General features: G+C 33.4%; 16 protein-coding genes and 3 non-coding genes across 36 annotated transcripts; 11 read left to right on the top strand and 8 right to left on the bottom strand.

Moving 5' to 3' along the window:
• Positions 1-21,182: 21,182 nt before the first annotated feature.
• TRNAY-GUA (transfer RNA tyrosine (anticodon GUA)) lies at positions 21,183-21,272 on the bottom strand. Its single transcript is given in 2 exon segments — positions 21,183-21,218; positions 21,236-21,272. It is a non-coding gene; the product is annotated as a tRNA-Tyr (tRNA).
• A 59,859-nt stretch (positions 21,273-81,131) lies between these two features.
• On the top strand, positions 81,132-97,992 carry mub (poly(rC)-binding protein mub). 7 transcript variants are annotated; one of them, XM_077441830.1, is made up of 12 exons: positions 81,132-81,323; positions 83,703-83,914; positions 84,163-84,219; positions 84,294-84,410; positions 84,479-84,652; positions 84,945-85,052; positions 85,132-85,251; positions 87,542-87,745; positions 89,897-90,002; positions 90,072-90,196; positions 91,301-91,455; positions 97,187-97,992. In XM_077441830.1, exons 2-12 carry the CDS (start codon positions 83,843-83,845, stop codon positions 97,269-97,271), a joined length of 1,323 nt encoding a protein of 440 aa, XP_077297956.1. In that variant the 5' UTR covers positions 81,132-81,323; positions 83,703-83,842; the 3' UTR covers positions 97,272-97,992. The 7 variants fall into 7 exon arrangements, with proteins under 7 accessions (XP_077297956.1, XP_077297957.1, XP_077297952.1 ...); XM_077441831.1 differs by having other exon boundaries at positions 89,909-90,002; positions 97,187-97,961; XM_077441826.1 differs by lacking the exon at positions 97,187-97,992 and adding an exon at positions 93,456-95,970.
• A 12,185-nt stretch (positions 97,993-110,177) lies between these two features.
• Positions 110,178-335,973, top strand: pHCl-1 (pH-sensitive chloride channel 1). Of its 3 annotated transcripts, none has more exons than XM_077441838.1 (16): positions 110,178-110,403; positions 178,368-178,419; positions 212,801-212,997; positions 273,507-273,637; positions 274,422-274,510; positions 314,511-314,600; positions 314,786-314,874; positions 318,093-318,157; positions 318,236-318,539; positions 318,662-318,802; positions 320,856-321,008; positions 322,524-322,738; positions 329,322-329,387; positions 332,398-332,508; positions 332,595-332,730; positions 334,616-335,973. In XM_077441838.1, the coding sequence occupies exons 6-16, from the start codon at positions 314,521-314,523 to the stop codon at positions 334,636-334,638; spliced, it is 1,383 nt and encodes a 460-aa protein (XP_077297964.1). In that variant the 5' UTR covers positions 110,178-110,403; positions 178,368-178,419; positions 212,801-212,997; positions 273,507-273,637; positions 274,422-274,510; positions 314,511-314,520; the 3' UTR covers positions 334,639-335,973. The 3 variants fall into 3 exon arrangements, with proteins under 3 accessions (XP_077297964.1, XP_077297965.1, XP_077297966.1); XM_077441839.1 differs by lacking the exon at positions 329,322-329,387 and adding an exon at positions 327,563-327,613 and having other exon boundaries at positions 334,616-335,967; XM_077441840.1 differs by lacking the exon at positions 329,322-329,387.
• Positions 123,341-123,434, top strand: TRNAY-GUA (transfer RNA tyrosine (anticodon GUA)). Its single transcript has 2 exons — positions 123,341-123,377; positions 123,399-123,434. It is a non-coding gene; the product is annotated as a tRNA-Tyr (tRNA).
• On the bottom strand, positions 188,902-188,991 carry TRNAY-GUA (transfer RNA tyrosine (anticodon GUA)). The gene is given in 2 exon segments: positions 188,902-188,937; positions 188,955-188,991. It is a non-coding gene; the product is annotated as a tRNA-Tyr (tRNA).
• A 4,250-nt stretch (positions 335,974-340,223) lies between the features above and the next one.
• Abi (tyrosine kinase Abl) lies at positions 340,224-346,560 on the bottom strand. 5 transcript variants are annotated; one of them, XM_077441060.1, is made up of 10 exons: positions 346,230-346,541; positions 345,829-346,114; positions 344,358-344,806; positions 344,089-344,274; positions 343,850-344,010; positions 343,031-343,109; positions 342,887-342,954; positions 342,678-342,815; positions 341,669-341,804; positions 340,224-341,590 (listed from the first exon to the last, which is right to left on the bottom strand). In XM_077441060.1, exons 3-10 carry the CDS (start codon positions 344,788-344,790, stop codon positions 341,427-341,429), a joined length of 1,365 nt encoding a protein of 454 aa, XP_077297186.1. In that variant the 5' UTR covers positions 344,791-344,806; positions 345,829-346,114; positions 346,230-346,541; the 3' UTR covers positions 340,224-341,426. The 5 variants fall into 5 exon arrangements, with proteins under 5 accessions (XP_077297186.1, XP_077297185.1, XP_077297187.1 ...); XM_077441059.1 differs by having other exon boundaries at positions 346,286-346,532; XM_077441061.1 differs by lacking the exon at positions 346,230-346,541 and having other exon boundaries at positions 345,829-345,928; positions 346,014-346,114.
• A 3,270-nt stretch (positions 346,561-349,830) lies between these two features.
• Positions 349,831-352,991, top strand: LOC143918798 (uncharacterized). The gene is made up of 4 exons (XM_077440866.1): positions 349,831-350,172; positions 350,243-350,412; positions 350,482-351,617; positions 352,501-352,991. The coding sequence occupies exons 1-4, from the start codon at positions 350,009-350,011 to the stop codon at positions 352,876-352,878; spliced, it is 1,848 nt and encodes a 615-aa protein (XP_077296992.1). The 5' UTR covers positions 349,831-350,008; the 3' UTR covers positions 352,879-352,991.
• On the bottom strand, positions 352,915-354,608 carry LOC143918799 (TELO2-interacting protein 2-like). The gene is made up of 5 exons (XM_077440867.1): positions 354,038-354,608; positions 353,847-353,969; positions 353,626-353,781; positions 353,328-353,549; positions 352,915-353,247 (listed from the first exon to the last, which is right to left on the bottom strand). Exons 1-5 carry the CDS (start codon positions 354,533-354,535, stop codon positions 352,984-352,986), a joined length of 1,263 nt encoding a protein of 420 aa, XP_077296993.1. The 5' UTR covers positions 354,536-354,608; the 3' UTR covers positions 352,915-352,983.
• A 2,770-nt stretch (positions 354,609-357,378) lies between these two features.
• LOC143918949 (transmembrane protein 181) lies at positions 357,379-361,296 on the top strand. Its single transcript, XM_077441078.1, has 13 exons — positions 357,379-357,578; positions 357,730-357,887; positions 357,957-358,060; positions 358,128-358,286; positions 358,353-358,455; positions 358,527-358,680; positions 359,340-359,420; positions 359,522-359,621; positions 359,701-359,828; positions 359,898-360,047; positions 360,117-360,219; positions 360,299-360,523; positions 360,599-361,296. Exons 2-13 carry the CDS (start codon positions 357,739-357,741, stop codon positions 360,727-360,729), a joined length of 1,587 nt encoding a protein of 528 aa, XP_077297204.1. The 5' UTR covers positions 357,379-357,578; positions 357,730-357,738; the 3' UTR covers positions 360,730-361,296.
• Positions 361,297-362,732: 1,436 nt separating this feature from the next.
• ova (ovaries absent) lies at positions 362,733-367,045 on the bottom strand. Its single transcript, XM_077440473.1, has 2 exons — positions 366,867-367,045; positions 362,733-365,170 (listed from the first exon to the last, which is right to left on the bottom strand). The coding sequence occupies exon 2, from the start codon at positions 365,126-365,128 to the stop codon at positions 363,566-363,568; it is 1,563 nt and encodes a 520-aa protein (XP_077296599.1). The 5' UTR covers positions 365,129-365,170; positions 366,867-367,045; the 3' UTR covers positions 362,733-363,565.
• Positions 367,046-371,839: 4,794 nt separating this feature from the next.
• On the top strand, positions 371,840-374,129 carry Alas (5-aminolevulinate synthase). Its single transcript, XM_077441548.1, has one exon. The coding sequence runs from the start codon at positions 371,991-371,993 to the stop codon at positions 373,467-373,469; it is 1,479 nt and encodes a 492-aa protein (XP_077297674.1). The 5' UTR covers positions 371,840-371,990; the 3' UTR covers positions 373,470-374,129.
• LOC143919298 (pre-mRNA-processing factor 17) lies at positions 373,997-380,077 on the bottom strand. Of its 2 annotated transcripts, none has more exons than XM_077441547.1 (10): positions 379,675-380,077; positions 378,533-378,806; positions 378,300-378,453; positions 377,100-377,215; positions 376,807-377,021; positions 376,615-376,723; positions 376,381-376,535; positions 376,156-376,289; positions 375,846-376,067; positions 373,997-374,311 (listed from the first exon to the last, which is right to left on the bottom strand). In XM_077441547.1, exons 1-10 carry the CDS (start codon positions 379,882-379,884, stop codon positions 374,134-374,136), a joined length of 1,767 nt encoding a protein of 588 aa, XP_077297673.1. In that variant the 5' UTR covers positions 379,885-380,077; the 3' UTR covers positions 373,997-374,133. The 2 variants fall into 2 exon arrangements, with proteins under 2 accessions (XP_077297673.1, XP_077297672.1); XM_077441546.1 differs by having other exon boundaries at positions 378,536-378,806.
• dgt6 (dim gamma-tubulin 6) lies at positions 379,529-382,905 on the top strand. The gene is made up of 3 exons (XM_077441549.1): positions 379,529-381,262; positions 381,479-382,612; positions 382,746-382,905. The coding sequence occupies exons 1-3, from the start codon at positions 381,215-381,217 to the stop codon at positions 382,839-382,841; spliced, it is 1,278 nt and encodes a 425-aa protein (XP_077297675.1). The 5' UTR covers positions 379,529-381,214; the 3' UTR covers positions 382,842-382,905.
• Positions 382,906-384,663: 1,758 nt separating this feature from the next.
• Positions 384,664-393,726, bottom strand: LOC143919406 (uncharacterized). The gene is made up of 5 exons (XM_077441715.1): positions 393,185-393,726; positions 391,005-391,916; positions 390,841-390,931; positions 385,195-390,772; positions 384,664-385,117 (listed from the first exon to the last, which is right to left on the bottom strand). Exons 2-5 carry the CDS (start codon positions 391,886-391,888, stop codon positions 384,768-384,770), a joined length of 6,903 nt encoding a protein of 2,300 aa, XP_077297841.1. The 5' UTR covers positions 391,889-391,916; positions 393,185-393,726; the 3' UTR covers positions 384,664-384,767.
• Positions 393,727-396,600: 2,874 nt separating this feature from the next.
• Positions 396,601-401,746, top strand: TBC1D5 (TBC1 domain family member 5). The gene is made up of 14 exons (XM_077440853.1): positions 396,601-396,685; positions 396,756-396,976; positions 397,063-397,209; positions 397,324-397,429; positions 397,538-397,654; positions 397,846-397,976; positions 398,059-398,109; positions 399,307-399,412; positions 399,481-399,623; positions 399,717-399,859; positions 399,936-400,140; positions 400,240-400,333; positions 400,427-400,585; positions 401,063-401,746. The coding sequence occupies exons 1-14, from the start codon at positions 396,680-396,682 to the stop codon at positions 401,339-401,341; spliced, it is 1,908 nt and encodes a 635-aa protein (XP_077296979.1). The 5' UTR covers positions 396,601-396,679; the 3' UTR covers positions 401,342-401,746.
• Positions 401,464-404,073, bottom strand: Vps51 (vacuolar protein sorting 51). The gene has a single exon (XM_077440852.1). It carries the CDS (start codon positions 404,024-404,026, stop codon positions 401,858-401,860), a length of 2,169 nt encoding a protein of 722 aa, XP_077296978.1. The 5' UTR covers positions 404,027-404,073; the 3' UTR covers positions 401,464-401,857.
• A 756-nt stretch (positions 404,074-404,829) lies between these two features.
• On the top strand, positions 404,830-406,935 carry LOC143918932 (ras-related protein Rab-27A-like). 3 transcript variants are annotated; one of them, XM_077441052.1, is made up of 6 exons: positions 404,830-404,896; positions 405,084-405,235; positions 405,658-405,725; positions 405,836-405,950; positions 406,032-406,228; positions 406,307-406,935. In XM_077441052.1, the coding sequence occupies exons 2-6, from the start codon at positions 405,092-405,094 to the stop codon at positions 406,416-406,418; spliced, it is 636 nt and encodes a 211-aa protein (XP_077297178.1). In that variant the 5' UTR covers positions 404,830-404,896; positions 405,084-405,091; the 3' UTR covers positions 406,419-406,935. The 3 variants fall into 3 exon arrangements, with proteins under 3 accessions (XP_077297178.1, XP_077297179.1, XP_077297180.1); XM_077441053.1 differs by having other exon boundaries at positions 404,873-404,947; XM_077441054.1 differs by lacking the exon at positions 404,830-404,896 and having other exon boundaries at positions 405,083-405,235; positions 406,307-406,566.
• Positions 406,936-488,493: 81,558 nt separating this feature from the next.
• Positions 488,494-575,996, top strand: LOC143918987 (uncharacterized). Of its 3 annotated transcripts, XM_077441133.1 has the most exons (19): positions 488,494-494,487; positions 523,753-523,800; positions 542,470-542,741; positions 542,837-542,993; positions 547,484-547,582; positions 547,660-547,799; positions 547,894-547,966; positions 549,019-549,241; positions 549,319-549,433; positions 550,035-550,067; positions 551,507-551,595; positions 551,679-551,857; positions 558,842-558,904; positions 567,062-567,222; positions 573,819-574,076; positions 574,153-574,393; positions 574,475-574,642; positions 574,753-574,879; positions 574,964-575,996. In XM_077441133.1, exons 1-19 carry the CDS (start codon positions 490,845-490,847, stop codon positions 575,130-575,132), a joined length of 6,258 nt encoding a protein of 2,085 aa, XP_077297259.1. In that variant the 5' UTR covers positions 488,494-490,844; the 3' UTR covers positions 575,133-575,996. The 3 variants fall into 3 exon arrangements, with proteins under 3 accessions (XP_077297259.1, XP_077297260.1, XP_077297261.1); XM_077441134.1 differs by lacking the exons at positions 523,753-523,800; positions 550,035-550,067; XM_077441135.1 differs by lacking the exons at positions 523,753-523,800; positions 550,035-550,067; positions 558,842-558,904.
• Positions 553,011-558,714, top strand: LOC143919210 (uncharacterized). Its single transcript, XM_077441422.1, has 3 exons — positions 553,011-553,101; positions 553,580-557,464; positions 557,525-558,714. Exons 1-3 carry the CDS (start codon positions 553,011-553,013, stop codon positions 558,712-558,714), a joined length of 5,166 nt encoding a protein of 1,721 aa, XP_077297548.1.
• Positions 575,997-576,716: the final 720 nt, after the last annotated feature.

Raw genomic sequence — 576,716 nt, 5'->3', positions numbered from 1 at the left:
ATTATTGATAAAAAGTCTAATTCATGTTCTATTTGTTAGTGTAAGCATTTAAGGCACAAAAAACAATGGTTTTTAAATTATCGCTTATTATTTTTTTAAATTTATATTTTACCATGATGCCATTACGGGTTGCCCTGAGTGATAATTATGGTATTAAACTTGTACATGTATACATTTATAGATTAAAAATTTTAAATCATATTTAAATAGTGATGACAAATAGCAAATAGGATGGTTTCTTCTTTTGGCCAACTTTCATCCATTCTTCTAGTCACATGGCTCTTCTTCTTCTTGTTAATGCCTTGTCCGCATCCGGACGTTGGCGACCACCTCGTCGATTATTTGAATATATCCGCATCGGTCTTCAGCGGCTCGGAACAGCTCTTCGGCGCTCATATCGGTCCACATGCGCATGTTTCGAAGCCAAGATAACTTTTTCCTGCCAATCCATTTTTTTCCTTCTATTTTCCCCATGGTTATCAAACGGAGAAATTCGTATTTTGGACCCCGTATCATGTGTCCGAGGTACTCCATCTTTCTCCGCTTGATGACAGAAACAAGTTCCCTGCCTCTCCCCATCATGCCGAGGACAGCTTCGTTTGATATCTTTTTGGTCCACGGAATCTTCAGCATACGCCTATAGACCCACATCTCAAAAGCTTCAATGCGGCTGATCATCTTGGTTTTCAGAGTCCACGTCTCACATCCGTGTAGTAATACTGTCCAGACGTAGCTCTTCGCGAATCTCAACCGCGTATGAAGATTGAGATGCTTGTTTGTAAGGGCCGCCTTCATTTTTACAAATGCTGTTCTAGCCATCTCGATGCGGATTTTTAGATCTTCATCTGGGTCCATCTCTTCATTCAGCCAGGTACCCAGGTATTTGAATCTTTTTACTCTTTCTATCACCTCTCCATCCAAGGTTAGATTCCCGGTGTCTGTTTGCATTCTATCTACTATCATAAATTTTGTTTTCTTTAGATTTATGCGCAGACCTCTTCGATTGCTTTCTTGATGTACACGGTCTAGAGATCTTTGCAGGTCTGCTAAATTTTCAGCGACTAGTGCCGTGTCATCAGCATATCTTATATTGGTGATCGTCTCGCCGCCCACCTTGATGCCCTCCGCCTCTTGGAGAGCATCGTGGAAGATGGATTCGGTGTAGGTGTTAAAAAGAGTAGGTGATAGGATGCATCCTTGCCTGACGCCCCGTTCTATAGGAATCTCATCAGTGAATTGATCATCGACACGTACTACTGCAGTCTGATTCCAATAAATATTTCGTAGCAATCTGACATCTCTGTCATCCAGGCCAATATTTTTTAATGTTTCCATCAGGCGAGCGTGTTGGACACGGTCAAAGGCCTTTTCAAAGTCTATAAAGCAGATGTACACAGGTTTACGGACTTCTCTGCATCTTTGGAGTAGTGTTTTCATACAGAAAAGGGCCTCTCGGGTACCCAAGCCTTGTCTGAACCCAAACTGCTCTCTGCTAATCGCCTCTTCACACCGTGAGTAAATTCTGCCCTGTATTATCTTTAGTAGGATCTTCAATGTGTGACTCATTAGGCTAATTATTCTGAAGTCGCTACACGTCCTCGCGTTACTCTTTTTGGGCAACGGAATAAATATGGATTGTAACCAATCGCTAGGTACTTCGCCTGATAAATATATTTTATTATAGAGTTTTGTTAGATTTTCTATGTTATCGTCGTCCAATAACTTGAGAAATTCGGCAGGAATCAGATCCGGTCCAGTAGCTTTCCGACTCTTTGCTAGTTTTATAGCATGTTCCACTTCGGATTTCAATATATATGGTCCCGTTTCTGGATCTTCAATATGCCCTCCGGTTTCTCTATTGTCTTTAAAGAGCAATTTTGTGTACTCGGTCCATTCTGATTTCTTCTCATCCATATTTAAAATGATTTTTCCATCTTTATTCCTAAGGAGTATGAAATCTTTTTTTCTGAATGATCCTGTTGCTTCTTTTAGTTTTTTATGTACGTTAAATTCGTCGTGTTTTTCTTGTAATTTTTCAATTTCGTTACATTTATTTTCCATCCATTTTTCTTTGATTTCTTTAATTTTCCTTTGAATTTGGCGGTGAATATTTTTATATTGTGTTGGATTATTATGTTTGTGTTTTCTACGTTCTTCCATTAAATGTATAATTTCATCCGTCATCCAAGGTTGTTTTTTATTAATTATTTGATTTGTTTCAAGAAACTTTTTCCCAGATTGGGTCATTGCTGATTTCATACCTTCCCACTTTATGTTTACATTACTATTTTCTTCAATACATTTTTGTTTAAAATTTTTATTGAGATCTTTTGTAAATTGTTCGTGGATCGTAAGATTTTTAAGCAGCTCTAAATCCAATCTTGGTTTAGGTTTTGATGCTCTTAAAATCTTTTTCAGTCTTATCTTCAATTTCCCACAAAGTAGATTATGATCGGATGCCACGTCTGCACCAGGGTAGGTTTTCACCGATTTTATACTATTTTTAAATCTACTGTTTATCAAAATAAAGTCAATTTGGTTTCGCACAATATTATCAGGACAGTCCATTGGGGATTTCCATGTGTATAATCTTCTTTTAGGTAGCTTAAAGAAAGTATTCAAGATAACATACTGCTCTTCCTGGCAAAACTGAACTAGTCTGTCTCCTCTCTCATTTCTTTCTCCAAGTCCGAAGCGACCAGTTATACCCATTGTTTCTTCGTCTCCAACTTTGGCGTTGAAATCTCCCATTATAATGTTAACATCATGTTTTTTCGTATATGTCATCAATTCTTTGATTTGTTGATAAAATTCTTCAATCTCATTTTCTTCTTTATCAAAAGTGGGGGCATACACTTGTATTATGTTAACATTTATAGGTTTTCCTGCTAATTGTATCATCATGACTCGTTCAGATAACGGAATAAAGTTTCTCACACTTTTACTGATGTCGTCTTCCAGAATCACAGCAACACCATTCTTATGAGTGCCGTCAAGCGATCCCGAGTAGTAAGTCGTATATCCATTGCAATGCATCGTTTTTCCTGCTCCAGGCCATCTAGCTTCGCTTATGCCGAGCATCTGTATTTGGTTTTTTTTCATTTCTATTTGCAGATTTTCAATTTTACCTGCTTGATACATGGTCCTAACGTTCCATGTACCAATTTTTCGTATGTTCACCACTTTGAGTCCGGGGATTCTTAGCACCCCTGTCCCATTGAAGGGACGCCGGAGACTCGGGGCCGTGGTTTTAGGTTTTCTCTTCATGGTGGTTATACTAGGGATATGAGAGCACAGTAGTTTTCCCCAAACCTTCTGCTCCGCAGAATTCAAACCGATTGAGTGGCTCATCACATGGCTCGCCCATTGTCATTTTAATATCTTCCCTCTATCCACTATATCTACTACCCTTGTCATACTTCTCACCCACGTATTACGTTCCCTATCTTTCCTCGTTATGCCAATAATACAACGTCCCATACTTCTTTGAGTGCATTAGACTTGTAGCAACTTGGCGTTCAATGTCCAAGTTTCACATCCATACGTCATCACTGGCAAAACAAATTGATCGAAGATCTATTTCTTCGGACAAAGTGGCATTTTTGATTTAAAAACCGCATTCATTCGTCCAAATGTACTCCATCCTAATTTTATACGGGTCTTTATATCTTCTTCATTAATACCGGACATGTCTATTATTTGCCCTAAATCTAAATAACTATCGACTATTATATCATCTATTTATATTTGTATATTTACATATATCGGTTTACAGAAAAAAAAAAGTATGACGGATATATATGTATAATGATAGGTACCTTCTTATGTAAATACGCGTAGTTCAACTTCAAAAGTAATACATAAGTATAATCTACAATAACTGGTATAGGCATTTCAAACGCCCCCTTCCAAACGGAAGGAAATTCGGTCTTTTACATAATAATATAATATAAATTAATTTACGCAATCGAGTAAACGGTGTATCGTGTGGCATTTGTTGAAAGCTACGTCGAATTAATTTCACCAAAGTCGATGGGGGAGGGAATGGGGTGGGGAGGTTTAAATTGTTTGAAAAGCGAAAGCTTCTGCTAATATAAAAAGACGATAATGCCGTCGTTACACGGAACATTACACGCCTCCTCTCGGTCTCCAGACTTCAATTTTCAACTCGCTCGAATCGAAAGAAACCTTTCCACATACAATATATAGGTATGTTTATGTATGTATATAAATACACATACATACTACATTTATTTGTACAAAATTGGAACTTTCGATCGCATTTAATTTTCCTGGATTAAACCGGTGCGATGATGCCGATGCAAATACGGTGCTATTTATTCTGTTGGATAATGTTTGCGAACCGTGATGCGGAATATTCATAGCAGTTATATGCACCGCGTGAGGCGATTATGAAGATGTCTGCATCATCACGGGGAGCTAGACGGATTATGCCAGGGGTATTAAACCGTAACGACGAATAATATAAATATTATGTGATCGGGTTCCGATCGCTAGCTTTGATAATATTTAATCTAGGGTGTATCTTAAGTCCGTACATAAGTATCCATACATCCAAGCGTATGTTTACCATCAAATAAAGAATACATTTCCAGTAGTATTGAATAATTATTGATGTATAGTAGTAAAAACATCCAACTTCAACTCCGATTTTAAAAAGTTTATGATTTTTAATTTAAATAATTATATATTATCAGTTGTTTTGCCCGAATTCGCTCAGTATTTTTAATATAAACAGCGTAAACATGGCGAATCTAATTTAAATATTCATTTGTTTTTTTATTAAATATATTTGAATCGAAAAAAAAAATCGATTCGTCGCCATACAAATTTTTGTTGTTGTTTACGAAAGATATATGTATGTATACATACTTACATACAAAGTCTCTTTTGAAATTATATATAAGATACCTAAATAACTAAAGCAATGTGTTAGAACATTTGCATATCCATAAACTAATGCAACGAAATTACTCATTTTCAAATATTTCAGAGTGGAACATATGTATGTATGTATATACTCTTACATATGTATAGCATTTAATTAAAAAATGTCTTTTAATAATTTTAATAATAGTTGAATTATTTAATACCTACACTCATTACAAGGTTTTTATTAGCTTCACTCAATTAGTTCCATGAAATTCCTGCCTGTCAAAGTTCGTGATCTGATTTTGAACCACTTCCACTCCTTAGATCGCTTTGATATTTTTAAGACATACGGGGCTTAGCTATCATTGTCATTGTCTAATGTCTCCGACATGAAGCTAGAGAATTTTAATCATTAACGAACTCGAAAATTACATCAAAATCTTGTGTCAAATCGAAACGATGACAGTTAACTATTCAAACGCGGCTTTCTACCGCCCTTCACAACCTACTTAAATATTGGTGAAAGTTACTTTTCGAAAATTACGTTCATTTTTACAAAGAACAGCTCTAATATTGCCATCATGCAATATACGTACGGAATGCGTTTTACATTACTTTCATTGGACTTTTTATTCTTAAAACTTATTAGTATTTTCTTTTATATGTAATTAGAAAATGACAAAAAATTGAAACATTGCATCTCAGATATTTATTCATAGTTTAAGACCATTGTGGCATTACAGGAAGAACCTAATGCGCCACAATGGCCTACATTTGATAAAGAAAAAACAAAGATGAAATAAGTAAAATACAAAGATAAAATAAGTAAAATATAAAATATAAAGAAAAAAGCAAAAGCAGAAAAACATGATAAAATATAATAAAAAAGTAACAAAAGAAAAACCAAAAGCAGAAAAACATGATAAAATATAATAAAAAAGTAACAAAAGAAAAACCAAAAGCAGAAAAACATGATAAAATATAATAAAAAAGTAACAAAAGAAAAATCAAAAATAAAATCCATAAATCCCATTTTTAGTTTCACATTGAACAAAAGAAAAATAGTACATAAGGAGAAAGAAAAAGTAAAATAAAATAAAATAAAATATATACGTATATATAAAATAAAATCACAGCGAGGCCCAAATGGATATGTATGTACAATACATACAATGGGTATTAGTGAATCGCTCTCGTCGCAACAATAAACCATGCTTTCGTCAGTAATTCAATATTCATTTATATTAATGTTTTGTAATGACTCCAACTCTACAGCTATTAAATTATACAAATAATATTCATGCTTGAAACTTTTAAGAGAAATGTATTATTTTCTTCAACTCCTCTCATACTTAGTCTGCTTTATTTTCACGTGTGAGGTGAAAGTTTTCCGGCTGAGCTATCTCTGTGGCTTTTTTTGGTTCAGCATAGTTTTATGCGAATTGTTTGCGACCCCTGCGTCAATATGATAGAAGTACACGTGTTGAGCTAAAGTGTTATTCCATGTCATCCGCAGTGCGAAACGTTAGCATAAAACGACCGTAAGTCTCTTATTTTGTTTTAAAGTCATTACGCACTGTTAATGCCCAACAAAAAGGACTATCAAGAGCAACAATGACAAAAGTAGATTTTAATTATAATTATTTTTGTAATATTTGTAGTGTATTTTATGTAGTAGTGTGGGAATCTGTCGACGCGTAACTTCGCTACAGGATCTTGTTGAGTTGCTAACTTACTGGCTTACTCACTTACTTAACGTGCTGAAAGTCTACTAGCGTCTTCGATTACTTTAAAACTTCCTGTATGATGGACCGGGATTTGGGATCATCGCTCCAATTGGGGGATTAAACTCTTCGAGTCGAGGGTCTCTAAGTTCTCCGAGTGCCTTGTGGGGAAAAAAAGCTTCACAACTTGAACACTACACTTTTTTTTCGGAATACATACATATATATATACATATATGTATACATACATACATATATGTACATACATATATGTATGTATATATAATTTCGTAAAATAATAATTAGCTTTTGAAAACAATAAGGAAAGTTGTCAAACAGCTCTTGTATTACGCACTTTTATTCAATTCCTTTCCCATTTTTTTTTTGTTTTTCATTATTTAGTCATAAACTTTTTAGAAGAGAGAAACCGTTTGTCTTCCGCAAGCTGAAAAAATCTAATAGAAATTAATAAACATAATTGCAGCAATTAATGTATAAGAGGTGATTCTAAATTAAGCTTGTAATATAATATATAATATTAAATTGGATGGTAAAATATTTTTTAATCAGAATGAAAAACATTTCATTACATGAGCCGTTAAAATTTAAATTGTTACAAGTCTATTTTCCTAATATCGAGAAATAACTTGTAAAACATTAAATATAATGTTTTTTGCGTTTAACAATATTTAAAAATACTGGTGGCCTGTAATACGTTTATCTAGCTTTTCCGAAATTCTGGACATATCGAATTAAAAGAAGTGATAACAATTTGTTATTTAAGTCTAACAGAAATAGTATTTTTGAAACTGAAAATTAGGCTTATAACGGCTCACATATGTATGTATGTAGTCACATATCGATACTTTCTACTAATACTTAATGTAATTGATCATGAAATAAATTCTATTGTTTTATATTTTTTGTTACAGATTCCAGTCATTGGTGTGATGAAAATCCGTGTGTTCTAAAGCTGAAAAATAGCAACACTTTACATTCAAAGGTAATAAATAAATCTTTTTGCACGTTCTTGTAAATAAATACATATAATATGTACGCGAATTTGCAATCTAAACAAATGTACATTTGTCGAACGACCTTCTTGAAGTGTTTTACACTCTGTTTACCGTTGAATGGTAAAAAATGACTATGGCGTACCGTCAATAAATTGCCCGGGAAAACCGATTCAGTCGCTTTTGCACCCGCCCACCACCCCCTACATCCCCACATCCCATCTACCCAGACCTAAGCTGCCCCTTCTAGCAGTGAACCGATTGCTTTTCTTTGAAGTTTTTCCTGCGGCACAATGAGATTCTCAAAAGTTGAAGTTCTCGCCGAAAACAAAGGAACCGTGACTTTTTAATATGAGAATTTCAGTTAGTTTGAAAAGCAATCAGAAATCTTATATTTTCATATTTTCGCCCACGACCACTTTCGCCGAATTAAGCCACCATTTATTTAAAAATATTCCGATCAAACTTTATCAACCGACCTCCATAAAACTGATAATTTCGATATACATTTGTCCGCCACCTAATACGATTCAAAATCTGCAAACTTCACATATTCATCCCACTATAAATTGGATGATGCGGGTGTATTTTTTTTTGCGAAAATTTGAAATTTGTAATGCGAAAATTTGATTCGAGTTTTGGGACCTCGCGGCCTAAAATATTCCATTTAAATATTTGCATAACAGAACACGGAGTCAGTCATGGGCAAGAATTGAAAATGAACATTTAACGCTTTTCAACCGTGAATTAAATATAATCTAAACATTATTCTAATGAGTCACTTCGCAAACTTTATATAAACAGTTCAACACTAATTTTAATTGCTCAAAATTAGTAGATATTATAAGACATTCGTTAAAATAAAATACCTCGTTTTTTTACATCTTCAATGTCTCAACATGAGACTTTTGACATTCAATTGTTATGATCTTTTGCAAAATTGTACGTTTTGAAAATCTTTTTCATACTAATACAGTTGAACAGGCACATACATATACATATAATATGTATATACAGAAGCATTTGATAGGCAGAAAAAGAGTTTCAAAGTGCAGAAAAAGAGTTTCAAAGTACATAATAAGACATTACAAATCAATATAATATATAAACATACATGTGTATATATGTATATTACGTACATATATGTATATAAAATGTATTCATAAAAATGGTCAATAAAAATTAATAAACAACCAGGCCCAAATCTTATAGTGATTAATTGATTTCATGTTTTCCGATTATCTTAAAGCCACATCGAAGTGTTCATGTGAGTGTTCTTCTTTTGAATTACTGACTATTTTATTTATATACTTACTCTTTTACATAAATAACTGATTAATTCATTTATTAACTGACCAGAAACATACCGACCAATCGATATAGACCATTTATATATAATATTATATTGACTATTTCGATGTATTACAACAGCTTATTAGTAACTGAGCATTTAAATGCAAGCCATGTTCATACATATGTATATACTTACTAATTGTACATATATATTGGTATCATCAATATGATATTATTTTTGTATGTTAATTAGAGCTAAGTATACCGTTATTTGTTTGTCAAAAATTTTAAAAAACGATCAACTGCTTAGTTTTATTTCTTTGATTAAATGATCAAAGTGGCCTTGACTTTTTATAAGAAAATAAGTCTCAAAGAGTTCTACGTAATAATATTCCGCAGTAATTAATCACCTTACATACTTGTGTAAATATTATAAAAACTTTGATATACGGGTATAAAGATCGTGAACAAAGTGAGTGTTGTAATATTGTAAGTGGAAGTACTTTGACTGTAAAAAAATGATACCTTCGACATTGTCTTGGTTTGGCCAAGATACAGTTTCGGCCGTTCCAATTTTCTTTTCCCCTTTTCCTGATACCGTAGCTTCCACGTGAAATAACAATTTGTATGTCCCACAGTGTGGTGTCGAAGTAGCCTCTCTCGTGCATATATTCCTCTTCCACCTTATTGAATTTCATAGTCGAGCACCTTTTTCCTTCGATATACCTTATAAACTTGATCCGCAGCATATATTTATTCGTTCCACAATGGACGATTTGCGAATGTACATATATTGCGCAATCTCTACAATACATATATTACGTCATCGCTTCGATCCGACGATAACTCTTCAGTACTTGTGCATTTTATTATATAAAGTGCGCAAGGCGACGAGGGTATGACTTCGAGTGGACTACTTGATATTGAACTCGACTTTAGCGTTATTTTATTCGATTTTAGTCCGAAGGTGTCGCTAAAAATTAATCGAAAAACCGAAAGTGTAAAGACATGGACGAATTATTCACTTTTAAACGTCAAAAAACTTATTTCTAGAAAAATTTAGAGCACTGGTCGCCACGCAAGTTAAATTTGGGCTTAATTCATATTTCTAGGATTATCCTTTTGCCTATTTTTTTCTATACAAAAATAGTTGACAGGGGTTTTCAATATAAAGTATAGTATGTATTTTAATAAAATAAATAAACAAGTACTAAGTATTGTAATAAAATATATCAATCACAATTTCAATATTTTCGTGTTAAAATTTTTAGATAAGATCTGTCATTTTCTTTTTCTCTGTTCATACCTACCTTTATACCTACATAATTTTGTATTTAAGCTTGCACTTACATTAAACGACATCGGTCTGTCCGTTCGTAATAAACATTATCGCTTGTTTTTAACCATTCAGCTCCTTTAAGAGTATTATTTTTAAAATACAAAAAATGAACATCTCTGCTGGTAGCTAAATAATTTTTTTTTTTTTTTTTTTTTTTTTATTTCATACCAGGAAGGCATTACAGGTAAACCCCAATGCGCCTTCCTGGCTAAATTACAAACAATACAGCATTTTTTATTATATAAGTCGCTAAATTACGACACACTGACTTAAACTCGACAATTTAACGAGACATCTATGAATTGTACATACATTTTTATTGTAATATTTACATTAATCATACTCAAATAGTGATGACATAGTGGGTAGGAAGGATTTTTAGCCAATTTTTAATCGGGAATCGTTTCAACAATGAAATCAGAGAAAATTGGCAAACTCTGATAGGAAACGATCAACCAGGAGTCACAAATCCTGGTCTGACCAGCAGCATTACAGATATACTCAGAAAAATTCTTTTCAATCGAGGTCAGCTCAAGGGATCGAACTCGGCGCCTCTCAGTGTTAAGCAGAAGCTTAACGACCGAGCCACGCTGCTGGCTCGGTCGTTAATGTCTCGCTTAGAGTAAAAAGTATTTAATTAACTGTAATTTCATACAAAAATAGTCTCTCAATGAACAAATAAAGCAGGTACTAAAATACCATAAGTATTGATTGCAGTTATTTCCTTTCAAAAGATCCGAAAACAATATCAATTTCTTGACTAGTATTCTTCATTTATTAGTCAAAAATAAAGGTTCCCGCCTAAAAACAGCTCACTTGGCGAACACTGCTTTAGAGTATTCCGACATTAATCATAATTTATATGTTCAGAAAGTCTTCAAATATGTACAACTTTCATGAAATATATCTCGTGATTCTCTAAATATAGCACTTTCAGTCTTTAGTCTGAAACATAATTGTCCTTTCTTGTACATGTACAAGTTTGCATTGTGTTCCCCGCTTTTAATAATTACACATGTATGCATCATAAAGTTTATTCAAAATTTAGTTAAATTGTATTACATAGAAGTATTTGGATGCATTGTATACATTTATTGTCTATAATGAAACTTAATACATTTGTATATTGAAAAATAAGTTGTTTTCTTACATTTACATATACATACATACATATGTTTGTAAGTTCGTGAGATTTTGGCCTTTTCTTGTATAGCAGAAGAACTTTTAGAAAAATAAAGTATGTGAATATTTTATTACTCGTTTATTCGAAAGAAATTGCCCGCAAACGTGTTCAATTCCCGTCTGGCGGAATTATAAAGTTTTGCGAAACATAAAACAAAGGCGTACAAACGTGACATTCAAAGCGTACAAATTTCGCTTAGGTACTGCTCGTCTGATTTCGAGCAAACACTTTATGGCGTCAACATATGGCGACAAAAACGAGTAATTTCAAAAAGAGCAAAGCGTCACATCTCGAAACCTTGATGTTTGCTTTCGATCTCGGGGAAAAGCGGCGAAAGATGGGCTCGAAAACTTGATTAAGCAAACCGAGCCACTCGTCGTTCCTTTTAATCTGCAGAAAACGAAAGATGTGACGACGAATGCTATTCGATTGAATTTATCCACCCCACACTCTCCTCCATCCCCTCGTTCGGTCTTCTGATTGGCAATCAAGTTAAATAGTGAACCAAGACTGCGGTGGATATTCTCAAGTTTGCTGTTTGTTAAATTGTACAGTTTAACAAATCGGTCACGCTCTTCGTTCAAACTCACGCTCCATATCCGACTGATGGAAACTGTCGTTCTTCTTTCATCGATGGGCTTAGTTCACTATTTCGTCGGAATATAATTCGATATTACAGTAAATTAACCCACAATCTCCTCTAGTCTTAGCCAATATTATTGTAACCGGGATCAAATATTTGATCTGACAATTCAGTGAATTGAAATGAACATAAGGTATTCATGAATAGCCTCACTCGGGTCTCGAGGGGTTATAGATAGAACCCTCGGTTTCACGGCTACATGTTTCAATTATATCTCTACACGTGTGTGGATATGTGGGCATACGAAAAAATCAATTTTCGCAATACGAAAATATTGCTGAAGGAATTCCTATAATATATTTTTATTATTTAGTAGATTGTCCGCATTGATTCACAATAATATTACATTTTCGCTTATCTAACATACATACATACATATTTATTTATTACTTTTAATGCTAACTATATTAATTTTTCAAAGAAAATCTTTTGGTTCCTATATAGAATATTCTTCAGAATCGTCTGAATATAGAGCTCATAGTAAAAATAAGATGATACGACGGATAGGATGAATTTTTGATAGTATCGAATCGTTTTTTTAGTCCTTTAAAATTTGACAAAAAGCAAAATGCAATATGATAATAGGAATAAGAAGGTGTTTTAAATGTAATACGAATTAAGTATAGCAGTACATAAAATCTTTCAAGAGTGTGATGGAAATACATATTTGCATAAGAGATGGATGGGGGTATATGTACAAGCTGAGCTCTCCTCTCAAAATTTCACCCAACTCTATAATGACTGGGTGTTATTCCAACTTTTGAATCATTTAAACAAAAACAGACTTCATGAATTTTTCAAATTAGTACATAAATACTAGATACTAAATTATTGTATTGGAATTCATATAATATTATGTTTCATCGCATCATTTCAATTCAAGAATAGTATATGATTCAATCTCTTCTTTAAGTTCCTGGAACCAGCTTTTCTATTTAGTATGAAAATTCAAAATCTGATCAGTGAAATGTATGAAAGTTTGTGGAAGCAAATAATTTAAAGTAAACTTTTGCTGTACCCGTATTACCAAACATGTATATGGCACATCGAAAACAGATAATTTTGGAATTTGGAAACACCTGTAGTTAGAAAAGATGTTCTGTATCTTGTGGAATCTGTAAAAATATAATAAAAATTCCAAAAAATATATTTGCACTGCCTGGTATTCAAGTTCGTATAAATCGTAAAATTTACCGATTTTCGATTTTTATTTTATAATTTAAAGGTTTTATTTTAACTTAAGCTCACTTTAAGTATTTATTTTTATTACTCATCATATAAATGGAATAATTTTACATTAAAAAACTTCATATGGGATGTTTTTACACATTGCTTAGGTACGAAAAAAAATTTGAAAGTTCATCGAGCCTTAAAGACAGTATTACAGCGTCTCCAGTCCATCTTGGATGTTCATTAAACATTTTTTCTCACGTCTACTATTGACAAATATGATATTATTTTTGAAATAATTTTATATTGTGTCAATTTTGAAAAAAATACCTCGTACCATTTTTTTCGGATTCTCCATGCTACAGAACATCTTTTCCAACTAGAGCTGTTTCCAAATTCCAAATTTCGTTGTTTTCGATATACCCAAATGCATATTTTTGTATGTATTGGTTGAATGGAAAATCTAAATATGTACATGTATACTTTTATGTGTACGCATAGTTTATTATGTAATACAGGTTTAAATCTGTTAATGAATAAAGCATAGATTGCATCCATTCAAAATTTTTCGGAGCACACTGCTATGGCAAAGTGTGCCAACCACTTTACGCTCAAGTTGAGAATTTGAAGTTAACAATTTGTTCAAGTGTACTCCCTGAGGTACGATCCTCCATTGTTCGGTCCTCCATTGGTCGGCACAGTCCACAATCGAGGAAATACCAGGTGAAAACTGGCGACACATAAATTCTATGGAATATTCAATTTCGAGAAACAGAATTGTATGTAGGTCCATACAGGAATACAGATAAAGTATGATATGCGTCAATGTACGATATTGAAGTCCATTTTCCCCTTTCAAGCTTCATTTCCCCTTTTCGTCTCGATGGAGAAGGGAAATATCAAAATGTATACGTGTATGTATTATATATACTATATATGTATATATATTTACTTGCAGATGTAAAAAATGTAATAGGAGAAGGTATGACATGCTCGCTGACTGACACTAGATTAAAAGATATATGTATTTATAAAATGTGCGTATTGTGAGATAAATTCACATTGTCTGTTTCAGTATAATATATTGAATGGGTGACCTATCTGTTCACTTCCATACAAATAGGCTTACTCCATTGTCAGTTTTCGATTTATAATATATATGCATGTAGGTATGAAGTAACAATACTAACCAGAAAACAGTTTTCGAATACTATTTCCCAAAGGTATTTTTTCGATTATACATACATACATTGGATATTCAAATGATTCTATTTTTGTCCGTCACTCTAACTATGATTTTTGAAAAACTATGTTTTCCAGTAAGTGTTGAATGAATAAAAATTAATAATTTTAAGGCTTCGGTTTTATAGGTTAAAAATATATTGATGCGAAATTCTCAGCCCCTCCTACCAAACGATGTTCAAATACAATATCAGTGAAATACTAGAAAATAATAGAATGTTTATATTATCCAACGCTTCCATTCATACTATGGAGCACCGCGCATTTTCAGCACGTTCATACTTGTTTTGGCCGAATGCAAGGCCATTGCTTGAGAATACGACACAATATCGATTGCATCATATCTTTGAGTTAATATTACCGGAAATATTCATATGCGCATGGCAGCACTTCCGTTAGTACAGGTGCACTCACCACTATGACGTCATGCGTGCGTGAATATTACCACAGTAGCCAAAGAAACCCGCTTATGCTTGATACGTTTCGGTGATATGGTACTGCTGTCTAGTATGAATAGATCGTGTCGGTTAATGATGTTACCCATACGTCACTAGTACATTGCGGAGCATATAAATGTGTCCATATACATACATAGAATGCACTAAAGAATATTTTTCGTACTTCTGTTTATATGCAGTTGCCGGCTTTAAAACGATATTTACATTTGTATGTGTTTATGTATATATGTATTTGTACAACAGTATCAAATCTCTCATATTTTTTATCTATCTTTTGTCCTTTTGGAAATATCATTTTTGTCACCCTTTGTTATATTTGAGCAATTTTGTATAGGCATCGTATAAATATTATTCATATAGCAGGTATTGATGGTACATACATAAATACATACGTATTGTGATGGTATTAAAATTGCGAATTTGAATTGCTTCACGTTTCAAGTTTTGATTGGTCTCCGTGAAAAATATATACCTAAAATATCATTTCATTTAACATTTTCATTTATTCAACGAGTGCCGCAAAACGCCGAATAGAAATGAAATTTTAATAATACCGGTCAACTCGTTCTAATTTCGAAGAGACGCAATGCTTCAAAAATGAATTGAATATGATTACTCGTTTACCGTATATTTTCTTCCCCTAGGAGGCTTCGTATCCCTCTGAAACTTCTCACCCACCCACTTCTCGTCCCCCCCTTCATCCTTTTTGGTCCATCGTTAATTGAAGTCGACACTTTTCAATTAAATAATCCGGCCGAATACTCGGCGGCGGCCGCTCATTCAATAAAAGAATCTCGACGCATTCGCTTTTGATTGGAATCAAAGAGCCGAAGACTAAAAACGGGCTAATTAATGTTTATTTATTTAATATACTTGGGGGAGGCGGCAAAGCCGATAGGCCCAAAATGTGCCTTAATTTATTCAAACTCTCGTCATGCATGGGTGTAATGATTTAAATTCGCGCGTTGTATCAACACATTTCATATTCAATAAGACTGTGCGAGAGTTTATAATCGAAAATCTAGTTAGTGTTCGTGATGTCGCTCTAAAATAGTACACGGAAACGCAATCTAATAATCCATCCACCTTGGCTAAAACATTGCGAAATTAATTTCAACGTATTGCAACGCAGAATTATTCGGTTGAATTATTTCCGACGAAGGCTTTGTTCGGGGAAATTGTTAATAGAAAAGATGACACTCCGCCGTTCCAATTGTGGGAAAACCTCATCAAAATTTAATTATATTCTCAAATATCTGCTCAATAAATTGATTCATGTTGAATGAATTTAGATTAACCACAGTCCACAATATATGTATATATTGTACAATTATATGGGGCAATAATTGACCAAACGCAGACAAATATAAAAGATGTTTCAAACTACAGAAGTTAAACTTCTTTACACAAACCCTACCTACATATAAGTCGTTATATTTGAAAGTCCAATTTTCAGTTCCAAATTATTATTATTTCAGTTCCAAATTATTATTATTTCAGTTCCAAATTATTACTATTTCTGTTTGACTTAATTCACAAATTTTTGTCACTTCTTTAAATTCGATATTTCCAGAATCTCGGAAAAGCAGAAAAGTATTAAAGTTACCAGTATATTTAAATATTTTTAAACGCAAATCATAATATTTAATGTCTTGTGAGATATTTCTCGAAAGGAAAAAAACTTTTGCCACTTTCAAATATAACGGCTCATGTACGTATACTGCATATACACCAGGTAGCAAAAACCAGGTAACCGCCTCTCGGCCAATATAGCATTTCCTGGAGACTAAATAACATTGTACATCTGAAATGCTACTAGTCGACATCGGATAAAATAGCCCACAGATTCTAAATGTGTATATATGAGTGAAATAGTTTTACAAACCATATTTCAAAATATACATATACATATTTAAACAACCCACTTAAAACAAAAAATAAATATATTTATTCATTTATATACGTACATTTACCTATATATTATAAATAAATCAGCCAGCAGTATGGCTCAATGGTAGCGTGTGTGTTTAGCACCAAGTGATCAGTGGGTTCGATTCGCTATACTGCTGGTAAGATTTGGGGGTATTTGTGACTCCAAATCGATCGCTTCTTATCAAAGTTTTCCAATTTTCTCTCATCATTGTTGAAACGGTTCCTCAAAATTGGCAAAAAATCATCTTTCCTGTTGTCACAAATCTTCTGTATTTCTTGTATGTACAATTTGTAAAAAATATGTACAAATCTAAATCCATAGGTGTCTCAATGGATAAATTAATTAATTGTTATTTCGTGTTCTTCAGCTTCTCGAGATACAGTGATTTATGTAATAATAAAATTCTGCATTGTTTGTAATTAATTGTCCAGGAAGGCACATTGGGGTCTTCCTTTCAAGCCTTCCTGGTATATATGTATCTATGTAAAATAAAATAAAATAAAATATATACGGTCAAAAGGATTTAATATAGATTTTGACATAGAACTACATACATCTATATTCGATAATTTAATAATTTTACAAATAAATAATTGTTGTCAATATTACGCGGGACGTCTCTATAAATACGCTACAACGCACAGATTACAATCGGATCAAATTACTTATAAAATGTATCCCATGTTGTTTATTGTGTGTTTTTGAATGCATTGAGCAATTTTTACCGATGCTTGCCCATCTTGTGAGTAATATAAACAAACAACAAACATCAAATACGACTGATGCTAAAATTATTTAGTGGACAATCGTCACTTGACAACAATATGACGCCTAAAGCCACTTTTATTAATATAAAATTTCTCTGATCTCGCATAGCAATAGTCCTTAAAACGCTGAATTCAGATATAACGATGCATTGTTTCAAAAATAATTGTTAGTTTGATGACTTATGAGGCTTGCAGTATTTCGTCAAGTTTAAAGCCATTTAAGGAATAAACAACCGTAAAACACAAAACTATTTCTAATTCAAATAATATTTACAATTCAACGGTAGGTACAATACAATAACATAAAATATGAAGTACATACATAAATGAATCTTTGTAAAATATTTGATTTGCGTTAAATATGCCGTCTACATTTTCTAAGCCTTCTCATACTCGAACTATTTTTATTAAAAGTTCTACATAACTAATAAAATATTCATTAAAATGTACTTATTTATACTAATGTACGTACATTCTCAACTTTATAATAAAATTTAATTTTAATCTCCACCTGAGCAATTTCACTATGGCAGCGATGGTTGATTTCGTTGTTTTGTCCTTGCTCTAACAATCTCCGCTGAAAATGTGCAACGGATGCACCGCACAGTACGTTTTGATTAGGGCTGCTGCGAGACAAGTGCATTTGCCACCAACACAAAAACAGTGTTTCAGCTGCTGAAAGCCGCGTATCCCATAAAAGCCAGAGGTCTGAAATTAGGTTCGTGTCGGCGAATGTCCGCCTAATGGTCGCCACCTTTAATTACCCGTACGGATTTATAAACGCGAATGCGTGCGCGTTGAATTTATGTGTCGGCCAGGTGTCGCCAAGTGGCCCCTACCTTTCTGATATCGGTTTCTAATTACTCGCGTTAATAGCCCTGCACCGAGCGGCTACGGATTCCCAAACGTGCTCAGATTCAATACATGCTTTCGGCGCAAAAACATAAATTGGATATGTATGAAATATAATACGAATATGCTGGAGCTGATGTGAATTCAGCTGATTTTTTACAAAACAACTTATAAAATATATACATATGTGAACATCATTGGAATCATCAATAGTTTCGTTCATTAAAACTTGCCGCACTGTGGTGCATAGCGAGTGACCAGGACTTATATTTTATTTTATTTCTCCAAATATACTGAATACATGGTCTTCATATTTTATGTATTCCTAATCAAACCCTCTATGATTCGAATTATTTCATTACAAAATAAAAACATTGATCAATATCAACAGAAATAATTATTTTCGCGGGAAGTTCCTCGTACACGTGCCTCACAGATGCGAAAGAAGGGGGGAATTCAGTACGCGCCGCGCTCAAGGATCAGTGTTAGAATGATATCCACCTTGAAATGACCGTTCTCTTACAGCCGTTATTTTTTTTTTCATTTCTTACACTTATTCTATACTAGTAGTCTTACCTGGCTTCGCTTGGTATTTGAAATATAAACCGCTTAAACATGACTAATCTTATAGTAAACATTTTATTAAATTTATTTGAATAGCTTTATTTTCGAATCGAAAAAAAATAAATCGAATGTGTTGTCTACGAACCAACCAACCAAGGTTACATATATTCAAAGTCTGTTTCTAAATTATATATTAGATTATTCGAAGTTTAGTAAATCGTAAAATGGTTTTTATATCTAATTACAATAATTAACCTCGCAGATTTTGCATTATTTTAACTTACAACACACATTTTTGACTGGACGCTTGGCGTCCACCACAGTGGCTAGCGAATTTTTTAGCACCGGTAAGGCAAGTCGTTTGTGAAACTTTATATAAGACTTCGTAATTTTTTTGACTAATTTTAGTGACGATATTACCTAATTACTTTTACACTTTTTCAAGTCGCAGCTATCGCCTATATGCTCTACATACATGGAATAGTTGAACATCACAAATAGACTCAATTCAATTAAATCTCTAAATTTTTGTATAATAAACAACAACAATTTTCAAATAACATTCACTTTATTTTATTCCTTTGACACACAAACCTAAGTAGTAATTTTCAAAGTATTATTTTTATATGAAACTACATCTGTATGTACTTCTTGTATGGTTTCGAGAAAATAAATTCAAGTTTTAAATTTTAAATAAAATACGATGTCAAAGGAAAAAGTAAATAAAACTAAACGAAAGCTATTTTTATGAACAGAATATGTAGATGGTTACGGAAATTTACTTTGTGAGATGTTTTCTCTAATAAAAATGTGCGCTTTAAATCCAGATTGAAAACATACATTTACTGTCCATAGTAAAGATTCGTTTATATTATCGAGCAATGCACGTAAATAGCTCGGCACAGCACTGCACGGAAAAGACAACTTCTATTCATACTATTCAGTGCCACTCGTTTTCAGCACGTTCATACATGTTTTATACGAGTGAAGGCAAAATCGGCTTAAATATACATTACTGAGCTCAACGATATGGCACAATATCACTTCGTATCGTCTAAGTCAATATTATAAAAATATATCATTTCCGGAAATATTTATTTGTTGTTTAAAGAAGCCGGTTCTGCTTTATAAATTTTGGTGACATGCACTGCTCTATAATATGAAGATATTGTGTCGGTTTCTGCCGTTTTGGATAAGCCTTGAGCATATAACGGAACATATGAATGTGTCCATGTAGAATGTACTAAAGAATATTTTACGTATTGCTGTTTACGTGCAGTTGCCAGCTTGAACTAGTATAAATGAACTGGTATAAATGAACTGGTATAAATGAGCCTTAATGTTTGTGTGTGTACTTTTCGTTCAATATGGATAGATGAGCATTTCAAGCATCCAACAATTCCTATGTGAAAATTAGAATGCAAATTTATTGGCAACCGATTGAGGCTAGTTTAAATCGATCTCTCAGTAATGTCGCGTTTAAATATCGACTCCAAATGTCATTTATTTTAAGCCGATCGCGGAACGCATTCAACCCTCTTATAACCTTTTGTTTCCGCACTTTTTAATATCGACAAACATTTCAGGCAGTAAAAACACTCCATTTCATTTAAATGTTGAAAAATTCGTCCAGAGTTAGCACCGAACCTTTCAGACTTTAAAAAGTCCCATTCCTTCGCCGCAATAAACGTCAACGCATTAGGACGATGGTCAATAAATGCAACTTTTATTCGTTTTCAATATTCACTTTACGTTTCGGATGAAGGTTTTATTGTACGTTAAGTCACACACAATCGCAATTTATCCCTGAGAGTTCGGAAAGGTCGCACATAATAGGTTGTAAAGTGTAATGGTTATAAGAACCGCCCACTCCGCCTACCCCTGTTCGTTTGTAAGACTTCCCCTTGCTAGGAACGGAGATGACTTTCGAGGATATCTCGATGAGGATCTAATTTATGTCCTTTCACACCTAAACTTACTTAATTGTGTGAAAATACCCGAGAGCCGCAGCTCCTATCGTTTGTATTTGCTTACAATGAGGAAATTATTTTTTATACATGTATACCTATGTATAAAATAATTATAATTAAATAAAAGATTAAAAAAAATCCTTCGAACCGGATTTGAACCAGTGACCTATGGATTACTACGTCATATTCAGCTACAGTCCACCGCTCTACCAACTGAGCTATCGAAGGCACGTTCTTTCCATTCACTTATCGACTTTGGTATGAAAAATAGCTTTAAATATTATATTAATATATTTTGTATTGTAATATTTATATTACAAAATTTTTATATATGTAATTATTTCTTAAATTATTATTTTATATATTGATAATACAAATCCGGTTTAAAAAATCACCGCTTTATTTTGAATGTATTAGTACCGATTTCAATTTAGCATATCTGGGAATAGTTATTAAATTAAATCTTTCAGAGCTAGTTTTTTTCCCTTCCCAGAAGTAAATTAACATTAAATATTAAAGAAAATCAATTAGTATTGCATTATTAGTATTTAAATTACATAGCAACAAGTAAAAATTTCATAGCAAGTGTTTTATAGCCATATAGTTATTTGCACTGTACCATTTGTTTGATCATTGTTTAATACCTACAGTGGCGTCGCTAGGGGGGGGAGGTGTCACCAAAAAATATTTTTTATTAATTATTAATATTTTTTAAATTATTATGACTTACGAGAGAGAAGCGCCAAAAGAGAATATAAGTTCACACGTTGTTTCTGGATTGCTTCTTTGTCTGACTGAATCTTCTTCTTAAGAACTTCTTACCTATAGGTACATTTGTTTATACCAGGAAGCCCTAACAGGCAACCCCAGTGCGCCTTCCTGGCCAGAAACATTTTAAATTTGATACAAATATTATTAGTACTATACAAAGTACATAAATACATATCAATTAATATTCACAGAGATTTGTAAATTTGCAGTATTTTTAACAATTAAGCGTAATTCAGTAAATACATATCAATTAACATCCACGGATACATTTATGGTCAAATTTGTAAATTTGCAGCATTTTATACAATTCAGCGAAATTCGAGATTGATGAAAACTCGAGATTTTCGGCAAGGTTGCCAATTCGTTGGAACCGTTTTAATGAAAATCAGATCAATTGGTAAACTCTGATAAGAAACGATCGACCTGAGGTCACAAATCCGAGGTCTGGCCAGCAGAAACCAGTGGGATTTGAACCTGTGGCCACTCTGTTCAAAGCATTTTATGCTAACCACTAATCTACTTTGCTGGTTTGCATTGATTACATACATTAATTTCTGAGGAATTCGAACAAAAGCTAATTATGACTCATATTTGATGCTATTTGTATTTTCATGGTAGCTGTATAAATACAGAAAGCTGTATATATACAGAAATTGAAATGAGGCGTGTAACCACTCGAGGACCGTCATACAACGAATATGACGAATTAGCGTTTTTTTTTATTTGAACAATTTGGTATCACCCCAAAAATGGTGTCACCTGGTTCAGACCTCACTCCCCGCACGGGCTAGGCGACGCTTCTGATACCTATACATATATTTTAATATAAATATAAACTGTGTAAGTTATTCACAGCAAGTGAAAGAATAATCTCCACATTGAATATTTATGATCAAAATTCAATATCATACTATACACTCGGTATATTTTCTATGAACATATGTAGTTTAAAAGCCTCAAAATCAATGTTTTGATCCCTCGAACGTTTTCGCAATGAGGCTCACTTTATCATCCACCACTGACAGTCGAGTGAGAGAGTGCGAGTAAACAGATATGCTCTCGGTCTCGGGGACACGTGTCAATCGCTGGAACAACATGTGACCGTCGATGACACTCGATTGACGTGTTGACTTAAATGTTTACAGTCTGATTAAAATTTTTCTACATTAATTTCACGTTTAAACATACGTACACTACGATAGCTCAATCGATAGGGCATTGAACTGTTATATAATTTGTTAGACATAATCATTGAAATTATTTACATGTGAATAAGTCTTGATATATGTATTTGAATGTTATCAAATGTGAGTGAGCCATTTTCAATTAGAATCAGCTGGTTTTTTACTTTTTTTTGTTGTATTATTTAATGATTTCATACAAAATCTATCAATATCAAATCATTGCATTTTCCATTTTTTTCAGCAATACAACAACGTCCGCTTGAAAAAGTGTCACAAATATAATTCAATAGTCTATTGCTACATATAATACCGGGTACACACGATGTGAGTAGCTTGGACCAATTATCATGGAAGAGTAGCTTGGACGTTACTCGGAGCGTGGCAACAGGTGATTTTTGAACTCTGATATCCGACCCAGGTAAAATAGTGTGTGGTTCGACTTACTTACCCGACCGAATTACTTTGTCCAAGCTACTCGCATCATATCAACCCGGTATAATTCTCTCTAATTTGATGTTTTTCTATTGAGCAGATGTCATTCATACATTTTTATAACACTATTTATAAGCCAAGTAATTACTTTTTCTATTCTTTCATAAAAACTACAAAGATGATCAACGATGATGATGATGAATTCTTTTGACATAAGAATAAAGTTTACTGTTTTTCTTTGTACGCTGTGTAAATCTGTAATATTCAATTGATAATCACCTAATTTGGTATATTAATCTCGTGACATTCCAACTTAGACCGTTGCACAGAGTGGTATTTGGCCTGAAAACCAGGCCAAAAATTTTTTACGCCTTTTCCCATAAAATAGCTTTCTGTACTATTACATACATACATGCGAGTTGTTGACGATTTTAAACAACCTTAAAATTGTTGATAATTTTTCAAAATTCATCAAGTTTCGCAGGAGAGCACTTTGTAACAATTACTAGTTGTTTTGTTCAAAATCTTTGAATTTTTGAATATAAAGCCTTTTGGTGCTTTCTCTTATTATATTGTGTAGATGCTTCCGGTTCGTAGACATAAAGCTTCCGGTTCGTAGATATAAATAAAGAATGAAAATAAGTAGAAAATTGGAGTTCCAAAATACGCTTAATTACTATTGTTTTTTTTTTAAATGCAAATAAGTGCAAACTTTGTTTTACTAGAATATAAGTAGAGATCCTAAAGTTTCATATCACATACATTTCATTCAGCTAAAATAAGCGCAATACGTTTAAAAACATCAATTTATACAAAAAAGTAAAGGAAACCTAAATGAAAATAGTAGGGTTTGTTGACAGGTCGAAATAAGTAAAATAAACTTTTAAAAGGAATGAAATTTAGATCAATCTAGTGTATATATCTTGTTCTTCAACGTCTATATTAAACTTTTCCATCAAAAATAATCAGAAAGAAAGTTGTATAACAACAAAATGCCGCAAACAAAAACAAGCGTATCACACAAATGACAGGATTCGACTGCGACTACATTTGGTTAGTGAGCTTAACCCAGGTAAGGACTCCACGGTGTAACGTCATATTTATCTACCTGCTTTGGGACCCCAACATAAACTCAATTTGTGAACATTTGAATTTTTGATTTTTGGTCAGCTTTTGAGGAAAAATACCAGTATGTGTGTCGATAGTTTGTGTAAAGGCTTGGAATCCAGAGTCAAGGAAAATTTTCTGAAAAATTTAATTTTCTAATTTTTACTGCCTGAGTAACGTCCGGCAATTCAACTAGTTTTGAAACAAATATAAAGTCAAAAAGATTCTGATGTACCAAGACCAATATATGTATGTAGATGTATGTAGATACTTAACATTTTACCTTACATGAATTGCACATTATATTATTTGACATGTTGTCATTACTGGCAAACTGAGACTTTCTTCTTCAGATACAGTTCGATATAAATAAATTGTTTAAACATCTCGAGCGTCTTGCTGGGCGTGTATGTATGAACATTTGAACAGTTGACTAATTGCAGCTGTGTCACGGTTGTCAAAGACGAATCGGCGGTTTTAGGGCTGGGGGAGGATGGGTGGTTTCCCATCAAGACGTTCGCGCACTGAAAATCAGTCATATCAGAAATTCCATTTCCACGTCATCCCCCAACGGCATCCCTTTCTATGCTGGGAGGGGATGCGGATATTAATATCGAGCATACCTGACGATCCAGCGCCAATCCCACCCACATCCACCGCCCAAACAATGCTTGTCATCGTTTGCAAAAAACTCGACTTTATCGACATCCGGTTGTGCAGCTGCAGATTAGGTCGCTTTGTGTGTTTGTGCACGCTCTGCGCCAAAGCCGGATGTCTATCAGAACTGCAATCGGCAAGTATAATCTTCTCAAATTATATATACGGCAGGTATTTCTAAATTCCGATGAATTTCTACGAATGCGGTGCCTATGTATTTACTTCTAGAAAGATCGAGCAATCCTTGAATGCGTTTTGTATTATGTATGTATAAGTATATACCTATAGAAATATGCTATGGAAAATGCATCAAGGAAATATTCCGATTTTCTCGAATTCGTTTGTACATAAATATACCTATAGAAATATGCTATGGAAAATGCATCATGAAAATATTCCGATTTTCTCGAATTCGTTTGTACATAAATACAATTTTTATATACATATATGAGCCGTTATATTTAAAAGTAGCATAATTCCACTTTTTTCATATCATGAAATATTTCGCAACATTAAATATAATGCTTTGCGTTTAACAATATTTAAATAAATACTGGTGGCTGTAATTCGTTTATACTGCCTTTCCAAGATTCTGGACATATCGAATTAAAATAATTGATAACAGTTTATAAATTAGGTTCAACAGAGTATATCAATTAACAAGTATATCAATTAACACCCACAGAGACATTTATGGTCAAATTTGTAAATTTTCGACAGTTTTAAACAACTCGGAGAAATTCAGTAAATACATACCAATTAATATTCACAGATACATTAATGGTCTGATTTGTAAATTTGCAGCATTTTATACAATTCAGCGAAATTCAAGATTGCTGAAAACTCGGGGGTTGCGAGAAAATGGGTAAGGTAGCCAATTTGTTGGAACCGTTTCAATGAAAATCAGATTAATTGGTAAACTCTGATAGGAAACGATCGACTTGGAGTCACAAATCCAAGGTCTGGCTAGCAGAAACCAGTGGGATTTGAACCCGTAACCACTATGTTCAAAGCATTATACGCTTTGTCTATTCTGCTGGTTGATTGATTGTTGATGGCGTAGTATGAACAATTGACAGGTTCTTTTTGGGGTCGGCCAAAACCGTTCACAAACTTTAAAATCTCAAAAGTTTCTATTACCGTATATCACAAATTAATATTTTCCAATAGTTTTGAAGTACACATGTAAGTACACACATGTATCTGTATCTATTTAAATCGGATACTTGCGCCTTGCCGTGCTAGCCGATTCGCTTTGATACACATTGTTGTAGCGCAGCGCTTGTCAACACTAGACCGCGGACCGATTTAAATCTTCTGAAGTTTCATCGAATTCAAGTCTGTGAGGGTTGGTCACATCTGCATTGGAGACTGCGAATAATATATATATATATATATATATATATATATATATATATATATATATATATATATATATATATATATATATATATAAATATATACATACAACCACGTAATATAACCTCGTCGCCGTGCTGTGACATCGTAATCTAGACGGTTAACGTTAGCGCACATCGCCACAATACCTGACTGTCTGTCTGGCTGTCTCGTTGTTGTCTTGTCGTCGGCCAGGCGTTGTAAAGCGGCGGCTCGCATGCCATTTCCAACCAAAGTGCGCTATCTACGTCTACCAGGAATTTGCAACTCAACCAACTGCTTCCTTGCGGCAAATATTGCTATCAAACGTTCCCTAAATGCTAAATACCGTATGTGATAGATGGGGACGAAGTCAAACGCTTGCATTTGCAGTTGCATGCGGCTGGAAGATATTGCTCTGACGATGGGATCTCAAGCTTGTTAAGTCTGTTCAAATTTGACGAAACAATTAGGTGATGCCGAAATTAAACGTTTTTGACTCGTGTTAAAAAGTTTAGTTGTAATTTTGCTTTAAATAATCATATTTTAAAACACTATATCGCCACGTCCCGTTGTGATGATCCCCTGATAGAATTAACTGAGCTCTCCTTCAATCCTTTAAGAGCTTAATGGAATAAAGAGCTTTTGACAGTATTCCAAGTCTTTAGACACGTAGAGAAATGTTTGATTTTGATTTTAAAATGCTTTATATTGTGTTATATTTTTATATATTTTACTATATTCACAATATATCTCAATTCTATTATAATAGCTAATGATCCAGTAATAATATTCTATTTTCACATTTTTTTTCTTGTTGGTATTTATAGCAAGGGTTCCAATCAATTACGTTTGTGAATTTTGATAATAATAATGATTTTCATATTTATGAAAATATATAAAGAATAATTAATTCCATTAGATGTAAGCTTCGAGGAAGAAAATTTTAAATTCTCGTGGAAAAAATTTGAACAAATCAGAAATATTTTCTGATTCATACTGATCTAAGGTGGTTGAGCAAAGGATGTGTACTTGTTAGATAGGTTTCGAGAGTTATTGCCTGAAATAAGAACATTTTTTACTGATATAAAGAATAATAATGTCATCTTGAAAACAAAGAATGACTTTTAAAAATTAGCATTTTTAACCGAAGAGATAATTTCATCACCGATATGATATCAATTCATGTTGGTGATCATTTTTGATTTTTTTTAAATCAATTCGTTTAAAATAAGGAAAATGTTAAAATTAATTTGTTTCTACAGTTATTCAACGATATTTTTCCTTTTAAAATGAATACTATTAAGAACTAAAAAAAAGTAACAACAAAAATTCTTATAATATTTTTATTACAAGTTGATCGCCATGAAAATTTAAAGGAAAATTAGCTCCTAACCTCAAAAATGTTCGGTACCTTTAATGAAAAATTACATATACATATGTCACATTTATTTTAATAAATACATTAATTTTAATGCATATGTTACATTAATTTTAATGAAAAATGTACATATACATATGTACATATGTTACAATCCAAGCGTACATTTCAGTCGAACATACCAGTTTATTCATATACGAACCAATCTAGGCAGTTTTAATGTATACGAAAGAAAAAATTGGCAAACGAACTAGCTGTTCATGCGCAAATTATTAGGCATAATCTTAAGTTATCTCTATCATTTGTACCATCCTCTATGTATGTACATATATATGCATGCTTACCGTTGGTTGTAATATTTTTAAAATGAGCAGAAACGGTAATCATTATAAAGTAGTGTCTCATAAAATTTGCCTTTTAAATATTATACTTGGCGCTTTGACATCTCAAAGGTTTTGACAGCCTAAGAGTTTTGACAGCTAAAAGTTTCATGCGACACTTGGTGAGTTTATTTGAAGATATCTTAATGGTTCGTGAACAAAATAGTGTGTTCATACACGAACTGGAGTGAACATTTGGACTCTAGCATAATAGGAAAAAAAGCTTAAACCCTATATACAATTATTATAAATGTTCGGAACGAAAAATACATTAAGTCACATTAATGAATAAAATACTTTTTTAATTGTAATGATGCTTATTAAGCAAATGTGTGAGATACGAGTTTTAAATTTATGATGAAAACATACACACATATGTACATATGTACATACCTATGTATTACTCACATCCTCAACCTATGTATGTACTGTACACATTATTCTTCTTGTTAGTATTATATTAATAATAATTTCTAATAATAATCTTATTTTAATGTTACTGCTCGAGGCGTAATAGGAAAAAAAGCTCAAAAATGTATTTACTATCTGATAATAAGTGGTTCAAGTACATAGATTGCATATGTATTATACAAAATATCATATTCAAAATTTATTAAATATGATATTTACAATAATGGCAAGGGTAGGCCAATTTTGTTGTTCTTGATTGTCGAGTAGTATTAATAACGTATAACACCATTCTATCATTCATCTACTGGAAAGTTTGAGAAAGTTTTACACCCACGAGAGCTACATATTCGGACAACTTCAAAAGTCTTTGAGACGATAATCAGTGGAGACTTTTCATACTCATATTACATAGTTTACGTCTTCGCTATCTTCGATTTTCGTTATTTTATTTTGCTCCTAAATTTGTTACTCTTTTTTCATAACTTTGAGTATTTTTTTTTTGATTTTTAAATGCTTTTTATTATTACGAAATTATGTTTACATTACATCTTATATCTATTTTAATAGCTACTGATCTACTGATCATTTTCTATTTTACAATTTAATTTAATTTGGTTAGTAATCATAGTGTTATATTATTCTAATGTTAATCTACAGCATAATAGGAAAAAGTGCTCAAAAACCTATTAACAATCCATAACTTTGAGTATGAATTTTGGATGAGGAATGAAAAAAGGATTTAAAAACTATAAACGTCAATTACTCATATTCTGGATTTTTATCCTATTTGTATTTTTTTCATGAATCAAAGACGAAAAAAAAGCCTTTAAAAATGAATACTATCGAAATGTATTTATTTAAACAATTACGGTAATGACAAACATCTATGCACATACACGTATATGATACTGAGTAGAGTCTGTCTTGATCCCTAGTCCACACTGTAGACTGAAGGGATTCAAGAGGGATAATTGTATCAGACGGGACAAGTGAGTCAATATCTACAGTGATTAAATAATCTTAATCATAATTTCAACATATGACAGCAAGATTTGCAAGCCGTGTCCCCAAACCCAGATATATAATATGTACATTTGTATATTAAATATATAGTTTTGAGAATAATATATTAAAAATTTCCTTCTTTATTTACATACATATTTTAAATACATATATAACAGGCCTAGCAGGTAAACCCCAATGCGCCAAATTTATTGTACTATAATCATACTCAAATAGTGTTGACTGAGTAGGTAGGATGGTTTTTAGCCAATTTAATGGAGGAACCGTTTCAACAATGAAAACAGAAAAATTGGCAAACTCTGATAGGAAACGATTGACTTGGAGTCACAAATATCCAAGTCTGACAAACAGCATTACAGATAATATACTCAGAATAAATTCTTTTCAATGGAGGTCAACTCACGGGATCGAACCCGAGGTCAACTCTAGATGCTAAGCAAAAGACCAACCACCGAGCAATGCTGCTGGCTAATTTTCATTAATTATATTTCTATAATCTACATATGTACTATAATTGTGAATTGCCACTTGTCGTATTAACAAGATACAAAACGTTTCATAATTATACATACATACATCAAAGTTTTAGTAGTTTGCATATAATATAATACGATATTTCATTTATAATACACACTGGCTTGAACGTATGAATATATTATTTCACTACCAGAAAAGCGATAATTTTCAATCAGTTACGAACTTTCCTTTGTTATACATTCGGATGTACATTCTAATAAAATGATTTTAGCGTTTGTTTAGTATATTAAATTTCTCGCCGAGAATTTCGCAACTCACCCCACATTATTGAATAATAAATTATTATATTCGCTTCGAATCGTTTGAATCTCGACGCGAATATGTTTGTGCGTTGTTTCCGCTGAAATAATATATACGATATTGAGAGCAACTTTTCAGAATAAATGTCATCGTAAAATATATTAAATTAGATTTGCAGTGATCTACTGCGTAAACGGACATTAATATTGTCGCATTATATGGTCGCCTGAGGAATGATTAATCACGTATTAAACGCTGCTCGTATTTTTATGGCTCATTTCGCTTTTTAAAATTTTTGGTAGAATGTGTGTAGAAAAATGTGTAACTACCTAGCTGGCTCGCGTATTTGCACATCTCATGTTAAATTTCACAGACCGTTTTCAAAAGTGATATTTTGGCTATTCTTTTGATGTATCATTCAACCATGATAATTTTGACATAATTTTTTACCTATATTGAAAAAAACCACGCTTTTTACATAAATCATTGCTTCTTTAACTGAAAGTTGTGACTCCATAGAGACCTATGAAAACGTTACCGAAAAACCTTTTAGTACTTTTTATTGGATCTCTCTTCGTCTCACTCTGCATCGAACTTTCGATAAACCTATTTTTTCCGACATGAAATAAATATAAATTCATCTTTTCTGACGTCTTCCCAAATCGTAAAATATATCACCCAAGCAAATTTATAAACGTCACATTATTTATTCACTCATACGCAATTTTTTTCGGTTTATTTACGTAAGCTTGAATTCTCACGGTCGAATTATTATTATCAATTTATCCGAACTGTGACGACAGCTCACTTTTATTTATTATAAGTATTATATTTAATTAATACAATAGTACATTGATATATAACTGCCTATTAGTTCTTCCCGAACAACTAAACATGTAACTAAGTTTATGAAAGACATAATTAGTTTCTGTACGGAGTATTACCAAGAATATATACATCGTAATAGATTAATACGAATATTACAAGAAAGCTTAATGATTAATTTTCACATATAATCTTCACTTTATGATGCCTCACCATCATATGAGGACTACCTAACCATAACGTGTCAAGTACCAGAAAATTAAGTTTTTGGAGCAGACTTAAAACTGTTTAAATATAGAAATAATGAATAAATTCATTCTTGCAACACTTATTAATAAACTTTAATCCTTCTGCAACGTATTACATATAATAATTTTTAAGGGTGCCCGTAGAAGGCCGGCATATACACCACAAATCACAAATAAAACGCATTTGAGCCGAACTTTATGGCTTGGCATCCACCCCTCAATTATATGTATCTTAAATTATATATCAAACTCTTAAAAAAACTCTTAATCTCAATTATATGTATCTTAAATTATATATATACATTTCCTTGATTTATATGAAGGTCAAATGGAAAATCTGACCCAACGTAAATTTTATATGATGTATATAAGTGTTCCTCAAACTACAAACCTAGGCCATTTTTTGTCTGGCTCACGTACGGATCTTAAATCGCAAGAACGCTTAGTACTACTTAAAATGTTTTATGTTTAAAAATTGCACATCCATTGCTAGGAAACCCCGATTTCGAACGAAGCTTTTATTTAAAATTTAACATAGAAAATTATCTGTTATTTTTATCATAATTCATATACATAACTCATATAATATCATATACAAATAGGTTCATATTGGAATTTCAAGTGATTAAAATATTTATTGAAATTGTAAATCATTTAAAATATGTACACACACACACACACACACATATATACATACATTTCATTTTCTGAAAACCCATTATCACAATATTATGTTTTATATTTTTGATTGGATAATAATAGTACTCAAATATTCAACTACAGAGAAATTAATCTTAAATGAACTAGCCGTTGTAGCCGTATTTACATAGGCTTTTGAAGAGGGAGATGGGAAATTTTGCATTAGTTGCGGAATTGCTGAAACTGCCGCGTCGCCATATTGATTCCGAAATATTCATAATAGTCAAATAAAATTAAATATTCTTGTGTAGTTTGTACCAATTTTGAACCTTAATATACACCTGGCAAATTCCGGGTATAATTCTTGTGACCGGTCGGTTGTCGGACCCGGAGAGCAAACAGCGGCGTTTTGTCTACCCGTCATCCCACCATCAAATATTAAGCCGGCCAGGGGACGACGAGGGGAGAGCACAGGGGAAAGTCGAAAGGGGAAAGGTAGACCTTCGGTCACCGGGGGGCGTAGTCCCCAGATCACGTCACGCGGAAAAAGAACCCCTCCATCACGAAGGTCCCCATCCAACTTCCGACACTAAACTCACACAATTCCGGAAATCAAAACGTCGATGTCACGCTAGAAAACCGCCACATAACTATTGGATAAATTTTCCCGCAATATTGATTTTGGGTTACGTAGACTGCGGCTGCGGAGCCGCATGCGGCTCTCAGCAGCTCTCAAGGTCACTTGCTCTTAACCTTCCATTACAAATATAATAATATCTTCAAATGTTATTTGGTTTAAATTTAAGCCACAGCGTAACTCACTAGTCAAGTGATTGTTTATCAATGGAGAAATCGTGGGTTTAAATATTTACATTTATTATTGTAATTTACATCATATATTGTTTATATGATAGGTACTATGGCTACAAATGTATCATAAAATAAACTAGTATTTTTACCCAGCTTCGCTCGGTATTTGTAATATAAACCGCTTAAACAAGGCGAATCTAATAGTAAACATTTTATTAAATTTATTTGAATCGTTTTATTTTATTTAAATTTATTTGAATATTCATTTATGTTTTTATTAAATTGAACGTCACAGTATCTACGACCCAAACAAACAAACATACATTCAAAGTCTCTTTCGAAATTATATATTAGGTGCGAGGGTAGCAGGGGTGATTCGGAGTGGGATTAGGAGGAGGGCGTACTTACTTTAATCTGCCGAAAACAAAATGCTTTCGTGTGTACTTCGTCAATTCTATTAATCGCACCCGAGCAACGCCTGGTAATGCAACGCCCGTTGATACAAACAGAAGTTAGTGTTTTATATATTATATACGTATATCTAGAGTTCATATAGAAAATATGAAATATAGATTGATTATTGTAACAATTGTTCTTTACCCGGGTACAATTGTAAAAAACTGTTATTATAGACATACATATTTGAAGCCTTGCTTGGTAATATAACATTACAAGTTTCAGGGACATCAATTATAATGTAAAACATATTGAAACAATGAAAAAACAATTTACTGCAATTAGATGAGTTTTTACATATTAATTTGTTTCTGTTCCTTGTATTTTTTTCAATCTATACTTTTCTGTAATATGTATATGTGAATAAACATTACAACATAATATATAAATGTTACAGTTTTTAATTTTTTTAATCCGATTTTAACTGTTCAATCTATGTAGGTGGTACTCTCGGAAATGGTCTGTGTTTCACCACAGTAAGAATCTGTTACAATTGTCCCCAACCCACCATGCACATTTAAATCCTAAATTTGACAAATATACATAGGTCTAAATTAAATTAACCAATTCAAAATGAAAGACTAATAATGTCACTTTATTCAAAAATATAGCATGTAAATGTCCTTGCACAGAAAGTGTCACTTTTTATAAATATAAGTCAGACGTAAAATCTTAGTTTGGGTATCCAAAAAGCGATAAACTGGCGTAGACACGAAAATGATCCAGCGATGCCTGCTGGATTGGTTGGTTGAAATGTTTTTCCCGATTCATTTGACGTTCCTCTCAACTTTGTAGGTATATCAGGAAAATATCATAATTGTTACTATTGTCCCCTGTTACCCCGGTCTACCCTACGTCAATTGCTGCAGGCAAGATCTGAATGGTTATTCAATCCAGATTGACCGTCTCCTTTTAGAGTTTGTCAATTTGTCTAGCTTAATTGTGACGATTCCAGTAAAATCGATATCCCCTCCCTCTTATGCAAACTATGGCTAGTCCGAATTTACATGTATGCTTGCGGTTTGTAATTAATATCTGTATACCTTCGTTGTATAATGTGTTTGGATAGTAGTTTATTAATAATTAGTTATAGTATCGATTTAGGGTGACCGTCATGGTTTTATGGCATATATGAAAAAAAAAGTGGCCATCCCCTTTGTAAAAACAAATAAGCCGGAGATCATTTGTGAAAATTTGGATCTCGAAGTGAAAGAAGTTTTTTTAAAAAAAATATTTTTTACATTTCTTTTTTGACGTTCACCCGTTTGAGTGACGCAAAACAATTCGGCTAGTCATTTATACATTTTGTTTTCTCTGGAATTGGGTAGTGTTCACAGTGTCAACTTTCAAGGATGGTTTGATTATTATTAGTCATATTTTATAAATGTTTTCATGATTATTATATCTCGCAATTCGATCTGCACAATTTTAAAAGTTTCGAAACATTGAAAAAGCTTGAAAATTAAAATTTGTTTGAATCGACATATTATAAATTTATTTTATTTAGCCAGCAGCGTGGCTCGGTCGTTAAGCTTCTGCTTAACACTGAGAGGCGCCGAGCTCGATCCCTTGAGCTGACCTCGATTGAAAAGAATTTTTCTGAGTATATCTGTAATGCTGCTGGTCAGACCAGGATTTGTGACTCCTGGTTGATCGTTTCCTATCAGAGTTTGCCAATTTTCTCTGATTTCATTGTTGAAACGATTCCCGATTAAAAATTGGCTAAAAATCCTTCCTACCCACTATGTCACCACTATTTGAGTGTGATTAATGTAAATATTACAATAAAAATGTATGTATAATTCATAGATGTCTCGTTAATTGTCAAGTTTAAGTCAGTATCTCGTAATTTAGCGACTTATATAATAAAAAAAAATGCCGTATTGTTTGTAATTTGGCCAGGAAGGCGCATTGGGGTTTACCTGTAATGCCTTCCTGGTATGAAATAAAAAAAATAAATAAAAATAAAAATAAAAATAAAATAATTTTCTAATAGAATCAAAGACATCTGCATATTATAAAGTATCGGGAAATACTAAAATTGATGTATGCCTATTAAAATACGAATAAAAACTAATTCATTGGCTTCTGGCCACTGACTTAATAACATTGATATACCGAACCGAACACCCGCAGAACGTATTCACGATTAAAGCAAAATTTAAGTAACAGCTCAAATTATGCCTCTATGGTTTTAACCGTATTAGCTTGGATGGTAATATGCAAGAGTCATTTATCTCGACGGTCGCGTCTGATGCCAACCGGGACGTGGTTTATTTTTATATATAGGTGTTTATTAATGAGTCTATTTTTTAAGCTAATTTATCATACGAGCACTTTGATAATGTTTAGAAACGGCAGCTTTAAAACGCGTCGACTTTTAAAATTGGCAATTATACGGTCAACGTTGCTGTTTTTGTGTACTGACAATTGCCAAGAACGCAAATTGTCTATATAAAGAATCGAATGATTGGAACTTAAAATTTTTCGTAATAAGCTTCTGATTTGTAATAAAAAATGACACTAGTTTTCATGAGTTGGGTTTGCCTCTATGCTACCGAGAAAAAAATGTGAATTTAATTAATTATAATACCTCAAATGACTAATACATATGTATAGGTATATTCAAATGACACCAATTGACATTTAATTACAACAAAAACAATGTTTATACATACATATATAGTGAAACGAATTACTAGAAAATTGGTTATCGTTTTATACTTATGTACACATATGTACATATAATACATATACATATATGTATTACATTCCAAGCGTTCACTAGAATACTTTCATAAATATTCTAGTTTGTTCATACATGAACTATAAATTTTAATTTAGTGCCAAAAGTCAAAAGCTATCTTCAAATTGATTCGCACTAGGCGTCGCATGAATATTTTAGCCGTCATAATTTAAAAAGGGAAACCATATGGAAACTGCATTATAACGTTGCTATAATTCCCATTTCCGCTAACTTTTAGAATATTGCAACTCCGGTTAAATATACATACGTGTATTAAACATACGTAAATGTATGTACTGTCACGTTCCAATGAAAGATTTATTTATTTTTTAAAACTACTTGATTAACTAAGCAAGATTTATTTATTATTATTAAAATGTTACATTCATCTTATATTGTAGATATATTCGAAAAACGACAGATTATGGAACGATGATGAATTTAATGTGAGATACGTAGAACTATTTCAATTTAACTTTGCTTTACTATTTAACTTTGTTCTGCTGCTGTGCTGACCGTCACTTGCAGGGTCGATATTAATGATTAACGTTCTTGGAGTCTTGATGGTAATGACTCACTCTTAGAATCGATGATGATGACTGTCAGTCACTCTCGGAGTCGATGGTAATAACTGCCATTCTCAGAGTCATGATGGTGATGACTGTCACTCTCAGAGTCGATGATGATGACTGACTACTGCGATCAAATCATGATCTATATAAGTGATTTCTTATCTTTTGGGTGAGGCAAATTCCTGAGTTATCTGAATATCCTATTACAGGAATTTGAATGACGTGTAACTCGCGTGAGAAAGTGAATTCGATTATTTTGGGAATCGAGGTACATAAAAGTTCATACTACGTACATACATAGGAGATGGGACAAACGATTTAGAATACTTTTGCCTAATAGTTGCAAAATGCCGTACATTCACAAACTATTTATTTTTTCAATTTGTTATATTTTGTACAGTATAGGTAACTGGTCAGATTGGTTCGTGTATGAACAAACTTTTATGTTCATGAACGAATGAGATGAACACTGACTGTAACATACATACATACAAATTTGAAGTTGGTTTATTAAATTGAATAAATACGTAATTTTGAACTAGTTTTTCAATAATAGTCAGTTCATGCCATTTTTTCTTAGAAAGCGATTGTAAATAATAAAAGTTGAAATGAATATTACTTTTCCTATTATTTATGAAAAAAGTCAGATTATTTGTTAAAAAAAATATGATACATAAATATTTTGTCGAATTTACATACAATTCTGCAGCAAAATTGCTAAATATTTTTGGTAAAATCATATTTTCGTAAGTGACTTTGCAGTTCAACTATTATATTATAACAGGTTAGATGTTGAAGTAAGGATTTTGTGAAAACGTCACTCTTCTAGTAAATTGAATTCGAAAGTCACATATTTTTATTTTGATCAAACTCTTTGAGTTATAGAAATACAGAACACATTACCTTAATTCGTAATATCTAACAAGTACTAATGCATTGTTGAATTCTAAAGCATTCGTAAAAACATTACAGTTGTCAAAACTCAACGGTTATATTACAACTGGTGCACATTTTTGAAAGCGTATTTGCGCTTGTAGAGTTGTAATTTACTAGTTTAATTGTATTCGAATATGAATGACCTAAAACGCCAGTTGCAGTTGACTCTAACATAGGTAAGAATTCTTGTAATCAATTTTTAACCAACTTACAAAAAGCCAATTTAAATTAAAAATTTTCAAACAAATCTATCGACAATGCAATTATACTAAAATTTGTGTTAGCACTCTCCAATTACAAAATCTTTGAATCTTTTCAGCGAGGCTTAATCAACAGTATGTGAACATTGATTTTTTTTTAAATGCTTTTTATTATTACTAAATTATGTTCACAATACATCTATTTTAATAGCTACTGATCTACTGATCATTTTCTATTTTACAATTTTAATTTAATTTTGTTAGTAATCATAGTATAATATTATTCTAATGTTAATATGTACAGCGTAATAGGAAAAAGAGCTCAAAAACCGATTTACAATTCTTATAAATGCTCATAATACATCTAATACATAATATTAATTAAAGACTCTAAAGTCGGTGACCTAAAGCAGATTGTGTTTAGGTAATCTGTGTGTGAACATGTGTTTTTCTTAATGTTCGGTAAACATTTAAAGCCATATTACTTGTTACACTATATTTATTTTGACATTAAATTCATTAATGAATAGCTTGCTTATGATATTTCGAGCGTAAAACGTTCGTAAATGGCATAAATATGAACGTTATGAGAATGTGAACTTTGTTCTGCATAGTACAGCAAAAGACCGAACGCGTTAGAAATGTGAATGTGTATTTCTGGAATGTTTCCATTTTGTATTAAGAAATACTACGGCAGGTTTGGTGACGAACAAACCCAAAATATAACCGATATGACGTGGCATAGTTCGAATTGCTACAGCTTTTTCTAGCATCTTAAACACTTCTCCGTACAAAGTGTCACACCGCAGGATGATCGACATGTGCGCCTGGCTACAGAATCTCTCGAATTAAACACTAATATTTTTAGCCGAAATTTTTTAAAATATTTTCGTGAAAATTTCCACATCGATTACCCATATTAGTGTACACACTTTCGGCCGAGACTCCACAACACATTTATCACGACGCTCTCTTGCGAACGGAAAGGGCCCTCTATGCATTGAGACAATGTGAATTATTACCGGGTATTATATTTTCAGCACACAATGCCCAGGGCAAAACACAATAATCCTAATCCTGACGCAGGTACGGTCGGACGGACGGACAGACATGCCCCTCTTTCAGCCTCGGTCACTTTCGATGATTAATGACGCTCTATTAATTCATTATAAAACGCCCATTTCGGAAATTAGCGCTAATGCTAATACAGAGAGAGCACTCTGATGTATTAGGATAATGAGATGCGCGGGTTCAATGACGCACCAAGATGATAAGGGAATAAATATTTAATTGGACGCGTATTGTATGTACCTAGGCGCGATGGTAAAACTCATTCAGTTTGTTCTATTGAATATTAAATTGATTTAATTTGACTGAGACTTGGCACATGGGTGTTAGACCACCCTTGCGTTATGTGTTATGATGTCTCAGTGTACTTTTCTCAATGTGAGATTTATTTTAGCGTGATGCGACGCCGGCGTCCACTGTTCCATGATGGCGCCATTACACACACGATTATCTATACAGGTTGCTCTTCATTTCTAATTTATTCAAACGTATACAACGTATAATTTTTTTTTGCTTCTTTCAGCTGTGCATCATTTGTGCACTTATTTTCCCTTTGATATATGAAATTTTTATTGCCTCCTTTGTAGTCTCGTACTTTCAATTTTTATGTCTGAGACTAAGGCTACCAAATTATAGAATTATTCGAACATCCAATGGTATTAATTTAGAATATTTAAAAGAATGGTCAAAATAATATATTATCTAGTACATCGACTCGAATCTAATGTGCTGTATAAAAAATATTCGAATACTTTAGATATGTTAAAGTGATTTCATACGTATACTTTCACTACCATTTTCAAGTATGTATTATTTATTTATGAAGACAACATTTATGCTATTAGATATAATGTAAACAGACACCGGTGATCTAACGTTGGATGGAGAGGTGTTATAAAGAGTGAAAAGATTCAAATACCTGATTACCTGGTTAAATGAAGAGATGGACCCAGATGAAGATCTAAGAATCCGCATCGAGATGGCTAGAACAGCGTTTATCAAAATGAAGACGGCGCTTACAAACAATCATTTCAATTCGCGAAGTGCTACGTCTGGACAGTGTTACTACATATATGGATGTGAAACTTGGACTCTGAAGACCTGGATGATCAGCCGCATCGAAGATTTTGAGATGTAGGTCTACAGGCGTATGCTGAAGAACCCGTGGACCAAAAATAATATCAAATGAAGGTGTCCTCAGCATGATAGAGAAAGGCAGGGAACTGGTTTCTGTCATCAAGCGGAGAAAGATGGAGTACCTCGGACACGTGAAACAGGGTCCAAAATACGAATTTCTCCGTTTGATAACTATTGGAAAAATATAAGGTATAAAATGGATTGGCAGGAAGAAGTTGTCTTGGCTTTGAAACGTGCGCATGTGGACCGATATGAGCGCCGAAGAGCCATTCCGAGCCGCTCAAGACCGATGCGGATATTAAAACAAAAGATACCAAAATTAAATATCAATATGTAATAAGATGCACACAAAAATAAAGCATGAAGATAATGTAAAATAAAGAACAAACATAATAGGAAAATAAAAAAATAAAATGAAATATGAACAATTAAATGTGAGAACACATTTACGATCTCAAATTAAATAATTCCTCAACCAGATCAGAATATTTTAAATCAAACAAATCCAAGTTAACAAAAATCTGGTTGAGGAGCTTAATGCCCCGAGCAACAGGCGACGAAAACATCAAATTAGTACGTGTACGAGAATTCACGTTCATTATCAATACGTTAGAAATCATGATGGGCAAGCATGGTCTTGATGAAAAACGAAGTCAGGGGGACAGTTCTATAGATTTAGAGGATATGATGGACAAGCATAGTGAATTTATTGTACGGAATATACGTACATATGTACATACATATTTAGACGCTAGCAACGATATGGACAGGTGGAATCGTGGTGAGTGGCGTATCGGATTATAAATCTATTGTGTAATATTCTTTCACCGACTGACTTGGTGAAAATATACTTCAACTAGTGAAAGTATACTCTCACATGAAAATAAAGATTCACTATAACAGAGTATTTGATTCACTGTAATCTGAATTATTAGTATTAATATGTATTTTACTGATTACATTATCTAAATGATTTCATTAATCGCCTGGCTAAAATTTTATTTGAAAAAAAAATAGTTTAAATATTAAACTAAATTTTTCTGTATTTCAAATACAAACCTCGGATTCCCAGCAATACATCAAAAATCTTTGTTCTCATTAGTTGTTTTTGTATGTAATTCCCAATTTCATACACCCATTACATATTTGGATAGTAAAATAAAAATTAAATTTCTCTTAAAAAGCAAAGTTCAGTCTAATGTAAATTCTTCTTTTCCTTCCGTTATACACCGTTTTTATCGTCTATCCTGTATAATTTTATGATATTCAGCAAAATATTCTATCCGGCAAGTAAATCATGCGGTTAAAGTAATAATATTGGTGATTTTTGTAAACGAATTTGCTAAAATAGGAAACCTTGGGACCGAGAATATGTACAAGGTATTCACGTACTTAGCAATAACATCAAATTTTCTACAAACCGTTTGCAATTTAGCTAGTCGGTAGAAATAGCCGGGTAAGTAGGGCCTATAAGAAGCCTTGCAGAAAATCAAAATTGAAAAAATATTTACCTTTACAATATACTATTTGATCTTATGCTAAACTTTTTTTAATGACTGCACTATACCTTGAAATATGTTTAACCATTCTTCAAATAGTCACAGCATTGAAAAATCATTGAAAGAATAGATCGAAATACTTCAGTTTATTTAGTTTAATAGTAGCCAAACTATATATATATATATATATATATATATATATATATATATATATATATATATATATATATATATATATATATATATATATATATATATATATATATATATATATATATATATATATATATATATATATATGGAGTTCGGTCTATCGTGTCATGCGGGGAAGACGTGCTCTGCGTTCTCCCCGCTACTACTCGCTTAAACCCGGCTATTGCACGAAATTAAATCTAAAAACTTAACCATCCACTCACTTATTTTACTAATTGCATCCTAGTATAATTTAAGTGTAAAAATAATCAGCAGATCGGTCGTAAAGCGTATTTATATCAGTGAATTCGTAAAATTTTGTCATATTAGTTTTTTTTTTGTTTGTGTCTAAAATCTGTGCAAAGCCAATACGGCCGGGGTATATTCGTAATATCTCCCTACCTGAATACAAAAAAATAAGGTCCTTTCCCGTCAGTCAATAGTTTGTCCCACAGAAGCAATAAATCTTCCACATAATTGCTTCCAGCAAAATTTTTAACGAACTTTATTTAATAACAAGCAGAAACAGTGTTTCCCAACTTTTTCATATTTAAATTATATCAAAGTAATTCGTGTAATTTTATATTCTTTACTAAATTTATTATTAAAATATTAAATTGCAAACCGCACTCACACATATATAAATCCGTTGTCTCCAAAGAGGCGTCTCACGATAAAGATCCGTAAAAAAGTAGTATAACAATTGCTAATCTATTATTATCATAACTAACTACTTTCACTTACAAAGTAACCCTGTTAAATGGCATGTAATAATTCATAAGTGATCCAAGTGATACCTAGGATGACTATCTGTCAAAGCTGACCACAGAGAAGAGTCTATGGCGGTAAGAACTCACTCCTTGAATGGAAATCTCTCTCAAGTACCGCCTTTTTCTCAACACATCTTGGATAAATGCGAGAAAAATAATATCCAAACCTCCAACAAGGTAAGAGTGACGATGGATGATAGCTTAGCTAATAGAAACCTGTATTTAGCCACGTACAATGTAAGAACGTTATCGAGTGAAGGAAGTGTGCTTGCATTAGAGAATGAATTAGAAAGTATCAAATGGGATTTAGTAGGACTTAGCGAAGTAAGACGAAAACAGGAAAACCAAATAATCCTAAAAAGTGGTAACTGTCTCTACTGGAGAGGGCTACCAAATGGTAGAATAGGAGGAGTAGGGTTTCTTATCAATAAGAGAATAGAAAGAAATATTATAGAAATAAACGACATATCGGAACGTATATGCTATGTAGTATTAAGAATCTCGAGCAGGTACACTTGTCAAATCTTCCAAGTGTACGCCCCCACATCTAGCCACCCAGACGAGGAAATAGAAGACTTCTACGAAAAACTACAGGGCGCATACGATAATAGCCGCCACCACTTTAAAATAATCATGGGCGACTTTAACGCAAAAATAGGACAAAAGGCAAACACAGAAAGAGCAGTAGGCAATTTTGGTACCGGCCAAAGAAACGACAGAGGCGATCGCCTCATAGAATTCGCAGAACACAACAGGCTCTTTATCACTAATTCATTTTTCAGGAAAAACACCAACAATAAGTGGACTTGGGAGAGTCCTAAAGGAGACAGAAACGAAATCGATTTCATCCTAACAAATGCCCTGCACTCCGTTAAAGACGTTAGTGTTTTAAGTAAAGTAGATATAGGTAGCGATCACAGACTAGTCCGTGCCAGGATGGCCATTAATATAAATTTCGAACGTAGGAAATTAATAAAAGGATGCAGTAACTCTCCAGATTTCGCTCAACTAAGGTCTAGGAAAAAGGAATTCGAACTCGAACTTGGAAATCGATACGGGAAATTAAACCCAGAAGCAGACATCGAGGAATTGAACACTGTAATTAGTTCGGTTCTAGCCTCAACAGGTAAGAAATTAGTTGGACTCAGGAAACAGATTAAGCTAAGTAAAATTTCAGAGGAAACCAAAAATCTAATTAAGCATAAAAGGAAGTTAGATAGGGATAATAATAAGCAAGAATACAATCTAGTAAATAAGGAAATTAAGAAGAGAATAGTCAGGGATGTCAGGGATTTTAACAGCAAGCTAATAGAAAATACCATTAAGAATAACCGTAGCCTGAAAAAGTGCAAACAAGATCTTTTCTTAGGCAAAAACCAAATGATCGCAATCAGATCAGAGAGCGGAGTAATAATTAGGAATAGAGAAGAGATCATAGACAGAGTTTATACGTTCTATGCAAAACTTTACGAGAACAACAACGGTCAATTTCCCGCTCCGGAATCGACACACGGCCAAAGGGTTCCTGCAGTATTGCCTAGCGAAGTAGAGGCCGCGCTAAAAACTGCAAAAAACGGTAAAACCCCAGGGGAAGATAATATTCCCATTGACTTACTAAAATGTGGCGGCCCCCCCCTAATTAATATCTTAGCTAGGCTTTTCAGCAAATGCATCCAGAACCAAGCTATACCAGAAGGATGGAATAACGCAACTATCATTTTAATACACAAAAAAGGCGACAAAAGCGATATCAAGAACTACCGACCCATTAGTTTACTTTCAGCGGTCTACAAGCTCTTCACGAAGGTTATTACAGAAAGGCTGAAGAATATCCTCGACGAGAACCAACCTATAGAGCAGGCAGGGTTTAGGGCAAATTTCAGCACAATGGACCACCTCCAAGTAGTTGGCGAACTAATCGAGCGCGCCAACGAATATCAACGGCCATTGTGCCTAGGTTTCGTCGATTATGAGAAAGCCTTCGATACAGTTAGTCATAATGCAGTACTTAACGCTCTACAAACACAGGGAGTGCCGGAACCCTATGTGGGACTGTTAGCTGCAATATATAAGAATGCCACAGCTTCGGTTAAAATTTTTTCAGGTACAGATAGATTTAGCATAGGAAAAGGAGTAAGACAAGGAGATACAATCTCGCCCAAGTTATTCAATGCGGTGCTTGAGGGAGTTTTCAGGAAATTGGATTGGGATACAGCCGGAGTAAGCATCAATGGTCGCTTTTTGAGTCACCTTCGGTTCGCAGACGATATAGTTTTAGTAGCTCGTGATTCAGCTGACCTACTTATCAGACTAACACAGCTGGACAGGGAAAGTAGAAAAGTAGGATTAAAAATTAACGTAGATAAGACTAAACTAATGTTCAATAGTTATTGCATGCCTGATAGCATCCCCTTAGATGATAAACCAGTAGAAGTAGTAAATAATTATTTATATTTAGGTCAAATAATTGACATGTCTGGTAGTAAAACTGAAGAGATAAAGAGACGTATGAAATTAGGATGGAGTGCATTTGGACGGATGAATGCTGTTTTTAAATCAAAAATGCCACTCTGCCTGAAGAAAAGGATCTTTGATCAATGCGTTTTGCCAGTGATGACGTATGGATGTGAAACTTGGACACTGAACGCCAAGATGCTAAATAAAATCCAATGCACTCAAAGAAGTATGGAACGCTGTATGCTTGGCATAACGAGGAAAGACAGAAAGCGGAACACGTGGGTGAGAAATATGACAAGGGTAGTGGACATAGTGGATAGAGTGAAGAGATTGAAATGGCAATGGGCGGGTCACGTAGCTAGGAGGATGGACGAAAGGTGGACAAAAGAAGTGCTTGAATGGTACCCGAGAGAAGGCAAAAGAGTAAAAGGAAGACCGCAAGGAAGATGGGTGAACGAAATTAGGAAAATGTGCGGAATGAGATGGATGAGTGTTGCGCAAAACAGAGACGATTGGAAGCGTGTTGGAGAGGCCTTCATCCAGCAGTGGATGGCGAATGGCTGTAAATGATGATGATGATGATGATATATATATATATATATATATATATATATATATATATCGATTCTTATTGACTGACGAATTTTTCGACAAACATAATAAATTATTGAAGTGCATAATTAAAAAACTAATTTTGTAGAAAATATAACGATTCAAAACTTAAAACATGCTCGCAAGCTTACATATACATACATATGTATATGTACTAGTGCTTCCAATCCCGAAAGGTTACTTCAGCACCGGGATTGCGGTGCTGGCAGAAAACACCGGGATCCCGGGATTGGAAGCCTTAATATGTACATATGTACATACATATATGTAGCTAAAAAACAGTGAATTTTACAAAGCAGACTTTTTGGAAACGTCACAAGCGAACAATTCACTACGTTACAGAAAACATTTCTGCGATTCATCGTTGGCAGATCATGAAAAATCGTCATAAATGGTTCGCTTGTGATGTCACGACCTATACAGAGCAGAGTAGTAGCCACTTTCAAATATAATAGCTCATATACACATATGTATGCACAGAAGACCAGATCTAAAAATACAAATTTTGGATTTCCCACGGTGGGCCTAGTGGAAAGCGTTCTCCATATCAATGAAATCCTGTGATTTTTTTTCATACATATACCTTTTTAAGATTTTTTACTGTTTTTAAAGAAATTTAAGCTTAATCTTTTACGTTTAATTGGGATAATTTTGAAAAGTTTTGACTGATTACTGAAAGTTGAGTCAATACAAAATTTACTGAATCCGACTTTTTGTTATGATTCGATTCCGACTCTGACTCGGACTCTAAACTCCAACCCAAACTTGAATGATTTTAGTAAGATTTTTCTTAAAAATCTTACTAAATGATAGCGATTTTCAAAATATAAAAACTAAAGGAATTAAAAAAATCACTAAAAATTGTAATGTACATAACTCAATTTATTGAATTATTGGTTATGAAATAGGTATAAATAAAAGTATGTATGTACACAAATAAATTAATTTAATTTAAATAAAGTAAAAAAGTATGTGACGGATTTCACAATTGGTTTTGGTCACTACATATCAAATACGTCCAATACAATGATCTACTTTTTAATCTAATTAAAAAGTCATGATTTTTATAAAATAAATATATTTATTAGTGGATATACATATCGTAATAAAGCTAATAATAAAATGGAGTCGGAGTCGGTTAATTTCTTACAACTCCGACTCCGCTTGATATGCTACGACTCCACAGCCCTAGTTTAAAATCACCGCCTATCAAGAAATTCCCGGAAATTTCTATGGTCAAAGCGATGTTTTCAGAAAATTGACATTTTTTCAATGCTCCCGTCGCCATTTTGACTGCAAATATTGTAGAAAATTATCTTTATTTAAAGTATAAAATAATTTTTCACTAGATCCATCAAGAGCAGGGTTGTCAAATTTCATGCAAATCAAACCAGGACATCCCTCCCCCCAAAAAATATCAGATCTTTGACTTTTCTATAAAACTGCTTAATTATGACTAATCTATGTAATAGTAAACATTTTATTAAATTTATTTGAATAGCTTTATTTTAAATAAATTTATTTGAATACTCATTTGTTTTTTTTTATTTATTAAATTGACTGTCAAGAACAAACAAACATATATGTATACCTACTGTCTCTTTCGAAATTATATGTATACCAATACGAATTATATGTATACGTATACCGATACGATACTAAATTATATGAATCCGGCGCCTACGCCCCCAGAGACTTCACCCTCGGCGGCCGTGACCCCGGAGACTTTGCCCCTTAGGGCTCCGCCCCCGGCGGCTACGCTCCCCACGGCTGCGCCCTCGACGCCTTTGCCCCCGGGGACTTCGAATCCTTTGAATCGAAAAAAATCGAATCGACGCCTATGAATCATACATACATACATACATACAAAGTCTCTTTCGAAATTATATATTAGATGTTAATTCCTACAGAGTCAAAAACTTCTGTAGGAATTTGAAAAGTAGTAAACCAGGACATTTGGGCGTCCCGGGAGGCTTTTTCGGGACACCGGAACACGAGACTACAAAACGGGTGACAATCCCAATTAATCGGGACGCCTGACAACCCTGATCGTGAGACATCCAAAATTTGTATCTTTCGCTTTGATCTAACGTTGTACATACATATGCACATAGATTCGAAACAAAACAAAATTAAAGACACCTAAATCAGAATGCTTTTGAGACCACCCTGGGCAGTGAGTGTGTGGACTAGGCGCGTTCTAGCGGCACATGTAAATATAAACGTGTCCAATAAGATAATGTCGCGCGTTCTATTGTGTGAGGCCGTTTCCCGGGTGCTCTCCCGAAATACCCGGCGACGGGCACCGACAGGTGCGGTGGCGTGCGCGATTGTCGTGTGTCCACCTTGGAGATTCCGCACACACGGGCAGACGGACGGACAGAGCCAGCCGACCAATAGCGTGCGAGCGTTGCGCACGAACGCGCGCGCCACCTGCCGACACCGAACGCGACACACACCACGCATCGCTCAAAATGGCGCGAGAATCGCTCTGAGCTCCCTTCTGGCTGGGTCGTTGTGTGTGCGGTACACTGATTTTTTACTGCTCACCATATTGTTTTGTGTTTGTCAAGTTTCCGTGTATGTAGACAACTTTGGCCGAAACTCGTTCATTTATCATAGTCTGTTTCGTCGAGTCTCGACCGGTCTGTGAAAGCTGTGGGAATATCAGTGAAACTACACAATGTAAGTGTCGCCATGAACTTTTACAATACACACTTACATACATACACTTCCTTTTATTGTTTTTTACAAAGTTTTTGCAAATTTTGATTTTGCACATATTATGCTCATTTTTAACGTCTATCCCCACGTTTATTTCGAATCATATAAAAAAAACTATATACATTTTTATGCCTTTTAACATATGGAACCAATCCACAACTTGTGTATGTATGTACATATGAGCCGCTATGTTTGAAAGTGGCAGAAGACAAATTTTCAGTTCCAGAAACACTATTTCACAAATTTTTATCACTTCTTTTAAATTCGATGTCCAGAATTTCGGAAAAGCAGAATAAACATATAACTGGCCACTAATATATTTAAACATTGCTAAACGCAAAACGTAATGTGTAATTTTCATAGAAAACTTATACTTAAAAACGTGTCGTGTTTAAAACTTTTTATTTTCATTTAAATAATAGTAGGTACAAATATTTAATAAAAATTTCGAACGATCTACAAATCAAAATTTCATATCAAAGCTCCATGTCGTATGTAACAAATAATTCTATCAAATTTTGATTGTCTTAATGACTTGGGATTATAAATGGTGAGCTTTTTATCATAGGCGTTAAAAATACTTAAAATATATAATAATTCTTATTATATATGTATTATAATTCTCAAAATTCCTGCATTGTATAACATTAATATAAATGTGTAAATTTAATTAAGAAACTCGGCTTAATTTGCATACTTATAAAGCAAAAAGGTACTCGCATATAATTACTAAAATTTATCACACTTTTTATGTTATAATTTTAACCTTTCTCTAAAGAATTGTATGCATACAAACCAATGCGAAATCATTCCGCCGTATTTTAATTGCCTTTCATTCAATTTAATGGTTTTATTTTAGCAAAACACTTAACACTTTCCGTTCAATTTCAAATTCATCCTCAACATTCTATCCCATTTAATATAGAAATCCCTCAGGGAGGTTTCATTATCCAATGAAATTAAGTGAAAAACCCTTCAGGCGTGTCGAGTACCAATCCTAGTTGTATATATTTTCACTATCACGTTTAGTTTTATCGAAGTTAGTGGATTTACATACATACATATGTATATTGTAACAAGTACAACATTCAGTTCAACTCGAAGCACTTGTTGCATTTAGATACAATATAGCACGTACATGTGTATTACATTTGCCGACACGCAAATTTTGCAAATCTTCTCCTACTTTCTTTCGATACAAGCTAGCAAATTTGTGAAGCGTGCGTTTGTATACATTGAAACAATGACGCGATTTCATGCGCGTTAAAGCATGCAACAATTTCACACTTTTATTTGCGAAAAGCGTGCAACAATTTCACACTCACTCAATTTATCACCCGAACTCGCGGAAAAAAATACAGAACGACAGCGGAAAACGGAGTAGTGATATATATGCGCTAGTCGAATTAATTATAGAGAGAGAGAGAATCGCAAACTAGAAAAAAAAATGTTGGAAAAAATTCCCCGCTAAAAACACATGGTCGTGCCAGTTATAATACTACACTACTATTATACTCTTACTACTGGGTGACGCGACGCGAGAATGAACTTCGGGAAACGAACATAAACATCATATTTTTCATCGACGAGACACACGGAGTGTTTAGCGTAATTTATTACTAAAGCATTTAGATTAGTTTTGCCGTTTCGTCTGGTGCGAATTTGTTGTCGAGGGAGCAAGCAAACAAAAGAACATGCTGTCTGTCTGCGCGAACTGCTCAACGATAGATAGCAGTGTTAATTTTGACGTTATTAATTCTTGCAGAGTTTCTCACAACCGCATTTAGACCGTTCCCAAACTAAACTAAGACTATGCTATTAAGAGTTCTAGGACTGAAATTGTACTATTTTCCACAATATGATATTTTACGATTGATACGAAAGTATGTTTTTGATTTTGCCAACACTTTCAAAAAATAAAGTATAAAATACTCATATAAACTAATTCTAATTACATATTTCCTTTCATGACTATTTGCAGTAAGGAGAAACATAAACGATTCTAATTGGTTCCCGAAAGAATGCACTGAATAGTGGCGCAGTTTCGAGAAATCCTAATTTTCAAAGGTGCCACCCTCAGATAATATAAAAATACCAATTGAGAGAACGGTAGTCACCCTCGAATAACATACAAATACCAATTGACGCTTTTTTGTGGAATTCTATTGCGTTAGTTCTTCTTGAGCATCTTTGAAAGTTTGAATGTCTCGAGAGTGCGGCTCTCTTGAGTGCATTTATCCGATCACCGTTCTTACTTATATATATTTTTTACGTATGTATGTATATCAAGCTCGATTCAAGCTTCAGCCTCTTCCCAATTTTGGACAATCTGTTAAAATATCCTCGCTATCAGGGTTGCCAGACTTTCCTATTTGAGCGGGACTGTCCCGAGTTCAACAGACAAATCCCGAGTCCTGCATTGCCTCTGAAAATCCTGACTGTGAAATTTGTATATGTACAAAAATTTATATAAATAGAAATAGTTTGATCGAAGTAAAAAATTTCAATCCATTTAAGTCTTGTCCTTAAACCTAACATGAAAATCAAATTTTCTTCAATTGAAGAATTAACAAAATTATTTGCAATACTGACCTTGTGTACAAAGATTTCTGTTTTTAAACAAATTTTTACTGTAGCAAACAAAAAAAAAGTAATAATTCATGGGAAATGAATAATATTTTTTAAAGATTATTCCGCTTGAAATCCCTATATAAGATTGATCTCAATTCTACATTCCATTGCAATTTGCGAAAATTGAAATAATATTTAGTCCAATGAATGCAACCTGGAGAAAGTAGAGAAACAGATTATTATTAAAAACTGTATAAGCTGATATAATGCAATTGTAATGACTAAAGAGCGGACTAACTTTGGGCAGTTTCTGTTCATTGTTCGCCTTGCTTTGTTTGCTCTTTAGAGAGCAAAAAAAAGGTTCATCATAAAAATTTATGATGAACCTTTTTTTTGCTCTCTAGCTTTGTAGTTTGCCCTATTTCCTGTAAAAAGAGCACGCTTCCGGTCCTACCTCTAGTAATGACCAGAGATAGGCGCAAAAATGCGCTGAAACGGGATCCTATTGTAGATCCTATAGCAAAAAAAAAGGTTTACAATAGAAATTAACAAAAGAAACCCATTTATTTCAAGCTGGCGCATTCTACCGCCGCTCAATGGTAATGACTAAAGCCCGGACCCTGAGGGGGCTGTCTATTGTTCAAATGTTGTAAATGCATTGTTAAAGGTTTGCCGAACCTTTTTAACAAAGGATTTACAACAATTGAACAATAAACGGCACGCTTCCGGTCCTACCTCTAGTAATGACTTTAGAAAAATTTTATCAAACAAAACTGGCGAACATATTTTGAAAAAAATTAAAAGCTAGAAAAAAAACTTTTAAATTTATATAATCATAAATAAAACTGTTATGACTGTATAAAATTTTGCATTTAAAACAAAATGTTATTCCTGTATTTGTATCCAATATATTTTAATAACTGTGATTCCTGTGGATTATTAAGTGACTATTTTTTATATATTCTCATCTACATATATGTATGTACATATTTATGTATGTACTTACATATTTACATACATTATAATTTAATTTAAAATATTTTTTTCTTAATTTCTCCATTAATTCTTAAACTTCTTTTTTTTTGATCGTTCGAAATAGTGAATATCCCGATCTGTGATTTTGGTAATCTGGCAACCATGCTCTATACAGAAGTTAGAAGTCTCGTACCATTCTGCAACCGGGTAGGGCTAGTACATTGGACTTCTCATGAAGTGCCCGAAATAGCTTAGTTGTCAATGATGTTCTTTCCGTTCTCATCTTTCGTAATACACTATAGTTTGTCAGTCGTTCAGTCCAGGAGATGCAGAACATTCTTCGAAAGCACCATAGCTCGAACGCTTCAATTCGTAATATGTATTTTAAATATTCATACAAAAAAAATTCAACCAATAGGAATCCTTTTACCTCCCGCAAGGATTAACAAGGCATCTTCATGCGGAGTGTACATGTATTATCTCACTATAAATATAACGCGTGTATGAATTAGACTTCTTCATTTCAATAAACTTGGCATTAGGTAGAAACAAAGGTGATTATTATTGGCCAACTTGGTCAAAGTTCTGACTTACACATGTATAGGAATCGCGTTCATTACAGGTTTATAATGACATATATCAATAAGAATCAAGATTTAGAATTTCCCTACCGCTAAAACTATTGAAATAATATATATTGATTTGTTTTGATTTGAAAGTGTTTTGATGTGCTCTATTTGTGTTTCGACGATTCGATGTATGTACATATGATATGCTCTATTTACGTTGAAGAAAAAATCAATGATTTGATGTGTACGATGTTGCTCAGATGTTCACTAAACATATTAACATTCTCCTTCTTCCAGAGTCACCTCTACTCACTACTTTATCTTGGGTTGTAAGTTATAGGAGTCTTTATAGTATGTCACTTTTCATTATATGTAAGTCCGATGTACTCAAGTTTCCTCCTTACAATGTTGAGTGGTTGAGTCTTCTTATTCATTATGGTAATGATGATAGTACATACCCATGTACATATTAAGTTTTTGAACTTTTTTTATCATACCCCTAGATTACAGACACATTTGTACTTATAAAACAAAATCAACAATGTAGTATGACTTGTCGTTTACAATGTGTCGCGCGAGTGAAATGTGTCAGAATTTAGTCTACGAGCCCAGACACGATCTTTCAAAATTAATATTTTGTATTTTTAATATATTATAAAAGCTTATATATGTATGTACATACATATGTATATGTTTTTCTGTTGCCTTTTATATTCACGTAGAATTCTTACTTAATTACTTATTTGAACTCGAAACAAACTTCTGTTGTAAGTAATATGCAAAATTCCCTAGACAATGTGTAAGCCTTTAACGTTCTTACTAAAGCTCTCAGAGAGCTTCCAGAGTGCTTTCGCGTCTTCGTTGCATTACATGCAATTAATTTCAACGTTCATGACTCATAAACTTGATCTATTAGCGTTGTCCGAAATCGAAAACAATTTGCACAATGTTGATGATATCCGAGCAGCTCGTCTGCCTCGACGTGTTGAGTTGATCATAATAAACACGTCATGTTTGTAAATAGCTTGTCTGCTATCCCACCTGATTTTACCTTGTAGTAATGTAAACTTTGCAATCAAATTACGATTGACATATTGTATAATTTCTTCTTGGGTGCTAAATAAAAAATTGAATTGAATTTTATTGCATTGATTCTGTCGGATATACTTTTTCTATAAGATTTTCATCTTCGATGGGCATGTCTTATAAACATTTTTTTATGGGAGGTGCACGGCTCGGCGATTATTCGCAAGCAATTTTTTTCAAAGAGGCGAACGTACAGAGCGGTCTTTTTTCACTTCTTTTTTATCTTCGTACGGCTTTGTGCGTCGTCCTCGTCTTTGTGCTTCTTCTTCATTTTTCTTTGTTATCAATAAACAAACAGAGTGGCCTACGCTGCGTTCCTCACCCACGGGGGTAGATGGACCATTACGTAGATTATATTTTTTTTACCTTTTCCGGATTATGTCCCTCATCAAACTTCGGACTCGATCCGGCCACGTCTGTCCGAATGAATATTTCAGACGATAATTTACCTCGCGAATGCGTCACATGTCAAAGCGAAAACTCTACCGGAGTCGACAATGGTACACAACAATGGAAAAAAATGAATTTATTTATACACACAAAGCTATGTAAGCCTCGTTTTACATTAAAAATTCATCGCATACCTTTTCCTCCCAATAAAGCAATGATATAAAAATCATAAAATTGTTTTCTCATCTGGCTTATTATTTATGTACATATGTACATGTAGGCATCACTTTTTATAACCAAACCAATCTTGGAATTAATTCAAATCGAAATAAGTTTTATATAATTTATTATGTACATGTATTATATTTTTGTAATGAATGAAAATTAATACATGATATGAGTCGTTATATTTGAAAGAGGTGGAAGTCCAATTTTCAGTTCCAAAAACACTCTTTCAGTTTTACTTAATTCACAAATTGTTATTATTAATTTTAATTCGAAATGTCCAAAATCTCGGAAAGGCAGAATAAACTTATTACAGGCCACTAGTATTTTTAAATATTTTAAAATGCAAAACATTATATTTAATGCTTTGCAAAACGGCTCATATGCATATTAAATTTTAATTAAATTGTTGATAATATGTACCTAAGTGAAAATCATCGAAGCTTCTACCAAAATTTTAATCGTGGATCTTTTGGTTTGTCTGAATTATGTATTTATACAAAATTCATTTACATACATGCTTATTACTAATTAATCGGCTTGAATACTTTTAATTGCTACCATCGTAAATTCTCAGAGATATTAAACTTAAGCGTTTACGTACAAAGGTACAAAGCGAGTTTGCATCCAGTGGTTGATCTTGTTTTATGCCTTCAACATTACAACACACGCTGAGACTGACAGATTTTTGAATACATTAACATCCCATTTAGAAGAAAAGTCTACTTTTGCCGCTCAAAAGCCTCCCCCTTTCATCCCCTTAACGTGAAAATACGCTGGTGCGCATTTTTTTTATTTTTTGCTCCTCTATCGGCTCTCTTGTAGTAATCGAAATAAATCACATTCGCAGAGTAGAGTAAAATAAAAGGGCAAAAAAAAAATACAAACACAAAATGAAAATAAATATATATACGCGTATGTGGATATAAAAAAAATAGATCCCCCTTCGTACGTAATTTGGTGGAGGCGGGCATCTGTTCTGGTGGAAATTTATTCGGGTCAGTGAAGAAGATTTGTATTTTCCAGGTTGTATGTATTTTCACCGTGAAATTCATGGAAATTCGTCCTCGTTTGATATTTGTAAATGTTTTCTTTGATTTCAGATTTTATTTACATTTTTCCGACAGAGTTCGAAGCGTGCGCTTTTTTCTATATAATTAGCGAAGCCGAATGCGAAAAATCCGCTAACCACAAACCGCTACTAGTGCGATTGATGAAGTGGTGTACATTTCAGTAACCACGAATGTGATACGGTTAACTTTAACCACAATTTCCTAACCACCCTGTCTGTTTATGGCTTTATTTTCATCGGGAGACGTATCTAATTATTCATCGCATTACTGGCTAGACATTGAGAGATTTATTTTATTTTATTTTATTAATTGAAAAATCAACAGACAGGATGTACAGAGATAGGTATAAAAAAAACAAAAAGTAAATAAATAATATATGTAACATCCGAGTCCAATAATAGATTTTTACAAAAATGAAAAAGATAAATATAAGGAAAACAAATTAAAAAGTAAAGAATAAAGGCATGACAAAATATGTAGTACATTTCATAATTAAACTATAGTATTAAAATATTTGGAAAAGGTTATAAGATAGAATATAAGAAGAAATTGAAATTTACAAATATAAAACAAATGAAAAAGGTAAATACAAAATAAACAAATGAAAAGGAAAAGAATGAATTTATATTTATATTTCTAGAGTAATAATAAAACATTTGATACTACTACGCCTACTCCCCCCCCCCTTCACTTCACAGGTTACTAGGTTTTTAGACTGTCAGTAGATATATATGTAAATTCAATGATTTCCGAGTATACGAAAACAAAATGGAGAGAATTTCCAGAAAAGTCCCAGCTCCGGTCGGAGGAAATTCGCCGATTCCGTATAAGTGATAGTGAGTACTACAAATGTGAATTTTCAATCTATAATACCGAATAATGATCGCAATATCTTTTCTGAACGCCGTAAATGTAGCTTTGCGAAAAGCTCGAAATAGTACCACGGTCTGGAGATGCATTTCCGCATTGGCGATGCAATTTTGCAACACTGAAAGTTACTCGCAGTATCAAATTTTCACACTAATGGATCAGAACTACCTGACGGCAAGTCACGATGCATCTGGAACCTAAGCGTAATGCTATTATTGTCTACTATACTATATCAATACTACTTTTGAGTGATTGACGGGAGCCAACTTTCAGCTTCGGTTTGCGCCAAAGTTGACTCGCAATATTTCAAAGTGACGTTTCCACCGGTTAAAAATTCACGTTCAATTTCCACGTCTGAAACTTTTGTCGGACGTTCGCGTTCAAAACTAGCGAGATTTTCGCTTTCTTTTTTTTTTTGAATTGAATATATATCAGGAGAGTATCTTCGGACCGTGGACTGATCACGTTAATGTTTGTTTTGCAAATTGAAAATGAAACTCGGAGAAGTTTGGATATGCATTTGTAAATACTTACACAATTTAAATTAGGCAAATCATATATTTTTTAATAGACATAAAAGATAATTATTATATTTCGTCGATACAGTTGTCGCCTGAAAGCTATAGCAATTTTCATTGTTATTATGTACATTTTGTGATTTTAAATTTTTCCAATCAACTTATGAGTAATCAATTTATAATAAAATTTTCCTTTTAAGGCAGACATCCGCTTTATCAAAGGAAAACTTACACCGGGAACTATCTATAATAGATATATATATATATATATATATATATATATATATATATATATATATATATATATATATATATATATATACATATATATATATATATATATATATATATATATATATATATATATATATATATATATATATATATATATATATATATATAACGGTGTAAGTTTTCCTTTGATAAAGCGGATGTCTGCCTTAAAAGGAAAATTTTATTATAAATTGAAATAATTTAATTTTATTATATATATATATATATATATATATATATATATATATATATATATATATATATATATATATATATATATATCTATTATAGATAGTTCCCGCTGTGCATAAAAAACATAAATTTTAAATTTCCTTAAGTGCACTCTTCCGTCGTTTGAAATAAAGTTAAAAAAAACACAGGCGTATCATAGTTGAAAGCATCACCGTAAGGCAATATTCTATTTTAAATTAACAATTATCGAAAGACAAATAAACGAAAGAGTGCTACCGTAAAAACCTTGCAGAGAGAAGATAATAAATAGATGGAAGTGAATGGAGCTGCAAAATAAATATATTGATAGCAATACCTGTAATTAATATACAACTCACATTATAAAGCGGGTAATTCTTGCACTTTCATATTTTATGAAAAAAAACGTGTATTGGTACATATGTATATTTGTCAATTTATTTTTGATGAAATTTGACAAAACTATTTTTTTCGAGTCAAAAACCGATTCAAATCAATTGAGAAGAAGTTTTGTGTTTAACAATATTGAAAAATAATGGTGGCTTGTAATACTTTTATTCTACTTTTCCAATATTCTGGATATATCGAATTAAAATAAGTGATTTGTGAATTAAATCAAACAGAAATAGTGTTTTGGAACTGAAAATTGGACTTCCGCCACTTTCAAATATAACGCTCATGTATAGAATTTTTAAAATACGCCTTCAATAGAGAAAAACCCTAAAAGTGATCCCGTATTTCAGATATTACATTTCATTGATGCAACCGCAGCATATTGCGTTAGATATTTGCACTTTACGTATGTGCCCTTTGAAGTGCTTTTCCGAGTATAATCATACTGGATCAACGTTGAGTTGCGATAGGAAGCGAAATTCTTTCGAATCTTTCAAATCTAAAATAGTTTTGAAATATAATATATATCTTTCCAATCTCGTTCGTGTCGAATCTAATTTTTAGCACTGGTCAGGAAGTGCTAATGGAGAGTTGCGACCAGACATATTTCGCATTTCGAAATTGCACGGAGCTAGTACGGCGATCCCTCCACCCCTATCCCCCCATTGGCCCTTACCCCGGTTCGCCACCCCTGACTAATGGTGGGACCGAGCAAGTTCCTCGCGCCGCGGTAATTGTGTTTCGCTCCATCAATCAAACAAGGTAACAAAGTTGTTGTTGTTGTCTGGAGCTGTTTAAGGGGTGGGGGATGGGGAGATGGCTAACTTTTTGAAAGCGTCCCTCATCATGAGAACCACTAAACGATTCATCGATTAATGTGACGTTTAAGAATTCCCGAAACCACCCGACCGGAAAAAGTGTGGGTCGAATTGTTTTGCCGTTTCGGATGCGAAGATTGATGGACCTTGAAAAGCCATGATGATTGATCGAAGGCGTGAGAGTCTTCTATTGAGTCGAATTAATTTTTCTTTTTAAAATGCTTTTAAAGCATCAGAAAATCTATAAGCCAAATACGACACATGTTATTTCTTACGTCCTATGATTAATTGGAAACGAATTTTGCAGAATCACTTACAGCGCTGCTGAAAATTTTACAATATATGGTACTAAAATAAGTAGTACACTTTTCATTCAAATTTACTATATTATTTATGACTATATATCAATAAAATTTAAAAAGCATATTCAAAGATACCAATGAGCAGGCCACTTGGCTAGAATAATGGATAAAAGATGGACAAAAGAAGTGCTAGAATGGTACCCGAGATAATGTAAAAGGGTAAAAGAAAGACCGTAAGGAAGATTTGTGGATGAAATTAGGAAAATGTGTGGGGTGAGATGGATAGGAGTTTCGCAAAACGGAGACGAGTGGAAGCGTGTTGGAGAGGCCTTCGTCCAGTAGTGTATGGCGAATGGCTGTATATGATGATAATGATCCATAGATATATATATATATATATATATATATATATATATATATATATATATATATATATGTATATATATATATATATATATATATATATATATATATATATATATATATATATAATATATATATATATATATATATATATATATATATATATATATATATATATATATATATATATATATATATATATATATATATATATCATCATCATCATCATCATCATTGTTTACAGCTATTTACCATCCCCTACTGGATAAAGGCCTCTCCAGCACATTTTCCCCCCCCCATTTTCCATGCGACCTTCACTTCACTCTTTCACGCTCTCTCGGGTACCATTCCAGCACTTATTTTGTCCACCTTTCGTCCATTATTCTAGCTACGTGACCCACCCACTGCCATTTCAATATATATCTCAGCCACGTTTCATATCTCTCCTCGTTTTGCCGAGCATACAGCGTTCAATATTTTTTTTATCACCATTAGACTTCGTATAAAATTTGGGCATTCGATGTGTAAGTTTCACAACCATACGTCATCAGTGGCAAAAAAAATTGACTGAAGCTGTTTTCCTTCAGACATACATATTATGCCTTATATTATTTGATGACACTAAAAAAAGACCTAAAGTCATTTACAACACAAAAAATTGTATACAAATCTTTGTGTCGCTTGTACGTACATATCTATCGTTAACATTGATCACTACCATGAAGATCTTTCAATTTGGCGAAACTTATCACAAAAAGCCAGCTGACATGACCTGTTGAATAAATAAACACGAGCTGAAAACTATTAATCGCTTGCCGGGCCATCGATATAAAGGTAAAGTGCTCGTTAAGCCGATCGAATTTCAAAAGGTCCAATATCGTTGACTAGTTTCAGAGTTTACTCTCCCGTGGGAACATTCATCGAACGCGCGTGTCCAACAGGACCATGGGGAGAGTGCTCGTGCACGACCAAAGATCAATATTCTGCGTTTTCAATTCTCTGAAGTGCCAATAGAATGATTATACAATATATGTATATATACATTAACTCGTAAATAACAAGACTAATGACAGCTTAATCAAAAGAGTGCTCACATCAAGGTAAATGATCCAGGTATCAATTGACTAAGCATATCATTTAACTAATGACTTGGCTTCTAAACTTTTACTTGTTCCATTATTTTCAATATGAAGAACGTCACATCACAGCAATTCCACATTTTAACCCCCTTTTATAAGGCCATAGTTTTATTTATACCTACATACTTTAAACTGTATATGTTACAGCCCAAGTGATCATTCTGATTTGTTCATGATCATTCTAGTTTGTTCATGCATGGACTATTTGTATTAGTTTAAGTGCTTACAGTTAAAAGCTATCTTCAAATAGACTCACCAGGTATCGCACGAAACTTTTAGCTGTCAAAATTTTTAAGATGTCAAAACGCCAAGTATTTAAAAGATAAAGCCTATGAAAACCACGTTAAAACGTTACTATAATTCCCGTTTCTTCTAAATTTTAATATATCACAACCTTGGGTAAGCATACAGATAGATACATATTTTTCATTTGTTTTATATTTGTAAATTTCAATTTCTTCTTATATTCTATTTTATAACCTTTTCCAAATATTTTAATACTATAGTTTAATTATGCAATGTTCTACATATTTTGTCATGCCTTTATTCTTTACTTTTTAATTTGTTTTCCTTATATTTATCTTTTTCATTTTTGTAAAAATCTATTATTGGACTCGGATGTTACATATATTATTTATTTACTATTTGTTTTTTTATACATATCTATGTACATCCTGTCTGTTGATTTTTCAATTAATAAAATAAAATAAAAAAATAAAATAAAATATGTACATAGGGATGGGTAAAACAATTGAGAATACTTATGCCTAATAGTTTGTGCATGAAGAAACTAATTCGATCGTCAATTTGTTCTTTTGTGTACACTATATCTGACCAAATTGTTTCGTGTATAAATAAACTAGTATATTCAAGAACAAACGAAATGTACCCTTGGACTGTGACAAATACACTTTTAATAGGGGTATTTGCATATTTTACAAATCGAACATTTCAAAATTGCATCTTTAAAATATACCAAATACGGATCGTACCTTGCTTATTATACTATCCCATATTTATTTGACATAGCTATTGATATGAATGAATAAATTGATTCAATCAAATTCTAAATATCCTTCGGTATCTTCTCCAAATGTAAAACAAAAAAAAAGCATCCTTCTCAATAGTTTTTCCGCATTACTCTATTAAAATTGCATTGGCATAAAATCATGTATGCAACCTTTGACTGTCGGTTATCTAGACATGCTGCATGTGAAATAATAATGGAATTCTATAGTTTTCCGAGGACCAGTATTCGAACATAGATCAAGAATACTTGTCTATTTTTATTTTAAATTTAATTATGGGAGATGCATCTTCCGAAACGCAATAATTTCCACCTGCTGAGTGATACTTAAATTTAGTCTCGGAGCATTAACGATCGTTTACACTTTGAATGATGAACGACGACATTCATAGGTGCAGTTTTCGACTCGTTAGTTGTTAATACAAACGCTAATTTAATATACATACCCTCCGTGTATGTAGGATAATATTGCGATGTTTACCTTGGTCTGTTGTTGTTTGTCCTTCCACATTTATTGTCGGCCTGAGTTTACCTCCGGCAATTATACCCACTGATGTGCCGGTGTGGCGTGCTTTCGCAAAATTTAAAATAAACACTGTTCAAAAATCATAAGAGTTATAAATAGTGCATTGTTGTGCAACCTCGTGTATCGCTGGAAAAAATAACTCAAAGCGGTGCTGAAAAATTTCGCTGGCGAATTGAAAGCAGCTCGTGAGTTTTAATACGCGCCTAAATTCTTCAAAAATAGAGACCGAGTTCGAAACGGATGACCCGAATATTTGGTGTGCTTAGAAAATGATCCAAGTTTGGTACTTATGCGAAAACTATTCCTTAAAATTGTTGCTTGAACTATTTATGTATGGACATTTATATTTCATTTACATGCAAGTTTTGCTCACATTGTGTTCGATTCTTAGTATGAATGTATTTCAATTTGTCTTATTTTCACAGTATAATTTCGAACTTATTTCTTGCAAACTCGTAGGTATTCTGTTTACATCTTGACAGTCACAAACTTTGCAAAGAACTTCACTTATGTTATTTTCCCACCTGTAACTGTTTCAGGGTGATATACTTGCACATAATCATACATACATACATATATGCCTCAACTAACATACTTATCATTTTCTTTTATATTATCTTAAACTTCACAACTCAGGATCTCAACAATAACAACTTCAGTTAATAATTTCAATTTAAAATTTAACACACCTTTATTGATACTCTTAACTTGCTTCATAAAATTAACTATGTATGTACATACATACATATATTGAATGATTGCATGTGTTAAAAGTTAAAAGGGCATGAACTTATGCAATCTTCTAATAATTTAAATGGTGGACTCAAGTGGATTCACTTCTCATGCTAAATCGTCGAATTTCTTTCTGAATATGAGCCATCCGATAAAGCACTGTGCGGGCAGGAGGTACAAAAAATAATGATATATACCACGCACATACATTATTATTAAGGTCATACATAAACTCCCAACTGTTCCAACAACGACAAGCATGATATTACAACGTAGAAGCTGGGGAACAAAACGAATTAATTAAAAGTTTCTCCGAAGTTCAAGGGTATTTTACCAAAGCATAGCAAAACTAAAGGAATAGGGTAGATATATAGGTGATACCCATACTCTACCCTATTCCTGAAGAAATGCTTTTCCCACTTTCCCAAATTATATTAATTTTTCATTACTCTATTTTTTTTATCACTAAATAAAATTTTCTTCCGAGCCCAAACTTTCTCTCGGAACATGTACGCATATACTTAAATGTACATGTACGCATATACTTAATAACTCTATATGAATATATATTTTGTATTTTAAAACATATCGTCTAGCAAATAGACTCAATTTATTCAAAAATAAACTATACGGTTGAAGTTTTGAGACTTAAAAAAAGAAGATAAACCATCAGGAATAGCCTCAAGTATTTTACGTATCACATGGAAAAACTTAAGTTTTCCGCGACATTTTCTCATTCTAGCGGTACAATGATATGTCGAGACGCTCTCTCAACGACTCCAGAGGCGTTCAATCTAAATTAAATGGCCAATTCCTAACACCGCGGCTATATTTATCAGGCGCGCGCGTGTAATCCATACGCGACACAATAGCGTCGTTTATATAAGAAGAAGTGGCCGATCCTTGTCGCGTTCGTTTTTCAGGGCACAAGATTCGATCGGTCTCCGAAACAAGAATAGATAGGCTGGCACCGGACGAATGCCTCTGGTAATTATACAGACGAAGACCGATTGTGGATGGTCAGTCGGTCGGGACGATCGACATCGTATATCTGACGATCGGCAGACGCCATTTAACATCATTTTGGCCGCCCAGATGGACGATGTCACGGCCCTCGTTCAACGACCGAAAGGGACCGCAACTCGATTGACGCGTTTAACATTTCGAATGTGACAACGCCGACGTGCATCGGCTATTTGTGATGATTGGCCCTCGGTGTATAGGCGATCGATTAAAATGACAAATTCCCATGCTTGAGATGCATTGACGGGTTGACGAAAATTACAATTTAAAAATTCAAACTGATTTATAAGCTATTCACTTCTATTGTTAAATAATATAATAATCGTAAGGCGAAGTAAGAAGAGGTATGTAAAAATGACTGTCTGTCTCGTATATCCTTAACAACTCAACTGATAACGATGGAACTTTCAGGATTTGTTGTATGCATGTCCGAGAAGCTTATTGTAAAAAATAAAATCACCCAAAAACGGTAAAAACGGGAATGAGTGGCATTGCAACACAATAATTTCAAATGTTTTCGCATCGCGACCTGCATTGTTAGGGTAAAATAAACTAACAATTGAATAATTTTAAATGTGTTCGCTGCCTGCATTTTTCCGACAAATGGGAACGGGAACGAGAACGAGAAAGGGAACGCAACGGGAACGGGAACGGGAATTGCATGCGTTATTGTGGCATTGCAACGCATGCCGGGCTCAGCTATGTAGTTGTTAGTAAATATATCTATCGTTTATATGATATTCCATAATATGAAAATTTTCGCTTTTGTAAATACATATGTATGTATGTACACAGTCACGCAATGGTACGAACACATTCAAGTGAGGTACGCGACGCGCTCGTGGCTTTCAACTGCGATGGGCGTATCTTCATGCCATTATTAATTCGTACGATATTGCTATTTCGACAAGTTTCTCCTACATTTCTTCAAATATGGGAATTACTGTTAAACCTATGTCAATACAAGTATAAAATACCACCGATAGCTCTCCAGAGGGTGAGTTTTGGCGAGGATTAAGCGTGCTAGCGCATTTTTTTCACGTGCAAAACTATCTAAAAAAACGTGCTGTGTAGCACTCTATGACGAACTACCTACTATCTACTCACGGACGAACATGGTAATGAATAAAGATAGGCGTTCGATGGATACTTTTTTTGCATAAAAATAGTCCTATTGGTGCTCAAAGCAAGAGAGCAAAAAATCATAGTATTTCTAAGAAATTGACAATAGTGAAACATTTTTTGTGCGAAAAGCATTCATAGAACGTCTATCTTTGGTGTCAATTTTTCTCTGTGAGTGCCTTATAAATACATATGTATGTACATATGTCCGTGTTCGTCTTTTTAATTAAAAAGAATTTCTATGTACGTAGTAACAATAGATGAAGTTTTGTGATCATGCGAAAATTTTGACTGATTCGAAATCAGATTCAAAATCGAGATTTTGACTAATTCTAAATCAGAATCGATTACTGATCACGTTTTCATTTTTATTAAAACAAGAATAAAATTAGTATAATTTAAAATTTTATTTAATATTACTAAAAATATCGTTTCTAAACCGTTAGAAAAGATTTTAAATTCTGAAATTACAATATAACTAAGTAGATAATATATATAATAAGTTCAGTTTAATATTTATAATTATTTGAAAAAACCAATTTTATTAAAGAAATCGCACTTTAATGACAAATTACAGAGCGGAAAAAGATGTAGTCCTGGATGGAGAATGATACCGTTGCCTTATGTATTGAATAAAATAATGAAAAATTTTCCAATTTTGTCTAAAAAAATTATTATATGGATTATAACAAAAATTGTCATCATCGAATGTTCAATTTTAACAAATAAATGATTTGGTGAATTAGAGCAATTAATATGTTGTAAATTTATTCAATCAAAATAAATATCTAACATACGTGTACACTGTTTAACAACTATAGAAAAACATTAGAAAAAAGTAAAGTGAAGGGAAAAAATTGCAACACTAGGAAGAGATTTGCTTTGTAGCGTTTTCGCTCGCGAAACTTTTCCTCGACTTAAGCAGAAAATGGGAATTCTTTTTTTTAGCCTGGAGTGCTCCAGACAATTTTGGGTAATTAAAGAAATGACGCTGACCGTTTCTTCGAAGGCTTTTAGCGGTTAAATGTTGCGGCTTTTGCGCAATTTCGCAATCCACAACCAAAAATGCAATAAAGCGGAATTTTGCTTTAAACGGTATATACACTCGCATACTTATGTATATATGAATATTTCATTATTGCGTTACTTTGTCGCACAAACAGACGTATTGATTTCGATTATGCCCTGTCGCCTAATGTAATCATCGATGAAATAAACGACACTTTTAACCGGTAATACAATTATTTTCCACTTTGGAAGTCGAGAGAAACGTGGCGCAGGAGAGTGGGGAATTCTAAATTTTCAAATGAAGCGAAATATCGAACCATTAACAAAATTTTCTTTGAGAGCCAAAACAAATTTTGTTACTGAGATGGGCCTTAATTGAAAAAGGTTGAGAAGGCGTCACGAAGACGAATTAATAAATTACGCGATAAATTCATTGTCCGGAGAAAAATGTACTAATTCATCCGTTGGAAAGTTTTCAAATCGCGTGCTTTAATTCTCATAGGATTCGGCGTGCTTTAATTCTCATAGGATTCGGCGTGCTGTATATTTAAAAAAAAAATCAGAAAATAAACCGAAAACGTTACACGAGCGTCCAGAATGAAAATGTTTTTCGAAAAATAGGCTTTTGTGCAAAAGCATTCGGTTGTGCGCGCGCGCGTACGTGCATTATTAAAATATTCATCGCATTCGTACATACACTTTGAACGAATCAGAAATCGTATGAAAATTATTATACGGCGTAACATACGCCATTCCATATTCATCGGACGCAATGGGAAATTAAAGCACGAACGAGCTCATATTATTGTATCGTAATAGATACATATGTACATGTGACTTTTTGTACCCACTCGTGCTGAAAGTACATACATACATAAAAAGCCACATAAAAACATTTGGACCAAATTTAGTTGCACTTTTTTATAAATTTCATATGTATGTATAATTTCCATATGATTTTTTGTGTTGTACATGCTGTAATGATACAACTATTTGTATTATATACGTATGTAACTGCCCTAAGATACATACATAGATATCAACTCCAATTATAATATTATATAATGCAACAAGAGAGAAAAGATTTGTATTTTATATCATTAAAATACATATAAAAACTATTCTATATATGTACATATGTAATATTTAAGTATGTATATATTCATAAAAGCGAGTACTGCAGTAATTATCATGTAATTTAAAACCACTAGTAACCAGTAAAATCTGTACATTAAATTCACCTTAATATACGAGTATGTACATATCTAATATGTCTTAAATAATACATTTCGGCATATTCGTATGCATATGTAAATATATGTAATATTAACTTTGAGATAATTATGAAGTCGAATTTACTTGTTTCCGACAACAGGTTTTCTTGCAACATACATATACATATGTATATGTAGGTATCTTAGTATAAATATTATATAATGGAAATTTCAACTGAGTAATTACGTCAAATTCAAAACGAAAATGTTATATTCGTTTCGATAAAGTTTCCCCAGAAAGACAAGAGGATTTGTTAGCGCCATTTCAATTTAGATAAATACAGAATTCGTACGACCGGAAGAGCTGACGAATGTACTTGTTTTCGCTATTAGTGAATGGGAGGGATGGGGGGTGAGAATCGAGAGGAAACCGGAAGGGGATTCGACTGAAAATTCCCCAAAATTTTTCAAAAAATAAATAAAAAAAAAACCACCAGACTTTTAACGATTTCAACACATATCAGTGGTTAACGTATAATACTTTCAACGAATGGGTCATGAGTTCAATCTCAGGCCCAGTGTTGCTGGGCAGACCTTGGTTATATGTGACTGCAGGCAGATCGTTTCCTATCAGAGTTTGCCAATTTATCTGATATCTTTATCCACCAAAATTTTGAGTTTCGAATTTGTAGATAAATATGCTACCCACCTTCACACTCTGTTAAAATGTATGTATTTCTCTCAGAAATTTTCTGTATATCGAATTTATCCATATATGTCTCTATGGTATTGTATAAAAAAAATGTTATTTGTGATGTTTGGAATTGTTAATACTTATGTACAAAAATAATGGATTTACCTGTAATCATTTTTTTTTTAAAGATTTGGGAGGGGGAGGGAGATTTAACCGAAGGAAAAAGGTATGTGAAGTAACCGAAAAATACACCCAATATTCGATAATTTCAGTTTCGAAAGTGATTTTTCGTATTTTTCAAAAGTCAATCTAAAAAAAAAAAATGTTTTCCAATTATTCTTCCATTTTCAATGTTCCTCCTATTCCTTTTGAATAATACATGCCTTTCGTTTGACGAAACAAAGAACAATAAATAGTATTATATTATTATAATGTTAATGTACAGCATAATAGGAAAAAGAGCTCAAAAACCTATTGACAAATCTTATAAATGCTCAGAATACATCTAATACATAATATTAATTAAAGACTCTCTTAAGTCGATGACCTAAAGAAGATTGTGTTTAGGTAAACTGTACCAAAGAATAGATTAGTAGCTGTATTCAAAAATCTGGATTCTACCTGTCTGGTTTATACATTTAATCTTTAAATAAATCAAGAAAATACAATTCTGAAAGCCAAACCAAAATAGCCACACAGACAAAGGCAGTTAAAATTCTTTTATTTAGTATCTCGATGTATGAGTAACGTTTACGGTCACTCTTAGAAAAGAAAGAACATGCTTGTTTAATTCGAGCTTCCCTCAAAGAGTGCTTTTGGCAGTTTTAATTAAGCATATTAGTTTCAAGAAAATGAAAAACGGAAGGGGGGAAAGGTGGAGAGTAAAAAGTAAAAAAAAAGAGTGAAAAGGCAAAAAAACCGGACTTTATTAGTTTTTCATGACTGACACTGTCAAACTTTCCCTTTTTGGCGAAAGTCGCCTTGAAAAGTTTTTTCCCAAATTACAGAGCATCGCTCACTATGCAAAGATGGACCGAAAGTTTGAGAAGTCGTATATATGTTAAAGCTAAATATAGCGTGCAAAATACAGAATTTCGGCATTGTTCAGGGCAAAAATAGCCGACGTTTGTCGCCAAGTGCTGAATTCGTAAAATATCCATTGCGAATAGTGCCTACTTGAGACTCAAGTCAGACTATTCTCCGGATTCGCACCCCCACTACTTACCACTGGGAAAATCTATCAAAGCGCATTACATACATATGTATATACATACACACATATATACGCGGCATTGAATTGCAGATTTACCACTAAAACAGAACTTATCTAGCGACCCACCGATTGGAAAGCACACCGCGCGCTAACACTCCATTCCGCACAAATGGAATTTGTAATTTTACGAGGGGACGAGTGCGGAGCTCGACAGCGCATATTAGATTTTTCGCGACAATTAACCACCGCAAATCAGAACTCTTTCGCAATCGCACAAAAAAGCGAGGATGATGGGAACAAAAAACACAAACAAAGTGGATTAAAGTGTTATGTGTGTGTGTGTGGCGGAGGGATGACACACGCACCAAATGAGCAGATTCAAATATTGATTGACCGACACGAGCCGGCTAATGTCAACACAACCTGTATCAATATATCAATTTGTTTGCCATGTTATAATAATGTTAGCAAACACGCGTACAAATTGAATGTCCTGTACGAATTTGTGCGGTGCATATTACGTGGTGATAAACATGTTTTTGCATGTCAAAAGTAGCTTTATGGCTCACTCGTTACGTTATCACACTTTTTTCACTGCAGTTTACATATGTGCATACATTGAACAATACATATTATATAGGTATACATATGTATATACGTATTTCCCTTTACAATTTATAATGTATGTACATTTGCAAAAAAATATCGGATTTTCTCACGTTCACAATATTTCATATACATATATTACATTCAATCTGTACTCCCCGATCAAATAAATTTGTTAAAAACAGTGCAAAAATTCACAAGGGTTTCTAGATACAAAAAATCAAAATATAATTAAAACTATACATAAAAATTATGATAATTGTAGATTTTACATCTGTTACTTAAGAAAAAATTTCAACTGTAGTCAATTTTTCATCATTCTTTTCGTAATTTTAAAATATTGTTACAACTTGAAATTAAAAATTATCATAAAAGGCGTGTGTGTATCCATCAGCACACCTGTTGTAAGAACGTCGCCAACTTTTTTGAAATTGATTAAATGTAAAAATTATTTTGACAAAAGTGACTCGGTATATCTACATAATATAATATGTGCATATTTTTATTGATATACATGTACATTACTTTTTTTGTATACATATACACATGTATATGTGTGACGATAACAATGAATTATGTTTTTTGATGAATAATTTAAGAGTTTAAACTTTGTTTATTCAAATTAAAAGTGATCTATGACCATTAAAAGTTTGACTTTGATACATTCTGCTACCCATAATGTGAGTATCTCGTGTCCAAAGGTCCCAGTGTGTCCTTTCGCTCTACATATGAACATACATACATATGTACACACATGTATGAACGGTAGTCGTGTAGAAAAATAAAAGTAATAAAAAAACGACTGCCATAAATGCACATGCACATTCATACCTGAACAAGAATGCAGGGAAATTGCGAATGCATCCGTTGTTCGTTGATTGGAACGCGCGCACTTCCCGCTGAATAAAGAGAAAGTTATTTCGAACGAAATTCACTCTCCGGCCGCTTTTTAATTTATTAAAAACGAAGGTTTACATAGCAATAGACAAGGATGAACGCGCCCGAGGGTATGGCCACACTACTGCAGCATCCGAGTGCCGTTCGATTCGTCTTTCATAACTTGAGATAATAAAATCTGCAGAAATACATTTTCAATTTCAAATGATTTTTATTTTACGCACAATGCAAACACGTACATATTTACATAAATCTATACAAAATAATTCCTCGTAAGCATCGCAGAATTTTGTTTGATGTTGTGGAGTATTTTCTTTGATCATACATTTGTGAATCATGGATGTTGTTGGAAAACTTTGATTAATTGTTGTTTTCCAAGGTATTCAATATACATTAAAATATCGACATTTCGAATTATATAAATGCGGACTATTCAAATTTATAATGTCGCAATGTAGAAAATTCGACATATGTACATATGTACACGTGTATAAAGGAATATGAATGTGGTAACAGGGAAAGATCAGTCAGTGGATGGAGTGGGTGTTTTTTGGTCCTTTCATTCTGAATTCGTTTAATATTTAAAATTGTACAATTCGAATTATTGATATTCTGTATTTTGATACGCACCTACGTATGTATTATACCTATAACTAGACAGCGGAGGCTGATTAGAGCAATATGTTTTTTTGCCGCTATGGCTATTGTTAACTTCGTAGAAAATATTTTTTCTTGCTTTCTTGCTTTCAGCATTTTTGGAACGTGTATTATTATTCGGGATTGCTCTAATGAGTGTCTGTCAGAGAAATGTAAAAATAATAGAATTTACTTTTGGCGGCAGAGTGTTTTAAGATTTCGGTATGGCTATCGCCATACTTAAATAGTTTCCGAAACAGTCGTGTTTAGTATTGAGTGTTCGACGTACGTACATACACGAGTCTGATAATCGTTTGTTCATATTGTTCGCAAGATGAGAAGGTGCATCGTTAAAAATGCACACCAAACGACTGTGACGGAAACTAATTTATGTATGGCGTGTGCCATACCACAATCTTACAACACTATGGCGCCTAAAGCCACTTCTGTTATTTTGACATTTTCAATGTACTTCCAATTATACTTCCAATTATATATTATACTTCCAATTTTGAAAATTAGGGCGAGGGGGATTTTTGTGTGAAAAGGAAGTCTTGGCTAAATTTTCTTTTAAAAAAATCATATTATATATTTCAGAGATTATTTGACAATTTTGACAGTGAGGATTGGATTTATTACCCACTCAAACTTTCAATACTATTTAAAATCTTTTTGGAAACTTTCCAAGGCTGTTTTCATGGTTTAAAATAAATAAATATCAAATATATTTACTTCGCTTGATTATTTTTTAATTACATTCATTGACACATTTGAAAATCCATACTATTATCCCAGTTTCCAGTGAATCTAATACATAATTTCGAAAGAGACTTTGAATGTAAGGTTTGGGGTGGTAGAGTCAGTGACGATAAATTTAATAAATATTCAAATAAATTTAAATAAAATAAAACTATTCACATAAATTTAATAAAATTTTTACTATTACATTAGCCATTAACAAATTGGCAACCTTACCCATTTTCTCGCAAATCTCGAGTTTTCAGCAATCTCGGATTTCGCTGAATTGTATAAAATGCTGCTAATTTAATTTAATTTGACCATTAATGTCTCTGTGGATGTTAATTGATATGCTTTTATAGAATTTCACTGAATTGCTTAAAAGATGCTGCAAATTTACAAATTTGACCATAGATGAATGTTAATTTATATGTATTTACTTTGTATAATAATACTTGTATTAAATGTACTATGTTTCTGGCCAGGGAGGCGTATTGGAGTTACCTGATAGGCCTTCCTGGCACAAATAATGATAGCTTTGTGGGAAATTTTTTAAGCAAAAGGAGCAAATATTCCTTTTTTTTTTAATATCCATATTTTGCAAATATATGTACATCATAGTCATTGAGTGTTCGACTCCACAGTTTGGGTTACGCTGATATAAGAAAAAACCGACAGTGTGAAAATTCTAACACGGTTTAATTTATCTACCTATGTACATACATATATGAGAAATCTAAGATTAATTGGAGATAAGTCGAAATCAATTATGATTGCGTGTAGTTCAAAGAAACGAGCGTTCAATTTAACAAGTCAATAAATTAGCTAAGCTTGACTCATTCTGGGGAAAGCAAATCTTCTTTGGTCAAAACAGAGATTCAACATTGCAATGAATGCATTTGTGTGCACAGCAGAAGCGTGACACAAAAAAACGACAATAGCAACCGCCAACAAAATAGAGGAAAAAAACACCGACGACACTTTAGTTTCAACTTCCTCTTTGGTAGGTCTCTTTTAGCTCTCTTTCTCCGGTTCTTACGTTGCCGAATCGAAGAATTGCTACGCGCCGAGACGATCTCGACCATCGTTTTTCTCCTCCGAAGTAGCTGGCGACCTATTCTTAGGTCCAAACGACGGAGTACCGCTAAGTGCAAACTGCATAGTGCACCGGCTAGTAGTCGCGTATGTCACAAATGCTTGCACTTCACGGATGCTTCACAGCAACACGCTACCAGAGTGGCAAATTATATACAGCTACATAACGACGATCAATTATTTCTATAGGCGAAAAATAGTGTTGTCCATAGAGTTGCCATATTTGAAATGCTACACCTAAAATGTATACCATATAAATATATACACACGTTATCTAGTCTAATAACCAAATGTTGTAACATCGGGCACAAACTAAACTCTTATTAGCTTAACTTATTAAATTACTAGAGGTCTTGGTGCACACATTTATGCACTTGATAAAAATCTATGAAGCGAAAAGATCACTCACCCCAGGTTAATTATCGAACTCGATTGATGCTGCTGCTGCTTCGTTTATTTCATCTCTGAAGAGGCGTAAACGAGAACTCGATCAAGAAACTGTCCATTATGGTAGCGTTGAAAAAAAACTACAAAAACAAAAGAACAAATAAAATAGAAAAAAATAATACGTCAACGCATGCGCATTGGTTTTCGCTAGATTAAAAAAATACAGATATTCGTCACGGTTAAACCGATATTGATTTATTTACGCAATTAGTGCAATAAAATTTAATTACTTTCCAATAGAATATTAATCAAATAATTGTTGTGTTTAATTATTTTTTAATTAACTAATTTTTTCATTACAAAATAATCTGTTGAGTCTACACCGGGCGAATAACAGATCAGCGAATGTAATTATGTAAAAAAGTAAATACATTTTTGTGTAATCCTTGCGTTGAAGTATTTTTGTGTGGAGGGGGTAGTTTTAGCTTTTAAATATTATATACTATATACGGGTTTACCCGGCTTTGTAATATAAACCGCATAAACATGGCTAATCTAATAGTAAACATTTGATTTAATTTATTTGAATAGGTTTAGTTTATTTAAATTTATTTGAATATTCATTTGTTCGATGACGTCACGGATCTACGAACCAAACAAACATACATACAAAGTCTTTTTCGAAATTATATATTAGATGTATTCAAAAAGTTGTCTAGCTGGTCAAAAAGTATATTCTTCGGCTAATCTATACAAACTAGCCGATACAATATTTCGAACAATTCAACGAATATAAAATTGAAATTATTATAGTTCGGTATTACAAGAAGTCTATTTTGTAATACTAGTAGTAACAAAGATTGAATTTCGATCACAAACTGATGGTGTTGACAATAATCGTCGAAGAGCGTGTGTGTCGAAATAACTCTTTTATAACATAGTTGATATCTCAATAATTCTGCTTATTTTAAAGAGTATGTATGTTATATGAAAATATGAAACTAGAACAAATTTGATTGTAGGTTTTTAAATTTAATTTAAAAATATTATTAGAAGCCTCATTTTTTTAAGTCATGCTCAATAGAGTTGTCACCGGATTTGAATGTATGGCAGGGTTGTATAGATTTGTGATATGTAAATGGCCAAAGACAACTTGTTTCGAAAGTTATATGTATAGGTAAATAAAAGTGAAAAATTATGATGTAGATCTCACATTGAAACCTAAGAACGCGAAACCAATTATAAATATCTAGTATGTTTTACAGAAAAAAATATTATGATTATTTCCTGAAAAAATATTCCATTACCAACACTTCAAAAACACGTTGCTGGCGAGCAAAACTTTTTTTTAATGAAAACACTTTTTAGGTTTCCAGACATTTTAAATGTTGAACGAAAGGTTTCCGGAAACCTACTGAACATACTTTCATACGCAATATGTGTTAAAAATAAACCTGTTCAATATCTACATTTTACAATAGCTCATTGTAAGCTACTTACTAATATGTAGTTTGTAAAACACATAATGGTTTTATTGCACCACTAGGTAGCTGCTCTATGGTGCTGGGCTCTAACATTAGTTGCAATGTGATTTTGCATTATCGAGGAGAGCATCCCCAACAGGATAAACCTATAATTAAATCGTATACAACGAGGATCGTTTGTATTCTCAGAATTTGCGCTAATACCAGTACGGTATTTGCAAAAGGCCATTATATCGAGCGCACAATAGTTTGTTGGCGAGCTTACATCAATTAATTCCAATCCCGCGAACAAATACAATAAATGTAATCAAATTGAATTGATAACAATGTACAAACGAGGGGAATTCCTGGTGTCTGTACCACGATATATGTATGTGCATACGTTTGTAGTTACGCTAGTTACTTGTTTGAACGTTAGAATTGTTACCAGTGAGTATGCAACTATTTCTGCCATCAGACGATATATTTGTGGTTCATTAAAGTCTTCGTGAACTAATCCATTATTATTTATGATATAGAAAATCAATTGGGTCCAGCGTTGCAACCCTTTGTGATACTAACGTAATTAGCAAAGCAATTCACTTCTTTTACTTCAAAATGTATCTCAAGATATTATTCTTTCTGATTTTTTTTATCAACTGGGATGATCCGCCTCCACTCCTCCAGGTCCTGTGCCAAGTTGAAAGCAGCGTTCAAGGACAATCCCGTCAGTTCTTTAATTTTATCTGACCATCTTATGGGAGACCGTCCCCTTGCTTGCCTTCTTTCTAGTGTTCCAGTGACTAGAAGCTTCTCTAGACTCTCCACATCCTTTCTGGCAATATGACTAAAGTAGAAAAGAGTCATTTTTCTATATGTTGTGGACTACAGTGGTGTGCCATGAAATTCTCCTTGTTTTTGTCGCACAGCCTTACTTACGTGTGCGCGAGCAGGATACAAGGGAACAGGTGACGTCATACCGAGTCCCCTTGTATCTTGCTCATGCACACGTAAGTAAGACTGTGTGACAAACACAGAGATAATTTCACCACACGCCACTATTGTGGAGAGTCTCTCTGAAATTGCCAGCTCTTTGAGGATGGAGATGTTCTTATGTCCAGTACGTAGATAAATACTTACTCCAGTGCCATTTCGAAGGCATTTAACATGTTTATCTCTTTTTTAGCGTCCATTTCTTGAATCCATACAATGCAATGGCAAAAATTGCACCAGACGGATTTTCTCTAAACATTAAAACTGCTTTAAATAACTTATATAAGATTCTAAAACAAAATTTCTTTACTTACTATTTTGATATGTATGTGACTGCAGGTACTTTCATATTTTTTATTGTAAAACTTACACTACAAATTCCGGAAATGGAATCTACAGTGAAAATTCACCTGTGTTCCGTTTCTGGATGCAAGCCAAAATGTTATGTAGATACATATAATACTACGTCTAAATCAGTGTGCTGTCTCGGTGTGTGAAAAAAGGTCAAGAAATGCATTTGTTTACGTCTGCTCTACACGTGGCGACAACGGAATTCAACTACCGCTATATACAGTTTCCTACAAGGACAACTTTTGAATCGTTTTTTATTCATAATGTCTATGGAAGATATGAAAAACTTTAATACTTTGTCTTGATATATTCTTTAAAAGTACATGTACCTATGTACATACGTACATTCAATGACTATCGTTTTAACTTTGACGAGAGACTCCTATCTCGTTGTAAACCTTGATCTCTTGACATGTGGTCTAGGATGCCCTAAACCGGCTCATCTTAATTCTTGGAAGTTAATGAAATCAGTGTGCGGTTTATGGTAAGCGACCTGAGTTGACAGTTATCGAACTCGAGTGGCACAGTTACCTCATACGTCGCACCGTCATAGGAATACCTTCAGATATCAAGTTGGAGCTCGATGTCTGTGCAGAGCTCGCGTACCACGAAAACACGGACAGTTATTTCACATCACTATGCGGTGGACGGAGCTTTGTTAAAAATATACGTTCAGTTGATCCGTCTGGCCGAGAAAACGTTGGCAGACATATCTATTTGGCGACCTGGAAAGACCACAAACCGACATAGCGTTTGTGCAGGACTTAAAAACGAATCCATCGTCGCATAGGAGGAAGAATGTACTAAATCACCCGTCACGTCCAGACAAGCCATCGAAGAAAACAACTGACGTCGCCTAGCAAAAGTCGCCTCATACGAACGTATCTCTTAATTGGGAGGATTGCTTTCAAAATTGATTTGCATTGTATCAATTAAATAAAAAAAATCAAATCTTTTAATACATAAATATGTCATTATAAAATAGGTTAAAATAGCTCGCACGACTAAAATAGCTCTAAACTAGCTCGCACGACAGATTCGGTTTTCGTCAAATCGTCAAATGGGTTGCAAGTAACAAAAATAAAATTTGACAAAAATAATTGGCGTCCCTAACAACCTAATCTTAAATTAATAGGGCCAACCCTAACTTAACCTAACCTAATCTAACCCTTAAATAAATAAGTTTTGACTGCTAAGATATTATGATTACCCAGTGAAAATGTACGGTCAAAATTATACGAGTATAATTAATGTTAATACTATTTCACTGAAACGTCAAATTTTATTTTTGCTACTGGCAACCCGTTTGATTTGCCGGGTGAATGCCGATTCTGTCGTGCGAGCTATTTTAGAGATGCTAATTTGACATTAAATGCCGTTTTAATATTTGTCGTGTAAAAGTTTTACAGCCATGCCAAAAATATTATCCCTTTGAAGTACTATGTACATATGTATATTTTAAATAGCCATATGCATTTTTTCGTCTGTAAGTCATTTCAGCCCGAATTCACCGTTTCGCGCCAATCAACAATATGGCGCTAACATAATGACATTGCCATGCGTCAAAATGTATTGTCAGATTAAAATATCTCTAATGAATACGAAATTTTTCCTAATTTCAACTAAAATACATATATTTTACCGATCATAGAAATACATAAATACATACATACTGCAAAAAATAATTCAAATGTGAAAAGGGGGAAAAGTATTATATATATTATATTTCGTATTGTATATTTTTATTTCATATCACTCATATTTTTTTAATAAATGTAGTATATAAATAAAAGATGAATTCTTTTTACGGTTCAAATTCTATCGTGATGGGAAAACAAATCCCACCGAAATTTCGCGAAATTCGAAATATGTGAATACATATTACAATTTGAATTTATCTAAAATATATTTACCAGTCTAGGGCAGGTATGTTTTTCGCTCGGAAATATTCCTAGATCGGTTCAATGGAAACCGTGCTGGATAGAGCAAAACATTGTTGGGATCCACAACTCGTTGAATAAGTTAGGAACTGACATGAGTTATATTTTGGATATCAAAATCCGAGGGTAAATATCGATTTCCCTTCTCCACCTGCCTCCAGGCGTGGTGCCTTCTCAACCACCCTCGTCTAGAGCGACCCTTCATGTGCAGTTCTGCCTACCAATATGTACATACATATGTATATACTTACCTAGGACTAATTGAAAAGGTGATCTAGCCATCTACTACATTTAATATGCATACCTCCATAAATACGTATGTTCGAAAATATTTAAAAAAAATCATTTAAAAACCTTTCAACTAAAACTTTATTACTAATTAATGTTAATACTATCAAATTAAATTGTATAATTAAATCGTGATATGTATTAAATTACATATGTACATATAAACTAGTGGTGCTACCCCGGCTACGCTCGGCAAATGTAAATGAAATGAAAACCATGAAAAAAATCTTCACTTTTTATTTTTAATTAAATTAATCAGAACGACTTTGACGACAGCCAATCAGAATCGAATTACAGATGCCGTTTCGGATTTAGATATAAGATAATAGTATGAACTATATGTACATACATACGTATGTACATATACATATGTATTAGTTTTTAAACTAGATGATTACATTTTGTTATAAAAAAATTTCGAAGTTAAAATTTCTCATAATTATAATGCTTTTTCATTTACATTTTCCAAACACATGAAAAATAAATAGAAGCAATTAATCAAAATTTCATTTCTATCTTATATCAAAATAATTTAATAACGGAAGTGTAATACAAGCGTTATTATGTTATCCGTAGAAAATGATTGATCGTGAGATTTCAATTAAAATATTTAATAATTATTTTTGAAAGTAAGTATATTGATAGGTGAATAAATATGATTGATAGGGGAATAAAGATGAAATAAATACTAACAATAATAAAGTAAATACTTAAATTTTTATTAAGTACATACTAATAAAATAATATGTAAATATAATATAATTAATGAGTGACGTGTAAGAACAAGTAATTTTGAAGCAATAATTAATTATTAATGGCACAGGAAGATAGTTTATTGCGACTTTTTAAACCCTTTCCCGTACCTCATTCGTTATAAATCACTACATTATATCGGATATTACATTATTTATTTACATATATTGTGAATGCGTATGTTCTCGATTTAGATTTAATATTATCAAAATTTTCGTAGGAAAAGTTTTTTCTCCGGTGATTTCCCACTTACCTTCTGGATCGAAAATCGAGTTGAAATTTTGATAACCGTTATTTTCCAATTTTTTACCATACTACATACAAACAATAAAATTTCTTATGAAAGTTTTATGACATACCTAAAGACTGACATTTAAATAAATAGTAATAGCAAGGTTTAAGTAATAAAACATTTTTCAACTTTTTTCATACAATCTTGCACCGGTCGTTTTAAACTAAAATATAAACGGAAAGCAGTACATAACTTCAATTTACAATTACAATTTTCATTGTTCGGCTTGCCGCCCTTTAAAATGTGCCACTTACTTGCCTACGCACGGTTCGGTGATCATTGATAACAAAGCGCTCCCCCAAAAGTCACTAAAATCTCTATAACGGAACATCTGGCAGCCGAAAAGTCCATCATACTAACGAAAACTCGAGTGCTAAATATTCCGCATTCGCGGTTTTCATAGAAAAAATTGTCTTTGTGACCATCGCAATGTGACTAATAATCCAATTACCCTACGCACACTGGGCATATCTGCCCACCCCTGCACTGCAAACGATTGCAAACCAAGCGGGCGCATGCTCATTTCATACTTTTGTCTCGGCTTTTGCCATTTTAAACTTGCCAGAAAGATCCAACTCAATTTAAAGAATTGCCAATCATCAATGTACGGTAAACGGACTACTAGTCATATGTGAACCAGTCACAGGACAACTGGTCGCTCTAGATCGGTCACACGTGATCACCCGTCACACTAAAACTGGTCATACTCTAAAACTGGTCATGAGAAAACTGGTCACACCCTAAAATCGGTCACAAGAAAACTGGTTGACCGATTTTAGGGTGTGACCAGTTTCCAGTGACCGGTTCACATCTGACTAGTAATCACCGAACCCAATGTACATCGAAATGTCATCTGCGCAACCCCATGAATATCTCGTCTTTCGTACATGCTGAAATTCACGGGTTTGGTGCATCCGCTCTAAAATCGCCAGATTAACAGAACGGCAGCTTTAAACGTAATTCTCGTTTTCTCGAATGATAGATTGCACATCAGATGACGAGTAACCTTTCGATGTGCACAGATGCAATTATTAAAATTGAGTTGGATCTTTCTGGCGAGTTTAATAAGACAAGATTCGGAACTTATCGAATCTTGCCTTATAAAACTGGCCTAAAAGATCCAACTCAATTTTAATAATTACCATTTTAATAATTGCATCTGTGCACATCGAAAGGTTACCCGTCATCTGATGTGCAATCTATCATTCGAGAAGATGAGAATTGCATTTAAAGCAGCCGTCCGTTAATCTGTCGTTCAATTTGTCTGGCGATTTTAGAGCGGATGCATCCATAGATGTATAATACATATAGATCCGCCCTCACGGTTTATACTGGTCTCCCTTTTGGCGCATGCAAAATACATGGCGCATGCACACTTTTCTCTCAGTAGGTTAGTAGCTTCTAAGTAGGAAAGGTCGATTGCGGAGATCTTGTCGATAGATATGCGGAGATCTTTTCATCTTTTCGTCACTAACTGAGGGGTGCGGGGGGTTTAACTAGCGGGGGAAGTGAAAAAAACGCCGACCGCTGCGTCGTAGGGAAAAAAAACTTCCCCCCGCACCCCTCAGTTAGTGACGACAAGATCTCCAACGAAATTTGTATGTAATGCCATATCTAGGTAATTCTAGATCGATGGGATGCACCGCATCCGAAATTCACACAGTTAAAATGCAATCGAAATGAGCATGCAACCGGGCGATTTGCAATCATTTGCAGCAAACCCCTGCCCATAGCCGTTTTTAATAAACTTTATCAATACTTGATGCCTTATTTTTCGCGTTAACATAAACGCAACATCGATCGAGGTAAACATAAATCGGAGCATCGAAAAGGACATAGCGTCTAAAACCGGTGTCGTGAGAAGCGAGACGTCGAGAAGTCGAGAAGAGTGGTGGTGGGGTGATGGCCGCGGTTGCGGTTGTCGAGTCCAGCGTCGGGACGCGGTAAGTGTCGGTAGTGTAGAGCGCTGCTCTGTCGCAGCCGGGCGACACGCGCCGCCGACGCCGCATCAACTCGGTTTCGCTCCACTCGGGTTTCGTCCGCCTCCGCCTCCGCCTCCGCCTCCACCCCGCCCCCGCCTCTGCCTCTGCCTCTGCCTTCCCCGCCACACCTCAGGTGAGCCCCGTCTCATTTTTTTGTTTTTCCCTCTCTTTCTCGTTGTCGCCAAGCGTTTGGCGCACTTAACCTCTTCGGGCAACTCTTCCACGCCGCCGGCCAATAGTCCGACGACCTGATGGACTTTGCGACCTCGAAACTTCTCACTTTTTATGTTGGCGCACTTTTAGGTTAACTAATGTCAACTTCGCATCTACCGCTTTTGGCCATAAACTATCGCTTGTCGACCCGCTCGTTTGTTTCCGATTCGAATCTGACAATTGGATTTGACTTGAATGTGTACGAAAAATATCACTCGTCAAACTGTGTTTTACTTACTCTAATTTGCCAATGAATACTTGAGAATTTTCATTTAAATATATTGTGTGCGATTTCTCATTTTTTGTATTGTTACCAGAGATGCCAACCAAAATGTTGTTTTACTCTTCTTTTTGGTTTGATTCTGATTCATTGACGATAGTTAATTTATGATTAAATAAATATATGAATATAATAAACGGTTCTTATCCGATATTTTTGAAATGTAATACAACAGGTGACAGAACTACCAACATAAAATAAGCCTTAAATACAACGAATTTATATATTTACTGTTATTGAAAGGGGTATCCCCTTTCAATAACAAACCAAAACCGTGTAATTTTTACTGATTTTCATTTTCATGCTTTTTATTACATGTATTTTAATAACTTTTCATGTTAGATGAAATGTTTCAGTAATAGATTAAATATGTGATTAATAAAAGGGTACTTGTTTAGTAGTGCGGCTCTACGCCATATATCACGTTTCGCACTTTTACGACATCGTTCGACGCGTTGATAACGAATTAACGTATAATTTCAAAATTTATTCCTGCTTCTTTTATAATATTTTATTTTATTTCATAGAATATGAACACTAACCTTTACAGATCGCTCCAAAGTGACAAGTGTATTTAAACAGATACAATACAATCAATATATATGTAAGCATTTTATACAATGCGAATTCATATAAACATACACAGTGACATATATGGAGAAATTTTTATAATCAAACTAGTGTTGGACCCGTTGATTTCAACGGGTGGTTTCGAAAAGGAATTGAAACTCGAATAAAAATAAAGTTAAAGATATTGAATCGACTGGTTTCGGAAAGAAATTGATGCACGAATTACGAATGACAAATTACGAAGTGATTACGAATTACGAATTGCGAACCTCAAAACGCTGAATAACTTGAGATTAGCAAGAGAGATAGGAAAAGAGAGGCCAATTTTGCAGGAACCGTTTCAATGAAAATCAGAAAAATTGGCAAACTCTGATACGAAACGATCGACCTGGAGTCACAAACCAAGATCCTGTCAGCAGCAGGACTCTAGTGGGACTCGAACCCGTGACCACTTTGCTTGAAAGCATAATATGCTAACCACTAATCCATGCTGCGGGTTATATGTCTTCATCGAAGTATCGAAAGGGCCGTATCTGCTCAACTTCGTACGTCAGATATGAGTCCTGGTTTGTACTTCATTTCCGCTTAGTTCCATTTGACAAAATGCCAAATTCCTTCTCTTTTGGATTTTTTTCCAAATTTGTGGATGCCATTATTAAAAAAGTATTCAAACGTGTATATGAACTTCAGGAACGCGTCGGAATACTGAAACGTAATTATTGGTTTTTGTGCATTGGTTAAGTGTAGAGCCACACTACCAAACAAGTACCAAAAAAAGGTCTAAATTCCTCATATTATATACATATATTATATACCTATATTATATATATATATATATATTATATTAATTATATTATATTAATTATATTATAATTATATTATATTAATTATACATATATTATATACCTACTGAAAAAATTAAAATTGAACAATACCAATGCCTCAAAATATAAATGAATACTAGCTACGCTTATCATAGGCTCTGGTACACATATGGCACATAACCAATTTTTTATTGTTCAAAATTAAAAATAGAACTGGGAAAATTCATAAGAACAATTTCAAATCCTAAATAAGAGCCACGAGGTTTATCTATATTTGCTTTATATTATATGTATTATTTTTCTTTATATATATATATATATATATATATATATATATATATATATATATATATATATATATATATATATATATATATATATATATATATATATATATAATATCCTCTTCGCTTTTACTACCACGTAGGTATGGGCTGAGATATACTCCGCTTTTTTTTATCATAGCATGTGAACATTTTTAGATGTACGCTGTTAGAGATATAAAAATATTTCTAATATCACATATGTACGATACACCTTGTTCTCCCTGTTAGTATCGATTGAATCCCTTGCCAAATGGTGACGTGCAAGATTCCTATGATTTAATATCACGCGTATTTTCCAGCTTTTCCCTGCCTGACGAGTGTCCAGCGCCCCGCAAGAGCCTTGAGCCACTACCAGTAGATAGAGTGGAGTGCCCCTGTGTCCATTACCCCCCCATAAGCCGCCACCATTCCACAAGAAACGATTGACTTATCTTCCGAAATGGATCCCAAACCACTTCACGAGGAAGACTCTAAAGTCACCCTCACAATTAGACTTATAATGCAAGGAAAGGTAAGATAAATCCCCCATTTTTATTTCATTTGCACTCGTCTTGCCTTTCATTAAACTATGTTTTAAGCTGTGAACCAGTATTCGAAGTTTACATTTTTATTATAAATTTTGCAAAGGATGAGATTTTTTTTTATGTAAAGATTAAAGTAGCTAGTTTTGCATTTAAAAGTAGATTATATATTATTACAATTATTTTCGAATCAAAATAGCAGCTTTTTCTGATGTTTGAAAATTTATTTTTGTTACAGGAAGTCGGCAGTATAATAGGAAAAAAAGGAGAAATCGTCAAACGATTTAGAGAAGAGGTTTGTAATGATCGACAAGACATGCTAAAAATCAGATCAACACAAAAATTTATATAATTTTAATTTTTTCGTAGTCTGGTGCAAAGATCAATATATCAGATGGATCGTGTCCGGAAAGAATAGTCACAGTCACAGGGCCAACTAATGCTATTTTTAAAGCTTTCACGTTAATTTGCAAGAAATTTGAAGAAGTATGTGCTTTCTATAAGTTGATTATTCTTACTAAAGCGTGTGGTTTACGAGCAATTTGTTATTTTAGTGGTGCTCACAATTCGGAGAACTCGGAGGCGGTGGAGGAGGAGGTGGTTCCAATGTACCCCGCCCCCCCATCACGTTACGACTTATCGTTCCTGCAAGTCAATGCGGCTCTCTCATCGGCAAAGGTGGTTCCAAAATCAAGGAAATCAGAGACGTTACAGGAGCAAATATACAGGTTCTTTTCACTTTTTGTGTACATGAAAAATCAAGCTAAACGTGTTTGCTCAATGAAGAAAACTTTAAATAGAGAGCTGGTTTCTTTTATTTCTTGTAATGATTGTCGTTTGCTTTGAATTAAACAGCAAACCTGGACTACATAGTATTCCAGCGAAGTTTCGTTACAGAATTAAAGAAGCGGGTGCTTGATGATTCAATGATTATGAGATCAGAGAGCTTCTGGATTGTCACGTGAAAGAAAATGTATAAATTTGTATCAGTTTTTTTAAGAATTATTATATGTATTTTAGGTTGCGGGTGAAATGTTGCCAAATTCGACGGAACGTGCTGTGACTATAAGTGGTACATCAGAAGCAATCACTCAGTGCATTTATCACATTTGTTGTGTCATGCTTGAGGTGAGATTCACTTTACCGATGTGTGTTCATACAATCGATGGAATTTATACTGTTGTACAATTCAATTTTTCAATTTTAGAGTCCTCCCAAAGGTGCTACCATTCCATATCGACCAAAACCACAAGTAGGAGGACCAGTTATTCTGGCTGGCGGTCAGGCTTACACCATACAAGGAAATTATGCAGTGCCGGCGCAAGATGTATGTTTTTCTTACTTTTGTCACGATTCTTAACTTCAATCGTATTTATGATTATTTAAATTTATTATTGAGCTTTACAATTATTAGTACTTGATGCAATAAATACATTCCATATATTATAATTCTGTATTAAATTATATTTCAATCATTAACTCATTTGGGTTGTTTTAATAGATGATTAAATTTGAATATTGCAAAAATGAATCATCCCGAATTTGTTAATTTTGTATTACGTATTATGAAAATGATTGAATATATACAATATCTATTATATATTTTTTTAATAATTTAATCAATTTATCGCAGTAGTAAATATACTTTTATTGAATTATATTATAATTGCATGCAATGAAGAGCTTATTTTATATTACATATATTATCAATGGAATTCTATTGTAGCAGTGTCATAAGTTAACATTAAATATTATTCTAATGAAATAATTCACGTATATAAACACTGGATGTGTGTGATTTATTTCATTACTCTTGTTTACTAGCATTTAATGTTTTTCATATATGATTTAGAATTATTTGATGTTGTTAAATTGAATTTTTTTAAGGATTCTACAATTTTTTTCACATTATCAAGTTCAAAATTTACATTTATAATATTTCATAGCATTTTTTTAACGATTCTTAATAACATTCATAAAATATTAACAACAATTTTAGATCCATTTGTATTTATACAGCAAACGTATACAGACATGCAGTTTGGAAATATCATCGAGTACATGTCAATGTATGCTTTAGAGTCGGAGTCATTAAAATCAAACAAATCTGACCATAATTTCGCTTTTTTTTTAAATTAATAATACATATCTGAATATTTAGTTGTTAACAAACGTTTAAGGCTTATTTTTGCAACGAAATTCATTCACTATTACCCAATGTCTGCAAATCTGAAACAGTGGTTCTTTTTCTCGTGCTTAGGTCAAATTGGGGAGAGGGGTCTATATGTGACAAATGCGTACATTTTATTCATTTAACAATGTATATATTATAGATATTCAAATTACAGACAAGTTTGGTAATAAAGAATAGGAAATGAAATTAGGATAGAGTTCATTTGGGCAAATTAAGGCCTTAAAATGCCTTAATTTGCCTAGAGTTCATTTGCCTTAAGGCCCGAAGAAAAAGATCTTTGACCAATGTGTCTTGCCATTGATGATGTGTGGAAACTTGATCATTAAACGCCAGAATGCTTCATAAGGCTCAGTACACAAGTACGGAACGCTGTATGCTTAATGAGGATAGATAGATAACAGACCATGTGAAGAAATTTAACTGACCGATCACATAGCTAGAAGAATGGACAAAATAAGTGCTAGAATGGTACCCGAGAGAATTTAAAAGGGTGCAAGAAAGGCCACAGGGCGAGATAGGTAAATGAAACCAGAAAAATGTGTGAGATTTATTCATAAAAGAGACGAATGGAAGTGTGTTAGAGAGGCCTTCATCTAGCAGTATATGGCGATTGGCTGTGAATGATGATGATATATAATTTAGGATCTGGAAATGATATACGTTGAGTGGCTTAAAACATTGTTTACTCAGCGTCACATTACATGGATTATTCTAGGTTAGGAAACTAAATCCAACATATTTGAATGTGTGGTTAACGAACATGTTTGGGTAATTAGTTAACCGTGTATGAGGCACGTGCCCTTTGGTAGGCATGCCGTATAATAAACACTGTTTGGTCTTACGCGTGCAATCATTGGGAAACTATATGTATTTTCATAAACAAAAAACGCATATATAGAAACAAAAAATTTAATTTTTACATTTTTAGAACCTGTTGGAGAGTCTAATTGTGTCGCATTTTTTTAATGACTAGCCCAAGTTCATGCATGCCTTCAAGCAGTATGGTAGTTCCACGACTCGGCTTTATACGTTTGTTATATGGATACAAATGGATCTTTATAGTGCTTCACAAAATCATGCTTAATGTTGCGTATAACAAAATTCAATCGCTATATATTATATTTTTTCTAATATATATATATATATATATGATAATTTAATCGTTTAAATGTGTGCTTTGAACATTCCACACATCAGAAAGTTGTTTTTAAATTTATTGTTTTGGTTTACTTATTCACACGTATATTTTCACTTTAATTTGCGACAACGTTGAAGTTGAAAATATCGAATAGCCGCAAATCGCAAATGTACTCTAACAACTTATCATTATTTGAATGATATGAATATCTATATTCGGGGAGGAAACGTAGAATTGGGTTGTTGAATGAAGAATATGTATATTGAGTGTGGGCCTGTGCGTCAGGCGGGTGCTGTTTGTCAGACGGGCATGTACGGCCCTGGACTGGGAGTGGTGGGCGTGGGCGGCGCAGCTGGTCTGCACGGCGGGCTTGCCGATCCTTTGCTGAAAGGCACACCGCTGCTAGCCGCATTGCCGCCGCATCATTTGCTGCCACATCCACACCCGCCCCCACATCCGCATTTTCACCCGCACCATCAGGAACATGTCGTGAGTTTATGGGCGGGCTTTTTTTATATGCCCCTGTCCCTACTCTGTTACTCTTACCCTGCTTTTGTCAGTATGGAATACCCGGTGTTGTAACTGTATGTGTACATAATAAAAAATAGTATAATGACATGATTTGCATTTGCAAAGTTTCGTATGCGATGTTATGATATTGACAAACGAAGGGAAAGATGGATAATTATTGCTTGGTGCTGCCCCCTCCCTCACCTTTATCAGATTCTTATATCATTTACACTGTTTGAACATGAGTTTGCTTGAATTACCCCCGTCCAAAACACCCCTGTTTCTACTAATAGCTAAGATACCCGAGACTGATATAATCGTAGAGTACATTTTAGTTGGTAAAAATATTGTTTATTTTATACCCCGTAGTAAACTACCTGAAATGTACGTGTACAATTTATTTATATATGTATATGATGATATTTTTTTTCACTTAATTGTTTATATCCCTGAATGTTGTATAAAAATTTCCCCCTTTTGTTATTTTTGACATGAATATGTATGGTGATTTTGTCTTTTTTTTATTTATTTTTTTATTATTAATGAATTCAAATGTGTTCTTAATATCCTGCATTATTGTAATCAGTCAAGGCTTGATTTTTCTCTTATAAAATCTTTCAATATTATGCATAAATTTTGTAAATCAAAGATGCATTGACATTTAAAAAATCATTAAATTTGTACATACATATATTTTTTTTTTATTTTATTTTATTTTATTTTATGTATATATATGCTCCATGTGTGTACAATGTAATGATGTTGACTTAAAATTTGCTTTAAAAAAATATAGAAAAAAAGAGCTTTGACTTGCTTGATTAAATTTCAAAATGAAATGTACTAACAATATAATTTGTAATTACTCATATGGGCTTTAGGTTCATTAATTTTTAAGTTTTTAACGTCGCACACCTATCACGTTAGTGATATATATATTATATATATTTTTATTTGTAATTTGAAAAAAATATATATATCCTTGCTATTTTTAATTTATTGCTTATATTTGTAATATTTGTAGTGATTAATGAAGTGTCTACGTTTATTAATACTTGATGAATCTTGTGTAACAGCATTTGCATTTTTTTTGTTGTTGTTTTATAATGTAGTTTGTCTGCAGCTTATTCGAATTCTTCTGGCACTGCCACATTACTTTTTGCGTGAAGGTTTTATAATTAAATTATATTGGCTTCTTATTGTTGAAAAGTTTTGTGTCTGTAATAAAATAAGAATATGCGTCATTGGGGGGATCCACGCAAAAGGTTATATTTACCTTTAACATCCTCAAAATGCATCCGTAATTCCTTTTAAACGCCTCCGCCTAGCCTCTTCATTCCGTCTCTTGTAAATTTAGATCGGACTTAAACAAAAATATTAATCGAGACCAAGTGCATGGCTTTACGACAATATATGCACACCATACGTCTTATTTGTCAACTGTATTATATATATTTTTTGGTAATGTGTATAATTGTAAACTTATAAGCTAATACTCTGCTGACACTGTTTTGGTTTTCAAACAAAAATTAAATAAAACAGAGATAATTGTGGGCAGCACCGCCTGTAAACTCACATTATTTGATCCTAATGGTCTTAAATATAGTTCTCAGCGATTTCAATACTGTAAAGATAAATGCCTGTATAAGCATCCACACATATCGACTTGCCCCATGTCAGATCCGTTCCGAATATTTCAATATTCTCCACAATAGAAAATGGTCTCATCACCATTTCCTATCCTAATTCAAACCAGTTTTGCCTTTTCATAAATTTCATTTGAATATATGTGGATGGTTTTCCAGGCATTTTCTATATAAATTCTTTTATTCATATATATTTTATCCATGTTCGGACCTTTTTCCAGCCGACACTCCCATCCCAGCTGTGCCAGAGGAAAAGTGGTGCCAAGGAAAAAAAAAATGATAATTTTGGTGCTATCAATAAGAATTTAAATTTTTACTATCAATATTGATTGTTAAATGTTCAATATTTTCAATCCCACTTTTAATATTATTTTGTTATGGTACCATTTAATGTTTTCTGTTGTGAAATTTTTCTCATGAAAAATCTTGAGAAATGATTGTGATCTGGTTCCGTCAGGAAAGCTACAGTTTACTAACTAATATAAAGGACATATTTCAGATGGGTGGTCTGGCCAAGAGCCCCTTAGCGGGCCTCGCTGCTCTCGGTCTCGGTGGACTTGCTCCAGCTAATACGGGTGGACTTAATCCTGCAGGTAAGTCCCTTAGCACAGAATTTGTTTCACATTCGTTTTAGTATCGTACTAATTACCATGGTTTTTTAGCACTCGCTGCTCTTGCAGGCTCTCAACTACGCACTTCTTCACAAAATCGTAATCAGCCACCTTCAAATCAACAATCTCATGAAATGACTGTTCCTAATGAGCTTATAGGGTGTATAATTGGAAAGGTAAGGAAAAAAAACATTGAAAAGTTCTCTTAGACCAACTAATCATTAGTCTAATTCTTACATCTATTTTCTATTCATCCCTATACATTATTATTATTATCTTTGATTTATCCCAACTACCGCTAAAGGTTTGTTTATACCAGTACAGCTGAAGCCGGCAACTGCACAAAAAATATTCTTTAGTATATTCTATATGGACACATTCCGTAACAGCAACTGATACGATGTATTCATTATTATACAGAAGTACGTATCACCGAAACGTATCAAGCAGAACTGGTTTTCTTGGCCAATGGAAATATTCATGCATAACGTGCCATCATAGTGGCGAATGCACCTGTACTAACGAAAGTGCTGCCATGCGCATATGAATATTGTCATATTGTGACAATATTGACTCGACAATTTGCCGTATCGTCATGTTGTGTATTGTATATGTAAGCCGATTTTGCCTTGCACTCCAAAACGAGTATGAACGTACCGAAAACAGATGGTACTATATAGTAGACTAGTGTTGTGCCCGCTAATTTCAACGAGTGGTTTCGAAATGGAATTGATACATGAATTAAAATAAAGTTGTATGCTATATATAAATATAATGTAAGGTAATTTATAGTCGTTACTCGTTGCAAGTCAGGTGCTCAATATCAGGAGCACATGTCAGACGCTCCACTTCCCTGCGTCTCCTCGACACGATCGGTCGTCACGCTACATTCTTATACTGGATGCTTTAAATGCATTCATTGGTCAGAATGTATCGTCATTGCTCTAATTGGTCAAACGTTTTAGTCCACATGGACCACTTCAAGCTGATTGGTTGTGCGCCTCGTTCGCGTGTATTTATTTTATTACATATCTCTAGGCACAACTTTTTTTTGTTTGTTAAAATTTGTTTTTTTCTCCATACTGGTCAAAGCGTCTGCCACATACCTACAAACATATATACATCACGTCTGTAATTATATAATATATATATATATATATATATATATATATATAGAAGTATTTTGTTCCTTGCAGTGCTGGATAATATAAACAGACTTAGTTCCATATCACAATATGTCAATTCAAAATATTAATATACATATTGATGCAAATTTTTAGGGAGGTACTAAGATAGCAGAGATTCGACAAATTTCCGGCGCCATGATACGTATCTCGAACTGTGAAGAACGTGAGGGAGGCGCCACAGATCGCACTATCACAATCACCGGAAATCCAGACGCTGTCGCTTTAGCCCAGTACCTAATCAATATGAGGTCAGTACAATTTTCCCATTTTCACGAAAAGTTGTTTAAAGTCTCATTTAATAATTCTAACGGTGACGCTTGTCGACGAGTTGCATTGTATAGTAAGTCGTATTGTCGTCGGTCGTCATTAGGATTATTGAGCATTTAAATGATACACTCACTAAAAAAAAGCTAATTTTGTAAAGCATCTCAATTTTGTGTAAAACAAAGTTTTGTCGTATGATGTGGATTGCGTTTTGTCCCCTTTCTACATTTTTTTCAGCTAGGTTCTGTTGACATAGTAATGTAAATCTTTCCACATCTATCCATTTTATGATTCCTGCAAATTTTCTGGACCCAGTCCACTACATGTTCCTCGTCGCTCTCTCTCTCTCTCTCTACTTCATTATTTGTCCGTATTTATTTTGTTTTGATGAATTCCTCCACTGTGTATCACCAAAGCCTGATATAAAATTAGCATGCTTAATCCTTTTAAATTATTTGTAAAGTATTTCATATCTAAATGAACATCGTAAAGTCAAATTTAACATAACGCTTTATATACATTAATAATTAGTATTTGGAATCCGTTAATATGGGGACAGAGAAATTATTATTATAACATTTCTCTGTATAGGCATAATTAATGCATATAACTACGTTTCAATTTGATGTTTCATGCTTTGTAAAATAGTTTTATGGTGTATTGTTTCATTAAAACTAATTTGAAGTAGATCGGTTGTAATTTTTTTTAAACATTGTAACATATATTGATCGAATATATACTTTTTGTAGTATAAAGTCAAATTTAACATTACTCAATTATTTTTTTATTCAAAATGTTCTAGTATTGAAATCAAGCTTATGATATTTGTAGGTTTCATTGCGGTTTATATTACACTAATATATGGTATAGAGGGTTTTAACAATTTAAATGTTAACACTTTGCAAGCGGGTAGGTCGCGCGGCCGCCTGATACGCAAATATGGGATACTCGATAAAATTCGTATAGGATTAATTAAAATTCACGAAAGCAACTAAAAGTACTGAAAAGGTAAACGTCTCACGAAAAACTACATCTGAATTTCATTTTGGGGTGAAATAGTAAAAACACGGGAAAGATTGAAAAAAAACGGGTGACATATGTCAAACACATATTACGAGTTTAGTTGGGGAACAATTTAAACGTTCATTTTATAAAATAAATGTGCATTTAAAAAAATTGTACACAAAAAAAGGTTCTGTATATTACAAAAAATTTGTGTTTTTTTTTATTGTTTTTTATCCACCGAAAATAATGCACAAACATTTTTTTAAGATACAAAGAATTTTTCTCAAATCACACGGAAATTGGATTATTAGTCACAAAGACAATTTTTGCTATGAAAACCGCGAATGCGGAATATTTGGCAATCGAGTTTTCGTTAGTATGATGAACTTTTCGGCTGCCAGATGTTCTGTTATAGAGATTTTAGTGACTTTTGGGGGAGCACTTTGTGACCAATGATCACCGAACTGTCGTTGATTAAAAATATTTTTAGAACACGAGTTTTCTCGGGACCCGCAGTCCAAGCGCAGACTACGTAAACACGTAACGATGAATTCTCGTTACCCGCCGTCAAAGGTTGGGTACTCGAACACGAGAATTCTCGTGACCCACTTGATAAGTGTTAGCTATTTTTATCCATTTGATTGGTCAATAAAATCTTGCATGTGCATGTTGAAACCTATATATACTTTTCAATTATTAATATCGTATTGACTTTTCCGGTGAAATCTTTGTTGCTTTTTTTTGTGCGGGAAGATTTAATTACTATTTTCTTTTTTTTTTTTTTACTGTCAATCTCCTTTATTGTTTAATTAAGTAATACCATTAACAATACTCCTCACAACTACCAATATTTGTTCCAATGTTTACCAGTGTGTGTTTATTGATTGAGAAACCAATTTGATTTGGGCCTGCCTTTAATTCTTTCATGTTATTCCCGAACTTTTTCCTTGACACCACCACCTGTTCTCTCTTTCCGCAGCGTTGAACTGCAAAAGGCCAACCTTGAAGGAGGCACCGCGACGGGAACGCAAGGAAGTACCAACAGTTCCAACAGTACGACGGGAACGAGCCCCCTCGCTTCAGCGATCCCTCTGGCTCAACTGTTAGCCAAACCGGGTGCCCTTAACGCACTGAGTTCGCTCAGTGCATTAGGGGGATTAACGGAATTATTAGCCGCCACACCAGTCCAAACAACTGGTGTTCACCGGCCACACAGAGGTCCCACTCGCACACGTTCACCTGGTCCAACGTCGGCCTCTGACCAGCCCACTAAAATCAAAGAAAGAACCAAATTTAATCCGTATTAGCTTGTGCACACATGAACTGTAAAATGCACATAGTTTACAATATCTGGAACCAAATCTGAAAATCATTTTATTATAATCGTAGACGTTAGCTGTGGTTAGTTATCGAAGACGATCAATCACTCATGCCCGGAGTCAAATTGTTTATTTAGTTATTTTTGTATATGTATAATACGATCAACTGTGCGTGTGGGGGTGGAATCGAATTGAAATCGTTCATATATAAAGTTAAAGTTTGATACTTAAATAGTTCTATGTGGTTGTTCAGATTTGGTCGTTAGATATATACATTATATAGCATTTTTGGAAGCGTATAGATTTCATAATATAAATCAAGTGCTTTGAAATGGACCAAGGTATGAATTCACTCTTGAGTTTTAGAATTATAAGTAAGTCAACAAAAGCTTTTAAATTGTGAAACATTGACAATTATTTAAAAAATATATATATAATTTTTTAGTAGTGCAAAAACGACTTCATAAGCTGTATGACATCTAGTCATTTTATGCCCACGCAATATTTCGATTAAATTGATAATGATACATAGATATAAAGAAAAGATGCAAATTTCAGTTAACTATTTTTTATATATGAATAGAGAATAGTCAGGATGTACCTCTTCGTTTACCATTTTACCATATTATGGATTTAACGGCTTCTATTGCAGTCTCTTTCAAAACAAAATAATTCAATTTATTTAATTAATATCTTTTGATTTATGTCGGATTGAGTTTTGGTTTTTTATTTGTTTGACCGTAGATATCTGCACATTCTGTCCCGTTTGTTATATACGCTACGACCTATTTTTTTTTTAGTGTTATTTTCCTAATGGTAAACGAAAATAATTGTCATTGCATGGAAAATATATGAAATCTAATTATAATTATTAGTATTATTAATCGGGAGCTTAAAACAAAGAGTGCCATGTTACGCTGTACCCAATCGTATTTTCAAAAATCAGATTATATATATGACTACTTTTTCAGTTTCAATTGCATCTCAGTAATTGAGAAATACTATTATTTTATCTTTGATAGTATTGTACACATATTTAGCTTTAATGAAATCATTCAAAAAATTATTAATCTAAGAATATTTAGGTTTATAATAATTTTTTCAGAGTTTTTTTTTTTTTAATAGATAACACGTTAGATTATGTAGTCGATATGGTAAAATATTGTAGATCAAGTGAAATTGCAGTATTCGACTTAACATTTATCACGTTTTCTATTTTGTAAAATCAATTATTACATTTCAATATAATGAAAATATTAATTTCTGTTTTAGAAATTGGCTTTCTTTTTTTCTAAATACGAAAATTTAAATCATTGTTATGTTCTTTCTATTTGTGTACCGAAAATCAAGGCTTACATATTTTTTCTAATCTTATATAAATCGAATGTTGAAATCTATTTTTTTTTTGTTATTAAACAAAAATCCTATTTCGTCATCACTTTTTTCAATCATTTATTAAAATGTATATTCATAGCAGATTTGTTAAAATGTAGACTATATTAAAGAATTTATATTGAATCTTTTTTGTTTCACTATTAATTTTTTTATATAATTGTTTCTTTTTAAAACGATTTTTTTTAATTTTATTTGTTGGCATCATTTTTTGTATTCAACTTGTGCCAAATTTGCGATCTTTTTTTTATTATTCTTTACAAATGTATATTTCTTTTCGTTTATTATAATCATTTTGATTAAAAATCATTTACACATTTTCCCTAAACTGATTCTTTCCACGTTAGTGCTTAAGTGAGTGTGGTTTTGTCATGCTTATTACGTATTACTATAAAATTATTACATAAACATATTGTATTTTAGAAATGTAATAATCGTGCATATCTTATGTTTTCACTTATAAAAATACTTCATACGAAATCTTGAATCTCGCTTCAAAATTTATATATAAATATATTCGTTTATTATGTATTTGATACTTACGATACGGCTTAAATGCGAGTCATATCTTACGTACAAGTGAAAATGTATGATTTGCATTAATTGTTCATAGATATTTTCATTATATATCTATAATATTAGTTATTAGGAATGTAGTACACAAAATTGTTATTACAGTTTCTCAATAAAGTTCATAAAATAAATGTCTAACTTTCATTAAAATAATTATATAATAAGTATATATTCGTGTACAATAAATGTTATGTTTATTATTTCAAACTTAACGATGTTGAATTAATTTATTTACACTTCTTTTATTTTCAGGTTTTTTTATAAATGGCTAAATTTTATATTTTTAGCTAAATGTGTATATGATATGTATTTTTGTGAAATAATATGAACGTTTATATTTATTGCGTTTGTGGCTGCATTTGTTTTTTATTTAATCTTAAAGTTGCAGCAATCATATTCCGACGACTGAGATTATTTTAATCCAATTTATTTACAGCGACATATTGATTATCCAACCGTTTCATAATTTGTCTCAACAGCATTTCATATGCGTGCATTTCGGTCGACTATCGATAATAATAACGATGATAAATCTAACTACATAATGTTATATGCACTTAAAACATAATAAAAATACTAAAATAGTGCACTTTTAATTTAATGTATGACTGATTGATTACGAGGGTATCATAATTTTAACAATATATATTAATATGTTCATTGAATAATCCATTAATATTCTTAACATGAAGATTATAGCATATGTAACATTGCTTAACTGCAGTAAAATTATTAAAATATATTATTTATACACATACATATGTATATATATATATATATATATAAATTTAAAACAAATTCATCACCTCGGAAATCCGTTGTAAGCTGTTTTTTTCCATCATCTCATTCCGGAGTACCAACCAAATTATCCCAAGTGCTAAAATCCAATCAAATCAATGGGAAGACCTGCCTCCAAAAAAACCACTTCCCTGCCTGTTCGGAGAATCAAAAATCCCGGTAAGCCTACCTTTTACCTTTTATGTAAGTCCCAGAAAAAGAAATATATATTTCATCCCTTTATTCATATTAATCACATTTTGACCTTCACCCGTATCAGTATATTTATGCATTTTAATTTTTTATATTTTTTTTCACATATTGTACATTAATTTGTTCAGAAACATTTTAACAAAACCCCTGTATGACTTGTTTTTCTCAGTCGATATAACAATCATGTGAATTTGAACAAATTCTCAAACCATGTGTCAATCATATATGCATTTAAACGAGTTGTTTCAATTGTAAAATGCTTGTTTATTGTTTTATCGTGTAGTACATGAAAATAAAATATCTCCATTATTGCTATATTTTTAAATTACATTTAAGAACTCCTTTAATTATACACATATTTTATATAATAGCGTAAGAATGTGCCAAATGTTGACTCCCTCTTTATGCATACTAAGATATTGTTAATATGTTGCAGAATTTTCATGGAGACTGCAGGACAACCGATAGCCGGCTACCACTATATTGCACCGAATCACATAGTGAAGGCGCCGATACACTAAACCAAAGACCGCGGCCACAAAATCAAGTACAAACCATCAATTCCAGCTTGTGTTTCAAGCTGCGCTATCATTTTTACGTAATGTGATCTAAAAATCAATTGATTAAAAAAAGGAAAAGCAATCGAGATACCTGTTTAGGTGTCTTTTAAAATATATATGAAACTAGAATGTATTTTAGATACTCTCATTTTATGGAAATCTGCAAAGTATTTTTGTCGAATTTCAAAAATTCGACAATGTTTAAGAGTTATGATCTTTTTTGATCTCACTATATAAATTAAAGATTGTAAAAATGGATTGGTATATTCGGAGCAATGCTGAAATTGAAGTTGAACGCTCAATTTTGTGAAATTCATTTTTAAAAAAAAATTGACTGCATCAGATTGTCTTAATGAATAGATAGATAGGTATTGCATATCAGATGAAAACAAATGTTTTAATTTTTAATGTTATTTAGATTGTAGTCGATATTTTATTTCAAGATTATAAATTAATGAAAAAAAAATAGTGTAGCTATAGTTTAGTTGAAAAATGAGTGAGAGGGTTTAATGACAATATAATTTGTAAATATAATTGTAATGTCCGGAATGGCATGTTACAATCTATTGTGTCTAAAGGGAGGCATGATTAATACGAAACTAACGGGATCAAATCCTTTAATAAAATTTACATTAAATGAAACAAATGTTCAAAAAAAAAAAATAATATTGGTTTAGGGATCAAAACCAAAGATTTGTTATTTTTATTTAATTATATTCGTTGTTGTGGTTATTATACACTATGTCAAGTAGATGCTAAAACGTAATTAAGTATGGAACTAAAAGATTTTGTACTACCTGGAGTTAACATTTTATATATAATATATATATTATGTATGTAGAAGTTATCGTTTCATACATTTCATTGTGGAGAAAATGTTTATTTCGGTTATTAAAACTTAACCTTTCCTCTATTTGACCAACTACATGAGTTTTTTTTTATTATATTGGAAACAACTTATTTTATATTGTCTTCCTAAAGTTGAATAATTTACAAGTATACTCAAAGTAACTAAAAATGTGCCAATTTTCTAATTTATATAAAATACTTACTTCGTCAAATCGTTCTTTGTATTAAAAACATTGAAGTTCATGAATCTATATAAATTATAGATGTACGACGGTTCATTTTGCAATTTAATTTTAAACATTCCATCATTTGGCCATTTATTTGTATAGAATTTAAAAATATGTTAGAATTTGACTCGATTGGAAATATTAATCATTAAAATTATTGAAAATGCACTATTTTCCTAATTCAATATCAAGTCTCTTATGTTTATAAACGGTTACAAGACAATAAATATATAATCAGTAATTAGCAGAAATATCAATATTAACATTTAGAACTGTATTAACGGGTAGTTTTCCTTCTTTAATTTGTTTTGTATGAAACATATCAATTTGGTCTATGATTATGAAGGAAGTGGAATAGAACCATCGTAAACGTTGACTGAAAGTATCAATAATACATATATCAGGTCAATTGTTGTGTATTGTTTTGTATTATCGATTATCGATTTAATTATTATAGATTTTTATTTCGCATATTAATATTTAAAATTTTTATTTCAATGTTAGTGAGGATTAGTTTGGAAATTAACTAAAAAAAAAAACTTTGTTGAGACTTTAAGTCAATTTATTTATTTATAAATGTTATTGAGGAGCTTTAATTTTATTATCTACGTATTTATCTTGTGTATTATATAAACATGCTTCATATTCATCAAGAAAAAATCTCGATCTGAAATTACTAGTGCTAAATTATAAGTAAAATGTACTTAGAAAATTTATTATGTTTTTAATCCGTGTTTCTAAAACACAAGTATTTAAATATACATTTTGCTCATATAACATATTTGTACTTACTCAACATATCTATGAATATCAATTTATAATATTAGTAATTTATTTTAATTTTCATTACTTATCTATAGCTATTTACTTTTATATCGTTCAATAATCAATCTATTATATTGTACTCATTATTTTCAAATGAATCAAGGTTGTTATTGAGTTTTCTCAATATAATTTTCTTTCTAATTTATTATGTATGCATAACTAAATGTAAATTATTTTCGACTTGAAATAAAACATATGTAATTGTATGTATATTATGCGTATAACATATTATCATTGTTGTACGATTTTAATTCAAGAAAGTATTCTAATAAATACTGTTGCATAATATAAATGTATAGTATTGTACATCATATGGAACTCGAACGAAGTTCCATATAGCCTCAGTGAACTTCAGTCATTAATATATAAGATTACTAGTAAAGATGGAAGATTTCACACGTGAATCAATATCGAGGTATATAACTATTATAAGGTGAATGATGCGAACCTGTGAGTTTCCTATCGAGGGATGAAACTCTAAAACGTTTTTTGCTCAAATTGAGATTGTGAATGAACTTTATTTGTCCAAAATTATTAATTTTCTTTTTTTAATTTTAAGTTTATCTCAAATGTTCATCATTAATTATTTTTATTTTTAATAACTGTGATAATCCAATAGTATTTTGAGGCAAACTGGATATGTTATCGATTTTTCGTCATTAAACTTTATATTGATATCATTAGATCAATGAAAATAGTAGATTTAATTTTTAAATCGATGATTATTCGAGTCAAAGATTGACTCGAATTATCAATTACATATCCATGACTTAAATTAAAGTCAAATTGTAAAAAACATGCAAATGCACTTTTACAAGTTGACTCCCATCATTTATTATGAGACTTATTTTTTTCACATTTCATTTGTAAGTAAAATCCATTATTAAATTTAAATATTACTCCTGGAAGGTAATTGCTAATTTAAAATTTTTTTTTTCTTAAATTATTTTGATTTAATATAGATAGCTTTTTAATATCGTATACGTTTCGATATGAGCCATAATTTTATTGCTTTAATATATTTATAAATTATAAGCTGATTTGCTCATTAATTTAGTTTTGTTTTTATACGCTAAGAAAATTCGATTTGTGGCAATCATGAGAAAACTTAGAGCTTCGTTAAATTAAGATATATATGTATATTATATAGAGAATACACAGCTAAATTTACACAGAATTTTTTATATATATGATTAAAAAAAATATATATATATATATATATAATACAATTTTTTTGCAAATTGATTTTTTTTTTATCGCTGTGATTAAAATTATAAAATTTCTATGTGCCAAATTCATTAGTTTTATGTAAATACGTACGTGTCAATGTATGTAAACGCGTATACATAAGCATGTACGTATATGAATTGTGATCTTTTAATGTGCTAATTATTTTTTAAATTAAAAAAAAAATTATATACATATATAATACATATAATCAACTTGAGTTTTAGCATTAGGTACCTGATTTTGGCCGGGTGTCCCAGCGTAGTTGATAACAATATTGTAAAAGTTTAAGAGCACTGTTTCATTAACTCTTATCACCGTGGAAATTCTATCAATTGGCTATACATAAATAAATATATCTACATACTTTATCAAATACAAATATCTCTATATGTGTGTGACCCCTTTCATTCGATGTTATTGTATGGGACACGTGCAAGTTTTACTTAGAGAATATTGTTCACAAGCTTAAACCGAATTTAACTGCTTAATTGTTTCATAACGGATGAATGATTACTAGCCTTTAAATTAAACAGGGTCTATTGATGCATGTTTATTGTAAAAAGAAAACGGGGAAAGATTATGAAAAGTTAATGTTTTACTATACATACATGTACATCCCCCTCACAGCACTGAAATAATACTAATTTTTGCACACACAGATTCGCTTTTGCACACTTCAAGTCATAATTACATTAAAATTTTATTAGATAGAATAAGAATAATCCCGTACTTTCATTTTAAATTAAAATAGCGAAAATGTGATCGAAAAATTTGATCAACTTTGTATGTAAATACTCATCGTATAAGCTTAAAACTTTTTTTTTTTTTTAAAAAATTACTGATAAAATTGCCAAATTGTAAACGTATAGGAACGTATGGTTTGCTTCCACATTTAATCAAAAGTGTTTGAAAAACCTACATAGGAGACTGAATTGATTGCAAATATTATTCTATTCTTTAAAATAATATTGTGCAATCAGGCCAAAATATCAGGGTAAGGAATTCGACCCTATCGCTTTATCGCCGATACAAAACTTCAGTTCTGTTCAAAATGAAAAAGTCATTAGATCGTTTTCGCGTCCTAACAGATGCGCGAGTGTAGATTAAAAATAATGAAGGTGAAAAATGCTAAGTAAATTATTTTTGTTATATTCGATAATACATAGTATGCACATTGTGGTTTTCCTAAATATGAACTATTTTACTGCAAATTTGAAGTGATGATTAAGACTCACTTTGATAGATTATATATAATATATACATTATTATCATTGAAAGTGTGAAATTTGTATATAGAGTGAATTGAGTGCATGTATATGTATATAATGGCTCGTTGACACCGAATGGAACAGATACTATTCCGTTCACCATTGAAACCACGCCAATATTTCAATATATTTGTAATCATACATATAATGTATTCGTTACTCTCCGATATGAACATTTGCAATACAATATGTAACGGTTTTATAATCTGTATTGAGACTAAAAGCAACTGTGTACTCGTTATTTGTGGTAATGTTTGTTTCCGATCGGTCGATACGAGTCCGAGTCGTAAGAGTGTGGTGTGTCTTCTGCATAGTAATTTAATTATCCAAGTTGTTCATAGACCATATGTGTCATAGGCCAAAGTTAGTGCGATTTTAAATATATCGGTTTGTTGAAGTTGCACTTAGTAATTCAGATTACACATTATAAATTAGTTTACGATGTATTTATGTTAACATCTCAATGTTTCTATAGCTTTCTAAGCTTGTATAATGTATTGTGAGATATTATTATTATTATATTATGAATGTAAAAAATAATGAAAAAAGTTATTTGTCTTTTTAATAATTATTCACAATCTAGCTATTTATAAAAAGTCAATAAAGAGGCATATTGTCGGCATCCATTTTAAGACTGAATAATTGGATAGTGCATAGGGGGTGTATATATTTTAATTATGTACTTCATAATCCCTCTCGTGCTTCTTAGAAAATGGATCCCCTGCAACTATAAGTAAGTCATCAATCATGAATTGAATCATTTTGTCGCATATGTGTATTTATTAGACGAACGTCTATATTATGTATGTAATCCATTGAATGGCAATAATTATTTTATTGATTCTTGGTACTCGTTCACCATGGGATGAACAATGGTATAATAGAAGTATGTAAAACGAGCACTTTAGTCATCATTGTTGTCAACATTTTGTCTTATATATTATATAGCATTCAAATTAATATGAAAAAAAGCAAAACATCCATTATTTATTATGTTCATTATTTAAATAAAGTGTGTAAATAGAAAGACTATTTTTGTTTTGTGAAATGTCCGTAATCTCCTAATCCTTTTAATTCGTCATTTAACAAATATAATATATGTATGTATATTAGTACTAAATTCAGATGTACACAATTTTCAATAAGATATAAGGTAAGTATATGTATTTTTTTAATTTAATTTTACATAGATGTATACCAGGGAGGCCTAACAGGTAGACCCCAATGCGCCTTTCTAAACAATTACCCACGGCATTTTTTTTATTACGTATTTCGAGAGGCTGAATAGCACGAAATTAACAATGAATTAATTAATCCATAGACATTATTATGGATCTAGACTTGCACATAATTTTTTTTACATATTGTACATAAATGGAATTCAGATATTCGAGACACAGCGGGTAGGATGTCTCAAATAGTGTTGACGTGGTGGATAGGATTATTTTTGCCAATTTGATGGAGGAACCGTTTCAACAATGAAACGATCGACTTGGAGTCATAAATATTCAAGTCTGACCAGCAGTATTAAAGATTAGCATGGGATCGAATCCGGTAACCTCTCGGTGCTAAACATAAACGCAACTACCGAGCCAAATACACTGACTAAAGTATAAACTGAGTATAATTTGTTTTTTCAAGAAGAGACTTAAATATGTGAGCGTTAAAATAACATGTCCAAAAGCATAATGAGACATAGACATGTTGCATAATTTATTATATATCATTGAAAAGTGATAATTCTGTACTCTGTTACTAAAATTAATAGACAGTGCCTAATAAAACAATTATATTTCTCCAGAAATATAATAAAATGATTCGTTGTTGATATTTTAGCAACAAATCGAACCTGTAATATGAATAAATATGAAAATATTAAATAAAATGGTTTTACCTAATATGACATAACACTAAGGTGACCAGAAGCCCTCCTTTGAGGAGGATTATCCTCCTTTTGGAGTTTTGGAGAATTGTGTCCTCTATGGAAAATTGTCCTACTTGACCTCCTTAAATCAAATTTGGTAATCAATGATATCTGGACAAATGAAAAATCTAGACTAGCAGTTGAAACATTGGCAGGAATGATTATAGTTAAATGAAATATAAATATAGATTGCATATCGTTACTGAATTTGTTGAAGAAAAGTGAAGATTTACTCAAAAAAATACAAAGAAACGATAAATATCGTTGAGTTGAGTTAGTTACATCAAGTAACTAAGTAAAATTTCAATAGTTTTCTAGGGGTTTTTGAACTTTGAACTGTTTTTTTGGTAAACATCATTAACATTGTAATAAATCGACGATATGATTTATTACATTTTTACTAAAGTGTCCTCCTTCAACATTTTCAAAACCTGGTCACCTTACATAATACTGAAAAATTAATTTTATCCTGAATATTGCGACTGAAATGTAAATTAATAAAAATAAACAAAGTCGTCATAGAAACTAAAGGTTAACCGCAATAAAATGGTAACTATATATTCAAGAACATTCTCCAAAAGATAATTCTTGAGAATTTTCCAATTTAAGTCAGAGCTCATGTATGGGTGTGCAGATATGGAATGAGATAGTGTTGGCTATATAAATATATGTATATTAAAATAATACATTAACAAGTCCATTATTAAGGATACAAAAAGTCAAAGGGTTTTTATTACAGGTTTTATATTAATATAAGGTTTAAAATTCAAGTCAACTTGTGTCAACACCACGGTGCTGCCATCCATTCTGTGTTGCCATGTACATATTCTTTTTATTGAGATTTTCAAATTACTATCTCATCTGATTGGCTGCTTATATTATATTACATAAAATTCGTATTTTTTGTGCTTAAATTAATGATAGATACTTGTGGATGCTCTGAACAAATTTTACATTAAAAATGACGGGAACATGAAAATTTGTCAATTTTCTGAAAAGACCGCTTCCGCCATACAACGCGCGTTTTGTATGGGAGTTTCTGGCAAAACGGTGACTTTGAGTTTTACATAGTTGATCAGTCTAAATTAATAGTAATCGATCCGCTTAAACTGTAATCGTTAACTATAAAGCGTTAATTTACTTTTTTAAGAGAGAGAGAGAGAGTATCCGCTATCTAATTGTATTCGGGGGTTAACAATGTAGACCCCCGAATTGGCCTAATGGGACTCAGTAAGTGGCCGGTAGAATTTTCAGAACCTGAGAGCGTGAGAGCGCACTCAAAACTGTACGTGCCTAGACAATAGATACAAAAACGGATCGGGGAAGCTGTGGTGAGCAACTTGTCCTTTATTCTGGACCTCCTGAATTATTCAATAAACGCTGTGAAGCGACTTTGGCCTTTCATTTGGATCCTCAACCCACCCCTATGCAACAATAGTAAAAAAATCGGAACTATTCTAAAAACATACATATGAAAAAAATCAACGTTTTCGAAATATTTGTCAAGATAATTCAACTGCTTTTAGTCACAGGTTCCATTAGGTCCCTTTTTGGGAATTCTGAAATTTACATTTTTACATTCCGGCCCAATATATGTACATATGTACATACATATATACAAGCAAGGCTGACAAATTTCGAGTGGCGATAAATGAAAGAAGAAATTTATATTAAAACTGATTGAAATTATTATAACCCCTTAATATTTTTTAGTAAATAATTTATCATCGAAAAATGGACCATAAATTCTCAACTGATCTAGATAAATATGTATGTATGTACATACATCCATCCATTTTTCTTTCATTAAACGTGTTCGAATATCAAATACATTTAGGGTTATTTCCCCCCCCCCCCCCCGATCCCCTAGGTATGGCCAGGTTAAGAACATGCATGTGATTTGATGTAATACTATGATTTTTTTAAATATGAATCTTCTGATTCTAGTTCTCCTCTTTGGCCATTTAATTTAATTGAAGTTGTCAGTTATATATCAAAATATATTGTCAGCTTGTAGCGGTATAAGCGGTCTGTGTCTATTGTTCAATATGTTTGTGGTCAGTTAATTAATTAAATGATCCGTAATTCAAAAGAAAGAAATTCAAATTCGATAATCGTAAAACAGAAATCCCGTAAAAATATACATACATACATGAAATATTGTTAGAAAATGGCTTCAAATTATGGAGGATGAACGAATGAGACGACTGGCATGTTAATGCACGTGTTTATTATATGACAGCTGAAGACAGAGTGAGTAGCAGCTGTCCGAACCCAGCCGGGTTGGTCCCCACTCGCAGGAAGGCAACCAAACTCGACCATGTCGTATAAGCGAGCCGCCACATCACTCCCCCCCCAGCATCAGGGATACCAAAATTACAAAGAAACAAATTTTACAAAAGAAAAAAATTATTGTTACACAAAGAGAAAAAAATATTACGTGGGGAGAAAAAAATTGTTGACGTGGGTCATCCGCTGTGTACCTAGGTGTACCGCCCTGAATGGTCGGTAGATTCGAGGGCGGTGACGTCGCGAGCAGGACGGTGGGTGGTCCGATGGTCGCGCCGATGAGATGCGATGCTGCGGCGGCGCCGCTCTTCCGAGGCTGATGTCGGTTGGTGGGGCGGCGGGGGCGGCAGGGGCATCGATGTGGTTGATGATACTCCGAGCTGGACTGTGAGTCGTTGTGGCTCGTGGAGGTGTTGTAGCGCTACCGCCCGTCTCGGCGTGACGACGCTCGTGGGGACGGACGGGGCCTTGATGATGATGATGATGATGATGGTGCTGAGGTGGTGTGTGATGAATCTTGTGGTGCTGGATGACCGTTCTATGTGTAGTGGATCGCGCATGACTCCACATCCAGCTGTCAAGATCGTCGTCTCATTCGCTCCCCCATTTTTTAAAAGCACCTGTCGTCGACGTTGTGGCTGGACGTCGGTAGGTAGGTAGGTAGGTAGGTAGGTAGCCGTGTCTGCTCGTTTATTGTCACCCGCGGGCCGCGACGCGCTGTGTTGATGGCGATGGGGGCGCGGCGGGTAGCTTCCCCCGCCTGGCTCGGCGAGGCAGGGATGAGCGGCATGTTGAAATTGATCGAGGCTGCGTGGCTCGATGTCGGGGGTCACCAGTATGGAGGATGAACGAATGAGACGACTGGCATGTTAATGCACGTGTTTATTATATGACAGCTGAAGACAGAGTGAGTAGCAGCTGTCCGAACCCAGCCGGGTTGGTCCCCACTCGCAGGAAGGCAACCAAACTCGACCATGTCGTATAAGCGAGCCGCCACAAAATAAAAAAAAAACTAATGTAAAACCTTTTTAAAATGATTTACAATTGAACGCATGACAAAAGAATACATTAATGTTGAACGCACGAGAATTGAACACAGTGAAATGTGAACAAAGTTCAAACAGTGAAATGTGAACTTATAGAACTTACTGAACACAGTCCGCAAAATATTTCAAGTACTATCTGTAGTGCTGCGGGTCAGAGTTGGATATTTGTGACTCCAAGTCGATTGTTTCTTAAGTTTGCTAATTTATCTGATTTCATTATTGAAACGGTACCACATCAAATTGGCAAAAACAATCCTACCCACCACGTCAACACTATTTGAATATACATATATGTACAAGTTAATATTATAATTGTCACTCAGGGGCAACCCGTTAACGGCTTCATGGAAAAATATAAAATTGGGTCCATCGGCTATGCCGCTTTTCCCAAAGTATAAATAAAAAAGAAATTTTAAAGCATTCATTTTCTTTTGTCAGGCATTCAGTTGTTTGGTCACCCAAAAAAATAATATACAAACATCTTATCATTCAAAAGTTTTATAAAGAAACATGTACGGAAACATCAAAATTAGTATTGGTCAAGTACATAATACAATGGTTTTTGGACCATGCCGAGATACCAGAATCAAATAATTCAGCATATGTATGTGGTGTCTCACAATGTAAAAATTCACTAGCCAAAAAAAATTGTTATATGAATTTGAATCTGAAACTATAAATTTAAAGCATATTTAAGAAAATTTAATTTTTTCAATAACGTCACGGATTCTACGAATCAAAACTTACACACATACATACATACAAAGTCTCTTTCGAAATTATATATTAGAATATATAATTTCGAAAGAGACTTTGTAACTACATATGTATGTATGTATGTAACTATTGTTGGTTCGTAAATCCATGACGTCATCGAACAAATGAATATTCAAATAAATTCAATAAAATGTTTACTCTTAGATTGGCCATGTTTGAGCGGTTTATATTTCAAATACCGAGCGAAGCCGGGTTTTGATGATGGGGAAAGGCAGGGAACTTGTTTCTGTCATTGAATGGAGAAAGATGGAGTACCTCGGACACATGATACGGGGTCCAAAAAACTAATTTCTCCGTTTGATAACCATGGCGAAAATAGAAGGGAAGAAATGGATTAGCAGGAAAAAGTTGTCGAAACATGCGCATGTGGACCGATATGAGCGCCGAAGATGTGTTCTGAGCCGCCAAAGACCGATGCGGATATTTGAAAATAATCGTCGAGGTGGTCGCCAACGTCCAGATGCGGACAGGGCATTAAGAAAAAGAAGAAGATTAGATAATAAATATTTGAAAACTGAGACTTTTGGCCGCCCCGAAAGGCTCGTTCGGGACACTGGGAATAATCACTTAATTTTAAATTCTCAATTTTTCAATCTTTAATTGGTGATTTTCTATTTTTATGTACAATTTTTTTATTGTTTTTTTATTATTATTATTTTATTTTTTCTTATGTGTATATGGCGAGAATTACGGCACCTTTAAACGTAATTCTCGTTTTCTCGAATGATAGATTGCACATCAGGTGACGAGTAACCTTTCGATGTGCACAGATGCAATTATTAAAATGGTAATTATTAAAATTGAGTTGGATCTTTCTGGCGAGTTTAATAAGGCAAGATTCGGAACTATATAATAAAGGTGCCGTTCTGTTAATCTGTCGTTCAATTCGTCTGGCGATTTTAGAGCGGATGCACCGCATCCTGTCTTCAGAGGTCACCCCAATACAGAGAAATGTTATATTAATAGAAGTGGCTTTAGGCGTCATATTGTTGTCAAGTGACGATTGTCCACAGACAATCTTAAATAATTTTAGCATCAGTCGTATTTGATGCTTGTTGCTCGACGTATGTACATATGTCCGATAAAAACTTCTCTGTTTGTTTATATTACTCGTAAGGTGGGCAAGCATCTGTAAAAATTGCACAATGCATTAAAAAACACACAATAAACAACATGTGGTACATTTTTATAAGTAAATTGATCCGATTGTATTCCGTGCGTTGTAGCGTATTTATAGAGATGTACCGAGTAATATTGACAACAATTATTTATTTGTAAGGGCCCTTCTATTATTATTACATTTATCTGCCCCAATATGACACTGTGGCCAGAAAATACATTAAAGATATTTGTATAAAATATACACATAAGAAAAAATAAAATAATATATTAATATAAGTGGCTTTATGCGTCATATTGTTGTCAAGTGACGATTGTCCACAGACAATCTTAATAATTCGTTTGTCTGGCGATATAGAGCGGAAGTACCAAACCCGTGAAGACACTGTGGTATACTTGTGAATTTTTTATTATTATTTTATTATTTTTATTTTACATATATACCAGGAAGGCCTTACAGGTAAATCCCAATGCGCCTTCCTGGCCAATTACAAATACAAATACAGCATTTTTATTATAAGTCGTTGAATTGCGAGACACTGAAAAAACTCGCAAATTAACGAGACATCTATGAATTGTACATAAACTTTTATTGTACATCAATCAAATTTTTCAAATAGTGGTGACATAGTAGGTAGGAAGGATTTTTAGCCAATTTTTTTTTCCGGGAACCGTTTCAACAATGAAATCAGAGAAAATTGGCAAACTCTGATAGGAAACGATCAACCTGGAGTCACAAATCCAGGTCTGACCAACAGCATACTCTAAAAAATTCATTTTCATTCAGGGATAGAACCCGGCACCTTCTTGACGGTAAGCAGAAGCTTAACGTCCGAGCTATGCTGCTGGCTAAATTAAATTAAAAATAAATAAACAAATAACATTTCTCTGGACGCGAAACTTAAAACCGTTGACAATCCCGATTAATCGGGACGCCTGACAACCCTACTGACGTTGACCTTGATGACCTTGTGTATTGCTATTGAAAACGAACGTTATTTCAGTTGTATGGCATTTATTTATGTACTTCTTTCGTGTGCAATTGTCATGCACGGAACTGTCTACTATATATAAATTCAAATGCATTCAAATCGTACAACAAAACAATCGATTCAATTGTTTATTTATCAAATTTGAAGAAAAAAAAACGAGCACGGGGGCGACCGACGCTTTCGGTCATCCGGTTTGATTTGACGGGGCGCAGGCGCGTGTCGGAAGCGCAGGTGCGGCGCTGCGCCCCTCCCGAGCGGCGCCCCCTCCCCTCCCCTCCCCTCCCCTCCCCTCCCTGCCCCTTCCTCTCCTCCCGCAAGTTCACCCGCAAAAGTTTATGCGACGCCGCGGCCGCCGCACACATCGCCGTCGCCCGTTCAATTCCTCCGATCGATCGCTTTGTTATTGTCGTGCTCAAACACGCATACCTACTTAAAACCTTCGCGTACTCATTACTGCAATTTCCAAATATTCTTTTAACCATGTGTGCATTATCTTGTGTGCCCTCTACCTGATGGATTACTGACCGGACGCTGCACTCGCCACCAGGTAAATGCATTTTCCGCATTTTCTTTCCATTTTTCCACAAACTTTTTTCGACACGCACAAAAACTTTTCAACACAAAAAAACCTCCATTTGACGGTCTTCTATACACTACTACATACATACATACACACTTTTCAATTAAAATATCCAATGCACTTTAAACAATACAAACAACTTACAATATGAATAAACATATCCATAAAATTTAAATACACTTTTTAAAAAGTTTACAATTTGTTTTGAACGCATATTTCAAATTCATTTGTTTAAAAAAAAAAAAAGTTGAAATCAAATTTTTTTTAATCTACATATATATAAAAAATATTTCAATCACATGCAGAAAAGTTTTCTATTCTATCTATATGTAATAATAATATCGATTAATTCAAAATATAACGGCGCAAAATGGAATCTGACTTTTGAAAAAAAACATAAAATCATCTTATATGTATGTAGCGACTCATTGTATTAGTTTCTGTGATGTTTGTGCTATATTTGTATGCATTTTGCGAACATTTCAGCACTGTCAAACTCCGGTATCGATCGTGTAGTGTCTTTCTTTGTGGCCGACGTGTTACGTGTTTGTTTTCAGCGAGCGCGGAAAATGCAATGAAAATATAAGTTTTCCGCGTCCCGAATCTTCTTGAGCAATTATTATCGCGGCGTTGAAAAGCTTCTTTAAATTTTAATCCCATAATCAATGTATTCACATATTGATATAATATACATACATACGTATATATGTATGATAATATTTCACATGTTGATTTCGTAATGGGTGAATGGCACTTTATTTATATCTACATATGTAGGTGTGATTCAATGTGAAAACTCTCGAAATATCGTACACTTTGAACGGGTTTTATTTAAAAATTTGCAACAATTTGAAATTGCGCAGTGTCCCAACTCCAAATGATGCAACTCTTCTGCGGATGGTATTTACGTCTCAATTAGGTTCGCACCTGTAATGCGTGCGGGAAATTAATCCACGACATACTGTTGTTCGGTTTTTATTGTTGTTGTTGAAGCTTTCACGGTTTTTCATCACGGATCGATAATTTTATTATACTTTACACGCTCGTACATGGTGTACCTACATACATATAAATATTCTATAATATAATTACGCTAGTAGTACATATATAGCTATTAAAGTCATGTGAAATTGATGAGCGCCCGGAAAAAAACCGATTATTTCGTAAAGTTTGAGGTGTTTTCACGCTATCTGGAAACAGTGCGTAAATAAATAAAACGTGCATTAATCATTTTTTGGAAATTATTATTTGTCTTTTTTTGACGTGCATAGATTATGTTGCAACTCGGTGAAATTGATTATTGTGACTCAATAACTAAAACCAATGATTTTCTTTTATTCATTCTATCCAATATATGTACATACATATATACTATAATATTTTACAGTCCAAGTGTACATTGCGTTCGTTCATGAAAACACTAGTTTGTCCGTACACGAACCAATTTGGCCAGTTATAATATGTATTGTACGCAAAATAACAAATGGACAAACGAACTAGATTATTCACGCACAAACTATTAGGCATAAGTATTCTCAATCGTTTGTCCCATTCTTTATGTGTGTATGATTACGCTGGGTTGTGATATTTTTAATGTTAGCAGAAACGGGAATTATAACAATGTTATAATGTGGTTTCCATAGGATTTCCATTTTAAATACAAGGCGTTCTGACGTCTCAAAGGTTTTGACAGCAACATTTTCATGCGATACCTAGTGAGTTTATGTCAAGATAGCCTTCCACTGTTAGCACTTAAACTAAAACTAGTCTATTCATGAACGAACCGAAGTAAACACATGCTATACACAGTATACAACATATTATGCTATTTTATTTTATTTTTGATGATTTAAGCAAATTTGGTTTATCGCGCCGTAATGATTGCGACATATTTTAATGTTAAGTTTTTTATTTTAGTTTACATGTAGATAGTAACATATTTTTATTTGTATAAAAATATGTTACTATCTACATGTAAACTAAAATAAAAAAACTCAACATTTCCGAATATCGAAAAAGATCTAAAGCTTTATTTTTGAAATATTTTAAATGTGATTAAACAAAAATTAAATTTTCTCAATTGTTTTTGTCTATTGCATTCCTACGTATAGCTTTTAATATTTTCATATGTAAATTTATATTTTTCTTCAATGGAATTAGAGTTTCAAAATTAATTTAATTATTGTAAAAACAGTTATATGCAAAATTTATACTACCCAGATTTAGTAAATCATTGTGACTTTCCTTTATTCAAATCTCGTCCTAAACAGTGAACTCAACTTTTTGAAAAATTGTTCTGCCTAAAACACTTTATGAAATATTTTAAATCACGAAATCTATACAAACATTATGTATAGGATGTAGAAGGCAACTATTTTTTTTGAATAAAATAAGTTTTTAAAAACTTTACCTAAAAAACTAATTTTCATTATAATTTTTTTTCCAGTCTGTCAGAAAACTATTCATGTGGGTTGATTATATTTAGGGATTCCAATTTAGCGTTAAATTTTTAGCGTTAAATGAAATTTTTTTTCGTGGATCAGATAACTTTATGTGGTTACTTTTCCTATAAACGTCAACCTAGATTGAATCGTAAAAAATAAAAATAAATCTCAGGTGAACAATGGTTTGTAAATGTTTCAACGTAAATTTATAATAATAAATAATTTCATTTTGATTTTTAAGCAATCATATTTATTTATTTAAAGTTTGGACTATTTAAAAAGTTCGATCATAATTGAATCATTCAAATTGTCTGATTACGTTTATTACGATTTGGTCGGTGTATGTTGCCAGTGAATTTATCAATTTATCAAAAATGAACAAATTCCAGACAACCTAATCCACCATACGCCATTTTCATCGGTTTTAAATTTTATATTTGCAATAATATATGCCTGTACATGTTCTTAATTCGTGATAGTTTACGAAGGTAGAAGATAGATAAAATAGAAGACGAAATTTTGACAATTTATCGGTAAACCGGTATACCGGTATGCCGGTATTGTAATCCATAGTTCTATTAGGCAATACAATGTTCAATTATCATTATTGAATCAATTCTGTCGACCGGAAAAGGGTTTCTTTTTCGTCGATCATTACGCTACATTACCGATATTAAACGTTACATTTTTCATTCAGATACATATGTACATACTGATAATACAAGAGATCATTCTGATAATATCCAAAAGGCGTTAACTTATTAAAATACGTCCGGTTATTATAGTGTTTACATACATGCGTTTTTTTATTTATTATTTCTAAGTATAAAACATCAGTTTCAAGTTAAATATATCTGACTTTTCAATGACGTTTCAGTGGCGCGACAATTCAAACGACACACTTTCCATCGTACATACATATATGTATATGTACATACATACATACATATTTGTCATACGAATCTATGAATTATTAACGCTGGCTCTATCGATTGTACGAGCGTCGGAAAACGTTACAAATAATTTGTAAAACGACTATTAATTCTTTCGTGCCGAGAATATTTTATTTTTGACCCAATTAAATAACTGATTAATCGCGTAACACCTATAAATCTCCAGGTGGGATTAGACGTGATTTTCTGGAACCTCTCGTAAATCGCACGTTCTTTCGCCAACTATCTCTCTCTATCTTCTTTGTATAGTGGTATAGTTTGAGAACAAAGGTACCTACTGCCTGCCAATTTGTTATGTAAGGGTGCGACGATTTATAGACAGTGCATACTTCTATTTTTTTTATATACCTAACATTTCTAGTTTCATGTTTTTTCTATGTCCTTTGTTGAATCCATCGTACAATACATTTTTTCTAAAAGTTTAGATGTTGAATAATGATGTCACAAAAATGCGTAAATAGGGTAAATTAACATATTTAATCACATATCATGTTGCCAGCTATATTCTACAGAGTCACGTTCTAAAGAGTAATTAATCAAATGGTGGTGATAATGAGAAGAAACATGTCTTTTATGTACATATTATGACGTGTACTACAAATCCAGTTAAATCGGTAGTAGTATTTTTAATTTATTTTTTATATCCGAAACAATTTTTTTTTTATATATAAGGGAATCGGAACTAAAATTGGAACCGCGAATTCGAACCGAAATTGGAATTGGAAATCAGAAATGAAAAAGTAGTCGGAAAATGGAACTGAAAATGGAATCTAGATCCAGAACTGAAAAGAGTTGAGATCCGGATCTGAAAAAGGAATTGAGATCCGGAACCGAAACATGAATCGGGAACCGGAACTCAAAAAATAAACTGGATCCGGAACTGAGACAGGAAACCGGATCCGGAACTGAAAAAGGGATCCAGAACTTAAATTGAAAAAGGAATCCAGATCTGGAACTGAAACGGGAATCTGGATACAGAACTGAAATAGAAATCGAATTCGAAATCGGTATCGATATCGTCATCATTAAAAATTAGATTTTTTCGATAACAACACGGATTCAACGAACCAAAACTTACATACATACAAAGTCTCTTTCGAAATTATATATTAGAAGTAGATTTAAGTTTAATTTTATGAATCATATTCTTTTCCTTCGTTTATATACCTATACATTGTACATATATTATATGCTAGTACGTACATATGTATGTACATATACATATGTATTTGAGGGAATCCAACTCGCGTAACTTTCAATTGAATAGAATCCATTGTATTGCACCCATTTTCCTTTTTCCTTTCCATTTTCCTCCGGTACTTACATACATCTGGCCAAGAATCGAATTTTTTCCATGTACCATTCGAGCACGTCCTTTGTCAATCAATTAATTTGTCTCACCACATATCCACTCGCTCAGCTATTTCCACCGCTTCGATTAAGGTCACGCATCTCACCCGCACGTCCTTCTTTCGATGTCTTCTCATCACTCTAAACATACATACATACATACTTATTCATTTTTCTTTCAACGTACCCGACACGCATATTTCATTATCCTTAAAACATTCAAATTAGAAAACCTCCTTTTATACACCTATATTTTATGTAGTTTTACTTTTCACCTTTCATATAATATTTAATTGTCTTTTGAAATAATTACGTCCTTCTTTTACGACATAAATCTTATAGTAGAAGTATCAGCGTTGTACATATGTAAGTATGTATACTGCGAAACTATTTTTTTTAAATATAAAATAGTCGAATAAAAATCGTTCTGGAAATTGTACGTATGTAGAGTTAGACCGAATTTAACTCATTGCACAGTTTATTTAAATGAAAAACAACAACGCAATAAATCAAATGGTAAAGTTGACATTCTTTTCTAAAATGGTTTAAAATAACCAACCATCTGATAACAGCAAACTTCCGATTCAGATCCTTTCATCTTTATATCTATGTATAGTGTTGACCAACTATAATTAACTAAAAAATACCGAATATTTATTCGTTTTTAATCGACAATTTTCATTCAAAGACGCTAACTAATATCTTTGCATTTATTATTTATTTTAAAAATGTGGAAATTCGTCGCATTCATTTTTAATGATTTGAGATCCCCTTCTTTGCATGACTTTGCACATAATATATCATCGGTGAACGGCTTTTCACGGGATTATTCCGTATTCGAATATTGCGGATAGATTTTTCTAGACACAGGTTCATTCACACATTTTGGACAAGAAAATATAAGAAATATACACTTTTTTATTATATTTTACATACATATGTTATGCCATGGTTCCATGACAGGTCACTCTAAATCGATTGTGGCTAACTGTGTACGTACATATGTATACATATCCAAAAATATTAATCTATGTAGGTATACAGATATGTAATACAAACCGCAAGCATACGTAGGCTTGGAACAATTGAAAAATTGGAAATGCCTTGAATCAACAGTAAATGTACAAGAACCAACTGTGAATACAAAACATCCCCGTGAGCAGGTCCGATGAGAGGGGGGGGGGGAGAGCCGGGGTAAAGTCCCAAGGCCCGGACTACTCGAGGGGCCGCGTGTAGGAAATCGTACCTGCTATATCACATTTTCTTATTCAATTATTTTAAAAAATAACAAAAAATATAGGTATTTTTTTCTATTTCTGATAGATTTTTCGCATATAAATGTATGTATATGTATAATTTTTTTTTAAGTTTGTCATAGGGCTCGAAATTAATTTTTCCCAGGGCCCGGGGGTTTTCTCGGAGGCCCTGCACGCAAGGCCCAAATATAAGTCCAATTATAAAAATAATGATGAGCGCCGACTACCAGACAAATAGATTAAAATAATCTCTGATAATCACATTCACGCGTGGCAGCAACGATTTCATTAAGAATCCGGATAGCTCTTGGAATAATAGCCATCCGATAGGGACTGTGCGGGCAGCAGGTACAATAATATACATACATACATATATACCTATATATCTATATTCGGAATGATCTACATATGTGCGAATAACCCTATGTGTAATCATTGTCTGGAATAGTCGTGTCCGGAAAAGTCTGCGAGCAATATTCGCAAATATCACCGAACCGTAACAGTACATAACGGAATAACGAATTCTTCCAGAAGACATTCATATTCTTAGACGTATGTATGTATGTATGTACATACATACGTATGTGTCTGTGGATTTTTCTTTCTTTTTTTCGCATTTCACTCGGCACAAAACAATTCTGTATCTAATATAGTTACGCTCGTGAAATAATAATCGCATCACATAAACTTTCGGTTTCGATTACGAAAGACAAGCGCACGGTCGCCTCTGGGGGCTCCGGCCTCGGCGGGCCTCCCGCGGGGCCCCCGAAATGGCAGCCTCATTGTCCTACGAAGACCAAGGGGCCAGGGGGACCGGGGGGAGGGATAGAGGGGGGGGGTTGTAGAGCGAGGGATGAGAGGCGAGGAGAATGCGGGCGGCTCAAACAGCGGAAATCGCATTAGTGCGAACACTTTCGCGCTTTCACTCTCCGCGATTTATTATATAGTTTGGCCGAAACCGAATGCCGTCACGTTCTTTTGTGCCAATTTGGAATCGGCGACCGATCGATGGAAACAAACGCGGTCGGTCATTTGGGCCGGTGATTTTCGTTAATGTTCGCACGGTTCGCGTGTCACGTGTTGTTGCGTGTTCTTGTGGAGGGTGGGTTTGTGTATGGGGGGGGGGGGAGGAAAAAGCGACGAGACAGACTTTGGCGAAGTTAACTCGTTACGAACTGCCAATAATTAGGATGGATTAATCAGCTCGGGTTGTAAGTGTAACGTCGTCTCGACTTTTTCGCATCGTCCGATGTTCCGACACGTCGTCTTCTGTCCGTTGTATTATCGGCTTGCGATGTTGTTTCTCAATGTTATCTTCAAGAAGATGTAATTATTTGTCGTCAGTAATAATACATATGTAGTTCGTTCGTTGTGTTGCAGAATTAATATAATAGTATAATAAATAGTTTGTCACAAGCCAAATTTATTTATACATTTGAAAACAACAAAGTTGGCTACGTGTGTGTCAATAGTACTGTAGCGTGGACGTGCAGAGACGGAGTGAAAGACGCAACAGTAATGGTAGAAGTACATATCCGTCGATCTGCCATCTCCGAATGAATCACGGACCAAAATCACCGTATATTTATACCCATCATTGGTCGATAGATCACGAGACCTTATTGGTTGTCGTATACGGCTCGTTTATTCGATGATTGGTGATGGTAGACCGGCGATCCATGAGCACCAATTATATAATCTCTACGTGACAGTACTATGTATGTATGAATGTAAAATTAACAATTGCCATTGCCATTGTATTACAAATCAATCATGTATTTGATGAATATAAGAAGAATAAAAAACAAAATTCAATGACGCAAAAATGTATGTACATATGTATATTTTAGACGTTAGACACACGTTAGAGCGCCAATGTAGGGAAGCCCCTCACATTTCGGAATTTAAATAAGACAAAATTCCAATAACGGTTGTAGGATTTTGTTATTTTTTTTAATATTTCTTAAATATTAATATAGAATTTATAAGCATGAAATATCAAGAAGACAGAAACAATCGATTGGTCAAAATAAAATAATGAAATATTGATATTAAAATGAAATGTCCCTGGCGAGTATATTGTTTACGTATGCACTCGCCCAGGTCTGTGAGAACTCCAGCGTATCCTTTGTTCGGGCACTTACTGAGTCCCATTAGCCTATTCCGGGGTCTCTATTGTCTCTAACGTCTAACCCACGAATGCAATTAGAAAGTGAATACTCTCTCCCATGTTCCCATGTTACAATAAACATATGTATGTACATATGCACATTGTATGTCACGCCGAGATATTGTGCATTATTACGCACTCCCGGTATATAAATGAATATTTTTCAAATTTTATTTATCCCCACGACTCCCCGGTCTTCATTAGTATGCAAAAGATCGCCCGGATGATCTTTTGCATACTTATTAACGTCTGATAATTTTAATATTTATTTTTTGAAATTCCCTCAATTTTGTACGTATGAATGACTCGTGTGTCACCAGCTAAATTTACATTAATTCTTCTACATATGAGCCGTTATATTTAAAAGTGGAAGTACACTTTTATTAATTTCGAGAAATATTTAACAAACTATTGAATATATGTTTTGCATTTCACAATATTTAAAAATACTGGTGGCCTGCAATTTGTTTATTCTGCTTTTCCAAGATTCTGGACATAACCAATTAAAATAAGTGATAGCAACTTGTGAACTAAGTCAAACAGAATTAGTGTTTTTGGAACTGAAAATTGGACTTCCGCCACTTTAAAATATAACGGCTCATATTTATGTATGTATGAAATTATCAAAATATCAAGAAATATTTAAACAATTAATTATAATTTTACAAATTAGTCAAAAATATCAAGCTTAACTCACAACATTCCGTGAATATTATTCTGGATTCGCTGCCCTGTAATTATCGTCTACTAACTTTTACCGGCCGGAATATACCGGAAAATTACAATATTACTCTCTCGACCTATTTTTAAATATAATATATGCATATATTTATGCATGTATATTAAATAAATTGCGGTGGGTCTCGCTTTACGACGGTCGAGCCTCAGACAGGTCGGCGTCTGCGGTGTCCCCGTTTCCGGTCGGACAAGCGTGGAAATTACACAACACTCGGTGGCGGAAAAACATCGACGCTTTTCCATCTTTCCTCCTCGCAAACACGCACGCGTTTAAATATAATGGAAAAAATTATACACAAGTGTACGGTGTCGTACATGTACATATGTACATACATACGAGTATAGTGCGTCCGGGCGAGCCCCGTTCTCTTGGCAATTGCTCTCGAAGTCGTTGCCAAAGTCTGCCACACGAGCGGTCGACGCTATGCGTATCTCTTCGAAGATTAACATTACGCATGTCGTACAATACAAAGTAAATATGTATTTTGTGTAATGTTAATTGTCTCCTTAGGTTGTTTATAATGCGGGTGGCCACACAGAAGTGTGGCCATTTAATGTGTCAAATCGAGCTGAAATGTGTTCACACGTTTCTAGATCATTCAAAAAGCTAATCTGTCCACTTTGGTAGGTTGTGTTGATATGTTTATATGCGGTTGATATTCGTTATTATAAAAGTGTATTGTGTGAGATGGAAATATATCGGTTTTAGCTGTCGCCGTTTTGATTGTTGTTTATGTTACAAATGTGTATATGTTACAGTGAAACTGTTATTGTCAGTGAAATTATAATTTCTCTGATTCAAGCAGTGGGTACGGATATAACATTAGAATTACAAATTCGAATTAAAACGTACTACCAACTAGGGATCCCAATCGATTATTCGAATATTTATCTGATTTTCAGCCATTCGTTATTCGAATATTTCATCTATGTATTTGAATATTATTCATGTATTTATAAAAAAAATACACTAAATCAACATGAAAAGAGTGTTGACGATGAAGCTGACGATTATGTAGAAAATGAAATATGTAATGGGGATAATTGTGATAAAAACGATCATTATGAGGAAGATGAAACCATTTCTTCACATATCTACATGTGAAAAAATGTTTTTTTATTCATTAAATACAGAAATGTTTGAAGAAAATCACTTTTCGATCGATAATAATCTCTACATAGTTTTAGAAAACATTAGAAAAATAATACGAATATTGAAAGTCACTGGCGAAATATTTTTACAAAAAATTATAATGAAAAAAAAATTGAAATAAATATTGTATGTAAAAACGAAGTGGAATTCAACTTCAACTATGATAAGACGATTTTTTTAAGTGTACGAAAGTGTAAACATAGCACTGAAAGAATATAATTTCAATACTCTGTTTCCAAGAATGAAATTGATGTTTTGAAAAATTTAATTGATGTTCTTACTCCCATTGAAACCGCAATCAAAGTATTAAGCAAAAAAAATAGTGCATCTTTAATAACCGTAGAAGGAGTTTATAAATTTTTATTTAAGAAGCTAGAAGAAATAGAGTCTCAAACAAGCAAAAAGTTTTCACAAATTTTAGAAAAGAGAATGAATGAAAGACGGTTATAACTAAAGAGCGGATACAGAGCGCGCCGTTCATTGTTCAATTGTTGTTAAAGGTTCGCCAAACTTTTTTTTTTTGGACTCTTTGTAAATAGAGCTAAACCACCCCGATTCCTGGAAAAAGCACGGTCTCTATCCGCGCTCTAGTAATAATAACAATACTAATTTACCTAAATACAGGAATTATTCCAAAATCAGACGAAATTTTTAAATATGCTCCAAAATCTGAAATTCATTCATTTGCAATTGAACTGATGGAAAAAATACTCGTTTCAGAAAACACTAACTCTACTGACTCTACTGACATTGAAATTAACACTAACAATTTAGAAACAATTATGGAACAAGAATTGATAAAAACCATTTCAAGAATTACAGAAAAACCGAGTTCCATAAGAAAATAAATAGCCATACACAATATAAAGAAGATTTCAAAAAATTCGAAAAATTCGAAAAATTTGAAAAAAAAAAGCCTGGATATCTTATACCCTGCCATAATAAGCCGACATCAACAGCGTGTGAACGGTAGTTTTGACTGCAGGGTAGATGAAAATAAATTTTTTAAAGAAATTTCTGGAATTTACGGTACCAGAAAACACCGGGATTCCGGAATTCCAGGATTGGAAGCCTTAGTTCCTACGTATGTACATAGATAAAGTAAAAATGGTTATATGAGAGGTCAAACTAGGCAATAGTTTTATATTTTTCATGAAATTGAAATTATTTTTTAATCAAGAAAAGAACGATATATTAATTGTAATTATTAGTACCAAATCATTGTTTTAGATCATTGCTTTAGATCGTTGACTTTGAACAATATTATTTAAAAATAATATGCACATTAATACGAGAGGAAAAGCCTGTTCCTCTTGTTCCTGTTGTATCCTGCTCGCGCAAATTAAGTGAGTATGTACGTGAGTATCAACGTTTACCATGCACCCTTTATTTTTGATCTTTCGACTTAAGATCATTCAATTTTCGATCTTTGCCTTCCGATATTTGCGTTTTCGGGCGTTTCACATTCGGGCCCGTGACGGAGACCGCCTGCGTACAGTATACATACGTATATTATGAAAATTTATAAGAATTTAAAATAGGTTTTTAAGATTTTTATTATTATGCTGTATGCTTATAAAATTAAAATAAGATTAAATGTACTTTAAATACTAATATTTGGAAATAATATTTAAAATCAACAATGATCATTTGATCAGTAGCAATTAGAATATTTCTTAGATGTATTGTGTACATATTTATCAACAGTAAAAAGCATTTAAAAAAAAATCAAAATAAAGACATTGGTCCGCTTTTGATCACAATACCTACTAAGTTTAAACGGAATTTCAGATATCAGTAATTTTTGACAGTGAAAATTGATAAATGATAAATAATGTACATAGGTATTTATGTATATAATATTATAAGAAGCTGTCATTTTCCTTTTAAAGTTTCAACTTTAATTTGACGACCTGTTGTATCGACTAAAAGTCGACAATTGTAGTTTTTGTTTATTTTAGGCTAAAGGAAACTTAAAGAATAATCGATCGAGTATTCGAAGTTTGTCAAGTTTGAACGTTGCCATCGAGCTAATAGTGTGTTTATTTGTTTCCACTACATGGTGTGAATAAACGAGCCCGTTATATTATACATATGTAATGCCGATTTCTCAGCTCGTTGTCTCTCGTTTTGATTGTTATGGCTCAATTCTACCGGCCGACGACGCTTTGCCAAATCATGACCGACTATAAAAGAGGAGACGATCGGTCTAAATCGGTCCTTTGAAACGTTTCGGCAATGTGTCGGCAAGCGATGTCTTGTGAAAATTTTCCGATCACGTCCGACATCGGAAAATTTCCCAAAATTCGACCGTCTCCTGACATTTGCATGTATTGTTCCAGAACATTTCATATTGTTTATTTGAAAATCCGCTTTTTTCGTACAGGTTTTTCAAAAAATAACCTGTGCGATTTTTTTTCGATTGTATTTGTATTGTTCTATCATTACGATACATACATAAGTATATACAGAAAAAGTATCCCATTTTTTAAGTTCTTCATATAAAAGTAGATACATATACTAGACGTTAAGCTGTGATGTGTTGAGTAATGTATTGTATTATTAGACATTTAGTCAAATTGCCTGGCATTGTCGGGTCCATAAAAGTTTATAAAACTGATTGAAAATTGAAAAGGTATAAAATTGATCTCAGACTTTCAAAATTGAAGACAAACCTTTCAAAAACTCTCGACAGTTTAAGTTCTCGAGTACCAATTAGTATATATCATATAAGTGATATTTATGTTTGTATTTAATTGTGAAATCAATTTAAAAGTTACATAATTTGACGTAAAAATATGTTTTTAATGCAAAGTCAATAAGTGAATGGAGCAAATGTGCCTTCGATAGCTCAGTTGGTAGAGCGGTGGACTGTAGATGAATATGACGTACATAGTTATCCATAGGTCGCTGGTTCAAATCCGGCTCGAAGGATCTTTTTTGATTTATATTTTTATATTTTAAATGCTTATTATCATTGTTATTATTCATGTACATATAAAAATTATCAAAATTATTGCTAACGATTTTTTTATTTTATTTACATAGATTTTTATTTCATTTTATTTATTGAAAAATCAACAGACAGGATGTACATAGATATGTATAAAAAAACAAATAGTAAATAAATAATATATGTAACATCGGAGTCCAATAATAGATATAATAACTTCACAGAAATAGACACGTCTACGTCATTATCTTTCATTTGTATATTTGATATTTCATATTAAATCAATTCATTGCTGTCCAAAATTCTTTAAATTGAAATTAATTATTTTAATTCAACTATTATTCTTTTTATAAAGATTTTTCAAACATTCGTATATTTTTGGAAAGTTTTTGCATTCGCAACAAAGATAGATATCCAAAGAAGTTTTCAACAACTTTTGTGTTCAAAATAATGACGAGAATATGAAAAAAATTACTTTACGAAAAGACCGCTTTCGCCTTACAAATGACGGTTGTAAGTCGGGTGATTTTAAATTCTATTTAACCAGTCAAAAGTAAACAAAACCAACCTAATTTAAATTTAATAGATGACTGCTAAGCATTTATTTTTTAAATAAGAAAAACGTTCTAAAAAATATGAAAAACCTACTTTACCGAAATTTTTGTCGAGATAAATCGATTGGTTGGAGGCATGAAATATTGCTTAAAATCAATTTTTTTTTCTTACGTTTTATTGATACGAAGTCTTTCAATAGGTCCATAGTTTGGAAATTTTAAATTTGTATTTTTCGCTCCGGCCTTATATATGTACATATGTACATATGTATGTATATTAAAATAAAGTTTTATTTAATTTTCCAGAATTAAATCCCACAATTGTACACTTAATTTTTTACATAACCTTTTTCCACTTTTAAAACCGCTTCCTTCCATACGATTTTTGACTTCATCTAATATATGTATAATTTCGAAAGAGACTTTCTATGTATGTATGTATGTAAGGTTTGGGTGGTAGAATCCGTGACGTTAAATTTAATAAAAAACAAATGAATATTCAAATATATTTAAATAAAATAAAACTATTCAAATAAATTTAATTAAATGTTTACTATTAGATTAGCCATGTTTAAGCGGTTTATATTACAAATACCGAGCGAAGCCGGGTAAAACTACGAGAATGTGATAATTACGATTTGTTCGTTTTGCAGCAAAAACCATATACAAATTTACTGAGTAATTACTATACATAGAAGTGCATTTACCGACACACATATGTAATTCATCAATACAAATATTTGACGTGTTTACATATTCCTTTCGAGCTTGTCGATTGAATTCTGCTTCAGCTGTTTGAACTATATTTTCACATATGTACATACATACATACATCCAGGTTCAGGTGTAAAATTGACTTTTGTGCGCTTTTGACCAGAGCAGTGTTGTTGCAAGGAAGGGTTCACCGCTGGGCATTCACCGGCGTGACTATTGATTGGGGCGCAGGCTCCGCGGCGGCGCCCCTCTCTGTCTGCGGATAGAAGCTTCAGACCGGATGTGCCCACTTCCGGTTCCGGTCTGTGAACTTTTGTCGCGATCGCTTCCTTCCGTCTCCCCGGCGTGCGAGACGTCACGACGCGCAATCAATCAAAACCACCGTCAGCGGAAGGATCGCAATATTAATACACATTAATATCGATGCGAGGATTCGCGACTGAATGTCTGTACATACATATGTATGCTGCAGGGGTAGTCAATCTAAGATCAGAGTCGTATTGTGAAGAACTGCATCTATTAGTGGGGAGTACATGTTGGCGGTTCTTTTAGATAATAATTAATTGGCTTGGTGATTCGCTCTGAATTCGTAGAACGACGTCAAAGTTATGCTGAAAAGGAATGGAATTTTGTATGAAGTACGAACAGACAAAATTGTTGTTGGTTCCGATGATGCTTATGAGTAATTTATACAAAGCAATGACGACTTTTTAAATCTTTGTAGTATATGTATGTACATATGTATATGTCACAGTGAAATTGTGTATAATTTCACTGACGTTTCAGTGAAATCATATCCAATTACATTTTCACTAGCCCGTATTACTGAAATTATAATTTTTGACAGTTGGATTATAGTGCGTCGCCGACACGAATCGCACTACCCCACGTCACAACCCCGCTCCTCTCCATCCCTACTCCGGTGCCGAATTCGTCCATTCTATCCTTGTGGTTCATTATTTTTTTCGATTTCAATTTTTTTGATGTCGCAAACACATCTGAATATCTTAACAACCAACGCTTATTTATTTAAGGTTGGGTTGGGTAAGGTTTTTAGGGTTGGTAGTACGTTGTAATTCGAATTACAAATTCACTGAAATTGAGACGTGAATTTTTAATTCAATTATTATATCCATACTCGCTGCTTGAGTCAGTGAAATTATAATTTCACTGACAATGACAGTTTCACTTTAACATACATATACAATTACTATGTATATTCATTTCCGTGAGAAATTATAAGCTAAAGAAAATATTTTTTTTTTATTTAATAACGTTTTACGCCTTACTATTTATTAATGGTTACTTCAGATGTAAAAAATATTTTATATTATTGTTTTCGATTCATTAATAGTTTTTTTTATGCATAATGTGATTTATGATAAATATATGTACTTTAATTTACCTATTATGATTTTATATGTTAAAAAGATTAATTTTTTGATTGTTCCACACATTTTTCTTAATAGTATACATATTTAAGTGTTAGGCCCGTTGAAATTTAAACGGGTGGTTTTGGAAAGGAGTAGATATACGAACTACACTCGAGGCTATTGTCAATAGCGGTTTCAGCATGCACAATCCCCCTTTTTTGCATGTTGAACCTCTATCGTAAAACTGCTAGTTTCTCGCTCATTCCGTCCCTGCGTGCTTAGCCGGCCGTCCACGTACCAATGAGCGAGTATATGTCTTCGTCAGTGGTCATGGTGCGATCTCCTGCATTATTATGAACTTCTGAATATTGAAATATTTATTCTTTGAAAACTCCATACTTGTCCACCAAAAGTAACAAACATACATACATACATCCCTTCCGTTTTTTGACAGTTTTTTATGTCGATTATATAGCTTTTCCCCCGGAAAATTTCAAGTTTTTCGTGGGATTCTATTGTTTAATAAGAGAGTATCTATTAAACTTACATTATTATCATACTGATTAAGTTATTTGTTCATGAATATGAGAATTTTTATACATAGGCTTCTTTGTCTGTTTGGTGAATGATTTGTCATATTTGTGTCCATTGTAAACATTAAAAAATTGACTGGTTGTAAACATTAAGAAATAACATTGGTAATAGAGTAGATAGAAAAATATAGTTAAATATGTAACTAAGCTTCACACATCGATCACAAATTGGCTTCGAAATACTCATAAGCAGTCATACAAAAATCACAACAACAAAAAAAAATAATATAAAACATAATATGTAGTTGAAAAAATGTGTCGAAAGATATAGTATAATTTGTGTTTAGGTATAAACATACATAAGTAGCTTAGTATTATAAAATATATATTTGGTCCGTTTCATATTTATGAACTGAGACCCTTAGGAATTACAATCCTTCAGTTGGAGATGCCACAGACGAACCGAGATCAATATATTAATACTAAATCTATATACATTTCAATATAGTCGATTAAACTTCGAGTTATGCTATCTGATATCTACAGAGTATTCATAGTATTTCATAATTGTATATTATGAAATTATATTATGAAATCCACGCTGAAGATTTCTCACTTAGTTGCGCTACACGTGAAATCAGTTATATATAGATAAGCTAATAATACTTTTAGATACAATCTATACATAGATCATTTTAGAAATATTAATTTTCGAAATCGTTCACCGTCCAATTACAACCACTTGTCTGAAGGTCCCATCAGCGACATACATAAATCTCGTCAACAGCTTTAACAAAATATTTATCCACGGATAGATAGCCGCCTAAATAATTTCGTAAATTTCGACGATGAATTTAAAGTCGACATTTATTTTTTCGCAAGTGGACCGATATAATACATTTTAAAATCTGAAACTGAGCCAAAAAAAAAAAAAAAACAACAACACTCGCATAGTAAATCAACGACACGTTACGTATTAAAAATTTACATTTTATAAATCGAGTCGTTATATATTTTTATTACGATCATTATGAACGGCGGAAGCTGTGTATTATGTGCGAATGTGTTTGTGAGATGTTTGGTTATGATCATTGATCGGTTATAATGTGACCTGTTCGTAATTTGCGTTACCTGTAATTACGACTAACGTTCGATTGTTGCCGAATCTCGTCACGTGCAATAATAGCGCAATGGCTTTCTATTGTTATGTCGTTGAGAATTTAGGCATCGAACGATAATTATATAATTTTTGATTGATCCACATTAGATGCCCGAAACAAATTCTACGGTCTATCTGTCGTTACAATACAATGCAATCGATCGCTCATTATCAATATTGAATGGATGTTTTTATACGCGTGTCGATACTTAAACGATCGTTATGGTTTTGAATGGTAATAAATGGTGGTTGAGAATAGGAATTGAGAATTTTTCCGGTCCGCAATATGGTCGATGCTGTTTATTTGGTATCGATTTCCGTGAACCGGCGATACGCATATATCCCTCTAAATCCAAACGAATGGGAAAATCAGGCGAATGTGTCGTTTTTTTTTTCCATCTGTGGGCATATTATTAATGGGGAAATGTCGGCCGGGGGAAAAGCGTAAAAGCTGGTAGACATGATCGGTCTTGATGCGATGTACAAAGCCGTTAAACCTTTTGAAGAATATCGCTCTGAGCGTGTTGCGGAAGTTGAGGGAATTTGCTATTGTGTGAAGATTTCTGTGCGTGAGATGTGTTCAACGAATTAGTATATGTATTTGTGTAGTTGCAATGCAATGTCGATCTAATCGCAAAAATATTTCATTATTGGTCCATTGCTTGAGAGTTTGATAGATTCTTTGTGCTCATCATGCACAATTTGAATCAGTTCTTAATTTGACATTATATATGTATGTATGTACATATAAGGAGAAAAATTGGGAATGTCAGTAATTCTTCTGTGTCATCAATACATGTAATATAATCAGTCGTGCATACAAAGCATCCCCGTGTGACCCTAATAGGAAGAGAAGATCGAAATTCACTCATACATGATCAACCAATTATGAAAATTCATAATGAAGAGATACCAAACAAATAGGTTAAAATAATCGCTCATAACCTACGCTCACTGAAGATATACAATGTATGTATATAAAATTTAGGCATAGAAGCAACGATTTCATTAAAAAGTAGGATAGCTCTTGGAATATGAGCCATCCAATAAAGTGCTGTGTGGGCAGAAGGTACTACCATAAGATTATGATGTCTAATTATGATAATTATGATTATATATATATATATATATATATATATATATATATATATATATATATATATATATATATATATATATATATATATATACATTTATTTTTACATTTAGTAATTATATTTGTATACATTTAGACAAAATCATAGACATGTCCGGTAACAAGGTTGAGGAAATTAGGAGATGTATTAAACCATGGTGGAGTGCATTTGGATGAATGAACGCCATTTTTTTTAAATCCAAAAATGTCACTTTTCCCGAAGAAAAAGATCTTCAATCGATGTGTTTTACCAGATGACGTATGGATGTGAAAATTAGAGATTGAGCGCCACCAAGAAAGATGGCCTTTCTTTTGGTGGATGAAATTAAAATAAAATGTGTGGGATGAGATGGATGAGGTTTGCGCAAAACAAAGACGAATGAAAGCGAGCTGGAGAGGCCTCCATCCAGGTATTTTAAAAGTATTTTAAAGTAATGAAGTATTTTAAAGTAATTTCATTACTTTAAAAGTATTTTAAAGTAATGAAATATAACAATTAATAGGAAAAATATCACGTTCCAATACTCACTTTGAGCGTAACAATCCTAAATTTTGAGTTAAAGACCGCAAAAGCTAAAAAACATTAAAAATCGCAGATTTTTTTCAACGCTCATATCTCGTAAACGATCACCCACCAACAAAAATCAATATCATATTCGAATTCAGTGGGTCAAACATAGTAAAGATTGGCTAGTCTCCGCTCTGGTATTTTTTTTTGTTGCTCAGTGTAATTTAAGTCTTTATTTATTCAATATTTATGGACTTCAACATATCAGCTTCAAATTTTTAAAATGTGCCTATAAAATTTTTCATTGATAAATAATGAAATGAAATTAATGGATTTCTTAATCGATCTTCGGGAGTGATCGTATTTTTATTTTTTATTTTTTTGTTATTCAATCGCTCATGCACACTCGTTTTACAGATCGCTCTAATGTGACGAGTGGACTAAAATTATAAATTTTAACTACATAATTATTATATAATATTTTACATTTAAAGACGACATCTATGGTCAAACATTGTACAGAAGCATTGTGTGCATTATACAAGACAAATACGATCAACATCCACAGAGACATATGTAAATATATGGACAAATTTGTAGCATTAATGCAAATCAGCGAAAAATCGAGATGAAGAATTGGTAAATTTTGATAAGATCGACCTGGAATTGTATATCCAAAATCTGGCCAGTAGAAACCATTGGTATCGAACCCGTGACCAATTTGTTCGAAAGCATTATATACTCACCACTAGATACTGATTAAATATTGTACATATGTATAAATGGATTTTTATTAATTTTGTACTCGCCTACAAGCTCTTTTGGATGTCATATAAAAATCTAACTGTTTGAATTTGCAATATGAAAAAATAGTTTACATTTCCGAGTGAAAAATTTTAGCATTTAACCTGAAATTCTGCAACGCGCTTCTCGAGACACATCCATTAATCTAATTGACTTTATATAAATGCAAGCAATTTGTGTAGGGGTCGTATCCAATACGTTGATTAATAGCGGAACGCTAAAAGGGACAAATCTACGGATGTTAAAGATGGACCACCTACACTAGGAGCACTCCTCGTTCGGGACGAAAACCACAAAAGGAGGAAAAGCCCTAACAAATGGCACCGGAGTTACTTCATTTTGATGTCCATTTTTCATCCCGCACAAAAGCTCGCCCGGATTTCTTTCACAGCATCACCTCGAATACCTCTAACATATCATATGGGTAGATGTGAACATTCAGTACATGCTTAGATGAATAATTCGACTGTTGACTGCGAATGATCTAATGAGCGTTTTATTGGTTTATGTACATATGTATGTATGAATGAAGTGCGTTTCGGCTGTAAAATAGTCGTTAGCGGTGATTCGACTGTTTTTTATTTTTTTTATTGCAACAAACATAAAAATCATCACATTTATCGGGAGGCTTTTACGATACGCCGTGCCGCGTAGTTTTATGTTATTTCTTTCGAAAAATTTCCGTTTGTGTTTGTTTATTTTCGGTGGAAATTACGGTAAAATGTAAGTTGAGACTATTTATGAAATTGCTGTTAATTTGACGTATTCTACGTTACACATTTTAATGGAATTAGCAGATATTAAATTTGCTAATTGCAATACGCCGCTGGCCTACACCTTTTCCATAAATAACACTGTCGCTTTGGTAATTAATCTTTTTATCGCGTTGTTGTGAAACTGAAAATTCATTGCCGCTTATTTTGTCTGTTGCGAAAATTTTCGAACCAAAATAATGTAAATACTTGTATGTATTTTAGTAAGTAATTATCTAACTGTCGTGTAATGATCTGTCAACCATTAGGTGTGTGTTGTTTTGATTTTGCAATAAAAAATGCGGAATAATACACAGCGTCAAATCCAGTAAATTTTCAAGGGGGTAGGTGTGATATTTTAGAAAAGATAATCAGTAAATATAATCCAAATATAATTTACTTATTTATTTAAAGCTTGGAACATTGGCATTACAGAAAATCCTAATGGATCATAATGGTCAAAAATATAACAGAAGACATAAAATAAATGAACTATACAAAATTTAATACATATTTAATACATATACATAAAATTCATAAAAAACAAAAGTTCAAGTAATAATATATACGATACAGAATATCATAGTATAATAGATGGGCCAAATGTCATATTAGATGTTGAGAAGTCAATGACTTTTTTTAGGATTAAAATAATTTCAATGATGGAATTATGTCAAAGTGCAATTATAAGAGCAGTTAAATTATAATTTCACTGCTTTAAATAATTAAAATTATTTGCTTATAATATACTTATATATACTTACATACTTACATATAATAAAGATAACCTAGTGATGATTATATGAGCCAGTGAAATTTTCAACTATGGAATAATTTCTATTAAATTTCTCATTATTTCAATGGATCTCTAATATTGGTTCACATAAAAAAATGCACTGCAAAAATATTATATTACTAGCTGTATTACTCGGCTTCGCTCAGTATTTGTAATATAAACCGCTTAAACATGACTAATCTAATAGTAAACAGTTTTATTAAATTTATTTGAATAGTTTTATTTTACATAAATTTATTTGAATACTCATTTGTTTTTTTTATTAAATTGACTGTCACGAACAAACAAACATATATAGTACGGCCCTTTCGAAATTATGTGTATACCAGAATCCGGCACCTGCTCCCTCTAGGGCTCCGCCACTAGGGCTTCGCCCCCCGACGCGAAGGCGGCTTCACCCTCAGCCCCCGGTGACTTCGAATCCTTTGAATCGAAACAAATCAAATTATTTGTTCAATGACGTCACGGATTTACGACCCAACGAACGAAGGTTACTTACATACAAAGTCTCTTTCCAAATTATTTATTAGATATTTGTAACAAATCTTTCACATTTCATTCTAAGAATTAAAAAAGTAAGCTATATTTAAAAAAAAATGGCATAAAAATGTATATAAAACGTTTTGCATACATTTACTTTGTATATATTTTTTTATTATATATGTATATTGAACTTTAATGTATAAATTTAATATTGAACTCTTTTTCAATATAACAGACTGAACTATTAAAACAAACATGAAAGTAAGAACAAATGAGTTCCGAAACGATAATAAATTTTTAGTTTGATTTTTCTTTCATAAAAATTTAATCATCAGAACGAATTTAATTATCTTTCCGTTGCTTTAAAAAAAATTCCGCCAAAATTATTTTTTTTATTCTATTCGCGTTTAATAGCATGTTAGAAACATACGAAACACTATTATATTATGAACACCAAAATATTAATTGATGACCTACCCAACTCTGGGCAAACATCGGAAAAACGGCATTTTATAATCGCCGATATTTCCGCCGCACCTAAATATAGGTACAAATAAATTATTTTATATTGTACATGAACGTATGTATGTATGTATGTACATACATACATATGTTTATTCATTCAGTTCGAATGACCTCTCACTCCTCACCGGGACGGATAAATATTTACAAGTCGTTTTTAATTATACCAACTTTAACATCGAGTGAAATTGGCTCGCCATTAAACTTCTCGTACCGGATCCAAGTGCTAAGGAAACCCAAAAGCTTTGATGCTCCGAACAGAGTACTTTCGATTATTATCGCCGTTGATTACATGCATAAATTCGAGGGCGCAAGCTTTCGCCGCACACTTTGAATAGTTATTAGGGTCGTTTTCGTCGGCCAAGACTTTCCACGAGACACGCTTCGACGGCTCTCGTCCAGAAAAGGACAATCAAAGTCATGTCCGTCTTTAATTTATTCCCGGGAAATGTTTCGGTTTCGCCTCTCAATTAGAACCTCTGACGAACAGCTCGAATCGCGTCGCTATTCACAATTAGGCCGGTTCGATGATGATGTTGAAACAGTATAATTGACTAGCCACTCCATCGATACAAATTTATGTACATAATGAGCCTATCCCTGGGTAAAAGCGTGCAAACAAAATGTATTGCAACGTAGTTTGATTTTTCACAAATAGTGTTTGCCTCTTGATGATTGTTATGGTGAAAAATATGTATAATATATTTTTACGGATTTATGAAAGTGAAGTACAAAAAGAAATTGTTTTTATAATTCTATAATGTTCTTCTATATTAAGTGTATGAAATTTGTCATTTAAAAAAAGTTTCAGCCCAATCCATTGAGTAGTTTAGGGGAGATGATTGTAACCAAAGACCTATAAGAGGAGGTACCATTTCCGTTCAACCTAAATCATAAAAATCAACATTTCAGTTTGATTGACGGTATTCGAATTATTATCAAAACATATACACATTTTTTCTACACCATGAAAACGTGACCAGTGATTGATTCCGAGTTCAAATCAATCAAAATTTCAAGGTCTTGTTTTAGCGTTATCACCAAATTTCGTGAATTCTTAATACGTATGTATTATATAAAATGTATGTATGTAAAATGATGGAATTTTTTTTTTTTTAATAAATTTCAAATAATAATGTCGGATTTATTAACTAAATTCTTACGCCAACCCCCGTATGTAAGATATCGAAGCGATCTGAAGAGTATAAGTGGTTCAAAATCAGATCACAATTTTTTGACAGGCAAAAAACTACACAGAGTGAAGCTTATAAAAAGCTTGAAAAATTACTGTTCCGAATCAAATTATGTAATTGTCAATTTAAAACAACATCAGGATGTACTGGAACTTTGACAGGTTCTCAAATCTCATATATTTTGCCTTTTATGTTTACATATATGTATGTGTGAATACAGTCTACATATGTAAATAATAATGTGTCGCAGTTCGTCAAAAGGCCCTAATGTTGTGGGTCGAAAATAGTCACAATAATAATCGCGAGACTCGCAGAACACGCCACTACTTACGAAAAAATGAATTTAAAATTCATGAGGTTCACTTCGGCTGTTGCCAACCTTTTTTTATATTATAATATCGTCGTCGTTGTGTACGCAATGCTTAATTTTCCGGCCTCAATGTCTGCGCACGCGAAACTTTCATTAAAATTTTTCACTACATACAAACTATGCGACACTCGATTCTATTTATAATATAATAGAAATGTTCTATTTTGTGAATTCTACGTGTTTCGTTTTTAATGCATGACAACCAATTTATATTATTTAGAAATTAGATTATAATTTTGGATGAAAATGGATAAAGGCATATGAATATTTGATACGCGATTCTATAGTTTTATTTTTATTTATTTATAGATTTTATACATGATTTTTTTTCATCGATATTATTTATTTTGATAATTTTTTTATGAAATTTTGTAACCATCAAAACAATACAATTGGAATTTTAGTTGGTCCCTCCACAAAAAGTTAATGGAGGTTATATTTTATAAATATAAGATTGGATATTAAATCTATATTTTATCTACATCAGCAACAAAGCTCAGTGGTAAGGGTATAATGTTAAAAACTGAAGGGTCTCGGGTTTGATCCCTGATCCAGGGCCAGGCTTTGGATATATTATATGTGACTCTATGTAGGTCGATTGTTTCCTACTACATAGAGTTCACCAATTTATGTGATTTCATTATTGAAACGGTTCCTACCAAATTAGCTACCTTACCTTATTTAGCATTGTTGTTTGAATTTAGTTTCAAATTTATAAATATGGTGCTTACATATGTAAAAAAATTCGCTATACATGTGGCTTTGGGGGTAATCCCGTAATGACACGATGGCAAAAAAATCGGAGACCTTTTTGTGTTCAATGATCTCCTTTGTCAGAAAAATTCAAAAACCACGGAAGCCCTTCTCAGAATAAAAGTTTTAAATTCATACATATGTATGTAATGTTATTTGGATATTTAATTTCGAGTTTTTGCCTTCATATTTCGTTTCAGTGTTGAAAATTTGGACTAGCCTTCATTCAAAGTATGTACATATATCAAAATTATCCAAGACATTGATAGATTGTAACAAGTTTTTTTGTAATTAAGTCGATAAAATTTATATTGGGAAGAAAAGGATGACAGTTTCATTGATTATAAAGTTTTATAATGTTTTCAAATGTCTTCAGGTGTCTTTTTTCAAAAAGAATTTTCCATTTTGGCAAAGCATTTTCTCTGGAAGTATGATCTGATCACAAGCCCCTTGGAATACTTCCATGGACCCCTCAAAAGATCTAAAGACCACCGGCTTAAGTACGATATGTACTATAAGGACTGCATTATCTTTTCTATAGTCTAGAATAAAAAAATATTACTAATATTATTAAAAAAAAAAATTATATCTTACCATGATGCCATTACGGGTTTATCCCTGAGTGACATCTATGGCATTAAACTTTTACATATATAAACTTGAAATCGTATTCAAATGCGGTTATAAATAGTAAGTAGGTTGGTTTTGCCAATTTGACGAGGAACCGTTTCAAAAATGAAATCATATAAATTGACACATTCTGATTTCATTGTTGGTTCGACTTGGAGTCACAAATATCCAAATTTGTGAAATACTCCGAATAAATTCTCTTCAATCAAGGTCAACCTAGGGCTTGAACCTTGAAACCTTTCGGTAGTAAGCATTAACGCAACCACCGAACTATACCGTTGGCTTATTATAAAAGCGTGTGAAAATATGACGCAATTTTACAATTATTCTAGGGATGAAAAATGAAATGTGTCGAGTTTTTATTTAAATTAAGTGTTTATGAATGTAAATGGTTGTGAATGGAGTGCTCTATTCTGCATGAGTTGGTATGTATACCTATATATGCGTAAATAAATAACCTCATTCGGTGAAAGCTTTTTTATATTGACTGGGCTGCGAGCTTTTTGCGAACGCGGCGCCAGACGGTCTCCAGCCTTCCTGCGACCCGGAAAACTTACAACATTATCGTGTCTAGCTAATGGGGATTGGTGTGGGAAACAGGGGAAAACCCTACAAGAAACTGAGGAAGAGGAAAAGAAGAAAAAATCGCGTTTAAAGAGGAAGGTCGCGGACCCGATCGTCTTTGAGTAATCGGTCCGTGAAAACAACGAAATTACTCGAAAAGGCGAATCAATTTTAGCTTTTCCACTCGTTTGATATTTAGATGCTGTTGATTTTTTTTTATTCACACTCTTTCGATGCCCGTTTTCTTTTCAGGACGTTTCAGGGTCGCCCAGTCTACGGGAAATCCCCGCAATCATAATGCGACGCGTAATAACTACGGCATTGGATGGGGTTGCCGCATTTTTCGCCTTGAACTAAAAAAATAGTCGTTGGAACACATGGAAACGTTCAGTTATAAAATAATATGTAGGTACTTTTTTGAAATTAAATGTCCTGAAACTGCCAGAGAATAGGATTCCATTTACAGTTGATTCAAAAGTTTAAATAGGTTAGGATGTATGTATGTATATTTACATGGAATGCTCAGTTGATATTTTAGTTTCGAATTGATTAAATGTGACAAAATTTGGTTTACGTTGATGCTTTGAACATTTTTTTGAACTATTTTTTGTTATGTTCTCGCAAATAAGAAAATCAGAGATGAAGCCTAAAATTTCAATGGCAGATAGCATGCAAATTCTAACAGAATACGGTCGATCTTGATTTAATAACCATCTAGATTAAGCGTGTGAACTTGTATGAAATTTGCAAAATTGTATGAAAGCTCATCTGCAATGGATGGTCAAATATTGAAAAATATATGCAGATGGAAAGCTGTCAATTTGCAGTGTATATTTAAATTTTGATGCAGAACATCGAACAAATTTTGGCAAGACCGGTCAATAATACGAGAAAGATTATATAATATATAAGACCATGTGTTGAGTGTTTCGAGTCCAAAGTTATTTCTGTGTAAAAGATCATTATAAATTAATTGATCTTGAAATACGCACGTATAATCATTCGTAGAAAGATTTATGACAGCTATCATCGTACATACATATGTATGTATATACTCAAGAACCAGAATCAGAAGTATTGAAATCATTTGTAGATAATGGAGTTTTTTGTAATTATACATGCATATTGTACATACTATAAATTGGAATGTTCACACGGTCATATGTGGGAATAATTAAACTATAAATTTGCGATAAGTTTTACATTGATAATAATGTTTGTAGAAGGGCATGTGCCCCATTTTGAAGCCATTCTCAGGATGAGAGCGGCCTCTCTACGTCTTCGTATATTTTTATCGCCTAATTGTCTTCTTGCTGCTGCATCTTCTCATTTGCATTCTTCATTGTATGTTCGATGGATGGAACTGCTACACCGACCGCCTTGAATAGACATAAAATTATTATTATTTATTATTATTAGACTTATTTATTATTATTTATTTATTATAATAATTATTATTATTATTTATTATTATTATTATTTATTATCAGTAATATTTATATATTTACTTATGTATTTATTTATTTATTTTTTGTTTACTATTTTTCAATACTTTTTTTTTTTATTATCTATATATTATTTATATGGGCGTTGGGGATTGCACTATTCTCCTCATCGTCTGGAATAAAAGCTATTATTATTATTATTATTATTATTATTATTGACATCGAATCATCTATATAAACTGCACCTTCAGTGCGATAATCAGTACCTCTTTTTCATTTCTGCATTCAATTCAAGCAGTACGAGCGAAAGTTCTTAGTAAATAGTTTTTACGCGTATCTCTAGTTTATCGTTCCAATATTAAGTTCAATATAAAAGTGTTCTTCTATACTAGTGATATTTGAAAGTGTGCTTTTAAAAATATCATATAAAAATTCTGTAATAAACGAATGCTTTTTATTTCCTCATAAACTAAAATGAAAATAAATAAATATTGATTAGGATTTTAACTGATATAAAGATTTTATATACTTTATCTTGATATCCAGGGCCGCGCTTAGGAGTTCGGCCACCTGTGTGCAAACTTAAATCGGCCGTTCTTTAATTTCATGTGACGATATGTATGTATATGTGTTCCAATTCGCTGAATAGGACAACGCAGAAAAATGAGGTCAAAACTTTTTTGATAAGTTCAAGACAAAATTTAGCAATGCCACACATCTTGTACATCATTCAAATTCAAAATGTCGAGCAAGCCTTTCGGCGAGGCCATCATACGAGTCTTGTTTGAATTATGTACGCGCTTTCGCGCCGATTTTCTCGTCGACACGAAACTTCCCCATCTTCCATCCGTTAATTAATTTCTTATGAGGACCATCTTCGGACGCAACAGCATCCATGAATATGCAAAATTTCGAACCGGTGTGCGGTATAAGCCGGAACGAGTGGCTCGCGCTTCGTGTCGTTGCGACCCTTGCCGGTTAATTAGTGTTGTGTCTCAAAGATTTGCAAACTCTGAGAAAGCCGCGTGTTTAGATATGGATGTGTGTTTGTGCCCATGTAGTGGGTATTTGCTCGAGACCCACTTTTGAATATTCCACGTCGCGTTATTATTCATTTATGTTTTCTCGTCGAAGTGTATTTATGAATGGTTAATTCGCCGTTACATGTTCCGCCAATGGAAGTGTTTGATTTAGTTGTGTGTATAATATACGTAAATGTAATCCATAGGCGGTGCGTGATTTTGTACTTTTATAATGTAATAATATAATGCAAACGTGGTTGGAGCCGATTCGGCCTAGTTACGCAAACGTTGGAGCGAACGGTTTATAATGGTCGATTTTATAATATCATGTAAAATCGAACTCGTAAATGTGCGTTATATTCGTTTCGAATTATTTTTTATGGATATGGCCCCGTAGGATAGTTTGTATTTATTTTTTTTTTTTGGTTTATTTTACAATGCAGTGGTAGTATTCACGAACACGAAGCTCGTGAATACTGCATAGTGTTTGCGAACATGAATCTCAGCAGTTTACTTTAGTGCAGGGGGTTGTGAACCGGTGATTTGTAGAGTTTTCGATTTCAAACTGTTTTGTGTTTAAATATGTAGCCAATTATATTTAATCACAGTAGAAACTTAACTTGAATAGGGGAAGATACATACAGTTCATGGTTAAAGACTCGAAATTTATGATGATTTTTCAGAATACCTTTCAGATGTTGAATATTAAATTAGATAAATCTTCCATTAGTAAAATCTTATTCTTATTATTAGGTTATTAATTACTAGTTGTTTTACCCGGCTTCGCTCAGTATTTGTATAATATAAGCGGTTTAAGTGGTTTATATTGAAAATACCGAGCGAAGCCGGGTAAAACCACTAGTAGGCTATACCTATATAATGAATAATAAGAATGTTTATATAAAACGAGATGGCCGATGCGGTGTATTCGTTCTACGGCCAAGACGCATGATTTTAGCGCCACTTTTTTGACGTTTCTCTTTCCGATATCTGTGTTTTGGACAGGGAGATTCTATTGGAATTTGGACTTTTGCCACTTTCAAAATAATGTAATGGGTCATATATTGCATCGATTTTCAATTATAATTTTGCGCAATGGCGAATCTTATAGCTTATTTCATAAAATAAAAAAAATAATGGAATTATAATAAAATTTATCAAATAAGAATTAATAATAAAAAAAATACTATACAGCATTATTTTTCTTATTAGACAAATTTATTATTTATTTTTAATCTATTCCAGGAAGGCCTAACTGGTAACCCCAATGCGCCTTCCTGCCCAGAAACATTGTACATTTGATACAAGTATTATACAAAGTAAATACATATCAATTAACACCCACACAAACATTTATGGTCAAATTTGTAAATTTTAAACAATTCAGTAAATGCATATCAATTAACATTCACAGATACATTAATGGTTTATTTACTTAATGGTCAGATTTGTAAATTTGCAGCATTTTATACATTACAGCGAAATTCGAAATTGCTGAAAACTCGAGATTTGCTAGAAAATGGGTAAGGTTGCCAATTTGTTGGAACCGTTTAAATGAAAATCAGATAAATTGGTAGGTAAACTTTGATAGGAAACGATTGACCTGGAGTCACATAACCAGCAGAAACCAGTGGGATTTGTACCCGTGACCAAGCTGTTCAAAGCATTATATGCTAACCACTAGTCTATTCTGCTGGTTAGTTGAGAGGATTACGGTTAGCTTTTTTTGTTCTGTTTTTTTTTATCTTTATCCAAAAAAGGTTCCGAACCTCAACTTTAGCAGTGCGGCTTATCTTGGTCCAAAAATAGAAAGTAATAAAAAATATACAAACATATATGGAGATGGTTGTAGATTATAAATTTTATTATTTTTATACTTTCGCCTCAATTTTGTTATTTTGCTCAGAGCATACATCCAAGAAGGCGAACGTGTCGCACTTGCATGTTTACTACTGCGGAATTGTTACATAAACGACGCCGCTGTTTTCCTACAAAAGTTTTCCAAATTGGCCCACCACTTACACCCGGCATAACGACCAGGGGTTTTAAAAGCCGTGTCCACTATGCTGGTCCATCATCCGTGAAATGGCTTTCGGAGATATCACCTCAACCGCAATCTCGTAATCTCGATTCTGTCAGAAGCTTACCGCGACCATTGCGTCGTTTGTCGTACTTTGTATGAGCGTTTATTTTCCTTGAATCCGTCACCTGCGATGTAAAAAGTGATCGTCCGTATTATAAATCTAATTTTCTTTTATTACTCTTTTTTCCTCACCGTTCACTCTCGTACAAATGGGTCAGATTGGACGTGATCGGATTACCCTTTCCGGGTCCGGCACTTCACTTTAATAGAATCTTCAGAGCAATAAGACACGATCGAAACGTTCGACCATTAAAGGGTAATTTAGTTGCCGTGCGTTAATTCATAGACTGCGTCCTTATGGTAATTAAAACAATGTTATCTTGTCCGTGTGTAAGTATGTATGTAAATTTATTACAAACTTGATGTCCCTTTTAAAGGACGGTTGATCAAACTCTCGATTTTAGTCATTTCTTTAGTATTTCCAAATACCGACAAACATGTTTGTATATACCTAAAAGTATATAATAGTCTTATGTTTCGACGTAATTTATCTTAATCGTACTTATGCACAACATAATTTTCTCACATCTACAAGTTTATGAATCGTTTTTGTACCATATAAAATCAAATTGTTGTATGTTTATATACACCGTGAGCGTCAATAAATGATCTGATTCTTCTTCTATTGCTTTCCTCGTGATGGAAAATCCTTTTAGAATAAATGTGCATATATCTATATGTATTTATACATGCTGTGATGTACGTTTTCTGAACTTCTTCAATTTATTTCAACATTACGAATAGAGGCCAGAAGTTTATTTCACCTGCTCGGTCCATCAAGTCAAGAATCTGACAGGCATCTGTGCATATCTTATGATATGCAGTTTAGTGTTTTATTTCACAATTCCTACATGACATATTTTCTCCCATCAAAAAAAGGCTGCATCGTATTTGTTTCGTGTATATTTAAAACCTATTTGAATATTCGTCTTTCGTTTCCATCTATTTAATCACTTCTTTAACCAAACTGATACACGATGACTTGATGACTAAAGTATTAGTTAAATATGGATTTGAACAAGTCAACTACGACTCAAAAGAGAAGCAATGCTGTGGTGTCTCTTCAAAATCTATCGACTCCGACTTCGACTGCGACTCAAAATTCCGACTCCAATATGAAAGATTTTAGATAAATCGATTTTTCTTCCCAACATATAAAATTGTCAATATTAAAAAAAAATACCGATTTTCAAAATATAAAAAATTAATGATATTAAAAAGAAATCACTAAAAATTGACATGTAATGAAATACATACATACAGGTATAAATAAAAATTAAGTACATTCATAGTGTATTTGTATTAATTTTATATACAAACAAATCAATTTCATAAAAAAATAAGAATAAAAAATAGTATGAAACAATCCGCTTTGGTTATAAGGCATCAAAATATGTAAGTGCAATTCAACGATTTTATTTATAATGTAATTTAAATTTCTTAATTCAAATAAAATTTTATTAAATTTCAATTTATCAGCGGATTTACTTCAATAAAATTGGATACTCTAGTTGACATAAACCGTAATACTATTAATTAAAGAAAATAATAAAAAGGAGTTGGAGTCGATTGATATTTTACGACGCCAACTCCGACTACGCTTGAAATGCTCCGACTCCGCGACTCTGACTCCACAGCCCTGGAGGCAACACATAAAGAAAGGTGAATTTGTCTCAACCAGCGGCGTGGACTGGTGGTTAGCATATTGTGCTTTCGAGCAGAGTGGTCACGGATTCGAGTGCCACTAGAGTCCCGCTGCTGGCCAGACCTTGATTTGTGACTCCAGATCGATCGCTTCTTATCAGTTTGCCAAATTTTCTGATTTTAATTGAAATGGTTCCTGTAAAAAAATGGCATCTCCTTTACTATTTATCTCGCTAATCTCAAGTTATTCAGCGTCTTGAAATACGCCAATTGGATTGTAAAATTCTGCAAAAATTTCTCCATATATGTCACTGTGGATGTTTGTATGAATTCGCATTGTATACAATGCTTATGTATATTGATTGTATTGTATCTGTTTAAGTGCACTCGTCGCTTTGGAGCGATCTGTAAAGGCGAGTGTTCATGTTCTATGAAATAAAATAAAATGTGTATTCAATATCAATATAAATACACATATATAACAACATATCGAAATTCATAAAGGAAGTGGGTTTTTATTTAAATATAAATCATATACCGATAAATATTACGGACGGGTTTTTTCAACTTTAAAACCAAAGTATATGTGCATTATTTTTCTTGTAACTATCAACTTGTGGCGATATAAGAAACTGGTTCACCTTGTAGATCTGGATGCTTTCCAAGTGTGACGACGCTTGGGGATGCCAACAAGATGACACCGGTTACATTCTTTCCCGCGTACAGGATGTTCGCGAAACGTCTGATGATCAATGACTTTATAGATAGGTGTAGAAAAACCGGCTCGCTTTCAATCGAAAATCGGCCGCAAGTAAAGGGTTAAAGAAATTCGAATTTATTCAGAAGAGTTACTGTAAATTCTTCCTACTTGGATTTATGTATATATTATATAAATAGAAGTATCATTATCGCATCACAGAAGATGTTAATTCATCATACGATACGTCACACCGAATCGGAAAAACGATTTTTCTCCCAATACGTCGCTTGTAAAACTGACAAAAGGCTTATATTTCGCAATGATTGATGGTGAAGCGTTAATTGCCAACTTTTGAAGTATGACCTTTACGTCGAACTTTACATTCAGTATTTCGTATTTTTTATTCGCGTTTTTTTTTTTTAATTTCGTCGATTTATTACACGGTCGTGTGTCAAAGTGTTATATGGGAGTCAAATTTGCGTCGATAGAATTCGTTTGTAATTTTTTTCTTTTAATTAAAATTCGCGACCGAAATAGCACGCAGAAGACATTTAGCATTGCGTCGGACATGAAAGCCGTAATTATGAGACATGAATCTTCTTATCTTGCGATGAATTAAAGCGATGCGAAGTTAACGACTTGCGCTGTCCACAGTTTTATCTCCCACCACCGAAACAGAAGTCGTTAAATTATTGTATGTAGATACATATGTATGTAGATATATAGCTAGCTGTAAAAATTATGCTTGTTTTGATGCAAATCGACTTTTTACGTGTTTCACTCTAATTGTATGCATTCAACTCTCTAATGTATGCAGTACAAAATATGTTGATGGGAATAATTAAATTATCTTTTCCATTGAACGGTATTTTAAAAAATACTTATGTTCTATTTGTTTGTATGTTAAATTACATATGTACATACATATATAAGTCGACCCGATCTATCATGAGACTTACGTAAAACGTACATGCTATCGCATTCACCCACCACTTGACCCGCGATGGCCAATTACATTTCGTTTCAGTTTCAAATCGCATTTTGATCAATACATACAACATTGTTCGTACGTATATGTAGTGGTCGGTAGAATTTGATTTTTATTTTTAGTTATTTTTGAGTTCGTGTTTCATATTTTGAAATATTTACATTAATAAAATTTTATTATAAAATATGTAAGTTGTTGATATTACTATTTTTTTTATCGATACGAATATACTTTATGTTAATGAAAATTTATATTTTTAGACGATAATAGTAATTGATAATGGACAGCAAAGCTTACAGTAATATTAATAAAGACCTTGCATTGAATTATATTGGAATAATATTAGATAGTTAAAAAAAATGAAGAAATTATTTTACGTCCTTACAATGTATTGCACAAATGCGACAGCATACTCGGTTTTCGTAAGATCCACAATACATTAGTAGATATTCCATGATAGTGCCATTGAATAGTTCGTACTATTTTTAGACCATTCTAACGGTAGAATTTTGAATGCGTATTAGAGCCGGGCCACAACGGGCGACTTTCGATTGACTTTATTTACCCAGCATAGTTACTCGTGAAAGCGACCAAGAATCTGTTCATTTATCCTAATAAGAATTTTAAATATGAAACGATACAGTCACACGTGTTCATAGTTTTTTCACTGTAATCACCGGCAAATAGTCATCCAGTGTGGCACTCCTCAATACAACGCCATATATTTTAGGATCGTGCTGGTAAACTTCACTCAAGCAATAAAATCACTGCGAGCAGGCCGAACGCTGGCAACTGATCTCGCACGTCGGGCAACCAGTGAGTTGCCCGGTGAGGCGTGCAACTCACTGGTTACACGCCTCGCCCATATTTTTTTATCTGGTCGCGCAACAAAGGCCTCTAAGTCTCTAGTAACTTATCTATCGTAGTGGTTTCATATAGACCACAAACTTGTTTGCCAACGTACATATGTACATATAAGGCTTTTGTTCACAACACAATACATTTGTTCGGGTGATGATAATTATGCTCGACACTTCTTTCAAGGATTTGAAATGTTGTTAAATAATGGACTGGACATTATAATCATAATGCTTTTTTGGCAATAGAATTTGCGAATGTTCTATTATAATATATGTAGAAATTTATGTAAATATCAAATTTAATTTTGCTGTCGGTATAAAATTTTCTGTTCTACGAAAGACTCAAACAAACGTTTTTCATACTTAAATTTTACCTAATGAATATTGTTTGTACAATACTAGTTGGATTGCATTGTGCAAATTTGAAATAAATTGTAATTAGATTTTATGTACATACACGAACCAGTTTCATTCAATAGTTTTGCCGATCCTTTGTTCTATTCTTGGTAGTCATACGTTAAACACAACACAATGAATCTCAATGCATTTAATTGCTAGACAAAAAGCTCACCATTCTGTTATAATCACAAAATTCTCTGCACAATTTAACGACCTTTTCATATATGTGAATAATAACATTGTACATCAAAATATGATATGGTACTTTTTAAATTGAATTAAGGCTGTATGCAAAATCGATTGCGATCTGGTCCCATTACAACGTGATCATTGTCCGGGATAGTGCGAAACGTGCAGGACGAATACCAAATGGAATCCCGGCCACTTCCCTGAAGACACGCTCGCATCCCTAGAACACTTGAAATTCCTTGGTTTATTATACGGAGTGTATTACTAAAGAAAATGTGGTACCTGTGCAAGCTCAGCTATGCTCCATATGAAAAATTCTCGGGCGCATCTACTGCGTAAATTTGAATATGAAAGATTCTACAAAATATATGCGTACGCGTATTTGTTTAGAGAAAGAGAAATAAAGTGAAAAATATCCGCAAAGTTTTCTTTTAGGCTCCTAACAAAAATAAAAGAATGTTTTCGTCTTAAACCGTCTCGAAAATGCTAAAATATGGGCGCCAAGATGAAGCATGCAGATAAGTACATAGCTGTAGAAGCGATTTGAACCGTAGTATTACGTGTAGAATTCGGGCGGAAACGGTATCGGTTTTATCGAAAGGATTGAATCTCGATAGATTCAGTTTCCGGCGGATGCGGAAGTATTGATTTTAGCAAGAATAAGGCAAATCTCAAAGACGAAGTTTAAGGTTTCTTCGTATTGTTATTATAAAATCAAACATCATCATACGGCCGCTTTCAATTTATCATCGCGATATTTATCAGCCTTGTCTGTTGAGCAGAAGCCTCTTCGAGTCATACATAATTGCCTATTTTGAACGATCTTCTATACACTTCGTTTGATTTATCTGCCTGGTTTTCCAGCATCTGTTCAAATTATTTTCAGGGATTTCCTTTGTATGTAGTTATATATGTCATATTTTCTTTAAATTAGATATCTTTTCTTTGTATACACATGCATTACAATTATTAGTATACAATAAATAAATGAACTGGTATAATCGACAATAAAAAAAATCGATAAACAGGTAATTTTGCCAGAACATATTTTTTTGGTTGACAGAATATTAACCTTATGTACACTTGGTCGATGGACGCTAAGTCAATGGACGCTTAGCCAAACGCGCAATAGGCCGACGGACATTTGGCCGAACGGACACTAGGCCGACGGAAATTGGCCGAATGTAATTTTTAAATTGTTTAAATGTATCAAAGATATCAAATTTTAATGATACGACGGAGTCAAAGAGTTATTTTTAATGATAATTTTTAATCTATTTTTAGTTATTTTTAAATAATTTCGATACACAATTATTAATTTTAATCATTTTATATATGTAAAAATATTAGCGATTTTTTTTCAAAATCGATCAAAATTCAAAATTATTTGAAACTAATATTTTTATTTAGTAAATAGTAGACGATAAAAATGACATCTAAGGCAATTAATAGGCTGGTGATGGTGCGAAATGCATTCCGTAATTTTTCGCGAATTTTCTTATGATATGTTACGTCTTTTTCAAGTTGTTTCCAAATTCAAAAATTCGCTGTTTTTGCTATACAAACTTTTTCGTTAACTGGTAAATACCAATGGTATTATCTCTTTGTTCATAATAATCATTCATAACCATTACCCACCCACTGCTGATTAGAAATAAATTAAAGCAATTCAAATTTTCAATCGGCCAAATGTCCGTTTGGCCAAACTTCCGCCGGGCTATTGTTCATTCGGCCAAATAGCTGTTAGGCCAAATATCCGTTCGGTCAAAAGTCTGCCGGCCTAATGTCCGTTCGTCCTAGCGTTTATACAGCCAAAAATCTGTGCACGTCTATCTACTTATATACATTGGCTCTTTCAGTAGGCTGCGTGGTGGTTTTCAAGAAGATTTTGTAGTTTACTATGTATGTATATACATACAATATAATGGTCCAATGATATGAAAATGCCCAAACACTGTTGGACTCTTTATCTTGCCAGTCTTGCACACTTTTCTTATCTGTGTATATACATGTTTCAATGACTGTCACGTTAATTTTTTCCTCTATATCCGATGCCTTGGTCTTCTTATACACGTTTAGATGTATGTATGTAATTTTCTTTAAATATTTTCTTCTTATCCTAAACACACATATTTGTCATGGATGTTCTTCCGCCGCTTTACATTTCTTTAACCAAACTTAAAATTCACACATCATTAATGGAAGTATATTTATGTATATGTATATGTACCAAAAAGTTTTTGCTATGTTAAATTTTTCGAAAAGCACCTCATCCCATTTTAACATTCATATTATTTATTCGTAAAATTTGATGCATAAATTACTATAAACGACGTTTACCGCATTTATTATGTCTGATGTGCCTAATTCATTATACTTTCGGTTGTCATTTGAAATTTATTACAATTGATGTCGTATAAATATAATTGAAATTCATAAATTTCATGCATGCAATAATTGGGCATGAACCACTCTTCCCTTTCAATGAACGTTAAATGGGGTATATTCATTTATTATGAAAGCAAAGGCAAACACAGTAGCAATAGTTGATACGTTTCCTAAATCAACATGTCATGTTGCAAAAAGGTCTTGGGTCGATTTAATAAGTTAAAGCTACGCAGCTCGAATGCCTAAACATTATTGGTTTACAAACAAACGTAGAAAAATCGCTTTTTTTATTCTACTTTCTTTTACCCTTTTTTACCTCCGGATTTTTTTCTTCGTGGATGTTTTCCACGAACATTTACACGACACACTTATAACAAAGCCCTTATTCTATTTTATCCGAGGCAAGAAAGAAAAGAACGTGTTCATCGCGCGCTTCTAAAACCGTTCGACTTCCGGAAAATCAATTTTCTTTCGAATCAGCGTCGTATTATATATCGAAACACGCTCCTATGCATAAAATAATATACTTCTATATAAAACATAAGTACTTGCTGTAACGAATCATTTTTCGACTTTATATACTGAAAAGTCGATTAGTATAGTAAGGAGTGGCTTAGCGTGTACAAGAGAAATGGTTTAATACAAAATTGCACTTAAGGAAAATTCTCACATATTTTCTCAAAATCTTGATAAAAATCGGACACCTTAGCAGTGTAGAATGAATTTTTTTCTTAGATAATTTTCTGCAAATTTATTGACATTAAGTCATTATCATCATTATTTATAGCCGTCCACCATCCATCTTTTCCAAATATTTTAATACTATAGTTTAATTATGCAATGTTCTACATATTTTGTCATGCCTTTATTCTTTACTTTTTAATTTGTTTTCCTTATATTTATCTTTTTTATTTTTGTAAAAATCTATTATTGGACTCGGATGTTACATATATTATTTATTTACTATTTGTTTTTTTTTATACATATCTAAGTTACATCCTGTCTGTTGATTTTTCAATAAATAAAATAAAATAAAAATAAAAAATAAAATAAAATTACTAAATAAAAAACTCTCTTTAAATCATCTCCATTCATCTCTGTTCTGAGCAACACTCATTTATCCAATCTTCTAAAATTTTCTAACTTTGTAAATTTACCTTGCTTGCGATATTTTTTTACCCATTTTAGGTATCATTCAAATAATTTTCTTATCTTGTTGTCTCTTCTTCTAGTCACATATCCTACCCAACTTCATTGGAATCTCCACTCGTTCTGGTCCTATCCCTTTTCCATTTATTCAATTTCTTGCCACTCCACGATATACGAAAAATTAATAAATGCATACATGTACATATATGCAAATCTAGAGTTTTTCACCACATTCAGTATAATGCATAGACCGTAGACAGGTTTTGAGAGGGATAACTACCCGATATTGCATCAACAGCAATTTCGGTGAAATAAATAAAATAAAATAAAAAAAGTAAAAATTTTGCTGGTAAAATATACCATTCAAAAAGAGGAATCATAGTCATCCTAGCAATGTTTGTATGTATATGTTTACTATTTTGTATGTATACATACTAGTTTGCTCATACACGAACTATTGGTTTTAGTTAAAGTGCTAAAATTCAAATTGACTCACCAGGTGTCGTATGACATTTTTAGCTGCTTAAACTTTTGAGCTGTCAACCCCTACGAAATGTCAAAACTATTCAGAAGGAAAATTCAGAAAAAGTATTCAGAGGGAAAATCTTATGGAAACCACATTAAAAACGTTACTGTAATTCCTGTTTCCACTAATATTTAAAATATCGCAACCCAGAGTAATATGTACAACATAGAGGATGGGATAAACTATTGAGAACACCTAAACTAATGCCAAATAGTTTGTGCATGAAAAAAATTAGTTCGTTTGTCACTTTTTTTTTGTGTATGAACAATACCGGTCTCCGTCACGGGCCCGAATGTGAAACGCCCGAAAACACAAATATCGGAAGGCAAAGATCGAAAATCGAAAGATCTTAAGCCGAAAGATAAAAATAGGGTGCATGGTAGACGGTACATACTCACTCAATTTGCGCGAACAGGATACAACGTGAACAAGAGGAACAGGCTTTTCCTCCCGTATTCTGCGCGCGCACATTAATACGGGAAGAAAAACCTGTTCCTGTTGTATCCTGCTCGCGCAAATTAAGTGAGGATGTACCGTTTACCATGCACCCTTTCTTTTTTGATCTTTCGACTTAGGATCTTTCGATTTTCGATCTTTGCCTTCCGATATTTGCGTTTTCGGGCGTTTCACATTCGGGCCCTTGAGGTAGACCCGAACAATACATATAGTACACACATAATTGGCCAGATTGGTTCATGTATGAAGAAACTAGTATGTTAATGAACAAACGATATATACACTTGGACTGTAACATACATACATATATACTGTTATATAGTTTATACACCCTTCTTACGTAGTGTCATTTATATTTTTTATTTTATTTCATAGAACATGAACATTCGCCTTTACAGATCGCTCCAAAGCGATGGGTGCACTTCTACCGATACAATACAATCAATATATAATACATACGCATTTTGTACAATGCGAATTCATACAAACATCCACAGTGACATATATGGAGCATTTTATAATCAAATTGGCGAACCTCAAGACGCTGAATAGCTTGAGATTAGCAAGAGAGATAGGAAAGTAGATGCCAATTTTATAGGCACCGTTTTGATGAAAATCAGAAAAATTGGCAAATTCTGGTAAAAAACGATCGACCCGGAGTCACAAACCAAGGTCTGGCCAGCAGCGGGACTCTAGCTGGACTCGAACCCGTGACCACTTTGCTCGAAAGCATAATATGCTAACCTCTAGTCCACACCGCTGGTTTGTAATTAATGAATCAAAGCCCTAAACCAGAAATATCGAATACTTCGTATGTGATTCATGCATTTATTCATTGCGTTGCATTATTTTACCAACACGCCTGTCGTCTAATTTTTTTCCGTTTTACCTTTAACAATTTTCTAGTCTGAGCAGTCTTTTTTCGGTAATCATCATCGATTCGGCAATTTTTTTTCGCGGAGAAAAAAAATCGGAAAATTTCCGATAGTGGCGCTTTTCCTCCCCTTGTACATTTTCCATGCGTGTTACGCTTCGTTTTATGTGGAATCATGCGCAACACAAAGTTACAATATCCGTTTTCAATATTGATTAATGCGGGACTTGTTTGCCCCGACGTCGGTTTGTTAAGACCCGATCAATCACAAACTAACACAGTGCACTTCCTTTTGACCTACTACGCAAAGTAATCTATGTACTACTGTGAAAAACACGCCATACTGTATATTATATGTATGTCTGTATGTTCGTGTGCAAGACACACGCTATTGCATTTAAAGTTTTACATTAAAATTTAATTAGATCTTATCCAATGTTCTCAAGCCGATCCGATTTACTTGATAACAGTTTAAAATTAGTTAAAATCAATACATTTTTAATCGCATTAGTGTACGTCTCAAGGTTTAGTCTGAAGTAAACGTAGAGTATGAAACATTTACTCACACTCAGATGGCAACTTTGAGTTGAAGTGGCGTTTTGAATGTACCGGTGTATAAATTGTGCTTGTTTCATTTGATTTATTGTTTATTGTTAAATTTGAAAAATGATTCATGAAATGATAAAAAAGACCTTCAAAGAACTTCCCAAAACCAATTTTCGGTCTAAGTTAGGGCACTATAAGATAGCAAGTCAAATTCAAAGACTTTTAGATTTGCATAGCCGGAAAATATATCTACATAAAAACAGTCTAATAAATGCAGTTTTTTGCAAAAAAGATTCATCAAGTTTCCAGCATTATTACCATTGAGTTTATTCTAATTAAATTTTAGATGCTGTTTTAAGACTTTTTTATATAGTAAATTTTTAAAATATAAAATCTGCATTTTAACTTATATTTATGTCTCTTATGCATATTTGATTATGTTAATTTAAGTATTATACCTATAAATTCATATATACATATGTACATATGTACGTATATATCAGAGATTATATATGTATATGTAATTGAGCCCAGATCTCAGAGGTACTTATAATGATCCAATTGGTAGTATTGATGATATTTTTTAGTTTATTATATAACAGCTAAACCCATTTTTGTATCTACATATGTATGTATGTATATATATATATATATATTTATATATATATATATATATATATATATATATATATATATATATATATATATATATATATATATATATATATATATATATATATGTATATATATATGTATATATACATATGTACATATGTATATTTTTAAATAATATTATACAATACCATCTACCAATACATATATCTATGCACAAAATCGATATACAGCAATTTTATGCTACAAAAACATACATTTTACAAACTATGTAGGTTGGTGACATATTTTCATAATAATCAACGAATCCAAGATACTATAAACTCAAATCTGAATCGAGAATAGGTCGCCAATTTGGTGAAACCGTTTCAAGATCCTCCGTTTCAAACTCCTATACGATATAATAAAACTGGAGTCACATATGTATTTCTAAGGTCTGGCTAGCAACTCAGGTCCTGGGATTGAACCCATGACCCCTCAGTTGAAAATATTACACACCAACCTGAGCTATGTTGCTGGCTAATAACTAAATGTTTGTTTAGATTCATTTTATATGTTAATTTATATCTACATAAATACACAATATATCACGTTATTATATGAAAATATCTCACTCAAAATAAAATTCTAAATCTATCATGATATAATTTAATAATTCTATAAATCATGCACTTTATGTACACGTGTATTTCCCCATTTAGAGCTAATTTAATTATAGGTGTATATTTCACTAATCGCCAATTTTCAACACAGTTCAACGAATGGTGAACAAACTTTAAAGATAATTTATATATGTCTATATGTACAGGAATGAATTCAGTCAACTGGATTATTTTGCAAAAACCACTACTTATTTTCATAGTATATTATTATTCAGCAACCTTAACAATACACTGGTAAATTCGAGCACAGTACGGGGTTGGAAATTTAATGCTAATATGATCCGTACATTCGTTTCCGATTGATAAATATCGCTTCGTATGATTTCCAACGGGCATTTTACAAATACAACTCGTGTAATATTCAAATACACCAACTTCGCATTCAAGTCGCGTCTTTTACGAAAGCTCTCCGTGTATAACGAGTACATACACCGTTTGGTTAAGCACACTCGCTATTTCACGGATCTAAAATCTCATACATATTTTAAAGGAGCCTCCTTTCACCTTTAAAATGAGCCGGGGGAAATTTTGAAAGCGTCAGATCCTGAAATAACAACCTGGAGCGGCGTTCAAACGAATAGAACCAAAAATATAAACATATGTATGTATGAACGCATACAAGTCGCAGAGAGATGCATTAAAGCGCGCGCAGCACGTCCGCCATTATGGACCCAATTTATCCGCACGGGAAAATTATGAAAAATAATAATTTATCGAGGAAAAAGGTGAAAACCGGGTAAATACGCATCTATTTGCAGGTGCACGTACGAGTCTATTCGGGGACCTGGTGACCCGAAAATAAAACGGGTAATTTCGGTCAATGTTCCGAGGCCCCCAACTCGTCGTCGAGTGTACAGACTCAGACCCTCTCTCAGACGTTTTGCAATGTCACGATTAAAATAAGAGCTGGACGTCGATTGTGTGCTGAAAGTGCTGAAATTTTATCGTCCCGGAATGAAAGCGCTGGAAGGAATCGCGCATCAAAGTCACGACGGGGAAAATTCCGCAATCGAACCGAGCGACGAGACGCGATGCGATGCGATGCGATGACGTAGCGCGAAAATTTTCTGGGCGCGAAATTTTGTCCGCGATGCGAAATGTTGCGACGTGTTTTCCCCCTCCCCGTTCGCCGACAGCCCATCCCCGCCCTTTGTTTGCGTTTGTAAAGCCTCAAGACATTTCTGGCTCGGAAGCCTTAGCAAAGCCTCAACAAAGGATTATATGTCATACAACTCGCAGACATGCACGCGTTACGGATACAAGATTGAAATATTAAATTAATTATATGTATGTTTATGTGTGGGTGGGATTGAATGTCAGTATGTCAGTGGTGTTCATATCTATATATACATAATTTTTGCTTTGTTTGATCGATTGAGACCAAAACATTGCGAAGGGTCTCGTTGATATTCAGCGGGTAATGTCTAAAGCAGCCATTCTTAATTTTTTTACATATAAAATACCATAAATCATGCTTTAAATACGAAGGAAAAGTATTAGCCTCGAATGAATTGTATTCTCTTAGTATTTAACAGTTTGAAATTTTCCACAAAACAAAGAAACTTCACACAAATTATCAGTGTAATTTTACATGAAACTAAAAATGAACTTACGAAAGTTGCTTTAAAGCAAGTGGGTAATCATATTTACTGTAATGCTAATATCAGACAAGTCAAGTTGACGAGTCCGCGTTTTATTCACCACTGTAAAATGACGTCACAATAATTTACATAACAAAGATATTGAACTTGAATTCAACTTTTAAGTTTCAATTTTATCTTTACATTTTTACTTGCATCCATATGTAAGCAAGTTTTTGTAATAACCACATTGGATATAATTGTTATATTCAACTAAATATATGATTTATACAATTCAAATACAGTTTTAATATCTTGTAAAGATACATCTTACTAATTCTATAAAGTTGATTTTAAATATGAATATGTTACAATGAATCTAAATTCCCCAGTGAAATTAGATGTACATGTATAATCCTAATTCGCCTACTCACTCGGTGAATGTACATATATGTATTTCCCATTGAAAACATGTTGTCAACTCGGATGCTATGTATGTAGATCATAACATCACCGATTGGAAGAAACTGAGGAATGTCCAATTCATGAAAAATTAGGCATTCCATTCAGGAATTAAACGGTCTTCATATGAAACTGTATTTGTAAAAACTGCAAAAATTGATTTAAAATTATGAAATTTGGCTTCTGATGTAATTAAAAATTTATACACTGAAGAAGATATCGAAACTTTTGTTGGAGGTAGAAGAGGAAGACACAACATTAATAGAAGTATTAGAAGTATTTAACTGTAAAATATTCAGAATATGAATTCCCTAAAACGCTGGTGAAGGTATACTTTCATATGTTGGAAACAAATATAATATGTAATTGTAACTGTTAAAAAATTGTGAATATCTTAATATTGAAGATGGATATTTTTTGAGGATAGGAAAATCGTAATTCTTTTCGGCACTGACTTTGACAAATAGCTGCCAATTATATAGTAATGAATGTAAAATATATATGTACGTGTATACATATATATCTAAATTATAAGCAGGGGGGTTCGTCTTCTTTTTATTTTTTAATAAATAAAATCGTTTGCGTTAAAGTACACATATTTTTCAAATTTGAATAATCTCCCTTTATAAACTCGCACGGTGGGGAAAGCTGTTTGTCTACGTTTTCGGATGTTTTCTTTTCGGCAATTTAATTTCGGGATTTTACACAAAAAAAGTATAAAGATAGGTAATATTCAACACTTTATCGTGACGGCACTCGTCTACCCAGATATCCCCAGGGATTCATAACACATCCCTTTCCGATACAGGCTTTCGATATTAATACAAGCAAACTCAATTTTCGCCAGTAGGCTCTTCTCTCACACTCTGCTCGTCTCGTCTCTTCTATTTTCTTTTCTGGCTTGGTTCGTCTCAATAAAAAGGCGAGCCCTCTAGGTGGTTGTTGGCTACGCTGAAGTGGCGTTTATGAGCCACTGTTAAAAAAAAAACACCCCCAAACCCTTAGAGTGGTGTAGTGGCAGTTTGACGTATATTGGCGCAAAAAAATATTAGATGGTTCGCTTGTCACCTGCGTCTGTTGCCTAAGGTGTTCCTATAAAATTCGGCTCGTCCCAGAAGGCACGCTAGTTATTGAATATACATTTTCATACATATGTAGGTACGTTATTACTGCGGTTTCGAAATTGGGTAGCTCATCCCCTTGGGAGCTGGAATTAATCTGCAGGGTGTTTTTTATACAACAGCCTTAATAATTGTCTCAAAATACTACTAATTGATTACAGGTAATAAATAATTCTCAAAATAGACAAGCCTTTCAGTAATTGACTTAATGACTCAATGTAATGTTGTACTTGTCGGAATTAGGCATTTTACAATTTGAAGTTCATCATAACTAATTCTAGGAAAGATATAGGCGTTTACAAATGACCACTGCTTGGGTAAGGATTTATTGTTTGAGTTGAAAGCTAATCTTGCAAATTCCTTGCCTAAATAGGTACTCGTACTACCCGGGTGCTAAAAATTCGAGCAATTGGGCATTCCTAACCGGTGCTGACTGACGAAGATATACATATGCGGACAAAACCGGGCGAGGTGGAATGAGGGGGCAGCTTGGGGGGTGGATTTAGAGGATGAAACCGCTAGTAACAGTAGCCTCGAATGTGATTCATGTATCAATTCCTTTCCGAAACTACCCGTTGAAATATCAACGTGCATAAGGGTGAAAACACACTAAATGGTATGAGACGTCATGTGTCCTTGACTTCCCGCTGTGCACGTGCAGAATGAATATATTTGGGAGGTCGCACGTGTATGCATATCCATATGCAACCGACAAGTTTATCCTATATTTCTTCAAATGTGGGATCAATATCAAGCAAGGATAAATAAAAAGATAACCTACCACCGAAAACACTCTAGGGGGTGATTTTTGGGACTGTGTACCATGAATATAGGCTCAGAGTTCTGCGTTTTTTTTGCATATTTGAAAGTATCTAAAAAAAATCACGTACCCCGTTCCACTCAGTGTGTTTTCACCCTGACACTAAGTATACGATAAAGCCTATACCTACTTGATATGTTTCGTAAAAATAATTTAATAATTCGCAAACATAAAAATAATTTAATAATTCGAAAAATTGAAAATAAATAATTTAATATGAATTATATACATCTCATTCATATATTTATGTATATGTCATATATTTATTTGTAAAGTGAGCCTTCTTTTTCGAGTTTGAGCCACAGGTCTGTCAAGGGCCCGAAACTTTTCTCGACGGCCCTGTACGCTTGTCATAAAATGTCAAGTCAATCATTTTGTACTTAAAAAGAGTACCGAAAAATTATAGAAAGGTGGAGGGTAGGAGAGGGGTTGAATAGTGTTTTAAAATCGCTGCACGATAGTGTGGTGTGTTTTGGCCGCGTTCGAGTTTTTCGTGTGGATTTTATTTCTTGGCGCGTTTTACACTTGCACTTGTCACGTTTCAACATATCACAAGGCGTATCTCGTAAGCTGGGGCTTTGAGCCCTCTCCACGGAAGTGATGGCTCTGTGGAGGACCACTTCCGGTAGCGACGGCGACAACCGTCTGAAAACACTCCAAATATACGAGAGCGGTTTATTGTGCCGACAATGGCCACTTTCAGCTTCGAAGACGTTTTATTGACTTCAATATCTTCAAACGGGCTGTCTTTGTTTGTCTTCAATTTCAAAGAAAAACTTTTTTATATGTCGTACACATACATACATATGCGTATTAAATCTGGCAAACATTTGAGTAGCTAATAATATTTTATAAAGAAAAAAAATTACCGAAGCTATGTTTTTTTTACAGAAATGACAACTAGCTTATGATTTGCTATTTTGAAAAGACCGTTTTATATTTGTGACTTTATTTTTTTAAGCATAATTCATCCCTTATTTAACGATATTATTATTTATACTGTTGCGTAGAGGTGAGTTCAGGATCCAAATGAATGAAAGGCCAATGTTGCTTCACAGCATTTATTGAGCGATTCAGGAGGTCCACACGTAACCACCGCTCACTTCAGAATAATCTGATCTGCCGTGTGTACCTCTTTATAAAGGACAAGTTGCACACCACATATTTTCCAATCCATTTATGTATCTATTGTCTAGGCACGTAAAGGTCTAACGTGGTGAGTCTATTATTTACTATGAGAACTATGAGGTCTATGAGAACTCCACCGTATCCTTTGTTCGGGCAATTACTGAGTCCCGTTAGCCTAATCCAGGGTTTCTATTGTTCACTCACGAATGCATTTAGACAGTGGATACTCTCTCTAGTGTTCTCACATTAAAATAATATATAGAAGATTTATAGTGATTTTAAAAGTTAAACTTTTTCATATTGCAACAGTCACCATTATGTATCATTACATGTAGACGTACATATGTATATGTGTGTAGTTTCGGACTTAAATAATTTATAATATAGTATCTGTATGCATTGAAACACTGATTTAGAAAAAAGAAAATATACTGAATTCGTATCTTTCGGTCTAAATACAAATATTGGACGCGCATATTTTGGCTAAATAATTTTGAACAGAGAATCTCTCTCTTTTGAAGGGTAATTTCAAATGTATAAATCTTCGTGAAATAATAATAAGATGGAAATTATGTTCAATAAATAATAACTGCCGAGCACAGCAGCTATAAATAATCACAATGTAGATGTAACGGAGACTCATTTATAATTAGGTCAAATTGTAAGCACGACTGGATGCATGGAAGATGAAATATGGCGACGACTCAAATTGAGATGGAATGCTGTAATATTTTTTATTAAAAATAATTTTGCTTTATTTGCAGTTAAAAATAACGACGATGTGCGGAATAAAAATATAAACTTTGTAAGTACGTGAAGTAAAATTCAGTGCTTGCAGAGAAGCTTTATAAATATAAAGAGGAATATTTGAGACGTGAGTGGACATAACTATGTACATATATATTGTGATTGAACAAAGGGATAAATAAAATAATTTAATTATCAGCTATAATGAATGATAAGGGTGCATGGAATATAAAAGAATTGGAAAGGCTTCGTATGGTAAAAGGTTTATGATGATGATAAATATTATAGTGCGGTTTAAATCGTTGAACGTTCCTTTACTTTTTTCAATATTTAAAGTAAGGGAACAAGCGTCGTCGTAAACGCTTGGTCGTAAAATCGCCCCCATTCGCAATTCGACCGGAGTATTATATTATACTAAATAGTAAGATTGCGAAAAATATAAGCTTTTTGTGTTTTATGAATTTCGTAAATTTTATTTTATTAAAATTCAGCACGACTCCAGTGAAAAAAAATAACTGCTTTTATTGTCTTTATCGGTGGTTTTCTTGTGAAATATATCGTTTTTAATCTGTAAATTACGTACCCCTTGGCATGAAATGTTACGAAATTTAGCCATATTACAGTAATGAAATTTAATTTCAAAATCTAGTGTGACTAACACATGAAATTGTCCGTATCGCGTTTCATAACTATACGTCAACAAGAAAAAATAAAAAAAATGATTCGAATCTTAATAAACTTGAAAATTATCCCTAATGCTTTTTACTATAAGCTATTGCACATTCACATAAGAAAAATATGATTTTGTTATTATACATATATTTATAATGCAATGCTGAATCTTGAATTATATTTGCATTGTTGAATCAGGAAAAACTCTTATAGACATTATTTTTTTTTATAATTACATGGAGTTTAAATACCCAACGCCTTCACAGAAACCTTTTAATCCAGTCACGGGTATCATTTTCATCAACACTATCTTTAGCTGGTTGAGAAACCCTGCAATATTATTTTGTAGCTATTTTCTACTGACCTACATTTAATTGATAATAAACTTTAAACGGTTTTGGTCACTTATATTAAATAAATGATCAATAAATCAGTAATTTTGATATGAAATTCAATTGTGCTATTATGCATAATGAATTGATTTTTGAAGCCAAAAATACGTGATTATTATATATTGGATGTTTTAATCTCTAATATATAATTTCGAAAGAGACTTTGTATGTATGTTTGTAAGTATTTTTGGTTAGGAACAACGAAAACAAAACAAAGTTTCTATGACGAGGATTCGATATTTTTTTTTCGATTCAAATAAATTTAATAAAAAAACAAATTAATATTAACTATTAGATTCACCGTGTTTAAACTGTTTATATTACAAATACTGAGCGAAGCCGGGTAAAACAACTTGTATCTAATTGAGGTATTTACTGATCGAACTAACAAATCATTCAACCAAATTTATATATTTGTATATATGAGTGTATGTACATATTTATGTAGCTATTCACCATTTAATTTAAAAAAAAAACCTGACCAACTGTTATTTGTAGCTAATTAAAATTTAGTTTGCTTTTCTATTTTGGACTACATATATCCATATGAATCTGCATTTTTATAATTTCATAATTTAAATTGTCATAAACTAGTTGCATATGCACATAGATTAGTGATTAGCGTGTAATGCGTGTAATCACGGGTTCAATCCCTGGCCCGGTTCTGCTGGGTTTGTATTTATAAAGACCTTTGATATATGACTCCAGCTCGATCATTCCCTGTTAGAGTTTACCAATTTACCTGATTTCATTGAAACGGTTTCAAAAAATTGGCAATCTTGTCCTATTTCACGCAAAAATTCGAATATTTCACCATCTCGAATTTTCTGATTTATAAAATGCTGCAAAATATTTGTCGAATTTATCCATAAATGTCTCTATGAAGCTCGATAAAAATTGCTCTATAAATTTTTTTCGATGTTTACAATTGGCCAGAAAGACGCATTGGTTGACCTAGTAGGCATTCTTGTTATATATAAAATATAAAATAAAGTAATACATTCTCCTTGTATAAAATAAAATAAAACATTCTCTCGGACTATTCCAATTCATCTTCAGTGTGTGTGTGTAGTGTTTTCTACTTAAGTCAAATATCTTGCTGAAATCTTCTTATCTTTCATCATTATTCAAAGTATACTCATTGAATATATATGAAGTACGTGTGCATATATTTTATTTGATACTTTTTTCTGCATTCCATTTCAGATACAAAGTCATTGACAAAATCAACACGTAGTATGTTTTACATTTAGAATGATACACATTCATACGTATCACATGATCTATTCATGAATCATATGTCTGGGAGTGCATCGGCGTGTGTTGTCGAAATCGTTGCCAACATCTTCGGGAGACAAACAAGTTCTCATTTTTCTCTTGGAGCCTTTGAAATTCAATCTCGCGCAAGATTCCCCGCTTTCGAATCGATCTTGAATATCACCATTTCGCGAAAAGCCAGCTGTGTGTACGCGTTTTACGACGGGGTTAACGTTCGCGTCGCTCTCATAACGTATTCCGCTTTCATAGCAAACGTGGGTACCACCACGTCGGAAAATGGAAAAGCTCGCGTGAGTAGCGAGCTTTCCCCATAGCTCCTCGGTCGAACTTGGAAAAGTGGAAAGTTTGCACAGTCGTACCTGGATGGCAACATTGATTCTAGTACGCGACACCGACCGTTAACCCGACGCGAACCGGTTAACCTTTGACGAAAAAATGGAACTTTGTGAACTTTAGTCCATTAACTATATTGATCGATAGCAAAAGGTTGGGTACGTTACCACTTTTAAAATACGTGTAATTTTTCATCCGCGAGTCATTATTATATGGTTTGAGAAAGGGTAAAGTGAAAAGTTCAAAATTCGTATTCAACTATTGTGTAGTGGATTTTTATTATGATTCCATAGATTGAGATTTCAATTGTTAGTTCGTAGTAATTGGTGCTTGGTATAACAATATCATATATTATTGAATAAGCTTATCTGTTATAATATCAATATGCAGGGCCACCCTTAAGTGTTTGGCCGCCTGTGTGCAAACTTAAATCGGCCGCTCTTTAATTTTATCAGCATTTGTATAAATCATATTAATAAAAAAATGTAGTGCATGCGATTAGTGCAAAAATGTTACCCTTTGATAAATATTTGTGCGAGAAATATAGTGTTGAAAATTTTAATCACCAGACGACAAGAGACAACGTTTACAAGTTCATTTATGAAAATATAGTGTTTTTACCCCTAATCCCTCGTCTAGTACATTTTTCATTCAATGACCAACCAATACTCAACATCATTGAAGAAATACATCTGGCAGTCGTAAATATAATAGAACATAAAAGACCTAGCTCTATGCGGACCGTAACTATACCTGCTATCCCGTTATTTCCCCGAATTATATTTCTGGTGTATAACAAGCATACTTAGGCGGTCAGGATGCTTTTAACTCACAACAAGTGGTTCACTATTATCCCACAAAGCAAAAGAGCAAAAAAAGGTTGACAATAGTGAGTTTAGGTATCCTGGCCACCTAAATCTGGTTGTAACTTGCAACAGCAATCCACAAGTACGTATACAACTAGACAACCTGAATGCATATTAAAAAGTACGATGTCTTGTTTCGTATTTTTTAAGTAATATAATTTTTTCGACTCTCATTTCTTTCAACCGCCTTTCAGCCACTTGTGTACGTTGCACACATTTTACATTTGGTAGGTCACCTCTGTCGATACTCTGCATCCTGTTTGCGCACACTTAAGCTAGAATGTATGAGCAGGATGCAAGCTGTATGATTCCCTAGCGTAGGTGCGAGCAGAATGTGAGATACAAGCTACGCTCAACTTAACACCCCAGGCATTTAGTAATATATTCTCGTCCGGACTTGTTGAAACAGGTCCGGACGTGTCGAGAGCAGCTCACCAGTTGTTCTTTGTCGCCTACCCTTATTATAATCTTCTTCTTTTTCACTTGCTCAACGCTGAGCGTCGTGGCCATTGGTATCATCTTAGATACGATTGACGATTTACCTCCACTCCTTCCAGTTATGTGCCAAGTTAAAGGCAGCGTTAAGGGACGATCCCGCCAGTTCCTTGATTTGGTCAATCCATCTCTTGGGAGACCGTCCTCTTGCTTGCCTTCCCTCCAGCGTCCTGGTGACTACCACTCTCTCCAGATTCTCCACATTCTTCCCAGTCATATGGCCGGAAAATAACTCTTTTCCTACATACATATTGTGGAGAGTCTCTCTGAGACTGTCTTCTCTTTGGGGGTGGAGATGTTCGTGCGTCTTACGATCCATGGTATGCGCACCATCCGAATTAATCTAGAATGTCCCTTTCTGTATTTTTCAGGGTTCATGTCTCGACTCCATACTATGCAATGGGGAACACCAGAGATCTTACCAGACTTTTTTTTTCATAAAAGAGCAGTTCTTCCATATTTTACCAAACTAATCATCGACGTTTTCGCCATTCCTACTCTTTTGCGGATTTCCGATTGGCATCTTCCTTTCCTTGTGAGCAAGGCACCTACATAGGTAGATAAGGTCATCGGCTGATAATCCTGGTATTCAGAGTCCACCATACTGACCAGACGTAGCTCATCGCGAATCCTATTCGTTAATCACCTCTTTACCGAGCTAAGTTCGGCCTTTATGTTATTTAATATACTCGTAATGAGGTCGTTAATATATTGGTAGTTAGCTTTGGAAAAGTTTTCCAATATTTAAAAAAATTAAACAATATAAATATCTGAATATGAAACATTGAATAATCAAGTGAACCCGTGGGCAAGCATTGTAATAAAATCAGTTTCGCTTGTAATTGCAAATTTACGGTCCCAAAGCTAAATAAATATGTACATCAGCGCGTGACCGTTGACAGCTTTTAGCAATGCATTAATTGATGATTTGTACCAATCCCAAAAACACGGAAATTGACACGTATGTACATACATATATATGTACATACATACATATTTATATCATATAATATATTTAAAGTCAATACATTTTATTAGAAATAAAAAATATAATATTATATATTAATTATTATATAATATTATATATTAATTATTATATAATATTATATATTAATTATTGTATAATATTATATATTAATTATTATATAATATTATATATTAATTATTATATAATATTACATATTAATTCCCAAATTCATTACAGTAATCTCGCTACGGATTTTCACGCTCATTTTAAGTAAAACCGTGTTTTTTTATAAAAAAAAGTAATCTCCAACGTATTTTAAATTTAAATAATTTTTTGAAAGCTATTCTGTAAATATTTGTATTTAAAAAATTGCTTACTAATTTAAATTGAAAAATAATGGCCATGACCTTTTTACTTTATTTTTATAATGTTTAATATAAAACAATGTATGAATAGATATTTTGAGGGTAAAAAAAAATAGTAAGTGATCGTATAAAAGTATTTTACATCCCAAAAATGTTTTAAAAAGGCTTAAAAACTTCAGAACAAAAAAATATCAAATGCGTCACCACCTAAGCTAGAAAAAAGATTGAACTTTAATAATAAAATAAAACAATAATTACCACCCAGTTGATATGCTTTCGGAGTAACTTCGGCACAAAAGAACTTTATTACGTAAACTTTATTGTCTTAGAAGCGGACCGCGAGGCGTAATAAAATATATTTTTATATGCGAAAAATGGAGGCTGTACAGTGATCCACGATTATGGGAAGACGGGCGAGTGCCTGAAGAAATTCATCTCTGGCATTCGAGTGAATTTTGCATTATTCCCCTACGAGTTTCCTAAAAACCTCCCCCATATCCGAATGTATATTTATTTTTTCGTCTACATTTACATAGTAAACACTCGAGCCTATTCCGCAGAGCTTCCCTTAAATATAATAACAGTCACGAAAAGGCAGAGGAGAGGGGGAGGCATTCGCGAAAAATTTAAAAAAAAAATTCATCCTACTTTAATTATGCATTCATTGAATAAATTCAATTCTACGTTAGTGAATTACCGCCCTGAACCCCTCCATTAATATAATATAAAGTATATATATGGAGCGGAAGATTAAATATGGGCCGGGGCATACCTTTTCCTCAACCCGCGATTTATCTCTTCTCCTTTCATATGAAATTTCACACCGCCAACAGGTTCGTATTTCATATGCGCAATAATAATGAAATAATGACACGTGGGTGATTTGGTTTTGAACCGTTTAAAATTGCCAAAGCGATCCCCCACCCATTCCTATTTAGATTGCTCGGAAGTTAAGCAGTGTAAGTGGATAATATATAATATACATACATATGAGAAATTCAATAGTTTAGGACACGTGACAGAGATGAGGATATGATACTCGTATCCACAGAGATTCCCGATATGAACTGATTCTTTCCCATTGGAGCAGATCTGATCTCCTGGGCTGGAGCTTAAAATGCGAGGTAACGATATATCATAATGAACCGAAATGAAAACTTGCGTCGTATCAAGAAAACAATGTATAAAAATTTCACCGATTTTACATAATGTATAGTCCTTCAACCAATTGATTTTTTCGGCAAAATTTTCGAAAAAAGTTGTTTTTTTTTATTACAAACTGTTTATTAGCTGCACTCTTTAGTTCCGCGGATCTCCCGCCCGTCAAAAACTTGTGATCTGATTTTGAACCACTTATACTCTATAGATCACTTTAATATTTTACCAAAATATGAGGGTTGGCTAACATTGAAGTAAGCTAATATCTCCGATATGAAACTAAATGAGTTTAATCATTAACGAACTCATTAAAAATTACATCGGAATCTTGTGTCAGATCGAAGTGATAACGGCTAGCTATCCAAACGCGGCTTTCTACCGCCCCTTCACAGCTCAATCAACACTAGCCGCAATTTTTTGGATAGCGATTGACCGGGGTCATATATTTTATATTATTTATCCAAATATACTAAATGCAATGTCTTCATATTATGTGTTCGTTATCAAAACCTCTACGATTCGAATTATGTCATTACGAAGTAAAAAAATTCGTCAATATCGACAGAAATATTTATTTTCGCGGGAAGCGCCTTGTACACGTGCCTCATATGTACATGCGAGAGAGAGGGGGAACTCTACGCGCCGCGCTCAACGGTCAGTGTGAGAATGATATCCACCTTGGAATGACGGCTCTTCTTCAGCCGCTATTTATATTATTCGACGTTTAATATGGACATGATTATTTTGAACAGCAGAAATAATTGTTTTCGCGGGAAGCCCTTGTACACGTGCCTCACAGATGCGTGAAAGAGAGGGGGAATTCCAATCAGTGTGAGAATGATATTCGCCTTGGAATGACGGCTCTGCTTCAGATGCTTATTTTATATTATTCGAAGTTTAATACATGATAATATAATTTTTATAACTAATTATAATAATTAACCTCGCAGATTTTGCATTAAAATACACATTTTTAACTGGACGCTTGGTGTCCAGCACAGTGGTTAACGTATTTTCTTAACACAGTAAGGCAAGTGCTATACAGTGGTAAAAGCTGTTTTTTTTTAATAGTTTCAAAATTTTTGCTTTCAAAAAAGCTTTTGCAAAACGCTTATTTCAGGCGAAAGAGAGAATAGTGCAATCCCCAACGCCCATACAAATAATATATAGTAGATAATAAAAACATTATTGAAAAATAGTAAAGAAAAATAAATATATAAATAATAATAATAATAATAAATAATAATAGTAATAATAAATGATAATAATAATAAATAATAATAATTTATTTATTTATTTATTCTAAACAGACCATTGTGGCATTACAGGAATTCCTAATGCGCCACAATGGTCAAAAAATATAACACAAAAAAAAACAAAATAAGAATTAAACAAATTAATACATAACGCAAATAATATACTAATCAATTATACATAAAAAAATACATTTATAAATACATTTAAACATAAACAAAAATACATCCATACATAAACATAAAAAATAGCATTTAATAATTACAGATAACGTAAAAATATCAAATATAAAATATAACATAAGGAATGCCTTGCACCTACAGCCAGTTCCAATAAATAAGAAACAACTACATATGTACATATACAAAACATCCCTGTGAGGCCCAAATAGAACAGAGTTAATCAAAATTCCACTCATAAATCATAATAATAATAATAAGAGCAATACATTATCAATTAACTCAATGTAATAATACGTGTGTACACATAATAATAATTTGAAATTATAATATTTTGTGGTCTGTTGGTACATTTGTACAATTTAAACTATATTGAATCGTTTAGTCATTAGCCTGTATTATATTAGAAATTAAAAAATTATATTTTTAAAGAAATTTTAATTTTAATGATCTTTGAATAAATTCATTATATCGAATACAAAAACTTTAAAAATAACATAATTATTTTCAAATTTTCGGGATAAATCTAATTTTCAAAATGTAATCTCACTTTTGAGATAAAAATTATATTTTCGTAAAAAATATCAAATATATACCCACTGAATAATCAATGGACTCAACACTGTCTTTAATATAATTTATGTACATATGTATATCGAAGATGTTCAGATCGATCATCTGCGAACATTGTTTTCGCACATAGGCGATTGCTACAACCGTGGTAAATTCCCAAGATAGATAATTACGTATAATTACACGCGCTGTACGTTCTTGGGGTACATTGTACCCCCCAATATCGCCCCATATATCATAATTAACTCGATATTTCAAAGATTATTACGGCAATAACGCTTACCCTACAATATTCATAGGGCGCGCTCGCGAATATATTAAACGTAATGAATATTCGTATTGTGCGATGTTTTCGTACGATAGCGTCTCATTATGATACAATTGTACATATGTACACCTATGGAGACCCGAAACCGTATTAAAACTCTTTATATATGTATTATATAATACAATTCGGCGTATGCAAGCGACACGCAATGACAATTAACACAGTGGGGGGGGGGGTATTTTATTTATTTACAAAAGCCTTTTATATACACCCCTTTTCCTTTAAATGCGGCACGGAAAAATTTATTGAGCATGCGGTACGTTAAACCTAATTTGGGTCAGCCTTCGTAGCAAATCGATCCATGAAGAAGAGAGTAGGCGATTCTATCAATATTTTATTGTTGTTTTCGGTATTTTTTTTCTTCTAGATAAACATGTGATGCTTTGCTTGGGATTAAGCCAGCCCTTTTAGAATCGAATGTTATTTAAGTGTATGTATTTAATTTCAGTGCAGATTGATTCATATGTGTTATTTTGAATTAATTTAAACGTTGATTCATTTATAGCTAATATAACATATTCGTTAAACACCCTGATACTGATCATATTTTTATTGATTTTAATTTTTAAAAGTCTGTATTATTCATAGGGTGCGTTCTGATAGTTACTGATGCTGTGGGTATTATATATTTTAAACATTTTTCGTTGTTGTAATGTTTTACAAGGCTATTCGTAGTTTATTTTTAAGTACTTTGTACCTACTTAAAATATATAATGCTTTCGAAACAAAAATATTTTTTAGATTTTTTTTTATATTTTTTATTTATCTTTGAAATTTTCATTATCTTCATATTTAATTTCGTTTTGATTTTTGTTTTTATTTTCCATGTCTATTTTTAGCTTAAAATGTACTGATACTTATTTTTACGCTATACATATTCGTATTCAATAAATATATTATTAAATTCAAATCCTTCTAATTATTTCATTACAAAATTATTTAAAAACACATTGAAAAAAGTTTGTGACCACTATATCGTTGTATACAATGACGCACATGATGCAGCGTACAGTAATGCAGCGCACACAACACAAATTTGTGCTCTACTAATACGAAGTTTTTGGTCACAATTTTACCGGCTTAAAATTCACCACACATCCAATTAACCCTTTTAAACGAAATCAAAAAATAGTGTGGCCAGAACACTATCCTAATAAACATGTTTCAATAGAAAATACTCAATATAATATAGTATTAACAGTGGGAAAAAATCACAAGTGAAAATACGTAATTTTGACTTTTGATTTGAACTGGATGACTACTTAGAGAGATTTGAAAGCTGAAAAGTACTACAAATGAAAGATAAAATACCCGACTCTAGATTCCAATATTCATTTTGAACAGAAAATTAACAGATTTTGAGAAATCGACCGAACAACACCAATATATAGAAAAATCGCGCGATTTAAAAAACACATATATCTCCGAATCTCGAGCCAATCAACACTTTTTATTACCAGATTCGTGTTCACTGGGCATAGATCTATAAGAAAAGTCATATCCCGTCTCTGAAACATTTTAAAAGTCGTCATTTGTCGAACAGTGTAATCGTAATAAACACGTTTAAGAATCCAAAAATTTTGGAGATGATGACATTTCATAGCCACCTTGTTTGTTTGACTTTCCGCCCCCCCCCCACTCGTTTTGTGAAATTTTAATTGTTTAAACGCCTAACTTTATCTTTTTCACACTAAATATATCTTATAAAATTGGCATTATAGGCTCTCATATCTCTCATATATATTTTTTTGAAAGTTGTACGTTACTACAAAGTGTGAATAAACCGGATCAAACTTTGCACTGTTATTCTTCATTCAATGGTTCAGTTTTAATAAAATTTCCAACTTTTTCCATTCTTTATTGTACATATATCGATAATATCTCCCGTCAATTGTTTGATTTTCTTTGAACGAATTTATTAATATAAAAATACTTTGCGTATAGTCGTTGTACCCAAGGTGTTTGTCAATAATAATAACAAGAAATATATAATAAAAAGAAAAACCAGAGGAAAGCAAATATATAAAAAATACTATAAAAATAAACTGAAAAAATACAAAAACCTTATTTATTTTTTGAGATGTTTAAGGTTACTAGAAGTTACTAATTAATTTGGTAGACTATTCCAATTTTTAACCACTCTATTTGAAAAGAAGGAATGTCCAATTTTTTTGTAAGAAATATCCTTTTGGAGTCCGAGAGCATGATTTGTCAGATGAATGTTTTTATCAAAATTTGGGAGCTTAATCATAAGAAAATTGTAGTGGTTATAAATAATTTTATAAAATTCGATTAAATTGCGTCTCATTCTCCATTCTCTATTGTGAAGAAATTGAAGGTGAAGACACACAGAGTGGTACACGGCACGTGTTAAATCTATGCCATCGTGATCCTTGAAAAAACTCACCCCATGAAGTGTTTTCGGTGATATTTTATTCTTGTTTTGACATAGGTTTGACTTACATATATTCCCAAATTTTAAAAAAAGTAGGAGAAACTAAAGATCAAAATAATAAGATCGTATGAATTAACATTAACATTAAGATACGCCTATCACAGCTGGAAACCACGAGCACTTTTGTCACACTTTTCAGTGTGTTTTTACCATCACTCTTTTCAATCTCATATCGTTTGAAAATGATTTAAGTTCGAAAGGCATTCTTTTAAGTTCTTATTTGAACCCTTTCAATATACATATACATACATATGTACCTATGTATATAATATATTCTTTGATGCTTCCCAAATTTACTACAATATTCATCATACTTACTTTAAACATAATTTTGAGCGGAGCTGAGCACTTAATATTATTATTATTAATTAAATACAAACCAAATTCTATTCCTGTACGAATAATGTGCATGCTTTTAAACAATCTTCGTAGCATCCTATAATTCAATTTAGTACACAATAATTGATTTTATCCTTTACTCAAACATACATAATCACATTACGCAATTTATAAAGAAAATTGTATTTCTGTGCTTATATATACTAGTGTTTTTACCCGGCTTCGCTCGGTATTTGTAATATAAACCGATTAAACATGGCCAATCTAATAGTAAACATTTAATTGAATTTATTTGAATAGTTTTATTTCATTTGAATATTCATTTGTTTTTTTTTATTAAATAGAACGTCACGAATTATACGAACCAACAATAGTTACATACAAAGTCTCTTTTGAAATTATATATTAGATAAGAAAATCTATATATGTACCTACGCTATATGTATTTAGAAAAATATATTGTAAATTAAAAAAATAATCTTAAACCAAATACCTATGTAAATAAATCTAGTTTGATTATATATATACTATTCGCTTTAACATTAGGTAAGTGCAATGTGCAATACATTCATCCTTAAACTTAAAACAAAGGAGAAGAGCGATTAATTAGTTTTGTTAAAGCGAATCGAAAAAGATGTAAGAGGCTTAGGGAGAAGTGGGAGGGGTTGGAACGGAAAGCGATCGTTGTCGGATTCGACACCCCATAATTTTCCGAGTTTATTTCCGTTCTTACATATTGCGAAACGTGGGTAATATTCGGTGTAAGGAAGAGCGTGACGCATTACGTGCAAACCGTTGTTAACACAGTATGGTCGGGGGGTGGGCAGACGGTGCAGAATCCACGGCGCCAATCGATCCGACCCTAGCTTGGATTCACCCCCAAGACTTTCGAGGCAATAGCCCCAGTTCGTCCCTTGCACATGCGAGTCGTTTGATGGCGTAATTGAATGATACGCGTGCGAGTAAATAAGAGGAAAATTGCATATAACTCCTTCTACGAGTTATTCCAATCCTTTAAGCATGAGCATGTACATAATAGATTTTGCTGTATGTATGTACCTATGTATAGTTGATGGATCCTTTCATTTCAAACGAATAGCTCAAATTCTCGTGCAAGTTGAAAACTATATTAAAATTTCTTGTATTTACATACATCGTTCCAAGTAATGCTTCCTGGATACGTATAACACTATCTAACAGTCTTATGAATGTACGGGAACACATCTATAAATATATTATAGACTAGTGTTTTACCCGTTGATACACGAATTAAAATAAAGTTATATGTTTCATTTCTATTATTTTTCTTAAGTTTGGACAATTGTAGCATTACAGGAATTCCTAATTCGCTACTATTGTCAAAAATATAACACAATAGAAACAAAATAAAAATGTATGAAAAAAGTGATTGATGTAAGTATGAGGGTAAAGAGATTTAAATGACAATGGGCGGGTCACGTAGCTAGAAGAACGGAAGATATATCGCCGAAAGAAATGATCGAATGGTACCCGAGAAAATATACATACATATATAATAAGGGTGCAAGGAAGGCCGTAGATAAGATGGGTGAATGAAATGTGTGAGATGAGATGGTTGAAATTTGCCCAATATAGATGAATAGAAGTATGTTAGATAGGCTTTCAGCCGCGGTTGATGACGAATAGCTTTGAATGATGACAATGATAATGATGACATATAAATATGTGGTTACGGTTCTACCCTGTCTTTGTTGCTGGCCAGACCTTTGATATGTTACTCCAAAGTCGATCGTTTCCTTTCAGAGTTTGCCAATTTATTTGATTTTACTGGAAACGGTTCCAATAAATTGGAAATCCTGTCTTATTTCTTACAAAATTTGAGTTTGATATTAAAAAATTATTTATGTATATGATTGTTATTTTTGATGATCGATGTTTGTAATTGGCCTTGTAATAATACGTATGCACAATGTCGACAATAGATGTCGTGTTAATAAAAATGTGATAGACATTTTTCGATGTACGTATTTTTATTTGGATAGAAACTTGTATAATAATAATTGAATGAATACATGTATGTGCATATGTACATCCAAGTATTTGCATTTATTGTACATATGTATATGATTTGTCTTTATCATCATTGTCGCTCGCTTTACTACCTGATATAAGAGTTATCGTATCGTAAGATCATTTGTCAGTTTCAAGACAATATCCTTCTTTTCATTTATCCCAAAATTCGGAAGTCACTAATTCAGCTATCTTTCCAGAATATAAAAAAAATTGAAATCAGCAATTTAAGGCAAATCGTGCAAATCAAAAGTAGACCTGGAGTAGTTGATAGTGATTGTTAACGTAAATAAAAATCATTATAACAACCAAATTGATGAAACTTTAATTAAACGATTCTTTTACCGTTTTTCACGTGGAAAAAGAAAAATAATATCAGCTTCTAATATATTTAATTTCTTTCGATGTAATTTTTTGATGTAAATCCCACTTTCAATTAAAATGTATAAATGTAGTTAATAAATATGTAAATACTTTTCTCAAGAAACCAATTATTTTATATAATTAACACTCAACAAATACTTTTTATTTCAGTAATTACTTATTCAGTGAATTCAAGTATATTCATACGTTGTTTATTTTCTTTTGAATGTTTACTTTATCCCATTGATTCCAGCAAACTTCTGAAAATGAAGCTTCGTTACTTTATATCAAGTACATACATACTCGTACATATGCATTATATAAAAGACAAACATCCACGTTACATACGAGTCAGTCGCAATTTTCCAAATGAACCTGATGGAAAGCTCGATTAATTAAAATGCAAAAAGTTAGGTACACCCCGCCGGCTAATTCCATTATATTTAATGAAAGCGATTTTTTCACGTCTACTCTTCCATTGGCCGTGCATACCGCTTTTTTGTCTACTATTTTTTCCAATTTTTCTTTCTTTTTGTAAATATTCTGGTATTTTTTATTGACGAAATCGGATATAGAGTTTGCTTCGCTTTGAGAATTTATTTTTGTTTGACGAACCTGATTTATAAATGAATGGATATATGTAGTGTTTCTATGTTCGGTCTATTCGAAAATAGGCTATGCTTAAAACTACATATAGTTTCATCTTTGTATAAAAATAGCACATTTAAAAATAAAGTAAAGCTGTTTTGTTCATCATTATTTTTAAACATCAATGAAACAAATAGAATCAACCCAATAATATGATCAAACACTAAAAAATACTAAATACTGTTGCGTAGGGGTGGGTGGAGGATCCAAGTAAAAGCCAACAGTCGTTTCACAGCATTTATTGATGATTCAGGAGTTAGACACACTGTCACTGCTCCGTCCAGAATGAATTATATCGCCTACGTACCGCCTTATAAAGGGTAGATCTCTCAGGACGCCTAATCTGTTTACCTGTTGTCTAGTCACGTATTCGGATATGTATTTCCAAGACATTGGGACTTCCCGTACCGATTCTGAGAAATAGCTAATAACGGTCATTGTTTAGCCTAAATGCACTTAGAGTCCAGATATAATCTTTGGAAGTAAGTGCATGCATTTAGTTAACCGATAACAGATATCCGTTGGTCTAAGTACAATTCGCTCAATCCACGGCGTACGTAACATTGCCTCCCTCTTAGGTCAAATCGTCCCGATTGACCAACAAATCATAACTGATAAATCTACAGTAGTTACATTTATCTCCGATATCAGTCACAGTTACATTTACAATTGCAGTCGTTATCTTTACAGTTACAATGGAAACAATGACATTTAAAATCTATTACCGTTACATTAACGTTACCTTTACAATTTAAATTCTGTTACAGTTAGATTAACGTCACCTTTACAATTTAAACAATTACATTAAACCTTCGTTAAACTTCAATTTACGACACCTTTACAATGTAAACAAAAACATTTAAAATTTCGTTACACTACGATTTACGTCACCTTTACAATGGAAACAATTACATGAAAACTTTCGTTAAACTTCAATTTACGACACCTTTACAATGTAAACAATTACATTAAACTTTCGTTACACTTCAATTTACGTCAACTTAACAATGGAAACAATTACATTACATTTCATTTTACGTCACCTTTACAATGGAAACAATTACATTAACTTTCGTTAAACTTCAATTTACGTCACCTTTACAATGGAAACAATTACATAAAACTTTCATTACACTTCACTTTACGTCACCTTTACAATGGAAACAATTACAGTTATATTTCTAATCCCCTAAAATTAGTCATCCGATGTTTTACATTTGGAAATCATTCTTTGTCAGCTCTTCGGTCCAAAATTTTCTCACGTGTTTGGTCCATGTTGCTCGTATCACCAAAGTCCAAATTTGCTATGGCAGCCCCGTATTCCTGTCATGTGGTCCAGCATCCTGCTGCAGACCAACGTTCAACCCAGAACGTGCTCCAAAGCCATGCCCCACAAGAATGGCTCCCATCCTCACAAAAGTGACTTGGTCCATGTCTCTCGTGTCACCATCGTCCAAATTCGCTACGGTGGCCCAGTGTTCCTCTGTCATGTGGCCCAGCATCTTGCTGAAGACCAACGTTCAACCCAGAACGTGCTCCAAAGCCATGTCCCACAAGAATCGCCACCATCCTCACAAAAATGACGGTTGACCCTGGAAAATGTGCACCCCTCAGTCTGCCACTCTGTTGGTGGTGCTTCTTTTCCGTTCCCTTGACCCTGGAAAATGTGCACACCTCAGTCTGCCACTCTGCTGGTTCTGTTTCTTTTCCGTTCCATTGACCTTGGTAAATGTGCACCCAACAGTCTGCCACTCTGTTGAATGTGCTTCTTTTCCGTTCCATTGACCCAACTGAAATCCATTTCTTTCTGATGTATTTTCCCGTTACATCTGCGAGATGATCTAAACACTGCTGCAACTGTCCATGTATTTTTTTCAGGTACTCGTGTTTCCACTAGTTTCCAACTAGATTTTTTTTCGATGTTGACGTATATCAATTGTTCCACTCTCTCTCGTTGAAGTCGTGATCTGGCGTTTCTTCGGTTTCAAATGCCCTCACGTGGTTGATCCAAGTCGCTCATTTCCCCAACGTCCAAATTTGTTGCGGTGGCCCCGTCTTCCTCTCATGTGGCCCAGCATCTTGCTGCAGACCAACGTTCCACCCAGAACGTGCTTCCGTTGCCATTCCCTCTGAAGCGGTGCCTCTATCCTCCCAAAAGTGACTTGATTGACTCCGCCGACTGACCAACCAACATTTATCCAATCTGATAAATGTGCCTCTCTGCCGTTGCATGGTTTCGATTGAATTCCATTTCAATCCGTTTACTTTCCGACTCTTTGCGAGACGACACCTGTGACGTAACAGGTGGTTAACTAGTTTCCAATTAGACTCGACTAGTTTCCAATTAGATTTTTTTCCAGTTTGTTGACATCTGCCGTCAACAAACAGTTGAAGGGAATAGTGGCTTGTAATCGACATCTCTCAGTTGTAGTCGATCTCCGCTCCTCTTCTGACGACGATGCTTTCCCGTGGATCGTCGTCACCTACAGCCGCTAATTCTTGCTACTTGCGGCGAATTGACGAACTGCCCTCGTCCCGGTCGCCCTTTGGATGACTCTGCAATTGCCGGATGCTGCTCCTCGATGTTGCCCTTGACGACGCCTCAAGTTGTCCTCTCCCGGCAGCACTTGTACGAAACCTCCCGTTTCGTAACCTCCCTCCGTCATCCCGATGAATTCTTGCTCCTCCGCATTCCTGCTCTCCACTCCTCTTTTGACGACGATGCTTTCCCGTGGATCGTCGTCACCTACAGCCGCTAATTATTGCTACTTGCGGCGAATTGGCGAACTGCCCTCGTCTCGGTCGCCCTTTGGATGACTCTGCAATTTCCGGATGCTGCTCTCCGATGTTGCCCTTGACAACGCCTCAAGTTGTCCTCTCCCGGCAGCACTTGTACGAAACCTCCCGTTTCGTAACCTCCTTCCGTCATCCCGATGACTTCTTGGCGGCCACCGCCGATAATGTCAAAGTCGAGTTGCAGTGATAACTGCAATTCGACAACCGAATATGTGATGACCGATTCTGTGTGTTGCAGTGAAAACTGCATTTTTTTTATTTCGTGTCTCCATGGCTCGAACTCTCTCCTACAGCTCCCGAGGATGGCTTCGCTGTAGCTTCTCTTCCTTCGCTGGTGACTTTGTTCCACGGCCCATCTTGGATCCCACTTCTGACGACCAGTGTTGCGTAAGGGTGGGTGGAGGATCCAAGTAAAAGCCAACAGTCGTTTCACAGCATTTATTGATGATTCAGGAGTTAGACACACTGTCACTGCTCCGTCCAGAATGAATTATATCGCCTACGTACCGCCTTATAAAGGGTAGATCTCTCAGGACGCCTAATCTGTTTACCTGTTGTCTAGTCACGTATTCGGATATGTATTTCCAAGACATTGGGACTTCCCGTACCGATTCTGAGAAATAGCTAATAACGGTCATTGTTTAGCCTAAATGCACTTAGAGTCCAGATATAATCTTTGGAAGTAAGTGCATGCATTTAGTTAACCGATAACAGATATCCGTTGGTCTAAGTACAATTCGCTCAATCCACGGCGTACGTAACAATACTAAATAATACATAACTAAATACTAAATAATACATAATAAATACTAAATAATACATAACGATACACGTTCCATTAGTGAGGAATGTAAGAGTGCAAAAAAGTTGCATTTATTTAATAAAAACAGAAACATACATAATTAAAATATTTTTTAAAAACATTGACGCCAAAAAAGTTTCTATATATTTATTTATCCATTATATATTAACCCCGACCATAGGTGCTTCTACAGGTTGCCCAAAACGACACCTATGATCAAACATTTACACATATGTAAGTACTAAATAACATCATGATACATAATTATTATAAAAAAACATGAGTTGAAAACACTGTATGACAACCTCTGTCGTCATAGAAATTTTGACTTGTTTACGAAGTTTCCAACCAATGTTTCTTACATACAATTTCCCTTTCAAAATTATATATTAGATTTAATTGCTGCCTTCGTGTATCTTCCCCTCATTCCATCCCCGCAGGTTCATAACTCCACTTTCAAATGTTCTACTCCAATTCCTCTGCGTAGAAGAGTGGAGTTGCAACGTTTCGTAACACCTTCATCCGCTTAAATACAATCACTATACCGTGAATATGGAACTTTTCAACTCAAAACATGACAAGAAAACTACTTTATATCAAAAAACATCTAACATATAATTTCGAAAGAGACTTTGTATATAACTATGTAAGATTTGGTTCGTAGAATCCGTGACGTTATCGAAAAAATCTAATTTTCTACGATTTCAATTCCGTTTTCGATTCAGATTTCGATTCCGATTTCAGATTCCAATTTCAGTTCCGTTTCCCGGTTCCAATTTCAGTTCCGATTACTGGTTTCGATTTCAGTTCCGATTAACGGCTCCGATTTCAGTTCCGATTACCGGTTCCATTTACTGGTTCCGATTCCCAGTTCCAGTTCCCAATTCTTGTTTCGTTTCCTGCTCCCGACTCCTGTTTCAGTACTGGATCCCAATTCCTTTTTTATTTTCGGTTCTGGATTCCTTTTTCAGTTCCGGTTCCCTTCGTTGTATGTGTGTAATCATTTCTGATTGGTTGTCGTTATTTTTTTTTTCGATTCAAATAAATTTAATAAAAAATATCGATATATATTACAAATACCAAGCGAAGCTGGGTAAAATCACTTATATGTAATAAATAAGCCAAAAAACCACTGTGTACACTAGTAAGATTTTTATCGCAGCATTGCTTCTGCCACATATTTATGTACAGCAAACATCAGCTCGTTGCCAATAATCTTTTTTTTTTAAACTACATATATAATGTACACACATATTCAACAATCGTAATTTTAACAGATCCATTTATTCTTCTTTCAGACGATCTCCGCAGTCGAACGAGGCGCACAAACGACAACGGCACGTCGCAAAGGTACAGATCACAACACCCACATAACCATATCGAAAAACCAAAACGGTGTAAATAATAGGCAGACACCGGTGGTATATGAATGTGTTTTATGTAGCTCGGTGCGTTTGTTGTAAGCCGTGCTGGTCTATAAATAAGCACTCAGCCCCGGTGTGACACATTGTGTTTTTGCCGGACCGGTGGGGAAGGAAGCCAGACTGTGATTATTTCGTTTCGGAGAGCCGGTTTTTCCCCCACGGCTAATGTGCCGCAAAATATGAAAGCCCGTAGCTCGTATTTTCCGGGATGTACACTGTTTGCGATGTGCTAATGAGACATAGTCCTGGGTACCACTGTGGGGTATTATGGGTGCCTGAAAACGGTGACACGTCGAGTTAACTGATTCATTTATAATGGGTTTGTTTTTTTTTTATTCACTTTTGGGTGAAAGCTTCTATAAATTGGGGTCTTGTGGTTTCTGTTCTGCTTTCGACCGGGTTTTTCTATGATGCGTCCTCTTGGGTGCCGTTTTAAATACTTCTGCTATCCATCAGAAGGGATGTAATTAAGGTTGCCCTTTGGGGTGATTGGAATTTATTTTTTTCAGTCAAATTCTGTCTGAATGAATTGTGTTTCTTTATCGACGTGTCTTTTTTAGTATTTAGATTTAGACATAAATCTCTGTAAACGGCTCCCAGAAGACAAAATGATTGGGAAGATGTTGGTTTTCAACTGGGTTTCCGGTTGAAAGTGTACTTACATATGTACATCTGGTATCCAGTCATAAACGCCCCGTCATTACCGTGTGGTGACAAAACTGCATGAGACAAAACCACCCCAGCAAAAAGGGCTGGGCGACAAAACCGCGGCAGAATACATATATGAAAAAAATAGAGTACTAATACATTCATATATGGATTTTTATGGCTTTTGAATTTCATCTCGTGAAAAAATATTTAAGATATCGGACTTCAATATTTCTTCTTTCTCATTTGCTCAATGCTGAGCGTTGTGGTCATTTCTATCATCTGGAATCTGATGAAAAATCCGCTTCCATTCCTCTCGGTCTTGTCCCAAGTTGAAAGCAGCGTTTAGGGATGATCCTGTTATTTCTTTAATTTGATCTCACCATCATATACGAGACTGTCCTCTCACGCTTGACTACCTTCTTCTCTAGACTCTACACATCCTTCCTGGCAATATGGCCAAATTGGGAAACAATCCTTTTCCCACATGTTTTGGAAAGTCTTTTGCAGTTGTTAGCTCTTTAAGGCTGGTGTCCACCTCCAGCACCACATTTTGAAGGCATCTAACATGCCCCTTTCTCTGCAATATTGAAAAGATTTTTGCTATTCATAAATTTAATACATACACAATACCCCTTTATTTTTTCTACACTAATAGGTTTTAATGCAGTGATCATCTATTATACTCGTACAAAATTTAAAATTTAAGAAAAAAAATATTGAATACTATTCCTTCTTTTTACTTTTTTATTTAAGATGGAAAATTGCATCACTAATTTTAGATATTTCTTATATTTGTCACTCATATCAAACTAATCAAAAAAAATGTTATTCTCTTTGTTAATTTTAAATTTATAATACCTAAGTATCGAATCAATAAACATTCGGTATTTTAAACCTACTACATATATGAGTCGAGTAATTAATAGATTTTGTTGAGAATAAGCAAGTCTAGTCAGATCATTTAATCTCAAACGAATTCTGATTCACTCACTCGTGTCATCTTACGATATTACAAACATACATACATATGTATGTATGTATGTGTATGTGAATATGCATTGAAAGTAACATTATTATTATGGCCATATTAAGGCCACCATACATGGAAAGACCAATTGAAGCAGTTTGGCCTGTTCAGTTTGGACGGATGAATGGACTAATACGATGCAATCGGGTCTACCTCACGGGCCGGGATGTGAAATTCCGGAAAACGCAAATATCGGAAGGCAAAGATTGAAAATCGAAAGATCTTAAGTCTAAAGATCAAAAAACAGAGTGCAAGGTAAACGGTACATACTCACTTAATTTGCGCGAGCAGGATACAACAGGAACAAGAGGAACAGGCTTTTCCTCCCGTATTAATGTGCGCGCGCAGAATACGGGAAATGTCGTTATTTTATTTTTATGTTCGTTTTTGGGTTCGAGAGCGTCTAATTTTACGAGGTTCGCAGCGGGTCACGGAGACATTGATTGACACTTTCCCAACGCTTGGCACGAAGTTTTGGTCATTTGTCTGAAAACTATCAAAATGTTGGCTCAACTTCGGCCAAATTTACACCTGAACGTTCATTGCTGACGAGACATCCCAGCTACGAGCGTAATCACTTTTGTTAATTTGTTACATTTTGTATAAACGCCAACTTATGCAAATGAAATTGCCGTCAATGAATTAGTATAATAATAATTTTAACCGAACAAATTAGATATACCAACTGCGTTTAAATTACCTTGTATTTATCTATTATAAAAAAATTAGGTAGCGAATATATTTTGATTTTAAAATGCTTTTTATTATTACGAAATTAGGTTCACAATACATCTTATATCTATTTTAATAGCTACTGATCTACTGATCATTTTCTATTTTACAATTTAATTTAATTTCGTTAGTAATCATAGTATTATATTATTCTAATGTTAATCTACAGCATAATAGGAAAAAGAGCTCAAAAACCTATTTACAATCCTTATAAATGTTCATAATACATCTAATACATAATATGAATTAAAGACTCTCTAAAGTCGATGACTTAAAGCAGACTGTGTTTAGATAATCTGTGTTTATACCTGAAGGGTATAGACATTTTGTTGTAATCACCGAGACTCTTCACAAGTGTGTTAGTATGGTTATTAGTGATTCTGTCATAGAATCTACTGGTTAGTTTGTTAGTAATGTCTGTAACAAACGGAATATTATATATGGCATGCAGTTTTTTCAGGTTAGTATATATGGGTGTATTATAAATAATTTTTAGGGATTTATTTTGTATTACTTGGAGCTTGGAAAGATTAGTATTCGAGGCGTTATTCCATACAGGTGAAGCATAGGTTAATAATGGTAATATGAGCGCGCGATATAATTTTATTTTATTTAGCGTTGATAAAGAACTATGGCGATTAAATATTGGATATATTGAGGATATACCCCGCATCGCCTTGCATTTCGCTAGGTACATATGTATATGTATATAAAAAAAAGTAAATTTTATAAGAATTCAAATTTCAAACATTTATATATTCATATGTATTTTATGAAGTATAAATTCAATTTCCAAATAGCACCTATAGTAAACTTGACAAGTTAGTAATATTTATTTTTTAAATGAAAAACTCGCTTAGATTCCAATGCAGAGTTATTGATTTGTGAAATCAACAGACATTATTGATCTCGCAAATTTTATAAATTAATTGGGGCATTAAAATTCTAAAAAGAAATTTCAATTAGTTACAAAACTATAAATAAACAATTAGCTTAATTTATATAATATTCACTTAATTTATATGATAATGAAAAAATGCTTGCCTAATCCAGAAATTGAGGATATTTATAGCAATAGTTTTTATTTTGACATATGTATGTACCCGATTTTTTCATGTTCGCACATTTAATAAAACATTTTACTAGTCTAGTAAAAATGGATTATTTCTCCAATTGGTAGATATATTGGAAGTATTTTATAACATTTACATTCCAATTATAATAGACATGTCCAGCAGTAAAGAAATAGAAATAAAGAGACGTTTTGAAATTAGTATGAAGTGCATTTGGACGAATGAATGTTGTTTTTAAATCAAAAATGCCACTCTGTCTGGAGAAAAAGATCTTCGATCAATGCGTTTTGCATGTGATGACGCATGGATGTGAAACTTGGACATTGGACGCCAAGATGCAAAACAAAGTCCAATGTACTCCAAGAAGTATGGAACGCTGTATGCTCAGCATAACGAGGAAAAACAGGCAGCTGATCACGTGGGTGAGAAGTATGACAAAGATAATGGATAGAGTAAAGAGATTGAAATCACAATGGGCGGGCCACGTGGCTAGAAGAATAAACTAAAGGTTCAAAAATGCAATGAAAAAGTGCAAGAATGTAACCCGAGAGAATATAAAAGGGTAAAAGAAAGACCGCAGGGAAGATGGATAGACGAAATTAGGAAAATGTGTGGGGTGAGATAGATTATGTGTACATACATATATCATTTGTGCAGTTTTCGAGTCAGACTATAATCTACGTCAACATTGTTAAAATAACAATGTTCCAATGAAAATACACATTTCCGAGAATTTAGATAGATGTAAGCGCTAAAATGTCCCGTTATATTTGAGACCAAAGCGACAAGGGAAGTAGACACATTGAAATTATTTATGAATTATTTGAGTTACATGACTTATATTAAACACGTTGAGATACTCCAGACGGAACATCCAATTATTTTCAAACACACCCAGAACTCTGGTGCATTAATATTAAGATCAACAGCAATGTCAGAACACACATTCACACGATCTCAATAATTAATAATACGCTTCCGCGGAGGATTACGTACACGTGCGTCGTATTGCCGCAGAGGACTCGAAAGGGTTAAATTATAACTTTTATTCGTGCAATACACGTAGTGTATGTACTCGCTCATTTTAACGTGAACGAATCGATTATTTATAAAAGTCGGCATATTGAATGCGTTCTATTTTAACGTTGAAGCGATCGATATACGCCAACCAGAGTCAACGCTCGAACGAAGGTGAAAATTCTAGGAAAACTAAACAATTCATAACGAATCGATAATTGGGGAAAACCCTCCGCCCCCCCCCTTCCCTCCCCGTTCATGTGTCTCGCGGATGGGTTTTCAAAAATTCAACGACATCAATTCTAAACGACATCACATATTAAACGGCTCTGCAGTTGTTACGCAATCGTCGTACGGCCGAATCAAAATGAAAGCTGTGAGATCTTGTTTCTGTGTTTAATTTCAAATAGGTGTTTCGATGATGTAATGCCATGCAATATGGACGAATTTTTCAGGATCTCTAGATCGGCGGCTCTAGACATTTTTTGTGCCACTTCGAATGTCATTTTTTTTGTATACCCGCCCCTATAAGTATTCTTAGTGATGGATGGGGTCAATCATATTTTTTGTGGGGTGCTTTTTTTGTACGAATCTGTTTCATTTCAATGAGGGTGTCAATTGAAATTCTACTATTTTTTTTGTTTATTCACATTCGTATATATAGTTCCAAAAAATGATCCACTATATAAAATTAAGCACTTCTTTAATAGTTAAAATTACAAACATATCTTTTGTCCTGCAAAAAGTACAAACATAGCATGTCTTTTGTAAAAGTTTTTACGTATTATATTTCTGTTAATCCTCTACTTCCTAATACCACATTTTTTCTCAAATTAGTCTAATTCGAGCTTCTATAATACTTAAACCACATACATTTTCTAGAAAGTATTTTGTTTAAATTTCTTAAACAATCCTGTAAAATGCAGCTTATATTTTTATTACAAGCTTTTAATTAGTTTCATTCTGTTAGCTCAATGAAATTCCTGGCCGTCAATAATTTGTTATTAGATTTTGAATTACTTGAACTCTTCAGGTAGCTTTGATATTTTACCGACATACGAAGGTTAGCTAACATTGAAGTAAGCTATTGTTTTGAAGATCAAGCTAGAGGAATTCATTCATTAATGAACTAATTAAAATTTCATCGGAATCTTGTGTCAGATCAAAGCGATAATAGCTAGCTATCCGTACGCGGCTTCCTACCAGCCTTTCCATCTAAATTAAACAGTAATACTCGTAAAAGCTGTTTTTTCACACTCAGTTTTAATAAAATAAACTATACTTATACATACATATGTACCAAAGTAAATCATAGCTTAGATAATATAAAAAATCAGAGAATCATGCTTTTCAAATTAAGTGGCTAAAATTTGGAATAGTCTACCAAATAAATTATAAGTAAGTAACCTGAGCCTCTACAAAAATAATGGATTTTTGTAAAAAAAATTGTTAGTTTATACTTATTGTATTTTAATTTTCTCCAGTTTTAGTTTCAGTTTTTTTTATATTATTTTATTTTGATTTTTATTAAAAAAATCTGGGTCAATCGGCCATGCCACCTCCCCCAAGCATTTTAAATAAATAATAGCAAAAAGCAATATTTTGATACATCTAATAAGTGTGCAGAAATTTTAAACCTTATTAATTTGAAGTATAAATTAATCTGACGGAAGTATTTTCTATATATTAATGAAAGAAGCCCGATAAAAATACGACAGATAGTGCTATGGCTTAGGTGGATTCGAAAGTCAATTAATGAGGATACGGGACAGTTTGAACAATTTATCAAGTGATGATCTCGATATTTTTTGTCTTGTGTCTTTTGAATGAAGGTCTTGATTTATATTAAATGAATAATTTTCAACTAACATGTAAAAATACCCTTTCGTTCGTTTACATTTCCAGTCACAATCAACCTCCCCAAAAATAAGCTTGAGAACAAGAGATGAGTGATCCTAATTTCATATAATCCTCGATATGCACGGTATGCAAAATGAATGTCAAGGGTCGGTTAGATTTTTGTTTGGCCTTTCAGAGCTATGGCATATGTAGCTTGTATGGATTTGCATACAACTCCATGTTGACAACCGCTGATCTAGACTACATACATATGTACATCTTTGTATTTTTTCCGCTTGAAATAAACCGTCGTCTTTACCCGCGTCACTTATTTATTCCAGGTATACGGACTTTTCCCTTATTCGAATTCTTATTTGCTGTAAATGAATTTTCCTGCATGTGACTCTGGGGACATTTTTCGACCTTCAACAGTATATAAGTAACGTGCAAACCTTTTCACTTTGCGTTACGACGAAAGTTTCGCCGATCGTGCTGAAAAATCGACCTTGAAATTTCGACTCGTCCATTTCAGCATATTTTCCCTTTGACGGAATTTGAATTCGATATCGAAAAACTAACAATGGCCGGTTTCGGTATTCGTAATGGGTCGTGCTGCTAATGCCGCGGAATCATTCCGCAAACACCCTTTTAAGAGGAAAACTTCTCGGGAGATTTTCTCACCCTTTTGCCGAGAGTTATCTCATTTACTCTCCGGTCTTCAATTTTCTGTTATTCCTCCTTCTCATTCTGCGTTGAATTTCCAGTCGATCTCTTCGCTCCGTCCTTTTAAATGTAGCCTTTGCCATCTAATGAAGCGGCGACAATGGCCAATGGAAATATTTACTCTGACAATTCGAAAAAGCCTTTTCGACGGCAGAATCATCGAGGAAGCGTATCTTAATTAGGCCCATCCGTTTTGTTATACAGAAAATGAGAATTAGCTATGCGAAATTTCAACATATTAAATTATTTCCTTTCGTTCAGAGGGGCTCATAGCTTCCGATTTGTGTAACTCGTGAAAGTTCGTAGCAACATTTATGAGGTCAGTAGAAGCCGGTCTTATTTTGAAACTACATACATACACAAACTTTGTTTCAAAATATACAAATTCCTGAATGTTCACGATAGTTTGTCTTTCAAAGTTTCAAAATTTCAATATTATCACTTTCATTGTAGCAATCGTTAATATTTCATTCATGAATGAATGTGTTTCGACTATTCTATGTAATAGCTAGAGATGAGGACGTATCGAGTTGTAATTATCATAATTTGAAGCTTATTATCAGAACAACCCTAACTAACTATAATATATTCCATATACTAAATTCATTTGATATTTAAACTATTTAAATTTTGACTTACATATATCTAGTGTTAACATCACTAGCTTAGACTCAAGAAAGAACAATATATTTTTTAGTTATTCTATGATTTTTTAAATAACTATGCTTTCATGAGATATGTTTTATTTGGTGACTTTCTATTGCCTTCAGTTTGAATGAAAAATGGAAATAGGTTATTAATGGTTTCAATCTTATAATTTTAACCTACTCATGTTGTATTTTTTTACTTACCTCTTCTTACGATTATTATTCCTAATCGTGATTTTTCTTGATTAAAAAAAATGTGTTTGAGTTCTTCTGCTAATAGAAAATAATTAGATTTAATAAAGAAGATATTAATCATTTATATATATATATATATATATATATATATATATATATATATAATTTTTATATGTTTATCTACTAAATATTTAAATGTATAGCCATCAAATTTATTATACTATCTCATGCTCGTCTAACATAAGCTAACATAGCTTGTCCTGAACTGCATTTTTTTATTTAATTCCTAATTAAAATTTATAACTTTGGATACAGACAAATATTATACAGACAAAAATTTTGTTACAAACATATTATAATGTATATCTGAAGATAAGCAAATATAACGTTGACGAGATGACGAGGGATCAGTTGTATTCCGGTGGAGACTCGTTGACAGCAAGTGCTGCCTGAGATTCAACTCGATAAAAATAAACATATAATAATAATAAAACATATACATATGTATACTAGAAAGAACTTACATTTCGATAAAAATACTGATGTACGTATTTTTTTTTAATTTTAATAAATCACAACGATAATGTTCCATTAATGCGTAGTACGTACTCATACACGGGCAGACCCAACGAATCTGTTCCGAAAATGTGATTCTTCATGCATAGAAAAGGATAAGGAGGTCACAATTTATGACGTCAGGGTCGGTACGTGTACGTGCCATAGGAAACATTAAATATTAAAGATACCGTTAAAGTTTCATATCGACGTGTCATAAAAATAACCCTCGAAGCGACACCTCTCAAACATCAGGTGGCACGAATTCAGACCACCGTGAAATAGTGTGTCCGTATCGATTTGCTGGCTTTTTTCTCTCAGCCCGGTTCCATTTGACGCGTCTCCGTCGTCGTCGTCGTCATCGTCGACGTGACGAGACGATACGGCAAATGAGATTTGAGGATTGCTGATTCCCGTTGACAACCCTTCTGGGAGCACATTACGTTAAAACACGCCCCCGTATCCCCCCATCCCATCCTTCAGCACTTAGCAATCGAGTAGATGTCAAGATTTTGATATGACTCTTCACTTTGACGCAGCGAGGGCTTTCAGCGATACCTTGCAACCGGCTAGACCCGACGAATTATTAACGAATACATCTTCCATGAGAGGGTCAAACATGTATATACATAATACATACATAAATATTTTTTTATATAACAGTTCGTGGAATTATAAAACTTTGACATTTTAAAATCAAACGTCGTTCCTTTTATAAAGGCCCACCCCCACTCCTCGGAACGGGTGCGCAAAAGCAACACTAAGCAACAAAAGCAGCAAGTACGAAATAACAACGAGCGCATCATTCCGTGAAGTGGGGGTGAGTCATTATATCCCGACCGGAATCGAGTAATTATTCGATTCATATACGATACTGACAAGTCTGGATGATTTTTAAATACAGATCGATCTTCTGTTACAGTTTGCCATGTTATCTATCTCAATTGTTACTTAATGACGTACATATATAGTAGGTCTGTTACCGAAAGTTAGCTCGAAAAAATCCGCTTATTTATAGGTAGTATCAGTGAATAGATATATAGCATGCTGTCACAATGCAATACTAATGGATTCTAGTTAATGATATTTGAAGTTGTTATTCTTTCCCTGTATTCACATTGTATGTATCAAAACTGTCCGACAAACGTCACTTGCGCACGCACACATGCCAACCCTTACATTACGTACCACTCATATCAACCTTACATTGCATACCACTCAATCCTACATCAATATATATAAAAACGGACGCGATGTACATTTGTGGATATGTATGTGACGGATGCGTCGACAAGTATGGACATTTAAAAAAAACAAATTTTAGAATACCAGGAGTATACGTTATTAATAGGGATGTAGCGTGACGATCGAAGCCAGGTAGTGAGGTAGCGGGGAAGTGGGGACCTGAGCGTCTGACGTGTTCTCCTGATATTGAGTGCCGAGTGAGCGTTGAAACGAGTGACGTCAGCGTCAAATGCACTGCACGGGAGCGTACACACATACATACATCCACGAAGACACACTCATTCATCATTTCGAACGGGTGAATGGGTTGAATCGGCGAGCGTGTAATGCGCGTACTCAACTTTTTACTATTAATACGTGCGCGCGCCTATAAATTACCTTACATTATATTTGTATATAACATGTAACTGTATTTTAATTCGTGTCAATTTCTATCCAAAACCACCTGCTGAAATCAAAGGGCATTTCACAATAATAAAAAGACGCTCTGTCTCTTTCGCGCGCTTCTATGTGAGTACGAGAGCGCGCCACACAACAGCGCGTAACAGACCGGTGCAATAAATTTTATATTATAAACATTGCAATAATTTGTTGCAAGCCTGTCATTTTAAACACGAACTCGGGTGAATTTGTGAAATAATTAAAAATAAATAGAATTTGATTGTACAGAAGTAGTAATATTTTTTTTTATAAAAGAAAATCAATCCTTCGAGCCGGATTTGAACCAGCGACCTATGGATTACTACGTCTTATTCGTCTACAGTCCACCGCTCTACCAACTGAGCTATCGAAGGAACATTCACTCCGTTTAGTAATTAACTTTGCATTGAAATTCATTTTTATATGTATACATGTTAATTTCAGCTTTAATGTGTGTATGTCTGTATGTATATGTTTACTAATTATGATTGTCAATAGTTGCATTCGTGTTAAGCGATAGCAAAACAAATAAAACATTTGTTTATCATTATATAAAACAACAAAACGTTAATATGGATTTGCCACTAATAATTTGCGGTAAACCGGTTTTCCTGCAAAACTGTTTCATTGCATTATTCTTTTGTACGCTTTTAATATAACCGATTATACATCTATACATACATATGGTTTTGTTTTCCATAATAATTTCATCGATCGATTGTAACGCTTGAGTAATAAAAATCGGAACTTAACTTTTATATTCAAATGGAACTACTTAATATATTCAAATGAAACTACTCACCAGTTTATTATAGAAACTGCTTTGAATAATACTCGGACGTAAATTATATAGAAGTAAAATTATTTTTTACCGGAAAAATAAAATTTGATAGTACTTGCTATGCTGAACATAGTACTTGCTATGCTATGCTGAACATCGTAGTTATTGATGTCTGGAATTTGATGTACAATCCGCCTCCACTCCTCCCGGTTCTGTGCCAAGTTGAAGGCAGCGCTAAGGGACGATCCCGTCAGTTATTTAATTTGGTTTGACCATCTCTTGGGAGTAAGTCCTCTCGCTCACCTTCCCTCCAGATTTCCGGTGACTACCATCATCTCCAGACTATCCATATTCTTCCTGGCCATATTTTCAAAGAAGGAAAGAACCCTTTTCCGACATTTTGTGGAAAGTCTCTCTGACACTGCCCGATCTTTGAGGATGGAGATGTTCGTGCGTCTTGTGGTCCATGGGATGCGCAGCATCCATCTCCAACACCACATTTCAAATGCATCGAGAATTTCCCTTTCTCTCTATTTCAGAGTCCATGTATCGACTCCATACAATGGGGAACACCAGAGATCGCACCAGACGGATTTTCATTATTCTAATAATATAGTGGTTCTTCCATATTTTTATCATACTGACCATCGCCGTTTTCGCCATTCCTACTCTTCTGTGGATTTCCGATTGGAATTCTCCTTCCCATAAGATCAAGGCACCTTGGTAAATAAGGTCATCGACTTCCTCATTTATGAGAGTATCAAATCTGTCAATGCATGGGATTTTTGTTTCATTCGCTAAATTCATATTTTTTTGCAATTCATCTCATTTAAAACGAAGTTCCCAATACCGGTTGGTCACGATGCGATTACATTTGGATTGAGTCCGCCAATTTGGTCACTCGGACGTTGCTACGTTACGAGTGACGTTATTGTTATAAGTAGTCACCGGACCCAGAAGGTGCCGCGTATTGTTCAAAGGTTGTAAATGCATTGTTAAAGGTTTTCCGAACCTTTTTTATAAAGGATTTACAACAATGGAACAATGTATAGCACTGTGACTATCCTACCTCTAGTTATAAGTAGTCACCGGAGCCTGAGGGGGCCGTGTATTGTTCAAAGGTTGTAAATGCATTGTTAAAGGTTTGCCGAACAATGGATAGCACTGTGACTATCCTACCTCTAGTTAGAAGGCATTTTTTACCCATTGGATCGAAAACCACAAGAATGTTTGTACAACTTACATAGAAAGCAAATTTATATTTTAATGTTAATAAATTTACTTCTATACATAATGTAGGTATTATGCAAAAAAGATTAAAAAACTTTTCATAAGTTTTGCCTATATAAAACAAAATTTACTGTTAAAAAGTTTACTATTCTCTTTTTCAACCTTCATTCAAGATTTCAAACAGGTCAAAGTAACAAAATTAAAAGAAAACAAAAATATTACAAATGTATGTACATACCTATATACATATATTGTATATAAGTTTTCGCTTGCCAATTTCAAATTTAAACTCTTTAAATTGTAATTCATCAGTCATTTATACTAAATACCTACTCAAAATAAACAACGCTCTCCTAATGAATTCATCAGAAACTCCAGCCATTTTGCTACTATGTACGTTTACTCATTCAACTTTTAACGACGGTTTAACGTCAACCGTCGGTTAACCAAATTTGTATTTCGGTACTAGATATACATATATTTGACGTGCCAATTCTGTACAAGCATAATTTCCCACGGGACGTACGAAACGACAATAAAAGCAAACAAATATCCACAAATATATATTATAATAAGTATCGAAAATGTCACTTTTATATTCACTGTTTAAGCAATATACCAGTTAAGAGATTGTGGCTGATGATGCTAAAAAATCTTGAGCATTATCAAGTATACATATTGTATGACCATCTCCTGTCAAAGCTTACTAGTTTCATCTGACAATTTCCAAATCCATTTCTAATCTTTAATATTTCCACTCTAGAAGGCAAGCGGGAAGCTACTCGAGATAAAAAAATTTCCGAAGACAACTTTGGTAGTCCAAACGCTCGACATGGTGAAGTTTCCTACGTTCGGAATCCAATATAACTATCCACTGACAATGTCGGTGTATAACTCAGTGTTTGATTCGATTGAGGTACTTACTCGTAAATGTAACGGTTGAAGTTTAGTCGGTTACCTGCGGCTAAAGTACCCGCTATTACAAAAGTGTCATATTAAACAATGGCGTATAAAGCTGACGATGATAGTCTTCTCGCGCTGAGTCGCATTGTGTTTGAATACATTCTGACGTAGAGATGAAAGGGGAGCTTTTGTGCACCGTTTGAGTCTGTTGCCAACAAAGGGATCCGACTTGGTGAGCTTTTTACAAAGAATGTCAAGAACTTTGTCCGCGAGTCGTTTAAAATTACTCTCTCAGTAATGAAGGTCGATATTATACGGTTCTTTATTCCTCCACTTGCCTTGCTGCACTTTTCTTATATCTTCATTTTTGTTATTCGAATTCTGGCATGAAAATTTATAGTGAAAATTCATAACGATTCGCAAATGTATAAGTATAATATTAATTGAATTTTAGACATTCATTTGGAGTTTTATCTTTTTGTTCAAGCCCCATATCCTTCAAAAACGTTGGACTCCCGTTGTGAAAAATCCACATGGGTTCATTGTTTCTCTTAGACTTCTTCAAATATAGGAATCACCGTTATCATTTACTGTCAAACCTATGTCAATACAAGAATTTAAGCCTGGTTGCCATAGTATAGATTATACGAGCTAGCGTTTTTTTACATGTGCAAAACTATTTTAACTAGCCGAATGAATCGAAACGAATCGAAGTTCCAAAATACAAATGCTGACAAAAAATTGTAAATTATAGTTTTATTTTTAGATTGTGATGCAATTTTCTCATGTGTTATCGTTTGAAAATTGAAAAATTTCGTTATGTTAAAAATAAAATTAATAAGGTCGTAATTGAAACCTCGCACAGGATCCATGAAAAAAGCTTTATTTCACCGACTGAAATTTTAAATGGACTCCAATGGTCGTTCAGTTGAGTGAAAATAATCAAACTTTGGGTGTCTGTTTCGACATTAAAAATTTATATCATACGTGTATTTTTTCCTGACTGACTTTTTTGAACATGTTTTTATATTGTGTTTGCCCTGAAAAGTTTTTCCATATACGACGAATTTTTATCGAAGTTCTTCGAAAAGATAGCCCACTAGGGTATATTCTACTCAATTTATTTCAAGTGTATAAATTCACGATAATATTTTTTTATATTATATATATTTTGTCGTTTCGTTTTGATGTATTCTTTAATATGAAAAATAATAAATCAAAACGTAATCGCACAATTTCAACATGAAATAATTTTTTTTGAAAATGTTTCCGTGTTATTTATAAACTAAATAAAACGTTGTTTGGATTTTTTCGTGCGATAAAAGCGTCAGTTACTTTTACAACTTCTCATATACGGAATAAAACCGTCCTTATAAGCGAGTTTTACGACGAAATTGCACACCGTTAGAGTGACTTAATTTTATATGGATTTGATAAATGATATGATATTCATTATACAAAATGATTTCACTTCTCGTGATGCATATTCATTGATAGTAGCGAGAACAAGCACCATTTCAATCACCTTTACATACATACATATATTGTTTTATATGATAAGAGAATATAGTTTATATACATATAGCTGCTTTGATTTTTTGATAACAAGATTTTAATTAAAACTAAAGCTTTCCTATCAGAATTTTACGCTTTCATATAATTTACATAGTTTTAAAGCCAATTCCGGATTTCCCTCATATTCTTCCACTTTGATAGCCACGTCACCTCTTTTATGGTCTTTCAAGGCTTGGCAAATAGGGCTATCGGCTTAAGTTTGACTTTTATAGTGACCCAACCTTATAATTTTGAAGAAATTTTCTTGATTACGTAGGGGGTAATTTTTGTTTTATTGACATTCAAAATCACCCAGACGACTATAAAAATTCAATTATATATTTTATTAATTTCATTACCTTATTTTAAAAGGGTTCTAACTGCACCTGTTTTAAATGTTAGTGGAACCTTTTCAAAGTAAGGTAACGAATTAAGTTTTAAATCAAACTTTCTTATTCAATTAAATAATTGAATAAGAAAGTATGATATAACAGTAAGGCCCTTCGAGTAGTCCGGGACCTGTAACTTTACCCCGAATCCCCCCCCCCCCTCTCATCGGCCCTGTGTACAATATATGAACATGTTTGATCGTAACAATAAGTCTCAATTTGGAGCATTCTGTCATGACGCTTTGATGAAAATGAAATGTATAATATACATATACATACATATATGTACGTACATATGTATATAATACAAAAAAATACTAATGAATAATTAATATTTGCATTAGAAAAATGATTCGTGTGAAAATGCACTCATTTCAATTTTAGCCTTTGCCTAAAAGATATTCTTAGCTGTTGATCTAAAACGACATTTTCAATATTTTTCATCAAAATTTATTTTACCTATGTAGGTATATACATTAGCGAAAAAAACGAATTCAAAAGGAAATTTCCTTATCAAAATTGGTTTAAATTTTTTCCTCATCATGCAAATTACTTTTATTGCGGCATAGTAGGCATAACGACGTACGCCAGCATTGTGACGTAAGGCGGTTAGATTTAACTTGATTTTAATATTCCTTGAGAGCATCATGGTCCGTGACTCGCGACTCGTACGTGTCCCGAATAATTGCGCGAGTCTCTCATAACAGTAATTTATAATGTAAGCATTAGCGGAGAGACCATTCGTGCAATACTACATATCTACGTACATATTGTTCATATGTATGTAAGTATCATACAAAACTAGGCGAGATGCGAGCGAGGCTCGCGCGCGTGATAAATGAAAACTCGCCGACGCAACGACATAAGGCGAGAGGGCCGCATCCCTTGGGAAATTCTGAATTTGAATGTGGAATTAAATTGGCCGAAAATCACCAGGACTCGCATCCGAGATGGCCGCGAAACGTCGAGAAGGATTGGCCTACGAGGGAGGTTTATGTGGAGGAAGGTCGAGAACTTTCATTGATACATTTTTGATAGTGTAGTTTTCACGGTGACAAAACTTTTCTGATCTCTCCCTTGTGGTGATGGAATTGTGGATGAACTGTGAAAAAGTTGCAAATTCCTATAACTTATTTCCTTTCTTGTCTCGTAAGGGCTTTTCAAGAATTGCAACAATTCAAATTAGCCAGCAGCGTGGCTCGGTGGTTACGTTTATGAGGTCGCCGGGTTCGATCCCGCAATCTGACCTCGATTGAAAAGAATTTATTCGGAGTATTATCTTTAAGATTGGTCAGATTTGGATATTTGTGACTCCAAGTCGATCGTTTCCTATTATGATTTGCTAATTTATCTGATTTCATTGTTGAAACCGTTCCTCCATCAAATTGACTAAAAACCGTCCTACTCACTGTCACCAGTATTTAAATATGATGTATGTACAAGTTTAAATCCATAGATGTCTCGTTAATATTGAGTTTTTCAGTATCTCTAAATTCAGCGATTTATGTAATAAAACATTCTGCAATTTTTGTAATTTGATTATTGTTTTAAATAGTTTAAATAGTGAAAGTTATAGAATAACTTCCAATGATGAATAGTAAACTTTGTTTGGATTTGATTTGAATCAATCAAATTTGGATTGCGCAAATACACACTTCAGCTCAAATAAGAACATGTTTCAAAGTCGACACAAAGCTGTCGTACATGAAAAAAAAGATGAAATAACTTCAACACCAAAATCAAATAACAACAAAGACTGGAAACCAGATAAAAGTGTTTTGATTTTTTTGGGCATCCCAAAAGAATCTCGAACGAAATCTCACGTCTATTAAAGAGAATATTGCTTAGGTGAAAAAAAAACAAAAAAAATTTTTACAAATATTTGAAAAACTTAAATCATGCTCCAAATTACTAATCACAAACAAATGGTATTTTCAAATGAACTATCGCTATATTCACACACACATGATAACTTATTTATTATTTTCTCTTCAAATGCAGAATGTTGACGACAGAATTCAACTCCGTTTAGTGAAACCACAACCTACCAAACGATGTCTGGTAATCGTGATCTACCTATCACACCTAAATGATTACAACGAGGAGTCCTTCAACAAAAATTTCGTCTATAAAAAGTCCAAACACTGTTTTATGTGCGAGGGGAGTACCACAGGGTCTCTTGTAGGTCGCCGACAAGACTCCCACGGCGTTCATTTAGCATGTGTCCGCGAGATTAATGCCTGCAACGTTTCCGCAACTCAGCATCCGTTTCCGGTCGAACGAACCAACTCCACAGCTCACCACGAAAGTACAGGCCCGTGCCTCCCTTTTTATCTCGAATGCAAATTAAACCGTTCGGTCCCTCGTTAACAATACGCTCGGCCGCTCCAAATTAATCCGTCATACGATGCGAATGTGCCGTTACTTTTTATACATCGTGGTTTTTGCGGAATAAACGCGCGTAAAATAAATTTGACATGCATGTATGTAAATAAATATTCCCCACCCGGTCTGGCTAATATCCTTTTTCCATTACTGTATGGCGAGTGCTTTAATTCTGGGGGGATGGGAAACTTTGCAGTTTACATTTAGTGGACGTGTATTTTGGCGTCGGCTTGCCGTGTTGGAGTCGAGTGGTTCGGCAAGTTGCCAAATTAAAATAGGCGTAAAATTACATATTCAATTTAAAAATCACAATCTGCCTAAACGGTTTATTGGTCATGGGTTTCGGCGTTGAAATTTCACGCCGACTTGCCTAAGGCAATTATGACGCAAATATAATTTTTTGCTTGTTTTTCTTTTATTTTAATTGTGTACTGGCATCTATACATATCAACTGTGATCTATACTGGTATCTGCAGAGTGAAACTCATTGATAACCATAATTATACATGAAGCCAGTTCAGCAGAATCAGCATATGACTTTGAAAGGCACCATTTTCATATGTACATGTGTTCTAATTATTTCCGTTCTCGTTTGCTTAAAGAACCAGTTAAAAATAATATGTATTTAATTAATTTATATATTTAAAATACTTATGAGAAGTGACATAACCGATGGAAAAACAAAAAAAAAACAATAAAAGATATAAAAATATCTAAAATTCAAATAAAAATAATAATAGTTTTGCATAGCGGTGGGTTCAGGATCCAAATGAAAGGCCAAGGTCGCTTCACAGCATTTATTCAACGATTCCAGAGGTCCACAGAGATCCAACGCTCATTCCAGAATAATCTGATCTACCGTGTGTACCTCCTTATAAAGGACAAGTTGCACAGCATAGCTTCCTCGATCTATTAATTTGTCTATTGTCTAGGCACGTAGTCTACCCTGTCGAGTCGCACACACTCGCCCGGGTTTATGAGAATTCCACCGTATCTTTTGTTCGGGCACTTACTGAGTCCCGTTATCCTAATCAGGGGTCTCTACTGTTCACCCACCAATGCACTTAGACAATGGATACACTCTAAGATCTCTCTCATGTTCCCACGTGTACGTTACAATAGTAAAGAGGAAAAAATAGTAGTAAACGAATTATAACTAAAAAAAACACTATTATTTAGAAAATCGTCAAGTTTATTTTTAAAAAGGCTTAAGTTACTAGAAGTTATTAATTCATGGGGTAGATTTTTTTCATATTTCAGCCACTATATTTTAAAAAAAAAAATCTCTTATTTGTTTGGAGTTTGATAGTGTAACTTCTCAGATGAGTGTTTTTGTTAAACGTTAGGAAGATAATTAAAAATCAAAACTTAAAAACAAACAAAAAACAAACAAAATTAAAAATCCTGAATTGAAATAATAATATTTGCGATTTTGTAAAGTAACGTCCAGATTAGTTGTGTACTGAAAAACATGGAATAGATGCTTGTCCAAGGCGAAAATTGTAATCACGAACCTGAAATTTTTTCTGGAATTCTTTGTTTGTGTTTGTCATATTCGCCTAGTCTTGACGCGCAAAGGCAAACACGAGCTGGTATATCTTTATTTCAAAACGCATTGAATCACATCAATACTTATGTATAGCCAACACGAATTCAGGTGCTAAGGTCAATAATGGTGTTGATGATTTTTTTGTTTGTAACAATATTATAAAAACATGACTGACGTCATATAAAATTGAACGTAAGCGTGCGTAAGTATATTCTTGTTTCGTTTCTTATTCATTTCAATGAATAAGAACTTTACTTTTATGCCGCAAAACTCAAGTAGGGAATTGTCGAAATGTTTTCACGTCGACTTGCTTTTATTTCGACTTGGCATTTTCGCTCGCACTGAAATTTCGCAACATTTCAACGTAATGTAAAAGCACGCGCGCAATTCCCGGCCAAACTGAAAATTACGTCCGTCTCTAATACTTTCTGGAGGACCTCCAGGAGATCTCGAACCATTGCTGACTAATGACTCCTCTTATTTAAAAACTTTACTTCAGACAATCTCACAAATATAAAAATGTAGTTTCACGTCAAAACCTTTTTGTAAATTTAGACACGCCTTACATTCCCCTCATATTATTGCCTCATTCTTTATTCAAGCCTTATCACCTACTTCATATGTATGTACATTTTGTGAAGCGCACATTTTGAAAGTATTCTTTTCACGTTGTGAGCTACTCTAACTCGTATTAGTGTTTTAGTATTTGTCAGTCTTGAAAACTCAATTTTATTTAATTTATAAAAATTTGTTTAATAATGTTTTGAAAATTTTATTTCCGAATAAACACGGTTTTTTTCAACAAAGAAGTTTTTCGGTTATTTTTCCTAATGTACCACTGCATTATCTAGTTTTCTAGTCAATGGATTAGAGTCAATAATGATAACCCTTTTTATACAAAATTTATCTTCCTATCTTTATGCTGATAGCACTTGCCGCACTGTGATGGTTAGGGAGTGACCAGGGCTTATATTTTATTTTCCCAAATAAATTAAAATACAGGATCTTCATATTTTATGTATTCCTTATCAAAACCTCTATGATTCGAACATTTATCTATCAATTATCAACAGAAATAATTATTTTTGCAGGAAGCCTTTTCCTTGTACACGTGCCTCACAGATGCGAGAAAGAGAGGGGGATTTTCAGTCAGTGTGATAATGATATTCGCCTTGGAATGATTTTTTGCACTTATTTTATAATATTCGACGTTTAATTACACGATAAAATGATTTTTATAGCTAATTACATTAATTTACGTCGCAAATTTATCATTATTTTAACTTAAAACACATATTTTACACTAGACGCTTATCGTCCAGCACAGTGGCTGGTGGATTTAGAACAGAAAGGCATAGGAGGGTAATTACGGGAAGAGGGTTTTGCTATTGTTAACGTAAAAATACTTTTTTTCTTTCTTGCTTTGAGCACTATTGGAACGGTGTTTTGTTTTTTTCCACTACGTTGATGATCATCCGATGTCTAGTTATTATAGCAAGATTGAAAAATGGTCACCTCGGGGCCAAACTACATTTTTCAAGAAATTATTATCTAATGTATAACTTCGAAAGAGACTTTGTATTTATATAAGTATCTTTGGTTGGGAATTTCGTAAATAAAACAAAATTTCTATGACGACAATTCAATTGGTTCAATATTATATTTTTTTCGATTCAAATAAATTCAATAAAAAAACAAATGAATATTTACTATTAGATTCGCCATGTTTACGCTGTTTATATTACAAATACTGAGCGAAGCCGGGTAAAACAACTAGTAATTTATAAAATTATAATTATTTTTTTAAGAAGAAGAGAACGATATATTGATTATATGTAAATATACAAGTACCAAATCAATGGACATCTAATATTAGCCTTGAATATTTTCAAATATTGAATATCAACAAAATTCTCCCTAATTAAAAAAAACATTGGACATAAAACAAGGACATGTTGGTAGTTTGAGAAGAGAATTTTGTTTGCTATCTGCCTGCCTTTAGATATTATTTAATTTATATAACGTGTTATCAATGCGGCCCATCAGCAACTTGTCTCACACCACAAGGATAGTGCTCCAGTTGAAATAGCATAAATAATAGACACAATATTTAGTAATGGTAAAATAAGCAATTGTATACTAAATGAAAAGTTTATTATTTATTATATTATTTAATTTTAAGTATTTTATGTATTTTTGGGTTTATTGGGCTTACTTAAATTTTTTTCTATAAATATTTCGATTTTTTCATCAAAGTCAGTTTTTGTATATGTGGACTATTACTATTTAGTATTATATAAATAATTCTGTACCTTGCATTATGTACGTATGTATGTTTATTTGTGTGGCCAGGTTGCTTATTACGCTTCTTCCTTGACACCTGGACGGCCATTTTACGGAAGCCCGCCAGCCGGGTTGACACCATAAATATGTCACTTAAAATTTAGGGGCAGACTCATTTTTCTACCTATATTATTAACGATCTCACCTAATGGCCACCCGCCTTGAATTTACAACGGTGAGGCTTTTCATCGCCAGTATCAAATGCCGAGACGTGGAAAGTCGTGTAAAAGCCCAGCTTGTATATCTGCATTTAGCGGTTGGTTTACCTTGATTGTTAGTGTGGACAAAGAGGTGCAAATTAGCGATGTGGTACAGAGTTTTTTAAACTATTTTTGACGTGTATGTACATATGTATGTATGTATGTTCGAAAGTTCGTTTGCATAAAACCACGTCCTATTGATTTAAAATATTATTATCATTAAAATGTACATATGTACATCGGTAGTCTCATTTTCGCCTCACAGGTGATTGAATTAATAAATTGAAATCCATCACCAATATTGTGTTTCATCACAATATATAAACATATATACATACATATGTATGTATATATTATATTACAGTAAAACTGTTATTGTCAGTGAAATTATAATTTCACTAGTGAGATTATAATTTCACTGACTCGAGCAGTGAGTACAGATATAACAATAAAATTATTACAAATTGACTTCTCATGTCAATGAGTTTGTAATTCGAAATACAGCGTTCGAGTTCGTATTACAACGTACTTCCAAATCTAACAACCTTATCTTAAATAAATAAAACCAACCCTATCTTAGCCTTACCCAACCTATAATCTAATTTATACTAACCTTAAATAAATAAAACAAAACTCAACTTAACCTAACCTAATCTAACCTTAAATAAATAAGTGTTGGCTGCTAATATATTATGATATGTTTGCTTCCGCATCTACATAATCCCACACATGCGGCATCAAAAAAATCCAAATCAAAACAGATAGTAGACCCTAAGGAAATGGATAGGACTGGAGTTGCGGGGAGGGCATGTGACCACGATTTCGACATCGAAGTGGGGGATGGAGAGGATCGGGATGGTGACGGGGGGTGGCGCGATTCGTATCAGCGACGCACTATCAACCAACTGTCATAAATTATAATTTCACTAATAGTGGCCAATGAAAATGTAATTGGATATGATTTCACTGAACTATACCCAGTGAAAATGTTACTGGTTTCACTGAAATTATAATTTCACTGCTGTTATAATTTCACTGCCACTGTATATACTGAATGATATTCTATTTTTTGTAGTTTTCACTTACGTATATGTACAATGTACATAGATATATTTGTATACTTCGGCATTTTTCATTTGTGCATATTGTAAGTGTATAGGTACATACAAAAATAGCTTATAATAACAGTGTTTGCAGCATTTTAATAAATTTGTAATAAATTTGTTAATTTATAGCAAGCAATTAATATTAAAAGCACTAATTTCACAACGTTAAAAACTGTTATTATTTTCGCCGATTTTGGCGCGGCTAATTTCCAACAAATTTTACCAAAAAACCATGTGCGAGCTTCGGCTATTGAATAGCACTGCAACACATTTAATATGAATTGTTACGATTTAATTTTCATAGCACGTTCGGCAAAGTGCTGAAATATGCAAATGAGTCTTATAATAAAAGGGTACAAAATATTTGTATATTATGTACATATATGTATGTTAATAAAAAAATTAGAAATTATTTTTCCGTTTACGAAAATGCCACGAAATTCAATCGCGAAAGCGTTCATGCGATCGTCATTTGAAAGTATTGACTCTTTTCATGCTCTTTTCGCTTTGTTGCGGAAAAGCTAGTTTTTCCGTTCATTGTTCGTAGCATGCGGTATCGTCTCGGTTAACGTTAAACAATAACCGTCGTGTATATTACGATATTATTGTATATTTTTCTCGTCACGCAGAACGATATATAAAAATGTCTCTTTTGGGCCAAAGCGATACGTTTTCAATTTAAAAGAGACGGACGTGTTACGGTATCGCTATCGTGTACGCTCTGTTCAATTTTTCTTTCAGGCCGATTCTATACATAATAGCTTATTTTCGAAATTGAACGGAAAAAAGTATCCTTTTCACTCACCCACACAATTACTGTGAAAGTATTGTAATGGTACAAAAAATTCACATTGAAATCTTGACTGATTCGTATCAGCTCGTTTGAATTATTGCGTGCGATGAAAAGTTGTTTCTCGGTAAACAACAAGCACAATGTATTGAAAATTTACAACCACACTTATTTTTCCCTTTTATAAGATTGCTTTCAGGTTCCAAAATCTTAATCTTGGGTGTACTAAAACCTGCTATTTGCCTTCCACTGAATGGGCTCATATGTTTCTCTCAACCCTTCTGGGTCACCCTATAGATCTTTTTACATACGGAATGGACACTGTGAACAGAATTCTCATCAGAAATTTTCCTTCAAGCATTCTGGCTGCTAGTTAAATTCATCAATTCAAAATGAAAAACCTTTTGATTTTAGTATTTATCTTTGTTTAAAAGAGCGCCTGTATAGCTTCTTACAATCGGCATGGACCTTAATTAAAATTTGTATCACTATTCAGGAGTATTTTTCCTCTGGACGATTAAATACGAGTGGAAAATATAGTTGAAATACAATGCTTCTATGGTATAGCCATAGAAGTATTCTTTTAATTGAAATATGTTTCATATAAAAGTTCATACTTTTTTTTTTATTTATTTGATCCCCACCATGTACTCTCAAATCTTAAACTGGCGACTGATCTTCAACTATCTCATTTGTATTTCCAGATCAAGCTATTCTTTTCCAACAATAGATTCATTGATAAATATCTAAGATCATTTCAGAATAATCATAAAACGAAATTTCAAGTTCAAATAAGTTAAGCCAGCAGAGTGACTTGGTGGTTTCGTTCATACTAAGCACCGAGAGGGTGCCCGGTTCGATCCCGTGGGCTGACCGCGATAAAAATAATTTATTCTGAATGTAATCTTTAATGCTGCAGGTCAGACTTGGATATTTGTGACTCAAGGTCGATTGTTTCCTATCAGAGTTTTCCAATTTGTGTGATTTCATTGTTGAAGCGGTTCCTCCATCAAATTGGCAAAAATCATCCTACCCACCATGTCACCACTATTTGAATATGATATGAAAAATTTATTATGTATAATTTTGACGTCTCGCTAATTTTCTTATGTATAGTTTTGTATTATGCTTATATGTATGTCTGGTCACACTGACGTATTCTGTGATGTCACCGTGGCTAATATGTAAATAAATAAAACTTATAAATAAATTAAATAGCCTCATCAAATGTTCTGGGAATCTTTCTTTTATGGAAACGTCTCCTGGTTTTAAAAATTCATCAATATTACTAATATGTTTACATTAATTAAATTAACTGGATTTGTTTTGGATTTTGTATATTAAGTTTTCTAAAAATATACGATCTTGATCCTGTCATCGCAAGACAAATCTGTCCTTAGAATTCAACGACCGGAAGAAGGCCCCTTCCCGCATCTCTTTCACTATTTTTTTTTCATTCTGAGCGATTTGCCCTCATTGTGTTTCACATGTTTTACGTATTTTATCTTTCCATTGTGTTTTGGAACCTTTTGATCTTTCCACAAACACAGCTACGACCCAATGCTAAAATGCCATTCCAACATTTTCCATTCCCATTTAATTTGCGACCCCTTTCTCTCCATGATCTACTTTCGTAATTGTACCACATTTAATTCATACTTCTACGAGCGTAAAAATTCCAAGTGCTTTTATGTATGTGTACTTCTACCTATGTATATATTCTAACACTTTCAAACTTTAAGTAATATTAATTTGTTTTTGTCCCCTTTCAGCCTAATTGATTTAAGAAAGAAAGCACTGTATAATTCGATCCTCAATTTGCTAATGGATCGGTTAAATCTTTGCAGAACTCTCGTCGGGTAAACAATTTCAATTAAAATTAATTTTATTTTGCCATCCCCAAGGCTGGAAACGACGATTTTTACCACCTGCGGCCCCTCATCCCCTTAATGGCTTGATAAAATACAATTATTGAAAGATTATCGTAGGGTTAATTATTATATCGACGTTTTCACAAACAAGGGTCGAAACCAAAACATTGCTCTTGTATACACTCGCGTTTAATTTTATTATGTATTAACTGAAACATAAACGCAAATATTGACACGAAAATTTGATAAAACACTTGACGCAAAATGATCAATTGGACCATTTATTTCAAATATTGACTATCTTTATCGTTTTGAAATTAATACACAGCTATTTTGTCAACATCCCAATCAATGTTTCTTTATTATTCCAAAGTTCTGAAAGATAGAGATTTTATTTAAACTTAATCCAGACAAATACTATCATAGATTCACTTATAACAATCATTAGTATATTTGAAGAACACTGGAACTGGAACTGTTTGAACTACATATGAATTTGAGGTTGGAACGATGACTTTTAGATACATACATATATGTAGCTGCTACTGTACTGATTGACTCTGCCTGATGTTCTGACTATACTTTACTCATTGAATCGGTTATTCAATGAGTATAGTATTATATATTGTTATGACTAAATAAATTCTTATAAAAGCATTGGGTAGATGTTTTGACTAACTGTCGTATTGAATGTGCATGTAGTCGATTTTTATGAACTTGTAATGTTCAATGTCTGGCTATATATGTACATACATACATACATACATATGTATGTATGTATAAATGAAATTAAAATTAAAATATATAATAGTCAAAATTAAATATCAAAATTAATAAACAAAAATAAAGTATGAAAATAATGTAAAGTAAAAAACAAAAATAATAAGTAAATTAAATATAATATGAACAAATAAAATATGTGAACACGTTTACAATCTTAAACTAAACACTCCCTCAACCAGATCAGCATATTTTAGATTGAAAATATCCAACAGAAATCTGGTTAAGGAGCCTGATGCCCCTAGCATCAGGCGATGAAAACATCAAATCGGTACGTGCTACAGAAAAATAGAACAATTCGTTTGTTTGGCTACTTAAAAATCCATAGCTTTTAACTTAAGGCCACTAATTTTGTGTACTCTCTCATTAGGTCATAAACTATTTTTAAAGATCTTAAAGCTCTTCTTAAGACTTTTTCCTTGCATTCACAAGTACGAATAACATCGGGCAAAGCTTAGAAACTCTTAAATTTTCCAATTGACTAGAAATATATGTACATACATACGTACATATCTCTCTATTGTAGTGAATGTTTTTCATACTGCAAATAAGTTCATAGAATGACCTCTTATTTATTACACAAATCAATCTAATAGGGGATTGCAATAGATATTTGTTGTTATTTTTAATTTTAAACCGCATATTTTACTGTAAATAATAGGATTTTTTTTGGAATTTTGAATAGTGATCTCACACATACATATGTATGTATGTACAAATAAATATACAAAATTTTCCAACTTAAATTTTAATCTCAAGAAGGAAAGGTTGAAAATCACTTTCTTGGCGATGTCAGCTCACCGTGAGACTTCTTTCTCAAGGGTGTAGTTCAACTCCGCGCTTTTAACTCAAACTTAGATATCAAAACTGGCTTTGTATAATATTACTGCATACAATATGAGAAAGTTGGTTCGCTCGTTCGTCGGTTCACTACATACAACGAAGGTATACCATATTTTATTATAATGTGTGCGAATGTTAGCAAACACGAAGCTTACCCCCTCACTATACACTTATATCTATAACAAGCACATAGTTCTGTTGTACATGTACACTGTAATATCATGACCTCAATACAAAGACGAAATACGTAATACGAAGGATTCTGTGCGAGTCAGCTCCTCGTACTACAGGGAGAAAGGGTAGTCTGCGTTCAGGTCTCGTATCTCACAAAGGAAACGCCTCGAGCTTTTTAAACACGACGAATGTTCGTTATCTTGGTCGAAGGTTAATTTTGCTCTCTTACGTGGGAAATTCTCTTTGAAAATACTGCTAAATTCCTAACAAAAATGAACGAGCCGAAGTATTCCTTTCGTCCCCTTCCCCTTGTTACTGTGTTTTTCTTTAATTCCCCCCGTATTTTTCAATGTAACGACCCTTATCGACAAAAGCGTCAGACGTCGTTTAATTCGCGAATAATTTTATTCAAACCACTTACGATTCCTTCGAGCGATAATTAACGCTGTCTACCGCGGCGAGACCGCAAATTTATACATATTTAATTTTGTGTGTAATTTATCGCTATATAATACAGTAACGGATTTGAAAATTTATTTAATTATATTCAAATTAGTGAACCAGATGATACATATATATATATATATATATATATATATATATATATATATATATATATATATATATATATATATATATATATATATATATATATATATATATATATATATATATATATATATATATATATATATATATATGTATATGTATATACATGTAATAACATGTATATTTCATTTCAAGGCAATTTACAGTAGTGAGAAAAATATGCATTTCCTACCCTATGTTCTGACCAATACGAATCTTATATACATACATACATGTACATATTAAAAGCCCATAACGGAGTTTTTAGACCAATAAAAATCGAGATATTAATTTTGCATACTAAATACATATACTACTGAAGAGAAGCACAGCTACGGACAACGACTATACATATGTATGTATGTATTTCATATCCTTATGTACATATTATTGAATAGCTTTGTTCATATTAAAACTTCCTCGAAGCTATCTATATTCTTGTTATATTATGCAATTATAATTATGCCATACAAGTCAGTGTTTTAATAAACTGAGCCGTTGTAATTAAAAGTGGCATACGTTCACTTTTCTAGTGACCTGTAATAAGTTTATTCTACTTTTCCCAGATTCTGGACAAATCGATTTAAAATAAGTAATATCAAATTTGTGCATTAAGTCAAACAGAAATAGTGCTTTTGAAACTGAAAATTGGACTTCCACCACTTTCAAATATAACGGCTCAATTGTATCATAGAAATTAATATTATACAAATATTATCGAGGGCTCAAATCTTAATAGAATTTCAACATTCTATTCGATTTTCTCAAATAGCTTGTATTATTCTAAAGATTCAGAAGATATAAAATTCATATCACCGATTAGAATAGTCCATTGCTACTTTTTTTATTATTAAAATTGTTTCATATAAAATCGTAACCATTTAATATTCACTAAATGATTTTCCTTTCCATTCCAATACCATATTCTCCGGTAGAAGTAGGTCGCTCAAAATTGAATGTAATATCAAAGTAATAAGAAGAATTATTAAAACTTCGATTTTAACAAAGTCATGCATACATACATATTTTAATGCAATACGAATTTGACCCATTTCCTCGACACTTAACAAATCAATCGTATCGACTAATCAAATTTTCATTCGATGAGATTGTCCCTTCAAATATTTAATCCACTTTAGTCCAGATTGTGTCAGTGGATCTGCGGTGCACTCATTGAGGTCACAATTTAATATGTCTAGGAGTAACTAGGCGCGGGAGGCTTTTATTGAAGTCTCACAGCAACAACAGGGTTGTTAACCCGTTCATCTTGTACATATACAGCTGGACCGTAAGTCCTTCCTCAATCAATTCGATTATAATTCACAATAGACAGTCGTACAATATGATAATGTATAAGTTTCCGGTTTCGTATCCCACGGGGTTTTCGATCGATTCGCACTAAACGGCGATCGTTAACCCGTCACGGTTTGCCAAACTGGATAGTTATGTGGCGTTTCACTTGGGAATTTCACTCGGGTAATAATAATTGATAGGTTTTGATATGTGAGGCCTCGACTTTTGGACAGTGTGTATCGCTCACGTGAAGTTATTTATACTTTCATTCAGTAAAGAATAGCGTCAACAAGTAAATTGACGTTGGAGACCCGACGACCAATCAGCAAAGCGATGAGCAACCGTCTCAATGGGATGTTATTTTCGTAGGAGAGGAAATAGGGTGGGAAAATTACATTTATGTCTCTATATACGTGTTAGATAACGGTGGCTGTGTATGTGTGTTTATCAATTTGCTTACTTCCCTATGCTGAGCTAATTTTGATTTGGAATGTACGATAATATCGTGATCGTTTAGTACGATGCGTACATAGTTATTGCATATGTTACAAAATATCTGTGTTCACTCCAGTTCGTTGATGAACGTAATAGTTTGTTCATACACGAACTATTGATTTTAGTTTAAGTGCTAGCATTCAAAATGTATCTTCAAATGGACCCACCAGGTGTCCGACGAAACTTTTGGCTATCAAAACTTTTGAGCTGCCAAAACCTTTGAGATGTCAAAACATCAAGTATTTAAGAGGGTAATCATATGGAAACCACATTACAGCTTTACTCGTATTCCCGTTTCTGCTATTTTTTTTTAATATAACAACCCAGGGTAAGCATACATATGTACATAGTGGATGGTACAAACGATTAAAAATACTTATGCCTAATAGTTTGCGCAAGAATAAACTATTTCGTTTGTCAATTTTATTCTGTAATTGACTTATAACTGACCAGATTGGATCATGTGTGAAAAAACTAGTATTTTCATAAACGAATGAAATGTACACTTGGACTGTTACATATAAATATATATAGACTTATAAATATATATGTATATATGTATATAGACCCGTTACTTTTTTTAAATCCGAATAAAAGGATTTAGCAAGTGGTTTCAAATCCCGCGCGAATCTTGATTATTACAAGTAAGTTTAACACTGTTTGAAATATTTGGATGATTGTAATAAATGAGAATGAAAAAAAATAACTTCGACCACTGTATAAGCCGCGTTTGGATAGCTAGCTCTCATCGCTCCGATCTAACAAGATTCCAGTTAACAATTCAACAATTTAACTCATTAATTAGCGTCATGTCGGATACACTAACTTACTTCAATGTTAGATAACCACAGTATTTTAGTAAGATATCGAAGTGACCTGATGAGTGGAAGTGAATCAAAATCAGATCACAAAATTTTGACGGCCAGGATTATCACTGAACAAACAGAATGATGCGAATAAAAACCTTGTAAAAAATTAAAAAAAAAATCCAAATCTATCGCCTATTATTAGAGTTTGCCAATTTATTTAACTTGTGCATTGCAATAGTTCCGACTAAATCGACATTTCCTTCCGTTCTTATTTAAATTACATCCAGTTGTTTCGCTAAACAGTTTTCTAGATTTTTTTCCGAGTTGAGAGGAGTTGATACCGTTCTGCTAAATTTGCCTTGACCTGATGGAGAACGGGACAGTTCTCGTTATTTTATCGAGTGTCCCTTCCTTGATTCAATACTAGACTTGATCCTTTCGAGCGTTAAAATTATTCATATGGCACAATTACGAAGGACATTGTAGTGTTACCGTTAACATTTGACCGCGTAATATTTAACGATATGAGCAGAACCCAACTCCTTTGTCCTACAGTTTCCAGAATTTTAATTTCCCAGTGAGACTAACGAGTTGGGACACAAACATGGTCAACCCACTTATGTACATATACATAAATTGAAAATTGCAAACACAAAGTGCAAAACCAGTAGGTGTTGCGCTTAGCAAATGTTATCGAAAAAATTCACTATCATGTCAGCATACGGTCAAAGAAATACTTTTTACTTTATTTAACATTATTCACCATCGAGGTCTTTTATTACGTTTGCGGCTTATTTAGTACAGTATAAATAAGGTCAAACGAATTTATCATGCGTCATAAACAAACAAATCAAATAATATAAAAAAAATTCACTACAAACATCGCAATTTTCCAAAAATGACAAAGCAAAGAAAATCCATGGCCGAACACTCGTTCCAAAGCATGAAAAAATATACATGCCCCACCCTCAAATAAAGTGAAAATATAACGGTTTACTCGTACGATAATTCCAAGGATTTGTATGTTTGTATTCAAGCATTGTACATTTTTGTTTTAGCCTTTTTTTATTTTCATAGAATGGGGAGGGGTGAATAAATGGGAAAACATCGCCATTATGTTTTTCCATTTATTTTTGTTTTCATTATTGTACTATTACGACAAGATGAAAACATTACGGTTTAAAAGTCGTGAAGATACTGCTTCGGATGAAAATCCAAACTGGAACGTTGTTAGTCTTGTATTTTTTCCGTCGCTTTTCCGGTCAGATGTTTTTGCCGGAAAAGCGTGTCGGGGAAACGATCCCTTTGAATTCCTTTCACGTAGCGTAGCAAAAATAATATTTCATAGTGCGAATTATTGCCGAAAACGTATATAAACCTGGCACGAAAACAAATTAAACCTAGTGTTGTTTTTTTACTTCACCATTCTTTCGATGAAATTATATATGTACATATGTATATGGATAAAACATTTTTCGCGCACACAAACATATTTTTTAACCCATTCCCGATCGAGTCAACACATCCGTTCAATGTATTCACTCGGGAATGATGGATCGTACGTCATAAGCACACTTCATATCGTTAAACTTAGGTGGGATATTACATATTCATTTTATATAATGGAAACGGCACGCAATGTGCTGTTTTTTTTTTGGGTGGCTCACCTTTTTTAGCTCGCGAAATTTCTGGAAATTTCCAGTAATGTCACTTTTTATACCGCTAATTCTGAAAATCGGGATTCGGCATCCGTTTTTCGTCTCCTTTGAAATATTTTGATTGCTATCATTTATATATTAATTTGCATTTGAATGAATTTTGTTTGAATATAAAATATAATCCGAGTTGTTATCGATGTAAATTTAAATACAAAAATTAAATTGGTTGGCAACTTTAAATGTATGTAGTCAGTAACTATGAAGATAAATATCGTCGGTAAAATGGCAGAAACCATTAAATAAAAAATCCTTATTTTGAGAAAATCGAATTTTTCGAAAATTAACAAGTTCTAAGTTCTCTATTTTTTTGACCTATGTATGTATTATATGTAAATTATTATTCATGTTTTGACAAATTCAAAACATTCAATTTTTGATATATTAAAAAATTGATCGGTTAATAATAATAATCAGTGAATTTGATGAACATAATAATATTTATATACAATTGAAATTACATATAAAATATATCTATATGTTTTCGGTTTCGAAAAATCATTTCACTATGTGTAATAAAGCAATAGAATTTCATATATCAAATTACAATCAAACTGTCGAAAGAAACTAACCATTTACGTTCATATCAACTAGCAACATAACTCAATGATTAGCGTATAATGCTATCAACTTGAGAGGTCAATGCTCAGATCGATAATTTCCTATCAGATTTTATCAATTTTTCTGATTTCATTGTTGAAACGGTTCCAAACAAATTTGCAACGTATCCTCATTTTCACCATTATTTGAATATAATTTCAAATTTATAATAATAATGTTATAAATTTATATATTATAAAGTACATATGTACATACATATTTGGCCAGAGTTGTCACTTGAGAATAAAACCCGTAATGGCACGATGGTAAATATAAATTTATTTAAATATTAGTATTAAAACATAAATTTAAATTTAAAATAATGACTTTATAGACATATACAATGTATAAATGTACATTTGCCTACTGATTTGAATGAACTGTTCATTTACTTAATTTTTTGACTATATTAATAACTGCCGAAAATTAATCAAACTGACCAGATGAATACAAACGATGGATAGATGTACTGATATCTTCAGTAAACTTTAAACAAAAAATATGTAAACGCAAAATAAAGTATGATTTATATTTCAATTTAGGGCAAAGTTATGATACATTTTTATTTTAAAATATTACATCTGTAATTAATTTGAAAGTTAAATTAAAATTTACATCTTTATAAGGAACGAACTTTTATATCCCAACTCCGATGTGACCTTCTGAGAAAGAAATCCAGGCAATTAATCGGCCGTTTTGACAGATGCGCACTAGGAAGAGGGCGCTTGTTCCAAATTGTTAATTCAAACTACCTTCAACCCTTTATCTAGAACTGTGGCCGTGTTCGGGGATTACGATATGACGAGGTTTGCCCTTCTCGACATTTATATTGCCAAAGTTTTCGGATTAACAGGAGCTCTCTTTGGCTCTAACATATTAACAAACGGGACATCTACATATGTACATATGTACATATATGTACACATCAGATAACACAGTTCACCCAACAAAATGTTCTCAAACACTAATAAAATACACTTTTTTTAATTTCACTAAAATTTGAGAAATTGTACACATAACGTAGTATAAATATGTATTTATATATATGTAGCTTCTAAGCTTTTGTAAGTTTTCATGAACATTCCTGAAAGATTGTTTAGTGGTCTCGGATAAATTTTGAATCTGGTTACTTCATTTCGCGGCAATTTCTCAACGTTCTCCCACACATGATTTTTTTACTTGTAAATTAATGTGAAAATATTACGACACAACTGCTTAAATCATATTTATAACGCACACTTTTTTCTCATTCTAGCAAAATTTAAGCAAATGTTATTTGGCAAATCCGCCTCTGCAAAAAAAGGTATGGTCATCATAGGGAAAAAAATACACATTTAGATTTTTTACAGCACATGTTTTCAAATAATTTTATGCAAAAATAATTCATGATTATTTTAAAACTAGTGTTGCGTCCGTTGAAATGTCAACGCGTGGTTTTGGTATTTTTTTGAAAATTTCAGGGTGTATTAATATGTAAGTATGTAAAAACTACCTACATATAAACAATATAAAACACCAATAAAAAAAAATATATAAATTAAATTTATTTTCAATACATGGCGCTAAATGCTCGTTAGATATTTTCCTAGAGGAAATATTGGTAGCAAACAGTATATATACGGACCTTTTCTTGATTCATTATTATATTCGTACATTATTTTAGCAGTGTTGTAACTGTGACGTACATACATACATTGAATCGAAACGACATTATCGCAGACACACAGAATAGCCCCATTATATACATACATATATGATGTTCAATTTTTTTCTTGTTTGTTTCAGATTTGTGAAGTCGCGGCAAATACGAACTTAAATATGAAGACACTAGTGTAAATCGAATTTTTATTTAAATTTTATCCGTTGATTAATTTTTGCCGTTCGTTAATAATATTTAAGTATACTTAATTGAGTCAATTTTACTAAATAAAGTGAAGTGCTTCCATTCGAGTGTGCCGCTGGACCATCTTTCACGTTTTAAGGTAAGTGCATGCAATGTATTAAGCTTTACCGAAAGTGCATAGTCTCAGGTGTAATCCGTATGAAATTAATTAAATTCCTCGAGCTTGTTAACTACATTTTGCTTTATATTCTATCTACTTGGCATGAGATGAGGGTCTTTCGCAAGGCTCAACTTTTACATCAGCGTTAATGGAGAGCAACATTTCGGTGTCGTATCGAATTTAAGCATAGTAAAATACATGCAAATATTGAGTCCCGAATATAAATGTTTGTTTTTGTCTTCTTGGAAACTTGCGAAAAGTTTCAAAGCCTTCGATTCCGACCGCATTAACGGAACGTCTCTCATTTTGCAGGGAAACGAGGGAAGTCATCTTTTTCTCAACCCTCTTTCTTTCTTTCGTGCGTTTTTTTTCCTTTTATATAAAAAAAAGTTCTGGATCTTTTCCCGTGTCGGTCGGAAGATGAAATATGTTAATGGGAGTCGAGGTCCAGGGGTTTTCGTATCTCTTGCCATCTAACGCGCTATCTCCGAGTGGGGCTAGATTTATTTATGAAGGGCAATAAATCAGGTATAACCTCTATCTTTTTCCTTTATACATTAATACAAAGTTCAAAAGTAAAAAATAGTGTTTACAAAACAAAAGAAATTCAACTACTAAAGGCAATACCAAATATAATCATACGTATTTGAATTTAATTATCACTCTTGAGGCATTATACAATAAACTTGAAAGTACACATGCATAGAAAATTGGGAAAACCGACATGTTCGCATACAAATAATTTTACATTGTTTGGATGAATCCGAGCCGTTTTGAACGCTTATATACATAGTTTCAATGTTTTGTTATTTATACATATGTAAATACACAGCAAAATTCACTTTTGTTTATATGACAATGTAGCTTGGAAACTTTTTCAATTCATACTTTAAATAAGCTTTCGCACACAATGCACCCGGAGTGTGTATTAAATATTTGATAAGGAAAAACAAATTTTCACACTCGCATTTCGCAAGTTTTCCGTTTAATAACAGGAGCGTTCAAACTTTGTAGCATTCGGACAGCAATGCTATTGAAAATCCTTTTACAATGATTTGAGTTGAATTCAAATTGTAACCCAAATGTCTCTGCTTATCTGCCTTCATGTGAATAATGTAAATATTTTTATATGGGTTTGTTCAATGTCCATATTTGGTTATCTTTATTTATTTTATTTTATTTTTATTTTTATACATACATATGTATATGTTATAGTCGAAGTGTAATTTCGTTGTAATATATTTCAGCAGGTGTTTTAGGTCATTCGTATTCGAATTCAATTCAACTAGTAACGTTCATAAATCTTTACAAGCGCGAATACACTTTCAACAATGTTCACCAGTTGTAATATAACAATTGAGTTTGACAGCTCTGATGTTATTACGAATGTTTTAGAATTCAATAATGTGATAATATTTGCTAAATTTTACGAATAAAGCTAATAAGTACTGTATAATGATAACTCTAAGAATGTGTTCAAAACAAAAATATGACTTTCTAATTTTTTTTTTTGCAATCCCTACCTCCGACAGATAAATCTAGCGATTTTCTGAGAAAACCTTTTCGGACAAACAAATATTTCGTTAAATGTATATTATTTCTTCTTGTATATAAGTAAAAACATTCATGAATTTTTGATTGTGAAATACCTAATTTATTATTTAATCATATTTATATATGTATGTTGCGTCCTTGAAAGACAGCAACGAATACAACTAAATAGTATTGTGTTGTAAGAAAATGCCTCACTTGTTGATTAGTTGCTAGTCTTTACAGCCACAACAGACAAATATCTACGTGAATTGCCATCTTAAGATTAGTTACGAATAAAACAAATTCTAAATTAAAAAATACATAAAAAATAAAGACAAAAGTAAAATTAATATGGAGTACTATCGAATGAATATGCTTCAATTATTAAGAAGGCATTAAAAGAGACATAATATTGAAAATTATAATCAAGTGGTCCAAAATTAAATGCACAAAGAAGTAAACCAATAAAATTAAGAAATGGTCGCAGGAAAATGTATAGAACATAATAAAAACGAGCACCTAAAAGATGCAAGAATGGAAATGATTTCAATCAATTTTCTCGATTGTAGATTTCTCTGACGCTGACACTCACAATGGAATTTTATTGAATCGAATATCAATTCATTCCTTTTAAATGACCCAATTCAACATGAAAACATCGCATTCCAATCACAAAATACGAGTTTGAAATTTATATACGCGTATATGTATGTATGTTATGTATATCGTCGTTTAATTTGCGCAATGCGCTTTGAAAAAAAAAAACGTAACCGAAAAGCTTCGTCAACATCCGGCGCCAATTGGGGAAAGCGGTCCATTATTCACAACACTGCTTTCGGTGGAAGGTTTTGTAATAATTGTTTCAGTATCGGAATTATTAAAGGGGGTGAAATTTAGGAAAGCGGGTCTCCTCTCAGCGCTCGTAAGTTGACGCATAAATAATGCAGCTTAAAGGCTCACTCCGGAGGCTTTGCGACCCGCTAATTCACCGCTGCCCGGAGAGCTTTGCCACGGAGGCTGCACGAAGGAATAAAATCATAAAATATGGAAAAAGAAAAAAGGAAAGCGATGAAATATGCGCCACGCGTTATCTTCATCGCCGTTTGTGTTTGCTTGGGTTCGGTTGGATTTGTTGCGACGCGTTTTGGGAACAATGGCCGATTTGTTGCGCAAACTCAAGAATGTCCTTTTTAATTCAGAAAAGCAGGTTTTCCAATAGCTTTCATCCGTTTTTTTTTTAATTCACTTTGTTTCAAAAAAATAGAATAGAAAAAGTTGAATTCATTATATACTAAAAATTCCCCCCCCCCTCCCCAATTAAAAATGTTTTTATTCACTTCAATATATGTATATGTAATATATTTATTAGAACCTAATGCGCCACAATGTCCTACATTTGAAAAATAGAAGAAAAACAAAAAATAAAATAAAGTAAAATACATAAAATAAAACAAAAAAAAAAATGAACACAGGTGAAAAAATCAATTAAAAGAATAAATAAAATCCTTAAATCCCATTCATAGTTTCACATTGAACAAAAGAAAAATAGTATATAAAATGTAAATAAGGAAAAAAAGCAATAAAATTAAATAAAAATAATTAGAAAACAAATCACAGCGAGGCCCAAATGGAAGAGAGTAGATTAAGATTCCACTCATACATCACATTCAACTTCAGAAAATAATGATGATGATATATGTATGTACATATACATATATAAACCATCTTTTTATATTCATTTGTAATATATTTTGACTAGTTGGAATATATTCCGTCTAACCCACGTGAGTTGATTCATATGGCGAATTACGTTCCAAAATATATTAAAAATAAATATAAAAAGGTGTTCTATATATGTATACATATATCAAATATTAAAAATAGCTAATTTAAGATATCATTGATATTATATGTAAATATCGCCGAGATACGCTCTCTGACGGTTGCTTGACTTGTGGGATTGTGGTTTTAATCATGTATCCATATATTAGAATTCTGTTCAAATACATATGCACTATATTCAAATATAGCTAGTAACCTTTCATTCCGCTTTGAATTACATAATACTGATAGATTTAAAAATAACACGAATTTCATTAAAAAATGTTTGACAGGTGCATTAGTGGGGGTTGGTGAGAATGTTTACTTAAGTGTTTGCCATTTTACTATATGTATATGTAGTTTTTCCTAATGGAACTAACACACAAGAGATTTTTTTGACAACCATAACCATATGAATATACATACATATATACATATGTACATATGTAAATGTTACAGTTAAAGTTTACATTTCGTTCGTTCGTGAGCATACTAGTTTGTTAATACACGAACCAATCTGGGCAGTTACAATGAACATGAAATAACAAATTGACAAATTAACTAGTTTGTTCATGCACAAACTATAAGCATAAGTTTTAATGTTCTCAATCGTTTATCCCATCCTCTATGTATGTATTTATCTATGATTACTATGGGTTGCAATGCTAATGAAAATAATTATAACAACGTTGTAATGCAATTTCCATGAAATTTACTAAACCAAATAGTTCGTGTTTGAACAAACTAGTACATATGTTCATGAGCGAACCGAAATGAATACTTGAACTTTAATATACAAACATACGTACATATATATGTATGTACATATAAAATCAAACTTATAAAATTTAGTGACAGTATTAAACCTTTTATACAAAGTTGCTGATGTTGCTTATTATTACCAAACTTTTATATGCATATATGTATGTAATATACCCTCCCTGTAATATTGTATAAACTATTTCATTTGAAAGTACATATTTCATATTTCATTCCACAAAATGTCTACCTATTGTACGCGATTCTTTTCAATTAAAATAATAAAGTTCTATTTTAAATCGAGTACAATGTTTTTTGTATACGTGGTACGATTCAGTTGAATGTATGCCAAGCACGTTTTGCGCACTCAATTCGCATTTTTTCTTTTCGTCATTATAACGCACTCAATGTTATATTTTTAGTGCCAATTTACGACAGTCGACATCTATTTTGTTCCCGAGAAAAATCTAAAGACATTGCACTGTCAAAAAAAAACGGATCCACCACCACACGTACAATGTACGAGTAAGAACGTTAGCTCAATATCGAGAGGAGAGATTGATGATAGTTTTTCCGACCAGTGGCTTTCAACCTTTGGGGTCGCCTTCCTCATTTTTAGAGTCGCCGACACACGAGCTGGCGATTTTTCAATTCGCCATTATGTACGTGGAAAGTGCAAAATACCCAGAGCACGCACACATGTGAGCGCACGGGTTTACGGGATCTTTTCACTTTATTTATAGTGGTGCGGCTTAATGGCATCCTATTTTAATAACCCTAGCTTCATCTCCTCCTGGACTCGTTACTCTTGCAGCGTACGTATACAGTTTCTGTGTGTTTAGTTCATTTAACTATTATGTACAACAAAAGCTTTCGTGTATAGGAACGGTCAAAGAGTTCATGCATAATGAAAATACACAATTTCAACGTACATACTTATATTCAATGATCAAAAAAAGAAACATGTAATTAATATGTTAACAGATTTTGATTAATTATTTTATCTTTCCATATTTCATATATACATATTTTGAACCACTACGATAATTTATTATATAACAGACGCTCATAACACTTGCTGCACTGTGATGGATAGCAAGTGACCAAGACTTATATTTAATTTATTTCTCCAAATAGTACCCCGACATTTGCGCGACAGACAAAAGCGCCCCGACGTAACCACCCTGACATTATCGCGTGGCGACAAAACCGCCCCAGAAAAAAGAGCTCGGTGACAAAACTGTGCCAGAATATATGAACAAATTTAAATATCAATTTTACCGAGTGGTTTTGACTGGACTCCTTCGAAATACACTGAGTGCAAAGTCTTCATATTGTATATATTCGTCATCAAAGCCAGTATGATTCAAATGATGTCATTACGAAATAAAAACATTATTCAATATCAACATAAACAATTATTTTCGCGAAAAGCCTTTTTGCCTCACAGATGGGAGAGAGAAATGGAAGGGGGGGGGGGGGCGGATTAAATACGCGCCGCGCTCAGCGTGAGAATGATCTTCGCTTTGGAATGACAACTCTGCTTTAGCCATTATTTTTTTCATTTCTTGAACTTATTTTATATTAATCGACATTTAATACACGATAAAATGATATTATAGCTAATTATAATTATTAACCTTGCAGATTTTGCATTATTTTAACTTAAACACACATTTTTAACTGGACGCTTGGCGTCCGGCTAGCGGATCTTTTAGCATATTAAGTGTTCGCCTATGTACAGTCATGACTTAAAATTTAGTCATTTGTCATTTTTACTATGTCGCGAAATATTTTCAGCAAAATTAAAATGTTTGGGATAATATCACGATAGGTTACGAAATTAAGTTCCTCCAGTTCAAATTGAATTTCTCAAGCAGCATATCTTTCAGATATATTTTTCTGAAATAAACTACTTGTGTAAATACATTTTATGAATTAACCTGAAGATGACCTGCAATATATTTAAATGAGCATCAAAATTGTATACATACTTATGTAATTGTGCTTTATTTGTACAAGGCACAGAGAACAGAAACGTTTTCCGTTCGCTGTATTCCCGACTTCTTGTTTGTGGAATTGTATCACAATTTTATCACTCGATCAAGCTTTCACTATAGTGACAAGATGTTTCGCTTCAAAAAATACATACAATATACATATATAAGTAGTGTTGTGCCCGTTGAAATTTCAACGGATGGTTTCGGAAACAAATTGATACATACATGATTTAAAATAAAGTAACAATACGTATAGTAATTCATAATTAATCGGAATAGGAACTAAAACAGAAATCGGGAATCAAGGATCTGAACTGAAACAAAAATCGGTATCCGAAACTAAAAATGGAGTCCGTGTCCGAAACAAAAAGGAATCCAGGACCGGAAATAAAAAGGGAATCAGGATCCAGAACTGAAAAAGGAATCGGGATTCGTAACTGAAACAGTAATTGGGATCCGGAACTGAAACATTAATTTGTTTTCATTTGTTAAATAGAAACTTTGATTTATTTTCGATGTTACCAACCAACATTACGTAGTCTCTTTCGAAATTACACATATATAAGATATATAACTTTATTTATTTATTAATGTATCAATTCCTTTCCGAAACCACCGGTTGAAAAATCAACGGGCTTAACACTAGTTGATACGAAATTAAAATTGCTCATTACCTCATATAACGTATTATATTTAAATTTGTATTTCTGCTTACATCCAATTGAATGATCCGTTCACAACTGGGTATATTAAGACAATGATATTTAAATATTGGAATTAGTACGACATAGTTATCAATGAATAGAAATTGTTGAAATCTTCCCACTTTTTAAGGGGCGCGATCACGAATAGGAGTCGTAAAATTCCTTGCGAATAAACCTTTATCCGATACAAAGGCACGCTGTTGTGCCCAGCTTCGTTCGTTGTTTATTGAGGATCCGAAGGAGTGGTCTGCCCCAATATTTTGTCCCGGTGGGAAATGCCATTCCTCCACCTGGCTCTCCTCGCCATCAATAAAACAAAAGCAAACAAAGAAATATTCCCCAAAACATACGGGCTGTTTATACATATACCGGATACTTTTCATAATATACAACTTATATATTTATATATATATATATATATATATATATATATATATATATATATATATATATATATATATATATATATATATATATATATATATATATATATATATACATATTTACATTCGAGCATAAGAGGTTTTTTGCTTTTGTTTAAAAATACCTAATTCGAGATTGAAAAATATAGTCTTGTCAGATTATGCAAACTGCGACGCTAACATGCAACTCGAGCTAAAGACCCGGTCCTCACTTTACCCCCTTCAAAGGCTAACTTTTTTCAACTAACGACCAAAAACGAAAGCTTTCCCAAGTAAATGGAGCGAAAAATACGAACACTTGAATTCAATTTAAATATAAAATTTCACTAGGAATATAAGACTATCACGCTTACTAAACTACATACATACATACATATATTAAACGATGAGATATTTAGCATTATGACTGACAAGTTAGTTTGTAGTATATACTCGTAATAGAAGAAGATTTTAAATATTTCACATAACTATGTATGTATGTCATATGGATTCTAACATATGTATGTATGTATATTTTATTATCTCTTTTCTTTATAACAAACCTATTGTGCTCTAAACTTATCCAAATGCACTAAATCATATGCAGAAACTGACGCCAGCAAATTATTCATCCAATTCATCATACTATGAGAAGTTAGATAGATAATGGCTTTTTGAGCCTTTTTAAAGTAGCATGGAAGGTATAATACTAGAGAATTTCTATTCCTGTTAGGATTAGCATTGTAAATTCTTGGTTATAGTCTGAATGTAATATTATGTGAATGTAACAATTTTTGTATGTGAAATTGTACATAATTGTCTAGGAAGGCGCATTGGGTTAACCTGTTAGGCCTTCCTGATATTAATATATAAATAAAGTTAAAAAAAATTAATTTAATTTAATTTAAAATTGAATATGTATAACAATCTGAACCGTTTTTGTAAAAATATATATAATTACATATATGAAGAATAGAATCTACTTTTACGTTCTCTTTACCTATTTTTTATATTATTATTTCTTCTTTCCATGTAAGAAGCAAGTAAAAATGGTTAATTAGTAGGTACCATTTCTAACGGCAACGTTCAAATCAAATTAAATTAAAATCTAATTTAAATATGTAATTTTTTTCAAAAAAAAAAGATGAAATTTACCCAAACGCTAAACAGATACCCCTTCCTGTATTTTTTTAATGGATTTATTATTTTAAAATTACGCATCGTTAAACCAGCGCCTCTTCGACTGTATTAATTTACATTTCAAGTGAATTTACTTTCATTTGCATGAAAAACCTACCAACTTCACAGTTGAAATACCTAAAAAGTAAAAACAATGTTATATTATAGGCAGTTTAAAAAAATAGAAATGGGCGTGAATTTTCCACCTTTTGATTTATGCTTCAAAAAAGCACATCTATCAAGAAAGCCCCCGTTAATTACATCACTACGTGAAAATGAATTAATATTTTATTTCGGGATCGATCCAATTTCGGAATATTCACAGTGGCGATGTTGCTCCGGTCTTGATTTAAAATTTAATTGAAATATTGCTTTGTTAACAGGGCTGTTGGTGAATTTTGCTTTGTAAACGGGGTTGTTTGACCCAAGTCTTGAGGGAGTCAGGTGGGCCGGGGGGAGGGCATCCGACAAACACGCATACACTCAATCGTTTACGACTCCTGCATTTGACCCCACTCGACCTCGAAACGAATGCATGATTAAGCGCCTCATTAACATTTTTTTTTATTTGCAAAAATATTTCATTCAATAGATGGAGAAGTTTGAATTAACATTTCAATTTATTTTATTTTTATTTTCTTAATTTATACCAGGAAGGTCTAACAGATAACCCCAATGCGCCGTCCTAGCCAGAAACATTTAAAATTTAATACAAGTATTATTAGTACTATACAAAGTAAATACATTTCAATTAACATAAATCCAATGTTTGGCCAGCAGAAACTGGTGGGATTTGAACCCATGACCACTTTTTTCAAAGCATTATATGCTAATCACTAGTCTATTCTACTGGTTATAGTATACATACATATGTATTTATATTTAGAAATAAAAACATTTTGTATAGACTTTTACATATGTACATGCAGGGGTGGCTCGTCCTAAAGAGCGCTGTTGCGGCGAACCTCCCAATCAAAATTTGCAAATTTATATCAATATACTAGCACTAAAATGAACGAAAATCACTAAAAATGAGTGAGCATTTTGAATTAGATTTGCTTATTCTACACTGATGAAACATAAAGTAGGACAATAGTACATAGAATAATTCCCGCCGAGCTTGGTGCGTCAACGATCTATTTTAAGTGTGCATTTTGTTTTGCGCTCCTTTTGAACAATTCTCCACACAAAATATCATATAAAAACCAATTAGTGTTAAATAAAACACTCAAGTATGTGAAACAGATATATTTTGATACAATAAAAGGCTAATATGAATCAGCGCTCCAAAGTTATTACGATCGGTTCCGAAGATCTCCGTTCTTCCAGTTGTCTTTTATTGCATTGTCCTTCAGATAGTAAGTTATCACCTTTGCTTGTGAAAAATCGTTTATTTTTATCGTCATTTTTGTAACTAGTAAACTTCCATTGTAGTTGTTCACCAGCTGCTGCTGCATATATGATTTGGTTTTGAACGTGCAGAGTGTGTTTGGGTGGAGTGTTTGTGAACTAGCTAACTGTGTATGAAGCACATGCCCTTTGGCAGGCCTGACGTAAAGACGTTTAATAAACGCCGTTTGGTCTAATCCACGTGCATCATTTGAAATCACAAACATACATATGTATATAACAACGTGATCAAGGATAAATAATGAATGTTAAAATTTTTGTCATTGAATTGACTGTCAAATGAACGTGATGGCATTTAGCGCAAATGCGCCTACCCGTTGCCTATTTAACGTCACATATTATGTAGGCATATAAATATTATATTACAAGCTTTCACACTTTATTTATTATATATGTGCATTTAATTTAATTCACTAATATATTATTTTCGTTTCTTACTTTTTATTCCGTTTTCTTGCCCAATAAGATCTAGCGCGTTGTAGAAGAATTGGTTGTACTTTATTCTACATTACATTTTATAAACCTCTGGATTGCTGTTTTCTCTTCACGTTTCATAGTCCGAATTAATTTAAAGTCGAGAAGTTCATTGCATTTTCAATATAAAGAAAAATTAAAACTTTTCGAAGCTTTTCAATTACGCGGCAGGAAAACGGAACGAACTTTTCCTTGTCACCTGATAATAATTACTTTATCGTCAACAACAATACAATGCAGATTTTGAATCTGGACGAACCAAGTTTTGCAAAGTTCGTCGAAATAACTAACCGAAATTTACGGTGAAGTATGTACGTACATAGTGAGTTTATCAACACTATAAAGTGGTCGTCAAACTATCGTCGAACAAACATTAATTGGCGTGGTTGAAGTTCGACCAGCAGAGAGACCCATGTAAATTAGCACCAAATCTTCGACAGCCACTCGACTATCAATCGTCCAAGTCAGGGGCGGTTAACCTTCGTGAATTAATTTGCGGCGGGGCAAACACGGGCACGTCCGATTTGTTTGCCTTGCGTTGGATTAACGCTCGCGATGACCGAGATCGTAAATATGAGGGTTTTGGTATGGGGTAGTACCCGCATTGTTGTTTTATTAATCGGGGCCTTACTTTGAGGTGCTACCCATTTCCTGGTGGTGCTACCCATTTCCTATTATTTCATTTCATTTTCAACTGTAGCAACTCAACTACAACATTTATATTTTTAGCAAGGTGTAGCTAGTCTTTGTTAGTTTAAGTTAAAAGTTTCAACTAGTCAATCTTCTTGTAATACGATACAATGGCTCCATAAAAAACAGAATCAATTAAATTATAATCTCACTATGAAATTATAATTTCACTAGTGAGATTGAGACTCAAGCAGTGAGTCCGGATGTAACAATATAAATACAAATTCACTGCTCGATATCAGTGAATTTGTAATTCGAGCGCTAATGCACCATGCGTTTGAATCACAACGTACGAATTTGAATGACAACGTACGGATTCGAATTACATACAACGTACTACCAACCCTAGCTTAGCCTAATCTTAAATAAATAAAACCAAACTTAACTTAACCAAACGTAACCTTAACTAAATAAGTGTTGGCTGACAAGATATTATGATGTGTTTGCTTCCGCATCCATTCCCACACATAAAAAAGACAAATCGAAACATATAGTGAACCATGAGGAAAGTGGGAATGGACAGGAGTGGGTTTGCTAGGTTGCGAGGAGGGCGTGTGAGCACGAGTTCGGCATCGTAATGGGGATGGATAGGAGTGTGGGGTGGCACGATTCGTGTCGGCGATGCACTATCATCCAACTGTCAAAAATTATGATTTCACTAATAGGGGCCAGTGAAAATTTAATTGGATATGATTTTACTGATACGTCAGTGAACTTATTACTTCACTGCTATTGTAATTTTACTGTAACATACATATATGTATAAGAGAAAAACGTAAGACAAAGTTAATCAATCATATACGCTTTGTAGCGATGTATCATAGAAAGGGTACTCTCTACTAATTGTTCCACTATGAAAAAGAAAAACATACGTAATTTGATGAATATGAATCGGTAGTTTTGACTAAAGTAAATAATTTATGTAAACATGGAATTCTAAAAACATTTCAATACAATATTGAATAAATATATTATCCAAAAATAAATGTACGTATATATTATAAATGAAATTGCTTGCAAACAGAAACGACATACGTACATATGGTCTAGTTCCTTAGTTCAATAAATTATTTCATCGAATCAGGGATCTTTCATTTTTCATTTCTCTCTATCTTATATTTGTACAGCCAATAGATTTACAATAAATAAAAGTATTTCTGAAAGCTATTTATAATACAAGATATAATTTTCATGCCTACACGAAATTCCAAACGCACATGTCATAACAAGTTACAATTTTACAATGCTTTTCAAAATAGTTAATGCATATATTTACTATTGAACTATTTATTATATGCCACGTAAGCTCATAACATTTAACCAACGGCGTGGACATATTAATACATTAATACATATACATTAATACATATAATGATACAGCGTGGACATATTAATTAGCATATTAAGAGCAGAGTGATCACGATTAAATTCCCACTAGTAGCTGCTGGCCACACATTGGTTTATGACTCCAGGTCGATCGTTTCCTATCGGAGTTTGCCAATTTTTTCTGATTTTCATTGAAACGGTTCCTGTAAAATTGGAATCTCCTTTCCAATTTTTCTTGCTAATCTAAAGTTATTCAGCATCTTGAGGTTTTCCAATTTGTATAAAAAAATGTCTCCATAGATGTCATGTGGATGATGCTTGTATGAACTCGCATTGAAAAAATGCTTTTTTGATCGTATTGTATCTGAGTTAGTACACTCGTCACTTTGGAACGATCTGGAAAAGCAAGTGTACATGTTCGATAAAAATAAAGTAAAAACTCAGTTTGACTATAGATTTGAGATTTTGTAAGTATTTAATGAACATACAATATTTTATGATCATATGCTCGCTTAGCATGTTACAAATGAATCGGCAGCTTTAGTTTATCTACACGTACATTAACGTTTTTTCCTGTTCAAACGATCTGCTATCTACTATCATCTCTTACAATGTAGATGTGAAATTCCTTATATAATACGAAAGCTCGCAGTTTTACGACTCATTTTAACAGCAATATCTTTTCGAGCTGCATGTTCACACAAGACCGCTATCGTCTCAGTAATGGATCGATCTAATCTCAAAGAGAGAACCCTCGTCGCTGAACAGCCACTCGTTGAAGCTGAAACTTGAGTGCTTTTTCAAATTAGCCACACCCCGCCACGTTGTTCTTGATAATGACTTTTCAGAAGAAAAAATCCACACTCGTAAAATTAAACCTAAATACTTCCCGTAATAATTCGACTAATTTATCTACAGTTTACATTGTTTCAAAGTCGAACCCATTCACTTGTTGATTTATAGGACGTTCGTTGTTCCTCAACTCGGACTGTTCGAAATTGCGAATTGTATAGTTGGCGAGATCTGTATCTATGTACATACATATGTATGCGAGTGGATGCGTTGTATACTCTTATATACATGACAAAGACGCTCTCGCTCTAGTAGCTTAAATTTTGTATGAGTTTTGAACGTTGAAAGTTGCCCTGGTCGCCTGGATACTTTTGTATTTCTTTTATACGTTGACTTTTCTACGTCCACGCTTTGAAAAATATTCTCACTGCAAAGCTCAAATACCCACACGACAAAAGTATCTTTCGTGAATGTTGAGTAACGTGATCCCATTCAAATCGTGACGTATCACTGTTGAAGAGCTTTTCATTTGTGCGAGTATATCTTCCAGTGAGATTTTTATCAACTATATTTGATATCTGGAATGCTATGGATACTGTGAAATGTATATGTGTGTTGCTGTATATTAGAAAGTGTTCAGTCTAGTGAGCCTTGACACTTGTTAAGATTATTTGCTTAGAAATGTATTTACAGACTAGTCTCACATAGGGTACCGTGGTTACCAAATTTTCCGAAGATATGTAGAAACCTAGATGAATTGAGAAAAAATCTGTGGGCTTTGTTTCTTTATATTTTTTTAAAACAAAAGCGGTACTATTTTGTCGCATCTCTAACTTTTAGTACTGGAACAAGACGATTTTACATCGAAAAAAATATTATTTTGGGATCATATTGGCAGAGAAACTAAACTATTCCTCTGTCCATATTTTTTATTTATATTTTTACCATGGTGCTTTTACAGGTTGCTCCAAAGAGACACCTATAGTTTTAAACTTGTACATATGCATATACATTTGAAATTTTACGACAAATAGTATAAAGGATTATTATCAATTTAGTTGGAAACCGTTTCAATAATGAAATCAAATTAGTTTTGCTAACTCTAGTCGGAAATGATCGACTTGGAGTAAAAAATATCCAATTGTGACCAGCAGCACTGCTGAAATTCTCAGAATAAATTCTTTTCAATCGAGCTTAAAGCAGGACAGGAAAAGCAACCACCAAGCCATACTACTGACTAAGTCGTTGCTTTTTATAGGCGATCGTCAAATTTTTCCACGATCATAAAACTTCATATTTTGATACTTTGTATAATATTATTTACGTTTATAATGTAGAAAATGTTATGTTAAATTTTCCGTCTATCATTCAATAATATCTTGAATCCTTAAATGAATGTGACAAACACAATTACAATGATTTGACCAAATATAATGTATTTGTAACAAAATCTGCTTTGGAACTATTCAACAGATTAGCAAGATCACAAATCAGTGCTGATCTGTGAGAAACCACTACGACAGACAAAAAAACTACTAAAGATTACACGAAGGCCCACTATCATTATAATCTAACTATGTATGAGTATTCATATACGATTCCGTAATTGGTTTGAACTAAAGCAATCTTTAATGATACCTTGTAATATTTATTTTATATGAGACAATAGTAAAAAAAATAACTTCGACCACTGTCTAAGTGAATTGTGAAGGAGCGGTAGATAGCCGCGTTTGGATAGCTATCAGTCATCGCTCCAATCTGACACAAGTTTCCGATATAAATTTTAGTGAGTTCGGTAATGATTAAACTCCTCTACCTTCATGTTTTAGACATTAACTTAGTTCAATGTTAGCTAGACTCTATACTATATCAGTAAGATATCAAAGCGATCTGAAATTGGAAGTGGTTCAAAATCAGATCAAAAAATTTTGATAGACAGGAATGTCGTTCAACTAACAGTGTGGCGGCAATAAAAAGCTTGTAAAAATAGTTTTCTTTTCAATACAAATAAGATAAGTTTCAGAGGACAAAATAGTTTGAAATGGCAATGAGTTCCTACATATAGTACATGGTTCTATTAAAACACAGTATATGAGCTGTTATATTTGAAAGGGGCTGAAGTCCAATTTTCAGTTCCAAAAACACTATCTCTGTTATACCACAAATTTTATTACTTTTTTTTATTCGATATGTCCAAAATATTGGAAAAACAGAATAAACGTATTACAGACCACCAGTATTTTTAAATATTGTTAACATTATATTTATTTAATGTTTTGCAAGATATACATATCTCGAAATAAAGAAAAGTGAACTTATGCGACTTTCAATTATAACGGCTCGTATATCCATCACTAATTATCTAGATATTTTATCACTATATAGTTGCATTTTCGGTAACGACTCAACACGTGCCATAAATTTTGGAAAATTTATGGCATTATAGATAGGTACGTTTCATCTACCATAATGCGTTCGTGCGGTGCTTAATTTTTCGAAGCTTATTAAAATGAAGAAGGCTTCAACTCAATAGGGTGTGAACGACGGATAAAGACGTGAGTGTGTATGTGAGCGAATTTAAGTGCGCAATTTGATAAGAGCATATAAATACTGTAAACAGCTCATTCGCGCTCTCGAGGATTATTACGTTCCACGTCAGCTCATCGCGGATATACTCGTACCTGGTACATCTACATATGTAACTATATGTATACGAAATGAAGCAACTTACATAGATTATACGCCGTATACAGATGTTGCATTATAGGGGTGGTGTGTTTGTACGTATTGCAAAATCTTTCATGCGAATGAAAATTTACTTCGATTTTAACACATTAGTTCTGCGACGGTGGGCTTAAAACCAGTGTGCGCCAAACTCCGGGGATCTGAAAATTCTTGCTACAGGATGTTTTTCTGAACTTTACATTTATTTGACAAATATTTTCATATTTATTTATTTATTTATTTTATTTAAATAGGCACACATACAGAATAAAATATAAAAAGAAAGTTGTATAATGAGAAAAAAATAATAATAAACATAAATAAAAATATAATATTCCATTTACAGTGAGCACCACATGGTGATATAAAAAAGTAAAATTACAAAAACATCAAGATTTAAAAAAAAAGAAAAGAAACAGATAAAGAAAAAGATACAGATAAAGAAAAAGATACAGATAAAGTAAAAAAGAAAAAGAAAGACTATAAGGGTGAAGAAGCAAATCAACCACATATTATTTTCTTCACCTTTGTCCTAAAAATACTAAAAGAGTCTCTAAAGAGGTCAGGACAATCATCTAAGCTATCGTAAATACGGCATATACGAACGATTGCACTATTGAAAGAGGTGTTGCTTTGACAAATAGGTGGATAAAAAAGATTTGTGCATCTGGTGAATCGGGCATTAACGTTAAAATTAATCTCGCTTAAAACAGACGTGTCAAGAATACCATTAGCAATCTTATATAAAATTAACAAATCAGAAACCCTTCTACGCTGAGACAAACTTGCAATATGGAAAAGCTATATAAGCTATGTTCATATACATACATATGTATATACATACATATGTACATATGTAGTTGAAAACTAAATCTACCGCTTTCCAGTATTATTTTCCAGTATTATCCAGTAAAATAATATAAATATATAATATGTCGCTATTCTGCCTGTGTGTCTATGTATCTGGGATAACGCTCACCGTACTATAGTAGTCGTTTCGATTCGACATACATATGTATGTACATCACAGCTAAGCAATTGCCAACTAAATGTACGAATTTAATTATGAAAGGAAAAAACTTCTATATATACTGATTGCTACCGATGTTTCCTCTAGGATGATAGATAGCTCCAAGTCTCTGAGCATTTAGTGCCATCTATTGAAAATATATTTAATTAATTAATTTTTCTATTGGTGTTTTATATTGTTTATATGAACATAGGTATATATATATTTATTTAATATCTTATTATGCTAACACCCATGCGATGATACTTCATCGGGTACAACACTAGTGTAATAGTGTTGAATAATAACAATAGTGCTGCTCATACGTTCTGTACGATTATTGAATATTAACGTTATTTAGAGCACTCTTTGAATCCGTATCATGGTGTAGTGGTCAACGTATATTGATAGGTTGATGGTAGGTTCGACTCGGCGTCCTGGAATTGATTTTATTATTCAAATATCGTTAAAATATAAATTAATTTCAATTCAAAATATATATTTAATTGTTTTATATGAAAATAAAAAAAATGGTTCAAAACCTCGCTAAATAAAATTATTATAATTACGTATTTTTATATGGCAAGAAGGAAAATTTCGATTAATTGGATTTGGCGTGATGTTCGTGACCATTAGGTCAGTTTAGACCTATATGAGGCTATTTTGAGATGACTGGTTAGAGTCGCGACAAAGTCGTCTCGTCGAAAAATGAATTTATCGATTTTTATCGATTCATTAATTATGTTCGGCGAGCGTTAGGACACACACACATACACACACCCACACACATCGACACACACACCAACCCCCCCCCCCCCCCCACACACACACACACACACACACAGATTACCGTCTTTATATATATGATGTATCTATGTATATATTCTATGTATGTATGTATAAATAAATACATATCAATATGTTTATATTTTACATCGAATGTATGTATGTTTGTATGTGTGTGTATTTTTAAAAGTAATAATAGAGTCGATTGTATCAGATGGTATAATCTAACCGTGGCCTAGGAGAACTTGGCACGATAACATTGTTCGGTTGCGAAACACGATATTAGCAAGGGTTCGGGTTCGTAACGAACATCCACTTATATCGAAAGCTTTCACTAATGTAACGTTCCGAAGAATTCGCCCATTATTAAATTAATCGAACGGAAGGCGGAAAAAAAATTAACCTATTATTAAATGCGCATTTTCCCGTTCGGATGAAAATAGCACTGACCTGCAAGTCAGTTGATATCGCGCACGCCCTTTCAACCCTCATAGTTCCCAAAACGGGTCACGGTCGTCACATTTTCGACCTTTCGCCATTTTTATTCGACCGGGTTAAGTTTATGCATTTCGCGGTTAAAAAATCGACTGACTTCGACCCAATTCTTGTGGGCCACGCGCGACCGATTATTATTATTGGAATTATTGTAACTCTTGCGCGAAATATGATATATTACACGAAGCGTGCATTTCTCAAGGAACTTGAACCAGTTTCTACAATTGACGGGAACCGCATTGAATTTTGCATATATTGACCACGATTTTAATGCGGCACGAACTATTTACGTATGTATAACTATGTGTAGCTCATGGGATGAACTCGACCCGAATACATTCTAATCGGCATCGAACTCACGTACAACCGATAAATATGAAATTATACTAATGATTCGTATTTTGTGTACTTGTACTTTGTCTTGTTCAAGAAGTAATAAATATGAGATATACTTACATGGTCAAATAACCAGTATTGTAACGTGGGAACATAAGAGTATCCACTGTCAGAAATGCATTCATGGGTGAACAATAGAGACTCCGGATCATACCAACGATACGCTGGAGTTCTCACTGACCTGGGCGAGTGCTTATGTAAGCCATGAATCGCCAGGGTTGATCTTTAAATGCCTAAACAATAGGCACATTAATGGATCGGGGAAGCTGCTCTGAGCAACTTGTCCTTTATAATAAGGAGGTACACACGGTAGATCAGATTATTCTGGAGTGAGCGGTGGATCCGTATGGACTTCTTGAATTGTTGAATAAATTCTGTGAAGTGACTTTGCCTTTCATTTGGTTCCTCAACCCACCCTGATGCAACAGTATTATAACCCGCAGCAGAAATGAATATTTGATGTCCCGTGTCCCGGGAATTTTATTATTAAATCTCAGTGAAAAATTCTCAATCAAAACGTTCTATAAATTATATACATACATATATAAAGACGCTATTTCTACCTAATGCTAGCTGAACATAATGAATCGATAAAAAACCTAAACTTTGTCTAAGTTCATTCTTCGAGACTTTGCCACGGTGTCGAACTCGCGACCACAAATATCCTCTTATATGTATACCCGAGTTCAACGGTCTCAACTACTAAACTAACTTCGTTTCTTCATTTGAGCTTTTTTTGTCAATATTAATCGAAATTGCTTTTTGTCAAATAATAAATTTAATAAAAAAAAACAAATGAAGATTTTTCCATGGCTTTCATTTGATTTCCATTTTCTGAGTGAAGCCAGGTACCACCACTAGTATTTTATAAAATATACTAAACTAAAACCACATAATTGATTCGTTTTATAAAACCGTCGGTATCTTAATTACGTTCAAGACCAAAATAAGTCATCTTACTGATGCTATCTTCTGTAATTAATACGCTTTCTTGCTATATCGTACATTAAAAACCTCGTATTTTTATTTTAAGATTATTCCCACCAATTTCGCCCGTGGTTTGGACAAAATAAATGACATTAATTAATTGCAGTTGTTTTTCTTTAAATTTTCATGTTTTTTTTATATTTACATTTTGTATATCTACGCATATTTGAGGCTTTATTCGTATCGGTTTTGAAATCCAATCTCGGACCGAAATGTCACTCACATTAATATTGATGAGACCTTTTTTACATGCGAAATACGCCGATTCCGAAATGTAATTTCAATGTGGAAACCCTGGAAAATGTGACGGCTTAATGTCAGCTCACTCGCATTTGTTTCACTCTTTCGAAATTTGTCTGCATTAAAAAAACTTCCAAACATTACAAAACAAAGGAAGATTTTTTTTAACAAAAATATACGTGTAAGTTCAAATTTTACATACATGTTATATTGTCGTTTCATTACATATTATTTTTTGAATTGAATTGATACGAAAGCAAATACGCTTTATTTGAATAAGATATCAAAGAAAACCGTAGCATTAACATTCGTGTTTTTATTTCCCCTAAATGTACAAGGAAAATTTTACTATGAAAAGAAATTGTATTTTCTTATCGCCATCTTTTGAGGATAGGCCTTTAGAGTTTTTTTTTGTAATCCATAGAAAGTAGCCCTAAAATAAAAAGAGCGTTGTAACCGCAAAAATAGTAAAAATAGAAAAAAAGTATATAAAACTACATTGGCTAAAACAGTATCAATTTCCTTACACCCTTGAAACTCTCAAGGGGGTTATTTAAGAATATGCGATTTTATTGTCCCTTTATATATTAGGTACGTAAAACAAGCATTTTTCGAGTCAACCGATCCTTAATAACGATTTCATTTAATGTTTTGAAACAACAATTATTACAAAAACCAATCCCTTATATAGATTTTGTAAACAATGTGAATAAAATCGGGTATATTTTCCAGTCGTAAATAGCAGACTTTATTACAGAATGACCTATGCTTTTGTAGGTTGTATTTTGACTTAATGGCGTTTTTATTAGATTTCTGTTAAATTGTAACAAAATTACATGTTTTTATTCACCGAATTTTTTAACCTTTTCGTAAATAGAAACAACATTAAATGCGTTTAGAAACTCAATGGCAGTTTTTTTTATTAAATATTTAATATACATAACAAATGCTTATGCCAACGAGCATTTGCAAGTGGATGAAAATTCATACCGAAAAGCTTTTCTTTGATTTATGAGACAAAGACGTCAAATCTCAATGCGTACAGATGTATAAAAGTTAGCAGAATGTTTCAGTGGCTGGCGAGAAATTTTTTGGTTTTAAAATAAGCGAAGAAGGGAATCAAAAGGGAAAATAAAATTCCTACTAAGAAAATTTATAACTCGGCCGTTATTAAGACTCGACCTTTTCGAAGCATACGGTGAATTAATGTTCCTTCGTAGGGAAAGAAAAGCTTTTGTTTGATATTGTATTAAAATTTTCGTGTATAAATATTATTTAATTTCGTTAAAATTTTCATTGGTTATATATTTTAGAGCGGTGGAAAATTAGATTGGAAAATTTTAAATTTGTGACCGATATAAGGAACGCTCCGAGAGAAGCTTTCGACGCGTCAAAAGCTCTCGGCATCAGAGGCATTTTCGCCGTTATCTTTGCTCCAGTAAGGTTTCGCAGGAGGAAGTCGTTAGGCGTGTTATGTTTTTACGCTCCCATTAAGGCTTTTTTGGATGCCGCCAACATCACGAAACACGAAGTTTTCCGCAGACGACGAGTACGCGTTGCTATTTATAATATGTAGAAGAAGCGCTCGCGGAGAAAATAAACGGCTGACGAAGAACCGGTTACAGGAAAAATCTCGAGATTTATGGAGTGCCTTTTTCGTGGAAAATGAAAAATATTAACAGGGGGAGATTAATCGTTTTAAAGTCACCGACGCGTTTCACTTTGATGTACGCTCCTTCAGAAAAACTTTAAAATAAAAATGATATTAAAATATAAACACGACTGTTTTCAAAAACAAGGCACTAACAAATACATCCAGCATCACTCAAGATAAAAATAAATCAAGAACATAATGTTTAAACGATGCACGAATCGATACTGAATAAATCAAAATCTTGAAATTGCAAATGAATACAATCTACCGTATATATATTTCACTGTGATTCCAAACTAGCACCAAAAATATACTTTTAGATTTAGGGAATTTATTAATCTGATACTTATATTAATGTTTTGTCTTCTGCTCCTACCTCCTACAAAAGTCTTCTGCTCCTACCTCCTACAAAAATAAATGTTTAATTACATCAGAAGGCAAATTGGATGATGTTGACTCAACTTTTGCAGTTTGCTCAAGTACAGTTGATAACCGTTTGATTCCTGAAAGGAATGCCCTATTTTTCATAACTTGCACAGTCCTCAGTCCTTTCTTCCAATTGGTGCTATTATGATCTAGCATCCAAGTTAACAGCATGTTTTCAATGAAGAGTACCTCATATCTTCTGGCGTGCCTCAAGGCTCTATCCTGGAACCTTTGCCATTTTTAACCTTTATAAATAATACCGGGTCGGTAATTTCAGATTCAAATTTTTTACTATATGCTGATGACCTCAAATTTTTTTGAAATTTTTCATGAAAATTGACTGTTTTTCTGACTGTGAGGTCCTTCAGAGTAATTCGAACTCTTTATGGAGCTGGGCGACTAATATTCATTTACCTTTTAGTGTTAGTAAATGCCATATTATGTATTTTTCACGTTCTTCTAATTCCACCTTATATCGGTATGATCTTGGTGGAACTGCACTGTGTAGAACATTATCCAAAAAGGACCTTGGCATTATATTTGAGAGCAGATGGAAGTTTGGTATCCATATTTCCAATATGTGCAATAAAGCTTCAAAGATGCTGGGTTTCGTTTCGACACTGTGGTATACTTGTGTATTAAAAATAAATACATAAAATAGATACATTATGAAAATAATGATGAGCGCAGGCTACCAGATAAATAGGTAAATATAATCTCCGATAACCTACGCTAACTGAAGTAGAAAATATCACATTCAGGCTCAGTCAACTTATTATTATTATCACTACAAAGCGTCATTTGTGTTCAATATAAATATAACTATACATACATATATTATTGGCATGTGAGAAATCAGATTCATTGCAATATTAAAAGGAACATTTTTCATATCGTAACTACTGCTAATACACACACCCTAGGGGTTCCAAAAAACCGCCCGAAAGAAAAAGCCGGTTTTCGGTTTTTTTATAAATAAAAAGCCGGTTGGCCGGCTTTCACCGGTTTTAGAAAATTAAGACTTTTTAAGTTTATTTTTTTATATCGAAAAAAAAAATGTAAATTTATATTATATTATCCAAAAAAGATAGTTTTTTATGAATTAAATTGAGTTATAAACATTATGAACTTTCATAAGATCATTAATATATATTATTATTACAAATATTACAAATAATACAATTTGTATTATATGTATGTATATCACAGCCGTAAAATGGCAGATCCTAAATACGCACAAATAATTAAATGATTTAAATAAGCTACTATCAAGAATATATTATTAAAAAAATAATGTATAACCTCGCAGAAAAACTATAATTGTGGAATCGTGAATTTAAGAACTGCTGAGATTCGCTCTGAGGTTCGTTCAACGTTGAAATATTTCCATCTTTCGTTGTTTTTACGCATCTGTTTTAGCTTAAAAATCCAAAAGCTTTACAAACCGTTGCAAATTTCGGAAACAAATTCATTTTAATATCCCAAACACAATAATAATGTTTTCTACCTGAAGTTGGGTAGGTCATTGAAACTACATACTTTCAATAATATTTTATCTTCGTCCTTTACAAATCTCAAAGAAACCGCCAAGTACCTTTTTTTTTGATGTTCAAAGAAATATACGCCTTTTACCTAAGAGAGTTTATATACATTTATTTTGATCTTTCATAGAAATTTGAAATTCATAATTGTTAATTTTGAGGAAAAAAGCATTAATTAATGAAAACCTTAAAAAGCCGGGTGATAGAGTCAAAAAGCCGGTTTTTGGTTTTTTAAAAATGGTCAAAAAGCCGGCTTTTCGGTTTCGGTTTAAACCGGCTTGGAAGCCCTACACACACCCTCACAAATAGTCTCAGTTCTGCATGAATAATTTTAAAATATGTATACACAATTTATTTATTTTTCTGTTCTTAAAGGAAACACACTCAAATGTCAAATATAATAATTCGAATACATGTTAATATATGTATGTGTTTATTTTTTCAATTATGTATGTATTATATATTCTTCAACTGAGGTAAATTATCTTTCTGTAAACGTGCACACCGTCGCATTTTTCATATCGTATTTTCAACATGAAATTGCATACAATGAAGGCTTTCACACGTTTCTCCCTTATCGACGTAGGTACCAAAAAAATATATTCACCGACTGAAAAGGAAGCATGGGTGTGTTTCATTTGGGTACGACACCGGAAACGTAAAGCGCTTTACGTGATGCTCGCCAAATGTGCGATACATGTGCGTGGTGGGGTTCATAAATTTGCACGTATCGCGTCCAAAATGAGCGTTTCGGTTGAAATTTTTGAACAAAAATAACACCGGTTGCACACCAGAGGCCTTCACCGGATGTGTAAATGCGTCATTTCCGGTTTCAATAATGACAAAAGTAAATATAACGTTAAGTGACACTCAAATTCCATACACCGCGTGGATTTACATACGTATTACGTGAACGATTACTTTCGATATATAAATTTTCAATATTTAAAACCTTTCAATTACAGATCACCTATGCCAAAATATACTATATATTATATAAGATACCAATAACATTGAACGGAGGTATCAAAATAATCACATTATTTTATTTTATATTATACATATTTAGGTATTATAAATTAAAATACATACATACATACATTTTTCCTTGTATTTTAGTTTTACCTGTACTCATCCATTGTAGGATGTACGCATATTTCTTCTTTGACTTACATTTTTTCTTATTCTGAGACTGAATATGCGATTCGAGAAATATATGTACATAATATGTATTGTGACATATATTTTGCATGTAAATATTTGCATTAAATATGTGTATTGACGCATTTTATGGTATGACACGTAGAGCGATGCGGTGCAAACGATCGAAAAGCGCCAGACAGACTGAACCACAGATTAACGACACGTGTACCTTATGCGTGCGCACTGCTCGCACTTACACTAATTGAAATCTACCCAAAGTCCCGACATACCTACCCTGTATACGTTCTGTGCATCTGATACTTTAGTTCCGAATTTTTCCTTATTAAATTATTAAAAACTTGCCAGAAAGATCCAACTCAATTTTAATAATTGCATCTGTGCACATCGAAAGGTTACTCGTCATCTGATGTGCAAATTTCATTCGTGAAGTCGAGAATTGCGATTAAAGCAGCCATCCAGTTAATCTGTGGTTCAATCTGTCTGGCGCTTTTCGATCGTTTGCACCAAACCCATTTACAATTTTAAGCCATATGTGTCGCTTTGGGGCAACCTCTAATGGCATTATGGTAAAAGAATTGTTGTTTTTTTACTTTATCTATGTAAGTAGTAACAATAGATGAAGTTTTGTGATGATGCGGAAATTCGAACTCGAGATTTTGACTGATTCGAATTCAGAATCGATCACTGATCACGTTTTCATGATCTAGAAAAAAATGTGTGTGTGCCTGCGTGTCTGTGTATCTGTGTATTTTGTGGATTTTTGGAACACCGTTAGTCCTACCTTTTTTTTTTTTTTTAAATGCTTTTTATTATTACGAAATTATGTTCACAATACATCTTATATCTATTTTAATAGCTACTGATCTACTGATCATTTTCTATTTTACAATTTTAATTTAATTTTGTTAGTAATCATAGTATTATATTATTCTAATGTTAATGTACAGCATAATAGGAAAAAGAGCTCAAAAACCTATTTACAATTCTTACAAATGCTCATAATACATCTAATACATAATATTAATTAAAGACTCTCTAAAGTCGACGATCTAAAGCAGATTGTGGTTAGGTAATCTGTGTTTATACCTGAAGGGTACAGACATTTTGTCGTAATCACCAAGAATCTATCTGTTAGTGAACTCTATCTGTAATAGGCGCGTTTTCATGTCATTAATAATTCATTCGACATAATTATATTTTGACAAATTTCTACCATTTCTTCAAATATGGGAATACAAATTCACCTCAAATGTCATTTCTTGTCAACTGGGATCCGATGCATGATCCATCCGATCCGTCCGTCAAAAATGGACGGGATGTAAATATGTATGTATGTGCGAATGCATCGACAAGTATGGAAATTTCAAAAAAATATATTTGTTTCTAAAAGGAGTATAAGTTTTACATAGCGGTATTCGTGATATGGCGTAACGACTGATCATGTCGAGGAGACGTGGGGATGCGGGGAAGTGGAAAAGTGAGTACCTGGGGAGTGCCTGACATATGCTCCTGATACTGAGCTGGAACGGGTGACGTCAGTGTCATATGGGCTGACGCATGAGTGGCAGCGTACACACATACACATCCATGAAGACATACATACACACTCATTCATCATTTGGACGTTGGCGAGATATATGTATACCTTACATTATACTTATATCATATAAAATATAACTTTATTTTAATTCATGTATCAATTCCTTTCCAAAACCACCAGTTGAAATATCAACGGGTACAACACTAGTACACAATAGTTGCGGTAATATCGAGGGCTTCCACGTGTTTACGTTGCGCCAAAGCTAATTGGCACATCCGCCGCAAACGTCTCGATTCAATTTGTATTTGATAATTATAATATCAACGCAAGTCTTATTTACAGTGTAAACCCTAGTTCTAACCGTATGCTTATTTACCCGCACGGTTGAAGTGCTATGATTAAAAAGTTTTAAGACCGCAAAATACCCGCATAACTTCGCCCTTGTAAAATTACGTATGGTTATATTTTATTAAATAATGGACGTTCTCGTAGCTCCATTGTTATTTATGTGACGCGAGATTTCTCATCAATTATTTATATAGCTGTCTTCTTATCCAAATGATACTTTAATGTAAATATCCCGGCTCCGCAATCTGGGGGGTGATCCTACCTTAATAAATGAAGCTTTGGACGGAACAGTGAACCAAGTCAGCGAATTAAACTTTCAAATCTAATCCTATGTAAACTTTATTGTGTAAACTTTGTAATAATGAGAACAGTCTGCATGTATCTGTACATATATACACCTACTTGCAGTTTGGACTTTGCATTCTTGACTTTCAGAAGATGACAAATGGAAGCAAACAATTTGAAGTTCTTATCCAATGACAAAATACACTTCATTTTATTTTAATAATGAATATAAAATAAGAGATTTGGGTTGGAATATTTATGTACTTAGTACAACGATTTGATATGTAGACAGTTTCCAATATTTCAATGGACCGATAAGAACCCACCAAGCGCAAAAAGCGATCTTTAGTTCAGCACTAACGAAATACTTTCAGCTCAGTGAACGTAATGTAATAATAGTGGCATACAAGAGTTTCCCAACCAACTGTTAAGAATCTGTCATACGCCAATTTAATATAATTAATGGAAAATTATTCACGAAAATGAAATAAAAATTCATATATAGCAAGTAAATCTCATGCATTTTCAATCATTCATCATATATCAACAATACTTCACGCTTCATTATTCAACTTATTCCCCTTATCCTACCGACCATTTCTAAAAGTAAGAACACACTCAAAAATTCGGCACGGGACGTGTACGTGGACTCCAGCTGTGAGAGGCGTATCTTCATGTCATTATTAATTCATATCTTATTATTTCGAGAAGTTTCTCCTTTATTTCTTCAAATATCGGAATCACCGTATACGATATCTGTCAAACTATGTCAATACAAAGATAATATATCACCAAAAAAATACACTATAGGTGAGGTTTGCGAAGGGATGCAACAGTACATATTTGACCTACCAAGGTTTTATTTATAGTTTTATTAAATATGGTCATCGCAGTCAATTTATAAGACAAATCCTAAAAAAATGTGAAATAAGTTGGGACTTTTTTCAGAGGAAATTTTGACTTTAACACAAATTCAAATACTAAGCATATCAAATTTAAGCGTAATCTTAATAAAATCTAGTATGATAAAAGATTCGTAAAATAACGCAGTACCGAATAGATTTTGTCAGCCTAAAAATCAAGCCAGAAAGTCGAAATCGTTCGGTACAAAGATAAAACCGTCCGAGCAAAGAACTGTCAGAATGTAGCGTGACAAATTTGGTCGTAGCACGCTATCAACATTATAATATAAACATTTTAACATTCATTATACAACCTATTAGTTAAGTAAAAATATAAATAAGAGATAATGAGAGCCTATAATGCAAATTTTATATGTAAGATATAGTGTGAGAAAGATAAAGCTACATATATAGGCGTTTAAACAATTAAAATCTGACAAAAAGAAAGGGGGGGGGGGTTGGAAAGTCAAACACGCCAATCACCCGAACTTAGTCGTAAGCTGTCAATTTTTTGACTTTTTTAACATGTTTATTGCGATTATATTTATTATTATACATATTTAAGGCCGCCTTTATATCATTACATACATACTTACGCGGCCCAAGCCTTTATATTTAATTACATTAGTTTAAGCCAGGATCATAATTTTGATTGAAATCCTAATCATCGTTGCATTATTTCAAGAATATCATATTATACATACATATGTATATAGTTCAAATAAAGATATTCCACTTATACTGTTATTTGGGCGGGATTATAATTAAGATTGAAATATTAAACATAATTGTATATATTTATACATATTGTATATATATATATACACATTTTATATAAGCGGAAATAATTGAAATCTTTATCCAAAGGGGCCAAACCTCGCAAAATTGCAAAGTTTCAAACCAAGTGAAGAGTTTTAAGAATATTGTCTAACCGATAGGCGAAATAAACCTTAACCAGCAGCGTGGTCTAGTGGTGAATTTTGAATTTTTTCGTACTTGATGTTACGGATTCGAGTCCCACTAAGTCTCGTTGTTGGCCAGACCTTAGTTTGTCGAGGTCGATCGTTTATTATCAGATTTTGCCAATTTTTCTGATTTTCATTGAAACGGTTCATGTAAAAATTGGCGTTTCCTTCCCAATTTTCTGTTGTAAACCTTTAGTTATTGTTATATCTTAGGTTTCGCCATATTGCTCACCATAGATGTCTCTGTGGTTGTTTATCGAATATAAAAATTCGTATTGTTACATGAAAGTTATTCATCGTTATTTATCGTATTCATACGATGTTTGTAATATCTGACCATAGATGTCAGATATTGTTCAGATTTACATGTATCTATGTATGTAATAATTATGTGGACCAGGAAGGCGCATTTGGGGTTTACCTGTTAAGCCTTCCTGGTATATTTGTATATATTTATGTATGTAAAAAAATAAAATAAAATAAAGCCTTGTAACAATAAAAACCCCTAAGCCTTAATTACACAGCACTCACCAAAATGAAAATTTAAGCATCTCTGGCTTGGAAGGCACTCGAATGCATCATCGCCCGGTGTAAATTTCAATAGAGACACGTCAAGGTGTGTCGTCACGTCTAGTAAGGGCCACTTAAATACAGGACTTAGGGTTTATCAACCGTCCGCAACGACGTCAATTAAGCCAGTCAGATCGACTAACGGTTGCGCGCTACGCTGAACACAAAAAGCTCCACGTCGACGTGGAACTTTTGCTCGTCCGAAAGCTTGCGACCTAATTTCAATGTCGACGTTAATTAGTTTCGACTTCATTGAAGCGCAAAACTGGAAAATGTACACGGTCATCGACAAAACCCTTTGCCTGCTCATCGTCGATTTGTTCGCGGCCAATTGCACCGTCGTACTATAATATTATATACATACATACATGTAAGTAGTATACTACATGTATCGGAATAACAATATAGATTTGTTGATTCGTACGACCAATTTAACCCGTTGAAACATCAACGGGCACAACTTTGGTGTATTATAATATGTTTCTGTTTATTGCGTTCTCTTTCTTTGTAGTCTTCTTTTTTCTTTTATTAAAATTTTACGGCATCGCCGCGTATATTTTCCCTTTAAACTTTCGCGTGTCTGCGCGCGTGAAAATTTGAGCGTGTAAATTTTCATTCAAAGCCTACGCCCGAACGTAATACGGCGCTTCAGCTGCTGAAATGTGAAAATATACCTCGTTATATGGATTTTCCACCACGGCCACTCTTTCGCTGTTTTTTCAGGCTGGGAAAATTCACGGAATCAAAATGCAATATCGTAAAAATGAATGAATGTACGAATGAAATTTTTCATGTTTACTTAAAATGCTATACATATGTACATATGTATGAACATTCTTTAAATACACCGGATTTAGCTTTATACACATACAACAGGTGCAACCTATTTTGGATATCATAATATAATACATTTTTAATAATACTTTTCATAATATAATACTCTTATATGGATAAATCGTACTCAGACATTTGACGGACCGACATTAAGCCAACGGACTTTTTTCCAAACATCCATTAAGCCGACAAACATTTGGCCGAACAGACGTTAGGCCGAATGAAATTTTTAGTTGCGTGAATTTAGTTCTAATATGAAAAAATTAAAATATCATTTCAAATTGTTACTTTATTTATTCCTTTTTTATTACAAGGTTTTTATTAGTTTCACCTAGTGCTTTCGCACGATATTCCTTCCGAAACTCTTCCAATCGGTTTGAAACCTTGCACTTTTGCGAGGTTTGGACCTCGATAGAGATTTCAATTGTATCCGCTAGTCGCAATAAAAATGTTGAAATCGGTGACAGCTAACCCTTTTCGATTAGCCTGTAGACTTATATGTTTGACTTTCGGCCCCCCACTCATTTTGTCAGATTTTAATTGTTTAAAAGCCTATAACTTTATCTTTTTACACTTCATTTTATAAAATTTGCATTATAGGCTCTCATTGTCTCTCATTTATATTCTTGCTCCACTAATAGATTATATGATCTGTTTCTACAGTTTCTGATTTCTTTGATCAGAATAATAATCAAATAATCATATAGTTAGGAATAGAGATATACATATGTAATTATAAAATTAGGAATATTAATAAATTAATTATAGATAGAGTTAAGAAATCAAAAACTGCAGGAGGTGTTTTCCACAGAGGTGTTTTCCACAGAGGTGTTCAAATATACATACAATGACCTTCCTGAGAGTATTACTGGTGCTAGTAATATTGGTGCTTTTTTGAAGGATGTTAGCGTATTATCCTCTGTGGAAGATGATGTAATTATATACGTAAGTTTAATAAAATGCTATGTTGAATTATATTATATTATTTTAGGTTTACTAATTATAGTTTTGTTAATTTTGCTAACTATGTTATAGATTAGAAATAAATTTAAATTAAAAATTGCATTCACTGAAATGTCCATCGGCCGAATGCTCGTTCAGCCAAATGGCCGCTTGGCCAAAAGTACGCTCGGCCAAATTTCCCTCAACCGAATAAATTTATTTTTCAAAAATCATAAAAACAAACAAATAATATTTAACGACTGTAATGAGCATATTATATAATTGTATATTGTTACCAAAGTTTGATTTTATTTTGTCCAAAAAGTGATTCTTGTAAAGTATTTATTGGGTTTGGTTCTTTTATGTAGAATTGCGTGAATTATGTAATAAAAAAATCATTTAAAAAGTTATATACATGTATTCATATTCATATTATTTTACCTACATTCAAATATTCAAATTAATTCATATGAAAAAAAATCTTCTTTTGTTCATTTGATTTTTTCACACGATTGCTACAATTGACGCTGAAGTAAAAGCTTACTTTACAGTCCCATACATCTAATCTACAGATCTGATTGTTTTCTCATTCAACAGTACAATGTATGTACAAACAATAGTAAGTGAGAACAAATACAATCTGCAGATCAGATCTGTAAGTGTGTGGAAATCCATTCATAAAAACCATCACCTGGGTGAAGCTGGGTACAACACATATTAGTAAGTAATTAATTATTTATAACTACGTATAGATATATTTATATGTTGATACAATTAAGTCGATGTGATGAATTATCGTATTGCATTAGGAGCACTTTCCGATTATTTCACCTGGAATTATCAAATTATTTCATATTACCTACCTATATAAAATACTTAACTATCATTTCCTGTTGACCTACTTTCACGTTTACTTCGTGCATTATTATATTGTATTAAATATTATTACAAAATGCGCCCATTCTGCGAATTATATAAGTACACAGTTACAAACACTTTATACGTCGATTAGATGCGATCGTGCCGATAGCCAAATTACGTATTTTAAAAAATTCTTTATGTTAAAATTTAAAGCGTGAGCGCAATTTTGTAAGGCCTACTTTTTTATTTTAATTTGTGGGATTTTTTACTACATAAAATAAATATAATCTGATTGCGAACCAACATTTGCGTGCTCGTTCACAATAAAGACGTCGCGACGTTGTGTGATTGAATTACGCTTTTATTATTATTTTACTTAAACTTTTCGTTGGAAAATTTTCTTTATACCTATGTTTATATTGTTGATAATTATCTGCATTATAACATGCTTCTTTTGACAGTTGAATAATTACATTTTCCATCATTTTCGTTCTTTACGAGGTACGTGTCTTTATTTTATAATAGTTGTTTTACCCGGTTTCGCTCAGTATTTGTAATATAAACAGCGTAAGCATGGCGAATCTAATAGTAAATATTCATTTGTTTTTTTATAAAATTTATTTGAATCGAAAAAAAATCGACTCGCCGTCATAGAAATTTTGACTTGTTTACGAAATTCCCAACCAAAGATACATACATATATACAAAGTCTCTTTTGAAATTATATATTAGATTATTTTATGAAGTCTAAAGCAATGTCTACAATGTCATTTATCAGTAAATGGGTAAAAATCATTTAAATTTGACATATATTTTTCGATGTACATATATACATATATTCAACTACATACATATTTATGTACTTTAATTGAACTCATGTTGCTTTTTATACGTTTGTCCAAGTAATTTCCAAGAAGATTTACAACTTTTTTCTAATAATCATATTATACATACCCTAGTTAGGATGAATGAAATCAAAATGCATTTATGTACATATATATGTATGTAGTTTTTTAAAATTTTTTAAATTTTTAGCCAGCAGCGTGGCTCGGTCGTGAACACTGAGAGGCGCCGAGTTCGATCCCTTGAGCTGACCTCGATTGAAAAGAATTTTTCTGAGTATATCTGTAATGCTGCTGGTCAGACCAGGATTTGTGACTCCTGGTTGATCGTTTCCTATCAGAGTTTGCCATTTTTCTCTGGTTTCATTGTTGAAACGATTCCCGATTAAAAATTGGCTAAAAAATCCTTCCTACCCACTATGTCACCACTATTTGAGTATGATTAATGTAAATATTACAATAAAAATGTATGTACAATTCATAGATGTCTCGTTAATTGTCGAGTTTAAGTCAGTGTCTCGTAATTTAGCGACTTATGTATATAATAAAAAAAAAATGCTGTATTGTTTGTAATTTGGCCAGGAAGGCGCATTGGGGTTTACCTGTAATGCCTTCCTGGTATGAAATAAAAAAATAAATAAAAAAAAAATAAAAAAAATAAAAAAATTCCTGCTACATGAATGATCATCAATCATCCACTACTATTTTTATGAAAACCTCGTCAAAATTCAGTCAATATTCACTAGTCGAAGTTATATGTAAAATACATGTGATTATATGGTGTTTTATCAATCTTCTTTAGCATTTTTATCTCATTTCATCATTTTATTTCAATTTTCTTTCCTTATATGTATAATACATTCTTTTGGGTAGCACTTTTAATGTATTATACAAGATCATATCATTCATGATTGAAATGGGTGACTGACTACATACATATCTAAACCAGGGCATGCAATTAATTATAAAGCATTCCAATATCTTCAAGTGTTTCCTTCTTTTTGTTTTCTACCATTCGATATTAATAAAAAACTGATAATCAATTTGATCTTTGCGGAAGTAAAATACTTGTATTTTCGATACTTTTGAGATTATTAATATTCTCACCTTTAACATTTTACCCTCGATCTTATGCTATTTCCGCTGATTTACTAATTATATATTCTTCCTCGTTTGCTCAATACTGTACATCCTTTGATCATCGTCTGAAACACGGTCCTGATGGATGATCCTCCTCCACTCCACCCGGTGTTGTGGCAAGTTGAAAGCAGCTTGTAGGGACGATCTCGTCAGTTCTTTAATTTGTCCTGACCATCTTATGGAAGACCGACCTCCAATTTTCCGATGACTACCAGCTTCTCCAGACTCTCCACATTCTTCCTGGTAATATGACCAAAGTAGAAAAGAAACCTTTTCCTACATGATGTGGATAGCCTCACTGAAACTGCCAACTTTTTGAGGATGGAGATGCTCGTGTCTCTTGTGATCCTTGAAATGTGTATTATCTGCCTCCAACACCGCGTTTCGAAGGCATCTAACATGTCTCTTTTTATCTTTTTAAGCATCCATGTCTTGGCTCCATACAATGAAATAGGGATCACCAGAGATGAATTTCCATTTTTTACATTATATAGTGGTTTTTCCATATCTTTCTCAGATTGATCAACACGTTTTCACCATTCCCATTTTTCTCCATGTTTCTGAATGAGATCCTCCTTCTCTTGAGATCAAGGCAATTACATATGTAGATAAAATCATTTACTTCCTCATAGTCTTTTAAAGCTTTGCACTTTATAAGATACTCGAATCTGTCAACGAAGAAGTACATATGTATGTAGTTCATCCATTTCATCCTCATTACTAGCCATTAACGTCGTATCGTCCGCGAATCTTATACTAAAATCTTTCTGCCGCCTATTTTGATGCCATTTATTATACATAAATGTTATATATAAAACTTTGTCCTTCCTTTTCGTCAGTCACGTCCATATTTGACATCGTATACTTTTTTGACATGGCATACCAATAGACTCGTATAGCAGTTCGTAAACAAATCCAACAAATAAAATCCATCCCTCGTTAGCTGTTCCCTTTCATGAGACGACCCAAACAGGCCGGAAGAATGTGAAGCGATGCAAACCGACTTAACCGCGAACTGTGAAAGCTCGTTTTTGATGAGGGTCAGCGAGACGATGATGCCCCAGCATTATCCCGTATTTATGTGCAACACAAACGACCATATATCCATATTTTCAGACGGTGAATTTTCCCACCACTGCGAACGCACAATAGTATGTTCAAAAAACACGATGAGTGTACTCCGGAACCACTTTACTGCCAAGTGGCAATAAATGTTTCCCGCATTGAAAGCCTCATCATTTGGTACTCCAGCTGGTAGTTACGCCTGTTGAGAGATGCTTAAAAATTGACGTTCATATGACATGTATGTATATATGTATATATATATATATATATGTACATACATACATATTTATCATTCGATGACACTTTTTAAACTTCGCATCCGATTTATTGATGCGCTCATTTTTGAACCAATCCAATGCTGCGTCATTTGGCATAATTCAAACTCTCTTCGTGGAAATGAATTATGTCCACTAGCTATTTTCAAAATGTTATTGAACGAGACAACAAAATAAATTGAAAATGTTACTTTCGTGCTAGCCGTTCGCTTGCTAGCAATATTATTACCTTCGGATAACCCATTTTTTTTCGCTCGAGGCACTGTGAAAAGTTTGCTCGAGTCTTTCGGATCGACTTCAATTTGGTTTATTTCATTTTCAATTTACATGGTGATGGGCAAATATGATGGGTATGGTTATATTATATTATTTTTCTAATCGTCAAATGTATCGTATCATAATAGTTATTCTATAAAAAATTACAAGGTATTTTAAGATATTTCGACGTATAGTTTGAAGCAATTTAATGTTTATTAAATCTTTAGTATTTTATATGTTACAGTCCAAGTGTGCATTTTTTTCGTTCATATACATACTAGTTTGTTCATACACGAACCAATCTCACCAGTTTTAATGTACACAAAAGAACAATTTGACAAATGAACTACATAGTTTGTTCATGCACAATTAGTTTTAGTATTTTCAATCGTTTGCCCCATCCTCTATGTATGTATGTATGCTTATCCTGGGAAGCAATATTTAAAAAAATGGTCGAAAACGGGAATGATAGTTAGATTGTAATGTGGTTTCCATAAGATTTCCCATTTAAATACATACTTTTGTGTTTTGACAACTCAAAAGTTTTGATAGCTTAAAGTTTCATGAAACACCTTTTAAGTATGTATATATAAAGATAGTTTTTCATACATTAACCAAATAGTTCATGCATGAACAAACTAGTATGTTCGTGAATGAAGTGTAGTGAATACTTGGACTGTAATATATATGTACATACATATGTATAGTCGACCAAAAATGAAAACTTTTTAAGTAATTCGTTTGATAATTTATTTTCTAATATCAGTAAAATCATTCTAAGATCTTTGAGAATTAGCCGCTTTTTTAAATTTCAAAAAAATAATCACGTTTGAACTTTTGACATGTGTATGTATGTATGTACATATGATATGTACTTTCGACGTTTCTCGTTGGATTTTGTCACATTTAAGCACGAATGTGTCATAAAATGATATGGATTGAACGTGATTATCGTTTATTCGCTCTATTTCGGGTGTCCTCACCACACTTTTTGATCACGCGTGTCTAATGTACATACATATGTATGTACATATGCACCCTATATTTCAACGGATTCTTCGCGGGTGGTTTATCTCATCTCTCGGACAGAAACGGGCCGCCGCTTGAGCACATCACGCCCCGCTATTTATTCATCGGTTTCCTTTGTCTGTGGAAAAACACGAAAACGAAGAAGGATAGAAATATTTTTCGTTGGTGGGGAAAATCTCTCACGTAATAGACATTGAGCGTTTTCAACCTAACGCTTTTCATACCGCGTGTTATATGTATGTACATATGTACATATGTGAAAGTTGGTATGAGTATTAACGGAAGCAAATAAGCAACAAGTGCTATCTTACATGATCGAGCTTAGCACGAATACTATTCATTATAATGCATCGAAATTTAGGTCAAAATAAACCATGTCTATGTACATATTTCATATATAATCTCATCCTAACTAGTGTAGTAAGCGTAACTTATCTTACTCATAAACAGGATAAAAATCTACCTGTTACAGCTTCGATCTCCGTACATAGCCGGCCTCTTTTAATGTATTTCAACCCCCCTCCAACTTCTTATCTTCTTTGTCAGATCTTTCCACTTTTCTTTTCCTAGTGTTGCGGACTTTCAACCCGCAGCTGTTTTTATACGTCTGTCTTTTGACATTCGTACAATGGGTTCAAACATCTCGAGATTTCATATCTGCGTGAAGACGTGTTGGCACGATAACGTCACTTGTTGCATTTGCGTGGCCAACTTTATACGTGCATCGTCTCAAACATTAAAAATTTTAGCTCGTTTTTTTTTTGTACCTGATGAAGCTTTTTCTCCGTAATCCTTTTTACGTTCATTTATCATATTGACTTGTTTCGTAATGTATCCTTATTTCTGCGTCCAATTTATTTCATTCAAAGTCGCAAACAGGCACACAGAGATACAGTGAGATACACGGAGATACAGTAAAACACACACACATCACTTGCGGAACATGGATACACAAGGCGCTCAAAAAGACGCTCAAAGAGACAAACAAGACACACATTGAATTTCACACACCAACGCCGCATTTCTTTGGGTCTTCGTGTGTCTCGGTGTGTCTGGATGTCTCAGTGTGTGTGGATGTGTCTCATTGTGTCTCCGTATGTCCCGGTGTCTCCGTGTGTCCTAATTTATAATGGGGAAAATTAAAATTCACATCTTATAAAAAAAAAAATGCGCATGTATCGTAAGCATTTCATAAAGTTTATGTGAATTAAAAAATATATTATATCATTTAAAAATAAAAATATAGAATTTTAAAATAATTTCTCACGTATAAAAAAAACGGAAATATGAAAACAATAATTAGATTATAAAACAAAAGGACATATAAAAAGTCTTATGTTCCTTTAATATAATATTTGTACACTTAAAAATAAGCAATAAAACTAAAAACCTGTAGTAAATAAATAAAAAATACTTGATTTAAAAAATCACAAATCTATTATTTTAGTTACTTTCACAACAAAAAAAATATAAAGCAATCTCAAATAAATGAAATGCGCATTAACACCGTGCATTAAAGATCTCGCATACATATATGTACTATGTATGTAGGATCGGCAACTTCTCAAGCGGCATCCGTCCAATTTGGCCCACTATGTACTTATAATACGTATGTACATATGTACATACATAGGTGTTTAGTCTAAATAGCCCGCGAGCTAAGAATTTATGAATTAAACTGCTAATTCGTTGTAATTGAAATCATGGGAGTTTTTTTTTCTATTCTACCATTAACTGCGCATTTTTAAATACATCTTTAAATCATACCCATTTATGTATAATGAGTTGTACCATAATGCAGATGTGTATGTATGTAATCTATACGTTTTACGATTGAATTAAACCGATTAAACTCGCGCAATAAAGTCGAAACGCACTACTAAGCCGAGGACTCGGAGGAAATGACGCTTTTAGATCCGAACACGTGCTTAGCAAAAGCTCTCGACGAGCAAAAATGTTAATAAGAAAGCTCGCAATGCGTAAAATCGCACACATTAATACGTTCTCCGTTTGAATGCGTACATATATATGTATGTATGTATATATGTGCATATGAACGCCTTTTAACGCTAACGATCCAATAACGGAGTCATACAAAGCCGCAAAGATACCGCAACGACCCAAAGCTATTTACGCTCGTGTAGTAGTGTAGTCGAGTGTAATTTCAGTTGTATGTTTTTCCTAATTTCTTATCGAATCGATGTTTTTCAGCTGAAACTTAGCCGAGGCTTTGTTGACGGGAAACTGCCTTAAAGTGCTCTCATTCTCTCTCTCTCTCTCTCTCTCTCTCACTCTCTCTCAGTCTCTCTGCTCTTTGTATTATACATATATGTATGTGTGTAGTGATGTATTGGTACGGGAGAGCTTTCGGTGAGGCTATCAGTTTTAGCTGTCGTCGGTATTGCATTCGGAAAAGCGGCTTCGGGCTTTTCCGACGTTTGCTTTGAATTTCGTTTTCATATTTCGAAGCTTACATCCACGTCGACTTGCATAATTCAACGTCTCTCGAGATTATTCCCTCCCCGGACGGATTCAATCATGCGATACGCGCGCCTCATAGAGTTGTATGTATGAGAATAAGGCGATCGGGGAAAATGTGACGCTAGCTAGTCCTTGTTTGTCAAAATGACGAAATATTCGTGTTTTTTCCATATATGGATTGTGTTTTTATATTTTGCATATTCAATATTGAGCTTATGTTACGGTATCGTCGTGGTGGTAAATGTTTTTACTGCCCGACGGAAAGCGATATCTCATGGGAAGAATGCGCAAGTCTCTAGTGGTTGTACTTGAAAGCATACGATATGAATGAAAGAATGTAGAAAGAATGAAAGAAAGAAGTAATAAATTGGTGTGTAGATGAATGAAATATTTCGAATTTAAATGCAGTCTCACTCTCCTTACTGTGGCTTTCGTAAAGTTATAAAGAAAAATCTAATTGGATAATAGTAGGGATTGCAATATCGGTTTGCCGGTAGATCGTCAAAATTTTGCCATAAAATTTTACCGATATTTACCGTTAACTATTTTATCGCGAATTAATTACATATACTGGCATATTATTGCATAATATAACATTAAAAATCGATTCAAATGGCGTATTGTGGATAAGGTCGTCTGGAATTTGTTTATTTTCAGTATTCAATGTGGTAATTTCGAATTGATAAATTCACTGGCAACACAGACTGGCCAAATCGTAATAAATGCATTCAAACGATAATTTCAATTGTGATCGAAACTTTTAAATTATTCAAGCTTTAAATAAATATATATGATTGGTTAAAAATAAAAAATTAAATTTATTCATTATTATGAATTTACTTTAATGCATTTATATGAGATTTATATGTGTTCTTTTTTTAAGTTTTTGAATTTAATTATCTCCCAAATCGCTAACTGAATCGGACTGAATTTTTTTTACATGTAATATCTATATATACATATATAAATGAATGTCTGTTTGTCTGCTAAGACTAACCCTCGGACTTTGGGTACGGTTTATATATGTACCTATAGAATTTGATGTTTATTTTATAACAATTGTTTTACCTTATTGTTTTTATGATTTTGCTATTTCCATATATGATTATTGTATTTATTCAAAATTAGATTAAGGCGAGCTATAGCAGCACGGAATACGTAACAGATTATGTACTATTCAAATTATAAATAGTTCAATCATTAAACTTTTTACATTACAGCTCGTTTTTTCCATTTTAAACAAAATAAAATGGTTTAAATCTTCAAATTATAAAATATATTGTAACTATTTTTAATTCAATTGAGAATGGATATTGACTAGTAAAATGAAGTAGGAGTATGTTTTCAATAGACATCAACTTAACCTAAAATAAAATAATATTAGAAAATAGAAAATTTGCAAACGATGAAGGCCCATTTGTAAACCCAAGTAAACAATCATGTAATTCGTAGATTCTTATTTGAATTACAAATAGGTTCTTCATTGAATTCCAATTATTAAATTATCCAATGGACACTTTATTCAAATAATGATAGGATTATTAATTGAAAATTATCAATACTTTTCTGATAGCCGCCCCCTATAAATTATAATAAATTGGCTTTTCGCGATATTGCATATTTTCTCCCATCCCGTATTCGTATGTCTGTAATACGTTTTCTTTAATGCAATTTGAAAATGTTTGCTCTCGTTCTGATCGCGGTACCAACTATGCATCATGTTTGTTCGGGATGTACATACATACATACATACATATGTTATGTTCATATAAATAAGTAATGCGTCCCCTCTCCAACAGAATACATAGTTTTGGTGAGATGAACACGTCTCTGGAAAGTATACAAACATTTCTGCAACGTTGTGTTTGCTTTGCCAATATGTACATACACGGTCACACACACACGTATGCATGTATAGCCGGCTCACAAAATGCTTACCTCGGTGATAATTTCGGCTGATTTTCGTTATGCTTAAATTTTCAAAGCTGTGAGTTCGGGTTGAAAAAAAAATCACTATAAATCCTAGTCAAAGTGACTTCAATACTTTGTATGGAACATTAGCGAGGTGGGTCGATCTCGGAAGAAGAAGTGCAAACGTTGGCTGAGACAAAGCGGTGTATTTTTGTCGGCAGGGGTGGTAAAAGGCGGGGCCGAGACCGCCCCTAGTGAGACAGCTAAATGCTTGTCGACGTGCACCCCATTAAACTGTAATCATTTCTCGGTGACAATGTCAACAGAGTGTTTTACTTCGTCTTTTATCGTGTATGACACCTAATATTGAGTCAGTCTCATTGTTCGAGTAGGTGGCGACGAGCCCAACTATGGGAATCGGTTTTTTTAATTATGATGAGGTCTTATGCAGTTCACTTCCTCTAGTCTCGTTAAATGTTATATATTTTCCATGGAATATTTATACTTTCTGCATTGCTCTTCACATGAATCTTCTCCATAAGAAGCAGTTACGCCAATCTTCTTAGGAATATTTTATGAATAGTGTGGTTTTTTTTTATTTTATAAAAAGTGTTTATACTGATTTTGATGTTCACAAGCTTAACTTGTTTGTAAGATGGGGTTCGAAATTTTGAATCACTTCCACAGCCAATTTTTTTTTTCAAGTTGATTTTGAACCATTTCTTCTCTTTTGATCGATTTGAATTTGCCGACACGCTAGGGCTGACTGTCAGATCGAATTGATGACTGCTGGCTATTCAGGCATTCTCGCCACTCCTAAACAACTCCATATATTACAGTTACAACAGTTATAATTTTTACACTGTGCCATATAAACTTAGCTAACATTAAAGTAAGACGAGTTTAATCATTAATAAACTCATTAAAACTTACATAGGAATATTGTGTCAGATCGGACGCAATGACAGCTCGCTTTCCATACGTCTCCTTCTACAACCCCTTTGCAACCCATTGAAATAGTGGTAGTACTCATTTTTTTCACACTCATTTATTAGTATTTATGAAATAAAATATTAGTTTTTCTGACATGGACGAAAGGCTCAAACACCTATTGGACATGTTTATCAATATTTCATAACTTTTACCTAACAAAAGTTTTGAGTTAACGATTCAAAATAAATTTTCCTTTGGTAATATTTATTTATATCTAAAAGACATACATATCTTACTGTAATCACTAGTCTGTTTATTTAATTATTTAATTGTTAGTAGTCTTTATTCTGTTCTAAACAGTTAATATTCATATTTTGAAATACAATATAAAGCTAATGATGTTATTATAACTATTTATGTACATACAAACATATATTGGATTTTCGATTAATAATCAATATCCATACATAAATATATATATATATATATATATATATATATATATATATATATATATGTATATAATGTGGAACTATTCCATAATTACCTGTAATGATTCAATTTTAGTTAACGAAGTTACCGCAATAAGTTTTTAATCTTCTACGTATGTAAATATAGGAATAAATATGTATGTGTAGCTATAATAAATTTATTAATCGATAAATACAAATGCGACAAAAACGCACAATGATATTTTCATTGCACTAAATCATAATATCGAATTCTAGACAACGTGATAAGTAAAATGATACGAATATAAAACGTCATAAATCACGACGTAAAGAAAGCGCAGGTAAAAAAGCGATTTATTGCTATCGTGTTGTATAACGTAGAAACAAAGAATATGAGAGGCAATAGAATTTTATTTCGCTTCAGTTCTATAAAAGTTGGCTTCCGCGAGGCGAAATCGATCGGCGGAATCATTAAACGAAAGCCCGTCGTTTTATTAATCTCGCCGAATAGACAGTTGGCATTAGAGTGTTTGTTAACTTTAAGAACATCATCCCCTGCTGTCAGTTTAACCGAGTGCGCTAACTAAACCGTATCGTTTCCGGGCGGGAAAACCTCTGCTTCCGTTTCCGCACCGTGCCATCGTATCATTCAAACAACTTTCGCCTAAAACAAATGTTTGAAATTTTGATGAGGAGTTTAAATTTTAATACGTAAAATAATAAATATTTTACAGTAATACCCGGTACTTACATATTGTTAGAGAGTAAATGTTTCATACATTACGAACCTTCTAAATGCAAAAATATGATATCAAAGTTTTCTATTGTAGTTGTGTCACAAAGTTTATGTACTAAAGGATTAGTTACTGAACTGAAAATTTACTGAATTGATTAAACTTTTAAATTAAGGGGTCATTCAAACACAATATTCAAACTACATAAACATATACACATGTACATATGAAATTGAAATGGCGATTACACAAGATAGACCTTTCTAATCTTAAGGGATTGCGGAGGCTAACCCAAATAATATAATATAAATAAAACCAATACAAACAAGAGTTTAAATATTATTTATTTGTTGAGAATTATTGATCTGTTACAGATTTGCATTATTATGTATTGGCTCAAATGGTTTACAATAATGAATAATTTATATATTGTATTAAATGGCATCATAGCTAGACTTGTTGGAGTATTCTTAAGGACTTTATCACTGTGCGAACACCGGTGGGCGCTTGAGCAAGGTTCAAAATCACAATACGCCTAACCTGTATTCACATAGTCGCTAGAATACTTTCATTTTCTCTCATCTCATTTAAACTTACTATTAAAAGCTTTTATGCTTTCGCACGTCGGTTTTCAATTCACTTATAGATTAAATAAAGTAATGTATTGTTGTAATTCGTGGCCCAACTATTGAAGTATAATATTTCGGCTAAATCATAATTTACCAAAATCTTCCACTGTTTACAAATTCAAACGTTAGTATTTAATTTTACCTAAACGTAAACGTACATACCTATATAATCCCAATTGAGTGTCGGTAATTAATACTAACGACCTGTCCACCTGTCGCGGGGAGACTTTTCGCGCGCAAAATTGAGAAAATTGGAGTGAACAACCTGAATTTATAACGAGCCCCCGTCGTCCGTCCGAAATAAAATTCGTCTGCATGCTAATTTTTCCCGTCGAATTTCCCGGCACGTGGATAACGGCTCCGAACTTTTCCCGAACGTTCTCAACATGTGGTCCGTAACCCCCCCACTTCCCGTCGGCCGACTCGACCTTTGCGCCACTGCGCAAAACTTTGACGCATAATTTGCCCCACAGTAATGCGGCAAAACGCGATCTCTCCACTTCGTTTCGTCACAATGCGATCAACAATGACACATTCCGGATGTACTTACTCGAAATTGTTAACAAAGAATGACGGGAGACCGATGGGGGGGGGAGCATGGGTGGGCGAAAGTTAAATGTTGACGATCTCTGGCCTTAATAATTCGTCCGACGGGCCGACCCGTTCCGCTGCGTTGAACTTTAACATGTTTATGTATACATTATATGTATATATGTATGTAACATAACTTTTAGCGGTTACCCAACCGTTTGAGCTTTGGGGAAAACGCTCGGAAACTATATGAAGATTTACAACGACGATATTTTATAATAAGAATTCACACACTGTGTGATAGTGGTGAAGTTAGTTTGAGGCAAGTTCGGAAAGAGAATTCTCAACTTTGGTGGGAAATTTTAAAATTTAATTAGGTATGTGGAGCAAATGGTGGATTTTTATATACATATGTATATATATGTATGTAGGTAAATAGCGATTGTTATGGAGGATCGTGACTCTTTTGGAATGGGGTGATGAGCGCATTCTTGACATTCCGCAAAACTACTTGCGAAGAATGAGTTCAGTAGTTCCTTTTATCTGTTCGGTCCACTCAATTGAGAATCTTTCTTGTCCGTCCCCTCCACATTTTTGTTAACTTCTGGCTCTCTTTTGTGCGTGCTTAACAATATTCTTAAGCGTTTCTCGATATTCCGTTGTGCAATGAGCAATGGCAACACGGACTAGTTCACTGCGTGGTAGGTATGTATGTATATTTATTATTATATATCACCACCACCAGGTTCTATCATTTAAATAAATCAATAAGATTTATTATAGCTTCATTGGTTTTTTTCTTAGAACATGATCGCTCCAAAGCGACGAGTGCACTTACATAGATACAATACAATCAATAATCATAAGCATTTTATACAATGCGAATTCATACAAAAATCCACAGTGAAATGGAGAAATTTATGTAGCATTTTATAATCAAATTGGCAAACCTCAAGACGCTGAATAACTTGAGATTTGCAAAAGAGATAGGAAAGGAGATGCCAATTTTACAGGAACCGTTTCAATGAAAATCATAAAAATTGGCAAACTCTGATAAGAAACGATCGACTTGGAGTCACAACCAAGGTCTGGCCAGCAGCGGAACTCTAGTGGGACTCGAACTCCGCTCAATATGCTAGCCACTAGTCTACGCCACTGGCTCCACCTCCACTGGCACTGACTGAGTCCAATGACTTATTTTATACGATTTCATCCAATTACAGGTTTGTCCCTTGCTCCTTCATCTCTTTACATTTTCGCAATGAATTATCGTATGAACTCATTTCCTTCAACATTCTTCATTGTCAAAACAGTGTCTAATAGCTCATTTTATCTGGTATTCTTCGCCATTCTCTACTACAATCGGTCTTTTCTTGCTTGCGAACAAAAAAATAACCTTTAAGAAATTATAGTATATGATTCCGTCCTCAAAAAATCAATCTCTAAATCTTCAATTTTAAGTAAATTAAAAACTTCAACTTCTCATCCATTTTTAGACTATTTGAGTAATTGGAATCAAAGTCACTTCCAATAATTCAAAAAATATTGTATCATAGGAATTACTCACCATTGAAAAGTGGAGAATTCCGAGTTTGTAGGGAATTCTAAGTTTGTGGAAAATAACGTTTATCGGGAATGCTGGGGCTGTTTGGACTAGTGCATGTTCGAACAATCGGCTACCTGTCTTTAAAATAAGAGACACACTGTAGACTGGACACTCTCGAGTGAGCGGTGATTCCGTGTGGACCTCTTGAGTCGTAGAATGATTTCTGTGAACCGACTTTGGCCTATCATTTAGATCCCTAAACCTACCCCTGCGCAACAGTATATATTAACTTTGCTAAAGTAATTTAAAACCTCGTCAGTCTCTTCATAAAATTTAATCAATTTGTGTACTGTTATTTATGTATAAATGTTTGGATAATTAATTAGAAGAAAGTCTTATTCTAGTTAATATAATTCTTTTAAATATCAATTAGAAGGAATGTTGAGTAGGTACTATAAAATGATATAAAATATTTTTCTATGTGGCGTGTTTGTTCAATTGCGCCTTTCTTCCAACTGGTCACAAATGTAAAAAGTGTGAATTTACAATATCTAGCTGAGTCATGGGTTTTCACAAACACGCCCACCCTAAACATTTTTTCCTCGATCTCACGCACTTTATTTCTAGGTACTTTAGCGTGCATGTTTCCAATGCCACCTACTACTTGGAAACGATCGAGAAAAGCACTCGCCATTGCGCTCGCCACTTCACCGAGACGTATATTTCCTCTTTGTGTGGGCAATCGAGCCAATAAAAAATGTTCATAATTGCGTTTAAAGTGGCGAGTGGTGAGCATTCGCAACATTATGCCTTTGGTTTGCGGTAATTTCCCGTGAGTAACGATGCGTAAGTAAGGCATCGCGTGTTCGCGCATTTTTTTTTCGGAAATATCAACCTCTCCTCCACATCTTCACTGTTGCGAAATGTGAATTCGCCAATACTAAACGTGTGCATATTAAGTGACCAGATTATTTTTAGTTGACTATCATCCATTACACTTCTAACGTTTACTTTCTTCTATGTTTTCATTTGAGGACTTCTTTTCTAGATTTTCATTGATTAATTACCACTTTAACCTTTTTTCTGACTCTTCTAAAATGGAAATGCTTCCATTTAAATAGACGTGGTATAGAAGGTCTAGTTTGTTTACTCATCTAGATGATTCTCAACAACGCCACACCTCTATATAGTCTGATATCTGTCTATTTACTATTTTGCCGTTCTTTGTTGATATCAAATATACTTCACCGCTATTTTGAATGATTTTTATTTTCTAACAAATACATATATGTATATACCTTTAATTTTATTGATTGGTATTTTATTCTCATTTTATTACTTGGGGTCTTGGTAAAATTCCTCGAATGAAATTTAGAAAAATCTAATCAGATGTGGTATAGAAGCTCCAGTTTGTTTAATAATCTAGAAGACTATCAACAATGCAACGTGTCTATAATATATACAGAGATAGGAGTTAAACAGATGTTCATCAAATAACAATAGACTTCTCCATTACCGTACAAAGCAAGACAGCAAAAAAACATGGTTGAAAATAGTATCAGTGAACCATTGTGCATTTTTTGTGCAACGCCGCCATTTCGACTGATATCTGTCAATTTACTATTCTGCAATTATTTTGAATGATTTTATTTATTTAAGAAAATCTTCTAATAAATACATATGTATATATGATCCTATATTTGTATCAGATAGAGCCTTGGTAAAATTCCTCGAAATCAATCGCTTGAATATCGATTACACGAGGTTTAATTCACTAAAAAAAAAAAAAAATTATAGACATTAAATTATTTATTTAATCTACAATTTTAATCTTTTCTTAAATAAACGTTTTATTATAAAACAGGAATTTTTATAATTTATATTTTCTTTCGGGTAATGTAACGTTTCAACAATTTATTTCAAAAAATTTACTGATTACTCATCGTATAGTGATTAAATATTGTTACGTGGACGTGTAGAAGGGTTTCCGAGGCGCACAGAACGGTAGAGGTATGTAGTTTATTGTTTTACCGTCAACGATCCAGCTCCGAATGAAGCACGGAACGAAACCACTCAATATTTATCCCAAACGTGTACTCTCAGCACAGGGAGATCATTGGTCGATAGGTCGCGAGACCTTATTGGCTGTTATATAAAGCTCGTTCATACGTCGAGGCATTTTTGGCGCGAACGCGAAATCAGGTGATCATCGCTAGTAAACTAGTGTTCAACGAGCACCAATCACCAAATCTCTACGTTTCAGTATTATCTTTTGTGGAAATACTTTCACGAGCGATGAAAATAGTGTTCGTGTCTATTTTTTTATATCAATGAAGTATTGAACAGAGATCGGAATAAATATGCTTGCTTGAACTTTTATAGTCGCTCGATAAGAGAATAACACATTCGAAGGGGAAAAATTGAAACGGTATATTTATGGCGAACAAACGCGATAGTGGCATGATACCTCGTAGGACTAGGACTTGGACTCTATCGCAATAGTGTTATACTCATATGTAGTACATATCGGTGTATGAACATTTGCGTTTTGTTCATTGCACGAGACATTATCGAAAATGAAATATCGCAAACGGTATTACGTGGAAACAAAGAGTTGTTGTTTGCGCACTCATCACGTGAAACGATATTAAATTGTTTCCGGGGGGGTCGTATGTAACATTTTTGAGTTGACGTTATCGCCCTTTTGATATTTCACGTAAAAGTGCAATTATGCACGTGTGATTGCTGTAAAATTAATTGCATCTCGACTTTTGATACGTTAAACGATTACACGTGACTTATACAAATTATTCAGTGTATTTATACACGTTCACTCAAATACATTGTACACAAGTTGTATACATTTAAAAATACACCCGGTTTAAAGGAATAGGATACATTCTCAATACATCAAATTTATTTCATAATTTTGTTTCGGTATCGATATAATGACGTACATATGCTTAGAGTGGGTTCTTATTGGATTATAAGGTCAACGGTGTTAATCTTCAGGATAATCCTTTAACAATGAATACCTCAGGTCACTCAACTTTATTTTCCATTTTATTGAGCTCAATCAATATAATTTCCAATCTGCATGGACCTTAGGAGAATCATAGGAGAAACTTGTAGAAATAATGAGATCGTACGAACTAATAATGACATGAGGATTAGAGATTGCAATTTACTATCAAATTTCATAAATCGGTAAACGATTAATTAATTTTCCTACTACCAGTATACCGGTATTTACCAATAGATGAAAAAAATACATAAAGATAACTGTATATGGTTACTATTCCTAAAAACGTTAGCCTAGATTGAATCATAAATAATTAAAAATAAATCTCAGGTGAATACTGTCATATAAATGCATATTGTCATATAAATACATTTTATTTTTTATTTTTCATATTTAAAGTTTGGACCATTTGAAAGTTTCGATAATAATTGAAACAAACCGTTTGATCACATTTATTACGATTTGGTTGGTCTGTTTTGCCAGTGAATTTATTTATTTGAAATAGCCACGTTTAATAAATTTAATTCGCGATTAAATAGTTTCCGGCAATACCCGGAAAATTAAAAAATTACCGGTATATACCGATGGAAAATTATTGGCAATTTACCAGTAAACTGGTATATCGGTATTGCAATTCCTAATAATGATACGCCCATCATACTTAGGCAAGCGGTGACGAAAGATTCAGTGTGTCTGTGCCCTTAATCTTAATCTGATGCGAATCTCATTTATTCACGTCTAGAATAATTCCAAACGAAAAGTTTATGCTGGTGGCGAATTGTATTGTACACACATATATATATATATATATATATATATATATATATATATATATATATATATATATATATATATATATATATATATAACCAGCAGCATGTACTAGTGGTTAGCATATCTTGGTGTGGTTATGAGTTTGATTCACAATGCTTGCTGCTGGCCAGATCTTGGTTTGTAACCAGGTCGGTCGTTTCTTATCAGAGTTTGCCAATTTTTCTGATTTGCATTGAAACGATTCCTGCAAAATTGGCTTTTCCTCCCCATTTCTCTCGCGAAATCTTGAGTTATTGTGTTATATCTCAGGATTCGCCGGGTTTCTCTCCATAGACGTGTCTGTGGATATTTATTGTATAAATTCGTATTGTTGTATAAAAATGTTTATTGATCGTATTGTATACGATGTTTGCAATGTCTGACAATAGATGTCATGTATGGTTTCGAATTATGTAATAATTATGTATCAAATATATATATATAATTTCTTGATGTGTATAGTACACTCGTCGCATTGATTAAATAAAATAAAATAAAATATCGATATAATCTAGATAACGAAAACAAGGTGACCTATATATATTGCATCAAAGGAAATATCTTACCTTCCCCTTTTCATTTCTTAAAAAAGTACACATACTCATACTTATAAAAGTACACAGGGTAAAGATAGTGCCACTTGTACATGAAAATTTCATGCCTGCAAGCTTTTGTCTATCGGTTTTAATTATGGTAGTATTCGCCGTGTACCATAATATTATAGCGTTGCATTTTCACGAAAAGCGATTTTCCCTTTGTTTGTCGTGTGAAATGTCCGCATGCACGTTCCACTTTTGTGCAAATCATTTATTCATCCTTGGTTTTTCACTGGAAAATCGCACGTGCAACACGACTTGAATACACACATACACACACTGCGGAATATTCATATTTTTGAACTGCATATGTACATATGTATGTACCATACGTAATTGTACTTGTCAAAGGATCGAGCCAAAACTACATATGTAGGTATAATTTTCCAAATGTGATTTAAATTATGCTGCAGTTTATGCGAGAAACGTATTTTTGTTCCTCGACTCTATCGTAAGCAGCTGTTCGACGAAAAGTTTCCCTTTTTCAGCATAAGTAGTATGAAACGGCAATGCGTACAACTTTACCTTCAAATTTATAATACTTTCGTTCAAAATGTGCCGAAAACATTTTTTCGCAATTAAGTTTCGTCTTAGCGAAAAAGTAATGTTTTAGATTAACGATCTCCATGAATAAATTTGCATCTCTTTTCAGCTTCATTTTTAATTTTAGATTTCTCTCTATATCATGAGGCACTTAACTGACCCCTTGGGAATCTAAGGAGAGGTTTCAAAGCATCCTTGGAACCCTGGTTTAATATCATATTAAATTTATTTAAAGGCTTATACACTTTTTAATGCTACTTAAAAATAAATGTACGAAAATAGCCCATGCTTTCACAAAAATTCGCTCCAGCGCATTTAAAATTTAAAACATTTTAAACCACTTATTGTTGTTTCACATTTTTTTTACCATGATGTCATTACGGGATTTCTCCCAAGGCGACACCTACATATGTCCAACTTTGTACGTATGTACTATATATAAATTTATAATAATCTTGTATATAAAACCAAAACGGGGTCTGTAATTCGTTTCTGATTAGCTGTCGTCAAAGTCGATTCTGATTGTCTGGATTGGTCAAAAACGTTTGTGATTGATCGGCCGTTAAATAATATAAATTCTTTAAAGAATATTAATTATCTTATACCTATATAAAACTGAAACGGCGTCTGTAATTCGTTTCTGATTGGCTGTCGTCAAAGCCGTTTCTTATTGGCTGTCGTCAATGTCGTTTCTGATTGGTTGGATTGGTCAAAGACGTTTGTGATTGGTCGGTCGTTAAATATATATTTTTTTAAATAATATTAATTAAATTTAATAAATTAAAAAAAAAAACAAACGAAGATTTGTTCATGGTTCGCCGGTATTTTCACTTCTAGACTGCATTTCCATTTCAAGTTACTTTTATTAGATCCGTACTAAAGCGGAAAAGATCGTCAGAAGTGGAACCGAGCGAAGCTGGTTAGCACCACTAGTATTATTATAAAATTAAAATTAAATTGACTATTGATAGGAACCGTTTCAACAATGAAATCAGATAAATTGGCAAACTCTGATTGGAAACGATTGACCTAGAGTCACATATATCCAACGTCTGGCCAGTAACATTGGATCAGGGATGGAGTCTGTGCCCCTCAGTTATTAGCATTATATGTACATATGCTGAACACTGAGCTATGTTGCTGGTGCTGGTTTAGTCAGAAAAATCAAATAAACTATCCTGAATTAAAAATAGATCTAATAATCTCTGAAATGTTTGCTTATCGATCACAAATAGGTCATTCCCATTGAATGAAACTACATATATACATATGTATGTAGGTATACCGAGAGCGTGACCATATTCTTTCGCACATAAATTTTATTTCATTTTTAATCCCCGTTTAATAGGCGAGCGCACGATACGTCACGGTGTAAATCATAATTTGCAAAGTTAATACAATTATTCGATTTCGTAGCGCAAGAGCGAAATGGAAATCGCGATTATTACAATGGTACATAGTGAAATTTCGAAATTTACAACGGCCACCCTTTCCCAGTTTCGCCACCAGACCGCCATTTCGTTTTAAATGCAGTATTCAATTAAAACTTCCCTCTGCACGCTTCATATAATTTTTCGCAAATTGCGCTGATTCAGATTGTGTGAATTCTTAACGGTGCGAATTTACGAAGAAGCGTAAAAGAAGGCGCCAGAAGTTGCGACTTTTAATCGTATCGTAGTTTTATTTCGTTACTTTCTAACGTATGCAGGGATAAAGTGCAACGAACGACACTTTAAAGTTGTTGTATGCTGTGTTTATACATTTTAATACGATTCATTGCAAGCGTAAAATCTAGACTAGGTAATAATAAATATTTATTATACTTATATAATATATGTATGTATACATTTTTAAGGAATGATAAAATCGCATTTTTTCATTCTACTGAATCTCTAACATCTTATAAAACGTATTATACATACATATGTAACGTGTGCATTGAACTAACCTAATCTCAAATCATTTTATTTGTCAATAGATCATTTATATTTAAACATTTTTTTATTATTTAAAGCATTTTTATTAAAGCATATTTAAAGATCTTTTAAACATCACATGGTGGTGCACTGGCTATAATATAACAGTAAATAGGTCGTGGGTTCAAGTCCCGATCAAATACGCTGCTGGCGAGATTTTGTGATTATTAAAAAACTCAGATCGACCAACTCCTGTTAGAATTCTCCAATTTTTCTAGCTTAATTGTTGTGACGGATCCAATAAATCAGTATGTCTCCTTCAGTTTCTCGCAAATTCGAATTATTAGCATCTCCATTTTTTTGCCGATGCTACATACCTACAATATGTGTTTCTCATAAATTTGCTATATTTAAAAAAAAATCATGATTGTTCATATATTTCAGGAGTTCTTTCAGGAGTTCCTCAAGGTTCTCACCTTGGACCACTTCTGTTTATTATTTTTATTAATGACCTAATCCCCCTACTGAAGTGTCAATGCTTACTTTATGCCGATGATCTTAAGGTTTTCCATCCTATCAATAGTGAGTCGGATTGCTTAAAATTACAATCCGACATTGATATAATATCTGAATGGTGTAATGTAAACCTTATGCATCTCAATATTTCTAAATGCTTCTCAATGACACTTTCCAGAAATCGTAACCTAATTGACTTTACTTACAATATTAATAACGTAGATCTTACAGCAAAAAATTGTGCCAGAGACTTAGGTATACTTATAGATTCCAAACTATCATTTAATGAACATATTAATCATATTGTTACTAAATCTTATAAACTATTGGGATTTATTTGCCGAGTTGCGAAGCCCTTTAAGAATCCCCATACTCTGATTCTACTCTATTACTGTTTAGTTCGTAGTAATATGGAGTATGCCTCAATCATATGGTCTCCCTATTACCAAACTCACATTGAGCACTTAGAAACAATCCAGAAGCGTTTTCTGCGCCATTTATCCTATAAGACTGGTCTTAAAAAACTGTTACCATCTTATAATGACAGACTTTCTTTTTTCCATATTGCAAGTTTGTCTCAGCGTAGAAGGGTTTCTGATTTGTTAATTTTATATAAGATTGCTAATGGTATTCTTGACACGTCTGTTTTAAGCGAGATTAATTTTAACGTTAATGCCCGATTCACCAGATGCACAAATCTTTTTTATCCACCTATTTGTCAAAGCAACACCTCTTTCAATAGTGCAATCGTTCGTATATGCCGTATTTACGATAGCTTAGATGATTGTCCTGACCTCTTTAGAGACTCTTTTAGTATTTTTAGGACAAAGGTGAAGAAAATAATATGTGGTTGATTTGCTTCTTCACCCTTATAGTCTTTCTTTTTCTTTTTTACTTTATCTGTATCTTTTTCTTTATCTGTTTCTTTTCTTTTTTTTAAAATCTTGATGTTTTTGTAATTTTACTTTTTTATATCACCATGTGGTGCTCACTGTAAATGGAATATTATATTTTTATTTATGTTTATTATTATTTTTTGTCTCATTATACAACTTTCTTTTTATATTTTATTCTGTATGTGTGCCTATTTAAATAAAATAAAAATAAAATAAAATATGTAGTATGTCTCTGTTATGTCCTGTTATGTAATTGTAATGTATATGAAAATTTTTTACTACTTACATATGTATGTACAAAAATAATCTAACTATATGTGTCGCCTTGAGGTAGTTCTTGTCATGGCATATATTATGTACATACATATGTATGTAATAAAATAAAAAATATAAAATTTTAAATAATAAAAAACGAAAAATCTTAATTCATGTGTTGGGATTTTCATAATCGTTAAACGTAATCTTTAAAATGCATTCAATGCCATTCTCTAACTAAAACGTTCAGTTTAATTAACAGACGAGAATATTTCAAATACAATAACATAAATAATATATCAAAATAGCCGATTCTTAAAATATATTTTTAAAGGTCAGAAATTTCACTACTGCTTAATAATCTACTACATCATTAATCAATCAAGTATTCGACCAACTGATGCGTGAAAATTATTCCGAAATTTTCTCAATGTAATGTGACGTTTTTCTACTCTGTTCATCTAGTTGTTTGAGATACTTTTTTTATATAAGTAATTGATTAGTTGTTTGATGTTGAGGCATAAGAAAATAGTTTCGTTCTCCTACGAACCCTAAACAATTTATAATGTCGGTCGTTAATTAATTAAGTGCTAAGAACGTTGTAACGACGCAATAGGCTTTCGGAGCTGGGGTGTAAACCACCCCCAACCTCGACGCCTTCAGTTTCCGGTTGACGATCGCCTTCGCCTTTGACAAATTGTCCGGTGTCGAATTCGGGACTCGGGCCATTTTTCAAATTTTCGAAAATTAAATCCGTATTAAATTATAACAGCATTAACCATTCAAGTCGACAAGACAAAATGGCCGACGCGCCTAATGGACGACTATCCATCAAACCGCGGCGCGCTTCGATCCGCTAAATATTACAATGCTTTCAATTGTTGCGTTTCGACTGTGGCCTAGTGGAGGCTTCATACATGAATATCTGGACTTTTCAACCTGGGGCTTTATCCCTCTTATTTTAGCGTGGTTTGAAACACTATTATCATCCGAAATGTTTTACGTCAATAATGTCTTGTTTTACGTCAATACAAGTCATTTTGGCCTCCTTATATTTCCTAAAAATCATAAATATACTGGTTATTTTTGATATTTAAATTAAAGGTACAACCAAGGAAGTTCTTAATGGTTTTTATTTTCAAAATAATTGCGAAAACATGAAAATAAAATAACAATTTTCTGGAAATAAAGCCTCTCCCATACAAATACCTATTGCGAGCGCGGCAAGCTTTCATGTGAAACGGTGATTATGAATTATTGTTAATCAGCCAAAATTAATCACAAACGACTAACTTAAATCGACTATTATTATTTATTTATTTTTAATACTTTGAAAATTGAAACCATTCATATGAAAAAACCCACTTTCGAAATGTTAGTGTCGAGACAAATCGATTGGTTGGAGGCATAGGACATTATTTAAAATCAATGAAATATTTTATTTAACGTTTCTTTGATACAATAAGGGTGAAAACACACTGAGTGACACGTGGGATGTTTTTTTTTTAATGCTTTTAAGCATTAAACCCCTAGCCCATATACATATATATACATGATAAACAGTCCTAAAAATCACCCCTTAGAGTGTTTTCAGTGATATTTTATCCTTGTATTTAACCTTATTTTAACCTTAGTGGACAGTGATCGATAACGGTGAATCCCATATTTGAAGAAATGTAGGAGAAACTTGTTGGTTGCATATGGATATGCATACACGTGCCACCTCCCAAACATATACATTCTGCACGTGAAGGTCACGTGATGTCCCATACCTCTGAATGTGTTTTCGCCCTAAACGTTTTCCACTATGTGGGTCCATCGATGAAAATCCAAAATTCGCAATTTTTCGCTCCGATCTAATGTGTATGCTCACCTTTACTAGTACATTAAAACTTATGTATTCAATCTTTTTGAATATTTGTCCAAATCGAAACTATTAAAGTATAACATTTACATATTTAATTATGAAGTTCTGTTTTTTTTGTCAAAAATGAATTCGACAAAAGATTTTTTTATTCAAAAAAAGATTCTCAGAAATAAAGTCTCTAGCTACGACAAATGTCGTAGCAGAGACCCCACAAGAGACTTACCTGCAGACAAATCTGTACGTGAATGGTCACCCCAAGTCCCATAACTGGACCGCGTGCTAAAATAGTTCGAGAGATACAGTTGTAGGTGACTTGGGATAGCTTTCGTTACAATTTATTCAGGTATTTTGCATAGTGAAATTTCAGCTGAAGGACGCGCGCGGCTTACCTGGCGTTGGGATCGTGTCTAGTAGCGATTGCTTCTAGAATGCTTTCAGTCGCAGTTCCGTCGCCGATACCGTAAAATTTCATCGGATAAACTTGGTCTTTTGTATTTTGTACGTTCGGTGATAAATTCTAAAGTTATATTCGTTCGACACGACAATGGAAACGTGTGCGCACAAACAAAATACGAAAACACAATAGAGAAGATTATTTATTTGCATAATTTTCATTGTGCGGGGACGATGATGATAATTCCCATTTTCTTTCCGAAAACACATTTTGCATGATTCGTTTCAAATATCGGCTGTGGCTACGTTTCAAAATGTTCGGAAGTACTGGAGTTGGGGGGTTGCCTTCTAAAGGAGCCGGCTGAATATCACGTAGATACAGCAATACAAACGTGATTCACATAATGCTATTTCAGCAATCGAACCTGCAAGATATGGTCCAAAACTTTTACAGCAGACTTATTTCTGTATTTACAGCCGTTCAATTATATTTTTTGTAATCTTATATAATATAATAACTCAGTTATAAATAGTATCGTTGTACATATTTATGTATATGTATATGTATGTACGTATCTTAAGTTTCCAAAAGTAAAAACCGTACGTTAACCCTTTTAACAGATGCTTTAGATTCGCATTAAGATTGCCACTTTAATTTTCTCACCATTACATATGTACATCCTATACATATATGTTTTTGTCGAAAACATATGTAATTGGCTTCTTTGTATACATCGGTTACATTATATCCAACCGAACATTCTTTGTGTAATAAATGAGGTGCTTTGCAAAGTATTTAATTCTTGGCCTTAATTGTAAATCAATAAATGGCATTAATTTTAAGTACCAATTCGCCTTCTTCCAGGAATAGTTTTTTTTTTAATTAAATATATGAGTTTGTCAAAGGCTTTTAAATACTTGTATATATAAATTAAAATCTTTGTATGTATACGAATCATACAGACATTGCCAAATATGGTACACTATATTATGGTACTATATATAACATAGATCGTAAATGGATGTTTTTTAAAAGGATCGGAGTCCTTTGTGGATATCGTTTTGTGGAAATATTCACTTGTATTATATGATGCAACAGTATAGCTCGGTGATTACATTAATGCCAACCACCGATAGGTTTGCTGGGTTCAAACCTGGGTTGGCCTCGATTGAAAATAATTTATTCCAAGTATTTCTGCAGTGCTGCTGGGTAGATTTGGATAGTTTTGACTCTAACTCGATCGTTTCCTATCAGAGGTTGCCAATTTATTTGATTTCATTGTTGAAACGGTTACTCGTCAAATTGGCGAAAACCATCCTACGAACTATTTTAATATGATTTTAAAATATGCATACATTTTTGCTACGTAATCATTTTTCGCTACACTAAAATTGATGAAATAATGCTCAAAATAAACGGGCGATACACAAATACATAAAAAAATAAATACGTTACTTGGTTTACGCTGATTTTTTTGTAAACGGTTTTGCAAAATAGATAGTTAATTTAAATCCATCGCGTTCTCCGCATGATGAATGAAAGGCAGAGATGAATAGAGCCGAAAAAAATAGCAGAAAACAATGGTTTGTATCCTCAAAATAGAAAGTATCGCAGTTTTTGTGTAATAGAAAAATCGCAGTTTTTGTGTAGCCGTCATACATATATTGTTTCTATGATTTTTACAAGGCCTCTTCTTAGGTTTACTTCACAAGCGATTCAGTATCTTTTCCTACAGTCTTCCGTTCATTTTGAAACATTGCCATCTTGTGCGGTTTGTTCAACGGTGGAAATTTAAATTATTTCTGATGGTTTGATGGTGAAAAATAATCGTAATAGACGCGTTTAAAAATGCTACAATTTTGACCATCTTGACGTTTACTGATAAATGGACTTACCTTTAGATATTTGGATATTTACCTTTAGATCTTTCTGCCACTCTCTCGTTTTGTCAGACTTAAATTGTTTAAGTCTGACAAAACGCATATAACTTTATCTTTTTCACACTATATCTTATATGATTTGCATTATAGGCTCTCATTATCTCTCATTTATATTTTTACTTCCCTCATAGGCTATATATATATTGAATGTTAAAATGTTTATATTATAATGGTGATTCGATATGCCAAATACCTCAGGCTCAACTGTCAAACGTCAGTATGACGTTTGTGACTGACACATACGAATCGGTCGATCTTTTTGTTGTTTTTTATTACAAATAGACCGCGTTTGAATCATACTAAAATTGAATGAGTTTTAATCGATCACGTTCCAGTGATATTTGGAACTTATGTATGCATGTTCATAAAAAAATCTACATTATTCGACCCCTGACTGGCAGCTTGACCACACCTGCCTCGACCTGCGAATTTGTACCGAAGCAGCGTACAAGAATTCGTATTGATTTTCCAGTTGGGTCGCCGTCGTCGACGTCCGAAACCGGCACAACCGAATTACATCACGACAATATCGAACCAGGAGATTCCCCGATAGGGAACTCGTCGATTCCCACAGGCGGGAAAATCCCACGGGATCATCGACGCCCGAGGATTTCCCGCACGCACCGCCACCCCCCTCGCGCTTTTCCCGAAATCGCCTGTGGGAAAATGCGGCGGACACGCCATGTAACCCATCCGAGGATTCGAACGATATGCCCCATCTTTTTTATTTGAGATCGGCACGAGTGATAAACGAGCGGGACCTACCTCTCGCCGCAAACGTTTGGCAACGGTTTGTCGCTGTAAATTATATATCTAGTGTGATTTATTGCACGATTTACACAAAACACAACCGCTGTGTAAAACTATGACGGGCTTTGGGTCAAACGTGTGACTAAACATTATATGGACTTTTGTATGCTTTGTGTACAATAGTAGGGGTGACTAGAAGGTCGATCAGGATCGACTGGTAAGTCGTTATTGAACAGAAAGTTATAACATACCATAGTCTCTATATACCTGCTTTTTTAACTAATATGTGTATACGTTTATATAGAATAGAATCAATATAGAATTTTGTAAATCTTTATCAAAATAAGGACACAAGACACACAAAGTAATTGATATTTGTCGGTGCAAGTCATATTTATTTATTTATTTATTTTTTACATATACATATACCAGGAAGGCCTTACAGGTAACCCCGATGCGCCTTCCTGGCCAATTACAAACATAGCAGCATTTTTTTTATTATTATACACGTCGCTGAATTACGAGACACTGAAAAACTCGCAAACTAACGAGACATCTATGAATTATACATAAATTTTATTGTACGTTAATCATTATCAAATGGTGGTGACATAGTAGGTAGGAAGGATATTTAGCCAATTTTACTGGGAACCGTTTCAACAATGAAATCAGAGGAAATTGGCAAAATCTGATAGGAAACGATCGATCTGGAGCACAAATATCCAGGTCTGACCAGCAGTACTACATATATATATATATATTTTTTTACTTTTTAAATGCTTTTTATAATTACGAAATTATGTTCACAATACATCTTATATATATTTTAATAGCTACTGATCTACTGATCATTTTCTATTTTACAATTTAATTAAATTTGGTTAGTAATCATAGTATTATATTATTCTAATGTTAATCTACAGCATAATAGGATATTTTACGAACCTTTTATCATATTAGATTTTATAAGCCATTTTAAAGTCATCCCATTTCGCTTTTGTAATCCCATATGTCGAAGATTATTGCATGTAATAATCCAATTTCCAACTGACTTACATCCATTACATTTCAACTATGTACATAGATATTAAATTTAAAAAAGTTCGATCTTGATTAGCTAAAGACGTGAAATTAAATAAGGAACACGTCGACATAAATCTATGTAAGCGATGGACTGATAAATCAGACAGGAAAATTAGTCGACAACCCTAGTATAGAATGTATGTACATACATACATACATATATACATATAATATATACACTCGTCGTTATCGATTTCGTGATTGCTATAACACCTGAGCGAAAGTTCATCGTACAGAAGTTCAAGGTGATTTTGTGTTTGACCGCTGCGTATTTTTGGCACCTGAATGATTTTTCTTCCTTTTTTCATTTCAGTTGACAAACAAGGTGATTTGCAGTGGTGCCCAACCAGCATGGTGGTCGAGAGTGAGGCGCGGACCGCGTGAGCTCGGAGGCCGCGGTGTGCGCGCCTCTGGCCCGCGCACGTACTCATCTCCATTACAAAGGTAAGATCAAAATTTATCTTTTTATTATTATATACTTCAAACGAGATAAAAATAGTTGAATCTACCTTCAATCACATGTGTGTACATACATACATACATACTTATTATATAATATAAGAAATTTCTATACAATACGAAATCTTTGTATGTATGAACTTTGATAAAGTATCACGAATTCGAAACATGTACTTAGTAAACTTGTATCTACTCTAATGTCAATACAATTCCGGCCAGAGAAGACCTTTATATTTGAAGAGAGCTGTACGTGTAATCGATCTCTCTCTCTCTCTATCTCCCTTGAATTCGATCTGATAAGTCTTTGGTCCTTTAATAACACTACCTGTAATTTGATTAAGCGCCCTTGTGTAAGGTTTAAGCCTCGAATAGCTGTGAAGTGAGGCTGCTTAATAATTTGTATGTAATGATGATTAATCACAATCAATAATCGCGTTCCAATTAAGCTTATTTGATTCTGCCACGTGCACAAGTAAAATGCGGATATTTGAGTAGAAGAAGAGTTGATTTTCCACGTGAACCTTTACCCTTTTCCAGTCGAGGCCATTATTCGGTCATTGTTCTTGGCTGACACTGCGGTATATTTCTCGTTTTTAGACGGCAGCATATGTACATACATGTACTACATACTTTAGTGCTTGTGTGGTTGATGAATTAAACGAGGGCAAGAGTCTCGTTTACATGTATTATACTTTATATGTTGTTTTAAATTCATTTTCGAATCGAAGTGATGCAATATTAAATTGTGTTTGTATATTTTGGATTCAAGAAAGCTGTGTCCGCACATCGATATAATATGAAAATTTTCTTCGGTTGAGAAGAATTTTCGATTTCGCCAAAATAATACAATAAAAATAGGTAAGCGACTTTTACCTGTTTTGTGGTGTGTTTTTTTTAATATTTTGTTGTGGTGTGAAAAATTCAATTTTTAATCACATTTTTTCATTATTTCTTGAATTGACTAACAGACTTCATTTTGAAAATTTAAATGAATCAAATGCATAATTTTTTTAATTGACTTTATACTGAGGCAATCAAACAGTTTATAAAAAAACTGAATCACCCGGCAATTTTCGGTTGGTTTTATGAAGAAATTAATAATAAAAAACATAAACTCTGAAAATTTTATAGAGTTCTGTGATATGGTATAGCAAATTTGATGATTTGACATTGATAACCAGTGGCATAGCTTGGTCGTTAAGCTTCTGCCTAACACTGAGAGGTGCCGTGTTCGATCCCATGAGCTGACTTCGATTGAAATATCTGTAGTGCTGCTGGTCAGACCTGGATATTTGTGACTCCAGATCGTCGTTTCCTATCAGAGTTTGCCAATTTTCTCTGATTTCATTGTTGAAACGGTTCCCGATTAAAAATTGGCTAAAATCCTACCTACCTACTATGTCAGCACTATGCAAGTATGATTAATGTACAATTCATAGATGTCTCGTTAATTTTCGAATTTTCAGTCTCTCGTAATTCAGCGACTTGTATAATAAAAATGCTGTATTGTTTGTAATTGGCCAGGAAGGCGCATTGGGGTTTACCTGTAAGGCCTTCCTGGTATAAAATGTAATAAAATAAAAAAATTAAATAACTGTAGATTTTCATCGTGGATAAATGAACAAGCATTGAGACGAGAACGAGCATCGAGAAAAAATTACGCCTGGGGCATGAATTTTTCGCATCCCCCCCCCCCCTACCTCAAAAATCATATTTCAACTTTTTACTTTAAATAGTTTTTTATTCAAATAAGTTTTTTTTATTCATTATAAGTTTTTTGATCAAACTGAAACTTGATATCTGTTACTTGTTTTGAATGCAATTATCTTCTAAACCGCTTAAAGAATCAAATTGAATTGAATATATATGATAAATTAAGTAAGTTTATATTTGTTAAATATTTTTTCCTCAACTGAAAATTATACTTTTTCTTTATAAATTCGAGGTTTTTTGAGTTTTTCTCCAAAACCAACCTTTCGGTGTAGTGAACTGAAATTTCTTTTCTTTATCTTTAAATAGTGAAAGATATATTGTATATTTTCGAAAACACATTATATGTATTTAAAGTATTCTACATATAAAAAGAAATTGATTATAATCGTGTTTACAATTCGTATGTTGGTTCAGATAATGCCTACTATGTACATACATATGTACATATCTATTAAATTACTAAATTCATAAGATTTTTAAAATAAGCATAATGATTTCGAATTAATATCCTAGTCCATGGAATTTTTGGCATACAAATTGGCATATTTCTGAAAACCAAAATAAAAGTCGGAAAATTCATTAAATTTTCTAGGTGACATATATTTTAACACGATTTCAACTTTTGCACCTTAGAATTTTTAATTAAAAAATAGCACCACAAAACAAATAATAATTTTACCTTAGTAAATCAAATAATACAGTGGTAAAGCTATTGCATACCAGTATGTAGACAGGCCGTGGGTTCAAGTCCCATCAAATAAGCTGCTGGCGAGGTCTTGTGGTTATTAGAAAAACACAGATCAACCGTAACCGATTTTTCTAGCTTAATTGTTGTGACAGAAACAATATATCGGGATCCTCCCCTTCAGTTTCTTGCAAATTTGAGTTATTTGAATCTCGGATTTGTTGAATATTATAATAGTCGTAAGTGAAACGTAAAGGAGGTATGTAAAAATAAGCTAACTACATAATGAATTTTGCAAATTTTCCGTGTATCAAAAAATTTGCTGATTGACCATAGGTGTCTCTATTGCTTTCTTTGAACTGTTATGTTTGAAAAAATACTAGTAATCGCATATGTACAAGAATTAATCCAACCATATTCGTCACCTTGGGGTGGTAATTCCTGTCATTGCACATATGCTGTATGTACATATGTATGTACATATGTGAAAATAATATAAGCTGAACCCGGCATGCGTTGCAATACCAGAATAAAGCATGCAACTCCCGTTCCCGTTTCAAGTGATGAACCAATTCGTAACGTGGTTACCAACGAACACATTTCCTTGACTATACGATTCAATTCATATATATGTACATACATATATAGATGTACATACATATATAGATCAAAAAAGGAAATTTGCATTTCCAACCGATTTAAATAATATGCATTTCCAATCGATTTATATAATATGCTTATTATACATTATGAACGATAAACGTCAATTTCCTCTATATTCGTCTATATGTATGTATGTATATTATAATAATGTTGAAAGGGCGTATTCCACAAAGTGATCTGAGACGTTCGCTTTAGTCCTTTTGACAGCTGTCGACACGCTCGTTTTCCGGTCGGCCGGATATCCGCCGCAGTGCAGCCACCCTAATTGAGCAATAATTGTTATCGCAGTTTTCCCGCCGCTGGCCACATTGCGCAATCGTTCATTTCCACCGCATTTAGCAATAAGCTATACGAAAGGGGCCCCATTGAACCACCGTGACACAATGGCCAACCCAGACCCTGCTACCATACGCCTTGTTGACGTTCGCCTTATGTTCTCTTGGCTTTTCACACGCTTACACGCTCCTTCTGCTCGGACAAAAGTACCCACTGAGATTAATTCATACGATCGAACTGCTCTCATTACATTGTGAGTATATTGTTGTTTTTTTTTTGATATTGTTAACATTGCATGAGTGACGTTTCGAGTGAAATGGAAAAGCAACAGGCGGATGTGTTTGTTTGTTCACGTTTTGATTTTAAGTCCCAATCATTTTAACAAGGTCAAGTGTTCAACAGATCTGATGAAATCTTTCAAATATTTCATCATCTGCTAATTATAGTATTATTCGAGATTTCTGAATATCCATATTCCAGAAGAGTATATCATATTCAGTTATATGTACTGTGAGCCAAAATTTTTGTATAAAGTTCATATAATCTATTTTAAATTTAATTTCCATATTTCATTACAGTTTTTGCCCCTACGCGACATTTATAATATTAAACCTATATAAAATTATTAAATCATATTCAAATAATGGTGACAGTGGGTAGGGTGGTTTTTTCTATTTGATGGAGAAACCGTTTCAACGATGAAATCAGATAAATTGGCAAACTCCGATAGGAAACGATTGACTTGGAGTCACAAATATCCAATTCTAAGCAGAAACACTGCAGAAAAACTTCAAATAAATCCTATTCAATCTAGGTCAACCAAGATTATGAACCCGGCAACCTCTCGGTGCTTAGCATTAACGCAACCACTAAACCATGCTGCTGGCATTAAATTCCTTATCCAATATTGGTTGGGAGTCTCAACGTCTTTATCAAAATCGACCAAGATGATGTATCTTGTACTTTCATTAAAACCTGCTTTTCATGGAATATTCTCAGTATTATTTTATTTTATTTTAAAAAATTATACTTCCCATTCTGACATTACGAGTTACTCTTAAGCAACACGTGTGGCATTAAAATTATACATATGTACATACATATATAAATTTATAGATTATATATTTAAAATCATATTCAAATAGTGGTGAATATTATTAGTTTTGCCAATTTGATCAGGAGCCGTTTCAACAATGAAATCAGATAAACTCTGGCAAATCAGGCAAACTCTGATAGAAAACGATCGACTTGGAGTCACAAACATCCAAATTTGACCAGTAATACTCGTAAATAAATTATTTTCAATCGAGGTCAGCTCAGGGCTTGAACCCGGCAACTTCTTGATGTTTATCATTAACGCAATCACCGAGCTGGCTATTATAAATGTGTGATAATGTATTAATTTCACATAATTCGATTTTGAGCCATGTGAAATCATTGCTTTATACAAAAAAATATATTTTCAAAGTTGATTTTGATTCGAAGTTTTCTCTTTGGCCAATTCCATGTCCTTTTGGATATTTTATTTTAATGTCTTGAGACTGTTGATTCTAATGTTGTTTAAACTTCAATTAATCATTGAGCTTCTCCTTATATTATATGTAATATTGATTAATTAATATTATATTAAAAATTAATGCATATATGTATGTATGTATGTATTTCTATGTTGCTAGAGAATGGCTTGTTACATAATGTAAGGCTGAAATTAAATTCAAACTTTATTATGGGGTGTTATTACATACATTATATCTAATGGAAATTTACATTTAATAGTGTAATTGAATAGAGAGCGCCTTACAATTAAATTCTACTCACAAAGTGAATGTAGGACGATACACATTTCATTGAGTGATAACTTTTCACACTTTCTCCTCCAAATCTCGCTAAGCGTATGCTAATTTATAACTCTCATTCGCATCACGTATGAAAAAGTTACGAAAAATAAGTTTTCCCCTCGACAGGAGTCCCCTTGGTACAGGGATATAATTTAAAATTTTCTTTTCCCGCTTCAAATTTATAACTTTACAAAATTTTACACGTATGTTTACCCATAATATTAATAATTCCGCATAAAGTAATCAAACGAATGCTAAAATCGATCAAGAAATCAAAATAGGCATAAGAAATTTGCTTTTAAATTCATCTCGCAACCGACCTTAACGCTTTCCCTGCCGTTAATTAACTAATGCACGCAAATAACGGCGCGTTAAGCCTGAACCACACTGAAATGACACTTATATATTCTGTCATTAATGCCTGAATTAAGTAGCAAAACATAAATTGTGTTTACAGAATGCATGCATCAACTAAGTACTATGTATATTTGGAATATTTCTATCTAGTTAACATTTTATGATACAAATTATATGTACAATATCCAGCAGCATACATATGTATATAACTTAGTGGTTCGTTTGAATGGTAACTACCCAGAATTGTTGGGTGTGAATCCGAGGGTTGGCCTAGATTGAAAATAATTTAATTCGAGTTTTATCTGTAGTTCTGCTGGTCATACTTAGATATTTTTGACTCCAAGTCGTTTCCTATCAGAGTTATACATACATACATACATCCTCTTGATGGATTTTGATTAAGACGTTGAGACTCCCACCCAATATTGGATAAAGAAATAAATGCCAACAGCATATCACGATGGTTGCGTTAATGCTAAGCACAGAGAGGTCACGGGTTCGATTCCATCAGCAGACCTGGACTGTAAATAATTTATTCGAAGTATAACCTGCAGTGCTGCTGGTTAGACTTGGATATTTCTGACTCTAAGTCAATCGTTTCCTGTCGGGGTTTACCAATTTATCTGATTTCATTGTTTAAAAGGTTTATCATCAAATCGGCAAAAACCATCCTACCCACTATGAATATAATTTAAAAATATATCTACATAATATATAATTTCGAAAGAGAATTTTTACGTATATTTGTAAGTATTTTTGGTTGGGAACATCGAAAACAAAACAAAGTTTCTATGACGACGATTCGATTTTTTTTTTTTCGATTCAAATAAATTTAATAAAAAAACAAATGAATATTTACTATTAGATTCGCCATGTTTTAACTGTTTATATTACAAATACTCAGCGAAGCCGGGTAAAACAACAAGTAATCTACAAAATTTATATACATATGTACGTACAAGTTTAGTAGGTACCATAGATGTCGGCCCGGGGCAAACCCGATAACGGCATCATAGGAAAATATAAAATTGGGTGCATCTATGCTACCTTTCTCAAATTGTAAATAAATAGATAAAATATTACTTGGAGTTTATTTCAATATTATTACATATGAGCCGCTATATTTTAAAGTGGCGGAAGTTCGATTTCCAATTTTCAGTTATTATACATACACTATTTCTGTTCAACTCAAGTCATGAATTTATCTAATTTTATTTATTTATTGAATTTATAATTTTATTTATATATGTCCAGAATCTCGGAAAAGCAGAATAAACGTATTACAGGCCACCAGTTTTTTTTAAATATTGTTAAATGCAAAACATTATATTTAATTTATTGCGAGATATTTCTCGAAATGAAGAAAAGTGGACTTATGTCACTTTCAATTATAACGGCTCATATATAGATTAAGTCTGGTACATACATGCAAATTTTATGACGTCAAACCAAGTCCTTATATGTATGCACTGTTTTTACACACACTTCTTAAAAATGTGTTTGACATTTTAAAAAAATTCCTTTTATCATGAAAATCATATGCATTTATGATGAGTTTCAAAACAAAAATATTCGCCTTTTTTAGTATGATGAGTTTAAACATTTGGGTCACAAATACTCAACAACGAATTTATTCTGTAAATTTTGTATAGCCTCTTTTTCAATTACATGATTTTAATTTTCATTTTTCTACATACTATTGAATAATTCTTATTGAAATAACACTTCATATTCACTCGCTATAATGCAAATACTAAATGTTGATTAGTTGCTATGTAGCCAAGCTAACACGTATTCGACATAGCTTCTATGAACTCCTGCGGATAATTTAAATATTTGGCTCACTTACAAGTGGGTCAAAAATTGATCCTACTCCATGTAAAATTGTCACTTATGTATGCCGGGCTTTATACGTGATTCAGATCTCGCACCCCGAGCCTCGTTCGCGTGATAATTGTCATAAACAGTCGCGCGCGCAAATGAAAATCCATTAATAATAATCGCGTTTAATTAGTTCGCTCGCCTCCTCGAGCCTCGAACATCTGCAATTGACGTCAGCAAAGGGTTGAAGCCGACCAACCCTCGCGTGCCCCGACGGGGGTCGAATGAGACCCCACGCGACACGCTTCGGCAGGTTACCGGTTCACTGGGTTAACACCTACTCAATGCACCAACGATTTCCATACACGCATAAATAACCCCATCGATGAACAGGGTGGCAGTCTCGAAGGCCATATTTTATAATATGTAAATAAACTTGGCGTAAAATTACGTCCATCGTGAGAGTACATATTAATAGTAGAACACGCAACACGTTTAAAATCAATATGAATCTGATCTCTCGTTTGCAAAATACATATATTATATATATATATATATATATATATATATATATATATATATATATATATATATATATATATATATATATATATATATATATATATATATATATATATATATATATAAAGCAAGAATACAATCTAGTAAATAAGGAAATTAAAAAGAGAATAATCAGGGATGTCAGGAATTTTAACAGCAAGCTAATAAAAAATACCATTAAGAATAACCGTAGCCTGAAAAAGTGCAAACAGGATCTTTTCTTAGGCAAAAACCAAATGATCGCAATCAGATCAGAGAGCGGAGTAATAATTAGGAATAGAGAAGAAATCATAGACAGAGTTTACACGTTCTATGCAAAACTATACGAGAACGACAACGGCCAATCCCCCGCTCTGGAATCGACAAACGGCCAAAGGGTTCCTGCAGTATTGCCTAGCGAAGTAGAGGCCGCGCTAAAAACTGCAAAGAACGGTAAAACCCCAGGGGAAGATAATATTCCCATTGACTTACTAAAATGTGGCGGCTCCCCCCTAAATAATATCTTAGCTAGGCTTTTCAGCAAATGCATCCAGAACCAAGCTATACCAGAAGGATGGAATAACGCAACTATCATTTTAATACACAAAAAAGGCGACAAAAGCGATATCAAGAACTACCGACCCATTAGTCTACTTTCAGCGGTCTACAAGCTCTTCACGAAGGTTATTACAGAAAGGCTGAAGAATATCCTCGACGAGAACCAACCTATAGAGCAGGCAGGGTTTAGGGCAAATTTCAGCACAATGGACCACCTCCAAGTAGTTGGCGAACTAATCGAGCGCGCCAACGAATATCAACGGCCATTGTGCCTAGGTTTCGTCGATTATGAGAAAGCCTTCGATACAGTTAGTCATAATGCAGTACTTAACGCTCTAAAAACACAGGGAGTGCCGGAACCCTATGTGGGACTGTTAGCTGCAATATATAAGAATGCCACAGCTTCGGTTAAAATTTTTTCAGGTACAGATAGATTTAGCATAGGAAAAGGAGTAAGACAAGGAGATACAATCTCGCCCAAGTTATTCAATGCGGTGCTTGAGGGAGTTTTCAGGAAATTGGATTGGGATACAGCCGGAGTAAGCATCAATGGTCGCTTTTTGAGTCACCTTCGGTTCGCAGACGATATAGTTTTAGTAGCTCGTGATTCAGCTGACCTACTTATCAGACTAACACAGCTGGACAGGGAAAGTAGAAAAGTAGGATTAAAAATTAACGTAGATAAGACTAAACTAATGTTCAATAGTTATTGCATGCCTGATAGCATCCCCTTAGATGATAAACCAGTAGAAGTAGTAAATAATTATTTATATTTAGGTCAAATAATTGACATGTCTGGTAGTAAAAATGAAGAGATAAAGAGACGTATGAAATTAGGGTGGAGTGCATTTGGACGGATGAATGCTGTTTTTAAATCAAAAATGCCACTCTGCCTGAAGAAAAGGATCTTTGATCAATGCGTTTTGCCAGTGATGACGTATGGATGTGAAACTTGGACACTGAACGCCAAGATGCAAAATAAAATCCAATGCACTCAAAGAAGTATGGAACGCTGTATGCTTGGCATAACGAGGAAAGACAGGAAGCGGAACACGTGGGTGAGAAATATGACAAGGGTAGTGGACATAGTGGATAGAGTGAAGAGATTGAAATGGCAATGGGCGGGTCACGTAGCTAGGAGGATGGACGAAAGGTGGACAAAAGAAGTGCTTGAATGGTACTCGAGAGAAGGCAAAAGAGTAAAAGGAAGACCGCAAGGAAGATGGGTGAACGAAATTAGGAAAATGTGCGGAATGAGATGGATGAGTGTTGCGCAAAACAGAGACGAGTGGAAGCGTGTTGGAGAGGCCTTCATCCAGCAGTGGATGGCGAATGGCTGTAAATGATGATGATGATGATGATATATATGTACTTATATAGAGCATAAATGATTGTATTTTATATATTTCATTTTTACCATAGATATACAGTTTTGCCAGTTTGATAGATAGACAGTTTGATTGCTTGATTGATTGCCAGATAGACAGTTTGCCCCAAAGTGACACATATGGTAAACTTATACATTGTAAATACTAAACACAATCTACAATGTACATAAATATATTTAGCAATCGACTAATTCAGATTTACCACAAATTTGTGAGAAATAGAGGGGAATAATGTTGATTTTATTGGATCCGTCATAACAATTAAGCTAGATAAAATGGCGAAGTCTAACATGAGACGGTCGATCTGGATTTAATAACTATCCAGATCATGTCAAAAGCGTACATAATCTAATAATTACTCGATTCTGGCCAGGATTTGAACCCTCGACCTCTCTACTGTGAACAATGGCTTGACCAGTGAGCTACGCTGTGACTTTTGTCGGAAATCTACAAGATAGCTCATAACCAGAAACATAACTCAGTGGTTAGCGTATAATGCTTTTAACTGAGGATACATGGGTTCAATCCCTGGCCCGATGACTCCAGGTCGATCATTTCCTATAAGAGCTTGCCAATTTATCTGATTTCATTGTTGAAACAGTTCCAAACAAATTGGAAACCTTTCTCTATTGGAGTCTATACGTGTGTGTCTCGTATAGGCTCCTAAACCACTGAACCGATTACGATGGAACTTTCAGGATTTGTTGTATGCATGTCCGGGAAGATTACTGTTAATAAAAAATGAGAACACACCTCTTAATAATAATATTCATAATTACGATTTTACTGACGCGAAAGTAAAGCTATCCCATCCCGCCTTCAACGCATCACGCTGCGAGTGTGACAATAATCGCGCCACGCCTACCTCGTACTCGAATGTACTGACCATTCAGGGCTGTACCACGAACACACTGCAGATGGCCCACGTCAATAAATATATCTTTACCTATATGTATATATAAAATTGAATGTCTGTGGAACGCGAACGAGAACGGGAACGGGAACGAGAACGGCAATTGTAACGCATGCCGGGTTCAGCTAGTAATGTTATAAATTTATATTAAATATATATATATATATACAAATTTAGACATATTTGTCGCCTTGGGACAAAATCCCATGGTAAATATAAATTAGTAAAAAAATAAAAAAGATGATGCTTAAATGAATCTTTGTAAATCATCAGCTCTTGTACGTACATATGTATTTCCATTTTAGGACAGGGCAGTATTTTAAACATGCTGGCAATTTTTTCACTACATAAATAAATAATAAATTTTCTAATTTTAAATAAGTGAAATTTGCAATCTAAATATAAATATGTAACGTAGAATTCAATTAAGAAACTTTTTCTTCATCCAGTTTCTCTTACTTTTGGAAAAATTTCTTGTTTCCTCAATTCTTGGAAAATGTTAAGCCTTGTCGGCATATATGCTTAAAATTAGCTACAGCCTTAAGCTTACATACATATGTATATGTACATATGTATGTATAATCTAACTTAAAGCCTTTGTATGTAAGCCGTATTGTTAAAAATCATTTGTGCGTCATAGTTGATTGATTATTAAATAGCACACTTATACCTATACATATAATAGCTCAGCTATGAGTGAATTAACTTTCAATACAATTGAAATCGCATTATGTATTAACAATCTTTTGAATATAAGCAAATACCACATATTTTACATATTTACATTATATTTAATTTTTTGCGAGATATTTCCCGAAATGAAGAAAAGTGGACTTATACCACTTAAAATTATAACCGCTCATATATTGAAGCATTTTTATAATATGAAAATAATGCTGCTCCACTTTGTATAAAATGTATCCAATCCAAAGTGTGTGTTTTATGGAAATCTTTGCTAAATGTATATGATGTATAAATTGTTAGACGATGAACCTTTTTAGACGATGAACCTTTAACCGACATTTATTTTTATGTCGATATTATCGATTTGAAGGGGTTTGTCTAGGGTTTGGCAAGAATCGAATCGCCATACGTCATTCGGTATCAACCCTTCGAATGCGCCCGCAGCAAATGCATGAAAAATGGAAGGGTAGATACCACATTTGTCGTCAGCTATGTTGTAACAAATTGCTTGTGGGAATTTTCCTCGAAATTATACAACTTCCAGTTTAAATTCACGTGCGTCTTTGTGTCTTATTTACATATAAATACATTCATGTAAATGTTATGTATGAAGTATTGCACTTGGACGATTTGGACATGATCCAACATACCCGATTCCTTTAAAGACATTGCTGAATTGTACTATTCATACTAACATACATATATTTATTTGAACGTTTCTACAATGAACTGTACAGCTATTTTTAAATCGTGTTGTATGAAAATTTGTAGTAGCTATTTTATAAAACCATATTTTCGGATATGTAGTTTACATGTAATCAAATTTATAATACATATAACTAGCAGCATAGACTAGTAATTAGCATTTTATTTTTTGAACAAAGTGGTCACGGGTTCAAATCCCACTAGTTTCAGCTGGCCAGACCATGGATTTTTGGCTCCAAGTCGATCGTTTCCTATCAGAGTTTGCCAATTTATCTGATTTTGGAACTTTTTGGATTCATTGCAACAGTTCCAACGAATTGGCAACCTTACCCATTTTCTTTAAAATATCGAGTTTTCAGCAATCTCAAATTTTGCTGAATTGTTTAAAATGCTGAAAATTTACAAATTTAACCATAGATGTCTCTGTGGATTTTAATTTATATGTATTTACTTTGTATTGTACTAATAATACTTGCTTCAAATGTACAATGTTTCTGGCCAGGAAGGCGCATTGTGTTTACCCGTTAGGCTTTCCTATGAAATTAAATATTAATATGTATATATTTTTGGGTATTTTTAGAGAAATTTTTTTACAGGATTAAAAATTTCAGGAAAACTGTTAAGTATATGTATGTACTTCTTTTGTAGTATTCATATTTTTTCAATACTTTGCCTAGTTGAATTTAATATGTGCAAAGATTAATATATGGCAAGGCAGTCATACAATAGTGCTTGAATATCAATTTGATGTATTAAAGTTTACTTGTATTTATTTATTACAGAGTATTTATTCAAATTTTCAGAGATATAATACATATATGTATGTACGTGTCTAAGATTTATTCCGCGTTGTGTTCTTTTAAGGTATAATTTATCAGTCTTTCACATTATTTAAATTTATATTAGAATACGTCTGTTTTTACGGTGAGGCATTTCTCACTGTTGTACATGATTACTTACTTGCAATACGTTATGTGATGTTTGTAGTCAAAATAAAAAATAAATAATAGGATAACTGACCTGAATATTAACGATTGTAGAGTGCTGGAGAGCTTCCGACTCGTTTCTTTACTATTTTATTGGCGACCTAGCTTTTCCGAGATAGCGTACATCTGAAAGTACTCGCGATGCAATTTTTCCATTTGCCATATCTATTGAAAATTATAATAATATCCCCATTGGGCAAACTATATCACGCACTACACACGTACATTGTGCGAGAGTGTGATGTTTATTTCTACAATGCGAATTTCTTCTTTTCCTCAGAAGCAGATGTTTGTTCGGGCAATTAGCGCGTAAGGACGGTCGAATTAAATAACGAGTCCGTACACCAGGTGTTCGCCCTAATCTAATATCGTTGGTTTTAGACTTTTACGTGTTCGCCTGTTCATCCTGAAATCCTCTCTCTCTCTCTCTTCTCCTTTTGGCGTCACTTCAATTTCATATTCCGCTGTATTTAAACCCCGGTTTGATTTCGCAAATGAATTTATAATGGACCTTATGCAAACGAGATCCCACTCCTAATTTGCTGTTCCACGATTAATTTTAGATTTGAATTTACGTGGATGTCATCTTATTTGTATAATAAACCAATTTTCAATTCCGAATAATGTGAAATTAAGTCTGAAATCATTTACTGGCGAATCTATGTGTCTTTTGTGTATAAAATTTGAATTGAACTGTGCCAATTTCAGTCATAATTAGGGTTAAAGTAAACGGTGAGAAATCATAAAATGCTTTTAATACAATAATTTGATTTCGTCTAAAATGTAATATCTAATATATAATTTCGAAAAAGACTTTGTACATAAGTATGTAAGAAAATATGTAATGTTGGTTTGTAAATCCGTGTCGTCTCGAACGAATTAATTTTCAAATAAATTTAAATAAAATAAAACTATTCAAATAAACAAAATGTTTACTATTAGATGGGCCATGTTTAAGCGGTTTATATTAGAAATACCGAGCGAAGCCGGGTAAAAACACTAGTCTAATATATAATAACCAGTAGCGTGGTCTAGTGGTGAATGTTGAATTATCTCGTACTTGATGTTACGAGATCGATTCCCGCTAAATCTCGCTATTGCCCAGACCTTGGTTTGTCAAGGTCGATCGTTTCTTATCAGAATTTGCCAATTTTTCTGAGTTTCATTGAAACGATTCCTGTAAAATTGGCGTTTCCTTCCCAATTTTCTGTTGCGAACCTTTAGTTATTGTTATATCTTAGGTTTCGCCATATTCCTCACCATAGATGTCTCTGTGGTTGTTTATCGAATATAAAATTCGTATTGTTACATGAAAGTTATTCATCGTTATTTATCGTATTAATACGATATTTGTAATATCTGACGATAGATGTCAGATATTGTTTAGATTTACATGTATCTATGTAATAATTATGTTGACCAGGAAGGCGCATTTGGGGTTTACCTGTTAAGCCTTCCTGGTATATTTGTATATATGTATGTAAAATAAATAAAATACAATAAAATAAAAATAAAATAAAATAAAAATAAATAATTTCGAAAGAGACTTGTTATTGTTGGTTCGTATTAAAAAAATGAATATTCAAATAAATTTAAATGAAATAAAACTATGCAAATAAATTTAAGAAAATGTTTACTATTAGATTGGCAATGTTTAAGCGGTTTATATTAGCAATACTGAGCGAAGCCGGGTAAAAACATTAATAAATATACATATGTATATACATAGTTTTAGCTCATTTGTGTATTATCATCCATTTCTATTTCTTTAATATTGGAATCATCGATAACTACGAAAAATTTCATTATCTTCTAGCACACAATTGAACTAACTGTGCAGACTGGAAACTCTTTTAAAAAATTTTAATTCATATTATAACGTAAAAATAAGTAAATCTGAACTTTCTATACATGACAACTATTGATAACTAATCCAATATCGATACCACTGAAACCGGTTCTACCGGTTTTTGTAAAAACTCGACCTTCGGTACTACCGGTTGTACAAAATAAACTAACGGTAGTACTGAAATATAATAATTTCAATTTTATATCAGTTAAATTGTTTTGAATTTAAAATAAAACGTATGAGCTAGTTTGTGCGGATTAGTATAAAAATAAATCAACATCGTTTTGACCTGCTATTCAAAGGAGCCGCTAAGTGTATTATATATTTAACATCAAAGTATGCCGAAAATATGTTTCTCATACCTGAGACTATTTCGGAATGCATATGTTACACCGAATCCATGAAATTGTCTATTACAAGCATTCGGCAAGAGAATTGCCAGCTGAATAAGGATGTTTAATTTAGTTTAATTTACATATTATTATGTATAATATGACTACATACATATGTTTTACCGTTAAAATATTGATCAAAATGTATAAAAATGGCATTAATAAGTCATATGAGATGATCGAAACATATGTATGTAGTCATATTATACATAATAATATGTAAATTAAACATCCTCATTCAGCTGTCACTTTGACACTTGTCCACGCTGTCCAATTCTAAAAAACAACACCGGAGCGCTGCTGTCTATTTGCCGACTCCATGCTTTGAGCAGACAAATTCTTGCCGAATACACGCATTCGCCAAAAAATTTGCCAAATCCGTGAACTGGGCAACATGCTTGCATTTTTCACGCATTCGGCAATTCTCTTGCCGAATGCGTGTAATAGACAATTTCACGGATTCGGTGTAACACATATACTGATTTATAGCTGACTGTTAGCAATGAGAAGCCACGTCGTCATCTTCTGATTTTCGCTTGATTCGACAATTATTTAAATACAATTATAATATTGAATAGTTAAAACCATCTCTTCCACACAAAAATTATTTGAAGAGCACACAAAAAAATTTTTTTTTGATACTCATTGATTTGTACATAATTCACGCGATACAGAAGGACTCAATGCATTTTTTTGTAATTGATGTAAAGTAATTAATTTAATATTAATAATTACAAGTAATTGATTTAAAAAGTTAATGAATAACTGACAGTTTATCAATGCATATTTCATTGTTAAACAAATACTGGTAGTACCGGTAGTGATCAATTTTTTTCCGTAGTAACGATAGTGACTATGTTGGTATTTTTGGAATCCTAACGACAAATTATTAGGCCTTAGAAACTAGGGAATTCCTTTTACCCGATTAGCCAGTCTTATATAATATTTACAGTAGCTTTTACTTTAATTGGAAACTAGTTAGTTTAATTGGAAACGTAACTGTGTTGTTTTTTTCAAAAAAAAAAAGTTTTATAAATAAAATACATTAAACTCTGTTGTAGTTGAATTTAAAAATGTATGCGTCTCGAGTGATATAAAAGTGCCCAAAATCCCTTCTTAAATTGTTCTACATAATTCCCATATAAATGTGCTCAGTTTACAATGATTTATTCAAACAAACCCCGTATGGAATAAATGCGCGGATAAATTTATCTATTTACGATTGTTGATAGCATTTGCGTGTTTGTATAAATTACACGTCACAAAAACACGACTTTGAGTGAAATAAAAAATTGCGGATCATTTAAACAAATTAACATAAAACCTTCGTTATTTATCGTACCCTAATGGATTTGTGCTACGTTTGTATAAAACGGTATTGGAAACGAAAGAGCGGTTTATTTTTTCAGCAATTTGTTTTGCATCGAGTGTATCTACTACCTACACCAATTACGAAAATAAACATCGATTCACGAAGGCTGCATTTTAACGTCACTGTGAATTTACATTTTTGCGCGAACGAATCCGTTTTTGGATCAAATTTGTACGAAATTCAGTCATCCATTCATTGACGGTGCATATTTTGAGATTTTCGGGATCGATGATTGAATATTAAAAATAGAAAACATTTGACTCGATAAGTTCGGGTCTTTGAATGGATGAATTCAAAAGCTCCCCTCGAAGCACTTTTGTATAGTGCCCATCGGAAAATTTGTTTTTCAACTCAAAAACGGGAAAAAATTCAATGATATCTCTCATCACTGCAGAAAACTACTATTTTTTTATTTCTACGTGCATACATACATATATCAAATTCTATGCATCCTATGCTATGCATTTTTTAACCTATACATTTTACATGTAATCTTCATATATTATACATAATCAGATTTTTAATAACGGATGGATGGCTATTTAAAAAAAATCTACTTATGAATATTTTACATTCCCAAAATGGTATTTTTTATTGTGAAATTATCTTAAACCATTCTTAAGAAAGTTTTTTTTATTTATTTTTACCATTATATCATAACAGAGTTGGCCAAAGCGATACCTATGGCCAGTTATATGCATACATAGGTACATATAAACTATATATGTATATGTATAAAATAATGGTGACAAATAAGGAAAGGTAGCTAATTTTGTGGGAACCGTTTTAACAAAGAAATCAGATAAATTCTGGTTTTTTTTATTATTATTTATCTACTATTACCTAAAAAAGTGAAAGTTTTGCAAGCATCTCTGCCCTGTTTACTTCATTTGGCAATAAAATATTTAAATATCCAAAAAAAAATTGTTAAATTACAGTTTAACGTAGATATTGGGTGAGTGGCGTTCGTCAACCAATGGTTTACTAGCGCCGATCACTAAATCTCGCGTTCGCGCCAAAAGGGCCTTAGCGTATAGAGGAGCCGTGTTCAACAGCCAATGAGGTCTCGCGACCCATCGACCAATCATCTCTCTGTACGGAGAGTGCCCGATAGGTATAAATATTGGGCGGTTTTGGACCGTGGTTCATTCGAAGCTAGCGGCCCAACGGGTGCAGACCAATAAGCAACCTCTACCACATTAGCTGAATATTGTTATCCCTCTAAACGTCCACGTTAACATATTATATTCAAACATTTTTATTATTATATAAAATCGTTAAATCTCGTGATTTTATTTTATCTAAAACAAATGAAGGCATATTAAAAAAACTTTTATATGTAGTCTTCCAGTGAATTATAATTTAAGAAATGTTATACAAAATGACAAACATAGAAGTTAGTAGAAAGCCGGTCTACATAACCCAATTAATTAGTCAAAAAGAGATATTTCCATTAATTTATTTGACCTTATATTGTATATAAAAATATAAATGTATCAACGAAGAATAAAAATTCACTTCAGAAAATATTTTACAAAGGATCACGCCCTTGATTAAAAGCTATGAAAATTAAATGAAATTGACATTCTTCGTGTGCACACGGAAGTGTTTAAAGAAGTAGTTCAAACAACCATCGCCTTCAAGCGACGACGAGGCGCTAAATTGAAGTACGCTGCTTCAGAACAAGAATAACTCGATAATTTAAAGGTACATATACGATGGGGGGGGGGGGGTTAGAAGATGAACGAGTAGTTCGAAGGAGAACGTAATAAAATTTACCGTACCGGGGGTATATTGCGAATAGACGCAACAGTACCAATATGCTTTAACACAAAAGACATGCAGAGTATGTATGTAGATATGTACATATGTATATGTACTCTTATGTATCATCATACAACACACCGTTCTGAATGGTGTGCAATCAAACTGAGCTAAGCTTTAACTTAGCTTAATTGGTCGTGAGCCAATAGTTGATAGGTAGGTACAATCCTCGTGTATTGTTCTCCCGGCGCTATTATTCTACATATAAAGCTCATATTGTTATCAAAGCTCGTTCAGATTCAAAATATAGCATAATTTCGTGGTGAATACTTCTTGTAAATATGTATATGTTGATTGCTTACTTTTACCAAATTTAATATGCTTTGCTTTTGTAATGTAATTCAATTTGTTTGATTTCGTGAAGGAAACTAGACTATGAGATCCCAAAATGCTAATTGGATTTGGGGAATATATAATACCAGTTTTGTGCCCGTTGATTTCAACGGCTGGAATTAATACACGAACTAAAATAAAGTTATATGTTATATATAAATATAGTGTGAGGTAATTTATAGGCGCGCGCGCGTATTAAAACGCTCCCCGTTCGCCCGCGTTGAAATATTTAATGAATGTGTGTGTTTGTGTGTCTTCGTGGATGTGTGTGTGTGCATACGCTCCCGCACAGTGCATCTGACGCTGATGTCACCCATTTTAACCCAGGCGCTCAATGTCATGAGCGCATGTCAGACGCTCAGGTCCCCACTTCCCCGCTACCCTTCTTCCCCACTACTCCACGTCTCCTCGACTCGATCGGTCGCCACCCCACTTCCCAATGCATAACGTGTACATATGTACATATGTAGTATTGTGGCAGCCCCGAGGCACTGGTCGTATACCAAACAGCAATGCACCTAGTCGGCTGTCATAATACTTCCTTCCCGGCTGTCGGAATAAATAGTCGTGCATACAACATGCCTTTATTTTATTCCATCCCCTCCATGACTGTGAACTCCTACAACTGAACCACGCAACCTCCAATATTCGCGGCACACCCCTCAGCCGCTCAGCCCCTCATCACAGCCTCGCCGAGGAATCCAGAGATCCAAGCAGTAAAACTTTCCTCCCGACCCTTTTCCGTGCATTGCTGTGCCGGGGGCTACTGACGTGCAGTGCTGGATAATATTATATAAACAGATACTACATTTATATATGTAGTACTTTTATTTGAGAAAGTGAAATGCCTGTATTCCATTATGATTAGAAAATATGTAGAGCCTTTTTTTTTAAAAGAAGACTATACGTAATTTTAATTAAATCTAATTGATAGTCGTCCATTCCGCAGCTCTCTGAACTGAAAAAAATGAAATTTTCATTTAAACCTCCTTTTTTATTATTAAAAAAATGGACGGACGCCTCCTTACTAAAGATCGTATTTTCTTTTCTTATTTTTTTTCCGGTGAAATGTTCTGAATGCGAATAATGAGGTCGGGGCCGTTACGAAAGGGTTATAACGATCGTGCAATAAAGGAGCCAACTAATTTACAAATAAATTAAACCGCATTACAAAGCGTGACCTCAGCGCAGAAAGGCAATCCTGTAATCCGACGGGATTACTACTTATCCTTGCGAGATAACTTTATCCGATCGCGTGGCTCCTCTCACTATGACGGTTGACGTAATTACGTTTTGACGCAATTTGAGAATATCAAAACATTATACTCTTTTCCTCCGCCACTTTTGTCCCGAGCAATATCCCTGGTGATGAAGCAATGCCATCTAGTACATATATCCATACCATCACTTTGACAAACATTATATTTTATCACACCCCGACACTAATATAGGGTGGGTTGGAAACAACTGGATAATTAGTATATGACTAGATTATTTTTATATATAAGTACTAACAATACTCCAAACATTATATAATAAAGATATCTATGGACAATCAAAAAAAATATATACACAGCAAATTTGCGAAATACATTGTGTGATAGCATATTTTAATATGATTCAACAAATTCGAGATGCTACTAACTTGAATTTGCGAGAAACTGAGGGGGAGGATATTGATTTATTGGATCCGTCACAACAATTTAGTTAGTAAAATTCGAGAATTCTTACAGGAGACGATCGATCTGTGCTTTAATAACCACGATATATACCAGCAGCGTATTTACCAGGGACTTAAGCCCACGATCTCTCTACTGGTATGCAATAGCTTTACCAGTGCACACGCTGTAGCTATATGGATATACCTATACATATGTATGTATAGAGGCTAAGCCATCCCTCCGTTCGTTTCCAGTTAAGCTAAATTCTTAAACGTCCGAAATTTGTGAGCTGATTTTAAATCACTTACTCTCTTCCGATTGCTTTGATATTTTACCGACATATCGGGTTTGACTCTCATTAACGTAATAAAAATAAAAAATGTCTGAGATATAAAACTAGAATAATTTAATCGTTAATGAAATCATTAAAAATTACATTGAAATCATCTGTCAGATCGACGTGATGACAGTTTTCTGTCAGATACGCCTTCTTACCGCCCTTACTTAACTTCACAGGTTACATAGTTGAACCGCACTTAGGCGGCTAGGATGCTTTAAGCCATAAAAAAATGGTTCACTATTTTCAACCTTTTTTATTATTCCTTGCTTTGTAAGACAATAGTAATTGACAATACTGTAGCATTTTTTGTGGATAAAATCATCCCGTCTGCCTAAATCTGGTTATAACAGTTACTTTTTTCACTCTTCACTTTTTTCACATTTTCACTCATTTCAGTTTATACTTCAAAGTATAAACTTTATATTACAAGCTAACACACTTCCTCGTGTACATTTTCAATTATCTAATACATAGATTATTCATACTTGAAATAAAAGCACGTTTCGCATATTGTGGAGCTAACATGGCGGGCGCTCTGGTGAGGATGTGAACTGCGAAGCGTGCGCGCGATCGAACGTGTTTTTTTTTTGTAGTAATTTTCAAAAAAAATACTTTGTGGCATAATGCTATCTTATGTACGAATGTAGTTTGTTTTTAGATATTTAGCTAGTGAATATTTACTCTTCAATTAAAGTGTTCATTATCAAGATACTAATCGTCTAATTGTTTCTGAGCCATTCTGCAATAATTACTATTATACGACACATGTACATACATATGTGCATATAATAAAACTTTGGTCGTACAGTAGGTATTCAAGGTATTACTTTGTCGTGAGCAATATTGTCGTTTAAAACGCGTAATTCGAATTGTTCGCTCGCGCGTCGAATTAAAACCGGATATTGCCCCGAAACCGAATTAAACTTTTTCCAGTGCGACTTTCGGTTTACCGACATTATTTCGTTCGCTATCTGACACTGACGTTTGCGCACACTTGTCAGATGCCATCGTAAAACGGGGAGAGGGAGGAGAGGATTCGGGCCGAGCTCACGTTGGGCAAACTGGATTAAGGGAGAGCACACGTAAAGATTATCGCCGTCAGCTCTAATTTCGACCCTTTTGTTCTTCAGTTCTCGAAAAATTTTCATCCGCTTCCTGGCAACTAAATGGATTGCACGAATGTGACGGGGTTGCTAAAAGTGAGCGACGTGCAGTAGACGAACGAGTCACTGTCAAACTTGGATTAGTGGATTAGTGTTTGATGCACGTCCTTGCCAAAGCCATCCTATCCATCTAAGCATCCGTATACCTAATGATCTATTTCCATGTACACTTTCAAATGTTGATTGATTAGTATTATATGAGCCTGTGAGAGGCTGCTAAATTTATTTTATTTTATATACAAAAGTTGGCTTTCAATAGGGTTTTTCAGATTTTTCATAACACTCATGTTTTTCCAGAGTCAACAGCCTTTGCTGCTTGCTACGTTATATTTCACGCGTCTAGTAAATTGTTTTCGAAGTGTTGAAATGTAAATATTGACACTTGTTGCCTTTGTGTCTGGGATTATATGCATACTGTTTTGCAATGCCATCAAACTTTACCGATAAATGTTTACCGATAAAATTTACATCAGCAAATCTTTATTCATAAACTACCTCACTATAGTAGTTCGAAACTACTACAACTAAGACCATTTTCGTTGATATACATACATATATTTACATATAACCAGCAGTTAACATATTATGCTTTCGAGCAGAGTGGTGACGGTTTGATTCCCACTAGTAGCTGTTGGCCAGACCTTGGTTTGTAACTCCAGGTTGATCGTTTCCTTTCAAAGTTTGCCAGTTTTACTGATTTTCATTGAAACGGTTTTTGTAAATTGGCATCTCCTTTCCAATCTCTCTTGCGAATCTCAAGTTATTCAGTGTCTTGAGGTTTGCCAATTTCTATACATAAATTCTGCAATTTTTTTTACTTATATGTCACTGTGGATGATGTTTGTATGATTTCGCATCGTATAAAATGCTTTTATTATTGTATTGTATCTTTACACTCGTCGCTTTGGAGCGATCTGTAAAGGCAAGTGTATGGACATGTTCAATTTAAAAAAATCGTGGCATTGTTAACCATTATTGAATATATATATATATATATATATATATATATATATATATATATATATATATATATATATATATATATATATATATATATATATATATATATATATATATATATATATGTATGTATATGCATAATAATGTAATCACTATTATATAGGTAAATTTTATTAAAATTTTATTCGTTTATTTATACACACTCATTTCGTTTTTCACTTCGATCTATGAAAACCACCTCCACATGTCCACGGTACAATATTGTCAACTACATAGATTTTAACTAGTGGTTTTACCCACTAAAACATGGCTAATCTAATAGTAAATATTTGATGACATTTGTTTTAATAGTTTTATTTTATTTAAATGTAATTGAATATTCATTTGCTTTTTTATTAAATTCAACGTCACGGATTCTACGAACCAAACACACAAACATACATACAAAGTCGCTTTCGAAATTATATATTAGATATTCAATATTTATTTCATGCCTGATAGCATTTTAATATATGATAAAATATTAGAAGTAGTAAATAATTATTTATATTTGTGCCAAATAATTGACATGTCCGGTAGTAAAGAAGGATAAATAAAGAGACGTATGAAATTCGGATGGAGTGCATTTGGACAAATGAATGCGGTTTTTAAATCAAAAATTGCCACTTTGCCTGAAGAAAAAGATCTTCGATCAATGTGTTTTTCCAGTGATGACCAGGGGCTTCATTTCAGCTTTTCCCAGAGGGGGGGTAATGTAATGAATGACTTTCTAGGGGGGGTGGGTGTATTAACCTATCCTGTGTATTGTCCTATCCTATTCAACAATTTGTTTCGTAGGATAAACGAGTTTTACAAATACTCGTTTATTCTACGAAACAAAGCAAGACAAATAACAATACAAAATATATTTGGGAGCTAACATTTTTTTTTCTGGGAAAAATCGACAAGGAAATGGTAAAGGGAAAACCGCAGAGAAGATCAGTAGACGAAATTATGAAAATGTGTGGATACAGAGGGATGAGAGTTGCGAAAAACAGAGAGCGTGTTGGGAAAGCCTTCATCCAGCAGTGGATGGTGAATGATTATGATAATTTATAGTAGATGATGATGATAATTTATGAATGCTGAAAAATCATTAAGAATGCTCAAGCTCTCTGTATATGTATTTTATGTAGTTTCTGATAGTCGAAATTAATATGTATAATCAGCTTTATGTCGTGTCATTAAATCATAAAAATTACCTTAGAACATTCCACGATTGTTGCACACCCTTTACGAAAATATAACACATATACATATGTACTTAGCGCACGCATATAAAAGTCAACCTCATATTTACATTCAAATTAAACGACGATTACACAACCTGAACCGTGTGCTCGATTAGCATTTTTATCGTCGCTCAAAACGCACTTTTCATCCGTTACTTCTTTTTTTTTGTTTTTGAATTTCCCATTTCGTGCATACATAGATTACGACTCCGCTCGAGTGGTTTTGTTTTTTTTTTATTATTCAATGCGAAATTCTCGCATAATGTCCGAGACGAGCGCGGGCACCGATGAGCTTATTTTATTTATTAGCCGTGTGTTCTTTTTTTTTGTTATTCTTTTTAAGTTCTCCTTGGGCGACGAATGAAGTTTTCGCGCATAATCGTTACGACGAAACTCGAGAGCAGAGTGCTTTTATTAAATGAATTATTCTTCCGCGAGGGTGTCGCAGAACGAATGTTTGTCTAACACTTCAAAGACAAAGTTCGCCACGTTGATTAATTCCCGTGGGAGGCCCGACACGCACTAAACAATATTTCCAGACTCTGGAATAAATGTATACATATACGTATGTACATACATATGTATGTGGTTATGTGTGTCGACCCCTGGCTCCGACCACTAAGCTTTTTACGACTCCTGCGCGATATAACACATAAAATATTTCCCACACTCGAAGGTGAGATATCTACCGTACCAACTTCAGATATAAACCTGATCCACAGATTTCCTTACGAGCATATATTATTTAAGTTTAAGTATGCTACATGCAATATATGTACATATGTACAATGCACGAGATAAGGGAAAAAATCAGACCTACAGGTCTGATTTTATACTTTGACTTTGACTTGACTTCTGACCATATGTACTCTGATGCTGTATACAGCATAATATAGTTTGATTCACAAAAAGGTTTATTCCAATTAATTGACTTAAAAACAATACTGTAAAATTTATTTATTTATTTTTACACATTTTTGCCACGGGGATATTACAGAATACTCTAATGTGTCTCTGTGACCAGACATATATGCATAATACAAATACTATATATAAGCATTAGCGTGACATCTCTGTTAGATCTATTGAAAATAATTTTTTGAAATCATATTCAAATAGTGGTGACATAGTGTGTAGCATGGTTTTTTGCCAATTTTTTGGAGGAACCGTTTAAACAATGAAATCAGATAAAATGGCAAACTCTGATAGGAAACGATCGACTTCGAGTCACAAATATCCAAGCCTGACCAGCAGCATTTAAGATTATACTCGGAATTAATTATTTTTAATCGAGGTTGGCTAAGGGGATTGATCCCGGTGACCTCTCGGTACCTTGTATCAACGCAATCACTGAGCCACGCTGCTGGCTAATGACTTGTGGGGCTTGAAAATTATTTATATTTATAATAAATTATATTGTTCTGTACCACTGTCGGAATCAATGGTAGATCCTCAGAAGTTACTACATATAATCAACATCAAAAAGAAGAATTTAACGATTATCACCCGTGAAACTACGAGATGTGACACGCAACTATGTACATCTAGGAGACCAGCAGTTGGAGCAGATCCAGGAGTTCCGGTACTTACACGAGTTGCTGAACAACCAGACAGACTCTAGTGAGATGTAAAAATCCGTATTGCAATAGCAGTTCATAAAAAGCAGGAGAATGCTTTGTAACAGGCAACTTAAAAATATGTTGGTTTTTTTTTTTAATGTTATATTTGAATCGTGGACATTAAAAGTGATAACCACGAAAAGAATTTAAGCATTTGAGCTTTGGTGCTATCGAAGAATGCTCCGCATTTCCTGGACTGAACGAGTGAAAAACGACACTGTCTTACAAAAAATTAATACATTATTAAATAATTAGAGATTAATAATAACAACAGAGTATTATTAAAAAATAATTAATAATAACAGAGTATTATTAAAAATAATTAAACACATAAAACTCAGCTACTTTGAATTGACGCCTGAATTGAGCATGAGAAAAAGAAGATATTTTGTTTATAATTCCATACAAAGAAGCAGGAGTGTGAAATTGGAAAGGAGTTCTTGAATTTATTCCTCAAAACTATGTAATATACCACGAATGCACTGTGTCATAAATCATCCAAGAATCCTATTGTAATATAATATTAGAACTGAATGTTTGTTTGTTTTGCTTATTTTTCCTCTGTACAAATCTATAGTTTTGACAAATTTAGTTTTCTATACGTTCCATTTCACGTTCCAGGGTAGTTTTTCATTTTTAAAATATGATTATAATGATAAGATTTGGTCAAAATCCCAATCAATATTACTTTATTTTTATTTAATTATATTTTAAAGTTCTGATACAAGTTATAATTAAAGGAATTCTTTTAACACAAATATATTTGAAACGCACTTTTGAACTCAATCTTGAAAGTCGAACTTAATATTGGGAAGATGAACTTAAGAGAAGCACAGAACTTAAAACTTAGAAATTAAGAGCTTTCGCTCGCACTGCATTTATTTAGTCTGATGCTCTGACTTCTTATAAGGAAGTCAGAGCTTCTGAATTAAAACTCAATTCTTATAAATAACTGACTTGACTCGTTGAATCAGATGTTATGACTAGACTTGGGCGTTAGCTTGATGATTTTTAAATAACAATAGACTGCTGCATTAATGTAGTTAATGTTGACAATAGTAACTGACAATTTTTTGTGCAAAAAGCATCGTCCCAACGTCGATCTTTGGTTATGACTGACTCTCGTACTTTAGGTACGGTTTATACATATAGTTAATTTGATAAAGTCAATGTTTATATTATGGCATTGTTTATATTATCTTATCTTTTTTATGATTTTATTATTTCCATATACGATTCATGAATTAATTTTAATTTGATTAATAGCGGCACGGTAAAAGTAACATCACATATATACATATTTATGTATGTATGTATGTATGTACATACATGGTAGCTTACATTGAACAAAAAAAATCTGAAAAAGTCCCATTTTCCATGTTTTTCTTTCGACTTTCACCCGCTCTCGCAACGCCAGGTAATTCAACTAGTATTAAATAAAATTCAGTTTACTCAAGAAAATAGAAAAATGTACGCATAGATGAAAGGGGATCAAAAGAAGAACACGAGTCATGTGTTAGGGAAAAGCTAAGGTAGCAGTGATTCGAAAGCGTATATATATATATATATATATATATATATATATGTACATATGTATGCATGTATCTATGTAGACAAAGAAAATACAAAAATGATGTTCAAATTAATAAATTGGAAAGCAAAGAATGCTGATATTCAATATGTAAACTATAGTATTATACATAGATATGTATAATCTAATTTAGTAAAAAATATATACTTAACCTAATCAGACCATAGTTCAACTTTTGTTCTCAATGACTTCTCCTCCTCCGAAACAGTCTTGACCAACTTATAATAAATCAAAAGTGTTGACGTAAAAAAATATATTATATAACAGCATAGGGAAAAGAACGTAGGGTAATCATGTCCAAAATCACGCAAGCAATTTTCCACCACTCAATCAAGCGAATACGATGATGACCAGGAAAAGCCCTCACAGTAAAGTTTCAATCACGACCTAGGGCCCTAATCCGACCCTTACAAGTCGACTGGCTCGCGTGACTACTAGCACTGACGGAAGCTCGAAACCCTGCAAATCAGCAGAACCTAAAACCGTAAAAGTTCGTCGTGCGTGCTGCATTGCGAATGTCACTGCCCTAACTACCTATGTGGCCCTGATTACTTCGCGAAAAGTCGATATTTCAGCCCTAGGAAGTTCCAAAAAAAACTAATCGCCTAATGATATTCTCGTCCCGTATTGTATTATACTCGCACACGAGTAATCGGTTACCCTTTTCTACTAATTTAGAGCACGTATATCGATCTTCGTGCCACTTAGAGTAAACTTCTGCTAGAGTTCTTCGGCCTTTCGTATTTTGTAACGCACAGATGCGTGAATTGCTTAACCCTTTCAATTCCGATAAAATTTTCCTTTGTGGAGCAAGTGTTGTATAATACGAAATTGAATATTAAAATGTGTGTTGTACACAAACGGAGTTGATATCGGGTGAAGGTTCTTTGAAGCTTTCACTATAAACAGGAGATGTCCTACTTGTCCTAAATTTTTCATTTAAGTGCGAATGGATACCCTTTGCTTTCGACTTTCATTGAACATTTACCTCGAATATTGAAAATTTAGCTCTTGAATTTGAACAAATTGACCGCATTCCATTTAGTAGTAAGTAACGGAAGCAATTGACGTTTGAAGTTCCAAAAATATTACATACATACATATTCAACTCATTTTACTATACATAATTAGTTAGTAAATGAAGCCCAGAAGCCGAAGGATCTACATACATATATGTAATTGGAATTTTTTTTTTAAATAAGCAGTTTTTATCAAATTTTATTGAAAAGATTATCTTCTGGATAGCAATAGATACTGAAATCATCTCATCATTTAGAGCCATTCACCATCCACTGCTCGATAGAAGCTTCTCCAACACGCTTCCATTCGTCTCTGTATTGCTCAACTCTCATCCATCTCTAGTGGTTAGCATATAATGCTTTCGAACAAAGTGGTCACAAGTTCGAACCCACTGGTGACTGCTGGCATGACCTTGGATATGTGACTCCAGGTCAATAGCTTCCTATTAGAGTTTACCAATTTATCTGATTTTCATTGAAATGGTTCCAACAGATTGCCATCCCTGTCCTATCTTTCTCGCAAAATTCAAACCATTCAACATCTCAAATTTTCGCTGATATAAATAAATGCTACAAATTTGTCCATAGATGTCTCTGTGGATATTGATTCGTTGTATGCATTTGCACATATGTATGTATGATGCTTACAAGGCAAGTCGTGTTTAGTGAAAAATATTAATAATTAATAATTATGTATTTATAGTTAATATAATAGTGATTACATTATTATGCATATATGTAAAAAATAATAGTTTTTTTTTTCCAATCGATGCCTTTACAGATTCCTCCAAAGCGACGAGGGTACTAATACAGATACTATACAATAATACAATTAATAGAAGCATTTTTATACAATGCGAATTCATACAAACATCATCCACAGTGACATCTATAGAGACTTTTTAGCAGCATTTTATTATACAGAAATGGTGAACCTTAAGACGCTGAATAGCTTGAGATTTTCAAGAGAGATTGGGAAGGAAATGCCAATTTATAGAAAACGTTTCAATGAAAATCAGAAAAATTGGCAAACTGTGATAGGAAACGATCCACATGGAGTCACAATTTTCAAAGTATCCAGAAGCACTGCAAAATACACTGAATAAATTGGGAATCCAACCGTGACAACTGTATTCGAATTTGATTCGAATAAATAGAAGCAATCTCATAAATAATGTGTGAAACATGTTAACGTTCGAACAAGGGAAACAACTGAGATAATATTATATATGTAGCTAGATAGAACTTGACTATTTTTATTGAATCTTACCGACTGTATTGATTGTGACCATTTATATTAATTCCAATGATATTTATTTCAAAATGAACGATACATTCGTGTAGTCCAAAACTATTATATGTATAATGAGAATAAAAAAAAAACGAACACGCACAACTATGCATTTTAGATGATTAATCGTATCATGTTGTCACTTCATAAACACACTAAACTTTACTGTAATAAATTAATTTCAAATGTGTCACATAAATATCGAATATGTACGAGTGTAATAAAAAAATCTGCCATTCTAATTAATAATAGTAATCGTTCTGCATGTGAAAAATTAATTTAAACTTTTTTTAGACTGAAAAATTAGAGCTTTTTCTAAAATATGATTCTTTACGTATACTTTGTGTATTTAGACCATTTAACGATCTTGGAGAGAACTCGTACACAATAGCCGCAATCAACCTGTTCATATTCGATATGTGTATTTGATGATTTACATATACCTACGTCGAATGTAGGTCAGAATTTGCCTAATTTAATATGTTTTCATTTCCCGAAAACATATTGCGGAAATTTACGAGCGAAACAAACGAACGGATTTCATTCGACATGTCACAATTTAACTTTTATTTATATTATATGTACAAGGTGTATGTATGCGTTATATTAATTTACATTAATTTCGGGATTCGAACCCCGCAAGCTCCGAGCAGTATTTTGACAGTTGAAGGTTTCGCGAAATGCGAAACTTCTTTGATTAAACTTCTTCGGCCTTTCGTTAATTTTCGATGTCTCTCCCCATTATCGCTCGTGTTTATTTGTTTTACTGCATAGCACTTAGTTGAATGTGGCCAAATAAATTACAGTGAAAATCGTTTTAATTTATCACGTGTCCGTTTTCGTGTTGCGCTGTCGTCCGCTTTGAATTTTCAACTGCGTCGAAATTTCCCACAGTGATAAATTTTCCGGAATTTAGTAACTAGAGTGCACTCAAATGTTTCAAACCGCTTAGACAAACAACTGGTCCGAGTGCAGACATGCAGATTTATCGCTGAATGTAAATAGTAATCGTTATGAATTGTGTTCTAGAACTGTGTTCTAAATATGGGTTTGTATTTATCTATATATATTTTGCCATATCCGACTTTTATCATCATACTTTCATTTCATTGAATACGTTTGTAATCTAATTAGTGTTTTTGGCGTTTGGTGTGTCATGTTGGTGTAGCATTTATCCAAAATAACTCCTGCTGCCTTTGTTATTTTCAATAAACCATTCTACTTCATGAGGCATGACCAAATATCATGATTTTGAACAATTTTATATACATACATAGGTATAAACTTTCTGTCGCACAACTAATCTAATCATTTCAACGAGCCTAAAATTTTCTTCTTTTTATTATTTCCTCAAAGATACTTAATAAATTGCTCCTGATAGTGTTTTCCAATTTATCCAACTCAATTGGGATGGTTCAAATTATAATCGATATCCCCCCTCCCCCCCGGATGTTTGTAATTAATATTTTTATATCTACATTGTATAATATGTTTTTATACTTCCATTTTATGTTATTTATATATTTATACCAGACAGGCCTAACAAGTAAACCCAATGCGCCTTCCTGGAAAATTACAAAAAAAAAGTAATAATCATTGAATAAATGAGATAAAAACACATATACACATACAGATTTATATATCCATATAGTAATAATAAAATTTAAAAAATGAAAACATAAATAATATTAAAAATAAAAGTTAATGTGTAAATATATATTTATGTATGTATATTTACACATAGCCAGCAGCATAGTTCGGTCGTTAAGTTTCTGCTTAGCGTCAAGATGCGCCGGGTTCGATCCCATGAGCTGACCTCGATTGAAAAGAATTTTTCTGAGTATATCTGTAGTACTGCTGGTCAGACCTGGATATTTGTGCTACAAATCGATCGTTTCCTATCAGATTTTGCCAATTTTCTCTGATTTCACTGTTGAAACGGTTCCCGGTAAAATTGGCTAAATATCCTTCCTACCTACTATGTCACCACTATTTGAGATTGATTAATGTACAATAAAATTTATGTACAATTCATAGATTTCTCGTTAGTTTGCGAGTTTTTCAGTGTCTCGTAATTCAGCGACTTGTATAGTAAAAAATAAAAAAAATAAAAGATGCTGCAATATTTGTAATTGGCCAGGAAAACGTATTGGGGTTACCTGTAAGGCCTACCTCGTATATATGTAAAAAAAATAGATAAATATATAATATATAATAAATACTAGAAAGGCCTTACAGGTAAACCCCAATGCGTCTGACCAATTACAAACAATGCAGCATTTTTATTACACAAGTCAATGAATTACGAGACACTGAAAACTCGTAATTAAGGAGACATCTATGACTTGTACATACATTTTATTGTACATTAATCATAGTCAAATAGTGTTGACATAGTAGGTACATATGTATATAAGATGAAACATACATACATATGTATATAAGATGAAAAAATAGAAAAAAATTAAGAATCTTCTAAATTGTACCAATTTCATTTTTTTACCCATCAATCTTCAACCCTGTGTTTTTATATATATATAGTTATTTTAAGCGACGCCTTTCTATTTTAAGCAACCTTTTTATTGTAAGACCAACCCAAATAAGGATTACGTCATAAATGTTATCAATTTAAATTAGAGATTTTGTTTTTTTAAGTAAATATATATATATATATATATATATATATATATATATATATATATATATATATATATATATATATATATATATATATATATATATTTACTTAAAAAAACAAAATCTCCAATTTAAATTGATAACATTTATGACGTAATCCTTATTTGGGTTGGTCTTACAATAAAAAGGTTGCTTAACCCTTTGGCTGCTACGAGGTTTTTCAATGTCCAAGCGAAAAATGCTAACATTTGTAATTATTTTGAAAAAAAATAAATATAATATTTTTTTTACATACTTACTTCGCCGAACACTCGTAATTTTTATAATACTTTATATACATTTTTAAGAAGCAGTCGTGAACTCGTGCTCTCTCTTTCTGTCTTGCTTTTACATGCGTGCGTGCGAAAGAGATACCTACATATATACACTAAATAAGTTTTGACGGTTGTTTTCCGAGGCTTTATTCTTTTCAATAATCTATTTTTAGATATCGATGCATCCTTACAACATGCGATATATTCGAAACAGGTAGCGGTCTCTCTCTCTTTCTTTCTTGGTTTTAATTGTGTACGTATGAGCGAGACACACAAGGATGCGAAGTTTCTAATAATCAAATAATTTTTCAACATGTATCATAAACATTTTGTATGCCTTTCAGTTGCATTTGATTGATTGCATGAATTCGTGACGTCTCGTGACCTATATAATTGAAAGCGGATTTCTATTGTTTTTTGCCATTTATTTTAACTCTGCAAAATGATATCGGACAGTGAAAGTGATGAAAGCGAAATAATAGCTCCTCGCCGAGGAACTCGACAAATCAGCAGCTCTACTGATTCTGAAAATGAATTTATCGATAATAATCAATTCCCAAGTAATAACTCCTTATATGACATTGACAACGAACCCGAAATTTACTTTGATGATGAACCCGAAATTGAAGAGCTTTTATTTAAAAAATTGATAAATATTTATAAAGCTTGATTGAAAAATAAATATAAATACGTATATAAAAAAAATGTTTCGTGCCACTGATGCGCTGGTGGCTCAAAGAAAGTATTGAAATACGACAATTAATGACGTCAACAACGATCGTCGTAGCAATCTTCGCCGATTTCAAAACAACGATTTATCGTTGTTGTAGCAGTCAAAGGGTTAAAATAGAAAGGCGTCGCTTAAAATAACTATAGACTGGTAAATACTACTTAATACAATTAATTCGTATATGTATGTATATACATATGTATATCGGTATTTATGTTACACAAATTTGAATGTAGTCGAAGAAGTATGGAACGCCAAAGTATACGTGGGTGAGAATTATGACGAGTGTGGTCGATATAGTGGAGAGAGTGAAGAGATTAAAATGGTAATGGGTGGATCTCATTGGACGAAAGGAGTGCTCGAACGATACCCGAGATAATGTAACGTGTTGGAGAGGATGGCGAATGGCTGTAAATGATGATAGATACATAATTTGAACATATGTTTGAATACGCAGCATCAAATTCCAATGGGACACGTGGTAGTAGCGACAAGTCAAAGCTTCGCGACACAAAATTTTACACTTTTTGAAAATTCCAAATTTGAATACGTATTTATCGTCAATCATCAGGTTAGTAGATATTCGGAAGATTGAGTTCGTGATGTTCGCATCGAAACTTTTGAGTGTCGTGTCGCCGCACTCAAACGCTCCGAACGAGTCAAACACTCGAGTATAAATCAAAGGAAAACAAAACCGGAAAACAGGGAAAAGCTCTCGACGGTGGGTCGCACGCACGCACATGTCTTTCAGTGTTAAATGCCGTGCCCGAGGCCAGTTATAAGGACTCCTACGCAGTCGAAAGTCCTTTTCGATAAGAGGTGTATCTCTCTACGCGGTGAAGTCTTTTTTGTCAAAATAATACATAAAGAAAACACCCGACCATGCCGCAGTCCTTAAAGCCGGAAAATGCGTCGACTTTTATGCCTTTGGCCTTGATCGCGACCGCAGTCGGCCATGTCGCGCGTAAAAACGGAACTCTATCCCGTTTTAATATTCACGCCGAATTTCCAATCGATATCATATACATTTTGTATTTATACAATTTTACTACCAAATAAAGTGCGCTATCTATTTCGGCTAATACGCTTTTGGGCGTACAGTTTTTTTTTATCACACAAATTATTTTTGGCTGGTTTTAAATAGCATGACATACATACGTATATAAATACATATGCTGAAACGGTATTCGTGACCATCGATAGTGATAATATTATTTATGTATTTAATACATTGTTGATGACTTTTTTAGGGGCAGAAAATACGCCCCTTTTTCTAGTGCTAATCAACCAGTGGTTAGCATATTACGCTTTCGAGCAGATTGGTCACGGGTTTGAGTCCCACTAGAGTCCCGCTGCTAGCCAGACCTTGGTTTGTAACTCCAGGTCAATCGTTTCTTATCAGAGTTTGCCAATTTATCTGATTTTCATTGTAACGGTTCCAACAATTGTCAACCCTACCAATTTTCTCGCAAAATCTCGTTTTCAGAACTGTATAAAATGCTGCAAATTTACAAATTTGACCATAAATGTTTGTGTGGATGTTAATTGATTTGCCGATTTTTCTGATTCACATTGAAACAGTTCCTGTAAAATTGGCATCTCCTCTCATAACTCTTTTGCTAATCTCAAGTTACTCAGCGTTTTAAGGTTCATCAATTTAATTATAAAATGCTGCAAAAATTTCTCTATAGATGTCTCTGTGGATCTTTTTGTGAATTCACATTGTATAAAATGCTTATGTACATACATATATTGATTGGTTGTATTGTATCTGGTTAAGTGCACTCGTCGCTCTGGGGCTATCTGTGAAGGCGAGTGTTCATGTTCTATGAAATAAAATAAAAAGTAGATAAAATACTCCGTCGTGAGATGTATCTCATATTATTCTCACTTTGATAAAACAATTTAATTTACACCAAATCGTATCCAAATCAAATCACTTATAAACGATAAGGTATGAATGATAAGATTGGCATGCATGAGTTGAAGAATGGTTGAGTTGGTCATCTTGTCATATGACGATTAACAAGCGATTAGCTCGCTGTGGCTCTCCGTAATGTAATATATGTAAGCCACCCATCGAGCATATGTGGATTCAAGGGGGGTATCATGAGTATATGTAGATGCCCCCCCCCCCCCCCCACCTGAATGATTTTTATTTCATATATATAAATACTTTTTATTTGAATGCCTCCCCCCTTGGCCAATTTCTTGATCCACTAGTGCCATCAAGTCTCATTTCACACCACCGTCCACGTATTCTACCAAAAAGATCCTACATATATATTTTTTTATTAATATTTTCCCATGATGCCACTGCGGATTTCCCCTGAGCGAAACCTATAATACTAAGCTTGTACATATATATGTAAGTTAATAGATTATAAAATTGAAATCATATTCAAATAGTGGTGACATAGTGGGTAAGATGGTTTTTTTCCAATTTGATAAGGAACCGTTTCAACAATAAAATCAGATGAATTGGGAAACTATGATAAGAAGCGAACGATTTGGAGTCACAAATAGCCAAGTCTGACCAGCAATATTGCATAATTACTCGGGAATAAACAAGGTCAACCCATGGCTCGAACCCGGGACCTTTTGGTGGTCAGCATTAACGCAACCACCGAGCTATTCTGGTGGCTATATACATACATATAGATGGGTATATTTCTTCTTCTATCTACACATTCATTCTTGTTACTGAATATACATATTTCTCAGTACAAAGAGCTACAACAGAAAAGTCAACAGCTTCCAGTACATCTCTAAATATGTAGCCTCTCATTATATGATCTGCAAATGATTTTAAAGCAACCTTCAAATATATTTACAATTTAAAATCTAACTATGTACTTATGAGTAATAAGTTTTTATGTAAAATTTCCCTCGAGACTTACATTTAAAAGTACTTAGATTTTTCCACTCCTACTACTTATCGTTTGTAGATGCAAAAAGATTGGTAATATATTTGTATTAAATAAAAAATCTTAAAAAAACAGTGAATAAAACATTCGATCATTCTTTTTTCTTTCAATATGTGCTCATAAAATGTTTGTTTTTATGATATGTATTGACTTTACCCATAGCTGATATGATTATATATAAACAAAAATGTGCGACCTTCCATATATTCATATAAATATAAACGTATATTTAAAATAATTCTACCTTTTAGAAAATTAGTTGAAAACTTAGTCTCCCTTCCGTAAAACTTTCACTATAAAATTCTCATATTATACCTATAATAATTCGTTTTTAAATACTTAAATATATGTTTATTTTGGGCACATAAACCTGCCGCTATAAATCGTACGAATTAAATATGAAAATGTTAGTTTTTTAGAGATAATTCGCTTTCGTGTCTGACCGAAAAAATGGGGTAAACTTAAAGTCATAAAGACGGCTAAGTATAGTAAATCATCCGCGTCATAAATTGCTTTTTAAACAACTATTTTTTGAAACCCACATATAGATTTTAATGATTCATAATTTGTAATGATCTAAATTCGTCAAACTTGCGACTTATCAATGAGGACCTGTAATTTACACACGTTGACGTTCTCATTATTTTTGGAAAACCATTTATATTGATTTTTCATTTTATATTACAATATAATGAAATATTCATAATAATGCCGACATATGTTTTCAAGTGAAATTAATATTATAGTAAGAACACACTCTAAAGTGCGGCATGGGACGCGTACGTGGACTCCAACTGTAAAAGGCGTGTTTTCACACTGCAGAGGTTATCCATAACGAGGTCGCGCGTGCATATGCAATCATTTATTTATTTATTTTTAATATATTACAAACGTTTTTTTATCATTTATGTATTTAATTTTATTTTACTACAAACATTTCTATCATAGGTTCAATGACAAGAATTTCGCCAAGGTGACACACATAATTTGTACATAAGTACTAAAAATTTCAAACATTACAGTTCAATTATAAATAGAATACAATAGAGACATCTATGGTACAGTCAACAAATTTAAGATACACACAATTTGCGAGAAATACATTATGTATTTAGCATTTTATAAGACTGAACAAATTCGAGATGCTTATAATTTACTCGAAACTGAGGGGAGTGAGTGATTTATTGGATCTGTCACAACAATTAAGTTAGAAAAAATATAAAATTCTAGCAGGAGACGGTCAAACTTTGTTTTAATGGTCAACAGCGTATTTGGCCGAGACTTGAACCCACGACCTCTCTACTAGTAATCAATAGCTCTTCCAGTGCGCTACGCTGTTGCTCAACTTCGATTTCAATTTTGATAAGTTTCTCCCACATTTTTTTAAATATAGGAATCACCACTATTGATCACTGTAACTCAAATCAAATCAACTGATTCAGAAATCAATTTCAAATCAACTGATTCAGAAATACAGCAAAAAATATACATTTTACGATTCGATGTCCCGGTTTGGGTGACATTAAATCTGGCAACCCTGCCATTAAAGGTAATGCTTTCGACGAGGGTTTGCACTAAGAAATGTATGGTGACCCGTATGGTGGTTCAGGGTTGTGACACAACCACCCATTGTTGAGCCATTCATACATAACGTCCCTTAAGCAGATAACCCAGTTGATAAGGAATGTATATGTATAGCTTAATGTAGTGACCCTTGCAACTTCGACACGCACCACATGCACGTTTAGCATAATTATAAAATGTCTCTGGTACATTATATAGGTATTATAGTGTGTCGGATATCATTATTTAATATAACGACCCGATGAAATTGGCATGCACACTTTTGAAAACTCGAAATATGATGGATTCGTTCGTGTAAAGATAAAGCTAATAGCTTTTAAATTGCTTTCGAATTACAATTCTTCGATGTAATGAAACGTACAAGACTGTGTATATAAAATGTAACGAGCGATTGCATCGAATTGTTTCAATTTTCAGCAAATTGCTTTTTAATTCTATTTTATTTCTATATTTATATGTATATGAAAAGTTTCCTGGAGGTTTCTCTCGGTTTGAAAGTTCTTAAAAAAGTATTGCTGATAACGCTGAAGTAAAATTTCAACGATGTAGCCAAGGAGTAACATACGCTTTTTGTCGCAACAGTTGTTCCGTTCAAAACTGGGTTAAATGTTACATCGATCGCAGCAGGTCAAGGATGCTTTGGATCAGTTGAAATATCTTCGATCAGCCGAAATTCTGCTGACTTTTCGGCAAAGTCGAAATTTAACGGTGAAATTATGCTATGTGCTACGACGACATACCCACGCCCTAGCATTTTTCCAGGTGGCGAGCAAATACATTTTTTTTTTTGTTTATTTTCATAATAAATCGTAAAATCACACCTCCGAAATGTTTTGTCTGCGCAAATGCGTCAAATGATAACAAATGATTGCTGTATTCGTATGTGAAATAGGATAAATCATCATGATATACTCGTATGATAAAATAATGTGTTTCATTGTTTACCTTTAACGTTGAATTAGGCGACCAAAACCTCAGATACATATAATATGTATGCACGTATAAAACACATCACATTTGAAAACATCGAAATGTATATATATTTATTTATTTATTAGAGTTAAGCTATATTGACATTACAGATATACTCCAGGGCGTCACTGAAAAAAATATACAAGAAAAATCCTTTTAAGATACAATAAAAATGAAAAATAAATATCAAAATGTAAACAAACATAAAGTATGAAAATAATGTAAAATAAAAAACAAAAGTAATAGAAAAAATAAAATGAAATATGAAAAATTTTATGTGAGAAAACATTTATGATCTCGAATTAAACAATTCCCCAATCAGATCAGCATATTTTAGATTGGACAAATCCAAGTTAACAGAAATCTGGTTGAGGAGTTTGATGCCCCGAGCAAAAGACGACGAAACTACGGGTTCCAAAAAACCGCCCGAAAGAAAAAGCCAGTTTTCGTTTTTTTTACAAATAAAAAGCCGGTTGACCGGCTTTCACCGGTTTTAGAAAATTAAGATTTAAATTTTTATATCGAAAAAAAATTGTTGATATATATTATATTATAAAATAATTGCTTATAAATTAAATTGGGTTATTAACATTATGAACTTTCATATAATCATTATTATATATTATTATTACAAATAATAAAACTTGTATTTATATTTAACAGCTGTAAAATGGCTGATCCTGAATACACACAAATAATTAAATGATTTAAATCAGCTACTATCAAGAATATATTAAAAAAATAATGTCTTACCTCGTTGAAAAATTCTAATCGTGGAATCGTGAATAAGAACACTGCTGAGATGAATTTGGTGCGCACAACGTCGTGTCCGAAAACTTAATGATGAACTATGAAATATTACCATGTTTCAGACAGACAAACAGAATAGCGATATTATATATATATATACATATGTACATATATATGATTATGAAGAGTCTTTTATGGGTTTGGTGCAAACGATCGACAAGCGCCAGACAGACTGAACCGCAGATTAACTGAATGGCTGCTTTAAACGCAATTCTCGACTTCACGAATGATAGATTGCACATCAGATGCCGAGTAATCTTTCGATGTGCACAGATGCAATTATTAAAATTGAGTTGGATCTTTCTGGCGAGTTTAATAAGGCAAAATTTGGAACTAAAGTATCAGAAGCACAGAACTTATACAGGGTAGTGGTCTCCGTGACGAGCCGGAATGTGAAATTACCGAAAACACAAATATCGGAAGGCAAAGATCGAAAATCGAAAGATCTTAAGTCGAAAGATCAAAAAAAAAGGTGCATGGTAAACGGGACATACTCACTTAATTTGCGCGAGCAGGATACAACTGGAACAAGAGTAACAACCTTTTCCTCCCGTATTAATGTGCGCGCGCAGAATACGGGAGGAAAAGCCTGTTCCTCTTATTCCTGTTGTATCCTGCTCGCGTAAATTAAGTGAGTATGTACGTGAGTATGTACCGTTTACCATGCACCCTTTTTTTTTTTGATCTTTCGACTTAAGATCTTTCGATTTTCGATATTTGCCTTCCGATATTTGCGTTTTCGGTAATTTCACATTCCGGCCCGTGAGGTAGACCCACAGGGTAGGTATGCCGGGACTTTGGGTAGATTTCGCTTAGTGTAAGTGCGAGCAGTGCGCACGCATAAGGTACACGTATCGTGGTTCAGTCTGTCTGGCGCTTGTCGATCGCTTGAACCGCATCGTATTTTTACACATCTGTTTTAGCTTATAACAGCTTGTCGAATCTCATATTTGATTGCTATGATTTTTTCCCGTGACTAGTTTTATAGTTTTTGATGATTTTCACAATTAACAATTTATGTATTATTGTATCTTCTACATGTATTAAAAATATTTTTTTATTTATTTTTCAGATGTCCTAATATGGGTTGCGCATGCGCAGTGGCACGCGCGGTGGCCTTCTCTCTAATGCTGTGCCAAGTCTCAGCCCTAACTTCCGACATGTAAAACTTTTTAAATTTCAATTTATTCAATAGATTCTTAAATGTAATATAATTGTCATCTAAATATTCTAATGCATAATAAAGTTTCGCATGAAGTCTTCGGTGAAAGTGTGTTCTTATATTATTTAGCTATGCTTTCACCGAAAGCTCCACACGTGACACTATGTATGATAATTTTATTACAGATTTGAGGAAGGTAAATCTGACAAGGAGATTTTAGACAATCTTCTTAAAAATTCCAGATATGACAAGCGCCTACTTCCACCGGTCCAAGGTTGGTATACCAACGACCATTCTTTATCCGATATTATATTTTATAACTTTAAAGCTTTTTCATCAGTTCCTTTTTTATTATTACAATCACAGGTTATTTTGTTTTTGCTAAAAAGCTTATTGAACGCATCACACACAATTTTGATTTTTTATGATTATTATTAAGAATTGAACGCTTTCAATTATGAATATACGTACATCCCGAGTATATTTAAATGAAAATAATGTGAAATGTAGCAAAAATGAATTTGTACATAAATGATAATATTAATACGGATAAATATTGTAATTAACAATATTTCAAATAACTATTTTTTTAATGCCTGTATTCGTTAACATTGTGTATTGTCCCTTAACAACTCTTGTATAATAATGATTGATCAAAGCATGTTTAAAACACTAATAGTATTTATTATACCTTAATCTAAAACATGGGGTGAAAATGAATCAGCTAAGACAAACGCTTCCCAAACAGTGTTTTATCGAATATTTTTGTTCCAAACAATATGAATACAATAAAAAAAGCAAATTTTAAAAGTGAGCAAAGTTCTTATTATAAAAAAAATCTTTTTATTTGTATATTATACATACATAGATGTGATAATATTTCATTTTCTTTTTTTCTACTATATTATATAAACTGGTTTTTCAGATAGTACCTTATAAAGCTAGTACTAATCAAATTTCTTCTTTAATTCTGTATTCTTAACAAAATGAAAATTAGCTATCATACTATAAATGATATCATCGAGACTAAAATCTTATCAAAATTCTTTCACCACTGAATTAAACCTCTCTATAGTTTCTTCTTTTCACTTTTATTCCTCACGACAGACAATAAGAATCATAAAGTCTTCAAATTATACCTCTACAATTACTTACCTCTATTAAAATGTCACTGGACTACAGCCTATCGCCGAATGAATCTAGTCGGCTAAGTTCGGTGTAACAATGATCTACTTTTTCCTATTTTTTTTCCATCCTTTAGAAAATTGGAAAACCGTTTCAGGCATTAAAAAACATTTCACAATCGAGTTTGGGAAACGTTGAAGATATACATATGTAGCATATACGTCACTTTATTTCTCACCGGTGTCAACAATCACAGTGTCATCTTCATCAACTCCTGATTATTTCACCTCATTTCGGCATGTTTTCAATTTTATATACATTTCGTTTATCTCTTAAGTTTATTTATCCACCAAATGACATATAGACACATACATACTGGAAATTTACAATATATGTTGAGCGTCGACGGTCATCGGAGAAAAACATTATAAAAATGTCTACAACGGTGTGTGTCGTATGAGTGTTCGTGAGTGTATGTGTTCCTCGGTTAGGTGTTCGATGAACAGGAGTGGATGTGTTGCAGATGCGGACTTCTGTTGCGGCATGAAGTCGCCGGAGGACGCTAAGCTGGTGGGAAGACCGCCCGCCGTCTACAACCGCGGTCCGTTATTAACACTGCCCTCGACTACACTACTCCTGACTATCCTGCCGCGGTTTGCCACATCCGCATCACGATAATGACTATCATTTCAAATATGAAAAATATACTCAATATATGTACATAAAACATAAAGCTAAACTTCAAATTCGATCATAGACAACTAACTCATTACCGACATGAGTCTTTCTAGAAGCATAATATCATGCTATTTTTTAGATTAATCTTATTAAAATGACATTAGAAACATTTCCAATATTGTAGTAATACATAAATAGTTAGTTAAATCTTAAATGGTTGTGGCTATTTGCAGGTACTATATCTGCGAATTATTGGCTATTTGCAGGTACTATATCTGTGACAGGCGCAAAGCCTTTTGCGCATGCGCGTGAACTTATAATCCGATTATAATTTCTTACATTTAATGTATGCTAGACTTGTTTAATCAATTCTTCATTATACATGAGGCAAATAAATTTCGCACGTTATTATAATAGATTTATATCATTTAGCTAGTTATATATATATACTAAATTTTAAGAGGTTTAAAACAAAATTTTAACAGTAAACACGCTGACAGTGACAGTTCACGCGTATGAGCAGAAGGCTTTGCGCTTGTCGCAGATATAGTACCTGAAAATAGCAAATAATTCGCAGATATAGTACTTGCAAATAGCCAATAATTTGCAGATATAGTACCTGCAAATAGCCACAACCATCTTAAATTACTATATATAATACATATGTATGAGGAATTGAAGTTTAGCTCACGCTCTAATAAATGAAAGTCATGATTGTGACAACCCTTTAGCTATTTGTTTATATGTACTGTCTCTCTTCTTATGATATGACCGATCGTGTAATTCCTTTTTTTGCATACTATATCTGTTATGTGGTATTTCTTTTTAATTTCAATTATAGCACTTTTTTATTGTGTATGCTTAAATATTGTTTTTAAATATACATAGAGATATACCAATACATATTCATTTAGTGCAATCGCTTTTATTTTTTAAATTTTTTTTATTATGTAATGCTTCCTGGTTATTTTTCTTCGTAATCAAAAAAAAAAATCGTAAATAATTTGCACTACTACATAATATATTCTAGATGTATATTTTTTATATTTAAGTGAACGAAATACGGTTTATAAAACGTATATTTTATTATAAACTTAGATTTATCGGTAAAAATAATACGTTGAGGTAAGTTTAATTTTAATATTTGCAAATAAATCATTTGTGCCATAATTTAAAATATTATAATTAGATTAATTGAAACAAGTTTCTCGCTCTCATACTTACCGTATCAAATCTTGATGTATTTTTTAATAGGAAATAGAAGAAAAAAGAAGATTCTCTCATAAAGAGCATGTGCATGTGTATATGTATGTTGTCAATTGTTACTAAAAAATGTTTTTACTTTTAAAATAAAATTACCATGTACATTTTTATTATTATATATTTTATGTTATTAATATATAGCAAAAAAAAAATGAGCTTAAATTTTTTATATACATAGATGTATTGTATTAATTAATAATAACGTTTTAGAAGAAAAAAAATAAGCCTTGTATTGAAATTTAAATTGAGAATTATTACCATGCTATCGGCATATCACACTGCTATTATTAAATTTTTAAGAAATAATTGTTATACAAATAGATAGCTTGTGTTTGTTTACTTATTTAGATACATACATATTATCGGTATATTCTATATGTTTTGTGCTGAATTTTCAATCTCATTTAAATACTCTTTTTGTTGCAGGAATCCTGACAGTAAATGTCAGTGTTTTATTATTAAGTCTAGCGTCACCTGATGAGTCAAGTCTGGTAAGCAATTTACATGTGATCGAAAATTCTATGGATTTACATATATGCATTTTTATACATTTTATTTTTAATTTGCAGAAATATGAGGTGGAATTTTTGTTACAACAGCAATGGTTCGATCCGAGATTGCGTTATTCGAACCAGTCTCAGTACGAGTTCCTCAACGCCATCCACCATCACGAAGACATATGGCTGCCGGACACGTACTTCATCATGCACGGCGACTTCAAAGATCCCATTATTCCGATGCACTTCGCCCTGAGGATTTACAGAAACGGAACCATCAATTATTTAATGAGGAGACACTTAATTCTATCGTGCCAAGGTCGACTCAACATATTTCCATTCGACGATCCGCTATGCTCATTCGCTTTAGAAAGCAGTAAGAGATATGATTTGTCTGTTATTACTAATTTTTATTATCAATATTGTCTTGCACTTGATTGTATGATGGATTTTTTTATTATATTATATGTGTTTATAATTTTTTTAAATATTTTTCAGTTTCTTATGAACAATCCGCCATTACGTACGTATGGAAAAATGACGAAGACACTCTACGTAAGTCACCTTCTTTAACAACGCTAAACGCATATCTTATTCAAAATCAAACGATCGCTTGCCCTATAAAAGCCATTTGGAGAGGTAAGTCACTCATGTCGTCTATTTTATTATTTAAGCTTCTTTTAAATATTTGAAATGGTACAATTGATACATTTCGTTCCGCTTTTAAGTTGTTGAAAGTATTTCACACTGTACGGTACAACAGTACTTTTATATTGAAACTTTTAAATACATATTATATTAGTTGATAAAACGCAGTATATAACATATATATATTATATTTATGAACTTTACAATTTACGAACTTTATTCATATGACATAAACATATTACAACATTTTGAATTTAAAATATACATTTAATCTATGCTTCTTTGTGTTGTTATGAAATTATTTTTATATATACATTGTATTCGAATTTATATAAATTAATCTAATTACTTTTGTATTTTATTAGTATATATTGAAGTTTCGATAGTTTATTTATACTATAATGTAATTTGAGCGCACTTCATTCACATATTTCTAAGCACATAATAGTGTGTATGTGATGTGTGGATGTTCATAAAAATTGTGGTGTATTTGCTTTTCGCAGCTTGGTCTTGGCTTATACTGTTGTCCATCTTCTCTATTGATTATTACTTAATAAATAATTGATATATACGCTAAATGAGAAAAGAAAGCATATCATTTAAAAAATTCTATAGTATAAAATACTTCTATAATACATTTTAATTCTTGATGTTTTTCTATCGTCATCATATTTAAAGCTTCCGCTCAAGCAATGTCTCCAGCATTGTTTTTGCATTCTCATCTCCAGTAGAAGTAGATTTCCATATTAAACTTTTCGTAGTTTACATTTCATCTGTTATATGTATTGATTCCGCTCGTTACATACACTCTTCATATGCTTATTATTTGCCTACATAAGTTCATATCTAAATCTCTATAATTACGCTTATTATTTAACATGACTTTCTTGTTTAAATACAAGTTTTAAATTTTCAATACTTTACTATGAACAAATGAAATATTTAGCATGATCTAAATCGGCATTGGCTAAGGGTAGCAAATCTTTACTTGAATTTGCACCCAAAGCCAACGCTGATCTGAAAATTAGATGCCAATGGATGTTACGTGTCACCAATAAAAACCTATGCGTGATTCAAATTGTCTTGATCGATTAAGTGCACCATATTATAAATCATTATATTATCTCCGTCACTCGTAGATCGATTGTGTGTTTGGCCATAATTTTACTATTGATGTTTTCATTTTGGATATATTTATATAGTGAACCGATTCGATGGTTTTATGCTTTTTATTCGGCTTTAGTAAACTGATTATTGTCACAAATGTGTAATGTTGCATTTGCAAGCAGCGGAGGCTCTTACACTTCTAATGGACGATCCCGAGCTCGAGTGTAACCTTTGTCAGAGACGATTTGAAGAGCAAGGTACTCTCCCAAGATACATTGCCCTTATTTGTTTGTGACATTCAGACACACTGTTTATTGTTTGATAACACAGGATATGTCAAGACCACTGTAATGTTGTTTTATGTGTTATTATTTTGTATGTAAATGCAAGACGAATGATTGTTAGAGTAAAGTTTACTAGTAAAAAAGATGTGCTAAATATGTGTGCTGCAATGACAATTCTTTGTATGAATAACCTATTAAAAAATTAACCTAGTTACATTTAGTGTATCTTCAATGAGCTTTTTTCTTTCTTTGTAGAAATCCCACTAAGCAATAATATATAATTACGTATTAATAATACAACATTAAATGGAATTGGGTTAAAAAATTAACATATAATATATAATATGAATGCACCAAAATTGCACTTTTATTACGCTATGAATAAATAATTTTTGACTTACGTAATCATAGAAAATTTTAAGTTGGATTTATTTTCTATGATATGGTATTATATAGTGCAGTTGTTTTGTGTTTAAACTACTTCTTAAAATCGATTTTAATTTTTTTTTTTGATCGAATAAACGTTTTTATTTTATAATATATACATAAATTCAAAATTATATGTTGTGTTATGATTATTAATATAATATTAGGAATTGAAAAGTATTCTTAATACATATGCAAATTAATTTTTCCCCCATGCCGACGTATAGGAAACTACAGCTGCTTAAAAGTTGATTTAATCTTCACAAGAGATAGAGCTTTTTACTTCACAACAGTGTTTATACCCGGAATAATATTGGTGACTTCGTCGTTTATTACATTTTGGCTAGAATGGAATGCTGTTCCAGCGAGATCGATGATAGGTAACCAAAAAGTCACCGAATCAGGTGACTGTTTTAAGAACTGCCTGAAGAGCCTGTTTGCCTGAATTAGAACTTTTTTCACTTATACTTTTCTTTGCTGGATTTATAGATTTATGCCGATGTTGTTCAGCGAACCATCGAACCATCAGGATAAGTAGACTTTATCCGTGACTACGGATATCGTCTGCTTGGCCAATTTATACATATTTTGTTTAACATTACTTATCATAGTTAATCAGAAATTGATACAAACATACAACATGTATCAATTTTTGATTGTATTATTTTTTATGACTGTAAATAACTGTTTATTTTTATATATTATACTATATACATATGGAATGACTACGTATTTGCACTGTTGATCTCCCTTTTAATTGAATGTGTATATATCTATAATGTATCCGACTGGCTGATCTCCTTTAACGAGTAGTATTCGTTGCACATTGTTCATTTTTTTTATTTTTTTTTTTACTTTCCATGCTTGCTATTGTAGGAAATTACAGCTGCCTAAAGGTGAACTTGATCTTTACGAGAGATCGCTCATTTTACTTCACTACCGTGTTCATACCGGGTATCATCCTTGTAACATCTTCATTCATCACCTTTTGGTTGGAGTGGAATGCCGTTCCCGCTAGAGTTATGATAGGTGGGTTATTTGCAGCATGCGTGCAATAAATCTAACATTTCCACGATGAATTTGATATTTCTAAATTCCTGTTTGCGAAGGCATGTCCGACGATAGATCTGAAAAAAATACAAATTGCAGTTCCCTTATAAATAATTTGCACTATTTTGAGTATTTGAATCTTGTATGGAATCACATACGATATCATTTGAAATGCTTATTTAGCTTTTTTTTAAGGTTTGTATTGGTTTTGATTCTTGCTTTAAATTATTACTCACGACTAACGTTTTGTAAGGTTTTTATTTAGCTATTTACTTATTTATTTAAAATAAAACATAAAAATATCTTGCTATTTTTCATATGCAATAAAAAGTTTGTGAAATAAGGCATCTTATTGACACGGCTAATTCAAATTTTATCAATATTTTTGCATGTTTTTTTTTAAATATATGATATTCTGTAATGAAATTGTTGATGAAATATTATATATACATATAATAGTTTGATTTTTTACATTGAAGAAAGATTACATATGCAATGAAACTCCTCAAAGCCGGAAACTCCAGCCGTTAACTTGTGAGACCTGGATTTTTCTAAATTATTCATGATGTTGTTGTTATATTTTTTTACTATTATTTCATCATTGCTGTTTCTAGTTTTTATTTCATTCATTTCATTTGTTTAATTAAAATTTTGTATGAAAATTTTTATTCAAATTACAAATTTCTCTCAGAGACGGAAACTTTTATAGTTCCGACTCTGGGGAGTTTCACCGTATTTCAAAAAAACTTATTTCATTTTAATAATACATAATCAAATAGCTACTGCATTCAATGATTCGATCTTTAAATCAAACGATTCTCATATAAGACTTGTCTCAATTGCAGGAGTAACAACAATGCTCAATTTTTTCACAACGTCCAACGGTTTCCGTTCGACTCTACCAGTGGTTTCCAATTTAACAGCCATGAACGTATGGGACGGAGTTTGTATGTGCTTTATATACGCGTCCCTATTGGAGTTTGTGTGTGTTAATTATGTGGGGCGTAAGCGTCCTCTTCACAACGTGGTCTACCGACCCGGAGAAAACCCAGTGACACAGGTACGTCTACATTGTACACTATTTTACACCTGCATGACCTATAGCTTCATCTATTACTCTCTTCCTGTATGAAATATTTTCTAATTATATACGATTACTATATAAATCTTGTATATTTAATTTTAAACTTTCGTTAAAGTTGAGTATTAGTACAGTGGCGATCAACAAAGTGAATAATTTGTGAAATTTATCCATGTTTTGAAATGATCATTGGTTTATACTTAATTTGAATACTTCATATATTAGAATTTATTATCATTTGATAAAAAATTCAACACCTAATTACATTGTAAAATTTGACAATTTTCATTGAAGATCTACACTATTTTACATAGTACAGTCAAAAGTAAAGCTTAATTTATATTTAATTATGCCGTTTATTCCACTAAAAAACGACTATTAATGTTTAATTGAACTATATTTTTACGATACTAACATTGATATAATTATATCGTAATAATATTACTATTTATATTTATTACACAATACAAATTAAATTTATAAACACTCTTTAGTATAATATAATATAATATAATATAATATAATACAACAAACGCTTTCTTTATTATAAAATATGCTTTTTAAATATAATACAATACGTGCAAATAAACCGCAGCCGAACTATTGAAATATTTTGAAATTTAATGTGAATCCTATGTTGATTATTTTGATGCTCGTATGTATACACAAACAAATTCAAATAATGGTAAAAACACACTGAAAGGTGCGGCACGGGACACGTAGATGGACTCCAGCTGTGATAGGCGTGTCTTCATTCATACGATCTTGATATTTCTACAAGTGTTCAAATATGAGAATCACCATTATCGATCAAATATCACTGAGGACATTCCAGGGAGTTTGTGAAGAGACGCGACGGAACAGATTTGATCTAGCATCGTTTTTTTTTTTTGCATGTGTAAAACCATCTAAGAAAAAGACGTGCCGTGTGCCTCTTTGTGTGTTTTCACTTTAAGAGTTTCATCAAAACAATCATCATAAGGATGATAATATTGATACCACAATTTACTCTTATGTTCAGCACTGATATAAATGTATCGGAAAAAAATATAAATGCATGCCTTTTGAGGCACCAGCTTACAACCCCTTTTTTGATATGAACTTAATACAAATCACGACCATTTTGCCTTCTCAAAAAAATAATTTAACCAAAAACAATCTACACGTGTGCGTCACAGCCCAAATCTAACCCGAAAATAATTTATACAATTTTAATTATTAAGCAAGAATTATTGTAACATTCAACTTTTCACTGATTCATCATACTCGAGTGTAATCACATACTTATTTTTTTCAATCATCCTAACCGAAATTTCGCAATGATATAAGATACTCATAATTTATATAGTATGTATGCATGTGTATTTTATTTTACATGTGTATACATATGCGACTATGTATACGATTATGTGTAATTTTATTTATATTTTTCACGATAATTTTTGTGTGATTATTATGTAGTTTTGTCGAAAGTGACCACACAACAACTACTTTTCTGCATTGTGTTATGCCCTTTTTTTTCTCTCTTTCCTTTTTCTCACTATCTACGTTGTTTTATAAAAAAAAGCTTAGATTTTTTTATTGTTATTTGAAATTATCCTAGTTTTATTCACATTCTAAAATTTTATTTTTTTTCCAATTAATATATACATATTCTTCTATCACACACATATCTAAAATTAACCCTCTTTCATGTATTTTTTGCACAATGTTTGTTTTCATAAAATAATAAACCATGCAAAATATCTGATAAGTTGAATATTACTATACGAATACGTATAAAATTATTTGAGCACAAACTTTGACGTTCACAAAAAATGTGTTTGTATTATCGTCGTATTTGTTCAATTCTCTGTCTATATATATATTACATTTCTTCACAATATTTTGCACTTCAATAGATTATCACATTCAATGTTATCTCGTTAATAATTATTTAAAGTTCATTCTCAAAACAAAATCATATCTAGTGATGTCTTTTGTGAATTTACACCAATCTAATACACAATAAGATGGATATCGTTATAATATTAGAAGACAACTATTTGATACTCAACAACTTAAATATGTACATATAATACTATCAAATCAGCTTTACATATAATTTGAATCAATGTCATACTGAAATAAAAATCAGATTAAAGTTTGTATAATTTTATAGTCAGGTAAATTATACACAAAACAAATACTTTAAAACATTTTTTTAACTTGCATCACATATTGGTTATTTCATTGGTATATTTTACTTATGAAATTAAATAAAAATACTATTCTGTCACAAGCAAAATGTTTATATAAGTTTTGTTATTGATAGCGGCTTCTTAAACGAACAAAGTACACAAATTCTGCAGTAAAGAAACGCTCGCCTTGGATTCGGACAAAGGTACAGCAAAATCCGCGTCAAGCCACCATACAAATTGTATCTATAATCTAATTGCTTCTATTTATACGCATTATCATTAGATATATTTAGATTCTTACCGCTACTAAGTAATTTAATACGATTTGTGTAATACGCTAAATAAACACAACACAGTATATATATATATAGTAGCTATGAATGATCTTACAAATTTTAAGCATTGTAACACACTTGAAAGTCTTACAAATGAAATATTGTATAATGAATTCACTCCAATTGTACAATTATGCAAGATCGATCGAAGTAAATTAGCTTTTTTGCCGAATATGCTTGATATATATGTACTTAATACATAAATACGTATGGAAATGATTACATATTTATATTTTGCTTATGATAATGAATCCTCTTACGCTTTACATATCAGCTTTTTGGTTGTCATATTGAGCTTTCATGATCATAGCAAAAAAAATACGTTTTCTTTAGATATTTTATATTATACCAATACCACTAGATACGATACTACTACCTTTCAGCAAACTTCTACCGAGTTAATATTCTCTCTCGTACTAAATGTAAGTAGCGTACCGCAGGATGTTTTAGGATCGACTCATCCAAAGCTCTTTACGAATAATAAGATCGTTAAAATAATGGTTTTAATTGTAAAAATGTTTCACACTTTATATCACACATACATACATACATACAAACATTCTAACAATTACAAAAACAGGTACCAACCCATTTGTTCAAATTTACTTATTAAACTTAACATAAACTAAAACTTGAAATGGATTAAGAAGATACAGATATGTGTTTGACTTTGTTGAGAATATTTCAATATAATCAAAGCGCATAATTTCATAAACCGTTAACTGCATTTTTTGATGGTAAAAGTAGTTTTCATTTTAATTTTTCGAAATATTCCACAAAATATTACTATGATAGGCATCCTATATACATACATACATACATATATTAAAATATTATGTGGCAAAAATACATAAATTTTTAATCATAAATATGTATTTACATATGTATATGTTACGGTTCGGTAATTTCATCCCAAATGTGAATCGCTACCAGGATAACCACCGCTACAAAAATCGCTCGCGCGGGTTTCCTGTTCGTCATTCGACTCTCATTCGTTTCACAGAAAAATTCGTTGCACCGTATAGAAAACTGCCCCAATATTGCTCAAAACTGCCCAAATCTCATATAAAAAGCATTTATTGAGGAATATTTCGGCAGTTTTCTGTACGGCAATTTTCCTGTGACGAATTTTCATGCGACAAGAAATCCGCGCGAGTGATTTTCGTAGCGGTGGTTATCCTGGTAGCATATTCACATTTGGCATGTAATCCGTTGGTTCGGTGATTACTAGTCAAATGTGAACCGGTCACAGGACAACCGGTCGCTCTAGATCGGTCACACGTGATCACCCGTCACACTAAAACTGGTCACAGCCGAAAATTGGTCACGAAAAAACTGGTCACACCCAAAAATTCGACCATTTTTAATTTAACTTTCTAAGTTCTTTCTAAGAAAAAATTGCCCGAGGGCGCCATCGAGTGTAAGGCCGGCACTGTATACAAACCCTGGTTTACCTAGTTTACCCTGGCTTCCAATATTGGAAACGGGAATTATAGCAACGTTGTAATGTGCTTTCCATAGGATTTCCCATTTCAAATACTTAGTGCTTTGACTTCTAAAAGATTTTTAAAGCTCAAAAGTTTTGACAGCTAAACGTTTCATGCTCTGGTGAGTCTATTTGAAGATAACTTTTAACTGTTAGCACTAAAACTAAAATCAATAGTTCGTGTATGAACAAACTAGTATGTTTATGATCGATCCCGAATGAACACATGAAATGTAACATATACATATAATACAATAAAACAATGTAAAAAGGATAGCTCATTATTTAAACACTTATCAGCTTCTTAATTCAGCTCAATAATGAATCAAAACAATTTTAAATAATCTTAACCAATCGAATTTGTTTTTTTTTATACTATAAAAGTCATCAGTGGTAATGGAAGAGGCTTGTAAAAAGATTGTAATATACATTTCAAAAATATTTTGAAATAGTAATAATAAATCAAGATAGAACTTATTGTATATTGCAAGTAAAACAATCGAGTTTTTCTGCTTACAACTGATAGCTTACCTATTTTGTTTTTCAAATTTTTAATTTATTATCAAAATTAAATGGAAAATTTATGTTATTGCTCTACTACAAAAAAAAAATCTTATTACATATTGTTTTGAAAGTAATGATCTGAAAAAAAAAAGTACACAAATAAAATAATATCGCCGTACTAAATAAACACAAATTCGAAAATAATGTTATATGTTGATTGTGCTTAATGTTTGTGGCTGATACAAATTTGTATGGTCCATTAAACGGGTGTGGAGTGAAATGTCTGTGATGTTTGCAGCGTCTCCCCGCTGTGCTGAGCAGGATAGGCATTATACTGGCCAGCCCTTTGGTAAGCTACTCAGCACGTTCAATATGCTCCTTTCCACATCATTGGCATTGTCGACAACACAGCTTCAGCAGACATGGTCCTTGCTTGCTTGTTAATTCACCAATCAACAGTTTATATCATCACTCATCACTAGCGCTCCATCCGCTTGAGTAGCTTCGTGTCACACTTGTGCCATTTTTACTTCATTTCACAAAATGGGAGCATCGCATTCACGAGATAATATAATAAGTTCACACACAAATGTTCAAACGTGGCTCCGACTCGGCCATTCTTCTTTTTTTATTGAATTTCGAGCCGTTGATTGCTCCACTTTTGCTTATGTGCACACAAGACCTATGCTATAACTGTCGAATATATGTACTTATTTGCTATTTATTAGCAATACAATGCACAATCTATTTATATTTCAAAGTCGTCACTTTGTGACGATTTACGATATGAACTTCATGTTTATGCTATTTATATATGTACAAAATAACCAATACATTTTAAATCCACTTGTGATTTTCTTTTGAATAATTCACTACGATTTTTCACTATATAAAAACAATTGGCTTTTATGTTTGATTTTTTTTTTTCAATTACATCAGCTATTTTCAGTTTCTTCTGGTTATTTTTTAACCTTAAATGTGACGAAAGTCTATTAAATTATTTATTTGAATTTGTTTACGTTGACAAAAAAACCTTAATACATGTAAACACAAACAACAATGATATCATACATGAGATTGAAGGTTTTCTATGTGAATTTTCATACTCTATAACAGTATCATACTCTATAAGCAAAATCAGTGGTTGCACAATATTTTACATATAACATTGAAGTCAATTCACTACATCATAAAATACTATCATTATAATATTGTGCACGTTCCATTTTGTGAAGTGAATTCTATATTATGATAGAAGAAACTCAGATTATTATTGCTTCTATACTATAATTCTACTAGTATTTTTCCCATGTTGCATGGTAATATATCTATATAATATATTTTTAGTTGTTTTGTATACCTTATGCACCAATGTTTGCTTTGTTTATTTTTTTATTATTTAAGTATACATATACATATATTATTATATATTAAATACATAATGTAAATGACCCATAATTCATACAAAAACATATGAAATATCATATCTAATGTATGTATTTAATTGCTTAGTATTTAATTGAAAGTATGAGATCGCTTATATCATTGCTATACTCTTAGATTTAAAAAACACATAGTTAACTCTTGATACTGACGAATGTTAACATGTCAATAGACGTAGTTAAATAATAATAAAACATACATGCAGCTATCCTCGCTCTTCATTGTATTGTTATTTTTCTTTTGAAAGATTTGTCAATAACAATATCGGCTTTGGTTTTTGAATCTGCATCGATTTTATCCAAATTATTATATTATGAAAAGTGCTGACCAAATGAATATTCATATGTAAAAAAAATATTTTCAATAAAGCAAATCGAAATATTTATATTGAAATTTATAAAATTAATTCATATACATAAGTAGTATATATTTGGTTGAATTATCTAGTTTGGAAAAGTTAACATAAATGATATTGGGTGGTAAAATGTAATTTGATGATTTGGCCGGCACTATTAAATAATTGGCAATACAGAACTTATTCAGCGTACGTTATTTATGAAATGAGGTGGATGTAAATTTCCTTTATAAAAAGAAATCTTTGTAAATTATGATAGGATTCCATGGGATCGGTATTTATGATGGCTGAACAAGGTACACCGGAACCCGGTCCAAGTCAAGCCGTAAGTCACGATTTGAGCCTGAACACGCCCTGAAACTAACATGTTTTAACACATTTTTCCGAAATGAAAATTCAAAGACTGTGTTAACAAAGTTTGTTTTTAATTTCTTGCCGCCGGAAACGGATAGCCTGTGAGTATGAATTTGTATAATAAATCTTTATGTAACAAAGAAATTATGTTTTCTTCTGCAAATCTATATACATATGTATGTGTGATTTATTTTAATCATAATAAAAGGGATTGCATTAAAACGATTAATCACTAACAACAAACTTTATCTTTTTATCAAAAAATTTCATCATATGAAAAATTACACTGAAATTTGAAAATTAACTAAATATTTTAAAAAGGATCATTATTTGGGATCAAATCTCTTTGAGCCTTAAAAAGTAGGCATGATATTCTAGCTTCAATCCCAAATTCATCTTTGAAACCAGAGACAGGATAGTACTCCCTATCTTGAGATTATTCAATAAAATGATTACACTGGGCAGCAAAAAAATTACCAAAATGGAGACTAATCAATCTTTATTAAGCTATTAAATTCGAATATAATAATTATTTTTTCTGGTTCGTTCTCGTCTATGAGATATAAACGTTTAAAAATGTGCCATTTTTACAGTTCTTTTGGCTTTTGCAGTCTTGCTCTCAAAATCTAGTGCTTTGATTTGCACAAAGTGAGTATTAGAATCAATAGTCAGATTTTTTTTATTTACTGTGATTTTTTACTGCTTTAAAATACTTATAATTAGTTATCTAGCGAATTTTTCCGTGATAATATGCGTTTATTGCGTCAGTGTTTCATTTCATCACGTTTATAAAAACTGTATTTATATCTCAATAGTAATTCTCATAAACATAAATAAAAGCGGACCATCAAAAATAATTATCAAATTCGAATTCAGTGGATCAAACGTATTAAAGGTTGATTAGTCTCCCCTCTTGTAACTGAAAAACGTGTTGTTTTTTTTTTTGTTGCTTAGTGTTATTATTGTTGTATAGTAAGGCGACCATTTTTTTTCAAATTGAAAACCAGAACATTTTTTTTTCTTAATACTTCCATTATTAAAAACTAACGTAAAGAATTAATTTTCTTTAATGCTTTTACAACATTCTACACATGAGTGGTTATAATTATTCTTATCGATTACCAAACATTTAAAGTTTTGACATTCAATATTGCGTTTTATCACTGGACCACGGGTCTACCTGTCTTGACAGAATTTATTTTTAAAGAATGTTAAATTACAGAAAAATGCATGGTCAGGGGAGGAGTCATGGATGGAGTCAACGAATCCCCCATCATACCCCCCATACCCCCCCCAGTTCGAAAATTAATTAATTAATTCGAAAAATATTTTCCATTCTCCTAGGAGTACACGTACAGGAAGGAGATGGATACGATACGATAAAAATACTACGTGTAGTATTTAAACATGCGTAATATTGTCGAAATTCGATGTGTATGTATCCGGATAGCAGAATGGTAAGAGAGCTAGCCACATGCGTGCGAAGAGTATATCCGAGTACATGTGTGCGATAGAGCGAGAGATGCACCTAAACCTGACCTGCGCACTACAACCATCTTTTACAATTTCGACAATATTAAGCATGTTTAAATACTACAGCATATGGTTTAAATACTACACGTAGTATTTTTATCGTATCGTATCCATCTCCTTCCTGTACGTGTACTCCTAGGAGAATGGAAAATATTTTTTGAATTAATTAATAAATTTTCGAACTGGGGGGGTATGGGGGGTATGACGGGGGATTCGTTGACTCCACCCATGACTCCACCCCTGACCACGCCTTTTTCTGTAATTTAACATTCTGTAAAAATAAATTCTGTCAAGACAGGTAGACCCATTATAATTATATATACATAGTACCGTTTACCATGCACCCTTTTTTTTTGATCTTTCGACTTAAGATCTTTCGATTTTCGATCTTTGCCTTCCGATATTTACTTTTACGACCTTTTCACTTTCGGTCCCGTGAGGTACACCCCACTGGACCACATAAAAGAAAAAAGTCCTTCAGCACATGCATATGCTCCTGGTAAACAAATAAAATATTTGACTAATTTGCCAATATTTTTGTAGGAGACATCAAAGGCTTTGTATATTTAAATTCATCTATTAGATAAAAAAAAGTGTACTGGTTTTAGCTCACGACTTACCAGGACAGATACTCAAAAAACCATTACTGTACTGGTAAAAACAGTACGAATGGTCACCTTATTATATAGCATTGTAATTCACATGAAAACTTTGAGGCCCAAAATTGTCAACGAAACTTATGAATTATTTATGACTACTTAAGAGGGCTGTACACCCGAAACCTTAATTTTGTTGCCGTTCCTTTCTTCGATATATATATTGAGTAAATGCGACAATATATATCAATATATATATATATATATATATATATATATATATATATATATATATATATATATATATATATATATATATATATATATATATATATATATATATATATAGAGTGAATGCGACAGTTGCGCTTCGACCAGATAATACGTATTTTAAATCGACAAAATCGAGGTTTCGTATTCTCCTATTTTCTCCTCCAAAACTGGACTAATTTTAAAAAAAAAATAATCATCGGTATGAGAAAGATATTTTCTGTGCAACCATGTGCGTATTTTTTTTAAATAAGCACACTGGACTCTTTTCGTGGGTGTAAAAAAGAGGGAATTTTATAGATGTTTGGCGGCTCTTAGCTTCTATAAAAAATAACTTATCAAAAAAATAAAACGACAGATGCATCCCAATGGTGGATATCCATAGCATATTAAAAAATAATTTCTCTAGTGCCATAATTGAGGAAGTGAGAAGTGTAATACGTTTGTATGGACAAAGCGCTGGTGTCCAGCCCTCTTAAGACACCTATCTAGTTAGACGTTGTCAGCTTTCAAACTTCTATATCGTATATAAAATTATATTATACTGTATTTTTATTCAAATGTTTCAATTTAACTTTTCAGGGAGATAAAAAAAGGGATTCAGTGGGTCCAAATGAGATAGTAGCATGCACCAATTGTGCCGGAGGACCTTCACCTTGCACGCATTCAGCGAATAATGGATGTGCAACTGAGGTAATAAAACTTGCTAATTAAATAAAATAAATCAACTATGATAGTTTAATGCATCGATGATGATCATTTGTGTATTTGTTTTTCAGACTTGCTTTGTACAAGTTCGCAAGAAGGAGCCTCCACATCCCATAAGAGTAGCAAAGACAATCGATGTCATTGCACGCATCACATTTCCCACAGCTTACTTTGTTTTCCTAATTTTCTTTTTCATTCACTATAAAGGTTTCTCTTAATATCACTTAGATATATATATTAGAAAATAATGTTATTATAATTTTATTTTTTTAATTTTAATCCCGTGGACGAATTGCTCGTGATTTATTATTATTATATGTATATGAAAATAGCAAATCATACATAACTAGGGCCGCTTCATACGATACGTAAATCATTTGCGCGATGATTTTGTACACTTTCGATAGTTGAATCAGCCCTAAAGGAATGACGAGTGCTTTTCAATGCTCATACTATGTAATAATACACGTCCACATGTGCATAACTTTCAATTAACATTATTTTTAAGAAAATTTGGAGATTGTTGAAAAAGTTGTTAACGATTTAATCTTTTTGTGGATACGTCGTCGTCGCCACGAAGCTTTTATTGCATATGAGAATTTACGATTCGCTTTTATTTAAATATGATAAAAATTTAGTGCTCTCTCCAACCCCACCCCCACCCTCATACTATTAAAAAAATATTTTCAATATATAATATTTCAAAATTCATTTTATTATGTTCAAATCAATTTTTTTACGCTTCTACAAATTATATCTGTTAACTAATAATGGTATAATTTACTCAAGCAATTAAAACATTCATTTGAATTGTTTTTTTTTTAATTATTATTATTAATAAATAAATATTGAGGATGATAAATACATACACATATAAATTTGTATTATATACTTATATGAATCAGATTTTAAAATACTTTTAATGTTAACATTCCAACTTCCGATTTTACCATCACGTTCTCGCTTTTAGATATTAACAATTAATTTAATATCAAAAAACTCAAAGAGTCAATAAATAAATTCATAATTTGTTTCAAAATCATACATACATACATTCTTCATTATATAATTATCGTGTAACGTTTAAAAATAAATCTTTTTGACTTTCTGTGATATTAAATTTTAATATTTACATCGATCATTTGATGATTCTCTCTCGTGTGTATGTGGGGTAGCATAATGTTTGATGAAATTGTCCAATTTTTCATATAAATAAATATAAACGACTCCAGTTTTATTGAAAATTCACCCGACATGGCTCATAATTGAACAAGTTTAAACGAGGTCGTCGCGATGATAGATAGACAGGCCTCAACATAAAGCTTGCTGAATAGGCCTTATGCCCGCTTTCACTTATGCCTGAACCAAACTGATAAATGGTCTGATATTTAACAGTGTTTATCATCGCGACGACGTCGAGTTGAGTCATGTTAGAATGTATTTTCAATAATAAAAAAATTAAATGTTCAAAATGTAGAATTTTCATCATTGTCATTGAAATCAAAATATTTCTAGCGGAATTAAATCTTTTTTAAGCCCATTAGTTATCCATAACTAATTTTTCCCTAAGAAAAATGTTCAACTAAATGTTCTCAAAACCAAAACTGTATTGAAATTGGTCAATTTCATTAATATGTGTGTTTTGTGTGTGTGTGTGTGTGTGTGTATGTTTATATATATTTGTTATTATTATTATATTAAATATATGTCAGTATGCATTTTTTCCACGTCAATACAAAACATTACAAAAATGCTCCAAGCATTATATTTTAGTTTCCAAATATAAAGAATATATTCGCTGAAAAATGCCGTTACAAAAAATACACCCTCCCGTATATTGTACAAAAAATTTATATATATTATAAAAATGTAGTTAAAATTGAAATGGAAAGAACACTCTATATTATAAAATACAAAATTCACTACAAACTATTGTTATTTATAGTTTATGTTTTTTTTTATATATATATATATATATATATATATATATATATATATATATATATATATATATATATATATATATATATATATATATATATATATATATATATTTATACCGTGACAAACTGACACTTTTTTCTTTTTACAGAGCCTTCATGGCCCTACATCTAACGCTCCATGGCGATGTTTTGTAATAGCACATCAATATTCGAGGCATGCGTGGAAAAAGCTTGATTCTCCGTCGAAGATCATACACATGTTTACATGAAACTGTATATATTTGTAAATATATACATTGTTTCGCTCGATATTTTACGTTGAAATGTCTTGTTACTCACTTTTACTAACTCTTTTTCGAATTAAAATTCAAAATACACCCTGGCCTTCGAAATGAATGTGCTTTTACTAACATTTGTTATGATGAAATTTCTTTAATATGTATTTTTTAACGTTTTCTCTTTGTTTTTCCATCACCAAGTCCATCAATTAATTTCGACTGCAACCAAGTGTATGTACATAGCACTTTTTTGCTATATCCAAACAATTTAAGCTATTACTCCCCCTAATTCAGATAAATTCAAACCTTCCAAGTTTGTAAATATACAACCAGACTAGATCTCAAATCTGTGTATTCGAATAATTTTTTTTTTTCATTTTTATTTTCAATCTACAGCACATTTGATTATATCCGATGTTCCAGATTATGGTTATTTTAAAATTCAATAATATCTTTACCTTTCCAAAACTTAATCTAAATAATTGAAAGTTCGAATATATTCGAATATTTGGTAACCTTAAACCTGACTCAGTGCTGAATTTGTAAAACTTGGTCTAGCTTGATTTAATTTATACAGATCGTTAGATCTTCTGATGGTTCGTTTATACCAGTACATCTCAACCCGGCAACTGCACGTAAATAGCAGTACGAAAAGTCTTTAGTAAATTCTATATGGAAACACTCATGCTCCGTAATGTATGTGTGACGTACCGAAATACCAGCAACCGACACGATCTATTCATACTAAACAGCAGCAGACGTCACCGAAACGTATCAAGCAGAATCGGTTTTCTTTGGCCATTGGAATTTGGCATGGCATGGCGCTTGGCGTTTGGCCATTTGGCATGGCGTGGCGAGTGCACTCGTACTGTTATGCGCATATGAATAGTTTCAGAAACGTCATATTGTAACAATATTGATACAACGCAAGCAATATTGCACTGTATCGTCGCGCTCCGTAATGTATATGTAAGCCGTTTTTCCCTTGCACTCGTCCAAAACAAACATGAACGTGCCTAAAACAAGTGGTGCTGTATACTATGAATATTTTCCGTGCAGTGCTGTATAATATAAACGGACCTTAATCCGTTTTGGTTGTACTTTTTGTGTTTTTTGAGCTATTTTAATTAATCTTTGTATGTATGATACATTTTATACTAACTATTGGGAATGGTCACTGAATTTTTTGCCTATGTAATACAATGAACACTACAAAATTTCCTTATTTCAAAAACAAATCACAAATACTCGAATGTAATAATTGAATTTGTATCTAATATGTACATACAAGACGTTCCAAATATAATGATTTTTTTTATTGTTAAATATGGTTTTAATCTAACGAATTTGGAATGTCCGGTATTGAAAATGTTATCTCTTTAATTTTGACTACATTTTTATGACACATTTTTTTATAATATTGTAATGTAATATATATATATATATGTAATAACGAAAGGTTACAGAATTTATTCTTAATTATAAAATATGTATATTATTAATATCATGAAACTTATGTATATGTAAATGTATCATCGTCGCCTTCACTGCTTTGTAAAGCCTTGGACCAATATTATTTTCGAAATAGCTTATAAGTTTATAATATTAATTTAATCACTTTCTAATTACCGCTTCGTTTAAATGAAACATAAGTATCCTATATACTTCTAAAACCTACATACATACATACATGCATTCAAATCGGCATACTTTTAATAAGCTAAATTTGCGGATTCACTATATTTCGAACGGGTAACTGACTAACTGACAATGTGTGAAGAAAATCTAATACAAAATATTTTTTATAGCTGTTTCAAAACGTGTTTTGAGCGTGCTAGAATATATATATGTATATAATATAGCGATGACTGATTTTACGACTTGAGAAACGTCGGAGGAAACCAAAGTTTTAACGCTTTCAACGGTGTAAATTCAAAATTGTTGCGTGGTTTTGAAACGGAATATAGGTATACCATTAAATGAATAAAAATAAAATGAAATACATATAAAATACATATTTTTTACATTTGATGTAATCGTACAAAAAAAAATGAACGATCTAATTTGTAATAACATTAACTAAATGACATATCATTTGCTTTACATAAATGTTATTAAAATAAGCTATTTTTGCTGCCTCGTCGAAATTAAAGAAAACTTATTTTACGAAACATCCGTTTCAATAGTGGAAATATTATATATATCTAACGTTATTTTTATTAACAGTTAAGTATTTAAAAAGTATGTCAACTCAATGTTTAAAAGCAGACATTTGATAGCGAAGAATTTTATTTGCTGTGTAGCCATAATTAAAATCCTCAAATAGTCAAATAAGTTGAATCTATTATTATAATTATTGATTTTTTGTTGATATTGAAAAATAATTTCAATGTAAAAGCTGTTGTTGATTATAAATTATTAAGTTTGAAACGTTAACGTCTTTTGTATACAATATTGTTTGGAAGCTTTTCACTGGGGCAAGTTCAGAAATTTGGGTAATGTTTTACAGTAATATGTAACCTAAAGTCGGGTACTCACTTGCGAGCTGTAACTGTAACTGATACACGGTTGATGATGATGCAACATCCTCATCAACACGAGCCGATGGCGCGAGCCCTCGTTTCCACCGTGTTCGTTCCAAGCTCGGGCTGATGAGCTGTCCAATCTGCCATTGTGCAAATAAACCGTTTTGAAATGCATTAGAGGCTCGCGACAAGCTCGCCGCTTCAAAAAACGTCCACGAGCCAACTGCGAGCCTCTGATTCGTTGCAAAAACCGATACATCGATGGATTGCTGCGAGCTCACCTCAGCGGCTCGCGAACCAATAAATGAAGCTTCCACACTGATTACTGTATCGACTCGGCTACAGTTACAGCTCGCAAGCGAGTAAGTGAGCTTAAACGTTCATATACAAAAACATAACGAGAACCTGTCAACAATTGTTTGATATTAAGTTCTTTACATGCATAATTTGTGCTTAATGAAGAAGCAAAATTACGGAAACGATTAATTTTTGGAAAACTCTATTCAGTAGTAATTGCAGACAAATAATATCATGTATACTATGACTTGACTGTATAATTTATTATGTAAATAACATTTTAAATGATTAAATGCATCAGAAAATAATATATAATTGCTTTAGTCCTATGTTAAATGATTTTTTGGACTGTCCGTAAAAATTAGATTACGTACGTTGAATTGTGAAATAAGCTAGAATAGTTGATCATTGCACACAGTATTCGATTGTGTTTGTTGATTGGGCATTTTTCAACTTCCTTTATGTACGCATATATAAATATAATAAAAATACTAGATAACGTTTTGAGATGGGTTGAAAATCATCGTTTCAAAAACAAACTCACGTGTTAATAACTATAAACTTAAAGAACCCTTTTGACAAATTCTAAATTTAAATAAATAAAATGTGTGTTTCTTTGTGGTAAATTATTAAAATTGTATAGGTTGCCTTATAAATTGAATGAAACCAACACAAAATTACAATGTGACTCATTATTCAAAGTGTAAATACTATTTAAGTAAGGCTACGGTATCAAAACGATAAGCTTCATAGTGAAATTAATTTAGTCCCGAGTATATAATACTGAAAATTACATTGTTTTTGTAAAATGTCCTTAAATTTTGACATTTCATTTTCAACTACTCAACTTTACATTCACTTTTTCAATATTAATATTATTATTTTGATACCCATATATATCTTAAAGTGATGTTTTTGACACGGCAAAAGTGTTAACGTCGTTGAATAGCTTTAGTTTATATGATAATAACAAATTGCTTAAATCAAACTCAAAAATGGCTTGAGTTGTCTTATAAAGTTAATTGTTCATAAACCGTAGTTTATTTTCCACCAATATGTAATATAATATAAATTCCACTATGTAAAATTACTTAAGAACACCTTATTTACCTTTATTATGTTAAAACTTTTGATTATTAAGATAATATTATATTAATTTAACAATTCATAAATCAATCCGTCACATACATGAAACATATATATTATAAATAAATATATATATATATATATATATATATATATATATATATATATATATATATATATATATATATATATATATATATATATATATATATATATATACGTATAGGCAATGTGATGATCATATTTATAATACCGTAAATGTTAAGTGAATTATTTATTTAAATTAAATAATAATTAATTAATATTGCACAGATCTTATTTATTTGATTAAATTAAATTAATTAATCTGTAAATAACACGTTTTCATAAATTAATTTATGGAGTATTCTAATGCAATAATTGATGAACATTGGTAAAGGTCACGCAAATCACCAGTATTCTTCAATGACGACTATCTAAGATAGTAGTTTTTTGTTATTATATTATTTATATTCCATAAATGCATATATTGGTTGTATTTCTATATAAAATATATATATATATATATATATATATATATATATATATATATATATATATATATATATATATATATATATATATATAAATAAATTCCAACATTAGAGCAAATCGAATCACACTAGATGACTTTTACGAATCATGTTGAAGACAGATTTTTATATTAAATAGACATTACCGTTAAATACCAACACCTCGATTTAAGTAAAAACAATTTTGCTAAGTCGTAATTTAAAAATAAAAAAAATAGCTTGCCTTGAACATCAAACTCTCTGCTTTGTGTTCAACATTTTATAGATCACCGAGAAACATTGCATTGATAAGACACACTTTTTCGTAAGACGTAGATTTCAGTTTTCAGAGATTTCATAATCATTTTATTCAAAACAATGCCTAAATTTAATGTGCATAATCTCATAATAAAAAAATATATATACATATACATATGTATATGCATTCCTAGCTAAACATTTACATTTTGCTACAATCACAGTGGGAAAAAAAATCTATATAAATACCTAAATAGAAATACAATTAAAAAAAAACTTTAACGCTATGAAATTTCTGTCGTTTTGTGTTTGACAGAATCAATCAATCGTACATACTAATTATGATATATGTATTCGCTAAAGAAATAAATATAAAATCAAAAATACACAAATATATAAATATGAATAGTATTTTGCTCATAAGTTTTATTTATATTATCATTAATATATTGTTCTTCGAGTGACTTGATTAATATTATATAGAAACCACCAAATATGACGTTTTGAACACTATATGCCTTTGTAAATAATTACTATTATGTAAATAGCATCATTGTATATTTTATATAATAACAATTAAAACACAAAGCCATTGAATGAAACTTTATAAATAAAACATTTCAAAACCCTCAAACACCCTCCTATAATTGGACCATTATTTCATCGAATAATATATATATACCACCTCTGACAATCCCACAACATCAGTATTTATAAAATGTATTATATTATATATTATCTTCGATTGAATAATTTTAAATGCAGCAATAAAACAATTATATTATTAATCATTCATTTTATTATTTTCAATAGAAACAAATGTAAATAAGTGCATATATACATTTTATTAGTAAACACTCCATTCTCTCCATATAAAACTGTCGCAAAGTTGCGACTGAATATCATTCGATTATTATTATTGCAAAAATACTGCACGATATCTATGTAACATGCAAGTTTCAATTGGAATGTGAACATACATATATAATTTGAAGAGTACAAATACAGTGACATCGTACATAATAAATCATTCCAAACTAATGCAGACGCAATAACTCATATGATAAAAGTCTAATCAGTCTAATCATACGGTAAAGTTTCCCAAAACTATTACAGTTTACAAGCATCGGTACACACATATGATTGAGAATCTGACAACTCTAGCATTAGAACTAGTCATTTGAGTTATAGAAACGGCTTTAAATAAACTTATACAACTAAACGATTGACTAATAAATCAAATGCATTATATTATACTTTGTAGTTATATTATTAACTAATAAAAATAGCATACTTTTAATAAAACTCAAATAAATTCACATATCGATACATTAACTTGTAAACCAAGTAAATCAAAACTGAAATAGAAAACTGTTTTATCGACCTTTATCTTATTTTTATTACTATATATTCAAATGTTTCATACAAAAGTAGACTCAAATGTTTTACATAATAAAAGATAAAATTATTTTGGATCAAGATTTACAAGTTTAGTGATTATATGTTAAAATTTACTTTTACCAATTTTATAAACATTATATCGAATTGTTCATCATATTAAATAATATTACATATATTTATGATACACAATAGAATGCACTAATATAATACTTACAATATAAGTAGGCTTCGTGACTTCTTTAATATAAATACACACATTTATGCAGCCTTTATGCCATATGATAAATGATTTATAAATGTAAACCGACATAAAATAACATAACATTCACAATAAAATGATTATAATAAAAAATAGCTTAAAAATTTTTCATACATAATAGTAATTTGTACTAAATAAAGCAAGAATAAAAAAATGGATTATGCTATATGTATATTATTAACACAATAATTATATATCGTAAAGCAAAATGTGTACGAAATAAACAGCTGATAATTGTATTTAAATTTGCATTACAAAATAACCATTATGGTAAACCTACAGTAAATAAATACTTAAACATATCTCATAAACGATAACTAAACATTTCAAACGCAAGGTTCGACGTAATTTCCCGGAAAGAGGCCGGTGATACCGTCCATTACACCTTCCCACCATCCATCGTCATTCTTCTTCAACACGTAAACGACAGCGCTCTCTTGAAAAGACAACTCGTCTTCTTTATCCGCATAATAATCGTAAATAGCAACAACTATAAAAAAAATCATCAAAAATCAGTCTAAAATAGAATATATACATATATAATCAACACAGACTCCAAAAGACGGACCTTTTTCGATATAGTTTTTCGGCACCCAACCCGGCAAATCCTCCTCATCGGGCACAATAGTCGGCATCATACCACTAACGGTTCCTTGACCTGGTTGATAATGCTGTGTGTGAGAAATCACAACACCTTGAGTACCCTGAAACAAGTTAAAACCGTTAAACATAATCACAACCAGTGGCAGCTGGTGAACAATTATATTGAGAGTTCACTAGTTCCAAAAATTAAGACAAAAATAATAAATTTGCAATTTTACCGATAGTGTATAATAATAGGCTAGTAGAAAAGCAAGACGCGAAAAATATAAAGGTACAGTTGCAATATCAATATCTAGAATAAATGAGAGTGAAAAAAGTAACTTTTACCACTACTTCAGTGAGTCGAGAAGGGGCGGTAGAAGCCGCGTTTTGATAGCTAACTGTCATCGCTTCAAACTGACACAAGATTCTGATGTCATTTTTAATGATTAAACTCCTCTAGCTTTATGTCGGAAACATTAGCTTACTTCAATGTTAGCTAACCCTAATCTAAAGAGTGTAAGTGGTTCAAAATCAGATAATAAATCTTAGACGAGCAGGAATGTCACTAAACCAACAGAGTGAAGCTGACAAAAAGCTTGTAAAAACGACCCTTTCACAACCAAAGGCGATAAGTTACAACTTGAAGGACAATGCAATAAGAGACGACTGGGGGATCAGATATCTTCGGAACCTTACTTGAAAGTCATTGGTTTTTATATAATATTTTGTATGGAGAATTTTTCAATATCAGAGCAAAACAAAACGCACACTCAAAAGAAATCGTTGACCCACCAGGCTCGGCACAAACAATTTTATGTTTTATTGTCCTACCATGTCTCATCAGTGTGGAATACGCAAAACTTACTTTTTTTGTGATTTTCGTTTATTTACTCCCAGTATATTGATATAAATTTGCTAATTTTACTAACGCGCTCCTTAGGGCGAGCCCCCTGATCACAACATACATAAATAAAAGCAAAACCAAAACTTGCCTGCGACATGTGACCTTGACGCGGTCTTCCGAACGCAGCATGCTCATCTTCATCAGGCGGAGGTGGAGGCGGCAGTGGTGGCGAAACTGAACCGCCTCTATTTCCCACCGAAACGCTACTCGACGTTGACATACGCTGCTGATATAAACATTTGCAATAAGTATTACATTACACTAGAAAAATAAAAAATAAATAAAAATCAGTATTACAGTTCCATGATGCATCATATGCTGGCCGTGATCGCTACCGTCAGCTCCAATCAGCGGCGACGGAGGCGCTAAAACAAATCAATGTTATCATATAAAGACAGTTATTATAAAACTATAATGACTCAATGCACAAATGCAACTTACGTGGCATATTAGAGAGTATATCTTGTTGGTTGTATCCCATTGATTGCAACGTATGCTGAGTCGGATGCACCATTCCAACCTTTGAATTATAAATAAATATTTACATAACATGCTTTCCTTTATTCAATAATCATAATCCACCATAAAATTAATAGTCCATTTACTAAATAATAGACTTGTACATATATTAACTTTATATATTTTGAAAAATATATACAGAATAGAATATAAAAAATACATATGTTACATGTAGTTCAAGTATTCAGTCCGGTTGGTTCATGAATGTACTAGTTTGTTCATACACGAGCTATTGGTTTTAGTTTAAGGGCTAACAGTCAAAAGCTATCTTCAAATAGACTCAGTAAGTGTCGCCTAAAACTTTTAGCTGTCAAAACGCCAAGTATTTAAATAGGAAATCCTATGGAAACCACATTACAACGTTTCTATAATTCCTGTTTAACTAGTATGTCTATTTGTTCTTTTATGTACACTAAAACTGGCCAGATTGGTTTGTGTATGAACAAACTAGAATGTTATATTAAATAAAAATATAACAGCCAAGTTAACAATTAAAATTGTCAACTATTAACTAGTTGATCGCGACCCCTGTAACCGAGGAAGCGGTACAGCGAATGAAAAGAGATATGACAAATGTCAATGGCACCATACAGTGAATTTAAGAGGCCTCGAGGAATGGGAGAATTAAAATATGCCACAGTATACACTTGGACTGTAACATTTGTATATATATACATATATAGATTTCTGGGAATTGAGAATGTACTGATATTACGAAGCTTGAAAATAAACAATGTATACCTGCGGATGTACAATTGGAAGTGTAGAATATCCTGGTCCGCGCCTTTGCACGGTGGAATTATGATGCGGATGACCTACAGGATAATTAGGCGCATAATGAGATGGAACTTGTGGTGGTGCTACAGCAGGAGGAGTACGATACTCCCTAGAACCACTTTTGCCTATAACAGATACACATGAAAATATATAAACAAATGTGTGTATCGCCGATGCAACGCCTATTATGAAAAACATTATACCTAGAGTTCCGACCAACAATCCACCTTTTCCGAGAGTTCCACCTGGAGTCGGCACGCGTGTAGCCTGAGGTGGAGTCGGAGGTTTAGTAGTCGGTGCAGGAAGTGCGGTGGGCGGTTGAGATCCCCTTTGACGCTGGCGAGGAGTGCCGCCTACCCAACGTACACCGTGACCGATCTCGTCCAAAGCTGAAGACATACGTATAAGGATGGTATAATCGCAGGACAGAATCGAATCGAATACATTTGACACTTCAAAGAATAATAATGACCGTTATAATCGATGCTTTTGCGCACGTATTTTATCGGTTTCTCCGGATTTGCGGGAGCGATGATTTTATATTGCCTATTGATGACTTTGTTGGCGGTCAACACTCCGATCTCCCGACGCGCCACCTTCTCTTTGTGTATCATGACGGTTTGTGCGATGTGATTCATTTGACTCTCCATTTCGGCCAGTTGATTGTTTTGAAAGTCGAGCAATTGCAAAAAGTTAAAAGCTAGCGTGTTGATTTGATACGCGACGCTGGCCAACGACTGTGTCGTGTAATTTTTAGTACTCTCCAAGGCTAGTTTTTTGTTGTCCGATTGGAAATAGTTGGCTTCGCAGTATTCCGCCACCCTTTCGAGATTGGAATGACTATCAGTCAGATTATTTCTGCCTTCAGGTATTTCTACCTCCAACAGTGATGCTAATTCGGCCATTGTAGAGATTTTAAATCTGAAATTAATATACAAATAACCATCGTTAACAAATAAAATAATAAGAATTGATCATCAGTTGAATGTATGGTACAAAAAAACATTATTCATTCCGAGTTTAACTACATATTAAGATTAATTTATTCAATGAGTTCAAATAATTCACCTATAATTAAAACTATGTAGTAAAGTTGAAAGAAAAAGTTACTTATATTAAAAAAAAGTATTATTGGTAGTGAAAAAGATTTGAAAAAAGTCATTCACTATTTATAAAGAGACATAATGTTGAAGAAATATACATATATATTTATGGAAAATTTTATAGTTTCAAGCAAAACCAAATAATGAAAAAATTTCCACATTCTAGTGTGTTTTATTACTATCTGTAGAGTCCCAATAATCTGACTTGATAATTAAAATATGAAATCCATACTACGAAATCGTAGAGGAAAATGAAACAAATTTAAAAAGAAGTAAAAAATATATAAAAATTAACATTGAAAAACTAATCAAATAAAAAATCGACTTTAAAAAGATGCCAATACAAAATCAAAAGCCAATATTTAATACTCGGAGACTAATACTACTGTCTAAATCATATTTCTTGGCTTTATTTGATTCTTAAATAGCATTATTATGTATAATAGTATATTTCAATGCATTTTTCTATACTCGACAACTTTTCAAATAAGATAACAATTTCAATATATGGCATTTTATATTTGAAGCCAGACTTATTTAACCCTTCCCTTGTGGATGACTGCTATAGACGTCATGCTCAAAATACCAATAGTGCAGATGGCGTGTATAGTGGTCTTGAACATTGCATAGCAATCCGAATGTTATTTTACATCTATTTCAACTATTTTTAGGTTCAAAACTACTTGAATATATTTATATATTTTGAATACCATCTCTTAGATTTACTTAATACAAGAATCATACAAGTTAAGTTATTGATACGGTAGTAAGAATGTGCGGTAATGTTCTATGAAATCTTTTCAACATGTTCACAGAAGAAAAGTTGTTGGATCCTCTTACTTATGTATAGATAGCACGAATAATATACTCCGTTTCTATATCCTCTTGCATTACTTGTCTCACACCGGCTGCAGCTTGCGCATATCAGTATTGCATCAGACTTGCATGAAATGTGAAGTGTATACAAAGGTATATTTGATTGTTGATAATATGGAACTAATTTAAGATTATTTTATTTCCATTACAATCATAAATCAGTTCGTTTCATAATTTCACCATCGATTGCACAAGGTCAGATTATTGAGACTCTACTGTAGATAAACGATTTGTACGTACATAGATACCTCTGTAAAAAGACGGATGAATAAATTCAGAAAAAAATAAATAATATCAACGGTATTAAAATGAAGCATTTGCAAATAGGAAAATATAGCAAATAAAAATGAGGAAATATGAGATACCCTTAGCGTAGTGTAGATAGTGGGAAATGACAAGTGCACTCGAATGTAGACTCTACCTGTGCTAATAAGCGGAAATGATGATGAGCTCTCACGGGCGTGTCATACGTGTTTGTGTTCGAGGGTCCGAGGGTTGGAGCGTTCAGATCTTCGACAACGACGTCGATCGAAGGCTCCGCAGCCAGCGGAGTTGGGGGGCGATGTCTGGGTGTCGGAGGGGGCAGAGCCGCGGGGGGCGAAACTACTGTCAGAATCACCCGGCGAAGTCTGCACTCGCCCACACACACACACACACCCACAGCGACCTCACCTCACACACACGCCCACTACTACCAACTCAAATCGCTCAACGCTGAACTTTGCTTGTATTTTAATCGAATCGGAAGATTGAATAAAACTGTTTTGAATTGATCCGTGCTCTGCGTAGAAACTTTTAAAACAAATTATATGTGTACAAATGCCAAAAATAGGCTTTATTCACATAATTGAATATAGCCTTAATTGACATAATTGAAATAAATTTCCGACAACAAATCATCCTCATCGTTTGCCTTTTCTCTACTTAAAATACTCGTTTAATGCTTGTTTAAGTAGTGGACATATTCGATGTAGCTCGGCGTGCAATTTTTATAGCATTCGTTTGATTTTAAGCTTAGACCGTACTAAGGTCTGTTCATACCTATCCAGTACGGCCCGTATCCTGCAGGTGTCATGTAAGTGCGGATAGTATTTGTAGGAATCTCGTCACCGCAATCGAAACTATCGAAATCTATTGCGACGGAGAATACATTTCTCACGCTCAACCATTGACGTCATCTCAAGTCGAAGAACACCTGCATCCATTAAACTAAATCGAGTGGAACGACGCCAAACATTCGAGCATATTCCACCCCAACAAACCAAGCAGAACGACACGAAGTCGAAGAACACCTGCATCCATTAAACTAAATCGAGTGGAACGACGCCACACATTCGAGAAACTTCTACCCTAAACCACATTCCTCGCATAACTTGCACACGTAAACACCACGTGCACTTCTCGGAACCAATCGCCAAACACAAGTCACGTGGATCCCCAAAAACAATATAAAAGGAAGTCCATCCCAAACAACTTCAGTCGACCCACAGCAACAAGAGTCGACACACAGCAGCAGACCAGTCAACAGGCAGCAGCCACCACGACAGCAGTCGACATCCAGCATCTGAACAGCTACCACTACACTACCCTACAATGGAAGAACGCTTGCAACTCAGCCGAATGCCGAGCCAGCAACACACTGCCATATCCAGAGACATCTGAACATAGCCGGATCCAGAGCAACGACACATTGCAGATCCAGCGGCCCGCACGACACCAAGTCAACAGCCAATAGCCGTCTCGAGAACACTACGATTCCAGCTGCTTCAACAACATATTTATACACTTGTATATTCAAACAATAAAGTACCTTATTCAAACAAACAGCAGTATTAACTACTAAAACACAGACGAACTCGTCTATAATACATGGCGGACTGGTGGTGAAAAACACCTTCACAACTAGATCAGTCCCCATATATTCTTTGGTACATTATATGGACGTATTCATACTCCATTCGCGCATGCGCATTTACGCATTCATGCGCGTCCATATAGAATGTACCTAAGAATACTATCCGCACTTGCATTAAACCTGCAGGATACGGGTCGTGCTGGATAGGTATGAGCAGACCTCTAAGCGGCACTGGACTGCCGCGACCAAATATTGTTTGAATGAAATCGTATGAGATAGAACGCACTACAAGTGGCGCGATACTGAGCGTCAAAGTTGCCTTTTGTACCAACTTTGATCGTCATCTAGTGCAGAGCATCATAACCTGTGCACCGCGGTAATATGTGTTCTCCGAACAGCACTTCGGCCTAATGCGTGAGAGTGAGATCGCGTGTGAGGGAGAAAGCCGATGTTAGTTAGTGTTTTGTCCCTATGCATATACGGAATAACTAGTGACTGCCAATGAAATACATATGTATGTACGTAGCTGACAAACTCTACTAGTCGTAAATAATGTGTGCCGCGAATTTCCAAAGGTTACGATGCTCTGATCTAGTGCGGTTAGAGCTTTAGGGTGAAAAATGTAATAAGAATAAAAAAAGTTATCCAGCAGAGCACCACAATTTTCTGTGTTCCAGGTGAAACCTTGTTGCTTTACTGTGCTCCTACTCAAAACTTCGCTCGATTTCAATTACATACTTTCAATAATTATCTTTTTTTGTTTCGCTGTGCAGGAAGTGGGGAAACTTTGAAAGATTTCTCCACAGAAGGAGTTTCCGATTTTTATCTACTAAATCCCATCTTATTGATTGCTACTTTCCGGTGCCGTTTTCGCATTACTTCATAATTGCAATTATTATCATACAATAATTTATTATAACACTACAGATAATTCTAATATAAAACAATTGAAACATTTCCTTCAGGGGTAATCTGTTAATTTTGAAACACTATTTTTATTATTTTTTTACATCGAATCCACCTATCTAAATAATGTATTTTATATGGTGTAGGAATCTCGTCATCGTCATCGTCATCGAAACATTCGAGAATATTCCACAACAACAAACCACATTCCTTGCAGAACTCACACACGTAAACAACCCGTGCACTTCTTGGAATCAATCGCCAAATCCTTCGAGAATGATCCACCCTTCACACTCGAGCGGAACGAAACCCAGACGACGCATCCCTGCAGCCATTATATTAAACTCAAGCGGAACGCCCCTACCAGTCGAGCAGAACCAAAACGGTCGAAACACGCCGCCGCCATTAAACTACATCGAGCGGAACGGCGCCAATCGTTCCAGAAAAGTCCACCCCATCGACAAAAGAACATTCCTCGCTTACGCATCAACAAACCACCACCATGGGTCAGGTGATTCCAGAAACACTATAAAAGGAGGTACAACCCAAACAACGCCAGTCGACCCACAGCAGCAAGCGTCGACACACAGCAGCAGACCAGTCGACATCCAGCTCCTGACCTGCCACCACTACACTACGCGGACTTGGAAGATCAACCAGCCGAACGAGCCAGCAACACACTGCCGTATCCAGAGACCTTCAGAACATAGCCGAACGACGAGCCAGCAACACACTGCCGCATCCAGAGACCTTCTGAACATAGCTGAATGCCGAGCCAGCGACACTCTACCATATCCAGAGACCGCTGAACGCCATACTTTTGCCCAAATATAATACCTTTGTACAACCATAGGCAAACAATAAAACTTTATAAAACAAGCACAACAGTGTTTCGTTAGGCCGGGATACGGTCAACACATCGCTACCCCGCCTACAATGGTAAACGGACTACTAGTCATATGTGAAGTCACAGGATAACCGGTCGCCCAATTTTTAATTTTTGGCCAGTTGTGTGACCAGTTTTCGGTGTGACCAGTTTTCTCGTGACCAGTTTTAGTGTGACGGGTTGTCCTGTGACCGGTTCACATTTGACTAGTAATCACCGAACCATTTTATATACGCTCCTGCCCATCACATTAGTTATCCAAAATAAATAAACAGAATGGCCGATTTTTTTTAAGTTTTGACCATAAAAGTTATTTGACAGTTCTGTGTATTTGAGTTTCTCTGACGTGTGATTGCTAATTGTTGCTAATTGTGTTAATTCACATATCTTATGCATGTTTTAACTTTTTGACAAAAAGCCTTTTGTTTTGAACAAGTTTTGTATTTAAAAATAATTTATTAATAAAATTCTTAAACAATTTCTAAAAAAAATCTCAAATGGAACTGCGACATGCTCCTTTTGATAAAATGCAAGAAGTCGCCCGCGTCCTTGAGGAAGCTCAGGCATGGAAATTATTGATGGCTTACATTCCCGTCGACCTAGACGTTAAGCCTGATAATGACACCAACTTCATACCAAAATACACTTCAGAGCACATATCGTTAGTATAACAAATTTTGTTCATACGATTTTTTTATTCCTTTTTGCATTCGTTAATTGTCGATTTTCAGTTTGATCGAAACCGAAGGTAGTAAACAAAATCGCTATTGCGCCGAAATACTTTTCGACGAATGGGGAACGTCCGGCAAAAACAGACCAACTCTCATTCATTTATTCAAATTATTGAAGCAAGCGCAACTTTACAGAGCGGCTGATATTATTTCTATCAATTTACTGGATGGTTTGTATTACTTTAACTATGAAAAAAAATTTAAATACTTCAATGATTATCAACGATAAAATATTTCAGGAACTGCAGCACCGCGACCTCTAACCGGTCCACCTTCTGTAATACCAACAGACTTACATAAAATCTTGGCTGAAAGAAGTATAGACAACAAAAAGATAGAAAGCATGCTCGATAACATGTCGTACCCCAACTCGATCCCGAACAATCAAACATTCAATGAAAACTTAAACCATAACATTAACGAAAATAAATACACCGAAAGCGATATGATTAAATTTTCAGTAGCTCATCAAAATAGTGCATCAACGATCAGTCATAGTGCACACATACCAGCATTGAGTATGTTATTAAATAATAACCAAATTGCGTCTGAATCATTAACACAAAATGACACAATGCACTCAAACATAATTGAATCTAAAGCGTCTGAAGATGGTTCTAAAGAGACTCAAACTTGTGACATTCCTAATATTAGTATTTTACTAGGAGCTGCATCGCAAGATACCTTTGATTTACCAAATTTAAACGCATTACAAAACAGTGCAAAAAGTCAGATTTTTACAGAATCAGAATACTCGATGGAAGACAATAATGTATCGATAAACATGCCAATTTTAAGCGCACTTCAAAATAGTGCCGAAACACGGCATTTTACAACGACGTCAGAATTTTCTTTCAACACCAAACTACCCCATTACAAATACGAAACTTTAGAACAAGTCACAAATTACTTCGACAAAGAAATTCGCAGTGAATCTAAACCGATGCTTCCGTGCGAAATCGGTTCCGGTGGATTCGGAATTGTATATTTGGCAAACGGTTTACACGAATATCCCGTGGCAGTGAAGAAATTAAAAAGCATCCAACTGTCCAAAGACGGCCTCGATGATTTAGTAATACGACAGTTCAAAACAGAAGTTGAGATACTATCAAAATATAAACATGAGAATATTCTACTGTTACTTGGCTACTCTTGTGATACTCCAAATCATTGTCTAGTATATGAATTCATAGAGGGCGGTAATCTAAAAGACAACTTGGCTCAATCAGCCGATTTCAAATCACAAACGAGAATGAGCGTTGCACTCGGAATTGCAAAAGGTATTGAATATTTGCACTATGGCCATAGTGATTCTCTAATTCATAGAGATATCAAAAGTGCTAACATTTTATTGACAAAAACATACATTCCAAAGGTAATTATATTATTAATGCAGGTTCATAGATGTAGAATAACCTAGATATGCCTTTACATACAAATTTCGTTAGAGATCTTGTCGCCACTATCTGAGGGGTGCGGGGGGTTTAACTAGCGGAGAAGTGGTGAAAAAAAAGGAAGGAACGCAAAACACGCAGTGGTCAGTAACCAGTTTATGTACATATGTACATGCACTGAAGTTTTATTTTATTGGACACTCCGCGTGACAGTAATCCAAACTAATAAAGCCATATTAAGAAAAAAATATTTAGCTATACGCACTATTAAACTACAAATGTATGTTAGTATAATAAAACCATCATTAACTGCTACAATATTTAAACATTAGTAACTCCCACAAGGATCAATTTTAAAGCTGACACTTTAATATTTAGTTCATTGTTTGTAGTTTTAAACTTAATGTCGATTTCTGAATTTCCTTCAGTGCCAACAAGATATACGCGTGCATTTAGACATCTGTGGCAGAGGTTGTCGACTGCTGTTCCATCACTGCATATAACACTACATACATCGCGCCGATATTTCATTATATGTATGTTAAAATACTACTATAATTGAAGACATTATATATTAATTCTTACTTATGATATGTGATGCCATCCGCCTTTTTATGTTTTCTTGAGTAATTGTAACACAATTTCACTGAATACGTTGGCATTTTCGAAAAATGTCAATCGACCTTCCGACTTAGAAGCTAACTAGCTACTGAGAGAGAGTGTGCATGATCTGTACTTTCTTTTGTGTGTGCATGCACCAACAGGGTGATCGGCTTAGAGCGTCAGGGCGTATCTATGTATTCTATATCTATGTGCAGGTTTCAATACACTATTAGATATTTTATATGATGCAATTGGTTTCAGTTGTGCGATTTTGGCTTAATACGAATACTGACAGATAGCAATTCGACTACAAATATTGTGGGAACAACGGCGTATATGGCACCTGAAGCAGTCAGAGGTGATATTTCAGTGAAGATCGACGTGTACAGTTATGGTATCGTTCTATTGGAGATTTTAACCGGTTTACCTCCGGATGACAAAAACCGCGATGGAAATGACATACTCACGTACGTGCAAGAAAAGTGTCCGAACATGGGCATTTCCACTCTTTTAGATGCTAGAGCTGGTGAATGGAATTCGGCGGAAAAGTTATATGATATAGCTAATGAATGTTTGGAATATAAACGTAAACGGCCTTTCATCAATGAAGTAGTTTTAAAAATTCAAAAAATACTATGATTTTTCAAATTGTATTTTATTTGTACTTATTTTTCAAATAAGATGTTTTCAATACATTTATATATATATATATATATATATATAGTTTATATCAATAAAAAAATGTTAATATTTAAAGTTTTTTTTTAAATGAATCCACGCATGTTTAAATTCTTTTCCAAAATGTGAAATTTGTACATTTTCTTCAGTCAACAATTCCTTCCTTTGATCTCTTGAACACAATTTAAGCATGATCAATAAACAATACGTTTCCAAATTTAATGACACACCTTTACTTATATAGAGAATTTTAAATAGTAGCAAAATCAAATGTTTATCAGTCGAGTACTTCCAAACGCACCATCCATTTTTCAGCCAGCATTCAAGACACTGAAATATATGTAAATAAAACATGAAAATTTAATTTAAATGAATTTTAGAACTCGAGCAACGAGGCTTCAAATACGTACATTTAAATAAAGCGGCCTATTTTTATCTTCAAGTGAGTTGCTAATACAAAATTCCAACGATTCCGTGATTAATTTCAAAATTTTCTTTTTCCACCGAATAGCAACATTTCCATCGAGTTCCATTATTTCCATCATGTATTTCCAATAAATTTTCTTCCTATCATTGTCGGTAAAATATAAATTATTTAATACGGCTTCAACTACATCGTCTATTTTTGACCACTGAAATAACATAGAGAATTAATTTTTAAGTAAATGTTAAAAACGCTGTATGAACAATTTGAAATAACATGCTGACTTGAGTGAGAGCTTTTCTGGTCACAAGAACTGGTAATAATAGCATCAAGCACTCCATTGCTTCACAAAGTATCGGTATTTCATTATAAACAATGTATTTAAAAAGAGACTCATATATGACTACAGCGTATCCCGTCGCATCACAATCATTGTTTTCCTAAAATTAAAATCAGCATTAAATAGTGTACATTTTAATTATACTTAAAGAATAATTTTCCGTACCACATTTCTAAGTACGGCTTGACAGCATCTCATGCCTTCCACTTTATTATTATCTTCGTAATCGTCGATTTGAATAAATATACCAGGAAATATTAACGGAAGTGGGCATTTAATTTTGTACGTCTGAAATTCAAAATCATAATACTAACTTGGTATGATAACATAATAATACGATTTAGAGTATTGAATACCTTCGTCCACGTGTAGAGTATTGTGCGATAACAATACAAAGCGACGGGGTGTCGCTTCCATGCGTCTTTAGTGAGCTTCCTGTGCAACTTTTCCATGCAAGAGATGAATATATCTTTGGCGAGCGTTTTAAACGTCTGGTTGTTTGGTAATTTTTTGAATAAGTCGAGGCCGAAGGAGTCTCTGAAAACTTTGCGTATGGCTGCCGAGTATTCGGAGAAACCTTTGAGTGAGACCCACGGAGTGTCGGAACGCATCTCGTAGAGCAGCAGCAAGACGGAGGCCGCGAACTCGGCGTTGACGCGGCCTCCGCCGAGGCGATCGTCGAATTGCTTCACGGCTTTCACCACCAGCGGGATCCGATCGGCCGTCTTCACTCCGCGCTGCAGCTGCGCCACGTACTCCTGCGTACTGCGATATTCGTCCCACGGCTTGGGAAGCGGTGGCAACGTACAATCGTCTACGAGCGCCGCCAAGCTGAACCAACTGGTCGACTCCATCTCTCCACCTGACACTACACTTCACACTCTGCTGTCAAATAGCGCGCGCTGTTGCTCTCAACACTATCGATATGCGCCATGATAGTACCAATTCATTCATTAATCAATCTATGCATTTATTGGTCTTTCTGAAAGAAATACGTTGAAAAATAAGTTTTCAAATAACCAACCGCAAATTTTTCAACATTTACTGTCATATAAAAACCATTTTTTCCACATCCTCCATTTTGTGCAATCATTTCCATATTTCATTTTCTCAACGCTTTTCAGACTTTTTTACTTTATATTGCGCTTTTTTTTATAACTTGCTATATAATTTTGAAGACAGATAGTGTGTCTTAGATCTTTATGTTTGATCAATAAATTAGGTATGTTAAATGGTAAACGGACTACTAGTCAACTGTGAACCTGTCACAGGACAACTGGTCGCTCTAAATCGATCACTCGTGATCATCCGTCACGCTAAAACTGGTCACGAGAAAACTGATCACACGCTAAAACTGGTCACGAGAAAACTGGTCACACCCAAAAATTTAAAATTGGTCACACAAACAAAAATATTCTCAAATACTTTTTATTTGCGAAATTTTTATTATTATGTTCACAATACATCTTATATCTACATATTTTAATAGCTACTGATCTACTGATCATTTTCTATTTTACAATTTTATTTTATTTGGTTAGTAATCATAGTATTATGTTATTCTAATGTTAATGCACAGCATATTAGGAGAAAGAGCTCAAAAGCCTATTTACAATTGAACATATATTATAATATATAGATGACATATAGAAAATGTTTTACAATGTAACAAAGATAAACAAATAATGTTACCGAAGATTTATTTATGTAGATGAGATGTAACAAGTTCATTATAAAATGACGAATTCACTTTTAGATACCGTCCATATTAAAGATGAAGCCGATGGCATAATCATCGTTCTTGTACAAACATGCAGAATGAATCTCTGGCAACGTCCCATTGGCTCCGAAGCTGAGAAAACAAAACGACCTTCTTTTTTTACATATAATTACTATTGTAACAAGTGAACATAAATAAAGGATCCTCTTACTAACAAAATCAGTGTTTTCATAGACCTCCCCGCGGTGAATTAAGATTAAATTTTGATTTGACATTCGAACTGTTAAAGTGAAATGAACGCTAAAGCGATTGCCAACCTTCTCGGATGCGAGCGATGCGAACGTCAGATGGGCTGACAGATGCCCGCGAACTCCTCGTGAAGACCACAAACAACGGCCACGGCCACGAGGACCTTTGGCTCGAACATATGTCTAGTCGATAATAATAAAAATTTCGTAAATAAAAAGTATTTGAGAATATTTTTGTTTGTGTAAAAAATTTTAAATTTTTGGGTGTGACCAGTTTTCTCGTGACCAGTTTCAGCGTGTGACCAGTTTTAGTGGGTGACCAATTTTCTCGTGACCAGTTTTAGCGTGTGACCAGTTTTCTCGTGACCAGTGTTAGCGTGTGACTAGTTTTCTCGTGACCAGTTTTAGAGTGTGACTAGTTTTCTCGTGACCAGTTTTAGCGTGACGGATGATCACGAGTGACCGATCTAGAGCGACCAGTTGTCCTGTGACAGGTTCACATTTGACTAGTAATCACCGAACCCGTCGTACATACTCACTTAATTTGCGCGAGCAGGATACAACAGGAACAAGAGGAACAGGCTTTTCCTCCCGTATTCTGCGCGCGCACATTAATACGGGAGGAAAAACCTCTTCCTCTTGTTCCTGTTGTATCCTGCTCGCGCAAATTAAGTGAGTATGTACCGTTTACCATGCACCCTTTTTTTTGATCTTTCGACTTAAGATCTTTCGATTTTCGATCTTTGCCTTCCGATATTTGCGTTTTCGGTCGTTTCACTTTCGGTCCCGTGAGGGAGACCGCCCTTTTCGACATATAAAACATGCACAGTAGAAACGATTTTAGACAGCCAGTAGCGTCGCTAAGCTCATGCGGGGGGTGCGGTTTGCAACAGGTGACACCAAATTGTTCATATTGAAAAACGCTAATTCGACATATTCATTGTATGACGGTCCATCAGTGGCTACACGCCTCATTACAATTTCTGTATACATACAGCTTTCTGTATTTATAGAGCTACCGTGAAATCCGTCTGGTGCAGCAATATATATGTATAATCAAATATGAGCCATAATTGGCTTTTGTTAATTGTTTTGTACATAATTCCTGATAAATCAGTGTACATATGTACGTAAAAGTAAGAAGGTAACTGATTCAGTCAGACGGAGACGCAATCCACAAAAAATGTGTGAACTTAGCTTCTTTTCAAGAACTTAGCTTCTTAGCTTCAATCAGTTTTCTCGTGACCGATTTTAGGGTGTGACCAGTTTTTGGGTGTGACCAGTTTTAGGGTGTGACCAGTTTTAGGGTGTGACCAGTTTTAGTGTGACGGGTGATCACGTGTGACCGATCTAGAGCGACCGGTTGTCCTGTGACTGGTTCACATTTGACTAGTAATCACCGAACCCACTGTATACAGGTATTATATCCCCATATCGTTACAGGAGGGTTAGCCCCTTAATTTCGACATGACTAATTTTTTGACCAAGGTCCATCTTGTGTATTTAAAATAATACCTTTATTCATTAAAAATCGATGATAATATTTAATTATTTTTAACCTTCAATATAAAATCTAATTGAATTCTAATAATTTACTAATTATTTAAGATTTTATTTCCCCATCTACAAAAATTAAATTTTATTTGTTGAACAATTGAATACTAACTATACATATTGATATACGCTATTTATACAATTAAATTTGAGCTGTTAAACATCGAGAATAAACATCGAATGGATATTTTATTATTCCCCGCATCTTGTTTATGGGCGTGCGCTCAAAAGACCATCACACCACCCCTTTTGTAAACCGATCGATAACAAATGTCGGCGAGTTATTTGATAACTGAACATAATGCGATCCGTTTTGCCTTACGTTATCTATTTTAAATAATGCCTAGAGCATTTTTATCCTTGAAATAAAAACAGGTAATCATATCCAATTATTCATAAATATACATAAAACTAATGGTAAAATATTGTTCAGAAACGACGTATATAGGTAATACACAAATACGCATATCGAATAAACCCAATGTTTTAAAATATCTGATTGTAATATTCCAAATGATGTCTACAGATTAAAACAATGGATACTTCTGGATTGGGTTACTCTTACCATTTACCATCGAATTCATGGAATCTTAAAATAAGGAGTGCCCTTTCACAATTCAGCGATTTGTTCAGCGAGTTCAATAAATATATAGCACCAGCGTATCATCATGATCGCTGCGAAAGGTATTTGATTTCGATACATATATACAAAATCCAGAAAATTCTTTTTCAAAAATCAAATATCAATTTCAGATCTGTTCAGATGCGATTATACTCGATGCATAAAGGCGAATTCGTTATGGTATTTATTGCATTTTTTGCTTGCTTCGGTTTGGGTGTATTCATTGGACTAGCAGGTATTGAAAGCAAACAATTCACACCGTCGAACTATCAAATATATATTAAAATTGTTTAAAATCACAGGCCCTCCGATAACACTGACATCAATACAGAGAGGATCATTGCTATTGGGAAACCAAAGCACTCTACCCGGTGGTCCTTATGTTATGCGAAGTCCGGCACTCGGAACATACAATCAACAACTGTGGCTGATCACCGAAATCACCACCGACAATAAAGACGGTAGTTCGAAACATCCTGATTGAGTCATTTATATCCGTAAGAATTATAACGAGCATCTTTTTCCAGAAGAGATATTCGACAAAAGCTTCCAGGTGAGCGTTTCAATCGACGGATTAACCGAGGAACATAAGCCAGTGTCCATAATTCATCCAGACGAAGTTCGAAATAGGTCGTATTAGATATAAAATGAATATAAAGCGTTGTTGTTTGCGATGAGTTTAAATAATATATGATTTTCAGGACGAGACATCTTCGCTGCGAAAAACATGTGTGTGATGAATTCACCGTTTTACACTTAGGCTTTCTTGACTATACGCATTACGTGCTTGGAATTAAATTTTATGGCCTTGAAAATTTTCATCAGCTGTATCATATTAATGAAGTTACATTTTATGTGAGTAGGCCACTTTTTTAAAGATTTTAAAGTATAAAATTAAAAGTAGGATTCAATGTGACTCCTGTTTACTATTTTATTAACTGATAGTAATATATTAATTTAAATTTTACTAGAGTTCTTGGTATTTTTCCTGTTTATTATTAAACAAAATGGCCGACTATCGCAGGGGCAACAAATGTAATGTTTTTCCCTTAACCGTTTGCCCGTGGCCGTCTTCTATGGAAGCTTTGGGCGACAAGTCTGTAGCGCGGCTGTCTTCCATAGAATTTCTGAACTTTGCACGGGATTTTGAGCCTTATATGCGCTTATTTCAACTGTTTTAAGGTTCAAAATTGGTTGAATATATTACTGAGTTGAATGCCATCTATTCAATTTGCTTAAAATGAATATATACCAGTCAAAAATTAGTTTTTTAATTAATCCAAAACTACGAGATATATTATGTATTTTATTGTTTAAAATAATACTTTATGTGTTAATTAACATATCTGGTTACTTGAGTAAATATTAAAATCTATATTTAAGGTCGAAAACTCGATTGCCAAATTCGCGAAAAAGGTGCTGCGTACAGGGCTTGTTCGCTATATTTATTGCCACGGGCAAAGGGTTAATCAATGTTAACACAATTTTGATTTAAATTATTGTATTTTTTTCAGTTTAAAACATACAATCCTGCTTTTACTCAAATCGAAATATGGTTTCGCTTTATTTTCTTACTAGGCACGTTTTTCATAACTGTAAGTATATTACCAATTAACTATATATAAAAGTCTGAGGTTACCATAACAGTAATATTATCAAAGGAACACACTTAAAACTTATAAAACCTATTTTTTAGTGCTGGTTTGCACATACTTTAAGGAAATACATGATTCACGACTGGTCGACGGAACAGAGGTGGTTATCGGTACTATTACCGCTTCTTCTTTTGTACGATAGTGAGTATTTTCATCATAAATCTCATAAAACAAGCATTATTTTCAGCATTTATGTATTGGAAAACGTTCTGAATTATAGATCCAATTTTTCCAATGACCTTTTTGGTGAGCTCATGGCTGCCAGGATTCTTAGATGCTATTCTACAGGCGACCTTTCTTAGCGCGCTTTTGATGTTTTGGCTATGCATGTACCATGGCTTGAGACAGGTAGTTGTTTATCGGTATAATATGAATCAACACCAACACTTTTTAACAAAAAATAATATATTATTCTAGAACGAAAGGTGGTTCATGACATTCTACTTTCCAAAACTTTTCATTGTCGGGATGATTTGGCTGTCGGCAATCATATTAGCAACCTGGCAAAAATACAATGAACTTCGTGACCCAACATATGACTATGTCGTCGATACTACACATTATTATGTAAACTTTTTATTTATTGAAAATTATTTACATAAAACCATAACATATACAAACAAAATTGATTTACAGACGCTTCAAGTATTTTTCTTCACGTTTGGAGGACTCTATATTTTATATCTCGTCTATCTTATATTAAGAGCATACACCGATCTACGCAACATGCCTTTCTTTGGTACGTAGCATAACACACAAAGGCATGAATTTAGTTATAATATAGTATTAAACCCGTCAATTGTGATGTTATTTTATAGATATGCGTCTCAAGTGTTTAACTTTGCTAATGTTAACCGTCCTCGGCGTCAGCATTACCGTAACGATCATGAGATTCGGAGCTGGAGTGTTGGAGGATAATTTTGTCGCACAACTTTCGACTCACTACAACAGTTCGGCTCAATTTATGACTTTCTACGGGTTATTGAACTTCTACATTTACACTATGGCTTACGTCTATTCGCCGTCCAATAAGCCACCACATGGTAATTCAAAATGTCTGTATTTTATCCGGAACGTGAATTGTTTAATATTTTTACATTATTTATGTGGTGTTGTAGAAGTTGCCATTACAAAGGATAATCCAGCATTTTCCATGATCAACGATTCTGACGAGGACGTCATCTACGGATCGGACGAAGAAAGCCGACGCCCTCTAAACAGAAGTCACAATGATGACGACAGTGACTAAATATGTACATGTATAAATTCACTCATCGGTGTTTCTAAATGTAATTGTCTTTAACTTTGAAAAGACACGGAGCTCGAACAAGGCTAACTGTTTTAATTTAGTTCACAAAAAGCTACTGTAATGGTAATTTTCTTGCATTAATGTTGTTTGAAAGTATAAAAATATATTTTAATGAATATATTATAATAAATGATTTAGCTTTCATCGTTATAAAGGCAAAAAAAGTTCGATGAACAAAGCAAGACGTTGCACTGTTTATATGTATGTTTACTACTTACTAGTGTCTTGTAGAAAAGTCGACTATAATGAAAAATCAGAGCAAGGCAAAGGAAACGTCTTGCCTATCAAGCTCTGACCTTTATAATTGTATTAAGAATATATGTGAAACAAATAGATGTTAAGATTTAAGTTATGAATTAAGCGTTTCGTTTTATTTCAATGTAAAATGTGTGTTTTTTGAGTAAGCAAATGTTTTGGGTACAATTGACAATGTATTTTACACAACAGAGGTGTGTTTGTTATTTAGATAGAATAATAAATAAAATTTGAGATCTTATTTATTTACATATACATATTTTTTTGTTACATGTTTACATGTATTTTATTATAAATATTTAGTTAGATTAATAAAAATTAAAACATTATCGAGTTTGTATATGTGTATATATATATATATATATATATATATATTGTATTTATTTATTACACACGTACATATTTATATATATATATATATATATATATATATATATATATATATATATATATATATATATATATGTGTGTATAATAGTATTAACATATCTTTTTCTTTTTAAGACTATTTCAATCGACGGAAACTATGAAAATTTGTCTTGATCAAACATAACAAATTCAACGGAAACAATTTTAAATTTATCCAAATGGTAACGTAAGAAAGAATTTTATGATTAAAAAAAAAAAATTAAATCGAAGTCGTCAGTATCTGCATCTGCTTTAAACGTAAACTAAATTAAAAAGTTTATATTTAAATAAATCATTTTTGGATACATATTTACATCAGTCTCTAGTCATTTTACTGCTCAATGAATATAAGCGATTTTTACAAATATACACGCATAAAACATACAACAGTAAAAAACAAAATCATTTATAAACATTTGGGTTATTTCGCGCAAAAACGAACCGAGTTTTAACATAAAGACGAGAGGAATACCAAATGTGAACTCCAATACAGTTTTCAGTGAAATGATTGCAACATAATGAGATTCAAACTATAAATTATGTCAACTACCGCCCCATTCGTGTATTGTATTTCACAATGATTCGCACGAATATACATATTACAAATAAAAAATCATTGAACAATTTTAACTTATAGTTAATTTTATAATACTGAAGTATAATATTGTGTAATGTTTCACCTCACGAATGCGTATGTTAACCTTTGATACGCCGGCGACTCACCTGTGAGTCGCGCATTGACTCAACTTATACGTCAGCGTCTCACAGGCGAGTCACGTTGATTTATTTTTCGATACGTACAATATTTGACTTTAAAATGATTTTACAAGCACCATGTACACATGTACGAACTTTTGATGATTTGTATTTCGAGATTCTTTTAACAAAAATCAATTATATAATTATAAATAATCAATTATATCTGAAACGCTCAAAAACTCTCAAAAAAACTCGATTTTAAATTTCTCGACCCTCGTTTTCTCCACTTTTTTGGTGTATATCGACGTCAAGTTTGTTCATATACAAAACACATACACAAAAAAATGTTTTATATAGTGAAATACTTATTTTATGATGTAAACATTAACTGTTAAATAATATAAATATTTTAAAGGTGTGTTAATAGCTTACAAATCTATGAATAATCATAATATGTATATTAAAGATATTAACTACCTGTATACAAAAAAAAAAAAACATTTTTGTATACATTATAACTACAAACTCCTATTCAAGCAGATGAGTCGGAAAAACGTGTCGAGAAATTTCAAGCCAGTGGAACGTATGCGTATCAAGGTCACATCAAACCTCTACGAGCCTCAAATTATGTGAGTCAAATCATTTTTTTAAAAAATGACTGGCGCTAACTGATTAAAAACTTTATTTGCCAGGTTTTTAATGTACAGGAAAAACTCTATTAGTGAACAATATATACATATTGAAAATTTTCCGATGCTAATGCGATTCATTATATTAAAATACGCGTTCGTGAGACAAACACAGTGTACAATGAATGAATATCAAACTTATAAGTAGTCTGAAAATATTACAATTGAATTAAAAAAAATACAGGTACAGAACTCGTTCCAATTTTGCACAAAAATGCCGATAGAAAATCTCAAACAATTTGCTTAAAATATTTTACAATTTACAAAACACTGGTATGTACGTCTATTTACAAAATGTTCATATCGTCGATTGTATCATTGAGACACCGGACCCAATCGCCAGAATAATATTCATACAAATTCAAGATTTTCAAAGCCTATCAAAACATACATCAACTCTACTTAGGCGTATCAACAATTTCTATGAAGACCGAGTTGTGAACAACTTTTTTTACTTCATCACTCAAGAGAAATGCAAGCTCACTACCACATATAATCCTCAAATTTTTATTACACACATATGTAGTTATTCCGAAAAATTGTGCTATACTTCAAAACAAAATTACAAAAAAAAAAAACAAAAAAACATTAAATGCTCTTTTTATTGTATTGTGTGTTGTTCATTTGTTTCGAAAATACACGATACGTATTTTCGAAACAAATGAAAAATGCACAATACATTCAAACAATGCAGAATTAGAAAAATAAAATAATTTACACGTTAATTAGTCTAATGATATCACATTATTTATAGGAGAACTATCGCTTCCCTCGCCGTCTTCGACTAATTGAGATATGGTAGATTGTACGCTGATGCGATACTGCGCACCTTCTAATTTAGGATTCGTGGTCAACGGCTGCAAGAATTCAGGAGTCGTAGCCGGGACCAGGCCGTTGGTTGCGACATCACTAGCCGCGTGACAAACAACCGGCGAGGGATGAGCGACGTCACACTCCTCTTCGTCGTCTGAACACAGGTCTATAATATCCGAAGATATGTTGACACCATTCGAAGAAGTCTGTTTGTCTTCGGGTTTTCTTTTACTAGTTTTCCGCCCCTTGCGTTTGTTAACGAACGAGATTCTCAAATTTTCCGGGAGTACCATATGCGATACGAATTCAATGTCGTCGTTATCGTCGCAACCACCACTGGAATTGTCTTTCGTGTGGGATGTAATCTCATTCAAAGTCAAACGGTTTAAAACTACACTCATCGGCTTGCACTTGAGTAACAAGAGTTGGCTCTCTAGGTTCAGCACAACCTTGTTCCGTTGGTCGGGAAATGCGTGGATGCGGGTCCAATAACCCTCGGGCCTCTTGTACTTTACGGGAAAGTGTCTAGAGGAATGTTTCGAAAGCCACTTTGGAATATCGGAGTTTGTCGGCGTGCAGCAGTACCGATCCAAGTGTTCGCGTTTTAAGCAAGCGTCGATCGTCCGCAATTGGGTTTTGTTGATTCGTCGACCTGCCGGTGATGAAAATGGGAAATGAGTAAGGCTGAACATGAGCGTCCTCTTCTGCCTGGCCTCATTTCTACGCACGTCTAACTTAACTTCTTGTTTGATTGGAGAGGTGTTGCGAAGCTTCGACGACTTAGTATGTAGACTGAATATTTTGAGGAAGCTCGTTTGATCGTCTTCTTCGATCAATTCCGGCTCAGGTGCTAGCGGAGCTTTATCCGGAGAAGGAGGCGACGAAATCAACAAGTCTTGCTGCGAACACGACTTTTCATGTTCTTGAACATCTTCCAACTTATCGAAGACTTGGTCGCAAGTGTCGCATAAGTAAATGTTGACTCCTTCCGATTCGACATCAGCCTCCGTCGGGGCCTGTCTGTAAGGCAGTAAGCATTTTCTCCGCGTTCGGTTCGGTTCATCATACAACATGTTCTCATTACGAAATGTGACAAGTAAGCGATGTGTAGATTTTAGATATAGCGATGTCGTACTGTCGCAGTGTTTGACATAATGCAATGTTGACAGTGGATTTTTAGAAAGTTCCTCGCAGAATTTCAGCAGGAACTCGCTGCAGTGGTGTTTGTAGCACGATTGAATCAATTCTCTCAATCTCGACGGCCAATCTTTCGGTATCACCGACGGTCTGACAAAGGGGTCGGAAAAGGGTACGTTTGACGGCCACCATAAAGGCTGCTCTATGTTTTTGACGGTGTCGTGTCCCAAAGAACAGTGCACCAGGAATGTTATGAAGCATTCCAGTTCGTGCATCGACATCGTCTTCAACGACGAGGGCTTGCCCTTGACGAACAAAAGCGGCAAATTTGTTATCATCTTGGCTGCTGTACAATCATAATTTTCATATATGTACCGACACTAAAAACAAAACAAAAAATTAGTACATTACAACATCAATTATGCTTATTTTGTTGATAGTAACATTAAAAAATTTCACAATTCAAAACATGTTTATAAGTACAAAAATTAATTTGATAGTGCTCACTAGTTCCCAAGTAATAAAAAATAATAATGTAAAAAAATCTATTTCCTAGAGAAGTATTCAATTTCTGAGTAATTTTAAAATATCACACTATGCAGCAACTTTGACTTAGTTGTTGGCCAAGTCGAGGAAAAGATCCTCACCCAATACGTATAGGCGGTGCATATCCTGCCATAATATAAAGATATGATAACGCAATAACGCGCAACTTTTTATTAAATTATTTTTTTTTTGGTTTAAGTTTTAGTGTGAAGCGCAAGCCTACCTACTAAACAAGTAACAAAAATAATAGATGAGGCAGGAACATAAATGCGCAATAGCCAAAATTTTTATGGTACTTGTTGGTTATATGGGCGCAACCGAGCATTCAATATACATGGTTACACTAACACAAACAAATGTACGTGGATTCAGTAAGCTCGCCAAAAACAAGTAAATAATTTTCTGTAATAAGTGAAATTACTTTAATTTAACCAGCAGAATAGACTAGAATAGTCTCTGGTTTAAATCTCACTGGTTTCTGCTGGCCGGACCTCGGATTTGTGACTCTAGGTCGATCGTTTCCTATCAGAGTTTGCCAATTTATCTGATTTTCATTGAAACGGTTCCAAAAATTAGCAATCTTACCAATTTTCTCGCAAAATCTCGTTTTCAGCAATCTCGAATTTCACTGAATTGTATAAAATGCTGCAAATTTACAAATTCGACCGTAAATGTGTGTTTAAATGTTAATTGATTTGTATTTACTGAATTGTTCAAAATGCTGCAAATTTATAAATTTGACTATAGATGACTCTGTGAATATTAATCGATATGTATTTATGTACTTTGTATAATAATAATAATATTTGTATCAAATGTACAATGTTTCTGACTAGAAAAGCGCATTGGGGTTACCTGTTAGGCCTTCCTGGTTGAATTAAAGATTAAAAATAAATAAAAATAAAATTTTCGTCCTACAGATCCACATTTTCAATAATCAAAAAAACTATAAATAATTAAAAAATATACGCTAAAAATTGCAATCGCTGTGAAAACCAATCCTGATTTTTCAATCAAAACCAATTCAGTATATTATACGATGTAACGTCTATCACTTTACTAAAACTGTTTGCGACACCTAGAACCATTCTTTTAACTGAGTGTATTTGTTTGTGTCAGTGTAATTGCTTGATGCTCGATTGAGCCCACATAACCAACAAGTACTATTTTAATTATTATAAATCACTTTTCAACGCGACTGTGAGTAATTAATTTGTTCGATCTCATTTGTCGTGACTAAGCCACGTGAAGAGGGTGCATAATATAATAATAGGAAAGCACAATAAAAAATTTTATCAAATCAAATCGCGTCAAATGTAAACATTATAAAAATAGTATTTAAAGAGCGGGGATTTAAAAGGGGAAAAAATTTGTAAAATATGTATGGTCGTGGAGTGGGCTATTTAGACGAGCACAGCCCGTGCTGACAGAAGAGGGGAGATTGTAGGAAGTGGCGAGTAGCGAGTGGCGGGTGGGAAGCGGGGAGAGGAAAGGAGAGAGGAGAGTGGGCGTGTAGATGAGATGAATGACCTGGCAGCGAGCGCGTGTCGGTGTGCGGAGCTCCTGGTGCGCCCCCCGGGCCTCCGCCCCCGCCTGCGCTTTTGCCGCGCCCCCGATTCGCAGCCACAACCACCGCCACCGCCACCGCCTCCACCGACCCGCGCGCCACACACTCCGACCATAACCCACCGACCGACATTCGCTTCCGCACTGCCACCTAGCGGCGTCTCCAGCAACCTCTGCCAATCGCCACTTTAGCTTTCTCCGCCGCTTATCACCGAGCATCTAATATTGAATCAAATTCAAATGCACAACTCTAATATAAGTCAGAAAATATAATTCGTTTTAATTGAGTAACTATATACATGGTATATACCAAGGCAATATAATATTGTCGACATGACTAGGATTCCGATTTCAAAAATATTAATTATATTTTTTCCCACTTGGATTATTTCCGAATACCGATAGAGTATTAATACGGCTTGGCGCATGCATAAATACAAATGTGTTCTCACATTTAATTGTTCATATTTCATTTTATTTTATCTATTATTACTCTACATTATTTTCATGCTTTGTTTTTATTTATATTTTATTACATTTTGATACTTAATTTTTATTTTTGCACATTTTGTTTTTTTACGTATGCGGTTCCGTGATTATTCTGCAAAAAGCGATCTCGCGCACGTGGCTAAAATCTCGATCATGGAACATCTGGCACCCAAAAACACCATCAATCGTGAAATATTGCACTAACGAGAACTCGAGTGCCAAATATTCCGTGACCGAGGTTTTAGTGACGTACGCGAGGGTAAACGGACTACTAGTCATATGTGAACCAGTCACAGGACAACCTGTCGCTCTAGATCGGTCACATGTGATCACCCGTCACACTAAAACTGGTCACGAGAAAACTGGTCACACCCTAAAACTGGTCACGAGAAAACTGTTTGACCAGTTTTCTCGTGACCAGTTTTAGTATGACGGGTGATCACGTGTGACCGATCTAGAGCGACCAGTTGTCCTGTCACATTTGACTAGTAATCACCGAACCGTGCGCGAGATAGCTTTTTGCGGAATAATCCGTTTACCATATATGCCTAACTACTAGTGGCGCCCTGGAGCATATCTGTAATGTCACTATATGTAGCTTAACTGTAATAAATAAATATAGTAAGCTATTTATGAATTATTAGATTTTAGTGAAACTATTTTTTATTAAAATACAGGAAACTAATAAAATATATGCATTTGGCTAAACGGGTTTGTCTCGGGCCTCTCTTAAATTTTACTTGAGCATGAGAAACGACAAATAAATAAACAGTGTGTCTCAAATTTGCATACATTAAGCATTGGTGAGTCCCCTTTAAATTAAATTAAATTAGCTAAATAGCTAAAATTATATAAATAAATAAGATAAATAGAAAGTTCATAATCCCATAAACGAAATGAAAAAGTTCTGCTTATCCATTCAATTTCCATTTATATTTTGATGTGTGCAAATGTATGATATCGTTTTAATACTATGACATATTGTCCTCAAAAATATAAAAACAACGACAAATTACACGAATTTATAGTACAGAAACCAAAAAAAAAACGACTGCGTGCGATGACACAGTATTCAGGCTACAACATTTCGTTTCAAAATTTGAAATAAGTATGTAATATAACAAACGATTCAAAGGCATGACAACATTCCAGTGGCGTTCCGCGAAAATTTTCGTTTTTAAAAGCTTTTATTTACTATCGCACAGCACGTGTGTGCGAGCAAGATCTCATCTAGTCCCCTTGTATCCTGCTCTCGCACACGTGAGTAAGACGGTGCGATGAAGACAGGGAGCTTTCCACGGTACATCGCTGCTACATACTAATATTTTTGCGTTTTTATTCAAGTTATCAGCTTTTCAGCTTTTTATTCAATGTTTGCTTTTTTGAAAAATTTGAAAGAGTATCCCCGCGCTGTAGTAGTCTTTAGTCTACTGTTTGTCCCACATATCATCAAATCAACTAATCTTTGGAAACCACAAATACACAACCATTGGCTAAGTGGTGTTAAACTGACAGAAAAAAATGATATTGGGTGATTAGCTCATAATTGTGGTAAGCCACTGAAATCTCGTATCTAATTACAAATTGCAGTAATCTATTTTCCTTTCAATTTTGATGTAAAATTTAGAACCAAAAATTCGATTGCAACTAGGATAAGCATATAAAATAATATAAGGAAAATAAACAAGTTTATTGACCGAGATCGAGTAAACTTCAGTTTCACCATATTTGTCCTTACGTTAGTCTGGATTTTGCAACGTGGTCACACTTTCTCCTGTATTAAAATCTCGTTCAATTAAAGCGATACGATATCCTAAAACATTTTCTTTCAATCAATTTTTACTCTCATGTAAAATAAATAACGTATTTTTTTATCAAATGATAAACTTTTGAACTGATGAACCGACATATTAATTTTAGTTGACCTTTCCTCAATTGCTATTTTTTAAACAACAATTAAATATCTGATTAGATTTGCGTTCTTAAATATCGACAGATATACATACATACATCAGTCAGAAATCATTATATATTGTGCATAATGATTTATTATATTATTTTGAAACTTCATAAAGCAACTAATTTATTAATAAATTTCATTTATCTACATTCTCAAAAGTACATGCATTAATTATTTTTTTACGCGCAACATATATATACATATTTGCGCATTTTGTACGAATCACGCATATATTACATGATAGATAAAATAAAAACAAATGAGCGAAAATAAGCCAATTAATTTTATTTGATTAAAAAATCCGAGAAATAGTAAAATTGAAATAATATCGCTTCCAATTGTTATCAACCAGTCGTTTCGTCAAATGGTATTATATTGCAGAGTTGCATGTTTCACGTTGTAGTGTAACTCTATCTCTACATATGTGCGATGCAGATATGGAGTTTTACAAAGGTCATTGCGTCAGCATTGACTCGATTTGAAGAGCGTTAAATTAATTAGTTAAGCTACATATGTACATACATACATCATTGGGCAATACATAAAAAACATGGTCCTTAACTTTAGACAGAATAAAGTCTTGGGTGTCATTGATATAGAATACTGTAACGTGGGAACATGAAAGAGAATATCCGCTGTTTAAGTGCATTCGTGGGTGAACAATAGAGACCCTGGATTAGGCTAACAGGATTCAGTAAGTGCCCGAACATAGGATAGTTCTCACAGACCTGGGCGAGTGCGTGCATAAACAATAGACTTGCCAGGGTAGATCTTTTACGTGCCTAGACAATAGACACATTAATGAATCGGGGAAGCTGTATTGGGCAACTTATCCTTTATTAAGGGGGTACATACGGTAGATCAGATGAATCTGGAGTGAGCGGTTGATCCGTGTGGACCTTTTGAATCGTTAAATAAATGCTGTGAAGCGACTTTGGCCTTTCATTTGGATCATGAACTCACCCCTACGCAAAAATATCATAGATGGGGTCTGACGCTCGAAAAATTGTCTCCCTTTAGAAGAGTGCACACAAAAAAAAGTGCGCTCTCTTAGTAGCTAGCTGGCTTCTAAGTCGATTGACATTTTTGCCTTCTTTAGGCAAAATTTCTTTAGGTAAATTTGTTTGTTATGCTTCGTCTATTCTATATCTATGATTGGGTGCAAATGGATCTAAAATCTCTATAACGGAACATCTGGCAGCCGAAAAGTCTATCATACTAATGAAAACTCGTGTCAAATATTCCGCATTCGCGGTTTTCATAGCAAAAACTGTCTTTGTGGCCATCGCAATGTGACTAATAATCCAATTACCGTATCATACATAGTGACAAGACAGTGGGTCAGATAATTATGTTTTCAATTTATTGACAAAAATAATTTTCCATTTTATGTATGATCATAAGCAGGCGCGGCTCGTGCATAGGAACTGCGGCGCTGCAGCACCAGTGGCGTAGCCAGGATTTTGTCAAGGGGGGGTGGGTTTTGACAGGAAAAAAGGCAAGATAATATATATAATTAATATAAAATCACAACATATAAAAATAAAGTAAAGCTAACTGCTAACTGAAGAGTATGATGCAAACGACCGATCAATTGCGACAGGAGTGGGATATTTTGCCGCCGATTGCGCTCCGCCAAAGGGGGGGGTCCAGACCCCCCGGATCACCCCCTTCGCTACGCCACTGTGCAGCACCCCCAAAAAAATTATAAAAAAATCGCATTTACAACTTGTATTTAGATATATTTGACATACTCGTTAATAATGTGTAAGACAGGGAAGGTATGTTGACCGTATTCCGGTCTAACGAAACACGTGTTGTGTAGTTTGAAAGAGGATCATTTATTTTCGTTCAATTGGTACAATGGTTATTGTATGTACGAAGAGGTTTCTTCGGAGAAGTGATCTGTTTGAACTCCAGAGGCTCACTCTGCCGGTGGAGGTTGCTGCGTTGCTTTATAAACGTTTTGGGTTGAAGTGTGTCGTGTGCACATCTTTTGTTCTTGGTACTCGCGAGCGTGGTTTTATGGGTTCATACGCCTGGACGTAGTTCGTGGTTTTTCCTTTGTTTCCAAGACACGTGTATAGAAACACGTGTCGACCTTTTGACGAGGCGAGCGTGTGCCATGCGTTAATGACTTTCCTGGATATGTGTCGCAGTGACCTGATGAGATCATTTCAGTTGTACTATATGCCTACAAATGATTATGTCAAATATCTAACCATTCTTATTTAAATTATATTCACAAGTTGTAAATGTATACAAATGTGATTTTTTTGTATTTTTTCTGGGGGTTCTGCAGCGTCGCAGTTCCTATGCACGAGCCGCGCCTGATCATAAGCAAATAATAATATTCATTTGATCATATTATCGGATGCGTGTATATATTGTGGAATCAAAGTGAAATAATGATTTTAGAATCGTATAATGGACGTAAATAATGGTGTTACGGCAAACGTCTATGTCGATGACGGTTCCCCCCACCATTCGACTTTGACAACTTGTGTCAGAGGTGACATTTAAGCGCACACTGGCCGTTGCTTGCGTAACTCGGCAGCTGGCGGCCACGTCGAGAGCATCTCTTCGCATCACTCGGATTAGTCCACGTCTAGTGTGAGATCGCGCCACGAAGCCTCATCATGCCGTGCCCTTTCCTCAACCAGCTCAGTGTCTCCTACGTCAAGAACTACGGCTCCGCGTTGGTGAAGCAATTCAGCCAGCAATGCCCCGTCGCGGGACGAGCGGGACTCTCCACCGCGGCCGCCCCCCTCTCCGCGGCCGCCCCCGCCCCCGCCTGCCCCGTCTCGCGCCGCGCCGCCTCCACCACCAACCAGGCGCTGCCCGACCGAGCGAACCTTCCGAAGACCGAGCGAACTTTCCCCTACGAGGACTTCTTCCGCGACCAAATCCTGCTCAAGAAAAAAGACCACTCGTACAGGATCTTCAAGAAGGTGAATAGACTGGCCGCGGAGGGCAAGTTCCCGGGCGCGCTGGAGTACTCGTGGGGCGAGAAGCCCATAACCGTGTGGTGCTCCAACGACTACTTGGGCATGTCGTGCCACCCCGAGGTCAAGAGGGCCGCCCGAGAAGCTCTGCAGCTGCACGGGACGGGAGCCGGCGGCACCCGCAACATCTCGGGCAATTCCCTCTACCACGAGAAACTGGAAGCCGCCCTGGCCGAGCTCCACAAGAAGCAATCTGCCCTACTGTTCACGTCCTGCTACGTCGCCAACGATTCCACTCTCTTCACCTTGGCCAAAGCTCTTCCCGGCTGCCATATCTTCTCCGACGAAGGCAATCACGCTTCGATGATACAGGGTATACGCAACAGTCGCGTGCCCAAACATATTTTTAGACACAATGACCCAATTCATTTGGCATCTCTATTGGAGCAAGTGCCTTACGAGACGCCAAAGATCGTAGCATTCGAAACGGTCCACTCTATGAGCGGTGCGGTCTGTCCGTTGGAGGAACTGAATCGCATAGCCCACGAACACGGCGCTTTGACCTTCGTAGACGAAGTCCACGCTGTGGGATTGTACGGCGAGCATGGCGCCGGAGTCGGAGAGAGAGACGGGCAAATGAACGACATCGACATCCTATCGGGCACTTTGGGCAAAGCTTTCGGTAATATGGGTGGATATATCACCGGTTCGGAGCAGCTGGTGGATATGATCCGATCTTACGCTGCCGGGTTCATTTTCACGACGTCGTTACCGCCGAGTGTTTTAGCCGGAGCGTTCGCTGCGGTACGGATTCTATCTGGACCCGAAGGACAACTCTTGAGAGAAAAACACCAGAGTAACGTTCGCTACATGAAGCACGCTTTGGCCGATGTCGGTATACCTGTCGAGATGACTCCCAGTCATATCATTCCTATAAAAATAGGCAATCCTGAAATATCTACAAAAATATCGAACGCCCTCCTGAAAGATTACGGCCATTATATACAAGCCATAAACTACCCAACAGTTCCGCGCGGTCAGGAGAAGTTAAGACTCGCCCCAACTCCTCATCATACAGAAAAGATGATGGATCAATTCGTCAACGACACTTTGGCGATTTGGCGTAAGCTTAAATTGCCACTGAACGGTTCCGTCGATACTTATTCTTTATAATACATACCAGTTATATTTAAATTAAATACAATTCATAAATTGTGCAACTCTATAGCACAATAAAAGAATAATTAAACTTGATGTCTTCCTTTGACGAATTAAAATTTTTATTATTATTGTATTTATTTTACTGATGTACTTTTAAAGTTTTCATTCCATATCATATGTTCACTGTTATAAATATATTATTTTTGCAAACTTTATTCCAAGTGATTTATTTATAAGCGTTAAATGCGTATACGTATGTTATTAAATGAACCGAGTGTTGTTAGAATGTTTCATTGTTAATTGGTATAAAAATTGTCCAATACAAAATTTAAATATGTTAAAAATGTATGTTAAATTTTGATTACTATAATAAAATGTCGATTTTCATCGGTATGAACGAGTCATTGAATATAAAAGCTGGAAATCTTTAAAAGTATTTTCAGTATATTGCTTTAATGTGCATATAAGAATTATGCAACAAAATCAAATTTTTTGTTTGATTTAAAATGATAACGCTTACGGTTAAGGGAAAAAAGCATAAACGGTTGGAATTATTTAAATATATTTTTTTATTTGCACCTTATTATATTCTAATTGACAGTTGTTGACCTGTTACTTGGCATGACAAAATTTAGTCAAATAAAATGTGTAATGAAAATACAATCTTTTATTTTATTTAGTCCCAATATTTGATTAAACCATCCCAACCGGCGGTAACTACTTTACTTGGTTCGTGAGGATGCCACAGTGCAGAAATGCACACACCGTCGTGCGCTTTCCACTTTTTGTAGAGTTTCGTCGTCTTCCAATCCCAGACATAACATTTTCCATCAGCATCGCCGGATATCAAATAACTGGAAAAAGACGAACAATAAAAATTGAATAAGAATTTTAACATTGCAAAAATGTAAGTTGCGAAATTGCGCAACGCTACAGAACCACATTTTTAATGTTGTGAGGTACTATAGCATGTACTTGATTCCATTCGTGGATTGGTGTCAAGGCTGGTAATTTGCGGAATGTAAATAAATTGGCACTTCAATTTTGCCACTCCTTAATAGAAATTTTCCTATTAATATGTACATACAACCACTAGAGCAAATATTTATCGTAAACTTTCATATTCATCAAAAAATAAATGTTTTTTTTCAAACTCAGTTTAATCATCAACTGCCTAAATATTTTGCGTACGTGTAATTTTCTCGATGGCTTACGAAATTAAAAAACACATAAATTAAAATATATTAACAGTGCTAATTATCAATTATAATTTTATGAATGTAATTTAAGTACAGACAGTTTTTAAATAATAATAAATATTCAGCTGTATACACAAAAAAAATTTAATTAATAAATTAATGTTCAAAGAAAATCAAAAAATATACATCCTATTTATTTTTAATGTGAATATTGTTCATGATAAAAGTCCATTCGATTCATTTTAAATGACATCGCAATAAAATCCAGTTTGCACCAGTTAAACTGAGTTAACAAATTTGAATTGCAAATTTTTCATTGCGTTTGTCCTCATTGAATGTGATGCTTTATCGCACTAACCGAATGATTATTTGAAATATCTATTCTAACACCTCAATTTTGTTATTATAACAAATTAATAAATGACTAGAAAAAAAAATATATATATATTGTTGCTAAATGATGTAACATTCAGTGTTTTGATTTTGAATGTAAAAACACATTACGTCGGCATGCCTGAATGAAACTATCACAATAACGATAATGACAACTAAAACAAGCATATTCAAGCAACAGTCACTTTAAAAACCAATGGTAAATCGAACTCTGGCGATTGCCGATCACATCACGAGGTTTGAGCCTTATTTACCGGATGTTTTCGTTTAGAATTGGGCCTGAATCAATATCGAAACACCTTTAGACTCCGATGTAGCAACTTGCAAGCAAATTGTTCGGCGACTTTGTTGCACGACCAGATCAAATGTATGCAGTTGTATGGAGCATGCCACACTGGGCAACTTACTGGTTGCCCAAGTAATAAAGTTCGCCGAACAGTGACTTTATCGCTCAAGTGCCCGGCACGATCCTTCAAAATGTATTGAGGGGTGCCACACTAGGTGATTGATCACCGGCGATTAAACTATGAACATGTGTGTCTGCATCGTCACATATTGAAAACTATTTTAATACATTAGTGAGCGGATTCTTGATCGCTTTTGGTTGTCTGAATTGAGGAACTACGAGCAACTATGCTTGAGCGACCAAGTCGCCGACAAAATCATTCGAAAGTCAGCTGAGATATATATATTAAATTGCAACCCATATTTATAGTAATTTCTATAAAGAATTCATATTGTACCCCAATTTTATATAGTTTTTATATATTTTTAAATTGATTAAAATCACACGCACCTCATATCCGGCGAGTAGTCTAAGCCGCAAGCATAGCCTGCAACCATGTGTCCTGTAAAAGTTTTCTTCCGATTCATTTTAAAGCGGTTTAGAGCACTAAACACAACCACTTTGTTGTCCATCGATTGACAAGCCAGCCATTTGCCGTTCGGAGATGACGTGACAAACGGCATAGAATGCATAGTCGGATCCGCTATATATTTCATATCGACCGGAGTGTCCCTGAAACGAAAGTACTTTCAGTGAATTCACATTCGCACGTGTAAATATCAATCATTAGTTTATAAATATGCGTGGATAATCCGCGTACCATTCCCATACTCGTAAACTCTTATCGTCAGAAGTGGTGACGAATCGTCTGTTTTCATCTACAAATGTGATGGAATTTACGGCTCCGAGATGCCGATCATACTCTTGGACGATTTCTCCATTACGAGTATCCCACTAGAAAAAAGATACATTCAAATTCAGTTAGAAACAAAAGCGAAATTTTCGCATTTTATTTACACAGCTGTATTTTCACAGTGAGACGTACACAAATGATTTTTTTATCTGATGTTCCAGCTACAATCAAATGCTGTTTGTCGTCATCAGGATGGAATTTAGCACAATACGGAATCTTTCGGCTTGTGAAATGCGATATACAATCTCCAGTTTCAGTATCCCATAATTTTATATATCGATCATATCCTAAAATTTAAAAAATATATTGAAATACTATAAACATATTGTTATTATTACCAAGCACATAAAAAAAATGATTTAATACCAGCAGATATGAAAAGCTTTCCTGCGTTATTGAAATTGACATCTCGAACTGCTTGTCTGTGTCCATAATACGTTCTAATGCATCTCCTCTCTTTATATACTTCCCAAATCTAAAATTAAAATTTTATATTAGTTTTCAAAAACTCAGGTTAACGCAATAATACGAATTCGATAACAATGTTAGCAGATTTACTTTGACTCTACAATCCATACTGCCCGATATGAGAAGATGCGCCGACCTGGGGAACCATTTTACAGTTGAAATGCCTTTAGTATGGCCTTTCCAAGTGTGGATGTGAGATTTTGGTAGGAAGCATCTATCAGGAGGCGTATCGCTTTTAAGATTAACACCAACATCTTGTGGTGGACATAGAAATGTTCGTCCTTGATAATCAACACTATCCGATACTAAAAATAAAAATAAAACAAATTGAGCAAAACCAAATACAGAAAAATTATTCAAAAAGCTTTTTGTTTTATAATCACTATGTAGAATGGATTTTTCTTCGAGTGGTTTTTCATCTTGAATTTTCCCTCTTTTCTGACGTTTGGCAACAATTTCCTCAAGTGCTTCTGCTTCTTCACCGCTCGGTTTCATGATTCTAAAATTATATAAAAAAACTGTCATTAAATAATTCTATTAAAAAAAGATTATTTCATACATTGTAATAATTAGCCAGCAGCATAGATCAGAGGTTGCGTTAATGCTAGCCACCGAGAGGTTCCCGGGTACAAGCCCTGGGCTGACCTCGATTGAAAAGAGTTTATTCCATAGATATAGAATACCATGGATACGCCCTGACGCTCTAAGCCAATCACCCTGTTTAGACCATGTACACAAAAAAAAAAGTACAGATCATGCACACTCTCTCTCAGTAGCTAGTTAGCTTTTAAGTAGGAAGGTCGATTGACATTTATCGAAAATGCCAACGTGTTCAGTGAAATTTTGTTACAATTACTGAAGAAAACATAAAAAGGCGGATGGCATCACATATCATAACTAAGAATTAATATATAATGTCTTCAATTATAGTAGTATTTTAACATATAATGAAATATCGGCGCGATGTATGTAGTGTTGTATGCAGTGATTGAACAACCTCTGCCATAGATGTCTCTAAATGCACACGTATATCTTGTTGGCACTGAAGGAAATTCAGAAATCGACATTAAGTTTAAAACTACAAATATTAAAGTGTCAGCTTTAAAATTGAGTGTCCAATAAAATAAAGTAAAATAAAGTTATAAATAAAATAAAACTTCAGTGCATGTACATATGTACATAAACTGGTTGCTGACCGCTGCGTTCCTTCCTTTTTTTTCACCACTTCCCCGCTAGTTAAACCCCCCGCACCCCTCAGTTGGTGGCGCCAACATCTCCGACCAAAAGTGTCTGTAATGGCTTATCTAGGTTATTCTACATCTATGGTTTAATCGAAAGTATTTCTACAGTGCCGCCAGTCAGACTTGAATATTTGTGACTCCAAGTCGATCGTTTCCTATTGAAGTTTGCCAATTCATATGATTTCATTGTTGAAATGGTTCCTCATCAAATTGGGAAAAACCATCCTACCCAATATGTCACCACTATTTGAATATGATTTTAAATTTATAATCTATAAATTTATCATTATGGTATGAAACTTGTACATATGTACAAGTTTAATACCGTTTTTCTAAACTAACCGTTTTTCATCAACATATCCTCCCCACGGACCTAAGAATCCTTCAATATCTTCTGGATTATTGTTCTTCTTTCGCTTTCTTTTGTCGAGGGGTCTTTGTTTGGATGACTCGAAAACAGTTTTCTTTTCTTCGGGTGGCGCAATCGTAGATGAAACTAAAATGAAATATTTAATAGTAATTATTTCAATACACCAAATACTGACTGATTGATTCTAGTCAAAGTAATCTATAACTACCAACTATGCTGCTAGGGTCTGCGTCATCGTCTGCAGTAGGGTCAAGTGCGTGACCGTAGCTTGTGAAAGTTCTTCGTTGATTTTCAAATTGAAACTCGCTTATATGAGCCTTTTCAACAAATCCTGACAACATGTTTTTACTCGCTTTAGAATGTTGCGACTGGAATGGATTCTCAGGCCCTACTATTGGAGCATACAGTTCATCGTACGTTGGATTGTGTTGCAATTCTTTGAGCGCAGGATTTACAACACGTGGTTCGCTGCGATTATCCTAAAAAAAAAATCGAATATAATAATAATTACAAACGTATAATAATAATACAATTTAATGTTCGATAGAAATGTGTAATTATCATAGCAGATCATTCATATAAATATGTTGTATTATGATTAGAGATGACACATTCAAGTAGCTAAATTTGATTATATAGTAAAGAATTTAGACCACAGGATATTCAATATCATATTATATAGTTATAATACTTGACTTTTGCTAATAGATTTTGTTTGCAGTATGGTCATTTACAAATATTTTTCTAAATTAGTGTTAGAATATTCACGAAGTATTAGATAGAGAATAGGAATTAAACCTAACTGTCATTTTCTCATATTGAGGAAAATGTTATAAATATATAATGTTGATTTTAGGCTAATAAGGTATGTAAGTTATAGCTGGAAGTAATATTTTAAAATAAAATGGTGATTTTCTATAGAATACTTTCCTTTTAAGAAGACTTTTGTGGATTGTGTTATAAAATATATTGAAAACTGTTATAATACTTTCAGCTCAATGAATAATAAACAATATCTAAAATGTTTAGGTCTACTTCAAGCTGTGTAAAGACACGTTGTAGATATTTAATAGCTTATCGGTAAAAAAAATATTCAATACAAATAATTTTTTTCTTTCTCTAGTCCAATCTAAATTTCTTCAAGTGACTTTCCACAAAACACAAGAAACTCAAAATACACATCATAAAACAGTGCGAGACGCTCGTACAAACTCTTAAATATTTAAAACCTAAAAGCACCTAAACATGTCTAAGACATTTGGAACGTTTTGTGAGTAGTGTCATGTTCGTTAGAAGGTGAGGTGAGGTGAGGTGAGGTGAGGTGAAGTGAAGTGAAGTGAAGTGTACCTGGGGCAGAACCGGGGGCGCCGCGCACACGGCCACAGCGAGAGCTGCAGCGACACTGGATGTGGAGGAGGGGCGCGGCAAAAGATGCAGTGGCACCGCCACCGCAACTTCGGAAGAACCACCGCTTTCTTTCTCGCCATCTGATTCGGAGCCCGAGCCCGAGCCCGAGCCAGCGTCGGAGCCCGAACCATAACCTCGCAACGCCAACATCGCGTTACCGCCTATCTGACAGCCCGGCTTTGTGTGTTGCCACCATTACCAAACATCGTAGTGTTGCCAAACTTGCATATCTATATGCGAAGTATTATAGTATTGCGATCGTGAAAAAATCTGTGGTTTTGACTTGTTTTTAATCAGAATCGATCATCGCTAACGTTTCTATGGATTTAAAAAATACATCTGTATATTTGTGTATCTCGAAATAGTTTAGACCAGTGGTTCTTAACCTGGGTTCGATCGGACCCCAGAGGTTCGGTGAGTCAACCTCTTCGGAACAACAACGCTCTCAACGTTTTGGTGTCAGCAAATTGTAACGTACCCTGTTATTGCTAAGAAAACTTTGGAGATTGTCATACCGTTTGTTACAACATATCTTTGCGAGCAATCCTTTTCGATGATGCTGGACCAAAAAAACAAAAAAAAGGAACAGACTTTGTTGCGAAAATAACATGAGAGTGGCACTTGCCAAGGTAAAGCCGCGCATTTTTGAACTGATCTCTGAAAGGCAACAGCAGAAGTCACACTGATTTGCAGTAAATATTCATTATGTTTTTGTTTTTGTGTGAAAATCATATTTTAATGGTTTTGTTCTTTGAACACAGTAATGTTAATGCACGGTTCATTTTGTGCACCAGTAAAATATATACCTATGTTTTGAATTTGAAAAAAATCAAATTTTATTTTTCCAATTAAGAAGGGTTCGGTATATGCGCATATGAAACTGATGGGGTTCAGTACCTCCAACAAGGCTAAGAACCACTGGTTTAGACGGTAGACGGATTTTTTCGCACATTGCAATTGCACATAAGACAATCATCGCCATGAAAATCGCGAATCGGAATATCTGGCATCCGAGTTTTCGTTAGTATGATAGTTCACGTGGGAGATTCGATTGCCATATGTTGTGGTCGAGATTTTAGTGCCGTGTGCGAGATCCCTTTGTACGGAATAATCATCGAATCAATTTTAACCCCGTTAATTTTATGAAATGATAATCGTTAGTAACGATTATCAATTCGTTTTGTTGCATTTTGTAAGTTAACTAAAAGTGGTGACTGGTTGAATCGCAAGTTGAGCTGAATCTTTGTCATATGTAGGTATGATAAATTTCAGAGAGTAGCATTTTCGAAACTGATTTTTTTTATTTGATAACGAAATCAAAAATGTAATAAGTATCAATCTTTAATTGAATTCAATTTACAATTTCATCATGAAAAAAAGATATAAACAAAAATTTAAAGCGGCTTAAACTAAAACTGCTATGGTCGTTAATTGACATCGTTGAAAGCAATAACGACGATTCATCTGTCATTCGTTCGAAATGTCCGCTTCACGTCAAACTTCCACAATGAATGAGAATTTAAAAATGGTAATTGTAAAATCTCTATTTATAATACGAATAACATCCACATTTTTTTCTTATGTTAACATCATTTTTAATTTTTGAATTATATTATTGTAAACTTTTTTAATTTTAGTAACCTTATACTTATCATATATATACACATATATCTTTAGAAAGCTCATTAGAATTTCACGTTGATTTTTTTTTAAACGTGATTATAATGCATATTCTTATTTACAGGCCGAACAAATAAATGCAGCCCTTTACCAAAACTTATATCTATTAGGATTGAAGTTCCCAATGAGCGAAGATTTGAAGCGACACATGAAAGAGGATATGTTAAAAGTACCAAACTCGGCAGCATTCTTTCAAGTCGCATACTATTTAATGTCCGTCATCGATAAGAAATACATCACTGCAGATCTCATCTACGTTTTCCACGATCCTAAAATGTCGACTCAGTTCCGAAAGCAATTCTTAAGCTTCGTGAATGATATTGAAAAAAAATATGAGGGATACATATCTCCTATTATGTCCAGCTGGCTCGTCACTGCGGGCGGTTACAAAATTATAAAATTGTTTTTTCAACTGTCACAAGTAGCGCTATACGCGCACATTATCAAATCAAAGTCATTAAGAGGAAAAATTCCAGATATGAAAAGTACAAACTTAACTATGATAAATGAATCTCTTCCAATTTTACAAAAAGAATTACAAAATACAATATGCAAAGGTTACATTCGTTCACAAAACATGGAAAAAATGGCAAATATTTACAATGAGGAAATACGCAAAATAAAAATAGATATAGATGTTAAAACGAACACCTTACAGGAATTTGTTAAAAAATTATTACAGAAAGCTGACAAAGCAGATCATTCATATTTGGAAGAATTATCCGTTGTAATGTCTCCCCATTCGCTGTTGTCAGATTGGGAGAATTATATAAAACAAAAAATTGAAAATGTTGAAACGACTTGGAACAGAATATCTGAAAACGCCGTTAAAACAATTCAATGCACAAAATCAACCAGTGAAGAGGCAATACAATTGTACACACAGAAGTCTAAGAAAAATAATACCCTGGAATACGATCCAATTCGTGATAAAACATTCACCGAGAACACCAAAGAATTGAACGAGTTTATGGGACCCGTATTTAATAATATCATCGACAACGGTGTATTGAATTTACCAAATTTATTCAAAGCTTACAACATCATACTCAATCAGTATGTGAAAATCATACAATCGTTCAATTTAAACGACAAATATAACATTGAACTTAAAGAAAAGGCGGAAAAATTCAAAGCTATAAAAATGCAGATCAGAGAATTAAACATTACTGTGAAATACATACAAGATCAATTAAGCGTAAGATTTCCTATTAGTTATTGTTTAAAAATCATATATTTTTGGACAACAAATATATAATCAATTATGCATTTCTTATTCGTCAATACTTTCAATCAATTTAACACTATATATATATGTATGTTGTTTTCAGGAAAATAAGATTCATAACATACAATCAAAAGATTCAGATGACGAATGGATTATCAATTCCACCAGCATACCTTCAATAAGCGATTTACTAAAATAAGTTATTCCTAGATTATACATATGTATTATTTCTGATATTTTACATTAAAAATTCTCAACAACTGAATACTTTTGTTTTTATTTCATTCCATTTTAATGTTTAGATGTTTATGAACATTATTCGAGTTATTCTCTTAAATACATGGTTGTAATAAGGGTACTTATTAGTTATTAAGGCACAATAGAGTATCAAATATACAAACTTACACTAACACAAACAAATGCAAGGCAGTTAAATGAATGGCCTATAGGTGTCTCAAACAGTTTTAGTAAAGTGACAATACGCAAATTTGGGGGATACTCGCTTCGAAAAAATCAATTAAATTAAGTCATTTGTCAAAACTAAGGTTGATTTTCACAGCGATAACAATTTTTGGCGTTCATTGCAGTGCAAAAACTAACATAGTGGTCAGTTGCCGTTTTGATGAATAGATAAATAAAAAAAAAATGACAAAAAGAGCTGTCAGACAGAAAATAAATCAATTCATATTCAATTCAATTCAAAATAACAACCGAGGGGTCACGAGTTCGATCCCTGATCCGACGTTGCTGGATAGACCTTGGATATATGTGACTCCAGGTCGATCGTTTCCTATCAAGAGTTTGCCAGTTTATTTTTTTTCATTGTTGAAACGGTTCCTACCAAATTGGTCATCTACCCTCATCTGTCATTAAAATTTATAATATTATAAATTTATATATAGTACATAAATTATATTATACATATGTATAAAGTTGGCCTTAGGTGTCAATTTGGGGCAATCCCTTAATGTCATAATGGTAAAAATATTAAAAAATATATTTACTTTGATTCTTGGTGAACCTACTAAGTTCATGTATGTAACTGCCATGTATTTGTGTGTTAGTGTAAGTGTGTATACTGAATGTTCGGTTGCGCCCATATAACCAACAAGTACTGTAATAAGAGAAATTGAAACCTATTAAGTATACACATATGTACATACATATATAAAATATTAAAATCAAACAACAGTAATAAAAAATAATCATTATTATTATTAACAGTCATATTTTGATTCAGATATTTTAAAATAAAAATTACAAATATACATGAAACCACCATTAACTACTAAGAGCTTTATGACTAATATAGTATAGGTGAAATTCATTCTTTATTAAAAAAAAAATTAGATCTAATAGAAAAAACTATGAAATGTAAGCAGTTATGAAAATATTCAAATCTTCATTGATCCAGCTTCAACCTTGGGAAAGAAAGTTATTTATAGCAATTATCAAAATAGACATTTTTGTAAAAAAAAAAGTTAGGTTCTACATTACAGTCAAATTATATGTTAAAAACATGTGTGAAAACAAAAACAAGTGACAAATGTATCGAAATCCTACAAAGACAATATCTCCTATATAAACTAGCATTAATTATTTATATGTACTTTGTTATTAGACAAATTTTATGCATTTAAGATATATAATTATATAACTGAAAATAACGTAAACACATACTTATACATATTATAATCAATGCAATTAAAACAATGTAAAAATCGAACCTGAACTGCCACGTGTGATGGTACAAACCAATCACAAAATAACAAAAAATAATGAAGTATTTTAATTTTGTTTCTTTTTTTTATATATAAATAAACCAAAAGAGAACATTACTAAGGTCAAAATGTTATCGCAAAGAGCCACATTTTTGACAACAAATAACTACTGAATGAATAGTGTTATTTTGCTAAGAAATCTCTTGGTACATTGCAATATAAAAAAATATACTGTATCATATATATATATATATGAATATATATCTATATTTACACTTCTCGATGAAAACACTTATACATCTAATTAATGTCAAAAAGATCTTTTATTATCAATATACACATGTATTTTGTGAAGAAATTCAAAAATATAATAAACCAATAGACAGACAGACATCTCTGCATATTTAGAATTTAGAGCCGGCCATGGCTTTCTTCATTTTATCCGAGAGGGGAACTCCACCATGGGCGGTTCGTTTGTTTTTGACCTCTTGGGTCTTAGATGTCTTTGCCAACGTGCTTATCTGATGCCTCGGAGATTTCTTCACCCTGTTTGCGGCGGCTTTAGATGTCGAGCTCGACTCGGCCTCGTGCGTTCTTTTGTGTTTGGAAAATTGTGCAGCCGTCCGTACGGACACGCCGCAACTTTGGCACTTGTAAGATTTTGGCGGTGTGTGCTCCGAGTCCATGTGCCTCTTGAGCAATACCTCGCTGAGGAATTGTTTGCCGCAGTCGCATTTGAACATCTTCGAAGTATCTGAAAATAGTATTGAACGTTAGATCAATTCATGGCAATGTTGATTTTAAATACATACATTATGGAAATAATAGTACCTTTGTGTACTCTTTTACTGTTATCGTTGGATCTTAATTTTGATTGGAGACCTGCTCTTTCTAGTAGTTTTTTACCGTCTAACGATTTCCGTCCGCCTAATGATTTCCGTTTGATGGCCAACGTGGGTGCACTTTTGGCGCTTATTTTCGCTCTAGTGACGATATTCTTGTTTAGACTCATCGCTAAAGGCACATTTGATCTACGTACAGTGTTGCGAAGTTGTTTGATCTCTGTCTTTTCCTCTATGACCTTGGGTGGTTTCGGGAAAGAGTATCTTACAGTTGTATCCTCCAGAATGGTTTTCATAACTTTGGCGGTTGGAATTTTGGTTTTAGTGAGTGCAGTATCGCTCTTTCGAAGTTTCGGCTTGGGCGTGAGATTAGACGGTGATTTAATGCCGAGTGGTTGAGAATGCCTTCTGCTGATTTTATAAGCAGGGTTTATTTTGTATTTGACGACATCGTCATTGTTTATTTTGTATTTCACTTTCGAATCGTCTTCGACATGCTCCTCTTCCAATTTTGGCTTTTTGACGGCAACCGTTGAAATTTTTGACTTAGATTTATTTTTACTATTGAAAAACTTACTTGTACTCGGTTTTTGGAACTTCTCGGCGACTTGAGAAAGCTTTTCGGATAATTGAGATCTTGTTTCAGTATTTTTCGGAACGTTATTTACATTTTCGCTCGTACTAGACGACTCTGATTTGGTTCTAGTAAGTTTATTACCATTTGTCAAAATGGATTTGTTTGTATTAGCACCGGGGTTCAATTTCTTGAATACTTTTTTACGTAGGCAATTTGCTGTATGCTTATTCAAGGAATTAACATTAGGAAACACCATATAGCATTTGGAGCATTCGTGAATTATATCTTTAGTATTTAAAGGATCAGCTGCCATTGAAATGCGCGTTGAACTTCTATTTTCTGAAGGTTTTACGCTAGTCTCTATATGACTTTCTCTATGTTCAATCATATGGTGAAGTTTTCTATATGATTTTCCACAAATGCCACAATTGTTGCTCTCTTCGCTAGTTGAACTAGTGAATGACAAGCGAACATTGTTGTCGGACATTTCGCTCTCTTCCGAGTTGCGTTTTTTCGACGGAGAACAGTGAATATCTCTGTGTTCGACCATATGGTGACGCTTCCTAAATGATTTGCCGCATCCCGTGCAAGTAGTATTGTTCTTTTCTTTTGGTTCATCATTGCTCTTGACCTCGACAGTCGGTTTGGAAGCTGCATCATTGGCTTCTAACAAGTGCATCTCACGGTGCTCGACGAGATGATGCAACTTTCTGAAAGACTTATCGCAAGTATCGCACCGGAATCCAGCCTCTGGTTCACTTTTGACGCTAGCGACAGACGTCCGCCTCGATTTTATCTCGTTGTTTATATGCATCTCACGGTGTTCGACGAGATGGTGAAGTTTACGGAAGCCTTTTTTGCAAATTTCGCATTTTAAAATCGTGGCGGGTTCAGTTTTTTGAGTTGCCGCATCTTCACTGATCGGAGGATTGATCTTCTGAAGGATTTTCTCGGCGATACTTTGATTGATAGCCTTTTCTGTTTCGTGTTTATTGCGATGATATACCATGTGTGCTAGCTGTCTAAATGTTTTACCGCAGATTTCACATTTTATTACTTTGTTTATCGGAGGTTTTGTATTTAAGAACTTGGAAAGTCTACTCATTGGAGAAACTTTGCCTCCAGTGATTGGAGGTTTCTTCACTGACCTTTCTTTTGGTACTCTAATAGGGATAGATTTACTTTTATCAACTTTTGGTTCAGTCTTGTCTTCTTTTAGATTGACTTGATCTTCTTCTACAGGTGTGGTATTTTCAAGAGGTGTTTCAATGAAGTTTGACTTCTGTGATATTGCATTTTCAGGGACGCTAATATCAATTTTTATTACATCTTGAGGATGATCTACACTTTCGACCTCACATGTGATATTCTTAACAGGGATATTCAATAAAGATTCATTAGATTTCTCTTCGGCAATATCTTCCAATATTTCAGCCTCCCGATTCTCTTTAAGAATTTCAGATAATGTAATATCACTTGATACAATGATACTTTCTGATTCGGTTTCATCTTGTTCCAACATAGTTGAGTCGTCTTCCGAATTATTTTTTTTTGCATCGAAGTCCGATTTCACAGGTTCGATTCTTTTACGCTTGGGAGACCTGATAACATCAAAGTTAATTACTCCATTACAATGTTTAGCATGCTTTACGAGTACATTAGGAGATCTGAAATTTTTTGAACATATTGGACAAATATTTTCTGTATTTTTATCGAAATTCGACATCGAACTTGCGTCGTTCATATTTTCATCCGATTTTTCCATTTCTAAGATAGATTTTCTTTTCGGGTTGTTCATTGGTGACGTGGATTCTCTTGACATATTCAAACTAGCGGACAATATTTTCCTTGGTCGGCCTTTCTTTCGCTTTCCAGTTTCTTCTGGGCTTTTCGACATTGACTTCTTTTCTTCCTTATCACTAATGAGAGTACCGTTCGGCTTATCGTCGATGATTTCTGGTTTACTTTTATTTTCTACAATCACTTTAACATTGTCTCGGGTCACCTGACGAGATTCATTCAACGGTTTCCCAACAGAACCATCAATATTGAGAATCACAGACTCAAATATATTAGTATTTGAGGACAAAACCTTTTTCGGTCTGCCTCTTTTTCTTTTAGCAGAATTAGAAAGTGGTGAACTGGAGGCGTTTTGATTCTTAACATCTTCACTACTAGAATTCAATAAATGGGAATTTTTCAAAGTAGATTCCATGTCGTTAGTATTAGCAACACTATTTGGTACTGTATTTGTTTTTGAAATTTGGGAATCACTAGAATTCACATTTGTGTCCATTTCAAGTGGCACTGCTTTCTTGTTTGTTTTCTTGTCTTCATATTTGTGCGAATTGTTAATATCGTTATCTTTGTTTTTGGACCTGGAATATGTTTTTGATGGTTTGGAAAAATCAGTGATGCTGTTTTTAAAACCGTCGACATCTGGAAAGATAATTTCAATATCAGAGTTGCCTACAGAGGTAAAAACTTGTTTTCGAGGCTGCCTAGATTTATGTTTCGGTGACATATCGAGAGTAGGCATTTCCTCAACTAAATGACTATCGACTTCTGTTGTTACTATATTGATTGTAGTATTCTCTTGGGCATCTAAAGTACTCTTTGATTTGTTTTCGACAATGTTTCGAGTTTTTGAAGCACTTGTTGAAATCTCATAAGAAATATTTTTTTTAGGAGGCAAGTTTGGTTTTACTTCTCTTGAATACGTTTTAAGAACACTTTTAGGGTGGAAGCTTTTAAATGTTTCTATGGTTGAATCACCATCGTCTAATAAATTATAATTATGTTTTGAAGACATTTGTGCAGATTTTTCTTTTGAAGGAGATGTATAGGTATACAATTTTTTCGATTGCGTTATTACATTTTCGATAGCCTGGGTCAATTGGACTCCTTTTAAGTCGGATTCATTAGGTACAACAATTTTGCTGGTATCCGTTGTTTTGATACTCGGAGATTTCGTAACTGTTAAAGTCTCTTTATCTTTATTTACATTGGTAATACATTTATCCGACAATGAGCTCTTGTTTTTAGGTGAATTATCATCCTCGGTATTGAAATCTTTATTGAATGAGTTATCAATAACATCATTTATAGCACATTTAACCGAACTGACGGGTATGTTTTGCTGATTTTCTATTTTCTTCGGTGACTTTTCATTTTTAAAAGATTCAGTATGTTTTTCATGATTTCCAATATTTTTTCGAGATTCGGTATCATGTTTTTCAATAACCACTTCAGTTGTAGAAGAATTTTTGGCTTCAATTATTTTATTTGAAACTGGAGTATTTCCATCACTCCAATCCATTCCGCTATCTCCAGTAACAGGTTCACCTTGTACATATTCTTCGTCAAAATCATCATCCGATTCTATACTAGCTGACTCGAGTGGTACTGTTTTTTGTTCCACCAAACTATTTTTAATTTCATCATTTACAATTGTATCTTCAGATGACTTTAAAACAACCTTACCTACATTTTCTACTTTAAGTACAGATAAATCTTTTTCATCAACAGTTTCATTCTGAATTAGTTTTTTTTCCTCAACAGGGGCTTCACTCCTTTCTACACATTCTACCTCATCCGATTTTTCGATTTCAGATAACTCATCTGAAGGCACTTCTTTTGTATCGAAATTTTCAGGAAGAGGTTTCACTTGATTTTCAATATCCTTCGGAAGCACTATTTCTTGCTCGGTTGTATTTTCTTTGTTAAGTTTTGCATTTTCAAATTCAAGAACAGACATTTCTTCAATTTCATCGTCAACTAATTCTTCATTATCGTCGTTTGTTTCAGACAGTAAACGGTTTTCAATTTCTAATTCGCTATGGTCGATATGAATTTCTTTTGGTGTTATATTTTCTGTTATTTCAGTAACAGCAACTTCATCACTAACTGAAACGCTTATTTCAGTTGGCGATGAAATACATTGGATTTCATCATTTCTTTCAGTAGATTCGATACTTTCAAATTGAGTTGACTCTTCCGATATTTCTAATGGGATTGGTTCTTCCTTCGATGTGTTCTCTACATCAATCAACAATTCCTTTTCAATAATCTCAGAACTGGAAGTCAATGGTTTTTGACAGTCATTACTTTCAGAAGATTTTACATTTTCTTTCTGTAAATCAGAGGTTAGCGTATTATCGAGTACTGCATTTGACTCATCGTTTTGGGGCCTCTCATCGATTTCACCATCCATCGAGTCAGTTAAAATTTCAACTGAAACTTGATCATTGACAGAATCTATCTTTTTACCAGTGAAACTATCTTCATTTTCATCTATAATTAACGAATCCACTTTCGATTCCTTTAGCTCAAAAATTAAGTCATCTGCAACAGTTTCTTTAGAATTAGAAACACTTTTTTCATCGTTTTCATCTAAAACCACTTTTGTCTCATTGGGTACAGCGGGACTAGCAGTAAAATTCAAGTCATCGTTATTGTCAAATATTTTAAGAGGAGAATGTTCCACCATATACACCGAATTGTTTGAATCCTCCACATCAACAATCAAATTATCTTCTTTAGTGTCATCCGCAGCCATTGAAATATTAGAGTTTTCATTATCTTTTAAAGATGTCTCATCGTCTTTAAGAATTATCTGTGGTGGCAAATCTTCAACATTAGATACATCTAATTTAGGACTTTCAACATTAATAGACACAAGCTTAGAAGGCGAACTATCTAAAATCTTCACACTACTTATAAAACTATTACTGTCACTCGACAACTTTGAATCTTCACTAAGTTCAATTGAATCACTCTTATGAAGTTCAATTTTTGCCGAGCTCATCAAACCAGAAAACGATACAATGCCAAAGGCATTTTCAAGGTTTAGTTTGTGCAATGACTTTTCTTGTCCCATGACAGCCTTTATTAAATCTTGAGAATTCTTTTCAATTTCACTCTGAGATTTTTGTTCCGATTTTCCTGTATCAGTAGCTGACTTATTATCCGCGTTCAATTTCGCAACGTCCTAAAATAAATGCAAACATATAGAATAAAAATAAATATGTCGAGCAATTATTAAAAAAAACTGCATACCTTTTCTTTAGTTGGGTCTGAGTCATCAGGTGATACTGTAATTTGATTAACTTGTTCTTCATACACTTCAATATTACCATCTTCATTTTTACTAAAATTAAAAATAAATCGAAATTAAAAATATATGTAAATAAAGACGTATTTTATTAAAAAAATATATTTACCCAACATGAAGATATTTGATACTAAAATTGCCATCATCTTTTAGAACTCGGAATGCTGTCAATTCCCCATTGTTATCAGTATAAATATATATATCTTGACCAATATTAATTGCTTCTACATTGTTACCATCGATGAGGAGCGTTACACGGTGACTGCCATCAGGAAAATTATAATTATCCGATTTGATTTCCACCTCATTCGAATCCTCAACAAAATCTTTGATATTAACTGTCTTTTTCTGGGAATCCTCATTTTCATCTCCATCATTCGACGACATTTTGCTTTCCGTTATATGAATGACATTGTTAGTCTTTGGCAACATACTAAAACCTAAATTCTTAGCCGTACTGCTGTTACTTTCGGCCATGTCGTCAGCTTCATATTTGTATTGCATATCGATCGACATTTCTGTACTGCTTTCAACACAATCATCTGATCTCTCAGACGGTTGCGGATCATCATCTATGACTAATTCATGACCATCTACGGAACTCTCATTATCGTCAAACATATCGACACCACCAGACAGTATATTTGTCGTTTCGATATTTTCGTGAATGTTAAACTTATTCAAATTATCAACGCTCACAGCGGGCAAACTGTTTTCAGATTTTGCACTAGACTCGAAAGGCAGTGTAATGGATAATTCTTCGGGTACATTGTCATCGTCTTTGTCAACTTGTAGCGACAGATCAGAGTTGTCGATATTTTCCAAAGTAGATTCGTCTTCAATCACCGAGAAATATTTAGAGCCGTTTCCTTCATCGGCAGTTTGATACGCAATTGAGGTATCTTGTATTTCAGACAAATCGGCGATGCTCATATCGATCGTTGAATCAGCATCATCGCTTAAAACCACCTTCATCTTATCTTCTTTATCCATGATTGGATCAACACTTCTAGCTCGGTATCTGAAAAAAAAGGACAATTTACTCAAAAATAAACACAAAAGTTGAATCAAGGCTATTATTTATATTTTTATAATACTGTCAACTATCAATGCAGCGAATATACAATGCTATTGTTCTCAAACTATTATAGATGTGTCTTTCTATTTAATAAAATCAACTAATAAATGATTTGGGACATTCAAATATAATATAAATTTTCATACGAGCAATTTTTTACATCTACAAATTCTTTACATCCATCTTGTGCTTTACAGAGTGGATACGTCTGTAGATACCATAGAAGTACAATGCATAGAATCGCTCTCAGCCTCCAAAAATGTTGCTACAAAAACTCTGCGCGCCAGAGTTTGTTCATTGTTTGCTAAACTTCGTCTCTCTTCTGACTTTCCATCTCTCTCTTCAATGGCTCGCTTTTAGACGATACTTTTGTTAACAATGACCATTCTATGCATTCTACTTCTATGGTAGATACACTATACGGATAGTGGATATCTGAGAACTTTGTCCAAAATCCTTCAATTGTTTATCTTTTCTCAGATAAATACAGTTCTTACTGGCACATTAGACTGATTGGTATAAATGGATATTTATCTGTTTTTTTTTTTGTTCAAATTACATATTTGTCTTTAATATTGTCTGCAAAGTAGATTTTTGGATTATTTTTTAAATTTTATGTGATTGCAGGTGTCACTTTTGTGCAAAATAAAATACAATTTACAATAATTTCATTAAATTTTCTTTAATATTGTAGAAAAATTCATGTGGGTCAGTTTTATTATATTATACAAAACCACCACCGAGCGCGATCCTTTGTTCAATATGTTAAATCAATTTTAGTACAATTGCACATTTCTCGTCCAAAATCGAACTATGCAGTACAAAACGATTATTGTCAACGATCAGATACACAGCATGTTCTCAGAACTGTGAGAAATTGTAGTATGTTATTTGACCTCTATATGATAACTGTAACACTACAAGGACACGGGTGCGTTGATCGCTCTGTATTATATTTCGTGACAGACAGTGGAGCGTATCTTCGAAGGGTTAGTTCAGTCACATATGTGTGGAGTGTGGAGTGTGGAGTGTGACGAGTGGGGCTTTGAATACATAATTAGCACAAACTGAATATATGTCGTAGATTACAGTAAACAAGAAATGGCGTGGCGGGAGCCGGGGATGGGCGAGGGGCGAAGGGGAGGGGAGAGTGAGGATATGGATGTGTGTGAGTGCGTGATGTATGAGGCGAGTGAGGCGAGAGTACATACGTGAGAACTGAATTGCTCGCACCGTTAGTCGGCGGGGCGGTGCGAGGGGAGCGCGAGGGCGAGGGGAGCGGCGGGGTGTCGGAGGGGGGCGGAGCACCCTCCGGCCCGAGCCGCCGCGGCTGTCACAACCAAGCGCAGGCACGCCGCGCGGCCATGACCGCACAACAAACGGCCAGCTACTCCGCCTAACGGACAATCACACGCAGACACACACTCGCCGGCGCCGGCGCCGGCGCGCTAGGCTTCTATTTACAGGCTGCCAACTTTTTTCACTACAATCACTGAATCTTCGCCGACTTTTATTTATGTTTTCATCAATAGTGTCATCCGATTTCCGTAGCAATAGATTTACAACAGGAAATTTGGTACTCGTTTAGTAAAGCAGCTCTACACTAGGGCTGTCATAATTATCGAGGCGGTTGGAAATTTAATGGCGTCGTCCACACGGTTCGGTGATTACTAGTCAAATGTGATGTGAACCGGTCACAGGACAACCGATCGCTCTAGATCGGTCACACGTGATCACCCGTCACACTAAAACTGGTCATGAGAAAACTGGTCACACCCTAAAACTGGTCACGAAAAAATTGGTCACACCCTAAAATCGGTCAACCAGTTTTCTCATGACCAGTTTTAGTGTGTAGGCATATAGTACAACTGAAATGATCTCATCAGGTCACTGCGACACATATCCAAGAAAGTCATTAACGCATGGCACACGCTCGCCTCGTCAAAAGGTCGACACGTGTTTCTATACACGTGTCTTGGAAACAAAGGAAGAACTCACTGAACCCATAAAAACCACGAACTACGTCCAGGCGTATGAACCCATAAAACCACGATCGCAGCATAACTAGGGCAGCGCGAGTACCAAGAACAAAAGATGTGCACACGACACACTTCAACCCAAAACGTTTATAAAGCAACGCAGCAACCTCCACCGGCAGAGTGAGCCTCTGGAGTTCATACAGATCACTTCTCCGAAGAAACCTCTTCGTACATACAATAACCATTGTACCAATTGAACGCAAATAAACGATCCTCTTTCAAACTCAACTGAATTTCCATAGGCCGGGAAACGGTCGAAACCTTTCACTCGACCACCTGTTCTATAAGTGTGACGGGTGATCACGTGTGACCGATCTAGAGCGACCGGTTGTCCTGTGACTGGTTCACATATGACTAGTAGTCCGTTTACCGTCCACACACATGGTATCTAGCACGGTGTGGCGGCTCGCTTGTCGTATAAGCGAGCCGCCACAACGGTATTATAGCAACCACAGGTTGCAATATGGGAACTGGATATGGAAAATTTCGTAAATATCGGGTGTTGATACCGTGTGTGTGGACGACGCCAATGACAGAAGGTAGAATTGAAAAACTTATGATTTCAACGGTTTGGTGATTATTCCGCAAAAAATGATCTCGCACACGTCACTAAAATCTCGATCACGGAACATCTGGCACATAAAAACTCCATCAATCGAAACCTATCAAAAACCCATGCGAAATATTGTACTAACGAAAACTCGAGTTCCAGATATTCTGTATTCGCGATTATTGTGGCAACGATTTTCATGCGCGCGATCTCAATTAGCGCAATCATCCGTTTACCATTGAGCAATTGCAAGTCGCACAGTGAATTGTCTCCACAGTGAAAAGGTCATATGGTGAAAGGGTTACGTGGTGAAAAGGTCACGGGGTGAAAAGGTCACGGGGTGAAAAGGTCGCAGGGTAAAACATGTCAGTTCGGTGATGACATCCCAAATGTGAATCGCTACCAGTATAACCAGTATATACATATATATGTAATAATAAAAATTTCATATGCTGAACAATATTTAGGCAGTTTTCAGTGCGGCAATTTTCCTGTGCGACAAATTTTTGTGACAGGAGATCCTCGCGCGTGATTTTTGTAGCGGTAGTTATCCTGGTAGTGATTCACATTTGGGATGTACATATGTAACCCGTTTACCAAAAATGTCACAGTGTGAAATGTTCATGGTAAAATGTCCGTGAACCGAGCACATGGACTCGAGTCCGTGAACCGAGCACATTCCTCTCAAAGCGATCTAGCATGTGTCACTAAAATCTAGATCACGGAAAATTTGGCACCTGAAAATTCTATCCATCGAGAATTAGCCACGCGAATTATCATACTAACGAGAATTCGAGTGCTAGATATTCCATATTCGCGATTTTCGTGGCAACGATTGTTGAGTACGCGATCGCAATGTGCGAAATAATCCGTGTACCAAGACGCGCTTAGCTCTGGCGACTCACATTCGACTCGTAGTTTACAATTGTTCTTGGCCCTCTGTTACCTTTACACTTTTCATGGTCACATTTATTTTGTTTTCCTTTAGTTGTTTTTGTGTGACTAACTTATGATTAACTGACTGCTACATATGTAGAATACTGGGACAATTGACCCTATTCTATACACACACTTGACACATTGGCTGCGAATCAGTATGCGCATGGACTACATCGGTTTCGAACGTGAACGTATCCAGTGTTCACTCGACAACACTCGGCATTCGCTTGGGTTTGGTGCAAACGATCGAAAAGCGCCAGACAGATTGAACCACAGATTAACTGGATGGCTGCTTTAAACGCAATTCTCGACTTCACGAATGAAAAATTGCACATCGGATGACGAGTAACCTTTCGATGGTAATTATTAAAATTGAGTTGGATCTTTCTGGCGAGTTTTTAATAATTTAATAAGGAAAAATTCGGAACTAAAGTATCAGAAGGACAGAACGTATACAGGGTAGGTATGTCGGGACTTCGGGTAGATTTCGCTTAGTGTAAGTGCGAGCAGTGCGCACGCATAAGGTACACGTGTCGTTAATCTGTGGTTCAGTCTGTCTGGCGCTTTTCGATCGTTTGCACCGCATCGCTTGCTTTGTTCGCCAGATACGAGTATAAAGTTCCGGCTCGTTCGTCGTCGTCGCTTATTTTCCCATTCGATAAAGCCCCATATTCGTTGTATATTTTGGGTGTTGGCTAGCGTTAAAGGATCGATAAAATAATATTGATGTTCGACAGTTTCGTGGATGAAACCACTAAGCGAGAAATTTCTATATCCTCGCCAACTTAACATGCGAGACATCTGTTGATATAGTGTTGAAACATGATGACGCAATGAAGCTTAATGATTGGTTTTGGAGCGTGGAGCCACTCTACTAAACAAGTACTGAAATATCATGTAAGTTTTTCGTTATCACTGCCATAACGGTCTTGTATTAAATTGCGCTCATAGATACTTGAACATTGTTTTATTTTTGTTATTATATTCTTTTACAACTATATTTCAATAATCATGGTATGTAACCTACTTAATCAATAAAGTAAATTATAAAATTATCAATTTGAAAATGTGGCAAAGAGCTATGGTCGTCAAAAAACATACTTAAATATCTGTCAAAATGAATATAAAGGTATTGTTATCATTTTTATCGGCCAGTTTTAACGTGATATACATTTGAAATGGAGGTATACATATCGTCCTTATCTAAGATAGACAAAATTTTCAGTTTTATTAATTGTCAATAATACATTTCAGCCATCCACTAGTGAGCCTGAAAATTCCCAGGAGCTTTCGAATTATCCACTGATTCCTCAGCCAAAACCCACAGTTTGCGATGAACTATGGATAAGCCAAGGACCCCAACCTTGTCCACAACCTTTACCCTCCAAAGAGTTTTCAAACAGTCGAGAATCCTCGACGTCCAGTGACACTACCGAAAACCTTTCTGAACAAAGCATTACACTAAAAAAATACTCGTAATTTTTTTATTTCCATCCAGTTTATACCATCAACATATTGACGTGTTCCGGAATTACTTCAACATTGAAAATATATATTTCAGATCTGAATGGCAGCAGCTTTCATTAGGTATCGATGAAGTACGTCGAAGGGCATTAACCGGAGCATTACGTGTTTCCCGTTTGAGAAGCCTCTATTGGGCAATTCTTTTAGGTGTTCTTCCTCCGGCATCAGATCAATGGATAGATGTGTGAGTAAAATTTAAAAATCATTTTTTATTTAAAGTTGCATACAATATTTTGTTTTATAATTCGGATTATCACTAATTAATTATTTTTCATTTAGTTTTATATTTTTAATTTAGAATACGCAACAATAGAAAGAAATATGATATACTAAAATCTAAATATGAATGTAATCCTCGACAACCCGACTATTCAGCAGATGACCCACTTTCCCAGAATAATGAGGTGCATTTTCTTTTTAATTTGATTATACTATAGATATCTAATAAAGTCTTGTTTATTTTTACAAGGCCTCTGCTTAGGTTTATTTATGATTTATTTTTGTACTTTCAGAGCATATGGAATCAGTATTTTCTCAATTCAGAACTTCAATCTACCATTACGTTAGACGTCGTCAGAACATTTCCTGGTGTAGAGGTTTTCAAATTGGGCGAAATTCAAACAACTATGGTTTACATTATTTATACAAATATCAAACATTTGATTGGTCAATGAATAATATTTTGGAATTTGGTGGTTTCAATATTTATAATCACTTAAAATAAAATCTTGAAACTATTTTATTAATGTTTAAATATTTGGTCACTGAACACATCATCATATATGAAAATTCATCAGCATATAATGTTTTTGTGTTGCAGATCAATGTATTGTTCATTTTTGCCAAAGAAACGCCAAGTCTCGTATATCGACAAGGAATGCATGAAATACTAGCACCCCTATTATTCGTTTTACATTCCGATCATCGAGCTGCTGAATATGTTACGTTAAGGTAGTTAAACTTACCATTTACACAATATACATATTATATTACCAATCTATGTATGTCTTAGTGGAATTTTTATTGCTTTTAGTGAAGAATTATCCGAATTAATGAATCCAAAATTTATTGAACACGATAGTTAGTAAGTAAAGCAATCAGTATATGAAATTAAGTGGAACTGCATGTGTTGTGCCACATTAATATATCCATATCAGTGGCGTATCGTGGAAATATCTGTTTTTGTCGCATAGCCTTTCTTATATGTGCGCAAGTAGGATATAAGAGGATTCGGTATGATTTAACCCTTTGGCTGCTACGAGGTTTTTCAATGTCCAAGCGAAAAATGCTAACATTTGTAATTATTTTGAAAAAAAATAAATATAATATTTTTTTTTACATACTTACTTCGCCGAACACTCGTAATTTTTATAATACTTTATATACGTTTTTAAGAAGCAGTCGTGAACTCGTGCTCTCTCTTTCTGTCTTGCTTTTACATGCGTGCGTGCGAAAGAGATACCTACATATATACACTAAATAAGTTTTGACGATTTTTTTCCGACGCTTTATTCTTTTCAATAATCTATTTTTAGATATCGATGTATCCTTACAACATGCGATATATTCGAAACAGGTAGCGGTCTTTCTCTCTTTCTTTCTTGGTTTTAATTGTGTACGTGTGAGCGAGACACACAAGGATGCGAAGTTTCTAATAATCAAATAATTTTTCAACATGTATCATAAACATTTTGTATGCATTTCAGTTGCATTTGATTGATTGCATGAATTCGTGACGTCTCGTGACCTATATAATTGAAAGCGGATTTCTATTGTTTTTTGCCATTTATTTTAACTCTGCAAAATGATATCGGACAGTGAAAGTGATGAAAGCGAAATAATAGCTCCTCGCCGAGGAACTCGACAAATCAGCAGCTCTACTGATTCTGAAAATGAATTTATCGACAATAATCAATTCCCAAGTAATAACTCCTTATATGACATTGACAACGAACCCGAAATTTACTTTGATGATGAACCCGAAATTGAAGAGCTTTTATTTAAAAAATTGATAAATATTTATAAAGCTTGGTTGAAAAATAAATATAAATACGTATATAAAAAAAATGTTTCGTGCCACTGATGCGCTGGTGGCTCAAAGAAAGTATTGAAATACGACAATTAATGACGTCAACAACGATCGTCGTAGCAATCTTCGCCGATTTCAAAACAACGATTTATCGTTGTTGTAGCAGTCAAAGGGTTAACTTACGTGGCGACAAAAACAGCGATTTCCACAGCATGCCAATGATCCGTACATAATTCAATTGTAAATTTACAGTGCAATGTTTGAAGTAATAATGCATGGAATCGAAAAGTACTATAGCATTCACGAGAAAATGACTGTAGTATTAAAGCAACCAGTGTCTCGCAAGAAAACATGTGTTGTATGTTTTCATTGACTTATTAGTTTTTTTAATGTCACTCCATAATTAATCAAAATTTTATATTGTAGGATTCAAAAGAAAGAGTAATTGAGAAAGAGAGTGAAGTTGTTAGATATCTTAGGCAAATAAAAGAAGAAATTCTTTCTAAATATGACTTGGAACTCGCTGAACATTTTGAAACATGTGATATTTCTCTATCTTTATTTGGGATGTTTGTATTTATATGTCAATCAGTACATTATGTATATAATCACACATATACATATTTATATATTTAATAAGAAATTTATTCTCAACATTTTAGTCGATGGTTGAGAGTTTTATTCGGACGAGAGTTTTCTTTGCAAGACTTATTAGTTTTGTGGGACGCTTTATTAGCGGAAGGAACTGATTTTTCTCTAACTGGTTATATATTAGTTGCCATGTTAATTGCGATAAGAATGCCATGTAAGGAATTTAAAATTCGATTTGCTTATGATAATACATATTTGTTTTATGATAATATTTTATTTTTACATTCTAGTGCTAACTACAGATTCAATGGAAAGTTTGACAATACTGTTGAACTATCCCACGACGGTTGATGTTCAGTATGTAATTGAGTATGCGTTGTATTTAAAACACCCTGATTTATATTGTAAACCTGCGACTAGATCATTCAATTACTTTCCAATTTATAAAAATCGATCTTCTCACAGCAGGAAAATTTCTACTAAAAAATCAGCCACGTATGTATTCGAAATGACCATAAATTTAATATCAAATAAAATGCTTAACAATTATCATGTATCTATTCTTTACGTCATTTATGTTATTTGTTGATTAAGTGTTTCCAGAGTTAATAGAAGCAATTTAGATATGAGCAGAATCAAAATAGCAACTTCGGCTGAAGATAGTGTAATTGATGGCGTTTTACTACAGGTTTGGATTTAAAATATAATATGCACATTATATATGTTTTTGATTGTAAACGTTAATATATTTTTATTAAAAATTTATACATTTAAATTCTAGGATACTAAAAATTTGCGTGAAGAGCTCAGCTATGCTAATAGTGTAATGTCATTATGTGGATTGAAATTACAACAATATGAAACTGTTCTAAGTAAAACTTTGAGTAAATCATTACCAGCTTCCCATCCTGCACATCAAGCATTGGAAGGCTTAAAAGAGGTAAATACATTTTAAATATACCAATAAGTCTAAATTAAAGCCTATTCATACTATCCAGCACTGCAAGACAATAGCCCAACACAGCAGTGCACGGAAAAGACTATTTCTATTCATATTATGCAGCACCGTCCATTTTCGGCACGTTCATACTTATTTTGGACGGGTGAAAGGCAAAATCGACTTAAATATACATAACAGAGCGCGACAATACAGTGTAATAATGCTTGCGTCGTATCAATATTGTCACAATATTATGTTTCTGTATATTCACAATATGACGCGTTATAATGACATGTACTGCTGTATAATATGAATAGATTGTGTTGGCTACTATTGTTACGTCTACGCCACATACATATTACGGAACATATGAATGTATCCATATAGAAAGTACCAAAGAATACTTTTCGTACTGCTGTTTACGTGCAAAATAAAATGTGTAGTGTATTTGTTATTAATCAAAATGTTTATTTTTAGTTACGTGCATTGTTAAAAACCAAATATCATAGTTCGGCTGACGTCGAACCGGCTTTAGAAGCTGACGAATCTGGAATTATTCAATCTAAGAATAAGCAAGTCTCTTCTATGCAAAGCTCACAACAGGGAACTAGTGTTACAAATACGAATGAAAATTTTGTGTCAAAATTACCACTGGCAAAGGATGTACAGTTGAAACAAATTGATATTGAAAAATCAGAATCGATTGACAATTTAGGCATGCCGTGCATAAGTCCGTTCGGGACTTCGCCTGACTAGAAAGCTATTTACATACATATGTATGTATATTATGATTGCATTTTTTACATAATTTTTATATGAATTTATTTAAACCTTTCAAAATATTTATATAAAAAAATAAAACTCATGTTATTAATGTATTATACGATTATTTATTATATAAATTTTATAAATATCTAACTAAAAGTGCCTTATACAGTAATAGTTTATCATTGTTATACTATTGTTTTGTTTTTATAATTGTCTAATTTGACATTGAAAATATTATACATACATATATGACTTTCGATCTGAATGTTAAAATATAAATCACAACTTATTACGAATTTTAAGGTATTGTTATGGCTATGAAATATTGATCATCAAGTTATTATAATGCATATGTAATATATAAAATAATACATAATATAATTGATGTGTACGAACACGGTTTTTTCTTTATCTTTGTTTAAGACACTTACTTAATCAATACCTTATCGAAAAGTATGTACATATGATGTATGCGCATACTTCTAACATCATGATAATGGCTTTCTAGCCTCTTTCGCATATTATTTCGACGACACTTGGCTCCATAAGTCTCGGATCGATGCAACGGTTGATAACGGATCCCAAAACTTCATCCAATAATATATGTACTAAATTTTCATCGTGAACGTATTGCCACAGATATAACTGCAAATAGTGAATGTCGACTTGCATCTGTTGCAAACCGTAGCGGCTGTATGTTCGAAGCCTGACGCATTCAAGGAACGTTTTCAAACTTATCTTCACTATTCCCGTCATAATCGATACTTTAGTCGGCTCAACGGGACTGAATATTTCAATCTTTTCTGAAAACAGTTTGTTTATATTCGATGCCAGACTGGAATCCAGTACGCCGTTTGACCAGTTCGAGCGATAAGGAAGCTTCGATGCCGATAAACTGTGAGTGCGTCTGCTGGAGTCACTGGATTGGCGAGTGGTCGTGCCGGAATCGTATAATTGTAAGGCGTCTTGTTCTGCAGCTGCCAAGGCTTCTAAGACTCGGCGAGCGACGGCACGAACTCCACGAGGCTCCGGTACACGAATCCATTCCCTTGACAATACAGATACGCGTAACATTTGAGAGACTTTTAATCCAACGTGATTGACATAGCTGTCTAATAAAGTTTGAGCGCCTTCACCAGCGTGTTTACAAAGATTGATGCCCAAACTATCTGGTATGCATACGGATTCTGCTAAATGGCTGGCTTTGTCCAATAGAGTGTTTCCTTGCGATAATAGGCAGTTGATGCCAGAGTTTTGTAGCTCGTAGCACAGTTTAGAAAGAATCAAAAGCAGCTGCGCAGGTGTACTGTTATTTGTTGCTTGCAATACGCAAAAGCCTTTTACTACGCTTACTAAATCGGTTATAGTGTCCGATACTAGATCGATGCAAGCTTTGACTACGCAATTGACGCATGCAGGTTTGAAGCTGAAGGAGAGACCGCTTTGCAAAAATATCATCAGATCTTGAAGCGAGGCTTGAACCTTTTCCATAATGAAGACTTGCAGTGAACTTAGCATTTCTTTTAGATCGCCGCTCGTTTTACTGGCTATGCTTTGCCTTATGCTGACCAGTCGTTCCCAGAATTGAGCTTTAATCATGTTGAAATAGTTTTGTCCTTTGCTTAAAATTACAGTCATGACTATATCAGCGGCTTCGTTAGCATAATCGTTTCCGTGTATTTGTTGGTTTATTGCTTGAAGTCTACGATAGAATTTATCTAAACTTCGGACCAATATTTCAGTCCCGCTTTTAATAGCATTAGATTCGAATTGAACTTTAGCCAATTCCAAATATTTCAACATGATATTTTCTGTGAAGTGATTGAGATTTTGGATAACACTATCGCTGTTTGCTGTCGCTAGAAACATCTCATTATATGACGACACCACAATACAAAGATCGGCCAGTAAACCGGAATTCCCCCTTTCCACCCATTCTAATAAATCAGAGCAATTGTTTGTATCTTTTAAAGTTTCTAAATGATTCAAAAGCCTGGGTTCGGAAGAGCAAAGAAATTTTTCATTGAGTGCTTCGTCAGATCCTTGTAATTGAACTAGAAGACAAACGCTTTCGGCTAGTTGAGCAGCCGTTGCATCATGGGTGGCCAATCTTTCTTTCAATAGTGTGATGAGTTGATTGACTATTTCCTCGCATTCTTTCTGAATCCCTTGAAATGATGGTTGGCTTCCGTATCGTTCAAGAACGCGCTGAGCATGAAGATAATCGCTCACTGCGTCCGAATATAATCCTTTGGCTATCGATTCGTTTAGGCGAGATGGCAGGAGGAATAAGAATTGTAATTTGCGTAATAGCTGACCAGTTTCACACAGTTTGTCGACGGCTCCTCTGCTGTCTTTCAAAGAGTCCGATATGGTTCCACTGAACTGTGTTATTTTTTCCATATTCGCATTCAAACGCTCCATTTCTGCCTGCATGTTTTTGAAATCTTTTCTCATTTTTCTTACGGTATCGGTGGCCGAAATGAACTTGTTGTAGTTTTCGTATACTAATGTTTGCATTTCAGAATGTAAATATTGACTTTCTCGTACAATTTCGCATTCCTTTTCCATGATTTGCTTTAAATTACCTTCTTTAAGTAACTTGGAAAGGTATAGGTCTGAGTTGAAACTGTTTCCATCGATATTAAAAGCCTCATCTTCAGCACTAGCCATTTTGACAGTTTGACACTTGACAATTGACAGACGTCAACGACTACGTGTACACCAAAATAGTCATGATATTGACCATAGCATTTTTTTTAAACAACGCAGTAAACAGGGACGTCATTTCAGCTTTTCTCAGGGGTTCGGGAAAAAATTTTGACCAATAAGGAATGACTTTCTAGGGGGGGGGGGGGGATGTATTATATAAAAAAGAATATATATAAATTTTGACTACATATTTCTTTTAATCATTTTTTCAGTAATATAAAAGCAATGCTATTCAATAATTTGTTTCTCAGGATAAATGAATTTTACAAATATCTTTCAAAGCAAGACAAACAACAAAACAAAATATATTTGGGAGTTAACATTTTTTTTCTGGGAAAAATCGATGTGTTTTTACTTGAGTGTTCTAAAGAATTTCAAAATTCTATTTTTGTTGGTTTAGTATTTTTATTCAGATTCATAATAATACTTTAAACAACGTGGCTAGTCCCGTTCAACTCAAGAGGGGAGGGGGCTACCCCCCCACAAATGACGTCCCTGGCATTAAAACTTAGAATACTCATATTTATACCGTGACTTGCACTCAAATTGATAATTAAAATGCAAATAAAATACAAAATGATACATTAAATCTAAAAAGATATCAACAGGGTTATCTAAAATAAAATCGTCCCCATCAAATTATTATTTCCCTTATAAATGTCACTAAGTAATAACAAAAGTTATGAATTAGAATTATAATTAACTGTCGAATTTAAATTTCATGATTAAAATAAATATTCAATATGAATTTTCTTTTTGCAGTCATGGCTAAATTTTCTTCTTCATATGGCCAAAAGAAAAATATCTGAAACAGAGCGAATTGACAGCCCAGTAAGTTTATATTTCGATTTCTAATTAATTTGCTCAAATTTGTATTTTGAGGTAATATTTTTGGAAGATTATTTGAATTTTATCGCCTATAACATTATAAAAATGGTTTTCATGTTTCAATTTCGTAGTACGTATGTATGTATATTGTAAAATAATCGCATTTTCCATTTTCATTATCAATTGACAGGAGACACTATGGAATATGATTATCTGATAAAATTTTTGGCTGTGGGCGATTCCGGTGTTGGAAAAACAAGTTTCTTGTATCAATATACTGACGGAACATTTAACTCACGTTTCATATCTACTGTTGGAATCGATTTTAGAGAAAAAACTGTCGTAAGAAAATTTTTCTATTATTTTAATATTAATTTTTCTTAGCTGAAATGCATGTCGCAAATATACAATAACACAGTTATATAGTTTAATTTACAAATATTGTCAATTTAATTTAAACACTGACCTACTTTTGATTGTGTAATCAATTGGTAGTGTCACACTTAAAACACTAAACTGCATAATTATACTGTAGGAGTAGTATTTATTTTAAAATTTGCAGACTTCTTATGTATGTATTGAGGAGTATCTATGTTTATTTGTAAATCTGTTTTATATAAGCTATACTAAAACACTGGTTTATTTTGAGTACATATATAAAATGTCTACTAATAACATGTTTGACTTTAGAGTAAGCTTTTACATGCTTTGAACTAACAATATTTAGAGTAGTTTATTGCTATTGTAGAACTATGTTTTTATAGATTTATCAACTTAATGGTAGAAATCACAAGATTCATTTACAATTATGGGATACAGCAGGACAAGAAAGGTTGGTTAATCATAAAAAACTATAGATTATAAAATAATTTATTTCTTATGCATGAAAAAATAATGATTTCATTTTAAACATTGGAATTAATTTAAAATGTATACTTTCAGATTTCGCAGTTTAACCACAGCTTTTTATAGAGATGCGATGGGATTTTTACTGTTGTTTGATTTAACAAACGAATTGTCATTTTTAGAAGTAAGAAACTGGATCGAGCAACTTAAAGTAAGTATTAACTAATTTATTTCAATTGAAACGTTTTTATCCCTATGTTATAGATTTATTTTATTGTTTTGATATTTTTAGACGCATTCATTAACATCTGCTCCTGATATAGTCCTTTGTGGTCACAAATGTGATATTTCCGACAAACGGGTGATAAGCGAAGAAAGAGCAAGAAAATTTGCAAATGATCATCAATTATCTTATTTAGAAACGAGCGCAGCAACTGGTCAAAATGTAGCCCGAGCCATTGAGTTGTTGTTGGATAAAATTATGTATAGGTAATATATCCGATGGGTTCTTCAAAACAGTTTTACATAATTTTGTTATATAATTGATCGATTTTTTTTTATTTATAGAATGGAAAACTCTGTTGAATACGCCATGACATGCTCAGCAGGAAAATCTCAAATAATACAAAATTTGAAAGCGAATCAAACGAAAAAATCCAATTTATCCTGCAATTGCTAAAAATTACTATTAAATTATTATTAAACATAATGAAAAATTTTAAATGCACATTATTTATAAAAATCTCAAATTCGATTCGAATTTATTATTTTTTAGTAAAGTTAATATTATCTCTAGGTACCAAAATATACTAATAACAATAATTGTCAAACAATTTTCATTAATAATTGACTGTATTGAACTTTCGTAATTGTGTGTGTATCCATTTTATTACTTTGGATCCTATACACAATTTTTTTAGGAACTGAAAACATATACAGGGAACTCTATATACAGTTTGGGTATTCTTAATTTTTTTATATTTCAAATGTTATTAAAATATATGTAAGTATATAAACATCCTGACTAACATTCCACATATTTATTTACTGTGATAAAAAAAATGACCAAGTTTCTACTTATTTAAAATCTAGTCCTCGGAACCAAATATTATCTTACATTTATATCTTACATATATTTTAGGTTTAAAATATTAATTTATTCTACATAGAAATTATTTTAAAACTTGTGATTTTAATACTATATTTAAATCTCAAAATTCATATAATATTTGTATTAAATTTATCGAGCTTCTACTTCGGTATATACATACATACATACATACATACATATGTATATAATATGTATTTTGTCATGTAAACTGATCAAAATTCTAAAATTATAAATAAGATATATCTTTCAAAGTATTATTAAATCGCCTATGTATTAATATGCGATTTTTTTAAATTATAAACTGTAGTTGATTCACATGGTTATAATGCCGAGCATTTAATTTTTAATCCTAATTCATAAAGCCAATTTTTAGTATTATTTTAATATGTACATATATGATTAGAACAAGCTACTAATATAAATATGAAACATTAAAATTAAATCTATATATATATATGTAGTATGTTTATATCATATAATTTATTTACTATACATATATTATATTCATATGTAAGTAATTTATAGAAGCACAATTATTTTATTTCCAATATTAATTTTAATATACAATAATTTGTAAGAAATCTATACTATGTAGTACGAACTTTATTTTAATATATTGCACTGTGTTCATATATTACATACATATATTTAATAAAAATGTGTATAAATGGAATATTTATGTATTATTAGTATTACTTACTAACTTACCTTATATTTTTTAATATAATTTTCAATCTTATGATGCAACTAGGTAGTTAGTAGAGGTAGTTTATTGTTCTTAATCCATCGACCTGCCAGCTCCGAATGAAGCACGGACCAAAACCATTTAATATTTATGCCTAGCGGGTACTCTCAACACGGTAAACGGGTTACGTCGCAAAAGTGAATCGCCACCAGGATAACCCCTGCTACGAAAATCGCGTGCACGAGGCGTTTTAAATTTCATATCTAAAAGCTTAAGCTTAATACCAAGATATATTTATATAAAATTTTGTGAAGACCCGTCAACCGGAAGTGGCAGTCTACTCTTGTTCGATTTTTCTTCCACTATTTACCCTTTAAATATAATATGTGTACTCTATAATATGAGAAAATTCATGTATCAATGTAATGTGTTGAAAATAAAAAAAAATCATTAAATTTAATAAATCAGAAGTGGAATTTTTTCCTCTTAGAAAAACCAAAAATGTTGTGACCACATGATTTTTTCCACATCACTGCACGTATTAAGCTGAAAATTTATGTTTGTATTCTTTATGTACTAACTTACGTAGAGTTGATTAGAATTCGTAAACCGGAAGTAATCCGGTTTACGAATTCGACCATTTAATGGCTGCAACGGCGCAACCATTTGGCTGCATAGTAGTAATTTTTTTTAAAACAATAATTCATTATTTTATTTTCACCTTTTAAATTATTTATTTCTTTATGATATTTTATACTCATAATATTTATGTTTATATTAAGTAATAAAAAAATCTGATCCAAATCTGACAACCGGAGGTAGAACTTTTGTTTTGTGTGAGTTTCCCTAGATTAGCGCTCAAACTTGTATCGAAAATGCTGTCATAGTCGGTGTGCTGGAACGTGTATGTATATTTCATTATCGAATTTTGTTTTTTATACTACTTATATTCCTCAAATTTATAGATAAAGTCGTGGGTTGGTCTCATCTGAATTTTTTTGAGATGATCTGTGTACTTTTGAAATAGTTTGAGTAGTTTCGATATCCACTTTTCGTGAGTGTTACAGTATGTCATATTCATTTACGTGTCTTACTGTGGTCTAAGAACTTTACTCTTCAAAAAAGCTTATAAAAAGGTTCTGTCGTCACTATTCACCAATCGGATGACGCTTTGCACTAACACAAATGCCTCACTTGTGCATTTACTACGTTCACTACTACCACTTTATGTGGTATGTATCACTTGGTGATCTACTATACATACATATATTGAGCATTATTCCCCTCTATCCCAAAGTCTACCCCCATATAGCCATTCATATCCAGAGAGACATATACACGAGCACGTGACGTTATTGTCGTGCAGCGTTAAGTGAGGCAGCCGGCTAGTGGCGCAGAGCAACGCGGTTATCCCTCCCCTTGCTTTATTGTGTTTGCGATTCGCACCCCTATAGTCATAGACCACAATACCCATTGTCGCTGGACAACCTAAGAAATTATTGATTTGCACGCCTCTTACGCTCCACACTATTACGTCAGAAGAGAAGACACGTGCAAGAGGAGGACAATAACAATTTATGATTGAATTATCCAAAACAATGATAAAATTTAATAACCATTATTTTCATATACATATACATACATAATAAATCTAATATATAATTTCGAAAGAGACTTTGTAAGGTTTGTTGGGAGCATCGAATACAAATCAAAGATTCTCTTGAACACAGGAGGGATGTTGCCCTCATCAAGTTGTTGTTTTCTTTATTTAGAGGTTTTATCTCATATCAGTCTATTCTGGCGGAGATTAACCTTCATGCTCCGGAGAGTTTGATCTGGACTCGCCGTCGTCCCCTATTTCACATTCCTCTGGAAAGAACTGTGGCATATTTTAATTCTCCCATTCCTCGAGGCCTTCGTTTCTTAAACTCACTGGATGGTGCCATTAACGTCATATCTCTCTTCATTTGCTGCACCACTTCCTCGGTTACGGGGGACGCGACCAACTAGAGCAGTTATTAACTGCTCAATTTTAACTGTTAACTGCTGACTTGGCTGTTATACTTTTATTTCTTTTAAGAATTTTATATATTGTTGCGTAGGGGTGGCTGGAAGATCCAAGTAAAAGGCCAAAGTCGTGTCACAGCATTTATTGATGATTAAGGAGATACACGCACTGGCAGTGCTCCGTCCACAATGTCTTGTTATCGTCTAAGTACCGCCTTATAAGGGGCAGGTCTCTCAAGGCATCCGGTTACTTCCCTATTGTTTATGCATGTACCCGGATAAGTATTCCCACGACACCCAGTCCCACGGTATCGGTCACTTCTGCGAAGGGACCAAATAGCGGCCATTGTTTAGCCATAGTCTAGATATAATCCTTGAAACCAATTATAACGGTCACACAGTCTCTGGAATGCTACTCGGCCTAATCCGATTGCAACTACTCGGCGGTCTAAGTAACAATATTTTTATTTCTTGTATTTTATAATTCATGTATTTTTTCTTCTGTTCTTAATCTGTTTAGCACACTCGTCGCTTTGGAGCAATCTTTATTTAACAATTGTTTTGGCAAATTATATGTACATATATATATATATATATATATATATATAAATATATATATATATATATATATATATATATATATATATATATATATATATATATATATATATATATATATATATATATATATATATATATATATATATAAATGAATGTCTGTGTGTGTGTGTGTGTCTCGAATAGGCTGCTAAGCCACTGAACCGATTACGATAAAACTTTCAGGATTTGTTGTGTGCATGTCCGGAAAGATTACTGTGAAAAAAAAACGGGAAAAAACGGGAAGGGAAACGGGGAAAAACGGGAATGAGTGTCATTGCAACGCAATAATTTCAAATGTTTTCGCTACCAGCGTTTTTCCGACAAATGGGAACGGGAACGGGAAAGGGAACGGGAATTGCATGCGTTATTGTGGCATTGCAACGCATGCCGGGGTTCAGCTAGTTATATATAAAAATGAATGTCTGTGTGTGTGTGTGTGTGTGTGTGTCGAATTGGCTGCTAAACCACTGAACCGATTACGATGGAACTTTCAGGATTTGTTGTATTTATGTCCGCGAAGATTACTGTGAAGAAAAAACGGGAACGGAAACGGGAAAAACGGGAATGGGTGTCATTGCAACGCTATAATTTCAAATGTTCTCGCAAATGGGAACGGGAACGGGAACGGGGACGGGAACTGCATACGTTATTGTGGCGTTGCAACGCATGCTGGGTTCAGCTAGTACATACATATATAAATAAATACATGAAGGGGAAATAATACAAAGCTTGTAAAAAGTATAACACCTAAAAAGAAGCAGCACGTCCTTTTCACGAAGTTTATCAATTACCAACTTAACATTCACCAGTCGACCCGAACAGAGCGCGCAATAGGGATTTGGCCCCCCAACTTGATCGACTCTTGAAAGTATCGGGTGGGAGATGTCGGGCACTGGTCCTTTTTAATTAAATACGAGATGGCGAAGTTGTAGGCCGTCGAGCCGAGTGTTGTCGATGCGCAGCCGCAGCAATGCCGGCGCAGCTGATGAGCGCCGCCTAGGGTTTGTTTATCTCGCGGACGCGGCGACATGCGACGCCCTCGCTTTGCGCGATCGCGATTTTACACGCGCGCCAACCCACTCATTCGCGAATATCCCATGTGCGAATTTGCCCGCGGCGGAAACGACGCGCCGACACAGACCGTCCCGTCCTCTTAGCAGGTGATTTTATTTGTCGTCTACTGTTTATTATTTAGTGGCATCTCGCCGACGATGTGTGCTCAAATTGCCGCTCGTTTTATCCACGATGATGCTGTTGTGGGTTGGGATTCTGTATGCGTTGAAGTATTAAGATTTAACTTTTTAATATTTTTGTTTGTATATTTACAATGTTATTATTTCATAAAAGCGTATTATTTATATATTTTGCACTAGCAAAGGGGCGTACTTATGTACTTTCATCGAAAATCTAATATATAATTTCGAAAGAGACTTTGTATGTATGAATGTACATATGTAAGTTTTGATTCGTAGAATCCCTGACACTAAATTTAATAAAAAAAAACAAATGAATATTCAAATAAATTTAATAAAATGTTTACTATTTAGATTTGAGATGCTTAAGCGGTTTATATTACAAATACCGAGCGACGCCGGGTAAAATCACTAGTGTGTAATATATAATATTCATACTGATTTGTCACTAATACATATAAGTCTATTGTACAAATATTTTTTTGATATATGTAAGTTTAAATAAAACCTAGTCAATAGAATTTTTAAAATACGCCTTCGAATATCTTGATAGTTTCAATTTCATACATAATGTTTATTTACATATTAATAAATTTGCAGTAGAAATTTTTTATCATTTGAAGTATTAACGATTTTTTATATACATATTTGAATATTAAAATAGTAAGTGGTTAAAATATTATTCATTATAGTATACGTAGGTTGAATGTTTTTTTTTTTCAGAATTTAAGATAAAGTAGATACATATTGATAATATATTAAAGGCAATAAGGGCAATGATAGAATACTATTCATTTGTATGTTTATTGTTCATAATTTTCTTTATATTTTTTGCAGTCTCTTCAATTTTAAAATTAATTAAAAAATAAATAAATGTAAAAAATTAATGTCAAAAAGTTATAATCAGAGCAATTTCAACTGGAAAAATAATACTTTTTATTATATATATATATATAAATATATATATATATATATATATATATATATATATATATATATATATATATATATATATATATATATATATATTATATGTACTTAAATATAATATAAGTCTACGGACTAATTAATAATAATTTTAAGCTGATAGTTGATAATATATATATATTTCAATACGTATGTACTTTTACATTATCTAGTTTGTATACGCATCGTCAAAATTATCTAGTAACAGTGTACACGGGAGAATGAACCTAACATAAAATCGTAGGTAATTTATTTATTTGTTTATTTTTGGAAAATTTACAGTTTAATTAATTACAAATAATAATAAAATATAATTATCAAAAGATAAACCATTAATAAAATTTTCGCACTTATGTAGAAAAGAAAAGAAAAATTAAAAAAGTAATACGGATGTAGTTGGTAATACGGATGTATGTAGTTGTAAAATTTATACAGTACATATATTGAATCTAGTTAATTGTCTATTTCGTATAAATCCAACAATAAATTGGTTATTTAAATACAATTGTTTCCATTTTAGAGAACCAAACAACCAACTTTCTGTAAAACTTTGATTAGAAAATTTACTGATGCACAGTGGAAAGTGCACGCATTTTCTAGCCAGTGTATAACTTGTCACTTGTACACTAGCTAAATGCGTGCACTTGCCACTGTCCACCATTAAACTTTCGAATCAAAGTTTGACAGAAAGTTGGTTGGTTGGTTCTCAAAAATGGAACCTATTGTATTGAAATATCCAATTTATTGTTGGATTTATACGAAATAGACAATTAACAAGATTTAATCTACTGTATAAATTTTGTATCGGTAAGAGTATCTAGCGTTTTAAGCTTTAACTAAAAATCAAAGCTGGTGTGTGACTTACTAGACAATGTATACATCTGCGAAAGATTTAAAATTCAATGTATTTTTTTCTACATATCATATATGTATGTATGTACATACGTAATTACTAAGATCGGACTTTCAAGAGTTTCCCTCAAAGAATATATACTTTAACATTATAAAATATTTTAATTTTAATTTTCTATTATGTATATATGTATGTACATACATATATGTATGTTGCATAGACAGCAAAGTGTATACATTTCAAAACTATGTACCTACATAATGTACGCTGAAGCTAAGTACATACTAAGATTTATGTAGTCTATTATTAAATACGAAACGAGATTTGAATTTAAGAAGTTATGTTGTATGTATACGTACATATGTTTATTAAGACTTTAATTTCACTCTAAGGTCGGAAAACATTTGTCCTAATTTTCTCAAACTTTTCTCAATTAAATTTGTACATACATACATTGTTCTCAAAGCTTACTGTGCGGCTTTAGCAGCATTTGTACACCTATGTAAGTACCACCGGTGACTAAATGTTAAATCTAAAATTGCGTTTGTTGACACGTTTGTCAGCCTAATTTCAGAGCATGACTAACGGCCCGGTCGTAAATAACACTTGCGAACGTCAATTGTAGGATACGGCAAAAGGTTTACATCCATTATTTATTAGGAATCACGTCAAAATTCACGATTTACGAGTATTTTGACATTAAACTTCACATCGTCAAAAACGATTCAAATCCATTCTGCGTTTTCCATCTACATTAATACTTTTTTTTTTACATCTGAACACGCCAACCCAATCCCTTCGAGACGCATCGAGCGGAAAACGGAAGCAAAAAGATGGGTCTAATTTTTGCGGCAGTACATCTAAAAAACTTGTACAAAGCCTTTGTCTCGAATTGGCACACATCCAATGGCAATGGAATATGGATTGAGAGGTTTTTTGCACCCGTGGTCCCATTTCATCTGCTTGATAGTCGCTGACGTCACGGTCGTAGATTTTCATATGACCGATTTAAATCCGCAAATCCCTCCCCGAGGATTCTCCCTATCGAAGCAGTACTGTGTACTTACAAGGTGCCATATAATATCGCTGTAATATATAAATAAATATAATATTATACGTAATAATGGTAATAAAACACGTAAAAGCCGTTTTATGGCTTGGCCTACATTCGATATTTCAGCCAAAGCACTGTAACTAGAGGTATGTAGTAATAAAAATGAGGTATATATATATATGTATCTAATGTTATAGCATTCAATATTTTCTTACATGACAGTAGTTGGATGAACCAGTTAGAAATACTGGGATATTAACACAGTTTAGTCTTTCAAGCTAATAAAATTCAAAAATTCTGAATAAAAGATTAACAGCTTCAAGGCGATAAAGATCATACATATTTCATAGACAAGGGTGATTTATCTATCTAAATCTACATACATACATTAATCATGATTCAACTGAGTTTGCAACTGAGCAATGCTTCTAAAATTTTGAATTAAATTTATTAGAAGCCAAAGAAGTAATAGAATGCTATATGCTCGGCATAACGAGGAGAGATAAAATAGTAGAAGTAACAAAGGAGAGGAAATGAAGCGTCGTATGAATTTTGGATGGAGTGAATGAATACCTTTTTTAAATAAAAACTGCTTCTTTGCCTGAAAAAATGATATTCGATCAATGTCAATATTTGTCAGTGATAACGCATGAATGTAAAACTTGGATATTGAACGCCAAAATGTTACACAAAGCCTAATGCTTTCGAATGTGGATGGAACGCCGTATGCTCGGCATATGTAGGAAGAAGATATGGAAAACGGAAGTGGGTGAAAAGTATGACAAAAGTAATTGGTATAGTGGAGAGAGTTAAGGGATTTAATTGACAATGTGTGAGGCACGTAGCTAGGAGAATGGACCAAGAAAGTGTTGGAATGGTATCCAAGATAATGTAAAAGGGTGAAAGGAAGGCTGCAAGAATGATGGGAGGACGAAAGCAGGAAAATATATGAGGTCAGATGGATGAGAGTTGCGCAAAACAGAGATGAATGGAAGAGTGCTAGAGAGTCTTTCATCGAAAAAAGAAAAAAGTGGATAATAAATGGTGATGGTAAACGAAGATGATGATTTATTAGAAGTGGAGCAGACCATTGGAAATGATGTGAATTATATCGTGGGTTGTTCTTGAAAGAAATCTTTAAATTGCAAATACTATTATAGTTATAATATACCAAATTAACTTACCAATGGTGACCCATCAGAAAATTCTCCGCTTCTTCATGATTGAGTCCTTCAATTTTTTATATGCGGCATTTCTCAAAAGTTTCGTTTTTTCTAAATTCAAACATTTTCTATTATAGCTTAACCAATAAATCGTGAATCATTCTATAAGCGCAACTAATATTGAGTGCATTTCAGCTATAAACGATTTTATTACACCTAAAAAATCTTCTCACACTACTCTGGACCTGATTTTGTAATAACTGCTTGATGTGAAGAACCTACGCCCAATTTGGACCGTCGTAAATCTGTCGACCGTCTCGACCACCTAAGCAGCTTATGATGTCAATAACAATTATGGGTCAATTAAACGACTACCTACTACCTTTTAGACCTGAAATAAATCTGTACATATAAATTAACATACATATGTATAGCGTGTTTGCTTCCAACGAATCTGTTTCTGTGATGGCTTCGGCTTCAATCAGGGATCAGCAAGTCAAACAGACTTGGATCACTAATTGAATCCGTTATTTAAGTAACTGTTGACATTTAAACGGCGAGCATAGATCTGTTCTTCAATTGAAGTGTTAAAATAAAACGTGACTCATTTCTATATAGACTACCTGTGTGCTTACTAATGAGTGTATTCTTAAATTTCGTGGGGTGCGTTAGTTAAACGAGATGAATTTATATCCTTCTGCTGTTCTCTTTCATATTCTTCTCAGTTCCATTTTATAAATGGGTGTCTTCCCCCCTCTCACTTGCTCGGAGGAATTCTTTGCAAACTTCATCCTCAATTACGCAAGTTGTTAAATTTTAATTTCGCCCAAAGCCATGTGAGTTGTTTATAAACTTCAGTGATATATTAATATTATATAAAGCTGAGTTTTGGGATTTGATGTTTAAGGTTTCGCCTAAACGTACATACATACATGGCTTATCGTTGGATTAAAAGTGACATTTTTATTTATAGTATAATATCATATCGTCGTAGGGCGGCATTGAAGATATTTTGCCTTTTTTGGTAATCGTCCACCATAAATTAGCCTTAGGTATTTGTTTACTTAATATGGTATACCCGAAAAGCTCCCCGAAATGAGATTGGTCTGGGCTGGGATAAACCACAAGGGACGGATTTATTTCACCCTCGATCCAATCTCTTATGTATAATAGTTGTTAATTAAAAACGTAATTACTAAACATTGACACAAGTTGCTATATAGGTATAAAAGGAAATTATATTAGAATAAATATATTTTAAATTAAATTTACACAGCTATAGAATAAGTTAAGATTAAACTACAATATTTACTATACTTAAAATAAAAGAGTTTTTTAAATCTAATATCTACTTAATTTGAATTGTATAGAATTTATTCGTATGTTAATGCATTTCATTATATTAATCTTCGGAGAAGATAATATGGTACATTTAAATTAATAAATATGTTAAACAAGGAAACAGCAGATCAAACTTCATTATTCATGAAACTTTAAATTAAAATAATATTATGTGGATGGAAAAATATAGTGTTGTACTCAAAAACTCAATCTTTTAAATCTTGTGTAATGAAAAAGAAATCTGAAAGAAGAATGGAAATACCAAATATACACAATGTTCTATCAGATATATCAGACATTCTATCAAGTGTAGGTATATTTCGTTCGTTCGTGAACATACTAGTTTGTTCCGATGCGGTGCAAGCGATCGACAAGCGCCAGACAGACTAAACCACAGATTAACGACACGTGTACCTTATGCGTGCGCACTGCTCGCACTTACACTAAGCGAAATCTACCGGAAGTCCCGACATACCTACCCTGTATACGTTATGTGCTTCTGATACTTTAGTTCCGAATTTTGCCTTATTAAACTCGCCAGAAAGATCCAACTCAATTTTAATAATTGCATCTGTGCACATCGAAAGGTTACTCGTCATCTGATGTGCAATCTATCATTCGTGAAGTCGAGAATTGCGTTTAAAGCAGCCATTAGTTAATCTGTAGTTCAGTCTGTCTGGCGCTTGTCGATCGTTTGCACCAAACCCGTTTGTTCATATACGAACCAAGCTGGCCAGTTATATTGTACACAAAATAACGAATTGACAAACGAACTAGTTTGTTCATGCACAAACTATTAGGCATTAGTTCAAGTATTCAAAAAAAATCATCCTCCATTCTTTGTCATTTATTTATATGTGTACTTTGGGTTGCAATACTTGAAAAAATCAGCGGAAATGGCGACGTTGTAATGCGGTTTCCATAGGATTTCCTATTTAAAATACTTAGCATTTTGTCATCTCAAAGGTTTTGATAGCTAAAAGTTTCACGCGATACCGGATGGGAGTCTCTTTTACTTTTGATCAATAGTTCATATTTATTTATTATACAACATCAATTAATCAAGCACACTCGTCTAACAGATTGCTCCAAAGCGATTTATAAACAAACTAGTAAGTTCATGAACGAACCGGAATGAAAATTTGGACTGTAACATGTGCTATTGCTGTATATTTGTCGTATGTTATACATTTATTATATTTTTGAGACAAGATAATGGGAACGGAGAGTTAAGAATCACTTAAAACTGAAAATAAACAATTTAAAATGTTTTTGAAATGGAATAGGCACTTTTAGAATTTTTTCTCGTGTACGAAATATCAATAGACATATTATATCTTTATGATTTATTTTGCTTAATTTGTTGAATTGACAAATTGAAAAAAAATAAACACGAATGACACTGTGTCACTTACATAATTAATAATAAATTAAGATTAGTTGGAAAATGTATACGGAAATTACTAGAGCTGATACTTGAAAAGTCGTAGGTGTCAAACAGGGGAGTGCAACTGCGCAAACGTTTGCTGAAAAACAAAAAAAGTACCTCAACCAGATAAAACACAACTTAATCTTACCCAGCGTCCTAACTGGAGATATCGTCTAGTATTTTTGGTAGCAGATCGGCCCACTATAATTAGACTTCTGTTAAATTTCCATCGTATGTTTATCTTCGAGCACGTTGCTCGCCTTTTAGTGTAATCAGATCGCCCCACCTACCTACCGCAAATGCAAATGCCCACTGACCCAAAGACCTGTTTTGAATTTCCTCAGCAGTGTTGATCGACACGCGCCAACAGACGTAGATATTAAAAAAACCCATCGGTTGAATAGCTCTGTTTCTTCTGGTGAGTCTGTGGCAGTGTTTGGTTCAGTGATAAGAAGTCGGATACGTCGATAGGGTCGTCGTCTGTCTCTCCGATCCAAGATAACCTCATCGGATAAAATTTAAACACAGCTGAAACTCTCCTTCAGAGCCGGATTTGTTTATTATTACGTGAGTGTTTGTGTCGTGGTGTAAACTATCAAGTGTCATTGTAAACCGTCAGTCGACATTGAAAGTACGTATATACGTATTTTCAAGTCAGACTCAACCTTGCACAGTTGTACATAGTGTTATACAATTGTATCTGCAATCGTCAACATTGTTTTATAGCTGTGTAAGTGTAGTTGATTTAAAAATCAAAAATAACCACAAAACTTGATTGACGTCTACTGTCACTTCTTTGACAACTTCACTCAAATGCAAGCGCTGTTCATCGGTTTTATTTATTTTGTTCATGATTGTAGTCAACTGTCCAAGTCAATATAGTGTAAAATGTTTTTATTCCAAAACAAATAAATATTCTATAAAAAATTAGATCTGAACATTGTATTACACAATTTAACCATTTTCTCAAATTTATTTATTGATGATAATATTTATGTATCATAAATATATGAAATTTACTTTATGATACATATTATTTTTATGTAAGTGTATACTGTATATATTAAAGTCTAAGTCAGTGGCGGATCAAGTAAATGGGGAGCCCCAGGCGCATTTGAAATTTGAGGCCCCCACTTCAGTAAAAAAATGCTATTATCGTTTTTTACCACGCTTTTCAGTATATTTATTTATTTATTTTTAATATACAAGTATACCACAGTGTCTTTACACGTCACCCCAATATGACACTGTGGCCAGACAATATGGTTTTTCATTATGATTTTACAAAACCATATTTTTTTTATTTATTTACTATATTTACTTGAAACACTAATAGTTTTTGGAATAAAATAGGTACTATTTTAAAATACTATGTAAAATAGGAATTCATTTCAATTATTTAACGTATTGTGTATAATAATTTGCAAGTTGTAAATTTTGGTAGCAAAGGCCCATTTCGGCCCCCCCAAGATTCGGGGGCGTTATTTCTAACAACGGAAATTAGAAATACAGCAGCGTTGTAACGTGGTTTTAATGGGATTTCCCTTTTATATTCTTTTTAGGCGTTTTGAAATTCCAAAGATTTTGACAGCTCCAAAGTTTTAAAACCTACATAAACGTTTCATCTGACACCTCGAGAGTCTATTTGAAGATTACTTTTTTAGCACTTACACTAAAATCAATAGTTCGTGTATGAACAAACTAGTATATTCATGAACGAGCCGGAGTAAACACTGGGACTGTTACATATACAGCATAATAGGAAGAAAAAACTCGAAAACCTATGTATTTACAATTCATAATACATATTATTTTAACTAAAGGCTCTTTTAACTCGAAGATCTAAAGCAAATTGTTGTGTTTAGGTAATTTTTTTTGACCAATGAAACGTTACAGTTCCTTGTTTGACCTAATATTTATTAGATGTATGTATATTTTAATTTAAATTATAATTTCTATATAAACCATAGAACTATGTAGTTACGAATTAAATCATTAAAATGCAAATCTCCATGCCGACGCTTTAACACCGAGACTGTCACGATTTTTTGTGCAATTTTTTCGCGACGCTCAAGGCTCACTCCATTAGTTGATATGACCGTTCAATTACGATGCTTTTTAATAGCGGTTCTCAAATTTTTTTCGAAGCGAAAATAATCTATCAAGTTCCATTTTCACAAGCCCCGATTTGATTCAAGTTTCGAGTTACTGAGTGAACTGAGTGTCATCGCAACGTCGCGTACAAACCGGTCGTTATTTTTCTGAAAGGTTCAACTTTTAATCCATCTTTATTTATTTTTTTACATATGGGTGCAATAAATAATATTGCAGTGTTCAATTAAGCGCACGCCTCGCTTGTGCATGTCTGTCGGACATTTTATCGTAAAAATATGGCAAAAGTGCAATTGTACCATGCTAAATTTAAAATAATGGTTACTGCTTATTTTATGACACCGCGCTGTGGTAGTTTCGATTGTAATTCAAACACGAAACATAGCATATTTGAATTTATATTATACGTGTACATAAATGACAGGTAATATATATATGTACACATATAACAGTAACTTCTTCTTCTTCTTTTCTTAGCCCAATACCATTTTTTTTGGGTCAGTTTTCTTAATATGACATTGTCATGATCGCTATGTACATATGTATTTATGTACACGCCATGCTAGGAGGTGGAAAGTTGGTTTATTTAATTGTCTGTTTAAAAGTCAATATTGTCTAAATATTTTTTCCAACCCACTAGATTTTTTTCTGGGAAGATTTTGTACTATATCATCATCATAATTCAAAACCATTCAACATCCAATGCCGGACGAGTGCTTCTCCAAAACTCTTCGCATACCACACATTTACCTAACTTCGTCCACCCACCATCCTTGCAGCCTTTCTTTCACCCTTTCACATTCTCTCGGGTACCAGTCACGCGCTTCCTTTATCCACTTTTTCTAACTACGCGACCCCGCCCATTGCCATTTTAATCTCTCCACTCTATCCATTACATCCACTACCCTTATTATACATCTCACCCACGTGTTCTATTTCCTATCTCTCACTATTATGCCGAGCATTCAACGTTCCATTCTTATTTGAAAGCATTTGAACTTGTGTAACATTTTAGCGTTCTATGTCCAAGTTTCACACCTACATACATATGTACACGTCATCACTGGCAAAACATATTGACCGAAGATTTTTTTATCTTCAGGAAAAGTGGCATTTTTGATTTAAAAACTGAATGCATTCGCCCAAATGCACTTCTAAATATAAATAATTGCTGATGAATTCGCACATCATACTACATACATTTGTATGTAATAAAATAATAAAACTTCATATAGGAGAAAATTGAAAGGCGTCGAAATGACAACACAATGTAAATAAAAATAATGATGAATTTTTTTTTTATAATTTATTGCTACAACTTTTCTCACACAGTATCACACTTGAAATCATCTAAAAATGTGCCCAGGCAAAGCCGGGTATAATCACTTGTAAATTAAAAGCAAAATGGTTATATTTCTACTTTGAAAAACATGTATTTAAATTATTACATCATTTCATTTATTTTATTTGAAAAATTATATCGATTATTTTGTTTTGTTTTATATTTAACTGAACTTTCACAAGGAAAACTATTCTACAAACTTCGCATGATTTTACGTGATCATGAACTTCATAAATTTGACGATCGGGTATGTTTCCGCATATTATTAAAACAAACATATTTTAAATAGCGTGCATATAAGTAAAAATTGTTGATTTTACATGTTTTAAATCCGAAGTTTATCGATTCAATAGTACATAGATATGAAATTAACTGGTGCATCTGTTTATTTGTACAATCTTTCAGCACCGCTCATAGTATTTACGTGCATATGCACATGTTCGAGTCAAATATCACGATGATGTAATACCATTTCTAGGATGATATCAATTAGGAGAGCCAGTCATGACGATGATAGCAGCAAGGAATAAATTGTAGACGAGGTCGACTCGCTTCAGCCAAATGTCTAAAATACTCACCACCATACATTCATATGTATGTATATAGTTGCAATTAAGAGTTTGCGCTTTAGCGAATGAGTATTTTTGAGCGGTTGCTCAAGATTCGTTCAAGAGAGCGGGCCGATTTCGTTTAATATCCGGTCCAAATATTTATTTCAAACGGCCATATGCGCAAACGAAATTAAAACCGCGTTCTCGCGGTGCAATGTTGTCGAGTGAATGGGATATTTCGGGGCGGGATTCGAATCTTGCTGGGATTCAATCAATGGTGGGTTTGTTGGTTTGTGTACACACATTTGGAACTACGTATGTATTGGTCTATACATTTGAACCACGTATTGTATTTAATCAAACTGTTGTCGACGAATTAGCTCATTTTCTGTTTGTTTGTTCTTCAGTCGCTAGTCATGGCAACCGTTGTTGGTGTTGGCAAGCTTGATTGTTTGTTATCAACAAATCCACTTATTGGAAAAAAGTAGGCATTCGATAGGTGATGATGGTATTATTTGTATATTTCCAGTCGTGTGTTTATAATTCTAAGCAATCTTCGTCTTCTTCATTCTACATACAAATTTTTGCTAGTTCATCCATTCAATATATGAGTCGTTATATTTTAAAGTGGCGGAAGTCAAATTTTCAGTTCCAAAAACACTATTTCTATTTGACTAATTCACAAATTATTATCACTTATTTTAATTCGATATGTCTAGAATCTTAAAAAAGTAGAATAATCGTATTACAGGCCACCAGTATTTGTAAATATTGTTAATCGCAAAACATTGTATTTAATGTATTGCGAAATACTTTTCGAAATAAAGAAAACTGGACTTATGCCACTTTAAAATATAACGGCTCATATCTACATATGTATCAGTGGCGTGCGCTGAAATTCTCTCTTTTTTTGTGCAGCATTACTTAATGTGCACGAGCAGGATACAAGAGGAACAGACTGTTGCGTTGAAATATATTTTTGATATGTACATATATATTTTTTTATTTTATTATTTTTTTATATACATAAATATATACCAGGAAGGCCTAAAAAGTAAACCACAATGCGCCTTCCTGGCCAATTACAAACATTGCAGCATTTTTTATTACATAAATCATCGAATTTCAAGATACGTCGAATTCAAGATAAAACTCGAAATTAATGAGATACTTATGGATTTAAACTAGTACATAAATCATATTCAAATAGTGGTGACATAGTGGGTAGGATGATTTTTAGCCAATTTGATAGAGGAAGCGTTTCAATAGTGAATTCAGATAAGTTGGCAAGCTCTGATAGGAAACGATCGACTTGGAGTCGCAAATATCCAAGTCTGACCAGCAGCATTAAAGATTATACTCAGAATAAATTATTTTCAATCGATATCAGCTCACGGGATCGACCCCGGTTACCTCTTGGCGCTTAGCATAAACGCATCCACCGAGCCATGTTACTGGCTATGTATGTATGTATGTACATATGTACATATGTATATGTATTTACTTTCGGCCTTCATGCTTTTCTTTTACATCTTCGGCGATACCATTCATCCATTGTTCAACATTCTATACAGAGGTGGTGTACCTATGGCACGTATAACAATTTACTTACATAGATGGCACGCGAATGGTTAGCCAAATTTTCAGCTCATTTGGCAATTTTCGTTCAGTATTCTACCAAAAATTAATTTTTTTAAGAAGCATACGCTTGAGTCATTATTTTCTGAAATAAATTTTATAAAATCCAGCTTAAGAGATTCATTGACTGGCGAATCTTTTTGGGCATCCATATTAGTGAATGTCACAAAATTTGAAGCAGATATAAAACATTTGTCTTCAAATAAATAGCAGCAAAAATCTGATTAATAAATATTTGTTTTGTATTTTTATGTACCTACTTGTACTATATTTTGTATTATATTTTGATGTTTATTATTATAGTTTTCAATAAATTTTACTTTACTTTAACTTTATAATTTACTTTAATTTTTTTCAATATAATGCTTGAAACCTCCTTTTTAATCTTTATTAAAATTTCCTTGGCATCCCTCAAATTCAGTAAATAAATATTTGGAAATTTTAGCACGCGAACGTAAAAAGGTGCTCCCCTGCTGTATAGTATTTTTTCACTAAATTTGCCATTGTGGTGATGCTTTCAGCTTAACATGAACATTCACAATTTCTCCAAATTTATCAATCAGTTTAGATAATTCTATTTTTTTTTCAATTTTACCATTTCTTTGTTTCATTTTAACAAATAGAATGTTTACTTTTAGAATCTACTTCTTTTTGACATAGTTTTTCAAAATAATGATCATTTCAATGCTGTCTGTATACAGCATTTCATAAATTGAGCTATAGCTTAATTTATGAAATATATACAATTGAAAACATAGCAAAAGAAAAAAATATATAAAATTACAATTATTGGGAAATAGTAATAGTTATGAGAAAATATGTACATAAATAAATGTGGAAAACTCGCACAAATGAAAAATTTTAGCATCTATCGCAAAATGTTAAAAATACAGATCTTTACTCAGATAATCAGATCGAAGCTTTTTTATTCATTCTTTGTATCACGCATTATAAGCATTCATGCATCATCATTTATAGCCATTCATACTCCTGGATGAGAGTTTTGTGCAACTTTCATCCATCCCACCCCACACATTTTTCTAATTTCGTCGATCCATCATCCTTGCAGCTTTCCTTTCATCATTTAACATTCTCTCGGGTACCATTCTAGCACTTATTTTATCCACTTTTCGTCCACTCATTGTTTTACTATATTCAATCTCAATTTTACTATACCCACTACTCTTGTCATACTTTACATCCACATATTCCAATTGATATCTCTTTGATTGATTATGAATTGATCGATATATCTTTATGCACGCATTTGATTGATATCTTTATGTCAAGAATACAATCGTTCCATACTTAATGTAAATATTATTGTTGCTAAAACTTTGATTTTTACCAAAATTGTTATATTGTTGAGTCATAGAGGACGACGGGTTCACTTTCAATTTTGAGCTATAAATTTTCCTTTAATTAGTTTTGAACCATTTATCTATACAAATGAAATATAGCTTAAGCACAAAAACAAATTGCCAAAAACAACATGTGATTGTATCTGCAAATGCTGTTGTTATTTTAGTGGCTATTACTATGTAGTCTACATGAATATTGAAATCTGGCGTTTATGTGCGAACTAGGCAGGAAAGTTCCGCTAAGAGCACTTCGATTATTATTAATTATGACTAAAAAATCTAATTTAAGACTTTGCGCATCGGGATAAATCTATTTATGAGCAAACGATAAAATTTTGACGCGTTCGTAATTTATCCTCGACCGCATCAAAAGAATACTGAGTTGCCTTTGATCGAAGCGAATCAAACGTCAGTGTGTAATTTTTATCAAACGTTAATATTAACTGGAGTTTTTCCGACTTTTCAACTGACGCAAAAAAATAATGACGATTGATTTGCACGACGGGCGTATGTTTCGCGTCATATTTTTTACGTGCAAAAATTTTTAAGATTTATTCAAGTTCGTACTATTGAGGACTGAATGTAGATGCATGTGCGCGCGAAAGCGTGTAAATATTCAATCATCACGTCATAACATTCCTATTTGATATTTTTCGAATGGATTTCATCATTATTTATTTCAATCAGTGTTTACAGTAGATACCTACTCAGTACCGCTAAGTTTTATTTACGTAATCGACAGTGAAAAGCATACGAATGCGCCTCGGACTATATTTTTATTCAAATCACTACAAAGCCTGCACTCTGTCACAATGGCACCGGTAATGGATATTATTTATATTTTACCGATTCAACACGTGATGTCAAACCCAATTCTAGCACTTGAATAGAAGTGTCAAAGCCAGAAGCTTTCAGGATTAATTTATAGTATTTTTTTTTTTACCTTTTTAGTGTGTGTGTGTGTTTTGGTTCAAGTATTCGATAGCGGTCATAAATCATATGGGGCAGACCCTAGGGGTCATTTTGAACATCAAAGAGTTTAATAGTGCTATTATTTTAACCGTAGAATTATTGACGTCAACGGTTTCACTCACTTGATTGAAAACGATGGGGTTAATGTGATCATGATTGATGAAATTCTCTGTGATTTTAAATAAAAATACGTTCATATAATCTTTACGAGCTCAGATTACGGTACAAGTATCAAAATGTGATATATTTTCAATGTTTTAATAACGAGTACATACATATGTATATTTATACAATAGGGTTCCTAGTTTCGTAGATATATGTATATGTACGTAAGTATATATGTACATACTATATAAGATGCTGAAGGGATCGAATGATCGGAGTATTGTTCCCAAGGGTTTTAACCTGAATAATTCCCTAACGCTCCCTTTATCCGCACGTTTGTCCAGAATCAGTTCCGGGATTTTGAAGCTTTTGCACATGCCCGCGATTCTCTGGAAAGCATTAAATCCGCCATACAAAATAAACAGAGCTACTAAATTTGAACGCTCTATATTATATGTACATATGTTCATATGTATATTCGCGCCATTAGAACGATGCTGTAACGCCATATTTACTACGGAGCTTTTGAATCTTTTGCTTTAATTTAAATATTTATCCCGACTAATTTTTAAGGCTTTGACGGGATTACACGGGAGTGGAAATGTGAAACCTTTAAACTGCTTCGCGCGAAAGTTGCAAATTAATCAAGCTTCTGCACTATCGTGTGAAACTGCAATTTTTCATACTGGCTTGAAAATCTCGCTTCTGTGTAATGTCGAGTGTTTAAAAGTTTTTGATTTTGTTTTGCGATGTTTTCCATTGCAGGTTTTCCACCAAATGCAATTAATTTGTAGCTAGGATTTGAAAAGATTTACGGATTCAGTGATTTATGCACCTACCTAATAGAGATCGGTGAAGGTGAAATTTTATGTAGGTACATATGTATGTAGATATGTGTTATATGTTTTGGTAGTAAGTGTTAAGTCATTCGCACGTTTGTATTCGTACTAGTCTATTTCATTGGTGAGTGTCATGGCCTCTATTTCTGTCATATTGCTATGACATTACTGCATCTTGTGTCACCTGTTCGAAAACAAACCTCAATGTTTGTCACTTGTCGTCGGCGTCTGCACTTACTATTGCTTAATTATTTTTTCCAATTAAAAACAGTACCAGTTGTAGTGTTAGAATTAGCGCACTCTAAGACTAACATGTATGTGTTTTAATTCATGATTCAAGCATTGGTTTTATATAGATTTTCTTTAGATACATATGTAATTGAATAATTGTAATATAATTTATAATTAGTTAATTGTGGTTATTATTCAATATTGCGAATTTCACTCAACTTAATTCTTCAGTCCGATATTGTATGTATACATAGCACGCAGATAACTACTGCAATTAGCTCATTTATTGAATGCGTAATGTTTTAACAGTATTACTCAACTAAATAACCGACCTTCGTGTAGATTGAACTTATGAGTTGAATCCTTCAATATAGTCCTGTTGTATTTGTATTTTTTTTTTAATATTTGAATGGAATATTGATTTCTTTTGCTTATTATAGTCTATTTTTTTACTACAATATTGTTTGTTTACATGTTTGTATGTCTATTAATGGTATTTCAAAACTTGAGAAATATTAATTTTATTCAAAAATAATTGGTAGAGGTAGCACAGCCAATGGGCCCAAAGAGTTTGTCAATAATAACAACATAAAATATAAAACAAAATAAGATAAAATCAAAATATTTCATTAATTTCAAAGAAATCATCAAGTTTTTTAAAGATGTCAAGGTTATTTGAAGTTACTAATTCATTTGGTAGACTATTTCAAATTTTAACCATTCTATTTTTTAGAGAACGAATCTCTTTTTATTTTTGTAAGTAATATCCTTTTGGAGTCTGAGAGTGTGACCTCTCAGATAAGTGTTTTAACGAATATTAGGAGGTTAATGATATGACAATTTTATTGGCTATTTATAGTAGTGTAAACTTAGATTAGATCGCCTCTCAGTCTTCTCGTCCAAAATGTTGAAAGACTCATTTCCTATCATTTGAAAGTGATTTATGTTCAGAAGGCATTTTTGAAGATTTTCTTTGAACCTTTTCAATATTAGCAATTTTAATAAATTCGGAAGTGTTTTACTGTGTACATATGAACATTAATCATATTTGTACACATTTCTATAGTTTAAGCGATCGAAGTTTACATATTTAGTTGGAAAAATTGTTTCTACTAATATGTTATTGTAGGGTTTACTTTGTATTTTTTAGAATTAATCACAAAAACTTTGAGAATCCGCGGTCCAAATGAAAGTCAGTTGGTCAAACGGGCGCCGGAGAGCTTTCGCGTGTTCGCGCAACAGTAGTGCTAGAACAGTAGAACGCAACTGGAGCTTTAGGACGAAAGCTTGTACGTACACGTATGGTTTTCCTCCCTTATCTATCTACACGCCCATTAGTTTTCCCAGTCTCATTTTCCGCTCTAGTTTCCGGAAGCGCTGTGTGCGATTTCCCTTGTTTTTGTGATTAAGTGTCGCTTTTCCTGCCCTACCGCAAATAAACGCGTAACTATCGCCGTTCCGTAAGCTCCTTATCGCATCTCGAATACGGTAAATAGATAAACCTATAATAAGATAATACAATATATATATATATTACATAAAGTGTTAAATGTGAAATGGATCGACGGCATAGGACGCTCTACATACGTACAATATTTGTTATTGAATTGGGATATATTTAGTGTTGAAGTCACGCTTGTGAAATCTATACTCTGCATTTTCAAAGTAAACCGTAACATTTTATGACCGTGTATTCGAATGTGTGTTCATATTTTATTATATAATATCTAATGCTATTTATGTATGTTTTTTTTTTTAATTTCAGATAGACTGACTGATAACAAGACGCCTCCCCATTAGTAAAACGAGAATCTACTTTAAAGATTAAATTAAAATATAGTCGCGAAACGTTATAATAACTCTTGCAACTTGCCTAAGCATAAATCTACTTATGAAACGACAATAAAATTTTCTCCATTTAAGAAGACTCGATCGATTTAAATATATCGTCCGATACAACGGATCAATAATATTGTGCGAATGAACGTTCGACGCTCCAGTAATCGAATTGAATTAAAATAAAACGAAATAATACGAAATATTAAAAAAGAAAAACGAATCCTTAGTATTGATACGGATGATATTAATATAACAATAAGCTTATTTTTCGACTTAAAATAAAATTAAAAATACAAATTTTCTAAAGTAGTTGTCTCGTATACTAAAATACGTTGATAATTTCATTTTTTCAATATACATTTTTTAATATACATATATATATATCTATATATATTTGAAGTAAACGAGTGCTTCCGAATTTGATAATTACTTTAATTGTTTGAAAATTGTGCGTCCGTGTACCGGCGGTATCAATATTTAAATTTAAAATGGATAAACGAGCCTATTAATATTAATAACAATAGTAATAATAATTATATTAAAACTGTGAAACGTGATTGTGTAATTAAAAAGTAAATTTTAAATGATAGTAGTGAATAATTTCCAAATATTATCATAATGACGGCTAGGGAAGTGGAACTAACTGGAGGATCACCATGGGGATTTCGCATGCATGGAGGAGTGGATGTCAATCAACCCTTAAGAATATCAAGGGTGAGATAATTTATGCAATTAACACACATATAAGACTAAAAGTGTTTATTTATTTATTTCTTAAAATTTTGCCATGTTGACGAGAAAAATTTTCTTAGAACGCCAGTATGGCTAAAATGTACCTTGTAGTATAAATGTATAAATATAATGTATGTATATTTATACTTTTATACCTAGTATAAAAGTATAAATATGTATTTAAAAGTACTGGTAGTCATATCGAATTAAAGGAAGTGATAATTGGCGCTTTAGGAATTCCTGTTATGCCACAATGGTCTGTTTAGAATAAAATAAAATAAAATAAATAAATAATTTGTGAATTAAGTCAAACAGAAAGAGTGTTTTTAGAACCTAAAATTGGACTTCCGCCGCTTTCAAATATAACGGCTCATATGTACATATACATACATATGTATATTACAGTCCAAGTGTTCGCTCCAGTTCGTTCATGAATATACTAATTTTTTAATACACAAACAATTGGTTTAAGTTTGTGAGTGTTTAGTAAGTGCTAAAAATTAAAAGCTATCTTGAAATAGACTCATCAGGTGTGACATGAAACTTTTAGCTGTCAAATCTTTTGAGCTGTCAAATCCTTTGAGATGTCAAAACGCCAAGAATTTAAAAGGGAAATCCTATGGAAAACGTATAGTTATTGCAATAATTCCCTTTTCCGCTAATAAGTAAGCATACACACATACATAAAGGGTGAGGCAAACCATTGAAAATACTTAAACTTATGCCTAATTTGTACATGAAGAAACAATTTTTTTTTGTTAATTTGTTCTTTTGTGTACACTCAAACTGGCCAAATTGTTAGTATGTTCATGAACGAACGAATTGCACATGTAAACCGAAACATATGTACGTATTTAAACATTATATATATATAATATATACATTCAAATGTACGTACATATGTATATATATACGTATACAGCCTACTCTCTATGGATTACGCGGTTGATCAGTTTTTCACGATATTTATGAAAAAAGGATAAACTAAATATTTCACATATTTTGTTTTTTTTTATATTATCATACATATATGTTTTATTGTGTTTTCTGTTTTAGTCAACCCATTTATTGCGTTATATGGGGTTGACTGTACATATGCAAATAATCATATTTTCAAGCATACATTATTTGTCAACATCACCATAGTGTGATAACATTTTTGATTAATACATTTATAATATATAAACTATAACAATCAAGAAATGTCTCAACATTCAAATCAGATAAAATCTGGGAAACTTTAAGGTGGTCGATTTGAATTTTATAATCATCAAAATTTCCAAAAAGGAAAAAATATATATGTTTATATAATATATAAACTTGTTAATAAGAAGCTTTGCGTGGATACTATTGGTTTATATCTTTAATATTGCGTCGTTTGTATTTCGCTGAGGGAAAAGGCGTCGACAGGTGTCTGATGTTTAAAGCTCTTTTGTGGAGCTTTTTCTCGCTATAGTGAATGTAGTTGTCGCGTTTCTCTATCGTAAAAGCTCTCTCTGTGGGGCTTTCGCCGTTTGCCATGTGACGAAATGTCAGAATATATTGCGTATATACATCCATACTTTGCTTTCTGGAGCTTTCGCTGACATTTGATTAACATTTGTGTCTGGAAAATGGGGTCGCGATGCAAATGTCAGTATTGCATCGCCGGTTACTATTAGTGCATTTCTCTGCTCACCCCTTTGTCGTCGATTGCCTTCCTATCGCTATCTTGTGAAAGAATCATATACGAGTGTAATAAATTATTGTCGGCTTCAGATTTCAGTACGTCATACATATATAGCCGTTCGATTTATCCGCAGTGTAATTTTCTGCGAGGCTGCTTCTTTGAATAAATGTACGCAAACAAACCGTAAATTCTGCGTTGTATGAAAAAATCATATTTAGGACGAAATGAACAACATTGGGTGTGTATTTCTGTGAAATATTATGAAGTGTATCGAATTATAAAAAGAGCCAAAAAAGATATATACAGTTCACTGACTAATTAAATGATTCAGGGTTTGCCGTTGCTTTTCGATGGGGATATAAATGATGTTTTATGTATTCATTACAGACAGATTTACTCCACGGCATCGCTAGTCTAGGAAATAAACGAAGGATCAATGATTAGGGTATGCAAATGTGTAATTATATATATGGAACTGAGTCAGATATAATTTGCATATTCTTATAGGACGCTTTGATAGTATTCAGCTGTTACATTATATAGGTAGGTTCAATTCAAATTTAGAATTTATGATTTGAGAATTTTAACCCTTCGTGTTATAAGCATACGCTCTGCTCTGCCAACTCAAATTGAATGCACAGTGAAACGATGAAATATCATCGATAATTCGTTCGTTTGACAGTTCATAGTTTCCTGTCGTGTCGCGTCGCTTTCCTGTACACTCAGTTAAGATATCGCGTGTCATATAATATTTTGCTAAAGTCTTTTACATTATTACATTTAATAAAATTCAGGCTTTGGGAGTAGGTTTAGTATAAATTGGAATAGTATTCATCATTTGTTAATATGAAAGTAATTAGTGAATTAAAACGTACATATATGAGAAAGTATAAAAGCTGGTAATCTTTAGTTGAAATAAGATGAGAGTAATAAATGTGATTTTGGATAGCTAGCTGTCATCGCTTTGATCTGACACAAGATTCCGATGTAAGTTCGTTAACACTTGCTTTACTGTTCTAAAAAAAATCCGTCAGCCACTGTGCTGGACTCCAAGCGTCCAGTTATAAATGCGTGCTTTAAGCCAAAAAAAATACAAAATCTGCAAGGTTTATTATCGTAATTCGCCATAAAAATAATTTTATCAAGTATTGAACTTCGAATAATATAAAATAAGTGCAAGAAAAGAAAAAAATTACGGCTGAAGCAGAACTGTCATTCAAAGGCGGATATCATTCTCTCATTGACCGTTGAGCGCGGCGCGTACTGAATTCCCCCCCCCCCTCTCTTTCTCTCTCTCGCATCCGTGTGTAAAAGGGACTTGCCGCGAAAATAATTATTTCCGTTGATATTGACCAATTTTTTTATTTCGTAATGGCATAATTCGAATCAAATATGTTTTGATGAGGAATACATAAAATATAAGTTCTGGTCACTCGCTATCCAATACAGTGCGGCCGGTGTTTATGATTAAACTCCTTACTGAAGCTAATAAAATGCTTGTAATAATAAAAATAAAACAATTCTGACTTATTTATGTATGTATTTCAGTTTAATCAGTAGGTATATGAATCATAATCTGATATGCATACAATAAATGTACACATTTTTCTATTGTAAGCAGAACGGAACCTGTCGGGCTCACATACGACGACTGTGTTTAGTTTTTTTTTTCCGAGCATTATAAGAATTTATAACGCTATAAAATCCAAATCGATCGAAACAGAAGCACAATGTGCGCTGAAATTTAATGAACCTCGGCGGATTGTAGTGCCTCGCAGTAAAACACCTTTTTATATGCCGCACAGCGCATTGAGCAACTTTAAAATGGCGCATAATCAAGTCTGAAAATCGACGAGTGCACGCGCACCCTCCGCACGGAACGTACGAGAGAGCTTTCGAGACGAGAGCTTTTCAAGACTCGCGAACTTGATTTTAAAAAGCGGCCTTCCGCTAATTTATAAGTGCTCCCGCCCACACGAATTAAATTCTCCCGCCGCCCCTGGAATAATATAACGGGCGAGGCGTGACCGAGTACAGTTTTAAATTTTCCGGAGCTTTTCCCACGGCCCACGAATTTTCCCCACCCCTCCGTCCGACCGAACCGAACCGCTCGAAACTCGCAATAATCAGCTGCAATTACCGAATGAAAATATTATCAAAATCCTTTTCGGTTTAATGAGATTACAGTCATAATGGGGATCGTCCGCTTCTATCCCCATCCTATGTACATATATATAATGCTTATTCATGGACGTATTTATAAATGTACTTTTGCAACTTTGGACCGCAATTATAGTATTATAAAACATCGGCAAGTGGCTTGCCGAAATATTTATCAATTTGCTTTTTACACTTTAAACTCGCTGTATAATAATAATATGTATTAGCATTTATTTAACGGTGTCGTGCTCGTTATTTTCAGGACCGTGTGTAGGATTATGTAAATTTGTTGAAATGTATATGTATATAATATCTACATATAAAATAATACATACTTCGTCGAGTCACGAGGCATGAGACTTTCAATACATTCGTGTACCTGTCAGTCGGCGTGGAACATGTGCACGTGGCGTTAATGTTTAACGCGCCGTTAATACCGTCCCGTTCCCCTCGAATATTTTGTTAAATTTATTATATTATTACGGTACGTAATTTTCTTTCGCAATTTACATAAACGCCGTTTTCGCGACATCGACACGTAATGCGATTAGTCCCAACTTCGGTCCACGGGCGTGTATGTTTTTGTGGGAGTACGCGGTCTTCGTTGCCGGCGTGTGATGAAAGTGTGGTTTAATCTTGATTTGACGGGTTGTGTATAAGGGAATGGGTTTTTTCGATAAATTCGAACGTTATACTAGAGTCGGGCATCGGCAACCTATGACCCGCGGGTCGCCGAGTGACTCATTTGACAATTTCAAGTGACCCACTTGAGTTAGCCGGCTAAGCGTAGAGGTTTTTTTCCCTATAATAAGTACCATTATGTATATGTATATATTTTTTAAAAATTTGATTTAGTGACGTGATTAGCATTGTATGAAGAAATTTTATTTGCAAAGGCATCTACGCAACAATGTAAGGAGTAATGAAAAAAGCTATTAAGATCGTTAACAAAATAGTAGCATGATCTGCATTAACACACTATCGCCACAAAGCTTTTTTGAAAGAAATTTAATCTAAATATAGAGATTTGCTGCTACATATTATACATATATGTATGTATATGTACAATGGTTAAGTTGAGGCAAAATTCTTAATAGATTTGTAGAGCGCTTTTATGATATACATACATACACAAACTTTTATGAAATTAACTGAAATGAATGAAATGAAATGAATACACACTTTTATGAAATGAACTCGAACTCAATGACAAACAATGGTTTTTAAGACTTTTGTTCAACAGACATAATGAACCATTAAAATGACTGCAAGGAAATAAATATGAAAATATACAAGGAATGGAAGAGTTTTTGTTAGAATTCATTGAGAAAAAACGGAAGATAATCTTGTGATATCAACGTGTTTGTTGGGCATTTCCTACAAAGTTTTCATCTTAAAAAAAAAATTAGCTTCGCCATTTTGTCCGCATTAGGTTCAACATATACTAGATGTGAGTAAATATTTTCATATATGAAATTTATTTTAAGTTAATATAGTAGCAACTCTCGAAAATTCAGATGCTTGTGACTACATAAATATGAACCAGACTTGGCTAAGTTGACGTCACAAATTCAGAATCGGGGGATCCATTGATAACGAAGATAACGTTCGGGAAGTTTAAAAATTTATAAACTAATTTTTATAAAAATTCGCATCGTCTTTTTATTTTATCTATGTTTTTGTTTAAAGTTAAAATATAGTAATTATTTGTTTAGTACATAAAGTTTAGGCAGTTATTCAAACAAAAGCCTGTTTTAAAATGAAAATACCCACTGACCCGAAACATATTTTTAATAGTTGCATTTTGGTTGATTTTGACCCGCAGCCAAAAAAGGTTGCCGATGCCTGCGCTAGACTTTTATCGTGTTTTGTTTTTCTTTTTTTGTACGATATAAAAACAAAATTGTAAAATTTTATGAAAAAATATAACAGAATTCGTACTATGCTTAGATTTTGTATTTTATGAGTAAATTTTATAATTTCAAAATGTTGTTGGTACGTATCATAATAGTTAGATTATGAATTATGCTGTTGTATTACAAGAATTCTCAATGCATGTGTGTATGTATAAGTAAAGTGAGTTCGGAATTGTTCGATTACTATACGTCTGGAAATCAGCCGGTGGAATGAATATGATATGTTACTACTAAATGTGATATGAAATTAATAGCTACTGCATGTCTGATTGCATTAGATGCTAAAACAGTAGATATAGAAATAGAGAGGAAATAACAAAAAAAAACGTATGAAATTAGGATGTAGTGTATTTGGGCGAATGAGCACTTTTTTAAATAAAAAAAAATGCCACTTTGACCGTAAAATATGATCTTCTTCGATCAATGTCTTTTGTCGATGATGACGTTTGTATGTATGTATGTATGAAACTTGGATATTGAACACCAAAGTGTTACACGAAATCCAATGCTTTCAAAGAAGAATGGAGCGCTGTATGTTCGGCATAATGAGGAGAGATAGGAAACGGAATACGTGGGTGAGAATTATGAAAAGGGTAGTAGATATAGTGGAGGGAGTTAAGGTATTGAAATGGCAATGGGTGGGTCACGTAGATTGAAAAATGGACGAAAGGTAGACAAAATAAGTGCTGGAATGGTATTTGAGAGAATTTAAAAGGGGTGAAAGGAAGGTCACAAGGAAATGGGTGATGAAATTAGAAAAATGTACGGGGAGTGATGGATGAAAGTTGCGCTAAAAAGAGACAAAGAGGACTGCATAGGTATCAATATAAATTAGACTACAATTATATTAAAATCAAATATATTAAAAAGTACATAATAATGAGGGATGTAATTGTCGATTTTTATTATCTTCGGTCATCTTTTTTTTTTACCTTTTTGACAGTAAATAATGAAATATGGTATAGACAAAGAGTTTTGGTAGATAAATTGGGTTTTAGAGGTGTCAATTTTTGAAAAACTAATAGACAAACGCTTTCCTTCTTATACAAAATGGTCCATAAGAAATGGATTAAACAGAGCTCCACCGATTTTTTGTGTAAAAATTATTTATTGACATAAAAATAAGATTAAAAGGACGCCTTTTTGAAATGTGCTAAAAATATTTCAATCAAATGACGACCGTTTTCACGATTTCACGTTTTCATCTGATTTTGTATTGTGGTCTTCATTTACTTTAGTATGGGTGGTTTTCCTTCGTAAACCTGTGCTGATAGCCCCACAAATAAAAATCACACACGAAAAGACCAGGTGAACAGGCAGGCTAGGGGACATCACCAAAGCGTGAAACAGCGCTCAAATTGAAGATTTTTCGTTTTCAAAGTTCTGGTTATGTTCATGATTATTGGAATGACGACTAAATGGAATATAGTGAATATAAATGGAGTCGAACAACCATCACCACATGTTCCTTTTCTCTCCAGGCTCATTACAAAAACATCCGTTTTGGTGGACCTGTGTTTCTGTATTTCAGTTAGTTAATAGAACAGTCTGCAAATATGGATTTCTCGAAAGCTGCGTCTTTTTTTACACATGCATACATATGATAAATGTCTCTTGCCTTTGGTATAATCTCAAGCTTATTCCAAGCATCTGCGAAATATAATATCACATTCACATATTGACTATCAGATCTGGGCGTCACGGTAAATGTCAATTTTATACATATTTCACTCATGTGCTGATCAAATCGCACTGCCATTGCTGTTCCATTTGATAATAATTAGCACATAACATGTACGTCGAATTGTCGACAGCAATTAAAATCCAATCGAGTGGCGTGCAAACTCTCATGTTGCCGGACAAGAACCCGACACGCTAATCGCGACTGGGTTGTATAAGAACAATATTTACGTACAAAGTATTTATTTTATTTATGTATTGAAAATATTCACACATTTTAGTTTAGAAATTTGCATTGAGCCTAACGGAATTTAATGCGACCAAAAAAATAACGTGTAAAATGACATTTCAGAAATTGAAAGCTTGCGTGAAATTCATTGTTATTTTGGACGGAAAATGAATGTATCGCCACAAGAAACACTGCGAGTTTTCACTCGGTGGCTTTTTAAGCTTTTCTTTTCTTGAAGTGGATTATGATACGTCACATGAGTTCAAAAGCGTTGGAAAGTCTCAATTTTCTCGTTGGCAATGTCGTAAGCTTTCGGCATTTTTTGTTACGTTAGGTTGTATAATAGCTTTGACCTGGAACTTTTGAGTAGCTTCAGATTTTTCCTCCACACACAGTTCATGTGTAAAATTTTCGAAATATTTGTAGTTCGTTGTGATCTGTCAAAATATTTTGACAGTCGAGACTTTATATATATATATATATATATATATATATATATATATATATATATATATATATATATATATATATATATATATATATATATATATATATATATATATATTTGTTTGCACAATATAAAACGAGGTCACGTATTAAATGTACATAATAACAAAAACAATATATGCAAAATGTTTATTCGTATTGCTACTGTTGCTTTTTATATTATACAAATAAAACTGATTCAAAAAAGATTAAAGTTGCTGTTGCTAAAAAAAATGGATGTTTCTATAACATAGCTATGTTATCAATTGTTAGCGAATCATGTTTTCAATTGTGTAGTCACGGGTTCAATCCCTAGCATGTGCTGCTGGCCAGACCTTGGCTATGTGACTCCAAGGTCGATCGTTTCCTTTCAGAATTATCTGAAGCGGTTCCAACACATTGGCAATCCTGTCCTATTTCTCGTAGAATTCGAGATTACAGCATCTGTTGCAAAAAATTGTCCATAGATGTCTTTGATTATTATGTCAATATTTGTAATTAGCCTTGAATAATACATACAATACTTACATATGTATGTACGATGTTTGACCGTATTGTTTTTTTAAATTGAAAAGGGTGTATTCATGTATAAATAAATAAATAAATGTACCGATTTAAAAAATAAAATATATACAAATGCTACAGTGATTTCATACTAGCCGTGAAATTTTACTTTCACTGGCGTCTAAGCGAATTCATATTTCGACAATGTTGTGTCTTCTTCTTCTGCGCCCAACAAAAGTTTTTCGGCTTAATTATAATATATCAGAAAACACATTCGATGATGTTAGACCAAATTTTGCCGTTTGTCCAAATACAGCTTCATATGTGAACCGTTTGATTCCTGAATGGAATGCCCTATTTTTCACAAATTGGACAGTCCTTCTTCCAATTGGTCCTGTTATGATATATGTACATATGTACATATGTAGAATCCTAGTTGACAGCTTTTAAATATCCTGATTTGTGTGACGGGCTTTCACCGACTCATTTGTTGAAAATTTAAATCTACTAGTGAACGTATATTTTTACTGGGGAATACAGATTCACTGTAACATATACATATGTACATACATGTGTAATATTTGCTACAATAACGAATTTCTAGTCTTTTTTGCAGTGACATCTTTTGTTTTATGACCATGATATAGTTTGTAAATTGTTACATAGATATCGCTACAAAAGCTGTCCAGTGTGAAAATATTTAATAGGGTATTTTTACTACATTTTTTGAAATTATGTATTATATAATCATATAATAAAATATTATTTCATTATTTATGATATAATATATACACATACATTATTATAGATCGATGTTTAATTGGTCCACATTTCAATGATGAAAAATTTGCCAATATATGTACATATGTATATATATTGCAAAAAATCAACGGTGCAATTTCGTTTTGATTTTTTTTAACGTATCATTTTATGTAATTTGTAATTTGTTCCAGCAGCGGTACAGCGCATCTCTAGAACAAATTTTGCAAGTGAGTCATAACAATGTGTCGTAATTAATTAACCCAATTGACAATCACTGAATAGAATCATTTAGATTTAACCACAAATTATTAACCAAACCTATATAATCGTATCAATATACTTTTGTGTGTGTGTGTGTTTGTTTTTTGTAGTTTGATCATAAACAATAAATGTAACAAGAAATTCCCAAAAACTGTACTGTTTATATTTTATGAACGTTAAATTTGTTTATACACTATGCAAAAATATTTTTAGTACGAATTTATTATATAAATATGTAGATTAGGGATATTGTATTATATATTATAGTAAATCTGCCAGTTGGTAAATGGGCGTGTATTGTATCGTATTACATTGTATATTGTATCAAAATATTTATTATAGCGATCGTTTTATTGCAATCTCAATGTGCGAATCGTACAGTTGTTTTTATAGTGAACGTTTATTGTATTGTGTGAATATTTAATCAATAAATTAATTCCGTCGTATAATAATATTATATTATTGTACATACAAGTGGCCGGCTTTACGCATAATACCCACGTACATAATAATAATTTACACGTTTGATAAGATCGAGCTTTGCGAATTCCGAATCGGATGTCTTGCATTAAATAGTGTTAATGCAGCTTGCGCAATGTGAATGCATCCCTTTGTTGCAAGCGCATTGCACTCCACGCTGAACACAAGAGACCGAATAGTTTCTCGTTATGTTTTATATATGTATGTGATTGTTTTTGGGGAATGTAATTATGTAGGTTAGGTTTATATGCATCAATAGTAGTTGTATGTAGCAGATGTTTTATTATATGTAAAGCAGTGAAAATGTGTAAATCCTGGGATTTGCGTCTAAATCTCAACATGTACGTGAAATGTGTTTTTCAATTTTATCTTGTTATATTTCCGGATGGTTAGTTTACCCAGCTACACAGTTGACGTGTTGAAATTAATCTTATTTAATTGTATAGTCTTATATATATACCACGACCGTAGCCAAGGAGAGGGGAATATGGGGGCGTCAGTTCTTCCTAAAATTAAAAAAAAAAACATAACATCAAATTTTTATTTTGATGGGGGGGGGGGGCAAATTATGCCTGTGTTTCAGCCCTCCTTAAAAAACTGGCTATGACCTGGCCAACGTGTGGTCTGTTGGCCAGGTTGACACGATACGAGTAAACTCAGATCGAGTCGCTCAGACAAATCATTCGGACGTCACAACGTCCGAGTAACATACAAGTGACCAAATTAGCGGCAAAGTGCACTCGTATGGTGTCTACCCGATATTATTATACGTAGGCCTGTTATTTTGATTGAAAATAATCATCAGTAGTTAATTTTCGATTATTTAAAAGCTGTATTAGATTCTAATGAGGTATTGAGCTAATTATGAAAATGAATCAAGAGTAAGGTAAATATATGTGTATCATTCATATGTATGTGTATCAGTCGACATGAAAACTATTTTGTTTTTTAACAAAAAATTTCACCTGCAGTGCATTTTATTGTGTATATTTATCTAACTTTGAAATTTTTAAAATTCGAAAAAGAGGAAGGTGTTTTTAGTGCAACAAATAAGTTTAAGATTTATCGAACTCACAAAAATTATAATATAATATAACTAACTTGACCTAATCTATTTTAACTATCAGTAATAAAATTTAACGTGCACCAATTTATTTTAAATTTATTAGTGATATTTGAATCTAATACGGTTTCCAAACTTTCAACGAAGCTTTTCGGCAAATTTTAAGATTGGCCGAAATTCGGACTTTTGCTGTAACATTTATCAAAAAAAAAAAAACATTCAAGGAAATTAGCATCATTAGAGTGCGTATGTTCTATGAGCGCTAGGTCAAGTGTCATATTTTTTTGAAATACATTGTACACACAAACAAAACGTGAACAATGACTTCTCGACCCACATGTACTGTACGCAGGATGTACGGACGATTATAGCGTGCGTGCGTTTAAATTTTGACATTTTTATTTTTTCGTTGTGTTGTATTACAGAAGTGCCGTTTTTTTTTCTCTCGACCATCGTTCACAACAATGGAGGGGCTTGGTCCTCTCAATTGGCCTCACTTTTATTCGCGCACAATGAGCCGAGATGACCTCACCTTTTGCCGGCGGCCAATTGAAAAGTTAAACACTCGAAAAGCGGTGTGCGTTTTTCCGCACGCGGACCAACCGAAAAGTCGACGTTTTCCTTAAGTGGCCCGTTTACGTTTTACTTTTGATATCGCCGTTTGCAGATCTCTACGGGCTTTCTTCGTCCATGTAAATTTACTAAAGTTGAAATGTGAACATTAATTTTATTTTTATTATTATTAAGTAATGTTATCCAATTTTTTTTACATAGCTCCTTTACGTTTCACATGGTTTCACGTGTAATTCTTCTTCTTCTTCTTATGTAGAAAGAATAATGTTTGTTTATTTGTCTACTATACAAATCTATGCATAATTTTCAATTTACAATTACTAAATTTGTTATTGTGCGTCGAAGTCCTAGTGATCACTCCTATTCGTTCATGAACACACTAGTTTTTTAATTTTAATTTAATGATTTTAGTTAAAACAGTCAAAGGCTATCTTCAAATAGACTCACCAGGTGTATCATGAAACTTTTAGCTGTCAAATTTTTGAAATATCAAAGCGTTTAAAAATTAAAAACTTTGCTGCAATTCCCGTTTTCACTAATTTTTAAACTATTGCAACCCAAGGTAATACATATGTATATAGAGGATGGGAAGAAAAATTGAGAATACTTACTTATGCCTAATAGTTTGTACTTGAACAAACTACATAGTTCGTTGGTAAATTTGTTCTTTTGCGTATACTAATTTTGCGTATACTGGCCAGATTGGTTCCTGTATGAACAGACTAGTATGTTCAAGAAGAAAGAACTTGTGCAATTGGACTGTAAAATACATACGTTTACATTTGTACTATATCATGATATTTTTAATTATACCGTAGACTTGAAAAGCTTTTGAAAATGTAAAGAATTTTGCATCAAAACTTTACACCGCAAAGCTATGTCGGACGATTCAGCTAATACTATATTCTTTCTAATATAACTGAATGATTTAATTAGCATATCATAAACATAATTTCATATTTTCCAAAGTACTGATTGAATAACTGCATCTTTTCCGATTAACTGATAAGTAAAATAATAAAGACGAACACATCCGGGATGAATTTAGTTCTCATTATTAATATTATACGATTTTGTATAAGAAAATATTTTATATTTATTAAATTTTACTCAAGGAAAAAGTTTTTTATATTCGTTAGCTTAGAAATACATGACTCGACAGCAATTTATGTTATATGCCTAATAATATGCCTCGTAAAATATTTTTATTGTTATATACAGTTTATTACGCACCGAGTCGAATATAATTGATCATTTATAAACAAGAAAAACATAAAGTGCAAAAACAAAATAATGAATTTAATTTCCTTAGATGGTCATAGTTTTCAATCGCTACATTGTTGAATTGCAAGCGGTTAATGATTATTATGTGAGCGCTTGCTGTTACTCTTTGAACTACAGGTGTATTCATCTAAATATAATAGCGACATAACGCAATGAAAGGTTATATCTATTGAAGTTAAATTTGGCGCGAAAAAGCCCATTAACGGCACACAGCGTCAGGTGTGATTTTTTTTAAAATGTTTATTTAATGCTTGTGACAAAAATGCGACACGACTTTATTGCGTAACGAGCGTGACGATTGGTCAATTCTCAGGTAGCGACCGTGGATAATACGTGAATGCACTTAGACAAGTCCTTTTGTGAAAACCGATCACGTTTTTCATATAAAACGGAGCCTTCGCCACGAGCCATTGTTTGATCTGAGGTTAGTTTGGGGTTTTTGCCTTTGGGGCGATGACGCGTCTTGCACCGCACAATCGCGCAATTGACTCGAATTGCATCACAGCAAGTCGATCTCGTATCTCGTACAGTGTATTTTACGTGTTTGTGTACTTTATAATAATACAATATTGAGTGTTTTGTGCGGTTTTGTTGTTATTTGATAGCGTTTACATAAATCTCTCCTGGAAAATGTTGAAGTTTTGCTCGCCGGCTGGAAAACGGAAGGAGTTCATAGTATGTGTTTTTTTTTTTGTTTTTTATCCTTAGAGTGAAAATTTTAATGCAATCAATTGGGATAATTGGGTCAATGGGAAGTTGGAAATTTATTAGCAGGCCGTCTTGTAAAATTCTTTCTACTTAATTTTAGTTAGTGCAAGAAGAAAATTTTGTGTCTTTTTGATGACGGTCCCCTGAAAACGTTCTAACTTTTAGTTAGTCAAATCTTCCCCTTGTTTTATATTCAAAACTTTGTTTCCATTTAATGAGTGCTCCAAATACGTAAATCAAAATTATTTATATGTTCTTCTTTTGTCCTGATACATAGTTCGATGGCCCAATTAATGGGTATCTATTAGTAGCGTCTTATAGAGTTTTATTTTTACACATACTCGAGGAGTCGGTAGAACGTATTCAGAATATGGTACGTGTTATAGTTGCATTGAATTTAAACTACTAGACTTACTAACAACATAGCTCAGTGGTACGCGCATAATGCCAACAACTGAGGGGTCACGGGTTCGAGCCCTGATTCAGTGTTGCTGGCCAGACCTTGAATATATGTGACTCCAGATGGATCGTTTCCTATCAGAGTTTGTCAACTTATCCGATTATATTGTTGAAACGATTCTTACCAAATTGGCAACCTTTCTTCGAATAATTCAATTCAAATAAAGTGTCACCGTGGTAAAAATAAAAAATAAAAAAATTAATCAAACCACAAGTACGTTAAAAATTTCAGAAAATTAAATACATCCTCTGTGCTACTGAAATTTGTTCATAAATCGAACATGTCTACTTGAGAGCTCTCTGCGAATTCCTTTTCCAATGATTCTAATAAACTTTTTACCTTTTCTCGGCTAAACGTTACGCTGATTGTTTTCCGCTATCCACATTGAAAAGAGCTTTTGTGTTTTTTCAATCAACTTCTTTCTTACGCGCCAGAACCTTTAAGTATTTTAAATTCCGTTGATAAATAAAAGCGAAGGATGGGTTTGTGGCTCTTTTGAATATATATTTATAAATTATATGTTTACCATGGTTCCATTATATGAACAAATGTTGCCCTCAAAGCGACACTCATGGTTTTAGGTTTGTACATATGTATATGAATGTAGAGATTATAGATTTGAAATTATATTCAAAGAAATGGTGACAAATAGTTGATAGGTCGGTTGTCAATTCGGCAAGGAACCGTTTCAACAATGAAGTCAGATAAATTGCTAAACTCTGATAGGAAACGATCAACTTGAAGTCACAAATATCCAAACTTGACCAACAGCACTGCAGAAATATGCATTTATAATAACATTTAGCAAAAAAAATATATATCCGGAGCCAAGACTGATCAATCTTACTAATTTTGACCCACTGAATTCAAATATAACAATGATTTTTGTTGGCTTGCCCTCGTTTATGAGATTAATGTTTATCACTCTAATTAGTACGTTTAGATAAAAATAAATTAAGTAAAAAACCAATATTATTTATAAAGCGATACATAAAAATGTATAAAATAATGTTTTTTTTTATTTTAAAATTTTAATATTAGGTAACTATTTACAAGTATTTGAGAACAATTAAAATTAATCATCAATAGAAAAAAACATCTGACTTTTGATTTCAATACTTACTTCTAGCACAGCAATATTGAGTTACACACTCAAAACTGTAAAAAGTACGAACTTTTTAAACGCCCATATCTCTTAAACAAGAGCAAGCCTACAAAAATCATTGTCATATTCAAATTGAGCGAGTCAAATTTAGTAAAGATTGATTAGTTTTCGCTCCGGTAACTCAAAAATGTGATTTTTTGTTGCTCAGTGTGGCTTCCTGATACAGTATCGTCTTCCTTGCGGTTTATTACTATTTTAATATTCATTTAAATTATATTCACTCAATCAGGTTGACGCAATCGTTTATGTGAAAGTTTCCGTTCGATGTAAACATCCGAAACACCCCACTGACCAAAATCCCAGAACTTTCAATTTTTATACCCTCCCTCGGCTAATTGTAATTCAAGACGGTGTCCGAAGCCCCGAATGAGATTCCACGGACGTCTCGTCGTACACACCGAACATTTAATCACGCCGTTGTCGTTTCCTTTGCAGGTAAATCCCGGCAGGAAGGCGGCCCTGTCCGGCATCAGGGAGGGGGACGTCATCTCGTCCATCAACAGTGTGCCCACCAAGAGCATGACCAATGCCGAAGCCCACGCCATGCTCAAGAACTCCGGAGACGTCCTCAAACTTGGACTGAACGAGTGAGTATATATGCATATGACCATTTCGTGTATGTATGTATGTACATATGTATGTATGTATGAATGTATACACACGTAGTGTCTCCGTGGCTCATTGTATGCTAATGAAGGACGTGGAGTACTCCCGAGTATGGTCTAATCCAGAGCTTTCCAACCGTTTTTATTTTCAATTGAAAACTTTGTTATATTATACAAATTGAATGCTTGAAAACGTCTTGGGTAAGAAAATATGTAAGATCGTTTTCACAAATGAAATGTTTCTTGCGTAAGTATCCCACTGAACTTCTGGGGAATATCTTGAATATAAACTTTTGTCTACCTATACCATTGCGTGCTAACGTGCAAAGCGACTCAACAAATGTATTCCAATATACGCACTCAACGAACTGTCATCGAGGTAGTATCGTTGATCGATGACAGTTTCCAAAGCGCGTCGCATCAGCAGTGTCATTTTTTTAACGTAACTTTATCAATGGTTCACTTTTTTTTAATTCGACGTCCAGAATTTCGAAAAAGCAGAATGAACGTATTACAGGCCACCAATATTTATAAATATTGTTAAACGCAAAACATTATAATTAATGTTTTGCGAAATATTTCTCGAAATGAATAAAATTGGACTTATGCCACTTTCAAATATAAAGGGTCATATGTAGACTATGTTAGCCCCCTAGACGAATTTTAAAAATCCACCCGTTCCGATTTTTAAAAGTCCACCACAAAGAATTTTTGTTTCATACAACAATAGAATTATAGATATGTTTTTTGAATTTTATTTCTATATCGTAAATTTATTCTGATCCACAAATATTTTGAAATTTATTTGAAATATAAACACATTTTAACTACATAAATTAGGGTGCATTTATCAGCTGAAAAATTGTGGTCCATTTTTTACGAAAAACTATTTTTATAAATTTACAATTAAAATTATTTATAGAGATTTTTTTCTTCGGTTTACCACCCTTATGTGCGTTAAGGTGCATAAACACCGAGTGATATGCGGTTTTTGGATAGGTTCAAAAATTTCAGCGAAAACACTCCAGGGTGTGAGGTTTGCGAAGGAACGCGATGATATTGATTGGGTCTATCAGCGTTAGTTTTTGCATGTGCAAAACTATCTAAAAAAACACGTGCCGCGTACCTTTCTGCGTGTCTTTATAGTATGACACTATATTGTATGGCATGGCATGCTTACATATGTAGACTTCAGCTGTCATTTCCTCATATCATTGTTAATCCGTACGATCTTATTATTTCGATAAGTTTCTAGTACATTTCTCATACGTTATCGCTATCTAGCCTATGTCAATACAAAGATGAAATATCACCGGAAACACTTCAAAGAGGCGAGTTTTTGTCTGTATCGCCATAGTATAAAAAATCACATGTCATGTACCACTCTGTGTGTCTGGGTCCTTAATTGCCTATTATAATTGTCTCAAGACGTTCCTAGTTTCAATGTAAAATTGAAAATTTTTTTCTATACATTTAAAACTGGCTCAACATATATGTAAATTTAAATATATAGGCTTTTGCGAGATAAATGTTAATATTTATGTATACATATATGCCCAACACTACTAGTCGGATTCACACATACATACATATTTATGTTAAGCAAGGCTAAGGTCGAGTGTTGAAAAAATCAACTGTCAAAGCTTCTTTACGAGAGTTCATAACATCTGTATCAACTTAATGATTTTTAAATCCAAATGTTATGTTTTTTTTCGTATTACATATGTATGTATGAAGTATTTATTTACAGTAAAATGTATTTTATACTGTGCGGATGCCTCGATTTTTGAATCACTGATCTAATCCATGTGAACAGATGGTATTTAATACCATTACCGTTGCATCGTGTCCCTGTTGACCATACGCTTAACCCTCGCGATGCCTAACAGGCGGAAATCACCCTCGAACATGCTAATTTCACTCGCTCAATCTGCCGACGGATTTAATTACCAATTCGACGAGACAGATATATGTACCTACAAATGTACATATGTATAAACAAGCGGATTTCGATATATGAAATGTAACATGGATATCTCATATTAAATTTCAAAGGGTTTTTACGGAAACCCTTTATATCACAACGCGCGGCTTCGGAACTTTTTTGTGTACGAGTAAAGTTTCGAAAAGAATATGGGGGTTTACAGGCATAAAGCGTCCACTTGCGTACGATACGCATACAATTGCTAAAGTTTCGAAAGATTTATAAGAACAGTTCCGGGGAACGGTCGTGTAAACGTATAAATTTTCTAAATTTCAATTACAACCCTCTGCGTTACAATATCTTATTGTAAAAACGGGCTAAATCCATCGTCTGATTTCGTCTTTTGTGTGTAATGATAATTTAAGGTTGGCAGACGAGAGTGTTGCCGTTTGTTTGTTCTCGGATTAATTCTCCATTTACACAGCCTGCGGTTAAATCGGTACACCGAGATTTGTTGCGTTGAAATCGCAGACGACACAACGGGTTAACGATTAACGAGATTAACGTTCGCACGCACAAATTATTTAAGTTCAAAAACCCTTTGAACTCCGACGACGTAATTTAGGGGTTACAACGATAGTAGGTATGTTATAATAAATAGACATGGGTTCGTGTCGTGGCTGATACTTTGATCTTTCATGCCGTAGACGGTGCTTATCACCCGATATGCTCAAATGGAAAATGCATGCGAAAGTGCATGAGTACTTATATTTGCTATACGGATAATGTTTAGAAATCACAAAGAGAACCTATTGTATACAACGCGCCTACCAATCTTCATGTCAGATGCAATATATTATGGGTATACTTTCAATACGGCATAGTTCTAGTGCACATATGTACGAGTGTCAAAACACACATGAATGGAATTTAGAATTATATTGGACATACACATTCACATATACATATGTACATACATATGATTTTTTGGAATTATCAATATCGTCATGCTTAAATGACGATTACAATGTTATTGAAGGATGACGCATGACGATTTATTTATTTTTATATTTTTATATTTTTATACAATTTTTTGGAAGCGTTTCAATTAAAATCAGATAAATTGGCAAACTCTGATAGGAAACGATCGACCTGGCCAGGTTTGGCCAGCAGCAGTGGGACTCGAACCCGTAACCACCATGTTCGAAAGCATATATGCTAACCACTAGTCCAAGCTGCTGGTTATGAGGTATTGGAGAGAAATTGGCTGAATGGAACAATTAAATAATATATTACTCCAAGTGTAAATTTTGTTCATTCATGAACATACATATGTACTTGTTTGTTCATACATGAACCAATTTGGCCAGTTATAGTGTACACAAAAGAACAAATTGAGAATTGCTGTTCCATTCTGTATGTTTGTATGTATGTATACATGCTTACTTCGGGTTGCAATATTTTTAATATTAGCAGAAACGGGAATTATAGCAAATTTTTAATACGGTTTCCGTAGGACTTCGCATTTAAATACTTCGCGTTCGTTCGTTCGTGTTATGGACGGGCCTTAAGATGTCTACACTACGAATGATATTTCTATATGAATACGTTTCAAAGACTATGTATAATTTTGACTATTTTAATTGCGACATATGATTCAAATATAATCAATTTGGCAAATTCATATTTTTATTGTAGAGGAAAAGTTCACATAGAGCACACGCTATACAGAACTTTTGCACAACATCTATCTAAATTATACATGTGTATGTATATTCGATATGTTTACGTATTCTGTTTGTGTTGCGATCAAATAGGAATCATCTGAGCTTTGAGCTATAATCCTCCACCGGGTATATCATCATCATCATCAGTAATAATATCGATATTATAACTGTCATCGCAAATTATAAACCACACAAGTCGCGCACACGGAGCCCGAAGCAATATTCTAGAATGTAGTCGGTTGCAACTCGGCGCCAATCAATTATGTTATTTACTTTCGCATTCGACTTGTGTGTATGTAATTATTCGTTCTTTTGCCATTTTGATTTAGGGTACGTGGTGCCGTGTATTATATTTGTAATTTATTTATTTCTCCTTTAAACAGAAGACAAACTGGTTGGGTCGGGTTTCTCAAAACACTATTTTACATTTTGTTCGACTTTCTCACGTATTATTTAAATTAATCGTATTTTAATTGTTTTCAGAGATAACGGCGGTTCACCGAGACGTCGCAGCACTGGCAAATCGAATGGACTCGATCTTAAAAGTGAGTTTCCTAAGAATATGAATTTAATTAATATCAATAATATCCGCGTGTGGGTTGTGACCTAAAAAGTTTAAGTGAATTTCAAAGCTCCTTCCAATGACAAAAATGTTTTAATACATTGTTATATATGTTTATTTTGTGTTAGATTTAGGACATGGTCGTTTTATTTTAATCCTCGCCCCATTCAACCAATAATCACACAGACATTCTGCTGAAATTTTATTGCCAAATAGCTCTTTAATGTGCGAGAAATTGAGGACGTGACTAAAATTGTAAACATCTTTCCACATTACGAATAGTAATAGAGAAATCGGGGGCTAAAAACCTTCTTTTGAGTAAAATAGCTATACATATCTTGAATGTATATATTAACTTAATAAGCCGCATGCTAAGAAACTCCATGTAATAGACGCATATGTATATATATATATATATATATATATATATATATATATATATATATGTATATTTTTTAATATCATACAGGTTCCAAAGAAAAACTATACCAATTAAGGTATGTTTAAACAAAGAAGTTATATATCTACTTACATACATACATAGACGTGTTGATTTTTTTTGTGATAAAAAGTGTTGATAAATTGACACTAGACACACTTTTCTTATAATTTAACTTTATACTTAAATGTTATTATACATATAATATTGGCAATAGATTCATTCAAGAATTGTTGATCTTAATATATTTGTCATAAAAAAAACGTTCATAAAATAAAATATTTATAGATTGTCAACTGATTTTTACACACAAAAAGTTTCATTTACAAGTTTATTTTTCTGTAAATATAATATGTTTTCCTTTTGCTTTCAGTAAGCCAAAAGACTTACTACAATATTAAATGTTTAAAATTCTTTATATATATCTCGAAATTTTACAATTAGTAAGTACTATATATTACAATTTTACAATTAGTACTATATTTTAATTTTACAATTAGTACTATATATTAGTACTCATATGTACATATATGTAACCAGCAACATAGATCAATGGTTAGCATATAATGCTTTAAATTGTGTGGTCATGGGTTCAATCCTTGGCTGTGCTGCTGGCCAAACCTTGGATATGTGACTCCAAGGTCGATCGTTTCCTATCAGAGTTTGCTAATTTATCTGATTTAATTGAAACGGTTCCAACAAATTGGTAAACCTGTCCTATTACATATCCAAGGTCCGACCAGTAACAAAGCCGGGAATAGAACCCGTGACCACACAATCGAAAGCATTACATGCCATTACATAACCACTGATTTATGTTGCTGATTAAATGATAGTGATAGTGTAAATAGACATACGCTTATTGACCCAAGAAGTTAATTATAATCATATTCAGGGCTGCTAAGAGTAATCCGGGGCCCTAGAGAAATAATTCCGGGCCCTATGAAAAACTAAAAAAACTAGATCTTATAGATATATTTTTAATATAAATAAAATCTATCAGAACTATTAGAAAAATACCTATATGTTGGCCAGCATTAAATAATTATATGTATTTTTATGTAGAATAATATAAAATATCAATATCGGTCAGTCGAACGGTTAGTCAACGATACGGGGCCCCTCGAATAGTCTGGGCCCTGGAACTTTAACCCAGCTTCCCCCCCCTCTCCTCGGCCCTGATCATATGTAATATGTTTTTGCTAATTATTTTCATTGTCAAATTTTCAAAAAACCAACATATCTTTGCTTTCATTTTGACAACTATCTTTCTGTATTTTTCAGGACCATCACACCTGTTGGCCGAGATGCAATCATCTCGAGCGACCCCTCAACCGACTCCACCGACGACGATTTCCACCCCGATCTTCAAGACCTCCCCATTCACGACCGACCTTCCCACTTCGATACCCACCCTCATAGAACCCTCCCCCTGTCCGTCGACCGTCAAAGATCAACCCCCGAAAGAACCGACGCAACCACCTATCGGTGAGCTAATACTACCGTCGATGAAGTCGCACGACGCACCCACCTCATCCATCTCGAGCACGCTGTCAAAATCACCATTCGCTTCGATGCTCTCCAACTCTTCGCTGGTGAAGTCCACCGATCCCAACTATCACCATCCGCCAAAGAACGGCTACGTCAACAACCATCACGCTTATCAGACCTCACCGAAGTATCCGTTTCCGGATGCTTCGAGCCAAAAGATCTCGCCCAGGTCCCCGAGCACCCATCCGGTGGAGCAGGCTGTAACTTCGCCATTTTCCCTGACGAAATTTTCACCGGTTCAACAATCATCGTACGCACCGGCCAGTATGCCTCTATCTCCCTTCGCTTCTTCATTTATGAACAATCAACCGACTTCATACTTCGAGACCAACAATCAGGCATCCGCATTCGCTGCGTATCAGCCCCCTTCATACTCATACCAATCCGCTTCGAATGCCACGTGTCCATTCTCTTCATCTTACTTTCCGATGAACAACAACGTGTCCTCGTCTACGAAGACTACGACGACAGCTACGATCCATCCCACTTCACCGTTTTCTACGTCTTATTTTCCAGTTACTCAGCCGTCCACTGAGACCACGGCTCACTCTTCTTTCTTTACCGATTCTTTGGTGTATACGACTCCGATGAAGTCCACGAACCCGTTCCTCACCAGCGAATATATGACCAAAACGGAAGTCACCGAGCACAACATCACCGAAACGGAGGAAATCACCACAACGAAGAAGTTCATCGTAAACAACGTAGAAGGCGGGGACGATATGCCGATTGTCGAGCAGAAGAAGTCCAACTATCTGAAAGTCAACGGCTTCTGTTCACGTGAGTATTGTTTCCAATTTTCATAAATACATACATATATACATATGTACGTGAGTGCTTTTGAATATTGTTTTGTGTATACTTGGATAGTTTTGTATCGCTCTTTAAAGTTGTACATGCCTTTTGTTCGAGTCGAAATGGCGAAACACTAAAAAGTTTGCGTATTCCATAGCTTGCATACAAAAGTCCCCGCAAGTGTGGGATTTCACACGCTAGTAATATGATGATATTTATATCATGCAATTATAAGTTGGTCTATATGCAGTTTAAGCTGGTTGCATAAAGTTAAAAAAATAACGAAATGCGCCGTTGTTGCATTATATTTGTAAAATATTTGTCAGAACAAACGCAGTTTTCACTTAATTTGGGTTTCTATTTTTTTTAATGAAATTGCGTACTTTAATTCGGTTTTTTATTACTTTATAATTGTCTATTTAAAAAAATCGATACGTTTTTTTCCATAGTCTTCTACATTATAAATATTCGATTTATGTATATGGTATGTATATTACAGTTTAAGTGAATCTTCCAGCTGTAATATATTTTGATTAGTTGGAATATATGCCATCTAACCCGGTACCAAATACCGTTTAGTTGAAGTGTATTTTCAGTTGTAATATATTTTGACAAGTTGGAATATATTACGTCTAACCCACGTAAGTTGATTCATATGGCGAATTACATTCCAACTGGTCAAAATATATTACAAATGAAAATACAGTTCAACTATAAGTTGGTACCAGGTTAAATGGAGAGATTATGTTTTCGTGAAAACGTCACTCGGCCAATAAATTGAGTTGGAAAATCACATTCTTGTTTTGAACACATTCTTAGAGTTATCGTAATACGGTACTGTTTACGTTTATTCGTAATACCTAGCTAATATAATCGCAGTATTGAATTCTAAAGCATACGTGAAAAAATCAGAGCTGTCATAACTCAACTGTTATATTAAAACTGGCGCAAATTGTTGAAAGCGTATTTGCACTTTCAACAGAGATATAATTTACTGCTTGAATTGTATTCGAATATAAATGACCTAAAATGACAGTTGGAATATATTACAACTGAAAATACACTTCGACTGTAACATATGTTGGATTCATTGATATTGTATACGTTAATATTTAGGAAGGCTTATTGGTTCATTTATAGTTTAAATGTAATACACACTATATTTAAAAATCAATGCGGACCTGTGCACCTAATCCTCGGTTTTCTTTATGTAATTTTGGTAACAATAGCCCTTGGACATGCTCAAGTAATTTAACGGTCACTAGACTGGAAAAACGTTGGGCGTGACAATTTCTTAGTTCGCATTGAATAATACGGCTATCGAAGATTCAGTCTCCGAAATATATCCGTCTTGTGCACCGTTCTCGTTCTCTCATTAGTGTCAATAGTGTACTCATTTGCCGTTTGCGATATTATGAAAAAATTCAACCCGTGCAAAGTGTGTGTTAGACGAAAATCTCCCGATTTTTATCCATACTCGACCAATTCGGACACGACTGACACATCCGATTCGGAAGATCAAAGCTTCGTCGGACGTAAGCCGGCATATAATAATTACGAAGAACCGGTCCATCCTCCGAGGAAGAAGAAAATAATCAATTATTCGATAGGGCGAAAATTCTCGAAAGCTTTCCGGAAGCTTCAGGATAAGCTCGCCGGCGATAAGCCCAAGCGGCACAAGGGCACTCTGATAAAAAGATACGGAGAAGATTACGAAGTTTGCGACGAGTGTGGCATACTAGAAAAATATCCCGAAAATTGGTTCAGCCACTATTATTATATTCCCGGTGAGTTTTACATGTAATCTTTATTTCCGCAAATGATAGGTATAAGTTGCAAAGTGACGGGCGCAGCTTTATTACTATACTATAAATAAAACTGTATTTGGAAACATATTTATACATTATCATATTTACGCCAATAATGAAAATAATTCATACATTGAGGTGATCCATTTTTTGAAGATTGTTCTTAGTTGTTTATGATAGATAACATTAATTCCGAAATATGATTAGGATTATGCACACAATGTATTATTCTTAACCTAAATATGTATTACAAATATGAGCAATGATTTTTAATGGAAAATGGCATGCTTAAGAAATTACGTTCATACGTTCCGTACATTCAGGAATTTTTTGATAAATATTTAATTACAATCAGGAATGCTAAAAATATTAAGAGATTTATGATTATGACGGCATATGGTCCAATTTGGTTTATTAAAATGATTTTAATCAGGGATTCTGTGAACTTGATTAGAAAAAAAAACTTTCAACTTCACCCGACACTAACTTTTTCAATCTTTAGATATAAAATAAAAAGAATTCCACCTTCAGTTGCGAATTAAAATTATACTCAGAATCAAGGTCAACGAAAATTTATTATAATTTTTTGGAATCTTCTTGTCTTTAATTTATTCCTAATCAAATAATTAAAAGTAAAAAGTTTAACTTAACTAAAATTCATTGCAATTATGTCTGATAAAGAAATTCCGTTCATACTAAAAGGAAGCTGTTAATCAATATTTGATTACAAACGGGAATCCTAAAAATATTTAGGAGCTGACTATGACAGCACATGTACCGATATTATTTATCTATTAAAACTTTGAATAGTTTTAATAGATCAGGGATTCTGTGAATTTGAATTCAATAAAAATAGTCTTCCATTTTCTTCACACAAAAATATGTTTTTCTTCTATTCTTTGGGTATAAGAAAATAGTATTTTTAATGTATGAATTAAAGGAAAGTTCGATTTATATTTTAAGATCGAAACAATCGACTAATTTTCACATTTTGAAAAGGAAAAATTTTTCAATATTTCGAAAAATAAGTAAAGTAAATTCAATTTAAAAAACCATTTAATAAACCTTTTTACTGTTGAATCCTATTTTATTCATTTGGATTTGAAGACACTAAATACAAAAGATTTTACACTTAAAATAAAACTATACTTAAAAATAGGAAGAAGTACAAAAAACCCATTTATTTTAAGAAAATCACCTTTTTTTTAATCAAGGAAATCAAGATATTTTTAAAAATCTTTCAGTTACTAGAAGTTACTAATTTATTGGATAGACAGACTATTCCAAATTTTAACCACTCTATTGAAAAAAAGGATTCCCTAATATATTTTTGGAGTTCGAAAGTATGATTTCTCAGATATGAGTGTTATTGTTAAACGTAAGGAGGTTTATCATAGGCCAATTGCAACATGTATTTATATATCCACTGTTGTGTTTCGTATGTAAACACAGTCCTTACTTACCATTCAACAGACAAGGGACTGTTATATAATTGATCGTGAAAGATGCACCACCCCAACTAACCCTGACGCATCTTGAACGCAATTGAATTTTCTCGTGCCGCAGTGCGTATTAAGTGGTCGTTGAACCATTTGTAAATATCGTGACGATTGCGGAATTTAACAATGTTCGTTTGATCGGACAATGAGAGGACTATTGCTTTGTGGCACCGAGGCTTCATTGGTCACACCCATCACAGGCGCGTCCGTATTTCCTTCCGTTGTATTCTCGATGATCAACAAACCAGCTCGACCTGGCACACATTCACCCGGATACCATCGCGGTTCCAAAGCTTCGATTCCATTAAATTTATACTTAATTTTTAATTACCTGGGACAAAAGTGTACCTCTCCCCACCCGCTCCTAGCATTGTGCTTAATGCTCTGGCACCGATCGTGTTTAATTAGGATTTAAGTGTGTCTGTATGTACATATGTACGTACTGGGTAAAGTTGATTCGAATTTTATACCTATACAGGTGGAATTTTCTTCGTAAACAAACGAACAAATCGGGCTTAAAGTACGGAACTTTGTATGGAAGATTTAGAGTAGGGTTTTTTAAGGTTTTGATAAATTTATGACTATCGAAAGTTTGGGCTGGTGCTTCTTTTCTTGTTGATAAATTGTGTTAGGCAACTTTCAGGTTTGGGAATAAATTTATCAAAATCGAACCAACAGAGGGGAGGAATTCGTTTTGTTGTTGTTATTATGCTTATTTATGAGGCGTGTGAAATTGTATGGTTTCTTTTTGTAATTTTCCTTGTTAATTTATTAATTAAACATCGATGGAAAAATTGATTGACAAAATATTTATAGGTATTTTAATATTTAAGGCATGTGTTTCAAACTTATTTTATTTTTGTAGTATTATATACATATGTAGGTATATGTAAATTACTGCACGTCAACAGCTCAGTACAGCATTGCACGGAAAAGACTACTTCTATTCATATTATACAGCACCGCCCGTTTTCAGCACGGTTTAAAGTGTACTGGACTAGTGCTTCCAATCCCGGAAAGTTTTTTCAGCACTTTTTCGGGATTACGATGCTGAAAATTGACAATCCCGTTATCCCAGTGCTAGCACCGCAAATCTTAATATCATTTATATTTTCAAAAATATATTAGCCGTTATAATTGAAAGTGTGATCATCAACTTTTCTTTCGTGGCATCATCAAAATTTGGAGAAATATCTCGCAACACATTAAATATACTGATTTGCGTTTAACAATATTTTAAAATACTGGTGGCCTGTAATACGTGTATTCTACTTTTTCAAGATTCTGAACATATCGAAATAAAATAAGTGATAACAATTTGTGAATTAGTCAAACATAAATAGTGTTTTTGGAACTGAAAATTGGACTTCCGCCACTTTCAAATATAACGGCTTATATGTATGTATGTAAAATGACTATTAACACCGCTTTATGATTTGCCGCCCGCTTTTAAAACCATCCTACATATTTTGTAATTGGCAAAATATACTGTCAATTAAATTGATTATAGTGAGCATAATGAGTTTGTTAAGGATTTGCTATCGTAAAATATTTAAATTAATCGAAACGTAAATTCCATGCAAAAAAAAATTTGCACTATAGCGAATTCGGACTTGCAATTTTAGTTTCATTCGTATGCATATAAATTCCTATTCCCAATTTCGGAACGGTACATATCCAACGATCGGGGATTATTCGACAAACAAACCATTTAGAACAAATCCCCCTAATTAGGTACGTTTGTATTCGTTTTATCGATCTGTTTGTATGCGCATTGTGAAAATTCATTATATTACCGGCCCGAATTCGCACTTTGAATCGTTATAATTTTTATTCTATAATTATTTGCATCGTTAGGCTAAAACTTGATAGGATTTCGATAATCTTCTATATATCCCCAGTGGAAAAAAATCGGGTATTTTTCATATGTACATAGGTAGTGATATTGATTGGTTGATTTGTGTATATAATTGAATTGAGATTTTAATTGGTGTTTGATATTACCACGTATTCGATTGCCCAATATGGTCTTCTTGTAGATCTTTGGATTTGTTAGAAAAGTTTTGGAATTCAGTGTACATATGTACATACATATATCGGTACTGATGTACGCCCACTCGAAAAGTAACGATAACTTTCACTATCTTCTGTCGTGACCGATTATATAATAAACGCAGCTAATTGCTAAGAATATATTACGGGGAAAAATACACGTTAATTTTAAGCTAAATGAGCGTATATAACGTAATCAAGCTCGTTAGGGGATTAATGATTAATTGTTATTTCTGTTAGTAACTTTTTGTCATTGTATTATACGTATCTAGTGAAACATATTGATGATGCCATTCAAAATTTTGCGACCAAAGAACTTTCTTATTATACATACGATTTGGTGATTACATAAAAAATGTGAATCGCTACCAGGATAACCGCCGCTACGAAAATCGCTCGCGCGGATCTCCTGTTGCATAAAAATTCGTCACACAGGAAAATTATCGTACAGAAAACTGCCCAAATCTTGTATAAAAAAGCATTTGTTGAGCAAAGTCGCGCGAGAGATTGAGCGAGCGAAGCCAAAGTTTTTCGTAGCGGTAATTATCCTGGTAGCGATTCACATTTGGAATGTAACCCGTTTACCATACATACATATAAAAAAAGCTACAAAAGCAGGACCAATTATAACCATGAGATTAATTGAGTTCATTGGTCCAATCATATCTGTGGGATTTGGTTTTGAACGTGTATGGGTGGAGTGTTTGTGTACCTAGCTAGTAATCATAGATGAGACACTTGTCAAATTTCCTCACGGTAAAAAAGTCGCACGGTACGATTTCCACGGTAAAAAGGATTCGGTAAAATGACGTGAATCGCACTTGCCCCATTGCATGGCCGACGTTAAGATGTAAAATAAAACACTGTCTGATCTAATCCACGTGCATCATTTGGCACCCCTTGCATCCTTATCCTATATAATATGTATTATACATACATATAGATCAGTGGCATATGGTGGAAATTTCTCTGTTTCTATCGAACAGCTTTACTTAGGTTTGAGCGAGTAGGATACAAAAGGATGCGGTATGACGTCACAGTATCCTCTTGTATCCTACTCGTGCAAATACAAATAAAGTTGTGCGATAGAAACATAAATTTCTACCGCACGCCACTGATATACATACACATGTATGTATAAGAGTAACCGAATCTGCCCGAAAATTTATTATTTTATTTTATTTTATTCAATCAATCAATCATGCACACTCGTCTTAACAGATTGATCCGATTCGACAAGTGGGCTATATATATTTAGAATTATTTATTATTAATTATAAATTTACATTTAACACAACATCTATGTATGGTCAAACATTGTAAGTATTTAACAACGATAAATATCCACAGAGACATATTGACAAGTTTGCAGCATTTATACAAATCATAGCACGAATTTTTCCGAGAGAGATAGGAAAGGGATGCCAATTTTCCGGGAACCGCTTCAAATGAATTAGATAAATTGGTAAACTCTGATAGGAAGCGATCGACCTTGGAATCACATATCCAAGGTCTGACCAGCAGCACACACCAGGGATAGAACCCGCGACCACACAATTGAAAGCATTACATTTTGATTTTGATTTTTAAATGCTTTTTATTATTACGAAATTATGTTCACAATACATCTTATATCTATTTTAATAGCTACTGATCTACTGATCATTTTCTATTTTACAATTTTAATTTAATTTGGTTAGTAATCACAGTATTATATTATTCTAATGTTAATCTAAAGCATAATAGGAAAAAGAGCTCAAAAACCTATTTACAATCCTTATAAATGTTCATAATACATCTAATACATAATATTAATTAAAGACTATCTAAAGTCGATGACCTAAAGCAGATTGTGTTTAGGTAATCTGTGTTTATACCTGAAGGGTATAGACATTTTGTTGTAATCACCGAGACTCTTCACAAGTGTGTTAGTATGGTTATTAGTGATTCTTTCATAGAATCTACTGGTTAGTTTGTTAGTAATGTCTGTAACAAACGGAATATTATATATAGCATGCAGTTTTTTCAGGTTAGTATATATGGGTGTATTATAAATTATTTTAAGGGATTTATTTTGTATTACTTGGAGCTTGGAAAGGTTAGTATTCGAGGCGTTATTCCATACAGGTGAAGCATAGGTTAATAATGGTAATATGAGCGCGCGATATAATTTTATTTTATTGAGCGTTGATAAAGAACTATGGCGATTAAATATTGGATATATTGAGGATATACCCCGCATCGCCTTGCATTTCGCTGCCTCAATGTGAGGTGCCCATCTCATTCTTTTATCAAACGTTACTCCTAAATATTTTATTACTGACTGCCATTTCAGACTTTCTCCAGAGGGGATTTTCAGATCTGAACTTGGCTTATGTTTTCTAACACTAAAGAATATGGCGTCTGTTTTGGTTTGATTAATTTGAATTTTCCACTTAGTGAAGTGTTCAGTCATTGTTTTAATTGCAAATTCAAGATTTTTAAGAATAGTGTCTGGTTTTTTGCTACTTGTGAAGCAAGCTGTATCATCTGCATATAGGGCTATGTGACAGTTTTTTGGAATAGGTATGTCATTTATATATATGGAGAACAAGAGTGGGCCAAGCAAGCTCCCCTGCGGAACGCCAGCTGCGATTATTTTTGGAGACGATAATTCATTATTTACGCTAACCACTAGCTTTCTACGAGTTAAGTACGATTTGATGATGAGAATTAGGTAGTTTGGTATTTTGTTAATAAGGAGCTTATGAATGAGTCCATCGTGCCAAACCGTGTCGAAGGCCTTTTCTATGTCGAGACATACCATTCCGGTACTTCTCTTCATATTAAAGTTCTTCGTCACGTGTTCAGTTAGTCTTGTTAGTTGTTGGGTCGTGGAATGTCCAGTGCGAAATCCAAATTGTTCATTTATTAATTTCTTATTTACGACTTTAAGTAAACGTGTGTAGATTATTTTTTCCAGAATTTTTGAAAGCGTGCAAAGTAAGCTAATGGGTCGATAATTGGCCGGGTTTTTTGAGCTTTTATCGGGCTTAAGTATGGGAATTACGTTGGCTGTTTTCCAGTATTCTGGGAAATACCCGGTGAGTAAACATGCGTTGAATATTTTAGATAGTGAGACTAAAGCTTTAAATGGAAGTTGTTTGATTGTGATGTTATCTATTGAATCTCGCCCAGGTGCCTTTTTATTTTTTAAATTACGTATTATATTTTGGATTTCACACGGATGCACCAATTTTATATTTTTAGTACTGTTAGTGGGAGTTTTTGTGATGATTTTAATGGACCGGTTGACTTTATTATGCGTTGGTATGTGATTGTAATGTTGTGTGAGTGTGTGATGTTTTTGGAAGGATTTTGATAATAGTTCTGCTTTGTCGCAATCACGCGTCACTGAGATTCCTGCATCATCTAATGGAGGAATCGAGTTTTTTGTCCTGCGAATCGCCTTAGCTAATTTCCATAGAGAGCCATCAACTGAGCTCAATTTTTCTAATTTTTTAGACCAAGCTTCATTTTTGATTTCTTTGATTCTAATTTTAATTTGATATGTGAGCTTATTAATTAATGTTTTCAATGCTGGATTTTTTGATGTTTGCCAAATTTTACGGAGTTTATTTTTACTTTTAATTAGATTTGCAACAAAGTCAGTTATCTCTAATTTGTGTTCAATGTATTGTGTCTTAGGTATGTGAAGGTGTTTGGATCGAGTTATTGATTCCGTTAGGTGTATTATGGAGCTGTCGATTTCGGTTTTGTTTGTGAGTGTGGTAGAAGTTAGAATGGTTTGGTCATTTATGTACGACTTGAACTCTCGCCAGTTAGCTCTCCCGTAATCCCAACTATGCTTGATTATTTCCTCGGGTTTCCCGTCGATTGAGAAGATTATCGGGAGATGATCAGACGACAGGGTTTGAAGGGCATTTGGTGTCGATATTTTTGGGCAGTTCTTGACGAGGACAAGATCTAGTGTGGATGGTTGTGAGTTATTTGTGGGATAGTGTGTGTATGTATCCGGATGAAGTAATATTGTATCTGTTAGTTGAATGTATTTAAAAAGAATTGTGCCTTGTTGGTCAGTGTTTACGCAACTCCATAACGGATGTTTGGCATTAAAGTCACCAGCTACCACTACCGAACTACCAATGTTAAATATTTTGTTAAGATCGGATGCCAATAATTGTTTTTGGGGAGGATTGTAAGCGGATGCTACTATGTGACGGGTGTTGCTAATTGTTAGTTCGATGGCGGTTAGTTCTAAATTTTTTAGTGGCGGAGTTATTACGCGACAATGTTTAATTGACGATTTTATAAAAATGGCAACTCCCCCTCCATGCTGTTCTCGGTCTTCGCGATAGCAGTTAAAGTTAGGTAGGTTAATACGGATATGAGGTTTTAAGAAGGTCTCGGAGATTAAAACTATGTCAACACAGTACTCACCGATCGCCGACTCTAGTTCGTCAATCTTATTCTTAAGTCCACGAGCATTCCAAGCTAGAATGTTCAGGCGCCTCCCGTTAATCAAAGACATCGAGATATTCGACAAGCATGAGTGCCAGCTCTAGTTTGTCGGTGCAACCGCTGGCCTTGACACGAATCTCCTGGAGGATCTTCAACATCTTCGTCATAGACGCCATGGAAGTTAGGTCTGTTGTTGGTTGAATGTTGGGATTGGTTGGTTGGTGGGGTTTTTTAGGGATATTTGGTGAAGGAGTTTTAATGGTCGGTAGCTTTGGGAAGTTATGATCGTTAACGACCGGGATATTTTGTGGCTGCGCCATTGGGAGTTTCCAAGGGTTGGCTTTGACAATTGATGCTCGATTCTTCCTCGATTCCAGCATTTTCAGATAGCTCTGTCTTTTTGGACAGTCTTTGAAGTTAGCGGGGTGAGATCCTGAACAGCCTGAGCAGACAGCAGGGGTAACTATTCCTTGATTGCATTGTGCGGTGAGGTGAGTGCCGGCACATTTGACGCACTTGGCCTGCCGATTGCAGTGTTTCGCAGCGTGTCCATATTCTTGGCATCTGAAACATTGAGTAATATTTTGTGATTTACTAGTATATTTAACGACACTGACCTTTGTGTAACAGATGTACCGGATTTCTTTAATCTTCTTTGCCGATACCGATGGCTCGAAGAACACCAAGTATAGCTCGGTGGCGTTGCTCCTAGGCTCCTTCGTCTTCATCTGTATGACTTTGGTTACAGGGAATCCCTGTCTGATGATGTCATCTTTAATATCAGCTTCCGGCAATTTCGGCAAGCCACGTACGACACTTTTTATTTCCTTTTCCTCCTTCCTGGAAAAGGTATGGAATTGTCGGTCTGGTGTCAATCCATCCCGAAGTTTTTTAAAGTCTTCAAGACTTTTACATTGTATCTTGACATTATTTTGACCAATGTAAGTCATTGTGAAGTCTTTTATAAACTTCTTGATCGACTCGATCATGCTGCCGTGAGTGCCAGTAGCTGTCATGATGATGGGCGGGATTCTTCCACCGCTTCTGGGGACATCGGAAACTTCCAAGAGCCCTTCAAATTTGTTTTTCTCCTGAATTTTAAATTCAGGAGCAACATCTTTCACGTTCTTTGCCGTATGTTTTGGAAACTGCCACTCGGTCTCCATCTGAGCGGTCTGAGAGCAGCCTGGTTGAGGAGCTTCGGTTGTAGTTATCAGTGTCTTCTTAATTCGCTTTTTCAGGTTGGATCCTCGCATGGTGCCATGTGTTCGTTTGGTGTTCGTTTTGTGGGGGGTGTTTGTGGTGTATGTTAAAAGGTGTGGGTTTTTTGACGGTATGGCGTATCGCTGTATTATGAGCGCTCGCACAGAGAGTACGTCTTCGGCACGTCCGTTCTCACGGAGCGTCGAGAGACGAGTGAAAGCATTACATGATAGCCATTGATCCATGCTGCTGGTCATGAAATGATCCAAAGATGACTTAGGTCATCATATGTATATTTTTATTGCCAATCTGATATTTCTACATTTAGTTTTATGTACCTTACTGCCGTCGCGTAATTGGAAACTAAATGATACATATAATCATATTTTATTTTAAATAAAGTGCTTTGTCGCTTACTTGGTTTTAGGCCGCGAAAGGTCAAAAATATTATTTTCTTTTAATATGTCCCTAGTCGAGGTCTGGCATTTTAAGCGAGCTTGATATACGATCAAAGTTGAATAATTAAATCGGAATTTGTCGTACAAATATTGCAAGTATTTATATAAGATTATATTAGAAAATTCTTCAGCATACACAACTTCACTAGGCATACATATGTACATACATACATATTTTAAAAGTCACTACAATCGTAAATATACGTATGTATATAAATAAATTCATTTGGCCAAAACAAGTATTACAACACGACTAAAAATATTGAACATTCAAATCATAATTAAATATTTGTTTTTCGTACTGTTTGTCATCCTTGACAACGGTATTATTATATTGGAATTTTCCTATTTTTTCATCTCGTTAACATCCATCACTGGATAAATATCTGCCCGGTTAATCTACATATATTACTATTGTATTAACAGTACGCCACTGTTGTATTTGGAGGCGTGTCGATTAAGCCCCGCCGCATACTGAATGATCGTACAAATCGTCTTGTACATATGCACTTATTTTTTGAAAAAGCTTCTTCATTATTGTTGCGATTTAGCTACATATACGTACTACGATCGTATCGAATGGGTAGGGCCGGCCCATTATATTATCGGCTCGACTTCCTATCGGATCAATGGCCACGATGCGGCCATTATTATTATGTCATACGGATGCGGCCACGCAACGCAAATTAGCCGGGCCTGTGCTTCTATTGTTCCCGGAGCGCAACTATGACCGAATTCTCAGGGAACGCGTAGCTTTTTGATCGCGTCGTTACAATAGGACGAGCGAACTACATAGGTGTCCCACGATGAGGATTCTGCAAGATTGGTCCCTTTGGAGTGTGGAGCTACAGATGAAGTCCGATTTTTTTTAGTTTTTCCACCTGTCGTTATCTCACGATTCACGTTTGAACTATGTAGCATATGTATTATGACTAATAATTGTACTCTAAGCAATTATGGAGAAATCGAAGATTGAAGTTTCTTGAAGTACATGTATCATAGTTTTTCGGACACGTACCGAAAATCGGAAGAGACTTAGAGTGATGGAGAAACAAAAAAGAGGGAGAGTGTCATCTTAAGTATTTCAATTCTTCGGACACGGTCGAAAAGATTGGACACAGACGAATCAAAAAGTGGAAGTGACTCAGAGATGGAGACTCATAAACTAATATATAAAGAGAGATATCTTTAACGCGTTAGACCGACTACCTTCTTGAAGTACTTCAATTCTTTGGACACGAGCGAAGAGATGGAGACAGACAAAGCAAAAAGTAGGAGTGACTTACAGTGATAGAGAAACAATGAAGAGGGATTTCCTCAAAGCATTGGACCGACTCCCTTGAAGTATTTCGGTTCTTCGGGCACAGGTGAAAAGATGGAAACGGGCGAAGCAAAAGATGGGAGAGACTCAAAGAAATGGAGACTCATAGACTCACAAGGACGAGAGAGAGAGAGAGAGGTCCCCAACGTGTTGGACCGACTGCCTTCTTGGAGTACTTCAATTCTTCAGAGGAAGAGATGGACACAAGTGAAGTAAAAAGTGGGAGAGATTCATAGAGATGGAGACTCATATACTCATAAGGAAGAGGAATATCCTTAAACATATTGGGCAGACTGCCTTCTTCAAGTACCTCGGTTGAAGACAGACAAGGTCAAAAAGTAATAGTAAGGGAGAAACAATGAAGAGGGAGATCCTCAACGCGTTCGACCAACTGTCTTCTTGAAGTACTTCAATTCTTCAGACACTGACGAAGAGATGGACACAGGTAAAGTAAAAAGTGGAAGAGACTCGTAGATATGGAGACTCATACTCTTAAGGAGAAAGAGATCCTCAACGCATTGGGTCGAGTGCCTTCTTGAGTACCCCGGTTGAAGTCAGACACGGTCGAAAACTGGGATAGACCTATAGTGAGAGACAAACAGGGAAGACAGAGGTCCCCAACGCGTTGGACCGATTCCTAATACAGATCTTCGTATAGTCAACTCGCAACTAAAAAGCAACTTTTAACTTGCAGCAGCACCTCCATTTTAACAATTATGGGAGATCACGATTCATTCATTAATAAAAATCCCATATAAAAGGATAGAAACTTTCTACGACCATTTGTTGGGCATTGGCTTTGAGGTTTAGGGTATATTGAATGAGGAATCTTTGGGGTCTATTGAATTAAATAATTTGGTAGATACGAAGAAGACAACAATTGAGATATAAAATTTGCATTCACTACTTACTTCTTCACACATCTTCTTTATGTGAAATTTTTTTAATTCCTATTCTTTAATATTTTTTTGTTCATTTGCTCATTCATTCACTGTTGAATTAAATTGCCTAATTATAACAAAATTTCATTAAAATTTACTACCAGTTATTTTTTTTTATTTGTACCTTGCCCTGATGTCTACAGGTATTGACCATTTTTTCATCATCTTAAGTTTCTTCTCGCACGACTCTTCAAATTAAATCTTCAAATTGAGACCTTTCAACTTGACCTGCTTCATTATATACATATGTATAAGCTGATATCAGTTATATTCTTTCTCCCGATTTTTGTTGAGTTGTCGTATTTCAAGCTACTGATGTGTTGTTATCTTAGGAAGGCTTAGTTATATACAATTTCTCATAATTGATTACGCGTTCGGAAGGTTCCTTGAACTAACATTGACATTAAAATTTCGACCCGTCTTATAGTAAGCGAGCGAGGAAGTTGAATCATATGAATATTTACTAAACAAATAATAGATACTGGGCGTGATTGAATGCCAGTCACACATAATAAATTTACTACCGTACGAAAAATTCAAAATATTCACTGACGCGCTGTTTCAAGAACTTCTTGAGCAACTGTGATGTAAATTGACGAATTCAATAAATCAGTAATTAAGTACAAATTATGTACAGTGTTATGAATGTGTGTGCACACTTGGGAAATTTCGACGAATGTGTGGCGAAATGTTTTTTCAGCGTTTGTGCTATTTTATTTGTTCAACATTTTTAATATACGGTTTTAGCTCGTTGATTCAAGTTTTGAATACATACATACATTCAAAATTTAATATGAATATTACGTTCCATTACATTTTACTACACTATATGTACATATGTAGGTATCTACAGGCTTAATATATATTTTTTATTACTTCATCTATTCAGAGGTAATCGCGAAATTGTCTGCTTATGATTCATCAGCAAAATGAATAAACTTTTTAAATGTTAGCCTTGAGTTTGTCTTTTAAGAGTTTTCCAATTTTTCTTTTGTTTATTTATGAATTTTTAGAGGACCAACAAAAATAATTATATTATTATTAATTAATTATATAGAATTGACTTCGTTTATCTTATTCAATTCAAGTAATCTAATAACTTTTGTATTCCTTAATAGTTTTAGAGGTTATGTTAAGAGACTGAATGTATTTCGCTTAATATTTATGTTATATTTATTATAATTTGGCCATAGTGACAGTACATATTTACTCCGGGGCATATGTCTAAGCATATATGTACTATATATGTAATTACATACATATATTCACGTGAATAAAATCCAATAGTAAAAAAGAAACAAAAATAAAAATAAAATATGAAGACAAAATATCATAATTCAAAAAACCCTTAAACATATCAAATTTAGATTAAACAAATACAAGTTAATAGCATTCTTGTTGAGAAGCTTGATGCTCGTGGTAAATTGCAACAGTTGAAGAAACCATCAAATCGGTACGTGTCACAGGAGAAGAGAACAAACTGCGGCATCTAATGTTGGGTTGAGTTGAGTTAGCTGTCAGCATTAAAGCTCAATTCTGCAAGAATTTGAGAATTGATTGAATATATTCTGTATAATTCTTCATCTATGCATATGTATATGTATATGCTTTATAGACGAATTATCCGCCATTGATTGGGCAGCTAAATTTTTGACAAAAAGACACAAAAAACTTTTTGATTATTTTACTATTTAAAGTCTTAGCCAGAATACCATGAGATAGTACATATACTAAATTTGGTTAATTCTAAATTGTAAACCGATGATTGCATAGTGTATAAAAAAGTAACAAACATACATATATGTAGGTAGATGATAGCTATTATGAAAATGCTATGTAATACATATATGTACATACATATGTACATACATACATGCTAAATGCTAAAGTAAAATACCCTCTAAAGTTCAAACATCAGCGGAAGTGATACAGGAGGGGATCATCAGACGTTGTCTGGAACGCCATAATTGAATTAGCAATGTCGAAAACTGGCATCCTCGATATCAGCAATTTCGCCAAGAGACTCGGGGCTGTCACTTTTGAAAATATATTACAACACACCATATTGTTGCCGAAAATTTAATGCAAACGTTACGCATATGTGCATCGGCTTTATACGCAGAACAAATGCATAACATTATAATACACATGTATGTAGTTTGTGTGCGAGTAGAAGCGAACGATAATTGCGTACGGAAGTAGGTACACGTGTGCGGTGCAATATAAACATGTGGGCTATGTATATTATTTGTATGTATACATTCGTATTTACATATGTACATATGTATGCACATATATGCTTATGTGACAAAGCTAATGTGTACCTTTAGAAGTTGACCAGCGGGTACAGTCAACGCAACTGCTAACAAACCGTGGGAAAATTGTCAAATTTTAGTTAAATGTCGTAATTATTTTGCGATAAAATAATTGCATATCTGAAGTTAAATATACATCGTCTCAATCTACGTCCAAATTAGGACACTCAAAGACATACGAAGACACGCTGAGGTACGCGCCTTGCGGACAAACACACAGAGACACGTTCCCATATATAGAGATAATATAATAATGAATCTCCATGTCTTGTAATTTAATTGATTGATTTAATCATCATAAATTTAGTCTTTATTGTGATTGTGACCTTTCAAAATTTCCATTAAACCATTTTGATTTTGGTGGATTGGAGACTAATTTTATGTTTGACTCCTAATGTTGTTATGTTTGACAATTAAGTGTGCGCGATTTGTAGTTTAACACTTTGAAAAATGGATAAGTTGAGTGTGGGAGTTGCTCAATTTGTAAAGGCCTATCTTACGTTATGCGCATCTTTTACATGGAGTGGGGGTGGGACTTTATATATGTTTATTTTATTTTATTTTGTTTCATAGAACATTAAAATTCGCTTTTACAGATCGCTCCAAAGAGACTAGTGTATTTATACAAATACAATAAAATCAACCAATACAATCAATATATGTAAGCATTTTATACAATGCGAATTCATACAAACATCCACAGTGACATCTATGGAGAAATTTTTGCAGCATTTTACATTGCATCAAATTGGTGAACCTCAAAACGCTGAATAGCTTGGGATTAGCAAGAGAGATAGGAAAGGAGATGCCAATTTTAGATAAATTGGCAAACTCTGATAGGAAACGATCAACTTGGAGTCACAAATATCCTAGACTGATATAATCAGAAAAAAATCTTTTCAATCGAGGTCAACTTACGGGATTGAACCCGGCGCCTCTCGGTGCTAGGCAAAAGCCCAACCACCGAGCCATGCTGCTGGCTTATTTTAAAAGTCTGACTAGCAGCACTACAGATTATAATCAGAATTTTTTTTTCAATCGAGGTCAACCCAAGGGATTGAACCCGAGAGTCTTTCGGTTGTTAGCATTAACGCAACCATCGAGCTATTTTGTGTGCTCTGTTGTATCATTCACTTAAGCTATGATTTATATCGGAACTTCGTATTATAAAAGTTGTAGATTTGTCTAAAATAAAGTGTGTATAATACAAAATTGTGTTCGTAAAGCAACGTGTTCGTAATTTATTGCCGAATGTCGTAAAACGTCTCGTCAATGCGGAATTTCCGCGAAAAGGGTGCGGTCGCATAGTCGAGAGATCACCGTTTCGGTTCATCGAAAATATTACTCTTTACTTTCGCAATAAATAATCGCAGTCAACTATGAAGTATCGGCGTCGCGAGTCGATTACCATATTTTATAAAAGATTTTATCAATGTTTTAGTCACGGTCGTTAGAGTGTTGTCCGACATTTTGAACCGCGGATAATCGAAATTTCTCGACAGGTTTTTGTATCGCGTTTATTTATTACCGATGCTCGATTTCGTTTTCCGAATGATGAAAATACGCTCACGAGTCGTCGCTAACGAATTTAATTACAATTCGACGTTTCGTTCTTGTTTGTATGTTCATTACTATGCAAATTTACACGTGGAACACCCACTCATATGTCAGAAATTCGAAAATGTGAGCTATGGCGCTGTTCTAAGAATACGTGTCTTTTAGTTTTATTATTTCAGTCATTCAGCTTAAGACGATACATGTAAAGTATACCCTTTATTATTTTATTGTGTGTTCTTACATCTGTCTAAATAAGAAGGGCTATGTATGAAATATGCATTTCACCCTAAAAAATAACAATTCTTTCAAAAATATTCAAATAGATACATTAACATTTATCAAAGGAGAATTATGGGGAAAGCTTAATACAAACAAAGAGGCAATAAATCATTACTAAATTTGAAATGATACCCCCCGATCGCCCGGCCGGCTTTTAGCAGTCAACCTTAGCACTAATGCTTTACATCTTTGTATATTTTCAGTATTAATAAGATATTTTAATAGTTAATACCCTGAAAATTTTGATGCCAATGTACGAGTTAACTATGTATGTAGGTATTATAATGAAAAGTTTTTTCATTGATAGATGACGTAATTTTATACAGTACAATGCCATCATCATCATCATCATTTACAGCCATTCGCCAGCCACTGTTGGGTGAAGACCTCACCAATACGTATCTCTGTTTTGCGCAACTCTCATTCATCTCACCCCATACATTTTTTAAATATCGTCCACACATCTTTCTTTCACCTTTTTACATACCTCCTTTACGTTTCACTTACGATTATTAAATGCTCTTGGTTACCATTCCAGGACGTCTTCTGTTCACCTTTTATTCTAGCTAAGTGACCAGCCTATTGCCATTTCAATCCCTTAACTCACTCCACTATATCCTCTATATTTGTCTTCTCACTCACGTATCCCGTTTCCTTTCTCTTCTCGTTATGCCAAGCATACAGCATTCCATACTTCATTGAGTGCATTGGGCTTTGTTCAATATTTTGGCGTTCAATATACAAGTTTCGCATTCATAGATAATCACTGGAAAAACACATTGATTAAACATGTTTGAATTTTTGTAATTTTCATCTTGGTTTTTCTTCCCTAAAATTTCGAATTTTAAAAAGATGTCTGTATTTAACCAGTTTGGATTTGATGCAAATGTATTTCAACGTTTCATAAGTTTTAATAAATTACTTGTAGAAGTTGATAATAAGATCGATTTTTCTACGTGCATCTTTATAAAACGCACGAATGATATTTTCTAGATATATGTATGTATGGTTGCTTATATTTCCAAACGATTACGTAGATTTTTATTTTATTAAATAAACTACTTTACTACCACTTCACTTTACGGAAGTGGTTTCTTTTCAGGATGACATAATTTGTCAAACCTTGAAGTTTTTGCAACGGATATGAAACATTTTCCACTATATAAAATTGATGTTATATATTTCATACTTTTGAAACATTTTTCTCTTCTTACATTTCAGTGTTAAATTATCCGTGAAGATGTATCTTATAATACATATATTTGAGAATACAGTTATTGAGAAAGTTAATTTCTTCGTTTCCTATATAGGAAAGACTATGGGTATTACCCATATCTCTACCCTACTCCCTTTATTTTGGGAATGCTTGGGTATAGTTCCCTTGAACTTCGGAGAAACTTCTCATCAATTCGTTTTTTTTCTCCAGATTCTACGTGCTTATAGTTTCTAGCTAATACGTTATGCTCGTAGTTGCTTGAACAGTTGGGACTTTATGTATGTATATCCCTATTAATTGTGTGCGTGGTAGACATCATATTTTGATGGTTGTACCTCCTGCCCGCACAGTGCTTTATCGGACGGCTGCTATTCCAAGAGCTATACGATTTCGCAATGACATCGTTGCTGCCGTGTCTTAATGTGATATTTTCCACCTCCGTGAACGTAAATTATCTGAGATTATTTTAACCTACATACATATATATTTGTCTGGTAGTCTGCGCTGATCATTATTTTCATGATTGATGTGATGTATGAGTGGATTTTGATCTTCTCTCTTCCATTTGATCCATAGATCAAAGACATTCCCTGCTATGTATTCTGTTATTTGATTTTGTTTTATTGCGTATTTTATTTTATTTTTTATTTTATTTCTTTTAAGTATTTTTTTCTCTTGTTTTCTTACGTATTAGGCATTAGGTTTTTCTTATAATGCCACAATGGTCCAAAATAAATAAATAAATATCAATGTGAATATTCACAGTACCTAATATGTAAGTAAATAAGGACAAAATGTACATAAAAAGCATTGTGTATATAAACCGAAAAGCCTACGACATGTTAGCATAAAAAAGGATGATCAATACCGCAAGCTTCCGGAATATATTTTTTTAGAGATTACCCAACATTTTATATAAATTTCGCGACAAGTAGAACATTTTTCTTTGCATGACACATAGTACATATTATATATGGAAAGCTCAGAGTTGCGTGCTTCGTCTTTCGGGCTACGAGCTTCCTAGCCGATAGCCATGAGAACTTTTCCGGCCAGTGTGAGTGATGATCGACTATAGTGATTGTGTGCCAGGTGAGATGACTGTACCCAGTAGCCAGTGGTCGGTGGCTGGGCTTGAGCTGGTTTTGTCCAGCGGCCATTCAGTCAGCTGGTGAACGTTGGCGTGCTGACATCGCGTTGACGACATCACCAACATCACTCTCCTGCACCACATATCCTAGGTACAACAAATCGGTTAATTATACACATCTGCTGGGTATAAATGTGCACGCAACGCCCCCAGGTCATGTAGTGTGCACCGCCCTGGACCGATCGAGAGTTTTCCCAACCTTTGTGTGTTATATGTAAACAGTGTGATTTTCCCCCCCAAATAATATAACAAATCGATCGGTTTGTATTCAAAACGTACAGACTTTTGATTGTACGTATGTGTGGGACTATTATCAGAATGAACATTTTCTTAGGGTTGTTTCGATATGTTTGAATAGTATATGTAAAGTGCTTGACATTTTCTATATATTATGGTCTAATATTACATTTTGGGTACATTAAATGTGAAAATATCCTTTTTTTAATTGGGTATTATGATATGAGAGTATTGTACGTGAGTTTATCAGTGTTATAATATTGTAGTTTGAAGGTCTGTTATTATTAGAGGAGACCCTATCGTATATATGCATGATATGTATGCAAGCTTGCGTTATTCCCTAGGGGAGTATCCAGTCGATGGGTCCATTTCCGTTCATGATTATTATTTTTTGATTATAATCAATCGTGAATGTGATTAGTTGAGTCGATTTGGTAAAAATGTGAGTGCAGTTTATACATGGTTAGTGTTAAAATATAAATTGTTTGTTATTGTAATATTTTTGTTTGTTTTCTGTGGTTGGAATACGTGATGTTAGTTATAGAAGTTGATTAGATTGAGAAATTGCTTACTTTTCCGAATGGGTTTGGTTCACTGTTCAAATGAAACGTATATTTAGGTTATATAAAGTTGATATTATTCAATTAAGACGATATTATCGTTGAGGAGAAGTTAATTAAAATTATATAAATGTTTGTAATAAGTGTATTAATTACCATTTATATTTTTAATATACATTTATAAGACGTGTTATGACAGTTTGGATGTGATTTTTAATAAATTTTTCAAAGGAATTTGTGTATTTTCCACGTGGAAAACTTCCACATTTATTTAACTTCGTGGTGAATTTTGTACACGTGCTTATCTACCTCGGGTGTGTATCAGACTTTGATTGTTAAAATTTATTAGATTAGTCATCTCAATCGTTTTACTATTGTGGGATGATGCGTTTTGAATACTAAATAACCTGTGTAAATTAGCCCTTCGTTGTTAATTAATTTCAATACCGTACAATTGTCAGTGTTGTTAAATAATATTGTGACGATTCTCTTCATAACACTTGTCATGGTTTTTTTTCGCATTGACTGGATGTAAATGGTGTACAAATCTAATTTGCAATTTACATTAGCGGCATTACCGTCAATGTATTTACACGCGGTACGAATGTGTTGAATTTTTTTTATTATTATTTTCGTGGCGTACATTATGACCCACTGACAATAGGAATTAACTGTTTTATTTTTTTTTATAAGTAAAAAAACGCGTCAACGAGTTCGTAAATAATTATGTAAATGTGAACAAATAGATTGCGAATTCGAGTAAAAAAAACTCGTTTTCCAAATGAAAATTCGTGATAAGAAGACATTATTCATTTTGAATTCGTACTGTTATTATCGAAAAGGATAGAAGTTCTGACACGATTTCCTCATTTAACTGTTCGATTTCAATTAACATATGAATGAAATCTGTGAGATTGTTGCCAATTAAAATACATTTAGTATTCAGTGATCAATATACATATGTTATTCTGAAGTGCAAATATCGATTAATAAATTCAGGTATTTATTTTTGTATATAAATAAATAAACATATTTTAAATACTTCCTAATGATAAATTAATGTATATTAGATGTAATGGGGATAATAACATATTGTCTTAAAACAATATTTTTATACGAATAAATTTCATTGGTTTGCGTCTTTGATATTTATTTTTTTATTAAAAAAAAACTTTAATTGCATATATTTTTATTAATTTTGAATGTAGATATTGAATTTATTTTAAAATATTATTTTATATTTATGTATGTAAATATGTATATTTTTTTACTAAGTTGTGTTTTAGTGATGACGTTTGAGCAATATTAAATAGATGTCTCTAATCTCTTGTTGATATCAGAACAATAAAAAAAAAATATTTTTTATCAGATTAAAATAATGAAAGTTATTTCGTATCAAATTAATAATACGAGTCAGATTTAAAAATAGTATTGGATTGAATGATTGCGTCATGTAATTTCAAAAAAATTTTTTGATATGATATTACGTACATAAAATGATAGTGGACTTTTTCCAATGTTTTGATAATGGAATTTTCTTTTTGTTATATTTTTCTTTTATATCGAATTAAATTTAATTATAATATAATTTGGCGACAATATTTGATGTCTAGTGAATATAATAATAATCTTTCGCAAGCAGTCTCGCATTGATCATGACCTACCGTAGTTTTTCACGCTTCTATATTTACCGTTCGTTTCGACGGTGACATTTTCACCTAGCGTTAAATTTCCAATCCGGTCCTGCTGTAAATTTAAATGCACCACTGGCGTCGACATAGAACAAAACAACGGACCAACGGCTGAAAAAAATGTAAAATACAAAGCGAAAACAAATTCATTGTGAAAGAATGGCGTTAAGTTTAGACGGTGCAACCAAACGCGATTTCCTCTTAACAAATTAGAATAAAACTATAAAAAATTTGAATAGTTGTGAAATTATTAAACTTTCTCGCCAATTGAATCGTCAAAGTCGGACTATGCATATTTATGAAGACATAAACTACGCTATTGTATGTAATATAATATGATTCATTGTTTTATTATTGGTGTGTTTAAATTTGATTTATTTTTGGAGCATTTTAGTCGTTAAGTTATGTGTTTATTATATAAATTTACGCTTAGTTGCGTGTGATATTGAGCGTACAGCAAATATTTGGCAAACATCCACGTTGACTGAATGCACTTTTGTGAATTTTTGGCAATTTTGCACCATTGCATTGAGTGTATTTTTCCTATTCAAAATAAATTTTGGCTGCTTTCAACATACGAATGTACTATTTTACAATCATAAAACAAACAGCTAATAATATATATCGTAATGTAAACAGGAACGTCGTAAAGTTGCGATGTCGAAAATCGGGCTAACTTTTTCCAACGCATAAACAAGCACCCAGTCGCGACGGCTAACTTTTATAGAATTTTTAAAATTGAATTTCGAAAGTTTCAAATTTGAATATTTCAAATGTGATTCGTCCTCTCATTTAACTTTTTTTTTGTTCCGAACAAATTTCATTTTTGCGGGAGATTGAACGGGTGTATGCAATATTTCAGCCCTCTCGTACGGTCTCGTCCCTTTCTGTGAATACATTTTAGTTATATGATTTCATTTTCCTTACAGCAAATGTCGATCAAGTAGACAACACATCGCATTACAGCCTCAGCAATGGAGCCTTGGCAGATCCTGTGAGAAGTCCTGTCGGAAACAAGTCTCTTCGAACACCCGTCGAATTTCCGCCTAAAAGTAAGTGAATTATATTCGTTTCCGCCGTTATTCTGAAATGACCCTTTTTTATGTTCGTATTTTTTTTGCACAACGCAAATTTTCTCCTCGACACGTGAATGTTATCTTTACGGGTCGTAGAACATTTGACCTATTTTATTTTTTTAGATATTTCAATGTATATGTATGATTTATTGAGGGGAATGTATAATATTCCTTATATGTATATACATACGTATAATAGAAAAATTGCTACTGTTTTGTAGAAACATGAATCATTTTTTTTTTTGATTTGCATTTTCATAAGCATTTTATTTATGAGTTTGCACTTTTTAGCCTTTCCATGTGTGTTTTGTTCCTTGTATATCATTTTTGGTGTTGCACATACTCAAATACATTGAATATTTACGATACATAATCAATTTACATATCACGTATACATACATAGTAACGTTAAAAATAAAGTATGGTCACGTTTTAGAATTATGTTTATAGTATTTTTACAGCCACAATATTGAAATTAAATGTGGAACGTTTCTGAAGTTATAATTTTTTATTGGAAAGTTAGCAGTTACACTTTTAACCGTTGATAATCGGTCAAGTTTTTGTAATGGAAACTTTGTGGAAAGAATTTTTCAGTTGAAATTTTGTAGAGAGATTTCGACACAATTCATTTTTCAGTCTGATTGTCCAAATTAAATACATTCAATTTGATTTGAAATACAATAGCTTCATATAATATAATGTTCTTTGGATATATTTTTATTTGAGTGAATCACCTGCCTTTATTATACATATCTAATATGAAAAGCTGCAATTTCAAATGGAACATTTTTCTTTTCAAGTGACATAACGGAGCTGAGAAAAAATTATTTTGGTTTCAAATGTATGTCGTGAGTCATGAAATTTTCCTACATATATTTTTTTCACGTAACATAACGTGAAGAGAACGGTCGAATTAGTGACACTTTAAAAATGCAAGTAAATAAAAAAAATATCTTCATAGATCTTTTATTATAGTATTATAATTAAATCATTTTGAAATTTGAGCTCCAATTACATAAGTTCATATTACTTACCTACATATTTGAAGCCGTTTTTAACTTCTTTACAATCCTAAAATGAGATATAATCCTTAAATTCCTAAATATAAGTACAGTATAGTGATTGCATCAATGATAACCACCGAGAAGTTCCTGGATTCAAGCAGGAAAAATAATCTATTCGGAGTATTTATGCAATGTTGCTCATCAAATATTGGATATTCGTGATTCCAAGACTATCTTTTGCCATCAGAGTTTTCCAATTTATCTGATTTAATTGTTTAAACGATTCCTCACCAAATTGAAAACCAACCTACCCACTATGTCAACATTTTTTAACATGATTTCAAAATTTATAATCCATAAATTTATATATGGAAAGAATTTTAATACCATAGGTGTCGCTCAGGGGCAACCCATAATGGCATAATGGGAAAAATATAAAATTTTAATATATAAAAACATATGTACCTACGTAGTTTTCCTGAGTACATACATACATACATATGTAGTACTAACATCCACAACGTTGTGATATGTATATGTGTTTTAACTACATACATATATACAATTATTATATGTATGACCCGTTATATTTGTAAGTGGCATAAGTCCACTTTCCTTCATTTCGAGAAATAAATATCTTGGAAAACATAAAATATAATGTTTTGAGTTTTACAATATTTAAAAATACTTAAATATTTAAAAATGTATGTAATAACTTTATTCGTCTTTTCCGCGATTCTGGAAATATTGAATTAAAAGTAGTGATAACAATTTGGAAATTAATTCAAATTAAAACATCTTTTATATAACTAAAAATTGGACTTCCGCCAATTTCAAATATAGCGACTCATAAAACCATAATGAGGTGAATTCGATAAATTTTACAAGGCTTTTTTGTCATTTAAATCGCATACCCTTAGTCAATAGTGTATAGACTTTATATAAAATGTTGAAAACATTTTGATATTCATCCTGGGATTAAATATATGTAGCTCTTTTCGTATATCCGGGATCGAACATTGTCAGTCGGGTCTGCATATTTATTATCAATCTATTATTTTTTTTGCGCAATGCTATCAAAAGATCAGATAAAAATATTTTGGCAGATGAAAATTATGATAAATTTATCATGTACTTACATAAAACAGCAATTTGTGTCAAATTTTCGAAGTGAGGAAAATCCCTGTAATATAGCATCCCCGGATATTAAATGGTGCTGATTACACGGCCGGCCATCTTTGAACTTTTGGCAAAGTCATATTGTCTATTTCTGTAGATTACCTCAATAGCATTTCGCACGCAGTCACGGCTGCGGATACAGAACGGATTAAAAAAACAACAACAACTGGAAGTACTCGAATTACAAATATTCTAGTCCGTTATATGTATTGGAATCGCAATTGATTTTCGTCAAATGACAAATATCGTGTTGGCCACCGTTGGCTCTGCATAGTACGTATTTTTTTCACACACATCGGCAAACAATCGTCGAATTCCCGGTATTCAATTTGGCTGATTTTTGTTTGTGTTCACTTCAAAGCGTAATTGAAATTTGGCTATTGTATAATAGCGAATATACGCATGTGCAGGTGAACGGGCAGAGTGTTTCTATGTATCGGCCAATTCTGGCCGTTTTTTCTCGGTGAATTGGCGATGACCATTAGCCATTGTACCGTGGCCGAGTATGTATTGTACACTTCAATTAATTGCACCATCACGATCGACCGGTGGCTTTTAACAGTGCGATCTAATCTAACAATGAGCAGTTACCGGCGGTAGTGTGTTAGTGTCTATCTATGTATGTAGTTTACTTCGTATGGTATTATAGCGTAGGTACCCACTGAGTTAACGGGAATAGGACAAACGCATGTGGGATAGGCTGGGCCTTAAATGGACTTTGAATCTATACCCATTCCATTTACAATAAGTGAATTATGTACGATCAATTATGAGATTATTGTTAAACGAATGTTGTACCCGATGACATATCATCGCATTGGTTTTGGCATATTAAGTTATTATAATTAAAAAAAATGTCTCGTCGGTCATGTGTTCGAATTTTTTCAAATACCTTTTAAATATATTTAATTTAATATTTATATATAATTGTTTAATATGAAAAAAAAACGGTAAAAACTATTTACCTACCTACATATAAACGATATAAAACACCGATAGAAAAATTAATTAATTAATTAATTAAATAAATTTTCATTAGATGGCGGTAAATTCTCAAAGATTTAGCGCAGTCTATTTATCTAGAGGAAACAATTGTATCGAACAGTATATATATAAGTTTTTTTCTTTTGTTATTATATTCGTATATACGTTTTGGCAGTGGTTTAGCTGTGACTTACATGTGTATGTATGTCAAATCTAAACGACTATTATAGGACGGCGAACGTTATCCCAGACAGACAAATAGAATAGCGATATTATATATACAAACATATGTATATATGATTATGAAGAGTATTTTATACATAAGTCTACATATATCATATAAACCGATCAAATATTCTTAGCCTTATATTTATGTATGTACATATAGACAAAATATAAAAGGTTCCAAAGAGATGGATTTTTATTTGATTTGTCGTTGCTGACATTCAATCCGTGTACATATGTATATATGTAATTGACAGCAATTCAGTTAGTGTGAAAACACACTGATTGGTACGTGGTACTTTTAAACATGCGAAAAGAACGCAGCACCCCTAGTCCATATACCCGGTACACAGTCCCAAAAATCACCCCCTGGAGTGTTTTCGGTGATATTTTATCCTTGTATTTAGTGATCGATAACGATGAATCCCATTTTTGAAGAGATGTGGGAGAAACCTGTCTGATATCGGTTGCGTATGGATGTGCATACAAGTGCGACCTCCTAGACATATGCACTCTGCACGTGTAACTTCACCCGAATTTGGTTTGGGGAACCCCCACTGCGAAACGTTCACAGCGGTGAGCTAAAGAACGTGACGTCCCGTACCACTCAGTGTGTTTTCGCCCTTATACTTTTCAAATGAAATATGGTTTTTTTTATTTATCCTGAAGATGAACTAGTTGTAGTGAATATCCATAATTTGTGTATCGTATGTACATACATATGTACATATATTTGAAATATATATGTATGTATGTTTGTATGTATGTACATACATATGGATAAATATGTACGTTAATTTTTATACTGCATTTTTTAGTAAGTGTAATTTTATGATCTTCATATCCATATGTACATCTGTTTTTTAGTATCTATTGGAAATTAGTTGAAATTTTTTTACTACAATTTAATATTTAATACAATTTGCTACCATTATTCATATTATTAGATTATGTCCATTTTTAATAAAAATAATTCAACAAAGCTAAAAAATAGCGACATTTTCCACTTATAGTATATCTCGCGGTTTTTTTGTCGATGAAGGAATCGACACAAAAAGAAAAGATTTATTCCAAAAGACTAATATGTAATTTTATTTTGTGCATATTATACGTTAATGCTCTTCTTCGACAGTGGTGAATTTACTTCGCTAAGTGCCCGATGCTTTACAAATGTGCTCGATGAAGACCACTAGAAGTGGAAGCTAGAATGTCCAATTTAGTCCGATTTTTATCCTTCGTTCGTGGATTAAAAATTCAATCAGTTGCCGAATAAAAACGAAAGCCGTGCTTAATGAATTTTCGGAAATGAGCACGTGCGCGTATAAGCACCCTTTTTATTATCGTCTACAATATTTTGACACTAAAAGTTGCAAATATGGAGCTTCTCGGAAACTTGATGCATTTAGTAAAATAATAAACACTTTTATTGCTTCAGGAAGTCGTACAACTTTCAATGATGTCGTATTGGATTGATAATAATTTATTAACCAAAGACTTATTTAAAAAAAAATTATAGGGCCCCTGTCTAATGGAGGGTCCGAGGCTAGTACTAGAAAACAATCTCCGGTGTAATTTTTCATTATATATTTTAGACATGCTCTATTGTGGTTGGAAAATGTTTCATGTTTTGGAAAATTCATTCATTTCTGCTATGAAATATTCAATTAATTTATATAAATTTCAAATTATTTACCAAAGTGTATCTAGGATTAGGTCAAAGTGCAGTAAAAATTTAACTATTGTAGAATATATATTGTTTTTTTTATTTATTTATTTATCAGTATGAAGTCTACCTACTCAAGGATGCGAGTAAATGAGCCTAATTGGCTACTTTCAAAGAGACATAAACCAAATTGCGCAGAAGGTGTCCGAAACAGTCAACCGGTACGACATTCTTAAAATAAAACAACTCTACCACATATACATAGGTACTTATGTACATAAATAAATCGAAAAAAACTGGCATTAGGCTATTCATACAAACATACATAGATAAATACGTATTGCCTGGGCAAGCAATTATATCAATAATGTGAGTATGTGAGTCATCATCGTGCATTTGATACTGGGTGTTTACTGAAGCGCGTCAAATATGTACATCCAATCAAATGCACTTTTAGATTCAAAAGCGTAACTCACGAATTTTAAAAACGACAGTTTGCAACTACGTATTAAATTTAACATGCCCAAGTACAATTTCGCGTGATAGCGTAATTGCACCGCGAGCGGATAAGACAATTGAGATCACTTGTATGCGAATTATCATCGCTTGACCAAAATATCCTCACGTGACTGTCGATGCATCGAATTCGCCACTGCATTCGAAGCTGGCCACTGCATATTATACCTACATATGTACATTTGTATGTGCGAAAAGCCGAATGGAATTAGCCAATTTGACTATGCGAACGTGCAAATTAAGCGTGTTATTCAAATGGGCACTGAAAAGCGTAGTGGAATCACATCACGGGTGAGTTTTCAATTTTGAGGCGGATAAGTGCAATATTGGAAAATGCAATTAGCGAGGCGTGTTCGTCGTTCAACGTCGCACGGAAACTACCACGAAAGGCTTTCACGCTACATACAAGGGCATATAATATACGCATGTATGTATCTTGTGGGTATGTTTTTATCGTAAAACAGTGGCAACGGATGGTCTTTATTGTGCGCGTAACGCTACGTGTCCCAGTGAGATAAGCAGTGATGATGGTACAATGCTAAGTGTGCTTCCTTTATCTCTCTCATTCTCGTCCGGTTTTGCGGGGCAAAAACTCGTGGCCGTCCAAAATATAGCTCATTTTATATTCAAAACGCGCGCTAAAGTGTTATTGATGAACTGTAAACGGCAAAGGAAGTGTCCATTCTTAGTAGAGCCATATCTGTATACAAAATCGCGACGAATCGTGCGATCGTTGGTCTCTATCTCTTTGTGTGGTTTGTTGGGTTTGACGAGACAGTACCGATTTACATTTGAAAATAATACATCAATGATATTTAGCTGCTTTTTAAATAAATATTAAATTTTCAATAGTTCAAAATGTAGGTTGTTGTTGTTTGGTTGGTTTTACTTCTGTTTGATTGGCTAGTATGAGAGCAGCAATATAGATAATTTTTCAAAATCTGTATGTAACCGTACACACAAAAAGCTAGTAGCAAGATAGTTTTGAACTTGCAAAATAATGCTAGATGTACTCTGGTACGTTAAATTTGCACCGCAGCGTCCCTTTGCAAGCTTCACCCCTTGAAGTGGTTTCGCTGATATTGTATCTTTGTATTGACATGGATTTGACAGTGATCGATAACGGTGATTTCCATATATGAAAAACTTGTATAGAAATGACACGAAGACACGCCTATCACAACTGGAGTCTATCACCGCGTCCCGTGTTGCAACTTTTAGTGTGTTCTTATAATTATTTGAGTTTATTAGCATCAAAATAATCAACATAGGATTCACATTAACTTTCAAAATGTTACAATAATTCGATAACAATACTTCAATAATTCGGCTAATTAACACGCATTGAATTATATTTAAAAAGCTTATTTTAATAGACTTTTTTATTTGTAATGCTGTTTATTTCTGTATTTTTTTTAATAAATAAATATTTATTGAATTATTAGTAATGAAATAATTTAAATAAATATAAAAGTAAGTCCATTCATTATGTATGTTTATGAATTTCATACATAAACAATTTGTTTGTGTATTAAATCAATTCAACAAAAAAATAAAATCTATTTAATAAAAAAAGTATCAGACCGAGGAAACAATTGGTTTTTGCCAAAACCCATCAAAATAGTGCAATTCAAAGATTTTATTTATAATGTATTTTAAATTCATGATTTTTATAAAGGAATTATTAAATTTAAATTTATTAGTGGATTTATTTCAATAAAATTGGAGATTCTAACTGACACATACCGTAGTAAAGAAAATAATAAAAGGGGTCAGAGTCGGTTGATTTTTTTACGACTCCGACTCCGACTCCTACTACACAACCATAGATTAAAAAAAAAAATTATAATTTTGGAGATTTTTGTTCGACATATGTAAAATTGGATTTTGAAAAATAAAGTAAAAAAAAGAACAACAGCCAACAAAAGAAAAGGAAAAAAAATAGATGTCTTGTGAATTTCTAAATAAAAATTTGATTCTTTGAAAGCCTTGTTACACGTTTCTTACGACAATAGTTTGTCGTTACAATATATCGACGCGATTATCGTTAGATTATCGACAGATCTCTGCGTTTTCTTACCTTTCATTCCGTTGCCTTTTCAAATTCGTTTCTCTTTCATTATATGTATATGTACTTATAGTTCAGATACAATGAAAAAAGAAATTTAAAAAAACTTGAAAGCATATGTACATATATAATACATGTTTTCGTATTAAAATTTAGTATCGATCCTGTATTTCATAAAGTAAATAATTTCATTCACGATAATAATCGATTAAATATTATTCAATTGAGTCTATCTTTATTATATAACCTGCACGTGTGGGTGCATCCGTGTGTATGAAGATATCTAACTCGTTCGCAGCTGTATCCATTAATAATAATGCAATACTTAGTTTACACAGAAGCGCAAATAGATTTGACTAATAGCTATTTCTGTGAACGTATCTATCAATCAATCGGCACAATGGTCTTTTTAGTCGAATGAATAGCCGCGGCATTACCGACCACAAATAAATTATTATTTCCGTATCGGACGCGAATTGTATTGTGTAACAATAATGCTAATTAAGTTCGATAACGAATACATAAAATTGTGTCTCTTATCAGAGTTGTTATTGAGGGTCGACACGAGCATAATAAATTGTAAACCGAGTCACACATAAATTACCGCTGAGAAAATGGTATCCATATCTACTGTTATATAATACAATTACATATGCCGCATTTACTTTCGTTTATGATGATTTTTCTGAGGCGTAGCTATAATTATGCTTGCAATGGCGCCGGTCGGTAAAAAACGCTCACCTAAATCAGTTGGAGGATTTTCAACTGTCGAGTCGTTGTTTTTCACGTAATCGACGAAAATGCAATGCGAGTGAAGTCATTTTAGTTTTTATCTTAAAATTTCTACTGGCAGATTATACATACATATCTATGTATACAATTGATATTAAATTTCGAGAACTGCTGTTTTCTCGTGTGAATTTTTTAATGTTGTTTCTTCTTATTCTTATGACATGTCTGATTGGTACACCGACTTTCGCGCGACAGTCAAAAGTGCCCCGACATTACCGCGCGGAGAAAAAACCACGAGAGACATAACCGCGCGGCGACAAAACCACTCATCGACAAAACTGTCGAAGCAAAAGGCGCAAAAGAATATATGAAACAATTAAAATATCAATTTCAACTTCGATTTTGACCCATTGGTTCATTTCGCTTTTGTTATCTATATAATAGCATGCGTAATGACGTCACCGTATGCGCCCCGATGCGTTGCTTAAGTTAATGTTGAAAGCGGGAATTCACTAATAGATTATGCTTCAGTTATATTAATCAAATTTAAGTAGAAATAGATGTCTCTCGCAGTTTTGTTGCCGCGCGGTAATGTCGGGTGGTTATGTCAGGGCGCTAATTTACCGCGCGGTTTTGACTAGATACCGTCTGATTCAGGCGTCAGCCTCTTTCCAATTTCGAACAATTTGTTGAAATTCTTCTCGACCTTTTGTGGCGTGAAATATCTTGGCTTCAGAGGTAAGGACGCAGACATACTGGATCGTACGGCACGGCTTGCGTAGATAAACTCTAGCTGTGATGGGTGTATAGGGATACAAAATTAAAAACGACATAGGGATGTCGTTTTTAATTCGTACGTTCTTAAAGTTTCACCTACATTTCTTCAAAAATGGGAATCATTCTTATCGATACTGTGTCAATACAAAGATAAAGTATCACCGATAACACTCTTGAGGGTGAGTTTTGGCCTGAATTGCCATAGCATAGATCGGGCGTGTTAGCGTTTTTTTTTAAGTGTAAAACTATCTAATATAATAAAAATAGCATGCCTCGTGCCACTATGAGTGTCTGCGCCTACTCCTGTCTAGTTTTTAATGTATTGCAACCATGACAGGCATTTACATACATATGTATGTACATGTCTGCAATAGGTAGAACTTCGGGCTTTGCATTTACTGCCCGATGTTGTTGAGTTTTCTGTGTTTAATTATTTTCAATAACGTTCTTTCATCACTCGTTTACTCTAGATTCTGAGCATTCTTCGATAACACCAAAGCTCGAATGCTTCAATTATTTCCATGTGGTTTGTTCTTTCTGTACTCACCTTTCGCAAGACAGTGTTGTTTGCCAGGAAATGCTGAGCGTTCTTCGATAACACAAATGACTCAAATGCTTCAATTCTTCTGATATTGTTTGTTATATTTTTGGTAATGTTCTTTCTGTACTAATTTTTCGTAAGACAGTATCGTTTGCCATTCTTTCAGTCCAGGAGATGCGCAGCACTCTTCGATAACACCAAAGCTCGAATGCTTCAATTCTTCTTATGTTGTTTGTTTGGAATATAAATTTTCGTGGTCCAAATTTAAACAAGGGTGCGTTGATGGCTAGGATGTAATATTAGATGGATTGTATTAAAATTATTATTTTTTAGATGTATCAGTTCTATCTATATGTTCATACGTACATATACACTGACGATGAATTATAAATAAACCACTCGAAGATTCATCTACTGAGAAGTTCTTCTGTCGGTACATATTTTTCCTTGAATTATCACTAGCAGTATTGTACATTTTTTGCCTCTCATAGTGAGTCGGTTGAAAATTATAAATTATAATCGATCAATTCGGTTTTGATTGTAAGAACATAATTTTTTACTTCTGCCAAAATTTAAACCATAGCTGTATCTATGTATGAGCATAGATTGAGCAAAATTGTACCTTTTTTATATTTCATGCATAAAAAATGCACCGTAAACTAATTTTTTGTTAAAAATTCGTGTTTTACCGTATAAATAAATAAAGCAACTTGTCACGGCTTCTACGTTTCAATGGCGCCAGTTTGTTGATCTCGATGATTCAGTATTTACACCCCTTGATGTTTACCTACGTTCTATTGGTTAATCGCTCAACCTCGCAAATTAATTTTTGGTAAAGGGCACGTCATCGTTTAACGCAGCGAAGGACTCAATCATCGCCACACGGATCTTCGCTCCCCCATCGGAAGCCCCATAGCATATGGTGTTCGCTATCACGTTTGTTGAAACAAGCCAGGCACACAACAACATCGAAAAAATAAAAAAGTTACAAAAAAAAAATGATGTCTGCACGCTATCACCGATCTAAACTGGCCGCGTCTGGTGCACTATGCCGCATGCAGGCGCGCGGTGCATTATTTATACAATTAAGGGCTCTTCATTTTTAGAACCCTTTTGTGAAAGTGCAGTAGCCGATGAGACGTCTCCGGATGATGTCGTCATCGTCTCGTAAGAATCCGTATCAAAATAAAGCAATTCGACTATTTGTTGACCCGGTCGATTGGCGGACCGACATCATCATCAACACTTGACCTTGATCGCGGAAATTGTTTACGAGTTTTTTTTTATAAGAGCTCTCTTTCTTCTTATTGCCGTCAACAGTTAAAGTCAACTTTGTGTATAGTGAAAAATGACGATTATTTGATGGAAAGTCAATTGAACTTTGCATAATATACTATATGCATAAATTACTCTGATTTAACAATAATAAATAAATTATTACATTTGAATACCTGAAAATCAAATAACATAACGTATAACACAATATAACTTTAATTTAAATTAGTTTTCAAAATCTGCTTCATATGAAATTTTACAGGAGAACGTTTTTTTTTTCAATATCTCAAAGTTATACTTTTTGCATATAGAAAATATTGGTTTGACAACGACGATATATTGAACACGTTCGTAATGCTTAATGCCGAACGAGTGGTAAAGGTTAATTGGATGCGGTGCAAATTTAATTCTATTCATATTCGAACTGTTGATTCGTCGATTCACTTCGTAACTATTTACACCTTTATATTTACAATTCAGTGTGAAATTTGCTGATTGACGTCATATAACTAAGTGATAATATTTATAATGAGTATTTCTCGTATTGATCGTAATTTATTTGATGATTGCATTCAATTTGTGATTAATTAGTACAAGAATAGCGGATAAGTGGTTGATAATCTAAAATAAATATTAAATTACTGGTCATCCCAATCAATTGAATCTAATACCTATTTTTGATTTAAATGACTACTTTTTATAAATTAACGTAGTTTTAATCGATGTAACTTACGACCCGAATTCACTTTTGACATATGTAACTATGTGTATATATTTTTATACGATATATTGTATAATGCATACATATAAGAAAATATTATTCAAAAAGGATTTACGAAGTTGGTGATGTTAAATCCAATAGTTTGTAGGTTAATTCCAGTAGGCAAAACTACATACATCTGAGTGTTCAAACACACTGCGGTAAGAACATTTTGTACCTAAGCTTAATTTGATTGATCTAAAATTGGAATGGAGAATTGATATGTCAATTAATTGAATGCAATGTCCATAGGTAGTAGTATCATCGTCGTAAATTGAACCAACGACGGGAAGTATTATAATTCTATTTTAATTGAGCGAGATCGTTTCTTAATTGATTTAATATTCGAGCTTCTATTTTGGCGACGATCTTTCTTTTTACTCTATTTGAAGATTTGTAACGAATATTCCAAAATAAAAATAGCAACTTTGAACTCGGTTGGAATTAATCTCAAAAAGGTACGATCACAATGTACTAGTGTGGGTTAATTTTATTGGGCAAAACTACATTCAAATTTTCAAATAAATTGTAGTAAGAAAATTGGTCTATAAATTAGAATAGAGAATTCATATGTCGACTGATTGAATGCGATGTCCTTATGTATCATCGTCATTAAAAGGACCAAAGACGGAAAATAAATAAATAATCAATCATTCATCTCATTCAAATAGACTTGTGTTAAATCTCGCGAAACTGAACAGTTCATTAACACGACAATAAAACAGCTCTAATTGCTCACCTGACCACGCCAAGGAACCGGAAAGCCTTTATAAGAGACAAGTTGCTAAAATCAGACGTTCTGGCAACAATAGGCTGGAAAAGTTAACGATGACGCAAAGCTCTACTACACTCAGTAATCCAAAATTTAAACTCCGATAAAATCGAACGGTTGCCAGTAGCAAATAAGTATTTGGAAATAGTCAAAACCTAAGATAATTTGAAAAAAAGCTGTTGGAAATATGTAAATACGCGGAAAATTCATATTTTCTCACGCAAAGGTATCGAAAAAAATTTTTTTGAAGAAGTAACATATGAGCCGTTTTATTTGAAAGTGGCGGAACCAAATTTTTCAGTTCTTAAAACATAATTTCAGTTTGACTTAATTGACAAATTGTTATCACGATATGTCCAGAATCTCAGAGAAGCAGAATAAACTTATTGCAGACCACCAGTATTTTTAAATATTGTAAGCCGCAAAACATTATATTTATTGTTTTTGAAATGAAGAAAAGTTGACTTACGCCAATTTGAAATATATCGGCTCATATGTACATATGTATCATCCTCGTAAAATTAACCAATTAACGAAATTATGTTCACAATACATCTTATATATATTTTAATAGCTACTGATCTACTGATCATTTTCTATTTTATAATTTAATTTGGTTAGTAATCATAGTATTATATTATTTAATGTTAATCTACAGCATAATGGGAAAAAGAGCTCAAAAACCTATTTACAATCCTTATAAATGCTCATAATACATCTAATACATAATATTAATTAAAGACTCACTAAAGTCGATGACCTAAAGCAGATTGTGTTTAGGTAACCTGTGTGTTATACCTGAAGGGTATAGACATTTTGTTGTAATCACCGAGACTCTTCACAATTGTGTTAGTATGGTTATTAGTGATTCTGTCATAGAATCTACTGGTTAGTTTGTTAGTAATGTCTGTAACAAACGGAATATTATATATTTGAGCTTCAATTTTAGGGACGAATAGACGAAATTATATTTTTTCACATACGAACTATTCCACAGTTGCATGTCAAAAAACCTGGCAGAAATCTACCTCTAAAAGATTATATTATCACGACAACTTTACACTATACAAAGCCGACGACAGATAAGGTCGTATACAAAATACAACCGACTCATCGTACAGTATATAGTGCAACGGAGTGACGTGATAAAAGATCAGTGCAATTGCCGCAATAAAATCGATCGGGCGATAATGGCCGTTAATTCGTCTCGTTTGGTTTTACAATCCCCCTCCCTTCAGCCGGGCCGCTCCTGACCTACAGAAGTCGCGCGCGCGCTCAAACGTCAAACGATTCGAACCGAACGTGGAGGTCGCCCGTCTGAAAGTGTTCGTTCGTTTTTTGCAGTTTAAATTGAAACACAACCCAAACACCGGTCGGCACGAGCATTGAATCCGAGCCTGAATCATTCACGGGCAGTAGTACTTGTGCAATACGCGGGTGAAGTGAAGAGAGGAGCGCCGCGCCGCCAAAATAAACGTAGTGCCGCGCGGTTGACGGCCGAGGACGCACATCGACACTCACAGCCGAACCCCGCACACTTCACAGCCGCTGTCACTGCGCTGGGAACACGTGTCCGGCTCACAGCTGATCGGCGCGCCGTTGGCTCCACTGCGCGCTTACCATGATGTGCTGAAAAAAGTCCGTGCGCGAAACACGCGGCCATGTCCGACGCGGCCAAATCGAAACGTTCGCGCAAGCACAGGGGCAACAGGCGCAAGCACAAAAACAACAAGCCGATAACAACCGACAGTGCCCGAACTCGCAAACCGAACGAACCCGAAGACGAAGAAGAAGAAGAAGACGAGGAAGTACACCGCGAAAACAGCCAACAACTACCAACTGAAACAGTTCCAAGTGAAAACAACCGAGAAGTTCCCGGCAAAGCTAATGCCGCAGTGTACGTCGAACAAATCGTAAACATACCCAGCTTTGAAACAATAAGCGAAATAAGCATCAAGCTAGCGGAGAATTACACCGTAGAATCCCCTCAACAGACTCTGAAGCCGAAAGAGAAGAAGAAGATTCAACATGCGCCTAAAAGCAAAAGCCTCGACAATGAAGACGATGCCGTGTTGAATATCGTCGAATTGGAAGCCAAGTCGTCCGATGATGACAAGTCTTACATTGAAAATAGTGCAATCATAACTGAAGCCGAGTCTGACGTAGAGTGGGAGGTTGCTGATAATTTTAAACATTCTGAAGAAGCTGAAGATGCTACTAAAAAAGAGACGGATTTGAGGTTGTTCCTCAAGACGCTTAATCTCGTCGATAGTCCTGCTGAACCGCCTCCTCCGGTTCCTCCCCCACTTCCTGAGTTGATTGTTGATGATTTTAAAGATCTTCCGCCGTTGCCTGTTAACGATTTGAAGTTGAAAAAGGCGCAGAAGAAGGCGGCTCTTGAAGAGCATTGTATTGCGCAGTTTTTGAGGCCTAGATTTTTGGATATTATCGACGAGGAGGGGAGCAATGACTCTGGCGATACTACAAGGAGGGAGTCTATGCTTAGCGATCGATCTTCCAAGTACGTGGATGACGTGGACGATGACGTGTTTGTCGTTGAAAAAAAGGCGAAGGAACCGCTCGAGTACTTTCCGAAGCATAAAGATTATCTGACGTGTAAGAAAGATCTCAGGCGACAGCAGGAATGCAAGTTGGTCGGAGCCAAGATTATCGAGTCCGAGTTCGAAGAAGGGTGCGGATCTTGGACTATCGAGAGCACGGAGAGACAGCGCGGTGCTGAAATCGTATATCTCGATGATTCTTCGAGCAGCACCAGTGAAAACAACGAGGATATTAATGAGTCGGAACTGATCGAGGTAGACGAGCGTGTGAATATCAAGACGCCCGTTATCGAATTAAACTCGCAGTATGGAGTGAACGTCGATTCCATTCCGGTGATTTCGAATGTGGATTTCAATTATTCGAACAAAATTGAAAACGGCGAAATCAAAGATTCAACGCCTGAAAACATCAAAGCGATAAATTTACAAACCGCGCCTGTCACACCCGGGAACACTTTTGCGGCGAACGAAGAGTTGATCGAAAGTTTGGAAAATTTGTTAGTGAGCGCGCCCACACCCGTCGCATGCAATGAAGTCATAATGCTGGCTAATGAGTTTGTAGACGAACTCCCCATTGTCACGGAAGTCCTGAAGGAATCGAAATCATCGCCACACGAAAACGAAATATCGCGTTCGAACCGAACCATTCTGTATTTCGATGAAAATAACGTAGATAGCTTATCGTCTTGTACATCCGGTGAAGAATCCGCATCCAAAGATAATTACTCCCGACAAGACTCATCTAGCAGTGTTTGTTCATCATCTCATAGCACGTCTCACAGCACAGCCAAATACAATCCACTCAGTTCATCCCTCACTGACATTGACGCTTTGGTGCATGATGATTTGATGAGTGTCGTCGCAGATGCAAACAGTCCTGTCGCTTCGAAAGAGCGTGCGGCTGTAACAACTAATTTGTGTGAAAATGTTACAGGTGAAGGTGAAAAGTCGGAGGATAGTGCAAAAGCGCCGAGTCCGTTAAAAGAGTTGTGCGTTGGAAAAGTTGCATCGTTGCCATACGGAAACGTCATACTAAAAGAGCTTGCTGCCGTGTCACAAAGTTTGAGTAATTTCGCTAGCGAAGCTCTTTCCAGAGAGATGCCTGATGTTATGCAAATGAAACCTGAGGTACCTGAGGTACCACCTCGCTCCCCACAAGAGTTCGCCGTAAAAACACCCATGAAACCGAAACTTCCACCTGCATTGCAGTTGGAGAAAATACCGCCACCTGTCGCACCTCGACAGTCTTCGTTTAAGGTGTTGCACGAGGAACCGACTTGGGTGGGACTCCAGTCGCAGAAAGATCCAGCGCTGGTCGCTTATTTGTCGCCTCTGCAGAAAAAACAGATTGAAACGGTGAAAAACTATTCGAGCGACGAGGCCGGCGAATTGATCGATATGCATCGCAAATACGCGGAAAGAAGGGGTTACGACGAGATGCTTGCGAATTCAGAAAAAGAGCCATCGGCTTCTAATAATAACGATGATAAAATAGCGGTGCAAGTGGAGCGACCGGCGCCAGACACCGGTAATAGACTTCTGGCAATCATCCGAGATCCTTCGGTCAACCCAAACGTCCAACAGCCCAATTTTGAAGCAATGCAAAACTCCATAGAGAGCAGTTTCGACTTCATTGAGACCTTACGCACTTTCGAAGATATGAACAAAGATCTTGCGAACGACCATCGTTTCCGGTCGTGGTCGAAAAATAACGGAAACGTAAAAGAGACATTGGAAATTGCAGAGCACACGACCAGTAATAAAACTTTCAAAGCAACGACAAAACCTGGAAACTATGATAGTAACGATTTCACTTTAAAACCTATAAAAGAAAACGTAATAGTGGAGAATGATAATACGGAAATTGTTAAAAATGGAATCGACACTCAAAAATCACATGAAAAGATCGTAAAAATAACCATGGAAAATGATGTTAAAAATGCGCCCGATAACCGTGATGCAAAAACTAAAATGCAAAGTTTAATGAATAAAAGAGAATTTTTATTGGACGATCCTGTATTTAAATCGGATGTTCTTAAGAATTTCACATCGTTTAGTGAAACTTCTACTAAACGCAGGGGCTCCCTTCCGAAAGAAATCCACGACCGTCAAATCGAATACATTTTACAAAAAGAAAAGGAAATACAAGAACAAATTAGACAATTAGAAGAAGAAAAACGTTTGGCCCACTTCGAATCTAAAATCGTAACCGAATCATCGTTCGTATCGAGCAACAACAGTAATACGGTCAAAGAATCGGAGCAATCCGTCACCGTTAACGGAAAACAAACCCATTTCGAATCGAGCAAAGAATCTCAGAATCTGAAAGCTGGAAAAATAACGAATTTAATATCGGCACCCAGCGAAGGCGAGAAGTTCAGAGAGCAAATGTACTGCGAGTACATGGACAAAGTAGCCGAGAGAGAGGAGAGAAAGCAGAACAGGGTTATAAAAATATCGAATGCACCAGCCACCGAAACGATAATACCTGTCGTGCACGAAAAGTCTGCACAGTGTTCGGAAACGTCGAAACGCACGTGCAGCGAGATAGAGGAGGAGTTCATCAGCAAGGCCAAGGAGAGGTGGGACAAGATGGGGTTCAAGGATCCCGAGTCCAGAGACAGTCCGGTCGTGATCGAGCATAAGGTCAAAGTGTTAGACGGCGAGGGGGAGAAAGATGTGAAGAAGCTCCCCACGCATCTCCAGGAGTTCGTTGAATTCACCAGCAATGGCGACCAGTCTGGTGAGTGCGGGGCCAACCCTAATAGGACCTACCAGTCGCTTGTTGTGCTCTGCCCCATTATCGTAGTGTTGCTTGCTGTAGTCAAAAGGTTTTGGTCGTACGATCCATGACCGGAAAACTCCAAAGACTCAAATCTTAAACCCCAAGCTTTTGAAACGATTAACCATGTATAACGTCAACACTACTAACACGGCTGAATAACAAAACTAACAATTGATCAACAGAGTGCCAGTGTTTTTTTTTTAATTTGATTTTATTATTTTTGTTTTTGTTATCATTTTTATTTATCATAAGCGAATGCACATTGCCTGATCTGTTTTTTTAGTGTTATGCTTATAATAATACAATATCTAATACACCCCCCCCCATTATACATACGTTGTGTTGTAAAATGATACAGGTCACACCCATTTTATCAAAACGTTATATTATTGATCCATGTGAGCCATTTTGCATCGGCGCCTCTCAAACTTGTATGATAATTGTTTTTTTCATTTAATATATTTATTTATTTTATATAATATTTTAATTTATTTATCGTTTGTAGAGAGCTGATTTTTGCACTGATATTATCATTACATAGTCATAAATGTTTTTATATACTCTGAATTTACTGTGATTTTTTTATATAATAAATAAATAATTTAAATTATAAAAAAAAATCTAATCATTTTCGAATACATGACATGCATACATACATATAAAAACCCCGTTAAAAATAAGTCAATTGGGTGCCAAAAAAATTGTAACATTATTAAAATTGATACGGTATAAGTACTGATAATTACAACTGTGTATATTTACTCTTTGCGTAGGTTAGTTTCTTTGAAATTATTATTTATTTGATCATTTTAAAACAAGTGTGTTTGCATAAATATAATACCAGTTTTGTAAAATAAAAATATAACTCAATTTCATTCGACTTCAAACAACAATTTTGTTCATAACCACTTATCGTCGTCAAATATCGATTTAGATGCGTTTTATATATTTTTTTGGCACTTAAAATGTTAATTTTTATCATAAACATTACCATTTTGTACATATTATTTTTAGCTGTATATATTTTGGACTCTGGTCGTTTGGATGTCGTTTTAAGTGATTTAAATTCATCAGCACGAGAAAAATATGTATTTTACTAGAATTAATTATCATGCATATAGCAATCTAGTCAATTAATTTTGGACCTTTATCAGGTATCTTACACGGTAAATATATTAAGTTATTTTCAATAATATTGATCGTGTGAGGTGTCTATAAGACCTTAATATATTAAATGCTTCTCATATTCTGTCACTCCATGTAAAAAATGTCGCATTACTATTATACATATGTATATATTGAGATAGACATGTACCTAACATTATATCTCGTTTCTATATCTTAAAATATGATAATTTTCGAATACTTTCCGTTACGTTTGAATTTGACAAATGTTGACATTTAAATCCAGTTTTATTTTATATTATTTTTTACACATTTCTATCGTCCAAATGACTAATGTCTATTATATGGAATAAATTTCACACAGCATAAATGGATTAAAAGTCAAATGCATGTGTTTTGGGCGAGCATGAAAAGAAGACAAGTAACTCGATTACTAGAATTACCTGTTCGTTAGACTTCATGTAAGGTTTCTTATTTTGTTTTTCTTCCTTATCTATGTACATACATACGTAATGTATATATACCTAGTGTATATTTTGTATAATTCATCGTAGATTAAGACCAATTTCACAATTATGTATATGAATACACAAGGAGATTATTATTTTGTGCATGCTTAAAATATTTAACAGGACTTTTTATATAAAACTTTTGTTTGAGAGTTCTTTTTATTGTTCCGTTTTAAGCGATTTCTTCTTTTGTACTCTCGAATCCAAAAGGAAGTATTTTTCATACCTGAAAGATTATAATTGAATTACGCCAATAGGCAATTTAATACTGAAATTTGAATATTTTTCGAATAGAAAAAGAAATCTGCCTTTCCCGCACGTCGAGCTCATAAATTAATTATTTTTCCGGCAATAAAATTCAGTATTGCAAAGTAATTTAATATCTTCAGAAATACCGCAAGCGAGTCTCTTCACAGAGAATTTTCACGCGCTTTCCACAATGAACCGAATAACCGTGGTCGTATTTCACGGTAATTTTATATCATATTAAATTTTCAGAACTCTCCGGTATTTTGAAATTCGTAATCATTTCGATTTTCAGCATGATCAATGACTCCATTTCGTCACACGGTAAAACCCATATATAATATTGCGTCATTTCCTTAAGAGTTAATCTTTCGTAAGGCATACATAAATACGTGCAATGTACGATAACTTTTGTGTTTGTATATAAATATGAGGTAATCGATGTGTATGTTTGAAATATATGCCTTTCATTGATCATAATACACTTTTTATGTATAATATAATACGCAATAGATGAATTTTCCACTCGGTGTTTAATAAAATGCTCATAGTGATCGCCTTTGTAATGTTTTTAAAATAGATTTTCGTTATAATGTACGTGAATATGAGTCAATAGTACCATCTTTCGGTGGAAATGTCGTGCGATTTTAGTTCTTAAATTTGATTCGTCTGAAGATATGAAGGTGGCGTTAGAACGTTTTTGTCAGTTTATTTTAATATATAAAATAATCAATGCCGTTTTATATTATTAAATTGAAAATTTATTATTATTTCCCTCTTGTATCGGTGATGCAATTTCCTGTTATAATTTTATCTCGGCAACATTCCGTCAGCTTGCTTATTTTATTTTGTGTAATGAAATTTGCAAAAGTTTTCAGCGTAAAGCGGAATACGTAATTTGTTCATGAATTAAAAACTCTCTTTCTCTTAAATGCTGTTTCAATTTTGCGAAAATTTCGTCTTCTAGATTGGGGTTTTTGCTCGTACTTTTTGCGCGGCCGAAAGTTTACAATCGCATCGGACAAATTTGCGCACAGACACTTAATCGTTTTATGATGCAAAGTATGTACATCATCCGAATTCCACTTCACACCAGATTCTGATCATCTTCGTCTTCCCGTGACGTCTTTGATTTGCGTCATTTGCAGCACACACGCAACGTTCCATTCAAGCGTCACATTTCACACTCACACGTCAAATGCTTGGGCTATTAGATATTTGATTCGATTGGAAGAAAGTTGAACACTGATTTAAATCCTCCGAAGTATGCAACCCGACGTCTTGATTGGTTCGGTTTACTATTCGAAAGTATGCGTATACGAGTCGGTTAATCTGATTTATTGCCGGTATTAGGTGTTCGTATTAAACGTGCATAATTTTACCCGGTTGACAGATGCTGTCGTCGCGCGCGGCACACCGCTTCTATTTTGTAAGAGGAAGAAGAAGAATAAAAAGAAGGGGCCTGCCTGATGATGATGATGATGTTTGTTTTTCCGTCACCTAGGTGCGTAGGCCTATATATACTCCGGGAAATAGGCCAGTCGGCCTGGTCGAGTCTGAATCGGCAGCCCAAAAATACCGTTACGAAGTCTGTTATAACTGACGTTATGAAAGATGTAATACGCCACCGCAAAAATAGGGTTGTCGCTGAAAGAAATGACTTAATATTATTATATCTTTCATCTGGTATGTCCTTGGCGTTCTCCGACTCATCCTACATATCTTGAGCAAGCGCCCGTCAGTCTGCTGAGGTAACGGAGATTACTAATTGGCATATTTCAAGATCAAAGCTATGAGCATTGGTTACTCTAAGCGTATGTCTCATCTTTTTAACTTATTCAAATGTCACTATCATCATCTATAGCCATTCTACAGATGAAGACCTCTTCAACACGTCTTTGGTTTGCACAACTCTCATCCATCTCACACCACACATTTTCCCAATTTCGTCTACCCATCTTCCCTACAGTTTTCCTTTTACCCTTTTGCATTCTCTCAGGTACCGTTGTAGCACTTATTTTTCCCACCTTACGTACAGTTTTCTAGCTATGTATCCCACCCATTAACATTTCAATCTCTTCACTCTATCCACTATATCCACTACCCTTGTCATACTTTTCACCAACGCATTCCACTTCTTATCTTTCCTAGTTATGCTAAGCATGCAGCGTTCCATACTTATTTGGGTGCATTAGACTTTTTGCAGCATCTTGGCTTTCAATATCGAAGTTTCACATCCATACGTCATCACTGACAAAACGCATTGATCGAAGATCTTTTTCTTCAGCATTTTTGATTTAAAAACGACATTCATTCGTTCAAATATACTCCATCCTAATTTCATATGTCTCTTTATTTCTTCTTCTTAACTACCGGACATTTATTTATTTACAATATTCTATTTCTATTTACAGAGAGAAAATATCTCGAATTTACAAAATATTTTTATAAAATCTAACGTTCTGAATACAAACTTTTAGTTATTTTCTACAGTAGACAATATTATCGTTCATCATTTAAAAGTTCAGGGGAGTTTCCCGATTCGATTTTCAATCATATACTAAATTAGGACAAGGTTTTAAGCGAAAGACGTGTTAGACTATGATTTATCTCATAATTACCCAAGAGTAATAATATAAGCACAAATGAACCTAAGTACTGATATATGTATAATGTTTTGCATTTAGACGTAGATTAATTTGGGACATGTACTTCGATATCGCTCTGAGCAATCATTTTTTATGCCTACCATTTAATCTAATGTATGTATTTAGGTACGCTTTTTTAAATTACATCATTACCCACTAATTATAACTGGAATATAACGTACAATTTTCTAACATACCTTGATCCATCTTCTGGAAGTGCAATTTGGGTGTTTCCATGTTGATATATATTATTATTTTTTTGATAAATGTTAATAATGGTTAATAAGATGTCATCCTTGTTTATGAGCGTGAGAGAAGCTGGAGGTCTCTTCAAGCAGTCTGCTATTGCGAACTAAGCCCCTTAAACACTCCACAGTCTGTGGAATTCGAATCGAGAGGGATTAGGCTAGACAGCCATTCTAACATTTCTAAATATGTGTTTTTTTTTTAAATAATGAATAAATACAGCTTTGTTAAAAAGATTATAAAGTACGCTAAACGTGATAGTCGCATCGGTAGAAGGATACTCTTGCTGTATTTGACTGTATATAGGTTACATTTTGAAAACAAAAATTCATAAGCTTCATTACACAATAAGATGAATGGTATAATTATCACTTTTATATAATGAATTATGTCGATAAAATATTAAATTTTTGATTCAAGACTAGTTTTACTTCTGGAATAATTATTTGATTTGAATAATCCTATCCTTCTCAAAATGCTACGATAATAATTGAAGACTTTTTATATACTATATAACCTTGAATAAAATCTTTTATTTTTTATGACATCATCATCATGTACAGCCATTCGGTATCCTCTGCTGGATAAAGACTTCTCCAACACGGTTCTATTTGTCTCTGTTTTGGGCAACTCTCATTCCTCTCACCCCACACATTTTCCTAATTTTGTCTACCTATTTTCCTTGTGATCTTCCTTTTACCCTTTTGCATTATCTCGGGTACTATTCTAGCACTTCTTTTGTCCACCTTATGTCTATTATTCTAGCCACGTGGCCCGCCCATTGCCATTTCAATCTCTTCACTCTATCCACTGAATCCCCTACCCTTGTCATACTTCTCACCCACGTATTCCGTTTCCTGTATTTCCTCGTTATGCCAATGCAATAAAATAAATAATAGCTTTTGAAAATGCTCATTGTGGGGGATTAAATGTGTTATTGTCTGCGTTGGATTTCAATGTAATATATGTAGCTCCAGTAGTATTTACGTGCAAGCCATACTCGGTCTCATCCAGCAATGGATGGTGAATGGCTGTAGATGATGATGATGATGATTCTCCGTTATAAAAATATACGAATAGGTGGTTTTCGAAGTTTTTAGCCGTGGAGATATTGCTTTCAACAAATATAATGTACGAATTTGAAAAAAATACAACCGGTATTTCTTTTTTAATACCGGTAGCACTGAAGGTCGATTTTATACATATCTGATTTTGGTAGTACCCGTATCGGTACTATCGGTATTACAATCGCTAAACGTAATCTTAAATTTTCACTTTTTTGTATTTCTTGCGCCTTTTTACAAAAATGATCCAAAATACTTTGGAAGCCGACTGTCTCAAATATATACATACATACAAGCATGAAATTCAGATGCAGAAATTTTCTTCGTTTTTTTTTGTTAATGAAAGTGAAAACACGACTCAAATCGTAAAATACTAGTTGATGTCGAAAATAGTAAGTGGGTAATGCGCGGTTATTACCGATTGGTATTATGTTTTCGACGACAGGAAGTCGAGTTAGAGGTAGGTCCCCGATCGGTTGACGGTCGCGAAAAGTAGATCGACGGAACAGCATAGACCTGTGTCAATCTCGGTCGCAATTTTCCGGATACGGCGAGAGTGTCACCGGTGCCGGATATGTGTGTCAGGTGGTCGCGGAGACGTCACTTCCGGTGCACTGAAATAGACGACCGCCGTGGCCGAATTGGCGTGTTCGCTCGACACCCGCAAATTGGACGCATATTATCCAATGTTACCGGCCCATTATCACCACTTCTATTTATACCCTAATGTGGGTGTAGATTTTATATTTTGCGCGCTTGTTTTGCGTATCGTATTCCGGTATTGATTAATGGCTTTGGTTTTTAAGACCCGTGCTAAGTATTCACTTAACCGGCAGAGATTCTTAACATTTGTTTTGTTATTTAAAAACTTTTACCCGTCATATTTTTATTTTTATTTTTTATTTTACATACATACATATATAAATGTATGTATGCCTGGAAGGCCTAATATGTAAACCCCAATGCGCCTTCCTGGCTATTCACAAACAATGCAGAATTTTTATTACATAATTACACAATTCTTAAAATAATTATGTTCTTTTATCAATTTATGTAATTTAATAAACTGTTAATTTTACAAACAAAATAAATAAATAAATAAGTTGCTCAATTACAAGACACTGAAAAAACTCGAGCGACGGGCAATATGTACATATTTTAAAACTCTATTCAATAAAAATATATAAATTAATTTACTTTTAAATCCAATTTAACATAATTTTTCTTTCAAAATTAACTTTCCAATAAATCTTTTAATTGTAACTCATAAATTTCAAGTTATCGAGACATCTATGAATTTTAAACTTGTACATACATTTTATTGCACATTTATCATACTCAAATAGTGGTGACATAGTAGGTAGGATGGTTTTTAGTCAATTAAATGGAGGAACCGTTTCAATAATGAAATCAGAAAAATTGGCAAACTCTGATAGGAAACGATCGACTTGGCGTCACAAATATCCAAGTCTGACCAGCAGTATTACAGAAAATATACTCGGAATAAATTCTTTTCAATCGAGGTCAATTGCTGATTTTTGCAAGCATTAAATGCTTGCGGTTGGTTATAAAAATATTTGTGTAATGGTTAATGCCTAATTTGCGATATTTACACGATTTCCAATACGGACCATTTTCAAAGGGTCCGTAGATCGCTGGTTAAGAACCCCTGGGATAGCGTGTTTACAGCGAATTCAAAGTCAAAACAACCACTTAGAATGTTGACTTCGAAGAATAAACACTTAATAGGCATATCTTATTCAAATTATATTGTTTGATGAAGAGCTTGTTCTTGAAATCTGTTGTGGAAATTCAACCTTCAAAATTAATGTTTATCGTCTGTTCAAAAATACAATTTCGAAGAATATTTTAGTTTTACGTTGTACTCCTTGTGTATAAATTAAATTCACTAGGGATTAGGTATTATAACGATTACAGAATTGTGTATGTATTTATGTACAAAATATTTATATCTTAGAATCTTTTTAAAGCACTCGTAAGGTCGAAGATTTTCGTTATTTAAATTTTTTGTAGGTATTTATTAGTATTTATAAAATTTGAAAAACGTACAAGGGAGGGCCGAACGACGCCCATTTTGTACATCCTAATATAATCTTCATGGGTAAAAAACGACAATTTCCTTTTTATCCTTTGTCGCGTAATTTCACAGAAGGGTTGAAGGAAATTACAACCCTTTCACTGGGAACGTATATATTTTGATATTGAATTTAGTCGCGCTTCAGCGATACACAAAATTACCCATCCCTTACTTTCGAAACATCATCTTCCAAACGCATGCATCTGCGTCACAAAAATCCCACTACCGAAAATATACATATGAGACTCTTATCTATTCATTATTTTATATGTATGTAATAAATAATAAATTTGTTTGGCCGGACTTTAATGGTCCATGCGAAAGGCTCCCGTCGGTCTGCCGTTTAATCTTCAAACGACTACTGCCGGTTATATTTGTGAGCATTGGGCACATCGCATCATTCACCTCTAATTAGCCGACTGTCGGGAAAAATAGAAGAAAATTGGAATCGCCCCTGACGACCGAGTAAACTACCACTTTTTCCTTTGATAATGATAAATATGGTTGTCCGGGTGGATTGGCGCCATAGACCGATTTTGCAAAGCTAACGAGGCCGCCATTGATGAAAAATAATATACAACTTGATTATACGACTCCGCAGTGGTGTAATTGCTATTTTTTGTATATAATAAAACCGGGTCTACGTGACGAGCCAGAATGGTTAAATTACAGAAAACACAAATATCGGAAGGCAAAGATCGAAAATCGAAAGATCTTAAGTCGAAAGATAAAAAAAAGGGTGCATGGTAAACGGTACATACTCACTTAATTTGCGCGAGCAGGGTACAACAGGAACAAGAGGAACAGGCTTTTCCTCGCGTATTCTGCGCGCGCACATCACCGAGGCTCCAATGAAATACAATTGAAATACAAAAAGTGTTGCCTAAAATATTTTAAGAGGCCCTTATTATTAAAGATGACCGAAGGCGCTTTTTGGAATTTCACAAGTTTTAATGCAATTTTGTTCTGCTAGTCATTAGGAGTCCGTAATTAACAATTATGACTGTCAAAACTGGCTAAGCTTGGTATTAAAAGAACATACATATGTAGTATCAAAACTGTCTTGTAAAATAGTATCTTGGTATCAAACTTGTCTTTTATGACATAAACATAAACGTCTTTGGGCCTCAAATACATAGTTTTTTTACTATATATTTACCAATTCAGGTGCGTTTATATTATCCATCACCGCTCGACACTGCACGGAAAAGGCTATTTCTATTCATATGTACTATACAGCACCGCCCGCTTTCGGCACGTTTACACTTGTTTTCGATGAGTGCTAGGCAAAATCGCCTTACATATATGTACATTACAGGGCGTGACGATATGGTGCAATATTGTTTGTGTCGTATCGTCAATATGACGTTTCCGAAAACATTAATATGCAAATAGCAACACTTTCGATAGTACGGGTGCACTCGCCACTATGGCGATACGTCATCCGTTAATATTTCCAGAACCGAATTCTGCTTGATACATTTCGGTAACATGTACTTCTGTATGATATGAAAGTGTCAGTTTCGCATACGGCACATACACATAACAGAATGTATGAATGCTTGCGTGGTATCGTCAAGTAAATATTACCACAATATGACGTTTCCGAAAATATTCATATGCTCATGTCAGCTCTTTCGTTAGTACGCTACAAACACATAACGGAAAATATGAATTTGTCTATATAAAATGTACTAAAAAATATTTTTCGTACTGCTGTATACGTGCAATTTAGGACTTGAGCTGTACTGGTATAAACGAATGCTTAACCGGGAAATTGGTTTACCAAAATATTCTAGAACTTTAAATTATTTTTTTTAATAGAAAAGGTAAAGAATTTTTTTCTAGCAAAGTATCTTCATATAACGTACAATGTTATACAACATATAACATACGAAAGTACAAACGTATATTATTTATAAACGATAAGGGAAAAAACTACATAAATTTTTTATACAATCATCAAGTCTTTTTATATTTATCCTTATCAGAATCAGTAGAAATTCTTTAATGTCACATAATATTACATGTCACATCTTAATGTGACATGCATCCAAAGGATGGCATAACTCAGATATAAAACTCGACTTTTAACTTTTAACTGTATGTACATAATTTAAAGATAACTTTTTTAAATCTTCTTATATACAGACATAAGTTTAGTATACAATAAGCGTATTCTGTATAAAAAATCTCCTATGTATAATAATATACTTATTGTAGCCCGAAAATAAATGTATTATTACATTCAATTCCAGGTCTCCTTTCACGTAATGATTAAATAAATTCCCAAGATGATAGCCTAATCTAGAACGCCCGATTGTAGCTCAATTCCCGTCACTTTTGACGGAAGCTCACACCTACGCTGATATAATATGTATAGACATTTAATTATGAACGAGGCAGATTTCGACGCTTTTCCACGCGAATGGTTGCTATTCGAGGAGCGCGTGTCACTGTCGGAAAATCCGTCAGTTCCGATTAATAAAACGAATTCCGTTCATGCCGAACCGATAAATATTTTCATTTGCCAATAAAACTACCGTTTTGTGTTTGCGTTGAGTCGGTCGCCTCGAATAATATGTCGGTCGGTCGGTCAGCAAAGGGAAAATTTGTAAATAGAGTCCGGTGAGATGCCCACGCGAATTGAAGATTTTCGCGAAAAATACACGGATATATTGTGACGGTCGCTCACACGTGTCTACGCTTATATATTATTTACATAATATTATGTAGGGGGGGGTTTTTAGTGTTGCGCAACACCAATCGATCGCAGTGTTTACTCTTATACCGAAATTGGGCTAAATGCGTGTGTGGGTATGTTTACGCATCGGCCAGTTAAGTGACTCGTCCCGTAAACAGACTTAACTCTCAAAGTTAGCCGAAAGTACTCGCTCGGTAAGTACTTCCATATATTGTGGCAAACGTTTATGCAATGTTGTGAAATATTACTCTTTCGTGATGGATTTACCGTAACGCTTTGGATAAACATTTTTTTCTTTTACTTTTGACGTTTAGTTTACGTTCGTGCCCCAATAGTATTTATTATCCGGTATAAATATCGATGATTCAATGTTTTAATATTTTATTTATGCGAAAATATCGTGCAAATGTACGTACATATGTATGTAATTGGTTTTGCTATGTATTCTTTTTTTTAATATGAAATTCAGAGCATTTTTTGAGGAGTCTTCAGATGAGTGCAATACGTACATATGTATGTATGTATCTACTGAATAAATAAACTACAAATGTTCTTAAATAACAGTTTAGCAAATTATAAGCTTTGGTAGACGTTCAACATTAGGTATATTCATACCTCATTAATAATACATAGAAAGTAAATGTATGTTGGATAATTAAAGATACGTTAATGTTAAAAGAATATTTAAATCTAAATCTAGACAAGTAGAATTAGTTGTATACTTCATATTTCCATACCAAAGATTAGAAGAGTAATGGGCGGATTGCGTAGCTAGAAGAATGGATGTTAGATGGACGAAAGATGTGCCCGAATGCTACCAGAGGGAATATAAAAGGTGCACCCTTTTAAATTCCCATCTTCCTTCCCGAAATTCTTGTCTGTTATTCGTTATTTATTTTTACAAGATTAAAACTTAGAGCCAAAATAATATAAAGTCAAACCTGGATTAAGAGCGTAGGATAATTAATGCTGCATAAGGTCCATTGCACACAAATAAGTATGGAAAGCTGTGTGCTGGACATAACGACGAGAGATAGAAAACGGAATACGTGGGTTGATAAGTATGGAAAAAGTGGTTGTAATAATGGTGAGAGTTAAGAAATTGAAATGACATTGGGCGGACCAAGTAGCTAGAAGAATGGACGTTAGATGGACGAAAAAAGTGCTCCAATTGTACCGGAGAGAATGTAAAAGGTGTACCCTAGTAAATTCCCGTCTTCCTTCCCGAAATCCTTGTCTGTTTTTCGTAATATATTTTTACAATATTAAATTTTGTAGCCAAAATAATATTATAGTAAACCTGGATTAGGAACTTAGGATAATTAATGCTGCATAAGGTTCTTTGCACTCAAAGAATTAGGGAACGCTGTACGCTTGAAATAAGGAGGAGAGATGGAAAACGAAATACGTGGGTGATAAGTATGACAAAGTTGATTGATATAATGGTGAGAGTAAAGAGATTAAAATGACATTGGGCGAATCACTTCGATAAAAGTTCGGACGATAGATGGACGAAGTGAAGTGCTCAAATGGTACCTGAGATAATGTAATAGGGTGTAAGGAAGGCCACAAGGAAAATGGATGGATGAAATCAGAACAATGTATGGGATGAGAACGATGAGAGTTGCCCAAAACAGAGACGAATGGAAGCGTCTTGGAGACGCATTCGTCCAGCAGTGGATGACGAATAGCTAAAAATGATGATTTCTATACCTTAAAAATGTGACTATTCACAAATATTATTATTGACATTGATAGTTTCAGCACATATCGATATACATATCTGCTTAAAATGAGTCTAAGATAAAGTCTGAAGGTATCTCATATTTCAAATTATCACAAGGTTTTATGAGAGGTCTTATCTTAATCTCGATGTTATTCTGCGAACAAAAAGTATACTGTGCATTTTTCATTAGGGATTTGTCGAAAGTGTGCTATACAAGCCAACAGATATAATTTTCACGGTTAAAACATTTGTTTATATAACCCAAATCAACTGCTGTAAATCATATTACAATTGTAATTGTTTTACGAGCACTTCACCATAGATAAGCGTATATATAATATTTTGACACTATGTGAAGTCCGAAGACATATGTAGTATGTGTATGTTTTCCTGTTAGTCTACGACCTGGTAGAGAAGTCAGTTTGACTTCGGACTTGTCAATGCGAAACCAACTATAATAAACCGGAATGAAACATATGACACGGGTACATCACTTAAGTCTTGCCGTTTAAGTTTGCATACAATGTGAAAACACTTCACGTGTATAGGTGCATTAGTTTACCTGTGTAAATTTGAACACACGTAGGTATACCTATTTGCGTAATCGTAGCCACGTATTCTTTCCCGGAGAGATAAAAAAACGACATGTCCGACTCTCTATCTTTAACTCGGCTACATTTCGAATGGATGAAAAAATTAAAAATACAAAACAGAAAAAAAGACCGTTGGAAATCTTACGCAACTTCAACATCTCGGGATGGAGGTATGCAGGTTTTTGTAGGTACGTTTGTATATAGGAATCGCTGAAGATGACATTTGGGGAAGCAGATAAGATAAGGGGCATTCGACTCGTAAGCTTTACCTCAACGTAGAAAAAGGTTTCCGCGGTCAGGTCGTATTCCATTAACCTTTTGCCTCCACCGTTAATTAAAAAAAGTAGGCAATGAATTCGAGGTTAGATCAAAAAGTACTGTACACCTTAAGTGAAAAAAAGTTTCTAACATCTTTTGTAACCGTTGGAATTTCAATTGATTCAACTTATTTGATTACGTAAATGCATACCCAAAAGTATCACATTCCACTTTTTTATCAAAAAAAATTGATCCGAAGTCACACCTACATACATATGTAGTGGTATACAGAAAATCCTAACAAGAATTTGTCGTACGAGATCCATAAGATTTCTACTCTTCCAAAGGTGCAGTGGTACGCATATGTATAAAAAGTGCTTTTAGGTCGGTGATCGGAAAAATGCACTCGAGATAGTTTCACTGTCGAGACATCAAAACTTTCAAAGATGCTCAAGGAGAACTAACGCAATAGAATTCCGCAAAAAAGCCTCAAGGGGTAGTTGTACATATGTATGTTATCCGAGGGTGCTAACCTTTTTTTGTGAAATTCTATTGCGTAAGTCCTTTTTAATCGCCTTTGAAAATTAGGACTTCTCGAAACTGCGCTACTATTCACTGCATCTTTCCGGGAACCTTCTAGGTCATACCTGTACCACCGCGTCTCTTCGCAAACTTCATCCCTTTGAGTGATATTTTATCTTTATATTTACAGGTTTTGACAGTGATCGTAACTAAAGAAGAAATGTAGAAAAAACTTGTCGAAATAATCGTATGAATTAAGAATTACATAAATATACGACCTTCACACCCGGGAACACGAGGGCGTCCCGCGCCGTACTTTTTAATGTATTCTTATTAGGGATTGCAATACCACGTTACCAGTAAATTGAAAAATTTGGCCATCGGCTCATATCGGTGAATTGTAAAAATTAAGTATATAAGTATGTATGTATAAAGGCATATTATGGCATTACAAATCGATGAAATTGGCGTATTGTGGACTAGGTAATCTGGAATTTGTTTACTTTCAGTATTAAATGTTCAAAATTAAGCAATCGTAAAAGTTGCTTCGCTGATATTTGCTTAAGAGTAACAACACAGATCAACCAAATTTTAATTAATGAGATCAGATTAATGCTTCAATTTTGATCCAAAATTTCAAAAATGGTCCAAACTTAAAATAAATAAATATAATTGGCTAAACAAAATTAATTATTAATTATTTATGTTTCAATTTAGGTTAACGATTTTAGGAAAAGTAACCATATGCAGCCTCTTTTTTTACTCTTTTTCTCTCATCTTTTTTTTCATTTATCGGTAAATACCAGTATACCGATAATGAGAAAAATTGTTAACCATTTCCTGGCAAATGAAATTTGACGGTAAATTGCAATCGCTAGGTCTTACCATAACATTGTCAATGTTGAAAAACGAACTTTCTTTCTATGATATAAATAATTTACTTATTGTAAATTATTTTTAAAGTTATCACAAACATGTAGATAACATATGCAACATATTATAATATTTTTAAAAAAGTTAAATGCATTCTATCTTGAATTAGATACTAATTTTTTTATTTCCTCTTTGTTAATCAGATATTGATTCAGAATGGCCACAAAATCCTAAAAATGATTTTCAACTTTCTCATATGAAAGTAAAGCTAAACTACTTGTATAAACGTGCTCGCTCTATTTTACTGCAAAATCTTGATCTTGACCAACCCTATGAATGTACATACTCGTACATATCTATGGTGTATATTTTCATATATGTATTCTCTGTATTTTTTTATCACTCGTACATTCGGCCTGTCCCAAATTAACCAAAATGTTCTTCCTCTCCTTGATTATTCGGTGTGCAGAGACTTGCCAATATTATTAGCCGAGTGTACTATATGTAGTACACACCCAACCCACTACGGCTCGCCTCATTCTAACTCAATTCAACCATAGTTGTGGATTCTTCCCACGTCTTCCCTCGTTCCGTATGCCAACATGTGTGTCACACTTGATTAAAGTGTCGACGTACATATATGCCTACTACACACGGCCAGTATTTGTGTATAAACATGCCGGTACGTGACGATTGGGCGCCCAGGACGATTGGGCGATCAGTGTTACTCGCCACTGCGACAATTGGACGACGAGACTGGCGGACACTGCGTCAATTGGGCCCTGCGTCAATTGGGCGCCCATCGCACTGGGCGATCATCGACTGGCCGACGGCGACCGGGCGACCAGGGCGCGTGGGCGACCACCGACACGGCCCGCTGGTGAAGTGGTCGCCAAGCTTACGTAAACTCTGCGTTTTGCAAGGAACGACCGCGAACGGAGCGTTATAGGAATTTCCGATGCACTGACAAATATTCTACCTACATACATATGCTTTATACCGCTTTATTTTTCGTTTCAGTTTTACCAATTTTTCGTAACAACACGAATCATACTATTAATTTTTTTCGCTATATTATATTACATTTGCTGGAATTTTATATTAAACGTACTTTTATAAATACATGTGTAGCACCTTTTCACAAAAAATAATTGTAAGATGACAAATCATATGTACCTACATATTCTCCAAAATAATATAAAAGAAAAATGATCGATTGAATCTTTCGCGCAGTGCTTTTAGTTTTTTTTCAAATGGACACACTTTTTTTTCTTTTAAATGTTATATTTCAGTTTTATCAATTGGATAAATTCACACTCTATTCTCAATTTTCTCAACACTGTATTAGTTATACATAATAACAAAATATTTTCTAATAGCGATTCTCAAAGTTTTCAAGATTATATTTTTTTTCAATGATGAAATACGTTTACGAAAAAAAAGCGCATACTTAAATTCGTTCGCGGAGCTCGAATAATTTTTTTCGGCTTTTCCCATAATTAAATTATTACATCGTTTACGATTCGCAGAGGCAATTCTCGAAAAAAATAGCTTTTTAAAGTAATTTTAAACATCTCCCGTTCTATGGTTATTGTTGAAAATTACATTGAGCCACAAAAAATCACGTTTTTTAGTTACCAGAGCGGAGACTAACCAATCTTTACTAACTTTGACCCACTGAATTCGAATATGATATTGATTTTTGCTGGTTGGTGATTGTTTACGAGATATGAGCGTTTAAAAAAATGCGCGATTTTTACAGTTTTTTGGCTTTTGCGGTCTTTAACTCAAAACCTAGTATTGCTGTGCTCAAAGTGAGTATTGGAATCAATAGTCAGATGTTTTTCCTATTGATTGTGATATTGCATTGCTTTAAAATACTTATAATTAATTGTCTAGCGAATTTTAAAAGTCAAAAAAATATTTTTTTTACGGATTTTTTCTCCGTGCTATTTTGCATTTATTTGGCAATTTTTTTATTTCACCTCGTTTATAAGGATTGGTTTTCTATTTCAATATTTTTTATTTTTATCTAAACGTACTAACTCGAGCGGTAATTGCAATTTAAATGCTTTCGTTTTTGTTGCTCAGTGTTATTATAGTCACATTAAAATCTATATGATAGTTTATAGTAATTAAGGCTCATTTCGTTTATCAATAATTTAATAAGGTATATTTTTACTAATTAATATCTTTCGCTTTTGTAAATTCGAAACATACATACATATGTATAACGAATTATGTTTACATCTATAACTGTCATCCAGCGCTCATCTGTTCATCTAATGTATAATTTCTTTAATAATATTTTATGCGTATAAAATATTACAAAGACCTTACAAGAAATTATATATTTTCAAATATTTGGACCGAATGAACGAACTCATTCAAAACGTTTTTTTTTTACTATGAGTGGCAGTTTTATTGCCTAAAGATAAATAATACCGCGTCTCATAGGCTAGGCTAGAGATGCTCTGCAAGTCATTTTGATAAAAGAGTTCTCAAAACGACTTTTGACAACTGTTTCTCGAACTACTTTTTTTCTTGATTGTTTTACATGACATGTTATACATACATACATATGTAAGGTTTTTCAACGGGTTTTTGCGGTATCATAAATTCATGGCCCTCAAATTTGGTTTCAAATAATGCAATGACGTAAATGATTTTATACCCTTTATCCTTTTATTAAATTCAAATTATTCTGAAAATATTTTTCATCTCAGAGTAAATTCCAATAACTATTTTGAGGGAAGGTCTTGATTTCAAAAATATTTCGCATTTTAATTTAAGTATTTCATCCTCAACTAGTATTTGGTCTACATCCAAAAATTATTTTAATTTGATTGATATTTCTTCTATTTGTATTTCATCATTGAATGGGAATGACATGAATAATATTATATCCTCTATTTTTGAAAAATCTTTAAATCTATCAAACACATTTCGTAACTTATTAGCATATTGATCATATTCATGTGAGCTTCTATCGTAGATATGGCAGCCATATTTTCGAATTTGCATATTTGAGCTGGGCTCGTAAAAACTGACTTTCGACATTGTATTTTTGGTGATCAATTTAATATTCTCTATTTCTTCACCTTAATTTTTTCATTATAATCATCTGCTTCCTTTTTTTACCATTCATTTGACTAAAAAAATAACTGAACTTAAATAAATTATACAGTTAACATTAAAAAAGGAAAATATATACAAAACGTGTTTAAAGTATTGTCTAACATTCGAGAGTTTTTTTTTATAACTTTCTATTGTAGGGAGATATTTTCGTATCACATTTGAGCATTGAAGTAGATACTTCAATGAATTTGAGTCTTAAATGGTCAGTTTATTGTTCTCAAAAACATACCCAACTAACACCAAACATTCGAGCGAGAATTAACCTACGTAATTATTTTTTTTCCTGTATAACTGTAATCAATTCGGCTGCGATTTGTGTTTTTTAATTATTATTTAGTCGATCAATAGAGCGACTATCATCGGTTTGTTTGTTAAAAAATGTGGATCAACCGTAATAAATGCTTATTCCTAATCTTACGAAATTCCAAAATATGTAAAATTTGTATTCAAAGACATTTATTTATTTACATTAAATTAATTTTAGAATTGCTGGTATGTAGTCAATTCTAGAAACTCATAAATCGACCCGTTTTATTCGACCTTTTTTAATTTATTCCAATATTATTTTTTCAATATCGTATTCAAATTATTATTAATATTATTAATATATCACTGATCAAGTGATTTACTTTTACAATTTCTTGCTGGAAATTTGAAATCTGAACCGCTGTATTAGATAAACAGATGAGTGCTGGATGACCGTTATACATATGTACATATGTAGATGTAAACATGATTCGTTATACACGTACATATGTACATATGTATGTATGTATGTTGCTACTTTACAAAAGCAATAGATATTAAAAACCATGTGAACTGTATAATAGGTAAGTAAATACGAAATGAGCCTTAAATAATTTTGCAATCAATCCGTCGATTTTCATTCAGTATTTTTTTTTCTTCTCGAAGCAGGTTTTACGATTACCTACCAAAACAATGAAATAAATGGTCGGTCCCAAAATTGCAAACATTTTTCAAATGGACACACTTTTTTCTCTTTTAAATGTTATATTTCAGTTTTATCAATTGGATAAATTCACACCCTATTCTCAATTTTGTACTACACTGTAATAGTTATACATAATTACAAAATATTTTCTAACAGTGATTCATTCAACATTAGATGATATTTTGGACCGATCCCTTCAGGTACCGATCCCTTCGACAAAAAAAAGGGGAAGAACATAATATTTGATATTTTTACGATACAATCGTCTTAATGCAATACAATGCCTCTTTGGCCCTTCTGCGAACAAATTCTCTCATTGCCCCGAAAATATAAAAATCGATATTCGTACAAATTTACGTAAAAAATATTCGTACAAATTAAATGTTAAAAGTAAATCAAAATTATTTAAGGCTCATTTCGTATTTACTTACCTATTATACAGTTCACATGGTTTTTAATATCTATTGCTTTTGTAAAGTAGCAACATACATACATACATATGTACATATGTACGTGTATAACGAATCATGTTTACATCTACATATGTACATATGTATAACGGTCATCCAGCACTCATCTGTTTATCTAATACAGCGGTTCAGATTTCAAATTTCCAGCAAGAAATTGTAAAAGTAAATCACTTGATCAGTGATATATTAATAATATTAATAATAATTTGAATACGATATTGAAAAAATAATATTGGAATAAATTAAAAAAGGTCGAATAAAACGGGTCGATTTATGAGTTTCTAGAATTGACTACATACCAGCAATTCTAAAATTAATTTAATGTAAATAAATAAATGTCTTTGAATACAAATTTTACATATTTTGGAATTTCGTAAGATTAGGAATAAGCATTTATTACGGTTGATCCACATTTTTTAACAAACAAACCGATGATAGTCGCTCTATTGATCGACTAAATAATAATTAAAAAACACAAATCGCAGCCGAATTGATTACAGTTATACAGGAAAAAAAATAATTACGTAGGTTAATTCTCGCTCGAATGTTTGGTGTTAGTTGGGTATGTTTTTGAGAACAATAAACTGACCATTTAAGACTCAAATTCATTGAAGTATCTACTTCAATGCTCAAATGTGATACGAAAATATCTCCCTACAATAGAAAGTTATAAAAAAAAACTCTCGAATGTTAGACAATACTTTAAACACGTTTTGTATATATTTTCCTTTTTTAATGTTAACTGTATAATTTATTTAAGTTCAGTTATTTTTTTAGTCAAATGAATGGTAAAAAAAGGAAGCAGATGATTATAATGAAAAAATTAAGGTGAAGAAATAGAGAATATTAAATTGATCACCAAAAATACAATGTCGAAAGTCAGTTTTTACGAGCCCAGCTCAAATATGCAAATTCGAAAATATGGCTGCCATATCTACGATAGAAGCTCACATGAATATGATCAATATGCTAATAAGTTACGAAATGTGTTTGATAGATTTAAAGATTTTTCAAAAATAGAGGATATAATATTATTCATGTCATTCCCATTCAATGATGAAATACAAATAGAAGAAATATCAATCAAATTAAAATAATTTTTGGATGTAGACCAAATACTAGTTGAGGATGAAATACTTAAATTAAAATGCGAAATATTTTTGAAATCAAGACCTTCCCTCAAAATAGTTATTGGAATTTACTCTGAGATGAAAAATATTTTCAGAATAATTTGAATTTAATAAAAGGATAAAGGGTATAAAATCATTTACGTCATTGCATTATTTGAAACCAAATTTGAGGGCCATGAATTTATGATACCGCAAAAACCCGTTGAAAAACCTTACATATGTATGTATGTATAACATGTCATGTAAAACAATCAAGAAAAAAAGTAGTTCGAGAAACAGTTGTCAAAAGTCGTTTTGAGAACTCTTTTATCAAAATGACTTGCAGAGCATCTCTAGCCTAGCCTATGAGACGCGGTATTATTTATCTTTAGGCAATAAAACTGCCACTCATAGTAAAAAAAAAACGTTTTGAATGAGTTCGTTCATTCGGTCCAAATATTTGAAAATATATAATTTCTTGTAAGGTCTTTGTAATATTTTATACGCATAAAATATTATTAAAGAAATTATACATTAGATGAACAGATGAGCGCTGGATGACAGTTATAGATGTAAACATAATTCGTTATACATATGTATGTATGTTTCGAATTTACAAAAGCGAAAGATATTAATTAGTAAAAATATACCTTATTAAATTATTGATAAACGAAATGAGCCTTAATTACTATAAACTATCATATAGATTTTAATGTGACTATAATAACACTGAGCAACAAAAACGAAAGCATTTAAATTGCAATTACCGCTCGAGTTAGTACGTTTAGATAAAAATAAAAAATATTGAAATAGAAAACCAATCCTTATAAACGAGGTGAAATAAAAAAATTGCCAAATAAATGCAAAATAGCACGGAGAAAAAATCCGTAAAAAAAATATTTTTTTGACTTTTAAAATTCGCTAGACAATTAATTATAAGTATTTTAAAGCAATGCAATATCACAATCAATAGGAAAAACATCTGACTATTGATTCCAATACTCACTTTGAGCACAGCAATACTAGGTTTTGAGTTAAAGACCGCAAAAGCCAAAAAACTGTAAAAATCGCGCATTTTTTTAAACGCTCATATCTCGTAAACAATCACCAACCAGCAAAAATCAATATCATATTCGAATTCAGTGGGTCAAAGTTAGTAAAGATTGGTTAGTCTCCGCTCTGGTAACTAAAAAACGTGATTTTTTGTGGCTCAATGTAATTTTCAACAATAACCATAGAACGGGAGCTCAAGGGAAATTATTCGAGCTCCGCGAACGAATTTAAGTATGCGCTTTTTTTTCGTAAACGTATTTCATCATTGAAAAAAAATATAATCTTGAAAACTTTGAGAATCGCTATTAGAAAATATTTTGTTATTATGTATAACTAATACAGTGTTGAGAAAATTGAGAATAGAGTGTGAATTTATCCAATTGATAAAACTGAAATATAACATTTAAAAGAAAAAAAAGTGTGTCCATTTGAAAAAAAACTAAAAGCACTGCGCGAAAGATTCAATCGATCATTTTTCTTTTATATTATTTTGGAGAATATGTAGGTACATATGATTTGTCATCTTACAATTATTTTTTGTGAAAAGGTGCTACACATGTATTTATAAAAGTACGTTTAATATAAAATTCCAGCAAATGTAATATAATATAGCGAAAAAAATGAATAGTATGATTCGTGTTGTTACGAAAAATTGGTAAAACTGAAACGAAAAATAAAGCGGTATAAAGCATATGTATGTAGGTAGAATATTTGTCAGTGCATCGGAAATTCCTATAACGCTCCGTTCGCGGTCGTTCCTTGCAAAACGCAGAGTTTACGTAAGCTTGGCGACCACTTCACCAGCGGGCCGTGTCGGTGGTCGCCCACGCGCCCTGGTCGCCCGGTCGCCGTCGGCCAGTCGATGATCGCCCAGTGCGATGAGCGCCCAATTGACGCAGGGCCCAATTGACGCAGTGTCCGCCAGTCTCGTCGTCCAATTGTCGCAGTGGCGAGTAACACTGATCGCCCAATCGTCCTGGGCGCCCAATCGACCGTGTCCCAAACATGCTGTGTTTAGATAGGTTAGACCTCTTGATCATTTTCAGATGCCACTCTGAAATTTACCTCGACGCCTCCTCGTGCCGATCTGTCCACTCGAATTGTCTTTGACGCATGTCGTGCTTTTCTTGATAGAACTTCCGCTTGTCTATCTGATCTAATCCAACTAGCGTTGTATAGAATTTCGTGAAATTTGATACTAAAATTTTGTGAGATCCGATCAGAAAATTCAAGCTGCTCTTGAGCTTTAACATGGCATAAATTCTACAACGGAACTACATACATATGTATGTATGTATTTAACTACAATTAGTTTTATAGAAAGGTCGGTCTATGCTGCTGGTTATATACGTATGTAATTTTCTAAAACATAAAGTTTTTTCTACTTTCTGATTGTTGTTGCTATTTTATTGTTTCTAACGTCTAAACATGATATGTCTGGTATTCAATTAAGTGCAATATACATTTTTAGTAATTTTCCTACTGTTTGGTGGAGAGAATATATAGAAATGAATGAAAAGGATAATTATATAGACAAGATGAATGTAGTTAGTGCTAATTTTGCTTCAAACCGTCAGAATTTCAACAGACGATGGACGATCATCTAAAATTTTCCAGAATAATACACAGTTAATGAGAAAATTGACTAATTTATTCTACTTACATACATCAGGTTTTGATTGTGCTCCTTTCAGTCATGACTAATGAACGGAATAACTTCCTATCAACAGAACTTACAAATACAAACTATGTACACAGCTTTCTCTTATCATAATTTGACAAGTTGATTCATGTCTCAACTGAACGTAGTTCTGCATAATGGAACCAACCCAAATGATTTTTTAAACAGCAGTAACAACATTGCTGTACACGCATCAGTGCACTATGTCCAATGCAGTTACTTTATTCATCCCACCCACTAAATATTTGTGCCTATTCAGAATATAGCAAAAACCGCTGAAGAAGATCCTTCCTAATCCTCTTTGTATTGAATAGTTAAAATTCTTTTCATAGTGAAGTACATAATAATAATACTTAAAAGTCAAACATCGTGAGCATATAGTCCGACTTTTTGGAAGAAACAAAATAATATGATTTCATATGTGACTAAAATGCATTTGGCTGCACGCCGCGATGCAACACAACACCCCAGTTAGATAGATGAAACAAATTGCCGGAATGAACCCTATAAAATGTAATTAAATAACTGACTTTTGGCCCGCACGCCAAATGTATCACTTTACGTAAAACAAACCGCTGGCGCACGTGTGTGGACGCCCGCGTTTTATACCATACACTTTTTTTATTCTACACTTCAGGGGTATTCAATTAAGGCTAAGTAATCGTCTTCGTTTCGTATTAATAGTGAATGCCGTGTAAATATTACACGCGACTTCCACGTGCGGTGACTCAAATGGTTAGATAAGGTATGATCCTTTTGTTTGCGTGCGATCGTGACCCAAATCCAATCGAATACACCTGTGTGTTTTACAGTCCGAGTATGCTTACAATGTTTTTAATGAGAATACGATATATGTATGTATGTAAATATATACAAATACATATGTGATGAGCATACTATGTGTAGATTTTCTTAAGTTTAGTCTTGATCTGATTTAGTAATCTGTTTATGTTTAGATGGTAGCACTTTACGTCGAAACCTATTCCAATGATTAAAGAAAGCAGACTTTTACAGCTACATAAGTTTGAGCTTAAATTTATTCACTAGAATGTACTTTGAAATGGTAAACAATTGCTCAACTCTGTTAAACGAAGTTTACATTTATACATACATATGAAAAAATATTATAATTTTAGTATAAATCTAGATGAGATACATAAGTACTATTTTATTAGTTTTGATCTAGCGAAATTACTCAGCTTCGCACGGGATGAAATATATGAATATAAATCAGATACAAAACTTGATTTATTCGATTTTTTGATAAAACTTATAAACAAATGAAACACATGTATAATACATATGTTACCTATGTAAATGACCCAATTCTTGACGAAAATGCGACAGTAATGTAATTGCGTCGCTTCAAATATCACGAAGTGTGATCGATTTACTGATTTACCATGTGTATGTTTTCTAAACTGACAGCTGTACGAGCAGGCCTGTCTTAGATATCAATGTCACCATCAGGACTCAACTTACTATACAGGCAACTTTGAACATGCATTATTATTTCATACTAGCAAAAAAAAAACAAAACAAAGTCAAAAGTGGTACAATTTTCTCACTATTACAATACTTCATATATTTATACTTCGTATATATAGATAAAGTCAAAACCAGTGCTGTGGAGTTAAAAAAATCACGACTCCAACTGAGATTTCAAAATGTAAAATGAAATTCTTCCATTGGCTTATTTTTAAAATATATCTGGAGTACTATGTTATATGGTTTAATATAATATCATTCCTCTCCTCTATTTGACCTAAATATAATATGAGAAATAGACAAAGGTTGAAACACTGTGTGTCAGATCTGTATATTTACATTGAGTATTGGTAAGTCACTTTTAGTTAGTAACTTAATATTCATATATGCTTACATTATTGTACTCTGATTAAACTAACAGTTGACTAAAACACTTATCTGAGAGGTCATATTCTCAGACTACAAAAATATATTTCTTACAAAAAAATTAAACATTCCTTTTTGTCAAATAGAGTGGTTAAATTTTTGAATAGCTTATTATTATCTAGCTACTTAAACTTTTTAGAAATAAATTTGATGATTTTTTAATTTATTGTTGACAAACCTTTTGGATCTATCGGCTTTGTCGCCTCCTTCGACTATGGTTTTTTGAAAAAAAAAATGGTTGAGATAAAAAAATTAATGTGATTTTAAGCACAAAATCAGAGTCAATTTTTAACGACTCAGATCGCACAGTCCTGTTAAAAGCATTCATGTGTATATACCAAGTATCAATATCAATAATCAGACATTGAATTTGACAATAGATACTATACATAAACTGTTATCAACACTCGTTTTTTTATATTGTAATCGTTATCAGCCCTTCATGGACCTTAAAATTGAGACGTACCAGCCTTGAAAGCTTTTTTTCAAGGTTCGTCCCTTCCTATTGGTCGTATCGAGTTGGACGCCCCTGACTTTGGGTCCGAGTGGCAGCGTCTAAATCGGTCTTGTGATATCCAGTGGCGGCTCGCGGGCCGCCCCGCACTTTCTCAGTGCGAAGTCGGCCGCCCTAGCGGTAGGGCGCGCCGCACGCCCCTGCATTATTCGCGCCCCTCAACACAACAACGTCAACAACTGCAACAACAACCCAACAAGCTGCATCTAAACGCACACGCCAAGGTGCGTACTTCAAGCATCGAATTTCTACCCTAGTGTATTATTTTTGTATACATACATACATATTGTATCGAATAATAATAATCTGAAAGTGTATGGAAAAATTAAGTCAAGTGATAATTTAAATCAAGCGTTGTGTTTGAGCGTTTACTTTCAGATGTGTTTTTAATGAATATAAGGTGGGGTTATAGTCGCTTTCTTGATCGCATCGATATAAGGGAAGCACTACGGTCGCTAGCCATGTGATCATCATTGGCCATTTGGATTTAAATTAAAGAAATAAGAATCACCTGATTTGTGCCATCAGAAAAACTGAAAGTAATATATGTAATAATTAGCGTCAATGTGGAATTTTAATCCATGTGGCCAACAATTATCGCATGAAAGACTACTGTAGTGTTTGCCTATTATTGAAAATGAACGTTTGAAATTCAGAAGTAGCTTTAATTAACACGAAATCTTATTACGTGTGTGGTCATTTATACCACAGTAAAATCGTAGTAGAAGTGTTAAAACTAAAAATAAAAAAAATAAATTAGATCGTATTGTAGTAATTGTTTGAAAGTCTCAAAATATAGGTAATTAAATTTTGAATTTTGTGTGTAATAAATTATTGTTTTGATATTTTGATATCATTTGAAATATGAAAAAGCTTTGAAAATACGTGTGTTTTTAACACGAAAATATTCTCAATGATTCTGTGTAATGTTTAAATTGAATAATTTTACGGATTTTTCTATTTTTTCCTGTTAAAGTTTACACTATTTTATTCAAAAGTGAGACTCTATGATTTATTTGTGAATTCATTATAAAAACAACGTGTATTCCATATTTAAAAGTGACTTTTGTTCTGTGCTTTATAACTCGTTCATGAATGCGACCTCTAACCCCGTCGTTTTCGCTATCACATAAGCTCCGGCAAAGTTTCATGTAATTGTCTTTTAATAATTTAAGCAAATTGAATTCGTATATATGTATGTATGTATGTAGATCATAGCAGACAAGAAAACATCAATTGCCGCACAGAAATGGCATATTATAAAAATGAAATTTAAACAAATTTGATTGCTCAATCTTGAGGGCATCATTTTTTAAAGTAATCTACTTGAAATTAGAAAGGGTTTAGTACTCATATGTATGTGAAAATTTATTATCGTGCTTTGATTTATGGTACTAAAGCACTTACTTAATGTGTTATCATTAAATTTGCATTCAAAACGTATTTATCATTCGGAAGTACGTACATATTGAGATTTTATGATCTTCCGTATTTTTACCGCATAATTTGTTTGAATTATCAATTGAAAGCGAATGAGAAATGTTTTCTAATTATATACAACTACATATACATATATTGATTCGAATTTTAAACATTCTTTTCAACAGTTTGTATGCGTTAAATATTTATTATTGCGTGTACGTCGATTAGGTACCACTTTCCATCCGGTAAAACGTTTCACACAGTACTTTTAAGCGTGAGAAGAAATATATGATTAAAGAATCGTTTCAATTGAACGAAACACACAAACACACGTGGGAAGGAACAATTCAAACAAATGACAAAATTGTCCAATTGCGCTTACGATCGACCCGGCACGAAAGTGTTAACGAAACTGATATTTTATTCCGCGCGAAAATATCCAATTTGATTTGGGCGACAAATTTGATCGTTTAAATTCATATTGGGGGATCTCATAGCGAAGTCGTAGACTACTAAAGCCTATACATAAGTCATGAAATGTCAAAGCAAGGCGTGGTCGACCATGACCCGTGTTAGGACATGTGACATCACTCAACGCGTTAACGGTTGATTAAGTACAAATTAGCACAAACACACACAACGCAAAAATATATTATGCGATAATACGCATTGAGAAACTCTGATCGATTGTTATTATTTATCTAATATACACTGTACATATTTTGCTATCGGTTAAAAGGGGGTGTTTAACCATCGAAAATGGGATTCGATATTGCGGAAGGGCGCAATTCCACGGCGGCATTAAAGCGATTGAAATTTTGTGGGGGTCGAAATAAAAGGGGTTCGAATTAATTAAATGAATTGATATCCGCAATTTATATCGACGAAGTCGAAACCTTTGTGTATTTTATCAATACCATACATACTGTTTGTGTATTACATATTTGCGATTTTGTATACGTGTGTTTTATATACCTATACATATACTTTGAGACGAGCGACGTTTGTTGTAACATTCGGCAAATTTATCCACAGTGTACATTTGTTGTTATTATAACTGAATAGTTTTCCCACAGGATATTGTTTAGTCATGCAGATGCTAGAAACTGAATTATTGATTTCGAATAATATACATACATACATGTGCAGAACAGATCATGATGGATGAGACACAGCTTGGTATAATATGTTTTTGCATAATATACATACATACACATCTATATCATCATCCACTGCTGGATGAAGGTCTTTCCAATACGTTTCCATTCGTATGTGTTTTGAGCGACTCTTATCCATCTCATCGTACACATTTTTCTAATTGCGTCCACTCATCTTCCTTGCGGCCTTCTTTTCACCATTTTACATTTTTTGAGGTACCATTCGAGTACTTACGTCGTCCATTCTTCTCTCTACGTGACCCGCTGATTGCCATTTCAATATCTTCACTAAACCAACTACCATTAGCATACTTCTCACCCACGTATTCTGTTTCCTACCCCTCGTTATGCCGAGCATACAGAATTCCTTATTTGAGTGCAATGGACCATAGGCAGCATTAGTTATTCTAAACTCTTAATCCAGGTTAAGTTTTATATAATATTGGCTGTAAGATTTAATCTTTTAAAAATAAATGATGATATCAGACTAGGATTTCGAGAAGGAAGATGGGAATATGACAGGGTGCACCTTTTACATTCTCTCCGGTTCCATTCTAGCACTTTTTTCATTCGCTCATTGCCATTTTAATCTTCCCATTATGCAGAGCAAAACGCGTCCAATACTTATTTAAGTGCATTGGACTATACATATATGTCATTTTAAATCAGTAAGTAAATTTGTGTTTTGAAAAATTTAAAAAAAAAAAGTCATTCTTTATATGTATATGGGTAGTTAACAAAACTGGTTACCTGTATACTACATAGTTCGTATATGGAAAAGATCAAGACTTTTCCTATGATGCATACAAAAACAATACTTTCATATATTATGAATGTATGTATGTATATTATATAAATATTATCTACCTAGTTTACTATTGCATTCATTGAACTTTTCTAAATTTTTTTGTGCAAAAATCGAATTCGTAAAAAATTGTTTTAGCAGTGATTTTTCTGTATATAATGGAGACCTATTTTTCGCCCTGAAATCGTTTTCGTTTTATTTTTAAAACAAATACGACCGTCAAAGCGTTTAAAAGCTGAAATTGAAAGCTTTCCATTCCCCATACAAATTTGCCGAATGTTGTAACAAAGTTGTACGTAACAGCTCTTGCCTCTGAGGAAGGATTGCATACGAGCTATTTAATAACAATAATATTCATCAACTTTTTATCAACAAGTTTATTTATGAATTTTACAGAGCCTGTCATGTTTGCGCCAACGTTCAAAGCCAAAGCGCCCGCCTCAGGTATAATTGTACCTGTGTTCAGAGTTTTACCCCCATGTTTATCTAAAATAATACATTGTTGCACTGTTTTTATTTATTTATTTTTTACTTTCAGTGTTGTGTGTATTTTGATATGCTGTGAGCTAACGTTTTTTGTATACCGTTATAAATTATGACTAACGATATTGATGTTGTCCATTAAACACATAATAATTATCGCCATATTAATCGTATTGTTAACCAAATTTAACTCGATTACTACATATCCTTTGAGTGTCGTATTTTTTTTTTCTTTCAGTGAATAGTTTATATATCCATCTATGTATTTATATTACATATACATATATGCACATTGTTTTATGTATAGGTACATGTACTTCTTTCATCTCTGCAAAAGGTAGATTCTCTTCTCGCCGATACGAATATATATTACCATTAGGGAAAATAAAAAAGAAAATTCAGTATTCTCGAGTGCCTCGAACGACTCGCTTTTCTACGTATAGATGTATTTATGAGCTTTCTTTTTCGACTGAATTTCGCCTTATTTTTGAATAAAACAACAGTATTTCACGTATAAGCTCCAGTATCTAATGCCTACGAGAATATGCAATGCATACAATATTGGAATTCGTGTGAATGTTTATGCAAAAAAATGTATTTTAGTCTGCTGGTAAACAATTTTCGTGAATTATCTCTAAACCACATGGCCCATTTTCGCTTAAGAGTAAATAAAAGATTGATGAAGCACTTAGATACCTACGCAAATTAATACGTAACTAATGCAAATAAGAAGCTTTTAATTTAAATCAAGTGTTGTTTTGGGAATTGATTCACCAGAAAATATTATCAGTTTCGAGATTTTCGGCGTAAATATTTGTTATGTTTAATATAAATAAATATTGCTGATTTTTCGATTTAAATTTTCCAGCTAAAATCGTTTTTGAAAGCTTCACGCGCTCTTCGAAAGCTCTTCAAAAACTTTCCGATAATTTTCCGCACGCGTGAAAATTATACAAAAATTGAGTGAACGTTGAGTGAAAATTTAATAAAAAAAGTTTTCCAATATGTTTTTCATGAGGTTTTTTTCCCTCCTATTCCCGACGATCGTAAGTCGGCCGCGCATCATGTTGGAAAACTCGATGTAGAAAACGCATCACCACACCGAATTTTAAAAAACAATTTTAAAACAAATAAGAAAATTCTGACTTTTATATAAATGTAATTTTTGGAAAATTATTTATCGTACTGTTGTGTTTCCTTTGAGTTTTGTTTATTTCAAATATGTATATATGTATGTATGTAAGAGTATGTAGTTATGAATATTTATGTATACATTATTTACAACAGAAATTTTAGTCCCAAGTCAATTCCATATATGTACTCTTGAATCGTGTCCCCTATTTTCACGAAACGAAGTAGAAAATTTCCTTAGTGAATTTTTTCCCCTTAGAAAATTTTAATAAAGGCGAAATTTTCATATCGCACACCGTAAATCTTTCAATTTCTCCCCTTATTACAAAGAAAAACTTCAAAACCAAAACGACTCATTCTGAACGTAGAATACACTTAAAGGTGTAATTTTATCAATGCATAAAATAGTCGGGTTACTTATTTCACTCAACAAATAATATTCTAAACGTAGTGCAATTGCCAAAAAGTTTCATGCCGTTTCAATGGTGCAAGTTTAACCTTGCCTCGCGGAAAATTATTGTTCCAGTGCTAAAACATAAACGTTAAGCCGAAACGACCTCGTTTTCGTATAAGTTACGGTTACTTGTTTACGACGCCAATAATATCGATTGTATTTTCGGACAACGGTTCATTCAAGACGCGCTAAAAGCACAATAGTCCATCAAAAATCGACTAGACGTATTTTTGGACTCCTACCTAATCAGTAAAATATTACTTTGAAATCAATATACTTGTATGAATATCACAGATTAAAACCGTTACAAAATAAACTATCGCCATTTAAATTATTTTGTCATACATCATATTATACGTATGTATGTATGTGTTACAGTCCAAATGTTCACTACGGTTCGTTCATGATAGTACTTGTTTGTTCATACACGAACTATTGGTTTCAGTTTATGTGCTAACAGTCAAAAGCTTTCTTCAAATAGACTCACCAGGTGTCGCATTTAACTTTTAGATGTTAAAACTTTTGAGATCTCAAAATCTTTGAAATGCCAAATCCAAAAAGTATTTAAAAGGAAAATTCTAAGGAAACCGCATTAGAATGTTGCTATAATTCTCGTTTCTGCTGATATAAAAAAATATCACAACCATAAATGTAGAATAATTATTCTACATCTAAGATCACAACCCAGGTTATAAGCATACATATATACATAGAGGATGAAACGATTGAAATTATGCTTAATATAATAGTCTGTGCATGAAAAAACTGCATAGTTAATTTTTCAATTTGTTTTTTCTGTACACTAATACTGGCCAGATAAGCTCGTGTATGACAAAAAAAGTATATTCATGAACGAACAAACAGTACACTTGGACCGTAATATATATGTACATACATATATTACATATGTAGATGAAAGAACCCAGAGATTTTTACATAGATATAAAATATTTTACTATTAAAAATGGAACATTTTATAAATGATTCAAATATAAAATTAAATATTGTAAAAGTACTTGTCTTAAAAGGATTCTGTCGACAGCTACCCTACTCTTATAATTTAAAAAACCATTAGTAACTCATCGTTCATCATGCATATTTATGTATGTATGTATGTACTTGAAAACGGTACAAGTACCTTAATAAATAGAGCTATAGGGGTTATATCGCTATATAATGTTTGTAAATTAATTAGTAATTTTTCTGTTTTATATGTATGCATTCAATATAATAGAGAAGTCGTTACAAATATAATATAATAGGTTTTTTGCGAAATTCTGTAAATGATTTGAAATGTGAACTATACATACATATAGTTTCATATAAATAGTTTTGTTTTGAAATACGTGTAGAGGTATGCTTTGATTACAAACCTGTATAAACAAAATTATGCAGGCGCGATGCAAATATTAGCGAGTACGAAAAAAATGGTAACAATCATTCTGCTTGCGCATTGTGGTTATAATTGAACGGTTAGCTGGCAATTTTCCCGGAAATGATTCACCTGGCGGCCGGAAAACCGAGAGCTTTGAGCTTTTTCACCGGCGAGCTGCGTTTTCAATGGGGCCCTCGGCCAACGTAGTTCGCCTCTGCCAACATTATATAATATAATCTTCCGTTTTATTTACTCTCTTCCATACAAACGTATATATTCGGGATGCTAACGATATCCCTTAAATCTTGCTGAATAATTTATACACCTATAATATTTATTTTATCCATATATCCATTGTTACTTCATCATAATGTAAAGTACTTGTACATTATATCTTGCTTCATAGTCCAGATTAAGTATGTACATATATACTTGTTGCTACAGAATTTGATCTTGTCATATACATACATATGTCCATAAGACATAAGAGAATACAGTTCATTTTACGGTTCGTTTATATTATCCAGCACTGCAAGTCAACAGCTTGGCTTAACACTGCACGGAAAAGACTCATACTACATATATACGGAAAACACTATTACATTCACACATATTTTGGACAAGTGCGAAGCAACATCGGCTTACATGTACATTAGAGAGCGTGACGATACGGTGTAATATTGCTTGCGTCGTATCTTCGAGTCAGTTTTGTCACAATATGATGTTCATATGTACATTGTGGCACTTTCGTTAGTACGAGTGTACTCGCCACTATGACGTCACATCATACGTGAATATCACCACGACCAGATTCTGCTTGATACGTTTCAGTAACATGTACTTATGTATATGAATAGATCGTATCGGTTACTGCTGTTTCGGATACGCCACGTAAACATTACGAAATATATGAATGTGTCCATATAGAATATATTAAATAATATTTTTCGTACTGTTGTTTGAGCTGTACTGTTATAATCGAACCTTTAAGATTATAAGAGATTAAAATATATATTTATATAATATAATAGAATTCTATTTTGAAGGACACTGATTCATTTAAGATGTTTAGTCTCTTTGGGAAGATAGTTACAAAGGAATCTTTAATTAAGTCCCTCATTATGGGAAATATTTAAGTGAACTTTGTTAAGAGAGATGATTTTCTATTCGTCCTGTGGAAGGAATAAAGCACAAATAAAGGGCTTAATCTTTAATGAATACGATGAATATTTTATGGTGATAATTTGGCATGAGACCGTCTGAAGTCAAATACAATTCAAAAGTATCGTTGAGATCTGGATTTACTCTCCAAAATTTATCGGTAACATTGAAAGTACCCAACCTAATCAACTAATCTGTAAAAGGGATAGCAAACACTTTCCAACTAACTAATACTTACATCCATTCAAAACTACGAAATTATCAAGCTATTTCTGGAAGTAAGCGAAATTTTAGAGAATTCTTGTAATACACCATATATGTAGCATTAATTTCCTGACTTTATTCCTAGTGCATAATGAAAGCACTTAGTCGACTTGTCCCGTACTGATTACAACACAATTGGGTCACAGTCAGAGCAAAGTGGTGATTTGTCACACACAAACTTTCAGACCTAGCCATTCTGAAAATAGACCGCATACACGCGAAACCTTTTCGTGGCCATCATCAATCACATTTTGTCTCAAATCTCGGAGAGTCCCTTCATTCAAAAGCGCGTAATCCCCGAAACAACTGTCGACTCCTCGTCAAACACGCAACAGAAGTTGTCTCGCCTTGAACTTGATCGTTTATTATTTTATTCCCAAGTATATTTAGTTCGGTCCATATGTTCAAAACGTTTCTTTTTTATTATTATTTTACTCTAGTATGTATGCATGTGTGTATATCTACCATGTGTATAGTCAGTGTTGTGTGTTCTGGCCGTGTTTCTACGTCTATTTCAGTGGTCAGTGACTAGGGCCTGTGGGTCGGTTAACTTGGACACCAAAATAGCCCAGCGTCGTCGGTCGTTCGCTGTCCGTTTTGCATTAATCATGGCGAAATGACAGGCGGCAATAATAATGTAAAAGTGCGAGATTCGAAACAAATCCCCGAAGACAAATTAAAATCCGGTCTAAACTCAGGTGTGATTTACGATCGTCGAAATAGATTTTGAATGAGGAGAGAACCCGCTCAAAGGGATAAAACTCGCGAGAGGGGCGTTTCAATGAATTATACAATCCCTTTCATTCTTCATCGCTCGTATACCTGCCAAGATTTCCATAGTAAAATTGACCTTAATATAATAATAAGATTGAGGATCATTCCTCTTTAGTATATATGTATGTATGTACACATGTATATTCAGGATGAGTAATTGTATTTGAAATATGTACATACATATGTAGTTTTATATATTTTTTTATAAAATAAAACAATAATATTTTAATGCTTTGAAAAAATAGTATTTATTATTCAAAGCCTGGGTCAACATTGTTGGCCTTGGATGATATTCAAATCTACGGACTTCCGTCGTTATATAGTACAAAGTTTTTCCAAATAAATTACAACAACATGTTGAAAAAAGTTCCTTTTTAGTTTGAATAACAGAAAGAAACACGAAGTTAAATAATATGACATTATTATTTGTTGAAATTTTAATTAACGCGAGTTTTACTCCTGTTCAAGATTTCTTTTAGTTTTGATTTTGTAAAAATTTACCTACTAAATAAGGGCTATATCAATATCATTAACAGCCTTTCACCATCTACTGCTCTCCAACAAGCTTCCTTTATATATTTTTAAAAGGTTCACACCAAAGTCCACACCGCCAATTTTCGCGCACAAATTTCTAAATCAATGTATATTCCAGTTTAATTTTACGATTCGTATATTTTTTTCAAAACGACCCTAATTTAAGATGATTTCGTGATAAATTTTCACGATCCCAACAAATAGAAGCGTTGAATTATCATTATCATTAGGACCCCACAATTTTTTCTAATTTCGTCCACCCAGCTTCCTTGCGACCTTTCTTTCACCTTTTTAAAATCTATCAGGTACCACAATTTCTTGTGTCTACTTTTCATCTATTTACTCTTCTAGCTACATTTCATTCTCTTCGTATTCTATTTCCTATATGTCATTGTTATGCCGAACATACTGCATAAAAATTCTAGAAATATTTCGAAAAATGTTAGTTTTTATTTTTCATCGAAGGACTTTCTTTCATCGTATCAAGGAAATGTTAAATAGAAATTTCATTGATTTTAAACAATGTCCTGTGCTGCGAATTGATTTATCTCGACAAAAATTTCGAAAAAGTACATTTTTTTCATATACATATCTCTTTTTGGAAAATATTTTTGATATTATTACCATTTAAAATAAACCCACCAATAAAATCCAATAAGTGAATTTTAGTGTTTATTATAAAGTCTACTTTTTCGAAATTTTTGTTGAAATAAATGGATTGGTTGGTAGCACAGGCCAGCTTAAAATCAATGATTTCTTAATTAATTGATACGACGAAAGTTTTTCACTAGGTCCATAGATGGAAATGAAAAATTCGCGTTTTTCACTTCAGCCTAATATCTATAGCATAAAATTTGGATTCATTAGTTTATTTTTATGATCTTATCAGTTGCCACAAGATGCATTAGAAATGCGTCTTCATATTGGTTGGTCAACTTATAGATTGTGACAAGGATTATCGATTTGATTATTTTGTATTCATTCATATAAAAAAAATCATTTTTGTATATTTGAGCAGATATGCAAATATACACATTTCAAAAATGAAATATGCTATGCATCAATTTGTAAACTTTTCTGTTTCGTCTGCTGTTTCAAAAGTCATATACAATGAAATATCATATTCGGAGGAACTCTGTATGTACTTTGGGTAGACGTCATAGCGTAACGCCATTTGATACCGATCTTAATCGTTAAATTCTGCAAAGTTTTCGCACTATGAAGTTTCGCGCCAGTTTTCCAAGTGTCATTTCATTTACTAAGTGTGCCGAAATGAATAGGAAACCGTAGTGAAATTTGGTTATCGTTTGGCAGTTGGTCGTCGCCGTTATAAACACTTCGCAACAGCTTTCAGACTTGGCACAGGACACAGTTGGCTTTCAGACCCGATGTTGCGGAATCGACACGGCTTCGTGTAGTAAATAAACCGTGAATAAAGATGTCGACTTCACATCCTGTTTCCACGGCCGGCGAAATCGTGAAAATCGTGAAAAATCCTCGTCGACGCCTATCGACTCGTAAAAGAAAATTTTTCGCTACCGTGAACCAGCGTGAACTCAAAGGAAATATTGCCTCTACAAACACAATACAGATTCTATATACATAACGTATACCAATATTATCTACATGCATACATACATATGTATATTTATTTGCCACTTTCGTCGACTGCATATCGGCTCAAGTTATATAAGACACAAGTTTGCATTGGATTTGCATAAATTTTATTTCGCATTCAAGTTTTATATTGAAGTTGCATTTTGCAACTTATGTACTTATTTATTAATAATTTGAATATGTGGAAGTTAGACGAAGAAAACTTGAAGGAAAATTGAGCCTGCATTACTTCCCTCCTCACAGTATTCAAATAAAATTATCTAACTAAAGGTCAGTTTATATTATCTAGCACTACATGTGTAGCACTAGCACTACACTAGCTTGGCACAGCACTGCATGGAAAAGACTACTTCTATTAATACTATACAGTACCGCCAGTTTTCGGCATTTTCATACTTGTTTAGGCACAATCGGCTTACATATACATTACAGAGCGCAACGATATTGCTTGCGTCTTATCATCGAGTCAAAATTGTCACAATATGACGTCTCCTAAAATATTAATATGCACTTTCGTTAGTGCGGGTGCACTCGCCCATCATTCAGTGACATACAACGCTATTTAATATGAATAGATCTTATGGCATGCCGCTGTTACGCGACGTACACATCACGGAATATATGAATGTGTCCATATATGTAAAATATATTAAATATTTTTTTCGTATTGCTTTTTACGTGCAGTCTCCAGCTTGAGTTGTACTGGTATAAACGAACCTTAAGGGGATATGATTTTTTTTTTAATAAATACGTAGGTACTATTTATTTAAATTTTTCGTAATTTGTTCGTTTATTTAGGTTTTTATTATATTATATTATTACGTATATATTACTAATTAAATCTAATTACTTTGCTTTCATATTAAATACTCGTGTTAGTTCAATTTTGAAATATTTAGAATAATTTAAATATAATATGTATAGTACCTATGTATGTACATATATAAATATTACATAGTAAGTTTTAAATCCATGGAGGAGAAGATACTTTACATAGTATACCAACCAGGCATGTGAGAGAAAATCCAGTCCTGTCACGAATCTTTAGCTCACGTTTCCAATGCGATATCGGATGAAAAAGCTCGTCTTTTAAAATTCGACCGTGGAAACTCGTAGGAAACTTTATTGCCTTAGGTTTTCCAATATTTGAAAAATTAAAAAAACAAAACATACATACATATAAATTGTATAAAAGAGAACACATACTGGCTGGACTCCAAGTGGAATAAGACAGTTATAACGTATTTATGGACGTCAGACATTTTAATTGGATCGGAAGGCGACCGTTAATTAAACCTCGTTTATATCCTTTACAATATAAATCATTCAGTTCGGTTCGTTTACATCTATTATTATTCTTTTCATTTAACGAGCTTGTTAACTGGTCATATCTGCGAACCCTTCCGATCTCTTGGCAACCCTTTACTTAATACGTTTTATTTTCCTTTTTTTATATATGGATATTTAATGATTTTTTACTACCCCTTTCTTACTATAATACTTACACCCTATCGTGGATATTTCCTTTTAAATGATTCCCGCAATTAAGGTTCGCCCACGCGAGAACAATCTTGGCAGTTGTTTGATGGACGTCGGTCGTATTATATAACGCGGTGTAACCGCATTTTTTTTAAAAAGCTAATCGTGAAATATTAATACTTGCACGTAAAATGACGTACGTCATTAAAAATATATACATCATCGAAAATTCGCAACTAATTGGTTCATGAAACTTTAAAATGCATCAATGTTTACATTTGCTCTGTGATCACATTCCATTTGTTAAAATTTTACTCATCCACTATGGTAAATTATTCAATTTTGTCCAGTAAATTGGTTTATGAATGCTTTATAAATATCATACTATATATTCGACAAACGAGCCCGATTTCCTATAAATAAATTTCATTCATATTGAATTATTGTGAATCGACTTCAACGGCTGCCGCTACTACCCACACAATCCTGAAAATATAAGTTGATATTGAGTTAAAATTTAATAAGCTCACAAAATAGAATATCCTCTATTCTGAAATCCTAATGATAATGATAATTCGACGCTTCTATTTGTTGGGATCGTGAAAATTTATCACGAAATCGTCGTAAATTAGGGTCGTTTTGAAAAAAATATACGAATCGTAAAATTAAACTAGAATGTACATCGATTTAGAAATTTGTACACGAAAATTGGCGGTGTACACTTTGATGTGAACCTTTTAAAAATATATATATATACATACATGTATATACCCGCTATATTTGAAAGTGGATTTGAAAGTCCACTTTTCTTCATTTCGAGAAATATTTCGCAAGCCATTAAATATATTTTTTTGCGAATTTCTTTACGTTTATTCTGCTTTTCCGAGATTCTGGACATCATCATCATCCAGCCACGCACCATCCACTGCTGGATGAATCTAACACGCTTCCATTCGTCTCTGTTTTGCGCAACTCTCATCTATCTTACCCCACAAATTTTCCTAATTTCGTCTATACATCTTTCCTGTGATCTTCCTTTTATCCTTGTGCATTCTCTCGGGTACCATTCTAGCACTTCTTTTGTCCGCTTTACGTTCATTCTTCTAGCCACGTGGCCGCCCATTGCCATTTAAATCTTTTTACTCTATCCACTATGTCCACAATCCTTATCATACTTCTCACCCGCGTATTCTCGCTATGCCAAGCACACAACGCTCCATACTTCTTTGAATGCATTGGACTTTGTGTAGCATTTTGGCGTTCAATGTCCAAGTTTCACACCATACGTCATCACTGGCAAAACCCATTGTTCGAAGATCTTTTTCTTCATAAAAACAACATTCATTCGTCTAAATGCACTCCAACCTAATTTCATACGTCTCCTTGTTTCTTCTTCTTTACTATTCAAACAGGAAAAGTGTTTTTGGAACTGAAAATTGGACTTTCAAATATAACGGCTGATACACATATCGCTGTAATAAGTCATAGTATTATAGTTCACTGACCAAGGCAAAGTCGGAACTGTTGAAATTTTCCCAACGTGAAAAAGTGTACGCATTTGAATGATTAATTTGCGCGAAGTTATCCAAACTTTTCACTGACCACGTCTAATAAATGTTGGCAATAAATAAAAATATATTTTATTTATCTCGACGAAAACAACATTTTCGCGGCGAACTCGTGCCAATACACACGTCAAGAATACAACTTCGAGACGTATGGTAAATAATTTAAATGTACGTATCTATACGATTCGTATACAACGTGTGAATTTCGCATCAAAGTCGGTGGTCGACTCGGAAATTTTCCGAGGAAAATTGCATTAGCGAACGGTCAATTTAATTTTCTCGAGTAGAGGATGCCGTTAAAGGCCGACCGAAGAACCGCACCCTCATTCATGACCTGATTGTAAATAAATCTATACGATCCGAAGGACCTTGTTCCTCATTTTCTTGAGTGCATTCGCGACAAATTTAATAAAGGAATACCCTACTTAAAAAGTAAGTAATCGTTTATGACAGTAGTCTATCTTTTGGTCACAGTTTGTTTTTACATTTTATATACAAATAACATTCATATACATACTTTATTCATACATAATTCATCATCATGACCAAATCCCCTGTAGTTCATTAATTTCTACACTAGCTACATTTCTACAGGTAAGCCCTTCTTGGCCAATTACAAAAATCAAGATACAATTTTTAGAATAATTTTAAGAAAGCATCATAGAGACACCGATGAATACATTTTGGCAAATTTTTGATAAACATACATTTTTGAAACATTTTTTTAAATAAATCTTCAAAATTTCGAGAGACATTTATGGAAAAATTTGCTGCATTTTTATAGGAATCAGCGAAATTCGAGATGTTAAAAACTCGAAAATTGCGAGAAGTGGGTTAAGGTTGCCAATGTGTTGGTACCGTTTCAATGAAAATCAGATAAATTGGCAAAATCTGATAGGAAATGATCGACCTTGAGTCACAAATCAAGGTCTAGCCAGCTGCAAATAGTGAGACTCGAACCCGTGACCGCTATGTTCAAAAGTATATACATATGCTAACCACTACTCCAAGATGCTGGTTATTAGTTAAAATGATTTTTACAAAATTGGGTCTTTTGTCAATAGATTTTGAAGATGTAGGTTCTACAGATATTAATCTAAATTGTTCAATTATCCGTTTACGTTTATGTATAAATAGATTTATTTGCAGACATGATTGTTCAAGAAAATTCCATTATTATTAAATGCCATGGTACGACGTATTGTACACAGCTTAATATTTTTTCATCTGAAAAATGCTTTTGAGGAAAAATCGGTTTTCATAACCGCTCATTCTTCAGCCGCTCCCCTTATTGTTCTCGTATACTACGTAATCAAATGATGAAAACTCGCGAATCTATGCGTTTTTCCCCCTCGGCGGTCTCTCTCGCATCGGATTTCCCAATTATTTACCGTGTTTTCCTCCGAGGAAACAATACAAACGGTGGGGACGAGATCGAAAGGGGATGTTATTGTTTCTTATAATTGGACGAATCGCAAAAGTAACCCCCGCGAGTGATCCTCGAGTCTCGCCATCGGAAAACAATACGAATTTTCACTGAAAAGCAATCATATTATTTTCTCGACACTCTATAGTGTTTTGAATTTGACTCGAAAACATTTCACGTGCAACATATTGATTCCATTACATGGAAATTATTTGAGTACAGTTTATCTGAAACACACGATATCCTAAACGTTAACAGTGTAATCTAAACCTATCAACAGCAATAAAATAAAACTTTCGAGAGCGAACGTAAATGTTTTCGTATGTTGTCACTCGCTCGAGCTTCGAGACAGTTAATTGAACGCATCGAGGCGCCGAAAGCTTTAACCCTTTAAACGCCCAAACGAATGCCGCAGATTAAACATTTGATAAATACACATATAATACGCTCGGTCTAAAAATGATCGTGTAAAAATTAAATCGGGATATTTTAAATAAGATTAGGATTTTTTTTTGTAGGAAATCATCTCGCGTCGGTGACCAGCGATCGGAACGAGGCGAGACATGACGTAATGTGACGCGAAGTTTTTCCGAAAAAGCTGGTCTGGAAAACCGGAAATGTTCGTGTCACGGATTCTAGAACGCGGCTTGACATTTGAATGTCATTTCCCTACAAAAGATTAATGCGCCACCATTTTTCCTATTGGCTTTTTGCGACGTCTAAACGCATATCTCACAGTACATACATTTATAATAAACTTTCGGTGGGAAATTCCGACCGTGATTTTTAATGTGACCCAATCTCGGGTAAATCTCATATCGGGAGATTAAATTTCACCCTTCTAAATTATTTTCAGACGTACATATCTTACGACAAACCTTGCTGATAATCGTAGACGACGTTTACAATCGAGCTAACGTGTTTTTATGAAGCATTTTTATATTTCGTACCTATGGAAAAAGCTTTTTATAATATTTCATTGAATTATTTAGCCCATATTAAAGCGATTTGTACATATATTCTAATGGTGGCTACGACAGTGATATTGATTTCGCTCTATTATTTTTCTCTTTTATGTTCTCTTCGATTATAATCATATATGAATGGGACAAAAATTCTATGGACTAAATTACATTGTAAAATAAAATTCATTAAAACAATTTTGATAAAATATATAATTTATAGAAGTATGACAAGAGTACAAGGGCAGTGGACATAGTGTATAGAGTGAGATTGAAATGGCAATGGGCAGGCCACGTGGCTTGAAAAATGGACGAAAGATGGACAAAAGAAGTGCTATCATGGTACCCGAGAGAATGCAAAAGGGTAAAAGGAATACCGCGGGGAAATTGGGTAGACAAAATTAGGAAAATGTGTGGGGTGAGATGGATGAGAGTTGTGCAAAACAGAGACGAGTGGAAGCGTATTGGAGAGGCCTTCATCCAGCAGTGGATGGTGAGTGGCTGTGGCTATCCATCTTCTCTACAGTCTTTCTTTTACCCTTTACCCTCTCGGGCATCATTTTAGTAATTCTTTTGTCCACCTTTCGACATACTTATGTACATATGTAGTACAATATATGTATATCGATATAAAAACTTGCAAATCCGTAAATCAAATTTGAACTGTTTTTTCGACCTTTTTATTGTTTAACTTATTCGGCCACATTTTTCCAGTAATGTATTTTCACCGCTAATAGGTTTATGAGATATAAGTACATATATTTACATATATACATATGTATTGTATATTGTACTTTAAAATTAATTTTTACCATGGTGTCATTACGGATTGCCCCCGAGGCGACACTTATGGCCAACTTTTTTCCATATATACCTAAATATCTACATACTATCTATATATAAATTTATAATATTATTTTAAATTTAAAATTAAATTTAAATAATGATGGCAAATGAAGGCCAATTTGGTAGGAACTGTTTCAAATATGAAATAAGATAAATTGGTAAACTCGGATAGGAAACGATCGACCTGTAGTCACATACGTATATCCAAGGTTTGACCAGCAACACTGGATTAGGGATTTAACCCATGACCTCAAAATTGTTAGCATTATACACTAACCACTGAGCTATGTTGCTAGTTATTTATATTATATATTATGAATAATATTAGATCTTCGTGTTCGGGATTTATAATAATTACACAGCAGAATAGACTAGTGGTTAGCATATAATGCTTTGAACAGATTGGTCACGGGTTCAAATCCCACTAGTTTCTGCTGGCCAGATCTTGGATTTGCGTCTCCTGGTCGATCGTTTCCTATCAGAGGTTGCCAATTTATCTGATTTTCATTGAAACGGTTCCAACAAATTGGCAACCTTACTATTTTCTCGCAAATCTTGAATTTCGCCGAATTATAAAATGTATAAAACGCTGCAAATTTACACATTTGACCATAAATGTATTTGTGGATGCTAATTGATATGTATTTACTGAATTGTTTAAAAAAATGCTGTGAATTCACAAATTTGACCATAGACGTCTCTGTGGATGTTAATTAATATGTATTTACTTCGTATAATAATACTTGTATCAAATGTACAGTTTCTGGTCAGGAAGGCGCATTGGGGTTACCTATTAGGCCTTCCTGGTATAAATTAAAAGAAATAATAATAATAAATAAATATCTTTTAAAATATGTATGTATATATTTTCGTATACGTATAAATGTAGACATGCTTTATTATTTTTGGAAAATGTTTTTTCATTATTATTTTTTGTTTGATTACAAGAAACCTCAAACTATTCTTAAAAACATTGCTCAATTTTTCATAAATCTATTTTTGGGACTTGCTACCTAGACCGAACCGAAGTACACACAAACGACTACGTCGTTGAATATAAACATATTTATGAGCAGCACATTTTCCAAGCTCGTCATAATTATATTGACACACCACGTCGGAATTTTATATAAACTCTCCTCCCGCTATGCATATCTCTCTATATTTTCCAGGCCACGTGAATCTTTCAAGTGGACAAAGGATATACAAATACCTACATATACAGTATACGAGAACTTTTGTAGTGAAAAAAATTCCTTCCGCTACGCTTAATATCGGATTGACGTCCACATCCGTATACACAATATTTCTGAAGCACTTTCCTCAACATCTTCCACGTTTTCATGGAGAACACTCTGAATACGTTCGAGCTTATGCGATGATAACGTACGCGCGAGCCGACAAGCGCAAAATAAACAAAAATCCCATATCCTTTTGACGCGCGATCAAACGTCCCGACATTTTCACACAATTTTCGCATCCCTTATTTCCTGCCTTCACACGTTTACCCCTTTCGGCTTTTTGCCCCCTCACTCCCCCAACACCGGTTCTCTTATATGCACCCCAAAACCTCTCACCCAACTTCTATTCGTTCGATCGCCTATAATTACGCAATTAAGCCTGTGTGTGTCCCTTTCCTTATACACACATATATACAGGATGTGGCTGAAACAATCAAACGATTAGAATAAATACTTCAATTGAATAATAAATATTCATTAGATACCTTACTAAAAATAAACTACATACATATAAGAATTATTTCTCAAAAGCATTTTTATTGGTTTCACTAGATGTGTGTACATACATACATACATATATTCGGCCCAAACTAATTTAAAAACACCTCCAATTACTTTGATATTATAACGTAGAGATTAGGTAATTGGTGCTCGTTGACCACTGGTTTACTAGTGTTGATTTCGAGTTCGCGCCAAAAATGCGTCGCCGTATGAATATATCGTAAACAATAACCAATGAGATCTCTGTGTTGAGGATACACGCTGGGTATAAATACTTGGCGGTTTTGGTCCGTGCTTCATTCGGAGCTGACTCGTCAACGGAACAACAATAAACTACCTCTACGGAAAACCATCTACACTTCCACGCTACAATATTTTATCGACATGCGAGGATTAGGTCGCAAACACACAGAGGGCAAGTGGGACGTGTTTTTTTTTTTAGATACTTTTGAACATGTAAAAAAACGCTAATCTTTCCTATGCACCCAGCTTAAAAATTACACCCTGGAGTGCTTTCGGTGATATTTTATTCTTGTATTGACATAGGTTTGACAGTGTTCGATAACTTGTCTCATTAAAGTAAGGAAATTAGGGGCATCATTAAAAATTACATCGGAATCATCTGTCGGATCGACGCGATGACAGCTAAACGCGTCTTTCTAACGGCCCTACTTAAGAGGGCTGGACAGCAGCGCCTTGTCCATACAAACGTACTATACTTCTCCCTTCCTCAATTATGGCACTAGAGAAATTATTTTTTAATATGCTATGGATATCCACCATTGGGGTGCATCTATCGTTTTATTTTTTTGATTAATTATTTTTTATAGGAGCTAGGAGCCGCCAAACATCTATAAAATCGCCTCTTTTTTATACCCACGAAATGAGTCCAGCGTGCTTATTTAACGGTCGATTTAAAAAAAAATACGTCGATATATGCACAGAAAGTATCTTTCTCATACCGATGATGAAATTTTTTTAAAAATTGGTCCAGTTTTGGAGGAGAAAATAGGAGAATACGAAACCTCGATTTTGTCAATTTAAAATACGTTTTATCTGGTTGAAGCGCAACTGTCGCATTCACTCAATATTCACTATATAGCCAGCAGCGTGGCTCGGTCGTTAAGCTTCTGCTTAACACTGAGAGGCGCCGAGTTCGATCCCTTGAGCTGACCTCGATTGAAAAGAATTTTTCTGAGTATATCTGTAATGCTGCTGGTCAGACCAGGATTTGTGACTCCTGGTTGATCGTTTCCTATCAGAGTTTGCCAATTTTCTCTGATTTCATTGTTGAAACGATTCCCTATTAAAAATTGGCTAAAAATCCTTCCTACCTACTATGTCACCACTATTTGAGTATGATTAATGTAAATATTACAATAAAAATGTATGTACAATTCATAGATGTCTCGTTAATTGTCGAGTTTAAGTCAGTGTCTCGTAATTTAGCGACTTATATAATAAAAAAATGCTGTATTGTTTGTAATTTGGCCATGAAGGCGCATTGGGGTTTACCTGTAATACCTTCCTGGTATGAAATAAAATAAAATAATATATATATATATATATATATATATATATATTGATATATATTGTCGCATTCACTCAATATATACATACACTCAATATATATATATATATATATATATATATATATATATATATATATATATATATATATATATATATATATATATATATATATATATATATATATATATATATCTAAGAAAGGAACGGTAACAAAATTAAGGTTTCGGGTGTACAGCCCTCTTAACTTCACACGTTACATATGTACATAGTTGAAAAGTCGCAACTATTTTTACACTATCTCATATAAACTTTATTTAAGATAATGTCACTTAGATAAGATGAACATGTTATCGAAAATAATCTATCAATTTTCGTAATAGCAAAATTTCCGCTAGAATAGCTTCAAATCTTTCAACCAAGCAACATATAAACGGGATTTCTGTGAATCCATTCAGTTGTGCTTTACTATTTGTGAGTTCATCAACTATTTCACATTTCCATTCAGAAATTCGAAAAAGTTCAGAGGAAATTGATAGATCTCTTCTGAGTGACTTTAACTTTAAAAAGATTACTAAGTGATATAATGCTATACTACATACATACATATGTTCATATGTAGTTTGGTTTTATTCAGTTAGTGTTTTCAATTAACGTGTTCATTTCAAACACTCTAATCGCTTAATTCTTTTCACCCCATCCTGTATAGTTTGTACGTATAGTATACACATACATATGAACATACATACATACATACATATATGTACGATGAAAGCTTTCACGTCTGAGACACGCACCTAATGCTTTGAAACGTCGCGAACCTTTCGGAGATTATCTCCAGTTTAATTTGACGAAATTCTGACATTGTAATTACGCCATCTCGATTCCCCATACAAGAATAGTAACCCCTCGAGTACGAGTATTTATTATATAATATACATATATTTGTGTGTATATATGTAATCTCCTCACCCCCTTGCGTATTGTGTATTATTGGAATCGGAATTTATTTTTACTTCGTCTCGCAGTATCTCAATATGTTCTTATCGTATATTATCCTATACATATGTATATTTTTTTATTGATATTTTCGTAGGTTTATGTTCAGTGACTCGTCTTTTATGTACAAATTTTCGTGCTTTTTCTGCAAACAAGATCACTTTTCGCGTTCGTGCATATTTTTATGTAAAGGAAATTCGATAAAAATACCTTCCTTTTATTATTATAGTCGTGGGAGATGAGGTGTTATTTGCATTTAATTAATAATAATGCATGTGTGATCGTCCTGATATTTTTGTTTGTGTGTGCAAAGAATACAGTCTCGTAATTAATTCGTACGTAAATATTTAATTTTAATGTATAACTTATTATAATTACATGTACATATATTATGTATGTGGACTTTTATCATGTTTTCCTATGAAAAAAAACTGGTATATAATCATATCTAACATTTCAGTTGTAAATATTGTGATACGCATTTATAAAAATTCTTCTGAAATCATATTTGATTTATGATAATATGTATATATGTATGTAATAACATAATATGTGGCGTATTTTTGTTTTCTAATTGAAAATAATATTTGATAATACATACATATGTACGTACGTACATACACGAATAACGTACTCTTAATCCTATGTATGTATATGTGTATATGTGATGATAATTGATAATGATTTATCAACTTTTCTTCAATCAGTCATGTCGATTTGTGATAAAATGTTGGAATTAAAAATTTATTTAATTTTTTTCTGTGTTAGGTGTATGGACACCTGGGGCAGGAACATCTCCTGGTGAAGCAACATCTTCCGTAGGTACCAGAAACCGACCGGCGGTCAACGGGGAAGTCAGCTCGCCGCCCCAGGCGGCACCTGCCGCCCCCCCGCCGCCGCCACCCCCACCTCCACCGATCTGGTCTCCCACAACCAAGAAAGCATCACCCATACCAGAAAAGAGAGAGTTTCGTCCAGTGGCATTTGAATCACCAAAACCAATCAGAAAGCAGATCAATCAAGATCAACCAAATCCTGAGGTACCCTACATACCTATTTATAGTACACCAGAAAATGTAATCAAGGTTTATGTGTTTGCGGTTCTGGCATTAATTGTTTGTTCTGGCATTATTAGAAGAAGACTCCGCCGCCCTGGGAAGTTCGCCTTGCTGGTTCTCAGTCGGCGCCCGACGCTGGAGGCCTTAGCGGGCTTGTAGCACCACAACTTCCCCCACAACCAGCTTTACCTAGAGCACAGAATCCCACCATCACCCTTCTGCAAAAAGCTAGAGGTAATCTATAAACATATGCTAACTACATACTTGCATGCTTTATGTAAACCTAAGAGAAGTGTTGTGACTCACTTTCTTCAATTGAAGAAAATTATATTTGTGCACATGTACTAAGTACAACATTTTTATATCAGCACGTCATATTTTATCTCACAATTCGCACTAGTGAAAAGGGGAGAGGTATTTTTGTCCTCCCCCAATGCACTTAATACATTTTGGGTCACTAATACAGTTTTAGAATACACATATGAATTTATTTCCTATACATTTAAAATCTGCATAGTAGAGTTTGTAATATTCATATTTTTCAGCTAAAAATACTATACATATGTACATATATGTATATCTAATATGAAAATGAATGAGCCACACACAGAAAAACAACAACAAAAGAAACAATTTGTTCAATTCGATTTTTCATCACTTTCTTTCCATATGATTCCAAATTCTTGACTTAACACCTTACCGCCCGCTTTGACGCGTGGATTGTTTTCACCCATGTCCGGAAATGTGCGCGACTATTTTCACTAGAATCCGGGCCGATTTCAGTTTCAATAGAAAAAAAGCCTTTTTTGTGCATTTGATTACTTCTAGAATAATGATCGTATTGTAGTGATATTTTGAAACAATGTTCATTATATCCCTCTGCAAACATCTAAAGATTAAAACCAGGGATTTTAAACTGGAGTACGCGAATTAATTTTAAAAAATAATAAATTACGTAAATGTCATCCGAATAGCCTTTGAATATAAAAATAGCATAAAACTGAAGTTTGTAGTAGTGGACAGTAATGGACAGACCATGGTAAATCAAAATTCCAAAAATGTGAGGAATAAAATCATTTTTCACTCATTTGAAAATGAGACAATTTGTGATAGCTTCGGAATAATAGTTGCTTAGGATAATGTTTAAATAGGATATTTGGGTTTAATTTAAATTAACTGTAAAGTATAAGTATATTTTTTTAGTATCCCAAATCAACTAGTGAATCCTTGAGAACAGTATCATCTGATCTTAAATTTTTTAAAGATCCAGTGTTTCTTTAACTTGCATTTTTGTAAAGCGATATTTTGGTTTTAAAAAAGGCAACTATTTTTAAGAGGTCATAAAATTTATTTTCCAAGAATTATTCTCAAACTGTATTTTTTATGTAAATACATTAACAATTTTGATTCGGTGATTCTCTAACTTTTTTATTTAAAAAATACTCTTTAGCCATTAATAATTACGAGACGACATTTTATTTTTTTTTGTAAATTGCGAAAGTTCAAGACCAAGATGTCAAAATAATAATGTTAAACTCGGTGTTTCTCAAAGATTAAGTATTCATCTTGAAAAAGTATGGTTAGTGTTAGACAACACCAGCATCCACCATATCCCAGAAGTGATACCAGCATACCCCAGAAGTGAGTGAGCTGGTTGAACGTACAAACCATATTTTTAATTACTTACATTCATACTCACCAATGATGAATCCCACTGAAGAAGTTGCAATATTTAAAATATGATTAAATATTGACTAGGGTAACCAGCCTTTTTTTATACAAAAAATATTGTTACGTACACTCGGATTAGGCCGAGTAAGTGCAATCGGATTAGGCCGAGTAGCATCCCAGAGACTGTGTGACCGTTATAATTGGTTTCGAGGATTATCTCCCCCGAATGCACTTAGCGGGAGTAGCGGTAACTCGGGGTCGCATTCCGGTAGAGTTCTCAGAACCCACAGCGGTAGCGTGGGACATCTAGTACGTGACCATAACAATAGGCAAGCAAATCGGACGTTGAAGATGCCCTGAGAGATCTATCCGTTATAAGGCGGTACTTAGGCGATATCAAGACATTCTAGACGGAGCACTGCCAGTGCGTGTATCTCCTTAATCACCAATAAATGCTGTGAAACGACTTTGGCCTTTTACTTGGATCCTCCACCCACCCCTACGCAACAATATTTTCAAGTTGTAAATAAAATCTAAAAATATTCTCATTGTTTTTATGCTATGGCCTGTGAATGATGACAAAAATTTAAAATAAAATAATTTTTTGGACTAAGGTAACCATCCTTTTTATACAACATTTTTTTTTAAGCGAGAAAACATCTACAAATATTCCCATCTTCTTTATGATTAAAATTTAAAATACTTAATTTACGTACGCCGTGGATTGAGCGAATTGTACTTAGACCAACGGATATCTGTTATCGGTTAACTAAATGCATGCACGTACTTCCAAAGATTATATCTGGACTCTAAGTGCATTTAGGCTAAACAATAACCGTTATTAGTTATTTCTCAGAATCGGTACGGGAAGACCCAATGTCTTGGAAATACATATCCGAATACGTGACTATACAACAGGTAAACAGATTAGGCGTCCTGAGAGATCTACCCTTTATAAGGCGGTACGTAGGCGATATAATTCATTCTGGACTTAGCCGTGACACTGCGTGTATCTCCTGAATCATCAATAAATGCTGTGATACGACTGTTGGCCTTTTACTTGGATCCTCCACCCACCCCTACGCAATAATACTATAAATTTTGATTAGGGTAACCAGGCTTTTTATACAGCAAAATTTTTGTAGTGAGATTAAAATCGAAAAATATTTCCATCGTTCCTATGCAAAATTTAAAATAAAATAGATTTTTTGACTAGGGCAACCAACCTTGTTATACAAAAAAAAATTTTTAATTCAGAAAACATCTCAAAATATTCCCATCGTCTTTGTGATTAAAATTTAATATACTATAAATTTTATTAGGGTAACCAGCCTTTTTTATACAACGAATTTTTTTAATTGACAAAATAATCTAATTTATTTTGAAAATCTATTTTATTTTAAATTTTGTATAAGAACGGTGGGAATGTTTTAATATTTTTTTTTGTTGTATAAAAAAGGCTGGTTACTGTAGTCAAAAAATTATAGTATTTTATTTTAAATTTTAGAATAATTGAAAGCATTTAAACGATGGGAATATTTTTGGATTTTTTCTCGCTTAAAGTTAAACATACTTACATTTTTAACTGTATCTTGATTTGATCTAATTTTATTTTAAAATTATTAAATATTCAAATTTTTTAAAAAATAATTTTTTAACAACGATATGCAAATTTTAAAATTTAAATTAAGTTTATTTATTTTTTAAATTAAAATAATAATAAATTGTCATTAAACATTACTTACATATTATATTGATTGTTTTTTCACATTAAAAATTGTTGTATGAAAAGATTGTTAAGCCGTGTCTCAAAAATAATATTTTAAGCTTGCAATATTTATAGCATTAAGACTTTTAGATTTTATTTCAAAACTCGAAAAAAATTTTTGTATAAAAAGCCTGGTTACCCTAGTCAAAAAATTATCATATTTTTAATTTTGCAATAATTTATATCACAGAGATGATGGTAATATTTTTAGATGTTTTCTAGCTTTAAAAAAAATGTTATATAAAAAGTTTGGTTACCCTACTACAAAAAACTATTTTATTTTAAATTTTGTCATCATTTATGGCATTAAAACTATAGGAATATTTTTAAATTTTATTTTCAACTTGAAGAAATTTTTTGAATAAAAAAAGGCTGGTTACCCTAGTCAAAATATTATTATATTTAAAATTTTGCAATCATTTATAGCCCAAAAATGATTTTAATATTTTTTCTTTTTTTTCTGACTTCATCTGATTTTGTTGTATAAAAAAAGTTTGGTCACCCCAGTCCAAAAAATTATTTTATTTTAATTTTTACAATTATTTATAGCTAAAAGACGATGCTATATTTTTAGATTTTTTTTCCCACTTCAAAAATTTTTTTCTATAAAAAAAGGATGGTTACTGGTGGTTAGGATAAAAAGGATGATATCTGCCCTGCGAGATAGTCGTTGACGTTTATCCATCGTTTGTTTATTAGTTTTAAACATAGATGGCGGTAGTAAAATAAAATTATTGTTTTTATTCAAAATAACAATTTTATATACAAATTATAGAAGAGGTATGTTTTTAAAAAACTTTTTTTCAATTGCTGTTTTATATTGTTTATGTTTAGATAGGTGGGTAGTTTTTACCTTTTTTTTCATATTAAACAATTAAATAATATTAAATCAAATATATTTAAAAGGTATTTGAAAAAAATTTGACCACCTGTGGATCAAACACAGGACCAACTCGTTTCTTTTAATTTTTTTTTTATTTAATAACTTAATATGCCAACACCCAAGCGATGATATTTCATTGGGTACAACACTAGTTATTATATGTTTGTATGCACTCGGTATATGATGTTAAAATGTAAATGACTTTATTATTGAAATTCAATACTGTCTATATTAGAAGTTGATCGTTTGGATTACAATTATAACAAAGTAACTTCCAATGACTCATCTTCTATTATAAATCAAATTATGAGAGAACCAAGTTGAGTTCAAATTGCAGATTCATATGTTTCGACGTGGTATAAATATATGCACAATACAAAATACTATCGGTTCACTTTACAGAAGGTCAACTACCTCGTGGTGCATCTTATTTAGAGCAAGATAGAGATCTTCCGAACGATCGTCGTCTATCCCCGCCTAGAGTATATCCTGGAGAAACTGGTAATGTTCGTTTATAATTATTTACCCCGCTTCTATTTATTATTTTTTGTTTTAATTTCTCATTCTTTTGTTTTCAGTTTATTCTTTAAGAAGAGGTTATATGAGTGAACCGGAAAGTAGCAGTGATAGACCCAGAAAAATGGCTGAAATTCGTCCGAAACAATACGAGGGTATCGGTCCTACAACCAAAGACGGCATGCCGATAGTATTGAGATCTGTAAGCTTGTTTAATAATCTCAGAATAGTCTCTACATTTTTGTTTGTATAGTTTGTATTATTAGTAATAATATTTTCAATTTTATTTTTTTCAGGAAGTCAAAGAGGGTAATCAATCAAAATGGTACAAAAAAATGTATGACACCATACACAAGAATAAGTTTGATGGTAAATATTAGTTTTTTCATCTTTTTGTTTATTTTTGTTTTTTTAAAACAAAAAAAAATATCATTACAATGTTGTAATGATGATTTCACGTTCTATAATGTATTTTTTAAAATTTTTGTATTTTTCAGACGATTATGTTACTGTTCGGTACAAATCTCGTAGAGGTGAATATTTCAGTACTTCAGACAAAAAATTTAAATTTTCCATCGTCATTCGGTGGTAGATTGATTTGATAATAACGAATTGGCTAAATAACACACTCGCTTAGTTAAAATAACGATTTTCTATCTCACCTGTAAATACACAAAAAAAATTATATACATACATAAATGTAATATTTGCCATTAGATTCATAAATAACAATTTTTGCTTTCAATATTACAGCTGTTTTTTTTTTCGTTTATTTTTTTTTTTGCTGTAATTATAATATTTTACGTTAACTTAATTCACTGTAATGATACTAAGTCAAGGGTGTAGGTTTTGTTTTAAATCTGAATTTTGAAATAATGCAAAAAAAATTGCATTCACACAATGGTACATATTTAAGTTTTTTTATCAATTTTTTCTTTACTTACAAAAGGTACTATTAACATTTTTTTAGCAATACTTTTTTCCTCCAGCGATACAAAGCATTTGCTGTGTTAATATGTAAAAATATCTACATATCTGCAGACATTTAATATATAACAACTATCATAAATATATATATATACTAATAATATAGATATAGTTTTGGTATCTGAAAAAATATTTACTAAAATAATTTGAATACTATTAACTACGATATATGGATTTGATATGTATTATATTATATGTATACTATACTATTCATTTATATATTTTTCATTGTAAATACGACTCAATTTGCTATTTTCTTTATTATTTTGCAATATTGTATATGATTTTCTTAGCATGATTAATATTTTTAGCGACACTCTTATGTGATTATTTTAGTATTCTTTAATATCTATCAATTCATCTCAGTGACATCTTCGAATCATGTTTTCGTATAAATCGTAATATAGTAAAATTAAAATTATGTTTTGATTCAGCTCACCCGTCAACGATACACACAGCACCAAGATCTTCACAATATGCTTATTTCAATCCAAAATCTGGATATCTGAGCGAACCTGAAGGCGGAGGAGGGAATGCAGGATGGTCTAGCGATGCTTACGATAGCGATGCACCAACAAGAAGACATTCAGCATTAGATCGTAGGCGAGCTTCCGATAAAGAAAATGTTGTCAACAGTCAATACCTTCCTAGCAATAAGTAATGTCTTCGAATAATATGCAACTTTTATCATATGTTTACTATTTCCCGTACATTAAATTGAAAATCACTTTCAGATATAGCACATTAGCATCGGCGAAAGCCAGTCAAGAAGTATACAAAAATCAGCCGGGTAGAATCGAAGATTATATTCCAGGACGTTCGTCCGTAGTGGATAAAGAAGCGAAACAGGTAACAAGAATTATGATTTTGTCATCAATGGTTTGATATTTAATTGTGATTTCTAATCAATGCTTTCTTTTGACCGTTCCATTTTTAATACAAAATCATGTATGTATGTATGTCCGTCGATTGATTTGCAATTGCACATGTTTTTTTCACATTGAGCCTTCAGCTTTGTGATTGACAGTTGATTTACTCCATTATGTAGTTCATTTCAATGTTTATATTAATCAAAACGTAGTCTGCTGATTCACCAAATAACGCCAACTTGTTGAAAATGTTTTATTCATAGGCATTTTTAAACATAAACATTAATTAACTAACAGAACGTAACCTGTAATAGAATATTTAGTTATGTTTTAAATAAAGTTAACAAAATGTGACGATTAATTTGAGCTTATCATTGCGGATAGTAATTTTAAAATTGATTTAGTTGATAATAGACAATGGAATAAGTTAATATTGATAAAAATAACTTAGGAATATGAGTTTTTTGTTGATTAAAATTAATTTGTATTATATGGCATACAAATTTGTGCTCCTATAAACACCCTTTTACACCCTATGTTTTACAATTCACGAAAAACTTTTGTCGTTTCTTTCTTTCTAGTGGTGGGACGAGGTCATGGACATATTTGACGGGGTACGAAAACATTTTATCACTCAATTACTTTCCTTATTTTTTAGAATTCTTTTTAACTATTTATAACGATTAATAAAATAACCTGAAATAGTTTCACATCAAACTTTTTGTAAATATATTTATGGTGTGAGTTTTAAATATAAATTTTTTTAATTATTATTTTAAAAACATCAATTACGTACAAAAATACTCTCTGGGTTAGGAATTTGAAATGACTGATGGAGACACTTGTAAGATGTATTTAATATATAATATATTTTTTTTACTATTTATTATTATAATATAAAAAATATTATGAAACAATTTGCTCCATCGGTCAGATACTATTATATTTTAATGGATTTAACACTTAACATTGGGTGCTTACATCTAACATTTGAAATAATATAATTACTGTGTTCACTTGTGGCTTTATGTATAGTACATCGTCCGTATGTTTTTATGTTAACATTTTAACCCATTAATTTGTCGTACAACCCACCCATTCATCACCAACCATGGATTGACACACAACAACCTGCCGGGCGACCTAATAATCTCGTGACACCTTCCGAATAATCCGAGTAGTGGTTGGACGAGAACTCACCCCTTCCTCCGTACAGCACGCTCTTAGCGAGGGCCATTGAGCGGAGTGTAAGAACCTCTTTTGTTGTGGCAACGTTTCGTTGAATGTGCAATCCGAAATTTTTATTATTTAGAACTTTTTTTTATATTTTTTCTTACGAAATTGTATGTGTGCGTGTCTCTATGTACGTATGCGTGGCTTTTATATATTATTTTGTTGTTATAAAATGGTGCTTATTTGTCTCGTGGAAATGTGGCATGTTTTTGAATGAGCTTCCTCACTGAATTTGGCAACTTTATCTATTATGTATTTTTTACTTATTTCAAATTCTTCTCACAATTATTGGTATGCATCGCAAAAGGTTTCTTACACTGTTATTGCATTTTTATTATATTATATCACTATTCAAAGCATGCTATTATTATGTATACGTATAATAAAATTAATTTTAATATAATACATACTATTCTACAAATTGCCATCTAACCATAAAGCAAACTTTTTAGATACAATCAAGTTTCAATGGCATTTTATAATAAAATGTCATCAGAACTAAACTTGAAACTTTCTTTAGTCATTATACCAAAAAACGTTTTGCCATATTAACTAAAAGGTGGTTTTTAATTAAAATACATACATTTGTATGTGAGAATTGGGCAATTAAACAGATTAAATTTTCTAAATTAGTGAACTTAATTTATTTATAAGATAAATTTATTTATAATATGTACTTCTTAAAAATCGACCTCTGCACGTTTCTTCAAATCTAATCCTCATATAATTGTATTACTGTAATATATGGTGGCGTCACATGTTTGTTTTTTTAATCTTTTATAATTGTTCATAATTCATTTTGACATTTATGTATTTTCAGCAATTATCAAATCCACCTAATCAACAGCCACAGCTGAATAGCAAACATAATGTTTCGTCTTCAATCTTATCCAAATCTTATATGGCAAGGTGAGTACTACATAAAATTTACTGTATTTTATTATATTGTATAAGATTTTTTATACTTTTAATTATGAATAATTTCTTTTAAGGGCACTGAAAGAGTCTGGATACGAATCTGATTCCACTTTAGTGTTGAGAAGAAGAGAAGGAGGGCCACTCGAAGCTCCGTTATCACCACAGGAGCAGAAGCTAGCATATCGGTCTCTTCAAGCTGGTGGAGAGCCTCCATTACAAGGATTCCGAAAACCAGCACCTGATAAGCCTAAAGGTAATTTAAACATGGCATTGTTTCATGTAAATATGCAACTAATTTTATTTAGAATTTGATTCATTAATCAATGACATTGTGTCAGATTTATAGTATAATTTTAACGAATCCATTTAACTACATAATTTGATAATTATACATGTTTAATTAAAGTTTGGGTATAACATTTAACTGCATGTGGTCTATATTATGCTTTTCCTATGGTTAAAACCTTTGCATCATCAATATTTAGTATTGAAAATATTTCAAAAAATAAAAATGTACACGGTAACATCGACTTTAAACGGGGTTTAATATGACAAATTTATCTAATCAACTCATCAAAATGTATGGTTCTGAATTGATAAGTTATTGACAAATAGTACTTGCATGAGGTTATATAATATACTGGTGTCTTCAAAAAAAAATAATAAATTTGTTATATTTTCACTCTCCTACAGTGTATGTATATGTATGTATATGTATGTTATAATACATTAGTAAAAGAAACCTATTTATCTCCTCACAAAAGTCTCCATAAATGTACTCCATATAAAATTTCACAATTCTTATAAGCCACTAATATTAGTTTCAATGTAAACTTATTTATTTCCCAAGAATTTAAGAATTTAAATGAATTTGTAAAATATTCTACTTATTTTTCATATCCACATCTGTAAAATCATCATGGATCTATCTAACAAGCCATATCTATTGTTCGAATCCACTTAAAATGCATTTATATTATTGAATATAGTGTAGATAAGTGTTTCCGTTTTTGCTGTGACAAATCATTATCCAAACCCGTGTTCCACTGCAACATGTGCGCATTTTCACTCATGTACCGTTTTCACATTGCAAATTCCAAACTTTTTGATTGCAAATTTTGATAGTTACACCATGTCGTTTCAAAATCTGTTTACATATTATCATCTGGTATGCATCCTCCGTGTCATTTAGTGACCATTGTTGTCATCGATCGGCCGACCAAAGGATTTTCGCATTATCCCCGAAGCATCAACGTCTGTCTCGCAATGATGAAACAATAATCCATCACCGTTGACTGGTTTTCATGAATGAGCACACACTCCTAAATAATAATAATGCACACTGGTGGACAAATAAATACATATGTGGCACAAAACACCGAAGGTCGCCACGAGGTGAGGCCTCAATGTTGCGTTCGAACCGTGAAACATCGAGTTCAATTGTACTCGGAACACCGAACTGGGAACAATATCGCCTATCCCCCATCGACGACGGATGTTATACCATAACTGGTCTCTTCTGTGTTACTATTACTGTTTGTTTTTGCATGTGCATCACTATACAATTAGATTTTGTAGTATTAACGCTTTTACTCTGGCGACGGCTACTCTAAAGGTGAGTTGCATTTGCTTCTACTATAATATTATACTATGGGTGTTTTGGTTTTCGACTATTAAATCACAGCTTTCTATCTGCTCAAACAAGGTAAACAACAAGCCTAATCATTTTATAAGCATGTGCAAAATGTACACAATTTTTACACACTTGATGAAAAAAAAAAAAACATACGGCACACGTACACTCTTTCAGTATTTTATAGGACACACGTTTTTTTTGTATATTTAGATACCACGCGTTAACTCTGCAAACTGTCAAACTTGGATTAACTGAAGCGGCACCGAGCACAAAAATTTTCCATCTAAAGCAACAAAAAAAAGTGCATCAGATAATTACAAATTTATTATGTTTCCACAGACGATACCGAGATTGAATATTTTCCACTGTCGCCGACTTTGACCAGAATTCGCGTGCACAAGAATGCCTCGAACGATATACTTTGCTATCCCATAACTTCTACTGTAACAGATGTAGAGTTGTTCTCTAAATATCAACAGGCACCTCTGCCTTCGTTTATTTCTTTGGATTATCCGAAAGCGACCAAGTACGACCCTCCTGCGCCTCCTAGGAGGTTGTCTTCCAAAGTCAACTCTACTTTGAAACTCGTGTCTTCGATACCATCGTCGACCAACACTCTGCAAACGAACGTGAAGTACATTCAAAACAAGCTTTCGAATAAATCGGCAAATCCGCCCCAGAAGGAAAATAGAAAGAAAGAAGTGCGAGAGACGAAAATGAAATCTGCTGATGGAAAGCGAATAAAGATTACTAGAGCAACTGTTCCAATAAGTTCAACATCTTCAAAAGTCAAAACAGGAACTAAATCTTTATCTACGAAGAGGATTATAAACGAAAAGTGCACAAGTAGTTTCAGCTCACCGAGGAGAACCATGTCTCCGGTGGATTATGCCAGTGCTAATTTAAACAAATTATATTCGGAAAATCTGATTTATAACCGTGAAGTTATAGAAGGTGGTGCTGGTCGACGTACTCCAATATCTGGAATTCTTGATAGAGGAGCGTCTTTAGATAGAACTTTTGCTAGTGAAAAGAGGAATTTGCCCTTGAAAAGCATTCAAGAATATCCCAACAAAGCTCTGTCTAAATCTACTGAAACAATCATTCTATCCGATAACGGAATAACGAAGGAAAAAAGATCAAATGCAGCTCCAATTAAGAAATCTTTATTATCTTATTCATCATTAAAGAATGGGGGAAGGCTCTCCGATGACAAAAGATTGAAAGCTCCAATGAGTATATCAGCTCGTGGTAGGGAACTCATGCGTACTTCTGATAAATTAATCAATCCCAATTCGACTCCAATTCACAAGAAGATTTCACAATCTTATTCCAGTTTACCATTGAAAAAGTCTTCGTCGGTAACCCGTCAACGTAAGTCCCTAGAAGACATAACATCAAAGGTGAAGTCATCTAACAGCTCTTTGAACAGTATTAAATCATCAAAGTCCGTATCTAAAACATCCAAAACTCACGAAGCGTGCAAATCTAGTTCGAAATTCAAAGACAACCAATTTGGCGACTTCAAAACGGACAAATCGAACGGATCTAAAACGTCCAAAAAGACGTCCAAGGAAAACGACAGGAAGCAGTCGATCGTCAAGAACAAATCTCAAAGTGGTAGTGGTGTCAAATCGTCCAAGTCTTTAGACAAAGCTACTTTGCAGTACATAAAATCGGTCAACCGCGAAATCGATTCTTACGTATCCCAGTACGAAAATAACCCGATCGTCAATTACAATGAGATCATGGACCAAAGAGACGCCGTAATGAGCGATTCTTTCTTTCAACATTTGCTGCTAAGGGGTGTGCCTCCTCAAACACCGATCGAGCCAGACGACAGTTATTACTCTACGTCAGTCCTAGAGAAGGCTAAACTATTTCAGAACGGTCACGAACCGTGGCCTTTGACTAATCGCCCGGTCAATTCGTATCTGTCACACAAAAAGCCAGTGACCGATTCTAAATTTCGCACTTGGGACAGATACGAGAGATCCAGACCGAGGAGTCCCAGAGCCGTGTCTTGGCCAGGACGCATGAGTCAATCTTGCATTAAAAAGTTCGACAGCTTATCCAACAGATCCATCAACGATGTTGGTACCTCGTTGATTTTCCCCAAAGCGGACAACAGAAGCAGAAGTGAACCGCCACTGCCCAAAATGGTATTTTCGCAAACCACCAGGCCGAGGTCTCCCGTTGTTACCAGACATATCAAACTATCTGAGTCGCCCAAAAAGATTGTTTATCAGCGAACGCATTCTCCACCGGCAAAAATGATCTTTTCGCAAACTTCTCGACCTCTGTCGCCCGTTATCGTTCACACGAAGAAGAGAAAAATACCGGAACCGGCGATTAGATTGCCATCACCCTCTAAAATTGTATTGACGGAGACGTCAAGACCGGTCACACCCACATTCAATAAAAGACGTTTGAAAGAACCTGAAGAAATACAATTTATACGTTCCAGATCCGAATCTCCAGTACTAGCTTACTATAGTGACTCTGAGCCGATGCGAAAAAGGGCTTCTCCCGCCAAGTATATAAACGTTAAAAGTCCTAGGAAAATTCGCGAAGAATCTCCGTCTCCTTCTCCGATGAGGTCCCCCTCTTGTAGAAGAATACACAGTGCAAGAATTTCCCAGTGCAAAGCTGAAGATTGCATTTCAGGTCTGAAAAAGAAGATCATTCGCACTCACAGTGCAGGCGATGCAGAGGCTAAGGAAAAACCAGATACTTCGTTTGTTCGCAGCAGCTCTTTTCTAAATCTAGATCACATAAAGAATCACCTGGACTATCAAGAGTATATAACGGAAATGAAGCATCGGAAAAATAAATCGGATCGGTTTAAAGAGTTGCATAGATTTTACGCTTACTTGGAACGCATTGGCGAGTTGGAAAGAACGACTTCAACGAGCGATTTACGTCCTAGAAGAAGATTTGAAGAGATTATCGATTTTGATCGCTGGAAAAGAGTCAGAGCTATGGAGAGAGCTGAAGAAGAACTAGATCGTTTGTATAAAAAGATGAAAGTGGAACAACAAGAAAAAGATTTGCTATTCCTTCCACATGATGCCGAAAGCTTACGATGGTCTCAATATAAGGATTGGAATTTGAGAATAAAAGAAAAGTCTGTTGAGGATTTAAGGGATCATTTCACAAAACTGGCCGATAATGAATCTGACAGGCATGATTATTATAAGAAGGAATCTGATTTTCAAAGAGATACTTACAAACCGTTGTGGAGAGGAAATTCTGTCGTAAATTTGGCGTCTTCTTTGACTAAACGAAGTCCATATGATAATGTGGAAAAGATTGAAAGATCTGTATTTAAACCTAAGGTTGAACCCACTCTCAGCAATATTAAAGAAAGATTAGGAATTGGAAGTAGATTGTGGAGCAGTCTATCAATGGAGCAAGTCAGTGCTTTAAAAAATCAGCTGAACTCTATTTACAGCAAAGATTCGGATTTGAAGCCAAAAGAAATTGACGAAGTAAATGAAGATTATATAATAACAGTTCCCGATGTGAAAACGGAAAAATCTAAAAGTGGTTTACAAGTTCGCTGCAATTCATTCACAGTTGGTGATGTAGTGAATGCCATGGAGCCGAACAAAAATATCAAAGCTGATTCCATTAGCTCAATTCAAAACTTTCCAATGGATAAAGATCTGAAGAATTCTTTGAATACGTATCAAAATTTATCTGAACGGGATAAGAAGCGAATTTCGATGACTCTCAGTCAAGAAATTTTAGAAAGAGTTAAACATGGTCGCGAAAAGTATTCGCCTGTAGTTTTAGCCAAAGAAACTCGAGGAGCGACGGCAGCCTCAAGAATTCGAGGAATTGCAAAAAATCAGTCAGATTCTCCTAGAGCATGCTATTCAGAAGATGTGTCTGAAGATGAAAAATCAAATGATTTTGCACTCGTTTTGGCTCCAAATAATCAAGCAGAAGAAATAAAACGCTCAATCAATGAATGGTCTGAAGGACGAGCTAAAGATGACAAGAAGAATGATGAAAGTCCATCACCGTTACATCCGTCTTCCGCAAGTGAAACGGAAACCGGAAGTTCAGATGCTTCCAATAGGACTGTAATATTCCGTGGTAGCAAAGACGAAGTACAGAAGAAGGTGGAATATTTCGAACGATCTAAAGACGAAAGTTCCACGGGAACGATTATATATCACGCGAGAGATGATTCTTTCGAAGATAACAAACACGACAGTCTACAAAGCACCGATGAAATACAGAACATTATGTCATCTCCTAGTTCATCGACCCGAGAAGAAACGAAACCGAGCAAACTGTCACATTCCCAATCATATTCTAGTTTGAAAGAAATATTCGGAGAAACGCAAATGAACAATTACGCGTCCCTATCGCCTTTACCGAAAACTCAAAACAAACCACCCAAGATTACACAAAAACTTGAAACAACAAACACTGCAATATCTTCAATTGTTTCTAGTACGGATAACATCTGCAGAAGTAGAAGTCTTTCCCCAGATCCAGAACGATATTGGAGGGCGTACTTGAGTCTCGTAAAAGCTGGCGAAGTTCAGAAGCTAAAAAAGAAGTTCGAATTCAAAGACGATTACATGTACGATTTCGAGGAAAGTCTGCCAAAATTGCGCAGACACCAAAGCGATCCTGAAATAATCAGAACGATACTTCAGCACAATTGGAACAAGAAGAAACTGGTTAACGTGAAGCGGCACGAAAGGGGAGACGTCGACAGATTGACGCACAAATACGAAACGTCATCAAGAGGCAGAAGTCGCTACAGAAGACACGGTATAGCTTCTCCAATACCCAAAAACCCACTACGCGTAGAAGACAGAGACATGCCTCACATCGACGTCATATCAAAAATAGCATCCCTCAAACCAGATACTTTAGCTCACCCCATAACCGGCGAATATCCAATCGAATGCCCCATAGGAGAAGTCCATAAGATTCGCCAACAATTCGAGGACACTTCTCTTCTAGGGAAGATGTTTACTTCTACTCCGGACATACACGAACTTCGCGATATTGCTCCTTATCTTTCCGGTCCGTGGGTCGCCCATAAGTACCCCAAGCGAAAGGATAACAATAGGTCCTTGTCGACTTCAGACTACATAACTGAAGATAAGTATTCTCCGGTTCGAAAAGATAGGCCCAGACCCAAGTCTACGTCTCCGATTCGACCCCCAAAACCTTCGTCCATTTTAAAACAGGGTAATAATGCGAAGACGGTGGACATCTTCGCCGATCAGGAGTTCGATCCTGTGAAGCACAGACCCAGATATAGGTATTTGCCACCGAGAGACGAGCCTCCAGCCAGGCCTGCCTTTCCTCATCAGCTCCAACAGCACCCGCCATCAAGACCCACAGTTACATTCCAAGGTTTCAGAAGCCATATATATTTACGTGCACAAATTTTACATTACATACACACCCACCGTGTGCCTTGTGTTTTTTTTATGCATTAAATTTATTAATTTTTAATGTAGCTCTGTTGCATTATGTATTATATTTCGTCTATATTTTTTATTTTTTATTTATTTCTTTATTATTTGTGACCCATTACATATATCATTCGAATCGTATTGATCGTAGACCCAGAACTGGCGCCAATACCCCCGCCTAAAGGAGTACCTATCAGCAGAGATTATAGTCCAGGTAATTCATATTTCGTATAATTTAATCTATTGTAGCATAATTCTGTCATTACTTAGTTATGGCTGTATAATACAACATGTATAATACTTGCATGCATTGTTTATATAATACGTGATCGTTCCCATATCGCAAACAATGAATTTTAATTTCGATTATGCAAATTTCTAAACGTATCTTCTTATAAGTATGCTGTTTATGTGTTTACTTTTTATTTTTGAGTTCCTTTTTTTTCATTTCTTTTGAGCTTACGTTTCCCACTAATGTGATTACGTTTTTTCACCTTGAACATAGGCTAGGTTATATACTGCTTGTGAAATGCGCTAATCCGCTATTTTACTTCTATGCAGGTGTCATCAACCGTTATTTCACTCAATTGTTTACTTAAATGTGATTATATGTGTATATTTCGTTTAAGAGGAACATAAGAGGTTACCAACTGTAAGTCGCCAGTGAACTTGTATTTCAAAAGTCGTCATCTACATATGTCCTTCAATGCTATTTTCTAGGATTTTTTTATGTAAATATTCATAAGCGTACATGTAGTGTAGACGTGTACAGTAGATTGCACGTCTACTGTACACGTCTTTAAACACATATTTCATATATTGCATAGATGAAATATGTGTTTAAATTTTCAGTAGATATATACATACATACATATATTGTATTTTAATCAAATGATAACTTTCAGTCTGATGTACATATGTGTATTAATAGCAATACGTATCGGAAAACTCCCAGGTGACTTTTCCATTACGATAATGAATACTACCATAGTAAAATGATTGATCACTTATTTGTTGTTGTTCGATTTCGTTTAAGAAACTTACTTAAATATGTATATAAATATGTAATACTTGTATATCTTACTGTCAAGGTATTCACTCTGGTTCGTTCATGAACATACTAGTTTGTTAATATGCAACTATTGGTTTTGGTTTTAGATTAAGTGTTAAAAGTCAAAAGCTATCTTCAAATAGATTCACCGAATGTCGCATGAAACTTTTAGCTCACAAAACTTTTGAGATGTCAAAACGCCAAGTATTTAAAATGTAAATCCTATGGAAACTGCATTATATAACGTTGCTATAGTTCCTAATATAAAAAATATTGCAACCCAGGGTAAGCATACAGACATATGTACATAAAGGATGGGATAGACGATTGAAAATATTTTAACTTATGCCTAATAGTTTGTGCATGAACAAACTAGGTAGTTAATTTGTCAATTTGTTGTTTTGCGTACACTATAACTGGCCAGATTTCTTCGTGTATGAACAAACTGGTATGTTCATGAACGAACGAAATTTACACTTGGATTGTAACATATATGTACATACATACATATGTACATATTCGATAATATTTAGAATTTTCGAAAATTTTCAAACATAAATTGGACATTACCGTGAACTTGGTAACCTCTGTTGAAAATCGTCAATGAGCACCTGTGACCGTGGTAACATTATTATATATTAAAATACGCTGCGGAGAGGCTCGGCCAATTTTCCCAAGTGTTTTTATTCAAAATTAAAACGGCAGTATCTCGTTCATTTCGAGACGCAAAAGACGCGTTCACTTGAAAATTTTAACTTGGTTATTGTATCAATAATCGAAAAACCGCTAAACAAACACTTGAAATGTTATCGTACCGACATCTCGGCGTCGCTACTCTTCTGATAACAGTGATAACGCGTTAACATACATATAAAAACCTTGTAAAAATGAACTCGGCTTACTCTTATAAAGACCTCATATCTGGCAATCGTATCAGTTTGCATTCGGCAACCGATGTACAATCGTTGGAAAATAAGTTGAACAAAATAAATCTTCAAGATGAAAGTGATTCAATTATTAACTATAGGCATTCGATGCCTGCTGATGGAAAAATGGAAGCCAAACTAGCCACTCTGCCGGTGCTGTATGGACCAAAACCTTACAGTTAGTATTTGATTTTCAAATTTCTCGTATTTGACTTAGTATTGCGTAATACCATTCGTTCAAATATTTGTTTAAACACGTGTAGTCGTTTTTCGTTGGTGTCGATTGAGATTTTCGCACACGCATTCTCTTCAATAGGTGGTTTTATCAGTTTGATTATAAAACGAAAAATCCGCATGTAATTTTGTACTATTGTGAAAATCATCGTGTAATTATTGGGATTATTATTTGCTTTGTCTTTTTAAATGTTTCAACTTCCGCCTATTGTTTTCCCTGATCAAATATTTGCTTCGTATAAACGAGGAATAATTAACATACGCAATTCGAACTAAAATATTGCAGTAACAAATTTATTTCAAACAAAATTATAAAATAATTGAACGTTGTGATTACATATTGAAAAATTTCAATAATAAATGAATATTTTTTTATATAGTTTTGAATGAAATATTTATATTATAAATTGTCATTTATATATGTTAGCAACTATATATGTACGTGTTTATAGGTTTAATTATTGATTTTATTTTTCTGAATATGTCATTTAAAGTTCGTAAGGCTTCTGTGCCGCACCTATTTTCCCATACGACCGTGACACATGAAAATTCAATCGAAAATATGTCGATTGTTCGACCGATTGGTGAAATGTTCCACATATTTGTATAGGACGTGTCTGTGTTGGTCATTCGAGTCATAACCGGTAATAGAAAAGCGTTTTGGCGGGAGATTTTCACCGACTAGTCTCACAAACAACTGTGATCAGTAACAATTCGACTCTCGTCGTTACAACTCGCACCGTTCGACTGTCAGTGGTTTACAAGTCAACTTTTACTTTTTCGTAATTTGTATATTATAAATATTATACTGTAATTATAAACGCTTTCTTTATTAATATTTCGTATACCGTTTTTCCTCTACGCAGAATCGCATTGATGTTAGTTTTGAAGCAACTGAAGAAACTGGCGGCTTTCGGTACGTTTTCTAAATGAGTCTTTTTTTTTTAACTCGCAATGGTTTTTTTCGGTTGTATCGATTCGCTTTGACCCGATGACATTGTTCAGTGTCCACAATTGTCACCGGAATACAAATATCCTTAACTGTTGTTATTTGTCGCGTGTAACTAATACCTGATGATGATTCGCCGAAATTGCTGTTTATTTTTTTTTTCTATTGAAGTTTAACCGTGTGTGAATTTGGTATTTGGAAAATTCTCAGAGTTTTTTACGCAATCAATTTTGTCATTTTTTGTTGGTTCAATTTAAAGGGTTAAATAAACTGTTCTTTATCTGTATAATTTTATCTACCACAAACTAAGGTGTGAATCCATGTAGTTTTTTTCCCGGAAAAACAGTCTTATTTTGAATTTATTTGCTAGTGATTAGATAAATCAATACGTGTAGATACAATATTTATACTACACTTATATAGCGTAAAATATACATTATAGATTATATAATACCTACATTACATTATAGTTTAATAAAATGCAATGTTTGGAATTATATTATATTATTTTAGGGTTACTAATTATAGTGTTTTGAGAATTTTGATAACTACATATGTTATATTATAGTTATTAGTTTTACTTTAAATTTTTAATTGTTAAATAATTCATTAGCAATTTGCTATTTAATGATAAATAAATAAATGTGTTGATTCAAAAAGTTACATCTTTACTTTGTGTACATATATTAATATTTTTATTGAATCAACATCTCTCATATGAAATTACATAGTTTCTAGCATCCATTTCTCAATTGGGCTTTATTTATTTTTTACAGTTGTCACGTCACATTCGACAACATTTTCATCTTATTTGAAATATTATACTTATATATACATATGTTACAGTCAAAGTTTAATATCAGTTTTAATATATTTTGACTAGTTAAAATTTGTTTCATCGTTGTTATTTCATATGACAGTGCATTTACTATCTGACTGGTCAGAATCAGTCAATATGTATTCTGTTCTTCGTTGTATTCCATTTCGTTCATTCACTTTTTGAATATAAATTACAGAACCTAGGCTTTCAATGCGGCCTGATTTTGATATATTTTATTCAAAGTACCTACTGCTTTTTGAGGCGGAAGTCGCATTTTTGTTTTGAACAAATTCTTGGGGTTATCGTAATGTGAAACTATTTTCCATAATTCGTAATATTTAATAATATCAACGCATTATTGAATCCTAAATCATTCTGTAAAAAATCCTAACTATCAAAGCTAATATATAATTACTGGCGAGCATCGACGAAACCGTATTTTTGCCTGTAGTCAATTAATAATTAATTAAATAAATAATTTTGGATATTAATTATCTAAAACGATATTCGAATAGTAATTATTTAAAACGCCACATAAAATATACTAAACTCAGGGCCGCGAATAGAAGTTCGGGCACCTGTGTGCAAACTTGAATCGACCGCTCATTTATTTTACCAGCATTAGTATATATCTTATTAATTCGGGGTTAAAATTTTAATCACAATAAAAATTAACCAGAAAAACAGATAGAAAACCAAAACGTTTAGTTCTGAACAAAACCAGATGACAGTGAGACTGAACGTTTTCAAGTTATTTCATGACAATATAGTGTTTTTACCCCCAATCCTACATCTAGGACATTGTTCTTTCGATGACCAACCAATACTCAACATTCTTGAAGAAATATAGGTACACCTGAAGATAATAGAACATAAAAGACATACTAGCTCTATGCGGACCGAAGCTATACCTGCTATCCCGTTGTTTCCGTAACTTGTAATCCACAAGTATACAACAAGACAACCTAAATGTATTTGAAAATGTACGATATCTTGTTTCGTATTTTTTACAAAGCCTCTTCCTAGGTTTACTTCGCAAACGATTCAGTATCTTTTCCTATAGTTTTCCGGTCATTTTGAAACTTTGCCATTTTGTGAGGTTTGGTCAATGATGGAAATTTAAATCGTTTCTGATAGTTCGATGGTGAAAAATAATATTAATAGACACGTTTAAAAATGCTACAATTTTGACCATCTTGACGTATATTAAGGAATATAATTTTTTCGACTGTCATTTATTTTGGCCGCCTTTAATATTTCGGCCGCCTGTGTGCTTTGCACACATTTGTACATATGGTAGGCGCGGCCCTGACTAAACTAGTAATACACTTTGATGGTAATGGTAATGTATATAATATATTATCAATAATGTAAATGTATTTTGTAACTCTTTTGCTCTCATTGATAATATTTTCAATATTTCATACTGGGTATATCGAATCTTTTTTACACACGTTCGTGCGCTACAAAGTTCAGTGCGTACGTCTTTTTTGTTTGCATACAATAAAATTTCTCTAAGTTCCATTAATTACAATTGCAAATCGGCAACTTTCTTAACGACCACAATTCTCCACTACTAATACCATAAATGTCGATCATTTTTGCCACTTTATTTTGACCGTGCGCGCTTCAAACTCTTCACTTTCTCACCGGTCGCAGTTCCCCGGTACAACCTGTCCTACGGCTACTAAAACCGCATAGACGGAAAGAACTGATGTCAGTGAAAGCAGTCGCTTCTGACGAATATGCTTTCCGTCGATTGATGCGTGAAATGCCACTGACGATGATGGTGATGATGATGTCGATTGTCGACCTACAAATTGATAGAAATGCACTCTCTCACCGTGACAGTTCCATTCAACGAGTCTTGTCTTCTCGTATCACTTTGTATGCACCTCGTATACGCTTCTATTTACGCATGGTATATAATATATATGTATGTAGGTGGCTTCCGGCGATTAATGCCGTGTAAAATTACGTAAAAATTAAAACCGATTTTATCACCTTGAACCCGTAATGAAAAGAATGAGATTGAATCGCGTGAGAACTCTCATCTTTCTCATACGACCGAGCGTTGTTTTTTTTTTTGTTCATTTACTTATCTGAGATCAAAAGTCGTAATTTACAGCTGTTACATTATTCATCACACATTGTAAACTTGAAATTGGCTCCGATTTCCGACGTTGATTTTGAAAATATCTATTGGGATTTTTTTAACGAGCGTCGTTTAATGGCGATTTTGCTAATTCGCCATTTTATTACTGTAACGATTTTTATCGATTGAGGAAAGTGTCTGATTTTATTTTCGTTTGGGTTATTCGGAGCAGCGTTTTGTCAGATCATTTAATAAAATTTTACAACGATAAGTTTTATAATGGTGCACTTTCCTCGTTTACTTTCACGTAAAAATTTCGCTTAAGCAACAATCGATCGTTTATACAAACATATGTTATAGTTGAATTGTATCTTCTAGTTGTAATATATTTTGACTTGTTGGAATATATTCCATTTAACCTAGTACCATCTACTGTTATAGTTGAAGTGTACTATCAGTTGTGATATATTTTGACTAGTTGGAATATATTCCGTCTAGCCCACGTAAGTTGATTCATATGGCGAATTACATTCAATATATATTACAACTAGTCAATATATATTACAACTGAAAATACAGTTCAACTTTAAGTTGGTACCAGATTAGATAGAGAAGAAAGGTTTTCGTAAAAACGTCACTCTACTAGTAAATTGAGTTGAAAAGTCACATTTTTGTTTTGAACACATTCTTAGAGTTATCGTAATACGGTATTCATTACCTTTATTCGTAATATTTAGCAAATATGAACGCATTATTGAATTCTAACGTATTCATCACAGCTGTCAAAACTCAACTGTTGTATTACAACTGGCGCACATTATTGAAAGTGTATTTGCGCTTGTAGATATATAATTTACTAGTTGAATTGTATTCGAATATGAATGACCTAAAACGCTAGTTGGAATATACATACATATTGCAGCTGAAAATATGTGCACTTCGACTGTAACATGCACATGTATATAGTATGTATAATTGTACAAATAAACTTTGATTGCTAAATAAAATAATTTTTACATATCTATACATATAAAGACAAAATTCACTTTCTATTTTGTAAAATACACGCTTAAATAAGAAAGTACGTATGTACTAATTCATTTAATGTTTCTTATTTTTTTTTCAATATGTTCATACATACATATGTCAAGTAGTTTGTGTTGAATATAATATATTGTAAAGCCTATTAGCAAGAACACACTCAAAAGTGCGGCACGAGACGATTAGATAGATTCCAGCCGTGATGGACGTATTGTCACGTCATTATTAATTCGTATGGTCTTATTATTTCGATCAGATTCTTCTACATTTCTTCAAATTTTGGAATTTGTCCAAACACTGTCCTATGGCACGGCATCCCTAGGTAGACTCCAGCTATGATGGGCGCGTCCATATATCATTATTAATTCGTATGATCTTATTATTTCGACAAGTTTCTGATACATTTATTCTAATATGGGAATCACCGTTATAGTTCACTGTCAAACCTATGTCAATATAGATAAAATATCACCGAAAATATTTCAGCGGCGAGTTTTGCCATGGGTTGCCATAGTTTTTTTTCATGAAAAAAAAACACGTGCCGCGTACCACTCTGCGCCTTTAAGCTGAAAACACATTGAGTGGGACATGGCACGTGTTTTTTTAGATACTTTAAAACATGCGAAAATACGCAGCACCCCTTGCCCATATACATGATACACAGTCCCAAAAATCACCCCCTGGAGTGTTTTCGGTAATACTTTATCCTTGCTTGACAGTGATCGATAAGATGCATACATGTGCAACCTCCCAAACATATGCATTCTGCACGTGCAAGAACACCCGAATTTGATTTGGGGAACAACTACTGTTTACGATCACAGTGGGCAGCTGAAGCAAAAAAAAGGACGTGACGTCCCATACTACTCGGTGTGCTTTCGCCCTTATCCATTTCAAAAACGTTCTGCCCAACTAGTCAACTCGTTCGGCTCATTATCTTTACATATAAACCTAAAGCTAATTTGGCCATTATCTCAACTAAAACGTAAGCTCGTTAAGTTATTCTTATATTTTCAATGGAATAGATTAATAAGGATTTGAAAGTGCAATACATATACACGCGTCTGATAATACTATAGTAAATATTTATTCGAATGTTAATCATGAATCATATCAAAAGGTCAATATATAGTACTATCGATTTTCGACGTACTGTTAGGAAGGGTTCATTTTGTATTCGGGGGGGCTCTTAGTGACCTTTGACCCCTTGTGACCTTTGAGAAAGTGCACTAATGGTATGCTATGACTTTTTCAGAGTCTCCGAGGCGATACGTGGAGAGCGATGTGACAATCCATTATCGGGTTCCTGTCCGTCAGGAGCCCAGACCATTGGTGCCTGAAGATGAGCTGGCACGAAGACAGGCCGATCACATGCGCCGCGTCTACCAAGAAGAACGACGTCGCAAATACCTCCAGGTCAGTCTATTATGATGATGCATAATTTTTCCACCTCATTTTTTTTTAATTTTCACTTAGCCTCAGGTTGAAAATTAAATTTCTAATGTGGTATATGTATGTGTGTGTGTGTGTGTGTCAGCTGCAGGCGATTCGGTAGAGTTGGTCGCGATCTTGGATTGCAATCTAAACAACTTAACAAACACTAATGACCCTTCGCAGTCGACAAACGACGCTCTTCTCGGCTGCTTTCTTCTCAAATGAATAAAAGTAAATAAACGACCGTGTGCAGTAAATGCACCGAACGGTCGCAAACCGCAAAATGCATTCCGTCCGCAGTTGCAGCATTATTCAGTCGCGTCATCAAAATAAGCGGTAACCATACATATATTTTTCATTGTTTTCTTTCGTACACGCTATTACCGTGTCTGATACATTACATTGTATATTTGAGTAAAATCATCGCATTCCGACTTTTTTTTTTAAATATTATTGTCTTGCATTATGATATTTTACCGCGTCACGCGCATTTCGAACTGTTGTATATAGTCGTTGATGAAAGTGGTCATTTCCTTTGAACGCAATGTCCGAATTCTTGTCCGTGTCCGACGAATGTTCACAGTAAAAAAACTCGTTTTGATTTTTTTTTTTTTGACGAAAGCGAGAGTGGTTGTCGTATTTTCGTCTAATCGACTTTTCGAACGACAGGAATTCTTTTCGACCTTATCTGCCTACAACGATTACAGTTTGTTTCAAAGTGGTTTTTGCAGTAAATAACGTCACGCATATTAGAGCGAACACGTAACGATAAAAGAAAACATTTGTGCAAATCATTGCCTTTGAAATATTCGGTTTTTTATATGTAAAAGGTATTCTATAATTTATTTCTAATCCACTGATGTGAAATAAATATGTATGTGTCTATTGTAATATGTAAAATATGCCTGACGATAAGGAATTTTATATATTGTGGAAACTACGGGGAAAATTCTTGATTGTTTCTAGTGAAAAGTGCTGTAATAGCAATAGCTACTACATATAATACATTCATACATAGAAAGACATTCAACTACCACCAAAAGCCAGTGACGTAGCTACATACTTCATAGCAAAGTCATTCAAAGCATGAGAGCCCAGCTTGACATGGGGTCCAAAGTTACGTATATATTCATTGATACACTCAATATTATTTAACATTGTCAAAAATATCGAAATATCGAAAGTAAGAAAAATACACTTGTACGTATGTATTATGTATATATAATATTATTTTACGATCCAGAAATGTGAAATGATCCAAGCAACTATTTGGGCTTGTATCGTTGCAGACCATACAAAACCATTTGGTTCAAGTAGGATAATTAATCACGTAAACCCATTATTAAAAAAAACTTTATTGGAAATACATATATCGATAAGATATATGTATTTGATATAGAACTGATAGTTCTATGTGAGTATGTATCAATAAAAATTTTTAATTACTTTATCTCATGTTTTAAAATCAGGGTAAGGGGGTGTGAGGGGGCCTTGGATAAATTTTACATGAGGGTCCAAATTCCTAGCTACGTCACTGCCAAAAACTCGACCAGTAGATGATTTGATTTAAAAACTGATAGTTCCATGTTTCAAATATTTCACAAACGTCCAAATATTTCATTTACATATATGTATATTATGTTTCATCATGTGATTGTACTGATAATATACAGGTTCTTATTTTCAAGCACTTCCATGGAATTATGAAATTCTTCAAAAATGTATTACTTTCATCTACCATAATTATTGTATTAGGATATAGAATATATAAATATGTACATACATATTTTCTCGTCTACTGTAGATACGGAACAATTGTTCTTGTAAATAAACCCTTTATGAAGATTCTCCTAATGACAACTTCTTATCACCATATTGTCTGTTTTTATTTTGTTTCCTTCTCTAAAAGGCTTCTGGAAAATAAAATTCCTTTAAAAATACTCCACCACATGACAGACATTAAAATTTCTTACAATTCCGAAACAGCAATGGTTTAAAACGCATTAAAAACAAACTAAAAATTCAGGCTAATCGATGTTGTACATATAATATAATTGATCTGACGAAATATTTCATATACAATTTTTGAGCTACCGACTAAAATACTGGGCAATTACTATTAAAAATATCCGAAATACATGACAATATGACGAAATGATAGTTTAAGAGTCTTATGACAAAATCACAGTCTTCGAAACAAAACAATAGTGGCGAAATATTGATTAGGAAAGGTGTGTCCGTCCTCGGAAAGACGTAGTACTGCCTTGTGAAACCGCATTCCTGACATACCCCACGGATTCTGCTCGTGTGACGTATCATTAGCACGAGTACTTCGATGCTATTATCAATATACTTATGTATGTATAATACATATGAAAATATATCAATGCACTTGTGTGTGCGTCTCGAATATACATAATATTATATTAAAATTAAACTTCTCGAACGTGCTTCAATTGTACATATGTATGAAAACGTGTACGAGGGCCTGCGGTTGAGTTCGTCAACCGCTCAATTATCCATCTGTGACCGAACACAATGGATTTCATTCGAAAATAAACAATGTCAATTGTGAATATGCAGAGTGGAAGAGGAGGACTGATTAGCCGAGTGAAAGAGAGACAATAATAATAATAGAGCGGAAGAGAAAACACAGAGGTAACCCACTATTATCATTGAAATTTAATAGGCGTACAAACTCCGACATGGGTTAAATTCGATATTTATTACATGTCTGTTTCGTGTTTACGAGCTCTCAATTACAACTTTGTTTATGGATCTATAATTATTGAGAAATTTGATAGGACGCCTTCAGTTCGTTTCGTAGCTGTTTTGCTGTATGTATTCAAATTTGAAGATGCATGCTGTATTTTGTACTGGCCGAAAACAGTACACGGCTTTATTGGTCTTGACAGAGTGTAGACAGGAACCTAATATATCAATTAAATAGAAGCTTACCATAGCAAACGACTGTATTATTGATATTGACATGCGTACTTCTTGCGGAGAGCTGTTTCAGTTGCTCTTTCAAACTCGCTCTTGAAAGTTGTGTTGCTTTTATTAAGTCTTTGTGATTTTTTTTATCATTAATTACGTCATGTTTGGGTCAGAAAAGTGACAAGAACAGTTTTTGATTTGAACCGATTAAGTAAACATTTTATATTATTGTAAAACTTCAAAATGTAATAATAAATCCTGCATGATATTTTGACTTTTGCATCTTTGTGATTCCTTTTTTTATTCATCATCATCATAGAAGTAGAATGCATAGAATCGCTCTCAGCCTCCAAAAATGTTGCTACAAAAACTCTGCGCGGCAGAGTTTGTTCATTGTTTGCTAAACTTCGTCTCTCTCTCTCTCTCTTGTCTCTCTTCTGACTTTCCGTCTCTCTCTTCGATGGCTCGCTTTTAGACGATAATTTTATTAACAATGACCATTCTATGTATTTTACTTCTATGATCATCATCTATAGCCGTTCACCATCCACTGCTGAATAAAGGCCTCTCCAACACAGTTCCAATCGTGTCTGTTTTGCGCAACTCTCATCAATCTCACCCCACACATTTTCCTAATTTCGTCTACCCATCTTCCCTGCGGTCTTCCTTTTACCCTTTTACATTCTCTCGGGTACCATTCTAGCATTTCTTTTGTCCACGTTTCGTCCATTCTTCTAGCCACATGGCCCGCCCATTGCCATTTCAATCTCTCCACTATATCCACTATATCCACTACTCTTGTCATACTTCTCACCCACGTATTCCGTTTCCTGTATATCCTCGTTATGCCAAACATACAGCGTTCCATACTTCTTTCTGTGCATTGGACTTTGTGTAGCATCTTAGCGTTAAATTTCCAAGTTTCGCGTCCATACGTAATCACTGGCAAAACGCATTGATCGGAGATCTTTTTCTCCAAGCAAAATGGCATTTTTGATTTAAAAACAACATTCATTTGTCCAAATGCACTCCATCCTAATTTCATACGTCTTTTTATTTCTTCTTATTTACTACTGGACATGTCAATTATTACACCTAAATATAAATATAAATAATTATTTACAACTTCTACTATTTTTATTAAATGCTAGTTTTGTACTCGATGAATTATTATCGCATGGGTGTTGGCATATTAAGTTATTAAATAAAAATAAAAAAAAACTAAAAGAAATGTGTTGGTCCTGTGTTTGATCTGCACGCGGTCTAATTTTTTCAAATATCTTTTAAATATATAGTTGATTCAATATTTATATTTAATTGTTTAATATGAAAAAAATGGAAAAAAATAAAACACCAATAGAAAAAATAATTAATTAATTAAATCAATTTCAATAGATAGCACCAAATGCTCAGATACTAATTTTTCTAGAGGAAACATTGGTAGTAATTAGTATATATAGATTTTTTTTTCTTAATTATATTCGTGCATTTTGTTGGCAGTGGTTTAGCTGCGACGTACATACATATATATGTCGAATCGAAACGACTATTATAGTACGGCGAGCGTTATCGCAGATACACAGATGCACACACACAAACGCAGATACACAGAATAGTGATATTATATATGTATATATATATATATATATATATATATATATATATATATATATATATATATATATATATATATATATATGCAGTGGCGGACTGGGACTGAAATCAGTGCATGCCAGGAGTCAAAGGGGGCCCCACCCAGGGTTAAAAAAATTTGTCCCCCCCCCCCCCCCCATATAACAAAATTTTCTTCTTTCCATCACGCTAAAAATCAAGGGCAAAAAATAAATAAAATTTTCAAAAATGGGAATAAACAAATTTAGGTACAAGAAAAATGGCAAAAGCAAAATAGATCCATAAATTACATTGTATATTTCGTTTTAATCCTTGTCCTAGGTAAATAGAATGCATCATAAAAGAATGCGGCATAAAAGCGGCTTTTACTTTCGGTAGAAAACAATCAGGGACGTCATTTCAGCTTTTTCTTGGGGGGGGGGGGCAGGCAAAGATTGGTCAAATTGAATTTTTTTTCAAAAAATCTTTTTTATATCGGAATAAAAATGGAAAATATACAATATGAAAAAAATAAGCTTATTTTTGAAAAAATATATATAAAAATATCTTATGTAAAAAGCTAAAAAAGCGAAAATTTTTTTCCAAAAATTTTCACATGGTCGCAAAATGGTTAACAAAAGTCGACCATCAAAATGTATCACTATATCAAAAAATTTACAAACTTTCGGAAAAATAAACGATACACATCTGTTTTTGAGACAAAATAAAGTAAAGGCGAACTTTCTAACGATTCGCTCAATGGGACGAACAATTTCCAAGAATGTTACCCAAGGCATACCACTTAAAAACCAAAATATATTTGCTTCAAAATAATAAAATCTTTTTTTTTCAAAGCACATAGCAGCGATTATTTTATTAGTTACACAAAAGTAACATAATATAAGAAATAAACGCAGCATTCATAGATCCATAGTATCTCATTAATCATTAAATTCATAATATTTTCTAAATTCGCCTATTCCTTAATTTAGGGGGGCGAGTGCCCCCCCCAAATTACGTCCCTGAAAACAAAAAATGCATAATATTTTCAATTAATGTTAATCGAAAATCGAGATTTTGGGGAGGGGCCCCTATCCTATGTTTCTATATACATGGATGTGTCTAGATTAGGAATAGATTTTATATTCGGAAACTGTTTAAAATTGTGTATTTAAATCTTACTATATCGTCGAAGTATAATCAAATATTATTTTGAAAGTATGTATGAAGTAAATTTAAATCGCTGGTTGATGATGAATCGTCCTATCAAAATTGTTTTAAGCAATTCAGTTTATATTATTCACGGAAATTTGTTTATTCCCATTTTTACTTCATTAGGTAGTTGTTACATAGGTTGGAAATATTACATAACCTTGAGGTTGGAAATGGGCCCGGTAAAAGGGCCCACGCAAATGTTGAAACTTACATTTCGAGCCTAATAAAAAAAGTTAACCGATCCTTGGGCTGTTAAAGCAGGTATTAGTTGTTTGTGTATATCGTAAGAAATTTGTTTTGTTGAAATACCCAAACTCTAGGTCCCAAAGTGCAATATCCTATAAATTTTTACACACGTGAAATAGTTAAAAAGTTATTTAATTTTACTGAGGGCCCATATTTTCTAACGGATAGTGGGGCCCACATGCCATCGGGCATGTACGCTTGTATGGCCAGTCCGCCACTGTATATATGTATGTATGTATGATGAGATAGTACAATTAAATAATACTGGGAGAAATGTTGTTATAATTAATTTTTATAGGTTTCCTTTTACATTATATGTGTATAAAAAATATTCATGAAGGTTATTGCTATGATTGAAATATGTATAGCCCATGCAGATTGGATTAATATAATATAAATCCATAATTTCAAAACCAAATGACATTCCATGCAATTTTAAATAAAATTTTCAATAATATTTACATTTAATATGGAAATCTGGAATCTGTATCAGCTTACATCTTACATCTGTTCTTACCATCACTATTCACCATGTTTTATATTTGAATATTTCCATTTGTTGATTTCAGGAGTTGCAAGATATGAACAGTAGGCGACACACAGACAACTTCACTCCGTCCCAAAAGAGTCCTATATCTTTGAACCGATATGACTCTTTCGGCACACGGCAAGTAGCACGCGCTCTTTACAATTTTATGGGTCAGGGTGCCAGGGAGCTCTCCTTCCGCAAAGGAGACCTCATCTTGGTGCGCCGCCAAATCGACAACAACTGGTACGAAGGTGAACACAACAACAACATCGGACTCTTCCCATACAACTATGTTGAGGTATATATTATCACATACATATACAGATGGCATTATATTATTCATTAAACGAATACTTTGTTATTATAAACTTCAGATGATTCAGTATGATAGTACTACTACGCCTAGTCAAAGACGTCCGACTGAGGGCCGAGCACGTGCTAAATTCAACTTTGTAGCACAGACGCATCTAGAGCTCGGTCTGCGCAAGGGGGAGCTCGTCACTCTTATAAGAAGAGTGGATGATAATTGGTATGAAGGCCGACTCGGTGATCGAAAAGGAATATTCCCCGTTAGTTACGTAGAAGTACTAGCTGAACCGACGATGAACAGATCAGGTATTTTAGCTTTCATCTTGATTTTGTATCCACTTATGTACTGGTTATTTATTATTCATTTGATTTTTGCTTTTTTAACAGAGCTCCCCTCATCAATTGGAAGTGGTAAGCCGGTAGCTTCTCCAGCGGCTCATTCTATGGTGACCGCAGCGGGGGCGGCATCTCTAGGACCTCATAGATACACGCCTCAGTTGAACAGCCCTGCATTGTCTAATAGTCCTAGTAGTACAGCTCCTCTTGCCTTACCAAGTAATATATTTTCACATTATTTACATTTCTCAATTAAATTATTCATTTTTTATATATTAATCATCTAAATATGCTTCCGACTCACAGTTTATTTAACGTGTTTTTTTCAGATCATGGTATTACTAGTCATCATGCAAGACCTGCAAGTGCAACGTTGCCCCGTGCAACCGATCATACACCCGTTAATCTCAATAACCACGAGCCGCTATTCGTAGATACCAATGCCGAAGCGGTGCCGTAAGTTTCTCTAGTCAAATGAGTCGTTCTGAATTGTATTAGATATAATAGCATTTTATTCAGTGAGCATCCGATGTGTTTCAGATACCGAGCGATGTACAAATATCGTCCGCAAAATCCTGACGAGCTCGAATTGCAAGAAGGCGACACCGTGTACGTTTTGGAGAAGTGCGACGACGGCTGGTACGTCGGATCCAGTCAGCGGACGGGACGCTTCGGCACCTTCCCAGGAAACTATGTAGAGAAAATCTGACAAGTTTAAATATTCAAACGAGCAAACGACTCAGGATGTATCGATCAAGAATTTTAGACCGGCTATTAAAATTTTACTTGGTTTGAAAAACCATTTCGACTCTACCGCTGTGAGAAAACGCTTTCGTTGCATATGATCGACTTGTCGATACACACATTGGAAATCATTTTGTACAATTTGAAGATCTATAATACTTTACGGTGCATACGTTGTTGTCAATTCTTGGTGAATTACCGTCAAAAGCTCGTATCAATATATAAACATATGTAGTACTTATTTATCAAACGGCATTTGCCATATAATTATTGCATTTTACACATTTATATATTATCGATGAGATCTGTATTATTATACTTGGTGGTTTTTCACCATACATTGTCGTTCACGTTCATCATTATATTTTTCTTTTATTTGCAATCAGCATTCACCGTTGATTTTGTTTCATCCATGCGATCATTATTTATTTAAATTCACACACACACAAACACATATACACCCACACTCACACACACACACACACATATTCACGATTCATTATTATATTGCTATTATAATTGTTGACAATACTAATATTAGATATAAATTTTAACATACGGATAGTATGTAAACGTATTGAAACCAAAATTTTATCTTATGATATGTAAAACCCATTTATATACTTGTACGTCAATATAAACTCTTATGAACATAGCTTTTAAATTTTTTTAAATTGTGTAAATTATATACCGAGAAAATTTATTTGACGCACAAAGCATTTTCGGTTCATTGCCGGTAAATCAACAGTGGGTAAGTTGTCGGAGTGAAATGAAAATACTTATTATATATATATAAATCTTATCATACTTCTTCAAATAGTACATTTTGAAAATATAAAATTAAAAAATACAACAAAAATGATTATACTAAACGTTAGTATAATATAAGCTTTCTAATATATGTATATATTGTAATTAGGATATGAATCAGGTGTCTAGGTTTATTTATTTTTCTTGCTATGGATCTTAATGCTAGTAGTTTAATATTTAGTATATCACTGTTTAAAATAATCATAAAAGTACATATGTATGTATGTATGATACATTCAAGGCAATGTAATCTTGCCGTTTTCTGACTGAAATTCACTATTTGATTCAAGAGCAGTTGATCGTCGAAGATGAAAAGACATTTTCAGTATTTTAATGATGATAGTGAATAAATTATTTGCTGTTTCTTTTTACTAGAACAGTAAAATTATTTCTCTTATAAAAATCAAATATTTTGTTAGCTTGTTGTATTGATGTAATTCAATTTGCCATTTATTCAACTGGTGTCAAAGTGTTATCAAAATATATATTTACGCTGTTCTAAAATATGCAAATATTTTTTTAATCCTCAGCTATGTGTTGGTTTGTATTAAGTTTCGCAAACATCTTCGTTCTTGATAAAGTAATTTTGCAATATTGTTAAAAACAGTGTTCTTATTGTTGTTTCAAACATATGTATTTCTTTAACATTAATTGCGTTGATAATAGATTCATTTTCAAAATTTAGATTTGAATGTTGAGTCACTTTTTGGATTCAAGATCGGATTTGAAATATTACTGC

Source organism: Arctopsyche grandis, chromosome 11, assembly GCF_051622035.1.
Source record: "Arctopsyche grandis isolate Sample6627 chromosome 11, ASM5162203v2, whole genome shotgun sequence".
NCBI classification, from domain to species: domain Eukaryota; kingdom Metazoa; phylum Arthropoda; class Insecta; order Trichoptera; family Hydropsychidae; genus Arctopsyche; species Arctopsyche grandis.
Note: the sequence above shows the minus strand (reverse complement) of the source record. Positions and strands in the feature narration are given on the sequence as shown.

Bases quoted from the DNA above. Each gene is read 5' to 3' on its own strand.
- mub (XM_077441826.1), top strand. From the start codon at position 83,843: ATGGATCCCAAACCACTTCACGAGGAAGACTCTAAAGTCACCCTCACA. The intron at 83,915-84,162 runs GTAAGATAAATC...TTTTTGTTACAG, and splicing joins GACTTATAATGCAAGGAAAG to GAAGTCGGCAGTATAATAGG. The intron at 85,053-85,131 runs GTGAGATTCACT...TTTCAATTTTAG, and splicing joins TTTGTTGTGTCATGCTTGAG to AGTCCTCCCAAAGGTGCTAC.
- pHCl-1 (XM_077441838.1), top strand. From the start codon at position 314,521: ATGGGTTGCGCATGCGCAGTGGCACGCGCGGTGGCCTTCTCTCTAATG. The intron at 314,601-314,785 runs GTAAAACTTTTT...ATTTTATTACAG, and splicing joins TCAGCCCTAACTTCCGACAT to ATTTGAGGAAGGTAAATCTG. The intron at 318,540-318,661 runs GTAAGAGATATG...AATATTTTTCAG, and splicing joins CTCATTCGCTTTAGAAAGCA to TTTCTTATGAACAATCCGCC.
- Abi (XM_077441057.1), bottom strand. From the start codon at position 344,790: ATGGCCGAATTAGCATCACTGTTGGAGGTAGAAATACCTGAAGGCAGA. The intron at 343,110-343,849 runs GTATACATTGTT...TATAATTCAAAG, and splicing joins TTCCAATTGTACATCCGCAG to GTTGGAATGGTGCATCCGAC. The intron at 341,805-342,677 runs GCAAGTTTTGGT...AACTTGTTTCAG, and splicing joins GTCAAGGTCACATGTCGCAG to GGTACTCAAGGTGTTGTGAT.
- LOC143918798 (XM_077440866.1), top strand. From the start codon at position 350,009: ATGGAACTGCGACATGCTCCTTTTGATAAAATGCAAGAAGTCGCCCGC. The intron at 350,173-350,242 runs GTTAGTATAACA...GTCGATTTTCAG, and splicing joins TACACTTCAGAGCACATATC to TTTGATCGAAACCGAAGGTA. The intron at 351,618-352,500 runs GTAATTATATTA...AATTGGTTTCAG, and splicing joins CAAAAACATACATTCCAAAG to TTGTGCGATTTTGGCTTAAT.
- LOC143918799 (XM_077440867.1), bottom strand. From the start codon at position 354,535: ATGGAGTCGACCAGTTGGTTCAGCTTGGCGGCGCTCGTAGACGATTGT. The intron at 353,970-354,037 runs GTATTCAATACT...TTTGAATTTCAG, and splicing joins TACTCTACACGTGGACGAAG to ACGTACAAAATTAAATGCCC. The intron at 353,248-353,327 runs GTACGTATTTGA...CATATATTTCAG, and splicing joins ATAGGCCGCTTTATTTAAAT to TGTCTTGAATGCTGGCTGAA.
- LOC143918949 (XM_077441078.1), top strand. From the start codon at position 357,739: ATGGATACTTCTGGATTGGGTTACTCTTACCATTTACCATCGAATTCA. The intron at 360,220-360,298 runs GTACGTAGCATA...GTTATTTTATAG, and splicing joins ACGCAACATGCCTTTCTTTG to ATATGCGTCTCAAGTGTTTA. The intron at 360,524-360,598 runs GTAATTCAAAAT...GTGGTGTTGTAG, and splicing joins GTCCAATAAGCCACCACATG to AAGTTGCCATTACAAAGGAT.
- ova (XM_077440473.1), bottom strand. From the start codon at position 365,128: ATGATAACAAATTTGCCGCTTTTGTTCGTCAAGGGCAAGCCCTCGTCG.
- Alas (XM_077441548.1), top strand. From the start codon at position 371,991: ATGCCGTGCCCTTTCCTCAACCAGCTCAGTGTCTCCTACGTCAAGAAC.
- LOC143919298 (XM_077441547.1), bottom strand. From the start codon at position 379,884: ATGTTGGCGTTGCGAGGTTATGGTTCGGGCTCCGACGCTGGCTCGGGC. The intron at 378,807-379,674 runs GTACACTTCACT...TTTTTTTTTTAG, and splicing joins CGCCCCCGGTTCTGCCCCAG to GATAATCGCAGCGAACCACG. The intron at 377,216-378,299 runs GTTAGTTTAGAA...ATATAATTTTAG, and splicing joins GGATATGTTGATGAAAAACG to AATCATGAAACCGAGCGGTG.
- dgt6 (XM_077441549.1), top strand. From the start codon at position 381,215: ATGTCCGCTTCACGTCAAACTTCCACAATGAATGAGAATTTAAAAATG. The intron at 381,263-381,478 runs GTAATTGTAAAA...TCTTATTTACAG, and splicing joins TGAATGAGAATTTAAAAATG to GCCGAACAAATAAATGCAGC. The intron at 382,613-382,745 runs GTAAGATTTCCT...TGTTGTTTTCAG, and splicing joins ACATACAAGATCAATTAAGC to GAAAATAAGATTCATAACAT.
- LOC143919406 (XM_077441715.1), bottom strand. From the start codon at position 391,888: ATGGATAAAGAAGATAAGATGAAGGTGGTTTTAAGCGATGATGCTGAT. The intron at 390,932-391,004 runs GTAAATATATTT...TTTTAATTTTAG, and splicing joins ATCAAATATCTTCATGTTGG to TAAAAATGAAGATGGTAATA. The intron at 385,118-385,194 runs GTACTATTATTT...TACTATTTTCAG, and splicing joins CAGTAAAAGAGTACACAAAG to ATACTTCGAAGATGTTCAAA.
- TBC1D5 (XM_077440853.1), top strand. The intron at 397,430-397,537 runs GTGCATTTTCTT...TTGTACTTTCAG, and splicing joins CACTTTCCCAGAATAATGAG to AGCATATGGAATCAGTATTT. The intron at 398,110-399,306 runs GTAAGTAAAGCA...GTAAATTTACAG, and splicing joins TTTATTGAACACGATAGTTA to TGCAATGTTTGAAGTAATAA.
- Vps51 (XM_077440852.1), bottom strand. From the start codon at position 404,026: ATGGCTAGTGCTGAAGATGAGGCTTTTAATATCGATGGAAACAGTTTC.
- LOC143918932 (XM_077441052.1), top strand. From the start codon at position 405,092: ATGGAATATGATTATCTGATAAAATTTTTGGCTGTGGGCGATTCCGGT. The intron at 405,726-405,835 runs GTTGGTTAATCA...GTATACTTTCAG, and splicing joins GATACAGCAGGACAAGAAAG to ATTTCGCAGTTTAACCACAG. The intron at 405,951-406,031 runs GTAAGTATTAAC...TGATATTTTTAG, and splicing joins ACTGGATCGAGCAACTTAAA to ACGCATTCATTAACATCTGC.
- LOC143918987 (XM_077441133.1), top strand. From the start codon at position 490,845: ATGTCCGACGCGGCCAAATCGAAACGTTCGCGCAAGCACAGGGGCAAC. The intron at 494,488-523,752 runs GTGAGTGCGGGG...TGAATTTTACAG, and splicing joins CAGCAATGGCGACCAGTCTG to AGCCTGTCATGTTTGCGCCA. The intron at 558,905-567,061 runs GTAATTCATATT...TGACTTTTTCAG, and splicing joins CAGCAGAGATTATAGTCCAG to AGTCTCCGAGGCGATACGTG.
- LOC143919210 (XM_077441422.1), top strand. From the start codon at position 553,011: ATGTTGCGTTCGAACCGTGAAACATCGAGTTCAATTGTACTCGGAACA. The intron at 553,102-553,579 runs GTTATACCATAA...ATGTTTCCACAG, and splicing joins ATCCCCCATCGACGACGGAT to ACGATACCGAGATTGAATAT. The intron at 557,465-557,524 runs GTCTACAAAGCA...CATCGACCCGAG, and splicing joins CGAAGATAACAAACACGACA to AAGAAACGAAACCGAGCAAA.